General features: G+C 43.9%; 2 protein-coding genes and 2 long non-coding RNA genes across 6 annotated transcripts; 3 read left to right on the top strand and 1 right to left on the bottom strand.

The window, feature by feature from the left end:
* Nucleotides 1-679: 679 nt before the first annotated feature.
* LOC137146028 (SCAN domain-containing protein 3-like) lies at nucleotides 680-3239 on the top strand (the record flags this gene model as incomplete). The annotated part of the gene is made up of 3 exons (XM_067537094.1): nucleotides 680-983; nucleotides 1136-1380; nucleotides 2127-3239. Coding segments are annotated over exons 1-3 (1662 nt in total), but the record flags the coding sequence as incomplete, so codon positions are not given.
* A 20283-nt stretch (nucleotides 3240-23522) lies between these two features.
* Nucleotides 23523-56588, top strand: LOC137146093 (uncharacterized). Its single transcript, XR_010917836.1, has 3 exons — nucleotides 23523-23603; nucleotides 39482-39531; nucleotides 56496-56588. It is a non-coding gene; the product is annotated as an uncharacterized lncRNA (long non-coding RNA).
* A 1972-nt stretch (nucleotides 56589-58560) lies between these two features.
* SORCS1 (sortilin related VPS10 domain containing receptor 1) lies at nucleotides 58561-442939 on the top strand. Of its 2 annotated transcripts, XM_067537228.1 has the most exons (27): nucleotides 58561-59596; nucleotides 180481-180548; nucleotides 226532-226631; nucleotides 297648-297806; nucleotides 321579-321652; nucleotides 338325-338389; nucleotides 349506-349624; nucleotides 352134-352223; nucleotides 359062-359241; nucleotides 366272-366418; nucleotides 374050-374152; nucleotides 374412-374488; nucleotides 380757-380848; nucleotides 382171-382278; nucleotides 383853-383970; nucleotides 385443-385573; nucleotides 393401-393514; nucleotides 395269-395440; nucleotides 408482-408668; nucleotides 413562-413695; nucleotides 415862-415985; nucleotides 419562-419674; nucleotides 425086-425217; nucleotides 435678-435777; nucleotides 438393-438498; nucleotides 438616-438776; nucleotides 442818-442935. In XM_067537228.1, exons 1-27 carry the CDS (start codon nucleotides 58919-58921, stop codon nucleotides 442880-442882), a joined length of 3717 nt encoding a protein of 1238 aa, XP_067393329.1. In that variant the 5' UTR covers nucleotides 58561-58918; the 3' UTR covers nucleotides 442883-442935. The 2 variants fall into 2 exon arrangements, with proteins under 2 accessions (XP_067393329.1, XP_067393330.1); XM_067537229.1 differs by lacking the exon at nucleotides 438616-438776 and having other exon boundaries at nucleotides 442818-442939.
* An 84010-nt stretch (nucleotides 442940-526949) lies between these two features.
* LOC137145996 (uncharacterized) lies at nucleotides 526950-542856 on the bottom strand. Of its 2 annotated transcripts, XR_010917810.1 has the most exons (4): nucleotides 542662-542856; nucleotides 535478-535538; nucleotides 528317-528658; nucleotides 526950-527597 (listed from the first exon to the last, which is right to left on the bottom strand). It is a non-coding gene; the product is annotated as an uncharacterized lncRNA (long non-coding RNA). The 2 variants fall into 2 exon arrangements; XR_010917809.1 differs by lacking the exon at nucleotides 526950-527597 and having other exon boundaries at nucleotides 527970-528658.
* Nucleotides 542857-576716: the final 33860 nt, after the last annotated feature.

Consider the following 576716-nt stretch of genomic DNA (forward strand, 5'->3'; position numbering starts at 1 on the left):
GAAGACAGTTGGGCCAATTAGGCCACCTGGAGCCTATCAAAGAAGCTGCCCCGGCAGTTAAAAGCCTCCATTTCAGGCAGGCCAAGGAGGCTGAAAGGGAGTTAACAGCCAGAGGAGAGGAGGCAGAGCAAAGCAAAGCAAGCAAAGCAGAGCGAAGAGGAGTGAAGTGAAGCAAAGCGGAGCGGAGCGGAGAGGAGCTGCCCTGCCCTGCCCTGCCGCCACTATAGCTGCAGGGCTTGGGACTATCATCCACGGCCGCTACCATACCGAGACAGAGAGGCTCCAGCCGGGGAAGACACCACAACCCTTCACGCCGGTACGAGGGAGCAGTCTACAGGCCGGGGGGGCCACGGACAGGCGGCCCAGGGAAGGTAGTAGGTCTCCAGGACTAAGCAGGGTGAGACCACTCCTTACAGGGTCCCTGGGTCGGGGGCCCGGGGAAGAGGGCGGGACCGGGTCCCCCCTCCCCCTGCACTCCCCTCCCCGCCGCACCACTGGCACAGCCGCTGAAGCGCAGGATCCACAGGGCAGGACAGGCACACCCTGCCACACTGGTGTCAGAAGTGGGATTCAGCATGCGCAGCGGCTAGAGAGAGGGAGAAGGAGAGAGAAAAAAAAAAAAAAAAAAAAAAACCCCAGGAGGGTGGGGGACTTTTCCTTTCTTCCCCTCCTCACCACAATGGATGACGTGGTAAAGGCACTCATACAAGCCACGGCGGCCCAGCAGGAGGCCACCCGGGCCCAGATGGCCACCCAGCAAGAATCACTGCGGCTTCAGCAAGAGACTAATCAGTTGTTGATCAGCCAGGCCAACCAGGACCGGGCCCTTTTGCGAGAAGTAGTGGCCCAGCTGAGGACCCTGGCCTCTCAAACCCCAGGGCCGGATGGGGCGCGAACACTACGTGCCACCGGCTATCTGCAGAAGATGACTGGGGAGGACGATTTGGAGGCGTACCTCCTTACTTTTGAGCGGGTTGCCGCACGTGAGGCTTGGCCCCAGGCTCAGTGGGCTGGTATTCTCGCCCCCTTCCTGAGTGGAGAAGCCCAGAAGGCCTATTATGACCTACCCGCGGCGGCGGCGGCGGACTATGCCCAGTTAAAAGCAGAAATCCTGGCTCGGTCGGGGTAACGACAGCCGTGCGGGCCCAGAGGTACCACGACTGGAAATTCCAGGAGGGCAAGGCTCTGCGGTCGCAACTATTTGACCTCGTCCACCTCGCCCAGAAGTGGCTGCAACCAGAGGTCCACCGGCCGGAGAAGGTCCTGGAGATCCTGGTTATCGACCGGTATATGAGGGGGCTGCCGGCCGACCTCCGCGCTTGGGTAGGGCAGAATGACCCCTCATCTTATGACGACTTGGTTGCACTAGTAGAGAGGCAGGTAACGGCCAGGGGTCTCACCCGGCCAGTCGGAGGGGACTTGCCCCGGGTCAGACGACCCGCCCCAGTTCTGGGGGTCCGGACGCCCGAGAACCCGGCAGGGACCAGGTGGAAAGCGAAGGGGACTGAGGGCCCACCGGAGGCCACCAAGGGACGGGGTGATGCAGGCAAGGAGGACAGAGCTAGACCCCCTAGCCCAAAGAACAAAGGGGTGTCTAGAGCCCCCTACCGCTGCTATGCGTGTGGGGAGTGGGGACACATAGCTGCCCAATGTCCCAACACCGAAGAACCCATGCAGTGCAACCTGGGAACCTGGCCGGACTCCTGTAGCCTAATCCACCTCGTAGGGGTTGCCCTAACCCCCCACAGATACACGAGGCCGGTGAAGCTGAACGGAGTCAAGACCCTGGCACTGGTGGATTCTGGGAGTGCCATTACGCTCATCTCGGGAAGATTGGTGAAGCACAGCCAATTAGCACAAGCTAAACGCACGGGGGTGACATGTGTCCATGGGTCCGTAAGCTACTACCCCACCATCCCAGTGAACATTGAAGTTCAGGGGGTGTCACCAGAGTGACAGCAGGAGTGGTCCCTAGGCTCCCATACCCAGTTCTTATAGGAAGAGACTTTCCGGGCTTTGGGACCCTCCTTCCCCCAGAGGGGCCCGGGGGAGGGGAGGAACCTGAAACCCCCGGGCGGGCCCTCCCCTGTGAGGACCACCCCCCGATGTTCTCTGAGATCGCCCAGGATCTATTTCTAGCCCCAGGGAAGGGCCGAAAGACCCGGGCCGAAAGGAGGACGGCTAAGGCTTTGGGCACAAGAATCCTGGCCCAGGGGCTAAAGCCCGCCATGGTAGGCAGACAGACCCGGGCGACAGCTAGAGAAACAGCCCAGAGCGAAGAAGGCCCTGAAGCGGACACTGAGCCGAGTCGCACAGAACCGGAAGCTGGGGTAGAAACCGGTCCCTTGGAGCTGGGACAACTAGGAACAGTGCGAGAGAACTTCGGTCGAGACCAGGCCGGTGACCCAAGATATGTCAACGCCAGGACAGAAGTGGCCGAGATCGATGGAGTCCCAGTGGAGGGAAGAGCTCGAGGCCCGGGGCCCTACTTTCTGGTAAAGGGGGACCTGCTGTATAGGGCCACGGAGATAAGCGGGGAGCGGGTGTTACAGCTCCTGGTGCCGCGGAAGCATCAAAATGCCGTGCTGAGCTTAGCCCACAGCCACCTCTTTGGGGGGCACTTGGGTGTAGAAAAGACCCTGGCCCGAATCCTGAGGAGGTTCTTTTGGCCAGGTATACACGAGGAAGTTCGGCGCTATTGCGCCACCTGCCCCGAATGCCAATTACACAGCCCCCAGCCTCATTTGCGGGCCCCTTTAGTGCCCCTACCCATCATTGAAATCCCATTCGAGCGTATTGCTATGGACCTAGTGGGGCCCTTGGAGAAAACAGCCAGGGGGCACCAACACATACTCGTTGTCCTCGATTATGCTACCAGGTATCCAGAAGCCGTTCCCTTGCGGAATACCACTTCTAAAGCGATCGCAACAGAGTTAGTGAAGATTTTCGCCCGGGTGGGGCTGCCCAAAGAGATACTAACGGATCAAGGGACCCCATTTATGTCGAAGCTAATGAAGGACTTGTGCACTCTCCTACGGGTGCGGGCCCTACGGACCTCCGTCTATCACCCCCAGACGGATGGTCTGGTGGAGAGGTTTAATAGGACTCTCAAGGCCATGATCAAGAAGGTGGTGAGCCGAGATGGCAAGGACTGGGATACCCTGTTGCCGTACCTTATGTTCGCCATTCGCGAGGTTCCCCAGGCCTCCACGGGGTTCTCCCCCTTCGAACTACTGTACGGGCGTCACCCCCGGGGCATCTTGGACATAGCCAGAGAAACCTGGGAGGAGGAGCCCACCCCGGGAAGGAATGTTATTGATCATGTACTCCAGATGAGGGATCGGATAGCCCGAGTGACCCCCATTGTGCGGGAACATTTAGAGAAAGCCCAGAGGGCCCAACAGGTCCACTATAATCGCCACGCCATGGTTCGACGATTCCAGCCAGGAGACCAGGTGATGATCCTCGTACCTACCGCTGAGAGCAAACTGTTGGCCCAGTGGCAGGGGCCCTATGAGGTGGTCGAGCCTGTGGGAGAGACCAACTATAAAGTACGGCAACCAGGGCGCCGGAAGCAAGAGCAGATCTACCACATTAACTTATTAAAACCATGGAGGGCCCGAGAAGCATGTATGACCTTCACCCAGGAGGTAAGCGCGCCTGAACAAGTGAAGATATCCCCTGATCTAACGCCAAACCAAAAGGCCGAGGCAGCAGAGATGGTAGCCCGGAACCAAGATGTCTTCACGACTAGCCCAGGCCGAACAACGGAGGTCTTTCACCACATCGTCACCAGCCCTGGGGCGAGGGTTACGATGAGACCCTATCGAGTACCCGAGGCCAAAAGAAAGGAGATTAAGGCTGAGGTCAAAAAGATGTTGGAGATGGGGGTCATAGAAGAGTCCCATAGTCAGTGGTGTAGCCCAATTGTGCTAGTACCGAAGCCAGACGGCACTACGAGATTCTGCAACGACTTCCGCCGGCTAAACGAGGTATCTCGGTTCGACGCATACCCCATGCCTCGTATAGATGAGCTTGTGGACCAAGTGGGCAAGGCCCGATTTCTGACTACCTTAGATCTGACCAAGGGATACTGGCAAATCCCACTAGCTACAGAGGCAAAGGAAAAGACGGCATTTTCAACACCAGATGGATTGTTCCAGTATACGGTCCTTCCCTTCGGATTACATGGGGCCCCAGCCACCTTCCAGCGCCTAATGGACAAGCTGTTACGCCCTCATGCTGACTATGCCGCTGCGTATCTGGACGACATAGTCATTCATACCCCAGATTGGGAGACACATCTGAGGAAGGTGGAAGGGGTACTGCACACTTTGAGGCGGGCTGGCCTCACCGCAAATCCCGCCAAATGTGCCATTGGTCTAGCCGAGGCTAGATACCTCGGATACATCGTAGGGCGGGGCACAGTAAGACCCCAGCTCAACAAACTGGAAGCCATCCAGGATTGGCCTCGGCCCAACCGAAAGAAGCAGGTCCGAGCATTTTTAGGGGTGGTAGGGTACTACCGACGGTTCATCCCCCATTTCGCCTCCAGAGCCAGCCCCCTGACGGACCTTATCAAGGCCCGGGGCCCGGACATGGTACGATGGACCGCAGGGGCAGAGGAAGCCTTCGCAGACTTACGGACGGCCCTCTGCAATAACCCCGTACTCCTTGCTCCTGACTTTACAAAGGAATTTATTCTGCAGACCGACGCCTCAGAAGTGGGGCTGGGGGCGGTCCTGTCGCAGATGGTAGGTGACGAAGAACATCCCATTATGTACCTCAGTAGGAAGCTCCTCCCAAGGGAGCAGAGGTATGCAGTAGTGGAGAGGGAGTGCCTCGCCGTCAAGTGGGCTATGGAGGCACTCCGTTACTACCTGCTGGGACGCCACTTTACGCTGGTGACCGATCACGCGCCCCTCCAGTGGATGCAGCGGAACAGGGAGAAAAATGCGCGGGTGACCCGGTGGTTCTTGTCCCTCCAACCTTTCCGGTTCACCATACAGCACAGGGCAGGACGTCGCCACGGGAATGCTGATGGTCTGTCCCGGGTCCACTGTCTGACGTCCCAAGTTGCCCAACCCTGGGGGCTTGAGCAGGGGGGGAGGATGTGTGACAGGGCCAGACCGCAGGGCTATGAAAGGGTACTGGAAGGCATGTATATTAGCCCCAGGCTCCATAAAGCCCTCTTCCCTGGGTAACCCAGCTGGGGCTAATTGAAGACAGTTGGGCCAATTAGGCCACCTGGAGCCTATCAAAGAAGCTGCCCCGGCAGTTAAAAGCCTCCATTTCAGGCAGGCCAAGGAGGCTGAAAGGGAGTTAACAGCCAGAGGAGAGGAGGCAGAGCAAAGCAAAGCAAGCAAAGCAGAGCGAAGAGGAGTGAAGTGAAGCAAAGCGGAGCGGAGCGGAGAGGAGCTGCCCTGCCCTGCCCTGCCGCCACTATAGCTGCAGGGCTTGGGACTATCATCCACGGCCGCTACCATACCGAGACAGAGAGGCTCCAGCCGGGGAAGACACCACAACCCTTCACGCCGGTACGAGGGAGCAGTCTACAGGCCGGGGGGCCACGGACAGGCGGCCCAGGGAAGGTAGTAGGTCTCCAGGACTAAGCAGGGTGAGACCACTCCTTACAGGGTCCCTGGGTCGGGGGCCCGGGGAAGAGGGCGGGACCGGGTCCCCCCCTCCCCCTGCACTCCCCTCCCCGCCGCACCACTGGCACAGCCGCTGAAGCGCAGGATCCACAGGGCAGGACAGGCACACCCTGCCACAGTACCTAAATACATTTAAAAATCTGGCTCTTATTTTTTCCCCGCTCAGACCAGTTGTATGGCCATATATAACTCTACTGGCTTTGAATGAGTCACTCTTGATTTCCAGCCAGAGTGAGAACAGAAACAGTTTTATCAGCTGTATCAATCCAATAAGATCTTCTGATATCACAAGAAATTGCTTCTTTTGTGTCCTAGATCACTAAAAGCCAGGACTTAATACACTAAGACTTGGTAGATGATGATGAGTGTGGAATAAAACCCTAGATAAATATTCAGTGTGGCCAGTTCTCATGACTTTACTTTGCACATTTTGTGATATTTGGCGTTTTTTCCCTTAAAACCCAACTCCTAGAAAGTTGTTACCTGATAATCTCTGCTTTCATTATAAATACAAGTTTGTAAACAACATAGCTGCAAAGAAAAGCTTGAAAATGTGAACTCTAAAGGGTCAAAAGACAAATAAAAACACCCCAGAAAATTTATTTTTAAAAAAGTTCATGATTTTTAAATGAATTGCATGATTTTTGAGGCCTGATTCAAAAGTTTGAACACCTGGGTTAACAGTATAGGCTACGTAAGAATTAGCACTAAGTTTCCATCCCATTTAGGTGTCTTGGTAGTAGTAGCAGTTTATTCGGAAGACTGCCTCTCTGCTATTGACCTTCCCAGCAGTGAGATCATCCGGAATATTCTTGCTAACATTCCCCATATTTGAACGCTGGGATCTGGAGATTTGGCACAATCCTGGGCAGTACATGACTCCTGCCCTTGGGGAGGCTGGACAGGGGGGCACCAGCACTCGGACCATAGCCCCGTCCTTTGCTCCACCCCCTCCCGTGAGGCTCCGCCCCACTCCCGCTTGACTCCCTCCCTTGAGGCCCCCTGCTTCGTCTACTTTCCCTGCACATGTGCACTCCTCCCTCCCTCACCAGTCCTCCCGCAGCTCGCACACTCACTGCCACCCGCCCCCCCAGCGGGCCGGTGCACGAGGGCTGCTCAGTGCCACCAACACCTGCTTCTTGCTGAGGCCGCTGCCCCTGGGCCCAGATTGGCCAATCCATCCCCCTTTCGCTTCAGAGGGCTAGATCCAGCTGCCCGCCCCTCCTCCATGGACATGCGCAGTGCGGCCAGCTGGCTGCATGCCGCCTTTGCTGCCCCGCCGCTTTGCAACCTGTGGCCCGCCCAGGGGCCAAGTCAGCCACTGCGCCTGCGCAACTTCCTCCTGTCCCCTCTCCCCAGTGAGCAGCACTCTCCCTGGGCTTTGGGGGGGCCAAGTGGGAGCCTGGGGTGGAATATGGGTGGATCATGGGCAGGACCGAGGGGTGGAGCAGGAGCTTCCACGGTGGCTGTTTGAGGAGGCTTAGCCTCCCCAAGCCCCTTATACCTGCCCGCCCATGGGCACGATCACTCTTTATTTGTATTGCAGTAGTGTCTAGAAGCTAGGACTGGTTGAAAGCTTTCCCTTAGGGCTGTTCTTTGACCAAAAAAAAAGAGGTTTTGACTAAACCAAATTCTTCACAAAAAGTGGCTATTTTTCATCTTTCTGTTGAAAAACTGAATGTCCTAAAACCAAATTGTTTTGCTTTGGAAATGCCGCTGGGGTGTCTTAGGAGAGTTGTAGTTTAGGTGCCTCCTGCTCCCATTCTGCTGTGCTCCCCATCTGACTTCATCTCCCATCATGCACCATGGCCATACAACCCCATGATGCATGTCTCCTCTCATAAGAGGAAACCATGGTGCATCTCAGGGGTAGTCCAACCAGGCAGCCCCGACTATAAAGGACAACGGGACCCTGAGACACCCAAACTACAACTCTCATGTAGCACTGCAGCAGCATTTCAGAATCTACTCCAGTTCTCTATTGCGAAAACAGACACTTGTAACCCACGTAAGTCATGCTGCTTAATGCACTACAGGAAGGTGCTCAGAGGTTACAGTGATGGACTCAGTATAAAAACCTATTCAGGATAGAATAGAATTATGAGGTCATCTTTCCTCTCCAATTGTTCCTTTCGTTATTCTAATCCTTCCAATCAGAGGAGGGCCTTCAGTGGTGGAATTTTCTCTCTCTCTCAGTCTGCCAAAGCTTGGTTTTGTTTTGTTTTTTAAACATTCAAGGCATGTTGCAAACCTTATCTATTCACTCAGGTTTTTGCTGGATGGTGGTCGCTTGAGAAGACTGAGTTTAATTTGCAGATGTGAAGGAATTTATTTAAGTGGATTTTTAGTCAATTTTATGCCTTGTTAATTGATGTTTTTATCATTTTTGTACGTGCCCAGAGCAGGTCTGTGCTGGATGCATTTTTAATCATGTGAAGAAAAAATAAAATAACATGAACAACCCCTAGTTGAGAGTTCGGTCCCAGTGTGAATGGTGTTGTATGTAAAAATTGACATGGATTCTTTGGAGATTGTTGATTGTTCCAAAGATCTGGTCTGGAAAGTAGAAGGATCTTTCCTCTTCAAACAAAGCAGATGCTAACAACCTTAGGGAATACATTCTGCTCATTCTTGGTGGTGTGCTTTTCATTCCCAATTTCTGCGAGCTCTGAATACACAGAAATAAAGATATGGAAGATGTTCAAAGGATTTCCTTTGGTGGACGTGGCTAGGAGCCTTTTCAAGGTTTCTCATTGGGAAACGGCATCCAACGGGACAAAATATTGTAGCATCTAGTTGCTTCCTCTTCCTTACAAAGATGGCTGATGAGTAGAAGGGAGCTGAGTTGACCATGAATCTAGAAGTATTTGGAACTTCTCCTAGGTGGGGGTGACAATTTTATGGCCCTCTGTGTTTGCTGTCAATTTTGGTACCTTTTTCTCCCCGGAGCCACTAACTCTATAGACATCAGATTTCAACAGATTCAGTGCTGGGAATGCAAGTAAGTGATGGCAACAGAATCAAAGGGTCCAGACCTATCCAGCCATAGTCCCTAATCTTCCAAAACCTATTCAATAGATGGTGACGTGCATCCACACATTGAAACAATTCTCATAGGTTTGTAAGACCAGAAGGAACCATTCTGACGATCCAGTCTGATCTCCTGCACAACAAACAATTTCATTCAGTAGTTCCTGCATCAAACCCATCATTTCTGTTTGAGTTATAGCCTGTCTTTTAGAAAGACTTTGCACAGCTGCGGATTATTAGACATTATTAGAGGTAGCTGTAAATATAATTACAATAGCAACCCAGGGTTGGGTAAAAATCGAGTAAGGAACTCAAGATTTGGCTCAGACCCAAAGCTCTCTTAAGAAGCCATATACCAACAGCACATGGTCAGCTAGTAGGGGTGCAATTTAATCAAACTCTTAGGGAAGCATTGAAGTAAGTCAGTCAAGAAAGGAACTTTGCGTCTATTTCACCCCTGCTGTGTTTACTTCTCTATATGCCTTTTTTTTTTTTGGCCGACAAAACACAAATTAATTCCCAGCCAGATCCTAGATTTGGAATGCGTTGACATCCCCCCTGAGGTCTGAATGGTTTGAAGTTGCCTTTGTTTGAATACAAGCTGAATTGATATCAAAAGCTATCATTGGGAATTTCCCTCCATAATTCCATTTCCTTCAGCTGCACAGTCCCCGGATTTTGCACTCTAAGAACATTCTCAAGATTTTTATAAAAATATCCTTCATTTCTATGTATCCAGGGCTTGTCCTTTTTGTTCTTGTTGTCGTTTCCCTTTAAATGTGTTTGTCTTCTGATTTCTCACCTTCAGTTCCTTGCTGTCTTTCCCGTGTCGCTAGCTGCTTTTCAGAAATTTCTCTATTTTTTATCCGCTTCCTTTTTTCCTTTTTTGTTCTTTGATGGCTGCTGTGGGGGGGCTAAGGTTGGAATTTAGTCAGCCGGTTCTGCTCTGCTGCCTGTTTAAGAAAAGGCCTCTGACTCCCTGGACAGTAAATAATTCTGTAACTCCTCTGCCTGTCTCTTAGCTTGCTTTCTTCCCATCCACCCCGCCCAGAGATTTGCACTGCTGCTACAACATCGTCTCATTATTCCATGGAAGTGTATTGCTACTGCTGACCTTTCTGCTCACCCACTTCTCATGCTCTGCAAACCACCTTGCTACCGGTATGCAGCATGTGGTATAACTGCAATCCCTAAAGACAGACTTCCCATTCTAAGAGGTTATCGACCCCTAGCATAATGCCTTCTCTTTTCTTGATAACATCTGTTGAATGGGTGATACCTTCTTGAGATTTCATCTGGCACAGACTATGGTTTGAAAGCCTAAATTCGCATCTAAAATTCCAAGCACTTGCAGAAACATACCAGCAATTGAACAGATGCTGACAGTCTTCTTGAGTGAAATGTAAACAAAAGCTAGCAAAGGGTTAAAGAGAAACTCTGGGAGACTGAACAGTTAGTAGCAGGGTGAGCTTGGGGAGTTCAGATCTTCCTAAAGTGTCTCCCCTCTCAATATGAGGAAATATGAATTTGTGATTAAGGCAGCTGGGAGATCTGGATTCAATTCCTAGCTCTGCCACAGACTCCCTGTGTGACCATAGGCAAATCATTTAACCTAGGTGCCTCAGTTTCCATTGTGTAAAATGGGCTTCTTTGTCTGCCTTATCTGTTGAGACTGTAAGCTCTCTGGAAATGGGACTGTCTTCTACGTACTGTGTTTATGTGCAGTAATGGGCCGCCAGCCTCTACCGCAGTACAAAATACTAGAATTTGGATCTGAATGTCATAGCTGGGCCCTGTCTTTATAATGGGGCTGAATCAAAACCTTTGATCCATAAACTCCTGAAATGCTGAAGAAGCCAAGATTTGGATTTCGCAGCTCAGATCCATTGCTAGTCCATGTGCAGCAAATGACTTCACTGATTCCTTCTAAGACTATGTGAGAGGCAAGGATTTGACAGTAAAGGTGAGTAATTCAGGGACAATTATTGTAAACGTTAACTATCAAATAACCTGGTGCATGCACATTCAGTGTTGTGTTGTATTCTTGTGCCTTTTGAAGAAACACACTCACCTCTATGCACTTTGATCTTTTGTACTTTCTAGTAACATTTTAAAGGAAGATACTGCATGTTCTATTATAACCCAGCACACTTAGCCAATAAGAACAACAGAAATAAAATGGCATGGATGGAAAACTAAACATCTCAGATAACATGAACAAAATAAAGGCAACATTCCCAGAGCTCCCCAGCTTGCAGCCAAAGGGAGTACGTAATACACGTGTCTGTAGTAACCAGGAGTTATTCCCTCCTTTGTCCGACCGTTGTGAAATGAGTTAGTGAGTCTCAATCAGATCCCAGTGTCAAAACAATGTCCTACACTTCCATAGCCATAGGCGGCACTAATTGACATCTTTGGGTATGTCTCCACTGCGGGCTCTGTGGCGATCAATGCAGTGGGATCGATTGAATGGGTCGTGTAGACCCAGTCAATTGTTCACAAATGGCCTCTCCAGTTGACGCCGGTAATCCACCTCCCCAAAAGGAGTAATGCTGTATCGATGGGAGAGCGTTTCCCGTTGACGCAGTGCCATGAAGACACCATAATATGTCAGCATACGCGTGTTGATGGGAGATACGCAAGCTACATTATGTAATGTACATAACGTAGGTTGCGTATCTCCCGTTGACTGCCGGCAACAGTGTAGATCAGGCCTTAGGTGGTAGTCTCAGCAGAAAGATCAAGATTGAAAGAGTAAGCCAGAAAGCAGTGCATATGCATCGGGAATCCATTAAAGGGCAGTGTGGGCAATCTTGCATTACTCCTCATTTTACTTCACCTGATGTATTGTCAAGTGATTTAATGGTTGCTTTCATTTTAACCTATTTCTTTTCTTTTACATTGAAAGGCACAGATCCTATCCCAGTCCAGCACTCCCTGGAGCAATAGCAGTCTGAACCTTTCCATTGATTTCCAAGGGCCAAAAGCACTTTCAAAGTGGTCCAATAATTTTCACGGGAACAGTATATTGTCTTAGTTTTCCATCGGTCTACAGTCTTTTTCTGTGGCCAACTTCCCAGTCAACACAACTGATCTTGGGCCCTGATTCTGCAAAATAATTAAGTGCGTGCTTATTGTTAGATATGTGCTGAAGTCCATGGGATTGAAGCAACACTTCAATTTAAACACGTGGTTGATTTCTTTGCTGAATAGGAATGTGATTAAACTTGTGCTTAAGTAGTTTGCTGAATCAGGATCTTTGTGCAGAATCAATATATAGTAAGTGGCACTGACAATGGAAAAGACCATTAAGTTAAAGAGTAAGAGATGAAGCAGCAAAAGTGATGGGCCTTTAAAAATCACCCCCCTGTATCAAGATAAGAACCTTTACCACCCTCCCTCTGTTCCTCCACCAAAGCCAGGCACCCCCAGAAAGAGCCTCGTCGTACAACTCGAAGGATGAGTTAACAGTTAAAATCACAAATACAACAGGGCCCAAGTGCAGCAAAAGTATAAGGTGAAAGGGGAAAACCAGCTCTTCTTACATCTCCAACTCCCACAGCTACACTCAGTCCTCATGTCTCTGTACACCTCGCTCTTATATTGGTCTGAAGGGAAATGAATCTCTTCCTCACAGCTATCCCCCTGCCTTACTACCCCCCACAAATCCCTGGCTTGGGGCAGCCAGCTCTGCTTCTCCTTCTAGCTATAGGGAGAAGGTTAGTCTTTTCCCTACCAGCATCTGGACAGGGTCTGTCCATTCACATAACTGCCAGGAGCCTTCATATGAGGAAGTTGTACGCATCACAGAGAATAAGCTATTTATGTTTTGTTTCACATGTCTGTGTAACCCACTAGGTGGTGTTTATTTGTTCCCCTATGCGCCTGTTTCACAGAGGATGTAAGTGCTGTTACAACAATCAGAGTCAGAGCCTATTTCTTTCCCTTTTTCTTTTTCTTTTTCTTTCTTTCTTTCTTTCTTTCTTTCTTTCTTTCTTTCTTTCTTTCTTTCTTTCTTCTATTTCTTACCCCTCACACAGCTATATCTGTAACTGCATTTATTCACAGATGTATATATTTATATATACGCAGAAAATACAGCTGTGTGTCTATGCACATATACACAGATGCATGTGCACACAAATATATATGCATATATAAATACAGATATACATACATATAGAAATATTTTAATTGCTAATGTAGTCACAGGAAATAAATCTTCACATTATTCACTATTACTTGTTACCCACCGGTGGCTTTTTTAAATTCTGTCAAACAATCTCAGCTCTCTAGAAAAAGCAACACCAGAAAATGCAGTAGTGGCAGGTCAAAAAGAAAAGACAACAAGAGAAAGGATGTTGCTTTGGTAGAACGCAGCCTTAGTATTTGTTTTGAGCGTGTGCGTCTCTTTAGCAGGCTAATTTGAAACTGAAGCATTGTCGCATAAGTTAAAATGGGTAGAAATGGTTTTAGAAATGGATTAAATATCAATTTGAAGTTAACAATCTAAGAATGGACCAAATCCATAGAGATGAATGGAACAAGCTTCAAAAGACACATTTCACAATGGACAGCATTCAGAATTAGGAGGTGAATTTGCTATTGATTCTGTGATGCCACGGAGGTAGTCCCATTATTGCTTAAAAACATGTGATAACCTGACACTGCTCTCTTTTTTGTATAATGTCTCTTCACCCTCCCCCCCCAACTCCTGCTCCTTCCTCTTCTTTTCATCCTTATTGACTCCTTCAGGGAATGAAACTGAGTCAAGAGAAATTGAGCTGAAAAATCAAGCAAAACCTTCTAGCGATCACATCCGTTATTTTGTGGCGTGATCTCCCAAGAGCAGAAATGGTCGGAGCCCTGCTGAGTCATTTAAAAGTACTCTAGAAAATATACTGGAAGAAATAGCCCAGCACTGGGATGGAACAGAAGAGCTAAAGAATTGTTTTCCACTTCTGATTTCTATGACTCTGCGCCTACCTGTGTCACAAACTATTCCACAGTTTAGGAAAAACAATACAATGTAGAGTCTGCTAAAGCTTTTGCTTTAACCTCAAACCTTGTCAGTCCTAGACTCCCATCGAATCATGTGTAGTGACTTGATACAGAGACGCATTCCCAGGAAGGTGAAACAGAGATGTTCATTGCTAACTTTAGATACACATTTCTCAGGTTCAGTAAAATTGTGGTCACTAAAGGCTCTCTTCTATTTATATAATAGTTAAGGCTATACTTGAATCACGGATGATCTTTAAATCATTGCGGCTGAGATGCGGACAAGACATGGAAAATCACGGAAAAGTAATAATGGACTTTTATTAATAGTGGTAATTTGGAAAAGCCAGAATAGACCTATTTGTTTTTTAAAGAAACGTTGGAATGTAAACACTCAAGTATTGTGTTATGCCTGCTAATTTTTTTGATAACCAGATATTTTGCTGCAACTTTATTACATTAATTTTTTTAAAAGTGACCGGTACACTATAAAATTCAGAAGACTAAAAGTCTTAACACCACTGCTGTAGAAATCGAGTTCAGTCACTTTAGCTTTTTACATTTTACAAGCATTGAATGCTAGTGCAGTACTAACTGCTTATGCACAATGTAGGCAAAACTGTAGACTGAGCAAAGTAAGCTAATTAAAATCAAAATTGCAGTGGAAGCCTAATCAAGCAGGATACGCAATTTCTGCAATATCGCAAATGAAGTAGGGCTTTAATAATAGTATCTATCTGTCTACTGCTGTTTATCGTATTTCTTTGTCTGGGCAATTGCAGCTGTCATCATCACCAAGGTACATGAGCATCTCTGCCCAATATTTGTTCCTAACATCAAAGGACACTATTGGGAGTCATGCATGCGCCTACTTGGCCATCAGCAGCATAACACTCTTTTGCACAGGACAAAGAGCCAGGAGACATAAGTTCAATTTATGGCTCTCCTGCAGTTGCCTTGTGTATCTGTAGGCAAATTATTTTCCTCTAGTGTGTCTAGAGGTGGTTGGAAAATGGCAGATCATATTATTTTAATGCAATTTTTTTCCAGTTTTTTTTAACCCAAAAAATCAGTTTTCAAAACCCCCAAATATTTTGTGTAGGTATTTTTCTGGAAAAACAGGAAAGTTTCTGCCCAAAATTTTGCTTTTGAATAAAAGGTCATTTTTCACTGAAGAAAAAAAAACTTAGGAAAATAGTCAACCAGCTCTCCTAGCCACATAAACCCTTGTTTATGCAAGCAAATAAACAGACTGAATTTTAGAAGTGCTGAGCATCTGCTGCTCCTATTGAAATCAATGGGAAATTTGCGGAAGTAAGGGCTTCAGGATTTTGCCCAGTGTTTGGGATTCTTGGATATAAGGTACTAAAGAATTGCCAACTAATATTTATTATTATTATTTTGGCTCCTCCTAAGTGTCAAGTCTTGATATCACAGATGTAGCAGATATTCCCAGTCTTCGCTGAGCTCTGTGCTGGCATGTGCTCTAGTGTATTTAGTTCTGTGGCTAATTGGCTGAGGCTACAACAGTGACTTGCTGTTGATTAGGTATAATTGAAAGCGGAGAGCATGCATGCGTTATCACAGTGTTTTAAGCGTAAGCACAGTAGATGCCACAGCTGACTGCACTGCATGCTGATGCCAGCTTGGGTTCAATCTCAAGCCAGAAAACATGGCCTTTACAAATACACAAACAAAACAGGCTAATACTGAACATATCTCAAGAGGAAAATGTGCTTAATATTTTCCCCCATTTGCTCTCATCAAGGATCTTAATAAGTCCCTTTCAAGGGCAAAATATTCTACTTCCGCTCCCTGTGTCTCTGCAGCAGGCAGGTCTCTGTCTCTTTGTAATCTTCCAAAGTCATTATGTGTTAGTGACTTCCATATCTTCGATGTGCTGCAGTACATTTCTTCAGCCAGGGATCTTTGCTGTCTTTCTGATTCTATCTTTGTGACGACAGTAGTTTTAGCCTTACAATGAGATTCCTGTGATTAAAATAGGTTTCGTTTTAGTTAGTACCCTGCATATGAGTGGATTCCCATGTGTGCTGGCTAAATGGCAGTTAAGACTTAATAATCGAGTTTCTTTGGTAGCATTATATAACTAAGGCTTGGTTTACACTGCCAACTTGTGTCGGTATAACTACGTGGCTCAGGGGTGTGGGAAATCCACACCACTGAGAAATGTAGTTATACCGACCTAACCCCATGTATAGACAGTGTTTTGTTGATGGGAGGATATCTCCTGTCGAGATAGCTACCGCCTCTCGGGGAGATGGAGTACCTATGCCAATGAGAGAAGCTCTCCAGTTGACTTAGTTCTCTGAAAGCATCCACTCAGCATGCAGTGGCAGCCAAAAAAGCTAACAGAAAGTTGGAAATCATTAGGAAAGGGGTAGATAATACGACAGAAAATATTGTATTGCCTCTTTGTAAATCCATGGTACGTCCACATCTTGAATACTGTGTGCAGAACTGGTCGCTCCATCTCCAAAAATATAAATTGGAATTGGGAAAGGTACAGAAAAGGGCAATAAAAATGATTAGGGGTATGGAAAAGCTTCCATATGAGGAAAGATTAATAAGACTTGGGCATTGGCCGATGGCAGAAGACAGGATACTGGGCTAGGTGCACCACTGATCTGATCCACTATGGCCGTTCTTATGAAATTGGATCTTTAACTCCTTGTAAATTCCTTTTGAAATCCCCAGCCTTAATGTCTGGGTGCACACACAAAACAGGCCAAGAGCACTGAAAGGAATGTGCAGTGAGACTCGCAGAACGGCAAAGAACAAACACACCTCATCCAGAGACGGTGTGAATATGTAATACAAGTAGCGAGGCCCGAAAGGAAATAATAACGGCAAAGGACAATGGCCACACGGCTTCTACCTTCACAGTGGCAGTGAGAGACAGTGGAGAGGAGTGAAGGAGGAAATGAAGGAAAGCAAAGGTGCAAGTGACTGACTTACTTGTTCATAAAATGACAATGCTGTTAGAGGTGCTGAACATCCTGGGTTGGAGGGTGGAAAGGAAATGGAGGGTGCTTTGAATGGCTTAGCAGCCAGCATGGCAATGGATGGAACAGATTTTCAAGGGTGGTGAGATACCCGTTCCAGGGAGGATTCCCACCTCCCCCATCCAGTGGAAAGGGAAATAGAGCTGGGGAAGAGGCTCTTGCATCATCTCTTTCCATGTTGCTGATGTAGAGGGTGTGGCTAGGGGGATGCCCCATTTGCAGCATCATTCCCCGACACAGTTTCTACCTTACGGGCTGGTGTAAATTAGAGCAGCCTTCAGATTGCTCTAATTTATGCCTGGAGCCCACTCTTGCACACAGTGGCTTCAGTGGCTTTCCCCTGCCTTTTCATGTACATAAGTACAAATGACTTGTACTGGATGCCTCTTAACCATAGGCAAGGATCTAGCCTAGAATTCATATTGGAGAAGTCCATTGAATTCCCCTTACAGAAGGTGCTCAGCATCTTGCTTTGTCCCACCATGACGCTCCTCTTTGTGGCAATGTTGGTGGGGACGAAGGGGGACGGGTTCTCAGGAGAGAGAGGAGGATGTGGTTAGTGACTACATACTATGCAGATCCATTGGAGAACAGTCTATGGAAGGGAACACAAAGCCTGCATCTATTCCTGCAGCCCTGGGGCCACATTAACAGCTGCCGAGCATTTCCAGGTGCGCCATGAAGCTAGGAGAGGGGAGGATGCCCTGTCTAATCCTGTGCGGGAAAACCCTAACAAAAAGCTATTCACTCAGGCTTCACACAAGGGGAGAAGGTCTAGCCCCTAGAAGAGCTTCCCTGCTGCAGATTGACTGACTTGCTCTATGTTATTTAACACTGGCAGTGCAGCATAGTTAAAACCACACACTACTCTGAGACCCCAGCTGTCAAAATGTAGGAGAGTGAATTCAAGACTGTGCCCTGACTACACGTGACATTTCCTCCTTTCAATCTAAGTCAGACCCTGGCTGGTATTTTAAGGCAGAACTTGTTCTCTCCCTTGGTATTTTATAAAGCACTGACATGCTTTGATGCCTAAATGCAGGGCTGGCTCATAAGGCAGGGAGTTAATGTCCCCACTTTATACTTTCATGAAGCCGGGGATAAGTTTCTCGTCCCAACAATGTGTCAGCAGACTGTAAAAAGGATCATTTTCCTAGACGACATTAAAATTCTCTCCATTCAAGAGGAGAAAATCCTTGTTAGACAAACTCCCGCCCAGGATCTGATTCTGATCTCACGCTGGTGTAAAATAGGAGTAATCCTCCTGAAGTCACTAGACTTACATTGGTGTAAGTGGGAGAGTAATCAAGCGGGTGAGGAGTGCACCTGGATAAAAGACACAGTATAGTAGGCAAGGATCATAGTAGTGGCTGCAGATGCTTACAGATGGAGAGGCAGTGTTGTCAGCATTGGACTGATAGTCAGGAAACCAGCGTTCTGTACCTAGCACCTCCACTAATTTGCTCTATGTGCATGGCCTTCCGCAAGTCACTTCCACATCTCCGTACAACTGTTTCTCCTCCTGTCCTTTGTCTGTTTCATCAGTTTAGTTTACAACGCCTTTTGGGCAGGGTCTGTCTCTCATTGTGTTTGCACAACACCTAGCAACGTTCGGACCGAAACTGAGTTGGGAACTCTCTGCACAGCTGTAATTCAGATAATTTTGTGGTTGACAAGAATCGTTAGATCATTGAGTTAATCCCCTTGCAAGGCAAAGATGTAATCCCCCAACAGAGAATGTACCAGTTATAAATATCATGCTACGCCAGACATTAGAGAAAAGGCCATGGAGCATTAACACATATTTTTTTCCATGGACTTGTGATAAGTTTTCCCAAATCTATTAAAAACATGTGACAGCATGAGCATAGCTGAAACTTTTGCAAGATTCTGAACTATAAAATTGGCATGATATTTATCATGTAATATTTCAAATGCACCCACTGCTTTATCATTTGAGCATCATAAACATGGAATGGTACCTATCTGTATGTAATGTGTGCATGTAGGTGCTATATATATATATATATATATATATATCAATCATTTACATTTCCAGGTTGAGCTTATGGAAATGGTTGGCCTACTTGACCACCAGTGATTGGCGAGAAGGCCACCGAAAGGATGACATTGGTTCACTCCCAGGACGGGGGAGGGGAAGAAAAGTAACTAGGTTCAACTTAAAAATTAAAAAATGCAGAGAAAGTAGTGAGGTGAGAGGGTCACTACTAGGGACTCAGAGGGGGACACTGACCAGAGAACCAAGGATCATGGCCACTGCTCTGAGAAGCGAGCAAGGGAATCAGGGGATGCATTCTGCCCAGATGAGTGCAAGGAAAATGGCCTCACAGTCAGAGATAGCCGCCCCATGACTGAACTTCCTCCTCCTGGGTTTGCACAAGGCCAGTTTGGCCAGTGCCAAGAAGAAGTTCCCAAGAAGATCCTTGTAGGAGGTGCAGGCTCAGAGATTAGCTGGCCTATCTGACCAGTAGTTGAAAGTGACAGGGCCCCTGACAGGGCCAAAACATAGAGCAGCAAAGACTCTTCTGGGAAGAGCTCAAAAGAAAACAGGAGTCCCTTGGTTATGGAGGGCAGCGGAAGAAAGCAGGAGAGGGGGGATGAGGTATAACATCAGCGTGGCAATGGGGAATAGCCAGCAGAGAACCCCGCACACTGCTCACCACTCCAAAACAATGGCACGGGAGGTGGTGGATATCAGCTAGTTGAACTCAGGTGGGATGTGTGCGTGTTTGAGGCCAAGCAAGGTTTCCCTACAGTCACAGAAAGCCTCTTCCTCCACCAGACCAATCAAAGGTCGGTTTTGCAAGGCTAGGAGGAGATTCCTGAGGCTATCCCTAGATACAGTGAAATAGTTGAATTGACAGAGCAGAAGACTGGAGTCCTCTGTTCCTCCACCGAACATGTGGGCAATAGCCGGGCAAACTTTGCCTTCCTTGACAGCATGCAAAAACTCTTCCGGGGGGGGGGGGAAGCTGAAGCTGAAGCTGTCTTTGCCTTGATGTGGTTTAATTCACTCTGGGTGGAAAGCACCTGTGTAGAGGCCCAGAACAAGGCCTGTGCAAACGTGTCTCACTCCAGATCTCAAAACAGGTGTTAAATTGGAGTTAATAAATGCACAGGTCTAGGGCTGGCCTGCTGCATAGCTGTGAATTTCACTCTATATTTAACAACAGCCCAAAGTCATACTCTGTGGGTAAAATATCAGGGCACCAATCATTTCTCTGATTGCACAGGCTGCTGTTTTCATTCATGACAAATGCCTCTGATCAAATCTAGACATTTTTTGTCCCTGTAGTTAAAAACTCCACCCCTTTAAGAGATTGCTAAAACTCAGCCAGAGGCTTCTAAAAATGTGAATTCTCAGGAAATCCGAATGTGTCCTGGATGGGATGTGAGCTACCGTATCTTCCTTTCTGAGGCATGCCCGTGTCCCATGAGACGCTAAAGTGACACAGCCTTGAAATGCTCATTCAAACCTGGGCCCGTGTCCTTGTCACTAATAACATTGAAGTCATATCACCTTCCTGGGATTGCCTTTCTCCATTCCACAGGGAACGGACTGCAGTCTGATTTAGCAGTCTCTATAATTTCTTTAGCTGTCATCCCAAATGGACTTTTTTAAATACTGCAGTCAAGGTGAACATCTTCCCTGCCCCTTTCACTAAAGGAAGTTCTGAGTTCGCGAGCACTGACCGGAAAGGATTAGCACAGAATCCCAAAGTGCATCTAAAATAACAATGCAAGACGTGCCATTATATTTCTGCATAATCTGGGTCACATATGGCCTCTGCTAATTGCAAACTAGCATCAGGCCATGCCTGAGGCTGGAATGGAGCAAGTGATTACCTTACACCTTCGCAATCATGAAACAAACTAATAAAAAGCCCGACAGCAAATAATTAACTGCAAATATTCTCTCTGCAGTTTATTCATCTGGTTATCATTTTAGAAACAACTAGTTTATGGGGGTGTGTGAGTGTGTGAGTGTATGTGTATGTGTCAACCAATAATACTGAGAACACAATGTTTCAAACGATAGGAGAAGTATACAAGGGAATTCATCCCTGTAAATCTGCCTCTGTTAATGGGCTGGGACTGCACATCACAGCACAGGAAGGACTTTCATGGTATGGAATCTGCTGCCACTGAAGTTGATGGCATAATGCCTATCAGCTTCAATGGCTCGCAGGTTCACACCCTTCCATCAGAGCTTAAACCCTGTTGCAGGAAAGCGCTTATGCTTCACTCCATTCATATTCAATGGGACGTACGCATGTGCTTCTGTTCTTGCCTGAATCTAGCTCCTTTTCTGCATCAGGGCCTCAGGCTGGCATCAAATCCAAATCTGCGACTAGATTAGCATTCTATTCACACAGCAGTCAGATCACATGAGACTGTTCTGTATATATAGCCCAACGGAGAAAAGCCATTGACTGTAGTTCATTAGGGGTAAGAGTCTTACACACTTATGTTTACATTGCAACAGGAAATACATGTCTGAAAAGAGATGGTCCATGTATAAGCAAATCAGACGTTTGGATGGTGCAATAGATTATGTTTGAATGAAATCACCAGCAGTTAAAGGGTGGAGAAGGGGCAAGAATAGTTTGAATTGTGGTATGGAACATAAGAACATCCGTACTGAGTCAGAACAATGGTCCATCTAGCCCATTATCCTGTCTTCCAACGGTGGCCAGAGTCAGAAGCGTCAGAGGGAATGAACAGAACAGGGCAATTGTCGAATGATCCATCCCTTTCATCTGGTCCCAGTTTCTGACAGTCAGAGGTTTAGGGACACCCAGAACACAGGGTTGCATCCCTGACCATTCGGCTAATAGCCATTGAATGACTTTTCCTCCATGAACTTATCCGATTCTTTTTTGAACCCAGTTACACTTTTGGCCTTCACAACATCCCCTGACAACAAGTTCCAGCGTGCGCTGTGTGAAGTGTTTCCTCATGTTTGTTTTCAACCGGCTGCCTATTAATTCCCTTGGGTGACCTCTGGTTCTTGTGTTATGGGAAGGAAAGTAACCGAAAGCAGTAGTAAACAATTTCAAAAGTGACTAGTGCTTTTGGGTGCCAAACTTAAGACACCTTACAGGGTCCAGCTTTTTGGAAATCTGATCATCTACCCTGTGAAAATCAGGGCTGCTTAAAGTCACTTTTGAAACTCTTGGCCAACATAATGCCAGCAAGCAGGGCAATTTTAGGATAAACAGAAGGAAACTTCCTGTGCAACAGTAAACTATAACAATGGTATGATAATGGTGATATTAATAATGACTCTCAGCTAATCAGATGCCCATTGGTGAAAGGTACCAATTCAATACAAATTAGGAGACGTCTTTTTTTTCTTGTTGGCCACCAGCACTGATTGACTGAGCGGAGAAATCATGTTTCATTCCCCCACTTTTTGTTCCTGCATCTGGTAAGGAAAATACAAATGAATGCAGATGCTTAATTGGAGCATGTGAAAATGTTTATGCTGTGGCTTAATAAACAAGCCAAGACTCATCTATAAACACATATGCCATAGCAGATCGGGTTAGTTTAAATTAATTCACAATTTTTTTTGTGTGGCAATTAGTTCAGACTGACATCTCTTTTAATGCCCCCGTCTATTGTTTACTACTTCTTATTAATTTTGTAAACAGCTGTAGCACTCCCTGCCCTTTTTATGAATACACTCCTTTCCACAATCTCCAATTCATTCCTTTCTCTGGACAAATTTCTCTCTCCCTCGCTCTTAATGTCACTCGCTCGCTCACACAAACAGGGAGCAGGTCTGCATAAAACAGGCCACTTCTTGCAACTGTAAGAAGTCAGTGTCTGTGCAGTGTTGAGTGGATAAATGAAGGTTGGAAGTCCCAGAATTTAAACCAATGGAAGTTCCATGCACTCCCTTTCAAGCTCAATAGCAGGAGCAATTAAGTCCCTCTATGTAATAAAGACACTGCAGACAATGAGAGCTACCACCCAAGGCACCTGGTTACATAGCAAGTCAGAGCCGAGGTGTGTGGATTTAGGGCTTTCCCTGGTTGCAGATGCAGCAGGTAGTGGTTGCAGGCTTTGTGGGAAAGCCAAGAGAAGGAGCCGTTGAGCGTGACCCTGAGAAGAAACAGAGGGACATAGCTTCCTGGGCACAGGACTTGCTGGACTGGCAGACGGGGATTTCTGAGCAAGCATACCAGCTGTCGCTACTATGTCCAGGGAACCAGGACTTCTTGGACATTTTTTGTATATTGGACAAAATGACACCAAGAATACATCTGACTGGTACTGTCCATTTCTTATCCTAATGGAAACAACTCTTCAAAGTCCCAAATATTGGTTAAGCCATTAGGCCAAAGACGCAACTATGTATTTTGAGCAGATCTCCTCCCCATTGCCTAATCTTATGCACCGTTCAGTTCTGAAAAGTGCTGAGTGTCCTTAACTCCCATTGGCCAAGATTTTCTCAAGTGACGAGTTGCCGCATTATTTTCAGAAAGGGCTGAGCACCTAACTTCTGACAATCAGCCCCCTTTAAAGTATCTCAAGTTGGGCACCAAAAATGGAGACATCCAAAAGCACTGTCCAGTTTTGAACATTTTGGTCTCTTGGGAGCATCCAGCTCTTTACAGTACAGGCCACTAGATGGATCTGAAAGTATAAATCAGATCACAGCTGCCCCCCACTTGCTTGGAAAGGGTTAATAAAGCCCTATGGAGGCTGTGCTAGGAACAGCCAATCAGGGCAGAGGAGGCTCTATATAGGCAGCCAGCAGGGAGCAGAAAGGGAGTTGTTCCCAGGAAATTGGGAAGGAAGGGCTGGCAGCTCTGCAAGCTGAGGAAGGACTAGCTCCAGAGAAGGAGCAGTGGAGAGCCCTGAGGTAAGGGCTGGGCTGGGCTGTGGGCTGTAGCTGCCACTGAAGGAAGTGGCTAGACTGGGCCTGCAGAATGCTCTGTAAGAGGGGAGAGCACAGGTTGTGGCACGGCTGGAGGGCTGTGTCATGAAGTGGATGCCTTGGGCTTTGAAGAGACGTAGGTCCTAAGCTGGAGACATAACAGTGGGCGAGACACAACCACGTGGGGGTGCTGGGGCTGCAGAGTTGATTTCCCCAGACTAACCAGCAGGTGGTGGAGAAGTAGTGCATGGAACCCCATTGCAAATGCTTTCCATTCCCCAGCAAAGTAAATTTAATTCTGATGAATATTGCTGCATTAACAACATGGCAAACTGCAGCTGTCTACACATAGGAGGCACTGCTCTTTATACAGGGCTGAATTTTAGCATTACAGTCTGCCTGGAGTAAGAGGTCTCTGAATTGCACCAGACCAGAGGATTTGTGGTGACTCAGTCACAATTCCTCCCCTATTCCCCCATTACTCTGGGTGGGGAGTAAATTACTTGCCCCTTTATCCTGGAGCAGTTTATTGCAATCTACTGGAGCCAGGAAGTGGGGAGGTGAGGTAGGTGGTGGAGTCAGAGCCTTTCCCACTCCCCAGCCCTCACCATGACCTCCACTGCCCCTTCTTCCTACCCTTCCATCCCCAGCCTTAAAATGGTCTGAAAAGAGTACAGGTGTCTATCATAAACTGGGAGTAACAGCAGTGGTAAAAGAGTGTTTAAACGCACCCCTCAGTGACCTGACTTGATTTTTTTTATTGATTTAACTGGGTCTGGGATCCCCCCTCACAGCACACATGCTTTAAGTGCTCCCTCCTACTGGCCAACAGAGGGATGTTCTCTCTCGCAACCCCTATGTGACTGAAGTCATAACTGGTGTATCTACAGTGGAACCAAAGACCCATGGCAGGGCTGGCCTGTGTCAGCTGACTCAGACTCACGGGGCTCCAGCTGTGGGGCTGAAAATGGCTACGTACATGTTCAGGCTTGAGCAGGAGCCAGGAATCTACCGTGGTAAAGAGAGGGTCCTGGAGCCAGGGCTGCAGCCTGAGCTTCTACACAGCAATTTTACAGCCTGGCCGCCTGAACCCCACAAGCCTGAGTCAGCTGATGTGGGCCAGCCATAGGTGTCTAACTGCTGTGTAGACGTACCCAATCCAAGCACGGCTAAGGAAGGGAGTAAAAGGCTGAGTAAGGGCTGTGACAATCTGACCCCTAGACAATGGCAGTGGAAGCTTTTGATGCACTGAGGTGCCTCCTGGCTAGAACACTTTAGAAAGCAAATTGCACACATCCATGGCATATTTATACTGATTGGTTTTGACTGTGTCTAGGTGCTTCTTTGGCTCCCACTGCCATGGGCGACATAGTGAGGTAGATGGATGGGGTGGCTTTGCATGCAGATTCCAGCTCCTTGTAGCCTTAAGATTAATTTGGGGGTGTGAAATGCACTTATCACTAATAACAGGTTCGTTCTAGCTACTTAGATAGTAATTAAGATGAGTGGTGAGACGCACACAGTCTGAGTTTTATTAATACCACGCTCCCTGTAAGCAAAAGTCACAGAACTAGAAGAAAAGAACAGCAGAATCTGCACTGTATAGGCTCATGAGACCACAGGGTAGTGAGATTAAGTGTTAATGTTGTCCCCATCCTGCTATCCCCAGGTCCTGCTGCGGGTCGGGTTTGAGTCCATTTTCTGCTTGTATTCCTTACAACCACCTATTTCTGAGACTATATTTCTTTAAGTCTTGGCTTCTTGTCCATATCTGCCGTTCCTGATTCCCATTTAGGGGTACAGACAATTGTCATAAGCATTTGCAGATAGAAGAGTCTCTATACAAAGTGGTTAAGAGGTCTGGATAAATAAAGCCTTTTGGAATCTAGATGGTTCATCACAAAGTGTAGATTGTGAAATTGTCTGACCCAAGGCTACTTACTAATGTTAAGTTTTATTAGGTCTAATGTGGCCAAATGCTAACTGTTCCTGCAAAGCACACTTAAAAACAATCATTAAGTGTCTTCACTTATTCCTACATGCGTTACAGCTTTTAGTTTCATTTGCACTAATTTAGCAAGTATCTTAACTCTTTCCAAGATATGCATGAGAGGTCACCTGGGCACAGGTCATGAGTAAAAGGTCAAGATCCTTGTAGCCTGATTAGCCAGTTACCTGTAGTGACCCCAATTAGCTTTCTCCAGGGGAACTAATGGGTGTCAGTGATCAGAGTGCAAGCTCACCTGTGAACTCCCTTCACACAATCTTGATTTATACAAACTTGCAGGCATACAAAAAAATCTGCTGCCACCCACATTGTTTAGAGATTTTCTCCTTATGCGTGTGTAACTCCCATGAATGTAAACGAGTTAGGCAGGCATGCAGCAAATGACACTGTGCCATAGATATCACTGAATGTATGCAGGAGGAGAAGATAGTGAGAGTCAATGTTAGATGCAGTATTAAGCAACCAATTTGAGAAGGCAGTGCGGTGATCACTGGATGGGGTGTCTCAAAAGCTGGCTTTTCTTCCCAACTCTTTCGTGGGTTTTTGTGTGACCTTTGGCAAGTCATGTCCCATGCCTGTGCCTCAGTTTCCCCATCTGTACAGTAAAGCTACTGCTTTTAACTGCCTTCATGACGTGTTTTGAGATTTATGGATGAAAAGGGCTATTTCAGGGTTTGGTATTACTGTAAAATCAGAAAAGTGGACCAATGTAAATAATATAGTATAGAACTGTAGGGGTGAGAGAAGCCAAGACCTGTTTAGGGGGAGACCATCAAAAGCCCCAAAGGCTCCATCGGGGGATAAATACCAGGGAGGGAGAGGAGTTCCCTTAAGGGAAGGGCCAATGCTTGCACAAGAACAAATGGATATAACCTGGTCATCAACAAGTTCAGGCTTGACATTAGATGCAGGTTTCTAATCATCCGAGGAGTGAAGTTCTGAAACAGCTTTTCAAGGGGAGCAGTGGGGGCAAAACACCTAACTTGTTTCAAGACTGAGCTTGATACATTTACGAAGGGATTGCCTTCCTGGCCCATCTACATCAGCTATTAGCAAATATCTCCAACGGCTGGAGATGGGACTATATGGGGAGGGCTCTGAGTTGCTACAGAGTACTTTCCCAGGTGTCTGGCTGGTGAGTCTCATCCACCTGCCCAGGGCCTAACCGATCACCATATTTGGGGTCAAGAAGGAATTTTCCGCCAGCTCAGATTGGCTGAGACTCTGGGGGTTTTTGCCTCCCTCTGTAGCATGGGACACGGGTCAGTTGCTGGTTTGAATTGGAGTAAATGGTGGATTCTCTGTAACTTGACATCTTCAGATCATGATTTGAAGACCTCAATAATTCAGCCAGAGGTTATGTGCCTATTACAGGAGTGCGTGGGTGAGGTTCTGTTGCCTGTGATGTGCCAGGGGTCAGACGAGATGATCATGATGGTCCCTTTCGGCCTTACAGTCTGAGTCAATGGATGAGGATAACTCCTGTTCCAAGTCCATAAGATTTGTGCTCCTAAACCCCTCAGGCACTTTGAAAATAGCCCCTTTAATCCATTCCCCTCTCAGTGCAGGATGATTCTCTGCTGCACATTAGCATTGTCTCTGGTCACCTCAGGCCTGACCCTGAGCCCACTGAAGTCCGTGGAAAGCCGTGGTCTTGGGGGGTTTTGTGCATGGGATTGAGGGAAAGCCAAAAGTAACCGAATACCAGTGTTGTTATCTTCTGGCTGAACAAGTGGCAGTGCTAGATATAGCCTAATTTCTACGGGACGTGGGCAGCCTCCCCCTGGGAACCTGCTGGACTGGTGATTTGTGGTAGAGCTAAGGGTTGGCACTGGCAGTCACTGAGTTTCATCTAAAATTAACCTGTGAACCGAGAACAATTTTGAGGCGGATAACTCGGACGAGCGTTAGACCCTTTTATGAATATGAACCGCACCAGCAGTTGCACTAACACAGCGAAGATTTACAAGGGTTATCAATCCTTATTTCTTCCCTATTCTCGGAAGCATATTTTCCTTTGCGCATAGCTCTCCATCCCCTGTGGTCCCAGCGTGTGACACTGGCCTTTTAAAAAGTAGGAGGGTAGGAATCCTGGTGTGATGGGGCATATATCCCATTCTGGCTTTAAATGTGGACCTCAGAGGGTAGGCCAGCCCAATTAAAGATGTGTCCCAACTGGAAGAGGGTCTGTGTGGCTGCTATACAAGGCGAAACTCTGCAGTCAGTGTCTGGGACTAGAGAACTAAGAACCTGGCTGAGTCAAGGAGGAAGCCCAGGGGGAGAGTTGGGGAATCCTCTCCTGATTGGCAAAGTCTGGCAAGAGACCAGGCAAGAGACAGCGTGGTTAGAGGGGTGGAGCAGGCTCCACTGGGGAACGCTGATGATAGGACAGGATCTGGACTTCCAGGGAGAAAATCCCAGCGTGGGGAGGGGATGAAAAGCCAAGCCTGACTTTGGTTTGGGATTTACTGGGGACTGCAGGGAGTCGGGGCCCTGAGAGAAGGGTGAATTGAGAGAGGCTTGTGGAAGAGGCATACTTACAGAAACAAATCGAGGGAGGTAGCAGCAAAAAGTCTGGCAGCCTCAACACAGATTGTTGTCCTAAAGTCCCTGGATGGAAATCCAGTGTAGAGGACAGGTCTGGGTTCCCATTCCAGCCTCTGAAAAGGTGGTGTGATGTAGAGCTCTGCACGGGACTATTTTTTAAAATCCTGCTCCTGTCCTGCCCCACAGTACCCACTCCCATCCTCTTCCGCATTCTTGCCTGCATTTTTTATCCAGCTCCCACGTGCAAATACCATAGATCCCCGCAAGAGACAGATTACCCCCCTGCGACGGGAAAAAAGCGGTCGATTACTATATTTTATTATATATGGAATTCAGATGCAATTTTTTACCACTAAAAGAATAAAATAAATCCTGCTTAAACCATAAAAAATTACTTTAACACCCATTATAAGAGACACCAAATCTTCCTGTCCCTTGCTTGTACTTGCTTTACATTGCTGAAACTTTATTTATGACAAACTGATATGAGATTTGGTGTTTTCCCACAAATTACTGCAGTCTGGTTTTTTTTTTTTTTTTGGCCCACTCAACCCCACCCTCAACAAAGCATATTTTACCCACTCCCACTATTATGGCAGTGCGTCCTGTGGGGGACACAGGTTCCCAGTCCCGCTGCAGGGATCTCATATGATTCTCCTGGGAAAGGGATGAGGATGACTGAGAGAAGGGTCTGAAGACCTTTTGTGAGGACATCGGACAGTTATTTCTTGGACTTGGTTACCCCAGAAGGGTTGGGGGGAGGGGGACTGTCAGTGACCTGGCCGGCAAGACAAATGAGAAGAGGCAGGACCAGAGCAGCCGCTGGCAACGGGCACTAGAGGAGGAGAACCAGCTGTGCCATGCACTGCCACAAAGGAGTGCTCCAGTGGTGCATCCGCCATTCTACATCTGGAATGATGCAGATGAGCTTTTGACCTTTGAAACACCTTGCGGTGTGCCAAGAAGCCATTGAACGGTCATGATTGATAGTCACTATTGGCCTGTATTGGGTTTGAACCAACAACCTACAAGTCTTAATGCCCTTTGAAAGGCCTGTAGTAATGTGTGTGGAATGTGGAGTTTATCGGTGGAAGCTCTTGTCAGTGCTGAGCTAAGGGTGATGAGTTTTATGCCAGATGAGGCTGGGAGTTGAGTACAGAAGACTTTTCGAGCAATGTTTGGCTTAAGTATTTTATTTTTTCCCTAGTAAATTGGAAACCATCCAGATTAAAGATCTCCCTAACTTGGACTGTGAGGATATACTTGTCTAAATCCATATCTGGATGGTAAGATCTATATCCAGTTACCAGTTGCTTGAGTCATCCTGTTCCTGGAAGGTTACATTACTTGGGGAATCAGAATTGAGAAACATTTGTGTCTCCACCACCATGCTGCATCAGAGTAGCTAAATGTATGGTTGACTTAGGGAAGGGAGTTTATAGTCTCTGACAATCTGAACCCTTATTTTCTGTTGCCTTTTTTAGAAGATACAATGGCCCAAACTTATCTTGGGCATCTCTGCTGAGTTGTATGGAGAGACACCAGAGATGAATTTACCCCAGTGTAAAGTTCTCTCTCCTTTTTGGCTGAGGCTTTATCTTTGAACAGTTTGGCTTTCTCTCCTTCTATAATGAGAAAGCAGAGCTTTAGGGCTGGATGATTTTCCATCTTTCTAATGGGAGTATTTCTTGGCCAAAAAGTCCTGTGTCACTTTCCAGCCCTCATTTGCCCTGATGTTTCACATGCAGTATCCTAGTCTTCATCAAAAGATTCCAGTCCAAATGAGACTGATGCCAAGAGAACTACTTTGAATTCAAACTCTCTTAAGCGCAGCATGATATATCATGGTGGAGTCATCAGGTGAAATGAAGACTGACAGTTTAATTTCTCTAAATACTGTGAAAGAAAAGACATCTGCTACGATGGCTTCTGGCTTCCACAAGCTGACAGTAATAGACTGTGAATCTCTTTACTACTAAAAGAAAAATCCTTTTTTAATCTATACAACTTTTTTCTTAATAGAGCAAAGCATGGTATTGGAGTCCACAGTTCAAGTCTTTCTCCCCTCCATGCTTCCAGCTTCTGTGGTCCAAAGGATATCTCAAATTTGCTCAAGTCCTCTTTATATACCACAGTCTAAATAAGGGAAACAAAGCACTGAAATGTCCCTTCCAACCTTGTCCCTCTTGCTTGCCCAAATTCACTTGACCCCATACCTAGATTGCAAGCATTTTGGGACAAAGATTATCTCCATGGGCTAGACTGAACAGCCGGGATCCTGCAAAGATCCTGTGTCTTTAAGTGTGAATTTATTGGTTTCAGGGGCCTGGTTCTGGGATCAGACCACCATGCATTGGACAATTTCCTCAACCCAGTGACTAGCCGGATCGGGAAGATAACTGGGCTGCAAATCCTTTGGAGATGAGGGTGTTCCAATTCTCCAGATCCCCAGGGTTTGGCAGTGGTGTGCTAGAGTCCACATGATTCAGATGATGGCCCTTGATTACGTTAAGATGTGGGCAGTTGAAAGGGTCACCCTTCAGACAGCAGAGCAGAGCTACAAATGCTGATCAGAGCACAGAGCTGCTACTGCAGCTCAGAGCAGGCTCCAGTGTATGTGCTGTGTAGTGGATGTAAAGATAAAAACAAGAGAAACCATTTGTTTCTCACAAGCTCTCCTAGCATTCATGTGAAGAGTGATGTGCTCACCATGACTGGTCAGCCGCAGCCTTACTCTAGCATCTACAACCAAGGGAGCCTCTTCCTGGCTGAGGCCTCTGGTGCAAACATAATATAACCCTGAAAAATCAGAACAGACAGGCCATAAAGATTGCTCCAGCCAGTGACAAATAATTGCAGTGTACTTCAGTCACAGATGGCTGAATTTTTTTGTCATTTCATTTTTCTATGAAAAATAGCTTTTTTTTGGTCAAAGCAAATATTCATTTTAATTGAAAGCTTCCAGTTTCCAGAAACACAAACCTGAAAAGTTTTGGTAGAAATGGTTTTCAAAAACTGAATTTTGTGTTTGGCTTTTTGGCTTGGCTTTTTTAATTGAAAAACTGAAAAGTGATCATCAGGAATTTCTTTAAAAAATATTTTCCCATGAAAAGTTAGCATTTTTCAACCAGCCCTACCTCCTTTCCCTACCCAGCAGATGCTCTTTGAATTCAGAATCTGTCAGAAGATCATTTTAAAGGGATGAAGTTCCCTAAAACAGGCAAACAGATGGGATCAAATAGTGGGATCAGAGAAAAAGGAACTGACTGGTTCAAAATATTTTTTTAAAAGAAATATCCTATTTTATGTTCCATATAGTACTGTAGATTAGCAAAGCTGGAAGGATCTTTAAAATCTAACTTTCACTTCAGTGTTTGTGCTGCTGCTTTACTTTTTTGAATGTCAATCACCTTGTCCTTTTATAATTAGTTTCTTTTTCTGGTTCTAGCATGTTTTTATTTTGTTTTTTCTTTATAGAACTTAATAGAGAGGAAACAAATGGTGTTCTATAGAAGTTTTCTTTAAAATATAAAGAATGTAATAGAAAACGTTAATCCTTCCATACTATTCCATGAAATTCTGTGGCCGAGACATAATGGTCCATTAAATCCTATAGGATGAGCTGAACTTTTCTTTTCTTATCACTTTTTTGAATATATTCTATAGGACTATTCCCTAAGGAATAATTTTATGTGCTTTTCTATGGTGCTTTTCTATAAAGGTATTTGACCTTTATTCTATGGTGTGTTAAAAGAGCAACTTATGAAGAAAGAACAAATGGAAACTGATTGAGAGAGAGGACAGTATATATGCTTCCTCAATAGGAGAGGCAACTGAAAACCAAGTGGCAGCTTCTCCTGCTGTAGGAAAAATAAACAGAAGAATTGTCTAAAAGCTCAGCAAACATTAATGAATTCTCACTCTCCTGGGATGTTGGTAAGTGTTAAGACACAGTTCATGTAACTAGCATGTAGCCACATAGGAACTTTGAAGCAGAATTAGTAATTGAACACTGATCCCCTGTGTATTAAACATCATCTCATCCACCTATCAACATTTTAGTTAGATACAGCTGCCTCAGAACCAGATTAGGTGCAGCCTGGGTGGAAAATTCAGGATTGGGGCCAAATCAAGATTAGGATTTAGGATGTAAAATTTCTTGGGGGTCCCCCCCACCTCCAAATAGTGTAAATCTTGCCTGGAAATGTAGTGTGGCATATAGTGTGTAGGAGCAGCTTGATCTCATGAGACATCTGCCACGTTGAATCAAAATCTCATGAGAGGTGGTGCTTAATGAGATTCTTTTCCATATCTGAACCTGCAAAACCAGGTCCCTCTCAAGTCTTGTTGCAAGACAGACCCTAAACTTTAGGATCCAGGAATTCTGAAATTCAAGGAGTTCAGATTCAGCTGTTTGAGGTCCCTTTGCTAGTTTCAACAATTTAAAAAACTTTAATGAACAAAAGAAATTGCCATGACAACATATCTGTCAATATTAGGGTTTCACAAACTCCCCTTTATAAAATGCTTAAGGTCCTTGACTTTGTCCTCTTTAAAGTAATCCGTGCAAGGACAGAAGTACTGCAAACAGTCTAGTGAACTATTTTAATGTATGACTGACCAGACACGCATCTTTTTTTTTTTTTTTTAGATCTTTATTTTTTTTTTTAAACTAGACCAGTTCTAGGGACAGATGCAATATCCCAAATCACGGTTCTAATCTTTACCGAGAGACAATTTCCTATCCTCTCACAGCACTGGTGTCCTATCAGCCATCCTCCAGCAATAAATTAATAACAATAACTCAACAGCATGATGGATTTAGACCACTTTTTTTCCAGTGGTAGAATAAAACCAGGACATCAGAATGAAGTGAAATTGATTTTTTTATCAGCCAGTCTCCAGCTACATACGGGGACCAACTTCCAGCATTTTCATATGGGTGTCCTTCCTGCCATGTGGCATCTTACTTAAAACACCTTCCCCACCCAGCTGCGCTGTAGTTCAGCAACAAATCAGCTTGCAGCAGATACAATAATGAAATCAATCCTAGGTTCCAGGCCAAAAGGAACCAATGTGATTATCGTTATTAATCGCACACCTCTCCAGGGTCAGAACTAGAATCCTGCTTCTTCATTTCCATAAATCAGGGCTTGAACTAGATAATAAGTACTGTGTCCCTTGTCTGCTTTGGTATTTCTGTGAAAACTGCATGTGATTCCACAACAATGGTGGGAACATTAATGTGGACAAGTCACCAATATTTTAACCACCATGTCTTCTAGACCTGGTCTGGGTGAGGTCAAAAAATAAATCCGTAAACTCTTACTCCATGTTTCTATTGTCCTCCTGCTCTTTCCCATGGTGACAGAGCATTGGTCTAGGATTTCAGAAGCCCTGGATTCTATTCCTGGCCTCCTGGGTGACCTTAGGAAAGTCACTTCATAGCTGTGCCTCAGTTTCCCCAGCTATAAAATGGGGATAATGATACTGCCCTTTGTAAAGTGCTTCAAGATCTATTGCTGAACCTGTGATATAAAAGCTAGCTAACATTATGAAGGATGGAGAAGTGCATGTAATATCACTCCTAACTGATTGTAACCTGCCCTTCGTGGGCCATCTGTGAGATTGGAACACAGGATCTTTATCCCTAAAAGCATGAACCCATACACCAAGAGCTAAAGAATTACATTTGTTAAAATGGAAGTTGACAAATACACACCTCTCATAGCCTGACCACCAGGGACTTACAAAAATCCACATCCTCAATGTGAATTATATCCTTTAATTAAACCCCAAAATGTCAAAGTGTGGCAAACCTAGTCACTTCCAATAGCTCTTTCCTATTCTTAGTAAAACTGGTGGTGATCATTCTATTGAATGCTGGAAAGGCATGGAGCCAAAGAATGCACTGACTATTTATTTTCAGCTAAAGTGTGTGTTCTTGCCACACGGGGGAAAACCAGAAATACTTTGGGAAATTCTCACAGCACACCGCAGACGTGAGTTGAGTCATGAGAAATGTGGATGTTCCAACCGAAAAAATAGAGGAGAAATATTTGCTAAAAATTATCTCTTGAGAGAGTTGAGGCATCTAGATTTGGAGGATTTAGATGATGAGAGAGCTCAATGCAACAGAAGATGACTTTGATATGTCTTGATGGTTGGGCTGTTTCTCAACACAGTCATTCTCTGATTTCACTCTGGTTTTTCTACTTTGGGGAGGTTTCATTCAATTGCCCAAGTTTCCTTGTAAACATTTTAAAAGATCCAAAAATCTTGAGTGTGCTAGGAATAAAACAGTAGACAAGTCAGTTAAGGTCAGTATTACAAGCAGTCTGCATAGCTGTCTCCAAAGTCAGGCTGGATTCTGCCTGCAATTTCTAGGAAAAGTCATTTTGAAGACCACTCTGACAAGTCCACCCCATATTTGTTCCTGTGTACTCAACTCATTACTTGCTTCTATGGTTTCCATAGTATTTGGATTCCTTTGGTAGAAATATAGGGTCAGATTTAGATGTGCCAATTTATATCCGTTTAGGATGGTCACGGTCTCCCTGGAATTCTTCTCTTTAGGGGGAAGAATATCTAGCACAAACATTGTGCTAATACAATTTGGATGACACAAAGTTGGGAGTTATTGCTAATATGGAGGAGCACCAGAATATCATACAAGAAAACATGGAGAACCTTGAAAACTGGAATAGTAGAAATGAGATGAAATTTAATAGAGCAAGGTCCTGCACTTAGGGACTAACAAGAACTTTTGCTATAAGCTGGGGATGTATCAATGGGAAGCTAGAGGAGGAGGAAGACCTGGGATGTATTGGTCAATCACAGGACCACCATGACTGTCATTGAGATGAAGCTGTGGAAAAGGCTAATTGCATCCAAGGATGCATTAAGTGAGCTATTTTCAGTAGAGACAAGGAAGTGTTAGTACCATTATACAAGGCACCGGTGAGACCTCATCTGGAATAGCGTGTGCAATTCTGGTCTCCCATGTTTACGAAAGATGAAACCAAACCAGAACAGGTGCAGAGAAGGGCTACTAGGATGATCAAAGGATTGGAAAACCTACTTTATGAGAAGAGATTTAAGAAGCATGCCTTGTGTAACCTAACAAAATGAAGGATGAAGGGAGCTATGATTGCTCTCTAGAAATACATCTGAGGGATAAACAGCAGGGAGGGAAAGGAGTTATTTAAGTTACGGGCCAGTGATGGCACAAGAACGAATGAATATTAACTGGCCATCAACAAGTTTAGGCTTGAAATTAGACATAGATTGTGGAACAGCTTTCCAAAAGGAGTCGTGGGGGGGGGAACCTAACTTGTTTCAAGACTGAGCTAGATAAGTTTATGGAGGGGATGGTATAATGAGATTGTCTCCAGTGATAGATGGCCCATCCATGACTGCAGTTAGCAAATATCTTCAATGGCCAGAGATGAGACACTAAATGGGGAGAGGTCTGAGTTACAACAGAATTCTTTCCTAGATGTCTCGGTGGTGGGTTTTGCCCACATGCTGGGGGTCTAACTGATCATCATATTTGAGGTTGAGAAGGAATTTCCCCCAGGTCAGATTGGCAGAGATGCTGAGAGGTTTTCACCTTCCTCAGCAGTATGGGGTCACTTGCTGGTCTGAACTCAAGTAAATGATGAATTCTCTGTAACTTGAAGTCTTTAGTTCAAGAGCTGAAGACTTCACTAACTCAGCTAAAGGTGGTGGGCCTATTACAGGAGTGGGTGAGTGAGGTTCTGTGGCCCGTGATATTCAGGTGTTCAGACTGGATGATCAGAGTGGTCCTCTTCTAGTTTTAAAATCTACGAATGCCAGGGCTTGCCCTGGAACCTACACACATAGCTGGGGCTTACCTCTCAGTTACTAATGTGGGAAAGGCAGGATGATTTCAAAAAATTCCTGATGGGCTCTACTCTGAATAGATGCATGTAGAGACTCAACTTTAGGTAAGCCTAGACTTCATACAGCTGCGGATCAGGATCTATGGAGAAACCCCCACTGACCTCATCAGGTCTTGGTTCAGGGCTATATTGGGCATGATGTGCTCACAAAAGTTGTCTGCACATTGTTTTGATAATACGGGCAGAGGGATTTGGGCCTTTATCAACAAATCTTTTCTGAAATGTCTTTGCTTTTGGTAAACACTGACAAATTGCTAGAATTTACCTGTATGTTCTGGTGCTGTAAAATTCATCCCCTTTGTTTGTTCATTTCAGCAACTTTACCAAAATTGCCAGCTCTCAAACAAGAAACCACTATTTTCAGACAGTAAATCAGAGGGTTGAAAAATAACGGCTTTTACTTTTGTCCAATTCAAGACTTTTTACCAGAGGTAAAAGACACACTAGCCATGATTATAAAAAAGGTTCTTCCTCAGATTAAATGTGCCTAGATCAGCTCTCTAGCTTGTTAAAATGAGGGTGAGGTGATGAATTGGAATGGGTGAAATGGTTCAGCTAAAACAAGAATATTTTGGGACAGATCTTTGACCCCGGTATAGTCCTTATTGCACTGCTTTGATGTAAAGATGGCCTAACAAAGCAGAGACTTCCCTCATGTGGGATAATCCCTGGGTGATCTAATGTCAGTACAGCTTTACACCGTGCCCCTGGAATAGGTAATATACAACAGGAGCAGCCAAGAGGGTGTAGCTGGAATATTCAGTCCTGTTCCACTCTCTGGTTGGTGGTAGCATTCCCTAGGAAGCTGTTACAGCTGGCAAGAGTGAGAACCGGCCCACAGCCTCCACAATGTTCAAGGGCAAAAAATGGGTTAAAGCAATGCCTGTTTCCCCGCTCTCCTCGGCCACACCAAGAGGAGCTTGGATGCAGCAGAGAATCTGGGTGGGTGAAACTCTATGGCTTAATCTAGTAGGACTAGAACAGATTACTGATGGACCCCACCCAAAATCCTAGATCGAAACCTCTCCTTCTCTGAGACTTGGAATCAGACCTAGGTTTATATTTGAGTTCCATCTCTCTTATGAGTCAAAACAGACCCCCCCCCCCCCCGCCAAACATATGGGCAATCAAAATCTGGACGTGGGTCCATATTTAGCAACTTTGGCCCATCTCTACAAAAAGACCACTGAGATCATGCCATCTCATCACCTGTATTTTGCTGATGGGCATGCTCATAAGAGAGAGCCCCCAGACATGTAAGGCTGCCCATTATTTCATTACATCCCATTGTCTTGTGTAGTTTCCCCTTCTGTCATCTGCAGTGGTGGATGACATTGTCATGTCACCGCCTCCTAAGAGGACAGCCCAATGAACCACGGCTTACACAGTATGAGCATTTAAAAATCTAGTGGCCTTTCAGTAAAGGATTCCCAGGCTTTTGAAAGAAATCCTCCTGTGAAATACACAAAGCAGTCACTAACTTCTTTGCTGTTAAGGCGATAAAGAAATTAATGACACACTGGGTTCTAAAATCCCATAGCTGTTTGGAGATATATCCTTTTTTAAACACTTCTCTACATCCATAGTGTATGAAGGTGCCTGCAGTTAAAGGGATGGCAAGATGTAGGAAAGATATTGCTTCCCCGGAGTTTTATGAAGGTGATATCAATCTTTTATTTCATAAACTTCAGGCCTGTTATTACCTTAAAAGTGCATTCCGTGGCATTAAATGTGACACTGAGGAGAATACAAATAAGAAGGTAATCAAATGATGCTAGACATCAGGTCCTGAACAAAGCATCTATAGGAGCACTGTTTTAAACTCTCCTCCGAGTTTAAAAGGGCCGTAAACAGCATAGCATCTGAAGATGGTTTGGGGGCAATTAATCAATTTAAGCTTTAGCATTGAAGAAAAAATTCTGATTCATGTGAGGATAGGTGGTTGGCTTATTCAGCTAGAGACCTGAAGGCGTGTGTGTGTAAGCTGATAAAACAATGTAGTGTATATACACTCAGGACAGGAGAGCACTCAAAATTGGTATTTTGACGTGAAAATCTGTCCAGATTTTCATTAAATGTCACCCTCAGACCTAGTTTTCACACTAAAAGAATGAAGTGGCCCAGACAGAAACTGTAAATACTTTGTATAAATGCTCGCCTCATGTGCACAGCATGATGGACCTAGACTAGCAAAGCACTTGAGCATGTGTCACTTTAAGCAAGTAAATAGTCCCATTGGAACCGCCCACATGGTTAAAATAAAGCATGTGCTTATGTGCTAAACGGAATGAGGCCATAATAATGGTAGTGACTTGCATTTATAATCGCTAAAGATCTGGCTCTCTAAATCAGGGTAGTGCTGTTGACCCTGATTTAAGTCAGTTGAATATCTATTCACATTGCCTTTCACTAGAAGGATCACCGAACTTTCCAGATTATAGTGTGTACCTATAACAGTAGTATAGATCTAGCAGTGTAGTTAATTGAGTGCTTGCTTAGTTGAAGTGCTTTCTTCACCCAGCCTGCATCATCAAACGTTGCAGTGGTGGTAGAGAACATTGCACCACTGTATCTAGTCAAAGGAGGACAGGAAGTAATGAACTTTGCATCCAAAGTGAAACTAAAGAAGCACCAGAATATGAACACCCAAACTGGAATTTCCTCAGGGATCTGTGGCTAATGGTGGTGACTTGGTTCTTGTGTCTTATTTGTAAGACAGCATCAGCGTCCCTAACTGCTTGATAAAGTAATTAAAGTGAGAGAACTGGACAATCACCTGCAGAGTCTGTGCCAGCTCATTTTTAATCTGCACCACTTTGAAAAGGATGTGTTCAGATTAGATAAATGATGACAATATTTGGAGCCTTTACATTTTCATTGTGAACTTTTGGCACCTGGAATAGTTTAACATAATAACTTTTCAATAAAACATTTTTTAGACTGAATTGTATCATATGCTAAAGTTAACTGAGCTGGCAGGAATTTCAACTGATACACTGCACTAACTCTTGCTTATCCGTAGCTATCAGAGAAAATATCATCTTTTTAGAGTATCTTGAACGTGTGGATTTTGTGTGGAGATGCAACATTCCAGATGTATGAAATTGTTGGTTCTGTTCACTCAAACTTCACTTGGCTCATATGTCTTTAAAAACACTTCATACATATTCCATGTGATCTGACCTGAGGGAAATTTTCTGTACATATTGCACGTGAATGGACCTGATTTGAATTTTTCCAAATATTCTATTTTAACACAATGTCATTTCAGTTTTGAATTTTAATAGTGAACATTTCATCTTTTCTCCAACCGTATATATGCTGACAAACTGTAGAATTGCTTGAAAAATTTCAGCAAAATATTTTCTCAAATTTTGTTGCAGGGAGAAGAAAATGGGGGCTTGGAAGCGGGAACACTGAAGAAATTTCCTCAGTAAGGTATTTCCTGTACAGGCATAATATTTAATGTTTGTTTCTGCGTCACTTGGTTTTCTTTGTTTTTGACTTTTAAGGTTTGGGGAGAAATTTTAAGTTTTCCAATAACCCCTTTCTCCTTTGCTTTGTTCGACTGAATGCTCCTCAGGGGAGTGAATCTTTGGAAAGCACCTGGTATTATTGTAAACTAAGGCCTTAATCATGAAACTTCTTAGGGTAAAAAAAAAATATTGGTCCTATTGAAGTCAGTGGAAAAACTCCCACTGACTTGAGTAGGGCCAGGATTTCACCTTTGCGTGTCAGTGGACTGCTGAGCCTGCACAGTGTCCCATTGATCTCTTGGATTGTGAACTCTTAGCAAGAAGGATTATTTTTTATGTATACTATAAAGCATGAAGGATTCTTTCTCCAAGAATCAGGTAGCACAGACAATACTAGAGAGGTTTATTCACGATACTGGGAAGTCTGATACATCAGCTTCAACTTCATGGGGTTACAGTGGTCAATTATATACCCTTTCTTATCGATTACATAGTACGTTTAAATTCTTTATCTATTTACTTACAAATACAGACATTGTCCCATCCGGAGAGAACAACAGTGATAATGGTCGTTACATACATGCAGAGACACTTTTAATCACTTTACTTACGTCAAGGATGCTAGGGTTACACTCAGTGGGGGGGGGGGGGGGGGGTAGAGTGGAGGAAGAAGAGGGGGGGATCCTTACAGATAGTGGCAGACAGGAATTTCTAAAAGCAAATGTGCTGTTCTCATTGGGATTAGAATCACTAAGAGGACATCTGGCTTCCTGAGCCATCGGATGTTTGCACTAGCCATTTTACATGAGTTTTTTAATGTACAACTTGTAAGGCTTGAGACTGTTTTCAGCTAACAATACTATGCCTAGCACAACTGGGCCCTAATTTCATCTGAGGCTTCTGGGAGCTACTGTAATATGAATAATACATTTCAGGACTGGATCAGACCACTAGTCTTCATAGTCCTGTGGCCTGTCTCTAAAAGGGACCCATAACTGATCCTTCCAAGGAAGGGGCAAACCCATTTGCTAAACATAGCCAACCTTGAAATACTACACAGCTGGGAGAGGGCAGCGAAAACCTCCTGACTACTAGTGGTGGTTTTAGGCCTTGACACATTAGATTTGATGATTGTGATTAGAGAGAGGCCTGAACCAAAAGGTCTTTCTGTTTCTCTGTATATCTAGAGAACAGGTAGTCGAGTGGTTTGGATGCTAGCCTTGCTGTCTCATTTCTCATTCTGTAAAATGGAGATAGTAGCACATCTATCAGAGTGGTTGTGAAGCTAAGTATTGGAGCTGGCTGGAAAACGATGATGAAATCACATCAGTTTCACCAAAATTCATTTGGGGATGAAAAAAGATTGGGGGGAGGGGAGGTGGAAATCCAAAAAACATATTGTTGGGTTTACCATTTTGAAATTATTTCTCATTGAGTTATTTTTAATGTTCTATTACATTTTAAAAAGAGAAAATTGAAATTGTTTTGGCTTTTCTTTGAAAGAATCTCAGTTGATCCAAAATAGAAATTAAAAAAAAAAAAAAAATCCTTCACAGAGGACTTTGACATGTTGGGGTTTATGCCAATTGAAAATGAAGTCAAACTTAGAAATTCTTCATGAAACATAACTGTTGTCCTCCAGCAGGTCCTAATAAATTAAATATTGTCAGGATTTCAGATACTAGGCAAATGAGGGGCCACATAAATACCATAATTAGATTGATCTGTTTTCCTAATGGCATCCTACCCAACGATCCTGAACTTGGCCATTAGTGGTTGTCAGACTTTTCTGTCTTTTGTTAATGTTCTTGGTTATAAAATTAGCATAGTTTGAGTTCTGTCCTTCCTTTCATTAGACTGTTGCTGCTTCTCCTCCTCCTCCTCATGAAGCTGTTCTCTCTAATTTGTCTCTATCATAAGCCAAGTCATTGTAATAGCTAATTTGTTATTCCAAGAATTCCTCTGTCAGACTGCAAGGTCACACATCCACACCTTAAGAAGCTTGAACCCGGGCCAGTGTGTGGAGTGACTCAGTGCCATGGCTGAGATGAGGGGATGCAGCCATAAGCAGCAGAAGGGACCATGCCAAAATGGACAGGGATGGTTGCCAAGTGACTGAGGCCTGATCTATACTGCCGCCGGTGGTCGACGGGAGATACAAAAGCTACATCAAATCTTCACTGTGCTGCATTGACCGGAGACGCCCTCCAGTCGATGCAGACTTATTCCTTTCGGGGAGGTGGTTAAATTGCATCAACCAGAGAGCACTTCTGGGATGGATTGAGCGGGTCCCTATGACCCACTCAATCGATCCCGTTGCATCGATCCCCAAGTGTCTGGCAGTGTAGACATACCTTAAGCAGCTGAGGCATTAAATTGGAAGAACTGGTGCTTGCGCTGCCAGAGAAGCTTGGGGCTGTTGGAAGTAGGGAGCCTAGGCTGGTGGCTGAGATGTGGGTGGTGGTGTGATGGACCATGTTGCTCCAGGGCAGTATTTGCCCCATCCTCGCCATAGACTCAACTACTGTAATAAAAAGCATTTGTATGTCTCATTACACAGGGGTTTGTCCATACCAAATTATATCTGCCGTCTTACCTCACTAAGTCTAGGGACATTCTTCCATAGGGCAGAGCACTAACAGAGAAGTATAAAAATTCAGGACTGGAAGGGAGCTCAGTAGGTCGTCCAATCCCCTGCACTGAGGCAGGACTAAGAATTACTATTCTAGACCATCCCTGACAAGTGTTTGTCTAACCTGTTCTTAAAAACCTCCAATGATGAAGATTCCACAGCCTTCTTAGGTAACTTGTTCCTGTGCTTAACAACCCTCAAGAAGCTTTTCCTAATGTCTAACTTAAATCTCGCTTGCTGCAATTTAAGCCCCTTACGTCTCGTCCTGTCCTCAGTGATCAGTTGTTCACCCTTCACTTTTTATAGCAACCTTTTACTTACTTGAATACTGCGATAGAATCATAGGACTGGAAGAGATCTCGATGTCACCTAGTCCAGTCCCCTGAAATCAAGGCAGGACCAAGCATCATGTCTTCCCTCCCTGGCCCCGCCCAGTGTTCTCTTCTCCAGGTTAACCTGGATTTGTTTAATCTTTGCTCATAAGATGTTTTCTAGACCTTTAATCATTTTGGCTGCTCTCCTCTGGGCTTCCTCCAATTTATCCACCTCTTTTCTGAAGTGTGGCACTCGGAACTGGACACAGTACTCCCTTTGAGGCCTAGGCAGCACTGAGTAGAGTGGAAGAATTAGTCTGTCTTGCTTAAACACTTCCACTAAAACACCCCAGAATATGTGTGTGTGTGTGTGTGGGGGGGGGGGGGTTGTTTTTTGTTTGTACCAGTGTTATGCTTTTGACTTGTATTTAGTTTGCAATCCGCTATAAGCCCCAGATTCTTTTCTGCACGACTCCTTCTTAGGAAGTCATTTCCCATCTTGAATTTGTGCCATCAATTAATCCTTCCTAAGTGGAGTACATGATTTGCTACTGGTCAAATCCAGGCTGGCGAGCTGTGGTGGGATCCTGGCAACAATGGCTGAGCTAATGGTTCAGGAGCCAGTGCTGAGGGCACCTGCCAGGATAACTTCAAGGATCAGCATGCCTGTTCTTCCTGCCCTGTATAATGTGTGCAGGAGAGCTGGGCACCTAGTATCAGGCACATAGGGCAGCTGGCTGGAAACAAGGAGGCCAACCAGAATGATGAGACCAGTCAGTAAGTGCTCCATGGTCCACAGTTTGAGAACTGCTGCTGTAGCTTGATCACTTTAAAACGAATGCCTGCCTCCAGGCAAATGGCTGATTTTTTTTTTGGCTAAATCTCAGACAGAATGGGGGCAGGAATAGGGGAAAACACTGTTCTGCATGAAAAATAGAGTGTGTGTGTGTGGGGGGGGGGGGAAATGCGCCATCTCTTAAGAGCTGGATTGTCCCGTCTCAGAAAAATCTGCTGGAGCAAGACTGAGGGGAAGGAGAATCTTCACAGTAATTTCCCATATAATCTGTCAGGCTGGGCCTGGCTTGCTCAGTGCTGAACCCACCCACAGCCTCGCTGATCTTGAGGGAGCTGCAGGAAGGCACTGACACCTTCCCTCCCCCCCATTGCTACCCTATGCCCCCATCCCCTATTAAGAACTGTGTAATCCAGAAGCCATTTGAAGGGCACAATAACTTTATTGGTTTAACAAACTGCTGAACAGTGTTATGCTGTTCGCTGGTGGGTAGTGCTCTGTATACTACCCATCTACATATGCGCACAGATGTACAGCAGTCATCTATGTATAACACAGTCCTCGGAGCCACAGCAGAGATGCTCCAATGGATTTGCATCACCAGAGGTTCTCCCTGGCCCATCGGTGACTGCCGGTTGCAAAAATCCACAATGGATGGAGCTGAGACACTATCTGAGGGAGGCTCTGAGTTACTACAGAGAATTCTTTTCCAGGTATCTGCCTGGTGAGTCTTGCCCACATGCTCAGGGCCTAACTGATCACCATATCTGGGGTTGGGAAGGAATTTTCCCTTGGATCAGACTGGCAGACACTCTGCGGGTTTTTCCCTCTTCCTTTGCAGCATAGCTCACTGCAGGGTTAAACTAGTGTACATGCTTAATTATCTGTAACTGAAGGCTTTAAAGCACGATCTGAGGATTCAGTAACTCAGCCAGAGGTTAGAGGTCTATTGCAGGAGTGGGTGAGTGAGGTTCTGTGGCCTGCATTGTGCAGGAGGTCAGACTAGATGATCACGATGGTACCTTCTGACCTTCAAGTCTGAGTCGGAGACCCTGAAATAGCTGCTGCTTCGGACTGTTACCTTTTCCAGGTAGCCGGCAGAGTGGGGTGGGTTTAGCTGTGGCCTGGTCTACGCTTACCTTGAAATTCAGCGGCAGTCGATGGGAGCTACGCAGTACTCCTCCCCTACGCGGCGTCTTCGCTATGCTGCGCTGACGGGAAATGCGTTCCCATTGATGGAGTGCTACACAACTTGAGGGGTTGGTTTTAACATGTTGGGTTTTCACTGACCACTCAATCGATCCAGGTAGATCGATCTGATGGCGGCGAGTGAAGAGGTACCCTCACTGACCTCACTCCCAGCCCGCCTACTCCTTTCATGGGCCAGCCAGTCATTCTCTCTCCGCCATACAGATCCTCAGACCTATAGAGCTGGGGTTGGGGGAGACTGGCCAGTGCCATGAAGGCAACAGAGTATCAACACACAGACAGGATCAGAGCCATGGGCTATCTAGTCCAGTAGCCTGTCTCTAACAGTGGCCAGCATCAGATGTCTCAGAGGAAGGTATAAAAGCCCTCCAACAGCACCCAGATGTGGGATAGCCTTCCCCACATTAAGCCTCCTCTGCGTATGTAATAGTTAGAGAATGGCTGAGGCACGAGATCTAATATCACTGCCAAAGTTTGTGTTGTCATTATAATGGATATTGCTAGGTATTCTTTTTTGTCTATAGAAATGTCCAGTCTCTTTTTGATCCTTGGCGTTGCTGACCTCCTGTGGCAATGAGTTCCACTGTCTAATTGCACAGGCAGTGTGGGGGAGGGGGAGAGATCAGCATGTGTGAATTTGGATGTGTTCCTGGGTGAGGGGGATAATTTTCACTTCACGAACTGGGCAAAAATCACTTCTTGATACAGTTACTGTAGGTGGCAGCATATTTTTTTTTACTCAAATGGAATAATATGGTATGGGGGGGTGATTTTTTATTTTACTGAACTTTATTCTGCTGAATGCTAAAACACATACCTAATGGCAATACTTTTTTAAAGTAATGAAATATTTACTGCCTGGAGCCCTCAGCACTAGTACAGTATGTTTTTTCTGCAGTTCAGTAAATTATAGATATACTAAGAATCAAATTGATGCTTCCAGATCATGTTAATCCAAACAACCCTTTATGCTTTTTAATCTCACATTTGTTTTCCATTCCCATGCACATAATTATCAAGGCATCTATTAGGCACCATAAATAAACCTAGGCCCTAAAATTTGTCTCCAGACTCCACATATATTGAATGACTTCAGGGCATATCATTTCTCGGCAGAAACTCATGTTTCTACCACTCTCTCCTGGCCTTTGGTAGAGCCCCTTAAAGGAAAACTGCAGTGATAGCTAAATAAACATTTGCTAAGTGAGAACATTTATTGAAATAAATGTACATCGGTAGTTAGAAATAGCTGGCACAGTTCCAGTATCTGCATAACATGAAGGGTACTGGGTATCTTTCTGTCACTTGCCTAGGTAACTTTTTTTATTCTTTTTTTTTTAAAACTCATTTACCTAATCTCAGACTATTTAAGTGAACAGTTAGTTATTGGGGAAGTGTGGTCCAGTAGTTTAGAGTGCTAGCCACAGATGTGAGGAACCCATTTTCAATTCCTAGATCTGCCACAGATGTGCATCTGATGTGGGGCAAATCTTAGGCTCAGATCTTCAAAGGCATTAGGTACATAACTCCCATTGAGAGGATCTGGGCCTTCTCTCTCAGTGGCTCATCACCAGTCTATGAAATGGGGATAACACCTGTCTTCTGCCAACAGGAATGTTATACATCAAGGCTAAATGGAGGTGCTCTGACATGATAGCCCCTATCGCCATCTACATACAACAACTAATCTAACAGAGTTAAGTAACATTCAGGCTGCAGGGCTAAGCTCAAAAGCCAGGCCATGTGACAGTTAAGGTCGAATGCTACATTTAAATCTTTCATTTTATGAAATACAATGTAGTCTTTCATTAGGTGACTGTATGGTCGGAACACAGGACTGGGAGTCAGGACTCTTGGCCTTTGGTCCTGGTGTTGCCACTGGTCTGCTTTATCAAATTATGTAACCAATTTTTGCCATGGCTTGTCTGTCGGTGTGTAATTCATTATATTATGCCTCCTGTACAAAGGCCACAAATCGATCAGAGCCTGATCCTGTGAGTGATACGCTCGTGCCTAGGATGCTGTTTGCATAAACTCTGCTATTCATTTTCACAGCAGAGCTTATCCCTGGCCCAAGGTGATCAACTTCTAAGAGTGCAATGTATGGTCACATCAGCCTGGGTTTCTAATGACCACCAGTTTGATGGCTATCAAGCCATGCATACAGTGTCTCAGAAATGTAGGGTTGGAAGAGATGTTGAGAGGTCATCTCATCCATGACCCCCAACAGATGCAGGAGCAAGAAACCGATCTTTGACAGGTGTTTGTCTACATTTTTCTTCAAAACTTCCAGTGACAGGGCTTCCACAACCTGCCTTGTAAACCTAGTCCAGTGCTTAACTCTCCTTTCAGGTAGAAAGTTTTTTTCCTAATATTGAACCTAAATCTCCCTTGCTGCAGATTGAGCCCATTACTTCTTGACCAACCTTCAGTGGACATGAACAACTGAGCCCCATCCTCCTTATAATAGCCCTAAACATATTTAAAGACTGTTACTGACTCCCCACCTCAGTCATCTTGTCCCAAGACTAAACATACCCAGTGTTTAACCTTTCCTCCTATGGCAGGTTTTCGAAACCTTCTATTAGTTTTTGTTGCTCTCCTGTCCACCTCTTTCCTAAAGCATGGCACCCAAAACTGGACACCGTATTCCAGCTGAGGTCTTACCAAGGCCAAGTAGTCTGACAACTATTTCCCGTGACTCATCTGCGTTACGTGATCGGAGAGTTAGCTCTTCAGTAACATAAATAGATAAAAATACTTAGAGGCCGCAGTGGAGTTCAGGGCTATTCCCAATAAGAGACAGCCCTTGCTCCCAAAGACATTACAGTCTTAATAGACAAGGCAGACCATGGATGGGAAGGAAGTAGAGGGACAGGGACCTACCTGAGGTCTCTCTGCAGATCTCCAGAATCCCAGTCCAGTGTTATATCCACCAGACAACACTGCTTCTTTCGTATAAAGAAAAGTCCCCATCCTGATTAGTACTTTTTGGTGACCTGGATGGCTGCCTTAACAGAAATGCTAAGGCTTACTGGAAATAGAAACTGAATAGCTCTCACCCCTTACAGGTAGCTCCTCCAGGTCAGGATTGAGGTCTGTTGGTGGGATGATATAGCTCATAGAGCTTTACCTGTTGGGCTGACAATTCCTGCCTTTGCACCACCACTAAAGTTCATTAGAAAAATGCTAAAGGGGGCAGAAAATGCCTTCCTCGTGCTGTATATGGAACCAAACTGCTAGATATCCCTCCCATAGCTTCCATTTTTCTGTTCCTCTTTACAGCACTGAGTCCTGTTGTAAAAAGTTATTTCCTTTTGTTCTCTCCTCTCTTGCAGACCTGTTCTCAGATCCTCAGTTGTACATGCTGAACCAGCAATGTATTATATTGCTGCCAGGAGCACCAAAGGGTGACTCTGCAGTGGCAGATGTGGAAGACAGAGCCTGGAAAAGGTACTAGAGGGTTTTAGGAGCAAGGAAACTAGATCTGGATGTATTATTCTGTCCCATAGAGGCAGGTTGTGGCTAGTGCAGCAAACCATCTGTCTCCCTCTACTCTTCACCACCTCACTTTGTATCTTTCTCCTTCACGTGAAGAGCTGTCTGCTCTTGTATGTTCCTATATGCAGAAGATGAGTAGACAGGGTTTGTCACTTATCTTGTTGGCTGCTTTAAAGATCGAAGGCTTGATGTCCTCCCTCCCCCTGTTGCCGTACATGCAAGTTGCATCAAGGGGAGGATTGCTGTGCCCAGAGGAAGATTCTTCACTGGAGGAGGGAAGGCTGAGCTTACACCATTGCCCTCCACCCAGGACCCATCATGGGGGGGCAGCCAATTCTACTGAGTTCAGGGCATCTCAGTTCATCTCCTGGCTGCTCTCCATGTGGGTCCTGCCATGGAGTGGGACTTGCGGGGAGTACCTTGTGCTGCAACACGTCACTCTGGGCTGCCTTTCCACAAGTGGCGGGGGGGCCCTGCTGGAGTCCCCAAAGGTGGAATATTTTAGGGACAAATGAAGATTCATCTGAGGACGGTGTGGCCCCTGGAAACCTCCCCCCCCTCCCGATTGCTGGAGTAAATCATGTGTTCAGATGTGTTCTGCAGGTTTCAGTGGAGAAGGACTTCTCCTCTGTGCAGTATGCCACATCCTGTCAGGCTGCTGTATCCTTCATGACTGTCTTTCCCCCTCCCCACTCCATGCCATGTGTTGGTGGGTGGCTGGTTCCTAAAGCTCCATGGATGTGGAGCTGTCTGCCCTCCCTAACCCTTCCTGCTCATAGTCCCTAAAGTACTGGCAGGTCTGTGCATGACTCTGCCACTGACCTTGGGCAAGTCCCTGCCCCACATCTGTGAGGTTAACGATGCTGGCTTACCATTCTAAAGGGAGAGCTGTGATAAATCAGCATATAAATGCTAATAATTCTCCTTCTGTGCTCTTACCTGTGTGCGAGTATAGCCTAGTGGATAGCACACGGGGCTAGAAATCAGGAGACTTGGGTTTAATTCCTGGCTATGCCACTAGCCTGCAGAGTGACCTGGAACAACTCTGTGTGCTTCAGTTTCCTCTTCTGTAAAAATGCAGGTGATTATGCTGACTCCCATTATAAAATGCATTGACAGCTTCTGATGAAAAGTGCATACAAGAGCTAGACGGCGAGATTATAATCTGCCTGACCATGAACCAATCCTCTCTAGATTGTTGCACTTCTTGCTTAAATGTGATCAGCCAGATCCCATAGCTGGTGGAAAGCCTGCATAGCCCCACTGCTGTCAATGCCACCACAGTTTATGCCTGCTGAGGACCTGGCTTGAGTTGTGGGGGGTTTTTAATTTAAGAAGTTGAAGAGAAGCAAATCACATTAGGGAAAAAGTGCAGAAAGCAGCTTTTCAGTCTGTTTAGTTGTTTCTTTCCAGCTGGATCATTCTCTAATGTGGAGCATTAATTGGAAAATAACAGCATTCCATCCTTCTCTTAGAAAATCAATATGCATTCTTCCCCCCCCTCCCCCTCCACTCCCACCCCCTTCTGGGTGAATCCATTACAGAGGTGTTTTTGGACATGGGAATAAATGTGACTCTCAACAGCTTTCCACTTAAACCAGAATAATGAGGAGAGGTGTCAAAGCTGCATTCCTTCCCCTTCCATGTTTGCTGAGCGTTCCAGGCCCGCAGCTGCTTCTTGAGTCGTTGCAAGGAATAAACATTGCATGCTTTTGAATTGGCACAGGCTGGTGCATCAATAGCGCAATTTGGCAGGAGCTATGTTGCCACGCACATCGCAACAGTGACAGCTTTGCAATGGTTCCTCCATAAGCGGATGTCACTGCACTCTCTCTCCTGCCCAAAGAAGCTAGACGAGGGAGCAAAGGAAATAGAAGAGAAAGTACAAAAAGGGGGAATATGAGCAAAGGGCATCCTATTTTACAGAAGACTCATGGTAAACAGGCAATAATTCTAGTAACATAGTATCATACAGTTTTGTTCAGATCCCCACAGGATCTAATTAAAAGTTTGTTGACCACCAACCAATCAAGATAATTATGCTGCTTGCTCCATTGTACAGAGTATACTGTAATAAGGTGGGAGTTTTGCGGTGTTGTGACCTACATGGTAAATCTCTCCGCTCCATTTTATTTTTTGCTTCCTCTTGGAAGCTGCAAAGGAACAAATTAGATCAAGTAGGATAACTTGTTGGCGGTAGGAGTTCAGCAGCACAGATGTTAAGGGGAGGCAGAACATCCCATGCGTGTCAAGATTTTCTGCAGAATAACTGTGAGGATTTGAAATCCTGCTAGGAGAATTTTCCTGCAGAGCAAGGAGCCATATAAAAAATTTAAATGAGCTAAGTGACTGCTCAGAGTTTTGAATCCAGAAAGCAACTCCTCCTATGAGGAAAGGAGACACACTGGAGAAGTTATATACAGTGGTTGCTATGAAGTCAGCATTTGCTGTGAGTTACCTACTGGTGGTATGTGAGATCCTGCATTCTTCTCTACACTCTAGACTAGGAGAAAACAGCCATAGCTCAAGATAACACTGTTAGGTTTATCACGGAAGGTTATGCTGCATTATGTGTTGGAAGGATCTGATCATGGCATCAGTAGACCATAAATGAGCTGAATTCAAGCTCTTGTCTAAACTGGGAAAATTAGGTAATCTTCCAACATGACCATTAGGAGTCATGTTAACTCACAGGATGTTAAAAATGACTTTGAACTATGCACCCAAAGGCAAATCCTGTTTCATATCCTGAGAGTTAACACATTCTAATACAATGCAATTTTCAAGTATAGAGAAGGCCTAGACTTGGAGTTGGACTGGGATAAACCTTTACAAATACAGGAGGCAAAATGTTTCTCATCTACTAGGACTTATTAGGAGACCACAAAAGGCAGTTTGTTTTTTGTGCTTTTCTTATATCCATATTTCATTTCTCAAATTTTGTAAATAACTGGATTATTTTGCATTTCATGAAATTGTATCTAAATGATCTCCTAATCTTATAGATCATAGAATTATAGGGTTAGAAAGGACCAGCAAGTCACCTAGTATATGTACAGTACATTCTGTTTGTGAATGGCCTGGGGGGCAATAACGGGCCATTCAGAAAAATTAAGTGCTATTTTGAGCTGCTGTTTCACAGGGGGAGCACTCTATGGCTATGGAGAAGTAGGATTTTTGGAACAAAGGAATTTGGATTACTGGCATTACACTGTGTAAAAATTAAATATAAATGTAAACATAGATCATGGGTAAAATTCTGGTCCCAATTAAATTGACAGGAGTTTTTCCATTGACTTCAATGGGGCTAAGATGTCAACCTATATATAGTGTGTGGAACAAGAGAATGATAGAATGGTCTAAAAGTTTACATTTGGGATAACTGAATTAGTTAGATGAATTAGTTAGATGCACAGCTATAGACTGGGGACCGACGAGCTGGGCAGCAGCTCTGCAGAAAAGGACCTGGGGGTAACAGTGGATAAAAAGCTGGATATGAGTCAGCAGTGTGCCCTGGTTGTCAAGAAGGCCAATGGCATATTGGGCTGCATTAGGAGGGGCATTGCTAGCAGGTCACGGGAAGTGATTATTCCCCTCTATTCGGCATTGGTGAGGCCGCATTTAGAATATTGTGTCCAGTTTTGGGCCCCCCAATACAAAAAGGATGTGGACAAGTTGGAGAGAGTCCAGCGGAGGGCAACAAAAATGATTAGGGGGCTGGAGCACAGGACTTATGAGGAGAGGCTGAGGGAACTGGGCTTGTTTAGTCTGCAAAAGAGAAGAGTGAGGGGGGATTTGATAGCGGCCTTTAACTACCTGAAAGGGGGTTCTAGGGAGGATGGGGCTAGGCTGTTCTCGGTGGTGGCAGATGACAGAACAAGGAGCAACGGTCTCAAGTTGCAGGGAGGGAGGTCTAGGTTGGACATTAGGAAAAAGTTTTTTACTAGGAGGGTGGTGAAGCACTGGAATGGGTTACCTAGGGAGGTGGTGGAATCTCCATCCTTAGAGGTTTTTAAGCTGCGGCTTGACAAAGCCCTGGTTGGGATGATATAGCAGAGGTTAGTCCTGCTTTGAGCAGGGGGTTGGACTAGATGACCTCCTGAGGTCCCTTCCAACTCTAATATTCTATGATTCTATGAATTCCTTTCCCCATCTATGCTATGCAGACAAAATGTAAATTTCTTGAACATTGAAACTAGACTTAAGGGGTTTCATGCATTAAATGGAGGCCTTGAGGTGCCATCATTGTGAGTGGGTGGTTTGTTTGGTTTTTTTTAAATGGCTTCATGGAGATGGCAAGTCAACAATGAATAGAAGGGGACCTGAAATACTACTGGGCGTAAAATAAAGCTGTCATGCCCCTAGTGCTTGGTGGAGTGGGCTCAAAAGCAGCCTTCCTCCCCTCCCCATCATTCACTGATCTCTTCCTACTTCGAAAGATATAACCGCAGACTAGAAGAGAAATTATTTTCGGATTTATCTTTCTCACAGTGCACACTGTTTGCCCATCTATTAGTTTGGTCCTAGAATAAAAAAAACACGCAACCAGAGCAGGCTCATCTTCAATTAGCCTCAGGGGTCTCTCTTTTTTTATCTCCTGCTCTCCTCTCCCCTTCCCCTCCACCTCTCAATAAAATGAGAATGAAAGACTTTTTTTTTTAAGCAGAAACTTTATTTTGCTCCTAGAACTTTTAGTTGGTGCCTGCTCTGGACAATGAGAAATTCAATGGAACGCACGGGGGCGGGGGAGCATCTGTAATGATGACAAACTAGCATTCACAGGCCATTAAATCTTTAATCTTTTTCTCCATCATTATTCTCTTGCCTCTATTAAATTCTTCCAGAGTCAAGTTAAGAGCTAAAGGTGACAGTGATAGACAAGAATTTTTATTGTCTTGTCAATACAAATAAACCCACAGCTGATAAGTCAGACTACTTCTTCAAGGAGGACTAAAATTCAGTGATCTCTCCCCCCCCCCCCCAAAAAAAAAAAAAAAAAAAAGGCAGGGAGAATGAATATGCATTTTAGGCAGATTTATGTTACTCCCGTGGTCTGCATACAGAAGCTGCTTTGAATGATATTTACTAGTGCCAGAAAGCTATCCTCCACATTTGACTTGCATGTTTCAAAATGCAGGGAAGGGAAAGGCAGAGTGGCCTAGAAGGAAATAAAAGGTAGTAGCAAAACCTTGCTGGAGAGGGCCCAGCAGCAGGTGAAATGTGGTTGGCTGAAAACAACTTTTTAATGTAAGCAAATCTGAGAATGGATTTGTGCATGGCCGGTGTGGCAGAGAGGAGCATGTGGGCAGTCTGGGTTAGAGCAGGCAAACTCCCGAACAATGAATAAACCTTTGGAGAAACCATGGGGGAGAAAACTGAAAGCCTGAACACCTGCAAAGGGAGGCAATACTGGGAGGCACATGGTGGTAGATAGGGCATGGGCCTTGATCTTAGGAGAGCTGTGTCTTAGTCCCGCATCTGCCACTGGCCTGCTATGACCTCAGGCAGGTCAGTGCCTCACATTTTGCCTCTGTTTCCTCCTACCTTTTATCTGTCTTGTTTGTTTTGACTGTAAGTGCTGTGGGTCAGGGATTGTCTTATGTGCGATGCAGCCTGGCACAATGCACTCTAGACACTGCCACAACACATACCACGTTTTCAAGGTGGTTTTTGAAGCTTCCTAGATGGCCAACCACTGTAAAGGGAAACTGTTAACTGTGAATTTCAGCAGGAAGATTCATGTCAAGCAGCCACTCAACAGTCATGAGAGGAGATCTGGGAGTGAAATGCCCAGGTGGGACCGTTAGAGGGGCTGTGTGAGTGGAGGTAGAATCCTGGAAGCTTTAATGCAGCCATGCTGACTCAGCAACTGGGGGTGACAGGAGAGCCAGGGATCAAAGAGGAAATAAATGTGAGCTCTGAGGGACAGGGGAGGAAAAGCACCTCTGAATTCAAAGTAAAGGTGAATCAGCAGAGATGGCCTGGGCTAGAATTTCAATAGAGCTCAGCACCCAGCAATTCCCTTTTAGACACCTAAATGAAGTGGCCAGCAGCTCCCATAGATCTCAGTCAGAGCTGTTGGATGACCAGCATTAAGTGCCTAAATGGAAGCCGAGTGCTCTTAAACACCGAGCACCGACAGTGGGTGTGGACCACTTCTCTGGCCCTATAAGCAAAAGCTTTTCTGTAATGCACCTAACACCCCAATCTCAGGCTTTACCTGCAAGCTGATGCTAAATTGCACATCTCTGAGGGGTTTGCAAAATAAAAATGTAGTTAAATTATAAATCAACACGTCTACACTGTTTTGAGATTACCTTAAACCCCAGCCTTTCCGGCAGACCGCAAGAAGGGGGAGTTAAATATTAACAGCAAGGGCTTTTAGTTCTGTATGGGAACTATAGCTACTTCACATCACACTTTCAGGCTAGCATAAGCCACTGTTAATCTCCACTGATTTTTATTTTTGGAAGGGCGCTGACTTTGGATTTGAGTATTTGGAATAACAAGGGAGCTTTCGTGTTAATTAATTTGGATGAGATTATTAAAGTTAATGGTTGAAAACTGCAGAAACCTTTTTGGAAATAGGTAAATTAAATCCTATGGCAGGGAGATACCAATTGTAGATTGTTAAATTCCCAGGACTTGTTTCTAATCATTCTTGTGTACCAAATGTATTAATCCTGTCAAGTCCTGGGACCTGATTTAGATAATGCTTATATACCAAATATATTAATCCTCTGGAAAAACAATTGGGGTAGGTACATAATTTCCTTTTGCTTCTTAGAATAAAAAGCCTTGCAAATGGAGTTTTGACGTATAAGTATTGCCTGTTTCCATTTTGAGAATGGAAAGATCCGTTCATGATAACTAGGATTGAAAACTGTCAATCTTTTTACTAAGAAGCCAAAACGAACCCCCAAACCACTGTTTCTTAAATTGTGATTTGTAAATGTTAGAAGTGTGATTTCAATCCTCTTTGGAAGAGGAGTTTTGCAAATCTGAGACGGGAACATGCTACTGGTCAGTATCAAAACTCTGGGCATGGGTTGGGATTAGCTATCCTATGCCCAGTCCCCTGCTAAGAATGCTCTGCTCAGGAGGTTCTGTTTAGGCTAAGGGCCATAGCAGGCTGGATTGTGATCATACAGATATATCAAGCATTTTAGGCCTAAATTTTCACCACCAGTGTCTGTGTTTGAGGGGTTGTGGAGTAGGGGAGACTTCCAAATCCAGAAACACGGCAGGCAGCCCGACCAAATACCCTTGTTACCACCTCTTCTTTAGCAATGCAGCACTAGTAGATGTCAAGTCGAGCGGGTCTCCTTGAGCATGCTTAGCAGGAAACAGAGACTAAGAGGACAATGCGGGCCCTGCTTTGTGGTCACTGTTGTAGTGCAAATCCCCATCTTCAGCTCCACTGTCACAAGTCACACTGCTGCCAGTCACAGCAAAGGGACCAGCCCAGCTCCGTGAGTCCTGCTAATATTGGCCACAGCTGCATGAAATGAAAGAGCAAACTATTAACCCAGTTAGCTGTCCCATCACCCCTAATGGAAGCCACATGGCATTCCAACAGGAGGGATGGAATTTGTACCACTTACCCATCCACTCTGCTCCCATGGGAGGCCTTGTGTGTTGTCAAACCAGATAGCATTTGGGAGCCTGTTGGACATGGTGGTTTCGATGAGTGTTGCTAATCCCCCCTGCCCATTTTTTTTAGGCATGGCTTTTGGAGAGCAGCCTACCTAGGAATCCATTCCCTACACAGTCACCTCCCAGGTGTAAGCCACCTGTACTCTGTGCAAATCATTGTCCCCCTTTGTGACTGGTTTGCCTAACAGGACAAGAGCCTCCTATGGCTACAACCACGAGAGCTGCTCCTTAGCTCATGTAGTAGAGGGTGATTGTTTTTCTGCTGAAGAGCCTGGGTTCATAACCCACTGGCCCAGGCAGTCTTACCCTACAAGCGCTGGCATAAAGCTGCCCAGCTGAGAATGGCAAATTGTGAGGAATGGGAGGTAATAGGCTTCTATTCACAACAAAGCCCTGAATAGGAGGCCTGTCCCTATGAAATAGGGACATCGGGTCACCCTAAATGTATGCTGGGTGTATTTTAACCACTTCACTGCTGATCCTCCAATGCAGCTGCTGTGCTTCCATAGTCCACCTAAATCCATTCAGACTCAAATGTAGTACATTTACCAGTATGCCAGGGGGGTTTCTACGGGGATCATAGCAATGTAGGATTGGAAAGGACCTCATAGGTCATCTAGTCCAGTCCCCTGCACTCAGGGCAGGACTACATAATAACTAAACCATTCCTGGCAGGTGTTTGTCTAACCTGTTCTTAAAAACCTCTAGTGCCATATTCCACAATCTCCCATGGCACTTTGTTCACTGCTTAACTATCCTGATAATTCTGAAGTTTTTCCTAATGTCCAGCCTAAACCTCCCTTGCTTCCATTTCAGCCAGTGCTCCTTGTCCTATTGTCAGAGGTCAACGAGCGCAATTTTTCACCCGCCTTGTAACAACCTTCCATGTAGTTGAAAACTTTTATCATGTTCTCTCTCTCCTCCCTTCCCCCCACCCCCTATCGTCTCTTCTCCAGACTAAACAAACCCACTTTTTTCAATCTTCCCAAGAGGTCATGTTGTGTAGGCCTTTAATCAATTGCACAAGTACTATTTACAGTAAATAGAGTAAATATCTAACTACATGGAGCTTATTTATTGCCTCTATTCTGTTTAGCATAAGCCAGTCCTTATCATCTGAGTTGCACTTACATTTTCACTGCAGGCTCGTCATCTTTGGAGAAATCCCCCTTGAACTGTCCTAATTACCAGAGATAACATCTTCCTCTACAAAGCTCTCTGTACAACTACTAAACCATCCCACTACTCATTAGCATTCTCCCTGCCCCATCTTGTTACACAACCAGCGAACCATCAGGACAGCTGTGTAGGGTTTCCACCCCTGCCTATATTGCTGGCCTGCTATGTGACCTTGGGCAAATTCTTTAAACTTCTGTGCCTCAGTTTTTCCATTTGTACAACAGGGGCAATATTAGCCAACTTTTGTTATGTGCTTTGAGATCGAGAGGGAAGGAGCTGTAGAAGTGCTATATATTAATTATTACTACTGCCAGAATACATGCATAATAGTAACCATTTATATGGGAGAAATGCAAGCCTGTATAAAGTTAATTGGTTTACAGTAGATTTAGCTGGGGTCTGAGGGTTAGATGGCAGACAATTCATCATTGTTTAAGTATCACAGAGATTCTACCCAAACCTCTATTAATCCAAGTCTCACTTTATTGCGACTATTTGCAAAATTCCCCAGGCTTCCAACCGGCAACCATTTGAGTTAGATTTCTGAAATAATTATGAGTGGAACTGTAAATGTCTTAGTGAAATACTCTGCAAAAATCCTTCACACAAGAATGAGACACTTAAAAATAAATAAACTCCCTTTAAAATGAAACTGTTAAAAGGGAGAATGAACAGCTAGGAATTGCTTACGGGAGTAAACTTAAATGTATACACTCTTCAGCAACTCCTCTGTAACCTTAGAGTGTCTATAGGTCTGTACATGTGCACATATACACCCCTATATAATGTGGGTGTGTTATATATTCACCAATATATGAATGAAGTAGGAATAAATGTTACCTTCCCTTCTAACACTTCCCTGTTAAAATATCCTTATTAAATAATGCTTTGGCAAATGGTAACTTCAGACCAAAATATATATAGAAAGAAGGGGAAAACAGTCCCCTCCCTGAGAAATCGACTATTTAGAGTTAAGGGACAGCTGACTGCTAAGATGGAGATTTCTCTGGCTTCCACTGAATCAGTGCTGGGAATCCCCCTGTCATTTCGTTTCCACAATCACGTTCCTTTTCCTGACAGTATTAATGTGAGCAAATCTTTGCAATGCCTGAGCGATTTATCTGAACAGAGGGAGGCAGCTACTCTAAGTGACAATGCAGCAAAGCGCCATGACTTCCCATGTGCCCTGTGTCCTTTAAAGACGGGGAGTCTGATGCTCTACTCACCCACCTGCTGTGAACCAGGAGTAACTCCACGGAAGTTAACCCCCCCCCCCTCGGACTATCCTCTCGGACTGGGAGAAGAGCCAGGTGCTGCAAATTGGAGTTCACCCAGCCCCGCACATCCCTTTGGGGGGACATAACCACCTGCCAGAAAGAGCTAAGGAAAGCGGCTGGGGAAAGTATGCGCAGAGTTTGCCCCCTTGGGCTATGTGTGTGTCTCCGCATTGCCTTTTCAGAAGGGGGTGGGAAGTTTTCGGCAGCAGGCAGGGCTGGGGTGGTGTGGTATGAAGGATTGAGTGGGGGCTGGTCCTGCTTTGAGCAGGGGGTTGGACTAGATGATCTCCGGAGGGTCCCTTCCACCCCTCCTCTTCTACCAGCCAGCCTGGGAAATAGAGGCACAGGGGCGGGAGCAGAGGCAGAGATGGGGGGAGGGGTATAAAAGTTAGCGCGGGTCCCGCCGGCGGTGCGGGTGCGGGGTGGAGAGGAGCGGATCCGTCCCCACGTGTGAGCCGGAGCCGCCTGCTGGCGCTGTCGCGCCTGAAGTGGGACGCGGGCGGAGCCGCTGGAGTGCGGGGGAGCGGCGAGCGGGGTGACTCGCACAAGAGCCGCGGCCGGGAGCGGCATCGCCAGCCGGGCTCCCTCTCCCCCGACTCCGACTTCCAATCCGGCTCCTCCCCCGGGGGGCTGTGGCTTTTCCTTCCACCCAAAGCCTGATCAGCAGCGCCAGCCCCGGGGAGGGGGGGATTTAAAAAAAAAAAAAAAAAGGCGAGAGAGAGAGAGGCGAAATCTCCCTCCCGGCCCCCGCCTGCACCGAGTCCAGCCGCGGCTGAAACTTGCATGGAGTTGCGGCCGTGTAAACGCGGCGCCGGGCAAAGCCGCAGCCCGCCGGAGTCTCTCTCTCGCCCCGCAGCCATGGGGAAAGTACCGGGCTGGCCCCTGGCTCTGCTGGCCGGGGCCGGGCTGTTCCTCTGCACGCTGGGCTGGAGCCGGGCCGAAATCACCTGCGGCGCTTGCCGGGCCCCGCTGCAGCCGGGCCGGCTCCCGCACGTGTGGACGGGCCGCGGCGGCGGAGGAGACGGGGAGGCGGCGGCGGGGAAAGGGACCCCCGCGGCGGCCCCCCGCCGGCAGGCACAGCCGGAGCCCAGCGCTTCTCCCTGTCCAGCCGGCGGGCCAGCAGCTCCCCGGGCCGGGCCCGCCGCCTCCTCCTCCTCCTCCCCGCCGGCCAGGCGAGGCGAAGCGGGGATCCCGCCCGGGGCTGCGCCCCGCAGCCGGCTGAGAAGGAGCGGGGCTGGGCGGAGGAGAGCCCGCGGGGTCCCGGCGGTGGAGCGGGAGCAGCAGAGCCGGGAACCGGCGGCGGCGGCAGCAGCAGCGGCAGGGTCCCCGGAGCCGCCGCCGCTGGGCAAAGCCACCCGCTTCGGGCTGGAGGAGCTGAAGCTGCACAGCACCACCTTCGCGCTGACCGGGGACTCGGCTCACAACCAAGCCATGGTGCACTGGTCGGGCCACAACAGCAGCGTGAGTAGCCCCGGCGCCGGGCGGGGGGGGAATGCACCCGCAACCCGCTGGGATCCTGGGGCTCCCTCCAGCCCTTCGCGTCGGGGTTCACTCCACGGTTTGCAGCGGGGCTGGAGGGAGGGCTTCCAAGGCGCCTTTCTGCCTTAGCAAAAGTTTTTCTCTTGCACCCCCCTCCCCCCCCGAGTTTGCACCCTCGTTGCTCTTAACTTGTAAGGGAATCGGGAGATTTTTTTGGGGGGGAGAAGGGGAGTGACCGTAGAGGAGAGAGTAGTGTCATTTGTACATGGAGGCAGACCATCTCCACGTCTTCCCCAGCTTGCTGGCTAAAAGATCCGCTCCTCATCTCCTGAGCAAGACGGGCTGACCCAAGCAGGTGCAAATTGCATCGCGGAGTCGGAGTTTCCCTCTCTCCTTCCCTCCCCTTTCTCGGCTCGGCTCGGCTCGGCTCAGGTCTGCGGTAGGAAGGCTGGCCCAGTCCGTCCCATCCGCTCCCTAGGGGCGGATAGATGTCCATTTAAATCAGAACCCAACTTGAAGATCTGTGTGTGCAGTTGTTGTTTAGTTTGTCCCTGTGGTGTGTTAAAATGAGATTGTTCCTGTGTCTACGGTAACCCAGATCTTTTCCTTGTGAATAATAACAAATAGTAAGTGATTCAGTTTCCAGACCAAAAGAGTATCCCTGGCTCTCAGTGCGGAAGTTTTCTCAAGTTAACTTGAACTCTGCTTCCTCTGAGCCTTGGCTACCATAAGAACTGGAGCTGGGATTTTATACCAGGGAGAAACAGTCGCTGTTTTGCTTTCTTGTGTTTTAAATCTAATCCTGCTAATGCAGAAGTTTGGAGATCTGGCTGATTGAACGTTCAAAGTTTTGCGTCTTGTCACTTAAAGGAAGCATAGAGAATATCAATAAGAGATAAGATATGAAGCAGTCATAGCAGGGACACATTATTCTTATTATTTATCGAGGAGGAACAGTGACTCAGGCTAATATGTACCAAGGTGTTTCCATCTCTTACTCTTCGATGGAATACGATTTCTGGCTATGTTGCATGAATATATGTACTTACCCGACTTTTTTTTTTTTTTTTTAAACAGCTGAAGTAACATTTTAAAAGAATGGGCTGATCGTTATGAATTTCTTTTGCTGTGTATTGTGTTAAGGTCCTCATGAGGCCATTAGTATTAATGTACATATCATAAGCACTTCTATAAGATTCAGCCTTCAGTGAATGGACCAGTATTTTATTATCTTATCAGGAACTTTTTTAATCAAATAATTGAAACAGAAATTCTCACCATCCAGGTTTTCAGGACATTTCCACCCACCTTAACGATCAGATCTCTCACAGGTACCACTAAAATCAATCCTGCAGTTTGATCGCAGGTCTTCTAAAACTGATTGAGTTTGCCATCTTTTAAAAATGATTCATTTGTTAAGCGAGGGTTTATGACTTAAAAAGTAGGCTTTAAAGCCATCAAACATTCTGGCTTTGTGGTTCATGACATTTAGTCTTTACATTAAAAAAAGATATTTTGGTCCATTATTCTGACATGAATTGTGAAACACCACAAATCAATTTATTTTATGATGCTTTTGGTTTACAGGAGGTCAGACTAGATGATCACAAGGGGTCCCTTCTGACCTTATTATCTAAGGACATGTTTTGGGATGGGGTGTGGAAGTGCTTTGGCTAATTAGCTATGTTCTTCTCAAACAGCTGTCTGTAAGACAGGATCCTGCGAACACCTTGTTTCTGTTGTGCAGGAAGGTGCCTAGCTATCTTGTGCTATGATCCTCTCTAATCTCATATAAGAAGAGCAATATTGTGCCCCAACTAGAACTGGATGGGAGACCACTAGGGCAAACTGAAGTGATGGTGTTAATTCAGTAGGTAGCACCCTTCTTCCTAGAGCAACACAGAACCAATGTCCTAGCCTGGTGCTTGAGAGCATTCTGTTGGGTGGTGTGCTGCCTTTCAAATGAAAGGCACAATCCTGATCGTATCTGTGTGGTCAGTAAAGATCCCTTGGCTTTTTTTTTTTTTTTTTTTTTTTGCAGAAGCAGCTGTTAACCCTAATGTCCTGGCCAAATTGCAATTTGGGTAATTATATTCTTCCTACTGCAGCTTTAGTGGGATGCAATATAATTCTTCATGTTTTGTCCTAAACAGTTGTGCAAAGTGCTGCTGTTAAAGAACCTTCACACTTCACCCAGACATGGCTACGCTTCGGTGCTGGTTGTAGTGTGTGTCATTATGTACTGGGGAAGTGCTTTAGATGGAAGATCCTATAATAAATGCATTTACCTTGCCATAAACTTGCTATAGTAAATAGCACCCACTGCTACCATTCCCAGACTAATTCAGTATTTTAGAGTAAGTTTCAGTAGTTTGCTCTGTTACTTATGACACTATTGCATGAAGGTATAACATGCACAGAACACATCTAATACTTTATTTGGTTTTGGGCAGGAGAAAGGGTACACATACATAGCTTTGTATTTCAAGAACAGATGGGTCCCTTTATTTGAAGGGAATAAAGGTGCAAGATGGTAAGCCCTTTGGGACAGAGACTGACTTTTTGTTTTGTGTTTCCACAGTAGCTAGCACGGTGGAGTCCTGGTCCATTATTAGGGCGTTTAAGGGCTTCCACAAAACAAATATATAATAATAATGATGACCAAATTCATCCAGGGTGTAACTCCCTTTAAGTCAGTTGTTTTGCATCAGGGATTAATTTGGCATGTTTCTGATCCGTATTTGTACTGTTCATTGTGTCCTCTGAGGACCTGATCCATCTCCAATTGAAGTCAATGGGAGTCTTTCCATTGGCCTCAGTTGGAACTGCAGGATTGGGCCCTGGTGAAACAGGATTTGCAGAAAACCTCTTCTCCAAAAGCTTGCAGTCAAACTTCACTATATATGTCTTGCCGTCAGAGATGATTTTGAAGTAGACACACAGAAGTCGAGGATTCCTGGAAATATAGCAAACTTTAATGTTTCCTATGAGGAGCACGTTAGTTAGGAATGAATAGAGACCCCTCTTTATAACTGCGTAGTGATAAAACACAGTAAGGAGAACTCATGCTCTGTGCGGGAGGAGCACAGAGAGGTTGGGGAGATTAAATCCACGCCCCTGTACTGGGACTGGCATGCAGGACCATTGTTTGACTGCCATTCCAAGATATGAGCCATCCCCACTGAAGCTATCAGTGGTTGGCACGGAGATGCTTTCCAGAGCATTTAGGGACTGTGCAAGCCCTAAGTCCTCAATATTCCCCTCTCCTTGGGGCCACAGATGCCATATGTAGGGTGTAAGTGGGGTGATGGCTTTGTTAGTTCTCTGCCTTGCAAGTGAATTTCGCCACCAGTTTGGAACCTGCTAATGGGTGTGACCTTTTGTATTATTTTGCAGTTGTCTTGCAATTTTGCAAAAGTCTTCCAGATTTGGGGTAACAGTGTAGATATGGTGTCCCTACAGCTCCTTTGAGCCCTTTCCCAGGCTGCTGTCATCACACAGAGCTGTAGAAAATGGCAGGAGTTTGAAGGTGGAGCTACAATAAAGTGCAGGTTATTGTCCTCACACGATAGGGTGTCCCCTGGCAGAGGAGAGCTCCAAGGATAGTTTTGCTGCGGTGTCCGGGAGCTTTAGGTTGCAGATAGTTCCAACCACCCGCTCTTCAGATTGCATAGAGGCCACAGAGTTGTGGATGGTTCAAGGCTGCCTCGGGCTTGCTGTGAGTGAGTCTAGTGAATCAATTGCTTGCTGGAGAGACAGCCAGAGAACAAAGCATGGAGAGATGGGAAGTGTTGAGACGGTAACCTGGAGGTCCATGGGAAGAGAAACCTTAATACCATGCTAGAAGATCCTCCTGTGAAGGAGAGCAGCACATATCCGCAGTAATGCAGTGGTCAGATCCCCAGCAACTCATTGCTGGAGCTGGAGCAGGTGAAGAGTTAATAATAACACCCAGCACTCATCAATGGACCTGAAAGAAGATAAGTTTGTGTCCCCATTTCACAGATGATAAACTGACTTGTTCATAATCACCCAACCACCCAGGGGCAGAGATGGGAACAGAACCTGTATACTCTGGGTCCCAAGACAGTACTCCAGCCACCAGGCCATACTGCTTCTCTTCAGAGTGCTGGAAAGGCTCGGGTGCACTTCTGTGAAGTCATCCATTGGGAAGTGTCATCAGACTGCTGGACCTGGATTCTAGGTCAAACACAAAGTAGTCAGGCTGGGCCCTTTTTAATTCCATCCACTGGATAAAATCCAGGAGGCAGGTGGAATCTGCAGAGGATGCAGCCTCTGAAGATGCATTTGTAGTTGTCATGTCACTGGTCAGGTGAAGAAAATAGATATGTGGGGGAAAAAGCAAGGCCTCTTTTTATGGGAGAGTTTGTAGACAAGAGTTTGTGGTGAGACTCCACACCAGGCTTTTGTCTGATGTTGTTTGACAGGCCAAGCTGAACTACTGAAAGGCAGAACAATACTGTGATTTTTAATTCCTATTGTACAAATGACCTCGGTAGAGGACTTGTGCATTAACTGTCCTTGGAATTTACACACATCTGCTAAAGCCTATTTCATACATTCTCAAGTATAATAAGTAGAATCTTGAATTACTGGGATTCAGGTTGCCAGTAGCTTGAACTTTAATGCAGCATTGCCTTTGACTTGGAACACACTGATTTTATAATGTGTAATGTATTCCATTTTACAAACAGAAGGCATATATAAAAGAACGCATTGGTCATATGGTAAAAATCACCTTAAATTGCCGATGCACCTCTATTCAGAAGAGAAACCGAGAAGTGTTGACAAAGTTTCATTTGTTTTCTGACCATTTGATTCTTCACATGGCCCATTTGTCCATGAAATGCGTCCACTGGATGACTCAACATGAAAATACTTGCTCTTGGTGAATATTCCTCAAATACCATCCTGTCTTTGCGCACACTGAATGGCTGGTGATTATCATATTTCTTTTGGTGACTTCCTGATGCCCCTGAATGCGGGGAGGGTGATGGACTGTCATTCCCAGAATGGAGATATCACGGAGGTTGTTTCAAGGAACCTGATGATGGCCATGGAGCCCACAGTAAGCTGTTAAGTCAAGATAGCAGCTATGTCCAGTATGGATATATCTGTCTCTGGAAGCACCTGCCAAACTGATTTGGCTCACATTACCTTTCATTTGGTTACTGGGTTACAGGAAATAAGGAGCTGAAACTATAGATGAATTAATCTGAGCAAGATGTCAGCATTGAAATGTAATGTTCATTAACAGACAACAATAATAATGAGCCAGATACTGAATTACTCTGAATTACTCTTTACTCAAGCAAGCTTCTCATCAATGTCAATGAAAAGGTGCCTGTATAAAGACTGAGTGAAAACTGAAAAAGGATTTAGCTCAACCACATTATTGCCACACACAAAACATATTTATCAATCCCTGTTTTATCGTCTATTCTTTTGGCTCACACCTGCTACTCTTTATACTTCATAAAATCCTTTATTTGCACTGTAGATCTAAACAATATCGTATATATCAAGATTTCAGTGAGCGAAAATGTCAAAGTCTCCACTCAGACCTTGAATTAGGAAATTATTTTCCCCAACAAATGCACAAGTTTTTCATGTTTCCAAACAAACCAAATAGCTATAGCATTTCTTCTGTCTTTATTGTGATCCATCTATAGCTGTATTTCCTTGCGGGGGAAAAAACACAAGCTTTCAATACACAGCACCGATAATAAGACACACAGAGAATGTTTTTCAAAAGTGGCCATGTGGTGATACAGTAATGAAGCAAAGAGGAGTCACATGATTGGGAGAAAACACTTGGTTAGAGAATATCCAGGCTGAAAGGAAGTCTGTGGGTGACCTTGAAAAACTGAGGCGCTTCCATCCAGATTGGATAGATATGCCCAGCTCTCATACTTTGCTTCATATTCCTAAATAAAGAAGTTTTGCCACCCCCATTGCCATCTTTGTGGTTAGACCTGTTCATGACCCCATGGAAGTCATGACCCTCAGGTTGAATATCCATGAAATAGGGACCTATATTTCTATGTTGTTAAATGAAAATGGGCCTTGATTCTAATTCCCAATGAGAACTTTGGATGAAAGTCATTTCACAGTCTCGGGTTTTATATATGCAATTAAAGATGCAAAATAATTAAAGTCTAACACCCGATCTAAATATTTTTTCTGTCTCTCTTCTAAAATTAAACCATAGTTGACACAACATAAGAACATACTGGGTAAAACCAATGGTCCATCTAGCGCAGTATCCTGTCTTCTGACAGTGGCCAATGCCAGGAATTAACAGAACAGGTAATTATCAAGTGATCCATCCTGTTGGCCCTTCCCAGCTTCTGGCAAATAGCAATTCCCTGCCTGTCCTGGCTAATATCCATTGCTTGACCTACCCTCCATGAACTGATCTAGTTCGTCTTGGTCCTCACAACACCTTCTGGCAAGGATCAAGATCCTTTAATCCATAATGCTCAGAGTCTATAACACAACAGTTGTTTGTTGGCTCTACACTTCCTTTCCTCTGAGGCTCTTCGAACTTTGTAGAGTCCATTAAACCCCACGTCAATCCTTTTGAGGTACATGGCCCCCTCTAATAAGGAACCGAGACTCCTCTGTTGAGTCACTCCTGTCAGCAGGTGTTAGAAGCCTGCTGCAGTTCTGCTGACTTTGTGGCAGGTGTGCGTGTTTTCACCTGGAGTATAAGGGAGATGGGAGTGGCTCCCTCTTGAGGGAAAGAGATAGTGGAGGGAATCATCAGAGAGCCAAGCTGAAGACCCAGTCCCAAACGAACTGCTTCCCCCTGCCCTCTAAATCTTTCACACAGAAATTGAATGTGTCTCCAGCTATTACTTTGCGCTCACTCCAGCGGATGAATATGTTCCTTATACAAAGGCTTCTGCCTCTCCCATTGTGGGAACAGAATGTCTGGGTGGGACTGAAAGCTGCTTCAGGCTACAAGATGGTGTGTCTTGCCGCTAATCAGAGGCGTTGAACTGATTTGCTGCTGAGCAGTCTCCCTCCTCCCAGCAGGTCTGAGGAACGTCACCCAAGTTTAGGAGATGTTATAGCCCACATGACAAAATGAAGTGTGGGAATGCCAAAACCACAGGATGTCTTCCTACAGCAAGGGGCTTTTTGCAGCATTACATTCTCTAATGCTGAAGCAGCTGGGCTAAGCAGACACCATTGGATGGGCTGGGCTGGGCTGGCATAAATACCTCAGTGCCTCTAATACACGAAGATACTGCTGGTGTTTTGAGAGTGCAGTTGGAGCTCATTCATCAAGGAGATTTGCCGATTGCAGCCAGGAATATGCAGTTCCCTGCTTATCAACCAGTGCCTGACTGATCACTTCTTGGTGTCCCTTATAACCTAAGCGCCCGTTTACAGGCATTTTCATGCTATGCACAGCCCAGCTTAATCAAGAGCGAGAAAGAAGGGAGGTTTTGGAAGAAGGTAATTCCCAGTCGTTATTTTTGATGCAGATCTCTTCCAGAGAGTTATGAGTCTGATGCAGCACAGGGAGGATGAAGGAATTTGACAACATGCACGAGGTTCTCCATACGTTACTGGATACGATTCTGATTGACTTTTTATGTCTACATCATAGCTGCATGAAGTTCAATATCCTTCTGGCCAGCGATAACTTATAACCATCAATGTTATAAGTTAGTGTCACCTGTAATTTTGAAATGCTTCGATATGAGGGCAGTAGGCATTTCAGAAAATCGTAAATTATAAAGATGAGCAAGAAGGAACCTCTTTGGATTTTTCCAGATTGTGTTTCCTTAAGTACATTTAAACTCGAGCTGAGTGAATAATTCAAAGGAAATAACTTGTTCAATGAACTTAGCCTCTTTTTCTGATGACAAGTTGTTCATGATCATCCTGTGGTTTTCTCAGATGTTCGTGTTCATAATTAATCACCAGGTTCCTGATCCAAAACCCATCTGAAATCAATGGAAAGCTTCCCATTGATTTCAATGGGCTTTGGAAGGCTTCCCCTAATCAGTGTGAATAATTCTTGGTCTGTAGATTTTTGTCATTCAAGCTGTTTTAATTGGGCACATAGGTAACATTTGTTTTTTTTTCAGTTCCCTGATTGGATCAGTGTAATTCTTTAACACTGGATTAAGGTTCCTTGTTTCCAGCAATAATCTTGCCATAAATTCTTTTGCCAGAATATTCTCAAAAACAAACACAAAAGAGGCATGAACATAGGTGAAACTAGTGCCATTTTATGCTCAAGTGAATGCTCATGAGACATTTTTTTATGCGAAGAATTTACCCAGATCTCATTTAAAGACAAGTATCTACTTCTAGAGGTGATAATATTTGTCAAGATCATGCTATGTTTGCATTGGGTTTTGACATGGAAATTTAATTTGCTTATTGTGACGATTTAACTTTGGTTTATGTGGGGGGGGAAAGGAACCTTGTTATAGGATTAAGATGATTTTTTTTTTTTTAAATAAATCATTATTGGAAAAAATCAAAATTGTGGGACTGGTTAACTGCAAATCAAAGCCACATCTTATTCTGGTCACTTCAAACTTAATAGATTTTTATACAAAAGAACAAAGAAGGAATTAAAAACCCATGTGCAAAACAGTAATTGCACTAAATTCAGGACCTGGACTGTACACAATTAGGGTGAAATATCCCTAGCAGATGCAAGTCCTCCTGGATTACTTCTGGGTAGGGAGCTGTACAGGGAGATCATCATCCTCATCAAACATGCATAGTCTACTGGGGACTATGGTGCCAACTTGGGTGACCACAGTTTGTGTCACACCAGCATGGTGTAGCGAAGTTCTCAGATATGGCTCAGTCCTGGACATCCAGGAACGTGTGGGACAACCCCTCAGGCAGTGCCAGCTATGCTCCTTAGTGCCTGGAGAGTTTGAAAATATGGTGTGCTGGGATATTTTTGTCCATCCTAGAGACATGTCCAAAGAGCATGCAACGCCACTTTTCAATATTATGAGTGAGCCTAGTGTGAGCACAGTGGTAAAGAGGGGGTGGACTGGGCTTTCCCCTCACTCCCATTTGTGGCAAAGAGGATCTCTACACTGGCTCAGAAGAACCTGCGGTGGAGGGAGGCCAGGGCTGGGTTAGGGAACAGAGGATCTGTGATTAACTCTGACTCAGTGGCCTAAAAGTGTCCTGCAGAGGAGGCACTATGGGGCAGCAGCTGCTATTTCATCCCAGTGGCTGAAGAGAGGTTAGGATTCAGCTCTGAGTCTTGGTTGCAGGTAGAGCTGGTTGTGGTTTTTTGGGGGGGTTTTAATTGAAAAATGGTCTGTAACAATTCCTGTAGAAAATTTTAATTTTTCCAAATTTTGTTTGTTTGTTTGGGGAAAAAACCCAAAATGTGATGGGGGAAAAATGTTGGAAAATTTTTGTTTTTGACTATTTCTGGTTCACCATAACTGAAGTTTTGGGGCTTTTTTTTTTTATTTTAATTTTTTGCTCCCCAAACCTGAGAATTTCAGTTCCTCCCCACCCAAAATCTTTTTGTTGAAAATACCTACCAGGCTCCCAGTATCTCTGGCTGCAGGTTTAATCACTTGTTTAGATTGACAGTGTCACTTTAAATAGTCACAGATGTTGAATTTACACCCATGGAAAAAGCTGGGGAGACTTGTGCAATCTATCACTCAAAAAGATCTTTAGAATCTCCAGCAAGCGCTTATCTTTTCCTTTTCTTCCTCCAGAATTTCATTCAGAGAGCATCAAAATGCCTTAGTCTTTTTCTTCATGCTAAAGACAGCAATTTCATCTGATGGACTTGGCAGTTCTATATATTTTTTTCCCCCAGTGGAATATTACTTTTTGCTTCTCTATGCCCTTGCCACAAAATACTGTGTTTCCATTCACCGCTCCTCTGATTTCCTCTCCCTATGCCACCTACTGCCATGAAGTGTTGACTCTGTTACCTGGATACCACTTGGTGATGGACAGATTGCAATAGAAACAACAATTTACACAACTTGAATTGGCATCTGAAAGCTGAGATCATCACCACAACGTGACAAGCGGTGACAGCTAAGACAGCAAGTTAGGGCTTTACTCATAAAATAAATAAAATAATGTTCTGCACCTGTAAGTGTAGGTGTAAAAGATGTCATTTTCCCTCTGCAGCTCTGGGATGTGGAAGGCGCATTTTACTACTAATGGGGGAGAAAATGTCTCCATACACAACCAGCTTAGTAATGATCATACTGAAAAACAACCCAACAACATACCTTGTGTTGTGATCATGTTAACTCACGTGAGCTGAGCAGGCTGGGCCAAGTTCGATGTTGCAAGTGGTGTTGGTTATTCAGCAGATGGCAGTCTTCACTCTGAATTAATTCTGAACAATGGCATTGTGCTACCGGAGTTGCTGCCTTTCAGATGAGATGTCGTAGGATGAAGCTCTGTCCCATTGTGAGTAGGAAAATTCCCATGGCAATTTTTGCAAGAGGAGTGAATGTCCTCCAAATTTGAACAGAGTGATTCCATGCTGTTTACCTGAAACTCCTCTTGTCATTTTCAGTTAGATTGTTCATTGTTGCATTGCACCAAAAAGCAGGGGCAAATTTATCCCTGTTGTAACTTCACTGAAGTCAGTGGAATTACATCAGGTGTAAGTTTGAGCCAAATTACTTTTCATTTTTTGTCCTAAGCTATTCCTTAGCTCTGCTCTGTGCTGTTAATCAGCTGCCATGTTACATCCCAAAAGTGGTCGGTTGTTTTTCTCTTATATATAAGTGATTCTGATATACAGTCTGTACAATCTGTGAGTTGCTTGGGATTAATGGGTGAAAAGTGTTGTTCAAATCTAAGATCAAGTTTGGTGTACAGAGATTGCTAAAGAAGGGGCTTTTTGTTTTCTGTTTCTACAATGCCTAGCGCAATGGGTCCATGACTCGGGCTCCTTGTGCTATAGTAATACAAATAAATAACAATTTTGAATGGAGATGGGTCTGAACCAAAACCTCAAATCCAAATACTACCAAATTTCGGATCCTGAGAGGATAGTGGGCTGGAAATACGAAGCTGGGACAGTTATTGCCTAGCATTATAATGAGCAAGCTCAGCACTGCAAACTCCCACGAGTTTATCACCTGTCTTGTGATATTTAATGTTTTGTCTTTTAAAACCCCACGTCCAGGAATCAGGTGCGTAACTGAGAATCTCTACTTTCCTTTTAAGAGTAGGAAGTTTCTAGCCCTGGGTTTGAAAACATGATCTGAGTGCACCCTAAAGACGCTAAAACCAGAAGACAAATGAGATGAACCCCACATTTATTATTATTATTTAAGACAGGTTTCAGACTTTCAGAGAATATAAGAGTTGGAAGGGACCTCAGAGATCATCTAGTCCAACCCCCTGCTCAAAGCAGGACTAACCTCAGCTAAATCATCCCAGCCAGGGTTTTGTCAAGCCGCAGCTTAAAAACCTCTAAAGATGGAGATTCCACCACCTCCCTAGGTAACCCATTCCAGTGCTTCACCACCCTCCTAGTGAAAAACTTTTTCCTAATGTCCAACCTAGACCTCCCCAACTGCAACTTGAGACCGTTGCTCCTTGTTCTGTCATCTGCCACCACTGAGAACAGCCTAGCCCCATCCTCCCTGGAACCCCCTTTCAGGTAGTTAAAGGCCGCTATCAAATCCCCCTCATTCTTCTCTTTTGCAGACTAAACAAGCCCAGTTCCCTCAGCCTCTCCTCATAAGTCCTGTGCTCCAGCCCCCTAATCATTTTTGTTGCCCTCCACTGGACTCTCTCCAACTTGTCTACATTCTTTTTGTAGTGGAGGGCCCAAAACTGGACACAATACTCTAAATGCGGCCTCACCAATGCCGAATAGAGGGGAATGATCACTTCCCGTGACCTGCTGGCAATGCTCCTCCTAATGCAGCCCAATATGCTATTAGCTTTCTTGGCAACCAGGGCACACTGCTGACTCATATCCAGCTTCTTGTCCACTGTAACCCCCAGGTCCTTTTCTGCAGAACTGCTGCCTAGCTTGTCGGTCCCCAGTCTATAGCTTTGTTTCAAATCACCTCTAAATTCAGATCCTCAATGTGAATTTTGCAGCTCTGGGTCCATCTTTAGTTTTGAACAAATTACACAATCCAGTGGGAATGAAACAGACATGAAGCAACCAAACCAAATCCTTCCATTTTCATATTACTGATACTAGTCAAAGAAGAAACAAATGGGACGCAAGTGATTCAGGAGAGGCTCTAGTGTTGCGTATCGTCATAATAATCCCTAGCGCTTTTATAGCACTTTTCCTGGGTAGATCTCAAAGCACTTTACCAAGGGGGTTGGTATCATTACCCCATTGTATCAATGGGGAAGAAACTGAGGCACAGAGTGGAAGTAATTTCCCCAATGTCACCCAGCGGCACAGCTAGGTATAAAACCCAGTTCTCCTAAGTCCCAGTCTCTCATGTGATCCTCTAGGCCAACTGTCTTCCTAATAGTACTATTCTATTGAGTACTGTAATGCTACTAATAACATTACCTCATTTCAGATCAGTGCTCCATTGTGCTAGGTGCTGTACAAACATGCAGTAAGAGGAGGTCCTAGTCTTGAAGAACTTCCAATCCTAAATAATCAAGACAGACAAAGGAATCAATGGAAAATTAGAAACCTAAATAATACCTTGGAGGTTCTGAACCTTAAAGTGACCTATCGCACACAAAGTTTATGGTAGAGTTTGGAATAGAACCCAGCTCCTTTTAATCCTCATCTAATGCCTTAACTTCAGCACATGTTTCTCTCCCATACTGGTGCAACTAAAAGAACTGGTGTAACAGCCCAGAATAGAAGTGTGCTACTTCGCCATCCGCCTGTGTAGTAAAGGTTCCATCAGATGGACGTGGATAGACCTGTAGAAGTCTTGCACTGCCAGAGTCAATTAGAAAAGCAAAGCAGACTTCCTGTGGAATAAATGCTAAGACTGGCATTAAGAAATAGGAAGAACAGTGCCTATCGCAGAATATACAAGAGATCATTGCTAAGTCCTGGCACTAGACACTTTCAGCAGGAGAGCATGCAGTAAATAATGTAGGTGATTAATTACTTTCATTTTATTGCATAGTAAGTAGAGATGTACAATACAATCTCTCGTGAATGGCTGGAAGTACTGCCTTTGAGCACATATCTGATGTAGCCTCTTCCCACCCATCACTGAATGCACTTTTCCCAGCTTCCTTTAGCTTTGTAGTACTACAAAGAATTAGCCCCGGAGACTTGGTTGCAGGGGACTAGAAGGAAACCGGGAACTGCAGATTTTTTCATAGGAGCATGGGAATTACCAGACTGGATTAGTCCCAAGGTCTGTTTAGTCCAATATCCAGTCCCTAACAGAGACATGCTTCAGAGGAACATGCAAGAACCCTGCAGTAGACAGATGTGGGATAATCAGACCGCTCTCATGCTGATCTCTGATAGTGAGAGATTAATCACGAGGTTTAATATCCTTTCCAAAATTTGTTATTAATGATGACAACTCTGGATATTCTTGTTATCCATATAATCTGCCAACCCCTTTTTTGAATCCTGCTTTTTCAAATCTCTGTGTGTGTTTGCCTGGTTTTGTTTAAGAGAAAAAATCCCAAAAGAAGCAAACAATTGAAGAAAATGTTAAGTTGTCTTGATTCTTTGCTGGTATAAATCAGTCTGGCTCCATCAAAATCAGACGTGCTACACTGATTTACACCATCTGAGAAACTGACCCTACAGGAACAGGCAGAGGCACTAGTTTGCTTTCACTGAGCAAGAGATGACACAATGTTGACTTTAGAAACCATTTAAGAGAGAGAGAGGATGGCCGGGGGGACGTTATCCAGGATATGGGCGTTACCTGCTTTTTTTTTTTTTTTTTTTTGAAAAGTCAGATGGGCTGTTCAGTGTCTATTTTAACAAGTGCCAAAAGGAGGTGAGAGATCTTGCCTTGATCCCTCATATAAAGGGAGGCACTGCTCACAACCACCTCTGTACTAAGAACTAAGCAGTGCTCATCCTGAGATTATTTCTGAGATTAACTAAAACTTCCCATTCCATATCAGGACAAAATTGAGACCTCTGGAAATTTGTCATGAAAAATGAGAGATCTACCTCCAGAATAAACCTGGTGATCAGCAAAAACAAGGAGTGTCCTGTAGCACCTTAAAGACTAACACATTTCTGAGGGCATAAGCTTTCGTGGGCTGCAACCCACTTCGTCAGATGCATGAAATGGAAATCACAGATAGGAGGGTGTGTGTGTGTGTGTGTGTGTGTGTGTGTGTGTGTGTGTGTGTGTGTGTGTATATATATACATATACATCCAAGGGAAAGAAACATAATGGGGAGTGCAATGCATCTGACAAAGTGGGTTGCAGCCCACAAAAGCTTATGCCCGCAGAAATGTGTTAGTCTTTAAGGTGCTACAGGACTCTTGTTTTTGCTGTATACAGACTAACACGGCTACCTCTCTGGAACTGGTGGTCAGGGCACTCAGCTCAGATATGGAAGGACGGGGGTTCAGGTTGCTGCTCCAAATCACACAGAGTATGACTTGAACCAGCAGCTCCTATTGTCTAGGTGAGCAACCTAACCACTTAGCCATTCTAAGTGGCTTGTTTTCTGGGGTGTTTTTGACCAGAAATTCCATCCTAGACCTGAGACACCTTCCCAATGAAAGCTTCACCAAAAATGGCCCTTTCCCACAATCAGCTTCAAAGAAACAGTGTTTTCAGCTGAAAAAATATCTTGTCTGGAATTTTTTTGACCTGCTCTGCTTATGAGCAGCATTATAATAATAAACCAATATGCAAGGCCGAGCACACAGCAGTAACCATAAAATAACTACTCCGCATACTCTTCTGAACACCCGTACAATAGCACAGGAGCATTCACAAGCCTCCTGGGGAAACCCTACAATAACAAACCAGAGTGTGTTGCTCAGTGGCCATGAACAATCTTACAACAACGAAGCATGTGCTGTTTACTACCCAGGAACAACCCTAAGGGCATGTCTACACTGCCGTGACGGCAGGCATCGATGCAGTTGCATCGATTGAACAGGCCTGCGTAGACCCTCTCAGTCAATGAGAGAGAGCTGCTCTCCAGTCGACTCAATTAGTCCAGCTCCCCGAAAGGCGGAAGGCAGCATCGATGGCAGGGGGTGTGTGTCTCCCATCGACACAGTGCTGTGAGGACACTGTGGTACGTCAATGTAAGTACGTCAACAGGAGACAAGTAAGCTACGTTACATAGTTTGTGCAACTCCCATTGTCCGCCGTCGCTGGGGTAGACCAGCCCTAAGACAATGAATCCCCACTGCCGACCAGCCATTGGTATTCATGAACGATCTTGCAATAACAAACCCAGTGCCGAGGGGCAAACCAGTGTGTGCTCATTGTAGGCCTGGCTTGACATGAGTAATTGGATGTGGTGAGGCTTCATTTCTTGGGAGATAGGATTAGGGAGGTAAATGGATGAGCAGACTTGGAATAGAATGTCTGCAATAGCTAAGATAAGGGGGATCACCCAAGGAACCATTTACAGTGGACAAGATAACAACGGTTAAGATAAGCCTGGAACGCAAGATGAGCTAAAGAGTAAGTCGTGCATGGACAGTGCATGCTCTACAGGGATTGGTTCCTCCAAAGTGACCAAGCAAATCCCAAAACGCCTGATGCAATGTAATGTGTAAATATATATAAAGGAAGATGTTTGCTGTGTAACTTTGGATGGCTGGTACGCCTTCTACTTAACCCTTATGTTGAGTCTAAGCAACTCAATGTAGCTTTGTTGTATACCAAATAAAGGAACCTGAATGAGGAGACTGGAGTCAAACTGAGTTTTTGGGGAATATAGTGGAAGGAGGCTAGGGGGAGCCCCAACATTCATGAGCAGCCCTACTATAACAGACGAATATGTGAGCAAAGGAGGGAAAAAATCTGTAAGGATATCTATTTCAGGTTGGAGCTTTCAAGGAATTTGTTATGAAGCAGTGAGGAGGGGAAATCTGTATCCTTTTCACTTTGCAGTTTTCCCCCCATAGGTATTTGCATGTGTTTCCTGTTACATTCACACTGCTGTGCCTAGTGATGGTTTCAGAGTATCTTCTTGAACCACGGCTGCTAAATGAGAGAGTCGAGGACTGTTCCATTACCAGGAGGCCGTTAAGCTGGGAGGTCCTCAAAGCACTCATCACAAAGTTAGCGTTGTCTATATTCATGCGTAAGCCAAGCCAAGACTCACAACAGCTCATTTCATGCAGGACCTATAACATCAGGTAGGCCTGAAGGGACTCTAATGCTGTCACTTTCAAGAAATTGTTCATTTGGTTTATCATCTTATTTTTCCTGTGAACGGGAGTAAATCCACAGGAGAGCCAGATGACTCTCCCGGTCAGTAAACAGCAAAATCATTGGAGATCCTTTCTCCCTCATGCACAAAGCATTCTGCACCCTCGATGTGCGGATTTAGAGGGTACAAAACAATGAGACTTGGGCCCCTCCATCCGAGGTGCTTTTGAAAATCTCCCCCCTGGAGAAAATGAATGATGTGTGACTGATTCCCCTCACCTGCCCTGTCGTGTGCTCGGATCTCATTTGTGTATTGGTTTCTCTTAGTTCCCTTCTTGTCCATGCATGGGTTTCAGAGGGCCCCTCATATGCCAGGTCCACTGTGTCCATTCATCACAAAGGTTTGCTGTGGGATCTAGACATGCAGCACAGGTAAATTTCACCCATCGCTTTAAATAGAGCGTTAACAGACATTTTGAACTTTTCAGGAATCCTAGCTATAGTCAGGACTTCTAGGAAATGTGATTGCCCAGTGCAATCTGGATGTGCTTGGCCTCTCCTAAGGTGTTTTTAAAACTTCTGCGAAGATCCATGCCTGATGCAGCAGCAGTGAATTCTGTTCTCTACTATTCAGGGTCTTATGCCATGCCCATCACCATGGTATCTGAGTGATTAGTTTTCAGAGGAAAATAACTTTGAAAAGTTCTGATCAATCAAACCTAATATATATATATGACTTAGAAATTAATCAGTGCTCCAATCAGAGAGAGAAAAGTGTTGCAGTTCCTCAGTGGTACCATTATTTCCATACTTTCATTATGCCTGGTAAAATCTCAAAATAAAGAAGTTCAACATTAATCTTCAGCCTGATTCTCCACTCCTTTTACTGGTGTAAATCAGGAGTAACTCTTCTGAAGTCAATGGAGTTAAACTGTAAATCCATCTCTTTATTTCCTTCTGCCTCTTAGGTGTTGAAAGACCAGGCAGAAAAGGAATCATTTCTGAAATATACGAGTGTCTGACAATGGCAGATCTCAATAAGAAATGCCTCTTTATGAGAAACTTGGCAAGAGATATAAATTGAGAAATCTCCATAAACGAGCAGCAAACAATGTGGCCCAAAGGAATTGCTAGCTCAATATGAAATGTTACAAAAGGAAATTTATTTTAAGCTCTTGTAAATGGTGCTTTACGCCAGCAAGGCTAAAGAAATGATTAAACAGATGGTGAACTGTGTTAGAGAGACTTTGGAAAGAGGAAAAAAAAATCTCCGTATGCAGTGGTCATGTTCAAATATACAGACCTGTTTGGTTGAGTGTGATGGGGTGTCTAAATCCCTTCTACCACAGCAACGAAGGGTCAAAGTAGCTACCTCCCCAGCAGCGGCTAATTGGTTGACCAGCAGCGGCTGGGTAAGAGGCAGAATGGGGTGGGTGCCAGAGAGGCTGAGGACAGTGCAGTGTCAATGGCTGGAAGCTGCTCAATGAGATCCCCAAGAATTAGAGTTCCCCCAACAGTCTTGCCCTATCAGTTTAAGTGGAGTTCCCTTCTTTGACTTTCCAGGAGCCAGAGAAAGACTGGACTCCCTAGAGTCCTGCTGCCAAGACTAGGAAGGATGTGACAAGGAGTCGAGAACCATGGGAGCTGAGCTGAAAAGTTAAAAGAGCACCAGGTCAGTATATAGTTTCCAGGCCCAAGCATAAACCTGTAATAAGCTTCTAAGGGAGGTTATGAAATCCCCGTCATTGGAGGTTTTTAAGAACAGGTTGGACAAACACCTGCCAGGGATGGTCTGATATACTTGGTCCAGTCTCAGCACAGGGGGATGGACTAGATGAATTTTCAAGGTCCCTTCCAGCCCTACTTTTCTATGATGATATGACAGGTGAGAGGGCTGAGACCCCGCACACTGACATTAGTGAATCTTGGTAATGGGATGTGAATTAGGCAATGACCCATTAGTAATTTTGTTAGACTTACCAATAAGTGACTCAGCTGATCAAAAGAATGGTTCACATGTAGTTAGCAGGTTGGATTTTACTTGCTTATGGCTGGAAGATTAAAACATTTCCTAATAGGAAAACATGGTGCAATAAGGTATGGGAAATGGCTGTAATGGAGAAATTAATCCATCACATAAGGACACAACAAGATCGACAAATATGTTTTTAGATATTTGCCTCCCATGTGTGGTGTTTACAGACAAAGAACATGCACTGTCATTTAAAGCCAAAACTCTCCTAGGCAGCATATTTGAATATTCAAATAACAGCGTGCCCTTATTGCCAAGAAGGCTAATGGCATATTGGGCTGTATTAGTAGGAGCGTTGCCAGCAGATCAAGGGAAGTGATTATTCCCCTCTATTCAGCACTGGTGAGGTCGCATTTGGAGTATTGTGTCCAGTTTTGGGCCCCCTGCTACAGAAAGGATGTGGACAAATTGGAGAGAGTCCCCCAGAGGGCAACAAAAATGATTAGGGGGCTGGAGCACATGAGTTCCTCATTTTGTTTCAATGTTTTGTTTTGATGATGTCAAAACATTTTGACTGTCATTTCAACTTACTTTGTTTTGACTCCTATATTACATGAAAATATTGATTAAATATTATATTTGGTATCATTGAATTATATTGCTAGGTTCCAATGTCAAAACAAAATCTGCTTATGCTACTGAAATTAAACATTTTAATAGCTCAGAATCAACCTTTTTCAGAATTTTTATTTTGGGGGAAACTGAAGTTTTGAGCTTTGTTTTCAAAATGTTGGCTGTACTTTCCCATGGAACCAAAATTCTGGTTTCCAACCTTCTCTAATAAGTGTGTAAACAGGGATTTTCAAACAAGCCTAACTCCTTTATGCAGTTTTTAAGGTGGTTGCTTTACAAAGATGTACTTCCCCATTGGCTCCCTAGCAATTCTGATAATGACCCGAGAAACAACTTTATTGTTTTTTATTTTCAAAACTATCTGAGTTTTAGTCAAGAGCTACATGGACGGCTGGAATTGTTGCAGTTCAGCTATTTAATAGCTAGAGAGAGCACAGAGGCAATGCTAGATTGCAAGGCTAACTTTCAAAAGGTATTATTCATTGCTTCTAACCCTGAACTACTGAGCAGACTAACATTTAACACTCCAAAATATGCAATCTTTCCCTTAAGAATAAGTGTTGTAAATTGTTACTGATGTGCAGTATTTTCCATACGTAATAAAGGGATTTAATCCCTTAAAACTGCGGATCTCAAAACAACCTTAACAATGTTGTTCGCTCCTCCATAGTAGTATTGTTTACTATTTTGCAGCACTGAAAAGTATACCAGACATTTCTCAGAAGTCAAAAAAAAAAAAAACAAACAAACAAAAAACCACTTATTTAGGCTAGGTCTACACTGCTGTGCTGGGTTGACATGAGATACGCTAGTTACGCGTATCTTATGTCGACGTACTTATGTCTACGCAGCGCGGCGTCTTCACCAGTCTCAATTTCTAAATGAAAAGTTGTTTTGAATCAGAAAACCAGCATTTTTTGCTTACAAAATATCAAAATTTTAAAGTTTTGACAACTTTGAAACTTTTTTTTCTAAAAGTTTTGAAGCCAAGAAATTCATCAAAGTGACCCCTTCCTGCGAAAAGATTGTTTTAACAAATTGGCGTTTTTCAACAACAAAAATAATATTCTGTCCACAAATCCCTGCCTCAATCAGCTGGAAGACTGTGTTTAGACAGGAGCTAGAATTCCCCACTGCATGAACCCTTGGGTGAAATTCTATGGCCTGTGTTATCATATAAATGTAGAGCTGGAAGGGACCATGAGAAGGATCAGACTAAATGGGGACTCAATCAGCTGGTCTGAGCACTATGATCCTGTGCTTATTCAGTTTAGCCATGTAAACATCTTAGTGGTTTAGTTAATGTGTTTTAAATGGAAAATAAGGAAGATAAAGAGAGGAGATAGAGAACGCTGCTGACTCCTTTGTTGTAGGAATCACAGAAGTACTGAGTTTTAAGGAGGGTGTCACAGGGTGAGTTGGGACTTAAGAATATACCTACAGAGCCCACAGCAATAAGCCTTTAAGCCTGGGTGGACATACTCAGGCTTGTGGGCCTCCTGCTGCCATGCTAAAAATAGCTGTGTAGACATTGCAGGTTGGGCTCTGAAGCCCATCTTCTCCATAGGCTTCAGAGCGTGAGCTGCAATGGCCACACAGCTGTGTTTAGCATGGTGCTGTGAGGCCAAGTCTGTCGACCCAGGCTCAGAGACTGCGGTGGGCTGCCACTCGCTGTGTAGACATACCCTTCGAGGGTTTGGGGCCTAGCCTCATCTGTGCCAGGTTTAACTGCCTCCCCAGGTGAAGGGAAAGAATGTAGAGGTTCATGACAAGAGGGAGCATGTGACTAAGAACAAAGCCTGCTGGGAGAAATGAAGGCAACCTGTGGATTGTCAGGAGAGAGAGTCTAGGGAGAAGATAGGGGTATACAAATCCCACGATGGAGAAGAGGCTAAGGAGCCAAGTGATACAAAGAAGTAGTCATATAACCCCCCAAGGTGTCGATCTTAACTGCTTGCTATTGGGCCCTGGATCAGAGCCTGTTGGAGAGGGGGGCCAAGCTACCCTATCGACCCCTGAAGAGGGGGAAAACAACAAAAGTCAACCCCTCAGCAGGGAACCTAGTTGGGGAAAATCCTGAAGGTGCAAGAGTCCAAATCCTAAGACTCCAACCCAAGGGGAAGCTCTGAAGCCCTTGCTGACTTCTGAAGATTTCCACATCATTGCCCTTTTTATTGCATACTCCAAAAGGGGTGGACTCGAAACGTGTGATACAGCCAGAGGGATGACTTGCTGACAGGACAGGCCCCCTCACAGCCAATCTATCGTGAGGAAGGAGAATGCCTACGAGAAAGACGGTTGTACCTTCATCCTGACCACTAGGTGGCACTGCCAGTGAGTGCTCCCCTTCACAGTGCGCCGTTAACGAGTGGGAGACCAGCCAGGAAGGGGCCTATGCTGGATGCATAGGAAGAGATCTTGGAAAGTTTGAGTGACAGAGGAGACCACCCAATTGTCGCAGGGCTAGAGAGGTCCATAGCAGAGGATGGGTGTGGATTCCCCTCAGCAGCCACGTTGTGAGGGGATACAGCCTTTTACTGTCAGCAAGGGGAGGAAGGGGCTGATAGGAGGACTTGGAGTTGGAGCAACAGAAAGGCTTAAAACTGTTGGGGAATGGAGGAAGAGCTCTGCCTGGCAAAAATCTGGGGGACGGGAGGAAATTTCTCTCTCTATCTTCCACTGGACTGTGATTAACTTTGGAAGGGGTGGACTTTTGTAACTGAAAATCACTGGAAGCTGGTGGTTGACCATCTGAAGGGGGAAACTGAGGCAGAATGCTGCAAAGAAGCTTTGGCATCACATGGGCCCGAACCCAGACAAGGTAAGTCCCCTCTACTGATGTTTTCCAATGATCAGAAGGTAGTGGCTGGGCAAACCAGAGTTGGGAAAGGAGGGGGGCACCATGAAAGAAAGGGCAATGATGTGATGGGAGCCGTGGGTGAATGGGGTATTGAAGCTGGCATTATTGGTGAAATGGAAGGAGCAATGGGACAATGTGATCAGGGACAAGTTTGTGGGGGCTTTATTACAGTATGTATGGCCGTTAAAGTGAGAATGACAAGTTAAAGTCTGGTGTGATGGAGAAGGGGGAAGTGGCTGGGTAACAAGGTCAGATCTGTGAGCTAGCATGATGGATTTAGCAGCCACATCTAGAATGGACTGTGGAGGGGTGATATGGGGGCAGGAAAGACCAGAGCAAAAAGCTGTTGCATAAATTGAGATGGGAGGTGACGAGTTTCAGTACTTGAGATGGAGAAAGAAAGCCATTGTCCTGTAAATGTTGAAAGAAAGAAAAAAACAGGATATGATGTGGATGTGAGGAGGGAACAAGAGATAACAGTTAAAGATGATTTTCATAGTTTTGAGCCTGGGTGACAGGGAAGATACTGCTGTTAGCAGAAACAAGGAAAAGGGAAAACTTTAGTGGAAAATTAAGGAGCTCTGGTTTAGCCATGTTAATCTTGGGTTATTGGTGAGACATCCTGGAGGAGGTGGCAGAGGGCGGCCGAGCTGCAAGGTTGGAAGATGGAGACTTGTGCATCCTCAGCTGGGAAATGATAGCACGTGGGTGGACAAGGTTCTCAGGGTAAGACATAAAGGGAAGAGAAGATCTGAATTTAATTCTTCATGCTGTGATTTTTTTCCCCCACATACACCCTGCTGTTTGTGCTTGATCTCAACATGGAAGAGAATCAAAGCCATTTTGTCACTTAGCCAGCAGCAGTGGATGTTTTAAAGCTAACCAGCTAGAACATCTGATTTGCCCATCTGGTTTCACTGCATTTCCGTGCTTAGACTCATAGCTTTAATCTGTATACAAACACATCATAAGGGAGCTAGGTAATTAAACAAATTAGACTGGAGAAGCTTTGCCAGTCGAGAGAAATTTTGTTTACCTTCTTGAATTTGGCAGGGAATGGCTTTCTTTTATAGAAGAGCCATAGCGCTCTACACCAGAGACTGTTGTCTGGGACTGAACACAAAGCAGTTTGTGGCTTTGCTGAGATGAGCAAAGCCATAAGAAAGGACATGTGGGTAGACCAATATGTATCCAGCAGCTCAGGTGCATGGGAGGTTACCTGAAGCAATACTGCATAACACCATCACGCTTGGAGTCCTTGTGGATCTTACTGAGGACCTGTGGAGATCAGATGTCAACAATGGATCCCTACCCTTTTGTGATGGCGTTTTTCTGAGAGCACATCCTGCTGACTCCTCTCTTGCATGACTTGTCCCATAATCAGTGGTACATTCTCACAAAAACGTTCTGACACTATCAAATTTAATTGCTTCCAGCCATCCAGAAACTGAGCCTCTCCAATCCAAGGGAGCCCTGTGGGAAACCTTATCCCCTGTGTTTCATAAGCCACAAACACCATCTTACTGGTTTTGTGGAAGAAAATCCACTGTTTTCATACTGCTTATCCCCTGGCTAGTTCCATGTTGAGGATTTTCATGTAGAGATTTTAAGACCAGATGGTACCTCTGTGGCGTGTGTCACACACAAAGTAATTGGTACCTGATTGCTCATTGACTTTAGTGGAACTACATGAAGGATGAATTTAGACTAACAAGCATGATGAGCTAGTTTGATTCTTGGCCTCTTTACAAAGAGTTGACGTGAGAGTATGTTGTGGCAACAGAGGAGGCAATCTCACTCCAATTATTAGTAGACAGGTGATCTCATCACAATCATCTGCCCTCCCACATTTTATCCTGATGTCATTTGTATGGAAGTCAATGTATTTGGTATGGCCAACCCCAATGCCATGAGTCAGGTCTTCCCAAAATCATCTAGTTGCCTAAATATTCCTAAAAATATGCCTAAAATATTCAAGATTATAAAAAGTAATCAACTTTGGGTTCTCTTTTATTTGCCTCCTGGTATCTGAGCTTCTAGGATTCAGATTTTCATGTTTGTCTCCACAATCATGAGGACTAGAAACTTTTTAAAGGAAAGATGAGATTCTGGACTATGTTTTTTGACCAGATTAGATTATCACAGATGGTCTCTTCTGGATTTGTAATCTATGAATGAATCATGTAATCAACTGATGCCAGGCTTTAAGAAAACCACCAAATGTCCCACAACTCTTAGTAAAATAGTGGGAGTTGTCAGCACAGCGTAATGGAGCTTTTCTCCCATCTCTTGCTGTTGCATTATCACCTTCCGCTCATGCTTTAAAAGTAAAATCTAATTTTCCACAAGTTGCTAAATTGCAAAAAACAGGTAAATCATGGTCAGAATGAAATATTTTGCTAATTAAAAAGTTACATAATCTCCAGACACCTTTTCCCTAATGAACAATGCAATTGAATTATCATTAGAGCTTGAATGGAACCTTTGATAGCAATGTAGTGATTTGTATTGAATTAGACTATATATTTTTTTTATTCCACTGAGGCCCATCATTTTGTTTTCTCACTCTCTGAATCCATCAGCAGCTGGCCCCCACCCCCACCCTTTTTGCTTGATTTATTTCAGACTCCCCACACAGTTCCCAAATTGTAGTTACATTTGTTTCTGACCTGACTGAGAGAGATTCTCTTTAAATGAAAGATGCCAAGCACTTATTTTGATCCCAGTCATCCGCTTGTATCTAGTTGCTGTATCTAGAGAGCTATTCCCATGTATGCAGTTCTGGAAAATAATACTAATACTAAATCTGTCCAGGAGTGTTCTGTCCGTTACAACAGTCAATAGAGAACTGAGGCAGGGAAAGCTAGTCATGGCATCTTTAGCTCTTTTCTGTAGCTAAACTTCAGTGCCTTCTGTTGACTTATATAAGCTGAAGATATGGCCCTAGGTTTTTCAGGTGCTGGTCATGCATCAGGTCCTGCTAGCATGGATCTTTGTACCCGAGTGGCCTCTCATCACCTCCATCTGGATGGGGCTCCTCCTGGTGCTAGAATCTGGCCCAGTGCCTCCAGATCCAGGATTGGAGCCTAAATTAGTAACTGTGACAGCTTCAGGAGGACAGAAAACGTAACCAGCAAACTCTCACTGTCTAAGATTTTGTTTGTTACATTGAAAATTCTTTGGGGCAGAGAGCTGTGCCTTTTGGGGGGAAGGGTGTTCGTGGACAGTGCCTAGCCCGTGGTGGGATGCCACCAAATAAATAATGCCACTGTTCCTACTTCTCAGGGATAGGGGGTGCTACCGCCTTACCAGTGAGGGATGGCGCTGCCAGGGGCCCTGTGGAATGGCATGTCTATGTCCCTGGTTTGCTTTATTCTGGACCTTCCCAGTCCCCCTGCTCCTTTGCCCCCTTTTTCCTTTGCTGGGTCACACACGGGGCAAAATCACTCTTGTTGGGTGCAAGGAATGCAAATTGCACCTCCCTTCACCAGCCTGGGAGGGTAAGCAACCTGCAGCACTGCGTTCCCGCCCTGCCTCTGGGATTGTGCTAGGGAAGGTTGGCTTCCCCTACCATTGGCACTGCAGGAGTCCTGGGGGCTTCACTGATTGAATGCACCTCCTGGCTATTCAAACCCACACTTTCTCCTTAGCTGCTGCCACGGAGATGCTTGCTCCCAGCTCTGTGAGGGTGGCAGAGAGAGAGCCCCACTGCATGCTCCAAAGAAGGGCCAGAGCTATTCTCCATTCCTGAGCTCAGGAGGGAACAAGGAGCTCTTGCTCCATTCATTTCCAGGGGTGCAAGCTGCCCCACTGGGACTGAGGATTGTATCTCCTCCTCCCACGTCTCACCGGTCTGGGATAGTGACTGGCTGCAGGGAGGGGTGCAGGCTGCCTTGCTTGGACAGGAGGCGTGCTCCAGGGAGTCCTGCAGGTGGACTTGGTCTCCTCAGGCACAACCTGTGCTACACAGCCCTCGCAGGCTTTGGGACTGTCATAACTGCCCCAGCCAGAAGAATTCTTTAGGCAGTACAAGGGGATGAATGGATAATGGGGTGACATTCAGGACAAAGGAGGCGGTGGAGGGACTTCGGGGGGAGTGGGATGGATTAGGCCGCGGAAGAGTCTCCTCAGGAAAGAGCTGAAAGCCCCATGATTGGCGTGCTTAAAATCAGACTGGGAAAAACGCTAGCGACTAGGAAGTGCCCGGTAGGGAGTATTGCTGCGTAGGCAGGCGGCTGGGCTAGAAATCAGAGGGGCTTTTCCATTTCTCACTTCTTCGACTGTGAACCCTGAAATCCCCTGCAAAGCTGTTGTTTAAAATTACCAAATCCATGGGAGGCTCTGTTGAAACACCAGCAGAGCAGCTGGGGGGTGGGATTCATTTTCTTTCTCTGATAAAGGCAGATTCATTTTAACACTGGCTAAAATTGCATCACTTTTTTTTCATGGTAAATGAGCCATAAGAGAGACTGCCAAAAATGAGCCGCCCGTAATGACGACTGTTAATATTTTAGAGCCATTTTCACTTTGGATCACAGCTTGGATGTGGGTATGTGAAAATCAGCAATGTCTGGTGCACATTATCCTGCTTTGTATCCTCTTCAAGCTCAACTGCATTTCATGCTTTATTCCATGCTGAATTCACAGGGCCTGGTAATCTTTGTTATGTAAAACAAAGGTTTAAGGTCCTGTTTTGTTCCCCGATATATGTGCAATCACCTCTGTAGCTTCTTCCATGTGGCCCCTTATGTCTGGGCAGAAGAGAGGAAGGATGGTATGCTGGTTAGAACACTTTCCTGGTACTCAGGAGAGCTGGGTTCCATTCGGGACTCTGCCACAGACTTGTCCAACTTTGGGCAAGTCACTTATTCTCTGTTCTCCACCTGTAAAACGGGGATAACAACACTGGCCAGGGGATAGTGGGCTGTGATGATAAAAGTGATAAAGAATGGGAGGTGCTGAGATATTCTGGTAATGAGAGCCATTTGAGGACCTAGGATAGATGGCTAGACCTTTCTGAGCTCTCTACAATTCGCCTGCCCTGTCCCCAGCGAGCTGAGTTGACTTGTGTATAATTTGCCTGCTGTTGTTGTTCCTCCCCTGTTCCCTGCCCGCCTGCATCCTAAGACTGTGATCTCCTCAGAAGAGAGTCTGTGCTTCTTGCATGCTGGAAAAGTGCCTAGCACTTTGTGGCTTCCGTTGTGTCCGAATGATGTGTGTGGCAAAGGCAGGAGAAAGGGCAAATCTAAGAAGACAATCTGAAGTCACAAGCTGCCTCGCCCAGCTGTCCTACCTCTGGCGCAGCCGAGATGGCCCTGTGTGGAGATGGGACATTGGACTGGGTGGGCCAGGGCTCTCAGGTGGCACTGAGCAATTCTCTCTCTCAGGTGCTTGGCTGCCTGGTTCTTTCTCACCTGTGCAGGGCATAACTCCTCGCCATGTGTGGGGTCGGGAAAGAATTTTTCCTCAGGTCCGAGTGGCAGTGACCTGGGGGTGTTTTGCCTTCCTCTGCAGACGCTGGGTATGGGTCACTTGCCAGGATTATCTGGGTCTGGCTCCATTTAATCATTTCCCTGCCAGTGCGGGGGCCTTAAGCCCTCCTATTCTCTGTCTTTGGCACATGTCTAGTTACCGGTGGGCTGTAACGCTCTCGTCTAATTTTGGTGGTTGGGTTTACGGTGCGGGTGCTGGGGGGTGTTGCTGGCCTACAGGAGGCCAGATTAAAGGATCTGGTGGTGCTTTCTGGCCATAAACTCTATAACTCTATAGGCTGAATGTGCTTCAAGGCCCAGATCTAGGTCCCTGATCCAACTCCAATAGAAGTCAGTGGGAGTCTTTCCGTTGTTTCAGTGGGAGTTAGTTGATCTTTGACTACTAGCGGTAAATATGCCCAGTGGCCTGTGATGGGATGTTAGCTTAGGTGGTGTGGTACTCGGTGTGTTGGTCACCGATGTTTATCAGTGTAGGCTGCGTGCGTGTGTCCCTGTGTAGATGCTGTCCCAGCTCTGGCCAGGAAACTGAGACGGCTCTCACGATCGAATGAGTCGACACGACCACAGATTAGCTGAGTAACGAAGGCGCCCAAGCCAGGTTTATTGCGTGCGGCACAATGAGAAATGACTTACAGAGTATCTCTGGGTCAGTTTCATATTGGCGGCGTTACAATGGTCTCGGCCCAACGGCGGGACTTTCCGTTATCCCCTAGACCGGACACCGGTATTCCCTCTGACATCCTCTTTTATACACTGTTACATACACTTTCGGTCTGCCCCCTTTCACGTAGGTAGTTGCCACCCTCCTGACGTAGTCTAATACCACCTTTTTCTGTTGATTGGCTGATTTGGGCACCACCACTCCATGTATCATTTCTACCCATCAAAGTGTCATTTCAGAGAGTTAGTATCTTGGTACCTCTTATACCCACTACGTATTTTAGTAATATTTTGGCAGTCTTACAACCTTGCAGAATCAGCACTTTCCTGTACCAGTCTCAGTTAACTTGAGTGACCCCTTATACTTCTGTTCACTCGGCTTTTTCCATTTAGGCCTTAGCCTGTTTTACAGGCCTTAAGCTCTCACTTCTTACTACAGGTGGGTTCTGAGTTACAACAGAGAATTCTTTCCCAGGTGTCTGGCTGGTGAGTCTTGCCCACATGCTCTGGGTTTAGCTGATTGCCAGATATGGGGTCGGGAAGGAATTTTCCCCCAGGGCGGATTGGCAGAGTTTTTCGCCTTCCTCTGTAGCATGGGGCATGGGTCACTTGTGAGTGGATTCTCTTTGTATCTTGCAGTCTTTAAACCGTGATTTGAGGACTTCAAAAACTCAGTCAGAGGTTAAGGGTCTGTTACAGGACTGGGTGGGTGAGGTTCTGTGGCCTGCATTGTGCAGGTCAGATTAGCTGATCGTAATAATCTCTTCAGACCTTAAAGGCTATGAGTGGAGAATCCATCCTTCTTGATATTCATCAAGCCAAGACTCTTCCTCTGGTGCGGGTCACCTCTCACTAGTCTGCAATCATGCACTGAGCCAAACTGTATTGTCTGTGCCAGCTGTGCCGACTGCTTCGCAATTTGATCCACAGTATCCAGTATAGAAACTACAGAATGCATTTTTATGGAATTAAATGGCATTTTTTGCGGAGTTAAATCCATGGGTGCCTGTCTCAGGCTGCTCTGACTTGCTCTGAGGATCTGTCTAGCACAGATCACCCATGGATTGGGGAGGGAGGCTACAGACGTCTCTTAAAGCTACCATTCTCCTCTGTCCTCACTCCATACACACACACTGGTCTTGAGTCAAGCATGGCTCAGCCAGAGGATCTGGTCCCTTCTCTTGTTTCTGTTTTTTATCTAAGATTTCTGATATTTTTCCACCGTTGGATTTTATTTATTAACTTCAGGGCTGTGGTTTTCAGTCATTTTCCCATCTTACTGCTGTAACTTAGAACAGCCTTCCCCAGTCGCCCATGGATTCCTCCTCAACCTGGCATTGCTGGGACCATGTGCCGCAACGTCTAGCTGTCCAGTCAATCTTTAGTACGCCTAGATAGCTCAGAGTACCTGTAATAGGATTCAGAGCCCTTTGGCCATTGCATCCCAGCCAGATAGGGAGTGACCATTATTCCTCAGTCACTGATTCAGGAAAGTACTTGAGCACGTGTCTATAGTTAATCCCGGGTTTAAGGGTTTTTCTGAATCTGGCCTGGGGAGAGGGACCCAAGCCAAAACCCCACATCCATAGCACCCACTTTTAGGGGAAGATTAACTCTGAATATAAACGCTGTGGCTCAAGCTCATCAATAGTTGTGGCATCTCCAGGGTGCTTGGTGGCCTAGATGAAATGGGTTGGCAATCTGTTTACTAGTTAGTGGACAAATGGGCACTCTCTGCAGAGACTCTAAGACTGCATCGACTTTAAGGTCAGAAGGGACCACTATGATCATCTAGTCTGACCTCCTGCACAACACACGCCACAGAACTGCACCCACCCACTCTTGTAATAGACTCCTCACCTATGAGTCAGTTACTGAAGTCTTCATATAATAGTTTAAAAGTTCCCGGTACAGAGAATCCACCAGCAAGTGACCCATGCCCCATGCTGCTGAGGAAGGTGAACCCCCCCAGTTTTCTGCAGAAAAGGACCTGGGGGCAACAGTGGATAAGAAGCTGGATATGAGTCAACAGTGTGGCCTTAAAGACAAGAAGGCTAATAGCATATTGGGCTGCATTAGTAGGAGCATTGCCAGCAGATCGAGGGAAGTGATCATTCCCCTCTATTCAGCATTGGTGAGGCTGCATTTGGAGTACTGTGTCCAGTTTTGGGCCCCCCACTACAAGAAGGATGTGGACAAGTTGGAGAGAGTCCAGCGGAGGGCAACAAAAATGATTAGGGGGCTGGAGCACAAAACATGTGAGGAGATACGGAAGAAACTAGGCTTGTTTAGTCTGCAGAAGAGAAGAATGAGGGGGGGATTTGATAGCAGCCTTCAACTACCTGAAAGGGGGTTCCAGGGAGGATGGAGCTAGGCTGTTCTCAGTGGTGGCAGATGACAGAACAAGGAGCAACGGTCTCAAGTTGCAGTGGGAGAGGTCTAGGTTGGACATTAGGAAAACGTTTCTCACTAGGAGGGTGGTGAAGCACTGGAATGGGTTACCTAGGGAGGTGGTGGAATCTCCATCCTTAGAGGTTTTTAAGGTGTGGCTTGACAAAACCCTGGCTGGGATGATTTAGCTGAGGTTGGTCCTGCTTTGAGCAGGGGCTGGACTAGATGACCTCCTGAGGTCCCTTCCAACCCTTTGATTCTCTATGTCCCAAAGACTGCTGCTTCTGAAAACTGAACTGCCAGGGCCCACTAACCCTGAACGGGGTTGAAGCACAGAGAGAGAGTGGCTTTTGGAAGCTGTCACTGCTGTTCATGCCCTATCCGTCTTTTGCACAAAGAGGTTTCAGTCTCCAGTATTCTCACTCGGGTACCCTCCATCAGCACTTTTGAGAAATGGAAACGATCAATAATGCAATCTCCATTTTGCTTTGTTCTTCTTAGGAGTGTGTTCTGACCGACTCCTGCTAGCACCTTCTCAAAAGAAAGCATTAAGTTCAGACTTAGCATTTCTGCTGTTAAAACCCCAGCTGTATTTGACAGCTTGGGTTTTCCATTAGTTTCCTAGTCCTAATGAATAAACCAGAGCAGCAGAGTAAATTACACCGTGCTTAGGAATGACTTGCCCCGTCACTCTTTTTTTTTTTTTTAATAAGTTAACTTCATCCCTGCTTTCAGCATCTGAAACAACTGTGTTGAGAAACTACAGCAGGAAACGAAGAGGGTATCAAAACAGCCTGTTCGGAAGGGAAGTTGGGACAGTTCATCCAGCAGTAGCTGGATAATTGTTTGAGCCGGGGATGAGAAACAGTTTGCTGGGATAAATGTAATTGAGAATTTATCAAGATTAAAGAGAAAATGTTCTGACAGCTATTACTAATAACATATATTAACAGCACTGAAATGCATTTTAAAAGTGCAATTTTATTATACTTTTTGTTGACATTGCATTTCATACATTGCATTGCATTTCATAACTAAAGTTAAAAAAAAAAAAATCCAGGAACAATTCTTTCCATACAAAGTTCTTTGAAAGTTCGGATTGAAATTATATCTTGGGTGTGTGGTACCAAATACTTAAGTTTTAGTTCTACCCAGTTACAACCAGTAACTTGGCTGTAATCTGCACTCCAGGAGGGTAATAGCGGATGGGAGTGATCGCGCCTGCTCCTTTTTCCTCAGTGTGAGTTTCATGCCTTTTTTTCTGTGAGGTTGAAGCGGGAAACCCCAAAGAAGAAAAAGCATCGTATTGTGTCACTTGAAGGAAAAAATGCAGCAAAGATTGAAAGAAGTTTCAAGGAAACAAAATTTGAATGAAAGGAAGCTTGGGGATATGTGGGGCACACTCCTGATTTCCCATCTCTCCTGTGGTGAGTCTACTCCCCAGTTTAGGGCTGTCCTGTAGCCTTGTGGTCTCTGTGCTTTCCCAACTGTGTTCCATTTCACAGCTCAGTCCCCGCTGCAGTATTACCAGACAAAAGATCCCTTACAATGATCATCTAGGATGAAGTTGTTAGCACCACTTATAGGGGAAAAGGAGGAATTGAATGAGGATATTGCTAACTTGCCTGTGTAACATGTTGTTTGCTGTTTTTTTTTACAAATGTAATTAGTACAACATAATTAAAGTGTTCCTAGACCAGTTCCTTTTTGTTTGTTGTTCCCTGGAGTGTTGTATTTGGGGAGATTTATCTCCTTTCCCAAATCAAATTGAATTAATGAGATGAGTAAAAAATAACCATAAAATAAAGTGAGCAAAAAGATGGGATGATTCAAAAGCCAGTCAGTTACGCTGTAGCCTTGGCAGGTTCTATCATGTAACACGGTGACAGGGTAAATGTGGCAAGCAAAATGGGATGACAATTAAATGAAGTGGGAGTCGGCACGCTGTATCTGTGAGTTCCCAGGGAGCGTGGGAGGATCCAACCTGATGCAACTTGACTGGGCGATTTTGGGGGTAATCAGTGGGTGTTGTTGCTAGGATCTTTTTCAGATAGTGAGAGATTCATTCAAGTCATTGCTCCATTGAGACCTCCTAAACTGGGAAGTGTTTAAGAGCGGAGATTCCTACGTTGTTTAAGGATGGTTATTGCGTAGAGTGGCTTGGCCACTTAACACTACAGAGTAATTAGCAATGTTCCTAGAGTGCCTTAGGGAATTCTTGGTCTGTATAAAGGGCGCAGAGGCTTCTTGTTTAAAATTATCCCTTATACTAATTATCATCTGCTCTGCAGCATTATGGGATTTGCCTTGTTGCTTTCTTCTCCTCCCTCCCCCAATGCATTGTTCCTCAGCTGTGTTTAGTGTCTCAACTTTACAGGTGTTCCCTTTGCTTTTACCTTCCTGTTGTGAGCAATGGCTAGTTTGTTTGCCATACGAGACACTCCACTGCTGTGATTATAAAGACACCAGGGTTGGGAGCAGGGATTGAACCTGGGTCTTCCAGCTGCAGGCACGCAGGTTTCTAGATCTAGAAGAGATCCCTAAGCTCAGATTCTCGGTCGTCTTGTAGCTCATGGACTTTTAAGGCCAGAAGGGACCTTCATGATCCTCTAGTTTGACCTCCTGCAGTCAATGGGGCCAGCCAGCCCCAGGAGACATGATTTGATGTACAGGGTTAGGATGTTACGCCAGTGAGCCACTGTTATAAAGGGTCGCTGCACAAGCCATGGAGAATAAGGACTGGTGCATTGGCACAAGATGCAAACACCCAGACCCTTGTAGATGTCTGCTTGACAGCCCTGTAGGCTAACTGCCATCAGATGACACTGGCTGCCTTACCGCAGGCCACGGGGAATTGTAAGACTCTAGAAATGGAAATCCAGAATTGTTCAGAAAATTACATTCTCCAGTGCTTTGCCCAGTCCAGTTTTAAATGATCCAACCGACACGGCTTCCAACCCTTCCCCTGGGAGACAAGCACACAGTCTAACTGATCTCATTAGCAAAGCAAATTTCCCTTGCTAGTCGGCCAAAATTTTCCTTTGCTTAATTTCATCTAATCACTCTTAGTTATAGCCCCTTGAATCTGCCTGAGCCATTCCTGCCTCACGGTCACTTTATATATCTGGCTCGTAACTGGTTTGAGAAATATTGTTTTAACTGGCTTGTCTTGGTGCCAGCTGAGTAATGTCACCAACATCTTTCTCCAGTGATGGAAGCTGGTTTCTTGGCCTCTGTCTCCGATCCCTGGATCTGACAGTGGCTGTAAGAGAGAGTTGTGGAAGGAATCCCTGCCACTGCTCTGTGTGGCCACAAAGAGGAGTAATATTTTAAAAAGTGATTTGATTTTTTTTTAACGGGGTACCTTAGCTTCTGGGTGTGCATCTTGGACTTGATTTGTCAGCCTAATGTCAATGGGAACTGTGGGTGCTCAGAACCCCGGAAAATCAGTGGAAATGGGTGTCAAGCTAGGCAGCCAAAACCAGAGCTTGCCTTTGAAATGCCTGGCCTAAGTGACTCTGAAGGTCTAGAAGGATGCAAGATCGGGGAACTGTAGGTGGTGGAAAAAGGGGAGTTGTGGCCCCCCAGGCTGCAAGAATGTTATGGAGCATCTACAAGAAGTGACTCTGTTATTGGGGAGATAGTGTTGTCTGCTGGTTAGAGCAGGGGACTGAGCATTGATTCCTGGATTCGTGTCCCACATCTGAAATGGACTCGCTGTGCGATCTCTTGCAAATCACAACCTCACTGTGCCTCCGTGTACTGACCATAAAACAGTTATGATGATACCTACCTACTTTACAGAGGGCTTTATTTTTGTGAGATTTAAGTGAGGAATGCTTGCGAACTGTTCCAAGCTACCTGCTGATATAAGGTACCGTCCTTCAATCCACTCTTAGCAACACAGATAAACAAAATTGCAAAGTGATTGTTTTTATTAATGAAAACAAAATTGATGCAGCAGTTCCTCTGTTAGATAGTAGATCTGTGTGTGTCGGGGTGGAGGGTGGGGAAAGATATCTCTGTTCTGCCAGAATAGCAGACTGTTCTGTAACACATTTCTCCCTCTGAGCAATCAACAGCCCAAAACTTGTACTTTTCAAGCCTTAGGCAGCACACACTGTTTAAAAAGTGTAAGGATCAAACTCTATATTTTAGGACACAAAGCCCCTATCTATGCAAAACCAGCTGTGGTGAAGAGAAATAATAAGCTCTGAAAATTGTTGCAGCTGTAGCAATTATAGTGGGTTCAGGGTGAGCCACCCACAGACCAGAGGCCAGCGATATGAGTGTATTAATAAACTTGAGTTGTGTGCCTCTCCGTGGTGACGGCAGAAACAAAGCCAAGCCAATTATTTGCCCATCAGAGCTAGCTCCTGATGACCCCCGTGCTCGTCCCTTCTTTTGTTTCTGGTATTGTTTGGTAGAAAACGTAATATGGAAATGATTAATTGCATTGCAGACCCGATTCTGTCTCTACTTGTGATCTTTTAAATCAGGATGCCCCAGCATAAATTACTAAATTGTGTCAAGTCATGGTGATTAAAGAATTAAAAAATACTTTCTGAACAGCCTATCCTCAGCCCGTTCTGACTTTGGAAGGAAGCCCAGACAAGAGCGGGGGGCAAAGGGGGGAGGAAAAAAGAATAAATTTAGTGAAAGACTTTTGCAATATTTTGCCACCATTTCCTTGAGGAGAGAAGATTGATAACAAGCATTAGTGAGGCAAAATTACAGTGATTTGTATAGATTCCCAGGTGGACAAGCTTAAAGTTAATAAAATAATACAGGCTGCTAGTCCACAGAAGTGCTGTGCCACTCATAAAATGGAAAGCTTTTATTTTTTCATGTACATGTGTGTAATTTATAATATATGAAGGCATCTAGTTTTCTGCTAATAAATTAAAATCCTGTGTTACGCTGCACTAGTAAACTATTTTTTCAGGTATTTTTCAGGTATAATAGTGGATGATTATTTTTAGTGAGGGTATATTTGGCAAGTTCCCTATTTTTGCTGCCAAAGAAAACCCACAGCCTCTGGATGAAATGACCTCCAAGTCACAGTCTCTCTTAGCTCATCAGTTGCTCCTTATGTGTGCACATGTATGAATGTGACTGTGTGGGGACGTGTGCATGTTGTGGCACATCAGAGCTGACAGCTTAAGTGCTTTCTCCTAACTGTTATGGAGACTGGCAGTGTTACCCAGGGTTTTCAGAACCCAAGGCAGTGGTAAGTTAACTGTTTCTCTCCAGGTGATGTCAGGAATAAATCAATGGAGGTACAGCTCATCCGTCTGATACAAACCAGCGTGCTTTCCCCTAAAACTACTTTTTCTTAGGTCTCAAACACGTGTGTGCGCACGCACATGCTGTAGCACTAGGTTCAGAGAATCTTGAATCTTTATATTTATCAAAGTTAAGATGTTTTGATGAATCAATAGCCAGGCTTCCGGTGGCCACCCTCCTTCTGTCTAGCTGCTGGGGAATTTAGGGGTCAGATCCTTGCCCAAAAGAAAGCTTCCTCGGACTGCTCGAAAGCACGCTGTCCAACTAAATTGCTTATACATTTTCTCCAAACAAAGCACATAACTCATAATCACCCTTAGTAGACTGACAATTTCCCTAGCAACAGCCAATAACAATTCATTATTCTCCTTATCAGTAACACATTTCTGGTCATATCAACAATAAAACTTGCATATCAGAGGCACCTGAAACCAAGGCTGTCCAAACATTCCTTCTGTTTTCATGGAACCTTAACTCTCTGTCCCAGCCTCCCATTCTGGTAGCAGAACTGCCAACATGCAGTTGTATGGCCTTGCATCTCAGGCTCCTAAAACTGTATTTCTAGCCATGTGATGTTGGGGTTTAGCTGGCAGTGGTGGAGCACACCAGATGACTGACTGCGGTGCTGTCAAGTTCTGGGGTAACACGGAGGAATGTCAGATTCTGGGGTTAAAGTAATAGCTGGCAATGGACAAGAAAGATTGAGGTTCAGAATCTTTTATGCTGGACTTTCCAAAAATCTTTCTTTTTGTTCCACTCAGATAGTTGGGTTTTTAACTCCACCACTGTGAATACCATTGTTGACAGAATCACCCAATCTTGGCCCTCCATCAATAGCCACTTTTCATTCAGTGAGAGGTTGGTTGATTAAGTCTCCTAGGATTCCATTATTGACCTTCTGGTGCTTGCACCCTGAGAGTTGTGATCCATAGCAATGGCAGGAGCGTGGAGCTGGGGGTTTAGGCACTTGGGTTCTATCACTAGCTCTGACAATTGGGACTGGATTTATTATCCAACCAAGATACACTCAGTGCAGGGAGGGGACATTAGGGGGGCAGTTACACTTCCCTGATAGACTGACTGTCCCGGGTCTGGTTGAAGTTAGAGCAGTTCCATTAGCCTGCTCCAACTTACAACAGTTGGCTGTGGTCTCTGTGACCAAGCCCCAATAGGGAATGGATGGCATGTCGATGAACTCCACCATGCCCCAGACCCAACCCCTCCTGCATGGACACACTTCCTCTGACTCTGAATGGCATAAAATGGCCAGAGTGGAACAACTAGGGTTCTATCCCACCTGTGAACTCACTTGCAGTGTAACCTTAGGCAAGTCACTTGACATCTCTGAAGATCCTTTCCGTGCTTACTGGATTATACCATTTCAACCCCAGTAATCTCACATCTCCTAGTGGGATTGCTGAGGAGTACGGTGTGAAAGTTCAGGTGTTTGAACAGCAATAATGGATTTCTGTGCACTTGTACTCCTCCCTTTATATGACCATTAGTTTAGTTTAAAGATGATAGGGGGCCAAGAAGAAAAATACAAATGCTTGCTGGTTTTATTGCTCCCAAGACCCACCCAGTTACTGGGCCAAATCCCAGCACCTACTAAAGAGGATGGGAGTTGTACGTACTCAGCATCACTCAGGATTTGACCTGTACAGAGCAGGATTGTGAGAGTGATGGCTTTGGTGTCTCATTACACTTATTTTGGATGATGATTACCTAAACACTAATTTACTTTCTTTTTCACTACCCCTCACTAGTTCACTTTTCCTTTCCACCAATTAAGCTGGTCAGGAGCAATAAGGCAAGATACATGTGTGTTGATACTGCTGCATTCATAAAACACAATACAAGAAAGTTGCTTTCTGCCCATGAACGTCTACTAGGGCGAAGAGCGTGGCATCTGAGTACGTTTTTCCGCAAAGTGGCATTACGGGTCATCCTGTTTGCTCTTGCTCATTGAGACCTAGGCAGATGTGCTCAGTTTACTAGCCAAAAGATGATTTAACTGGCTGCTAATGCTACACAGTGAACCTGAGATAGTTTTACGGACAAGGCACAAGCCTGGGAGTTGGGAGATATAATAATTTATTTGTCTAACTTTTTTTTTTTTTTTTTTTTTCACCACAGAATCTGAGTACATCTCTAGATTTCATTCTCATCTTTCCCCCGGGCATAACACAAATCTCTGGCCATTTAGGACTTCACAGTTGTTGTGTATGCTATACACATGGTCATTTGGATCTTAACAGTGAAAAAAGGGGTTTGGAGTATGAGGCTGAAAGCTCTAAAGTACATCCCCTTGTCAATGGAGCTACAGTAGAATCACTATTTATGGGATAGGGTCTATAATACTTTGTAGAACAAGTCTGATTCTATATAGTAGATGGCAGCAGTACACAAACATGTTAGTCAGCTCATTGTAATACGTATTAATATAGGAGATTTCATAGAATCAGCTAATAAAGCTTCATCTGGATTAGATTTCATAGAGTTTAAATTCAGAGGTAACCATGATCATCTATTCTGACCAACTGTATCACACAGGCCATGAAATTTCACCCAGACAGATATCATTCTGTTGAGCCTAATGATTTTAGTTGCACTAAAGCAGGCTAACATTTGTAAAGCCTTTTGAGAACGTTGGCTGGAGGTCACTACAGAAATCATTAATAGAGCTGGTTGGAAAAATACCTATTTCCAGTTTTATTTTCACTTCCCATGAATATTTCAGATTTTCAATGAAATCCCAAACTGAAAAATATTTATTTTTTGAAAAACCATTCATGGGGTATGCGTGTGCATGCGTGCGCGTGTGAGTTCGTTCGTTCAAAAACAGGACTTTTTTTTTTATTCCCCCAAATTTTGAGTATTTTGATTTCCACGTTTTCACTGACAAAAAACAAAACAAAACAAATAAACTCAAAAACAAAAAAATTGAGGAAGCATTGTGGTTATGACATGGCTTTTTGACCAAAATGAAAATGTTCATTTTGGTCTAAAAGCCAGGTTTTATTTAATAAAAAAAAAAGAAAAAAAAAATTTTGATGACACATTTCAACCGGCTCTTATTATTAACACCTAGGTACTCACATAAGTGGTGTTTCACAAGTCTGACTGATATGTAAGGAAACAAGGTGTGTTACTTCAGTTGCCTCTGACATTATGGATGCTAAAGATGATTAAATCGGTACCAATTTACTAGCTGTAAATGAAGCAGGCAAGAACTCGGCACACTTCAGCGATAAAAGAAATAAAAGGTATTTTTGTTAAAGCAGCAAACAGAGCTGTCGTTAAGGGAGACACAGAACCTTAAATTTGTTGCTTATCTTCAAAGCACACTGATGGTGCAATATAAATCATCATGTTAATGAGGACAAGATTCTACTCTTTTTTGGCCTTGGCATGGGCACTGTCTCCTTGTTGCTACATCTAATTACTAATAACAAAGCACGCTAGCAAAGAAGGAAGCAATTTAAACACCACATTTATTTTGCATTTTCTGTTGCTTGTTGTGGGGTTTTTTTGTTTTTGTTTTTTTTTTTTGGAGAGGAAGGATGATCCTGTGATTAAAGACACCGGAGTGGGACTCAGGAGATTTCTTCTATTCCTGCTCTCTCCAGACCTTCCCACGTGACCTTGGACAAGTCAATCTTTTTGGCAGCGATGGTTTCTTACTGTAAATATGTATGGTGCTGAGCACAGTGGTGTCTTGATTTTGGGTGGGGTATCTAGATGCTACTGAAGTGCTGCTAGAAAGGTTGCACTTCAGTCAGCTTGCCAAATACGCATATTTAGCTCTTTAATTTCTCTTCCTAAGCCAGGCTTTATGGCTCCTTAACATTTTTTTTCCCTGAATTCCCTCCAATTTATCAACATCTTTCTGCTGCCAAGATGCACAGAGCAGGACAAAATACACAATCAGCTCTGGAAAAGGATTCCAGAAATTACCTTGTATGTTTATAAGTGTCTCTTAAAATTAACTCCAGGCAGTAAAATGATATCAGAGCTCAGCTTTTCATTTTAGGCTGTAAGGATTTCAGTGCTACCATTAGATAAAGAGCTGAAAGGTGTGTTGGGGACAAACTGGAGCCTGACAGGCTACTCAAGGAAAGAGCTCAGGTGCTGAAGGCAAAAGTAGGTCTTTGCTGGTTACCTACTTCAATTGGAGGCGGTGTGGCCTAATGAGTAGGATGAGAGACTGGGAGTCAGAAGACCTGGGTTCTGTTAATGGTTTAGCCCAGTGGTTCCCAATCTGTGGCCCGGGGACCAAAAGTGGCCCATGCGGTCTTTCAAAGTGGCCCGCTGCTCCCCTCCCGCTGGCTGCAGAAGGGAGCCGCTGCATAAGGACCCAGGTGGAGCATGTTGCCGTGGGGCTACTAGACCAGTGCAGGCTCCTTGCTACAGCCAAGGGGATGGGAGATCAGCGCTCTCCTCCCCCCGGCTGTTGTAGGGAGCATGGCAAAGTGCTCTGCTTAGGTCCCTAGGTTCTCGGGTCCCGGCTGGAGCCAGAGGGAGTGGAGCACTGATTTCCCATCCTCCTGCCTGCAGAAGGGAGCCCCTGCCTAGGGACCCAGGTGAAGCGCACAAGGCTACAGGACGCGTGCAGTTTCCCTGCTGCAGCCGGGGGACGAGAGAGCAGCAAGAAGGCAGCGTCCTCCCTGAACTCCTTCCGTCTGGCTGCAGAGGGGGAGGCAGGGCGGAGGGCTGCTGGCAGAGCAGCCAGGATCCACCATGCTTGAGGAGGGGCAGGACAATAAAAATCAATGCCTTCCGGTTTGGCTTGCATTTAGCAGGCCACTCACCGTGATTTAGCTGCCAGGACGTGTGTTTGTGTGTAGTGACAGTCACTCATCTACACTAGAGCTTTGTCTGTGAGTGTGTGACATATTGTGAGTAATTGGTAGGTATAAAATAGTGACTATAAAAATGAGCACCATAGCATCAAACTGTTGACTTTAGATAGGTAATGATTTGTAGTCCTTAATGGTGTGTACGTCGATACATTTTTTATGAGCTGATTGATAGACTGGTGGCCCTTCACGGTTGTAAAAATGATATTTGTGGCCCTCGAGCCAGAAAGGTGGGGAACCACTGGTTTAGCCACTGACCTGCTCTGTGACCTTGGGCAATTGCTGGTCGTCTAATTATTTTATAGGCTCTTTGAGATAAGGACTCGTATTATGAATTTCTTCTTTGCCAAAATATGCGTCCCCTCTTCTGGTGGGAACCTCTAGCTGCTACTAACCATATAGCTGTAAAAAGAGAACTCCATCCATGAAACGTCTTAAAGAGAAGGAGGGCTAGGTGGATGTGAGATGTCAAAATCTGTCCCCCAAGAAGTGAAGATTAATGCTCCATTTTAGCCCCAGCTATTCCTCAGGCCATTTTGTAACAGCCATATTAAGAATGAAACAATGGATTGTCACATTTGGAATGCTGATGCCATTTAAAAAAAAAAGAGAGAGACTAAAAGGAATGTCAGAATTTTCTCTCCAGGTTTATGCCAGCTTTTAGCACCTCATTTATCTTGGTGCTACTGGGACTGTGGAGGGCAGATGAGATTTATTGGAGGTGGTTGGCATGACCAACTCCTGGTGCATAAACATGTTTGCAAAACTTCAGGGAGGCTAGCTCTGTCAAACCAGGATAAGCATAAAGTGGTATGTGCTACCAGTTTCTGGAGCAGGCTGAGCTCTTCATGGAAGGCCAGTGTGTTTGAGACATAGCAGAATCGAAAAAGGAAGCTGATGGTTGCTTCCCATCTGCAGGAGATAATGTGATCCTGCCCTGAGGTGCAGAGGTAGACTACGTTGAAAACAGCTCGGTCCTGTAGCAGAAGAGGAGCGAGATGGTTGCATGTGTTCCTTCCATACACTGTGGTGCTACTTCAGCAGTTGAAATGCTGGAGCCAGAAGCAGCAACAATAAAGGACAGCAGGCTCTTCTCTTTGTGACAAGAAGTTGGAAGACACGAGCAGGGCAGGAACCGTAAAATCATAGATTAGGGTTGGAAGGGACCTCAAGAAGTCATCTAGTCCAACTCCCTGCTCAAAGCAGGACCAACTCCAACTAAATCATCCCAACCAGGGCTTTATCAAACTGGGCTTTAAAAACCTCTAAGGATGGAGATTCCACCACCTCCCTAGGTAACCCATTCCAGTGCTTCACCAAACTCTGATTAAAAAACGTTTTTTCCTAATATCCAACCTAGACCTCCCACTCTGCAACTTGAGACCATTGCTTCTAGTTCTGTCATCTACTACCACTGAGAACAGCCCAGCTCCATCCTCCCTGGAACCCCCTTTCAGGTAGACACAATGCTCCAAATGTGGCCTCACCGATGCTGAATAGAGGGGAGTAATCACTTCCCTCAATCTGCTGGCAATGCTCCTACTAATGCAGCCCAATAGGCCGTTAGCCTTCTTGTCAATAAGGACACACTGCTGACTCATATCCAGCTTCTTGTCCACTGTAACCCCCAGGTCCTTCTCTGCAGAACTGCTGCCTAGCCAGCTGATCCCCAGCTTGTAGCAGTGCGCTGTAGCAGTGCACCTTGCGTCGGAGTGGAATAGAAGGAACCTCCCCATGATGAAATGGGTGGTGAAGGAGGGGGTAGACTGGAAGTTATCAATGTCCCTTCACCTACTCTTGAACTTCCTCTAAAGAGCTGTTAAAAGCAGCTTGGGGAGCTGCAGCAGGTGGGTTAATTGTATACCTCTCTCCAGAGATAATAGGATTCCTCCACCTGATGGATCTACTGATCCATTTTAACCAGCCTTGCTTCCTTCACCTGCATTGACTGACCATTTTTACACTGCAGGTCCTATTTTGAAATGAAATTAACTCAAACTAACAGCATCCAGCGTGACTCATCTGAAAGCTGCGGGTCTGTCCTATGTTAAAACTCAGAGTCTGAAAGTACTTCCAGCCTATCAAAGGGCTGCTTTTTAAAATGTTCAGCCTCTAGTGTCTACTGAGCACCGACCCTGGGAGCATTTGTTAGGTGAGTCACAAGCATCCAGAAAGCCCTGGGGAGAGTTTAGCAACTATTCTGCAGCAATATATCTCCTTGTGTTGTGCTCCCACAAGCTCAGTAGGGTTGAGTGGGTCAGTGCTTGATTTCGAGACTGAAGAAAGTGGTGGTATTTTCATAAGGGACATTCCATTCTTCTGTTGTTCCACCGCTGGACGTGGTGCTGCTGTCATTCTGATGAGGCATGAACACCAAGACTCTAACCACTTGTTATTGATACTTCTCGTGTGAATAGGGAAGCTAAACACCATACTCTGGCAAATCTTCAATATGGATAATTACATTCTGGCCATGTAGGGTCTGACTACACTGTATTGTAAACCCGGGCTCTGAATCAAGTTTGAGCCCCAGCCCCCTTCCATTCACACACAAATGAGGGTCTGATAAATTGTTACCTACCTCCCAGGGAAATTGAGAGGATTAACATTTGCACAGTGTTCAAAACATGTTATGCACTGCTTATTACTATTGTTGTGAAGCGTCACTAGCTACCATTTGTAGCGCATTAGTTGCATCCTAGGGTGAAAGGTGCAACAGAAGTTCTTGGTATCGTTATCTCACAGCAAAATTGATAACATGAGAGAGTTAGTTATATGAGGTGCTCTCAGATTAAAATTCTGCTGACTCGTCAGTCCTTTACATTTGAGATCTGAACTTCCCTTTTGTGAAAAGAATTCCAAAATAATCTCTAGAAGTTTTCCATGTTTCATTTTCAATTCAATATGACTGAGCATTCTGTTACAAAAGAGAGGTAAGCTGGTTAAGGTCTGAAATTGGATTTGATGGTATAAAAAAAAAATCTCATGAGGTCATGAGATTTCAACACACAATGGCTGGAATCTCACAAAATCTGTTATCCTCCCACAATGTTTGCCTTCTTATGCTGAAATCCTCTAAGATTTCTGCTTCATCTGAACCAGAACTGGAGAATCAGAACCCTTCGAGCTTTGTGTGCAACTTGGAACCAAAATCCTAGAGTTGGGTTGGGATCAAAGGTTTCTGATTGGACATTCCAGTTTGGACACATGTCTGATATAAAGTTTTAAAACAAACAAAACCAGAAAATATTTACCTTCTGAGAAATCAGGAATCTGAGATGCATTGGAAAACAAATTCAAGGGAAAGAATTCTGTTAGTGGACCTGGGTCTTTTAAAGGGACCTGCTGTGTAGGCAAGTGCAACGCAGGTAAGGACAATGAAATTGTGCTCATTTACACCTTGTCTGAATTTGGCCTTGGGGAATATATGATTGCTCCAGTTTTCCTCCTGCACTGTAATGTTCCTGCACTACATACATAACTTATCCCAGTTTGTGGTCTCTGTTGGCATTCATGTAATATGAGATGGATTATGAATGCTGGGTGGTCTGCTGAACCACTAAATGATTATACGTCTCTAGAAAGCAATGGGTCCTCTAGCTACTGTGCTTACAGCAGATTAGTCAGTGCTTCTCCAACTCAGCATCTCTGCACTGTGTGAAAAAAAAGTGTGTGTGTGTGTGGGGGGGGGGGAAATAATCTTTGTGATGGAAATGTTCTAAATTCAGTCATTCCCAGTCTAGGGACACCTCTATTCAACCCTTTTCTCCTCTTGAACAAAACGCCTTTATAGACACATTGGATAATCAGATAGCTATTAAACAACAACTGCTCCAAGGGGGAAAATAAGAGTTGACTCAATAAAATACGAGGTGCTCCTTTTGTATCCAATATCTCACCCAGATGCTGTTTGAAAGTCACATTATTTCTGTTTCTTCAGCTTTCTCAAAGACTCTGCAAACTCAGTCCTAGATTCTGGGTAAGAAACAATCATTTCCCTAACCTACCCCCTATGTGACCGAACTGGGCAAGTGCTAGCTAAAGAAAACCAGTTTCCTTCTGTTTAACTGAAACAATTGCCTGAGCAAATTTCACTCTAGTAGCGTTATGACTCCATGGGTGCAATGTCCAGTTAGGGTTTTATTCTTCTGTAATTAAGTTGAATCAGTATTTTTATTAAGAGCATCAACCATCCAAGCCTGAGCACAGAGCTGATATTTAGGGCCGGTTTGTGACTGTCTCCTTGTCAGAGCGTCAGAACACCCACACTGGAGGCACTGAAAATGCTTGCACCCTTCCTGTGCAAGTGAGGAGCTGTCTACTGCTTCTGGCAATGTCCAAGGCTGCAAGGGGAGGGTGGCGTGTATCCAGACTGGCAGGCATGAGCTCTTCCAGCTTAGCATGAGAACTAGCCAGCCCAGTCTCCAGGCAGATTAATGGGTGCAGCTGCATTGTGGCAGGACTGAAGGAAGCCAGCAGCCCTGCTTTTAAACTCTCAACAGCAGTGGCCGGTGGCTGGTTGCTCAATACGCATGCCTGCAGCTGCAATCACTCCTGTGCCTGCCTTACTGCTGTCCTGTTCAGGTCCACCCTAATCCTGCTTGCTCCTGATTCTACCTCAAACCCTCTTGCTTCAACCGCTAGGCATGACTGCTCATGCTCCTGTCCTGACACAGGCAGATTGTGGATGTAGCCAAAGCCCCAGTCCCATCCCTAGTTCGGCACCGGCTGATTTAGGGATGACCTAAAGGCCACGGAAGACTTCAGTGGGGGCGTCTTTCCATTGATTTCAATGGGCTTAGGACGTCCCACCCCTTACATTGTGGGACCTTTTGAGTTAAAAGCGGATTGTCTGGCTCAGAGCATATGGAAAATTCTGCGCTTTAAGCAAAACCATTGGAATTTTTGCTTGTGCAGTTTTTGGTCTGTGACTCTGATGAAACTTCAGGCCAATATTTACAGTAGCCTAACATAGTTTTCAGACCCTACAATGTATTCCCCACATGCCAAATTCTCTCCCCTTGTTCAGCAGACCAACCAAATGGGTAACAGGCCCAGAAAGGAGCTATGAGGGAGAGCAGATCACCCTGATCTTACCTTACTCTGGTGGGCTAGTGTACTGGCCTGTGGTTGTCTTCCAACTAGTTGTCCACCTGAGACAGAAATCACACTGCACTGCTACTGGTGCTGCTTGCATACTAATTTCAACGCATCAGTGTGTCTGTATTTTGCTATTGGTGTTCAAGCACCCTTTGAAACCAGGGGGAATTTTGTCTCAAAATCCATGGCACGTAGTGAGTAGCTATGGAAAAAGACACTTCAGCAACACTTGCGCCCCCTGGCAAATAATATTAGTAACCAACATTAATATCATATGGCTCTTTGTCCCCCTCCAATGGCCAAACCATGTATTGATGTCTACAAGTGTGCTACTGTCTACCAATTGCTGGAGCTCTCCCTTTAGCTCCGGGGGCAGCTCATGCTTTTAGGTCCAGAGGCCTGGGGTTCAAGTCCCGCAGATGGATGCTGCTAGATGCCTCACTGCAAATAATGAATGCTTAGCGCAGCCAAGAACTCTTCCCAACTGTGCGTTCTTTCTACTTTGCTCTCTCCAGATTTTAAATGAAAAATTCTGGGATTTACACCTCTTCCTTGCCGAGGCCCATAGGAGGTATTCCAAGGCACTCTGCTTAAATTTTCTGCTGCTCAGTTCATCTTTGTCATTGGTTACGTCACCTTGGACAAGCATACAGAAATGCCCCTCTCACTTGTGTTTGCACCCTCTGGATATTTGTAAGCTGTTCTGGCCCTCCCCAAAGTTGTTTAGTCATAATGACGTTGTTCTAATAAACGACATTTTAATGAATGGTATGATTCATGGCTGGAGTGTATCGGTTCATAACTCCGATCTTCCAGAATGAAATTATTTCACGCAGGGCAGGTTTGCCATCTTATTTAATTATAGACAATCAAACTTTCCAGCTGCTGTTTAATGTCTGTTATAGCACTGGGAGCTGGTAAGCTTAGGAATGGGAGGATCTGTTTTATTTTTGTGTTGTTTTATGTTCATACTGGTGGTCACAAAGGTACTAAACACCTCTCTCCAACAGCTGGAACACATTGCTGTGACTCTAGGTGCATCTTTGCTTAGAGAGCTTGGAGCAAAGGGAGAAAGTAGATGAAACAGAAATTAAAACTTAAAAAAAGGCAATGAATCAGACCAGTTCTATTTATTTTTAAATCACCTTATCAGTGCAAAGACTCATTCAAGCAGGGCTGCAGAGAAAATGAGATGGGGAGGTCCTAATTCTTGTTACTTTGTTCCAGTGCTTGGGGTTGGGCCAGAGGTGATGACATTAAGCAATCTTTCATATGGCCTCTGAATTGGGAAAGAGCAGAGTCTACTTGGCTCCTGGTGTAAGTCAGAGCAGGTGTTGGACTGCTCTAACTTTATGCAGCGTTTCCCTTGGCATTGGGTGACCACCGAGAAGCAGAGAATAGCCATAATGCTTTGCATTCAGCGCATGTTCCCAACGTACTCCTGATCCGCCCCCGTTCCAGTGGCTGGGAGCAAAGCCAGTGCAGAGCTTAGCAGTGGCCAGAAGGGCCCTTTGCACAGAGAGTATTCTCCAGTGGCCCTTTCCAGCTTTTTATCCTGCAAAAGTGGCTTTAAAGGGCTTTGCAATGAATTAGGTTCAGTGTTTGTGTTGGGGACAGGAGTCGGGACTCCTGGCTTCCATTCCTGGCTGCACTGTGTGACCTTGAGTAAACCTCATAACCATTCAGTGCTTCTGCTTAAGCCATCTGTAAACATACGTGTCCTGATACTCGCCCTCCTCTGCGGGCTAGTTCTTAATTAAATATCTGAGATCTTCAGGTGAAAGGGGTGCTAGAAAAACACAAAGCAGTGGGGGAAATGTTCAAATGTGCCCGTTCCATTTTCAGAAGGGATTTAGGAGCTCAAATCCCATTGAAATTCAATGGGATTTAGGGTGCTAAATAGGTGCACTGGAAAATTTCACCCCAGAGCTTTTTGCGTGCAGCTGTTCAGTATGAAACTCCTGATGCTGCCCCGTTTCTCTCTTTTATTGTATGACTTCCTTCATACTCAGACACAACTAGAGGAAACAGCACGCTACACGACTACCTGAGTGGATGTTTAAAGTGAAGAGGAGTCTGTCAGAATCACTTCTAGCTGCATTCCAGGTCCCTTTCATGGATGGCGCTGCTGAGACTCCCCTTGTTCTACTTTCCTACAGCTGACAGCACATCTGACCTGGAAGGGCTCGGCAGGATTTTCAGCAGTCCATTCAGGAGTCGACTCAGGGTTTCACGCTTTCTCTTGCTCTATTGCAGTCAAAATTCTAGTGAAGCAGTGTGAGAGAGACTCCTTTGAGCTGGATTTCTACTTCATTGGACTCTGCTCAGATGCAGTTGAGACCAGATCCGTTGCTTGGTGTAAATCTAGAAGCTGTCCATTGGCCTCAGTGGAGTTACTCTGGTGAAACGAGGTGCAGCATTCTGCTTTAGGAACCATGGCTTCAAGGAAAAGGAACAGTAAATAGATATTTCGTTTAAATCCGGACAGTTCTTTATAAGCACCTGCAGGGAGCTGACCAGGGTGCCTCGCTCATCCCCTCTCTCTCTAATCCAGTCTTCAACAGAGATCCACTGGGATCCCCTGAAGCTAGTCTCGCTGATGTGGTTCATTTTTGGTGGAGGGAATTCTGTTCCACCTGCCTATATTCCACTCCTGCAATTTAAATTAGGAGGGAATGCTGTTTCTTTTGTCTCAGTTCCTAAGCTTGTTTTGTGGTGTTGCTGTTAAACTGCTGCCATGTTGTAATCCAGAGGTGGATGCATTTCAGTGGTGGGGTGAACTGATTCCTACATGCACATATTCTATAGATCTGATTTTGCAAAAAACCCTTCCTTGCCAAATAGTCCTTACTCGTGAGAAGGATGAAGCTAGTAGGGTTACTCAAGTGAATGAGGGTTTGCAGGGTTGGGCGAAAGTAGCTTGTAGAACCCTGTCTGAACACTCTTTGAAATGAAGGTCCTGCTCCAGGAAAGTGATTACATCTGTGTGTAGTACCCTGGACAGGAATGGAGCTACCCACGTTATTGGAGCTACACATGAGCGTAAGTGCTCTGCTGGATCATTCTCTTTGAAAACTCGTGGCAATCGGGGGAGGTCCTGGATGACTGGAAAAAGGCAAATATCGTGCCCATCTTTAAAAAAGGGAAGGAGGATGATCTGGGGAACTACAGACCGGTCAGCCTCACCTCAGTCCTCAGAGAAATCATGGAGCATGTCTTCGAGAAATCCATTTTGAAGCACTTTGAGGAGAAGAAGATGATCAGGAACAGTCAGCATGCATTCACCAAGGGCAAGTCATGCCTCACCAACCTGACTGCCTTCTGTGATGGGATGACTGGCTCTGGGGAAGTAGGGAAAACAGTGGATGTGATATATCTTGACTTTAGCAAAGCTTTTCATACAGTCTCCCACAGTATTCTTATCAGCAAGTTACGGAAGAGTAGGTTGGATGAATGGACTATAAGATGGATAGAAAGCTGGTTAGATCAGTGGTTCCCAACCCGTGGCCCAGGGGCCAAAAGTAGCCTGCGGGGGCTTTCAAAATGGCCCTTGGCTCCCCTCCCGCTGGCTGCAGAAGGGAGCCGCTGCATAAGGACCCAGGTGGAGCGTGTTTCCGTGGGGCTAAAAGAGCAGTGCAGGCTCCTTGTTACAGCCAAGGGGACAGGAGATCAGTGCTGCCCTCCCCCTAGCTGTAGCAGGGAGCATGGCAAAGTGCTCCGCTTAGGTCCATAGCGCTGGGGTCCCAGCTGAAGCCAGAGGGAGGGGAGCACTGATCTTTCGTCTCCCTGCCTGCAGAAGGGAACCACAGCCTAGGGACCCAGGTGGAGCACACAGGGATACAGGATGTGTGTGGTTTCCCTGCTGCAGCCAGGGGGACGGGAGATCAGTGAGGAGGCAGCCTCCTTGCAGAACTCCTTCCATCTCCTGCAGTGGGAGGGCGCTGCTGGTGGAGACTGGTGGCCGTTCAGGGTTGTAAAAACGATATCTGTGGCCCTCGAGCCAAAAAGGTTGGGACCCCACTGGGTTAGATCACTGGGCTCAATGGGTGGTGATCAACGGCTCCATGTCTAGTCGGCAGCCGGTAACAAGTGGAGTGCTCCAGGGGTCGGTCCTGGGGCCAGTTTTGTTCAACATCTTCATTAATGATCTGGAAGATGGGGTGGATTGCACCCTCAGCAAGTTTGCAGATAACGCTAAGATGGGGGGAGTGGTAGATACGCTGTATCCTATCCCTACCCTCCAGCGTGACTTAGACAAATAGGAGGATTGGGCCAAAAGAAATCCTTGAGATTTAACAAGGACAAGTGCAGAGTCCTGCACTTAGGACGGAAGGATCCCATGCACTGGTACAGACTGGGGGCTAACTGGCTAGACAGCAGTTCTGCAGAGAAGGACCTGGGGGTTACAGTGGACAAGAAGCTGGATAGGAGTTAACAGAACAGTCAACAGCCAAGAAAGCGAAGGACATATTGGGCTACATTGGTAGAAACATTGCCAGCAGATCGAGGGAAGTTATTATTTCCATGTATTCGGCATTGGTTAAATCACATCTGGAGTATTGTGTCCCGTTTTGGGCCCCTCCCCCACTACAGGAAGGATGTGGACAAATTGGAGAAGGTCCAGGAAAGGGCAACATAAATGATGAGGGGGCTGAAGCACGTGACTTATGAGGAGAGATTGAGAAAAGTGGGCTTCTTTAGTTTGCAGAAGAGAAGAGTGGGGGGGATTTGATAGCAGCCTTCAACTACCTGAAGGGGGGTTCCAGGGAGGATGGAGCTAGACTGTTCTCAGTGGTGGCTGATGACAGAACCAGGAGCAACGGTCTCAAGTTGCAGGGGGCAAAGTTGAAATTTTTCCCTGGAAATTTTGATTTTTTGCGAAAAGGGCATTTTCCCCTGGAAAATCATCCTGATGGAATTAGTACTAATTTTGCTCCACTTCCCAAATAAGCCTGTCAGAGAAGGAATCGTCAGGAGGCATTTTATTTTAGTGAGGCTCACTAAAAATATTCTTGGTGGGACAAGGGTCGCATGGAAAATAGGACTGCTTCCTATTGATTGCTTAGTGGCTAGATATTCTGGAGATGGGCACTTCAGGAATGCCATCGGAACAGTGGGTAGATTTTTTTTTTGGTGCATTATGGTTTATATTGCTGTTGTCTCGATGCTCCAGCTGAAAATGGCCCCATAAGTGCTGTTCATACATATAGCAAAATAGTCCCTGCCTAGAAAAGCTAACAGTTTTGAATAGACAAGATTATCAGAGGTACTGGGCATTGAAGTGATTTGTCCAAAGTCACAAAGCAGGTCCTTGGCAGAGGTGAGAATACAACCCAGGTGTCCTGAGGTGGTGTTTCCTTCCCACTGGTAAACTCTGCAGGATCAGCAGAGAGCATGAATAAAGTCCATAGACATTCTCAAATACTTGGAGCCTTGAAGGCAGCAAAAGAGGAAAGAGACAGAGACAGGCTGTTTGGAGTAGCTCTAAAAATGGAAAAGAACCTGGAATATTTACAGCAGCAATTTCACTGCTTGGAAACCTGGACTTTTAATATCCCAGTCTTTTGTAAGATAAGCTGTTGCATCTCCAAGGAGTTAGAGTAGCACGAATTATTTGGATTGCCTGTGTAAATTTGTATTACCATTTGGAAGCGGAATCTCTTTTTGTTTGTTGTTTTCAATAATTTCCTGGATTGGAGCTGCACGTGAAAAAGTCTCAAGCCATCGAAGAGGCAAGCTCTTATTTGAAAAAGGAGCTTCCTTGTTCGTGATTAAATCCATTTGCCATCTCGGGGCTGAGTGGACCTGTCAGCTGTTCCAAACAGTGCCAAATTGCACACCCTGGATTAGTGCTGGGAAAAAACGGTTTTGCTTGTAAAGCAAAACTGGTCGTATGTTGGCAGAAATCCTTTCCCCTCCACTTCCTTGGAGTTAATGGGAGCTAATGCTGTTCACGTTACCATTGGGTTGCCTGATCCAAAGCCCAGTGAAATCAATGGGCGTCTTTCCACTAACTTCAATAGAATTTGGATCTGAGCCTTGTTTGACTGATTATGTTAGCAGAACTCATGAGCACAGTTCCCCGCTGTCTCAGAGCAGGAGCACTCAGAATTCACAATACCGAGAGCCAAGTTGGCAGCATGCTAAGAATGCATAGATTGCACCTAAATTGCATCTAAACACGCATAACTAATCCCAAATAGAGGGATAGGCTCTTGAGATCTGGGTGTCTTCACTGACAGAGGAATAGGAGTGTGTGTGTGTGGGGGGGATGGCTGTATAATACTGTGCAATTTAGCTTTGTCCTCACCCCATATTTTCCTCCCTTCTATTTCTTTCATTTTATAAAAGATGTGTCTATTCAGAGCTTTGCTGATTCGTATTTATACTCTTAGCATTGCTGACTCTCCTCATTTTATCGCAGGCCTTGTGATAGGTAGGAGTAAGTTCACACATGTTAGTTAACCAGGGATTAAAAAAACCCAGTGTTATTTCCCAGTGTGTCTGCTCTTAGTCATGATAGGTTACAAGAGGAGTTAACTCAAGTAGGGATCCTTCAAGCTAACTCTTTAGTGAAGACAAACTCTAAATGAACCTTCCTACCACTGGTTTATTTTGTTTGATGCCACTAGAAGACTTTGTCCCTGTTCTAAGGAAGGCTGATTGGACAGGATGAAGTAAACTGCCCGTCTTGGTTTTGTCAGAAGCACAGTCTCCAGCAATACATATCCAGCATAATTTATCAAAGGGCAATAATCTGCTTAATTTTCATGTAGTTCCTGTTCTTTGTTGCTCTAGATGCAGAGGTTGGGGGGAAAAAGCCTGATCCATTCTCTTTGGGGAGATGGAGGAGTGAAGTGTTTTGTTCCATTGTTGAAATAAGTCTTCCTGATAAATTGAGGGGAAACAATGTTTTGGACAAAAAGGGTGATCCTAGACATGAAGAACAGAATAATTAAAAACCCAGCCAGTTAGTTAGATTAAAAAACACAACCATTGATTATTCACTCATGCACTGATAAAAGAATGCCAGCCAGTTGGTACCAAATCAAGACTGTCCAGGGAAATGTTTGCATGCCAGTGCCCTGAGCCATGGAAGCAAAAAAAAAAAAAAAAGACAGCCACACAATGCTTATTTTCTTCACAATTTCTCTCCCAGGCAGTGTTCCCTAGAGGATGGACTTTTGGATTGGGGTTCAACTATTCCCGCTTATGCCACTGGCCTGCTGGGTGACCCTGGGCAAGTCACTTTACCTCCCTGTGCCTCAGTTTCCCTGTCTAAAATGAGGATAATGATACTGACCTCTTTGGTAAAGTTCTTTGAAATCTACTAATGAAAAGTACTATATAAGAGCTAGGTGGTGTTATTACTTATGAAAATGTTCTATAGAATTTAAAAGGGATTAATCCACTGGTAAAAATATAACAAGAGTGTATAGAAATTACCTTAAGAGCATAAAATTATATCCCAATGCAATTAAGACATCCTTTAGAATTTCATTAGTCCCCCATTACACCTCTGGTGTTCAGGGCGGCCACAAAGCTCCTCCACTCCTCTCTGTTTCTGGCAAATCTTTAAATGGTTCAGTGGTTTCAATGGTTGGCATTTGACAGGGAATTCTATCCCTGCTCTAGAATTCTGTATGTTGGTTTATCAAAAGGTTTTTCTCCATGGGCTTTTTTCACTGGGAAAAATAATGCCACTTATGGTTTTTGTGATGGGGACACCTGTCCATTGGGAGCTGAACTGAGACCCTCCAATCTCATCTCACCTAGCAGCCCTCCAATGGTAATAATGATTTTTGTTCACTCTGAGAGATGGGATTGTGACTCATGCCGTTTTGGATCTGGAAGTGGATTGGAATTCAGACTCCCTCGAAGAAGCCCCAGGATTCTGAACTCACATCTTCTCTGTAAGCAAAGCATTACATGATTTGCAAGTGCTTTCTTCTGCAATATAGCAAATTTTTAAGTGCATGTGTGTACTACCCCACTGATCCGTGGTCTCGGACAGGGCATTTTTACACACAAATCACCATCACAATTGGCACCCTTGTGGAGGCCCAGCAAGGAAATCCATTAGCTTCTCATTGACCTGAATGCGTGTTCCTGTGGATTTATATCTGTACATTTGTGATCAGAGTCTAGTCTAAGGAATCAATGGCCCAGGAAGACTTTCAGCCATGGAGATGGTCTTTCCAGAGCAGGTTTGAGGAGGTGCAGTGAGAATGGTGGTGTACGCCTACCTGCGCTTTTCCTGTCCTGTAGATCTATGACACTGCTCTCTGGGACTGACAATCTGGCACCTTCAACTAGCACTCATTTGCTCAGAAATGTACATTAAACCTTAATTCTGTCAAATGAAAACCATACATGCAATGGCGCAAACCCTCAGGTGATGTAAATTGCATCAGTGCAATTGAAGCTTTTGTGTTCCAATGCGGCTTGATGTTAGCTCTGAGAGCTTATGCACAGAACAAATCCTTTATAGCGGGAATCAGTGAAATGGCAGCAGAGCTGAAGTTCACGTCTAAACCACCTTTTGCATCCCTAATCTGAAGATGTAGCTCAGTGTGTTCAGTGATTGTTTTAATCCAACAAGCACAGCCTGCTTCACAAAATGTTACCAACAAAACAACCACACAGAAAATTAGCCTCTAAATATCACATATTGAACATGACAAGAAGCCTCGAGACACTGTCTGCAGCACATGTGCTTTTGTCATCCGAGATGACATTTTCGCTTGCTGAGGTTATCTGCTGGAGACTTTTAAAAGGAAGCTAAGGTTGGCAATAAAATACAACCAAGCTGCTTAGCACAAGTGGGTCCAGATTCTTAAGGGCAGACTCTGACTGGCTCTCAGCATGCTGATTATAAATGCCACTTGCCCTACCTATATGGACCTACCAAGACAAATCACTGCCTCCGGGGCAATTTGGCACAGTTCACGGTGAGCTGGTATAAAGGGAGGAAGAGGTAGGCACAGAAGGAGAGTGAGGCTAATGAGGAGAAGATTGGACATGTAGGAAGGAAAGAGGAGAAGAAGCCGGGGGGAAGGGGATGGAGAAGTAAGAGAAGAGGGGAAAAGAAACGGAATGTTAGAAGGAAAGAGAGGTGAATGGAGGGTAGAAGGAAAAGGAGGAAAAGAGGCTTTCATGGAAGAAAGGAGAAACTTGAAAGATGAGAAAGCAGGGAAGGGGAAATGGAGAACAGAAGGCAAGAAGAAAAGGGACCAATTTCCTTCATTGGTCATCAGTGGAATTTGAATCCTGATTCTTCCCCACTATAGCACAGTCAGAGCTCCACCACCTGAGATAAAGGAGAAGCTTTATTATCATGCAGCAGTAGCAGGCTGTTATCCTTGAGTAATCATCAGGTGATACAACACGTTCTGCCAGTGTGTCAGGCAGAGTAGAAAGGGAGGAGGAAACTGAAGAATGACACCTCTTCCTCTCCTTTCTTTCCTTCTCTCGTTACCTTTTCTTTGTGTGTGTGTGTGTGTGTGTGTGTGTGTGTGTGTGTGTGTGGAGAGAGAGAGAGAGTGTGTGTGTGTGTGTTTTGGGGGAGGTTTACTCATTAAAAAAATAATCACTTTTTTCCACAGAGATCTTTCCCCCTCCAACCACTAAAAGAAACCAGAAGGAACCCCTTGTGTCCTGTAAACAGTAGTTTTAGTGTTACAGCTGTTCCACTTTCAGCGCAGTGGGGGTGTATGAAACACAAACTAACACAAGATGCTTAGAGGCAGCCCAAGGTATGTGTATCTGGGTTGTGACACTTCCCACTTCTTCCAGCAGCGGCTCTGAGATTTAAACTGAGCACACGCTACCTTCAACTCCAGACTGCTCAAAGTGGTGTTGAACTAAGCTGTACCCATGCAAGGAAATGGAAAAACACTGGTGCCTTGGAAGTCCTGTTGGGCTGCATCTAAATTATGCTGCCTGGCGGTAACAGTGAATGGGTGACGTTCTGTGAAGTGCTTGTTCTACCCACAACTTGGGTAGGTACTATAGCTTCCTTTGCACAGGTAGAAATGCATACACCGTTATGCTGTCGTGTGATAACCAGCTGGGCCTACGTCTACATCCTCCTCATCTCCGAGGCCCTGAGTCAGAAAGTGACTTGATTACCTGCCACCCAGCGTTAAACGTGTGAGTAATCCCCTCGATGCTGATTACTCTCTTGCAGCAAACAGAGGAGTAAACTGGTGGGTTGGTTCACTAGCCAGGAGACGGAAAGCACCATTCCTTTTAAAGCCCTTTCCTCAGGCCTTGTTCTGTTATCTGCAAACAGTCACCAAACAGAAGTAACACTGGGCATTGATTTCCACAGGCTCTCTTTACTTCTGCCAGCTGGGCTGCTTCTGAGTCCTCCATTGACTTAGCTTTGCCTTCCTTTTATATACCATTCCAAGGAGACCTCTGTCCAGCAGGGAACAGTTTAACTCTTTACATTGTCACAGTAAAAACACAGGAATTATGATACTGGATCAGACCAGTGGTCTGTCTCCTCCACTACGCTGTCTTCAGCAATGGCTAATATCAGAAGCCTCAGAGGAAGGTGCAAGAAAATAATCTGCCTTTAAGGGAATTTATTCCAAGACTCCATCATTTTGTGGTTCTTCTGCATTAAATTATCACGGTTTATTTCTTCTGTTCAAAACAAACAAAAAGAAACCCCATCCTATCTACTGTAACAGTATTAATATATCTCTAACCAATTTTTAAATTATGGAATCATAGAAGATTAGGATTGGAAGGGACCTCAGGAGGTCGTCTAGTCCAACCCCCTGCTCAAAGTAGGACCAACCCCAACTAAATCATCCCAGCCAGGGCTTTGTCAAGCCAGACCTTTAAAACCTCTTAGGATGGAGATTCCACCACCTCCCTAGGTAACCGCTAAGGGTGGAGATTCCACCATCTCCGTAGGTAAAGCTCTTAGATTCATTGATATCTTGTGGCAATGAGTTCCACAGGTTACTTGTGTCAAAATGTCTGTTTTTAACTTGGTCCTCTTTCAGGTTTGCCTATATTATTTGTTTTTGTTCAGGTAGCAGGTCCTAGAATGTGGGCCTTAAAATCAGTTTGGGGCTGCTACCTGAACAAAAACAGGTAGTAAGAGGTCAGATTAGATAATCATACTGGTTCCTTCTGGCCAGGAAATCTATGAATGAGACAGAATCTTCTTACAAGCAAGACAGAAGAAAGGCAGGAGGAGACAGAATAGTGGGAGGGGAAGGGAAGGGGGGTGAATTGACTTTCATAAAGTCATGAAGCAGATTGGCATCTGAGGTGGGGCTAGAACTCAAGTCCTATCCTTTGGACCATTCTGCCTCTCAAATTTATGCTGCTTCCCGAAAGTAATCATTTTAATTAACAGTTCTGATTTTGTAACTATCCAGCTGCCTCCTCTTTATTAGCATCACTGTGAATAATTAATGCTGCTTATTTAAAAAAGAAAAAGCCCATGTGTTAGATGGGTTTGCAACCATTTGTTCTCTGTGGTTACAAACATCCCCTTTGGGAATGGCACCGACTTTTGTCATTCTGTCTGACTGGCCAAGAATGTAACCACGCAAGCACATCACAAACTCACGTCACTGAATGGGGAACCCCCTGTGGTTTACCAAATATTGTAAAATAGCGAGCTAGTTAACAATGAGAAACAAGCATAATGCATCACATATTGTACTCCGTTCATTTATTTTACTGGTGTACTAATTATGTATGGAAATACTAGCAAAGGTATGCAGATATGTTCTGTAAATAACATTTAGACTGTAAACTATGCAAGGTAAAATCTGTCTAATTACAGTACGTACAGCATTGTCACAGGATTCACTCACTGCAAGTGGTGCCTTCTCCTGGCCATCCTGGGGATTAGCTCTACCAGACCACGCACTCTCCTCTGGCAGTGTTTTCACCTGGTCTGTCTTGTTCTGTGGCCCCTCTCGCTCCAGGACCTGTAGCCTCTGCTTCATGATTCACCATACACGTTCCCCTTCTGGGGCTGATGTAACAAAGTCTTTCCCACACCAAATCATCCCAGGCAGTCCACTGGCCTCTGCCTGGTATTTGCCACATCCTCAGTGGCTGGTAGGGGAAGCCGGGCCCACCTTCTGTTCTGGGTGCCTGCTCAGGGGTCCTATGGTCAGTAGTCAAGGCCTGCACTGTCCTACCTTGCTGCTTTCCCCTGTGCCTTCTCCTGCTTCCTGGCTTCCCCCCTCTCTAGGTTCACTAGCCTTTCAACTCTCTCCTCTCAGAGGTTGGCTGCAGCCCCAGACACCCCTCCCTTCTCCCACGGAGTGACTGAAGACTCCTTCCCTTCAGCCCTTTCCCTTGCCAGCTTCCTGGCTTATATAGGCCCTTCCTCTTGCCCAGCTAAGCCTCTTCTAATTAAATCCCTGCTTCCTCTCTCCTTCTCCAGGTGCAGCCTGGGCAGTTAATTGGACCACATAGCCATCTTACCCCTTCCAGGCTTTGTGTAGGGTGGACACTACATCACAAGCACCCAGCACGATGGTGCTGTAATCCAGATCAGGTGTTCAACAAAACAAACTTTTTCATGTGTATCAGTTTTGTATGGAAAAAAAAAAATTAATCGAAAACTGAATACCCCTCCCAAATTAAAAGTTTTTGGCTGAAAACCACTTTTTTGAGGGCCAGAACCCAAAATATTATGATTCTAAATGGAGCTGTGGTGAAGTGTGACTCTGTGGGTTGGGGGGTGGAATACGTTTTCCAACCACCTCTATGTATCACTAATCATTAGTAATGAAATCTTAGTAATATGCAACTTCACTATAGCCTTCTGCTACTCAATCTTTACTACAGAGACCAGTGTCTGTGTGTGCCAATTACAGATGTAGAGATCATAGTGAAGTGTGTATTAGCCAGGCTCTATTCTCCACAGAAGTTGCTCATGATTGTTGGTGAGGACAAACATCCTTAGGCAAAATTTGGCCTCTCTAAAGTTAATGGAAACTTTGCCATTGATTTCAATGGGGCCAATATTTCACTCCTTGTAGTTTCAAGACGTGGGTCAGTGAAAAAGTATTTCTTATCTAAGGGCTTGTCTACACTTACCTTGGAGATTTGGCGACAGTCGACTGGAGTTATGCAAACTATGCAAAAAATGGCATAACTCCCGTCGACTTCTGCGCTTCTGTTCTGCGTGCCGCCCTCACTGCACTACACCGATGGGAACCGCGTTCCTGTCGATGCAGTGCGATGCCATCTGAGAAGGTGGTCTTAATACGTCAATTTCTGGATCGATTGAGCGGGTCTTCACTGACCGCTCAGTCGATCCAGATAAGTCGATCTGATGGTGTCCAATTTGCCACCGTCAGTGAAAACACAGTCTAAGAGCCTATTCCAAAGCCTATTGAAGTTAATGGGAAGAACTCTCATGGACTCCAAATGAAATTTGGGTGAGGCCTTAATTATGGTAAGAATTTCTCAATCAAAGTTTAGTTTTTGATACACTGAGGACAGTTTTTTACCCTCTCACATTAGCCAAGGTCATATTTGATGATCCAGCATTGTGTTACTTTCTGTAACTTATCATTGACAAACAAGTTCCTTTTTTGCTGTGAGGTCTCTGTTACCTTAATTACCTTTAATTACAGCCAGATCTGCAGTTTTAATTAAATATAGGTGATAGTCCTTCCTTAACAATTATTCCCCAAAGAAATTACTTTAGAGACATTAATACCTTGCATGAGAAACAGTCCTAGAGGAATTGAGTTGGTATGCAGCAATACTGATGGTGGCAAAGAGAATTTTAATTTTGTGATTGAATATTAAAACATTTAGTCAGATTTTTTTAGTATTAAATTTACTACACTTTCAGTTACTGCAAGACTAGGTAGGATTATTCACATGAAATATTGATGGAGCACAAAGGAATTTTGCAAATCCTGTTATAGAAAGTGCTTGAATTATGATCCCAATCGAAATTGAGGATCCACTGTGCTAGGTGCTGTACAGACCAGACACAATCTGTGCCCCAAGGACCTTGCATTCTAAACAGGCAAAGACAGTTTTCGTATCTCTCCATTTTGCAGCTGGGAGAACTGAGGCACAAGATAATTAAATGACTTACCCAAGATCAGAAAAGGAAGTCTGGAGCAGTGCTGGGAACTGAACCAACATCTCCAGAGTCTCTGGCTTAACAAGACCAGGTTTCCTCTCTCTGTGCTCCTCTGTATTTTCTTCCTCGGAATATCTCCTCTGAAAATCTGCATATACTATACCCTGTTTCAATTATTCATACTGCAATGGGATTTTGTTTTCTTTTTAAAGTCAAATCTGATCAGTTACTGGCCCTCCCCAAATTTAGGAAGATAATGCTACTTGGCAGGTATGTAGTCATTTCAGTCTTCAAAGCATCATGTTAACAGTAATGAATTAATCCTCACAGCACCCTTTTGAGTATATTTACCTTATTAGAAAGATAGAGAACTGGAGGTAGAGATTTGAGAACTTCGGTAACTCAGGCCTGGTCTACACTATACAGTTAGGTTGACACAAGGCAGCCTACATCAGCCTAACTATAGAAGCGTCTACACTTACATTTCAGTACTACCAATGTAAATGCCTCACTACGTTGCTTAATAACTCCACCTCCAGGAGCGGTGTAGAGTCAAGGTCGATGCAGTAAGATTGATGCAGTGTCAGGGTAGACCCTGCGTTGCTTTTGCTGACTGTTAGCTGGCTTTCAGGAGCTTCCCACAATGCTCCAAAATGACAGTACAATCGATACAAGCACTCCTGGTGAGGATGCGCAGCATTATTCTTGCCAAAAACCAACCCCCCAAAAACCCTCATGGCAACTTTAAGAGCCAGTTGAGTCCAGACCTAGGTTTTACATCTCATTTGAACTGTGCTGAATATGCTTGTGCAATGTGGGCACGATTCCCTCATGCAAAGATGCTAGACACTGTACGTGTCACTTCCTCCTACTGTATTACAGGATGCTTTAAGCCTACTCATGTCAACAGCCTCTGCGTCCTCAGAGGTATTGCTCCTCATAATACACTCCTGGAAGTTGCTGGTAGGGTCGAGCGCACACGGCAATGCACGGATCCAAGACATCTGCTATATGATGTTACATTGACGCTGAGTCGACTAAAGTCGCAACGTAGTTTTCTTGTCGCTGTTAGACCCCTCGCATTGTCACCCAAAGAGACAAGGGTTGAGTAGTGGCAAACAAGAATGGAGAACAACCCTGTAGCATGTGCGCTCTGGCTCCCACCAGTCGAGCACCTGTGTGGGGTGCAGATCAACACTACAGCATTGCACGGATTGACTCTGCACAGGAGCTGGCCGATCTAGAGAGGTGATGATCAAGAGGGGCTATGTGTCATTGGCCCCGAAATCAGTGGCTGTGGCAGATAGCCTCCAAATATAAAGCAGCCCCTGCAGTGCCAGCTGATTGAATGGAAATCCTTTCAGTGACTTGGCAATAGTGTGTGCATGGATGTGACGGGAAGCACTATGAGGACCCAAGAAGAAAAGTTGCGCTTCCTATTGTATCAGTCCCTCCAAAGATTCAATAATCATGCAAGCATCTAAGCTCCTTTATTATCCTGAATGCAATTTGAGGGTAATCAGCACCTCCAGGAAGGGGCATTAGCTTACTACTTAATCAGAAAGACAACCATCACTTCATGCAGCCAGCAGCTGTCCTGGGAAGTCTTCCATCCAACTCCTGGTTTTCTCTATTCCTGGTTAGTTTAACCAGGCTGAGAGAGTCAGTAGATGAAGTTGCACAGCTGCAGGCTGGCAGCAGACTGGGGTTCTCTTCAGTGTAACATAACGCTGTCATGTAACAGTAAACGTTCAACATGAAATATGAGTCAGCACCGGTCCTGAATAAGCAGCACTGTTTGTTTTTAACAGTAAATCTGTGGCTGAGCTGACCTGTGTACTGACTAGAAAAGGCTTGCTGTCTAGAAACTGAGGCTGTCATAAACCTTGCCAGCAGTGTCAAATACTTAGAAAAGCAGAGCTTGGCTGAATAAATCCGCCTTTTCCTCAGTTTATATGTGGCCGCTCAGTGAAAGCGAACGGTAGGTATTCTGAAATGCGATGCTAATCTTAGTGTTTTAAGAGAAAGTGGTTGCAAAACCAGAAGTTTTAAGGACTGTCAGCAGCAAAACAGTGTGAACATCTGGAAGCAATACACCTTTTTATTTTATGGCTGGTGCCTTCCCTGTGAGTCAAAACGACATTTTATTATAAATATAAAAGGTTTTGCCTTCTGAATTACCAACACCACTTCCAGAAGTAACGAGGTCTTCATTGGAGGTCTCCCTTCCAAATTTTGAGCAGACTTGAACCTGCTTAGCCTGTGTGAGTCAACAAAAATGGGAATGTAAAGTAGGCGAGTTCTCTGTCAAGTGCAAAACTGCCTTTCACCAATAGAAGTTGATTCCATAAAAGATATTCCCTCACCCACCTTGTCTCTAAAGTATATACAGTAGATGAACTCTTTAAATGCATTGAACTGGCACTAGTAACAGGAAAAACAAGGCTACTGGAACAAGACTCGTTCCATTTGTTTTGGTCTGTTTCTATTTTAAACAAAATGTGCTTTTTAATTTCGAAAGGAAAGCTGTTTGAATTCCTACAAAAATCTGTCTCATCCCAGAGTGTCTTTGCAGACACAGGGAGCGGTGCAGAATCACCCTACATTCCTGTCCATGGACTTGTCCCTCCTTTAAGCCCAGTCATGTCTCTGTGTATAATGTCCCACCATCTAGTCGGTGGTTGGCATCTACATCGGACCGATCTTGAGTATGTTTGCATTGTTTCTATCATCTGTTTTAATTCTGCAGCGTCCCTAGGAAAATGGGACATTAATGACAGTTAGTCTGTTGCAAGTGGGTTTTACGCAACTGTGTGCTTGCTTTTATTTATTTTTTTAAATATGTTGCATTCAGACATGGTAAGTTCTAAAACTAAGGGCAAACTGCAAAGAATTGTCCGTGAGCATACTTTCAGACTTTTTAATTTTTTTTTCAATGAATTCACTTTAAATGGGTTCATTCCCTTTTACGTCTGCAAATATTTTAGCAAACAAGTTTTCGGGCTGGAATAGTCCCAGTAAGAGTGTATTTTCACTTTTTGAATATTGGAAAATATTCACAAAGTGAATTTTAAGGCCCCAGTCCAGCCAACATCTTACTAATGGTACTACTCACATATATGAAGTTACTCAAGACTAGAGCTGATAAAAAATGGCACTTTTTAGAAAATGGAACTTTACATGAAGAATTGTCACACCTTTAACATTTTCCTTCCCCCTCCCATCATTTTAATAATTTTTAGTTCAATTTTTCTTTATCAAAATCATGTTTTAAATCATTCTTCACTGAAAATGTGTTTTGTTTCTTTATTGGTAGATGGAAAATGCTCAGTAATGATTTTTTAAGACTGTGTGTGTAGTAATTTAGGTTTAGAAAATATTGATAGAAATGTCCTGGAAATTTTCAAGGAAAGTGAGTCCATTTTGAACGCTGTAATGTGGAAACAGTTGAGAAATCTCAAAATTAGCTGCAAAACTTTCCCTTCTTCCCCTATTTTCTAAGCCTCTCCACTCATAAGCATAAGTGTTTGCTGGATCAAGTCTCAATTTTGTAATTATGAGTATTGAGGCTGGAAACTTGATTGTAAGAACTTAGCCACACACAATTTTTATACCAGTACATTTTGTTCATGAGCAGATCAGAGTTTCCTTAAATGAAATGGTTTCTGAGGATTATTCAGTGATTAGTTAGTTAGCTAGCTAATTCTTGGTCTACAAATTGTTGGGATGTGATTAATTCAGCATATTCAGAATTCAAACTCTTTTCATTGCAGTTATACCAGTAAAAAGGTAGTGACATTGCTTATTTTCATCAGTTTACAGGAATCAATTATGGTGGCATAAATTATACAGGTATAACTACATCTACACTTCAGAGTTGTATACTTTAACTATATTGACTTCTAAATCAACACAGTTATAGCAGTAAATAAATTGTGGGTAGCCAATGCCAAAGAGTTATGCTTATCCAATCAAAGTCTCAGAGACCTATCACATGGCCTATCTGTCCAATCAAAAGAATTTGAATAATTCTGAACGAATCACAGGCTGACAAGTTATAGACAAGAAGTGTTCACTAGTCAGTGAATAATTCTGGACAACAACGATGTGAGAACTGTCATCTGCTCATGGACAACGTGTGCACAGAACAGTGGGTGAAAGTCATTCAAAGAATTGTTCATTACAAATGAATTACCTAAGAGGTGTGAACTCCAGCTGAGTGTTTTCGGCTCCATCCTGCAAGGTGCTCACTGCTCCTGCAGTGTGGTACGCTCTCATCTCTGGAGCTCAAGTGCACTAGCAAGACACAGGCGTGCTCAGCGTGTGCCGAAGAGAACCGTTCGTGAGCAGCAGGATGTCTTTTGCCCAAAATGGCAGGCTTAATTTCCTGTGAATATTTCAAACACACTTGGCTTTAATAGCAAATTAAGCTCATCGCTGGTGAAGTCACATGCTAGATCAACAGGATTTCTTTTCTTTTTTTTATTGAATAAATAGTATTTTATACAAATACTACTTTAATATTAGATGTAAGAGTTGAGAGAGAACCCATTGGGCCGTTTTGTAGATCCTACTCCCACCCCCTTAATCCTCAAAGATCAGAGGTCCCCTGTCCTCAAAACCAATTACCTGCTGAATCAGACCTAACAGCTTGTGTGTCCTTCAGCAGAATTCCCTTTTAAGCTTTACTTCACCTGTGGTGAGATTAATCATTTCTGACACATGTGATGAAGATCAGTGGCATCCCCTCCTCTCCCCCACTGGGATTAAATTAGATTATGACGCTGAAACCAGCCCTCTTCTCATTGCAATTGTCAATGCCTTTTTCTCCTATTTGAACTGCCGCTGGCTTCCATGCCAACCTCCCTCTGACCATGGCTAAGACCATTATGCAATGTACAAAGTACCCCGAGTAATTGCTTTTGTTAGGAGACTCTCTTGAATTTGTGGAGAACGTTTTGAAAAAAAACGGGGCTTTGTGCTGGGAAATTGTAGCTGTCTTCTTTCATGGTGTCGCTGAAAACAGAAACCCATCTTTGTCATTTGTAGCTGAAAGGGCTTCTTTCTAATTTGCTAATGGGATTTGTTTTCAACCTCGTTTTAGCAGAGACTTCTGTAAAGCCAATGCTCCAAACCCAGCGCCCCCCTCCAGTGCCCTGTTTGGTGATGTGACAGTAAGCTGACAGGCGGAGAGGAAACAAAAGTTTTATCTGCTAGGTTAGAGACGACTTGCACTATGGGAGAAGTAGTTCCTTGCGTACATTGTGTGGAAAAAACTGAATTCTAATCAATACATATATGAAGTGTTTTGTTGGTCCCAGGGGAAGGACCCAATGTGAAAGAGTTGCTGTAAATTAAAACACCTGTAGTTGTATTACTCTTTCTGCAACACAGAGCCACAGCTTTTGCAGTGGGGTAGGGCTGCAGGTTTGTCATGGTGGGAAAAAAAATCAGAGAGCATGATTTTTCCTGTTTGTCTGTGCCTTTTTTCTGTGCTCGTGACTCTTGCTGCAGTGACAGCAATTGTCCCACAGGGCTGGGCCCAGCTCCCTGCTCCAAGCTTTGCAACCTTGTGTAGCGGGTTGCGGTGCTGCTCAGGTTTGACCCTCTGTCATGACAGAGAGGGGAAAAGGGTGTGTGTGTGGGGGCGGAGGGGGCAAACCTGAGCAATGTTGCCATCCTGAGAGCCAGCTCGCAATGCCCAGAGCGGGGAGCTGGGCCCAGCCCCCTGGAACAAAGCCGTCACGGCAGGATGATCACAGGGTGCGCTGGCTTTCCAGACCCCCCCAGCCCACTAGGGCAGAAGGGGGGGAATGTTGCTGCCTGTTTTCTGTCTGATAAAAAGAACCTACAGCCAAGAGTTTCAAAAGTAACTAGTGATTTCAGGCACAACAACTCAAGACACCTCCGTGAACACAAGAAGTACCAGAAACTTCCCAAGATACCCAACCCAATTTTGCAGTTCACAAAGGTTCAGATCTGGAACGAGGCTGTGATTGTCAAATGTCCTAAGTGAGTTAGGTGCTCAAATCCCATTTAAACCTAAACTCCCTTAAGTTTGTTTTGAAACTCCCTGCCAAAAACTTTTAGGCACAAAGTACCTCAAGTAATTGCTTGGAATCGTTGGAAGTTAGGAGCCTAAATACCTTTCAGGAGCTGAGCCTGTGTTATCCAGACCTCTTGAGCTCATTTTATCCCTATTCATTGGCCCCTATTTTGGGGTGAAAGAGGCGTGTATGCCCCCAAAACTGCATTGTACCCATCTACATTTGTGACTTCTTTCAGAGGCATCTATGAACTACATTCTCTTGGAGAAAGCATGAAAAAAGATGAGGAAACTCTAAATAAGAAGGGCGGTTTTGATGGTTTTAAAAAAATGTTCCCAACCTTCTACATTTTCTGGATACTTTAAACGGTTGCTATCTCTTGCAGCGTTGGTGGAGTGCTCAGATAAAATACCACAGGCTTGCGAAATGCTATTATTTCCTTGGATGTAGTTCAGGAGTTCATGTTCTCAAGCTAGATGTGGAGAAAAAGAAGGGCCAGAAGGTTTAGTTAGAAATAAACACCACTGTTATTGTGTGTATGCATAAGGATGGGCTTCCAGAATAGCTTTCATCACTTGGGCTTTTATCTTCACCACATCTTTATCTTTTGTTCGGTTCTACGTGAGGAATTTTGTCCTCCTCCTCTGTCCCTGACATTTATTTCACACCATGTTTTAAACGAGCCATTATGGAACAGGAGAGAGGTCCGAGGTCAAAGCTCAGCCCTTCAGCTGAGGGAGGGAATGGGATAATTAAATGCTGAAAGGATGCTGCAGTAGAACACACTAAAAATGAGGGCAAAAGGGTAAATAACAAAATGAGGGTGGTTTGAGAAACGCTGCTTCTGGGTGATGCTTCTGGCCATCTTCAACTCCGCGAGGCTCTCTAACTTTAGGCACCACTGATTTAGTGAAATGTACTATAAAACCCCAGCAACATTGCTTCCAAATTTCCCGTTTTCTCTGCCTGCCACTGGTTGGAGAGTGCATAGACAGAACATGTCCATGCCATAACAGGCCATGCATAAAATGTTGCCATTAAGTTTCACAGAGGTGGATAACTTGGGGGATTTAAAGCAGCATGTGTTTTATTGTATGCATACTCCTTTGGTGATGGAAGAGCAATCTAAATGCTTTAAAATATAGAATGGCTTCTGTCTTTACTGTCTGACTTCACAGCAGAAGTGAAGCCATGATCCTTTTTTGTCTATAGAAAAGTAATAGTTTAGAGTACTAAAAATGATACCGCTGTGTGCGCCACGCTATCTCCTCCTGTAGCCATGGGTTTATGTGGTGAGCTTCAACAGGTGCAATGTTGAGACAAGTTAAAAAGAGTGTTTTTTACTTTTTCCATGTAGTCACCAAATATACTAAAGTGAGAATAGTCAGATTCCAGCACCCCAAATAGAGATACAGGGCTATTCTGCTGACTCATCCTGGCGAACAGACCGGGGGGTGGGAGGGGAGGTGTCTCATTAGCTCCAACTCAGGAGGATTTAAAAAAAAAAAAAAAGAGAAAATCTTTAAGAAAAGAGAAGAGCTACAGAATGTGAGAGGAGATCATCTCAGAAAACAGCCAGTTCTGGATAAGGTTTGTGTTTGCTGTTCTTAAACTGGGAATAAAATAAAATTCCAGGGAAGGAGAGTGAGTGCTGGATACTAACCCTGTGTGCCCATAGGAGCACATGTTGGATCAACAGCAAACCCCTTCGTATTTGGAAAGGAACATGGGATTTCTGGTACCTGTTGCATGGGCGTGGGAAACAGAAGAAGTCCTGATTGGCTAGTGCAGCAGCAGAAGCTGCAGTAGCTTGTTCAGGCTGCAGTCCAAGAGCAATGCCAGCAAGCCCAACAGACAGCTATTGAAACCAGTCAGGGAGCTCGGGGGAGAAGAACTAGCCAAGGGTTCTGAGTAAACCCCCTTCCTTAAAGGTACAGGCATGTGCCATGCCTGGCGATTGATGGAATGGGTAATGTACTGGCTCTAACTGGTAATACTTGGGTAGGGGAAAGAACAGGCATGCTGATACTGGACTAGGTTGTGGATATTCTGGGTAGCTGGGTGTGTACTTGGATGCACTGACAACAGCCATCCATACTGGCTGAGGCCATTCATCACACATAGGACAGCCTGGAGACTGAGACAGTAAAGAAGCCATATCACAGAAATGAAGGCCAGCTTGCTGGGTGGAACCAGGAGCCACCACAGAGAAGAGTGGAAAGACCATAAGGGAGGGAAAACTGAGGACAAGCCTGCTCACCTGGGGCCCAGGAGACTCTACCATTTCTTCTATTGTCTGAGTCTAGTGTAGCCGGCCAAGGTAGATTAAAATATAGCCTGGTGCCTTTATGGGATGTCTCTTGGTGTGTGTGACTCTGGGGAGACTCATGACCTTAATATAACACATCATTCTGGCAGTGAGGTGGTGGGGATCTCGCTTCTCCCAGCGGGGCGTGTATCTGAGGGAAGGGTGAGTCAGTGTAGGTGCTGCTTTTCCCTTCCATCCGTTGTCACTCCTTCTCCTCACGTGGTCCACGGGGGAAGCCTTTTGTTCCCGCGGCTGTGGAATGCCGAGAAGGGGAGATATGGAGCAGTCACCACTCGCCTGGCTCTGCCTGAGCCTTCCGTGACGGGAATGGCTGCGGCACTGAGAGCTGTGCGGAGCTGACAGCCTGTCCCGTGGGCCAGTGAGTAGAGGGCCAGATTCCAGGGCCACTTCCTGACACTCCACCCACTGGACCCATCAGGCGTGGTGAGGGGTGCAGACGGGGAGGAAAGGCTCTTGGCACACGTGTGCTCTGAGACAGGGCAGCACTGAACCCTTCACAGTCCCTGCAGAGGAGAGAGACAAAAAGGGAATCTTATTCTCAAATTAAATAGCTTTGTTTCTCCATGAGTGACTCTCAAACAGGGGGGTGGGGAAAGCTAATCCCTGGAACTGCCTCTTCAGCTATTGAAGGGATAAAAGGCAGCTAGAGCTTGGCCCCCTGGATTGCTCCCACAGAGTGAATTTCTCAGAGCGCTCTGCTCTGACGTGACCTGTGCTGCGGCCGCTCTGTGTGTGTGTCTGTTGCTGTCAGCCTCCTTATTTTAGCTGCCAACATCTGCCGAGTTCCAGCAAAACTGAAAAACAATTTGGTTTTGAATTAGAAGTCTGGAAAGTCAATGACCACTTGCCACCTTATCCCTGGCCTTCCGCCTCTTTGAAGAATGAGTCTCTGGCTGGAATGGTACCCTGCATGGAATATCAGCAGCTAGAGGAGTTATGCTGCAGCTGAACTTAAAAATTAGACCCGACCTAAACTGTCTGAACTTTTGAAAGGTTCTGAAGTGTTCAGATTCAGGATGGCTGTTCAGCCCCATTTCATGGCGAGGCCTAAACTGGGAAGATTGGATTGGGATACAAACTTCCCTGATCTTTGGAAAGAGGCTGAGCCTGAGATTCAGAGGAGATGTGGACTCTGATTCAGCGGTCCGGTTGCGTGGGACGCTTTGGGTTCCAAACCAGATCAGTAAGGGGTCGTGCCACCATCTTCCCTGAAATCCTGGGTGTCTCTGTGCTGTGCAGCCTTGGTTCTGAGCCCTCCTGACTCACAGCACAATAACTTCACCTTGGCTTCCGTTAGCCTTGGTTACTCCTTGCAGGGTGACCCCTACACCGTACCAGTCCCAAATTTTCCCGAAACCACCTGCCCTGTATATCCAGCCCTCTGGCTGAACACTTACAGACGTTACTGAGTTTGTTGCTCCCTTGAAGAGACAGCATCCAGCAGCTTATTACCCTACCTGGGGTTAACACACACTCTTTTTTAACCAAAGCACTGAATTGGTTTATAGACAGCAGCATGCTGAGTGGGGAGCTGCCTCACCTGGTTAGTAGGAAATGTCGCAAAGGGAATTAGGTTCCTAAATCTGGATTAGAGAGAGGTGCCTATCACTGCTTGGCGGGGCGTGTGCAGGAGTTTAAATTCCTTTTGGAGGGGCGTGTTCTGTGCCCCTGCCGGGGCCCTGGAGGAGAGCTGCCAGCTCCTGTCGGGGACCGGGACTCCAGGACCAGAGGAGTCTGTGCCCTCTCCTCTGGGGTTCCGGGGGCCAGAGGAGCTCTGTGCCCTCCTGCCAATTATTGTGAGGGCCCGTACCCCTGTTTGCCCACCCTTGTGCATGCCCTGGAATTCACAGCCACCAACTGAGGAGGAGCTGACACCACCTTCCTGTACTCCCCGCCCCACCAGTCCAGGGGTTAGAGCACCCATTTGGGAAGTAGGCAGTTCAAATCCCCAGTCTGCTTGCTTTAGAGCAGCAACTTGAACGCGGGTCTCCCATCTCCTGGGTGAGTGCCTTGATCACTGGGCTATGGGGTACTCCAGGGTAGTTTGCTCCCAGCCTCTCTTGTTGAAGCTGTTGCACTTCATGTGAAATACTTAAATAGTCGTTGGAGCAGGCCCTCTTGGCTGAGTGTCCTAACCACTGGAGGGTGATTCAGACTCTCTGCAGCTCAATAACTATTTAAGTAGTTTATATACAGTGGAACAGCTTCAACAGGAGAGAGGCAGAGGCGCCTGAATACTCCATAGGCCAGTAGATCTGGCCCTCATCTAGGAGAGGGAAAAGCTCTGAATCCGGCACAGAAGGGCCTGGAACTGTGCTCGCTAACATCCCAGGACGTGCTCCGCCCTGTAAGCGATTAGATATAAGAGTGGGGACAGGGCAGCGAAGCAGGTGTTTTGAACATAGGCACCTAAATTGGCAGGGAGGCACCTAAATCTCTTTGTGGTCCTAGTCCTTGGTCTTTCACCACCCTATGGGACTTCAGAAAAGTAGGAAGTCAGACCCCTTTTTCCTATAAACTTCTTGACTACCTTGGTCTTTTTGTTTTGTAGAAGCCTTTCCCAGCATGCTCTCTAGTAGGTGGCCCTTTAAATCTGGGAGAGACACTGAGCTGCTGCCTTAATGGCAATGATTTTGCCTCTGACTGCTGCAGGCTGCACTTCCTTCTAGTTTGTGAGTATTTAGGGCTATATATTGCTGACTCCTGGCTTTTTCTTTTCTTGCCCACACTCACATGGTTATTTGGAGAAGGCAAGTGTATTGGTCTTTATGTTTCAAGAGAGGCCAGCATCCTAAATAGAGGTGACTAGATTAGAAGTAAGGCATACGTTTTTAACCTTTGGCACAATTTATCTGGGCTGGATTCTCCACCATGCGAAGTCTTCAGTCAAAATTGGATGTCTTTCTAAAAGAGATGCCCAATGTTACAGATGCTTTGGAAACATGGACTATTCAGAGACTATTATAAATGCTTATGGGCTGGATAGTGATTGTATTCCTGGCCCACTGGGTGAGGCAAAAGATGTTTCATGTGTAAATGGAAGTCAGTGCAGGGGTAATTAATGCAATTCCCCAGTACTAAAACAATGCAAGTAACACGTTTTTTGAAGTTGCATTGCTTGGGGGAATAATCTAGATTGGCTTGACCTGGTTCAAGAAGCCTAAGAATACAAAGGACTTGAAACTATATCAAGTTATTGCTCTGACTTGGGATCCATACTCAAATTTGATCCAAGAATTGGCATGAAACTGTGACCATGAAAAACAGAGGCTGAGGGAAGGTCTGAAATACTTTAACCCTATCCGTATCTCCGTGTAGAAGAAGGGTGATTGCCTGGTAAAATAGGCATGCATATAAACTGTTTGTTGTTTCTCTGATAAGCTTTTGGTTCTGAATGACAAGTACTTTACTTTATGAGAGCTGGCTGATCACTGGTTAATCCTGTCCTTGCCCGTGAGAGAACAGAATAGCAGGTGTTGAACTGAAGTCAGATCAGTCGGCAGCCTAAATCCCTGGTATGGAGGGAGAGGATGATGGGATCCTGCCCTGAAAAAGGTGAGAGGTAGAGACCTGAGACCTAAGTGGGGGGATACCCCTCAAGGAGGCACTACGGGGTCACAGGTGCAGTTATTGCAGCAACTGTCAGACCCTAACTCAACCAGAAACTATTGGGCTCGATGCAGGAATTGCTGAGTGATGTTCTCCAACCTGTGTTATGCAGGAGATCAGATTGGATGATCATAAATGATCTTGTGTCACCTTAAAAGCTATGAACCTAAAAGGAAATTACTTAACCACATAGTGTGTGTGTGTGTGTGTGTGTGCAGGTGGAGTCTTCTGGTCTGCCGCCACCATCATCGTATCTGAGTGCTCAGCTGCTCTGAACCCAGTTCATGGTGAGAAGACCTTGAGGTCTTTATGGAACCGTGTGTTCTGTGTATCCAAAATGAAATAAAAAACAACTAAGGGTCAGAGTCTTCTTAGTTTCCCTCTGTTTCCTTTTCTCTTTTATATTGCACTTGCCAAATATTTTGCTGGCATCCTATTAAATTCTGACATTCTTCCTTTGCTGTTCTTCTGGCTGCCTGTTCTGATGCACAGAAACTCCCTTTGATGACCAGCCTCTTCCTTGATTTACTGAGCTCCTACAATCTGACATCACAAGCCAGTCTTTCTGACATCACAGGTCATCACCCTGATAGCACAGTAACCTCACAAGCAGCAGAACGTAGACCCACAAGGGATGTTGAAGGTGGGAAAAGAAGTGCAGGAGAAAAAAATTCCCGTGAGTTTAACAGAATTTTAATGAAATCCAAAACTTAGAAAAAATTTTCTTCCCCAGAATTTGACTGCATTTGAACACAAGTTAGAAGTAGTGGTTGTTGGGGTTTTTTTTTTTGGCTTTTGGGGTTGTTTCTTCTTAGTGCTGTAAATAAAGGTTATAAGCGTAACTAAAAGTACGAAATTGGGAACTGATTGACAGCACTTAAGTTAATTAATTAATTAACTATAATTAAAAACTATTTGGCAGTGTACTAGTTCTTGGTGGGTTTGATTGAAATGAAAGTTTGAGTCCATTCAAATGTAACTGTATGTTGAAATAATAGAAGAAATATCTCTTGGGCAGTGAGAGGTAACTAACTAGGAGGAAACATATGTTTGGCATGGGGAAAAGTCAAGAAACAAACCTGAAAAGCATAATTAAAGCAGAGTATAGACATTGCCGTGAGTGGAGATCGCAAAGCATGTAGAATGTTTTGGAAAGATTACAACTTCAGAAGCTTCCACACTTCCCCTATTGCCATTGGAAAGAAATTCAGTTGGACAGACTTGTGTTATTTTCCCCTTCTGATAAGAGCCATTTCCCAAATTCTCCTCCGAGTGATCCCCAGCGATGGCAGTGGGGAGTGATTAAACAGGGGCGTGTGGTAAGAACAGGGATTACCGAGTTAAGTTCACAGCCCTGCCTCTGATATTGGGCAAGTTAGTACCTGATCCAAAGCCTGATGAAGCCAATGGCAGTCTGGCCTCATATCTTTCTGTGCCTCAGTTTATCCATCAGTAAAATGGGGATATTAGTAGTAATATTTGGATTATTATGGATCACTAGATGATTACCTATTCTATTCATTCCCTATGAAGTGCCTGGCATTGGCCGCTGTCTAAAGGCAAGATACTGGGCTAGATGAACCATTGTCTGACACAGCATGGCCGTTCTTATGTATTACATTAGTGCCTAGAATGCCAACCATTCTGGGTCCAGAATGCTCAAATTCAGTGGTTACTAATATATGGGCCCTCAACAATTTGTAGTGCTGGGCCCTCTGCAGCTAGTTACAGTATGTGATGTGTGTGTGTGGGGCCAGACTTCCATTGGCGCAGAGCTTGCAATCTAAACTGACAACGGGTGGGAGGGGAAAGAAGCACAGAAAAGTGGCAGAGTTGGAAACAGAGCTCAGGTCTCCTGACTCCCAGCCCAGTACCCTATCCACTAGATAACTCCGCCTCCCTAAGACATACAGTACTGGTACAGCAGGGGCATTAGTCATTTATCACCCCCTCCCCCCCCTTTTTTTTTGTGAGTGGGCCTTCAATCAGTTTTGAGTCCACATGCGCATACTGTTATCTGAGCCCATTTAAATTAGCTTTGAGAGTATCCTCTTCTCTGACTGCAGTAATTCCAACAGACAGGACATGAGAGGAGATGCATAGCCTATATACAGCAAAGAGAAACAACGAAAGGCTCTGCCACAACAATATGAAAGCTGTCTCTGGAATCCTGTAATTGTTATTGCATAATTAACAGCCCTTGCTGACACAGTCTCCCTTATGACTCCCTCTAACCTGGAGCATCTGGACGGGGATTGCACTCAGCACAGTTCAGTTCTCCCACGACAACAGAGTTCTGATTAATTAATCATTATTTGGGCTTGAATAATACATTAAAGATAAACTTGAAGGCTCAGTGCAAAACAAAAGGGGGATATTGCTCTTATTACTGAAAGGCTGTGGTCTCCGAATGGTGAGAGAGTTGTAAAGGCAAATAAGTTCTTTGCAAACTCCTCTCTTTCTCTCGTCGTTTGTTTGCACAAAGAGGTTCCTATGTATTAGGTTTGGTGATCGTCATTTCACATCAACAGGCTGTTGAGTCACTGAGGGCTGTGATCCCTTAATATAACAAAGCGAGAGGCTGACCCAGTTGTGAATAATAAACCTTTGAGTCAACAATTAGCTCTATTAATAAAAATAATGAATGGTTGTAAAACACAATCTTAGGTAGCTACTATACATGCTGTGGTTTTGCAATACATCAGCCGTTCTTTAGAGATAAGAAAAAGCCAGGAAACTCTGACACAATAAGCCAGGGTTTCAAAAGACTTTGGAGCTAGATCTTCAGGCGCTCAGCCCGACGGTGGCCAGATTTCAAGTGCTCTCATTTGGGAACCAAACTAAGGTCAGGATTTCCAAATGTGTCCGTCACTCAGCAGCTCCTGTTGTGACACATGCACAGAGATTTTCAAAAGAACTCCTCACATTGAGTGCTCGACCCCTAGAACATCTGCTCGCTTTGAGCTGCTCTCATTCAACTCGGTGGAATTCCCATTGAATTCAATGGAAGCAGTTATGCCAACATTGAGTGCTGCTGAAAGTCCAATCTGTAGTGTAGAGGAATAAGATAGTACCCCTTTAAATAGTTTGTGATCCCTCTCGTGGCGCTCACTGTGTTCTGTGCTGCACCACTCAGAGCAGCAGTACATATGGAGATAGGCCGGGCATGTTTGTGTATGTTTACTAAATATGGTTATTTGGGACCCCACTGGGCCTGCGTGGTTTCTTCATATAGTTTTTGTAGGCAAGGAGAAAAAGACGCAATACCATCCTTTGTGCCTAAATGAGAGCTGAACTCTTGAAAATCCTGGTCACTGTGACCAGTTTGGTGTGGGATCCCATTTGCAGAGACTGAAAAGTGCTGGGATCCCACACGTCCATCTGTCCAGGGTCCTGAGTGCCCTCCATGCCATAGAGGTCTCACACCATGGAGGATGGTGGCCTTATAGAAATAGCAATCCAGTACGGCAACTTCTGCCTAGATATCATTTGCAGTGGCCGTGCACTCATTGCATAGGCCCTGCGTGGAAAGCCAAGAGGTCGAATCTACATGAACAGGGCTGCCTGTTGAGATCTAGCCAGGTTCCTCTAAATGTGGCTCTACTGCCAAATCAGGCCGGCTGAGGCTCTTGCAATGACTCTTTTTTTTTTTTTTAAATATTCAATTTCAAGCCCAGTAGCACATCATGTTTACACAGCAGGCCTCTGGGGAAAGGTCAAGTTTTATTTCTCCGACCTTTTTCAGTTTAGCGAACATCAGCCGCTGGAGGTCCACACTGCGGGCTTGTCAGTTACAGTGAAACCCTGGTTCACGTAATGACTTGCATACAGAGCATATTCAGCTTTATCTCCAACGCTGACCACCAGGCAGCACGGCAGTCCTGACTTCCTCCCCCAGATAAAGAACATGGCTCATTTTCTTTCAAAGAATTTGTTCATCTGGTTTAGGATAGTGGATACTCATAATATTACATATATAGAGAGAGGCTTGGCAGAATTCAATTTGTATTTTATTTTTGTAATTTTGACAGATATTAATATTTATATTTAAGCTTTTTAAATTTTTGATATCTATTTTACATATTCACAGTTGTGAAAAATTATAGGTTTTAAGCACTGTTTTTCATTTTGAACGATTTAAAAGTTCATAGTGGCAGGAAATTATGGGAGGTGGGGGAGTCAGACAATAATTATTTAATGATCGTCGACATTGAGGTTCAAAAAGTTAAAGCTTTATAACCATTAAAACACCAATTGTCAAAAGATATAAAGAAAAATGTCCTTAAATTGAAGTCTAGGAATTTCTCAAGCAGCATTTTTCTTAGGTTGCCTATCTGTAAATATTGATTATTAATGGAAATGTTTTTGTTGGTTTGTGTGTGTGGTGATCAAACATCTAATCCTTGCAAGCAGATATATGTAATGTTCGCCATGCTCAGGTGTTTCCTTGATGTGTTAGTCCTGCTTTGTTAAGATGTAAGGTGCTATAAAGAGGATGGCATGTTAAGGGATAACCAGAAACTGGCTAAGCAGAGCCATTAAAGAGTCAGCTTTCTGGCAGGATATTACAAGCAAAAGAGAGAGACTCTAGGACCTTATATGAGAAAGGGAAAAGAGCCTTTGCCCCCTGTGCTAAATTTAACCTTAGTGAAGATGGAACCAAACTTTTTATAGGCTCCATGTGACCCCACTGTACAGACACACTGTAAGAGAGAGTTCCTGCACTGTAGAGCTTACTCACTAAATATGCAAGGGTTGGGAGGGAAACTGAGGCACAGAGCTGGGAAGTGGCTTACCGAAGGTCATACAGGAAAACAGTGGCAGAACTGAGACTAGAATCTAGCTTTCCTGAGTCCAAGACCAGTGCCCTGTCCATTAGCCAGTGCTTCGTCTCTAGTTGCACAGTTTCATTCTAGGGCTGAATATGGTCCTCTTTCTTTTCTTTACTTAGCTCACCTCACTGCCCAGGGAAGCCAGGGACATAATTGGGTAAAGCAGGACAAGACAGGGGTTGGCTTACAGTCAAATAAGTGGATCACATAGGATGGCAAAATGCTAAGAGCAGCAAAAAAATCGCATAGTCAGTGATTGGATTTTCTTGGGCGTCTGTGGGTTGGAACGGGGCAGACATATGCTGGTATGCCCAGAGCAGCAGCATCTCGAAAGCAACTGGGCTTTTGGCTTCTGAACTAAAGAGAAAAATAAGAAAAATTCCAATTTGGTAACATTAACAAAAAATGAAATACAATTAGCCATTTGTGCTCAATCCACCATTATTTTGCAGCATCTTCCCTGTGAACACCCAGGTAACTCCTTATTGGCTAAAACCTGAAGCATGCATGCATGTCTCAACCATTTGGGACCTAGTCTGAAGTCTAAGATGTCATGTTTTCAGGCAATCCAAGATAGGTTGGAAAAGCCTTTTTAGGTCATTTTGTCCCTCCAATTTTAAATGATCCAAGTGGCAGAGCTTCCATCATCTTGGGAGACTAATCTACAGTCTAAAGGACCTCACTATGAGGGAAATCTCACTTGATATTTGACCTGAACTTCCCCTTCATCAACTTCCTCCCATGATGGGAGAATGAATCTAGGGTCAACATGGATGAGTGGCTGGTTGGGAAGAGTCTTTCTCATTTTTTTTTTAAAAAGGCATTTTCAGTTTAAAAAGGGATGATAAAACAGAAAATCGGGAACCATAGGGGCAGGATTCTGACCTCACTTACACCAGAATAAAGTGGGTTTAAGTCCACTAAAGAAGTGGAGTTACACTGTTGTCAAAGCAGTGTATATGAGAGGAGAATTAGGTCCTGGGTTTTCACACATCTTGAATTTTAGAAGTTGCCACCCTGTTACTTCTGAGCATTGAGCTGTAGTTATTTCCTGCATATTCTCTGCTGAGGTTGACCTTAAATCTGCTATTGGATACATGTAACACTCTGAGACCAATCCTCTCCAAACCCTTGTTCCTGTTGAGTACTGTAATCCCACTGGTTTGAATGATACTGTGCTTGGGAGTCAGCCTACATACAAGAGTTAAATTATCAAATGTTCAGGACCATTGTTTTGTTTGGTTTTTGTTTGCTGTTTTCTGGAGATGCAAGGAGAAATGAAGCGGGTAAGGGTTGTGGGGTGTTTGGTTTTTTGTTTTTATCTTTGTTCCTAAATTACAACTGGGAACCTGAGCAGAGATTTTAATCATGACTGAGCAAAGGACAGCCACAGTGAAGGGAAATGCAACGGACAATACATCAAACAGGTCCAGAATCTCACTGGGTATGGGGGAAAAGTAAACAGCAAACAATGCACCTCTTTAGATGGTAACCCTGTTTACATTGTATGCTCATTATTTCATTGGCACATGAGATTGCAGAAAGAGTGCATTATGTTTTGCATTAAGTAATTCGTGGACACTGTGCGTAGATTAAAAACAAAACAATACTGCCATTTGACCAGAAACTGAAAAACTTTTGGCACCAGCAGTCTGGGGAACAGAAGGTGAAAATATAGTTTTTTAGACCATTCCAGCTTCCAGTGGAAAAAAGCAAAACCTCTGTGCCTTTGCTGTAAAATTTGGGGACTGAAAATTAGCCAAGAGCCTCTTAGTTGGTCAGTGCATGCAGGTTCTTTTCCCCTATTCTCCCCTTAGGACATTGGGATTCCATATAGTATTTTGAGAGTTATTATCTGGCATAATTAAATGTTTAGTAAAACTAAAAGTCAATAAAAACAATTTGCTACCGAGGTCCTTACTGATTCAAGAACAAGCACTTGGAGAAAATTAATATGGCAAGAGAGAGCTTGGAAAACAGAGAGGGATCATTTCTGTAATTAAAAGAATGCACGCATCTGATTGTTTGCTCCGGTAGTGTTGTATTTCTCAGCTGAGCGAATATTGCTTAATGGAATGCACTCCCTACAGCTGGCTGAGGGAACTGAGGGTTTCTTTGTACAGTCTTAACATTATTGTAGTGCTCCTGGGGAAGTGCTGGATTGACAGCCTGGGAGAGTAGAGTGATCTTTTCACGAAGAGCCCGATTCTGATACACTGATGTCGTGTAATAGCAGCTTACTCCACTAATGGCTCCATTGACTTAATGGTGAGTAAAGGGATCAGAATCTGATCCTTCCAGAGCAGGTACAATATGGATGGCAGCAGGGCAAGCAATGATTTGCCAAAACGTTAATCTAGAAGCACCACTTTCGGGGGATCAGAGGGCAGCTCACCTGCATTCAGACTTTGGCTTCTCTGCTAAGACCAATAGTAATGCTGCTGACTATGATGATGGTTTGGTAGACACTGGTCAGCCTCAGAAATGAATCACCAGCCATCAAATGGTCTTTACCAACTTGGGTTCTATGTGGCTCCACATTACTGTACTACGTGAGCACCTCACAATCTTTGATGTGATCATTCTCACAACACCTCTCTGAGGCAGGGCAGTGTTGTTATCCCCATTGTACAGATGAGAAACTGAGGCACAAAGAGGCTAAATGACTTGCCACACAGGAAGCCAGTGGCAGAGCAGGGAACTGAACATGGCTTTCCTGAGTTCTAAGTTAGCATCCTAACCTCTGGGACATCCTTCATCTCAAAGGCCAGTTACTAGACCATTGACAATTCTCTGACCATCTCCCAATTTTGCATCCAGTGGCCTAGTGGATGGTTTTCTAAAGGGCTTACTAAAAAGTCTGGAAGCTAGAAGTCAGCATTGTCATTTACTTCTCTTTGGGGCTATATCAGTGTTGCCTGAAAGACAGGGAAGAAACTTGCTCTGGTGTAGAAAGGCCACGTATGAACTGTCCAGTACCTCCCAATGGGCCCTTTTATTCCTTTGAATTTATCCCTTACATGGCTTGAGCTATAATTCTGTAGGTCTGACAGGTCTGTATCATATACATTTCTGAATTTACAGAAGATAATGATTACTCTCGTGGTTCCCAGGTTAGCTGCATCTATGTCCCCTTTCTGGTCCCTCTCAGAGTGCCCCAGCAGGTGTTTAGCCTCTTCCCTTATTTTGTCAGCTACCAATCAACCCACCATGGGGACTGTTGACTCTCATTGTCCCGTCATTTTTAGCATAATAGGAAGCACAAGCAATAATCTCTTATGTAGTAGCAGGCTAATCGCTAAGCCTCTTTAGGCCCAGTTAACTCAAGCCTTCTATTGTTTGGAGGTTTATTCTAAGCTCATCCAAACTTGGAGACGCCCCACTTAAGGCTGGTTGAAAATGTACTGTCAAAACCATTTCTTCCCCTGCACACAATGAAATTTGTCCTTTTTTCCCAATGAAATTTCTGGCAAAAATTTCTCATTTTGTCTGAACTTTACCAGTTTTTCAGGGGGGCGGGAATGGAAAATTTAAATTTTTTTTGGTTTCAAGTAAAAATTCTGACTTTTTTCCAAAAAGTAAAACTGATTTTTTTTGTATAAAAGAAGGAAAGAAACAAACAAAACCCAAACCCAACAAACAAATGGATGGTTTCTATGACAATAAAAAATATCTATATATCCAAAAAAATTTCCTGGAAATTACTTACCATTTTCTAACCAGTTCTTCTCCTACCTGCTAATGTCTATCATACTACACAAGTCTTCCAACTCTTTCCCTATAATCCTGAAATGTAAACAAGAAAGAAACCTCTGGCAGTGTTAGGTTTAGCACATTTACACTTATGCACTCTGCACTGAGGCTTGGTCTACACCTAAAAATTAGCTTGACCTAGCTATGTCACTCAGGGCTGTGAAAAATTTTGCACCTTGAACACCGTAGTTAGGTTGTCCTAATCCCCAGTGTAGTTGCAGCTATGTTGATGGAAGAATTCTTCCATCAACCTAGCTACTGTATCTTAGAATGGTAGATTGATGGAAAAGCTTCTCCCATCAATGTAGGAAGTATCTATAATACAGCAGCATAGCCGTAGTGTAGACATAGATTAAGGTTTTGCTTTTGTCACATTCCTAACTGGGAAGCCCCCAATTATAGATCTGAAAGTTGGAAAATGCTTATTAGGTCATGTTGCCGTCCTCTACTCAGTGCAGATTTAGAGGTGGTCAAGCTGTTCTTTGCGACTCAAAGATCCAATGAATTTAGCATCTTTTTTTGGTTTGTGAATCATGAACAGATTCTGATTTCTGCATCAGGCTTTGCTATTTTCTGATGTTTGCCAAAGAGTTTGCATGAACAATTTTCAGCCTGTGGAGTATTTGCAAGTTCCTCGCTTTGGCTGTTTAATTTTCTGTTGGTCATTATTTCTGGTGAGGGACTGGTCATCTAAGTCACGGTGTTTTTATTACTGCCCGGTTGTTGCACAGAAACTTTTTAAACAGGAGAATAGTGATGAGCAATGAGAAATTAATAGTGAAAAATAATAGTAAAAACCCTTGTTCTCAGACAAATACCTGTTGTTTGCAAACATATATTAATGTTGCTACAAGGAGTAATTGTTCTCCAACTATCTATGCACTCTAAATCCAGTTTGTATGAATATTCATGAATAAAGAACAACAAGAAATATCAGCATGATCAAACTGCATAGGAAGGAATTTTCACAGCCCTTCTCTCCCCTTTTTTCCTTCGGGATTCAGGCATCTCTAACAGGATTGTAAATGTCACACTTTGCTTAGAGCTTTTAAACCTGTAGGAGTCTGGCAAGGATTCGAATCCTGGAAAGGGATCAATCCAGAACCATACAATAGTCATCTGTAGGACTCGCTGGAAAACAACAATTAGGTTTTATGAAAAAAATTGAGGTTTACATTTGTTTTTGTTCTGACGTGGGAAGAAAATGAGGCCTTTCAAAATGTTTCACGAAAACAACATGAGAAAGAGAGAGAGCCAAGAAGAGCCCTGTGATTAGGTCACCTACCTGGGATGTAGGAGACCCACGTTCAACTTCTCCAAATCAGGCGTGGGTCTCTTTCTCTGAGCAGAAATTCCATCCTGGACATGAGAAAATATTTTGGTTTTGACAGTGGAAAAAAATAGTTGATATCCCTGACCTATTTGCTGAAAGCTCATGCTGGACTTAATCTTTCTCTGCTCTGTGCTGGATCTACAGTATGACCTCAATTTTCTGAACTGTAGAAGGATACAGAATAACTTCAGCTAGGTGCGGCTTTCGGTCCTTTAGGGAATTTCCAGTCTTGCCACTTATATGGGAAATATTCATTCCACATGATCACAAAAGGGTTTTTCAAGATGCATACTGCACAGTATATGCATGGGAATCACTTCACCATCCACTGCTGAAATGCAGCCACCTTTCAGGTGGACTCTGGCAGCTGTTAAATAGTCCACAGTTACACTGCACAACACTTTTGGAATGAGAAACAAAGAAAAATATCGTGCTAGAGTCATCCCTACAGTAACCCACTGGCTTTGGGGGAGTTACATGAGGGTGAAGTGGGCTGTTTTGGCCCAGTGAAAATTTAAGGGGGATTTTTCAAAGGCTGAATGTAATTACCGGAGTCAGGGTGTGGCCAGGACGCTGGAGTTAGCATAAACCTTCCCTTGCAAAAGGTGCTGTGGGATGGATCTTTAATGACTGTCTGTGTTCAGGTCCCTGACTTTATATCTCATCTGGGAGATAACTCCAGCAGTGCAGTGTTCCCTAGCAGCATGGTGGTTCAGTATTGGCTAAGGAGGAAGTGTGCTGTCTATTAGATCTCTAACCTCATTTCCAGCTGCATGGGAGGAGTTCCTTACAGGACTGGCAACCCAGCACCGGTAATATTCAATCCTGCAGCGCTTTTGAGTGCTGGTGCGTTCACAGCCAAAGTAAACTGCAGGTAGGGTACTGCCGGGGACTGGTTTTTCATTGTCCTGCAGCTTGTGTGGTCCTTGAGACCACTTCATTATGGGTGTAAAAAGTGTTTTGGCTGAGAATGTGTTGGAGCTCAGCAGTAATGCAGGGTCGAGGATCCCGGCCCATTGCGAGAATCTCAATGAACTCACTGTCCTTTCGTTCATCTGTCAAGGACAATTACGAGCAGCTTATTCTCACCTTGGGGAAGTTCCCATTTAATATACATAAGTAGGTAAAGCACAGGAAAGCTGAAGCTTCTCCTGGCATCTTACTGCTAAGCACCTCCACTGAAAGATTCCTGTCTACTGTATCAATTCATTTGCAAACTCTCTAAGCCTGAATATAAATGTAGCACCATGATTATCCTGCTTTACAACACTTGAACGCCTTGATAAAGTTAGTCGATGCAATAAATACCTAATGAGCATTGAGCCTTTTCTTTGGCGGGGAGGGGCAGGGAGCTCAAACTCCTCGTGATGCTTTCAATCAACCAGCATAAATCCTGCCTCGGCTGTACTGATCTTTATTTGAAATGGAGACAGAGCTGATGAAACATGTTACTAAGGATGCTGTCCACTGATGAATTTTTTTTCTAGTATTAATGACAAACATGAATGACTTTCTCTGTCCTCTTCCAGTTTAAATCCAATCTGATGATAGACTGGAGGATCCTCTGACAATTTGCAGATCCCTACAGAGCTGGATTGTGGCATCAGCATTTCAGGATTTTAAAATCACATTGTTAGTAAATCATTTTTTATTATTTCATTCAGAGCAGTGTTGGCTTATCTATATTGTCTAGGACCTTTTTTTTTAGGCTTAAAGCTAAAATCTGTTCCTTTCTTGATATCCATTTCCCTCCATCTCATTCAGACATGCTTTTCTTATAGAACTGCTCTTGTACACTGGGTTGTATGTGCTGGTTTGTTACTGTAGGGTTGTTCCAGGTACTGGGCAGTTGGCATTGGCTTCGTTGATTAATGCTTTGTATTTGTATGTTTGATGACGATGGAAAATTCAGCACTAGAAGATTAACGTCTTCCATTCACCCAGGACCCTGTCATCCCCTTACTCTCACTGATGGTGAGTGGTTACTCACTTGAGTAATCCCATTGAAGCCAATGGGTCTACTTTTGTGAGTAAGTGCTTCTCAGTGAGAGGAAGGTTTGCATAGCCTAGCCCTCATAGCACACACGCAACAGGAGCAGGGTTGGTGGAAACTTCCCCAAGGATGTGACCTCAACCTTGACTTTTGGGAGGTGGTGAGATCGTTCAGTTTCCATGGCCCATTCAGTCCTTGCCCTCTTTCTTGAGACCACTAACGAGGGTGCCCATAAGTGCCAACTATGGTGCTCGTGTCCAATAGAAACAGTAGGGTGGAGCTGAATGTTTTTTGCACCTTCCTGATGTAAAGGAATGAGAGGAAGAATAATAAGAGGCCAATATGGCTCCAGGAAGAGCTTTTTAATAACCTGAAAATCAAAAAGGAATCCTACAAAAAGTAGAAACATGGACAAATTGCTAAGGAGGAATACAAAAGAATAGCACGAGCATGTGGGAACAATATCGGAAAATCTAAGGCATATGAGTCACACCTAACGGGGGACCTAAAAGGCAATAAAAAGAGGTTCTTTACATACATTAGAAGCAAGAGAGAGACAAAATTGCAGGTCCTCTACTTAGCAGGGAAAGAGAGCTAATAACTGATGACATCAAGAAAGCTGAAGTGTTTAATGCCTATTGTGCTTCAGTTTTCACTAAAAAGGTTAATGATGACCAGATACTCAGCACAATTAATATTAACAACAAGGGGGAAGGAACACAGGCCAAAACAGGGGGAAAAAAACAGCATAAAGACTATTTAGATAAGTTGGCAGAGCCTGATGAAATTCCTCCTAGGGTACTTAAGGGACTAACTGAAGCAATCTCAGAACTGCTGGCAATTATCTTTGAGAACTCCTGGAGGACGGGGGAGGTCCCAGAAGATTGGAGAAGGGAAAACATAGTAGCTATCTTTAAAAAGGGGAGCAAAGAGGACACTGGGAATTATAAATCAGTCACCTAACTGTGGTACCTGGAAAGATTCTGGAACAATTTATTAAACATTCAGTTTGTAAGCAACTGGAGGATAATAGGGTTATAAGGAATAAGCAGCATGAACCATCCTAATTCCATCTTTAACGAGGTTACTGGCCTGGTGGATGGGGGTAATGAGTAGCTGTGATATATCTTGGTTTTAGTAAGGCATTTGACACAGTCCCACATGACACTGTTATAAGCAAACTAGGGAAAAGTGGTCTAAATGAAACTGCTATAAGGGGGTATGACTTTTTGGGTTCAAACCAGACCAGTGAGGGGTTGTGTCACCACCTGCTCTGCTACTCTGGGTGCCTTCAATGCTGTGGTGCTGATACTCACAACCCTGACACCAATAGCCAACCTACAAGCATGCGGGTCACAGCTTGGCTTCCCCTGCTCAGTCACTTTTTGCAGGGTGACCCCAACAGCTCCCAGTCCTGAATTTCCTCCACACCGTCTTCCCTATAGGGTCCCGCCCCCTGCTTGAACACATACAGAAGATATTAAGTTTGTTGCTCCTTTAAAGAGACAGCTCCTAGTATTTACTTAGCTTAATTGGGGTTAACAAACGCTCTTTTAATCAAAGCACTACATTGGTTTATAGTACAAGTGAAACAAGTTTATTGATCAAAAAGGCATAGATTTAAGTGATACCAAGAATAAAGATGGAAAGGGCTACGAGCACACGAAAGTCCAAACACACTTCAAAGACTAAAACTTAATTTCAGCAAGTTACAATCTTTGCCTAAGTAGGCATCTCACCTATATTCAGTTCCCAGAGACTTGAACCCCCTTGGATAAAGGATCCATTGTTCTGTGATTTCCAGAGCTCTGGCCCCATTAATCCCTCACGTGATGGATCCCCAAATGGCTTTTTCTCTCTCCTTATAGCTTCCAAAGTTCTTTGTCTCTGCTTCAAGAGGCTTCCTGGGAGTGCAGCCTCCATCCCCCTTGAGACGGTTCAGTATTCATCTTTCCCCACTAGCTCTGCAGCTGGCTTTCTTTACCTGGCATTTAAATGTGCTTTTCTTTGTCTTTAGTCATGCCTTGCTTACATTGGAGACATATTCATGCAGGCAGAACCACATTCCTTTGTCTGGAATAGGCGTAGCTTAGGCCAAATACATTTGAAGAGCATATTTGCAGTACATAGCTATAAATGGATTTACGATACATACACCATGCAAGGATATTAATGATCTGTGAGTTTAGTTTTCCAGTGATTATATTACATACCATCTTTTGGGTGTATATCATGACACCACTGTGCCAATTGGTATTGGGGTACCCTTAGGGTAATAATGGGTGCACAACTGGTTGAAAGACTCTACTCAAAGACTTATTATCAGTGGTTTACTGTCAAACTGGGGAGACATATCTAGTGGGGTCCTGCAGGGATCTTTCCTGTCCTGGGTCCAGTACTAGTCAATATTTTCATGAATGTCTTGGATAACAGAATGCTTATAAAATTTGCAGATGACACCAGGCTAGTAGGGGTTGCAAGCACTTTGGGGGACAGGATTAGACTTCAAACTGACCTTGATAAATTGGAGAATTGGTCTGAATTCAACAAGATGAAATTCAATAAAGACACATGCAAAGTATTTCACTGAGGAAGGAAAAATCAAATGCACAACTACAAAATGGGGAATAACTGACTAGGGGCACTACTGCTGAAAATGATCTAGGGATTACAGTGGGTCACAAATTGAATATGAGTCAACAGTGTGATGCAGCTGCAAAAAAGGCTAATGTCATTCTGAGCTGTATTAACGGGAGTGTCACATATAAAACACAAGAGGTAATTGTTCCACACTCCTCAGCACTGGCAAGTACTGGTGAGCACAGTGTCCAATTCTGGGTGCCATACTTTAAGAAAGCTGTGGACAAACTGGAGAGTCCAGAGGAGAGCAACAAAAATGATAAGTTTAGAAAACCTGCCCTATGAGGGAAGGTTAAAAAAAAACAAACTGGACCTATTTAGTCTTGAGAAAAGAAGACTGAAGGGGGACCTGATAACATTCTTCAAATATGTTAAGGACTGTTATAAAGAAGACAGCGATCAATTTTTCTCCATGTCCACTGAAGGTAGGACAAGAAGTAAGGAACTTAATCTGCAGCGAGGGGGACTAAGGTTAGATATTAGGGAAAACTTTTTAACTGCAAGGGTAGTTAAACTCTGGAATAGGCTTCCAATGGAGGTTGTGGAATCCCCATCACTGGAAGGTTTTGAAAACAGTTGGACAAACACCTGTCAGGGATGTTCTAGGTTTACTTGGTTCTGCCACAGCACAGTGGGCCGGACTTGATGACTTCTCAAGGGCCCTTCCAGCCCTGCACTTCCATGATTGTATGGTTCTTTGGTTTGTGGCTTTTGTCTTTTCCAGCTGTTTAAATGTTAAGATGCACTAGTTTTGAAGAACGGGTTAGACAAACACCTGTCAGGGATGGTTTTGGTATACCTAATCCTTCCTCAACTGGGGGGGGTGGGGGAGAAAGGAATGGACTAGATGACCTTTTGAGGTCCTTTCTAGTCCTATATGTCTATGACATTGTTACTGGAACTCCAGGAAGCATTAACAGAGCTCAAGTTCAGGGGCATTTTCTTTTGTTTGGAAAGACCATCTTTTATGATAGGTGTCAATAAAAATTGTCAATGGCACTTCTAGGGGATGAGACTAAAAGATCTCCCAGTTTGTTTGATCTGTACATTTGTTTTCCCCAAGTGCTCTTTAGAAATCTGTCTAGTGGTAACATTGACTGGGTTTATTATTTTTTTCCTTGCTCACACCAAAAAGAGAGTAGGTTAACGGGTTTATAATAGTGTAGCGTGTTCCCCAGACAAGCCGAGTGATTTATGCCCCACATTTGGTTTCTATGCTTTGCTCCGTAAATTGTTATCTGAGCATGTACACACACACACCGATGACTTAGTCACTCCTCATGGTCAGTGTGCTCCATGCTAGCAGAAAGGAACACAGCAAATCTAGGCAGATAATCTTCAAGTAAGAGGAGTCAATAACAACATTCCCCTCCCCCCAACCCCCCCAAAAAAGTATAAGGCAATGTATTCCAGTCAAATCCATATGAAAGTGAACTAGAAGGAACAATGAGATAAAAAGCCTTGGTTCTTCTAGTTAAGAAGGGAAAATTGCAAATACATCAATAAAGTTATCCACTTGCAAAGATAAAATTGCACAGATTTTCATGACAACCTCTATATTATTACTATTTATTATCATTGGTAATGCTGTAGTATCTTAGAGGCTTCAAGTAGGTTGGAGTGGCACTGTGTTAGGCGCTATAGAAGCATATAGTAAATGACAATCTCTGCCCCAAATAGAAAGATGCTGATCTCACAGTGGGGTGTCAGTGACTGCTCGAGTTTAGGCTGAGTTCCAACATGCAATCACTAGCGTGATTTTTTTTTTATGCATGAGTGAGGAAGAGAAATGCTTTCCTCCCTGTGTGTTCCGCTCAGAAATGTTGCAGATGCATAACTCAACACCAGTGAAAGAAAGGAACTTCAAACCAGTGTTGGGCTGGAGGGAGCTTGCATGTGTCGCTTGCTAGCATAGTGGCCTTCAGGGAATTCTTGCATTTACATTTTTTAAAAAGTATGTTTCCAGCTTGCTTTTCTGCTAAGAGCCTGGGAGACACAAACTGATGCAAACTGAAAGATTGCCTGAAAAGAAGCGAGCCACTGGGTTCAACATCTGCAGCTGGAGGCTGGGCAGCCAACACACGTGCCTCTCATCTTAAATGAATCCATTTTTTTGGGGTGTACTCCCCCAGAAAACCTCCCTTACCTCCCCCCAGAATCCTCAAACCAGCCCTGGGCGGCCTGCTGAGAGATGTGAATTGATTTTGTTTTGGGGCAGGAATGGAAAGTTGTTACAGAGGTTCTCTAAAAATGCTCGTGTCAGCATTTCTACTGGTTTCAGCCATCTCTGAGGCTGGGTACCAGCTTGGTCAGGTGGCTGTGGCGCTGAGTCCCAGACGACAAAACTTCTTAAAGATTACCACCCGCCAGCTAGGACATGGAATACGGTGTTACCTTCTCATATCAACCCACCTCACTGAGAGAGCTGATCTCTTTGCCACCAGCTGAAACTCCTGAAGGCTCTAAGGCAACCCCTGGTAGATCACATCACCATAAAGCAGCCCAGTTTTAGCAAAGATATGGATACCTCCTACACTCTGGATCCCAAACGCAAGCGTGTATCAGTAGGAGGAATATAGAAAAGCTAGTGTGTGGGGGGGTGGTCATGAGATCGCACAAAACAGAGTTACCATACATCCAGGTTTTCCCAGACATGACCTTTTTTTTCCGGTCCTCCAATCTCTGCCCAGGTGGATTTTTGAAATATGAACGAACATCTGTGATTTTTTTTCCCTTGCTCGTCCTTTTCCTTGCCTTCAAGAGCTAGGCGGCCGATGAGCGGTGGCGGCTGCTGGTGGGGAGACCAGCTGTGAAGGCCACACCTATGCTCTGCAGCAGCGTAGAAGCAAGGGGTCTTTAAGGATCCGCACTGATGCCGTGAAAGCAATCTCCAATACCGAGAGTGGGGGGGGGAGGGTCATCGCAGCCTGAAATACTTTCGAAGGGGTCCCCAGCAAAAAAAAGTCTGCCCTAAAAGCAGATCAGGGGGCAGATCCTGTTTTTTGCTACCCTGGTTTTGCACTGGTGCGACTTCAACTGACTTGACAGGAATGATTCCTGATTTACACCGGTGTAAATGAGCTCAGAATTAGACCCATTAAATATAGCCTGTGTCCCGAGAATCTAGTGATTCTGCAGATCAAGTGTCTTGCCCATCCATCACAAAGAGTTTCACGAAGATAGATGGGTTGTGCTGTTTCTACTGAAAAGACTGAAATTAGCAGTATGAAACATATATGTTCCTGGCACACTGTCTCTTTCCAATGAAGTCTACTTACTAAAATATCCTCCCCTAGACTGGATGTAGCATAAACAAAGCCAAGACTGTCTTTTAGCTTAAGGGGAAAAAGTGTCAGGTATGCTGCTGCCTAATGGCTTTGGGTGTCTGAGTCTGGCACTATTTACTGGGTGACAGGCCATTTCTCCAGTGGGGCATAAACACACCTTAAAGCAGCCCCCCATTGCTGAGACAAGCAGTTTGTCTTAGTTGATAATGTACAACCTGTAGTCAGCAGTGCTCTGGGGATTTTGATGCCACCTTAAACACCTTTCTTGAGTTGTTTGCTGGAGCAAGTATTAATGTTCCAAAGCACGTGCAAGAGCTTGTGGTGCAGGGGGGAGGTGGTGTAGCATTGTGTTAGTTACCTAGGATGCTCAGGTCTTACAGAGCATCTGGTTATGCGGTTGCTGTGGTTAGAGCGTCATGCCTTTTTTGCCCAGCGTTCCACAGGGCTGTGACAAGACTTCCATGTGACTCTTATCCGTGTATCCATCACTGTTAATTCTAAGATCCCTATTACCTTGGTGAATAAACCCCATGTGGATTTAAAAAGTGCCACAGTCTGTAACAAAAGTGGTGTGATTTGCTGTCGGAGGCGACACAGCAGACCCAGTTCATCCCTCGTGTAACTTTTTGTGTCCCAAAGATCCAGTGGCTTGGCCCAGATCAGAACTATGCATCCTTCCTAGCTCCGTGCAATGTTCCAATGGGTTTTAAAAAAAAAAAAATTGTCAGAACCCGTGAAAAGTTTTGATTTTGTTAACCGGCATTTTCCAAGAAAAAAACATGTTGTCAAAAAATTCCCAGCCAGCTTTTGCGGACCAGAGTGAAGGTCGGTCCTCGAGCGTTCCAGGGCAGGTGTTCAGAATCCATGACAGTCCCTGCTAACCTGGGATTACTGGAGCTTTGTAATGACAAACTGTCTTGTAAGCAACACTGCAATTACAAACGAGTGTCCCCTGCTCAGCACTCATGGACAGCAGCACAACCATTTAAAAAAAACAATGTCTGCAGCCCAGCACTTGCAATAACCGGACAATAACAAACTAGTATGGGCATAACATGGAAGAAAACAAATTGAAAATTTAAAGGAAATATCAAAGAAAATATATAAAACTATATATAACAATTTTGAAAAATACCTTAGCAGGGCCACTTATACAGACTCTGACCTTGGGCATGTAACAAATATAGCTGTGAATAACCAATGAGGGTGACTCACAATGCAACTGAGTCTCTTAATGAAAGCACTGAACTGTATGACAAAAGGGTGCACCCGGGATTAGGGTTTCCTTCAGGTGAATAAGATGGTGATTTAAAAACTCTCACACCCAGCTGTTCCTGCTCATAAATCAGGTTTGAGCCACTGTTCCAGTGTCTGATGTTGTCCTTGAGAGAGACTGTCATACTGATGCTTAGGAATGAATATAATGGTCCAGCACCTGAAGTCCTATCATACGGCAAGCTCCGTGGAGATGATGATCATACAAAACGAATATTGCTTTGCTAGTGATAATGTCATTCTGCCATGCTGAGTTACATGAGATTGCCACTGCAGACTCCTGCCTGGTTAATTCTGATTCAATGCAAATAGAAGTGTTATCAAGAATTTGTAAATAAAAAAAAAAAGCTGTATGTACGAAGACATTAGCAGGGACCTGAAGAGCAGGATCACACAGCCAAGGTCCTCAATCAGCTGCTGACAGTATTGTTGTTGTAATGTACAATACCACACTCATCCACTCAGAGATGCTTGGAAATTCCCTTGAGTTAGATTGGTGAGTCTATTCCCTTGTTCTAGAGACTGGATTAGGTCAGGAGTTGACTCCATTGGTTTCAGTGAGAAATGCCTGTGAGCAGCTGATGTTTGCCCAGTCTGAGGTGGAATCTGCCAGTGTATTGAGAACATTATTATGACAAGGTGTTTGTGTAAATCAGGGGCACCCCCCAAATGCATCCCCAGGGTCAACTGGCCTCCTAAAATGCAGCTATTGTCCATCATCTTTATATCTGCAATAATAATAATTATTCATTATTATTTGGATTATGCTATCGCTGACAGGCTTCAAATGAGAAAAAGGCCCCACATGCAATGTGCTGTAGAAACCCATCGTAAGAGAGACTCTCTGTCCTGAAGAGGTTGCAGTCCAGGTAGACCAAAAGTGGGAGGGGAATTGGAAGCACAGAGAGGTGAAAGTGACTTGCTCAGGGTCACATAGGAAATCAGTGGCAGAGCCAGGATAAAAGCTCACGTCTCCTATATCCCAGTGATAATTAGAAGTATATCTATATATATCATTATAAAACTACATGCAGGTCTTTTCATCCATCAGTGACGAAGTGTTAACAAAAGTGGGTAAGCATCATCACCTCCAATTTCACAGGTGAGGAAATTGAGGCACAGAGTGGTGAAGTGACTTCCCCATGGTAGTCAGTGGCAGACCTGGGATTAGAACCCAGATCCCCTAGCCCCCTGGCCTGGTATCCTATTATGCTGTCATCTTTGTTACAGCTGTACAGAATCTAGGAAGGCTGATTCCAATGGAGCCTGTGTCTGCTATTCCTCTCTAATGGCTCTGTGGATGCCTGGGTAATGTTTGTTTATAATTTGTTTAAGATCACATTATCTTTGTATTGAATAAACCCATCAACCGTAATTAGTTTCTATAACCAGAGGATGAAGAGAGAACGGATCAGCTGCAGGTTTTCATTGCTGATGAAACCAACTAACCGTTCTCTCCCTCTATCTGGGAAGATACAGTTGTTTTTAATTTTTAAAAAATATCTAAATATATATGCAAATGAGGTGAGTCCCTTAGACTCCCAGCACGTTGTTAATGCAGCTCGTGGTGTTTTATGGTATGGTATGGTATTCATGGTATGGGTATCCCTTTATCATCAAAGATGGTTGGCTTTGGACCTGATCCTGTGACCTGTACTCATGCTGAGTGGTACTTACACAGGCAGATAAAAGTGACTAAGGGTGGCAGGAGGTCCTTGGAATTTATTTACTCTTTTTCAGAGCATTATGTGAGCTGAACTCTGATCTGAATGTGCATGCACGTGCTAAAAGTATCTGACCAAAAAGAGGGTTCCATTATTTATGTTTGAGGAAGAAGTCATCCCCTGTCATTTGCATACTGGACTGAAAGAGGCTCATTGCCCTGTACATGAAAAGAAGGATGCTTTTGTAGGCTAGAGCTTGGTTCTGTTTTATACTCTCTCCATGACTTTGGGCAACTCACAAAATTCCTGTCACAGAGACAAGGTGGGTGAGGTAATACCTTTTGTTGGACCAACTTTTGTGGGTGAGAGAGAGAGAGAGAGAAATTGGTCCAGTAAAAGATATTGCCTCACACACCTTGTCTCTCTAATATCCTGGGACCAACAGGGCTACAACAATGCTGCATAAATCCTCTTTAGTTTTTCCTCGTTTGTTAAGTGGTGATAGTAATTACCTACTCCACAGGGAAGGTTGTGTAGCTGGAATGAATTAATGTTTATTGTATATTGAGATTCCCCAGACAAAGCTGAAGAAGTACTGCTAAGTATTGTTATTTATCCATGGTTTGAAAATTTGGCTCCAGTGGAAATGGAAGCAACATACAATCTGAGGAATAAAAATCTATTTATGGTATATTATCTAGTTATACAAATGCCATCCTTCACAAAGGATCCTAAAGCACAAGATCATCCAGGAATCACTTTAACAGTGAAATGCAGCCATGGTTAGGAGTAGTGAGGCAAACAAGTTGACAGCATACTGCACAGTACTGTGTGAGGGTATAGGGGAAAAACCTCAAACCCAACTCTTACAGAAAGTTCCATAGGATCTTTAGGATCTTGGTCTTTAAAGTCTGTCTTTTTTACTCCAAATTCGTGCCCATGAGACTCAGATAAAAATCCGGCCACAGAATGAGCTAGGTTTATTATCTTTCTTATATTCCTTTGCAGTTGGGGTGGAGGGAGCGCAGAGATAATTGAGAATAAAACAGTATTAAAGGTGTATTAATTAAATCTGGAGAATTAGTTGGCTCCTTTTATTTCCTGAAAAAAAATTGGAACAATTTATTTGTGTCTCATTTCAGTGATTGCTTCCTAGAAGCAGTTTTTGATCATTTCAACTGAAAAGGTTTTTATTCTGATACTTAAAGCTATCACTCAGTATGTAATAGGGCAAAGATAATATATGGCTCACGTGGGGGAAAAATAGAGCTATACAGTATCATACATATATATGTACACACAGAGAGATGAGTGAATGTGGTCTTGGTTACAGTGATGCATGTCTGGTGTAACTCCATGGAAGTAACTGAAATCCAAATCAAGCCCAGAATGTGTATTTATTTTACAGTTGCTGCTATAATGATAAATGTATTACAAATCTATTCAGTTAATAAGTAATAAATAATTAATGCACAGCATAGTGTAAAACAGACTGTAATGGCTGTAGAAGTATTTTTAGCTAGATTTGTACATTCAATGCCAAACCATTTTATAGCAATTAGCTGAATTCAGTGGAATCTAACAATTCAGCCTTGGGCACGTTAGCCTGAAATTTAATTTGTGCTAATTTGTCAAAGACTGAAGGAAACCCAAAATATAATGCATCCAATGAAGTGGGTTTCTGCCCATGAAAGCTTATGCCCAAATAAATTTGTTAGTCTTTAAGGTGCCACAGACCTCTCGCTGTTTTGCTAAAAACAAACTAACATGGCTACCCCTCTGGAACTCACCAAAATATATTGTACATATGAATTTTATCTGCCTTTACAATGTCCAAAAAAAGTTTCAGGGAACAGATGGTAAGAGGCACCTATGAACAAATATATTACATTTATCAGTGCTTCTAACAGAGGTCCTGATTTAGCATAGCACTGGAATACATGCTTAAAGTTAAGGGCTTAACTACCATTGCTGTCAATGAGAGTTAAGCATGTGCTTAAAGTTTAGCATATGCTTAAAAGCTGTCTTAATAGGGACTAACTTAAGCATGTTCTTAAATGTTTTGCTAAATCAAGGCCACACTGGGCCACATACTCAGCTGGTGTAAATCATATTGAAATCATGGTGATTTACAACAGCCAAGTATCATGTGGTCCACAGTATGGATTAGTGCATCTGACAATTTCTTGTGCAAATTCTATTTCCAACAGACTTCTTAAAAACAATGTGGGCAGTCTAGCCTTTCTTTCGGGATCCCTGGGGCTCAGAGATTGAATATTGCTATCAGTCATTTGTACAAGAAAGGCCTCTAGGGAATTCCTAGTGGTGTTTTAATCCTGGTGTCGATTTTTATTTTTTAACAACTGCAGCCTGAATTTAGACCCTACATAGACGCGTTTCTCCTTTCCAATAAATATTCGTAAAGAGCTCTCTTTATTCTCCACCCAACACTTAATTACAATGGGTAAATATGCACACAGCCCTATTATAGATGTTAATCCCAAAACTGATAAGGCAGGATGGGAGAGAATGGAAATGAACTGGAATATGGATAAGCACTGGTCTTTCATTAGTCTACCTAAAGTAATCATAGATCTACTGCTGGTAAATATACATCTTCCAGATACACACAGCACTAATTACTTTTGGCAGAACAGTGCTCCATCAAGGTGATATCTTTATTGTATTTCTGTGATGATCAAATACTTCTATGTGCCATTTACTTTCGATTATGTGACCTTCTTGCTAAAATTGCAGCAAACCATGCTTCTCGGTATCAGAGCTGAGAGAAGCTACCACGTTCCCTTTTTTTGTTTCAGTCAATTTCCCTCCAATACGCCATAAAGTCAAACTACCTAGAAGTCAGAGAAACTAACTCCAGCATAAAATGTGCCCCGGGTTACATTTTATACATCAGTCTGTGTGGTTGCAAATGAGTCATTGCTAAATAAATCAACAACTCTCCACTTAGACAGCGCCTTTCTTCCCAGAGGATCCTGAATATGTAGGTCCAGAGTCTGATCCCTTTAACTTCTGTGGAGTAGCACTTTACTCCAAGAAAGCTTCCATGGACTTCAATAGAACCACTTGTAGAATGAGGTTCTAGTCAACATGATTAAGACTTTTGGAATCTGTCTGATAACCACTGACAAGAGGGCCCTGATTTTCCAAATTGCTGGGCACCCAGTAGCTCCTACTGATGTCAATGCCTCGTTCTGGTCCCATAATGACTCAAGACACAATGTTAGCTCTTCTGTGTGTGGTTTTGTAGCTACCCTGAATGAGTTTAGCAAATGTGTGGGATCATCCACCTTAACAATTAGCCTTAAATCTTCCAATCTTTTTAGGCCGCCACCTCGTAATACAATTGGGATTATGTGTGTAGAGGCTCAATAGTGATATCCACTTTAATCTTGTGTTCCCCAGAAGCTGCCCCCGCTCCATGAAATAACACCTGTGTATTCTTTCATTAGAACATCCGGCTTGGCAGAAACTAGTGACACTAGAATGGGATGTCTCCCACTACCATTGCTAACGTGATCGATTGAAGATGCAGACATGCACTGAGAAGAAACACATGTAGCACCTCTGGGTTTGCGATGTACAAATGTAGACAGTTTGTCCTCTGTGTGCTTATATGTTGCAGTACATGCACCTTTCACTTCCAGCAGCTGAGGGCTGTAACAAGCAATTTCTGGATGATGGGTATAATGAGATCTGAGAACTTCAGCAATTCATCTGGTTTTCTGGGTATTGCATTGATTTGTGCACCAGAATTTATTGACATGCGATCTGGGAACATTTTCCCCCAGTGCTGTCCTTTGTGAATGCTTCATCTGGCTGGGCTGGTGTAGCTAATGTAATTGTTACTTTTGTCTTTGTGTGGTTGGCTCCTCTCACTAAAACATTTTCTGTAGCTGGTGGCCCACTCTGTATTTTTCTGGATGTGCACATTTTTGCTTAGTGAATTCCTTTTCTATTTTTTTGACACAGCTGACCCTCCCCTGGGTGTTCATTGGGCTTGTGTGATCTCACACACTTATAATGTAATGTACTCTCTCTCTTGATTTACAAATTTGTAGCCTGCCTTGCTTGCATGCATTGGAAATCACTTCTTTTTGTGGTTTCCTTAAAAACATGGTCTGGCTTGGTTGCACCATACATTACTGCTTCTTTGGTCCGAGTTTCTAGTGGGGTTTGTGCCGTTTCATGTGCTTTAACGATGCCGGTGGATTATTTAAATGCCAAAATCAGTACAGGAACCCCCTAAATTTTGTTTCAAAAACCAGTTGAAGTTGCTAAATAATACTTTGTTTACTTATCCCATCATTGACAAAAATCAGTGACCTGAATGCAAGGAAATGTATACTTCTTTGAGTAGTGTCCCTATGAGTACCCCACTCCAGCTATGTCTGTGCCCTGTGCCTGTGATTGGAGATTTTTAGTAGCCGTGCCCATTTGGTTTATGTCTACGCCCTCCCCCCACACCCTTGTGCCTCACATTGAGGCTAAATGGGGCTGTGTGGGCAAACCATCCTCAATTCCTTCTCAACCTCCGTTAGCCCGAGACTTAGGCCTGGTTTACACTGCCATCGACTTCCTTACATTGCTGTACCATGGCATCTTCACTGCGCTGCGTCAACTGGAGACGCCCTCTGGTCGATGCAGTCTTTACTCCTTTTGGGAAAGTTTTTTAATCACGTTGACCGGAGAGCATTTCTGGGATCGATTTGAGCGGGTCTCCACTATCTGCTCAATCGATCCCACTGCATCGATCCCCAAGTTGCTGGCAGTATAGACATGCCTGGAGTCTGCAATGTGGGCCTCTTCTCTAATATTTAGCTTTTTCTCCTATAGGTACCTTTTAGTTACTTACCTTATAGTGTTCTAGTTGTTGGAACAATCATTCCCTTTATTTTTTCTTTTCTTTTCTTTCTTAAAAAAAAAAAGCCACTTTTTTATGTATAGAGGTACGTATATTGTTAGGTGAATTCCCCTTCCATGGGTTACATTTTCATAAGTTTTTCTTGGAAGTGCTGTACTTCCCCAGGATTCAAGAGATGCCTCTCCTGTCATGAGGCTATTCCGATAAGTGACAAGCACTCCCAGTGCATCCACTGTCTGGGTACTACTCATACCCCCAGTAAGTGCAAAATCTGCACTTCCTTCCAGGGTAGCTCCTGAAAAAATAGAGAAATGAAGTTTAAACTCTAAATGATGGAGCAAGTTTTATGTTCAGCTTCTGACCCAGGAGCGGAAGATCCTCCTGTACATAGACCTCCCAGTACAGCTAGTGCTGCATCCACACTGACATCTTGGTCCCTGGAGACTAATAGAGAGGTAGATGGTACTACAGCAGTGAGTACATGTATGAAAATGAAGTCCTCATCTATATCTGCTCTAAGCAGAAGGACGTAAAGAGTAATCTCTTGGTCACCGTCTCACAAGAAGGCTATAGAGGCCGCAGGTCCCAATGGGAGTTCTGTGCAGGCTCTAAGTGACGGTGAGAAGGAGTCAGTCATCTAAGACAGACTTGGTAGTGAGTTTGGATACCTGTACCCAGAGTGGCAGAGACAGGCTTGAAACGATAAGCCCATCTCTGAACAACACTCAGCACCATTAAGAAGAAAATCAGTGGTACGAAAGACTACTCACTTACCTCTGGTACGGAGGGAATCCAACACCAAGCACGTGGTGCCAGCTGCATTGGTACTGAAACCATCCTCCATAAGTTGGCCCTCGGCTCAATCTTTGATACTGTCGGTACCACAAGAGTTAGATACCCTGAGGATCTGATGATGTCTTCTGAGCCAACGTCTCCTCTGTTAACGTGTGCTGGGAATTTATGTCAGTGTCAAGACTTTCTCGGTCGCTGACCCCTGGAGCACTCACCCATGTCTACTCTGCAAACCGACAGCTATCTCCCCCCTTAGAATATGTGGAAGAGGACTCATCAGAGACTCAAAGTTTGGTGCAGGGGTCTCCTACGTGTTCTAGGACACATCACTCTCCCTTCTAGTGAGCCCTGAAGTTCACTTCCAGTTTATGTATTATGTTTCTACAGCTCATGCTATCTTCAGGGTTCAGCTGGTCATTTGCAGTGGTCAGGAAGGAACCCAGTGTATTCCGGGAGGTTGGGTTTTTTCTTTTTTAATCTCCTTTGTCTGACGTAGCACGGATGGCCCTGTCTGGAGATGGGACATTGGACTGGGTGGGCCAGGGTTCTGAGGTGGGCACCGAGCATTCTCTCTCTCTCAGGTGCTTGGCTGGCTGGTTCTTTGCTCATGTGTTCAGGATCTAACTGATTGCCATGTGGAGTCAGGAAGGAATTTCCCATCCGGTCAGACTGGCAGTGAACGTGGGAGGTTTTCGCGTTCCTCTGCCATGTGTGGATGCGGCTCCCTTCCCAGCATTCTCTGGGTATAGCTCATTTAATCATTTGCCTGCCATTGCAGGGGCCTCAGGTACTGGTGCACTTTGGTCCCTGCTCTTCTCTGCCTGTGGCACCAAATAATCTAGTCTCCTGTGGGCTCTAATGCCTTGGTCTAAGTTTGTTGTGTTTTGTGTGCAGGTGCTGCATGGTGTTGATTGCCTTACTGTCCTGGGATATTCAGGGGGTCAGACTAGCTAATCTGGTGGTCCCTTCTGGCCTTAGAAACTCTGTGGTTCTGTGACTGTATGACCATTGATCTTGGATCGACGGCTTTTCTTTCCACCACGTTACTTTTAGGCAACCCTGAATGATGCAGACATAAGAGATAGGGAAAGGGAAGGGGAGATGACTGGTGTTTCCATGTTGCATCGCTTTGCAGCCCCAGCAGCCTGGTGAAGGTTGATATAGGTCTGAAGATGGCTTGGTTTTTGCAGAACCTTGCATTTTTAAAACTATCTTTCTAAAGGATAGGGGGCTTTGATCTTACTGTAGACACCCACATAACTTTAATCTCAGCAGGATCAGACCACAGGAGCCATATAAGATATTATTTTGATGATATCTGACTTCAAGGCTATGATGAGTCCTTTGTCTGTTTTGGAGACTGAGATGGATGTCACAAATTTTGAAGTACCAAGAGTCGTAGTTTATATGTGAATCACATCTGAACTTGATGGCTTTGGGTTTCTTTGTTTGTTTGTGTGCTTATTTATTTGGTGTGGGGAGAAGTGCAGGGATTTGTAAAGAAAAAAAAAAGGTAATAGGAGGAGAAAAAGCAGTTTTGGAGACATTTAGTGCTGATGAATAATTCAATTTGATTTACTATAGAAATGAAAAAGAATGGCACCGAGCTTTTTTCTTAATGTAAAAGAGAACTGCAATTTAGCTTTAACAGCTAAGGATAGTTTGAAGGCAGTTTGTGCGGCTTATTTTTATTCTAGGTCAAGTCATCAGCATTTAAAAGCAGTTTAAATACATGGAATCATAGTACAGTGTGCTTCCAGGAAAAAAAAAAAGAGAGAGAGAGAGACAACAAAAATTAAATGTGTTCTACTAATTAAACAGAACAGAACATTTTGCTTAATTGCAAAGCTAACCTTTTAAAAATCTAGAATATCAATTGGACATGAATATAACTGAGAGTCTGTTGTAACCAAGTTGGAGAAGAAAATCAGCAGCACTGTCGCTATCTGTTTTGAATGAAAAAAAGTTTTCCATGTATCAATTTCAATCAGTTTGAATTTGTCCTCTCAGGCACGGCTCCCTTGGCCTGACTAATGCTGCCCCTCCAGGTATAGAAGTCAAACTACACTTATGTTTATCACTCCCATTCTAATTTGTGCATGATGCCCTTTTCCATTGAATGAACTCCAAATTTCTGTTGACCAAGTCACCATTCTCTCTTCATTCAGATCTCTACTCAAGGCCAGTTTTCCCATGAAGCCCATAAGAACTGTACTATATTATATTTAGGAATTAAAAAACAAACATGGCTATATCTCAGTTGGTATAAATCACCATTCTCCATTCAAGTCAATGGAGTTATGCTGATTTACACCAGTTGTGAATCTGGGCCACAAAGTATAAATTATCTCCTTCTCTGGGGATTTCTCAACATGGCCACATCTTCTATGGGCGAGATCCGCAACTGGTGTAAATTGGTGTTACTCCACTGAGGTCCATGATGCTATGCTGATTCCATCATAGAATATTAGGAATGGAAGGAACCGCAGGCGGTCATCTAGTCCATCCCCCTGCTCAAAACAGGACCAACCCCAACTAAATCATCCCAGCCAGGGCTTTGTCAAGCCGCACCTTAACAACCTCTAAGGATGGAGATTCCACCACCTCCATAGGTAACCGATTCCAGTTCTTCACCACCTTTCCAGTAAAAAATATTTTCCTAATATCCAACCTAGATCTCCCCCACTGCAACTTGAGACCATTGTTCCTTGTTCTGTCATCTGCCACCACTGAGAACAGCCTAGCTCCATCCTCCCTGGAACCCCCTTGAGGTAGTTGAAGGCTGCTATCAAATCCCCCCTCACTCTTCTCTTCTGCAGACTAAACAAGCCCAGTTCCCTCAGCCTCTCCTCACAAGTCACGTGCTCCAGCCCCCTAATCATTCTCATTGCTCTGCACTGGACTCTCTCCAATTTGTCCACATCCTTCCTGTAGTGGGGGGCCCCCCAAAACTGGACACAATACTCCAAATGTGGCCTCACCAATGCCGAATAGAGGGGAATAATCACGTCCCTCAATCTGCTGGCAATGCTCCTACTAATGCAGCCCAATATGCTATTAGTCTTCTTGGCAATAACGCTAGAAATTTGGTGTGTGAAGAAAACACGCCCTTGACCGACCTAAGTTTCACTGACAAAAGTGCCGGTGTGGACAGCACTATCTTGGCAGGCGACACTCTCCCGCTGGCATAGAGCGGCTACGTGGGAGACCTTACAGTGGCACCGCTGCAGTGGGACAGCTGTGCTGCTGTAAGCTCTGGAGTGTAGATGTAGCCACCAGCAGAAGTGGGTCCAATAAAAGATAGCACCTCACCCACGGTGTCTCTCTAAGGCAGTGTTTCTCAACCTGGGGGTTTAGAGGGGTCGCAAGTGCAGAGCTGGTATTGGGGGTGGCAAGAAAGGCAATTGCCTGGAGCCACAGGGGCGCCATGAAACTAAGTTACATGCCTCAGCCCCGTGGGGGTGGGACTCAGGCTTCAGGGGTACAGTAGTTTGGAAAGGTTAAGAACCACTGCTCTAAGGTATTTGTAGAGGACTTTTAAATAAGCATTTTTACCTCTGAAAGACTTTACTGAACATACACATTGGGCTAGCGGTTGACTCAGACTATGCACCACACAAAGAAGTGGGAGGGGGCTAAGAACTCCCCCCTCCCAAACCCCTTATATTCCTATACAAGTTACTGGTACCTAGGGTCCATGTGCATAAGAGTAAGCTGAGCAGTGCCTCCCAGGCTGCTACCAATGGGGGATGCAGTTTACACACAACCCCTTTGCTTAGGGCTAAGCTTAAGGTTGAAATTTAGCTTTACCTAAAAGGGAACTTCCCCCCTATGAGAACACTAGTGGTCAGGGTGCTAACCTGGGCCTCTAGAGAGCTGCATTTGAGTCCCTGCTCTGCTGCAGATGGCTATTGAGACCTTGTGCAAGTCACTTAGTCTCTCTCTGTGCCTTAGTTCCCTGGTTCTAAAACAGGGATACTAGCACACCCTACTTCACAGGGGTGTTGTGAGGATAAATATGCTAAAGATTGTGAGGTGGTCAGACACTATGGCGAGAGGAGCCATGTAGGTACCAGAAAGAGCAAGGAAGCTTACTTTTGAATTCCAGGTCCTTTCATTGCTCTTTTTTCACCTTTGTAGGTGCTTAATAAATTCTAGAAAGATTTCATTCTGTGGTGTGGAGATTATAGCAAAAGTAGGCCAGAGCCCCTGTACCCCCAGCCTCCAAACCCACAATTAGCTGATGAATGTAACAGTAAAATGAGGGTGGTAACCTCTTCACAGCGGGGAGCCAGATATCTCTGCATCACAACTGATGCTTTCCAGGAAACTTCAGGAGTGTCACTATAACCTCTGCTCTCTCAGCGGTGGGAGGAGACACTGTAGCTGATAGGCGCTTGCTCATTCTGCTAGAAAAGGCCCTCAAAACATTTCCTCACCCACCCACCCCACGTGAACTTAAAGCAAGAGAAAAAAAGCTGACTTCATTTGCGTGGTAAGATCACCAACCATATGGGAAGATAGCGTCTTTGCTGCTCTTTCAGCCAAAATCGCGAAGGCATAGGCAGAAAACAGCCTCGAGCTGTTATCCTTCAGATATTGGGATCTTATTCACACGACTGAGTGGGCTAAGGTCAGAATCGTTGTGCCTTTCATTAGAATGCACTTTGAGATGTAGATCGCTTTGAATTAGATGGTTTGGTGATGAAAAGTGCGCCGGGGAAACGGAAGATGGTATTGACGTGCGGTTCTTGTTACAGTCCTGCCCTTTAATTTTAAGAGATGATCCAATTACAGTGGTTACACGTGTGCACTATTTATAAAGGAAATAGATTAAATAAAGCAGGGGTAGGGGTTTTATCTTCAATCCCTATTCACTATATGGAGCTTCCATTTAGAATGGACTTGGTTGTTGCAAATCCTTGATTTTTCCCTTCCTACCACTGTCCATTGTTGTTACTACTAAATTCATCTCTTGGCACCTGCTGTTTTGACTACAGGATTGATTACATCCAGACCCTCTGCAGGTGGCTAGTGGATAGAGCTGCCTGGGTTTTGTTCCTGGCTTTGATACTGGCCTGCTGGGTGGCCTTGGGCAAGTCACTTTACTTCTCTGTGACTCAGTTTCCCATTCCAATGAGCAACATCATTTAACATCAGCAGTTAGGGAAACTAAAAGCTACTCAGCTTTGTATTTGGCCCTCGCTTATGTTCCTGGGTGTGGAGCACTATCAGGCATTCTCTATGCCTCTCATGAAACACCTGAGCTCTGGAGATGCTTATGGAATCAGGAGCTCAAACTAGATGGTCACAGTGGTCCTTTTTGACCTTAATCTTTCCCTCCAGCATCAATACCAGAGTGAGGGAACCTGGACTGAAGTTAACGCCGTGTTCCCTGAGGACAATGTAATTTCTCCACACCCTGCCCCACACATCTGTTTTATACCCGGGCCCTGCCTGGGATGACTAGATGCATTAAACATAGACATCTTCCCCCCTTCGGGGGAAAAAAAAAAATCGCTGAGCGTTGTTTTGGTTTTAAGGGTTATGTCATCACTGCCACATCGTTACTTTCAGGAGCTTTAATGCCGAGACCCAGTATGCCTCTTGAAGGCTGACATTTATGGGAGATACTAAAACGTTTCCATTCAAGGGTAGGAATGATAGCTTCCATTACAGGATTTGTACCGAGGCTTGGTAATGGCAGCTGGATGCTTTTCTAAACATTGGATGGCAATTACCTGCCCCCCAAGAAGGGCGGACAGGGTTTAATGTCAAAGAGTCAGAATTTTTTAAACTTTTTCTGTTCATTCCTGTCCTTCCCGTGTTCCAAAAGGAGGCAAAGCACAGACAGGCCGAAGTGCGAAAGGAAAACTCCAGTGCTCTCCAATCATGCAGTATGTAGGTTGAGAAATATACCCTGAAAAATTCCTCTGTGAATTCTTCAACTGTTATTTGGCTTTGGACATTTTTTGTTTTATTTCAGGGATGCTGCTATTCCAAAAAAAAAAAAAAATCTATAAATTTCTGTACAAGTCTGAAATAAACCTTGGAGATTTATGGACTTTTAGGCCAGGAAGGACCACTGCGCCCATCTAGTTTGACATCCTGCTTCCATAAGCATCTCCAGAGTTAATCTCTGTTGATTCACATACTTGCATCTTGGCTCTCTGATACAGCTAAGGTGGAGTATGAACACGAATACCTAGGGCAGCATCATTCTGCCTTTGATAGTGGTAGTTTTCCACATCCCTACATCCTGTTGAGCCAACTGTGTCAACTATTTGATGCCAATTGGCAGCCAGCACAATTCAGAGCAATCTTCAGGCTGATCTGAGTTAAACCAGGAAACCAGAGGAGATCTGGGGACACTTTGAGCTTCCCTTTATCCTGAGTAATGCTGTGTGATCCCTGGTGTGACCGCGGTCTCAGCAATGCAAGGACCAAACAGGCCAGGAACACTAAATTAACCTTTCACCTACCAGGACAGTACCTCCCAGTCAAGGTTAAGGATATTGGCTGGACTGTATGGGGACGAATGCATCAATGCTGCTTCTTCTGATCCTATGCTATAGGTAACTAGAGAAGTTCAGTCTCCTGGGTTGTAATTTTGGAACCTAATTTTGCATGATTTTTAATCATGAAACTTAGCAATGGGAAATTGCAGCAAAAGTGAACTCTACAGAGACAATCTAAGTATATTTTCAGATGGGAGGGATGGCTTTTCTAGGCACTGATGTAATGCATTGTTGTAACCAAACTGTCCCTTGTACTTCCGAGTTCATTACTGTAAGATCCCTTTGACCTGTACAAACGTACTGAGAACAAGTTGAACTCTTTTTCTACTAACTGGTAGCAATAGCTTTTGTAAAATAAGTTGTGTTTGGATGAGATCAATTTTTTCTTCTAAAGGAGGGGGGAATCTCATGTTTGTAACAAAATGGATTATTTCCCACTTCCTTTAACAATCAGATGCATTTTTAGCAACTGCTAGGGATTTTCATCAGAGCCGTTCTCTGTTCCCTGAAATAAAATAGCTTTTGTATTGACAGCATCAACACATTCTGTGTAAAATACGGGCCCAGTGAGAATAGACCTTTAGCAGGAATTTATATCCCAAGTCTGAAATGTGCACTTTATACTGGTTATGATTCCTGGGTACCTGTTAAGGGATTACCATCCTAAATCTCTTTCCATAAACAAATAAAACCTCCGAATCCAAGGTTCAGGGGAAAACCTTAAATGACAACTCTTCGGGGATAAGTTAAGAAGGAAGAATGAAGAATTGCTGAGTTATTAACAGTTGTAAATTCCCACCTTGAATTATTGACAACATGTGACACTACAACCTTACAATTACAATCTATAAACAGCTCGGAAAATATGCCCTTTGCATTACAGTCGGTCTCAAGATGCCTTGTAGTTTGTTACAAACAGCTGCCACTGGCGTATTTTATTTCAAATTGAGTGAATGAAGGAATTCGAGTAACTGAAGAACTTCATTATATATTCAGGCAAATCTCTGCAAGACTTAGAAGAGCTAACGGATTCTGCAGCTTCTATTAAGATGGGGTGAAACCACTAGAAGTTTTGGTTTGTAATTGATTTGCAGTCATGAAATAAAAAGAACTAATTAGATGGAGTTAGTTGACTTAGCACTTCTTTTTCCTTTTTTTTTTTAGCAGGCACAAAATTGTGCCTGTAGAAATAGCAGAAAAGGTACTCCGGTTCCTCTCACGACCTTGTGGAGATCAGCAAGGGGGGCTGATTGGCTCATTCAGTTATGGGTGCTTATGGAAAAATAAATGACCTAAAATCCAGTCCTGTTATTGTGCATGTGCTACACAAGGTCATCCTTATGAGATAGAGTAAGAATATGGAGCCAGATTCCGCTCTGATATAACGCCATTGACTTAAATGCTTTTGCACCTATTATATGAAGGTGCAGCTTGGCTCATTTTTTCTCAACTACTGTAGAGGGTCAGTAATAGACAAAATAGTTCTGGCATCTGTGCAGCTCACAAAAACTTTCCTGATCTTATAACTGAGCCAAGTTCATACCTGATTTAACTCCACTGACGTTAATGGAGTCATACAATAGATGGACTTGGTCCAGTACGTTCATTTGTCTATAGGACTGCAATACATTATATTGTTGAGGGTTAGTGTAGTAAACGGGGGGATTGTTATAGGGACTTTGTGGAGTATTTTTAAACGGAAGAGGAAATTTACCCGTACACTATGGAACACATCATTGGGAGGAATAATACATTTTACTTCTTCATTAAGCCAGTGCCTTTGTTCCCCAATGATCATTGAGACACGCCTTAAAGTTCTTTAGCGTGCTGGGGAAACCAGTCTGCTGAGTTATGTGGGGAAAATTCTCCTCTCCTGCCTTTGCCACGGCTCCCTTGTTGCAGGTTTCATGAGTGGCGGAATATGCAATAGAATCGCATCATGAGAAGATGGATTTTGACCGTATCTATTGCTAACGAGGGCGAATTGGTGATTTAAAGTAAGATCAGACCTGAACCTTCTGAAGTTCTTCTGCCCCTATGTCAGAGGAGCACGAAGCATGAGATCTAGGCATTAAGAATCAGTATTCTGACTGATTCCTGGTTTCCATTCCTGGCTGCATGTCCACAGCAAAGTCCAATAAGCTCTCTGTGTCCCTTCTCTACAGTATATATAATAATACTTACCCACCTCACAGAGCTGTTGTTGATCTGTTAACATTGTTAACTCACTTTTGGGATATGCACATGAAAAGCACTTACATTCAGAAGTCCCACTCTCTCCTGTTGTCCCAGTATGAAAGTCTCACTTTAAAGATGCAATTCCTTCCCCCCTCCCTCCCCCCAAAAAAGTCTATTACTCAAGGACATCACCCTTATCTTGGTTGTACTTCCCTCATGGCCAGGCACTGCCATTCAATAATTCTGTCAAGTGGTGTCTTTGCCTTGTGACAGAGTGCTAAACAGTGATTTATTGCTTGAATACACATCGCTTTCATGAAAGCGATTTGTTTAAACAACAGTAAAGTGCTAAATAAATTATTCATTGCATGCTAATTTTTCACTTTTATGTGCTGTAGTAAGTTTTAGAATAAGCAGTCAGTGAGGCATTATATATCTCACATTAATCCTGGATGATTTTTCACTTCTAGTCCCTTTCCCAAGGAAGGTCTTTTGCTTCAACCTTTATCCACACAACTGGCTTTAACATATTTTTCCATTTCTTCTGCAGAAAGGATCGGGAGAATTATCTCTGGCGCTCATGGTTGGGGGATTTGATTGCCAGCATGGGAGATGCTGTGTGTTTGGAGTTTATGGGTGCTAGTAACCCCTTCAATAAATACTCTCGGTCTCACTGTGAAGCACGGTCATTAATACACCCTGCAAAACATGATCCTCACAAACAGGGTGTACATTTTCAAAATGTCTCTCTATATCATTTCCTTTGGAGATTTGTGTTCTGTTTTCTTTGAGCTGTTGGTGGCTACAGCGGCATACTGGTTTGCACATAAATTCAGGTGTTTGAATTGCTCCTCGTAGGCGTGTTTTCACTCGTGGATGCAGACTTTCCAATTTCATTTCCAAAATTGCCACTTGGCATTTAAAATCTTCACTCCACAGCAAAGCAAAAGACCCTTGAATTTCTAGCAGTCGCATTACAGAGCAGTTAGCATCAGATCAGCTAGGTGTTTTTCTCTAATTGAACCTTTCACACTTGCTCTATAGCCACACTAAAGCATCACCAGTAACTGTATGTTGAGTTAAAGTTGCTGATTGACAGAAAATCTAATAGAGGATAAGAAGAGAAATTTTGTTCAAAGTACTTTAGGGCTTCACCCTGCTCTGATTTTAATTTAGAAATAATCCCGCAAAGGCCCATGTTGATATACAGTGAAAGGAATAAACAGAAGGCTGTATTCTCCTCTTGATGCATGCATGTATCTCTTAAGCTAATGAACGTTAAGCATCAAGAAAATACTAGTGTGTGATAGATTCTGCTGCTTGAGACTTTCTCTTTGAAAAGCAGCCTGCTACATTCCTCACTACATTCGCCTGTACAGCTCTATTGCATTCATATGCCTCGAGAAGACAGACAGGCCTCTACAACCTGTGTCTCCATCATCCCCTGATGTGACGTTTTGCCAGTGAAACAAAAGCTATTGTACCTTTACTTTGGGAATCCAAGGGTCCCTGCTTCTGGCCCTCACGGCAACTACTTCTCTGGAGCCTTCCTTTATACTGCTTTTCGCACACTCCTGGTGGTCTTTGTTAATTAATTGTACCATGGTAGCACACGGAACTAGTGCTGGTCAGGAATTTTTAGCAAAACTCTTTTTGTTGAAAAATGCCGATTCATCAAAACCAAAACTTTTTGCTGGAATGTATCAGTTTCACCAAAAATTTAGTCGAGAGGTTTCTCAGGTCCAAGATGGAATTTCTAGTCACAACCAGAGAGTGAGCGAGCATGCCATGAATGACTTGGGGTTAGGGCACTCAGTTGGGATATGGAAGACATAGGTTCAAATCTCTGCTCTGCCTCATTCAAACCAGCAGGCACCATGGTCCTTTTAGGTATTTGTACAGCACCTAGCACCATGGGCCCCTAATCCTGACTTGCTGACTGTTCGAAAATATTAAATAAAAATACTGTGTTGGACAAGGTTTGCACCATTAAGTTGCCCCAAATGATGAATTGATTGGGTTATGTCTCTTTTGCTGGTCATGAGCAGAATGTGAAATTCTCAGTTGAATTAATTATTCAGAATTATTTGTGAATTTTTTGAAAATTCCTGTGTCAATAGACTGCCAAAACACCTCATGGAGAATGTTTTCTTTTTTTCAAATTTCAAAAGACACTCTGTGTGGGGGAATTACATAAGTTTGGTGGTAATGTTTCTATTCTTTGATTGGATGACTTATGAAACTAACCATACAGCCCAAACTGAGAATTTTGGCTATTAAAATGGAATGCATAAAAATGTCAAGTCATTCAGAAAACTGCATGATCATAGAAGACCAGCATGCTTTTGGAACCTTTATTTACGTTCAGACTAGCTTTCATTGGTGTCTCTGAGTTACTGCCACACTTTATTGTTGAGTGTGGCACAGAATTGGTCTCTATAGTTTAATAAGGAATTCACAGGTCAATGAACAGCAAGAAACACATATGCAAGTCAGCTACATTGATTTTGGCTGACCCCTTGTAGAATATACTTCACGCCTGATCGTGAGAGTGTGGTCAACACTAAGTAGACAATTGATACCCATATACTGTGGTCAACACTAGCTACACCACTGATGCGCATTACTATTATTATTTACTGATTTCACTACTATTATTATTTATTGATTTGTCTTATAGTGGCATCTAAAGACCCCAGCCAAGATTTGGGGGCCCATTGTGCTAGGAGAAGCGCTTACAATCTAAACAGACAAAAGATGGGAGAGCAAAGTGAGGCAGAGAGAAAGGTTGAGGTTTTGTCTTCACCGATACTAGCACAGAATAGTTCTCACTGCAAAATCCTAGGTGGAGACAAGGCACTTATAGTTTTTGCTGTGAGGTAGCTAGATGAAGTATTCACTAGACTCCCCTCTCCTAGTTGACTTCACCTAGTTTATCTCATGGTAAATCTACAGTGTCTTGTCTCTACTATGTTCTTACAGTGCGATAGCTAACGTGCGTTAGTTGTCCTGCGGTAAAAACACCCCGTTTTGGGGGTTTTTTTTGTCAGTGAAGACGTAGCCTCTGTGACTTGGCCAAGGTCACACAGTAGCTCAGAGTCACAGGCAGGGACAGGATCCTGGTCTACTGGCTCCCACTCCCCTATCCAGTAGACTGAAGTTTAAATACTAGCATAAAAGAGGGCTAGACCATTTTCAACTCCGTGATCAATTCTGGTGCAGCTGTACCCATTGCTTAACCAGGTACAGACGGTATTAGTGTACAGAAGGCTGATACATTTATGGAAAGGTTTCTGTTTATACCTCCCCAAATAGGGACCTGCTGTGTTTTTTGGAGTCGCCATTTGGATCCTGTAGGATGCCTCCTCCTGACATAGTTGTAGGTCAGTCTAGTCACAATAGCTTGTAACAACCAAACCCCTGGAAGTTAAAACAGATCGCTGCAGAGCTCTACACGTAGCTATAAAACCCTGTTGTTCTGTATAAAGTGGAAGATATTTGCAGTCAGGAGCTAAGGGGCTTGGTGAGAATATAGATGATAAAGTGTCTCCAACCTGAGGGAACTTTCCATAATAATAAGGTTAAGTTTGAGGATGCAGGGACTTCTTTGCACATTGGGTCCTTAGTGGTGGTGATACAGGGCAGATCTATGGTTTTGGCGGCATTTGGAGCATGCCCAGTTACCATGTGTATCAATGTCAATGTAGACTGTGAGGCGCTGCTTAGGCAAGTAAAGTAGAGACAGGCAGAACTCTAGGATATATACCCTGCCCGGCTCTCTACACACCATGCCCTACCTCCTCGTCTACACAGCTATTTTTAGCAACCTAGTTCCTGCTGCCTCCCCCCTGCCAGAACCTTTCACTGCCATGTGTAGCCATGCACTGCTGCGTGTCGCTACGGATACCCTACATGCTGCCACAAGTTTAAACAAGGCCTTAGGCATAGCACCAGTGACTTCCTTCTCTCATCCCTGCCATATGGGATATGTCTTTACTGCACAGTTAACCCGGCTGCTTACCTGGGTTTTATCTCAACTCCCCCCTGGGGTCCACACAGAAAACCTCTGACCTAGGTTTGTGGGTGCTTTGAGCCCTGGCTAGCCTACCTGGCTGGGAGTACAGGTGAGACCCCAGGGAATGCTTTCACTGGCCTGGAGCCCGCTCATTTTGCAGTGAGGATGCAGGCTAAATCACTGGAGGACTGATAGCCCTCTGATTTCTTCAGACAAATTCTCCTGCAATTTGAAGCAGCTTCCTGGGAAAGTATCCTAAAGCATCTCAGCTCAAAGAACCATGGGATAGGCCCCCAGACACACCAGAAACTATGAGGGGACAGTAATATGTGCAAGGCTTTGCACTTTGGCGGGCACGCTCACATCTGGGTTAGGCTAACTCTTGTGCTCAGGCCCAAGTGCCGGTCACCCAAGTGACTTCTACAGTGAAGATGTAACTATAATTGTGAAAGGCTAAAAAACAGCCAGTGCAGAGGAACATCCTGTGGCTTGGAAAAAACAAAAGCATCTTTGGGCTTGTTTTCACGGCAGCAGATAGCTCAACTGGATCCACTAGTCTGAATGAGAGCGACTACACTGGAAACAACACCTAAGCTGCCCGGAGAGTTTGGATTAGCAGCTGGTGAGTTGTGCTAACTGGTGCTGCGGCCTGTACCTGCATCCTTCGTGCATTCCTAGTTCAAGAGTCAGCAGCACTCAAGTTTCAGCTCACCTCTGCCTCCCGCTCTCCCCCAGTGAGCTAGCTAGGTTGAGTTTAAAGCACCACTTCACTTGAGCTGGAGATTTGTGTGTTTGGAAGGGAGTCGGGTTAGGGGCCACCCTTAAGTGACACCATGAGCTAACACTGCAGGGAAAGACCAGCCCTTCCTCAGATACTATGGCGAAAGGTGCCCATGTAAGAACCTCAACCAATTACTTTGCAGCAGAACAGTCTAAAACAAGGTTTATGCTCGACACAAATGTTACAGGAGGGGACGGCCAATCTCTTGTCCACTTGGATTTTAAGCAGTTCAGGGCAGGACTTATGCAGGAATAGTGGGTGCTGAGAATCCAGCCGCCAGTGGCGGCTCATCAGCCTAAGCAAGTGAGGCACAGCCTAACTAAAGAATTCAGAAGCTAATTCCCACAAGTGAGGGTTTTTTTGTACATGTAGAGATTTTTAAGGACATAAGTAACATAAATCCACGTGAAGCGCTTGCGCTGGGATTTAAATCTGTCACGTTTCTCTCTCTCTCTGTGCAACCCAGTACCAGAGAAGGTACTACTGCGATTGAGGCTCAAATCCCAGTATAGGGAATAGTGCCTTGGGATACTTCCGTGTTACCATGGCAATCTCCCAGGCTCAGGATGAGGGCCTTGCTAAGGGAGACGCAGGTTGGCAAGGCTGCGGCAGAGTTGCAGAAGCTGAGGCCGGTTCAGACAGCGGGGCTGGAGGGGGATCCCTGAACGGCCCAGGGTCCAGAGAAACCAGGATACAAGGTGTGGGGGAGGCTGCAGCCATCTTGGCCCAGTGGATCCCTGGCCATGACTGCCAGGAGGAGGATGAACCCCCGGCCGTGGGGTAGGCCAACCCACTGCAGAACACTTCCAGTCCAGGGATGGCTCCCGCGCTCCTGACTGGAGAGGGGGGAAGGAGTGAGGCTGCGACAGCGGAGCCCCAGAAGGCTTCTTGCACTGCGGCAGTCACAAGGTGCAAGGAGAAACTGTGGACCAGACAGGCAGAGAACAGAGTTCTCCCCCCACCTGACCCCGCCGGCCAAGACTGCAAGGAGGAGGACATATACTGGAATTTATGAGACTCTGTGATAGGTCCCTGACCTCCCAAAAAAGGTCACCAGCCGCCGTTACTTGGGTGAGTAGGTTTAGGCCAAGATTTTCAAAAGTGAGTAGTGGTTTTGGGTTCCCAAAGTGGGGATGTCTTAAAGGGGCCTGATCTTCAGAAAGCGCAGAGCACTCAGCCTCTGGTTGAGGCCGCTGGTACGTCTGGTTGAGGAACCAAAACACAAGGTGTCCACAACAACTAGGTGCTTTAGAAAGTGTTTGCACTTCACTGCAGGCTCCTGGCCACCAGAAGGTAGGGTTGGTTAACATTTTTTTCGGGAAAGCCTTTCAGGCTGTGATGCACCAGGGCTTTTCAGCCAAAATGGTAGTTTTTTTGCTAAGCTGCTGGCTGCCCTGCCATTTGAGGAACGCAGGACCTGCAGGCTGTCCTCTACGCCTGGGCCTCAGAAACATCAACTGGGATTCAGTTAATTAGCCACAAGTGGAGCTAAGCCCCACCCGCTAAAGACTCATCCCATCCTGTGCCACTTCCTTACACAGGAAAGGTAAGGAACCTATTTGGAAACCACCTAACTCCAGGGGCATGAGAGCAAAACTGTATCTTTGGCTGTAATAGCTGAGTTTGTATCCCTGAAAAGAACCAAAGAGCAAAGTTTCTCTTTTTGTCTCAATTTTTAAAAGAGCTCAAAGCAGAGTAGGCGTAAGCCTGGATTTTCATCTCCTTTTGTGTGCGCACACATGTGTCTTCTTTTCTTCTTGCCCTTGTTAGTTTGTATCGATTGGAGCGGGAAAGGGAAAAACAAACAAATGCAAAGGGCGAGACGGTCTGTTTCTTTTCATTACAGCATTCCATCACAGCCCCATATTCTGACATTTAGAACAACATAATATGCATGTCTTTGTTCATTACGTTCTTCTGAGCTATCCAGCAACAGCCCAGGAAAACAAAGCAAAAAACCAACCACAAAAGCAACAAAACCCACTGCAATATTAAACCCAAACTAACTTTTTGCAGTCTAAATAACAAAGGAATGAAAACAGCAGAGGCGAATAATATTTTTTTAAAAGATGGTCTTGCACATGTTATTGAAATAACAGTTTTAAAAAAGCGCATATGGGAATTTGGAGAAAATAAGCAATTTTGCTGCCCGACGGCTAGTTCATGCTGCATGCGTGTCTTGGTTTGGAGTAACTATATTGCTACTGCTTGAGATAAAGTGAATGGCAAAGAGAGATTCTTGTGGAGAGGTTCTCTGGTGAAACCTAGTGGATGTGTTCTATGTGCAGTATCCTGTGCAGAAGTGTGTTGAAGCCAGAATCCCTACACAGAGAGATGGCAGAAAAAGCAATGTTGTGGTCAAGGCTCTGGACTGGGACTTTGGAGTGCTGGCCTTACTTCTTGGTTCTGCTACAGACTCCCTGTGTGACCTTGGATAAGTCCTTTAATCTCTCATCTATAGTGATGGGAGAAAGGTGTCTATAGGATTCCAGAATAAGGTGCGATTAACTATTATAACTTGACCAGATACCACAGTGGTGGCCATGGACTAAGAACCTAGATAGACATTACCAAGTAATGAAATAACAAAAATGACTTCTATTTATATGCTCTCTCTCCCCAAGAAAGATCTGAAAGTGCTCTACTCATAATGATCCAGATGTGAAAGTGCTTCACAGATAACTATGCTCGAAGGGATTAGACTTTAATCGGTAAATGTTGGTAAATGTTGATTTCACCATACACCTACAAACCAAAAAAAAATTAAAAAGAAATTCTATATATAACATTAGAAATTTACATAAAGGCAAAGTCAGAAAAATTCTGCTTGAGAACGTATTAGCGTTTGATTTAAGGATATTTACTTTGTGTATTTTGATGTAGACAATTTGTGTTTTAATGACTGTAAAGCTTTCACTTTTTGAATCTCAATGTCTACTGTCATTAAATAATTATTTTCTGACCCCGTATGCTGTCTAATACTCCCCATTTCCTGTGACTGTGAAAATTTAAATAAATAACAATGTAAAAAATGCACGCAATCATGGGTTTTAAACAACTGAAAATTTAAGTTGCTAATAATTTAAAAAAACGTTTAAAATCAACATCGATATTAGCTTTTGAAATTATAAAAAAAGTAGAATATGAATTCTGCCAAGCCTGCAGATCCTGTTATCATTGAAATCAGTGGATACATTCCCATTGACATTGGTGCGAGTAGGACAAGGAGAATTTATAGAATTTGTATTGAGATTACCCATCCATCACCCATCCATTGTATTGAGATTACCCATCCATTACCTACCCATTACCCTAAATGAAAGGAGAGGTGGGATTTTACTCCCTGAGTTTTCCATCTGACTTTTAGAATGCAGAGTTATTCCTACAACAGGTTGGAAAAATGTTGACACAACATTTTTTCATTAGCAAATGCAGTTCTATTGAAACTGAAATACTTTGTGAAATGGTGTCAATTTTGCTGACATTTTGTTTTGGGGGGAAAAAAGGTTCCAACAAAGCAGAAACTTCCTGATGTCATGTCTAGCAAAGTTAAGCTCCCAGGCTCATCTTTTGAAAGTGTTGTGCAGGTTTCCTCTGAGGATGAGTACAGATAGGTTAGATATAGAGTGATCACTTTGTGAAAAGTGTTCACCCACAGGCAATAGAGTGTTTTCCTGTGAGTGTTCATTCTAGAGCCTGGTGATTGTCTGGTTTCACCGACATAGTTGTTATTGGGGCATTTAGTGAACTGGATGAGGTACACCACATGCTGTGATAAGCATGTATAGGACCCATGGATCTTGAAAGGTGTGCTGTGAACCATAGTACTTTTACTGAAGGAATATTGAGACTCATAGAAACCATCCTCAGAACATTTGCCATGCAAAGGGCTAACTTCCTCCAGGACAAAACCAATTTCCTCCACAAACTTCTCAACATTAACAACCTCCTTCAGAACTCCATCTTTGCCACCTATACAGCAACATCCCTTATCATGATGGCATAGCTGCCTAGCTCAAATATTTACATGACAAGGGATGACCCTCAGATATCCACCCCAAACACATCGCCCAACTCATCTATTTCATCCTCCCCATAACAGTTTTACATTCAACAACAAATACTTTGTCCAAACCATGGCAATAGCCATGGGTACTATGATGGCTCCCCAATAAGCCAACTTCTTCATGGGCCAACTTGAAGAAGAATTTCTGGAGACATGCACCATGACACCGATAATATACCTGAGATACATCGATGATATTTTGATCCTCTGGACAGACAACTTAAACTCCTTCATAGATTTCAACCACAACTTCAACAACCACTACTCATCCATCAAACTCTGTTTGGAACACTCCCACGAGCTTCCCAGACACCACAATCAGTTTCAACAATGGAACCCTATGGACAACTATATACAAAAAACACACAGATCATCACACCTTCCTTCGTAGATCCAGTAACCACCTCAAACACACCAAGAAATATGTTAGCTACAGCCAGGCACTCAGATAACCCAGAATATGCTTGGAGGAGAAAATCCAGGATACAGACCTTAACACATTTAAAACCGCCTTCACCAAACATGGATACTCCACCAGACAAGTAGATTGCATCATGGAACAGGCCACCCAAATACCCCGAGAGAACCTGCTTCAACACAGAAATAAAACATCCTCTTACCACAGACTCCCAGTTGTCACCTAACATGTCACACTGGAACCCATACGAGGTATCATCAAACAGCTATAACCCAAACTTGATAGGGACCCCATCTGAAAGAAATCTTTCCTGAACTCCCTCTTTTGGCCTTCAAATAACCTCTCCAAGCTCATCATCAGAAGCAAGCTTCCCACAGGCCAGGACATACCAACTCAAAGTGGCACCAGGTGCTGCCAGAACAACAGATGCAACACCTGCAGACACATCTCCACTGTAACAATGATCAACACTTTCCATGGCACAACTTTCAAGATCCATGGGCCTGACACATGTCTATCACAACACGTGCTATGCCTCTTCCAGTGCACTAAATGCCCCAGTAAGAACTATGTGGGTGACATCAGATAATCACTGTGGTCCCCAATGAACTCACACAGGAAAATGATAAGACAAAAACACCACATCACGTGTGTGTGAACAGTTGTCACGAAGTGACCACTCTATGGGCTTGTCTACATTTACAGTAATGCATTAGCGCAGCTGCATTGGTAGAGCTGTGCCACTGCAGTGCTTGGTGGAGACATTACCTATGCTGACAGGAGAGGGCCTTAGAATATGTGCTAACTACTTACCCTAAAACTATCTGTTTGATCTTGTATTTAGCTGTGACAGTCTTGGGGCAGGTCTACATTTAAAATGCTGTATTGGTGCCACTGCAGTGCTTAAGTGAAGACATTTCTATGCTGAATGGAGAGCTTCTCCCATCAGTGTAGTTAATCCACCTCCCCGAACGGTGGTAGCTACAACAGGAGAAGCTCTCCCATCCACACTGCGCTGTCTAAACAGGGGGGCGGGGCTGGTGGGTTAGGTCAGTATAACTACATTGCTCCGGGGTGTTATTTCACACTCCTCAAGAACGTAGTTATACTGGTATAGGTCTGTAGGGTAGACCTGGCCTGAGTACCTTTCCCAGACCTGAAGAAAAGCTCTGTGTAGCTCGAAAGCTTCTCTCTCTCATCAAGAGAAGTCAGTCCAATACAAGATATTACCTCACCCACCTTGTGTCTGTTATAAAAGATGCCTCTGCTCTGGCTATGTGGATGAACTGCTTCTGTGCGTCACCTGCATTTCTAATTTTACTGGCTCACACAAGGAGCGGGTATGGAGAGGGACAAAGATGCCCCCGCTGCTCAGGGAAGAGACTTAGACCTTGTCTACATTAGCACTTATTAGCACATTAATAGCACATAGCACTTAATAGCACACATTTGTTGCTCAGGGATGTGAACCCGCGCCCCCGAGTGACATAAGTTTGTACACTTGTGTGTACGGCGCTATGTCGGTGGGAGAGTGTCTTCCAGTCACATAGCTACCGCCGCTCGCTTAGGTGGTTTTATTATGTGTGTGGGAGAACTCTCTCCTCTTGACAAAATGTCGCTACACAAGCGCTCTTGCAGCGGTACAGCTGCAGCTGTGCCTCTGTATGTTTTAAGTGCAGACTAGCCCTTCAACCATTTCCCCTCGCAGGTGTTTTCACAGCCGCTTCCTAGTTTCAAGGGATTTGTCACTGACTTTGCCCTTCATTCCCACATCGGCAGGAAGGTAGCTCAGTGCTCATGACTGAACTTCATTGTGTAGTTTACTGCCGTCTTGGATCAGGAAAGCAACTATCCAGAAAAGCTTTATGCACACGCTCTCTCTCTCTCTCTCTCTCTCTCACACTCACACACACACACACACACACACTCCTTCTTTTCTCTCTTTCTCTCACCTCCCCCAGCCCCTTAGTGGGGGGGATAATAGGCCAATTCGCTGAAAGCTCTGAGGGATAGTGACAACATAATTCTGTCTTCAGCACACAGCTACGCGGCAGCCACTGATGAGCATTCCTGGGAGGGTTGTGATTGAAACTGAGCACAAACAAAGCCTTAATTGGCACATGTCTTTGTTAAGCATATGCACCCTCTGTGGGAATGCCATCCGACATCCCGAAAGGGTGCCGGGCAACTAGCACATGCTAGCATTCTCTTTAAGAAGTGCTATTGCTAATATACAGACTAATCGACTTCCCTCCAGCTGGGTTTCGCCCAAGAAGAATAGATTAGCCTTCGCAGCAGGGAGAAATGTAAAATAAATAAATAACAATGGTCTCTCCTGGTTTCTGTCCCGAGTGTAGGTTTTGCTAAAGGGGAACCGTCATCCTGCAACCCCGTAAATGAAAAAGAAAAGGAATTAGAAGTGGAAATGAGTGATATTTTTCATCGGAAACGTTTATTTTTAGTGAAAAATGGCTTGTTCTTCAAAATAGAAATCTCCACAGGAAACATCTGATTTCAGCTACGTTTGTAGGGTTTTCATCAGCAGAACCTGACATCTTTTCAGTTGTCAGCAACTGAAAACCAAAATTTTTAATCGCAAACCACTACCACCACCCAATCAGTGGGATTGTTTATTATGTTCAGGGGCAGGGTGGGAGGTTGATGAAAACCCAAAAACTTCTGAAGAAAAAACGTTGATGAAAATGAAACCTGAGCAGCTTTAGCTAGACATCCTCTCAGGCCTGGCTGTTGCCCCATAACCCTCCATCAATTTTGGTACTGTTACAATCATGTTTACATATCATTGTTTAAGTATCTTTTCTCTCCACTCTTGCTGTGTGAAAGGCCCACAAAATCAACTGGCTAAGACCAGCAAATACATGCACACAAGTAATATTGACAGTTTCACAGGAGTCTGTAGGAGGCTTTTTGAGAATCCAATGACTTATTTAGATGCCTAAATTCAGCGTTAGATGCCTAACTTCTGGCACCCGTTTTTAAAAATCCTGGTCTTAACTTGCCTATGGCTGAGCTTGTACGACTGTGATGTGGTTATAACAATATCGACCATACAGAGCCGTGAAGCAAGGCTAAATCTTGGTCCCTGTGCATAGCCCAAGGAAAGCTTCTGTCTGCAATCCTCTCCCGTGACCATAGTGCAGCTGCTCTTGCAGCCCATTGGCTACTGTAGCTTTCAATCACAGCTGTTCTTCCCCTGCCATGGATCCATGCACATGTCCTAGCACTTCCTAGTTTCAGGAAAGGCCAAAAGCAGGAGCACAGGAACTATTGCCCACACCAGGAGGAAGTCTTGCATGAATGCCTAATTTGCAGACCAAAGACCTTAGTGATAAGCTTCCTATAAACCTTCACATTTTTGGATGCTTGTCTGTATCTAACCTCTGTCCATGTAGGGTGATCAGACATCCCGACATTATCAGGCCCGTCCCTATATGAGGAGCTTTGTCTTATGTAGGGAACGATACATCCCTTGAATTATAAGTTTCCTGATTTTTCACACTTGCTATCCGCTCACCCTAGTCCCATTTGAAAATCACCCATTGTTAGTTTATAATAGCTCAGGAAGATTGTATTGGATAAAATGTAATATCATAGATTAAATCTAATTATGTATATTGCAGTAAAACCTAGAGCCCCATCTGGGATTGGGACCCCATTATGCTAGGTGCTGTACATACCTATACGGAGGGAGTGCAATGAACCGAGACACAATTACTAGACGAAGCATAAATTGACATGCTTATTAGATAAATTATACACTCATACCCCTTCATGGGGCTGGAAGTAGGACTTTGGGTCTTGAGCTCTAAAGTTATAGGCATCTACCAGCTGAATTACGCAAGACGTCTCTTTACTCGATCTCTTGCTCATCTTTGTGGGCCCATCACTAGAGGGCAGCATAATCACATCCACGCACAATAACAGGAGGTTTATAGGGGAAGCCCAGGGGCTAATCCAACACCTCTCGGGCACAAAATTTGTATCTGCATCTGATCTGCGATCTGCAGGAATGGTCCGTGGACATCCGCATCCATCTGCAGATAGGAAGCAGATATCGGCAGACTTGCAGGGCTCTACCTCTTTCTAGGCGAGGACAATGAGGCCATTCATGTTAGTCAGTTGTACTCGTGTTAGTAAGGGTGAAGGATCTGTCCCAGAAATCCTTAATTTAAAGCAGAACCCAGCATAGTTCATGGAATCGTAAGACATGCTTAGGTTGCCTGCCAGAGGTTTTTGATCCCTAAGAAAAATGTTGGAAGGGATCCAAAACCTCATACTTTAGGGTTTAGCTACTCTCTACTTTTGGGGGGTTAGAATAAGGCCTTCATGGGGGGCAGATTACCTCACACTGGCCTTCTTCAGAGTTCTTACACCTTCTTCTGGTACTGACCACTGGGCAAGACAGGATTCTGGCTCCGAAGGACCTCGGCTCCATTCCAGTCTGGTAGTTCCCCTACTCATGTTTCCCAGTGGAAGGCAATCACGCTTTCTGCCACATACTGCAAATATCCTCTTGTATCCTAAAGCATTTTGTCTGGCATATCAACCCCTTCACCTGCTTTGCCTTCCAGGGGAAGAACTCACCTCATTGCTGTACAACTGAGTTGAACAGGGAAAGGTCGATTTAGTCAAATGCTCTAACAATTCATTCAGTTATGTTAAGCACCCATTAAAGGAATCCTAAGCCCTCCTGTGGGTCATTTCAGCTTTGTAATTGTTTGAGACTAACCATGATTTCTTCTTTTGCCTCCAGGTGATTCTAATTCTGACAAAGCTGTATGACTACAACCTGGGGAGCATCACCGAGAGCTCGCTTTGGAGGTACGTTGCTAAATTGAGCTAATAATTGCCATTTTACTTAATCATGAACACACTGGTACAGTTCTTTTATTGAATTTAATTGGATTTTTTTCCATGCTGGAAGGTTCACGGCTAAGCTCTCTCACTCTCTCTGTCTTTAGTCCTCTCTTCTTTCATTCTTTGGACGTGATAGGTCTGAGGTCTGATTGTTTTGTTCAGCCAGATAATGCACTTCATGTAACTATCCTATTTTTTTTACACACAATCCTATTCAGAATTAATAAACCAGTTTATCAAAATCCACTAACCACCCCCACATTTTGAGCTGCGATTCTTTAATTGCAGTTTGCAGTGACAGAGCTCCATCCCACAAAGCTGCTGAAATGATCTTAACTCACTGTGTAAGGTCTGTAAGGGTGCGCGTGGGTTTAAGGTCTGTTCAAGTGAATAGTAAGGGTTTCCTGAAGCGGATCCATTGTTATTAGGACTGTGTTACTGACCACCAGCTTACCTTTCCAGGTTTCCTTCTCCTTTAGAGGTGTATGGATAGGCCAGGCACATTATGCACCCTGAAAAGAAGTTGTCTGCTTACACTTACTGCTTGACTTGGAGTGTGGTCTAGTGGCTAGAGCAGATGGCCTATTAGTCAAGACTCCTGGGCTCCCAGTTCTCTGGTTGTATGATGAATATAAACATATGGATGAATGTAAACAAACGACACAAGTATGCCGGGACAAAATAAGAAAGGCCAAGGCACAAAATGAGATTAAACTAGCTAGAAACATACAGGGTAACAAGAAAACATTCTACAAATACATTAAAAGCAAGAGGAAGACCAAGCACAAGGTAGGTCCATTACTCAGTGAGGGGGGGAAAAACAATAACAGAAAATGTGGAAATGGCAGAAGTGCTAAATGAGATTTTTGTTTGTTTTTTTTTGTTTCAGTTTTCATCGAAAAGGTTAGTAGGGATTGGACATCTAACATAGTGAATGCCAGTTAAAATGAGGTAGGATATGAGGCTAAAATAGGGAAAGAACAAGTTAAAAGTTACTTAGACAAGCTAGATGTTTTCAGGTCACGGGGGGCAGAGGTGGAGCTGATGAATTACGCTCTAGAATACACAAGGAGCTGACTGAGGAGATATCTGAGCTGTTAGCGATTATCTTAGAAAAGTCATGGAAGACTGAAGAGATTCCAGAGGACTGGAAAAGGGCAAGTATAGTGCCCATCCATAAAGAGGGAAATAAGGACAACCCAGGGAATTACAGACCAGTCATATTAACTTCAGTACCTGGAAAGATAGTGGACCAAATCATCAAGCAATCAATTTGCAAACACCTAGAAAAAAAAATAAGGTGATCAGTAACAGACAGCATTGATTTGTCAAGAACAACTCATGTCAAGTCAACCTGATATCTTTCTTTGACAGGGTAACAAGCCCTGTGGATGAGGGGAAGTAGTAGATGTGGTGTATCTTGACTTTAGTAAGGCTTTTGATATTGTCTCACATGACCTTTTCCTAAACAAACTAGGGAAATATAGCCCGGATGGAGCTACTGTAAGATGGATGGGTCCATAACTGGTTGGGAAACCATCTCCAGAGAGTAGTTATCAGTGGTTCACAGTCAAGTTGGAAGAGCATATAGAGTGGGATTCCACAGGGATCAGGTCTGGGTCCAGTTCTGTTCAATATCTTCACCAATGATTTAGTTAATAGCATAGAGCTTACACTTATAAAGTTTGCGAATGATGCCAAGCTGGGAGGGGTTGCAAGTGCTTTGGAGGATAAGATTAAAATTTAAAATGATCTGGACAAACTAGAGAAATAGTCTGAAATAAATCAGATGAAATTTAATAAGGACATTTAGCTAAATGAAAAATCAAAAAATTATTCTTACCTAGGGAGGTGGTGGAATCTCCATCCTTAGAGGTTTTTAAGGTGAGGCTTGACAAAGCCCTGGTTGGGATGATATAGCTGAGGTTAATCCTGCTTTGAGCAGGGGGTTGGACTAGATGACCTCCTGAGGTCCCTTCCAACTCTAATATTCTATGATTCTATGATTCTGGATCAAATGCGGTGAAATTTTTTATTAATGAGATGGAAAGAAATTTCAAAACAAAAGTAGTTTTGAATAAAAAAAAACTGAAATGTAAAGAAATGCCAAAACAAAACATTGTTTTCTTCAATATTTTTAAAAGTTTTGTTTCAACCAAAACAATTCAGTGAAATTGACATGAATTTGCAAAAGGTTTTTTATGGAAAAAAAGGGTTTGGATGAAAAATTTTGCCCAGCTCTAGTTACAGCTTGGCAGTCGAAGGTGTTATCAATGGTCTTTTGACCAGTTGGGCTCTGTAGCGACCTGTATGCACACCACCTACCTGACCAAAGCATGCAGATTGGTTTTCCTTATAAATATACTAATAATGGCCGCAATGGCTTTTCTTTTGAATTCCTCAGCCAGTTTAACTTCAGTCCCATCCTCCTGCAGTGAGAATGTATGGAGATCTCCACAAATCCAGTGAGTAAAAATGCTATTGGCATCTGACTTGTGTATTGGAGAAATACTGCAAAAGGGAGAGGCAAAGAGATAGGGACACGATCTTCTTGAAAGTTAAGCCTCAGGTAAAAATTAGATGTACCTAGCTATGGCATTCCAGCTGTGAAAAATTTTGCATCCTGAGTGGTGTAGTAAGGTCAACCTCAGCCCTGGTGTTAATGCACTTAGGTTGACAGAAGAATTCTTGTTGGAATTGATAGAGGAAGTGTCTACAATATGGCACTACAGCCGCACAACTACAGTGCCATAGCTGTGCCATTGTAGCGGCTGAAGTGTAAGACATGCTCTTAGTGGATCAACAGAATTTTGGTGGCAAGTGAGATGCTGCCTCTGAAGCAAGTTAATGAGATTTCTTACTGGCTGGACCCGGCATTAATTACACCATAATCCTCTCAATAGATTTTTTTCACCATTCTAGGGGGTATATTTATTTATTTATTTTATTCAAGATAGCAAAAACAGGGAGAAGCAAAGATTATCTGACACCAAACAATTAGTTGAGGTTTTATTTTTCTTCCTCTCCCAGATCTCTCTTGGATCACAAAAGAGGATTACGCTTTGAGACTAGGGAGAAGATGGTGGTTTTTACTACAGGAGTAAGATAAGCTTAAATCTGAGATAAATAAAATGTCAGAATAACAGATATAGAGTCTACCGGAATGGGGGAAATAATCTACTTTTTTTTTTTTTAATGTGATCGGAGTTCTAGTGAGACACGCGTTAACCTTTCACTCAGGGCTAGAAGAGGAATGCAGCAAACTGCATGCTATTAGCTTCAGCCCTGCAAATATTTAGGCATGTGATTAACTTTATTACCTTGAGCGATCACATTGAAATCAGTGGGGCTGCTTATGATAACCATCCCTAACTTTTGTGTAGTGCTTTTCATCAGTAGATCTCAAAGGGCTTGGCAAAGGAGCTCAGTACCATTCTCCCCATTTTATAGATGGCACTGAAAGGGAAAGTGACTTGCCCAAGGTCATCCAGCAGGCCAGTGATGAGGCTAGGAATAGTATTCAGATATCCTGAATCTGAGTCAGTGCTCTACCCACTAAACTGTGCTGCCTCTCTTTAAGATCACATGTGAACATTTACAAGATTAAGGCACGCTGTCATAGAATCATAGAAGATGAGGGTTGGAAGAGACCTCAGGAGATCAGCTAGTCTAACCCCCTGCTCAAGGCAGAACATACATACATGGTAGGCAGCTGATTTGATCCCATTCACTTCTCCAACAAATTACATTTTCTGCTTTAAATTATCCCCAAGATAATACCTGAGCATCTTCACCTGCCTTATCCCACAAAAATATATTAGTCCTGCAAAACAAGGGCTGCAAGAGTATCCATGCGTGGGGCCCGAGTCAGATCTTACCTACACCAATGTTTGGTCGACAAAGTGTAACGTCTTTGAAGTCATTAGGGTTACACCAGTGTAAAACGGGTGTAAATGAAATCAGGCTCTTGACCTTCTAACTAGGGAGGGTTGTGAGCAGCATGGCTTAGTGGCATTGAACTTGAGATCTCCTTTATTCAAATGCCAGCTTTGCTTCTGTCTTGCTGTACAGCTTCAGGTAAGGCATTGATAGCCTTTCTGTGTCTTAGTATCCCCCTATGTAAAATGGGGATATTTATCACCATATTTCCTAGGCGTGTTTTGAGGGTGAGACAATTTACGTTTGCTATGCTTTGAAAATCTAACATGATACGTATAGAATAAGTAGGATTATTACAGTGCTTAAAGCAAGATAGAGGGTGTCAGAATATCCTGGCTTCTCTTTCCAGCTTTGTCACAGACTTCTTGTGTGACCTTGAGCGAGAGTCTCTTAACCTCTCTATCAGTTTTTCTCAGCTGTGAAACAGAAAAAATAAAAACTTCCTCCCAGAGTTTGTTAGAAATCTCAATGAATTCATCTTTGCAAAGCACCTCGCAGTTCATGGATAAAAAGTACTAGAAGTGGAAAAGAGTTTATAGCTCCGCTCATCCAGGATGCTGTGTTTGTAGAGGCCTAGACATGTGTCATCACCAGCACCCCAGGTATCCTTCCTTTGCTCTTGCCTCAATTTGCTTTTGTTTTTGTGAGTCAGCAGAGGCAGAACAGAAACTGACAATGATCCAATTTCACCTCCTTCCACCTTCCCCTTTTGGCTCACATGATGTGGTCTAATTACAGGTTATGTTAAATAGCCTCGACGTGCTTTTGTCCAGGTGTAGCATACGTGCTACAAACGAGGGTTATGTTATAGTGGAGCACTTTAAAGCTTTGCAGTATACACTTGCCTGTTGGGAGTGAAACTTCTCAGATGTCCCCATTATTTCAGAAATCAATCTCCTGCGTTTCTCACGCTGGTTCAATGCACTTTTATTTTCCACCTGCTGAGCTGCATTAATAAGGTCGTAACCTGTGGTTTAGTGACATGTCACAATCTGCAACTGCAGAGGATTAGGGAGTTATAGCTGGAGAAAGCAGGAGAAACAAATCAATTCAGAAAAGTGACAGAGAAAGGTCTTTTATTGAATACATTCTAACTGGCAGTTTTGGGGAAAAGGGACCTGAAAGAGCTGTTTGCAATACTGTTATCCCTAAATTCAGTACTTCATTTGCACTGTGTGACTAAGTTAGTTTTCCTACCTGAATATCAGACCTGGGGAAATGCTGCCATATATCTCCTAGTGGTTTTAATTTGCAGATAGGGTGACCAGATGTCCCAATTTTATAGGGAAAGTCCTGATATTTGGGGCTTTGTCTTATATAGGGGCTTATAATCCTCCACTCCATCCTGATTTTTCACACTTGCTATCTGGTCACCCTATTTGCGGATAGAGGTGTGGACCCCTTTGTAAATATTAGACATAGTCTGCAGACCCCCATGGGTCAGTGGACCAGAGCTGGAACACCACTGTACTACGGTAACGCCAACCTTTTGTGGACTGCTTAGACATAGTCTGTGGACCTCCAGGGATCCGCAGACCATAGGTTGAAAACCACTGTCCTATGGGAATTCACTCAAATTTAAGAATTAATTTTACGTGTCCTTTTTTACATGTGTCCTCCGGTGAACATTCAAACCCTTGCCTGTCACTCATATGAATGCCCCAGGGTACTGGGGTTCGAGTTCACGTGCTCAGTTTTGCACACTAGAAGCTGTATATTTTACAATTGGATCATAGTGGGATCCTTGCCTGAGTGGGGCTCGAATAAGGGCCTCATGATTTGGTTTGCTGAATTCACTGGGAACTGAGTGCCCTCCCCTCATCTCAGGATTCGATGCTTTGTGTTCAGCACCCCAGTCCACTAGGGTCTTCCCTGTTGCTACTAATTTTCCATGAAAGATGATCAGATAGGAGGGTGATGGGTGGCAGTATAGGACCCTATGGTAGAAATCTACAGTCAGTTTCTCCCAACCCTAGTTGAGATTAGTAAAGAGCTTCCTAGGGTACTTTGCATGCTACCAGTGTGAGTTCCAGTGAAGTTAGCAAAATCCTATGGACAATGCTCTATAATTAGACTTGCAAGGATTAGCTTTTTATCAGTAAGTGTCAATTTTACCATAACACACAAACTGATGAAATTTTTTTCCCATCAATAATAATTGAAATGTACAGATAGGCAAGTATGAAAAATGCTGCTTAAGAATTTATTAGAATTTGATTTAAGGATATTTCTGACTGTATATTTTGTATATTTTGACATGTGATGTTGACAATTTGTGTTATAAAGCTTTCACTTTTTGAATTTCGACATGTATTGTCATTAAATGATTACTGTCTGATGACCAATACAATAAATATTGATATTAGTCATCAGAATGACAAAAAAATAAAAACCAAATTCTGCCAAGCCTACCTATTGCTTCCAGCAGATGCTTTCATAGGCTGTGATTCAACAAAGCACATGCCGAAGTCCCAATGACTTCAGTGCTTAACTACTTTGCTGAATCAGGGCCATATAAACACCGGCCTCTTCCACAGCTGAATTCTGTGGTCCTGATTCTGACCTCATTTACATTGAAGCCAGTGTATTTACACCCTGGGGTGAGCAAGAGGAGAATTGGACCTGCAGCCTTTGAGGTCTGACTCGGTTTAGAATTTCATCAAGCGTCTTCTGCATTGCCTGGTTTGCCTGGATGAAATATTCAGCATTAATGAAGATGCAAATTTATTGTGCACATTAAAAGTGCGTTCTCTGTTGCATCCAGTCATGAAATGTGTTAGTATTACCATGTAAATCAAAAACCCTCCGATCCAAATCCAGCGCGAAAGCCAATACTAAGTAAATCATGATTATGAATATTAATGCTGACATATATTATCAATATACTGTAAATAACAGAAGTATGATGTTCGTGCCACTGCGCACACACACACACACATATATATATATATATAAAACTTTAAATGGGGTTTGTCAGTTGTTGTTCTGCTTTATAAAAGGGCTAATAAAAGGAGCAATCTGGCCACGTGGTATCCAGTCTGTGCTGGTGTCCTAAAACACAGCAAGCCATGGAGTTGGTTAGGCACATGCTATAGGCCCAATGGGGCAAAATGATCCTTGCTGTTATAACTCAGTTGAAGTCAGTATTATTTTATACACACGCACACACTGGGCCAGATTCAGAGATGAAGCATTAGGTACAAGGCATATGATGGTTCATGGTTCTCAGGGAGCCTAAAGTTGGAGTAATGTACTATCACAGTTCAGCAAGGCCATTCACTCTCAGGCTTCCGGTTTCTCTGCCATCAGATCTCAGGCCACGCTTAGGGGTTTTTCCAGGCTGCATAGTTTCCTGCCTACATTGTATTATTCCTCAGCAAAGGAGACCATCTAAAGAGGCCTCCTGTGCTTTGCTTAGTCCTATAAACAGTTGTCGTTGCCCAGGTTCTAAGTTACCACACAACTATTTCTAAGCAAGCACGTTTCTTCCTAATGTAAAAATATTACAGAAGGAACATATTAAAAATAACAAAAGAACCTACACATTTGCTCAGACACTTACCAGAGATCACCCCCTGATTCCAGTGAGGCCTCTGGCCAGTTAACAGTTCTTCAAACATCACCCAGGGGCTTTCCTGTGGTTAAAAGTTCATGGCTCTTCTTGCTCAGAACACCCGGGAATCTGTGAGTTACTCCTTTATGCCATTTGGCCTTTTCATCCTGAGAATAGATCATTCCTAGACAAAGGTCCCCCTCCCCAAGGCGAAGCTTCAAAAGATATCAGGTCCAGAGGTGAGCATTTGCATTCCCCTCCTCCCAAGTATTTCCTAGGAAACCTGCTTAACTAACAGTTCATTCTTGCCTTAGCCCAGTGTTTAAAAGAGTCCTTTGGAGCTCAGTAACTCTTCCCAAGGTTCACATTAGTCATGTCTCCTAGACAAGTTACGTAAAATCCTCAAATAACACATGCATATTTGCATTTTTAACACATCGAGCTGTTCGGATTCTTAAACTTAATTCAGTAAGGTTTAACTTAATTCAGTATACTGCAGGAAATTGCCATACCCGTCACGTGTACACCCTATGTAGCAACTGCATGGAACATGGAGGGAGAAGCACAGGTTGCAGGAGGTAAGAATTAGTAGGAGGCAACAGGAATTCAGTCCATGTTCACATGGATCCTGCAACCTGGGCTGCTTCCTGCATGTTCCGTGAAGGTTGCGATACCTGAGGCCCTGATTCTCCACAGCTTTGACCTTGTGCCATCATTTACACTCAGGGATGTAAAACTTTGCTATCCTTCTTTGGGAGGATTTTGCACCCACTTTGTACTAATTTTGCACAGATCCAAAACAGGAAAGAACACAGAGAGGTCTAGGTCCTCAGCTCCTGTAAATCAGCATACTTTCCTTGCCTGATTTACACCTGTCAAGTCTCCCAGAGAGAACGAGAGACTCACTCTAACATTTTCCATCCAGTTCTATTTACGTTAATGGGAGTCTTTCCATAGATGTCAATGGGAGCAGGATCAAGCCTCAGAACCAAATGCAAAATGGCAACTGTCATTGCAGCTGGCAGGGAAATGCCTTTAAATTTAAAGGTATTTTACACAGAAAATAGAACAACATTTTTTTTCATTTACATAGCTACATAAACCACAGTCCCACACCAAAGTCTTGGATCTAACTTCCCAGCCCCACCCAAGAATAATGATGAAAAAAACTTTGGGAGTATCTGAAATACAAACATATTCCTAGATTGTAAATTTGCCCATGGTCCTGATCTTTATAATGGGTCAGATCCAAAATTATCCTGAAATCTTGATCCAGATTTTGGAACTTTCATAAAGTTTAAGTCCAGAAGAGATCATTGGCTCATCTAGACTGACCTCCTGTGTAAAACAAGCCAAAAATTTCACCAAAATTCCCCCTGTGTTGAGCCCAATGATTTTAGCTGGACTAAAATATTTCAGTCCTCAGAAGACTAAACTGTTGTGTACCATGGGCAGAGAAAGGAGACATTCCAGTGCCACCAATGCCTGAGATGGCAGGGAACTGATTAAGTGAGATATGCCCAGATGATCTCACCAGGTGATCCATGCCCAGGGGAAGGCAAAAAAACCTGAGAGTTCCTGCCAATCTGACCTGTGGAAAAGTTCCTTCCTGACCCCACATTTGATGGGTGGTCGAACCTTTTCAATGCTGTGGTGATGTCTGTTTTGGAAAATCTCCTCTAGCCGCACACAGAAATTTGTGCCATACATAATGGTGTCCTCCACACAGCATGACCTCATACCTATGGTGCATGTGAAGTCACGCCACATGGACGACGTCATTTTGTAGCGCAGATCTGCTGGGAGGGGAAGGACAGATGTATTTGGGGGACCAGACGGAATCATCTCATGTGTCAGATCCATCCTGGGAGCTGCTGGTTGGATGTGCAGCCAATCCTTATCGCAAACATGAAACCAGTGAGATTTTGCACAACTCGGCTCCCTTGCTAACGAACTCCTAGGGAAATAGGAGTACGAAGGGGCAGAGTGTGAACAGGAAGAATGCTGCAAAGTGTTGCAGAGTGCTGAGAGACTTGCAGTCTTCCCTTTCGTACTCAGTTATAAGGGCATGCCGCTAAAGCCATTATTGAAACTGAACTGTTCAAACACATGTACGCTGCTGCTTGCTCTTCGAGGAGGGGAAGATTGGGTACTGGAAATTACTTGTATTCAAACATTCAGCGGCTCTGCCCCATATTTTGCAGTGTAAGCTGATGACTGTTTACTCTAAAGCTAATAGCCCAGTTAGAACTGACCTTTTCTCATGATTTTCCAGCCATCCTGTCTGAACCCTTTTATCAATTAATTTCCGGAAAGCAACCAAAGCTTTTCTCCAGTAATGGCTCATTTCTTCCCCACTCTCAGAATTATCAGTTGTGAATTTTAATGACCACATGCAATTTATTCACATCCCATTTTGCTCTTGAAGGGCTCTCTGCTGAGTCTCTGGGCTTGCATGGGAATCTTGCTGGCTGGGTTTGAAACTCAGCCAGGAAAGTGGTGGCTCTCAGGGGCCGTTTGGCTTTCTGCATATTTGTCATGCTATATGCTGCAGGGGAGTTGGGGAATAAACCTCAGTGTTTGGAACACGAAATGACTCTTGTGCATGGGAAAAGTCCAAACTGATGCCTGGAAGAGAAGGGAAATTTCAACCTGTGCAAATCCTAGCTTTTCTTGCCTGCACTTGGGATTTGGCCCTGCTGTAAGCTGTGCTGGTTGCTGCAGAGTCTCTGCTATTCCACCACGGCTCTTCCTATGAGAACAGGTTTGATTTCCCAGTTCTCCATTTCACCAACAAGCACTGTCAGGCTCTGTCCCACACTGTCCAAAACCATAAAGCTCCACTTCCTTATCCTCCTTCAAGTCCCTTAAAATTCACCTCTCCCATAGTCCACACAGTAAAGTCGAACCAACTTTAGGCAGGTGAAGCGCTGTGATTACCACGTTGACCGGCTAAGAGTCGTGCACCTCCCGTTGTGTTTAGTTGTTACCCCACCCTCCTGCAGTTGTCTCCTCTACGTGTATGCACCATTCCTGTTCAATGGCAAAGTCCCTGGGGCCAGGGAGAGTCATTTACTATATATTTATACAGCGCCCGGCCCAGTGGGCCGTTAGGTATTACCACAATATGAATGCTAAGTAACAACAACAGACGAAAGTCTTTGTCAGTCAAAATCAGATTCCTGCTGCCGAACTGGACTGCGCTGCTGTCACAGGGTAGCTGGCTCCTGAGAGAGTCCGGCACCCAGCCTCGCTGTGACAGACTCTGCTAAGGAGATGGAGCCAACTCAGCTCCACCTGTGAGGAGTTGATTGCCTAGCTGGCTGGGGGCAGTTAATTATCTAAGGAACACCTGGGCCTAATAAAGGGTTCTGAGGGCTCAGTGAGGAAAACCCAGAACATAGTAAGCTTCTGTGGAGAAGGGCTTCTCAGGGGAGCTGGCTAGGAAATGCAACAGGAAAGGTATCTCCCGGAGGACAGCGATTCCACACGGTTTGAGTGTCAAGCCCCAGGGAAAGGAGCTTCCCAGGCAGCGGCAGACTGTCTGCGTTGTGGCGGTAACTCCGTGCCACCCCAGGGACCTGCTGCAGGGGTGTGGTGCTTACAGGGGCACTGAGTCCAGAGAGGGAACCCTTCTGCAGGTGATGGCAAGAAGCCCAACTCCCACAATGGGGGGAGGGGGGTCTTTGGGCGAGAGGCTCTTTTCTGGTAAAGAGCCTGGACAGAGGAGACTTTTTCACTGAAAAGTCAAATTTTCCATAGAAGCTCTTTCTCTCACTGAAACTTTCTGTGGAAAAAAGAGCACGTTTTCCTACCAGCTTTAGCTCTGTGTCTTGCATCTGCAGAAGCTGGTGGGAAGAGGCTTCCCCGGGAGATTTTTATTATTACTTGCTTGCCATATGCTGCTTCCATTCCCACTCAGTCCTGGGAAGCGCCGAGGTACCTAGTGCCAGTGAAAAATGGGAACAAGGTTTTGGATGGTGGAACAAGGTTTTGGATGGTGGTCTTTCATTGTATCCAAACCTGTTTGCCCACCTGCAGGCTAATGTGATCTCTCATCACCATTGAATTTAGTAACATATTGAGTAACATTTTCTAGGATAACATATCTGCATATAGCAATAAATATGACATTGGAAAAACTAGGCAAAGAAGAAAAGCGTGAGAAGGTAACAGTAACACAGGCACTTCTAGCGAGTATCACACTGTGTTGCTCGTGAACAAAATGTGCAGCTGCATCTTGACTAATTGAGTCCTGGCATTACGGGTTCATGTAGTCTTCAGCTTTGTTTGATATGCATCAAATCAGTTGTGGGGTAAACCTGGGCAAACGCAAAACCGGGCTGTGATCGAGCAAGCTGCTCCATGCAAGCAGGACCTTGCTTCACCCTTTAAATAAGCGTTTCCTTGGAGCTGACTAGAGCTCCGCACATTTCTATCCAGCTTGCCTCCATGGAGGAGATGGGTCAGCAAAAGCACTTATTACTGTTTGTATTATGGTAGCATCTCCAGGCAGTCGGGATCAGGGATCTCTTCTGCTAATGCACAGTGAGAGGCAGCCCCTGCCTCGAAGTGCTTCCAGTCCAAATAGACAAGGGACAAGAGTGTTATCCCAGCTCTTACGAGTGAGGAACTGAGGCGCGGGGGTAAAGTGAGTTGTCCCAGTCTTTGGAATTGAACCAAGCTCTCCTGAGTCCCAGACCAGTGCCCTAGTCACAAGGCCATCCTTTATTGCTGAGCATCATTTGTCATCTTAAACGGCTTACTGTGTGACTGATGGAGGGGATGAAACAGAACTCTTAGGGCATCAAAAGGCATGGTGGGGGAGAGGACATAAAGTCCAACTCATGCAAAGTCAGGACAAATTCTCCAGATACAAAACTCACCAGCCATTAAATGGTTCCACACTTGACCTGAGGCAAACGGTGTTAGCGTTATGGCTCGCGTCTTCAAACAGAAAGTTGGCGGGTCCCCTACGCAGGCTCAGGAGTCAGCCACGGTGCCTGTTAGTTATACGTAGATTCACTTCCAATTGCCCTGCTCATGGAAAGGAAACACAAACTGACTGGAGAGCAATAAACCCCCTGAGTGAGAAGTTCTAACGTTCCACATGTTAAGGGAAAAGCCGCCGTTTGAGTGTTGTGCAGCCAGCAGCTTGTAGGCTCAGAACATAAAATGTTTCTTGGCAGCAATTTTTCTCATCTCAGAAGCTTCGCGGGGGGGAGAAACAGGACCACCCGTTGCTTGGCAAAAAGGCCCATAGTGCATACCGTTGGGGCACAGGCAGACAGCAAGCCCCAGGAATAACAGAGCTGCAGGCTGGAGGCAGCTAATAGCTCTTTATTAGCAGCAATATTTCAAGTCAATTTTGCACGCTGCAGGAATGCAGTGCAATTAGGCTATCCTGAGTTGAATACATCTATAATGCCTTCTGCCAGTCAGCTGTCGGCACACCCCCACTGGCCAACAAGTCTGGAAGGCAAGATGCATGCCTGCTGGACGAGCTAAAGCATTATACGAGGATGTACATGATGAGCCTGGGGTTAACTGTGGCTCAGCAGGGGTATTTCGGGGGAAGGGCTGTAAATTGGCTGGTTGAGTTGTAGAGGGAGGAGAATGTGGTTAGGAAGGTGATGTGACACCTGGGGTCATAGGGCTGAGCTGAACTCTCTCCAAGACTGAGGCAGTTCTCTGCTTCTGGCAATTTATTTTCCTTTCATTTCTTTGAGGAATCGGCCTCTCTATTTTTTTTCTTTCTGCTGAGTCATTTCCCCAGCTTACCTGGGAGAACTTATTAAGGGGTTGGTAAGTTTTTATTATAAAAATCACATATATGGCACTATAAACTGGTACAGTGCTTTACAAATGTGGTGTCAGCCATGTTCTTTGCCCCAAGGGGTTTATTCTATAAGCCTTTTCTGTGTACTTTGCCAACAGGGTTCGATATGCTCGATATGAAGACTGCTCTGATTATCTTGCAGTCTGGATACTGTACCCCTGAAGAAAGGGGAGGGGAGTGGGCTGACATGAAAAGTAGTGTAGCATTTCTCTAAATCCTGTATATTACATGACTTTGTGGGGAGAGTTTTAGATGTCCTCCATTTGTCCCTGAAGGCAAAATCCTTTTGCCAACTCTCGTGATTTCTTTATTGTGTATTGTGATACCTAAGTATGTTTTCCTTAAAGCACCAGCTCCTGGAGTCAGGTGACTGCATCAGAATCTCAGCTTTTATTGGGGAAAGAAAAAGTAACTTTCTAGCTCTTGTGGTGGTGGTGGTGGTAGGAAACTTGAAAGTCTCAAACCAACAGCCAAATAAAGAGAACCCCACATAAGATTTAAAAAAAAATACACTTGATATTTGTTTTTCTGAAGTTGTGGGAGGGTCCTGTTTCATGATTTGAATGTTGGGGTTGGTAAATTAGAAGGGGTCAAAGAATTTTCCACAACTTTCTATTCTTCTGGAGAAACCGAAATGTTTTGCAGAAATGTAACACATTTTGACAACAGTTTCGCAAGGAAAGGCTCTCTCATCTGGGATGTAATTTCTGAGAGAGAGAGAGAAAGACATGTCACGAGCAGACACAAACTGACTCTATAGCTTTGGTGGTTAGGCATTCACCTGGGAGTGGGAAAGCCAAATTCAACTCCCTGCTCTGAATCATACAGAACAAGAACCCGCGCCTGGGTTTTTTTCAACAGACAAAATTGTTGTTTTCCAGCCAGTCCTATTGTTAATATTGCAGTTTCCCCTGACAGGATGTAGCCTCAAATGTTTAGTATAGTGGGGCAGAAATAAAACTGAGCATCAAGAACGAAACAAGTAGCTTGCAATTATCTTCCCGGTCACCTCCTGCATCCCAAAGTGAAACACAGTATGACAGAAAGGACAAACTGATACTGCGAAGAGTCTGATCAGACTGCACGTTTCTTGTCATTCATTAAAAGCTGTCAGCCTTCGCTGGTGCACCATGGCTGGCAGAGAGTTGTGCTGCGTAAAGCTTTCAGTTAAGTGTCAGGCTTTAAAATGGACATAATGCTCAACTGCCAGTTTGACAGAGCCATTAATCGTTGAGTGACGTAGCCGTAAAAATCAGACCCGGATAATCTCTTAGCTTCTAAATAAAACATGAATGCAGGAGATGGAGGGGGAGGGGAAGCTATGTCTTAAAACTCCTTCAGTGTGATAAGAGGATAAAAAGCAGCTGGAGAAACAAAGGGTATGTGTGGACTCTCGGGTTTCAGAAATGAGTTGCTGTTTTCTTATTGATGGCTCAAGTATGGATGTATACTTTTTCCCCAAGATATTTTAATAGCTAGGGGAATCCGTTAGGAGACTGAACAAACACACCTTTAGCTCTTCTCAGGTTATTTTTACCCCCCTGCTTATGGGAGGTAGTATATCTTCTGGTTGAAATGAAATGCCAGAAATCCTAGGTGCTAGTCCTTACTCTGCTACTGCCTTGTGCAGCTTTAAGCAAGTCACTTCACCCCTCTGCGCAAGGGGAATTTTGATACAGGTGCTGAACATGCTGATGTTATCTAGTGAGACACACTACTTGTCCCCCTTTAGGACAGCCAACTATTGGTTGTGCTAATGACAACAATGAGGGCTGGGTTAAATTCTGCCTAGGGGTAAAATAAACCTGTGTCTCGAGCCCCCACCCAGAGCCATGCTGGGAAATTAAAACATAACCTCCCCGGTGGCTGTTGTAGGTGGCTCTTCCCCATCTGCAAGCACTTGGGAGTCCTTGGAAACATGGAACAATAAGTATCTGTTTATGTGGGGTGGGGACGGCACAAAAGAGACACAATAACCATAGATATCCTGACTGGGTTCTGCTCCTTTAAGAGCAGCAACAGCAGCACAGTTCCAGTGCACTGATTGTCTGGCTTGTTGAGGTCCAGAAACAAACAATTCCCACCCCTCAGTTATAGGAGTATAATTGGACAGGTTGGCTTCTGAGATAGCTGTGGTAGCAGGGTCTCCCCCAGTGGCTGGCTGCTGCAATTGCACCCCTCCGGAGAGGAACAGAGGCTAAAGGGTTCCTATTTATGGAACAGCAGCAGAAATCTTTTCTCACCCAGTCTTCAGTAAGCTACTCTGCTTTAACCTGCAGACTCGGGAGGGGAAGGAGGGGGGGCAACACAACAAGAGTGTATACCCTCAATAGGGCTGGCCGTAGGAGGCAGTCTCCCTGGGCGCCAACTTCTGGGAGCACCGACCATCTGGCGGTAGGGGTGCAGCACATTGCTTGGCCTTGTCTTCTGCACCTCCCCAAGCTAAGCAAAACATTTGCTGCCCTGGGTGGCAAAAGGCCCAGGGCTGACCCTGTCCCCACCATCCCTCCAAATTTATGGCAGTTTCACAGAGGGAATTCTGTGGGGAAGCATCATTGCCCATCTCCAGGTCTCCAATAGTGGTGACCCAGAGGCCAGACTCCCCTCCATGCAAGGAAGTGGATGGAAGCATAAAGATTTCCACATAGTCCTTTCTCAGTCACAGGCAGTTTGCCCGAGTAAAGACCTCAAGATCTGGCCCACTATTATCATTTACCTGTCACCAGGAGTGATCAATAACTGATGTGTCATATGAATGTTAAACTCCCCTCCCAATTACAAGCCTAGCATCACTAGGGCAATTTCTTCCTGACACCTCTGGGAAATCAATGTCTTCCTGAAGCATGACGTTTAATTGCTCTTGCAGCATATTAGCATACACAACTATAACTGTTGTTATAGGTTCTAAAATTCCCTATAAAGCCATCTGCAGTCTCTGACCTCTCATTGCAGTGAACTGCCCAGATTTCCCACAAGCAGTGAGAAAAATATTCTGCCGCTGCCTTGAGTGATATGTTCTTTTGTTATGGGGCAGCATAAAATGGAGAGACCAATTACTTTTCACTACTCTTGTTATAATCTTAAGAACTTCAGTAAATTCCCCCTCTAAATGTTAGGTTTTTCCCAAGCTAAATAACCTTATTCTTTGTAGTCTCTCATGATACGTTAGTGCTATGATAGGTCTTAGCTATTTGTGTGTGAAAAGCACATTACGATACACCAGATATCATCTCTGGTCAACGAAAACAAGAAGCGAGCTGATAAATTTTGTTTAAAAACCCAGTGTTTCCCCCCCCAGTGCACACATACTGTAAATTTCCAACATTTATGCGTTACTCAGGGAAGCGAGCTTGATGTTGGATGTGATTTAATAGCCTTTGATTTACTTTCTTAAGTGCTTATTAGGATGATCGATGACAGTGTTTTGAAGGCAATAGTAGACTTGGGAGACACTTGGACTACTCATTATCCTTCCACCGAATTTTTTTTCTAACATAGTAATTTGTGGACCTGAATGCAGAACAGTGTTCTTATCCTTTATTTTATGTTATCTGTGAGAATTAATCAGCCCAGTTTGTTTTTACATGATCACATAGTAGAATGTTATATCTGCAGTATAAGAAAAGCTGCTTGGTCCAGTGGACATGCGTACTGAGCTGGAAAACAGCAGACCTGAGGTCAGTTCCAGGATGGTTTAGCAGATAGGGCTATCATTGGTCACTGGAGGTGCAATTTGGCATAGCTGAATTAAGAACTGGCTAAGTGATAGATCTCAAAAAGTAATCATCAGTGGGGCATTGTCACTGAATGGGGATGCTTCTGCAGGAACATTTTCATCAATGATCTGGACGTAAATATAAAATCACTTCTGATGAAATTTGCGAATGATCAAAACTTAGCACAATGGTCAAGAATGAGGGCAGGGCATTTGTACAGAGCAATCTGGATAGGTTGGTAAGCTGGGCAAAATGCAGAATTATACACATAGGAACAAGAAATGCAGCCCATACCTCAGAATGGGGGATTGTATCGTGGACGGTGGTGACTCTGAAAAGGACTTAGGGGGCATAGTGGACAAGCAACTCAATGTGAGCTCTCTTTGCCATGCTCTGGCAAAAAAGACCCATCTGATCCTTGCATAAAAGACAACAGCGAATAGGGAGGTGATTTTAATTCTGTGTACGGCCCTGGTGTCCATGTTTTAAAAAGGATGTTGCAGAATTGGAGGAGGTCCAGAAAAGAGCCGCAAAAATGATTCAAGGGCTGGAGAAAATGCATTACAGTGAGAGACTTACACAGTTCAACCTGTTTAGCTTACCAAAAAGAACACTGAGAGGAGACTTTATTATGGTGTATTAGTACCTTCATGGGGAGAAAATACCAGGAGAAAGGCAGAACAGGAACCAATGGCTGGAAGCTGAAACCAGACAAATTCAAGTTGGAAATTAGGCTTACATTTTGAGCAGGGAGGGTGATTAGCCATTGGATACCAAGTGTCAAGGGAAGTGATGGATGCTCCATCTCTTGATGGCTTCAGATCAAGACTGGCTACCTTTCTGCAAAATATGCTTTAACCAAACACAGTGATTCAGTCAAACCACAGTTACTGAGTTTAGTACAGGAGTAACTGGATGAAATGTAGTGGCCTGTGGTAAACAAGAGGTCAGAGGGGAAGATCTCTGTTTTTTACTAGGAGGGTGGTGAAGCACTGGAATGGGTTACCTAGGGAGGTGGTGGAATCTCCATCCTTAGAGGTTTTTAAGCTGCGGCTTGACAAAGCCCTGGTTGGGATGATATAGCAGAGGTTAGTCCTGCTTTGAGCAGGGGGTTGGACTAGATGACCTCCTGAGGTCCCTTCCAACTCTAATATTCTATGATTCTATGATTCTATGATTCTATCTCCCTTCTGGCTTTAAAATCAATGAATCTATAATCCCCCCATTACAGACTATGGGAGATTTAATCATTGAAGCCTGAATGCTTCATTAAAGGGGTGTGCTTATATTAGCTTCTTGAAGCCGAGTTTGGGTTTCTGGGAATGTCCTTCCATGCCTATGGGGAAGAGAGCTGGTGAATAGGGCAGTGAGGTGGCAAACATGAGCAGAATGCACAGAGCAAGCAGAAGCAAGGAGAAGCAAGCAGAGATGTGTGAAAGGGCAGCATGTTATAGACCTCTGAAACTGAGTGAAAGAAGCTTGGACTTGATAGGTAATAGAATAACGGTATGAATGATGAGAGAGATCCTCAGCTAGTATACACTGACATGGTGTGACTGAAGTTAGTGAAGATTCACCACTTACACTAGGTGTTGACCTGGTCTGAAAATAGCTTTAGGTCATTGACATAAGACCACAATTGCCCCATGGTGGATCCATATTTTTTCAGTGATGATGTTTTATTTTTTGTAGTGGCTATTACTGTTTAGCAATTCCATGCACCAAAATGCAAAGTAAACAGAGCGGGTGGAGCAATGTGTAATTATAAAGTTATAAAGTCCATTCAGCCATGTGTACTATTACAAAATAATGGTCAGTTTTGTAACAAATATAATTTCATTCTGCAGCACCTCTATTAATGTAAATTAAAAATAATTAAACAGTCATTGGGTTGGGCAGTTGCCGTCTCTGAAGTTCAAAAGCTTTTTGTTGCTTCAGAAAATCCTGCTGAGTCAGTTCAATCATGGGGGCGGGGGGGAACAAAACAAAAAACAATGCTCGTTAATTTGCAAGATTTCTATTGAAATTGCTTAGAGAAGAAATTGTGCAGAGACATAATAGCTAAGCTCTGTGTGTGTTAATTGTCTTCATGGTGTACAGTATCTTGTTGGATGCCAGTAGGCAATTGGCAATCACAATGCAGTTTGTTTGTCCCAACTCTGGGATGTGTTTTCTCACCAGATGTATTGCCCAAGCTGTGTTGATTCAAATAAAGACTGCTCTCGGAAAATATTCAAATTGGTGTAGTGGCACACACATTTCTCTATTTATCTAGGTTTTTATAGTCTGCTCATCAGTAGTATAGACCTTGGACTTTAAGGTTTTGCATGTTCTTTAGAAGATTGCCTATTTTACAGAGTGAATGAATGCTACTGAACAGAGCTGGCTGGAAATTTTTTGTTGGAACTGTTTTTCGACAAAAAAATTCCACTTTCATCAATCAACCAGTGTGTTGATTTTGATAAAATTTGGTTTGAAGATGAAGCATGCCGATAATGTTGAAATGTCCAGTTTGGACACTTCTAGAATGGAATGTTTTGACTTTTTATTTCTAAATGACTTTTTGAAATGAAATTAATTATTCTCCACATTTTAAAAAAATAAATAAAGGTCGGAGTGGGAACAGAATGTTTTGATCAACCAGAAACAATCTTTTTTGGAATTTCATTTTACAGAAATTTTTCTGGTTTCCCTGTTGCTCTTTTTCGAAGTGGAAAAAGTTTGGAAATGCTGTAATTTTCCCCGAAATGGAAAATCTGATTCCAACTCAGCTGAGCTCTTGAATAATATTGAGTGTACTGGACTGTAACTCAGGGGACGTGGGGTCTTTTCCCAGCTATGCCCCTGAATAGTTGGGTTAGCTATGGCAAGTCACTTCTCCTCCCTGAGCTTCAGTTTCCTTATCTGAAAAATGAGGATGCTGCCGCTGACTTATTTGTAAAGTGCTTTGAGATCTATTAAGGAAAAGCACTGTACCGGAGCGGGGGTATTAATAATAATAATAATAATAGATAATATGTAATAGTGAGTTCTTGTAATAAACGCCTCCTTCCAGCAGAACAAATAGGATGTAAAGACTGCAGGATTATTCTTGAGCTTCTACAAGCCTCTTTGTGCTATAGGAACAATTGGGCCTGATTCTCTAGCTGATGGGTGGAAATTATTGTCCAACACTTTCAGAAAATTGAAAAAGAACTGATTAATTTCTGGCTAGATACTCAAAAGTGCTTAGCACCCAGTAGCACTCCTCCTTCTCGAAGAAGGTGAAGACAAAAAGGTGGTGGCTGGGAGAGCAGAGGGGTATGGATTTTCCATCATGGTCCACGGGGAACTGAACGTCTTGGAAAAGCTGGCCCTTAAACAGAAGGTGGAAGAAGAGTTTCCCATTGGAGCAGCTGCAAGTTACTAAAGAGGTTTCTATTACAAAAATGGAAAATAGCTAGAAGGTTAAATATTGCAGGGATAGCACCAAATCAGAGAGAAAATGCTGTCCTTACTACCTTGAACTTTGTATCCCCCTTGGAGATGCAGAAAGGCAGCATACAGGCACATTAACAAAGCCTCCTTTCAAAGGGGCTCTGAATGTATCCAGTAGGTACACAGGATGGCTGCGGAAGGGGTTGGGCTCCTCCCGCTTTCTTTGCACTCACCCAGCACACAGTAGGATTTCGCCCAACATCTGAGCAGAGCTGTGGGTGGGTGGTAAAGACACTTTCAGGTTTAAGTGGAAAATCAAGAAAAATGAAAGATGCCACGGCCCATATTTTTCTAAGCGTCTGTCCAGTTTGTCAGGCACCTTGGGCCCAATTCTGAGTCCCTTATTCAGGCAAAACTAGAAATATCTTTGCTGGAAGTTCTGCTGGAGTAAAAACATCAAAGCATAGAAACCTCAAGCTTCCAGTGGTTATACAGCTTTACCTTGCGAACAGGAATACCTACACTACACATGTGCAACTGGCTGCAGAGCAAAATGGGAACCATCTTATAGAAGACCAGCAAAAGTGACTTATATCTGTAAGAAACATCAATAGAAGGGCCTGAGGGTGTACCATTGAGAGTTTTACTATTGACTTCAATAGCAGCAACTTTATGGGTCTTGACATTACCTCTGGAAAGGACATTCTGCCTCGATCGATGCTACGTCTTTCCCCCTTCTATTTAAAAGTGAATTCAGCATTGGTGAAAGGTGCTAGTTTTACAACCTGGGAGATGGCTGTCCTCCGTTTAAAGCAGAGGCAGCAGCTGTGCAATCTTCCCCCATGCTGCTTCTGTCCCTGCAGCAATTGCACGCAGGAGAGGATGGCTTGGCTGGCATAGCCCGTTCAGTCACTGCTGTCTCTGAGATCACCACCAAGGGATCTATGATAGTGGCAGTTATGATATGGATCCTTCTATACTAGCAACTATGCGGAGACTATCCTATCACAGGCCACTGAAAAGGTCGGTACCAACCAGGAACAGAGTTGAACTAATTGCCTAGAGGTGAATATGCCTTTGTTCTGTTACCAGTCCCTTGAACCATCCAGCCAGTACCCCTATGTCTTTTGCCATTTAGGCTCTTGCTCATTCGTGAAACCACATTATGATGTGAAAAAAATGTCAGCCAGCGATGTATTGCCGGGGAGAATACATTTGCCACATGCCACTTCTGACTGGGTGCCTTCTGGATGCTAAAAGTTGTAACTTTACTGAAAGTTACACTCATGTGCGGCCTTTAAGGCAGGCAGCTCCATATGTCAATTAGAAAGTGGAGCTGCCTCATGTCGGAAACATTTGTTTTTAAGCCTTCCATTGTTGTTATTTATGTAGAAATTAAACATAGAATTTTGAAAGCCCTAATTAATATCAGGAAGATCATTTTCCCGCTTACCAACAAACTTCTGGGCTGTACTGTAGGGTGATCTAAAATTCACCACTATGCTGCCGGCCGGAAGATGCAACAGGGCATGGAAGAATAAAGCAGTTGTGTTCTTGGATTGCATGCAGTACTGCATCAGTCCTTAACTGGTCCATCGCACCCTCCTACCCACCCTGCCCACTGCAGTATACGTTTGTCTGCAGACATATTGCAGAGAACTTAGCTCAGACGACTGTACTCCTTGGGACCCACAATTCAAAGCAGTATGTGTATTACTTAATCCAGTGTGCATGAATTTGCAATGGGACTTTGTTTGCCCATTACTTACTTTTAAGGTTCAGGGGAGTTAACAGCTTTTTTCCTCCTCCTTTCTATTTTAAATTAGTTTGATGCTGGGAGGAGGACCCTTCATTCCTCTCTCTCCCATTTCTCCAATCTCACTTTAATTTAGAAAGGGAATGAGTTAAGAAATTGTTGTTAACCCAAAGGACTGTGTGTCGTGCTTAGGAAACCAAAAAGTGGTAGCCTGGCTGAGGATCAAGATAGAGCAACAATCCAGATCTCATGGTGATAAAATTGGGAGATGTGGGTAAATCTTTGGCAGAAAGGGAATGGGAGAGAGAATTACAGCTGTAGCAGTTGTGCCCTGTCCTCCCTGCGTCTTGTTTACAATGTTAGCTGTTCAGAGTAGGGACTGTCTGCATTTTGTGACTTAATCAGCTCCAGGCACATTGGTAGTGGAAATCCTGCTGGTTTCAGTGGGTTTTGGAGTTGGTCCTAATTTCTAAAGCCAGCCTCACTGGTTTGCAAAGCATCTCTTAACAGGAAGAAGGGAAAAGCGAGGAATGGGGCATGTGCTAACCTTGCCTGGATTGTGCAGATTTCCTATAACGTACATCGCGTATGAAATAAAACCTATGACTCCAATCCAGCAAACCCCATAAAAACATGCAATCATGGTTCAATCCATCAGGTTCTATGCCAGTAGCTCAGAAAGGAAGTTTATATTTCAGTGGGAGTTCTGTACGTGTTAAACAAAAAAGTCACGACAGTGCCTGATGTGCGTACGGGTAGGATCAAGGTCCGTGACCTCAAAGCTGGCAGGATAATTTCATTTGCTTTTGGCAACTGCTGTCTACCACATACGGATTCAGTGTCCTCTAACTGCACGAATGAGCCTGCAATTCCATCAAGGGAGGGAGATGATGATGCATGAGCAGCTTGTTGAGATAATCAAAATCCCAGAATGGAATTGGAGCATTACTTTATGTATGTATTTGATGTACACTTACAATTATCATGGCCATGCCTGAAATATATTCTCTGTAGCTTTGCATTGTCCTCCCATCTGCCTTCCATGTCTGGTGTCCTCCTTCCCTTCCCAGCATGCTGCTTATCCATGGATACCTAGGGAGGTGGTGGAATCTCCATCTTTAGAGGTTTTTAAGCTGCGGCTTGATAAAGCCCTGGCTGTGATGGTTTAGCTGAGGTTAGGCCTGCTTTGAGCAGGGGGCTGGACTAGATGACCTCCTCAGGTCCCTTCCAACTCTAATTTTCTATGATTCTATGATTTTCTCCCTTTCTGTCCTTCTCTTGTCAAATTGACAAGTCTTCATTGTTCTTGCTCTGTAAAGCCCATACATGTTTTGTTATGTTCTCTGATGTGAGGTCACGTTCTTAACACAAGACTGTGCTGCACGCAGAGGGGTCCTAAGCATCTGTTTCCCCACCCCAATAGCCTCTGACAGGATTTCATTTAATTTTATTAGAGTTTGCTCCGAATTCCTAAATGGAAGGACTCCTATCAAATTCAGCAGGTTTTGTAGTAGGGCCTATGTGGAGTTCCTTATCCAAAAAACAGAGCTGCGGCGGTGGTGATTTTCTTTTCTCTAAACAAGTATGATTTAGAAACGGAGATTGTGCTGTTTGTTTGTCGGGACCTAGAGACCTCCGTCAAGCACTGGGCCTCATTATGGTAGGCATTGTAACCTCTTCGGGGCAAGGACTGTTTTTTCTCTGTGTCTGCATCTAAGTGTGTGGGAGAAGGCAACAGGTGGAAAATACAGAGAGATGAGCACAATGTAACAATGAGATGATCCAGAGCAGTGCCATACGCAGTGATCACAGCACCACCAGCTGCTTTACCCTTATCAAGTTTGTTGTAGGTATCCTCGTGGAGGTGAGTTCTGAGGAAGGGCTTGAATGAGGACAGTGTAGTGGCTTTTCAATTTCTTTCTGGCAGCTGGTTCATATGTGGATGCTAAAGTACCTAGGCACTATTAGCAGGAGGGGCTCCCAATGAAGGGAACCTCATCAGCTCACCCGGAGGCTTGATACAATGCAGACCTGCCTTGTGCTGAATTAGGATGTTGTACCACAACGTTGATATGAATTCCAAATGTCGCAGCATTATGATTGTCCCCTGGTGTAAATTGGCCCAGCTCCGGTGTCTTCAGTGGAGCTATGTGAATTTAAACCAGCGGAGGGTCTGGCCTAATGAGTTTTGTCCTGCAAGGTAAACAGTTCTAAGTGGCAGCTAAGCATGTGCCGCATAGCCCTCAATTGTTTCTTATTGAATTTTGATTTTGGGTGGCTCCAAAAACTGCTATTGCCAAGAGCAGTGGGGTCCCGGGCAATGGGAGACATGACGTTTCTCTCCCTCTTTGAGATGGGCAAGCTTTGCCTTCAGATTTTTAAAGGTATGGGAGTTAGGCACCCAGATGCTTTTGGAAATCCCACTAGGCAGCTTAAATACCTTTAAAAAATCCATCCCTTAGTCTTTTCCTCTCAGCAGGCCAAATTTAATCCCGTCATCCCACGCCTAACAAGAAGTGCTTGGCATGCAGGGATTCTGCACATCGGGTGTGGAGGATGATCCTCCCCCTCGGCTGTAGAGCGGCTTCAAAGCCACTGCTCAGACTCAGGGCTGGTTTCGTGGCTCTGCCCCTTCGTCCCTCCAGGAGGAGGAACGCCAATGGCGCACGCTAATCTTAAAGCAATAGGTCCTTTGTCAGCATGGGAAGAAGCCCCAGAGGACTGTGCTCCCACCCAAGCAGAGGGCCCAAGGATGTTGTGTACCTTATGTTGTACAGGGCATAGCCTGCATGTTGTATACCCTAAGGTTGCACACTACGGTAGTTGTACCCATTCAGCTGCAAGCAGGACTCGCTAAGGCAGTTAAGGGGAGGAGCAGGAGAATGGACCAGATTAACCCTGTATTGCAGGAAGTTGTGCTTGACACAAGTACAGCACTTAACCTTCTGCAGAGACCCGCAGAGCCAGATCCTGAGCTGGTGTAAACCGGCATAGTTCCCCTGAAGTCACTAGACCTTCACCGACTCGCACCTGCTGAGGATTTAGCCCAGAGTGGCTCATCTCTTCTTGGCTTCTGAACTTGTGTCCTGGCGTGGCAGCTGTGACTGGGTGCCGAGGATAGACCACATGCAGAATGCCACCCTCGGGGCAAACCGCAAGAAATCGGGCAGACAGTGGTGATTTATTCTATAAGTTGATTCACCAAGCCAATAGCAAAAGAGCTTCTGCAGTGCCACACTGGTTAACCAGAAGCCAAATATAGTCCCCTTGGCTCCCATCCAGATAACCAAGTCTTATATAATGAGGTTATTGAAAACCCGATTCACCATATGTGAGGTTCTTACAGATCACAAAGCATCAGACACTTAACCCAGCTCAATATGTATCTCAGATCTTACCCAAATATGCTGTCAGCCAATCCTGAGTAAACTAAGTACAGATTTATTAATAAAAGGAAAGAAGAGAGTTGTATGTGATCTATTAACCACGTATATACAAATGGTTGCAAAGTCCTTACATCGGGTTTGTAGCTGTGGTGGAACAGGCTGCTGGCTTGCAAAAGTCTCTCTGGTAGCTTCCAAAAGATTGGAAAGTCCTCAGTCCGTAGTTCAAGATGGTCCTTTTTAGTTGTAAATCCACAGTCCAGAGAATTAGAGCAGGAAAGAGGCAAAATGTGTCTTTTTATATCTTCTGCCATGTGCCTGGAAATTTACTGTCCTAAACAAAGCCCACAGCCCAGGTGCCTGGAAAGTTACCGGCCCAAGATGGAGTCCAGGGTCACCTGTCCTCATCACATGTCCTTACACAGTATGCTGAAACACAGGGACTGCCACTGGTGCCTTCCTGTCTGAAGCATCCTTAGGAAGAGCTATCTGGACAGGATAAGCTTCTTCAATGGCCCATTGTGAAAGTGGAGTGTCCTAAATGGGCCATCAACACATAGCTGTCTAGCCCTAATGTGAATTCTATCTGGGAGGGTGTCATCCAGGAATACAACACATTTTTAAAATACAATCCAATATTCATAACTTCAGATACAAAGAAGATACGTGCGTATAAACAGGATATTCATACTTAGCAAATCATAACATTTCCATTGACACCTTACATGACATACATTGTACAAGATTTGTTGCAATTGTAGAACATGGTAGCAACAAGGATTCAAATGGTCATCTTCTTTATACACAGTATCACCATCTGCCTGTTCTTGGGATCGTTTAGTGTTCACTGCTACACCTGGGGTGCCGATGTTAGTGTCAAACATCTTAGCTCAGCTATCCTGAGCTTGTAATACCAAGCACCAGAGATGGTGCAAGCTGGGAAATGTGTGACTTTCTGGATTGAAGGATGTGTGGGGGAACAAAGGATATGACAACACATCAGGGCATGGCCACGGCTCACGGTAGATGCTTGCACAGCAGTATGCAAGGGCATAAGTTGTTCTCTTGCAGAGGCTACCTGTACCATGGATTGCAGTGCCGGGGCAGGACAGCAGCTTCAACAAAGCTGCTAATCTTCCCTCTGGTGCCGGTAGTCAGTGGATCGTGCCTTGACTCTAATCCCACTGACACACGCTGCCCATTTTAGGGAGCACAGGCAGTTGCAGCAAATAAAATCCTGGTACCTGTATTTTCCCCTCTCCTGAATCATGGGGGGAAGTTAGGAATGAATTCAGTCCCAGGCTGATAGCATAACTATGTGCTACCCCTTACTTAGAGCTTGTGATAGTTCTCCAATGGAACCCTTTCTTAACCAAGGAATCTCTGCAGAAGAGCCACCCTGAGAAAGTTATGCAACAGAGGACTGGTCTTCATGGGACGAAGGTGGCCTCTTCCACAAGCACTGGCCGCTTTTTGCTCTTGATTGACAGCCCTCCGTTAACTCCAATGTGAAAAGTGTTTGCACTCAAGACGAGCGGAGTGCAATCTAATTTGTCTGGAACAGACCCTCCTGTGAAATGTTAAACTGACCTTTTCAAAGGAAATTTACTTGATAGTTCTAAGTGGAGCCCTGCTTTAAGCTAAACCTGTCATCAAGACATGATTAAATTCACTTAAATGTACATCAGTTGCACATATTATTAATGGAAATTGAAATCAGCCTAAATGGTAACCATAAATTTAAAAGGAAGGGGGGAAAAGCATGATGTGAAGGTTAAAGTGCCTTATAGACCCAAACATTCTGCAGGCAGAACTGGATATATTATTCCAGAGCTATGAAATAGGATAGACTGTCTTCTGTATATTTAGAGTGGCCTAATTCTCTGAGCCTCTTCCTATCTCGGTGCTCCACTGAGGACAGGGAATTCAATTCATTTCCCCACAGGGTTTGGTGTGGGGCAGGTCGGAAGGATTGATCACAATTGCCTGATTTTTATCTCACCTGTTGATGGACCTTCGTGAGAAATGAATGATTAGAGCTCATCTCAGGGTTCTGACAGCCCCTTTGATTCATGACAGGAGCGACCGCGGTGCATGTTTGATAGATGGTGAAACTGTGGAGTGTGGGGGAGGATTGGGAGTGCTAGGAGGATGCAGAAATAGAGCTGTGTTCTTCAACTGGGAGATACTCTGTGCTTCTTTCAGCCCCTGTATCCCAATATGGCAGTTCCAACACTTGGTTATTCTGATGACAGTCACTAATGTATCTGATCCAGGCAGGTCCTATTAAATCAAGTCTAAATTGAATGCCTTACACTTCACTGACATTTACCAGTGACTTTGTCAAGCAGGAGAACTGCAGTTGGCAAATGTGTCCTAAAGAAGTGTAGGGCGGTTTATGAAGGTTCTTCTCTTTTATAGTTCTCTTCATGTATCTGTGTGTCCTTCATATGGTAATCTGGAATCTACAAGCGTTACCAATGCAGGCGAGCAGGGCTGGCTTCTAGATAGTTCATCTTAGCTTGCCTTTAGCCAATCTGGTTTGGGGCAAATTACACCTCTCTGCTGTAATGGAAGGTGCTGTGTAAATAAATACATGTGATCTGCTCACTAGGCAGAGTACAAGTCAATTTTTTTGAGTGTTACATGGAAAAGGGATATTCTTCCCTTTGCATAGCCTGGATATGGGGCTAGATTCTTATTTCAGTTTACAGATGTAAATCTGGAGTAGAACTGGTTGGACCATTTTCAACCATGAAGTTTCACTGAAATATGCTTTTTGACAAAGATTTTGTAGGGGTGGAAAGAGAGTCAGACAGACTCTCTGTAAGCTGATGGTTAGGACATTGGCCTGAGACCCTGGTTCAGGTCCTTGTTCTGCCTGATTCAGAGTGATCTCAGATGGAAAACTCTGTTCTGAATCAGACAGACCAAGGACTGCAAACATAGGTCTCTCATATCTTAGGCCAGTGGCCCCCACCTCTTTCTCAGATTTTTATATGAAAACAGGCATTTCAACAACATTCTGTTTTCATGAAAACATTTGAAAGGTTTTGTTTTCATTGCAATGTGGAAGGAAAACAAATTTAGAAACCGTGGATGTTGCTGTGAAACAGAATTGGCTTCCTCTGGTCATCTCTGATCAGGTGCAACTCCACTAAGGTCAGCGAAGCTACTCCAGGTTTACACCAATGTTAATAAGATAAAAATTTGTCCTATTGGATCTTTCCAAAAGGCCATTAAGGATGTTATGAAAAGGTCCAGGTGTTTTGCATTGTATAATTTAAAAGATAGCATTTCTGGCTGAGGTTGGAAATGACTGCATAAGTGGTTTGGGTGGTGTGATGGGAGGGACTAGGCCCAGAGGACCCCTGCTGGATGCCTTGGATCCTGCCACACCCATCTCAGGAAAGGAGCAGTAGAGGAGTCCTCCAAGCAGCCTAGAGTGGCTGCAGGGGGAAGCAGCCAATTAGAGATGCTGCAGGGAGCAGCCAATCAGGGCCCAGAAGGGCCATAAAAAAGAGAGCTAGAGGACTGGAGATGGTCAGTTCTTTGGTGGAGTTAGAGGAGTGTAGAGGGTGCTCCTGGAAGGCCAAAGGGAACTGCAGCACCATGGACAGCTCAGTGCTGGCATCCCTGAGGGGATTGAGAAAGTGCTTCTGGCTGACTGTTGGGCCTGAATATAGGGGAGCTCTGAGGTAAGGGTGAAGCATTGGTGAAGGCTGGGGCTGTGGGGAAGTGGCCAAGGGAACTGAAAGTGGTTTTGTTAAAGGGATGAGGTAACGTGGCTGCTATTCTTATGGTCCCTGGGCTGGGACCTGGAGTAGAGGGCAGGTCTGGGTCACCCCCATAGGCTACTGGGGAAGTGGCCTACAATTGGACTGGGATAAACCCCCAGAAGGGGATCTGAACTACTTGATAGCCCAGCTGGAGAGCTGTGCCCAGAAGAGCCTAGAGAGGATGAAAACCATTGCCTCCAGGGAGAAAGCCCTGGAGGTGTGGCCTGATACCAGGGCCGGGACTGCAGACACACCTGACCAGAAGGGGTGCTCTCAAGAGGTGGGTGCCATGCATTACAGATGCCTATTTCCCTTTGGCATGACAAGTATTAATTTTGTCTGTAACTAACTAATGGGGATTGGACATCCAAATTCCTTCAGTGAGACTTTGGTCTGAAATAGCTTGAATATGCTGACCTTCCAGCCATACTGCTAAAAGAGCTGAGGCTTTGCATCCTATGAAGACGAGAGGGAGGGTAGGAATCTCAGAAGGTTTCTGGCTGGCTGAGTTGCTGTTGGAATCGTTATTTTAATGCTGATGGGATTTCCTTGAATGGTATAATGTGTTGAGTGTACCTGGAGCCTTGGCTAGGCTTCTCTTTATCTTCTTGAATCTAACTAACTAAAAACAAATTGCTTGGAAAAATCCCCCCCATGCAATTTTTGATTAAGTTAGTAAAGAATTTGAGATACAAGGAACAAGTAACAGGAATTCAGCCCATCAATGAGAATATTAGTAAAGGGGACTAATAATAGTGTTTCAATCCATAGCTTTTGCCTCTCCCCCACCCCCCAAAAATATTTCCTTTCAGCACTAAACACATGTACTCTCATAACCTAGAGCAAAATTATTATTAGATATTGCAGGAGACAAGATGCTTCTGCTAGTGAATCTGTGCCGTGGCTTTAGCTGTGCTCCATCATTTACCAATGACCTGAGGCTAAGATACCATTTTATCTGTAGCAGGCATTGACTTATAAAGATCATTTTCAGAAACATGGCACAGGAGGAGTGAAGCTCATCAGTAGAATATTAGACTGCAATTTCTTGTCACTGAAACACCAGTGTATCAATTCACTAATAGACTGCTTGAACACCTCACCTTGACCACATCTTGCTGTATTCTCAATACATGATGTGTGCTACTGACCATTTTTTCTCCAGAGTGGTTGGCTGCATTCTTTCTTCTCGGGCTTAGAAAACTGTATTAATCTTCTGCTGTATGTTGTCATTTCATTTCCTGTAAAAATCCATCTTCTGCTACTGGAGTTGACCTAAGGTTAGATGTCAAGGGAACAAATTACTGGCTCTTGCTCCATATCCCCAGAGTAGCTATAAATAGTACGCTTTATATCCCAGTTGATCCTTCAGATACATAGTGATAAATATGCTTCTCCCCCTCCTCCCCCCCCAAAAAAAAAAAAAAAAAAAACAAAAAACCCAAGCTGAATTGCCTCTCTGCAGCTCCAGTTGATGCATAATATTTAAAAGAGGCACAGAAATTATAGGCTGCTTTATTCAGACAGTAAAAAATAAATAAATAACTATGGTGTATTGGTAGGTTTTAAAGCAACAAATGATTCTTCTTGGGTACAATGTTTGATTTCTTGCATACTGAAGTCTCTAAGAGTGTTTCTACACGAGATGTTGGACCAAGCAGGAGCAAGCTTTCTGACCCAGCTCAAAAGACTTGGGTTAATGGGGCTTGCACTAACATTATTAAAAATAGCTGTGTAGACATTGCTTTGGCATTGTGGCTCAGACTCTGAAATCCAGGGACCAGGCCAGGAATTCACTCCAAAGTGCTGTGTAGACGTGCCCAAAGAGTCCTGAGTGCACAAGGACCACAGGTTTGAGCTACCACGTGTTTGAATTTTTTAGGCCTATATCTACTGCTATTCTCGATTAAAAGCAATGTATGGTCCATCTAATATCCGGTGCTATCTTCAATTACAGCTCATAGAGCTGCTCAAAACATTTTCAATTGAATAGCTTTCCAAAATGGAAATCATTCACGAGAATGTGTCAATTCTGATGAAATTTACAATGGGAAAATTTTGAAATGACTGAAAATTGAAATGGAGTATTTCAGTCCAAATTTCCCCTATGTTAAAATTATAATTTTATATTTAGCAGTTGATATTTTGTTGTTTTGAAATTACCAGCATTCAATGGTCTGATAAGGGTTTCTGAATTGATTTTGGGGGGGGGGGGGAGGGGGGAGGAAGAGAATTTTATGTTACTACAAAATCTTGAAATTTTGTCTTTTCATACTGATTTGGGATGAAAACAAATTTTCGAAATGTTAAAATTTACCATGTGTGGAAATTATGTTCACCCACCAGCTGTAACAGCTTTCTATTACTCCTAGGTTTTTGTGGTTGTCTTAGCTGGTTTTAAACTGGCATTCCTGTTCTAGATTTATACCAGATGATGAATTGGCCCATGGTTTTGAAAGGACTTTCCTGCATCTTTCAGGACCCTTAAAACATCATGAAATTATTTCAGGCTAGTACAATAAAGTTCCAATAGCATGTCATAATGCAAATGTCTGGACATAGAAATACGGAACAAACTTCTCTTGCAGCACTTTGCCATGCAACAAAATTCCTTCCTGCCCCTTACTGGAGATCAGCTAAAGCAGTTGTTTTGGTTTGTAACATCAATACAGGTGTAAACAGAATTCCACCAGGCTAGCCCGGCACCCATTTTCATTAAGTCAAGTGCACTGTGGTTTTTGGCCTTCTGTTTCTCGCCTTCCCAATGGGACTGCTCTGACACAGGGTTACAATCTCTATGGCTAATTGGGGAAATCACATTATGTCACACATCGCTGATGGATAAGGAGCCATTTGCTACTCTGCCTCCGAACTACAGAACCCATTAACCAACCACGAGGGTTGCTTGAAATTATTCTGGTCATTGCCATCAATTAAAAAGCTAACACTTTGATGATGATTGTCCCCCAGAACTAGCAATTAATGTGATTGATAGCTGGAATGGGGCTAAAGTGGGGCAGGAAAACACCGAAAGGAATTCCTTTAATGTGCAAGTGTTTAGCAATCTGACTGCAATGATTTAGACATTCCCAGGGGAAACCAATGGTTATGTGAAATCATTAATCTATGCTTTCATGGACATGTGTATCTTAATGGGCTCCCAAAGGTTTGTTTTAATTTAATCTTGAAGAAGATCTGAAGTCAATGGAAGACTTTTTGTTGACCTCAATAGGCATTGAATCAGGTTGGCTGAGTTACCATTCGATGTTCAAATGGCAACACAGATCCTACAGTATCGGGTGTGCTAGAATGATAATGGCTGGATGGTGGGAATTTGGCTCTGTAGGTCTCAGCAGGAATGAAAGTGACCTGCATTACACTGGCTTCCTTTTCCCAAAGGAATGTGTTCCGTCATTTGGTAGCCACCCATGCATGTGATTAAGGAGCAGCACTGGATGTTTTTGGAAAGGGATTGCCTCTCCAGTTGTCCTCACAGAGAAGTGGATAGAAACAAAGCCAGGAAGATGGGCGAGGACATCCACTAGGCTTTGACAATGAACAGGAAGAACCTATGGGAAGGAGAAAATGGTCAGAGCCAGTTTAATAAAATTCCCAAACTTTTTTTTTCCTTTCAGGCTTTTAACATAATTTCCAAGGGTTTTTTTAGCAGCATTTTTTCTTTAGCTCTAAGCATCATGATTCCAGCCTCCCGAGAATGGAGAGACATGCTGGTCCCTCAGGTGACTTGATACAGGTGACTTGAGCTCTGTCAGCATGAAGCACCTTGCAGAAGAGGCAGGGGAAAGAAAAACTACACTAACATTTCCACCTGTTCATAGTGGGGTCGGGAAGTATTGGCTGAGCCAGCCCGCCCAGTGCACAGCAAAACTTAAAACACGAAGGGAAGAAGAAGAATTTTCCTACTGAAAAAGAGGGGTGTAATCAGGGCAGGAATCTACCCCAGACACCTGGATTTACCTCCCTGCTCCTACAGTGTAGTGTGGTCTCTTTTGTGACTGAGTAATTAGGGCACAGGTATAACTTCTCATGCAGAAGGTGAGCATTGCATATTTAACAGAAGAGTCAAGCTGAGTCTTGCAAACTGACAGCAGGATCTTTCTGGCTTTGTGGAGGCAGCTGCTTGGGAGACAGGGAAAGCTCTGAGCTACGTCCCCTCGTCATTCTGTGTCCCTCCATTTTTACACTGGTGTAACACCATTACATTAATGAATTTACACCCATCCAAGTGAGATCAGAATCTCTGATCCCAGATCACTAGAGGAGTGAGGGTGGGGCATCTGAATACAGATTTTATGAACTATTGATGTCTCGTGTTCACCAACTCTAGTCTACAGGGAAGAGAAATCATTGTACAATGGATGAAGGAAGATCTTTGTTCAAATGACACAGAAAAGATATTGAGTGAAATCGGAGCAATAGTAAGAGAATAAAATGTGATTCACTCCCCCCAAATCCAGGTTTGACATTTTGTGTGTGAAACTCCCCCCCCCCTTTTTTTTTTTTTTTGTATTCAACCTTTAATTTACAATTGTTGGAGCCAGGCGAGGAGAGAGCCTGTCGCTTGCAATGTGATGAAATGTTATTTCTATGGGAAAAGACGGGGGCATCAGAATCAGGTGTAGAAGAGCCCATTAAATCACAGCTTGCAAGGTTCATGTAATAGACAGCTGGATTGTTAAACACAGAGGCTTTAAATGAGCTATGCTGCCTTGTGGCGAATTTGATGAGATGTGGGGGCTTGAAGTGACCCAATGGAGGGATGCACATTTTCATCCAAGTTCCAGACGCTGCTTGGGGAAACCGAAGACAGCGCTTCTGCCTCTCTGTCTCCTGCACAGGCGTGGGGACAAGACTGCAGAGGGGAGAACCTCTTCCCCTCTCTATAAGGCAGGGTTCCAAATCTAGTTTTCAGCAGAGTGGTAGGTGGAGATCTACTGCCCAGGCTTGGGAGTGTGGTCAGGCCCCTGGCTCTCTTACTGCATGTGTTGTGGCTAGCATCTCTGACTGGGGGCCGCGCAGCAGTTTGCTTCTTTGTGGTAGAGCGGCGTGGTGCACTCTTTCACGTATTAATCCTCCCTTCCCTGAGCTACCTTGCTTTGCTCTGGTGGAACCGCTCTGTCATCTTTGTGGTCGGCTCTGTTTCCTGACAGTCGGCTACTCCCATGGGGGTTTCTCTTCACCCGTATGACTCTCAGGCTTCGTCGATGGAGTTTCCCTTCCTGCAATCATAGGACCAGATGGTGCCTGGCCTCTGCATAGGTGTGGGGGGCAGAGTGGAGGTGAGAGGTGCAGAAGTCCCTCTCTTTCATCCTGGTCGTGGGGCAGATCCCTACAGCAGTCAAGAAGGGGTTAAAGCGCTCCTCTGGTCACAATTCGCTCCAGCCTGCTGCACCTCTGAGGCTTGTCGAGCTGGGGTAGGGAAGATCCTAGCTCAGGGAGGTAGAGTGCTCTGATGCTGGGCTGGAACACAGAACTCCCCCACCCCAGGAAGCAAAGTTTATTTACTGGAAAATGGCTTGAGAGCTCTCACCACCCAGGCCCTCTGAGGGAGAAGAGGATCTGGCTTCTCTTTTCTTGCCTTTATTTTCTTTTGGGAGCTCTAGGACTCGACCCTGGAGGTTTGGATACATGAGGGGTAGGAGCCCAGATCCACACGTGGGACCTGCTCTCCCCTTGTGCTGCGTGGGACGGCAGGCACCTTGTCTTTCGTGGGTGCAGAAGTATTTTGCTGTTTTCATTTGGAGGACTTGACGCTCCTGGAAGGGGGCAGGCTTCCTAAGACTCTGAATCCAATCTAGGGAACACAGTCAGCTGGAGGTGGATGTCCAGGACAAGAGAGGGGCCCAGCCTTGCCCCACAGGGGCACCAGAGAGGCATAACCTCTCAGTTCCCGCTCCCTCTGCCACAGCAGCTGTTAAAATATCAATCCCTACACTTTTCTTAACCCCAGGGATTGCTCCCGGCTGGAGGCTTGGGGAAGGGGGAAGAGCTGCACCTTTGTACGGGTTGGATGAGCATGCACACTAGCCCGGCGTACTTGGGCTCTAGCTAGGCCTGTGTCTGGAATCTCCCTCTGAATTTACCCTCGATACAGGGTTTCGGTGGTCGCCCCCCAGCCGAGTCCCTGAGACCCTATTCAGCAGTCCTCACTGCATGCTCTCTTAGAAGCCTGTTGGGCTTGTGTTTGTTTGCATGCAGATCAAGGGGCACAGATGTCTCCTCATGAGAAGGGCTAAGTACATTTCACTAAACCCGACATGCTTTGCTGGCAGCCTCTGGTGGAGCCCGTGCTTCCGAGCAATAAGAGAGCTGCAGGGTTTCACTGCCACAAAGACGTGTCTTTGTTTTGCACGTTCCGTTTTCCCACGAGGCCATCGGTTCAATGGCATTACGTCAGCATATCTCGGTGCAGTGGGAACAGGAGGACACAAGCCAACAAACCCCATCCAGCCTCCCTGGCAAGGCTGAGTAAGATAAAGGGATACTTACATGTGAAGGAATCTGTCTCAGACAGCCCTCACTTCTGCAGTCACAAACTGGCAGTGAAACCAGTGCAGTTCTGTTGCCCAAGCCAGGGAGTGGCAGGGTTTGGGGCACAGAATGATAGGGCTGGAAGGGACCGTGAGAGGTCTTCTAATCCAGTCCCCTGCACTCCAGGCAGGACCGAGCACATGTGTCCCCTATGCAGCATGGCGCTTGGCTCTGTAATAGATCCCTACAAGCAAAGCAGCTGCAAGAAGTCTGAGCTGCAGAAGGGTTAGGGTTAGGGCTGAAGAATGTACTGCTTGCTGCGTGGCTTGTTGTGACATGGGCGGAGCAGCAGAGACTACTGCAGCCTGACTGGGAGGATTTCTTTTTCCCACGCTGCAGGCAAAGAAACTCCACATACTGTTGTTGTTAATTGCTACTGCAGAAGCACCAGTCATGGACCAAGACCCCAGTGTGCTAGGCGCTGTACAGACACAGAACAAAAAGATGGTCCCTGCCCTCCAGAATCTGGCAGCCTAGGTAAACCTACAGACCAGTATTTGGGCTGGAGTATTTGTGTTGGGCAGAAGAATCTGTGCTATGCTGTATCATTTTTCCTGCTGGTCGGCTCCTTAAACCAAAAATTGAGGAGGATTTTGAGAGATGGGAGGCAGCATTTTTATTCCTTGAGACTGCTCCAAATAAAAGTTTTTTTTTTTTTTTTTTTAATCGAGAGAATCAGTGTTGAAAAAAGCATTCCCACCCCTACCAACGTCCATTTTCTACAGGCTTTGTGAAAAACCTTTTGTATTATTGTTTATTGTTTTTTCTGCTATAAAGTATTCAAGGAAGTTTTTGTAGGTGGAAAACTTTATTTTATGATGGAGAAAAGGCAGTTGTCCTAAGGCAGGGGGGAGAGGGGTGTGTGTGTAAATGAGTAAATTCACAACTTTGCCTGTAATTGTCATTTCAACACTTTTAACTGGCAGAAAACTGCTGTCAACTGGAAATTGAATTGGAACCTAGGGGCAAGAATTTAAAAAGTAGTTGTGCAAACATGGATTGTTAGAGCCTATATTTATGCACAAAGCTAAGGAGAGCAAGGATGGCCCAACAGTTAGGGGTATTAACTAGAGACAGAGCAGCGAATTGAACATGAATCTCCCCTACCAGAGTTCAAGCTGATCCATAGCCAATCTATCTATGCAGGCTAGGAAGCTCAATCCCAGCTGCAGTGTAGACAGACCTTGTGTGACCTTGGACAGATCACTTAGCCTCTCTGTGCCTCGCTTTCTTATATATAAAATGGGAATAATAGCACTGGCCTACCACACAGGCATGTGTTTGTGTAGATAAATGCGTTCAAGAGCGTGAGCTGCTCAGATGCTGTGGTACTGGTGGCCACGCAAGTAAGGTTTCATCCTGAGAGTTTGAACTCTGTGTGAGTCCTAATGAGCAAATTTCTTCCACCTCCCTTTTTTTGAGCCTCTTTAAAAAATTAATTTCAACCTTTCAGACTAAACTTGAGATGTTTTAATGGGGAGATTTAAGCCATGCCACTTAAAAATAGACCTTTAAAGTGGTGCGATCTAATCGTTAGGGCAGTTAATAAAACTGGCCTCTAAACTAGTCTCTTTGAAGATAATAAAACTTTGAACTAGTTTCTGTGTGTCTGCAAGTTGGCCTGTGTTTGAAGTGAATGACGTACAGAGACAGCCATCTGAGAGATGGTATTTGAGTGGGAAAGGCAAAGGCCCTGTGCTGTGAGCCATGAAGGCATAAATACAGAGCAAGGCTGATCCCAAACTGAGAGGCCTAGGAAAGAGTGAGGAAGGGACTGACAGAGTTCAGTACTGAGGGAACAAGGCTTGTCATGGAAAAAGGAAAGAATATCAGTTATACAAATAAACAAAAGTAAAACCACTTAGCTTCTGTTTTAAAAGAAATGGGTAAAATTCTAAAAGCCTTCCACGCTAGCCTCATTCTGCTGCTACTGCAATCAGTAATAATACCTAGCTCTTAGCAGTAAATCTCAAAGCTCTTTACAAAAGAGGCCAGTATCATTAGTCCCATTTTATAGATGAGGCCGAGAGAGAGGCCAAGTGACTTGCCCAAGGTCACTCAGCAAGCCAGTGGCAGAGCCAGGAATAGAGCCCTGGTCTTCTGAATCACAGTTGAGTGCTTTCTTCTCCAGAGCACAGTGCCTCCCCATGGGAGTTGATGTCAAGAGAAGCACTTGGCCCAGGGTGAATGCACAGTACCAAATCAGAATGAAACACCCTGAGGAACCATGAAGGTAGGAATCCAGCAGATTAGTGAGGGCAGGAGCTAGATTATTATTGACTGCCAGTCAAGTGCTGGGTGTGTGCACCCACTGACTTCAGTGGGACTTCTCATGGGCTTAAGTGTGCTGTTTTGGGCTAGAGTGCTCAGCCCCTGGCAGGATCAAGCCCATAGGAAAGGTCAGAGGTCCTGGAAGCTAAACTGACGACTAGGAAAAGGGATTGGGTCTAGGGCCTAGGGAAGCTTTTCTGGGCATGCTTTTGTCTCCATGAGCAGGGCCGGGGGGGATTTAAAGGTTGGAATACTTGGATGATGATGTAAAGAAGCGGGGTTTAAATATATTCGAGCAGGAAGATTGATTTAGATGATGAAGTCTCTATATAACCAAAGTGAAACCATTGGCTCTGGAAATATGCAAGGGTGGGGGGTGGGAGGGTTATTTGAACAAAAGCTTGGGAAAAGCCAACAGGTGCTGAGGAGCATCGAGGTGGGACAAGACCATCTGCTCGTGGTGTTAGTCATGCAAAAGTAACTATCTCTGGTAATAAAGGGTAGGAGAGAAATTGAGAGCAGCAGAGGCTGAGATCCTGGACAAGTAACAGGGTTACAGACAAAGGAGTTAAATCAAAATAGGCACAAGGCTAAAAGTAAAAGCTACAAATGGCCATACAGCGATGTGAGAAGCTTAACAGCAAAAATCAGTGAACTAAAATGCCTAGAAAAGAAGAGGACCATGACGTAATAGGTGGTATGAAAATGGTGGAATGGCAAAAACCAGTGGGGGTACTGTGGGCTATAAATTATACAGGAAAGGCCAGTTCAGCTGAAAGGATGGGAGACTAGCCCTAGACCTAAAAGGGTCCCTTAGGGTACACCTGCACTGCAATAAAAGACCCGTGGCTGGCCCAGGTCAACCAAGCTGCAGTGCTAAGAAATTGCATTGTAGATGTTCAGTCTTGGGCTCGAGCCTGAGCTCTGAGACCTCACGAGGGAGGTCTCTTAAAATCCGGGCCCTCTCCTCTGCCAGCTCCAGTGTTCCTTGCCACGAGGCACAGAGAGATTGTTCATAACAATTAAATTATTCCCTTATTCAAACACAGCAATGAGAGCCGGCCGTAAGCTCCTGCCTGCCCCACGCTGTTCTGCCCCCGGCAAAATGCCAGTCGCAAGCAGCAGTTGCTGCTCTGCAGCTGAAATGGGTTTTAGGGTAGCTCCTCCGCTGGTGTAAATCTCTGTAAGCGCCATAGTAAATGGGTGAAATCCTATGGCCTGTGTCATACAGGAGGTCCTGCCAGACGATCTAATGGTCTCTTCCGGCCTTAAAATCAGGGACATCATTTGGAATGTGCACAAGGAGCAGTTGACTTCTTTCCCCCAGCTTTTCATCGCTTCTTGCCAGCTAGTGCTGTGGTGTCTACCCGGGCCTGAGGCGGCTGCTGTGTGGTGCCCTGGGGTCTCCTAATTGCTGCATGGTCAGCGCTGCCACCGTCCCCAGCAGCGGGACAGGAAGCAGTGGTGGCAGGACTGGAGCCGAAGGCAGAGCAAGCTGGGCCCTGATCCCTGCCCTGGGCCGGCCATGGGTGAAGCGTTACCCTCCGTACTCCCCAGAATAGGACCGGCGCGCCCCTCCCTGGGATGGGACTAGCCTGCTAATCCCACGAGCAGTCACGGAGGGGGAGGCAGACGTGGTGATGCTGATGCAATGTTCCCCCCACATCCCCTAGGAATTTTTCTGTCATGACCCCCCTGCTTAAAATCTATGACGGTAGCCTGCCGTGAGCACAGCTTTGAAAGGAGTCAAAGCAGCAAGTAGGTTTTGTGATTTATGTCTTTTCGAATGGAAAGAGTGTCATGATTTAAAAAAGAAACGAGAAGAAAACACAACAGCATTGTAAGGATGCAGAAGAACCAGAAAATGAAACAGATCTGTTTCGCTGCTCAAGTGGAGTGAAGCGGAAAAAGAAACAAACAGCATAAATGGTGCCAAATACATTCAGTGTTTGAAAATAAATCTATTTCTATGCTATGAGCTGTTAGCAAGGAATTGCGTGTTTTAAAATGGGCTTTATTTTATTCTGATGGTGTCCTTTTTCAGGACTATGGACAAACTGCTAGGCTGTCAGAGGAGAGATTGACAATATTTATATGGGCCAGAATCCAAGTATAGCTTTTTTTTTTTTTTCTTGTTCAAGTGCCCCAGACTGGCCTTTCTGCATGGCTGTGTGATGACTAGCTAACTTTCAACTCTGCAGCAGCTCAGGCAAAATAGAGAAATACCAGCAGCCCCTACATCTGTGACAGAAGGAAGTAAATAACAATATCAAGCAATATATTTAGACCCTACATTTAAAATGACATGCTTCAGGATTTCAATGCACAATATTTAAGGTAGCCGAAGATAATTTCCTTAGGGTTCATATCACCGGTTGATGCAGATTGCTTATTCTGCAATATTGTGAGGTATGGATTGAGGTATTCATGACAGTAGGTAGACTAATGGAATTCTGTGACTTATTTAATACGTGAAGGAGTTTGTTATAATACTGTAATAGAAATGTCACTTGCCCTGATGAGGGTACGTGGGATGGGGGGAGGAGAAGCCGTCAATGAATAATAATGAAGTTATTTAAATGTCAACTTTCTCACAAATACTTTACAAAATATAAATTATTCTAGATGGTTTCTAGCTAGTTTGGTCTGAATTTACTAAGCAGAGAAGCCATAGATTCAGACCCTTTTTGGGTATTTGGTGCTGTTTTATATTTTACATAGCCAAATGAACTGGCAATAACTAAAGTATTTGTCTTATTGGCTGCATGGAAAAAAAGTTTGATTTCAGATAAACATTAAAGGGTCTTATTCTAAATAGTCACTGGTACAAACCAGGATTGACTCCCCTGAAGCTAATGAAATGAGTATGGCCTGCAATTAGGGTCAGTCAAATCAGGATCAAGCCAAATACTCTCTGAATATTCCACTTTTCTATTTAGTATTTGAATTCCAGTAGCACCCATGATATTTTAGTGTAACATGCAGACACGCCCTTATTGGAGGAGAAAGTTGCGTTGCTTTAATTAAAGGTGTGATTTTCTTTTTTTAAACTAGTTTAGTTAGCTTGGTGCAAACCCCTGTGTGTTCTCAGTTCATTTTCAGAGTGGCTTAGTTTGGTGTCGCTTAGGTTGATTGAAAACAGCTTTAAGCTAAGTTAAAATAAGCCACCCTGAAATTGAACTAAGTGTCCACACAGGCGTTTGCAGCAGTTTAAGTAAATCAGTTTAAAAACCAGGTTACGATAAACCAATGCAGATTCTGTGTATAGACAAGGATTAATGTAGCATAAGTCTTTGTTCCCCTCTAGGAGACAAGGCCAGGTACAGAAGTTTGTCAGCTACTGCCTTTGAGCTAATGGATCTGGCTTTCCATCTCAGGCAACAGGGCAAGCTTATGTTTTTGGATCCAGAAATCTTTTGTGTTCAGTTCCTACAGATGACGCTCCAGCAGTATAGTTGCATTAGGCACTGTACATACTCACAGGAAGATTAGGTATTGGTATGAGCTTACCATTTAAGAAGGGAACCAACCTCTGACATGACAGGTGGGGGGGGATATCGATCAACATATAACCCGCTAGGGTTCCATTTGGTGATTCTGTTAAACAGTGGGTACCAAGCTGTACGACAAGCTTTCTATAGACTGGTCATACAGGGCTAAGTTTCCATCCTGCCAACCCCATCAAAAGCACCAGTGCTCTTTCCGTTGAAATCCATGGGCATCTTGAACTGCTTGTGGTGCTTCCACTGTAGCTGTCCTGTAAGCAAATGGAAGGTTTGATTCTCCGTGGCTGCCCGTCTAGCTCTCCTAAACACTTACATAGTAAGGGGAATATGGAGCCTTGACAAGGCCTTCACTGGGGAGGGGCAGACCAGCAGCATCCCAGGGGTTTATCCAGGCACACTCGACACTTCACACATGGAATAAAGCACTGCCTTCCTGGGATGCAGGTGGAAGACTTGAACTCCACTTCGATGCAGCAGAGAGAGAGACTCCAGTTCAGCCTGTTGTTTAAACATATGGATCATGTTAAACGCGAGTTGTCAAGAGAGTTAGCCAATATTATTCACCGCTTTCCTCCCAATCAACAAAACGGCTTTTTGACAAAACAGAAAGTTTGTGACAATTAATGTTTTTTTTTGTCAAAATATGTCATGATTTCAACAAAAACAAACAACTAAATCTGGGTTTTGAAAAAGAAAACCATTTTTTGTTTTCCAATGAAAACTTGAAAACGCTTGCTGAAAATGTGAGTTCTTCATTTTCTTCTAAGCTTTTTGTGGAAATATAATATTTTTTTCTGATCAGCTTTAGTCAGTGGGTCTACCGTTATGCTTAAAGTTATTCATGTGTTTAAGTACCCTGTTCACCTGGAACCATGATTGGTATATAATATAAAGTATGTAGTAAAGAAAGCAAGCCTTGTTTTTCTGCCCATGGCTAATTCTCTATAATTAGTTTATTCTGTTGGAAAAAAATCACCGTTTTCTGTCAGAAAAATGTCGATTCAACTAAATCAAAACATTCCATCGGGATGTATCGGTGTTATTGAATTTTTTTTATTGAAAATTATTGAAAAGATTCATTTTGACAAGGTTGAAACATCTTGTTTTCTTTTATAAAAGAAGTCAAAATGATGATGTTACAAGTGGAAATAATACAGTCAAAATGAAAAGTATTAACCATATAGAAAAGAAACATTTAGACAAAGTTGGAAAAAAGTTCCAATTTTTCCAACATGAAATTTTTGTTCCACATGAAATTTTTGAATTTTTGTGTTGACTTGGGAATGAAGAAATTCAGGATTTCCAGCAAAACAGAATTCTATGTTCTGACCAACTCTGTATATAATATTTAGTCCATGTATTAAAAAAAATAAGGGCAGCATTCAAATGGCGTGTGAGGAACATCTAAAAACAGATACAATTAAGATGCATCTAGTTGTGTTTTTTGGAGTGTGTGATTATTGGTTATTTAGGGAAGAATTATGAAAAGCATGGGTTATGGATAAGATTGAAATCAAATGCTAGTTCCTTTTGATCACTTGCATATTTGTTCATTTGCAAAACATCTTGGTGATGGTTTTTTTTCAAGCTTTCCTTTATTTCTAATGCTTTTATAGATGTTGCCAGACGCTTTCTCTTCCATCTGTAGATAACGTTACCTTGTAAATAAAGCCATGAATGCAAAATAATTGCCTAGAGATTCAGAAAAATGGTTAGTAATTCTGAATATAAGATTATTACTTACAATAGACTTGAAACATCTGTTTGGTGGTTGGTTTTTGTTTTGTCTTGTTTTGCTGTGTGGCTTTTTAAAAATATCTTCATAATAAAATGTATGCAATGAATTCTCCTGACAATTTTCATGGTGCAATTTTCATGAGATAACATTAGTGTAATTAAAGAGAGACATTAACTCATGAATCAATATACAGATTCCTAACACTATGGGCCAAATTCTGCCCTTTGGTAACATACTGTTTCATCTTTATTGATAGTCTCAGTTTAAAAAGAGGCAGAATGTGGCTCAACACAATGCAACAGAAATGTCAATAAAGAGCATATACAAATCTTGGCTACGGGGAGGCAGTGTGGAGAGGTGGCTAGTGCAACCGATGGAGGTCAGGAATTCAGGATCGTTTTGTATTCTGCCTGCTGTGTGTGGCTCCCATATGTTCAAAAGCAGAACTAACAGTAATGATACCCCCATCTCCTCCTTCTCAGCCCATAGGAGAGTGTGTGTGTGTGTGTGTGTGTGTGAGAGAGAGAGAGAGAGATGATAGATATAAGTTTACACAAGGTCACGGTCATTCTTATCTCTTTGTGGGAGTGAATGGGCTAGTTGTCTCCTCTTGTAAAGAGCTGCCTCCTACTTGCTGATGGCTTCATTGTTCTGGTGGAATGTCTCTGTCCTGGGAACACATGGTCACAAAGGATGGGGGAATCTTTGGCCAATCCTATGGGAGGCATTGCCTAACAAAACAAGCTTCAGCTGGATTCTGTATTCCTTGTGGAACCAGTGTAAAGAGTGGAGCACTAGGATAACATGCTTATGTTGACCTAGGTTGCTAAGCAAGGAAGCTGTTGCATTTTGCACCACTCGGAGCTTTTTTCTGAGTGTGTGGTTTAGTTGGAGCTGCTGGGAACAGTTTTATCAAAATATGCTGAACTGAAATGTTTTTCAGAGTGGTATCAGTTTTGACAAAAGCAAAGAGAGAGAGAGGAGAAAACGCATGTGTGCGCGCACACACACACACACGTTATGTAGCCCAGTGGTTAGGGCACAGGCTTGGGATGTGAGTGTGCTAGGTTCCAGTCCATGCTCTGCCTGATGTGGAGTGATTACAATGAAAAACTGCTATGAATCAGGCAGAGGAAGGCCTGGCACCTGGTTCTCCCCCATCCCAGAATAGTGATCTAACCATCAAGATACAATTCCATAATTGTCCTGATAATCATGTTTTGATCCCAAAATGAACACTGACGAAATCGTGTTTTTCACAAAAATATTTGAAAAGTTTTGTTTTTGTTAAAATGTGGCATTAAAACCAATTTTGAAACCTTGAAGATTGCTGTGAAATGGAATGGCCATCCTCTAGGTTTAATTCCTAGATATAATGAGATGTAATAGCCAAACCTTGAGATCATGGATGTCAGTAGCCAAGCCTCAGAATGATAAGATGGGAGGCAATCTTCATGCCATCTGTAAATGGAAGTGGAAGTTTTTGGTGATCATCTGTGCATTATAATGATAAAACTTGTGTGTGTGTTTTTTGTTTTTTGTTTTGTTTTGTTTTTGTTTTTGTTTTGTTTTTTGTTAAAGGAACACTTTCTTTTTTAAAAATATTTACTCTTGTCCAGAAACCTGTTGCATTCTTCCACGGTGTATGGTCCCAGACGGTACTAGGTCTTCCATCATACCCCATTCTAGATGCTGGAAGATAATTCTTTTAAACAGGCGCCACATAACGAATTGCATCTCTTGCTAATAATTGATCTCCATTCCAGTGAAGTGTCAGAATAAAGTTCTTGGCAACATTAGAAAGCCTCAAGTGTTTTCTTTATCTGCTCTTAAAGAAGAAAAATAACCGATGTCTCTATTGGCAACATTGATATGAGGGGTACTTTCAAAAGAAGCACATCGGTTTGTATGGTCACCTGTTAAGCCTTTTTTTAAAACCATCCTCCGCCTGATGGCCCACAAACCAAGTCTATGTGAACTGCAACACTCATGCTGTTGGGTTTTCATGAAGGACATCAGTGGCTTTCATTCTGAGAACACATTGTCTGTAGTGAACAAACAGCCTAAGGAACAGCACTTGGTCGTGCCTGAAAAGGACACAGTATTTTATGTTTAAAAAAAAAAAAAAAAAAAACCTTAGTGAGCTTGGAATGTACTGAAGTGATCATTTAGCCCCTCGCTGTCAGTTATTTGGCATTTACAGTAATTATCATAATCTCCTCTTCTATCGAGAATTAATGTTTCATGCTGTATGTGTTTGTTTTAAAGTGCAGTGGGAAGATGCTGTTTTTAATTTTTCCTAATCCAATTTAAATGCAAATGTTAACCACTCACATGATGCTGTGTGTACATAATTAAGCATCATCATATACTACATGAATCATTCAAAAAGCTCCAGAAAGCCATTCCACTATGTAAAACATAGGATTTACATTGAAAAGAAGCCAAGTGGCTTGTGCCTTTTGTGGTTAAGTATTTGTACTCTCTTTGACTTCTAGGTCAACAGATTATGGGACAACATATGAGAAGCTGAATGATAAGGTTGGCCTAAAGACTATTTTGAGCTACCTGTACGTCTGCCCAACAAACAAACGCAAGGTAAGTGAGAATATATTTTAGTGTGTTTGATATGACTTCTGTCTTGGCCAGTTAATCATCATCCATTCCCTAAATATCCATTACTGCTAATGTAAGTACTATGGACCAGATTCTGTGTTTTGTTTGTGTAAATTGGCATAGCTCTATTGAAGTAAATACCAATTTACATCAGCTGAGGGTCTGGTGCAGTGATCGTCTACAAGACATGGATGGGCATAAAAGGTATCGAAAGCCAGTCCTATTTATACCTTCTGGCTGGGAATAATTTCATTGTTTGGAAGTGGAGAGACTCGTTAAAATGTGAGGAATGCATCTTTAGAGGTCAGATTGCATGTAAGGTTGTTTGCCTTGAAAGAGCTAGCTAACTAAACAGGATCTGACAAAATCCTGAAGAGAAAATGCCTCCCCAAGCCCAAAAGGTTTTAATTAGACAAGCACCCCACTGAGTAACTATTTACCAAGAATTTGTAATGCTGGCATGCTCGTAAAAGGCAGATGATACTTTTTCTTCTATACATTTCTGATTGGGTCTCTTGTGGTATCAAGTATAGGGCACAGGATATGAAGGAGTAGGGTTATTACTGGGAATGATGGCCTGGATTGTCCCACCCAGACCTCTGATCAAAGGGGACCCACACACAGGATCTCCCTCAAATTCCATATTAAGCAAGATATCAGCTGTTTCCATGGTACCATTCACTCTCTCTCTGCAGACCCTGCTGATTCCTCTCTGCCTGTTGTGTGTATCCTTTTAGAGTGCTTGCTTTTTTTGGGGGCAGGGCCTTCATTTTCCTCTGCACTTGAAAGGTACCTAACAAACTTTGGGCCCTACTGCGATATAAATGATAGTTAATTGTGTAGTACTATATGAGGGTATAGGGAAACCGGGACAGTGCATATGGAGTGAAAATTTCCATGCAGTGTACCCTGGATATGCACCTGCACAAAGGAAAAAGACCAGAAACACCAGCATTTCTGATCTTAAAGTCTACGTTTGCCTGAGGCATGGGAACAGTTGTTGAAGGATTGTTCATTTGGGGTGAAATTCACCCTGCTGCAGAGTACCAGCACAAGGCTGGGTACCAAATCCTATTTAATTCCTTAATCTTCCTCCTAGAGCATGGGTGACAAATCAGGGTGGGATCCTGTCTGTAGGGTTTAACTGGGATTTGAATGTTGCATAGGCTTTGTGCTGGCCCTTTGCACAGTGGTGAATGTCACCCTTTTATTATGCATTTATTCTGTAATGAGAGACTGTAGAGTTGTATGTAGTAGTGGCAGAAATGATAATTTGGGTAATCCAATTTGATACCCTGCGTTTTATGTAAGTGCTTTTCCCACAAATGGCTACTGTGACCTATTATATGTCATAGAGCAATTGCCATTTGCACCTACTAAGTTTCCTTGAGACAGCATAAACTTCTGTCCTCTGAAAACTCAGAGTTTTAAGTCTATGAATATCTCCAACTTGCTTATGAGGTCTGGCTCATCCATTTTTTTGCATTCATCAACCACATTCTGGTTTTCCACATTAAATATTGAATTGCCCATCTGTGACTAGAGCGCAGGGGATAAACACCACTTCCAAATAAACAGGGAAGAATGATGTACATGAAGGCATCTAGATGACTTGAAAACCTGTATTTACCTAGGATGCCCATGTAGTCTGAACAGAACCTTCATAGTCACTAGTTTTTTGTATAATGTATCATTGATACTCTGGTAACTCTTACTCAGGTAACTTTTCATCCCCCAGCTAAAATGGAATTTGCAAATTAAGGCCTCAGTCCTGCAAACACTTCCCTACGTAAGTAACTTTATGCACTGAGTCAACCCATGGATTTTAACAAGATTATGCACGCAAGTGAAGTTATTCATGTGCAGAAGTGCTTGCAGAACTGGGCTTAATTCAGAGTATCCTAGTTGAAATGATCCTGTCGTTTCTATACATCATGGACAAGATTGAGAAGTGTACCTTTAGCAGTATGTTTAGACTATGCCTACACTTGGTGGTGGGGTGATTCCCAGCTCAAGCAGACATAATTGCCTAGCTGTCTTTGAATTGGCATGCTAAAAATAGTCATAGCTGTGAACAGGGGAGCAGGCTAGCTACCCTGAGTATGTACCCCTAGGATCTGGGCAGTTTTGTACTTGGGGCAGCTAACCCACATTGCCACTAACCACTGCTCATGCTACCATGACTACCCTACTATTTTTAGCACACTAGGTCCATGAGAGCTAGCACCAGTATGGCTATGTGAGCGGGGAATCAGGCCCTTAGCTCCCAGTGTAGACATAGCCTTTCAATTATGACATTTGCAGCAAAGGAGATTTAAGTTATATATTAGGAAAAACTTTCGAACTCTAAAGATAGTTAATCTCTGCAACAGGTCACCTACGGAGGTTGTGGAATCCCTGTCACTGGAGGTTTTTAAGAGTAGGCTTGACAAACACCAGTCAGGTGTATACCTGGTCCTGCCTTTAGCATGGAGGGGCTGGACTAGATGACCTCTTGAGGTCCCTTCCAGCCCTACTTCTCTTATGATTCTGTCCAGTTTGATGTTTGAGACATGGATGTTTCCAAAAAGAATGGGAAAGAGCAAGGTGGTTTTGGGGAGGAGAGATCTATGGAGCTGGGAATTTGGACAGCTGTTCCAGTTAGTGTCGCAAATGATGTGTGGGGAATTATACAAAATGTGAGTTATCAGTGACCGTGTTGGGTTATCCCAAATATGCTTAATGCTGGGACAGTATAACAACTGGTGTCCTCTCTGGGATCATCCTAAGGGAAGAGACTGTCTCTCTTGCAAGCTGTGTGAAAGCAAAATTTCTACTTGAATGCTGACCTTTGAACTGTGTGTGGATGCAAATGAGTGGATTTAAGATGTGGAGCATCACTGCTTCCCTACTCCAAATGGACTGAGATTTTGCATTGTTTGCATGATTGCTGGAGGACCCCAAAAGAAGAATGGTCTGCCTTGGCTTCTGTAGAGCTACCTGATTGATGTAGCACACTTAACTAAATTGCTAAGATTTCACAAATCAGGCTGGATAATGAGATCTTGATTTTTTTTAAAAACACACAGGCTTGTAGCTCTCCTAGTCCCACAAAGGAGTTCAACACAAATTACTGAAACTGAGTGCAGCACTTTGAGAGGGGATGATGGCTGACTGTTCTCAGACATTTAATGTAATGGGAGCAGAGAGGGGGTCCTAGCCATTTAAACCAGGATTTTTATTGTTAAATGGAAGTGAAAAAAAATGTACAGCTGCAGATAAATGGGGCTCTCAGGGTCGCCTTTTGAAATGCTGATAGATTTAAGAAACATGGTAGGACAATGAAGGTCTCTACAATGGTGAGAAAATCAATAAAGTTGACGCAGCAGTATATTTGTGTACAATTTCTTTCCTTGCATCATGATATATTTTCCAATGAGATATGCATTTGATATATGTAGAAAGGGATGTGCTTGAATAAAACCTGGATCTAGGCCCACTGCAAAGTTCTCTTGTGATATTTTTCCTAATCAGTTTTCTCTAATACACATAGAATAATAAAATATTAATACTTTGCACCGATATCATGCATGTCTTCTGATGGTCTCAAAGCTGGTGTGTTGCTTATTCTCCCATGGAAGATTAGGCAGAGATTTTTGGCACTTTTACTTTAGTATGCTTAACTTGAGATGCCTTTAAAAGGACCTACTTTTCAGAGGGTAGGAACTCCACTTTTTCTGAAAATCATGGCCCATTGGAATTATTATTGACTTATTAATACAAGATACCATCACAACACCAATTCAGCCATAAATTCCTTTATTAAATCCAAGGGCCAGATAACATTTATACAATTCCTTCAAACAAGTCTAAAAAGTCTAAATAATGAGCAATTCTTACACCAATGCAGTAACCAACATAGATAAGCAGTTGATTAAAATACTCACAAAAGGCCTAGACCCGGGGTTGCTTAAACCCATGTTGGCTGGCTCCAACTGGATAAGCAGGTACTAGTAATGAACCTCTTAATATCTTACCTTTTGATACTCTATCGAACAAGTGATGCCATTTTCAATTGCTAGCTTTAATTAAGAACCAGTTTGAGGTTGACCCCTTTCCTGGACTCGAATAGACAAGATTCTGAATGGGCTCCTTCTTTAAGACCACATTGGTATGTTAAAGGTTACTACCAGTTCATCTCAGAACATCTCTTCTTTATTGTTCAAACTAGCTAGAACCATTCCTGATGATTAGATGCTTCTCATCAGCCACATTTTTTTAGCTCTGCATTTCCCCAAAGCTTCTCTTGCCAGATGCCACATTCCTTCTAATTTCTAAACCTATCATTTTCAAGGCCGTGTTACATTTTCCCCCTTTATTTTCAAAGCCTCTCCATGACTCATATTTTATTTTACTTAAACTAAAAATACACACGTTTCCTTCATTCCTATAGGGCCCCACTGAAGCATCTCAAGACGGATGCACTTACAATCACTAGTCACTTCTGAAAATCTTGATGTGTTTTGTAGTTGGCCTTTGACTAATTTCTCTGTAAGCTTGCTCAGGAATGGGACTTTTGACACTGGGCAATATATGGCTAGAACTGATGTGTCCAGGGTAGGGTTATTTTTCCCCAGTGTCGGTTAGGCTATTGTGTGTTTGAAGGAGGAAGGGAAGATTCCTTCTGTGAACAATGTGTTGGCTATTTCTGTCAGGAGTGGCATCAGTTGTTTTTTGACTCCTTCATAAGCCAGGAGGGGTGTGGGTTGGCCCATTCCTGCAGCCCTTAAGCATCCAAAACTCCCATTGCTTTGTTATATGTGTGTGTAAAGTTTCCAAAATTTGGATCAGGGGGTATAGATCTAAATTATCTAAATTATCTAAATTAGTTGTTCTACTTGTTGGTCAATACTAGGACCGGTGAACTGGTTCGGCTCAAATACCAAATTGACCAACACCTTCTTCCCCAAAACTTGAACTGAGCATAACTTTTTTCAAATTTAAAAATGTGGATGCTCTTTTTTTTGTTTTCGTTTTTTAAAGTTCTCAAGAGCCTCAACTGCTTGGATTTGGCTGCCCCAGGAAGCAGAAGTTAATAAATGGCATATTAATAATTTATCAGATCAATGTATGAATGAATAAATGATGTCTCATTCTGGCTGGCCCGCAAAGAGGATATGGGACCTTCTGCTAGAAGCTGGTGAAGTTCTTCTTCACCTTGAGTAATAAGGGTCTTCTTGTTTTATGGTGGAAGGACTAGGATTATGGTCCCAGCTCCCAATGGAAGGGGTTTATGTAGTAATTGTGTCTGATGTTTGCTGGACATAGTTTATTACCCATCTTCCCAAGTAGTAGCCATTTTTTTAGCTAAAGCTTGGCTACAAGAAGACAGGATAATTTGACTTCTGCGCTACTGGGGTGTAGAGAAGCCTCAACAGAGTGACAGAAGATGCAGCACATGAAGTCAAAAGGACATTTTTAAAGGATAGAGTTGGATTATCAAAAGCTGATTTATGTGAGAGAATAGTTAGGTTAGTGCTGAGTGCTTTTGAAAATCCTGCTTGTAATGTGTGTATTCTTATGTTATAAGAATCCAACAAAGTACTTAAGCATATGCTTGAAGTTATGAGTAGCCCCATTGACTGAGAGCAAGAGAGAGCTTTAAATTATTACTCTGTCTGGAATTTGTAGTGAAATACACTTAAAACTGGACATGTTTTTTGCATTTCCATGTGGAATGGAAAATGCCTTAATTTTGTGAAAGAGGGCGGGGGATATTTGTGAATTTTTCTTTCAAGAATGTTTCCACTGAAAACTCTTTTTGATCCTGGGGACAGAAATTCTTTTCACAATATTTAATCATTTTTTAAGAAGTCCAGTTAATTCGAGAAATAATACCGTGCTTTGAAAATTTGGGAAAGATTGTCAGTCACCTTGTTAAGCCATGTGGCGTTAGCTTTTCAGTAGAAATATCCACTTCTTTAAAGATATATTTTAGAAAGAGAGAGAGAGACACACACACACACACACACACACACACACTGGATGAAGGGTGAGTAGACTATCATTGCTAGGTAAATACTGCAAATATTTTTCCCTTGAATATTTGCTTGACATTTCAAATGAATTCTCTTTGGTTGCACTCTCAACCTTTAATGTTCTCTCTTCCACAAACATTTCTCTAGTAAGGTTTAATGGAAAATAAATTTTAAGCTTCTACTCTTGCCTAATCATGGAAAGCAAATGATATATTTTTTTCCTGAGTATTTGCATAAGAAACTTGGTTAAGGAAATGATTCAGCAAAGCCATTCAGCATGTGTTTAGGCTTAAGCATGGGCTTACAGTTCTCTCTGTTAAGAAACTGCTTAAGTGCTTTGTTTAACTTTAACTACATGAGTAGTTTCCTTGAAGGTAAGTAGATGCTTTGCTGATACAGGGCCTATTGGTTGTATTACATCCAATATAGGAAACTGAACACATGCCCTGTACTTAATGTAGCCACCTCTTCTCATATACAGACATCAGAGCTCAATGTCCAGGCTCTGTAACTAGAGGATAGCATCTGTATCAAGGGAAGCGAGGCATTGTAAACCGCCTTCCAGGTGTCAAGTCGGGCAGTGTTCCACCACATGTTGTTGTCTGGAATGCTGCTTCACAATCATACCAGAGCATAGTTGTGGCAACTCCAGAGGAGCCTGGGGCAGGCTCTACAATCAAATGGACTGGGAGGCAGGGGAATGATGGAGTCCTGAATTTACTTAGTGTATTAGACTCTTTCCTACCAATGCTTCTATTCTATAAGAATGTAGTTTTCAGATCCCTGGCAACGCTGATCATCTGTGCCTGATAAAAGACCAGTAGCACTTCCCCCCTCCTCCCCCCCAGGTGTCCATGAGCTACCATTACAAAAGCGTGTCAAGAGATCAGCCTTGGTGTGTCATCCTCTCTCCAGAAGTGGGGTTGCTCCCCTGAATATGATGAGACCTTTTGAGTTAGCATTGCATGTTGTTTCCTGTCTGAAAATGGGGAATCCGTCAATGGGAGACCTAATAGGTTGATTTCATTTGTCAAACCTTAACAGTAATGGCATCTCATCAGAGATCTGGTGGAGCCCAGTGCGCTAGCACATTCAGACTGGAGGTTGGGGTATAATTCAAGCAGCCACTAATAATAGAGGTGTCCAGATTCAGCTCCATGTTGACAAGCTGAGTGAGGCGGCTGCACCCCTGAGACTGCACAGCAGTACTCAGCTGAAGCAAACACTAGGGCAATAAAGATGAACAAAGATCAAAGGGTCTGCTCCCAAGGAGGATCCTGGTAGTTTCCCTGTTTAAGGCGGAACAGGAAGATACCTTCACTTTCAGGCGTTCCAGGTCAGGCCGGTGTGTAAGGCTATGACTGAGTTTTACTCCCAAGTATGTGACAACTGCTTGGAATGGCAGTAACCATCCTTGCTCAAGGATGGGTCAATTATCAGACAATTGTTTAAATGAAAGTAGTTGTCAGTTTCCGTGTCTTCAGTCAGACAAAGTACCTGATCTTGGGTGCATCACCTGCTTCTAAATACTAAATTGGGTGAACTTAAGTGCCTGGTATTAAATGAGGCTATTGATATAATAGGTATTACAGAAACTAGTAAAATGGTGGCAATCAGTGGGACATGGTAATACCAGGGTACAAAATATATAGGAATGACGGAGTAGGTTGTGCTAGTGGGGGAGTGACACTATATGTGAAAGAAGAGTCAAATAGAGTAAAAATATTAAATGAATCACACTGTACCACAGACTCTCTGTGGATAGAAATTCCATGCTTGAATACTAAGAGGATAGCAGTAGGAATATACTACCGCCCACCTGACAAGGACGGCAGTGGTGATTGTGAAATACCTGGGGAGATTAGAGAGGTTACAAAAATAGAAAACTCAATAATAGTGGGGGATTTCAACTCTCCCCATATTGACTGGGCACATGTCACTTCAGGAGAGGATGCAGAAATAAAGTTTCCAGACATCATTAATGACTATTTCTTGGAGCAGCTAATCCTGGAGCCCACAAGAGGAGAGGCAATTCTTGATTTAGTCCTAAGTGGCGCACAGGATCTGGTCCAAGAGGTGAATAACCACTTGGTAACAGTGATTGTATTATAATTCAATTTAACATCCTTGGAGAGGAGGAGCAGAAATACCGAAGAAGCCCACCACAGTAGCATTTAACTTCACAAAACTGAGGAAGCTAAATGGAAATTAAAAGCAACAGTCACAAGTCACTAACAGCATATTGGGGTACATTAGTAGGAGCATTACCAACAGATTGAGGGAAGTGATTATTCCCCTCTTTTCGGCCCTGGTGAGACCACATTTGGAGTAATGTGTCCAGTTTTGGGCCCCCCACTATAGGAAGGATGGAGACAAATTGGAGAGAGTCCAGTGGAGAGCAATACAAATGATTAGGGAGCTGGAGCACAGGACTTATGAGGAGAGGCTGAGGGAACTGGGCTTGTTTAGTCTGCAGAAGAGAAGAATGAGGGGGGATTTGATAGCAGCCTTTAACTACCTGAAAGGGGGTTCCAGGGAGGATGGAACTAGGCTATTCTCAGTGGCCGTAGATGACAGAACAAGGAGCAATGGTCTCAGGTTGCAGAGGCGGAGGTCTAGGCTGGGTATGAGGAAAACGTTTTTCCCTAGAAGGGTGGTGAAGCACTGGAATGGGTTACCTAGGGAGGTGGTGGAATCTCCATCCTTAGAGGTCTCTAAGGCCCAGCTTGACAAAGCCCTGGCTGGGATGATTTAGTTGGGGTTGGTCCTGCTTTGTGCAGGGGGTTGGGCTGGATGACCTCCTGAGCAGGGCTGGATTAACTCTCCTGTGGGCCCCGGCTATTAGATTTGGTGGGGGCCCTTACAGGCCGGCACAGCGGTGCTCTGGGGGCAGGAAGCGCTCAGGCCAGAGGTGCTCCGGGGGGCGGGGCAGGCTGGTGTTGTGGTGTGGCATGAGCTGGCAGTTCTCCAGGGCCTGGAGGGAGTGCTCCGGCCAGGCCTGTTGTAGACCGGCCAGCCTGGGGATGAGGCAAGCCGGTGCTGTGGTGCGGCATGGGCTGGTGGCGCTCTGGGGACTGGGACAGATGGCCAGCCTGGTGCTGGTTTGGGTCCGCCCCTGGTGCTGGAGCTTTTTGGCAGTGGGGGGAGGGCAGCCGCTGGGGCATGGGGCGGCCAGGGTACGTTGGGGTGGGGCAGCACTGGGGCATGGGCTCTGGGGGCACTCCGGCACTGGGGCCATCCAGCCAGCCTGACTGGTGCTCAGGCCACCCAGGGCGGGACTCTGATGGGAGAGGGGTTGAAGAGATGTGGCTTCAGGTGGAGGGGGGGGGGGAATGGAGGCTAGCCTCCCCGAGCAGGTGGTTCACCAGCTGCTCAGATTTATTTTTGCGGGGCTCCCCTTAGCCCGAGGCCCTGAGCTGCAGCCTCTAAAGCCCCTGCATTAATCCAGTCCTGCTGTTGAGGTCCCTTCCAGCCCTAATATTCTGTGATTCTAAGAGCGAAATGTCTGCAAGCTGCATGGAAACTTTTTCAAAACACCATAATAGAGGCTCAAACTAAAAAAAAAAAAAAAAAAAAAAGCCCCCATGGCTAAACAGAGGAGTAAAAGAGGTAGTTAGAGGCAAAAAAAGCATCCTTTAAAAATAGGAAATCAAATCCTTCTGAGGCTAATAGAAAGTAGCATAAACTCTGATAAGTCAAGTGTAAAAGCATAATTATGCAGGCCAGAAAAGAACTTGAAGCAAAAGACTCAAAAATTAACATCAACATTTTCTTTTCAGTACATCAGAAACAGGAAAACTGTCAAATAATCAGTAGGGCACTGGATGATCGAGGTGCAAAAGGAATATGTAAGAAAGACCAGACCATTGTGGAAAAGCTAAATGAATTATTTTAATTGGTCTTCACTGCAGAGGATTTGAGGGAGATTCCCGTAACTTATCCTTTTTTTTTTTTTTTTAAGGTGACACATCTGAGGAACTCTCTCAGATGGAGGTGTTAGTAGAGGAGGTTTTGGAACAAACTGATAATTAAACTGTAAAAAATCACTGGACCAGATGGTATTCACCAAAGAGTTCTGAGGGAACTCAAACATGAAATTGTAGAGCTACTAACTGTGGTATATAACTATAACTTAAATCAGCTTCTGTACCAGATGACTGGAGGATAGTTAATGTGATGCCAATTTTTAAAAGATGCTTACTGGCCTGTAACTCCCAGGATCACCTCTGGAGCCTAACTTCAGTTTCAGTATCAGACAAATTGGTTGAAATGATAGTACAGAACAAAATTATCAGACACCTAGATGAACACGATTTGTTGGGGAAAGAGTCAACGCGGATTTGGTAAATGGAAGTCATGCCTAAGCAATCTATTAGAATTTTTAAGAGGGGTGGCAAATGTGGAAAGGGTGATCCACTAGATATAGTGTACTTGGACTTTCAGGAAGCCTTTGACAAGGTCTCTCACCAAAGGCACTTAAGCAAAATAAGTCATGGGATAAGAGGAAATGTCCTATCATGAATCAGTAACTGGTTAAAAGACCGGAAACAAAGGGTAGGAGTAAATTATCAGTTTTCAGAATGGAGAAAAGCAAACAGTGGTGTCACCCAGGGAGCTGTACTGTGACCAGAGCTATTGGGTCTGGAAAAAGGCGTAAGCACTGAGGTGGCAAAGTTAGTAATGTTGAGTCATTGTCCATTGACTGCAAAGTCCAAAGCATACTGGAAGTTACAAGAGATCTCACTAAACTGGGTCACTGGGCAACAAAATGGCAGATGGAATTCAACGTTGGTAAATGCAAAGTAATGCATATTGGAAAACATAATCCCTACTATACATATGAAATGAGGAGATCTAAATTAGCTGTTACCACTCAAGAAAGAGACCTTGGAGTCATTGTGGGTAGTTCTCTGAAAACATTATCTTAATGTGCAGTGACAGTTAAAAAAGCTAACAGTATGTTAGGAAACGTTAGGACAAGGATAGATAAGACTGAAAATATCATAATGCCACTATATAAATCCATGTTACATCTGTACCTTGAATAGTGCGTGCTGTTCTTGTCACCCCATCTCAAAAAAGATATATTAGAATAAAAAAGGTACAGAGAAGGGTAACAAAAATGATGAAGGGTACGGAACAGCTTTCATATGAGGAGAGATTAAAAGGACTGGGGCTGTTCAGCTTGGAAAAGAGGCGACTGAGAGAGGATCTGATAGAGGTCAATAAAATCTTGAATGATGTGGAGAAAGTTAATAAGGAAGTGTTATCCCTTCTCATAACACAAGAACCAGGGGTCACCCAATGAAATGAATAGGTAGGAGGTTTAAAACAAACATAAGAAGGTATTTTTCACACAATGCACAGTCAATCCCTGTAACTCATTGCCAGGAGATCTTGTGAAGGCCACTCACAACTAAGTATCATGATTTGAATCATAAACTGTAGATTTAATTTGATTTGTTCTGATAATGAATAGATTTGTGAAAATCATCATAGGTTCATGAACATTCTGCTAAAGAGTAAAATGCATCAGGCAGATGATGTTACAATTTATTTGCTCAGCTCTATCTAGAATATTTATATAGCTATAAGCGTACACTTCAAGATTTGCAGAGATTCCCTACTGTCTGTGAATGGCAATTTTCTCTTTAAAGCTTTTATATTCCAGTTCTTTTATCTCATTTTATTCAACAAAACAAATTCTTGTAACAAAGAGGTTCCAGGCAGTGTCGCTTTATGAGGGGTTTTATTGGAAATAAAGATGAGAAGGAAGCCAGCCATTATTTACAGTTTACACTGTGGATCATTCACCACTGGGTTTTGCTACTATGAATGAAAGCATCTTCTTTAGGATCAATACGTAATAAAAGAAACTATAATCCAATAATAGTTGTGTGTAAACCTTGGGTATAGAAGAGCCGTGGAAAACCTGCTTATGGGAAATATCTTCATCTCACTGATATACCATACCACCTGGTCCTGTGATTGATGACACAGGCCATGGGGGGAGAAAGATATGAACACATGGATCCTGCCAAAGAAATCAAGCCTGCTTCGTTATTTGTCAACAAGTCTGCAGAAGAGAGAATCCCTGATGTGCAATCAATCCCTGGCCTTATTTGTGAAAACACTGGTTTATTTGTTACATGCATATAGTCTGTGAGGAAAATAAAGTGATTTAGCAGTTGTCTGAAGAGTGGGAGTGTTTGGGGAATAATACAATAGTGGGTTAAAATATATATATATCTAGGGTGAGATCTCCAAATCCCTTCTGGAGTTAATTTGCGTTCAGCATCACAGAAAATAAATTCTATGGGCTTTAGCTTGAAAAGGCTCCATCTAGGTTACCTTTCAGTACTGTACGGAAAATCATAGAGATATGGAAACGAAACGGGGAAGGGAGGGGAGGAATTTACAATTGGTTGGAGAGTGTACTTCTTTGAGTCAAAGAGCTGCTGGCTAATTTAGACCCTGTATCCTTGTAAATTGCACACTGTGTTCTTTGCAAGGAGCCAGTTCTGCAACACATTTGTTCTTTGTACTTTCAGAAATCCTTGTATCTGTGTATCTCCCATTAATTAATAAAACTCCGGCTGATAGTATCTGCCAGCACTTTCATGCTATTAATAGTGCTGCGGCATCTCATCAGATATTGATTATTTCCTGTGGGTTTGAGTCTGGGGTTTTTTTCCCCTCTCTTTTTTTGCGTGTCTGCATTAAACTTTGTGCTTTTTTTCCTCCCAACATTTGGATTTTAATTGCTGCACTATACAATGCCTTTCCCTCTTTACAGATAAATGGATTATAGCTGCCTTTTCTTCCCCCTTTATATTTAGCGGGCATGATTAACACCTTTATCCGGGCATGTTTTGCACTGTCCTGTTATGTGTGCATTTCCAAGATAAGAGGTGTTTATTATGACTATAATTGTGTGGGTTTCGAGACTGGCTAGATACATCACTCCTTCAAATTTATTTCTATTAACTAGATGAATTTTAAATGTGAAAGAGTGAGAATCACGTGTCCTGGCTTTTTGTTCTTTCTAGCATAAACCTTATTGTTTCTATCTTTTAATCAAGGCAGACGGAGATTAACCCTCATTGGTGAATGGAAAGGCTCCTTCAGTGCTGCATTGGTGAAGGGAGCAGTTAATAGTTTGCACAGGTTCTGTCTGATTTTTCTTCTGAAAGGGGAGCTGCTCACTTGTGCAGAGGCCCAGCATGAGGGCTGTGGGTATGTCTACACTGCATAGGGAGGTGTAATTTCCAGCACGGGTAGACATATCCATACCTACTCTGAGTGAGCGACCATGCTAAAAATAGCAGTGTAGCTGCAGTGGTGCGGATGGCAGCGCGGGGTAGCGGTCTGAGTACAATCCCATCTGAGGCTCTTGGTAAGTATTCAGTCAGCTAACCCATGCCACCACCAGCTCTGCTGTGCTGGCATGACTATTTTTAGCACATTACCTCGAACAAAACTTGTGTGGTCACTCAAGGTGAAAATTACCTGTCCAGCTGCAGTGCAGATGTAACCTAAGATGTAATGCCTTGAGCTGGCCCTCTGAATTTCATCCTCATGAGGTAGTTGTGGCAACCAGTTACCTAGAGTTGACAGCCTTCATATCCATTTCTAAAAGTTCAGAAATCCGTTCCCCTAGTCCTGACACATGAGTCACAGAAATGAGACCTGAGGTCATTGCACTGCTACCAAAAGGCCAGAGCCTGAGCTGCATCATCTTGGAGCTTCCCAAATGTTTTTAGGGGGTTGTAGCTCCAGATTTTCCTTCCAGACGTGTTTCTTGAGAATGCTACATGCTGCTTATCCATCCTAAATCCAGTGAACCCTGTTATCGCGGATAGGGAACCATTTCAGTCATGTCTGCTGTCTTTCTAGAGAGGAGCTATTCCACACTGATACCCCAGGCCTGCTTTGTCCTACTCTAACGTTAATTTGGATCCTATCAAAAATCCAGAACAAGCAGCAGTAAATCACTGGGAGAAGCTACTTCTTTCCTTTGGAAGAAAGCACAGCGTGGTCGTTAATTGAAGTGAACACGTGCATGCAAATTTATGGGTAATTTGTTGTTGCTCTTTCCCTCTGCAGGAGTGGTTTTGACACAATCCACTCACTGTCTAAGTCCAAATGTGAAATCTTCTAACTTGGCTGAAATGCCAGGGATTGAACCCAGGGACCTCTATAGCGAAAAGCAGGAACTGCTACAGTGTGAGCTAAACGTGGCTGATGCCATAGCAGACTCATATCCCCTGTGGATTGGTCACGGATGAGGAGCTGTAATACACACACAGCTGTAATACCAACAGCCCACGATTCTCATGCAATCTGCTTATGTCTTGTCTCTGACAAAGTAAGATACCCTGTTACTGTCCTTTTTCTCTTGTGGGAGATGTATGGGACGGCCTAGCTAATAGTGGACTGTAGGTGGCACCCTAGTTCAGGAGGCTGTATAGGACCTGGAGATAGCACTGCCCCATGGATGTGTGTATTTTTGGTGACACTCAAGTCCCAAGAAGGCTTTGGGGGATTTTCAAGGGGTGTCAACCTCTCCCTTTCTAAAGGAAAGCCCACTGTGTGCTGAGAATTGTTTCCCATGTTGGTGGTGGGATGGGGGTTGATGCCCCTTGTACAATTTCTGAAGGCTTGTCTACATGGCCCAGCGAAGCATGCCAGAGGGGTGTGATTTCCTGAAGTGCGCTAATGGGCTGTGCTCTAACACCCTTCTGGTGTGCTCTAAAAAGGTACCTCGTTCCTGTGAACGAGGTACCTTTCTGAGCACACCAGAAGGGTCTACACAGGGCAGTTAGAGCGTAATGCATTAGAGCACTTTACAAATCACACCCCTCTTTGCTGGCACCTTGTCCAGGCAGCCTCTGCTGCTCCATTCACTCCCTGCTAATGATATATAGGCCTTGATTCTGTATCCAAATTAGCTAGCATGGAACCTTTTGCCCACACAGAGGCCCGCTACAGTCAGAGGAATGCCATCTAGCCACAAGGTTCTGTGTGAGCAGATCCCACTTCAGAATTGGGGCCATAGCAAGCAATTCCCTGCGTGGGGCAGAAAAGCAGCGGGTCTCAGGCCCAAAAACTGCCTCAGGGACCATGCAATTTTTAGCCATAACTGCATGAAGATGATGGGCTAGATCCATAGCTGGTGTAAAGATCTACTGCCTGCATTGACACCAGCTGAGGGTCTGTACCAAAGGCACAGCAGATGAATGATTTATTTAAAGATATCCCATATTAATTTGTAATCACGGGACATATTTTTAAATCAATGTTACATTGACTGAATCTGTGATTCTTACTATAGTTTTTAAGGCAAAAGTATGTTCAAAACTAATGTTTCAGTCCACACACCAAATACCCTTTCTGTTTTTTCCTTCTGTCTTATTTATTATGTGGGTGATTTTTCGATAACCTGTTTTAAATCTTTAAGATATCTTACTAGTGCAATTGCACCTACAAAAGTGAAAGTATTTCTGAAACAGAGGGCGGCATTGAGTTTTCAGTTATTTTTGTATTTTGGAATGCTATATCACTGCATATACATCTTGGGCCCGATCCTCAGCTCCTGTAAATCAGTGCAGCTTCACTGAAACCCAATAGAGCTTAGGTAATTTACACCAGCTGAGGGTCTGGCCTTATACCTTCAGACATTTTTATTGTGTTTGTGGAAAACTAATTTTGCATATGCATCCCAAGCAACTTGATCCAACTGCTAAAAAGTGATTGGCAGGCTGCCAGTGACCTTTTGACACACATTTCTGTGATGTCTGAAGGGTGTCTGACACCATTAAACGCTGCACCCTTGTTGTTGCATCTACCAAACAAGATAGTCATGTGCCAGCGTCCTACATCTCTATTATGCAGAGACCCTGGATGAGACGTTGGTTGATAGCCCATCTCTTCCACAGCTGCTGCGTGAGATGGTGGTTTTTGTAACATAGAGGTTTTGCCACTAGAAATCTGGCTAGGATCAGCCCATGTGTTTCATACAGTTCTGACCCACTTCCTGTAAGAATTTTTGTTCTTCACTAAGCTGGGCTGTATAGAAACTGGAAATCTAGGCGGTGATCCTGCAAGCTGATCTTTGGGAGTAGCTCCCTGCACTCACATGCCACTCCACTGAAATCAGTGGGGACTTGGCCGGTTCAGGAGTCTGTCCAGAATACCCTCCTCCAGTATTGCCAGCCTCAAGTATTCAACAAAATCCTGCACCAAGGATCCATAAATCATGATGTTGGCTTAAAATAATGTAATTGGAACTCTTTATAATTTGTTTTCTGTTTAAGCCTTTCCAGCTTTTCTTTGCATCCATGAGGGCTAGAAACTTTTTATTTAAATGAAATATGAGATTCTCACATGACTCCAGGAGCTAGGGCTTTAAGATAAATACCAAACAATCAAGAGACTCACAATTTTATTGTGAGAGGTAGCAATGCTGTGTGATATCCATCATACTGGGGATTGACCCAGAGACCCCAGGAGCTGAAACTATGAGCTGCTACAACTTCAGCTAAAGCTCTGTAAATTGGTTTCTAACAGACTCATATCTTCTATAGATCAACACAGACCAGACTCTAACACACGCTCACTAGTGGGTTATAATTGCTCTTCCTTTCTGCTGTGTGAATGTATTCATCGGTGACCCGAATGCCTAAACGATGTGTACTCAAGTGTTATGCCTTCTGTTTAGCAATATGAGAGCAGGAAAAAAGGAGCAAAACTGATGGACAAAGATGGGGAAAAACATCCTATGATAGGAAAGCAGCATCTGAGTGCTAAAGGCTGGAAGCTCAGGCGGCCAGGGAAGGCAGCAAAGATTAATGGATGGGTTTTGGAAGCGTGTCTGAATGCTGGGAAAAGCTAGAACTTGAAACTTAAATATGAGAATTCGAGACTATACGGAATGACTCATGTATATTGTATAAGCAGCAAGAGATCATTGCAAGACACAACCAGTCCTCTGGAAGAGAGCAGGGGGAATTCAGTGCCAGCTGAGGGATGGAGACTGCAGGAAATGGAAATGAACTCTTTCCCCTCAGTGCTTACAAGTGAGAGGAAAAGTTGATCCTGCTACAGTAGCAGAAATATGTTTTTGGGGAGGGTGTGTGGGGGTGTGTGTGAGGGTGGGGGGGATCTTAAAAGTGTTCATTAGAACATAGGATAAAAGAATTAAAGCTACCGAGAATGATGAGACAATGGTAGCGGACCATTTCCCAGTGTTTTTTCTGCTCCAAATCATGTTTGTCTCTCCTAAATCGTTTGATACCTTCCTTGCCCCTTTCTTCCCCACTTGTGGCAAAAAAGGAATCCAAGGATTTAGGGGAGCGATAAAAAAGGAGAGAGAATGCTAATATTTCCATAAGGTAGAGAAGGGGTGGGAGGTTTAGGGCATGCATTTTGCCATTTTGGTCCCAGAGCTACTTGTGAGTTGCAAAAACTGGGCATAGACGTGTGTTATTTGCATGTAAGGCTAGTCCTGAATGTTGCAGTTGCCTTAGGAATGAACTGGAAAACTATGTATGATGGATATTTAAATGTGACTCCTTTGTAACATACTGTGCTTGCTGATCAGAGGCATTGCTGAATTTTATGAAGATGTATCACACTTTGATGGAAAGTTGAGTCCTGGCTTCTAAAGGTGGATTAACAGAAGAACTAGGTCCAGGAGTGCAGAATTTCCTCTCTGGACCATTCTATTGATTCCATCAAGAAGTGCAGCAGAAAATTCTGTATAGGTAATATTGCATCAGGGCAAATTACCTGAGTGGAGAAAGTCACCTAGAGAGTGAAGGTACCAGTGATAGTGGAAAGAGTTTGGGACAGAGCGTGGTGTGGTGTTGAGAGGTTGCATTTTAGCTGGGTAATCAGTAAAGGCTCCGATCTAATTCCCAGTGAAGTCCTTGCTATTAACTCTAATAGGCACTGAATCAAGCCTTTAAACTATATGTAGTAGAAAATAAGATCCTGAGGCCTAGTATAACAGGCCAGACAGGAGGCCTGAGCTAAAGTAATGGTCAAGTCTGTTATAAAGCAAAGTTAGGAGGAGTCATGCTGTGAATGCTGGCAGACTCACAGTAACTGGCAAGAACAGAGCTGGTATTACAAACACACATTCCAGAGAAGTGCTGGGCACAAGCACATTCCAGAAAGGTCTCAGGACATCCTAACACCCCAGAGATAACGAGGGCTCCCTGGCCTCTCCGAATGACACTATAATGAATAGAAATGTCTTGTTAATGTGATGAATAGAGATGTTTTGACCGAACCATCCAGGACAAGGTAATGGGTGGTTTCTTACTACGTCAAAGGGTGGTACCCTGCCACGTCAGAAGGTGGCGACTACACACATCAGAGGGGCAATACGCAACTTGTTTGTATCAATGTATAAAAGAGGGTCTCAGAGGAAGCATCTTTGTCTGGCCGAGTGAGGAACACAAAGTCCTGCCGTTTACTGAGCTGGTCCATTGTCAGGGCACACAATATTAAATGTACTTGTAGCACATATGAGGTGCTTTCTGCTGTGTTCATTTTGGCAATAAACCTGGCCGGGTGCCTTTGTTGCTAAACGGATCTGTGGTCGTGTCAAATCATTCGATCCTGGGGTGGTGTCTCGGTTATCTGCGCGGCGCTGGGATAGCGTAGACACGATGAGCACACACACGCAGCCAACACCTGACAACACTATATATTGTCATGGCTTTTTATTTACCACGAGTGCAATTAAAACTAGAGCTGGTGGAATTGAGGTGGGGGGAGTTAATCAAATACAAGATCTGACAAAAATAATAATTGCTAAGTGGTATCTCGCATGTTTGTCCCACTGGCATCAAAGGACTTTAATAACGGTGCTTAAAGCATATGCTTAAGTGCTTTGCTGAGCGAGGGACTAAATCCCTTTTAGAAAATCCAAGCTGAGCAGCTTAAATGTAGTAAAAGGCACTGAATTCATAAGCATCAAAAGAGAACAAAACCCTTCAAAGTCTCTAGGACCAGTCTCTCCTAGTTTCTTTATCAAAGTGGGAAGAGAAGTGAAATAACAAGGCAGCCCTCGAGACCCGGAGGGAAGTGCTAGTGTCAAAAAGCAAAGAAAGAAAAAGTTGAAAATGGCAAACCTGTGCCAAAGCTCTGCAAAATGCAGGGACATTTTAGGAGCAATTCTCTCCAACTATAGGGCTAGATGGTCACTTAAGTCACAGCCCCACTGGAGGCAGGAACCCCCAGAGAGAAGCAGGAATCCTTCCTGGAGAAGTGCACACGACAGCAGTCACCTTGTCATATGTAGAAGACATGCAGTGGACATTCCCTGCTGAGTCACCTCCTCTGCTGGCTGATGACCAGGGGGCTGCAGAACAATGGTTTTATGTCAATAAGGACAAGTACAACCAAATTCCAAATGGCTTGGATACACTAAGCGCATGGGGAGGTAAGGCTTAGTGAAAGGAGTGTATGGAATTGTTAGGTGACAGAAGGGATAGGTGCCCGATAGTGAAACCTATACCTTCATAGGTCAAACCACACAAAAAGTGATAGATGCTGCCATCCTATTTGGCATCATGTTTTGTTGGCAATGGCAAGAAAGATGTCCAGGGTGGGATGGGCATGTAGACTAGTCTCATCTCTCAGCCTGAGTGATTGCTTGACTTAGAAAGTTACGTGAAGTTAGATCGTGCCCTGGACTTTGCAGTTGGTGTAGACAGGGACAAATCGTGGGTACATCAGGTAGTGGTAGGATTTACCCATGGCCAGCTGGCGTAATCCTGTACATCACTTGTGTACGTTGACTGCAGAGTTGTGGTCAGCACCGTGTAAGTGAACATGACTCCTCAAAGATACTATCTAAGCTGCTGTAACTGTTAAGTGAAGAAAGGCTTTGCAGGTACAGTAGTTTCTTGGGGTCCAGCAAGGACAAACAAAGGGCTTCAGTTTCCAGGGATGTCAATCCATCACTTTTCATAAATAGCTAGGGCCTAATCTGAAGTCAATAGGCTCTTTCCGGTAACTCCAGTGAATAGGCCCTAAATTGCCGTAGACTATATGGAGAGAGATTCCCCTATTAACCACCATGAAATTTGGATCAGACCCTCCGTGAATAGACAGGGTATCGCTTAGGAATTAATATTTTGATTCTGTACAAATAATTATTTGTGGGATATTATTTATGCATAGAAAGGGTCCTCAAAAAGATAATTAATCCCCCAGAATCCTCTTCAATGTCCAAATAATTACAGCCCTCCTTCCCCGCTGCTGCCGGTAGCACATCCCAGGACTAAATATCAACAGGTGGAGTGGGGCAAATCTGGAAAACACAAGCCCTCTCCTGATTACTGCACTCATATAAACGATGAAAAATCACCAAGATCCCTTGTGTGGTTTATTCTCCTTTGACTCCCATGCAACAAGGAACAAGTAGAGGTGATCTGGAGTCAGCAGAACCATGCCTATCAGAAACATTGGCAGACTACCTATGTATCTATACTCCGTACCTTCTGAACACCTCATAGTCATGAATGAGCATTCTCCTCACACCCCCCATTGCTCCTATTATCATTACCCCTATTCGATAGATGGGGGAGCTGAGGCACAGGGTAATTTAATTGTAGGCTTGGTTGGGGGGTGGCAAGTGTTCAGTGGCCTGTGATATACCAGAAGTTATAAACTAGATGATCTGTTCTGACCTTAAACTCTGTAACTTGCCCAAGATCATACAGAAAGTTCATGGCAGAGGCAGGAATTGAACCCCTGTTCAGTGTCCTAGCCACTAACTATTCATCTGCTTAATTCCTAAAGATCCTGATACATTTCCCCCCTCCCACCGTCCCTTTCTAGATCATACCTCTCAAAGGTCCCTTAGCTGAATTCCAGAGTTATATACATTCCACACAAATTTGGCATCCCTCTCTTTTATTACTGAAAAACTATTTATATCAGAAATAATCCTAAAACAGAGGAGTTATTTATGCTAAAGGAAGGAATCCTATGGCACTTTGAGTGTCCAGCATGAATACATTTTCAAAGCTCCCCTCTCCCACCTTTGAGACTCTGTCACTCATTGCATCCCATATTTTGAACCTCGGCAGGTTCAGGGCTATGTTCCAGATCTTGCTCCTCATTCAGGTATTGTTTAACCAACATCTCTTTTTAATTTTTCCACAGGCAAAGCTCTTCTGTCATTCCCTGGTACCCGACCTTTCTCTTTGCTCCCATTTCAAGTGTGTTACTGACATTTACAAACTCCCACTAGACGATTCAGTCAATTACCACCAAAGACACCCATTGTTCCGAGCGAGCTGACCTTTACCCTTGGGCACCAATTAAAATCTATTGCTTTTACTCCTACAGTGCTTGCTGTAATTGGAGCCTTGGCTCATGGCCAGGTATAACTTGTGGGTTTTCCCCATCCTTTTCTTTAGTACTGACAAGGCAATGAAGTGTCAATTAAAATTTTTTTTGGGGGGTACAACATAATTTTAATAAAGATATTTAATTAAACAAATCTTTTTGCTTGTCAGCAGGACTAGAAAAAAAAAAACCCTGAGAAAAATAATTTGCTACAATGTGCCGACAATGTGGCTTATATTCCATTTTGTTTCTCTCTTTCTACTAAAGCGTCCCAATTCCAAAATAGGGATGTGTTTGATAATTGCAGGACAGAATATGCTGCAGGCTTTGTGATGCTTGCTCTACTGTCAGGCTGATTCGGGTGAGGAGATCCCAGAGCTAAGGAGCAATTGCGTAGAGAATGTGTATCTATCTGGTTTCTAGGACCTTGAGGCCATGTAAGGGTCTAATGGGAAGAGGGTGAGGAAAAAAGTTAGTAGTGCTTTTCCAAGCTCCACCCACAAAATAAACCCCACCCATTCAATATGCAAAAATATGACGCTGCTCTCAATAGATAGGGTCTCAGTAGAGTACGTCCGCCAAGTCCCAGTCTAGTACCCTAACCACTGGACCATCCATCCTTGTGTTATGATCCTTCCTCTTCAATCTTCTATGCTTTGAGTTTTGAAACAGTTAACATCTTTGACACCTAACGTGTCATCATTACCTTCCAAGTTAGCATCCCAAAAAGATGGGGTGGTTCACACTGTGCTCAGACTCTCTGCAAACCCAGGCAGAACATTTGTACATCAATTACACTAATGTTGGAAGCTCCTAGAGTCTCATCTAGATGCTAATGGTGCTGGAGTTAATTGGTGGTAGCTCCATTGCTGCATGTTTTGATAAAATTCCTTGCTGTACGCAAGGCCCTAGCATTGTTCTATGATTTTTTTTAAACTTTTCACAATTTACACTCACTCTTTCAATTGAATTTGAAAAACTGGGAAGGTTTCTGATTAACAGAACTGCCTTTTGGAAACATCACGGTAGCACTAGTAAAAAAATTTCCATCAAAAGTTTTGCCGTAAAAGTGGGTTCTTGACAAAATTACTTTTTCATGAAAAGCATCTGCTTTCTGTGGGAAATGTTAATTGTTGTAAAATGAAACACTCAAACATGGAAAAGTTTTGGTTTTTGTCTGCAAACCAAAATATTTCAGCTAAAATTGGAAAAATTGCATTAAAAATGCCAATGTGGCGCATCATGGGAGTTGTGGGGTATGTGCCTTATGTCATCATCCTCCTCTGTGGGTTTGGGTCCCCAGCAGACTACATCTCATGTTCTGCCCCATGGCCAGCGACTCCCATAATGCACTGCATTGGCACAGCAAGAGAGGAGACCTCTGCTGCATCAAGGGAGTTGTAATCTGGCTAGGAAGCCCAACTCATAGAAGCGAATAGGGAGATGGGGCAACCAAACTATAGATCGGAGAAGGCACTACAACATCATTTACATTTATTTGCATAATTTCCAAATAAAAATGTTTGGGTTTTGGTGAAAATATTTCAGTTTTTGGCCGAAAATATTCAGCTTTTGATTGTTCACCAAAAGTTTTTGACAAAAATATCTTTTCATTTACATTGAAAGTTTCCAGAGAATATCTCTGGTTTCTGACCAGCTCTACATCTGTGTCCTTGCTGAAGGAAGTGTTAGGTCACCTATAGGAATGAAACCAGAGAGTACAAAAATATATGGACATTTTTTTCAAAAGCACCTAAATTCCAATGGGACCTGGCTCCTAAGTGTGACCTGTACATGCTTAGCACAGCCCACCTGAAAATACCAAGGTCAGGGCAGGCTGCAAAAGGGGAGCAGATTCTCCCCAAACTGGTGGCTAACTCAGCAGTTAGATTCACTGACCACTTACAGACAGATCCTCTGATCCCCCACACTGGTGATCGAAACACTGAAGCAAGAAGTTACACAGCCCCCTTTATGAGAATTCAGTCTCTGCACCAATTAGCACCAGGTCCAGTAAAGAGGTAAGTTATTCAAATTCTAGTCCCTTTACCAAAGGGTCAGCCACATTACCAAATCATTATAAGGTTTGGCTCTTACCCAAAATACCACGCTGCCAGCCAATCCTTTAGTAACTAAAACTAAAGGTTTGTTATAAATGATAGAAACAAATGAGAAGAGAGGTGTTAAATGGTCAAAGCAATCAGATACATACAAATGACTTGAAAGTCCATGTATATCACATTTGCAGCAGAATTGTGGAGTTTGCAGGCTTGTACAGTTCTTCTGGAGTACATGCAGTACCTGGAAGAGTCTCAGTCCTTTGTTTTACAACTTCAGTTGTTGAGTAGTTGATCCAGAGGTAGGAAGCAGGAATGAAGATAAAATGGGGATGGTGCAACTGCCTTTTATGTCCCTTTGCAATGTGGCTTGCCCCAAACACAGCCCCACAGCACATGGCATGGAAAAGCCGCAGAGTCCCCTGTTCCTGGGCATGTTCTTAAATGTCCTGGTGCCTCATGAGGTGTAACCCCTGGGTTCTTTCACTGGATTCATATTACCTTTGAGTTCCCTTGATGGGCCATTAAGCAGGCTTCGTGGTGCTGCCATCCTGTCTGGGGTGTCGCCCAGAAACACTGCACAAGTGGAAATACAAATATACCGTACATATTTAGAACTTATAATACAAAATCGACTCACACATACAAATGTGTTTACCAATCTTAGTGAATTATAACCTTTCCAATGGTACCTGACATGGCCTATCTCGTACGAATTTCTGCAGTTTTGCAATATTGATATCTATAATATTATAAATGGTTACTCTAATCCAGACAGCATCACACTTAGTCATTTAGGTTCTTTTCAAAATGTTATCTAATAGCAATTATCCAAGTCTGTTTATTTAGGTGTGGGTAATGACTATGGTGTGTGTCTGGTTTACCTGTAGTTTCCTCTGGGCAAGCCGCAGGCCAAAAGACCTCTGGGAAATATATTTAGCAGTTAGGCAGGCATTTTTATTTCCCTTTGCTATGTGCTATCTTCACTCCTTCCTGGATGTCCCATTTTAAACAATGGTTGTCAAAACAATTTTATATTGTGGTCAGGTCTAAATAATGAGACAAACAAGGTGGGTGAGGTAATATTTTTTATTGGAACAACTTTTGTTGGAGGAAGGGACAAGATTTTGAGCTTCCCAGAGCTCTGCCTCAGGTCTGGAGAAGGTAATCAGAGAGTCCAAGCTAAATAGAAGGTGGAACAGATTGTTAAGCGGGAGAGGTTCACACATGTTGTATGAAGTCAGATATGGAATGCTCACATTGTGAAAAGTGTTTGCCCGTGGGAGATGGATGGGGTCTTTTATCATTTTTCTGTGAGAGTTCATTAGAGAGTGTAGTGATTGTCTTGGTTTCACCTACATAGGTGTAGTTGGGGCATTTGATGCACTGGATGAGGTACGCCACATGTTGTGACAGGCGTGCGTGGACCCAGGGATCTTGAAAGGTGTGCTGTGGCGGGTATTGATCATCATAGCGGTGGAGGTATGTCTGCAGGTTTTGCATCTCTTGTTCTGGGAGGGTCTGGAGCCACACTGAGTTGTTGTGTTCAGGTCTGTGGGGACCTTGCGTCACAAAGTGATTGCTTCATATCTGACCTCTCTCAGTCCTCATCCTCAAAGGAAACCTGTACAACCTCTTCAAAAAAAATTGAATTCATAACACTTCTGGACACTAAAAACAGTCAACTTAACAGAGACTCTTGTTTTAGGGCCCATTACAAATTGTTGTAACACTCTGCTTCCTACTAACCCTCCGTGGTCCTAGGACTGCAGAGATGTGAATTGCCCTTGTTAAGTGGTCTCCTACAACATATGTTACCGCTTATGCTTAACAATGTCCCACCTTGTATTTAGCTTGGACACTCTGGTTACTTCCTCCAGACCTGAGGAAGAGCTCTGAAACGTGAAATCTTGTTCCTTCCACCAGCAGAAGTTGGCCCAGTAAAAGAGATTAGCTCACACCCTGTATCTCTCATATCCTGCAACCGACACAGATACAACAACACTGCAAACAACAAACATCTAAATAATGGTGTGTATTGAAATGAGAGTGGGGATGGCCAGCAGTTCCCTATTATCAAGCGCACATTCAAAGGCAGCACCCTACTATTAGCCTGTTTGGGAACGTGGACACATTGCTTCTCTTGTCCACCACTTTGTCCACCCTGTTACTACAATTTGATGAAGCATCAAGGTGCCCGACCTGCCACAAAATTGGTCCGCTCCACCTCCTCTTGTTCCTATGTACCTGTAACCAATGGTAAGAGCACAGGCAGTGCTGAAGCTATCCCAGCCATGTGGTTGGAGTCATGGCTACACAGTGGCACCATTGCAGGGGTGCGGAGGAAGATGAAACTTTGTCGTCCGGAGTCGAATGAGCACCTGATCGTATAGCCTTGTGGCTGCTCCGGCACTGTGCTGGGTCCAAATCTCTCTGCTGTTTCCAGTTGACTGCAGACTTAGGAGAACAGTGTGCTACCAGTTGTATTCACTTCACAGATAAGAGGCTTACTTTGCAATTGTTTGGGCTTAGAAACTTCAGGCCTGATTCTCATTTCACTTAGGCCCATTACATCACAGTGGCAGTGTAAAGAGATCTGAAAAAGGGTGCAATTGACTGTCACTGTAAGGCTCCCCCCCCCCCCCCCCCCCGTTGTAAGGTCCTTGGTACAAAATGAAACATTGATTCTATATTGATTATTTTTATTCGTAATAAAACCTAATTTCTGAAGAAACAAGAGGCTGCATAGCCTGTTCTTGCCCCACCCCAAAAGCAGGGTAATTCACCAACTTACCATTTAGTGAGTGGATTTATCAAGCTCAGCTAGACACTATTTCACATGTCCAGAGGAAGAGGAGAAAAAGATTTTAATGAAGGGTTTGAAATTTCCCCAGAGGGCAACTAAACTCTTATATATTTCCCCTTTTCTGGGAAGTGAAAGATTGTGAGTTAGAAGGCATCCTCCAGGGATCAATGCAACCCTTCCATTGGATGCCAGCAGGAACCAGCTAAGTTTGCATGATAAAGAGGGATAGTTTATCATCAGTGCAGTTGTGTGCTTGGATATTACAAATCAAAAGCAGTAGCCGCTGATTATTAAATTCCTTTCATGTGGAAGAAAACTCCTCATTCCCCATGGGGAGATGTGAACTGTTAAGATCTTCCGTACAAGTGAAGGGAATAACTATTCCTCTTCCCATGCTAAACTGGGCCCTTTATATTTTAGAGAAGCTTTGTAGGGAGTGGTGGGTGCCTTTTTCTGATTAACGTTATTTGAACCAAATGGGCTTTGAATCTGATTCTATGAAAAGCTTAGTATTGCTGACTGAAAGGATGTGGACAAATTGGAGAGAGTCCAGCGGAGGGGAACAAAAATGATTGGGGCTGGAGCACATGACTTATGAGGAAAGGCGGAGGGAACTAGGCTTGTTTAGTCTGCAGAAGAGAAGAATGAGAGAGGGTTTAATAGCTTTTAACTACCTGAAAAGGGGTTCCAGGGAGGATGGGGCTAGGCTGTTCTCAGTGGTGGCAGATGACAGAACAAGGAGCAATGGTCTTAAGTTGCAGTGGGGGAGGTCTAGGTTGGATATTAGGAAAACCTTTTTCACTAGGAGGGTGGTGAAGCACTGGAATGGATTACCTAGGGAGGTGATAGAATCTCCATCTTTAGAGGTTTTTAAGGCCCGACTTGAGAAAGCCCTGGCTGGGATGATTTAGTTGGGGTTGGTCCTGCTTTGAGCAGGGGTTGGACTAGATGACCTCCTGAGGTCCCTTCCAACCCTCATCTTCTATGTTTATATGACTGCAACGGGAGCTGAATGTGCTCAGAAGGCCCGATTTCACCTTGGTGCCTGGCACAGGACCTCAGATGGGAGGTCAGGGATATCTTCGCTTATTATGGGCCTACCCAGGAGCTGATTTTATCTCTGGCCTCAAGTGCTGTTAGCTTGCACCAGGCTGTCTATGGCCCAAGGGGCTGCAGTGGCAGCAAGGAATAGCCAGAGTGTGAGTGTTCTCGAAACTATCACTTTCATTTCAGAATGCGCCCATCCTGCCCCGTGAACCAGAAACTATTATAGGGGGCGCAGAGAGTTTATACAACACAGGGCTTGATTAAGACACAGGTGCGGAGGTTGATGACAGGGGAATCTGTTTGAGGAAGGTTACATCAAAATAAAAATACTCATTTTTAAAAAGAATTGTACACCTCCTGGTTGCAAAGAGAAGCCTGGAAATGTAAATCGGAGTGAAACTTATGCATCGACGTCCGCCTGAGTCTGCAGATAGTATCAAACAGTAGCTCTGAGAGGCTCCGAGGTGCAAACTTCCCTATGCCTCTCAATTAGGTGTGAGGTTCAGGACCCATTGCTACGGGTTCCCCATCAATGCCACACCAGTGTATGTAGCCCAAGAATGCAGTGGAATTGACCTATCCACCAAGCAGATACACCAGGGCTGATGCGGTAAGTATTGCAGTGAAAGGGGCTGTATTTCCAGTAGAGATAGGGAGGTATTAGTACCGTTATACAAGGCATTGGTGAGACCTCATCTGGAATTCCGTGTGCAGTTCTGGTCTCCCATGTTTAAGAAAGATGAATTCAAACTACAACAGGTGCAGAGAAGGGCTACTAGGATGATCTGAGGAATGGAAAACCTGCCTTATGAGAGGAGACTCAAAGAGCTTGGCTTGTTTAGCGTAACCCAACGAAGGTTGAGGGGAGATATGATTACTCTCTATAAATACATAAGAGAGATAATACCAGGGAGGGAGAGGAGTTATTTAAGTTCAGCACCAATGTGGACACAAGAACAAATGGATATAAACTGGCTCTCAGGAAGTTTAGGCTTGAAATTAGAGGAAGGTTTCTAACCATCAGGGGAATGAAGTTCTGGAACAGCCTTCCAAGGGGAGCAGTGGGGGCAAGAAACCTAGCTGGCGTCAAGATGGAACTTGATAAGTTTATGGAAGGGATGGTATGATGGGACAGCCTAATTTGGTAATTGACTGATCTTTGACTACTGGTGGCAGATATGCCATTGGCCGGTGAAGAGACGTTAGATGGGGTGGGTTCTGAGTTGCTACAGAGAATTCTTTCTGGGTGTCTGGCTGATAGGTCTTGCCCACATGCTCAGGGTTTAGCTGATCATCATATTTGGGGTCAGGAAGGAATTTTCCCCCAGGCCCTGGGGTTTTTTTGCCTTCCTCTGCAGCATGGGGCACTGGTCACTTGCTGGTGGATTCTCTGTACCTTGAAGTCTTTAAACCATTATTTGAGGACTTCAGTAACTCAGTCATAGGTTAGGGGTCTATTACAGGAGTGGGTGGGTGAAGTTCTGTGACCTGCGTTGTGCAGGAGGTCAGACTAGATGATCATAATGGTCCCTTCAGACCTTATAGTCTATTAGTCTATTGCCTGGTCTATACTTACCTTGAAATTCAGCAGCAGTCGACGGGAGTTACACAAGCTACGCAGAGTAGCTTGCATAACTCCCATCAACTTTGTAACTCCTCTTTTATCTTCACTGTGCTGCGTTGACGGGAAATGCATTCCCATCGACGCAGCGCTATGCCACTTGAGGGGGTGGTTTTAACATGTCGACTTCCGGATCGATTGGACGGGTCTTCACTGATTGCTCAATCGATCCGGATAGATCGATCTGATGGCGGCGAATTTGCTGCTGTCAGTGAAGACGTACCCTATGGGTCTATAGCCCTGCTCTCTGGGAGGGCAGAACCCTTGGCATTGTGACTTAGACTTCTGATAGGGGGTGAGGTTCCAATACAGGAGTGTTGCCACAGGAGTAGAGCTACAGGGACCCTGTTGCACTTTTTCCTTGGGCTTCAGTTTGCCTGAATCCAATCCTGATGCAAGTTCTGAACTTTGCAGGGTCTCCCCCCTTTGCCAAGGAAATTAATTAAGGGCAGCATCAGTTTGCTTTATGGCCCCTTAATGATGCCAGGGCTGGTATGAAGCACACTGCAACTGAAAACCTGGTTTCCCCAGCTGACAGCATGTGTATTAACTGTATTATTATTATTTATTATTAACTGTGTATTTCTGATAACATCAAAATAAGAGGAATAGGTGTCTTTGGGCAGAGGTTAGAATGCAAATGGAAGATCTTGGAGGGAATGCAGTGTAGCTTAAAGCTTTGACTATGACCAGTAATAATAATGTAAATTTCTATCGAACTTTCCTCCCCATTGTACTTGTGCACTCTCTCATCCAATCCCCTAATAACCAGGAAAGTGAGGTGCACAGAAGCATTTATTTCTTTCCTAATGGGTGATTATTATCAAACATTACGTGGTAACAGGCGCGCAGCATGTACTACCCTGGTTGCAGCAGAGACCTATAGACCCAGCGGCAATAAAGTAATAATGCTGTATGTATCATTGTTTTATTAGTTGTGTCATCCAGTCGGTTTACTTGGCCCCATAATTAGGATCATGCCTTTAGCTGCTCAGAGGGAGATGAGTGGTTACATATGTTATGCAGGGAGTCTGAAAAATTTACTGCACAACACTCACAGGATTTTAATAAGATGAGTGTCCAAAATCTATCCAAGAAGACAGGTAAATAATGTTTGGGCACATTCCCCATAGCAGCACTTATCCACCAGTCATTTCCTAGACCTATAACATTAAACCCTATGAAATTCCCATTCAGTGTATATATGGAAACAAAAAGGAGATCACTTAAAACTCCTGGACATACTGTCTATAAACATCATTTTCTGTCACTGTATGTTCCTAATCTAAAGAGACTCAAGGTTTAATAAGGATGATTTTGAGGGTAAAGCTCAGGACTAGGATTCAAGAAATGAGGTGTCGTTTCCTGGGTCTGCTACTGACTGTGCTACTGTGGCTTTGGGGAAAGTCACTCAACTGCTGTGTGCCTCAATTTCCCCTCCTACACTGCTGCTTTCTACCTCACAGATGTTTGTGAGGCTTAATGCATTTATGTTTGTAAAGTGCTTTAATATCCCTAGTGTCGTGTAAGTGCAAACAATTTTTATTATTAATAGTGAATTCATGTGCGTGAAAAAAAGGTACATACTATAAAAAGGATTATGTTGTTCAATATATCTAAATTACAGTGGTAGTAAAGCTGCGCATACAGATTTTATTTGGAATTATCTGAATAGGAGCTAAATGACAGTATACAATCTTGTACATTATTGCTGTGGGAGAGAGATAGTGTCTTTAGTACTTGAGATGGGAAACCATTTCTTATAGTTTAAAGCATTTCCTAGAGGTAGACACAGCATGAATACATGAGGAAATAGGGCAGATTCATCTGAAGGATAATGAGCAAATCATTCTTTTATTTTTGGTGTGGGGGGAGGAATATTAAAAACCCCCACATCGCCATAGGTTAGCTACTTCCATATTCTACATAACAGGAAGGCCATTAACACTTCAAAATACAAAAGCTGAAACACAAAAGAATGTGCCTCGTTCCTTCAATGAATCCATCCCGAAATATCATAAAACATTACTCAGTAATCCATAGAACAATTCACACTGCAGGCTGCTGGGACCCAGCTTGAGTAACATTGCAGCTTCCTGCTGTAACATTTAGGGGCACATTTTCAGGACACAGATTGTCATCACATCAGGCACTTTTCCCATGGGCTTTCCATGGGAGGCCAGGATGGCATTTAATGTCAGATACAGTGGGGGAGATTTTCACAGGCACAAAGAATAGCTAGGCGACTAAGCCCTATGGAGTTGAGCACCTGCATCTCATTTATGCCTTTGAAAACCTCTCCCATGTTGTGCCTAAAACCATGTAAATTATTTCTCATTTATTGATCCATGGGAAGCAGCAAGAGTGAGATTATCCCACTGGTTGATATAAGCAGCGTGGAGAGGGCCCTGAGCATTCTGGAAGGTTTGTAGCGGTCTTAATCACAATCAGGTGAGCTGAGATCTCTTGAGCTTTAGTACTGAATCCTGGCTGTTCAGGTAGCCCTGATAATCGCGCAAAGGATCACCACTGAGATGGGGTTACCAAATGTGCAAAAACATCTGTCTCTCTCTCGCAGCCATGGAGCCCACCTGTGTAATCCAAGATGAGTGCAGCTTCCATCTCTGACTCCCCTCATCTGGATGGTTTCTATGAATAACTGTGACACAGGTTGATGTTGGGCAGTGCAGGCACATTGAGAAGGGTGCAGGTTTTCAGGCAGTTGGTGAATCCTTTGAGTAATCCGTTAATGAACAGAAAACATCAAGTTATCTGGGTCAAAGGTGCTTTGCCAAGTCACTTCTAGAGAGCCTCCTTCTTGCATCTTCTCTTTGTAACCATGCTCGCTGTCCTACAGCTCCCAGCATCCCTTGGAGATTTGTCATTTCCATTGTCCCAAGAAGGAAAGCACAAAGACGCTGAAATCCCACAGATTAGGCCTGTGATAGTGTCTGCAGGTTCTGGTCCAAAATGCATTACCCAGCTTGTAGAATTTCAGGCTTCCATTATTAAGAGCCATTTGCCTTCCCCAGAACAATGCCTGGGCACAAACTAACCCACCCTAGCTAGAGAAAAGAATCTTGGTTCACATTTAAACCCATTTCATGGGATTTTTCCTCTCTTTTCCTTTATACTTGCCTGGACAAGCTGAAAGGGTTTTTGGTTTGAAGTTTGAAAAGTGTTGAACTGACAGCCCTGGACCCTGCTGTATCCACAGAAGCAATAGAGGGCAGAAGGCAGCAGGTTAAATGTCCTTCTGCCAACCCTGGCCTGGAAGTGCTACCTTTGAAGAGGGGGTGGCACAGTCTCCATGGTCCATTTGGTTCTTGACCCCTCTGCTAAGACTTGTCAGCAATGGGGTCAGTTAGCACCAAGTGCGGTGGGTTTTATGAGGTGAACACCTGTGCACTGGGAGCGGAAATGGGACCCACCAAATGATTAGACTTAGCCCAGCGAACAGTGATGGGAAATGATGGTTTTCAGTCACTACCAACCTGGGAAACATGCACCATGTGACTTGAAGCTCTGTATTCCCTTACCAATTGGACTGGCCATCCATCTTTACATGCCCCTCAAAACATCCCCCTTCTCTTTGCAGAGGCTCTGATCAACGCTCCTTGAAAAAAGCCTATTCTGCTCTGTTGTTCCCAAAGCTAATTTACAAGACTAGTGCATTATCAAAGCCTTTAACGATTTTAATTAGTTTGGTCTAAATGGACCTAGTGAAATAGTGAAGAGCTTCAATGAGCAGAAGAAGGCTAACCTGGTACCAGCAACAGGAGGCCCCTTTCCCACTACCTCTTCCCTCTGCCTCTAGCCCCCTGACTTCCTTTAGCCCATTTTCAACCTTTATTTTTCACACGCAGACTGTCAGAACTAGACACTGCTCCCATAGCGCCTGCCCAGGTGGTTGCATGCCTGCCGGTTTCTCTTTTGGGTGTCTTGGGCACTTTCCCTTGTAAGCCAGGAAGAATCCTGGCATCGTTCAGGGAATGGAGCAAAAAATGGCTGTTTTTTTTGTATAGCTGACTGACTTCTCTTGTTCTTAATTGCTCCTGTCTTCCAAGCATTGCCAAAAACCCAGCAATGAATAGGCAGGCTATAGCTCATCTTGGCTTAATCGTTTTGATTGTGGTCTTTTAAAATCCCCCAAACATCAAGCAAATTTAAATGGGCTTGGTGCTGGGAAGCTGACAACCTTGGCAGGCAACAAATCATGCTGGCCTCCTGAGTGGCAAGTTGAGTTTTCAGTATCTCAGGTCAGACAGAAGTGAGTTGTTCCATGATTTGGAACTAGCCATCCACTGGCTATAGGGAGTAGGTGCTCTGCGGGGTGTGTGTGTGTGTGTTTGCTGGCAAAGACACTAAGGGAGCATGTAGGTTTGCATGGATTTGTATGGCTCCTCCTGCATCCCCATCACTAACAACATAGTTATGGATGGAAGAAAAATAGGTCTAAAAATCTAGACAGTGGTTTTCAAAGCCACCTAAAGGATTTTGACACTTAATTCCTATTAAATTAATGATCTGAATACCCTAGGTGGATTTGAAAATCTAAGCCTGAAAGTCCAGATCCTCAGCTGGTGCAAAGTGGCACAGTAATTCTGTTCCTTAGACAATCAGCAGGGACCATCTTTCTTGCGTATTTGGAAAGTTCCTAACATATAGTGAGTACTACCTCAAATAAAAATAAGTCAATGGAGCTAAGCAAAATTATACCAGCTGATGATCTGGCACGTAGTTTTGACAGCCTGACATGGCTCTCACAGGCTTGTTCACCATGTAATGGAATTAGATTTAAGCATCCTGAGTTTTCTCCTCACACGTTTGATTTCTTTGTTTCCTTTTTAATGCTTTATCCTTCCACCATACAGCTCTGTAACGAGATCCAGCAGAGTTTAGCAGGAAGAGTAGAACCCTGAACCTTCAGCACTAAAGGTCTGGCCTTTATCACTTGAGCTAAAGAAATAACTCCCTTAGTGTTAGTAGTCGTAGGCTCTTGTCCTCTGTATGGAAATGGTACTAGAAGGGGTTGTGATACACTTAGTCAGTGGGATACAGTTGCAGCAATAGGGCAGAAGGGAAAGAAAGCAAGTCAAGGAGTTGAAATACTAGAAAAGACCGAAGATCCTGCTAGTCTAATGTCCAGAAATGGCCAATGCCAGGTACTTGAGGAATAACACCCTCTCCCTTCGAGAACTAGAGGTTTCAACCAAAATCCTCTCACTGAAACCTTCTAAACTCTGGTTGTAAATCTGAGCTTCATGTGGGTTTTCTTTCCGTCAACCCATAATCAACCTCGCCATTTGCCCAATGCAGTATCATGGGTGTAATACTTTGCTAGTAACACAATCCCTATCTCCTGCCTTTGAGGATTATGAAGCATGAGTATAGCCCCTATGTAAACTTTCACCTTTATTCTGTCTCATATAAACATAATCAACTGTGTCCTCACAAATTATCCTTACTTGGAGTCGATTTGTTATCTACTTGCGTCTAAGAGACTAACGGTTTGTGTTATCAGGGAATGTATGTATTCCAAACAGAAATTTCTTTAAAGTCAACTTTGGTTAATAGTGATTTCAGTTGGGGGGAGGTGTTGCGGACTAGAAACTATTATAGAAAATGGATGTCAAAAACTGGGGTCATAGTGTTTTTCTGTATACAGTATAAGTAGAGATACAGAGAGTGAAGACACCAAGGAGAAGGACAACTGGGAAGAAAAGAAATTTACCAATAATACATTACATTTATTTAAACCTTTTTCATCCCTAAAGATTTTAAAGTATTTTACAAACTAAAATATCTATATATGCAAGAATGACTTCACCAGTTACTGAAATGCATCCACCTCTGGGGTGAAGTATAAAAGGGGACTAATCACAGCATGTAGCAACACTACACACCTGTTTATGGGAGGAAGTTAAGAAAATCATATCCAAATAAAGCATCAGGGTGATGTAGGTGGAGAGAATGCAGTTACCTAAGTTCAAATATGTTTAGGGTAATGGAGTTGCCAGCCCCACCCTTGAACAAAGGCTACAGGTAGAACTGGTTGAATAACTGATATTTTGGTTCTATGACTGTTTCCAAAAATTGAAAAAATATTTTGGTTTAGGTCAAACCAAATCAGAAATTTTTCAGAATTTCGAATGAATTGAAGAATTCCAATTTGGGTCTGTTCCAGAGCACAGATTTGAATTTACGTCATCTACATATCATTTGAGTGCCCTAACCCCTGGGCTAAAGTGAGGGGATATGTCTACCATCACCAGCTCCTCCTCTGGACATTTTGATAATAGCTGAAACGGTGTCAAAAAAATCACAGTTTTGGATCAATTGAACCTGCATTTTTCAGTAAATAAACTGTTCATCTAACCATTTTGCCCAGTGCTAGTCATGAGTGGTCAAGGCTTTGGCTTTAAGTTTGATAAGGAAGTAGTTGAAACCTGCAGTAGGGTAAGAAATGTTAGCCACGAGAAGATTTTTTTTTTCATGATTATGCAGACTCTGATTAGGAGACCCATGGAGGATGAATACATTTTCCAATCACTCAAAGGCACATTGGTTTACAAGTTTGTGCTCAGTCAACTGAACAATTTATTATATCAAGCCTTAAAAGCTTCATTTAAATAGAACTTTGCATATGTGAATGAGACCGCAGTGGTTTAACATGCCATTACTCGGTTTCAATCCAGGAACTTAAGGAGAGAGAGGTTTCAAGAGGTTTCCTTTTTAAAAGCTGCTTGTGCTACACTCTAGCTTTTCCATGTTCAATGACATTACCCTGTTAGACCGCACGGCTGCAGTGAAGAAAAGGGCAGGAAAGAGGGGAGAAGGAACTAGGAATAAAGAAAACTGAAAGCTATTTATGTGATACAAGCTAGCTACTAGAATTGAACCTCATTAGACTGAGTGGTGCGGATAAGCAGAATAATTCATGTTGTTGTTTTTTATTTATTGTGGTTGTAGCTGGATACACTTAAAGAACCCATGCCTGGTTCTCATTTATATGAAGGTCCCTTGCTTAGATTACATTTAACAAGCAATTTAAGGCCACTCTACACTGGCAGAGCAGGGTAAAAGGGCCTTCGCGCAAATGAGAATAAGGCCCGTTGTAAATTAAAATGAAGGGTATGTGGTGTGTTGTAGAAAAGGAATAAGTGAGTTGAACAGAAACTTGGAAGAAGCCAAGACAATTATGTATCTGAAATGTTTGGCATTTACGGATTGCTTTTCAATGCAAAAATATCAAATTGCTTCATAAACTGTAAGCCAGATACTGATCTTCATTCCACTGTTGGAAGCCCAGAGTGAGCGGAGTTACTCTGGATTTATACTAATATTACTGGACTCAGGGCCTGATCCAAAACCAGTGGCATACCATGGGTCTCCAGCGCTTGGGGTCCAAGCCTACATTTGTGCCCCCCCCCTTCATGCACCCGCCCCCACCACAGGGCAGGAGGGATCCTGGCACTGCCCCTCACCTGCCCCGGAGATGGGAAGTCTGTACCTGCGGCGGGCAGGGGGAGGGGGGGATGAGGCCTGGGAGGGGGCACAAATGCAGTTTTGGCTCCGCCACCCCCACCCCCTCTGCACTTACCCGCCGCATGGCGCCCACCTCTCCTGCTCCAGTCCCTCAGCCCGGTGCCGGCTCGGACGGGGTCAGCCTCACCCAGGCAGGGGAGCAGGCAGCCTCACCCAAGTGTGTGTGTGTGGGGAGGAGGGTGCCAAGCCTGCATTTATGCCACTGAGCTGTTGGCACATTCTGCAATACAGCCACGGCAACGTACCCAGACGTAATCAGACCACAAAGTAGAACTCAGAGGATTAACAATAATAAAATGTATACAGGATGTTCCTGGTTACCTAGATGTAGATGGGTAATACTGCCATTGACAATGCATGTGTGTCAGGTAGTCAGACAGCATGACTGAATGTGTTCTTTACTACTTCTTGGTGGTTCTTGTAAACCTGACATCCATCAAAAAACTCAGTCAAGGGGAGCCACTTGCAAATGATTTACAGTATTTTGCAGAATTATCTCCCTACTGCTGGTTAAAAGAAAACCCAGGCAGTACCATATGACACTACAGAGCTAGCATTTGAATGTAGTCATATACCAGTAACGACATAACGTGTATATCCCAGTTACCTATTTGCACATGGCCAGATACATGCTTAATTGGCCATTTGTGTGTGCAAATAGCTGATTTCCAAATGGGCACTCAGTCTTTGCCTGTGGGTAACTGAAATTCTGTCATCTTATTCTTTTTATGTGAGATTGAGGAGGTCAGACTAGATTACTGCAATGGCCTCCCTTGGCCTTACAAATCCCTGCTCAGACGAGTTTTCATACCGAATAGAAAAGACGGACAAGTAGTGGGAAGGGACCTCACCTTATTCAAATGACTAAGGTAACTGTCACAGGACTGGTAACCCCCATCATCCTTTGGGGAGGGGAAAGGGCTGTGATAGCCCCATGGCTGAATTCTAACAAGCACCCTTGCCTCAGGGCAGTAGGGTCTAATGGTTGGGGTCAATGACCTGGTCCTCTTATGCACAGCGGCGAGGCCTGATGGCAAGTCAGTGTGGCTGCCCTCTCCTGCAGGCCCACAGGGCATAGTGGCCAGAGTGGGGTTAGGCCACCACCCAGGGGTGGGTGGCAGCTGGGGTAGGTGGACCAGGTGGTAGCAGCGAGTAGGTTTTCCACTAGATCAGCAGGGATCCATCCAAAACACACTGTCCTTGTTCCAATACCACAGCCAGATCAACATCTAGTTCCCCTGGGCTACTTCCTACCCTGTCTTTCAGTGCCATAGTTCGCAGGTCCTCTGGGATCAGCAACGCTCCTGACAACTCTGTCCCCTCTTGGGCTTCCACAGGTAGCCAGGTATCTGCCTGGGTTTCGGTGTGCCTGGCCTCCAGGGCCTGGGGCTCCAGCAGCTCCCCAGAGGGTACTCATGCTATGCATCCTCTCTCCCCAGTGGTCCACCCTGACTGAGCTGGGTTGCTCCCTTTTATACTGAGGCTGCAGCTGGAGCATGTCCAGCAGTGGCAAGGGAGCGTGGCCTCCTCTGCTCAGAGTATGAGGTTAACTCCTTCCTGCCCAGTGTGGGGTTGGTACACCCCGGCACAGTAACATAGAAGGTATGGGGCAGAGCCAGGAACTGAACACAGGTGTGCTGAGTTAGAGCCCAGTGCTCTATCTAGTGGACAATACTCTCTACAAAGTGTTCCACCTCCAGGAAGAATGCTGCTGAGCACACCACATACATCCTAACGTTCAGTGGAAGGTAGCAACATAGCGGGTACAGTGGAGGACAAGCAGAGAAGCAGGTCACCTGGCTGTGATCATAATGGGAGAAGCATGAATGGAATCCCTTGCTTTTAATGGTGTTGTCGGAAACAATGGCAATAAAATTCCTGCAGTTTGGCAGCTCACTCTTGGGAAAGCATCTTCCTGGCATAATGAGGCCATTCCTTCCTTCCCTGCACAGACTTCTAAGGAGGGGAGAAACGCATCACCATCTGCATCCTAGGGCAAGTCATTTCAGCTTCTCTTGTGACTCATCAGCAATAGCGGCTTTGCTCTTGGGATGTTAGAAAGTTGACTGTATGCTTGGTCTTGACATTTCAGTCACTGGCATTGTCTTGTCAGCTGGGTCTTTTTTTCTGATCCGCTGGTTGCACAGGTCAAAGGAAGCTTCCTGAGTCATTGCTCTGCTTGTGACTTCATCCTGATACCAGAGGATGAGAGCAAAGGAGTTTAAATGTTACTCTAGTTAAAGCAGCAGGAATACCCACTCTACTTTGATTCCCTAGAGATTGCCAGGGACATTTAGCTTGTGCCAAAATATAAGTGTTCATTTTCTAAAGAAAACTACAGTTCCTTAGGCACTGAATTCAGGGCTGCTAAATTCATTTTACTTGGAAAGGAAACTAGATTCTTAGATAAAAATAATCACAGAATACTTTGCACTTTGTCAGCTTTTATCCAAGGATCTTGAAGCTTTATACAGGCATTAACTAATGAAACATCAGAACTTCCTCCTGAGGTTAATACCATCACCCCCCTTTTTGAGGTGGGGAGATCTGAGGCAAGAAGAGATTAGGTGACCTTCCCATGATTGATTGCATGTCAGGTCAATGGCAGAGCCATGAATAGAACCTAAGGGTTTGTCTACACTGCATTGCAAACCCAGACCAGTAGGACCCCGGCTTGTGGAGTTGGTGTTTCAACCCTGCGCTTGAGCATCCACACTACATTGTAAACCCGGGTTTACAATTGTGGATCCAGGGCTCCCAGCCATGCTAACGTGTCCGTACTGCACAATGAGGACTTTCTGACTTGGGTTTGCGGCTTGAGCTGCATCCACACTGCTAAATGACAGGGCTTGGACCCAAGTCGCAGTGGGACTTGGGCTCTGACCCAGCCCCCTAGTAGGATCCCAGGACCCAGGTCCTGAGTGCTTGCCAGACTGATTTCGACAGTCCGAGTCAGACAGAAGAGGGATTTGGACTCAAACCCGAGATAGAGCCCAGGCATAGTGTGCAGGGTAGACATACCCTAATAGTCCACATTCCCAGGCCTCTGTGCTGATGTCTAGACCCCACTCCTTAATAACTAAAGGCACCTTTAGACTGTGATAAAAGACCCACAGCAGAGCTGCAGCTGGCCTGGCTCAGTTAACACGGGCTCGGGCTATGGGGCTATAAAATTGCAGTGTAGATATCGAGGCTCAGGCCTGAGATTCTCCCTGCTCATGGGTTCTCGGAGTCCGGGCTCCAGCCCAACCTCAAACGTCTACCCTGCAGTTTTATCATTTCACAGCTTGAGTCCCAGGAGCCTGAGTCAGCCGACCTGGGCCCTGAGACTCCGTGCTGCGGGGTTTTTATCGCAGTGTAGCCATATCCTCAGGGACATCATTACCCTTCTTATAAAGCATTGCTGTGTTCTAGGAAGGGAACCTACAACACAGGGGTTAGTGTTGTGGGCTACTGCTGCAAAATGCTGTAGTATATATTTATACGGAGAGCGAGATGCCTGTGTCCTATGAACTGTATAGCTTGTTAATACCATCCAACTCGTTAATAAAAGAGGAATGACACAAACATTTGCTGCCCGGTATTCACAGGAATTCCCATACAGCTCCTTAACTGCCCCTGAATAGCAGCAGTGCAAGCAGCTCCCTGCCTAGAAAAAAGTTGCAAATTAGGTCAAGTGTCTCTTGTCCCGTGAGTGGTGAAACAAAGAGTGGAATGATCTTGCAACGAAAGGACTGCTGTGGCTGGGGATCGGGTGTCAGATGGGCCCGAAGGAGAGAAATCTGTGGCAATGGGCCAAGCCTAGAGGAAATGCAGTCTCTATGGAAGGAGCTGTAGTGGAGAGGCTAATAGGCTAGCTGGCTTTGAAGGAAATGGAGAAGAACAGAGTCAACTCCCAGCAAAAGGATCAGAGCAGAGAAAAGTGGCCTAGCTGGCCAAGAGGAAGAGGAGCCGGCCCATCAGGCTGGAACAGGACAGCGGGAGGAAAAGGGAGTTTAATTCAACAAAACTGGCTGGAGAAAACAGAGCCAGCCAAAGGTCATTCATAGGTATTGCTACACTGACTGGATGGAATACTCGTCTCACAGCTGCGGAGGGTGAATTGACTTGCGCAAGCATCGGCCATTCACTACACACAATGTGGCTTTCTGTCAGTCGTGTCCACACGGATGAAGGTGATGCCTGGGCTGGAACAGAGACTCTGCTGGTTTCTATTTTGTGCTTGTTGTAGGCGGCTTGCAGGGAGGGCAGGGCATTGCTTCACAGCTCTGTGCATCATCTTTCGCCTTTTTTGGACTGAACTTTTCCACCAAGCTGCCACGTCTTAAAAAATGAAAATATTTAACCCCTCCCCCCCAAAACAAATATACAAATAAGGGAGAATGCAGCACGTAGTGTAACAAACACTTATGGCCTATAATAACTACTAGTCACGCCGACCATCTTAGGTTTCGTACTAATCAGATCTAATATGTTCAGCATGCTTGGGCCTGATCTGTACTCAAAAGGGAGGCTCCACAGAACAGCTAAGGCTCTTTGGGACAAGGAAAGTGTCTGTCTTCCTTTGTGGTTGAACAGTGTCTACCACCATGGAGCCTTGTTCTTGACTGGGGCCTTTGGGTGGGAACACAGTAAAAACAGCAGCCAAATACTACAGAGATTGGTGATGATAATCCACTAGATGACAGCACATTTTCCCTCTGGGTCAATACTGAAACAATGCCCCGTCACGACATTCTGAGAAGTGACCTATTTGAAGGAGATGTTGATCTGTTGTTCTCAAAGACCCCATTACATTTTTCACAAGGACAGGTTAGTCGTGTTACTTTGGCCAACCTTAAGCAGCTGCTGCGTCCAACCACAGAGGCAGCTGCATTTCAAGTTGTGAGTGAAAGGAAACGTGCTAGGATCTTTAGGGATGCCAGGTAACCTATAGCCATGAGGCGCCATCATCAGAGGTGAGTGGTAAAATTCCGAGTTTTTGAAGAAAAAAGATTGTTCCTTTGTAGAATGTAAAAAAAACCCAACAAAAAAACCCATCCAAAAACAAAACCAATTTTGGAAATGTTCACAGAACAGCTGCCCAACCCACTCAGCTGTGCAGGCGGTAGTGAGGGAGCCAGGTAGCCCATCCACCTAGTTGTCCACCAAGAGGACAGCCCAAGGAGGCAGACAGCTGGGGAACTAGCTGCCCACCTCCGTGGGAAACCATGGGAGCTTTGTGTTCCCAGGAGCCCCGGTTCTATTGCAGCCCAGCAGGTGAGCTGTCCAGTAGGTTGGAGTTAGGGCTTTATCTGGGGGGGGGGGGGGGGGACTGCTTCTGGGCTCTCATCTCCATGTCAGCCTACCAGGTGGGTTGCTGACCAGCCAGACAGGCCAGCTGGCAGGAAACCTGGGTATTCTGCCAGGTTTCTGTTGGAATTTCATCAAAATCTACACGTTCCCCGGGAACTTTTCCATTTAATTGACCTGGCATTTTCCGATAGATACGTTTCTGACCAGCTTTAGCTGTCATTACTAAATATGGCTTTCAGAACAACAACAACAACAACAACAACAACAAATTACAATAACGTAAAAGTTTGTAATTTGCCAAGTTGCACCCAACAGCTCCTGAGTCTCCAAAAGCTTCAGCATGTAGAATGGGGGAAAAAAACATAATGAGAGATTATTCCCTCCACTCCCTGCTGCTTGGTTGTGTCCGCTGTGCAACACCTCCCCTTGGCAACATACACTGGCAGCAGGAGAACAAAGCCTGCTCTGTGGACCGGCTGCTGTCTGATGCCAAGTCTTGATGTGGCAGATTCAGACAACCCAACTTTTGTCATTATTTTTCTCATCTCCCCTCGGGATAGCCATCAAAATAAACAGCTCTTACAGGTCAAATCAAGACATTCCATGTGCTTCCTGCTGATAATCCACCTTTAGCAATGGGACACCAGAGTGGATTCTATGCCACGATGAAATATATATTATATATGAAATCTGGCATACATGTATACACTGGCTCTGATCACATTTTGTATTAAGGTTCCATTTATCCATGATTAACAGACATTATAAGCATATTACAGACACGAGTAATACATGCCACAGATGGTTATAAGCACATCAATAAAAGGTGATGTAGATGGCTATAGTAACCTGTTGGACTCTATAACAATTGATTAACCATTAATAAAACATCTGGTAACCATTTATTAAAACTTTATCAATAGAAACCTAGTGGGTAAAGTACATAGATACATCATGGGAAAACATTCTTTTACTGGAAAGAATGTGCCAGTAGGTGATGTTACGGGAAAATAGACCAAGTGTACTGTCCTAAGGGGAACGAAGACAACAACTTATGAAAAATGGGACACTCCAATATTCATAAGGTGTGGAAAAATAGATAAGAAGAAGAGGGTTGAAACGTCTGTGCACTGCATAAGATGTTAGGCGGGCTCCAGAAAAAAAATAAAAGAGGTTCCCTGTTGGGTAAAAGTAGGAAGACCCACAGGAAACCGCAGGAGGAACCATCCCTCTATCGATGATCATCTGTTGAGAGGTCCTTCAGATCCTCGAGTGTCTTTGGGGTCGTGACTACGATTACAATATTAGCTATTGCATGGGTATTTTGGGGATTTCTTTATGCATAGGTAATTGTAGCTTTACTTATTGCTTTAATAAAATCTGTAGTACATGTAAGACTTTGTATCTCTGATTATGTCTGTGGTCACTGTCCTTGGTCTTTGTGTGTTCCTGGAGTCTACAAATTTGAGAAGATCACCAGAGCTGATTTCTTCTCTGTTGAGCTTGAAACTGTAGCAACAGGAGCTGAATGCATTGCGTTTTAATACAAAATTACTAAATTCAGTTTAAATTAAAAAGCAGGTTACCTGGGGGAGTCATGGATTTTATGTTAGGGGTTTATGCAAATGAGCTAATGCATATTTATCAGATATGAACATCGATGTATTAAATCATTTGCATAAAATTTCCAGACCTGCAGATTTCACACTTACGGTTCTGACAGATTCTTTATAGAGCTGTGCAATCTATTTGTTGTGAATAAATTATCCAAGTAATTTAGTTCTTATTTTTCCTGCTTGTTACTTCTTTGCAGATTGATCCCGATTTCTGCCAATGTATTTGTTATCAATAGGGATTCACTGGATAGTTTGGACAAGACAGTTTCAACCAGTGGGTTGTTCATGAGCTATCCACTTCAGCTTTTTACTATTCCTGGTGTGTGATTGGTCATTTAAATCACAAAGCATTGTTCCTGCTCTCTGGATGTTTTTAAACAAGAAAATAAAGAATAACAAATGATGATCAGTGAGTGATCCAGCTAGTTAGCTAGCTGGTCATTCATACTGTGATCAGCACCTTGTTATATGTGCACTTCCTAAAGAATAGCAGATACTGTGTATGCATGAATAGCAGAGTTTATACATGAGTATAGATATTTGTATTAAGAAACAGCCATTCCTTAAACATTCAAACAACAAAACCCATTCACACAAAGGTTCTGAACAGTGAATAAAGGGGAATGGACATTGTGAGTCAAACAGCTGCTGTGATTCCATATGAATTTCACAAATACTTTTTGCAGTATTGAATAGCTCTAATTCTCTGTGGGGCAGCCAAGCATTCAGAGGTCTCGCCGTGCCTCATTAGAGTTTGGTTTCGGTTTTTTTCCACTCCTGTATCTGCAGTTTATTAAATAATCTGTTATAGGGTCTGGCCAGTACTGCTTGTAGCTTACCTCATTAGTACTTCTGGACATGTGCTGATGAACCAGTATAGGATGGCAAAGGCTATGTCTGGAATATGATGGTGCTGTAGTGAGGGAAAAAACTTCTAAAATGCCATATGACTATTCCTGGGATTTCTAGACTGCTGCTGTCACTTATTTTTAAGTGGTATCGGAAAGGCACCGCTTAGATTTCTCAGTGGAATTAAATTTCATGTCTCTAAAGGTTGCTCAACCATATGACTTGTGATGGTCTCGCATTTTAGTGGTTATAGGCTTAGCAAGAAGAGATTGGTGCTGTGAATTCTGACAGCAATTTGAGATTCTCTTTTAGTTAAAGTGCAAAGGCCATACATTTTTCTTACTGTAAAAAGTTTACTAGTTCTGGAGTTGTTTGTATTTGATTGACAAATATTCTTAGCCCCGGCATATCACCTTCAAAATCTGTTCCAGTTTATAAAAGGAGCATGGTATTTGTTAAAATAATGTTATATAGATATAATTTCAATGTATTCAAATACGTTTTTAATAGTTTGTTGTGCTGTTGACTTTTAACTTTGTAGGAACAAAAATGCCTGAAAATTAGCTCAATCTGATTACCTTCATGCTTTTCAGTCACAGCTTTATTCTGTGCCATGATTTTAGTAGAATCTCATAAATCACTGACTAGAAATAGGCAGGTCGGCGGGCCTGGAAATTTAACCTCAGAACTCTGCTAGACACCAAAATCCACGGACTCAACAGGGACTCTGGTTTTATGGCTCATTACAATTTGTTACTCACCCCACTGCCTGCTAACTCTGAATTGCCAACTTCATTTTAATTGTCTCCTATTGCATGTGGAAACTCCTTATGCTTAAAAATCTAACCCTCAATTGCCTACTTCAGTTAAAGTGATTTATTCTTAATAATCTGTCCCACGTTCTATTGATCTTTGACACTCTGGTTACCTTCTCCAGACCTGAGGAAGAGCTATTTGAAGCTCGAAAGCTTGTCCCTTCACCAACAAACATTGGTCCAATAAAAGATATTACCTCACCCCTTTGGTTTTGCTCATAACTGGGACCAACACAGTTACGACAACATTGCAGATGAATAGAAATAGGGATTTAGGGTCAGATACTGAACTGATGTAAACCAGTTAGCTTCAGTGGAGCTACAGCAAGGATCTGTCCCTTAGGGGCTGCCTTTGATCTTAAGTAAACAGATTTTACACTCCAGTGACTCCAGAGGAATGACTCCCGATTTACACCAGTGTAACTGAGATCAGAATCAGAGCATGATGCTTTAAGCCATCAGGGAGGTTGGGTTTCAAATGCAGGAAGCACTGGTTTTTTAGTACAGCACTAGTTGTTCTTGACAATTGGCTGCTAAAATCAGGTTAGAATTAAAGCAGTGGGAACACGATTTCCCCCTTTAGGATGACATGTTTTTAAGATCTCGTATCTTACAACTTGCAATGGCAGGATTGGAAACAAATGTTGCATAAGAAAGAGGAACTAACAGGGTATGAACATAACTAAGGATATCTAACAATCTTTCACTCCTGTAATCCTGTCCCTTCCCTCACCACTCCTGTCCCTTTGCTTTTTGTAATCCCTCAATGTAGAATCTAATTTATATTGTTAAACTCCTTGGGAGAAGGAACCATTATTTTATTTGTAGGTAGAGTGCCTGTGGAACTGTATAAATAATAATATCATTGGAAGGCTGGGAAGAAAGGTTCCAAAGGTACAGAGAGCAATTACTTCTGGACATGGCGCTTCCAGAGATAGGCACTAAATCTATCACTATTCCTCAGAGTAGCTCTGTTTTTTTATCTCTGATCTGGAGCTTAATGTATCAAGTCCCAGACCTTATACCACGTAAATGTTTTGTCCGCGGTGTAAAAAAGCCAGTGTTGTTGGAACCAACAGTTTTCAGTTCAGATCCCAGTAGCAGCTGATTCTTCTGTGAATGAAAAGGCATTTCTTTAGATTGAGCAGATATTGACAATGGTGACAGACTGAGAAGGTGACGTGCCTCCATATAAAATCTATTTCAGGTTGGTAATCAAATCAAGAATTAGCCCTCCAAAGTAAGGGATGCAATAGTCCTATTGCCTCCCCTCAGAAGCTAAACAACCTAAACAAAAGAAACCCATGATTAGAGTTGATCAGGAACTTTTCAACTAAATGGTTGTTTCTGTGTTTGTTTCTTTTGTTTTTGCCAGAAAATGCTGATTTGTAAAAACCGAAACTTTGCATGGGAACGTAAAAGTTTAGGCAAAACTTTTTTGGGAAAGGTTTCTCAGATCCAGGAGGGAATTTCTCCTCAGAGAGTGAGAGACAGAGAGACCTCTTAGCCTGGGGACTAGGGCGTACACCTAGGATGTGGGGAAGACAGATTCAAGTCCCTGCTCTTGAATCATGTACCTGAGTCTTCACCTTCCTAATGAGTGCCCTAATCCCCAGGCTACTGGCTATTCTGGGGTCTGTTGTATTTAATTTAGGTAGAATAAATGGCCCAAAGCAGTGTTTCTCAACCTTTTGGAAGCAATTACCCCCTAACTTCTGAAAATTTTAATAGGTACCCCAACACTCAATTTTCCACGGGATTTTATATTTACAGACTAATGTGAGCCACACGTTGGAAGAAGGGCCGAGTGGATAAGGCCGTGATATGACAGATGTCAGATCTAGTGTGGGTAGGGTTACCACCTTTACACCAGGGGTGCACAACTCAAGTATGTACCTGGGCTAGAGGTGATGTTGGCCAAAGCTAGGAGGCTTTGAGCGGCATGCCAATGCTGGGGAATATAAAGCGCCAATTTTTTTGCCAGATTTGAGAGAAGGAAGGGGTGAGAGAGAGACAGGGAAGGAGGGCGAGAGAGAGCGAGACAGGAAAAGAGGATAATTTGTGAAATCTGGGGCTGTCATAGAGCAGTGAAATTGACAAGTTTTCTGGGCACTGGACTTTGAACCAGGGAGGGGGTCTACCACCTGACTGCCAGCCCAGGAGATGGGTGACTGCTACCCAATCCGAGCTGGGGCAGAGGAGGCTTCCACGCCAGCTGGGACCCAGGGATGTGGGCAGGCGGCTGCTGCCCGTTTTCAAGCTGGGGTGCTGGAGGCTGTCCCTCGGTTCGGGTGGCTGCCACCCAGCTGCGAGACAAGCTCGCAAGATGCAGGAGGCTGCCAGCTGGGAGCTGTGACCGGGCAGGAAGCGGGGGGCTGCCGCCCGCCTCCCCCAAGAGCCGGCAGCTGCTGCTCGCTTCCCAGCTGGGAGCTACCACCAGGCGGGAAGCGGGCGGCTGCCATGCGCCTTCCCCAAAAGACAGCGGCTGCTGCCTGCCTCCCAGCTGGGACCGGGCGGAAAGCGGGTGGCTGCAGCCCGGCTTCCCAGGACTGTAGCCGCTGCCACCTGCCTCCCAGCTGGGAACTGTGACAGGGTAGGAAGCGGAGGACTGCCGCCGGCCTTCCCCAGAAGCCGGGGGCTGCCACACGCCTCCCAGCTGGGACCGGGTGGGAAGCAGGCTGCTGCCACCTGGCTTCCCCAGAAGTCAGCAGCTGCCGCCCGCCTCCCCTTCACTCTGTTTTTCCCCCAGGTACCCCCTGCCTGTGTCTCGGAGTACGCGTACCACAGGTTGAGAAACTGTGGCCCAAAGAGTCAAAGGTATTAACATGACCCTGTTACTGTCCAATGTTAAAGAGTGGTAAACAAGGTTCAGGGATTAGTATACAGAGACCTCAGCCAGCTTAGTACCATGGCAAACACTATTAAAAGTCCTTTTTAATATTTTATTAAAGATACCAAAAAAAAAAAGGAAGAGAGAAAATGATTTAAAGCATTTGAAACATAAAGTATTAAGCAAGGGTTTCATTTTAACATCAGCTCTTGTTCCCTTTCCCTTTAGCTGTAGAGAATCTTTAAAAGGGGGGGGGATGACTCTTATTTGAGAGTGTTTTAGATAGTATTAAAGATGGTGATAGCTGTTCTTTGTGAGAAAAAGAGAAAGAGTTAGTTGAAATGGGCAGGAGTTGTTATTCTTGTTGTTGTTAAAGTCTGATTCCATTTCCTAGGAGACAAAACAAGACAAATGCACACAGGAGGGAGGAGAAGAGAAGAGAACAACAACAATAGAAAATGCAGCTTTTGGGTCTGGTGTTGACTTTCACATGCGATCTCAGTGCTGGAAAAAGACAGTCACAGCACACAATCTTACTAGCCATTCCAAGACCTGGCAAAATTGTAGCAGCATCAGGATCTTAAGGGCATTGCTTTTATCTACCTTTGTGATTTACAGCAGTGTTGCAGAATATACAGTCTTGGCCAGCTGAGCAGGACTCTTATTGAACAGAAGGCAAAAGGAGAGGGAAGGGAAAGACAAGAAATAAAGGGGGGATGGAAAACAACACACAAGGTGTGAGAGTCTCACATCCCAGTTGGTATTTGGGATTTAGCTGGAGCTGGTGGTGTTATCTGGTCCCTCTCTCTGGCCCCATCTCTCTAAATTAGGATGCAGAAAGCACAATGGTGTCATACCAGATGCCAGGGTCTCAGGAGATGGTGGGACGGCAGCCATGATGGTGAAGCTTGCTTCTTCCCCTTCTCTCATCTTCTAGGTCATGTCTACACTAGCACTTATGTCAGCAAAACTTTTGTCACTCAGGGGTGTGAAAAAAGCCATCCCCTAAGTGACATGCCAGAAACATTCCCATTCCACACTGGGACAAAACAATGAGCTTTTGAAGCTTTTCAATAAAAAAACAATGACCTATTGTGATAAATGGGGCCTGGTAGCTCTGCTTCTCTTGTGAGCCTGGTTGTGGGAAAAGTTTATAAAGTGCCGTGAAAACTCATGTGTAATGTTAGCAGACCAGATGCCAACTCATGGAATGGCCTTCGGGTCTCAGCTGAACACTGACAAATACATAGCCTGAAACCAGTCACCTGTGTGAGAGTATTGTTAAGATAGGTATTAGAGTTATAAAATGGGGTTAGTGTTTAGACTTTATGAAATGTTTATAGGATGCGCCATGTATCGATCTCACTTGTAACATCTGTACCCCATGCCATAAGTGTTTATATTAAGAGTTTGCATTGTAATCCCCTGTTATTGTGTAAAACATCATACAGGAAAGAAGTGTTAGTTAATTTAACATGCTGGCTTCCTACAGAAGGTGTTAGGTCCTGCCCACCAAGAAGGCCCATTGAAACGGAATGAGCCATTGTGAAACAATCAAAGAACAAAGACTTTGTTAACTGCATTCTCCTCTCCTTCCCCACTTGTGAACTCATCCCATCAGTTTGAACACTGTGGGGAAGGGGATAAAAATTCCTAACAAGAAACTGGATCTCTGTACTGCTTGGACTTTGGGGGCGGAGGGTGTCAAGATTTCTAAGCATAAGCAAGGGATCCCCAGCTGCTTAGCTTGGGTTAGCTCTAAAGAACTAAATCTGCATTTGAATCACAGAAGTATTTTGTCATTTGATGCCCATTTTGCTCCACTCAACCAACAAATTGTGTAATTTGCTGAGATCTATGGCTACAAGAGAGTTAAATGTGGCACTAAGCTTACAATGTGGAAATTTGCTATCAATCTTGTGTGGCTAAAAACCTTGGAACCAGAGAGAGAATCATGTACACATAACTGTTGCCTCTGACCTCAAAAATAAGTCTGATTGTTGTGTTATGATCTGAAGAGAGTAGAAATGTTATGCCCTAATATGCTTTGAATTGAGTTAGCTAAAGTGTGATTTTAAGAAATGGAAAATGTAACTATAAGGAAAAATTAGGATCTAGTATTGAGGCTTTTCAGATTGAACTTAATGCTGGGAAAGGTACCAGGTTGGTAGAACTGAAAAGTAGAGCTGAGCAAAAGTTTTTGACAGTCAATACTTTGTTGTTGTTGAAAACTGTGGATATTGAAACACTGTTAATGTTTAATAAATTTGTGCAATTTTGCTGAATTGTTCATTAAAAAAACAAACAAAAAACATTTTGACATTTTCTAAATAAAAGATTGTGATTTTTTTAAACAAATTTCAGTTTCAAATTTTCCTTTAGTTTTATTTTTTTTAAAATAAAAAATATTTAAAAAATGTTCAAAATGTAAACAAAACCTTTTCATTTTATCGAGTGAAAGTGTTTCATTTGACCCAAAATGAAACTTTTTTCAATTAACCAAAATTTTTTAAAATGTTTGTTTCAGTCCAACCCAAAATGACTTTCATCAATTAACGTATTTTTATTTTTCAAATTTGCCAGTGAACAGAAAAATCCATTATTCACACAGCTCCATGGACAAGTGATATCATCTAGCCTTTAGAGGTAGTGGCCGTGCCTCACAGATGTGCCTCAACCTTTATTTGGATGGACTACATTTATTTGTTCAGTCCCTGGCATGGCTCATTTGGTCTTTGGTCTAGTGTTCCAGGAAAGGAGTTGATTAGACGGAATCTGTCCTTAAGATTTTGTGTTGCTCATAGATGGACTCCTAAGACAGAAACAGGATGAAAGGCAGAGATTGTCAGCCAGCCGTGTATTATTTACGTAGGCTTGCAGTTTATTTTTGCTTAGTTAAATATAGATGCTTGTAACATAAACTCATTTATTTAATAAAAAAAAAATCAGATGGCAAAGTTTCTAGAAAGTTGGTTAGCACAGAGGAAAACTTTTAAAAAGGCTTTTAAAATTAATTTTAATGGGTGAGAGAAGCCAGTTGAGCTTTCAGAATCAGCCAAGCACTGACATAAAAGCTAACTTGTCCAGGACTCATGCAAATGTTGAATGTTCACTGGAGTTTAAAATCTCTGGTGAATTATCTGCTATAGTTCTATAGCAGCTTAACATTCCTGTCAGAACAGATTTGCAAATGCTACAAAAGTCATGATGACCCATAAACCTAACCAGAAAGTAAAGCTGAGACATGGTACTCCGGATCATGTTATTCTCTTTAGTGGCTTCTTGTCTAAAACCTAGTTCACTGATTAACCTCCCCCCCCTTGATAAATTTTCTCAGATGTACCTTTCACTTAGACTTAGCAGGGCAGTCGAGGTACATGAAGCAAAATATCTACTATTTACCAGAGGCCTGATCTGCAGCCCATTCAAGTCAATGGAAAGATTCTCGCCAGTTTGAATAGGCTTTGAATCAGACCCTAAGGAAAGAGTTGACTGAGAGACTGGATGGCTGGGAGAACTGGGAATGATATACACAGCCTTTCACTTCTAGGCTGCTGTAGCAAGCCAGCCCCGCTCAAGAGTGACAGAAGAATGTTCCTATCTGGTGTCAGCTCAATGGTTTATGTGAATTTATTTGGTGGTCTGGTTGACAGGTGTCCACCTCAAAAGCACCATCACAATTGGCACTAAAATGGTGTCACCCTGGTCAAAGTAGAGAGGCTCAGGCCTGGATGAGCCATGGAGGTTAATAGTAATTTCCCTCTTACTCCAGAAGTGGTCATCTTGGATGAAGGGTGAAACATGTATAAGGTTGGTGTGATGTAACCTGATCTATAGATTATGTATCAATTATGTGGATTACCGAAAAATTCCCAGTTCTCACTTTGAGGGTTGACAGGTTCTTGTCCCAAGATCAGGCCCAGTATTATTAAAATTACTATATAGTTGGGAACCCTGATCTGCACATTATAGGAAGCCTTCCGCATTTCCCAATAGTTTATTAATACATTTATCACAGTCACAAACACTCAGTCAGGTATGTAGAGGGACTGCAGACTGTCAATCTGCACATCCATATACTCACACCATCCCTTGCAGGATGACCCGAAATATTAGCCATTATCTTCCTCCTCACCACCTTCCTCCTCATCACCAGTGGCCATCATTCTGGTCCCGTCTACTGCTTACAGGCTGGGATGAAACTTTTATAATACGTTACACGGACACCGGTATATTTAATGCATATTCAGGAAGGGTTTTTCCCCTTTTCCTTATTTGTATTTCCTCATCCTACTAATATTGAGGTATCCCTCTTCTATAGGTTAGCATATTGATACTTGTGACTACCATTTCAGCTCATGCTTATATCCATCACCCCTTGCTTAAGTGGATTTGCGGTAGAACTTCCGGGAACATTCTACCTTCTACTATTTAGCCAGTTTTAATTCCTAAAATCTAAACGTAACCATTGATCCATGCCAAGGGTTACGGCCTACTTAACCACACTTATCCTATCTTATGCTTTAGCTAATGTCCTGCAGAACATAGGTTTCTTACGTTACAGCTGAATATAATGAAAGCAGCTAAATATAGTGAAGGCAAAGCAGTGAATATAGTAAAGACAAGCCTCTGGGCTACCGTGGCGCTGTACCTGTTCTTTGAATGAATAGGTTATTTTAATTTCCAGGTGCTTGAGCCGGATCTAGTGAAGTAATTGGAAAGTCTTTCATTGGCTTGATGGAGTTTGGATAAGGCCCCAGAGAAGGGTCACTAGTAACTGCAAAATGTTCCTCTTCTGCAGTATTTCACAAAGGCTTTGTACAAGTCATCTTCTGGCTGTGGAAGTCTCTTGAGGGATGTGATGGAAGCATCCATTGTTTGGGCCATTTAAAACTTGACTGGACAAAACTTGACTGGACAAAACTTGCCAGGGCTATGAAGTGGATGACTTAATAGGATTTTTCTAACTTCTACAAGCCTGTGGTCACTGGTTCTAGTCCTTACTCAAACTAGGTGGCCAAGGCTGTGGAGTTTAAAAAGAAATCAGGGGTGCTGGAACAATTTTATATTGGGGGCGCTGAGAGCCATTGAACCAAACTGTGAACTCCAATGGAAATTACCTCAAGCCAGGGGGTAGAGCAGCACCCCTAGTTTCAGCACCTATGAAAGAAAGCTACCAAAATGCTTAAACTTTTCATTGCTGTACCAAGACTGGGGTTGGACTTGACTCTTGCATGGTGGCTCTGGTAGATTCTTATTTATCAAGAAGGTCTTGTCCTTGCTGTCAGCAGTATTCAAAGCAGCTATCATTACCCTGAGAAGAAGAGATGTAGTTCACAGCTATATAACAGGAAGATATGTATATAACAGAGTAGTCTTGTATTGAAGACAATAACTTAGGACTCAGAAGATCTGGGATCAATTCCTGGCTCTGCCACAGACTTACTGAATGAGGCTGGGCAAATCATTTAATCTTTTTGTGACTCAGCTCCTCACCAGCAAAATAGAAGTAATAACACTTGCCTGGCTCACAGCAGTGTTTTGAAACTAAATTATTTAATAAATGTGAGGTGATCAAATACTATGCTAATGAGTACTGTATAACAACATAGGCAGACAGATATAATTATCTCTGTAATTTTCCTGTAAGCACCAAAATGTGATGCTGTTTTTTTTTAATTACATTTGCTAATTAGTGGTAAAACCGTTCACCATTTCTCTGCCTTTGAATTTTAACAAATGGGAACATCATATATTTATTAAAAGTTGGGGGAAATGGAAAAGACAACCCTGTTATTACTTTGATGAATTAAGCACAATATTGTATTATTGTTAGAACTGGTTGTATACCAGGAAGAAAATATTCATCAAATATATTATTTAGTGAAAAACAGCAACGTTTGATTGACGAATTTCTCAGCTTGTGTTTAGCTAGCTCTAATTGTTAGAATGATAGTCCAGTGGATGAGGATGACAGATATGTCAGTAAGAAGATTAAGCAGTTATATGAAAAAGAATATCTTCAACACTTGCAATAGATAAGGCAAAATTACAAAGCTGATCTATTCTCTGGTTTCAGGGCATAAACGGATCACTAGCCGGGGTCAGAAAGAACTTTCTTCACTCTATTACAAGCACAGTAAGGCTTTGATGACATCTCTCTGCATGGCATTTAGAATTTCACAGTCTACCAGACTAGATGGACCACAGATCTCAGCTAAATGGCAGTTCCTATTTTCCTGCAGGACAGAACGTTGTCACAGGAGAAGCAACCTCCTGTTGCTAGATACAGAGAAGTAAAAAAAATCCAGCATTGCATCATCTTCATCTAAACTGATCTCTGTTTCTGTGTATGTTTTGGTTTTGTTCACAACAAATATATTCCTTTCACAGGTTTATTCCTCTGCATGGGATTTTACTGTGCTCGCCTGAGAGAATTAAAAAAAAATAGTGTTCCATTAATCTATAACCTGTAGGCTTAGTAGGCTTTTTGGGAAGAGTGGCTAGTGGTCAGAGTGTGGTGCTAGGAGCCAAGACTCCTGAGTTCTGTTCCTTGCTTTGCTACTGACTGTGTCCCCTCTGGACAGCCACTTAAAAATTGTGTGCCTCAGTTTATCCACTTGTAAGATGGGGGGCAGCAGCAGGGAAATAACACCAGTTTACCTCATACCTACCATCTATCTACTTACCTACAGAAGCAGTGAGGGACTTAAATAATGCATTTGTGTAAAATGCTTTGAGCTCATCAGTCTATATAGTTCGTGTAAAATATGATCATTATTATTATGACCTTAGTTGAATATGGCAGCAAACTGCCCAGCATAGCAGGGATGACACAGCATTGTTTCTCTTTGACTCCTCTCTCTCACTCCCCACAACCATTTGTAAAGGACTTCATACAGCCTTTATAAACTCTGCATAACTGACTCTGAGGATTCTTCAAATCCCATTTGCAGACCCAGCCCTTCTCTCCGGCCTATGACTCACCCAACCCCCCTCTGTAATAAAACAATCAAATCCTGGTCTCTCAGCTTTCCGCTTTCCCAGTATGCATTCACTCCCCCTGAAATGTGCTTAGTATACTTTTTCCACCACTGTGTTATCACATCTGCTGTGTGTACCTATAGAACATATTGCAGTCTACACCAACACACTTTAATTACAGGTTCTGACGGATGGGCTGTGGGGTTTTTTTGTACCTGTGCAGGCCGAGTGTTGTACAGAAATAAATTGCACTGAATTATATTATTGTATTAAACTTACAGCGGCTGTTCTGCCAAATCAGTGATATCCATAACCCAAATGAAAGAATGCGACTCTGCAAGCCTAACTCTGCACTGACTCACACCCCATACAACCCTATTCACGTGGATGTGGTTGCGTGAGGTGAAATAACGTCAGAGAGGCAGATCCTCAACTAGTGTAAATTGTCATAGCTCCATTGAGGTCAATGGAGTTAGCACAACTTGGAGGATCTGCAGGAGAATTTGGCTCTGTAGCTGTCTGTGTACATCTACATACGTATGTATACACACATCTTTAGGCTCGGATACATCCAGATTAGCCAGCATATATTTGGAGAGTTTCCTCTGCGTAAGAGGATGATCACATGGCTCATAGTTGCTGCAGTGGATCCTGTGTCACCACACCTCCCAGTCACCGTATAGGATCTGCGGGCAGGTAAAGTGGGCCTGGCAGAGGGCTCCTTTATGCACACCTTATCCTCAGGGCTTGTTCATTCCTTGTGGCTGTTGGTAGCTGCTTTGAATTATAACCACCTACAGGTTGCTCTAATTAACGCTGGGGATCAGACTGGTGCCTTGATAGCCCCAGGGTCTTACAGCTGCCTTTGTCCAACCCCCAAGCTCCATGGAGCATTTGTCAGCTGAGGATCTATGCATGCATGCTCACACTAAAGATGCTTAGATACCATGGTCTGTCTGTCTGTCTGTCTATGGTCACATGTGGTGCCTATCACCATGGTATCTGGATGGTAAGAAGAGTTCTGGAAATACCTTGGACACATGCTAAATGGATACATTTATGATTGAAATTAGATGTAGGTTACATACAGAGTCTACATATCTGTTGAACTATAACATCAAAAGTTGCACTGATGATGAAAGACCCACACATTTTTGTCACAAAGCAAAAAAGCATTTTCTGTTGTTGCTTTGGAGACTGCACTACATCTCCTTAGCACAAAACAAATATGGAAATAGAGGAGACATTTTACGGTTATGGTTTTTAAAATTCTTCATAGGCACAATCATTATATTTAATCTGAGTAAGTCATCAACAGCAGCTAAGCCACAAGCAGATGCTAATTCCCAATTGTGCATGAAAATGTGAGCAGAGGAACCAAATTTGGGTGGAGTATAAAATTTTTGCACACACACACAAAACCAACAACACAGAAAGAAGCAAATCAGATAAATGTGAATGAAAAGAGCTAGTAGTAGAGTGTGCGGAGGACGGAAGTTCTATTTTGTGAAGTCTTTTGATTTTTTTTTTTTTAATTTGTCTTCATTATAGATTGGAACAAAACCTAACAATTTTGAAATTCTCCATGAAGGGAAAATTCTGAAAACAAAAAATTGTGCCGGGTAGTTGGGAAGATTTCATTTTGACAAGATCATTTCAATTTTGACTTTTAAAAAATTATATCATAGTGTACAGTAACAAAAAAGAAAAGCCACTTCAAAATGAAAAATTGAAACATTTTGTTCCAACAAAGTTGAAATGGGACAGGGCCACATTGTTGGAAATTTTTCCAATTTTTAAAAATAAATTCCAGCAAAATCAACTCAATTTTGTGAAGCGTTTCAGTTTCACCAGTACTCCAAATTCACGTGTAATATGGCTCCGTCCAAGTTTGTCTGACCAGTGCTATTGCCTACTATTTGTACATACATTTAACGTGATTTCGATGTGCATTATATGGCAATTAAAGGGCAACAGGTGTCTGCAGTGGAGGGGGAGGGTCAAGAAGCTGTGACAGTCTGCAGAAAGTGAGGAAAGGCTTCTGCAGGAAAGACTCTCAGACCCGGGAGACCTGGGAGGCCTGCAAAGGCCCCAGGCAGGAAGGCCTGGGAGAAGGAAGAGAAACCTTGTATTATGTGGATTTAGGAATGGAAATTGTTTGGGGTTGTTGAGTTTAATTGCAGTAGATTTTATATTAATAAACGTAGTCCCCAATGAGTGGTATTTTTGACCATGCAAAAGCCTGAAGAGAAGTTTTATTTGAACAGTCCATGAGGGGAAACTGAGGCAGGCTGCCTCTAGCATGATCCTAGGCCATGATCAGACATACAGGAGGTGGCCACCCGGTTAGAGGCATGAAAGCAAACACCTAGTGAATTGCCCATCTGTCCAGGCTTGGCATAGCTGGGGTATTGCACAGATGATCAGTGGATTGATGTTGCCATTTAAAGTTGTTTCCAGAATAAGGTTGTTGTTTTTTTTTCTTAAATTCATGGCTGCAGCTGTGCACCCTCCTTGTCCTCTCTCTCCAATATTCCTGACAAGCAGAAAAGACTCCACAGCCTAAGGAAGCTGTTTGCAAAAGAGTGACCCAGAGCGAGGCTGGAAAGAGCTGAGAAGGCCCTGCGCTTCTCATTGCGAAGACTGTGGCCTCAGCTGATGCAGATTCAGCGGGAGAGGCATTGCACGAATGTGCACGGTCCTGTAGGCCTCAGGCAGCATGCAACATGGTAGGCTGAAGATTTTACTGAACACAAGACCCTGGTTAACCTTCACTGTGGGTTAACCCCTCACTCCAAAACAACCGTCGTTTCTGGAGGGAGAGTAAATAGGTCAATGGGGTGACCATTCATCCTGTATTTTAAGGCAGGTAAAGTGACCACCCCTATTTGCCCTTACCTTTGTCTCCGCACTAGAATTGCCCATCCTGATACCATCTCCTGTCTGCTTAACCCTCTCCATTCTCCCCCTCCCAGTACTGAAAGAAAGGGTATGTTGAGTTACATATATGTTCCATGTGCATGCGCAGTATTATATGAGGGAGGCCACTTCTGTAGTTAATACACATAACTCAATATTCAGGGCCAAATTCTTTGTGGCTGTAAATGGACACCACTCCATTGATGAACTTACACCAGCATAGAATTTCTCATTTAAGTAGAATGTATAAAACCTATGCGACCTCTACAGTATTTGCATATGTTACATAGCATTTCATTCTGTGTGGGTCCCAACTGCTAAAGCACTCCATTAAAAAAACCCTCTCCTCCCCGCACAACCCAAGCACCCAACCCTGACCCCCACTGCCGAGCACCTGGGTCTAACTACTTTCCTTGCAGCTGCTATCCCAGCTGCTGAACTCCCCAGACCAGCATTGTCATTCCTTCCAGTTGCTGAAGGCTGGATTGCAGAAGCCAGCAAGAGCCTAATTTCCTGCTATCATTGTTTTAATATTTAACCCCCAATAGGGTCACCAACTTTGTAATATTTAAAAACTGGACACTCTAGTAGGAGTGCTGGAACCTCCCCTGCCCCGCCTCTTCCCCCCGAACCTCCGCCTCTTCCTCCCAAGGACCCGCCCCCTATTTGCTCCTCTTCCCCCTTCCCTATCACTCGTTGCTCTTTCCCTCTCAGCCCTCCTGTCCAGGTCAGGAGAGACTCACCTGTGGAGCCAGGGATGGGAGTTTCAGCCACCCGATGCAGACAGGAGGTGGCCCTGGTTAAGTAGGGGCTGGAGCGGGTGATGATCCAGCACCTCCCCATCTCTCCCACCCATAGTAACTTGACTCTAGGTAACTTGACTTTCTGGTTGAAAACCAAGCACCTGCCCACCCTACCCCCCAAAGGTGGCTTGGAGTCCTGAATACCTTGTAGAGGACTGTGGTGCCAACCCAGCTCCTGCAAGAAAGCATAAGGGGGCATATTCTGCACCCCGGGCAATCCCATTGATTACAGAGGAGTTAGCCAAGGAATGCTGTAAGTCAGCACAGAATTTGGTCTGATGACTGGGAACGCTTTGCATGCTGCTTCAGCGTGTTGATCACTGATTCTGAGCATGATAACTGCCTTTGAAAACATGTTAGAGGTCAACAGCTAAGGTCTGTCATTGCTTTGCTGATCCTGGGAAGGCCAGAAAAATCTTGACTCAATTCCAGGGGAAAAACAGTTTACTGTAAAACACCAACTTAGATCAGATGTTCCAGGGCCATCTGCTTCAGCAGTTTGTAGAGCAAAAAATAAATCAATAAAAATAACGATACAAGTGTATGCCAGCAAGCATAGAGGTGGAGAAGCAGAAGTTTTGCACACCTTTGCCCATGACAGTCTTGAGTAAAATTAGCTATCATCATATTCTCACATTCAGCTGGTCAGTTGAGATATCATAGCACGTCTGATGGTTGTTTTGTTACAAAACACTATGCTATGTGAATTGGAAAGCAAAGGAGACAGTTGCATTCCACCTACTAGGTATTTTAGTTCTGACTTTTCCTCCAATGACTCCTTAATAAATCAAGCCATTCATATATGTTGACACATCTCTTGGCCAATATTCTGTATCCAAGGCTAAAACCAACACATACTTTTACCCCAAAGAACTGCAATTCATTAGGACAGTGTCTGCATCCTTATCTTCATGGTTCCCTACTCTAATCCCAGGGCATTTATGAAACAATGTCTTCTAAGAACAAGTTCTGAATGAAAAAGTTATAGCCACACGCTCTCTGCCAGGAATAACAGTAAATATCATTGTGAGCTGGGACAGTCAGAAGCTTTGAGCTAGATTTTCTGACTGGGGATCAGACAATTTGAGACTATTTTTTTTTTTTTTTTGCTTCAGAGTGGGACAGGAATATCTTGACAAGTCTGAGTCTCTCTTCTCATGATGACCCCTTGCAGAGAACTCCTATCTAATGTAAGGAAAGTTCCCCCTGCTACTATGGCAAAATGACAACGGTGCACTGTCTAAAAGCATCTCTAGCAAGAAGAAAAAATTGTTGTAGGATAGTATAAAAGGGGATAACTACCAGGAATAGCATAAAAGTAAGAACAGGGATATTTAAAATGAATATCATGAAAAGTCTCTTTTATAATGATCATTATTAGATTTTGGACTAGTCACCCAGTACATGCAGTAAGAGACCCATCAAAAGAGTTGAGTATTTGAGGCCTAATAAAAATAAATGGACTAGAAACTCCTGCAACTATGAATCTGTCAGTCCATGTAAATCCCAGATTCCCCATAGCTGGGGTGAAACCTACTCAGCAGCTGTCAGTTCATCCACCTTGACAATATGCTAGTGATACTGAACTCTGTTTCACCCCCAGAAAATCCTCTTTTCATATTCCACTGGTGTCTGCATGTTCTTAAGACAGGTTAGACTACTTGTGTTAACTTTATATTCAGTATGTACATCAAATATCTTTGCTGTAAGGCCATTTTCAGTGGCTTTTACGGATGCATTGACGAGTAGATAGTACAGAAAATAGGAGGTCAGAACACCTGGATTTTAAGTCTTGGTTTTATCGCTAATCCAAGGCAAGTTACTTTACCTCTCTGTATCGCTCCTTTCGCATCTCTGCTTGGTTCATATTTTCAGGCTGCAATCTTTTCAGGGCAGTAACAGTTTCTTACTGGGTAGATGCACAGTGCTTAGCACAATGAGTTGGGGGCTGTTAGTTGCTACTTAATACTACTACTACAAACACAGACACGTGTTCTATTTCTGGTTTTACCACCGATACACTGTCTAAGCTTAGACAAGTTATTTAACCTCTCTTGTCTTAACTGATCCCTCTGCAAAACATGTCTACCAAGCTGTTGTGAGGATTAACGAATTACTGGTTGCGAGGTGCTTTGAGATCCCGGAATGAAATGCTTTATTGGGATACAAAGTGGCAGGGGCCAACCTGCAGCTGAGCCAGTCGGACAGAGGCTGTCTGATTGACTGTGGTACCTGACTGGCTGCAGGAGTCAACAGGCTGATACTTAAGATCAGTAGCAGCAGCAGTCCACTGACTGCTTAGTGCGTTCCTAGCCTGCAGCTGTGCATGGTCCTTTATCTGTTGTCTCTAGCCACAGCCTGTACCTGCTCAAGTCCTTAACTTTTTACTGACACCTGGCTCTGACCCTTTGCTTTGCTTCTGGACCAACCCCATCTGGATCTAGTGCTAACTAGTAAGCTGAACACTTGCTCCAACCAGTAGACAAGACTGCCCATGAACTGATCACTTACAGAAGGTAAAACAGTAGAACGAAGCTAAACCAGTGTCTGAGCAACGAATTCATAGCAGAGTATTCTAGCAAGGTCTCAAATTACTAAGAATTAATTACTCTTACTAAATATGGTGCAATACATTGGTTGGTATACTATATATTAGAAATAATTGAAACTAAACAACACTCTCCAAAATAAATTAGCACAGTACATTCCATGGTATAGATTCCCTGGTATTTTTATTGTTTTTATTTACTTATCTGCAGAAGACGATAATATGTAAAGATTTGAATTAGTCCAAATTGGCAAGGTTCTACAGTTCTGCACTTGAATTGTCACAACTGTTTTCCGAACTATTTCAAGCTCTGGGGTCTATGAACCTAGATTACATAAGGACAATGGGCTGGTATGTAATAATGGCAAAAAGGAGTAGTAGCGTTTGATTCACTGCCAAGCTCTTGAATGGAACACTCAATGTATGTCGAATAAAGGGATAAGGATCTAGAATTTGATTTACAAGAGTTTTGACATGTGGGAAGCTTTATCATTCCTTGTTCTTTAGCTAGGAACTGATCGATCCTGGAGCTAATGTTTACATCATGTGATTAGGAACGAAGGCTGCTGAATTCTATTTCTAACCCAGAGACTGAATCGTTGTGGCGAAAATTCAGTTGTGTGCTTAGAAACTTGTACGACATCTCAGCACAACCTAATTTCCCCTAAAGCCTGCATTGGGGCTTAGGAGGTGCATTGTTCCTTGCGCTGGCCCTATGCATAGGGGTGAATTTTGCCCAGTGTTAACTTGAGCCTCTGTGCATCTGTTTACGCACCTGTAACGTGAGAATAAAAAATACCTACCAACAAATCACAGGTGTGTTTGTGAGGTTTCCTGAATTAAGAGTCATGGTCTGTCTTCCTCACTTACATGGAGTAAGTAGTACCTTGTTTTATGAGTAGTCATGTTATTTAAATGGGCCATATTGTGACATCAGTTTTTAAACCGAGCTCCTGGTTGAAAGTGAAAAGAAAGGCTGGTCTTGTTATTAAAGCACTGGATGGCAACTCAAGCAGTTCTGCCACAGACTCCCTGCATGACCTTGGGGAAGTCATTTATGGCCAGATTTTCAAAAGTACTCAACTCCTGAATTTGATTTCTCAATAACTCACAAGTGATCTGTGATCTTTTTCCTCTGGAAAATGGGGATATACTACTTCCTTTCTCCTTTTTGTCTATTTAGACTAATTTATTCAGGTTAGGGTCTGTTCTTAAGATGTCTTTGTACAGCTCCCAGCACAATGGGGCCCAGATCTCAGGGTTTCTTAACACTACTATAATACAAATAATGATAAGATATTGAAAAGAGATGTTATGAAACAACCTCACAGTAAAATCAAGTTAGCCCATGTCCAAAGGAATACTGGGTACAATTTCTTTTAGATTTTTTTCAATGCTTGACAAATGGTTGGTAAGCAGAGTTCTGTCTTCTCTGGATTTATGCACAGGTCAGTATTGGTGAAATATGATGATTTTTCTGTCTCTTAAATCTACAGGATCCAGCCCATTATTAAAATAGATACGTTAGAGTTTTTAATCGCTTCCCTGTCTTAACATATGAAATAGTGCTCCAATCCAGGTATAGAAAGCGAAAGAAAGAGGGGGGGGGAGACCGGGCATCATTGAATGAATCATTTTGTTCAAAAGATCAGGCAGAAGGAAGGTGTATGACCCTCTTTTGGAAAAAGAAACAAGAAATGTCACGTAAGTCAGGGGAACTGTTTTTTATTGTTTTTAATGTGCATATGTGCTTCCATTCTGGTAAGAACAGGAATGGAGCAAATTAGTCTTTTTACAGACTTTGCAATGTAATTAGGTAACCGGACATAAAATAAATCAACTAAGTAAAATAAAGTTTCCAGACAAAAACCATGATAAGATGAAGCTAAGGGTGAGAGAAGAGGTGTTTTGCTGGAAAATCCTGATTTATCAAAACTACATTTATTGGCAAGAAAGCTCCAGAATAGCAAATAGACAAGTGATTAAGACACTCATCTAGGATGTGTGAGTCCTCAGTTTGAGTCCTTATTCTGCCTGATTCAGAGTTGGGACTTGAACCCAGGTCTCCCCCATCCTAGGATGAGTGTCCCAACTGCCAGGCTGTTGGCTATTCTGGGATGGAGTGTTGTCTCCCTGTGTTTTCATCAAAAAGTTTTGCTTTCTCCCAAAGCAGCATGGGAACCATTTCTAAAATCTTGAAAATATTTGTGGGATAAGAAAACTGTTTTTCCTCTCTCCCTGAGAGTACATATCAGTAAGTTAGGATAAAATACATCACAGGAGTGGGCTTGTAGTTATCCCCAAAACAAACATGATACAGTCAGATTAAAGGTTCAAGTTTAAAGAAATACAAACAGGGTAAAGTAAGGAAATGCACTGGTAGGAGACCCAAACAACCTTAACTCTGCCCTATATTGACACTGCAATGATCAATGTGCTAAGTCAGAGAACTGTTGTTATTGCTTTCGATAATATTTTCCTATTTTGGAAACAGTAAAGGTTGAGGAGATGAGTAATTTTTACAGAGCTTGCTAAGTTGTTAGGCAGCTTGCCCCAAATAAAAACAAAGGGCAATAAACCCTTTGGTTTTGTTCAGCTCTTGAATACAAAAAGTTGACGCTACATACAGAAAGCCTGCAGGGAGTAGGTGGCTTATGTTTTCTTTCTAGTTAAACACTACCTTGAAGGAAAGAGATCTATTTTAAGAATTCAGCCTAGCTGTAGAAAAAGCAGCTGGTTTCGTGGGAAGGTTGAGATTTCTCACATGCTAAGTGTGCTGGACCACAAGCAGTACTTTAGTATTTAGTAAAGACAAACAAAACAAAGATTTGGTATAGAGATAACAGCTTCTGTTCACTATGGAGGGAATTATGGATATTCTGAGATTTTTTCAGGACCTGGCCCAAAGGGGGAATGGTGAGAGCATTACATCAGTAGAAGACCAAATCCAGAGAGAAAAGGTCCTATATACCAACCCTTCCACTTGATGCACATTTATACATTGATTAGCACATGGTAATAACCTGACCTGAATATACGTGCACTGCCCTCCATCAGAATTCACTGGCAATCTGGATTTAGTTCATTTCAGTCATTCATTCATGTCTTTTCTGAGCTAGCATGCACAGTGATTCTGAAGTGAACCAGAAGTTATTTTTGTCTGCAGGTCTTTCTGTTACAGGATTCCTCCCCACCTCAATGTTCCTTCACGTCACCACCAATGCCAAGCAGTATAAGATGCAAAAGTAGAGGAACTTAATCATATGGGGCAAATACCCTTGTCCCACATTTGCTTGTAATGGGGGAGTGAATAGTCCATTGAATGAACTCCATAATCGGGGGAAAGTGATGTGGAAATTCTGCTAATAGTATGGAACCATGGTCAGACTGGCTTAGCCAAAAGTAGAGATGGTTAAATACTAAAGCCTGAGAGCTGTAAATATTTTCACAAATCTGAGTGCTGAGTTCTGTTTGCTATGATTCAGAATGATCACATGGTTATTCGCTATCATTCAGACCACCCCCATGGACTAGTGAAAATGTTCCTAAACCTAAAAAAAATTAACTTTAACGCTTATTCATCAAAACTGAAATCATCCTGGATGTTCACTGTGCATTAATCTTCTGTTGCAAAATGTTCAGTTCTCCAATCAGCGGTAGAAAAAAAAATGCCATGGGATTTAGGGCATCATTCCTACATCATTAGCAATGAACAGCAAGAAGTCAAAGTGACCCACTCAGAATGTGAAAATAATTCAGCAGAAATATATAGTGAGGAAAACAAATGCAATCAATTATATCAAAATTGGTCTGGGCATGATGTACAAGTAAGCAAATGGGCGCGTGACAGTCAGTGCAGACTGTTTACTACCCAGAATGGGGAGATGAACGGTCATATTTTCCCTACATCCCAGTTGCCATTACAAAAGAAGACATCCATGGAAGAGTGGGACACCAGTTACTTGCATGAGAAAGACATGTGGATATGGCCATTGAGTTAATTCTCCTGTTTTAATATTTAAGTAAATGTTAAAGGATTTCTTTTCATTAATTTTTACTCTAATTTATCTGCCATTAACACAACTCATTGCCTTCAACAACTCCTTGGTTTTGTAAAAGTTATTAGTCTACCCACACTACGGTGCTGGTGGACTTCTTTCTGGATTTCATCATCAAAGTATCTGCTTGTGTGATTGCTGCCTTGTTGGCTGACACACCAGGGATTGAACAGGGAACCTCCAGAGCTGAATGAGCTGCTACAATTTGAGCAAAAGTTTGGCTTGGGGCTGTAAGATTCTTAGATTCCAAGGCTGGAAGGGTCCATTATGACCATCTAGTCTGACCTGCTGTGTAACACAGGCCATAGAACTTCCAAAAAATAATTCCTAGTGCAGATCATTTTAGAAAAAACACCCACTCTTGATTTAAAAATCGTCAGTGATGGAGAATCCACCACGACCCTTGGAAAGTTGTTCAATGATTAATCACTTCCACTCTTTAAAATGTATGCCTTATTTCCAGTCTGAGTTTGTCTAGCTTCAACTTCCAGCCACTGGATTGTTATACCTTTCTCTGTAGACTGATTATTAAATAGACCGTTATTAAATACTTGTTCCCCTTGTAGATACTTATAGACTGTAATCAAATCTTCCCTTAACCTTTTCTTTGTTAAACTAAATAGACCAAGCTCTTAAAGTATTTCATTATCTGGCATGTTTTCTAATCCTTTAATCATTCTCCTGGTTCGCCTCTGAACCCTGTCCAATTTATCAACATCCTTCTTGAGTTGTGGATACCTGAACTGGATACAGTATTCCAGCAGCAGTCACACCAGTGCAAAAAACAGATGTAAAATAACCTCTCTATTCCTACTCGAGATTTCCCTGTATATGCATCCCTAGAACTCTTTTGGCCACAGCATTATATTGGCAGCTCATGTTCAGCTGATTATCCACCATGACCCTCACATGTTTTCTAGAGTCACTGCTTCCCACTTAGAGTCCCCCCTCCTTTAAGTATAGCCTACATTCTTTGTTCCTAACAACTCATACCCATGGATCATCATAGACAGGGGGCCTATAATACACCCTCACCAGTGGGTTACACTTGCCTTATTTGTTTCATCTTTTCATTCTGGGTCCCAAAAAAGCACACAAATAATGAGTTTGTTGGGCTATTTAAAGGCAAGGAGCATCACTTTGAAATTCACATGTGAACTGCAGAATAAACAGATCCCAGTGACCCCTGAATTCAGTACTGCTCTTGGAAGACGGTGGGCCAAATTCTGAGGTGAAGTGTTTAAAGTGGCATAAGTTAGATGTAATTACACTGGAACTCCTCTACCCTTCAGTTCTCTTTCACTCAATTGATGTAATTTACGTGTGGAGGAACTAGAAGAAAACACCAGGCTGTGTGAACTAAAGTAGGGAGTACCCTACTTTAAGAAACCTCTTTCTTGCAATTTCTTCTTAGTTGCCTCTCCATGCTTCAGGCTCATTTTGAGCATTTAAGTGATGCATCAGGCTTCTGCTGGCCCTTTTCACAGGGATGCATTTGACCCCATGTGAGTTACAACAACTTAATTCCCTTAGACTCACTTATGCTCAGTAGGTCTAACTCAGAGCTGCTGCATAACAGGGTCTGGGGGTGTACGTTACACAGTGCTAAGGTAGATGGAAGTCCAGCTATGTCTAAGGACTCTATCTGCTCTCATTTACACCTGTGTTTCTCTGGTGTCATTCTGGTCATGTCAGTGGCTTACTTTTTTGTCTGTAGCAATGTGAGAGAATAATCAGATTGGAAGGGGTTGGAGGAAGACATTATTTACACCAGCTCTAGACTGGTTTTGACTCGGCCACTGAAACCTCACAACTCCAATCATTCAGACGGTTCTATCTCATTTAAGGATCAGAATTCCATTCCTGGAACTAGAAAAAGAATCATCTTACAGGGCATTCCAGACTGCATCATGGGGAGAGCAAGGATCCATTTAATTTTCTAAGTCAGTATGATCTCACTAGCTAATACCGAAGAAGAAGAAGAAGGGGGGAAAAAAGATTTGTATGAAGTATTTAAAATCTGTAAGTTGCATTTCATGTTCATTTGTCACCTCTAGGAAAAGCAAATAAAGTTTCTTCCTTTTTGGGGAGAGGGTGATGAATGGGCACCTGGCGTTTGGTTGCTGGAACCTGTGTCGACTTTATTGGCTTTCTACCAAAAAAAACAATTCATCTGAAGCATCAATAAATGCTGCCTGTGCTCACTGTGCCTAGTATGAGTAAATGGGTTCTGAGTGCTTCTGGGCACTGATCTGAACAGAAAGCAATTACCTTTGCGGGGATAAGCTGAGCCCTCACGTATCCTTGTTCTTCATTCCACCTGGACGTAGACAGAAAAAGCAGCAGTTCCAAGACCATTTAACAAAGAATGCATGAATACTTCAGCTATGGATTTCACACTTTTTAAATTATTTTTAGTAGCTCAACTTGATGAGAAGAATGGGATGGAAGATTATGCAAAAGAAAATTTTCAAGATAAAAACTAAGGCCAGAATCATCACATAGGACTCGCCCAACTGGATCTGACCAGGTATTCCATTCTGATTATTGTTATTGCATTGAGATAAGACTGGAAACTCCCAATCACAGACCAGACCTGCTCTCGCAAGGTGCTGTACAAATACAGAACTGAAAGACAGTCCCTGCCCTGAGGACTTTACAATCTAAATACTCCAGGATCCTTTCTCCAACAGTGACCAGTACCAGACACTTCAAAAGAAGATGCAAGGAACCATGAAGTGGGCAATTGTGGAATAACATGGCCATACAGACAGTTTCTTCTGAGCCTCCTCAGTGAGAAGTTAGCTTGATTGGCTGGACCATTAGGCTTTACACTCCATTCAAGAGATGGTTTGTTTTATTATTCTTTTGTTTTTGTGTTTCATCCTCTCCAATGTGAGCGTGGAGGCTTTCATAGTGTGTAGTCTCAAGTGAATGAGGCATACTGTGCCTGTGAGCAGAATTTGACCTTCTATAGCTCAAAGAAAATCCTGATTTGTGTTACTAAAACCCCTTAGATTATACGGATAAGAAAAATGTTAAAAATCAAATGTACTTGCTTACATTTATTAGCCATTCATATTTCTGTCAGCTTGGACAATAAAACTAGGCTGCCTCCCCTCCCTTTTTTAAACTGTTTTCCAATCAGTTTCACTTTCTGGTTCTCATGCTTTAGCTGTTGTCTTTGAGCTCCTAACTCTGACTATTTACATGCAAATATTTTGTAACTAAGTTCGCTTTTAAATTTCCCTGTAAGCAGCCTTGGATTCTGATTCCACTGTGCATGGTGACCAGGTTGAAGATGTCACCTTAGGGAGTTCTAACTTGTTTTGTCTTTTTAAAATGAGCTCTTCATACAGTGGGTGACAATGCAGAAACCACGGATAGAACAACATAAATCAAGGAAAGATGGTCCAGTGGTTAGGGTGCTCGCCTCGGGAGACCAGTGCCTAACTCTGCTCCACCACAGATTTCCCAGTGTGACCTTAGCTAAATCATTTAGCTTCTCTCTGCCTCAGTTTCCCATCTGTAGAATGGGATAATAGCATAGCCCTGCCTCACGGCAGTGTTGTGAGGATAAATACATTAAAGTTTGTGAGGAACTCAGATACTATGGAAATGGGGGTCTCACATCCTTCTATTTAAGATAGATAGAAGGATGTGGGACTAGAACTGATCTTGGCTAACAATGTTCCTTAGAATCACAATCCAAAGGCCGATGAGATTGATGGAAAGACTCTCATTAACTTCAGTGGGCTTTGGGTCAAGCCATTGGTTTGCATTTATTTCTGCTCTAGTTGATCTAGTACGTTTAGTGTTTGGCTGTGTGATCTTTTCAAATACCGGCAAAAACAATATGCACTGAAAGAGAAAAAGTCACAAAAGACTAGGAAATTCATCTTGCCTGTGTATACATTTATCCTATAAAAACTTTACCATCATTGCCTTATTACAGAAGTTATGTTGGGAGAATGAGGGAGGGACTGGTATAAATCAGAGTGGCTTGGTCTGAGAAACAAAACAGCTTTACATGGCCCATTGATAGTGGATGATCCATGAATTTCCGTTTTAATAGTAATTTTTTTTATATGCCAGCCAATACGAAGTCACTACCTTAGGATAATGAATTTGATACTTTCTAATGGATATAATAATACCTAGTTCTTATCTAGCCCTTTCTCATCAGTAGATCTCAAAGCACTTTACAAAAGACGGTGAGTATCACTTCCCCCATTTTACAGACGTGGGGACTGAAGCATTGGTAACTGATATGAGTCCTCCAGGTCACGAGCAGGACAGTGGCAGAGCTACGAGTAGAAATCAGGTCTCCTGAATCCCTTTCCAATGATTTATCCACTAGACAACACTGCCAGGCAGCTTTGCAGGTTTAGAGGATTACCTGTGTCATCCATCTAGAAATGCAGAACATCTATGTATATTACATGCATACACACAGATACGAATAATTAGATTACTATATCTAGAGATACTGTATCTGTCTAGATCTTCATGGTGTCTTGTAATTTATTGTTAGTGATCTTTGTGTTAAATGATTTAACATCCCGCCCCCCGTTTCTTTGTGACTCTACCTGCTTTTTATTACTGAATGGGAGGTAGGGGGAAGAGAGAGAAATTCTAAAATGCCTGAATGTAGATTAAAATTCCCACTGTGAAATGTTAGTTGCTGCTCCTTTCCATTTGGGCTTGTCTAGGAGATGGTTCGTGCCTGGCATTTTCAGAGACAGTAAACTATGTATTTAAAAACAACACGAATGATACAGAGCTGTAATCCTGTTGCAGGCAAATGCCTCAAAGCGTTGTGTGTTTGCCATGTGTGGTGCCTCGTACTCTATTCCCTTGTGACATTGCTTTTTCCTCTTGCTGGAAGACTGAAGTCATTCTCTTTGTAGTTTTCAAACCTATTTCCTTCATGCAGAGACATGAGGGAAGGACTCTCACACTTCTCTCTGATTCATCATCAAGACAGGCCAATTAATAAGTTAATGGATTGTGAGTTGCCACTGGTAGAACTACAAGCCATGCATCTACTGTATTTCTAGAGCTAACATCCCTGGACTAAGCTAAAGGAGAAACTTCACTAAGCAGAGACTGTTTCTGATACTGTGAATTATGGCTTCAGTAATGAATCGTGGGAATTAGAGATGAAAAGAATCTAGTGGGTTACCAAACATCCTCCTTCTAAAGCAAGATTGCTCCCTGTAGAGAGCCAGGTTATAAAATCTCAAGCAACAAAGCTTTCTGCCACGTTCTGTCTGCAGACTATTATGCAATCTAACACATTCCACCACTGAGAATTATTTTCTTTTTTCAGTTGACATTTTCCTTTGCTTATGCAACATGCTTGCATATTGTGTGTTGTGTGCCTCCTCTGGTGACTAGCTCGCAGAAAGGATAACAACAAACTATTGCTGTTAATCTTAGCAAAGTTTGTTCTTTGGTGCTGGCGGTGCCGGGTTCAGATCTTGTTGATGATGACAAAGGGGTTGTTGGACTTAACTTTTAACCTGTTATAAATTAGTTATGCTCCTTCTAAGTGATCCTTCCGTTATTTGATGGTTACGTACCTGAGATGCAGGTACACAGTCATCATCTATTGCTTTACTTTCAGGAAGGTCGGTCACCATTGGTTTGTTCTAACACGTTTGCTACACTTGAGTTGTGTAGTCTGGTTTTTATACCATCATGGAGCCTACTAAAATTTGCATCAATTTTCACCAAGTTTACCTAGAAGCCTTGGCTATTTCCTCATCCTTCCATTTGATTCCTCTCTAATTGTGACTATTCCGTCCATACAGATAATGTTGCTGACTGACCCAGAGATTGAGAGCAGTTTACTGATCAGCTCAGACGAAGGGGCCAGTTATCAAAAGTACCGGCTGAACTTCTACATCCAGAGTCTGCTGTTCCACCCCAAGCAGGAGGACTGGATTCTGGCATACAGTCAAGATCAGAAGGTAAGAAAAGACTCGGTGACCTTCTTTACCAATGACATGGCATTTTCTCTCACAAGGGCCTAGACAAACATTTAGTGCTTGCTTTTCTTAGAAGACCTCTGTTTCTCCATGCACCATGATTATGCCTTTGTTTAGACACTTTCAAGGAATTGTAGGTGAACACCTGTTTGTCTGTGGCTATAAATCAGGTATTTACTGGTGGATGTCAAGCCTGGTAATAGTTACACCTTCAATGATCAGATAATTGTGGAGAGTTGTTTGAGGGGAACAAGGCTGTGCCCCAAACATGGAGAGGGGGATTCAGGGGTTGACTCCAAACTAGACTCTTAATTGTTTCTCTTCTTTTGAATTCATACTGTTGCCAGGACATTAGCCTTAATAAGGTGCAGTGCTTCTTTTGGTGCAGATTGTATCATGGCTGCAGAAACATGCCCTAACATTTCAAAAGTTTCTAGTGCTTTTGGGTACCTCAATTTTTGGCTCAACTTGAGACCCCTTCAAGGGGCCGGATTCTCCCAGCAATTTCTGAAAAATCAAGGTACCAATAATCACTAAATTCGGGCCTGATAAATACTTAAAATTGGAAGTCTTGACAGACTGCTTGCTCAGATTGGTATACCAATCTAAATCAATGTAATGTAATGCTTTACTGTTCTGTAGCACTGTAAAGGGGTTCTCTCACCACAGGAGCATCTCCTCATGGTCAGGTGTGGCGTAGCAGCTGGGTTACACTCTGGCATTCCCTCTGCAGACGGTCATTCCTTCACTGTGGTGGCTTCTCACCTGTAATGTGGCCCTCCACCCACCTCATGATATTAATGTCTGCCCCTTTTGGTGTAGCAAAGTTCAACAGAAGGAAATCTAACATAATTCGGAGGCCTTGGGTCAGGTCTCTGGCCCCTGACTCTGGGCTCACGCCGCTTTGCCAGTAGCTGGTAGGGAAACCCAGGCCTTTCCTCTATTCGGGGTTCAACCCAGGGACCCAGCTAGCATCCTAGGTTTGCACAGTCCCATCTCTTGCTGCTGCTTCCCTGGGCTTCTTCCTACCCAGCTTCTCTCAGGATTTCTTCCCTGCAACTTCTCTGGGTTGACCCTTCTTTCAGGGCTGGGATCCCAAGGCTTATTTTCTGCCTTGGATTTACTCCTCACTGCCTCTCTGTTTCCAAAGAGTGGCTGTAGACTCCCTCCCTGCCGCCTCCTTCTGCTACAAATGTCCTCTCATTATTATAAAAACCAACCTCTTCCTGTCCACCTGAGGTTTATGATCGGTTAAGCCTGGCTTTCCCTCCAGGTGCAGCCAGGTAACAACTGATTTCTCAGGTCCACATTAACCCATTCAGGGTCTTTGTGGGGTACACAGCCCATCATAAGCACCTTCCATTCAAGAATTTCAATGGGGTTTACAAACAAAATAATTTATCCTCCCGATACTTGTATGACATAGGTAAATATTATTATCGTCAGCTTGAGGAAACAGTGTCTTGGGGCTGGTCGACTCTAGAAAAATTAGATTAACCTACGTTGCTCAGGGATGTGAAAAATCCACCCCCCGAGTGACATAATTAAACCAACCTAAGTCCCAATGTAGACAGAGCTAAGTCAAGGTGGAGATAAATTATTTACCCTGACAGGAAAACCCTTCCCGTCCGCATAGGTATTGTCTACCTACTACTGTCGCATTTGAAGTATAGACAAGCCTGTATGGTTGCTAAATGACTTGTCTAAGGTCACAAATGAAGCTTTAGGGAATATTGGGAACAGAAGCTAAGTCCTGTGCTTAACCAATGTCCTTCCAAGTTTGGAGCTTGATGTCCATACAAAATTAAAATTGTGAGTAAATACACTCTGTCTACCTACATTTCCTCTGTAGTCTCAATCAGATACTGTGTTCTTCACTTGACTCTTGTCTTAAGTTGTTTTTATAGTGTGTGCTGCAGCCATGTTCCTCCCTAGAGGAGGTTTCATTCTAGTGGTAGTTGAAATGATTCCTCGGTAGCGTATATGTCAAACAGGAAGAGCCAAAATTCTGCCCACATTTATGGCCATGAAGCCCCATTGAAATCAGTGCATAGGTGTAAATGAGGACAGGGCTTGGCCTCTAGCATGTTAACTATGTTTTGAAACTGCATAATGATAAGATACTAATGATTGGGTGCAGATCAGTGCTGGTTGTAGTAGCAAATTTCCCATTTGGAAATAGGGGATGGATGGAATATAAATTTCTGGCTGTGCTTTAGCCAGCCTGCTAAGGTGAGTAAAGATCCTGAGTTAGCCAAGGCACATCCAAGTGCCAGCAAATGTGAGTTCAGGCTTTTTGGAGAGCACCGGGGGGGTTAAATGGAATGATGGGGGAGTCTGTCTGGGTTTTATGCAGGAGGGTGTTTGAGGGAGTTCCATTGAAACAATATTTCAGAGCATAATAAATGAGATCATTGTTGGTGATTAGAAAATTATTGTTACCTAGGGTGAAATTCACCCTTGTGCAGAGGGCTGACACAAAACAACTTAGGTCCCACTTAAAGCTCTCAGAAATGGAGCTTATGAGAGACTTAGCGATGTGCTAACCCTCCACAGGGGTGAACTACAGCCTTCGGTCCTGATCCTTACTCTATTGGAGAGTTTCCCTGGGCTTCTGTGGACTCTAGATCAGACTCTTTGAGGGGAACTGATAGGCACAAAGCATAGATCCATTTTGCATAAGTTCAGTTAAATAAAACTAAAGGGTCAAGTTCTCCCTGTGGCTGAGTGCAAATGGCCCCTGTTGGTTTCATTTATGTGTATCCAAAGGCAGACTTTGGCCTGGAGTCACTGTGTGATCCTGCAGGTTTTTTAGATTTATTACTGTGGAAGTCATGGAGTAGTTCACAAAAAATGACTGTCACTCGCTCTGTCAAGACCTTATACTAAAGTTGGAGTTCAGAAGAGAGCACCCAATAGTCATTAGCTGCAATCCAACAGAGGGTTAGTATTGACCAAGAGTCACCCAAGCTGTAGACAGCTGCATGGTGGCCAACCTGAATTGAGTTTGCTGTCTGAGTTTGTTTCCTAGTAGACAGGTTCCCAGCATCACAAAACCCCATCACTGGTCGCATTCATTTGCACCATGCTGCAGAAGAGAGACCAAGATACAAGGAATATGGAGAATGGACAGGACATTAACATGCAGACTGAGCCAATCCACCCCTAAAGGCATTCCCTTCAGTTGAGAAGCGAGAGAGACTGCCCAGGTAATGTGGGGAGCTTACACCACTCATGCTGTGCCTCTTCTCTGGGCTGAGGACTTTAGTTTCTAGGGCTGACAATCTAGTACCTTTCACACATATTAACTTCACTTGGCAGGTTTGAGAGAAAGTATCAGAAAACCAGCTGCTGCCTGCTCTATGATTACATTCATTTTTTCCAGCTGAAATTACAGGAGCTACATGGCGAACTCTCATCATATAATTGCAAAGCTATTGAGTAATTCTCCATTTTCTGAATAAGAAAAGTTACCTATCGGAAGAAAACTCCAGACCCAGTAAAACGTTGCTAGGCACACAAGCTTGTTGGAGGTCCTGTACATTTGAACCATGGGGGTTTAATCAGCTTGCTCATACAGGGGCTGTTTCGTGGGTGAGTTACTTGTTTCTTTGTGCTATCTAATCTTAAATAGTGGTTTGCAGTGTAATGAGGGGCTGGGAAATAAGAGTTTCCATTTTATGTAGACTCTCCTTCCCCTCTTCAGATGGGTCAGCCACGTAGAAATAACGGCTCATCCTCATCCATGAATAGCTGAGCCCGTTGAAAGGATGAAGTGCAGGTGGGAACAGGAGGTGTAAGTCATGGGAGGAAAATGGAGAGTCCCAATTGCACAGCTCAGAAGAAATGCCTAATGCACTCAAGTGTTGAGTGACAGCAGCAACGGTGGAGAAGCTGTTTTTAAATGGTCCTCCTAGATTCCCTGTTGTTCCTCTGATGTTTTAAATGGCATCTCAAAGGGGACAGTTTCTGCCAACGAGGCATCTCCAAATGATTTTTTTTTTAATAGCATTTCCTTAATATTTGATTTCAGCTCCTGATGTTTTTTTTAAAAGCAAGTTTAGTTCCTGGGAAAAAATAGCAAGCTGAGAGCTTTGGAGATGGCACTGTGGCCATGTAGTTAAGGCATGGGACTTAGTTTCAGGAGATCAGGGTTCTGTTCCTGTTCGGGCAACACACTTCCTCTGTAACCCTGGGCCAATCACTTAATCTTTCTCTGTCCCTTTATTCCCCATGTGTAAAACTGGGATAGTAACACTTGCCTTCCTCACAGAGGTGTTGAAGATAAAGTCATTCATGAAAGAGATGGTTAAATAGGATGGTGATGGTTGCCATTTAAGTAGATACGGAGAACTCTCTCTAAATTATAGTACAATGTGACAGGTAAAGCGGAGAAATAGGTAGTGGAAGAGCAACCTTCCCACACATTGTGCCTTAACTCATTACCTGAATGGTTTGCTTTGAAAGATGAGAAGTGCCTCTGTCAGCAGAGCGGCTTATCACTGGTATAGGTGAGATGCTAACTAGCACCGTTTGTGAGAGTGGACTTTTTGAGGTGGACATCAGGAGGTCCTGATCCAAAGCCTATTGAAATCAATGGTAGGCTTTCCATCAGGAGACCTACCAAGCCCCTTTTATGTAGGCTCCATCTCATTGTTTTTGTGCTTGTGTTTATTTGTTCATTCAGAGGAGAAAGTAATTCCCCATGTGCATAGAGAACACAAAATAAACTTTTGTAAAATCTTGCAGGTCCCATGATGAAGGGAAGCCGTTTGGTCAGTGAGCAAGCGGGGTATCCTCAGGTAGCGCCTACTAGCAGTAATGGGGAGTGGATTTACCAGTGTGAATGCATCAGGCATTCAAATGGGAATAGTGGGACTCAGTCAGGGGTGACAGAAGAATCGCTCGCCTCTGTAAACCAATGTGTGTCAGAGAAGCAAGGGCATGTGTGCAGAGAGCAGGTATTAAGCAAAACAGTGGATTGTAGTTTCTCTGGGTCCAATTCACCCCTGTGCATTGGGCCAGAACAAGACCCAGACATCATTTAAGTTCCTATGGCCTCCAAAGAGAACTTGAGTGGCTCACATGCCTGGTGATGGTACTCAGCATAGTGTCCCCATTGTCAGGAAAAGAGGATATCTGTGTTCTCCTATCATTTTTAAACTGATGCTTACTGGCTTCTGTGGGGCCTGATTCTCCTCTCCCACTAGAGTAAATCAGGAGCGACTCCACTGACCTCATGTACTGCGGCGGTATTAGAAGCAGGATGGAATAGAACCGAATGAATGGAATTGCCTTGGTGTACATCTGGAGTAAGAGGAGAATCGGGCCCCATGTTTAAATCAAACCTTGTGGTGAGCCTTTAAATTAATAGATTTTAAGGCCAGAAGTAACAATTAGATCATCTAATCTGACCTCCTGTGTAGCCCAGTCACTTCTATATTTAGCCCAATAGCTTGTGTTTGACTAAGGCACATCTTTCAAAAAAAGCATCCAGTCTTAGGTGAGATGTACTGGGCTTTTGCAGCTGACTTGAATATGTGCTTGATTAGGCTCAGTGTCTCATGCAAAAGCAAGGAGATTGTTTTCTCCCAATTACACTGCTTGCACGCTGGTCACTGAGAGCAGGAGTTACTCCTGATTTACACCAAGGTAAGTGAGGGTGGAATCAGGCCCCGAATCTCTGTTATAATGACACATGTTTTGGCTTTGAAGTTGAAAGTTTTCTCCAGTTAAGATTAGGATACATAGTTATATAGAATACAGTTGACTAGGTTTTGAGGACCCGCTGGCCATATTAGATATGAAAAGTCAAAATAACCAATAGTAGGTGTGCTAATATTTAATGGAGTCACTAGTTTAGTCAACAAAACTAATTCTCCATTAAGCCTGCATACTTCTGATGACCCCCATTGTGGCAAAACATGAAAGGTAACAGTGTATTTGCAAAGCTGAGGGCGTTCTGCCCTGGTACCAAGATATGTGGAATGTTCCAAAAGATCTTGTTAAGTCTTGGGGGCCCACCAGAATTTATTCCAGCCAAATGAAGGCTTTTATGTGACCTGAGGCCCATATTTGTAAAAGTCTGTGTGTTTTTTCCATGTTCATGGGGACGGGTAGGTTCGCACGTGCGCATGTGCAAAACACCTGCAATAGGGGTTATCTGTGCAAAATATATATGCATTTGTATATATCCTTAAGTTATATCCATGCACCAAGCATTTGGCTTACGTATTTTTGCAAACAATCCTTTTCAACTGTGGGTTGTAATCTGTGGGGCAAATTGAGCAGCAGTTGCATAGCCAGTATTTATGCTGTTCTAAGGATGAACAGGGGAAAGCTATGAAGATCCTTCATCTTGCAGTTGCTTTGTCTTATTTTCTTTCTTGCCTATACGGTCTGTTGCCCAGCATTAACTCAGCAACAGAGGTAAAGCTGTCAGATTATATTTTTCTTTTAATTTGACCATAAACTAGTGTACAAACTGTTATAAAGCATGCCCTCCACGTGCATCCATCAGTCTCACATACTTCACTAAGCATAATGTGTTGGAAAACATATTAAAATAAAGGAAATAAAATAAATAGCGGATGGAAATAAAAGAACAACCAATAAAAATAAGAAAAAAACCAAACAGCTGATCAAGTGGCAGGCTGATGGCACAGTCAGTCCAAACAGAAAGATATACTCATACAAAAGTAGGACTGGAAGGGACCTCAGGAGGTCATCTAGTTCATCCACCCCATGCAGAGCAGGATTAAATATATTTAGACCATCACCAATGGGTGTTTGTCTAACCTGTTAAAAATCTCCAGTGCCAGAGATTCCACAACCTTCCTAGGTAACCTGTTCAATTGCTTATCTATCCTTAAAGTTAGCCAGGTTTTCCTAATATCTAACCTACATCTCCTTCATTGAAAAGTTAGCCTAATACTTCTTGTCCAAACTTCCATGGACTCGGAGAACAATTGATCGCCATCTTTTTTTAAAACAATGTTTTACATATTTGATGCCTGTGATCCTTCCCCCTACCCTCAGCCTTCTTTTCCTGTAGACTAAACACATCCACTTCTTTCAACCATTCCCCATCACTGCTCTGCTTGGTGGTAGTGTAGTCAAGGGGTTGTAAGGCAGGACTCCTGAGTAATATTAGTCACTGATTTTGCCCCTGATGTGCATGTCTTTAGGCAAATCAACATCCCCTTGTTTACTCAAGTGTACAGTCTGTATAAACAATAACATTTGTCTACCTTAAACAGGCTTGTGAGAGCACAATGAATTTGTTTGTTCACTGCTTTGAGATCCTTGGATGAAGATGTACAACCAGTGAGGGAATAGCCCCTTTCCCATAAAGTTTTACTGCCCTACAGCAGTCCAGAGACTTTCACACATTTCCATGAAAACATATTAATTGCCGTCTGAGAGGCAGTGTGATCTAGTGGGTGGGGTGGGGTCTGGATACTTGGGTTTTATTCCTGGCTCTGTCACTGATCTACTGTGCGTGACCTTGAGCAAGTCACTTCAACTATCTGTGCATCCGTTTCCCCTCCACTTTTTTCCTATCTTCTCTATGTATATTATAAGCTATGTGGCATTTCTAACTATGTACACAGTGCCAATCACAATGGGACCTGTGATGAGGGAGGCCTGTTGTGCCCCTCCGCGGGTCCTGCACCCTCTTCAGCTACACTGGTGGTATGGCTGGGTCAGAGCGCGGGGGGGGGGGGGGGGGATCCAGTCCCGTCCCACCCTCTACCCCGGGCTCCGACCCAGGGACCCTGTGAGGAGTAGCCTCAAACGGCTTAGTCTGTGAGAGCTACTACCTTCCCTGGGTCACCTGTCCTTGGCCCCACTGCTCATGGTCCACTTCCTGCCTAGGGGTCCCTCTCTCGTGATCCTCCCCTGTTTGCGTGAGGTCATCCCACCTCAACTCCGTTACTCAGTTGTCTGGGCGGCCAGGTCGTCCTTCAGGCCTCTGTGCCTATGACCCTTGGCCCTGCCCAGACAGGCTTCTCCTGAACTCCTGTACTTTGTGTTGTGGTAGCAACAGCAATCGCTCCGTGTCGTGTCGTGTCGTGTCGTGTCGTGTCGTGTCGTGTCGTGTCGTGTCGTGTCACAGCACTCCTCCTCTCAACTCCCTTTCAGCTGCCCCATCTGCCTGACAGGGAGGCTTTTAACTGCTGGGGGCAAGCCCCTTAATTGGCCTCAGCTGGCCTAATTGGCCTAATTGCCCTTGAGTAACCCCAGCTGAATCACCCAGGGAACAAAGATTTCTTCATCCTGGGGCTAATAGATACCCTCCAACACTCTCCTATAGCCATCAGGTCTGGTCCTGTCACAGACCCTAAAATCAGCTGGAGCCCCCAGCAAATGATAAATTATATTTGATTTTTTTTTTTTTAATGAAAAGCTGTGTGTGTGAAACTTGTGAATTTTTGCCCTGAATTGTGTGGAAATGAGCCATTTCCTTTTCCTGCAAATGCTAATTTTTATGGAGGAAAAATACAAAAAAGGAAAGACAGACTTTCCCTTCCACCTCCAAAATAATTGATTTTTCACACACACCTGGCGGAATGCAGTTTTTTTGCATTCAGTGCAATTTTGTTTTTTTCATACAGCTCTCCTGGCTGCTATACAACCAGCTAGGAAATGTACAACAGAGAGGAAAGCAGGTGCAGTATATGTTATACGTTATAAAGGCAATAGTTATTAAGTGAGGGTAATTAACCATTGGAATGGTTTAGCAAGAGGAAGGTTAAAGTCATCATTACCTGGAACCTTTACATCAGGAATGGACGTCTTTCCAAAAGATACGTTCTACTTCAGCTGGGCTCAGCAGTGTTCCCTTGCATATCAGGGAAGAGTAATCCCCCCCTCCCCCCGACTGCAGGAACAACTAGATTAAATTCTATGGACTTTGTTATGCAGATAAACTTTAATGGAGTGCTGGTAAATATGTGGTACATATAAGTCATTATCTTTTGGAGTTCATGAATGAATCAAATCTTTCTGATAGACTTCCATTCAAATTGGGCTGAAGTTAGAACACCGGCCAATGTGCCTCTTAGGAGAATGTGTGAAGGGTATTAAGGGAGAACCAGAAAGAAGGAGGGAAAAAGGATGGGGAAATAAGAGTAAAACTGTCTGTATGTACTAGACAGAGTCCCCAAGACTTCACCTCCATTTACATACACATCAACTATTCTGGTAGACCTGAACAATTCTGAGACTCTCCCAGTGCCTGGTTCATCATGATATTGGTGAAGAATCAGAAATAGAATGAAAAGGAGAGGAAAGTCAGTAACTGAAATGCAAATCTCAGTGGTTTTCGGAATGACTGCTAGATAGATATCTGAAGGCGTTGTCACTTCCACTTGTTCCCGTCAGCGTTAAAATAAACAAACACCCAGTTATATGCTAAATATATTGATGCCTTATGTACAGTGTGACTGAGGCACTGATACAATAAAAAATGCTTGATATTTTGCAGCATTGCATTTAGTGTCTCATCTCATGACTGTTTAAACCATTTAAGTGTCCATGTATGGCCCTTGCAATTAGATTGTAACCAGGAGAGAGGGAACAAAATGTCAGCCCAAAGCAGGTGTGCTTAGAGTGGATCTTCAGTGCTTGCAGGGAAGTGCCAGATTTTGCTTCAGTTTCGCCGTTTGCTCCAGACGTACCTTTGTACCATAGTCAGGATTGGGAGGGAACGTCACACAGGATCCAGCAATGCAACTGCTGACTGATGCCCTGCTGAACGATTGTGGATCACGAATCATCTTGTTAACCTGACATGAGTCTTCTCTACTGCAGAATCCCGCGCCTCCTGCTGGGAGGAACTTCTGTACTTCTCAGAGAAAACTGCTTGCGTCCCAGGCAGACTGTCAGGGCACTGGGAGCCAGACAATAGACACTGACCTGATGGTACACCTCACCTCACTTGGGGTGGAGTCATGGCTTTGCCACAATCCCCAATCAAAGGGTAGTGCAACCTTGCCCTGCCCCTGAAACATATTGGGAAGCCAAGTGTGACTCAGAGATTCCCAATCTACCTCCCTGTCTCCAGCTGCTCTGCAGAGAGAGCACCCTGTTCCAGGCCTATCCCGGGTGCAGCAAACTTCCTTTGGCACATTGGTATAACCACACTAGCAAGTGTGCTGGCAGCAGGTGTGGATCCAAGGCTCTGTCCACTCTTGCCCCTTCTCTGTGTGAGGGCTATATAGCCTCCCTGCATAGCCTGGTTTCCCCATCATGCTTCAACCTCCAATCAAGTTGCCAGCAGTATGTTATAAAGGAATGCTGTATGTCTCCAGACTTTTGTACATGCTAATCTACAGTCTGACCCTCAGTTTGACCCATTCACACACCGAGAAGCCAACAGCAACCTGTTTTAATGGCGGCATAGAAAGCTAAAGTAATCCAGACGGTGGGGAGAAGAACCTCATTTTCTCGTGATTGTTCTTCAGCAGCCTTGAATGAAAGGAGGACCCCATCGAAGAGGGGAATGGATCAAGAGAGACAAATGTGAAATCTATCCTGCTGTCCTCTGCCTTCCTGGAGCTATTGGATTATTCCCAGGTAGACTCCTTCACAGATGAACAATATTTGAATAGTATCCAGATGGACAATAAGAATAATGACTAAAACATTAATGGAAGGAGCTGAATTCCTTCAAATACACCTGAGGTGGTGGTAATGTGCAATATACCAGTAATAAACTTATTCAGTATAAATGAATGGGGGTTAGTAGCAGGAACTGACAGGTTTTATTTGAATTACACCATTCCAGGTTGAGGGAGCAGCTTCTGCATTCAGTTTATCTTTGTTATGTTTATTCTTTCAGATTAACAATGCTTCAGAGATTGTGACATGCATTTGTATGGTGCCTTGTGCAGCATGGTGGCACATACGGGGAGAAGAGCAACTGTAAAAACTCTTTATAGACTCACATAGGGACATGCAATGATCAATCTCTGGTTTACATGCGATGACCATGTTGTGGCTAAATTCCCTTGGAGGGGGACAAAGGTGCTTAGGACATGTCTGGTTTTGAGCAGATCACTCAAGAAGAAGGAAGAATTAGGGTGATCTGAAAAAATGGACATGAAGAATGACATTCTGTAGGACTTCTGGGGAGGAATTAGAGGTGGCTTTGAACCAGCCATGGGACCACATATCTGAATTATTGTGGAGAAGATCCGATCCAGATCGGAAGTGGGTGTTTCTGGATAGGTAAAGACAAAGGGTTTTCTTTTGTAAATTCAGGATGTCATTATGAATGCATGGATTCAGTGGGGGACGTCTAGGTTGGATAATAGGAAAATCTTTTTTACTGGGAGGGTGTTGAAGCACTGGAATGGGTTGCCTAGGGAGGTGGTGGAATCTCTAACCATATAGATTTTTAAGGCCCGGCTTGAGAAAGCCCTGACTGGGATGATTTAGTTGGGGTTGGCCCCACTTTGAGCAGGGGGTTGGACTAGATAACCTCCTCAGGTCCCTTCCAATCTTAATTTTCTATGATTCTCTGATTATTGTGGTCAGGGCTATATCCGAGCAGAATGAGTGAAGACTTCCTGGAAGCTGGAGGTGAGAGAAGGTTCTTTGTGTGTCTGCAATTATTTGATTCTTTAAGGTCAGTGATAAATCAAGTTCAACCTAAGGCTGTGCATTGGTATAATCTTTTTAGGGAAAATGTCCTCAATAGGGGGCAAAATTGTGATGCCTACCAGCTGCTCCAAACATTCATCTCTTCCAGTTAGTATCATGTCACTTCCTGGATTCAGTTTAAGCCAGCTGTTCTTTATCTAAACTCCAATCTCCCACATGCACAGGATGAAATCGATGTATAAGTCTGTATGTCATCATCATCATACAAAGAGCATTGGGACCGCCAGAGTGGATCAGACTCGTGCTTCATCTAGTTCAGTATCCTGTCTTTGACAGTGGTCAACACTAGATGCCACAAGGTGTCCAAACTCCCCACAGTAGGTGGATGTTGGCTATTTTGCTCCCATGGAGTCCTCAGCCTAATCCTTAATAGTCAGAGATTGGTTTAAACATGAGGCCTTGAGCCCATGTCATCTCATTGTAATCACTAAGGCTTGTCCGTGGCTATTAAAAAGGAACAGTGACAGGATTCCATGTCACAGGGGTTCTTGGGCCAGAGAAGGCGCCTCTCAAGACTGATGGGCTTGGTAGGCTTCCTTTGGGAGGCCCACCTATGACTATGATCCCCCAAGAGGATGTCCCAGGTCTAGAACTGTGCCGATAACTGATTTTGGGGTTCAGTGACAGTTCTGGGGAGAAAAAAGGTTGTATTGGGTTGAACAAAGCTTTATTTCCATTTCAAGCTTTTTTTCCTTAAGGTTTTAAATCTTTTTTACATAAAGTTGAAGGAAGCTTCAAAACAAAAAATCATTTCAAAAAGAAATATTTTGACTCTTTCCAACTTTTTATTTTTTAATTTTACTGTGTTTTCTCCCCACCCCAGCTGAAACAATTCAGTGAATTAGACATGAATTTGCAAAATGTTTCCACAACCCAAATGTGCATTTTCCACTGGAAAAAAAAATTGGTCGATAAATTTCACCCAGATCGCGGAAGGATGAACAGGCCTTTCAAATGCTTTGGATTTGGCAGGTGTAATTTCCTTGCTTCTGAGGTCAGATACAAAGACTGTAGCTTCCCCTTTCTTGTTGGATGCTGCTTAGAATATCATGAGCTGGGCAACCTGGATTGAGTATGGAGTTGGAAGACACACCAGCTAGCTTTCAGGACTGCAGAGGAGATCAAACACTTTGTATGAATCAGGTTGTGATGCTGGCAAACCAGGAGCCAGATCTTGCCGAGATGGCAGGCGTTAGCTAAGAACTGACAAGCTCATAGCTGGAGACCAGACCAGTTCACCTGTATGTTAGTTTTGCTCACAGTAGGTATTAGTCTTATAAGAATGTATTTCGTGTTTAGACTCTATGAAATGCTTGTGAATTGCTGCATGCACTAATCCCACTTGTAATGTGTCTGTTCCATGTTCTAAGGAAATAGGTAAGTTTTTCTTTGGAAATGTTTGCTCTAAACTTGTGAACCCATATGGGAAGAATGTCACTCCACCACTCCCCCCCTCCCCCCGCCCTTGTCAAGAAGAACTATCAAAATCAGATGGGCCATCAAAGAACATTGCAATACAAAGGATTGGTGAATGGCCCTATCATAGCTTGGATATGTTATGTGCAAGGAAGCTCATCCTATGGATTTGGAAGCTGAATGAAGGAAATTCAATGAAGTCATAGGAAAATTTTTTGTCTTTTTTGCTGTTTGAATTCTCACAGAGTCTGCCTCTGGGGTCTGCCCTGAAAAACACTTTGAATTGACAGATCACTGCAACTCTGTCACACCTCGGATTTAGACTGGAACTAATTTGTGCATATGTTTGCTTGCTTTAACCTGTATATAACTCTCATTTCTCTTTCTTAGTCACTAAACGTTTAGATGGGTTATTACAGCATTGGCTACAGGCCTTGTCTTTGGTGTAAAATCTAGGGTAGCAATTGATCTGGGGTAAGTGACTGGTCTCTTTGGACTGGAAGCAATCTGAATATTGTGTGATTTTTGGTGCAAGTGACCTTTTATCACTAAGTCCAATTTGTGTGAGTGGCAAGATAGACTGAAAAGTTTAAGGAGATTGTCTGTGACTTCATGGACTTAGAGTGATTCAGGAATTTACATTTGTTATTGGCTTGGTAAAATCTGATTATAGAACATGCTTCAAACGAATGGTATCTGCCCTGTTTTTGATAGTTTGCCTTGAGGTGGTCATAAGCCACTCCAGGCAGCATGACACAGGTCATGGGTGGTGACTGCTTTCTTTAAGATATACCTGGCATTCATCAGAAAAATTGTGAGCTAGGCAAATTCTTTGCCTTTGGTGCACTGTGAGATTCAACACGCAAAAGCTGTAATTTATCCAAGACATTAAGCTGTGCCTTTTGTTATGAGAGCCAAACTTCCTGAACCACAAGGTAAATTCAGTGTTCTTACGGGAGACAGGCAGTTCACAGTTCAATTTTATTAATGTATTTGCCCCAAATTCCCTAAGGTGGAATTCTTTGTGCAACTGCTAACAGCTCATCTCATTTAACCTGAGGATAGAAGATAATGTCAGGAGATTTCAACACTGTAATTCAGTCAAATCTGAATGAGAAGGCAGTGACCTATTGGGCATAATCTCTTACTGCAGGTCATTACGGATACAGGAATTGAACTTGTCTGATGCTCAGAGAACCGTAAACCCTTCTATCTCTTTTGGGTGACATTTATTACTGAGATTTTAAAATGTACAGACCAATGATTGAAAACACAAAAGCAAATAAGATTACAGATAAATTAAGTGTAGGCCCAGATCTTCAGATATGTAATTTGGTTTCGCTCCAATTAAATCAGTGGAGCTATGTCAATTTACACCACTTGAGAATATTGCTTATTGAGTCCATGTAGAAGAAGTATTTAAGGTCTTCATATAATATATTAAATCACACTCAAGTTTCAAGGAAATTTCAACCATCTCTAACTGTAGATGATGGTAAGGCAGGGGGCTTAAGAGGTATAAGTTGGCTCAGATCTAAAGTAAGAGAAATCCATTGGGTCATGTCAACAGTTGATAAGATTTAGACTCAGTGCCTAACTCCCTTTTGAAAATGAGATTTAAGTTCATAAACTGGTTAGGTGTTGTGATGCTGAGCACAGAAATGCTTACATACCTTTAAAATTTAGGTCTTAATCTATCTGGCACGTCAGTTCCCTATTTGGAAAATGGAGGTAATAGATTCCTAAGCCAGAGGGGACCATTGTGATCTTCTAGTCTGACTGTCTGTATAAGAAAGACAAGGTGGGTGAGATAACACAGGCCAGAGAACATCTCCAAAATAATTCCTAAAGCATATTTTTTAGAAAAACATCCAATCTTGATTTAAAAATTGTCAGTGATGGAGAAGCCATCTTGACCTTTCCTTCCCTCATAAGGGTGTTGAAGAAACCCTCTATTAATGATTGTGAGGCTATCAAATACTACAGTGCTGAGAGCCATGTGTGTAGCTAGATAGAAAGATGAAAGAAGAATGTGAAAGGAGTAGGAGAGAGGAAATGTAAGGAGGAGATTATTGCCTTGTCAACAAGAGTAAAATTCTGATTTTTTTTTTATTCGATTTGTACACATTAGAAGTTTCGCCTGAGTAGGTGCAAAATAAAAACAGAGTGACAAATCAAGATTTGACCCTTAGATGGAAATTTAGATGAAAACTGATCAAAGGTTCTTTTTCTATTTGTGGCTAGAAAAATTGAAGAACATTATATCATTTCAGTCTAATAACAAAAATTGCCTGTAATCAGACTGAAACGCTTGCCAAAGAAAATAAAATGTCATCTCCTAAGAGACTACCTGAGCCTGTCATAACAGCCCTAGAAGAGGAAAAGCTTATATTACAACACAGAAGTAAAATACCGTGCAATTTTTTTTCATGAAAGCACCATAAATGATAAATGGGGGGGAAATATCCCAATATCTTGTCTAGGTAAAAATCAAGCCCAGCCTCCAGATATCCTTTTCTTCCTTCTGGTCCACCATTCCATGCCAAAATGGTATCCCATACTCAGCAGAGCACCCTATAGGGAAAAATATTTTATTTCATTTTTTGGCTTGTTCACTGAAAATCATTAATACTGCCCAAGGTTCCATGAGATTTAACTCAACATCTCATGCTATTTCATGGTAAAACCAGTAATTTTGTGCCATTGGCTGAAACGGAATTATCTTGAGCACTAATGAGATGTTCCACAACCAATGTTTGGAGAATCTGTAATAACTCTCCAGTCACTATGTCACCATTTTGTAGGAAACCAGGGTGAATAAATGAGTATTATAAAAACTCAGGTCATGATAAAGAAGGAGGGTCTGTCGGTGCCCTGTGCAAATACAACTTTTTATGGGACTAATCCCAGTCAGTAGAATCAGTCAGTCTCGCCAAACACAATGGGAAATTTGGCCATTGGCTTCCAGGGAACCAAAAACAGGCCCTAAGAACATATGCAATATCCCCTGCATTTTGTGCACGTATAACTAGAAGTGATGTGAATGTAGTGAGGTATGAAAGACCCAGATACAAAAAAGAGTGATGTGTATTTCCTCTGCTTAAAACAATTCCATCAAGCTTTTCTTCTCATTCCTCTCAGTTCACAAGACACCCTATTGCTGGTGCAGTGTTTCCACAACCGGAGATGTTTAAGACGTGACATTAATAATGATAGTGCTCAATGTTTTGCTGTGACAGAAGCTGTAGAATGAGAGGCAAATGGGTGGAGACAAGTCTTATTTGGTGATTCCACCTCCCTTCATTTTATTAGACAACCATCTGTTTATCCAGGGAAGGCCTACGACCCATTTTCACTAGTGACTGAAACAAAGACATTTTGGTGTCCCCATTCTTTCTTTCTTGATAAAGGGAAACGGATGATTTTTTCCCACATGAATTTAATATTTTCAGTTATTTTTTTAACCAAAAAATCCTGAAAATGGAAAAACTGAAAATATTTTCCTCTTTCTTGACATCTTTTTTTTTCTTTTTTCTATTTTGCAATGGAGAAAGGAAGGGTAAAGGGAAAAGGAGGGAAATGCAAAATGTTTTGTTATCTTTCTCAAAGGATATTTCAAAATATTTAACATTTGAAACAGATCTAGTTAATGTAAGTAGCATCTCAGCATCCCTAGGAGATATTATCCCTATCTATAAAATGGGGAAATTGAGGCAGGGAGATGTTAAGGGAGTTGCCCATGGTCATACAAGGAATCTGTGGCAGTGCTGGGAATAGAACCCATGGAATAGAATTCCATGTTCTGTACTGTAACAAAACTCAGAATACTTCTGGTCAACTGGAAGATTTAAAATAATATCCTGTTCTTCTCAAATTCTCCCTTCTCCTCCTTGGCAGAAGCAGTGCTATATTCTTCTCCTTTCCCAGACTCACTAATTCCGTCTTTAAGGAGGTCAAAACATTGCTAAGAAAGCATAAAGGATGTCCTTTGATGCATCTTCAAGCCCAATGGCAAGAGCAATAACTCTCAGAAGACATACCTGGCTGCATTCCTCTTCATTCCACTGGAAATTAAGTCTAAAGTTGAGGACAACCCATTTGAAGGTGATGGCCTATGTATTTCAAAAACCAATGCGTTATTGGAAAAAATGGAAGAGACCAGATCTACAGCTGCATCCTTTGCAGTCTTTCAAAAGAAGATATTTTATACCTCTTTTCAGATTCCAAAGACGGTATTACCCACCTTATTCTTCTTCATTCAACGAAGGTAGACATAAATACCAATACCAACAACAACAATTTTCTGCTTCTCGGTTGTATAAGAAGTGGCCTTTTAAGTCCAAAATGAAACAAAAGAATTGGCTTATCACTGCTTCTTTGCCTGTGGTGAAACGGTGGGTTTGCAGTTGTGTTTGAGAGCAGCAAAGCAATGTTGGATCCTATTTTCCTTACATTTGGAGACCTTTTAAGTCAATGTTACAGTGAGTGGCTAAGGATCACCACAGACAGATGAGTGTTGGACGCTATAAAGAATGGTTATACCATCCAGTCTGATATCCTTGCTCCAAATCAACCTTCCTCTCCCTGTCTTTCATGAACCTCTCTCATGAGACATTGTTAAGATTGGAGATCAATTCTCTGCTAGTGAAGGGAATAGTAGAGAAGGTTCCAATAAATTTCAGGAATCAAGGGTTCTACTCCTACTATTTTCTATTTCCAAAGAAAGATGGAGATCTTTGTCCAATCTTAGATCTAGGAAGCTAAACAAGTACATTTGAAAGATGTGTTTCAGAATATTAAACTTAGGCTTCATTATTTCTTCCCTATCCTTTCTAGATTGGTGGTTTACTGCTCTTGATCTCAAAAAAGCTTTCTTTCATATTTCAGTAACATCATCATACTGGAAGTACCTTCCTTCATGTTGCTGTAGGGCAGAACCATTTCCAATAGAGTCTGCCCCTTTGGCCTCTATCTATCTAATGTCTATCTGTGGTAGAGCGTTCTTCAGGAGACAAGGGATTTATGTGTTTCATTGTTTAGATGACTGGCTCCTAATAGCAATCTCAGAGGATAAACTGGAAGAAATCACAAAATTTGCATGCCCTCTATTCTGAAGTTTAGGTTTCTTAAACCATTAACAGAAATCATTACTGACCCCATCCCAGAAAATCCTGTTCCTAGGAGCTCTTCTCGATTCCCAAAGAGCAAAATCTTACCTTCTGGAGGAGAAGGTCCTGAAGATAAAGGGTACTTTTCAATCTCCGCTGCTGAATCCATCTCAGAGTAAAGTTTTTTTTCTATCACTAATGGGCATGATGGCACATATGTCCCATTTTTTGCAAGGCTTAGGATGAGACTGCCACAGCACTGGTTATCAAAGAACTTCAGACAGTTGGTACACAGCATGGATGTGATAATTACAGTTCCCCAGGAAATACAGAGATGCTGCTGGTGGTGGATGGATCAGGGAAATGTTCTGAGAAGGGTGTTGTCCACTCCCATCTATGATAATCACAACAGACTCCTCAAAAATAGGCTAGGGTGCACATCTTGAGAAGTTTGTAAGAAGGGGACTCGGGGCGACAGGAAGGTTGTCTCCATATCAGCATTCTGGAATCAGGAACAATTAGCTTGACACACACAGCATTCCCCCCCCAGATTCAAGGGTCAGCGGTTCAAGTGGCCATGGACAATATGACAGCAATGTACTATGTAAGCAAACAAGGGGGGAGCCCCCCAATCACCACAGCTTTGTAAGGAGGCAATGACATTTTGGGAATCCAATAGTTTCACATCAGGCAGGAGACCTCATCCACTTGGTGAACAAAGTAAGCGGGAAATCCACCCGGAGGCACAAATGGTCTTTAACAGAGACATCCTTGCTCTATCTGCAACAAGATTCAACAGGAAATACGGTTATTTTTGTCCCAGCGTGGGAAGGGATACTCAGACTCTGGCAGATGTGTTCCTTCGCAGATGGGATATGGAACTAATGTGTTGTGACAACGCTCCTCCTCTACCTCGGTGGGTCCAGTGCTTCCTTCTAGCGGTAGGTCAGGCAACTGCTTCACCCTTTCGTATTCTTCCACCCTCTAGTGGTGGGGGAGGGTAATACAGCCTCTCTAAGATGGCCACTCTCTGCTGGCTCCCGGTCCTGTCTCTGGTTCTCACAGGCCCTTGCCTCTTGGCTGGGGCTCTTGCCCCTCCAGTGAATGGCCCGTGGGGTGGGGGGGATGGGCGGTCCCACCCTCAACTCTGGGCACCAACCAGGGACCCTACAAGTAGCATCCCCGTGCTGTGGCTTCAGGAAAGCTGCTAGCTTCCCTGGGTTACTTCCCCGTGCCCCTTGACTTAATGACTGTACCCTGCTCGGACAGGGGTCCTACCTGGCCTCCTTGCCAGGGGAGGCTCTTGACTCCTCACAGCCCCACTGGGCGTGGTAGTGCCAAACCAAATGTTCAGTTCTATCTTCCCCTTCTGGCAGAGTCTCTTCCCTTAGGCCTCCAGGCCTGGGAAAGGTCCTTTGCCCTCTTCGGGCAGGGTTTTTCCCTCCCCCTGTCTTTGTACCTGCAGGGTTCTCTCCTGCCAGCATCCTGCTCCTTCTCCTAAACCCTCCTGGCTCTTGACCGTGTCTTACCTGCTCACGTCCTCTGGTAGCTCACCTCACTCTCACAACTCCAGCCACACCCTTTCTCTGGAGGGGAGGCTTTTAACAAGTCCTGGGTGGGGCCTTGATTGGCCCCAAGTGTGTTAATTAACCTGGAGTAACCCCTGCTCAGCTACCAGGGGAAAAGGGACTTGCTGAGCCTGGGGCTGATATATTGGCCTTCTAGCAGTCTCCGGTAGCCATCTAGTCTGATCCTGTCACAGTGTGCATCCTCACCATTTTCTCTGATGCTGAAGGTTGTGAGAAAAATAGGACAGATCTTGGCCAGAATGCTACTGAGTGCTCCAGCGTGGCTGAGACAGCTGTGGTTCACAGATCTGCTCATTCTTTCGAAAAGAAACTCGAGACTTTTCAAAGTGTCAACAGAGTTTTGAGACACAACACCAAGGGAAAGTGTAACATCTTGATCCATTATCATTGCATCTGACAGCATGGGCAGTCAGTCCCTAACAAAACTGGAGAGGTCTTTCTCTATGGATACTCAACATGTTCTACTTAATGCCAGAAGAAAATCAACTAGAAAATATTACAAATTAAAATGGAAAAAGCTTTCTCTTTGGACATCTGATAGAAGATAGACCCTGTGTCAGCTCCTATTCAATCTATATTACAGTATTTGTTATATTTAAAGCATAAAGGTTTATCTGTTGCCTCCCTAAAGGTACATCTTACATGCAATAGCAACTTCTCATATACTGATAGATGGTAAATTGGTATTCTCCCAAGAGGTTATTAAGAAGTTTTTTAAAAGGGTTACTAAATTTGTACCCCACCCGATGAAAAATCCTGTGGCACCATGGCACTTAAATTTAGTGTTGTCACAACTTATGTCTCCACTATTTGAGCTCTTATCTTTGTGTTCTTTATTTCATCCATCCATTAAGATTGCCTTTTATTATAGCAATAACATCAGTTAGGAAGATTAGTGAACTTCATGCCTTAGTGGCTGGCCCTCCATTTACAACCTTTTATAAGGACAAAGTAGTTCTTCATCCACATCCTAGATTCATACCAAAAGTCATCTCAAATTTTCTTATCCATCACTTTGCCAGTGTTTTTTTTCCCCCAGATCTCATTCAAATAAGGGGAGAATCAAAGCTACATTGTTTGGATGCAAAAAGCGTTTTATCGTTCTGTTTGGATAGGACAAAGGACTTCAGAGCTTTACATAAATTGTTTGTTTCATATGCTGGTAACTTTAAAGGAAATCCTATTTCTATACAAACATTTTTGGGATGGGTCAGACAGTGTATAATCCCTCACTACATTGAGTGAAGCTTCAATGGCGTGTTTGAAACAGGTTCTGATAGTAGAAATTTGTAGAGCAGCCATGTGGCATTCCTAAACTATCCCAAGAGTGGAAATATGGAAAGGACACTCAAAAAGGAAATGAAGGCTGCTTGCCTGTAACTGAGGTTCTTTGGGATGGACTCTGCATATTCACACTCCACGCTCTCCGTCCCCTCTTTGTGGAGTCCTGTCTTCTTCTGGTTTGGCATTAGTGGTGGAAGGAAGAAAGGCAGTAACTGCTGACATGCCCACTTTTATAGTCACGCCTTCAGAACGTGCTCTGAGCCTGAGGCTGGGGGCAGAGAGGGATGTGTGAGTGGTTGACTACACACGGCTAGTGGAAAGGTGCACAATTCAATGTCACTGGTTGGCACATATCCCAAGAATGGGAATATGCAGAGTCCATCTCAAAGAACCTCGTTAACAGCTCAGGAACTTTCATTTCTCCATTATGCATGGCTGTAAATTCAGCACCCTTCACCAGCATAAATTCATGATGAAAGTAAAAAATGCAGCTGTCCCCAAAACTTGATGATCTGATATCCCCGAACAGAACTAGACTGTGTGTTATATATCACAGTCAGCTGTAGGTAACTGTGTGCAGCTGCATGCATATACAATCACTATGTTTAGCAGCTAACTGCTCACATGCATCGTTTGCAACAGTCCAGGCAAGTATTTTTTTTCCCTCTGAAAACCATTGGCCTCTGCTATTTGAACTGTGAATCCTCTGGGGCTGTCAGTGGTAGTAAGGCAGTATTTCAGCTTCTTTTCAACCAAAGGACAGGAGAATTGCAAACTGGTACACAGGCGTCTTTTAGTTCCAACCTATTCAACCTCGGTTCAGTAGTGGGCAACAGTGGACGCAGAGAATGATCTATGCTTGAAATCCCCAAGAGCCTGACTGTAAGTTAGATGAGAACAATTAAAGTCTCGTAAATTGTGGTACAGATCTATAGAAAGATGGTTCCCACCATGAGCAAAATTAAGTTTTTCAGTGTGCAAACAGCAAGCAAAGTAGGATTTGCACAGGGGAGCCAAGAGGGGTCAGAATTCTCCTCCCCAGCCTGGAGACTGGGCACCTGTACAGCTAAACTGCAATCAGTGGGCTGTAGTAGTGGCCATGACAGGCTGTCCCCCATTAATGAAGGGTTTGTGACACGTGCAGGCTCACCGTTTACAGATCTCCTGGGATCTCTGTGGGATCTGCCATTTCCCAGAACTCTTATAGGCCCCTGTAAATGTGCCCTTCGGGGGGCAGCGTCGGGGTTTCCCCCTCTGAGTCCGTTCTGGAAGGGGGGGGAGGGGAACCACTCCTTCTGACTCTCCCCTACGAGGAAGACTAGTCTTTCGACCGGCCCTAGACGGGGCGGGCGAGCCAACAGCCCTTCACTCCGGCCTGTAGGCAGGGCGGGTGAGGCAACAAACAATCAGTCTAATGGTGGGGACGGTGAGGAGGGTGAGGTTCTCCCGGGGTGGCTCGGGAAGGGGGGAGGGGGACGCAGGCCCACCCGTCTCCACTGCGTCCCAGCCCAGGGCCCTGGCAGTGGCAACAGCGTTAGCTACGGGGTCGGCGGGGCTCCGGCCGCAACACGCCGCCCGGGTGCCTCTGACTCAGCCTCCGTTTAGGGCTGTCCCTGGGCTCCTTCCTCCCCGTACCCCCAGGTACCTTCTTCCTCCGGGTCGCTGGCAAGTGGTAGTCCCATCAGGCCCTCCTCGTCCACGGGGGGCAGCTCCGGCAACTCCATGGGCTCCTCCTCGGAGGGGAGCTCCTCTCCTCCTCCGGCCCCCAGGTGCCGGCTCCGGTTCTCCCCCAGGCTGCCGGCAGGGCCGGTAGGTTCTCCGGGTCCCAGGTCTGGGACTGTTTGGGTCGATCCTCCTCTGGTTCCCTGGCAGCAGGTAGTCCAGGTGGCCCCTCCTCTGACTCCCGGACAGCGGGTGACTCAGGGGGGCTCCTGTCCGACTCCCAGGTAATGGGGGACTCTGGTAGGTTCTCTGTCAGCCCCCAGTCTGGGGTCGAGACGGGCCTCTCCCCTTCAGCCTGAACTTCAGGCCCAGTCCGAGCGTGGAGCCTCCAGGGAGACACGTCCTTCTCCCTCGGCCGTCGCCCTCCGACTGAATTTGCAGGCCGGGGTTTTAAAGGCCTGGCCCCGCCTCCCTGCTTCCGGTCAGGTGGTGCCCGTCCGGCAGCTGACGGCCTGGCCCCGCCTCCCTGCTTCCGGTCAGGTGATCTTCTGGGCTCTAGCAGCCAGGGTGGGTTTGATTCTCCCTCTGGGCCTCTTTCAGAGGGGAACCAGCCCTCCCGGCTACAGCGCCCCCCCACCTGTGCTCACACAAGGGGAATAAATGCATAATCCTTGGTGTAGCCCCTCCACTTCCCAGCCCCTAGTGCCACAGAGCTCCTCACTTCCCATAGCCTTTCCAAAGCCATGCAAGGGCCTGGAGAATGTCACACTGTGTTCCCCAGGGCGCGCTGTTCATTTCCGTTATCTCTTGGCTGTCCACAGAGCCGCCCTTTGCGTTTGGAGGCAATGCCTCAGCAGCAGTGGATGTCTGGGACCACTTCCAAAGCTATGCAAGTTGCCGTTCTGTTCCTCTGTTGTCTGTGTTTATCCTCATGCTTTAATCCGATTCTTGCAATGAAAACGAAACAAACCAACACCAGAGGCCGGGAAGGTACAGTGATTGTACTCTGTTTGTTTTGTCTCCAGTTATACAGCTCGGTTGAGTTTGGCAGAAGATGGCAGCTTCTCCAGGAGGGTGTCGCACCAAACAGGTTCTACTGGTAAGAAAAAAGCACCGTTTTTGGTTAACAAAATATAGAGGTGGTGGGGCTTTCAAAGGAAGGGCCTGCAGCTGATGGGGAGTTGCCGATGGAGACTAATGTTGTCATCACTCAGACCTTTTGCTCTTCACTCTTTGTGATGAGGTTAACAATTTGCCACTGGATTGTCTTTATGTTCTGAGTTTGTACAGCACCTAGCACAGTGGGGTCCTGGCGCATGATTAGGTCTCCTAGCTGCCCTGGTAGCACAAATAATAAGAACTTGATCAGTAATTTTCATCTTCTTAGTGTTGGCCATTGCTGTCTGCAGTGCCATGTATATGCACAGTGCTATTGTAACTCATATGTATGTTCCCGTCTGCACCCAATCCACATAGGGCCAGAAGCCTCCAAAATATCATAAAAAACAACTTTTCCCATGTTTCCCATGGTATTTCTGGCCTGACAAATGCAGAAAGTGCTGGAAATCTTGTAAGAAAGCATGTTTTTGAGCTCTTCAGCTAAATTGTGCAGGCTCAAGAAGTTCAGAGAGTTTGAATGAGCATCTACACTCTTGAATGCTTATTATCCATCCTGAAATCCAAGCCTTTTGAAGTCTGCCCATCATTAGTTACAAGAGGGGTTTATCACATATTGAACTGATGGACATCAGCAATAAGAATAATGATGATAATGATCAATGTTCCTTTCTGCAGAGATAAAACCCTGCAGGCGTTTGAGGGTCTAGCAAAAGAGAGAAGGAAGACCAGGAATTTCAAAAGCACTGCAAAGCAAAGAATAACAAATAAGATTAAAAACTGCTCCTATCACCCACTAATCTTCCCCCAAACACAAACTGAACAAGAAACCAAAAGCTCTTAGCTTCACCTAGAAGGGGATGTCTTTGACATATTTTGGTCATTGATGCCTTTTAAATTGTGCTTCTGCTTTCCAAAAAAACAACACAGTTATAGAAAGGGGAGTTAAATTTTATTCTGGATCATGCTTCATCACCAGAATTGCTCACTAAGTTCCATTTGAATGGCCAAATTTTACCTTCAGAGTTCTGTATCCCACTAGGAAACAACTGGGATTACTGAAGACAATATGTGACAACATTGGACCTCATTGTCCATTGGCTTGCTTTCTTTTTCAGTCATTTCCACCAGTGCAAAACTCTGCTGAATCAGTTTGTTGTAAATGGCTCCATAAGGAACAAGGCAACAGAGAATCAAGCCCATGGGGTTTTGCACATGTATAACTCAGAGCAGAAGCTGTTCTGCAGAATCTTTATTGCCCAGACTGTTGTGCAAGCCAGAAAGAACCCAGTTTGACTCTCAGATCCCAGGATTGCGTTTGCGGGGCTGCCAGCTAGTAGAAACCTATATTTATGTTTTAATTATTTGTAAACTGAGCAGATATGATCTGGAAATCATTGGGACATGATCAGCTTGAGGCCCGTGATGCTACTTTTACAGTTGCTCTTCAGAGCAGAAGTGAACTTAGAGAGATAACATTCCAGACTTAGAGTCCTTCAGTAGAGAATGTTGGGTGAGATCCTCACCTTTACTCTGGTCCCTTTACACTGAATAAGAGGGCTGGAGTGATACAAGGAAGCACTAAAAGCTCTGGGTCAGGTTGATGAAGGATTTGCCTGGTGCAGGAACCACAGGAGTCAGCGGTAAGGCTGTTCCCAGGATCCCTTGCAGCCCAGGTGTACAGGGTGAGCCAGGGACACGGCTGGGAGTGGGAGGAACATGTCAGGGGTGGGGCCACATCACACAATGCTACAGAGATTGTGGAGCACTTCGCAGTCTAGGCTTCCTGGGGAGACGGCTGTAAGTTAGATTGGTTGCCAGGGCTGTCAAAGTTACGCCAGGGCCTCTCCAGCCTTTGGCGCGGTTCAGGATTAGGAGGCCACAACAGTGGCAAAATGCCACTAGGCAGGGCTGCGAGGAAAGCATTGCGTCTAACCCTTGGCTTTGCACGTATGTACACCATGCATTTATGTTTTCTTTGACAGGGAAGAAACATTCAGAGTTGAAACACACTCTAGTGCCAATCCGATCAAAACTGAAATTCCTAATTGCTCACTAGTATGCTTTAATTGCCATTTGACCCCGCCCTCAGATAAAAAGTCCTGGGGCACTCCAAGTCTTGTGAATGAATTCACCAGGGGCTCTTAATGCTCCTGTAGAACAAGATCTGACTGTAAATGTTACCAGAGAAACCCACTGTCATCTTTCCTGCTACCTTTTTAATCTATGTTTCCAAGAGAATTTTCTTTTTCTTATTTTCGGCTGCTACGGGAAAGTCCTCAGAGTAATTTAAACCACAGAAAAACAACATTAAAGTAATCTGCTGACACCCCCCGCAAAACTTTGAGAAAACATTCTGTTTAGGGAGAATTCAGCTGCTTGTAGATCATATGTACTCTGTATTCCTTTGTTCCCTCTTTCATTTCCATAAAAACAGAATCTTTGATTCTTCAGGGCCCATCTGTTCACACTTTTTATCCCTCCACCTGCAGCTTACAGTCATTCTCTGACATCCAGACTGGTTGCTGGGATAGGGATTGTGATGTTGCCTCCAGGTGGGAGATACCAGGTGCGGGGTACGCAGATGAACATAAACCTCTACAAGAAGCAGAGGCCTGGGGCTTTTTCATGTGGAAAACAAGAGGGATGAGGTTGACTCATCTCTCTCTCTCTCTCATAAGGGTATTTTGAGGATAAACTCATTAATACATGTGGTGTGCTCAATCTGTGGTGATGCGCTCCTTATAAGAACCAACATTTCCCATGATGACCACAGTCTGGGACTCTTCTGATGCACTCACTCAACGAGAGGGGAGAAATCGGTGCATCAGAGAGCCCAGCCCATAGAATAAGAGCATAAAGCACCCAACTATAACTTCCATGAGACACCGCAGCACAATTTTTGTATCAAAATATTGCAGTTTTTGGATGAAGTATTTTGATTTTCAATATTTGGCTGAAAAGCCATCAGAGGCAGTACTAGCTCCTCAAAGCAATGCTGCAATGGCAGTTTTCTGGAGAGAGCTGTAATATTTTCTGATGTGGTATCAAGGAGAAAGAAGGCATGAAACCATAGCAGGGTGCAAAACACATGGAAACACATGGCAGGGTGCAAAACACAGAGAAGGAAATGGTCACTGCTTTGGGGAGATTAGGCTTCATTAGAAAGAAAATACAGTTCAAACAATTTTCTGGATGGACATGACTGTCCTATCTCCAAACAGAGCAGTTATCCCTTTTTTGGTCATTTACACACATCTAACATTATCATACAACACAATCCAATTAACTTTTTTTACAGCATCCTTAGCACCATGGGATGGAGCTAAATAAAGAGACCCTCAGATTTTGGAGGAGGGATTCTAAATCTGGCCCCAGATCTGCATACAAAATTTAACAAATATCCCCTGTCTTTAGAGTGGATGATCCAGAGTTCACTTGAATTCTGGGTTGTCTGAAATCCAGATCCAATTTTTTTTTTTTCCAGCTTGAGCTCTTCTTTAGTGAATAAACATTATCATTGAACGTTTCAGTGAAAGAATCAGTCATGGGTGAGGGGGAAAAGGAAGTAATCAGAAATCCAAGTTCTGTAGCCGAGAAAGTGACTTGTTCAATTGGGCGATGCGGGAGGACAGATAGTTTCATATAGATAATAAAGCACCAGAGAGACAGAACACTAGGGCTGAGAGGAGGAGGCTGCAAGAGGAGAAGAAGCCAACAGAAAAACAAGAGGACAGACGGTTAGCAGGTGAAGGTGGTGAATCCATGGAGAGTTTTGACAGTAAAAGGAGGTTTTAAAACTGGATTCGGAGATGGATGAGAAGCCAGTGGAGGTGATAGTGAGTTGATATGGCCCTGCTTCCTGCAGCAAGGGAGTAATGTGGCCGTAATGTTATGAACTTCCTGGCATTTAGAGAAAAATCCTGTGAATTGAGTTTGGAAATGGAGGTTGATTTAACTCCAATTTGACTGCTGCATATAACTGCAACTTTACCCTGAGTATGGGAAAGAGAGAGAAGTGGACAGATAGAGGGTGAGAAAGACGTGTTTATATGTATGCATGAATAGAGAGAAAGGAGGAGAGACAGACGAAGAGGTGAGGGGGTGGGTGGATGGAGGATGGGATGTGTTTGTGTTTGGGATGATGGAAATCTTACTTCTATGGGGAAAAGCAAATGGAGATCATCTTTAAAAGTAACTTTCTTGGGTGAGTTATTTCAGTGAGACAGAAATCCCAAATTATTTTAAAAGCCTGGATTCTTTTCCCTGAAGAAGCCTCGGGGGGGACTGAAAAGCAGCATCAGAAGGCTGGTAACAGCTTTTAAAAATTCCATTGTACCCAAGCTGTTGGAGCTCATTTCGCAAACCATTCCAGTGGCTCCTGTCAGCTTTTGGCTGGGTGAAATCAGGTAGGCTGAGCTGCTTTGAATAGCCCGGTGTCTGGGTTAGTTCCAAAATTGGCTGGGCCTCACCAAACAAAACCTTTCAGTCACCGTGGGGTGACTGCTGGAGGCTGACAGGGAGGATGCTCATCAAAGTGCAGCACAACAGCACGTCCAGAAAATCATCTGCTTGATGTGACTTAAAAGCCATGGCGGATGAGCTGAGCTGTGTACAGAAAATGTAATTAAAAATAGACACATTTAATAACTTAGACATAAAGCAAACAGGCGGATGTCAGAGGAATAGATGAAGGCTCATGGGGCGCAGAATGAAATCTCTGGATGGCGGGTAATGGCGAGTGGTTTTCTAAAGCGAACTACATGGGTGTGTGTCCAAGTGGATTTTGGATTGGGAAGAAAATCATTTGAAAAGTCAGAGCGCCAGAACAGAGGCTGTTGTTTCATTGCTGACATTTTTAGGCAGGCCCAGTCTCCAGGCCAATAACTGACCCTTCTTGGAGACTGACCCTTCATGTTAGGAGCGGTGAGGGGTGGGGGAGGAGAGTCATACTCTATTTGTGGGAATCCTTGTACCTGTTGTGGAGGGGGTGTACTTTACTCTACCCAGGCCAGCTGATTCCTCTCGAGGAGAGACTTAAATGAGGGCAGAATCCTATTAATACTGCCTGAATGAAGGCCGCATCCTATTAAATCCAGCACACGCTTATATCCTGGGCTGGTGCTAATGGAATCCACTCACCAGCATAAATCCACAAAAATATGCATGCATCTTCCCACAGGATTCAAAAGCTTGATGTCAGGATGATTCAGCAGAAGAGCTCTATGTTGCTAGCCAGGGCCCAAGAACATGTCTGCCTTCCACAGGTTTTTGAGTAAGAAGCTAATTTGCCTGCACACACCTGCTCAGGGCCACCCTCCATAGCTGTATTTTATGAAATGAGGCAGTTAGCTACATCGCTAACTTGGCTGGGAACTTAACTTATCTGGATATGTGCCAGGAAAGGTTTACGCTTACTCTCTGTTGTACAGTTAATGAGTAGCACGCTGACTGAATATGGTTTACTTTGCATTCTTCCTATAAATGACGTCTGTGAACTCTGTCCAGAGCGCACACAGCACAGCACAGCACTACAAAATGTATGCATCGAAGACTGTGGGAAACAATGATCATATTATATTGTATGATCTGAGAAGCAGTGGGACAAATCCTGGGGTATGGTTGATCTGGCACAAGTTGCTGGGGGAGGGGAAAAGACCTAAAAAGGTGGCATCAAGCTGACCCTTTTACTACCCTGCTCTGCTTTGGCCATTGTCCAGGCTGGATCCTCCTGTTCTAGATTAGAGCAGCCAGAGAGTTGCTTTAGCTTAATGCAAATGGGCCCAAAGGTGAAGGATCAAGATGTCTCAGGGACATCTCAGCCATGCACGTTTTGGGAGATGCCTCCAGCAATTTGTGGTTCCCTCTGGGTATTTGCACCAGTTTTCTGGCCAGAGAATCTAGCTCCATATATGATCATATATCATAGTCAATTTCACCATGAGGCTCTCAGCAAATAAGCTCACTTTTCCACCCATCTTTTATTCCTGGTGTAACAGGGTGGCTTGCCTCTTAATGGCTGGAGGACCTGGAGCTAGCCAGCTCTGATTACTAAAGGAGGCATACCTATGTGAAAATAGCTGATTCCCTATAAAGGACAGCAGGTGGCAATGAGGGGCAGCAGGCTGGAAGAAGCAGCTGTGGGAAGCAAGTTTGGCTCCTGCAGTGACTTTGAACAGTGAATGGTAACCCAGCTCTGAAAAAGAGGACTAGAAATCCCCCAACTAAGAAGAGAGAGACATGAACTGGGGTTGGGGTCTGTTGGGCCACTGTGTATTTGAGGACTAAATAAATTGGACCCCAGATTGGAAACATTTCTATTTTCTTTGAATTATGCTAAGATTGTTTTAAAGAGTCCTGTAGAAGGGGAAAACAGAGGCAGGGTGGTGCAGAGTAAACTCTCACATGAGTATCCAGTAGGATTCAAATATGGGACTTTCAGCACCTCAGCACAGACCTCTAACACTTGAGCTGAAGGGCTGTCTTCATTAGCAAACAGCAGTAGTAGGCTGTTCTCCTCCAATAGGATGGCCAGTAGAGAGAACCCAACACATGCTTTGCAAGAGTATTCCACAAACACCAGATTCTTGCACAAAGTGGCATTCGTCAGCCGCAGATTCAGCTATTGGACAAATAAGTACAGGTTATTATTACACATTATTTGTATTATAGTAGCACCTAGAGGATCAAATGGAGATTATTGCCCCCTTGTGCTAGGCACTGTACAAACACATGGTGAGGGGCAGTCCCACTCCCAAAGACCTTACTGTTTCACTAGACAAGACAGACAAAGGACAGGTGGTTATTTTGCACATGGGGAACTGAGCTCAGAAAGACTGAGAACTTGCTTTGCAAGGGAACTCACTGCTGGGAACTGAGAGGACATACATTCAGTGGAGCCATTTAGGAATTAAAAACAGTGGCCAGATTTTCAAAAGACCTCATCGTGTTTGGTGCCAAACTCTTGAAAATGTAGACATATGTGTGACAATGGTAGCTGCTCCCTTCTGAAAATCTGGCCCTGGCATTGGATGCTTAGCACTAAAAATATGGCTCTTTGTGTCTTGCTCAGGGTGCTTATGATGGAGCTGGGAATGGAACCCAGATTTTCTGAATCCCTAGGCAGTGTCTGCACAAAGGCATCTGATTCTGATCTCATTTACATCAGTCCCAATTAACGACTTCAGTGAAGTGATCCGAGTCACATGAGTGTAACTGTGAAAACCAGATCTAGCTGTTAGATCAGAGTGAGGACCGAGGGGTCTTTAGGCATAATTGACTACTGGATGGTTGGGAGTGCAAATATAGAAGGCATAGTTTAGGTGGCCAAGAGAGCTCAATGGATTGTCTCAGTTATTTTACATACCTCTATGGACATGTTATATCTGACACAAAGGAGAATTTGTCTGAGAGAAAAGCAATTGTAAAAGAAGAGAAGCGAACAAGGAATGCTTATACCAGGCTATAAAAAGGGACAATTTTGTGATTGACATTTTTATGCAAAATATATCCCTCTTATTGAGAAATCTGGAAATGTTGCAATAAGCCATAAAAGTTTCCTGGTACGTCAGTACTGTCCACCGGTAGCCTGTGGTGAGCATGTAAAGTTAGAGAAACCCAAATCAGCTGAGCTTGTTGGGGGGGAAGTGCTGGTTAGATGTCCCAGTTAATTGTCATACAAATTGAACCTTGAAGCCGAAAGATAGGTTTGGTCCTTGTCACATAAATCAATTCATTGTATTACTGTGCTACATTCAAAAGCAATAAGCCAGAGGACTTCCTCCCCTTTTAAATAGCTCTCAATAGAAGATGACTGAGGCTCCTGGGTTCTACTTGTAACACGTGAAAAGGGGATACAGCGAGTGAGTGAATGCAACCAGGAAATATTACAGATAAGGAGGATGGGGAACAATCATTCCCATTAGTCAGTGAGGATAGAACAGAAAGTACAGCTCCAGGCCATAGCAAAGGACATCTACAGAAACGATTATAAGGGGAAAATGTTTTTTTGGCCAGATTCTCAGCTAGTGTAAATGGGGGCAGCTTCCATTTTCACCAACCAAGGATTTGGCCCTTTGCTGCTAAAAAAAAATTAGTTAGTAGAGCAAGCTACCAAGGGAGGAGTTGGGGCCAGGGAGATCCCCATCACTGGATATTCATGGTTAAGGTTAGACTATGTCTACACTACGAACTAGGGGTGTGATTTCCCTGCTTGCGTGTGTATAAATAGCAGTGTAGCCCTGGTAGCATGGGTCCCAGCCGCAGATGTGTGACTCCGCTGTGCCAAGTGCAAACCTGCCTGAAACAGGTGAGCATGTACTCAGCACAGCTAAGCCATGCCTCTGCTGTCACTCCCTATGCTACATTGACTATCCTGCTATTATACTTGCCTGAGCTCTCATTGAGCAGGAAATTCACACCCCTAGCTTATATGTGGATTTCGGCTATGTCTGCACTGCAGCCTATGTCAGTCAAACTTACAGCACTCAGGAGTGTGACTCTTCCACTCCCCTGAGGATATAAATTACACTGACCTAAGAGCTTGCGTGCACAGCACTGTGTTGGCAGGAGAACGTCCGATACAGCTGTGCTGCTGCAGCTCTGTATGTATAGACATGGCCAGAGCCTTATAGAGCTGGCTGTAATGGATGGTTCAGGGACAGTGAAATCAACCGTGTCACTAGGCAGGGGCTGAACTAGAGGACCGACGAGAGCTCCCTCCTGTCCTTAGGGACCGTGGGGCAGATTCTCTGTCCCGTTTCCAGCTAGGAGAATGGAGACTGGAGATTGTCTGGGGAGGAGAAGGGGCACAGCCCTGAGACGGGGGACATGCCAGGGAGGCTTGTGGATGGACCACCATTCCCTTCTGCAATGCCCAGTTGGCTGGATGGTCACCTTGGTGACTCTTGCCAGCTGGCATGATACAGCAGCCCTCCGGCTGCTCTAATCTGTGCTTACAGTCAGGGGCAGATAGAGAAGTCAGGAAGTCTTTTAATGAATGGGGGTGGTTGCTGGTGGTTGATGAGGAGAGTGACCGTAGCAGAGAATCTGGCTCCAGGTATTTTATTGCTAGTGACCATTTTCTGCATCTTCACCAAGGTGCACTGGACAACACCGTTTGTAATGGTGCCCCCCATCCAGGGGCTTGCAGAGGGGTTTGGTTCAGTGGTTAGAGCAACAGGAGCTGTGATGCTTGGATTCTGTTTCTGGCTTTGCCACATAAATGCTGTGTGGCCTTAGCCAAGTCAGTTGGAGTCCCTTACTCTTGTGTAATTCAGTGGAGTCACTATGGATTTTTCCCCTGCAGGTTACGGCAGAATTTAGCCCTTAACCTCTCTTTTCAACTCATTCTATCCATTTGCAAAACAGGCTTTGCAATGGTACCTAGATACATCAGTGGCGTGTTGGGAGACTTACTTAACAGTTGTTTACAAGATGCTTTGAGAACAAAAGGGCCTGTAATAAATGCAGCGTATTCTTATTCGGAGATAGGATTTAAGGTACTGCAAGACCATTATCGGGGAAAAATGGCAGGGTCTAGGAATTTACCTTCCTCATCTCTTGTTGCTTGTTGTGCTTCTGGCCTTTAAAACAAAAACACAAAAACAAGCTGCTGCCATGGAGTAATTTGGAAGAAGCTGTCAACTTTTTTAACAAGAAGTGACAAGATGTGCCCCGGAGGGAGTGGGGGTGCTGGCTTAGCGTTTGTGAGATTTATGATAAGGGATTCGCATAAGTGCTGAGGCTAAAAGAAGATAAATCCCCAAAGACAAATACTACCAATAATTGAATTACAAAGCCATTATCGTGTGCTGAACAGAGCAACTTTATGAGTCTGTTGTGACAGGATAAAGCTTGTTAGAATATTTATGCTCATAGGACAATTTCAGTGTAAGGATCTCAGAAAACAAGCACTCTTTTCCACCTGTCTGTTACGTCTAATTAGCCTTCCTGAATAATGCAATGAATGAGGAGATGGAGACGCATTAGAAATGGAAAAGGGAGGGAACCGAAAAAATGTTTCACTGAGCCACCTCAAAACAAATATCACTAAGCACGGAGCCAGACAAGGAATACTTACTGACAGCTGCTGAAGTCTGATGACTGGATAAGGGGAAAGGGCCAGGCATGCAGATCTAGTTTCAAGCGCCAAATTTGGAATTGGATTTTCCAAGCTGCCCATTTGCATCTGCATTTTATTGCTATCTTTAGCTCAACACTCACATAGGAACTGATCCAAAGCCCACTGGAATCAAGGTGAGTCTTCTCAGTGGCTGAAATCTTGGCCTGAAATGGCAAAACTCTCCTTGATTTCAATTGGTCTAGGATTTCACCCATTGACTTCAATGGACTTTGGATCAGGCCTTTGTTGCCTGAGCATTTTTAAAGAGAGGAAGGAGAGTCTTGGGGTTAAAGTGCTGGACTCAGGAGATCTGGGCTCAGTTCCTGGCTCTGACGCTATCTAATCTTGAACAAGTCTCTTAATCTCTCTAGATGAAATCTTGCCCCCACTAAAATCAATGCCAAAACTCCCATTGGCTTCAGTGGGGCAAGGATTTTGCCATCCGTGCCTCGATTTCCCCACTTGTGGAATGAGGATAACAATACTTCCTTTGTCTCTCTTGCCTGCTGAGATTAAACTTTCTAAGACAGCGACTGGCTCTTACTAAGTACATCATAGCAAGTACAATGGGGCCTCGGGACTACAGGTCTTTCCCCAGGGGGACTGAAGCCCAAGGGAAGTTTGTGTGTTCAAGAAGGCCTGTGATTAAAAGGATGAATCACAATCAGCAGGGTGGGGTTTTCACCACAAAGTTAAAACTGTAAGCCCAGGCAAGGAGAAAGTCAGCTGCAGGTGATAAAAGGCCCATGGAAGAATCAGCACTCAGGCTTTGAGAATAGAGGGGACGAAGGGAAACAGAGGATAAGGCAACATGAGCCTACTGGACAGAATAGAAGGGCGCCAGCCATAGCTGTATAACACCGCAGATAATGACGTGTTAGAAGTATTTGATTGACATTTGTCTCCATAGTGACAAAGGTGGCAACAGATTGGGGACCGCTATTGAGCTCAGCCATTTCTATCTAGCTGCATGGCTTTCAGTTTATAACCTTGCATGCTCTAAGGCCTTGTCTTCAGATATCCTGTTAAATAAGTGAATATAATTAATTCCTCAGGCTGCAAAGGATTTTAGAAAGGAAATTCCTCTCTGTGCCTAGATATCTCTGCTCTGACCATATTTGGGAGTCAGATTCTGCCCTGAGTCACACCCATTGCAATCCCATTGGTGCCAGCCCAATGAAAAGTTACACAAGGTATAAATTATCATGGAGGATGGTCTTTAAATGTTAGGGGTTTGATGGAGCAGGGTATTGATACATTGGTCTTAAGGCATTTGAGACATAGATGCAAATCCCGGTTTAGTTGGATCACAAATGAAAATGATTATCCTATGCACCAGCTGCTTGTTGTCCACATCACTCAATCTAGATAGCTGTCTTTGTTCAGGGAATACCACGACTGGAATAAATTTGGTCCTACAGGTCAGGATAGATTTGTGTTGTGCAACCATGGGGAGGAAACTTGCAGAACATCTTACTATAGCACACCTAGCCTTACCTATGGCAATTCATCTTTAGTTTGAATGAGCAATCTTGTTGTGTGTCCATGAAAAGACTAGAGGGAGAAAATGAGTGAAATAATATCTTTTATTGGACCAACTTCTGTGGTGAGAGAGACAAGCTTTCGAGCTACACAGAGCTCTGCTTCCAGTTTGGGCAGGAACTAAGCATTCAAGTATATAGAGCAGAATCTAGGCTGTGTGAGGTCAGGGAATGAGGTGGATCAGTAAAGCTATGCTCTAACCAACAAGAACAGAAGAGTGGCCATACTGGGTCAGAGCAATGTTCCATCTAGCCCAGTGACCTGTCTTTTGACAATAGCCAGTGCCAGATGCTTCAGAGGGAATTAACAGAATTTCAAGTGATCCATCCTGTTGTCTAGTCTCAGCATCTGGCAGTTGAAGGTCTAGGAACAACCAGAGCATGGGGTTGCATCCCTGACTATCTTGGCTAATAGCCATTGATGGACCTATCCTCCATGAACATATCTGGTTCTTTTTTAAATCCAGTTGTATTTTCAGCCTTCACAACATCCCCTGGCAATGAGTTCCACAGGTTGACTGTGTGCTGTGTGAAAAAGTACTTCCTTTTGTTTGATTTAAAACTGCAGCCTATTCATTTCATTGGTAACCCCTGGTCCCTGTGTTATGTGGATGGGTAAATAACACTTCCTTATTCACTTTCTCCACACCATTCATGATTTTATAGCCTCCCATAAACGCTATAAGAATGAGGAGGGATTTGATAGTAGCCTTTAACTACCTGAAAGTGGGTTCCAGGGAGAATGGAGCTAGGCTGTTTTCAGTGGTAATAGGCGACCAAACTAGGAGCAATGGTCTCAAGTTGCAGTGGGAGAGGTCTAGGTGGGATATTAGGGGAAAAAATTCACTAGGAGGGTGGTGAAGCACTGGAATGGGTTACTTAGGGAGATGGTGGAATCTCCATCCTTAGAGGTTTTTAAGGTGAGGCTTGACAAAGCTTTGGCTGGGATGATTTGATCCTGCTTTGAGCAGGGGGTTGGACTAGATGACCTCCAGAGGTCCCTTCCAACCCTAATCTTCTATGATGCTATGATTCTATGATTGTATGATTCTATCATATCACTCTTTAGTTATCTCTTTTCTACACTGAACAGTTCCAGTCTTTCTAATCTGTCCTCATATAGAAGCTGTTCCATACCCCTAACCATTTTTGTTACCCTTTTCTGTACTTTTTCCTATTCTAATCTATAGTTTTTAAGAAGGGGTAACCAGAACTGCATGCAATATTCAAGGTGTAGGCATGTCATGGATTTATATAGTGGCATTATGATGAAACCATCCACTTCCATATACACTTAGGTCAGTGTAATAAACAACAGCAAAGGAATGTTTTTTCCATAATCCGAGTAATTCAGAAGAAGAGCTTATTAAAAATGGGTGTTGGGTGCCCCTGGGTCATTTTTTCTTTGAGCAAAATATCTCACCATGGAACATCTCAGCAGTATTTAATTATTAATAGCTCTAACAAAGAGACATGTAACCGAATTGGAATGTTGGGACAGATGCAAACAGATCCTAGAATAAGATATTTCACAAGTGAAAAGTACTTCTGCAGCCTACTGAGTTTGTACTACAGCAATAGCAAACACTAAGGCCTTGTCTACACTAAAAAGTTTTGTCTATGGTAGTTTTTTCGGTGATAAAAAAGCTCTATAATTACAGCGCTCGCGCCCATCTGCACAGCACTCATATTGTCGCAAAAAATGCATCCACACTCGGTGCTGTAGTATCAACAGTGAGAGCAGTGCATCGTGGGCAGCTATCCCACCATGCAACTCGGCAGCTTCTGCCACTAGGAATTGTGGGATGGGGCAGAGGAGCATGGAGCAGCATAGGTGCCGGCTTAATGTCCGATGGTGCACTGAATTTCCGTGCCGTCATTCATTGTGTTGCTGGCAGCGACTTGTGCCATTTTTTCAATGGCTCCCCACCGTTTACTGCGCGCCCGCCATCTCTATCTGAAAAGATGGATCCTGCGCCACTGTTGCTTTCAGCATTCTGAACACATTGCAGCGGGTCACGCAGTACATCATGAGCTCCGAATCGGAACAGGAATCTGAGGAACCTGACCTGCTGAGTGACATACAGACAAACAGCCCTGCATTACTGTTGTCATTCACACAGCATCTGCACACAATAAACCACCGCTTCTGGGCATGTGAGACAAACACAGAGTGGTGGGACTGCATCGTTATGCAGGTTTGGGATGATGAGCAGTGGCTACAGAACTTTCGAATGTGCAAAACCGCCTTCATGGAACGCTGTGTGGAGCTGGTCCCTGCCCTGTGGCTCAAGGACACCAGAATGAGAGCTGCCCTCTCGGTGGAGAAGCGCGTGGCAATCGCTGTGTGGAAGCTGGCAACTCCAGACTGCAACTGGTCAGTCGCTAATCAGTTTGGAGTCAGCAAGTCCACCGTTGGAGCTGTGTTATCGCAAGTGTGCAGGACCATTAATCGCATTCTGCTGCGAAGGACTGTGACTCTGGGCAATGTGCGTGAAATAGTGGATGGATTCACAGCGATGGATTCCCTAACTGTGGCGGGGCAATATATGGCAAACATAACCCAATTTTGGCACTGTACCATCTCGCAACAGAGTACATCAATAGGAAGGGGTACTTCTCTATGGTACTCCAGGTGCTTGTGGATCACCGTGGCCATTTCACTGACATCAACGTTGGAGTGTCAGGAAAGGTGCATGATGCTCATATCTTCGGAAACGCTGGCCTGTACCAGAAGCTACAAGCAGGGACTTTTTTTCCCAGACTAAAAAATTCCTATAGGGGACGTTGAGATGCTTATAGTGATCCTGGGAGACCCAGCCTGCTACTCTTACTCTTGCTTTTGGAAAAGAGGTGACAGGTTCAAAACCAACAGCACAGCTGTGCCCTCAGAACTGATACTCATTTAGCAGTGCCGTACTTCAGATAGGACATCAAATGAATGGCCCTTTGGCTTCTTCCAGGGCCTCATCCAAACAGATGTCAACAATCAAATGGGACTTTTTACCAAAGGAGTATTTTACTCCATAATCCTTTACGTGCAGTACTGAGTGCCTTACACTGCTATTTCCTATCAAGTGAATAAACAAGTATTTTGGTAACCAGAGGGCCATCTGTTTTATTATTTTAACACAGTTTTAATTAGATTTGAACCAATAAAATGTCTGAAAGGACAGAGAATTTTCTTTTTATGTTTGTTAATTAATGATAGAACATTGGTCATTACGGATGTGAATTAAACAAATGTGCATCCAATGTCTGATACAGAGGAATGACTAGAATTCTGCATGGAAACGTAGGACTGGAAGGGGTCTCAAGTCACTTAAGTCCAGCCCCCTGCTCTGTAGCAGGACCAAGTAAACCTAGACCATCCCTGCCAGGCACTAATACAAGCTGTTTTTAAAAATCTCCAATGATGGCGATTCCACGACTTCCCTTGGAAGCTTTTTCCAGACATTAACTAACCTTACAGTTAGACTTTTTTTCCCCCTAATATCTAACCTTAATCTCCATTGCTGCAGATTAAGCCCGTTACTTTTTGTCCTACCTTCAATTGATCACTGTCCTCTTTGTGACCGTCCTTAATATATTTGAAGTCTGTTATCAGGTCCCCTCTCAGTCTTCTTTTCTCAAGACTAAACAACTGCAGTTTTTTTTAAACTTTCCTCATTGGTCAGGTTTTCTAAACCTTTTAGCATTTTTGTTGCTTTTCTCTGGACTCTCCAGTTTGTCGACCCCTTCCCTAAAGTGTGGTGCCCAGAATTGGACACAGTACTCCAGCTGTGCTCACCAGTGCTGAGGAGAGTGGGACAGGTACCTCCCATGTTGCACATATGATACTCCTGTTAATACACCCCAGAATGATATTAAACATTTTTGAAGCCAAATCACATTTTTGCCTCATATTTAATTTGTGATCCACTATAACTCCTGTGATCCTTTTCAGCAGTTCCCCTTAGCCAATTATTCCCCATTCTGTAGTTGTGCATTTGATTTTTCCTTTCTACGTAAAGTACTTTGCACTTGTCTTAATTGAATTTCATCTTGTTGAATTCAGACCAATTCTCCAATTTGTCAAGATTGTCCTGAATTCTAATCCCGTCCTCCAAAGTGCTTGCAACCCCTCCCAGTTTGGTGTCATCTGCACATTTTATAAGCATACGTTGCAATCCATTATCCAAATCATTAATGAAAATATTGAATAATATCAGACCCAGGAATGACCCCTGCAGGACCTATCTATATATTATCTCCCAGTTGGACAGCAAACCATTGATAACTACTCTTTGAGTACAGTCTTACAACCAGTTGTGCATCCACCTTATAATAATTTCATTTAGATCACATTTCCCTAGTTTGCTTATGAGACAGTTATGTGGGATTGTGTCAAAAGCCTTGCTAAAATCAAGATATTCCACATCTACTGCTTCCCCCTATGCATTAGCCAGTTACCCTGTCAAAGAAGAAAAATAGATTGGTTTGGCTTGATTTGTTCTTGACCAGATACATGCTGGCTATTCCTTATAACTCTATTATTCTCCAGGTGCTAACAAACTGATTGTTTCATCAATCCCATAACACTTCCCATAATAGAGAAGCTTGATTTTTAGCACTGAACACCAAGGCATACAACACCAGTCAATACAAAGGGCACATCAACATGCCATGCACTGAAACACACCCCAGAAATCAAAGCAAAGGACACATCAACATTCCCCACTCTGAAGGTGGTGGGGAGGCAGTGGAGGGCAGAGTTAAGGCTGTTCGGGGGACATTAACCCTGGTTTTATAAAAGGTCAGCATGGTTAGAATTTCCAAGGTTTGTTATTTTAGAGAACACTATAAAGGTCTTTCACGTTCTTTAGCGTTTAGTTACTGATACAAATTTAACTCCACCAAAATGATGTGTTCTTCTGGGGAATAAACGTAGTGGACAGCATCTGCCTTGGCGTTGTCGTTTTAATGCTTTAACTTCAGTCTGTCCTTTGCAGGTCTGTGATGGGTTCCAGTAGAGAACCAGATCTTGTGCACCTGGAGGCAAAGACAGTGGATGGCCGTAAGTATATTAGCTTCCGGACAGTGTTGTCATGCTCTGGGTTGGCCTGCCAGTCTGGAGGCAACACACTACAGTGGAGGAGACCTTATTTCTCTTCTCTGTTCAGACTCGCACAGGCAGGATTTTGCAATGTTCAACCTCAAGGCAGGTTAACAGCCCCTCAAGCTAGCTGAAAGGGTGGTATTAACAGGCTGTGGAAGGAGCTTACGTGCAGGGGAGAGGATTCCCATAGGATGTGCAGCCTTTGAAGGTAGCCTGTACAAAAAATACTCTCTTCTCCACTTCATCCCTGTTCCAGCTCCTCCATTGTGCTTACCCCTTCAACTGCCTTTCTTTGCTCTTACGGCCACTTTCCTTCTGTTACAACTCCAAACTCCTTTCTCAAGCTCTTCTTGTTGGACAGAAGTTTTCTCAGGTCTCCTGATACCTCTTTTCTCCACTCCCACCCAGGCTTCCTGCTGTTTAATCTCTCAGCTTCCCCACGTCTGCAGGTCTTTCCCTATGGCTTTTCCTTGCAGCTTTCGATTGCCTCAGGCGGTTGTGTAATTCACAAGAAACCGTCCGACTGCCATTGGTGTTCTCGTTTTAATTCCATGGTGGTTCACCTGAAAATGTCAGGTTTGCTGCAATGTAAATAATAGAGTTGCACCATTTGCGGGGTTATTTATTTTTGTGTGTGTATGAAAGAGGAAATTAACTTCTGAAAAATCCCACTGGGTCAAAATTCTGCTCTCAGTGACACAGCCAAAGTCATTGGTGTTACTCCAGATTTACGCTGTGTCATTGAAGGCAGGATTTAGCCCAGAAACTATCAGGGAGAGAACTGTCTCAACATTTTTTTCTTGAGTTGCTTAGCATTATGGGTAAGAGATTATTCTTCAGAGGATGAATTTAAAAGGACACCATTGGAATAGAAATTGTATATATTTTTAATGTCCTTTCCATTTAATTACACATTAAATTATTAAAACTGATTTTTTAAAAAATATCTCAGTGCTTTTTACCACTTGTGTTTTAACTTGCACTTTCTCTGAACACAGAAATGAGGCTGCTTCTATGCAAGTCTGAATAGTAATAAAATATTCTACTATGACACCTGCTGAGGGAGCCGCAATACTGTCTTACTGTGTTTTGCACTGTTACTCTGTAATATGGTAGTACGTTTTTATAACGGGCTATTCTCTTCTAGTGATACTTAGGGTGTTTTCACTTCATGGTATGTCAGTCATTGCTCAAAACTCCAGTTCTTTCTCCTCTTCTCTCTTTTTCTGGTCCAGTTCAAGTTCTTATGGCATAAGAAGACAAATATTTTACATTTATATAGGCCTTTTCTTCTGCAGACATCAAAGTGTTTTACAAAAGTAGTAAACATTTTGATTCCCATTTTACAGATGGGGAAACTGAGGTACAGGTAGGTGAAGTAACTTGCTCAAAGTCACATGGCAAGTCATTATCGTAGTTGAGATTAGAACCCAAGTTGCTTGACTACTGAACACCTATTCTAACCACTAGACAAACCTGCCTTCCCTGAAGAAGATATTTTACACCCGCAGGTGAGCAAACCTTTCTCTACTGGAGGAGAGTAGCATGTAGCTGCAGCAGGCAAGGGGGGTTGTTTGGAAGATGCTTTCTTCAGGCTCAGCCCAAGAGTTACAATTTGTGAACCATTTCTCTAATCTTTTGCAAGGGCCACAGGTTTGGGAGCTAACCAAGGGTGAAAATTCAATAAAGGGATTTTATTGTAAAAGGTCTCCCTGTCAAAACAAAGTAGAAAACAAATTACCCAGCAATTGAAACTCAGAATCTGAGCAAAAGCACCTGACCTCTATGCAAAAAACAAGATAGTTTTATTCTTGTGCCTTGTATCTTTTCCAGCAGAAACTCAGCAGTACATTAACCATGGCTTCAGGTGAGAGAGAATAGAGATGTCACCATAGTAAGGTATTAGCAAATCTGACTGGTCGGGTTGTGAGAGCATTTATCTTCATCGGACTTAGTCTTGGGCATTCCCAGCTGGAATACTAATAACTTACTGTGTGTCTGCTTTCTAGTCCCTGATCATGGTTTGTCTTCATATTTTTATTTATTGTATTTCTATACATAACATAAAAGGGTTGCAAGGAAAAAATAACAGTCCCTTAGCTTGTGTAAAGCTACGTAACTTTACTGATGTCAGTGGAGCTGCAGCAATTCCCACCAGATGAGGATGTGGCCCTTAATATCATACATTACATTGTACAATCAGTGCTAGCACGTCAACTGGAGTCCCCAAAAAGGGGCTGGGTATGTGATTGATTTGATCGGGGAGCTAGAGGGCTATTTGATTGGATACACAGTATTCATTGAGATGATTTAAGGTTTTAATACTCTTGGCTAATTGCTATAGAGAGCCCAGTGTATAGGGCTTTGACCTCCAGTATAAAATCCAAGTCAATAGAAAGTGATGTTTGTATTTAATGGTTTCTCTTAAAGGCTTAGAGCAGACTGAGTAAGAGCCTACTGGCAAACACTGTGATTTCCATTGGAAGAAGCACATCTGAGCCTTATCTTGCATTTCCATTTATACGGCTTTGTGTCTCTGGTGTTCCACTTTGAGTTTGGAATAACGTCAGAAACCCATTGACAAAATGTCAGCAGAAGCCACAGATTTTTCCTTGGTTTCAGGTCAACACTGTAGAGAAAGAGTTACTTTCATGTAAATCTGAACAACCCCGTAAGTTCTTTACTGTAAGCAGAGGGCAGGGACTGTGCTGTTAGAAGCCAGAGCCAAGTCTGAGGAAAATTCCTTTGAAAAGTCCATTCATATTCAGGATCCTTAGTTGGGCATCAGGTTTATTTAAAAAAAATGTGAATTTTGTAGCTAATGGTTTGCACAGCTCTCATTGGTGAGAGTTAGACAGTCCAATCCTGAAACACGCTAGTTAGCTGAGAAGTGTTAGTACTGTGACTTTAAGAATTGACTGGTTAAGGTCCTGATCCAATTTCCACTGCATTAAATTCCCTGCTCTGCCACTCGACTTCCTGTCTGACCATGGACAAGTCACTTGACCTCCCCTTGTGTCGGTTCCCCATCTGTAAAACAGGGATAGTAGCACTCCCTACCTCACAGATGTGTTGTGAGGATAAATATGTTAAAAGACTGTGAGGCACTCAGATACCCCACTGGTGGGAAACTTAGACAGATAAAATCTCAAGAGTTGGCAACAGGTTATTTTTATTTTTTACAATTTGGGAGTGTCTTTAACTTAGGAATGTTTTACTGGAGACTGGGGTTAAATCTAACGCTTGGATCTAAACACCTTGCACACTTCAGATTGAGATTCACACCCCAAATCTGCAGCTTTAGTCACTCTGGGATGTTTAATATAAACAGCTTGATACATACTGTTTGTTTGTTCTGCTTTGCCTGAGAGGTAAATAGCTGTGAGTCTGGAGACCTGGGTTTTATTTCCCGATCTTCCACTGGTTTGCTACTTGAACTTGGGCAAGTCAGTTAGGACAAAATTTTCAAACATGACGTCAGAATCCATATTGAGCCACCCACACAACAGCAAAACAGAGATGCTGAACTCCCACAGTCTCAACTCTAGTTAATACAGGTAGCATAACTACTGTATCAAAATATTGTCAATGGGGAGGTAGTTCGAAAGATGAATACCTGAATTACAATTGGATTCTATCACAGAACTTACAGGCAGTTCAGAAATGGGACATCTAGAACATAGGGCAGGAAATGGCTTTCCCATCGCACCAAAATTCACAAAATATTTACAAAATTGTCCCATTCTGAATTAGGATCAAAAGTTTATTTTTTTAATGCAAACAAGCAACCAAACAAACCAACAAATTGGAAACATTTTATTTAGATTTTAACACTTGTTTATTTACACTATTCAGCTTAAATTTCAAAACAAAAAGTTGTTTTGAGCCGGATTTTTTCATTTAGAAAATGTCACAATGTTTCAACAGTTTTGAAACTTTTTTTTCCAAAAAGTGTGTCAAAACCAACCCTTTCCTGCAAGCTTCATGTAAATAGTTTAAAAGTATTATAACAGAGGTTCAAACTAAATGTATAGCCTCTGTATCCCCTCGCCCTCACCTCCAAAACAGTGAGAGTACCAAAAATAAGCCCCTCTGGCTAAACAACAGAGTAAAAGAGGTGATTGGAGACTAAAAGGCATCCTTTAAAAATTGGAAGTCAAATACTACTGAGGAAAATAGAAAAGAGCATACATTCTGGTAAGTCAAGTGAAAAACATGGATAGGTAGGCCAAAAGGGGATTTGAATAGCAAAAGGCACAAAAACTAACAGCAAAAATCAGAAGCAGGAGGCTAGCCAAACAATCAATGGGGCTACTAGATGATCATGTTCCTAAAGGAGCACTTAGGGAAGACAAGGCTGTTGCTGAGGCGCTAAATTAATTCTTTGCATCAGTCTTCACTGCAGAGGATGGGAGGGAGATTCCCACACCTGAGCCCTTCTTTTTAGGAGACCAATCTGAGGAACTGTCCCACATTAAAGTGTCAATAGAGGAGGTTGTAGAACAAATTGATTAATTTGATCTGGACAATCGGGTGAATAGTGAGGTGGCAAAATTTGCAGATGAGACAAAATTACTCAAGATAGTTAAGTCCAAAACCGGCTGTGAAAAGTTACAAAGGGATCTCACAAAAACTGAGCGACTGGGCAGCGAAATGGCAGAGGAAATTCGTGGCTGATAAATACAAAGTAACGCACATTGGAAAACATAATCCTAACTATACATACAAAGTGATGGGGTCTAAATTGGATGTTATCACTCAAGAAAGAGATCTAGGAGTCATTGTGGCTAGTTCTCTGAAAACATACTCAATGTGCAGGCAGTCGAAAACGCTAACAGAATATTATATTCCCTAGAAAAATGTGGGCTAGACAAATCACCATTTTCCAAAAAAAAAAAAATCAAGAAATTCCTGACCTGTTCTACTGTTGCTGCAATTTTATTCACAATTAGCTCAATAACTACTTATATAGACAAAGGTTGGAGGATCAGGCCCTTAAATGACCATGTGAGAGGGACATGCATTTATTAGGATAGATGTTGATACGCCGGATAGCAAATAATTTTTTTTAAAAGGCAGAGATGAAAAAAAAGCAAAGAAGAAATACAAAGTGGGGGCAGACCTTCTGGGGTTTGCTGATATTTAATAAGCATCTCTTGTCTATTTCACTCTTCTACTGGTGCATTGATCTGTGTATTGATTTTTAATTTAAATTTGATCTGTGCTGTTTTGTAATCACAGGTAGGGCCAGATCCTCAGCTGGTGTTAATCAGCATGCTATGCCAATGTTCAGCAGCCGAGAATCTGGCCCATAGTTCTAAACTACAAGACTGTGTACCCCTCTTCTTCCCGTGAAGGTCCTGCACAGGAAAACATAAGAATGACCACCCTGGAACAGATAAATACTCCATCTACTCTGATATCCTGCCTCTGACAATGGCCATTTCTTTCAAAGAATCCCCATAATTCCCTGGGTAAAAGTGTGTCATGAGGATAAGGCAAATGGTCATTTCTTCCTAACCATCATTGATGATCAGAATTTGCCCTGAAGAATGAGGCTTGTTAGCTCTTCTAATTGTAGCCTTGATATTGTATCTGCCAATGGCACCTTCATTTTGCTGTGCTTTAACATTGGCTATTTGTGAGCATACTGCAAGCGGCTTGTGAAAATGCTCGTGCACCCTGAATGTTTCATGAATGCTTATTCACCTGAACATTCATACCAGGAAGTGAGTTACTCATTATTTGTTCTTCTCTTATTTAAAGAGTTTCAATAGTCCAATCCAGGAGCAGAAACAATGACTTATGACTTCAATGGCCAATCACACACCTGAACAATGCAGAACAAATAGGCAAAATGAACATTTTGCAGAGAACCTGTTGGCTCGACACTGGTCGTCCATCCTATTTGGCTAATCCTTATGGTTACGAGGTATAATTGCAGAAATCGGGACTGATTCCTCGAATGAATTACAAACAGCGAAAATGGGTTAAATTCACAATGGATATTATTTGCTATGAATAAATTGTCCATCTCTCCTTACTATCCAGCCAGCTGATCCACTCTCCAATGAAATCTTTCTGTTGAGTTGACCTTGAGTTATTAGCCCAAATAATATCTTGTAGCAGGATGTCCCATGGAATTTCTGAATCCATTTTATAAAAGGGATTTGACTCTCTTCAGGTTGGCAGGGGTCCTTCCAAGCCTCAGTAACTTCCCCTCCACCCTCTATTAAGCTAAGTCCACTGTCACGCTGTCTGGAGTGGCTCACGACCATGAATGCCAGCCTCAGGACAGACTGTCAAAAACAGAGCAGACCCCCCCAACCTGGAGGTATGTTCTATAATTAGATTTCAGCACCCCAGTAACAAGTGTGAACTCTTGGACCTCTGTAACAGTCTTATCGTGCAATCAGACAGTCCCCTTGGGCCCACCAGTTTATCTTGCCACCCCAGAAAGCTGGACTTAGTAATAAATGGTCACATACACCAAATCACAAAATAAATATTCAGGTTGCTCCCCGTCTTTAGAGACCAGTCACTTACCCCAGATCAGTTTTTACTTTAGATCTCACACAAAGACAATGCTGGTAGACAATCCTGTAGTAAAGTAAGTAAGGATTTATTATCTAGGAAAAAGAAATGAGTTATTTACAGATTAAAGCAGGCAACATAGAAGCACAAATGAGTCACAGTCTATGGTTCCAAGAGGTGACAGAGATGTAGTAGTCTATCCACAGAACTTCTTTGCAGGGCTAACCCAGCCTGACTCTGGGGATCTCTGCTTTTTGTTTCTTCGCTCCAGCCCTTGTAAGAGTCCAAACAGCAAACCATTTCTTCTAGTGAGCATCTTTACATGGCCTCACCCAGAGTTCAAACTGATGGGCTGAGGTAACTTCTTCATGGGTGGATGGGGCAATCAACAAAGTCTTTGTCCTACAATGGCCTATTTAGTCTTGATGGCTCTTCTTGATGGGTGGGGGACCACACTTTTCTGCCTAGGTTCAAAAGTTCAGAGCAGGCATTTTTACAGTTACAAAGCAAAACTTATGGCATGGGATCCAGACATTACAAGTAAGATTAATGCATTCAGCAACTTACAAACATCCTTACAAGTCTCAACCAATCTTGGACAATATTAACATAGAGGTGAGCTAGTCTGGTTTCCAGCTATGAATTTGTCAGTGCTCAGCTGATGCCTACAGACTTGGCAAGAGCCGCCACCTGGTTTTCCAGTGTCGCATCCACATTCCCAATAAGGGTTGGGGGCAGCTCCCTGCAGTGTTTATCGGCACAGCCAGAAGGGATTGAGACATCTCAGTATGCTGCCTTCACAGCTGTCAAACTCCAGTTGCCCCATACAGTAGCATTTCATGCTTCTCCTTGACAAGAGCAGATTTAGCTCCTGGTGTTTCCCCCATGGAAACGGGAAGCCTGTTTTCTCATTGTCTTTTGCAAGGTTTCTTGCACCTTCTTTAGAAATATCTAGTATTGGCCAATGCCAAAGAAAGGGTCATGGTTTAATTCACAGGGCTCTGGATACTGCTCTGATCAAAGATGGCAACTGCTAAATTCTTATTTCTAGGCACAGCATGGATTTGTTCTTGTTATTGTGTATTAAAAGCAGCAGCTGTCGTTAGAGGTGACGATGCTGGAAATAAGAAGCATAATGTCCTAATTACCTAGGGCTGGGGAAACATCTGTGCAGGAAAAGTAATGAAATTAATTCCAGAGCTTAGCATCTGAATACACTAATTGACATTAATTAATGCTAAATTACAAGGCACTTCCTATGGAATCCCATAAAAGGTCTACACGAACAGAATTCCAAAAGAGATTGTGTTTAATGTTGACACGATGAAACCCCGAAGGAAAGAAGAATGATTGGCCCTTTACTGTCAAGCCCGGTTTCCTTTATTTCAGGGCTCCAAGACAAAGAGAGTTTTCTGGAGTAAAAGAATATGTATCTCAGGCTTTGGTCCATTGGCCGCTAGGTGAGTTTAGCCTGAATAATTACTTCAGGGGTTTTAGCCCATTATTAGTAGTTAGGAGTAGTTTGCAATGGCAGCCTGCAGTCCTTCCCTGTCAGCTCTGATATACGGACCTACAGCGAAGCCAGCCCCAGGGCTGGATTGTATTAGAACGTGCACACACACACTGTAGCAGAGGGCCAGTTCAGCGGGCGCTAAGAGAATGAACGCTTAAGAATTGTCTCCCCCTGCATGCGACCCTGGGAGCAAGGCGGAAGTAGAAGGGAAGAAGGAGGCATGGAAAATAAGGGCCTGATCCTTCAAACCCTTTGCCGTGCAAGCTGTTCTCACTCCAGAAGGCCATCCAAACCAAGTCAAAGGGAAAGCTGGAGAGAAAGGGGCTACTCAAGTGAGAAAACGTTTTCAGGATCAGCAGTTACAGGTAGCAGGATCTGTGATTGCATGGGTAGGGCTAAGCCAGTGGCTAAATTTAGAATTGGGAAGGAATTTTACCCAGGACATATTGCCTTTTTGATGTGTTGTCTTCCTCTGGAGCTTTGAGTCAAGGCCTTCTCTTATGATCAGGTGTATTTGTTTCACATGGTCAGGAACTGTAAGGAGGGAAGAACTCAGCCTTTCCTCACCTCGTATTCTTTTCCTTTTTCCTCTTCCTTCTGTGGTTTCCTGTTAACTGGGACAACGATCCTGAAGAGGGAGTTTGCTTGATTTCATTTGGTGTGGTGGCTAGTGTGCATATCTACTGTTACTCCCTGGTGCCTGGTTTAAAGAAAATCATATTGCAGAGAACTAAAAGGTGCCCTGGTCAGGATGTCTGGATTAGGTCAATTAGTGCTTAGTAAAGAGCTTTGAAAATGCAAAGAATTCTATGCTGTACAGCAGTGTTTCTCAATTATATTTCGCCGCGGCACCCTTGCGCGGCCATGCCATACCGTCCGCCGACAAGTCCAGGAAATCTTCCCCTTTTCAGTGGCGTGGTGTAGGCTGGTTTCGGCGGCGCGCTCTCTAAGCTGTTTTCTGCGGCACGATCAGCTGTTCGGCGGCGTGATCACAGCTGTTCCGTGGCGCCATCAGTTGTTCGGCGGCGCGCTCGCGGCTTTTCGGCGGCACGCTGACAGCTGTTCTGCGGCGCGCGATTTCTGTTAATTTTGGCGGCGCGGTTCTGCTTTTTTGCGGAACCCTTCAACTCAGCCCGCGGAACCCTGGGGTTCCGCGGAACACTATTTGAGAAACACTGCTGTACAGACTAATAATACTTAGCCCTTTATGTATCCAAACATAGGGCCAAATCATCTGTGATCTAACTACTGAAACCCACAGATTTGTATTCTTTGTGTCTTTGTTTTAATTGGAAGGCAACATCCTTAGAAATGAGAAAAGAACTTTTAAATGACGAATTTTAATTTTTAAAAAATGATGAAATAGAAAATGAATGGAAAGCTAGCTGGTTCAATGTCAATGAAACATGTCGTTTCTCTGTTCAGGGACATAATTATACCAAGAAAGGGACTATGGTACCCTAAAGAAAAAGACAATTAGAAGTACTTTCAAGATTAAATGCCATTTAGAGTTTGTCATGCCAGTGCTGATAATAAAATCCTTCTTTCTGGAAAATAAGCTTTGTCCTCGTACAAATTGCAACTGATTAATAGAGCTGGAAATGTGTAAATTTCTGACTGAGTCCCTGATTCTCCACGCTGGTTCAAGCACCCTAGAGGACTCCTGGCTGGTACTTTACATGAGAGACTGTATAGCTGACAAGCCTCTTGAGATGTAGCCAGCCGTCCTCATGAGTTTGTGAGACCACATGTGACACTAGATAGGACAGACTGGGTTAGTCAGTCTGGGAACCCAAGAGTCAAGAGGAACCACAGGGTTTGTCTTGGCCAGCAGGCTCAATAAAGAATCCCCTCTATAGTCATATAAGAACGGCCATACTGGGTCAAACCAATGGTCCATCTAAGCCAGTGTCTTATCTTCTGACAGTGGCCAGTGCCAGAGGGAATGAACAGAACAGGGCAATTTTGAGTGATCCATCCTTGTCGTCCAGTCCCAGCCTCTGGCATCTGGAGGTTTAGGAACACCCGGACCATGGGGCTGCATCTCTGACCATCTTGGCAAATAGCCATTGATGGACCATGAATGTAACTAATTCTTTTTTAAACCCAGTTATAATTTTGGCCTTCACAACATCCCCTGGCAATGAGTTCCACAGGTTGACTGTGTGTTGTGTGAAGAAGTGCTTCCTTAGGTTTGTTTTAAACCTGCTGCCCTATTAGTCATGACAACTGAGTCCTGACTATTCTCTACTGTGAGAGGCCCTGATCCTGCAAAGACTCAGGTACATGCTTTAACTTCAGGTATGTGAGTAGTCCCATTAAACTGTCTGGATCTCGTCATGTGTTTAAATGAAGCCTGTGGCTAAGCCTGCAGGATCAGGACTATAGGCAGTACAGTTTACCCAGCCTAGAGCCACTGTAACAGCTACTACGTTCCCCCTATGCCCCAGGAAGATAGGTCATGACTGGGGTCCTCTGTCTCCCAGCAGTGCTAGAAGGCTGGAGTAGCACCTTGGGGCCTGTGGGCAGCCAGAGAGTAAAGGCACAGCTCTGTGGCTGGCATGAAAACGGCCCCAGGAGGGTGGTTTGGGGTCTGAAGGTTACTGGTAGCCCCCTTAATGCACATACAGCTCAGCTGCACTGTCTGCTGCCCATGCACTGCTGAGGATCTGGCCTTGTCTGCTCCTCAAGTGTATGTTTTATTCATTAGTTTACACTAGATGTAATGTAAGTAGATTGTAAGATCTTTGGGGCAGGGACTCTTTTTGTTCTGTGTTTGCACAGCACCTAGCACAATGAGGTTCTGGTCCATGACTAGGGGTCCCAGGCACTACCGCATTATAAAGAAATAATATACAGCACCCAGAGCCCCAGAAGGACATGTTTTAAAACAAACTGAAGTCAGGAATGAAAGAGTGGGTCAAGTGAATGGGGAGGGAAGTGAGAGCCTGCCACTGATACTGCAGCAATGGGAGAAGTCTATGCCTATGTCTGACCCTTATTTTTGTTTTGTCCTTATGATTTCAGATGCTCAGTACATCACCTGCAGGATGCAGAACTGCACCGAAGCCACCCGGAGCAAACCGTTTCCAGGCTACATTGACCCCGACTCCCTGATTGTGCAGGATGATTATGTGTTTGTTCAGGTGTGCAACATCCATTCTCTGATTGACTCCATGTAATTCTTTCCCCTTCCCCCTTCTATGCTTAAATGCTTGTGCACGCACACCCAAGCAACCAGCCCGGAGTGCCGAAGAAAGGAGCTTCGCAGAGTGCATCGGCCCATCAGAATGCTAATTGGTTCCTTCTGACTGTTTCAAGTATCTTATCAACACGAGGTCATGGAGATGTTGCCTGGAGTGTTCAGGATGCGTACCGGAATAATCCTCCTTGCCAATCAACCAGCCTCATCATGCATTCCAGGAGCAGATCCCGTACCACTCGGCTTTAAGCTGGTGTACCAGTCAGTCACTTGATATCACAAGTGCTCTAGACCAATCAAGGCTTTTACTGAGTGAGAAAAAAGGAATGGGGGAGGGAGGGAGATAGAGGGAAGGACTGGGGAGAGTAATCAGCCATTATTGTCATGCATGGACTACGATTATTGAGACAAGGATGGAGATGAGCCGTATTCAGCCAATCTCTGTTCCGGGTGAGAGCTGGAGAATGAATCTCAACAGCCATGGGTTTCATTATCCTGCTGTCTATTTAATAATAGAGTCAGAGAAAAAACGGTCAGGGACAGTGTATCTGAACTGGAAATAATCTGGTTTCAAAATACCTTCTGAGACCTTTAATATTTCTGACTTGTTTGAGCAGACACCTTATCCTTTTCTGGCTGGTCTGGACTTGAATCTGTGCCTCTGTTTTAACTTAAGTTATTTGATTGCTATGTGACTCAAGGTAACTAACAGAGTTGTAAATGCTAGTCTAGATGGTGTGATCCAGAATACAAGCATTTGTGGTTTACCCTAGGAGTTAACTAACATTGGGGAGGTGTCTACACTAGCATTTATGTGTTAGTTAATGCAAATTAAAACAGGTCCACAAAGTGTAGTCTAGACGTACACTTTAATTGTAGATCAGGTACTTGTGCTAGTGGCGTGGGTGACTCAGTAAGTGGGAATCTTTCTTCAGTGTCATAACTGAACCATTGCTCCAGTATCATTATATTTGTGCTGTGCTGCTGGAGTTGGTCTTTCTCCAATAGTCCAGCCAGATCCCTTAGCACACATGATAACAATAGGCATGTTAAATCCCACTGCCCTGTCACATTCCACTCTGGATAGTTACATTCTACCTTCTCAAATCATCCTTCTGTTTAAGTTGGAAACAGTGTATTTCATTTCCTCTTTTAAACAGTTTGGGGTGTTACTGTGTGCTGTTAAATATATGCTGCGTTCCACCCTAGAACTGGCTGCATTTCAGTGGCTGTGTGAAGCAATACCTATAAAACCCCACAGCATACAGGGATATTGTGAAGCTTAATTTGTTGATGTTCATGAAGTGCTGTGAGATCAGTTGGGGGAAAGACAGTAAAGAAGTATGTTACATTTAGGTTTTAAAGGATTTCATTTTAATCAGTAAATGGTTGACTTCTCCAGCTGCCTAAAAAGTGTGAAGAAAAATATTGCTCATTCTTGATAACTTACATTTGCAGAAAGGAAAAAAAAATAACGTGCTTGTGGACAATTTTTGCTGTCAATAAGTGAATTAGAGATGGATATTATGAAAGATGGTTATAGTTTCATTTCTTTATCTGTTGTGAATCTTGATCTCTATGTTCTTGTCATCTTGGATCATTAACAATAATTTGTTTTTAGAACACCCCACAATTGCAAAAAGTTTTTGTTCTTACAAACTTATAAAATTTTGCACTGAGGATCTCTTAACATACTGGTTCTTTGCCCTTATACTGGCACCTTTCATCAAAGTAGTTTACAAAGACTGATTAATCCCATGACATCCCTGTGAGCCAGGTAACATAATCCGATTCTTTTTACAGGTGGGGAAAAATGAAACGCATGCTGTTAAATTCCAACATTTTCAAAGTTGGGTTGCTAAAATCAGGCACCTCAGTCCATGCTCAGGACCTGTGTAAATGGCCTGATTTTCAAAGACCAGTTGACTTTGTGAGCAGTGGGTGCTTATCTAGTCTGAATGTCAGGCCACTTATTTAGATACTGAAGTATGGCACTTGGAAAGTCACAAAGCATGTCAGTGACAGAGCAAGAAATGGAACCCAGGGGTCCTATCTTGCAATCCGCTGATCTAACCACTTGACCACCTGATACCTCTGCAGGTAACGAAGACCAGAATGTGCCATAGTAATCTGCAATCTGGATATAAAATCAGAGGGTGAAATCCTGGCCTTATTGAAATCAATGGGAGTTTTCCCTTGCCTGGATTTCACCCAGAATTTTGCCCTTTGACTTTGCTCGCAAAAAATAGGGACCAGGTTGTGACTGTCAATTTCAGTCATTGACAGTTTGATGGATATCTTGTCACCTGCTGTAACTGCTGCTATATTAAACTGTCATCGTCCCAGCTGCATTCATCTTTGCAGCCTGCCTAATATTTTCCTCCTGCCTTAAAGAAAAATGAATGATGATGATGATGCTAACCCTGGTTATAAAATTCCCTTTTATGTTGCAGTTAACATCAGGAGGACGGCCACACTATTACGTGTCCTATCGGAGGAACACATTTGCACAGATGAAGCTGCCAAAGTATTCTTTACCCAAGGTATGTTGTTATTGTTGATATATTCACATGCATGCACACACACAGATCTCAATCAATTCAGACGTGACTGCTGCCAAGCAGTAGTTCCAGAATGAAGTGTAATTAATGAAAACTTGTTTTTAAAGCATATTTGAAAGCAAAAAAGAGCCTGTGGTTGTGTCAGCATTTCAGCCAGTCAAGGACATCAGTATGAAATGTAGATTGGTGCTCAGGTCTGCGTAAATTGCTATTTCATTTTAATCAATTAATACCGTTGGGGGCGGTTTGCCTTAAAATACTCCCTCCCACCCCCAACCCGACCACCGTGGTTCACTTTTTATGCTTTGCCTCATTAGCAGATTTTAATAAGAGCCAAGCAAAGAGATTTTTTTATGTGTGTCTGATTCATAACTTCTCTAATTAAGAACAATGGAGAATTAGCATCAGCACCTGAAAGGATATCATTGCCTTATGGAGCTGGGGGGTTTGCGAGGCCTATCTAAAAAGTGTCATGGGCAGGGGAACCCAAATTCCATTAAGAAGAGAACAGAGCTTTGCCACCAGGCTTCACACCGTTTCTTAAACAAAAGAGAACATCATTCTTAAGGGGTTTTTCTTTCCCAGGGCAATGTCATCTGCCTTATTAGGATTCAAGAGTGTGCCCTGCTTGATGGCTGTCAATGGCGTGGCCTCTATCAATGGAATGGCCTTCCAGGTTATACCTGGGATCAGATATTTAGGGCCAGATGTGGATTACTGCTGAACAGGGGCAATGAAAAATTGTAAATCCAAACTCACAAGGCTCTTGGAACTCTTCCATTGTGGTTGGATGGGGTTTGGCCTTCTCCCACACAGCCCTGACCATAGATCCCATCTCTTTGACCTGTGGATCCCCCTGAGATGTGGGTGGATCTTGAAAAGGATCTTGAAAAGGGGGCTGTCTGCTGTGGTGACTGCAGGGGCTCCCGTGCCATGGAATCCTCCTGAACTGCTCCAAAGGAGGGATCCCAAAATATGTAAGGGGATGTAAGTAAGTTACGACTAAGAAGGTCAGCATTAATTTACACACAAAGGACCTGCAGGCTTGGTTGTGTAGGTGGCAGGATGATGTCCCTGGCAGCATCTCTTCCCATCGCTCAGCGAGTCCCTTTTCATAATGCAGAGCCCAACCCCATGCTGCGCTCAAAATCTCTAGTCACTTTTGCAAATCTTGGCCCAAGTATTCTTACACAGAATGCAACTGCAGCCACTCTAGAGAACCAGGAGGAATTACCTTCCAAGTCAGAGAAGACTTGAACAAGCCCTTATTTGTTTAAAAAAGTAATTGAAACCTTTTTGAGGCAGTGATTGTAATGCCCATGCAAAGTGACCCTTAGAATTGCCACTTGCCACTGACTGAGACCATCTGTGATGAGACTATTTGCTTTGGGTCGTGTCCCCCACTACATGTTTAGTTCTCCATCTGTCCATCTTCTCTGACATCTACGGAGAGCTGGGGAAAGCAAGTTATGATTAATTTTAGCTTATTGTAAATGAAAAAGGAATTGGAACAGCAAATGCTGCTACTTGATCCAAGTACGAGTGTGATATTTAAGGAGGAAAAGTGCTTCATTACAATCTCATAACGTCTTCAAAAGATGAAGAGCTACATGCGGTGTGGAATGAGCTACAGGAAAAATGCATATATTGGCAATGCTGCTATCAAAGCCGGAGAGCTGCCTTTATTAAAAATGTACAAAGCGCCGTGCTAGCCAAAGGAATTGAAACAAACAGTTTCTTCTATGCCTAGATTCTCTTTAATCTCTTTCAACTAAGAAATTGGGCCCACACATGGTAAACAGCACTGACAGTTTCAAGCTCTCCAATGGCTCGTAGGATTGAGGTATGGAATGCAAACATTTTCACATCTGCATCCATCGCCTCTTCTGAATTTGGACCAGTGAAGGGTGCTGCCACCTGACAGCCAGTGGCTTTTGTTACATGAGTTGATGGGTTGTAGCTCAGCTCATGTGGGCAGAATTTATGCCGTAACACCCACAATCACTTTCCCGGTAATTTAATACTTTGGTTACCAATCTGAGCAAAGGGCTCAATGTGCCATGGACTCGTAAGCCCCCTATTTCTTACTTGATAAGATTGTCTTCCCCTTGGAGCTGGTACCTCCAGGACTGGGTGGTTGCCCATTAATTGGCATAGTGAGAGGAAACCTTGAGTTGCCCTGGCTCATTCTGAACTATCACTCCATGACGTGTAATAGAGGGTTCGTGATCTCTCTAACAGAGTTCATCACAAGTCATCAGACTAGCACTTGTACACCTGACAACATTTCACTGGTGCAATGCATTTAAATGCAACCCATTTTTAGACATACCCAGATCTCCGGCACCAACTTGTGCTGTATCTGGACTAGCTTACTCGCCCATTGTAAACATGAAGGTAGACAAAGCAATGCGACCCTCATACAATCAAGTCATGGATATAGTTCCAAGTCTAATAATGACGGAAGGGATAAGTGCAGCTCATCCATTTTAAATCAATCCTGACTTTCAGTCTGAGTCTGTGGAGGAAGCAATAGCCACTTAAATCCTAAAATATAGAACATTAAAAACAGCTGACAGTGGCCACAATTGATTAGATAAATCAGGCATGGCATTCCTGCTATTACACTTGCCAAGAGGCAACTTTCCCTGACCAAGCGAGAAAAGGGCCCACGCAGCGTGTTTACAATTCAGAAAGCTTTGGCCTTTAGCCTTTCCTAGACATCCGATCAAATTCATGTGCATAACGTTGCTCTTTCTCTTGTCTTTGGAAAGACAAAATTGGCAGGCACTAGAACTGCATGTTAATGTACAGTCCACCACACCCTGCTGCCGATAGAGAAACGCTCTGAACGAGTCCCAAGAAGGGTTTGGACAAACACAGCACACGATCGATACATGTATGTTAGTCCCTCTCCATCATGTGCGGACACGGGGCACGCATATATAGTGCAACAGACACATGCAAATACAAATGTAAGCTGATGTAATGTACACCTACTTTTGGCCTATGTAATGTGTATGTTATACCAACGTAGACTCACTCTACACTATTTTAGACTATGGGAACATCTGGACTGTAATCACAGGGTGCGATGCATCTCTCGCTGAAATACCTGAGCTAGATTTAATCTATTTAGCCTGGCTACTGGAGTGGTGAAACTTTAGCAACACGGGCTTCAGCACAGATTTGCACCACAAGTCGTTACCCAGTGTTCTGGGCGGCACAGACAGGCCACACTGACGCTTGAGCTGCCATCGCTTGTCTACAACTAGATGAAACCTAGCTCATGTGTGTCTACTAAAAATGCAATCACCCCTTGCACTTGCAGTCTAGACAGATCTTTAGATTCCTTTAGTCTTAATTGGATTTTCTTACTGATTGAGACGCACACCAGTTCATTATCGTTCCAACATGATCCAGTCGAAAATCAGAAAGAAAAGTTTTCAGCAAATAAGTTACCTGATTAATTTCACTGGCATGCATGACATTCCAAAAGCTGGTCAGATACTGCAAAAAATTAGCATTAGATCAGGAAACTATTTGATCAGAAATGGTGAGATTCATAAAATAGGATATTTGCGAAATACTGTTTGAACAGTTCTGTTTAAAACCTCAGTAAGACATTATCTCTGAATTTGGTTCAGTGACTGTGTGTGTGTGTCTGTGTGTGTATACACATAAGGGACTCTAAGTATATGTCTATCCTGGAATCAACAATATGTTCTTAACTTGGGTTAGGTACCCCCCGTTAGCTAACTCAGATTAAAATAGCAGTGAGGACATGACAACATGGATTTTAACTTGGTTGAGCAGCTAGAGTTCAACTCCAGGTTCTCAGTGAAAAGTCGACTAGCTAACCTGGGTTAAAAGTTGAGTTGCTCTGTCTTCACTGATGTTTTAACCCAAGTTAGCTAACCTGAGTTAAGAACACACCCTTTTTTGCTATGTAGATATATGGTACATCATTGCAAGTCACTGTAATTTATACCGCTTTATACATCATCTCAGAATTTAACTCAGTCTGTTTGCCTGAAATACCCAATTATTTTGAGATGTTCTTTACTATGATGTAATTAAACAAGTCAAAGCGATTATTCATCCACACAGATATAAAATCTTGGGGTGGATGAACCAATTGAGCTGAACTGAGAATTGAGCTTAACATTTACTTGACATTCACATTAATTGTACTAAAAAAAGGGTTTTAACTAAAAATTTTTTTTCATTATTTTTCACACTTAATGTGTTTCAGCCAGAAGTGTGAAAAACCATCAGGACATTTAATTGTGTAGTATTAATAGCAGTAAGAAGAAACATCATAGCCAAAGAAATCCACCTCCGATAAAGTTCCCGGTTTTGCAGAGCAAAAGATTTGGCTGAGTTTCAAATAAGCAGCCAGACATTGAGATGTCAGTCCTTTGAGGGTCAGCCAATGCTAAGAAAACCTAGATTTTTTTCCTTATAGATTTTAAGGCCAGCAGGAACCATTATGATTGTTTATTCCGTGTGGACCAGATATCATCTTTTTGTTATATGTTTGCACAATGTGTAGCATAATGGAATCTGATCCTTGAATGGAATTCCTAGATGCTCTGGCAATATAAATAATAATTAATTAAGTAATTAATTAATAACAGCAGCAGAGGCCATAGAATTTCACAAATAATTCCGTCATCTGTAAATTTTTGAGGGATACCGAGCTCCCACAAAATGTATTAGAAGTGGATGTATTAGCTGTTTTCTTATATTAGCTCTGTAATGTACAGTATGTAGAAAAAGTGGAAGTACTCAATACTTTTTTTGCCTCTCTCTTCAAAGATAAGGTCAGATCCCAGACTACTGCACCAGGCAATGGGAAGGAGGTGAGCAGCTGTCAGGGGTGAAAGAACAGGTTCAGGACTATTTAGAAAGGCTGGACATGCACAAATCCAGGGGCCGGATGCAATGCATCTGAGGGTGCTGAAGGAGTTGGCTGATGTGATTGCAGAGCCATTGGCCATTATCTTTGCAAACTCGTGGCGATCAGGGGAGGTCACGGAGAATTGGAAAAAGGCAAACATAGTGCCCATCATTAAAAAAGGGAAGGAGAAAGATCCGGAGAACTACAGACCAGTCAGCCTCACCTCAGTCCCTGAAAAATCATGGAGCAGGTCCTCAAGGAATCCATTTTTAAGTACTTGGAGGAGAGGAAGGGGATCAGGAACAGTCAGCATGGATTTACCAAGGGCAAGTCATGCCTGACCAAGCTGATTGCCTTCTGTGATGAGATGACTGTCTCTGTGGATGTGGGGAAAGTGGTGGATATGATATACTTTAGCAAAGCTTTTGATACGGTATCCCACAGTATTCTGATCAGCAAGTTAAAGACGTATGGGTTGGATGAATGGACTATAAGGTGGCTAGAAATCTGGCTGGATCATGGAGCTCAACGGATAGTGATCAACAGCTTGATGTCTAGTTGGTGGTTGGTATCAAGTGGAGTGCCCCAGAGGTCATTCTTGGGCTGGTTTTGTTCAACATCTTCATTAATGATCTGGAGGATGGGGTGGATTGCACCCTCAACAAGTTTGCAGATGAAACTAAGCTGGGGGGAGTGGTGGCTATGCTGGAGGGTAGGGTTAAGGTACAGAGTGACCTACACAAATTGGAGGATTGGGCCAAAAGAAATCTGATGAGGTTCAACAAGGACAAGTGCAGAGTCCTGCACTTAGGACGGAAGAATCCCATGCACAGCTATAGACTGGGGACTGACTGGCTAGGCAGCAGTTCTGCAGAAAAGGGCCTGGGGGTTACAGTGGACAAGAAGCTGGATATGAGTCAACAGTGTGCCCTGGTTGCCAAGAAGGCTAACAGCAAATTGTGGTGCATTAGTAGGAGCATTGCCAGCAGATCGCGGGAAGTGATTATTCCCCTCTATTCAGCACTGGCGAGGCCACATCTGGAGTATTGTGTCCAGGTTTAGGCCCCCCACTATAGAAAGGATGTGGACAAATTGGAGAGAGTCCAGCAGAAGGCAATGAAAATGATTAGGGGGCTGGAGCACATGATTTATGAGGAAAGGCTGAGGGAACTGGGATTATTTAGTCTGTGGAGGAGAAGAGTGAAGGGGGATTTGGTAGCAGCCTTCAGTTACCTGAAGAGAGGTTCCAAAGAGGATGGAGCTAGGCTGTTCTAGTGGTGGCAGATGACAGAACAAGGAGCAATGGTCTCGAGTTGCAGTGGGGGAGGTCTACGTTGGATATTAGGAAAAAGTTTTTCACTAGGAGGGTGGTGAAGCACTGGAATGGGTTACCTAGGGAGGTGGTGGATTCTCCATCCTTAGAGTTTTTTAAAGTGCGGCTTGACAAAGCTCTGGTTGGGAAGATTTAGTTGGGGTTGGTCCTGCTTTGAGCAGGGGGTTGGATTGGATGACCTCTTGAGGTCCCTTCCAACCCTAATCTTCTATAATTCCCTTGTTAATCACTTTTCATGTTTAAAATGTAGAAAGTGAAAAAACCCACACCTATTCTACATTTTCTATAGAAACCCCCCTCTTCACAAACTGCTACTATACAATAATGTGCTTGAAAGTATTGCCAGTGTAAATGTTCAGTTAACCCCTCTGCAGTTAATTACTGCTTTGCATAGCAGCAGAAGAGAGAACATACAAAATATGCAGATGAGAGAATATGCAACTTGCAAGAATGTTGTCTACAATTGCTGATTAGACTCTCAAATGAATACATCCTTTGATCTTCCAGGATTTAACCTGTGTTGACCTTTGAATTGACACAATTGAGTTGCCCTACAGTGACATTGCTCTATGTTCTTTCCCCAGGATATGCACGTTATCAGCACGGATGAGAATCAGGTGTTTGCAGCTGTTCAGGAGTGGAACCAGAACGATACCTACAACCTTTATATATCTGATACTAGAGGGGTCTACTTCACACTGGCCTTGGAGAATGTCAAGAGTAGCCGAGGGCTGGAGGGTAATGTGATGATCGACCTCTATGAGGTATGTCCTGAGTGCTAATGACGCAGTCCCATCCTGGGAGTTCATGCTCTTCTAATAACATTGTTTTTGTGCTGAATGTGCACAGTCTTGTACCACCAGTGTGATTAGTGGAGACATTATGTGGCTGAACACAGTCACACAACTTTTCCCTGGAGCAAAGAGCTGAGGTTTTGTACTGTTGTACAAGGTAGGCACAGGGTGAAGGTGTGAGACAGTTCACCCTTGAACCTCCATGTAAGATCTGGCCTCAACAGAATTGGCCATACACTTAGGGGAGCCACACTCAACAGCTCTGCTGCACATTGCAGTTGCTGCACCATTCTTCACCTGGGAACCCCCAGGAGGAATTTTAGCTGACTCGGCCAGAATTCCTGCCCTGGGATCTAGCTGCAGCCTGGTCCCTCTGTAAAAGCTATAATCTAGTGATCACATAAGACACACAACACCCTGTGTAGGTACAGTCCCAGGGCCATAGAATTCCAAGGGTAAGAGACACAACACAGAACTTGTAGTCAAGAGGGGAGGGAGTTATGGTAGCTTTAAGCCTCTTGTAGCACCCTCTTGACACTGTGTTGCTCTGGGGACTGGAGCAGCCCCAGAGTTATTTAAAGACCCCTGGGTGCCTATCTAGGTTATGACTGCCTCCCTGAGCAGCCCAGAATCTGCACAGAGCTGTGTGCTGCAGCCCTGCCTCGTCCCTCTCCTAGCACGTTCTCTACGCCAGACCGTGCAGAAGTATCCTTGGGAGGCAGCCTTGTGGCTGTCTTCTGCAGTGCCTGCGTGGCGGGCGTCCTCTCCTGGATGGAACCAGGGCTTTTAGGGCCCCTTTATGGCACCATGGCTGTTTTACGTGGCACAAAAGGCCTGAAGCAGGGTGAGGTTCTCCCCCTAGGTGTCCTCCAGGTGATTTTCCCACTCTGCAGGATGAAATCCATTGAATAACTTAGAGTCCCTGTAAAAGTGAAGATGCTTTTAGCTGAGTATTGACTCTGTGAGCTGGATTGACTTTGAATGTCCTTTAACTGAAAACTCACCATGAGATGTCCAGATAGAAAGCCCAAACGGGTCCTGTATAAATGCAGATGAATTGCAGGGGAATGGAGATGCCATTTCCTCATCCTTGTGAGATTTTTACTATTAATTTATATGCAACTTTGGCAGCCTGTGGAAAGGCTGTTGCCTCTTATTACTGTCAGTTCAAGGAGTGGTTTCACTGCTTTACATAAAAGTTTCCTACATCCCAGAGGGAAAGAAAACCCTTTGTTTTATTAGGCTGACAGTTCATAGCAACCAGGGTTGAAATTAATGTGATCAGACTGGTAGCGTCGGATCTGCTGATTACCTAGATAGAAAGAATATTGGCTGACACTGAAGCTGGCACAAACCCTCCTTGAAATCTGATGTTCTGGCTGGAAGAGAACTGAAAGCCATCCAGCTGAATCTCCCACTAGGACTGCTGCAAACGAGAAGTGTTTAGGGGTAAATGGAGATGAATAGAAAGAAAGAAAATCCATAGACAAATATAGAAGAAGTAGAAATCATACAAAAGCTGTGCTTGTGTGGGAACAGCAGCACCTAGGAGTGTCTGCAGCATGTGTATGGGTGCTGGAATGCAGTCTACTTGGTGTGGGTGTGCGTCTGTGCTTGTCACGTGTAAGCTTGTCTGGCTAAGGGTGCAGAGCTGGCAGTGTGCATAGAATAAATAGGCCAGATCCTCGGCCTGCGTAAGTTTGCTCTGCCTCACTCAAAGAGGAGTTGTGTTGAGCCTGGTGAGTACAACGATTTGTAGAGACGACAGAAAATATTCATATTTCAAAATTTCCCATCAAAAGAAAGCCAATTTTTTCACACAATTTTTGGCAACAGCGTTTTTTTTATCAGCTGTTAGTGATCCAGGAGCTTTGCTTGCTAGTTCCCTTAAACGCCCAGGAATTCATATCATCCAGACTAGCTCACTAGTATATAGAGCTGGACAGAAAACATGATGGTTTTTTTTTTTACTGAAAATTTTGTCTATTTATTTATTTTTGGTCAAAATTTAAATTTTTGACAAAACATTTCATCAAAATTGTCAATCTAGGGTATTTTTGGTCAGCTCCACTAGAATGTGTTCAGATTTTCTAAGGAATTGCTTTTCAGGGCTCTCTTAATACCACATAGATGCACAGAGTTTGAAGCCAGAAGGGACAATTAGATCATCTGGTCTGACCTCCTGTATAACACAAGCCTTTACATTTCACCCAGTTGCCCCTCTATTGAACATGATAACTTGGACTTCACTGAAGTGCAGCTGCATTATTTTTTCTTCTTTAATGGTCTAAACTTTTTTTTTCTGCTAAGACTGATTTATAGAGAAAGGTTTGGTATCTCAGCTGTTTCTGAATCATCATTCATTTCACCCCCTTCTGTCTTTATCAGTAGATTTATTTTCTCCTTATACTGCTTTTTTCCTCCATTTATATTTGCAAATTCCCTTATCTTTTCCCTGCAAGTCTTTACTGATGCTTGGATGATGTGTGTTGTGAAGAAGGTGTGCCGTTACCTTTTGATGTAGGCAGGTGAGAGATTCCTGGTTGTGGCACTGTTCCCCGTTATGTCCCCACTTCAGGTCCCATTAAAATTGGCAGGAGATTCTTCAGTTCAGTCGGAGGTAGATCAGGCCCAAAGGGTATATGGGTCAGTTGTGAAGCCTGCAGTACGCCCACACAGACAAGTATGGGGATATATTCTTATGCATGGACTACCTGCATTCAGCTGCTATTCCCTCTCCTGCACATATGGACAGGGGTGTGCTGGTAGGAGAGAGGAGTTGCTGGAGGGTGGTTGAATACTCCAGCTCTAATGCACCCAGTGAGCATGCTGGGTTCAGCACACAGAGGGAAGTAATATGCGCTAGGAAAGGGATAGCAGGGATTATTTCCCCCCGCAGAGCTAGGAAGAGACAGGGACCCTGTAAGGTGCACTGCTCCTGGAACACTGTAGCTACGCACTGTCCCCTACTTAAGCTGGGTGGTAGGGTAACAATCCAGCCATTCATAAATACCTGCTCAAAGTCATAATGACTGACCTACTGGTAAAAAAGGAAAATGTAAAGCCAGATAGTTATTTTTTAACGGTGCCCAGTGCAGTCTGAATCGATCTGCAGTATTTGGGTGTGAGGCCGGTAGTCAAGTGTCTCCAGTGTGAAGTATGTTTGTCTAACATGCGGCGTGCAGAAGCATGTGTAGTATGTACTATGTGCATATCTTGTGGTAGTGTTTGGGTGTTGTATTTGTCTTGTGTGCATCAATCGTATGCAGTGTCTGTGACCGCATAGGGTATGTGAAATATGTTGGCACCTGTCAGTTTGAGATGTGCACAGACAGCGTGTCTACCTGATGTGAGTGGGTAAGCAGTGTGCATATGGTATATGGTGTGTGCAATGTAATATCCATCTGTATTGTGCACAAAGTTTGCGTCTGTGTCAGTGTAATATATATAATGTGTGTTTGTATCTTTTGAGTATGGATACATCTTGTGTGGGTATGTAAGCAATGTGTCTTTCATATGGGTATATATGCAGTCTTGTGTGTGTATCTGTCTCTGTTGTGGGTGGGGTGCATTGGGGGTGTGTACGGTGTTGTGTATGTACACAATGTGTGTCACCCTGCTGTTGGTGCATGCCTACCGTGTGAGGTCTTTCCCAAGGTAAAGCTATCCAAAAATGACAATATAACTTATGCTTTGCTTGCTTTGGAAAGGGCTGAGCGTTCCAGCCCGTGACTAGAATCATAAAAGAAGAATTCACGAGACTTCAGAACACATTTATCACCTGAGATATAAAATGCTCTTTAATCATTTATGGCCAACATCTCACAGGGCCTGTAGTACAACCATTTCGAGAGAACAACAAAGCAAAGTACAAATGGAGTTATTGGCCCTGGCCTGGGATAGCAGAGGCAGAGCGATTCTCACATTCTCCGTCACCGCTATTTATGCAGTGACATAGGCGGACTCAGGACCCCTTTTCTATTTTGGCATCTTTCCCTCTCTTCAAAGAAACCAGAAATAATCGGGGGGGGAAGCAAGTCAGATGCAATGCTTGCATTTTAAAATATATCATCCCTACTGTATTTATAGCAAATACTCATTTTCTAGTTAGTTTGGCTCCATCCTAAGCACCAGATTTTGATCTCCTTACTCCTAGTGAGTAGGATCTTAGGCCTAGGCCCTCAAAGTAATGTAGACGTCTAGTACTCCTTGAAATCAATAGGAGCTAGGCGACAAAATACCATTGAGGCTTTCAGCGTCAGTCCCCATGCAGTCCCAGCTTCATTCAATGGCACCACCTGACGAGTGCAGCGTTAGTCAGCGTGAGTAAGGCTATCCGCATCGGACCCTCCATGAAGAGGGATTATTAACAGAGTATGAGGCTACTCGTTGTCAGTCAGAGCATCAGAGTTAGCCTCTGTGTGAGGCTTACAGTCACAAAGGACCAGGCTCTGCCTCCTTTCCTCATGCGTTAACTCACTCCATGAATAGGGCCACTGAAGTGGATGGGACTGTTTGTGGCATACGACATGACTGGAGGTGAGAAAAGGGGTAGAACCTGGTTCCAAAGGAAATCATTCCATTTCTTGCAGCAGAGGTCGGCCTGGCCTTATCCACAAACAAAAAAGAGGTGCTGGTTGGACTAGATGACCTCCTGAGGTCCCTTCCAACTCTAATGTTCTATGATTCTATGATTCTATGGTGGCCCTGATCTTTTGGAGGCTTGGCATTCCACAGCAAGTTCTGTCTCCCTCTCCACCCCCCTCCCTCCTTCGGCAACAAGACCAGCAGAGGAGATAACCCGAGTACCGATTTCCCATCTATGGCATGTTGAGGAAGGGTTGCCAATTTTGGTTGAACGTATTCCTGGAGGTTTCATCACATGGCATAATCTTTCATTCCTGAAGACTCCAGGGCAATCCTGGAGGCTTGGCAACCCTACTTTGGAGGCCCTGTTTTTGCTTGAGGTCTCAGAAATCATAATGCCGTCTCTGAGAGGAGAGAAACAAGATCTTATCAGCCCTTCCCTTCTCTGTCAGTGGGGATGGGAATTGGGCCTAATGAGTTGTCTCTGGAGCGATTCCTCCCCTCGTGGAAGGAGAATTGAGGGTGAAAGGTTCCTTGTTTGGGGAGGAGTCAGAATGAAAACAGGGCCCTTTCCTCTCAGGTTCTCCTCTTCCCTGGGCAAGGGGAAGGCACTGATCTCCTCAGCGCAGGTGTTGGGGTAAAAACTAGCCCAGGAGAGGCCACCGGCCAACCAGCCCATCTCTCTTCTTCGTGAGGTGGGAGAAGGGATAAAAACCAAGGTCTGGTTATGCCCCACACTTCCTATATATCTTGGGAGGGATCAGCCCACGATAAGTCACCCCCAACTCCCTTCCTCTGTGGAGGGGCTACCCCTCTGTCTCCCAGGATGGAAAGGCCCATATGAAGCTGGAGTGTTCCAGAGTGGGATAGCATGAGTGAAAGATGGCTGCCCCAGGAGTGGGGGAGAGATCGCATGTTTCGATATTGTTGTATCATAGGGACATAGGACTGGAAGGAGCCTCTTCGGTCACTGAGTCCAGTCACCTGCTGTTGCAGACAGCCACATCATATTATCCCATTCATAAATGTATCAAGCTGCATCAGGGCAGGGGAAGCCTGAATGTGGGGCCAGGTGTCTCAGAAGCAGGCTGGGGGAGCATTCTTGGAGGATGCCGGCATCAGGGCAACCAGTTTGTAGATCTCGGAGGGAGTGGGGGAGAATGCATGGGGAAGATCAGCATATATAGCCGATGAATCTTGTACAGAGGGAGTGGAAGGTGGCTTCTCTGGAAAGGATGGGGCCTCCAGGAGAGGGGTGGATGGAAGCCACTCCCCTAACTGTCTGGTATCAAATACCATCTCCTCCGGGTCTTGCTACTCTCCACTGCTATGAAAAGTGCCAGCCTCCCTTTGTGAAACTTCTCCTGCAAGCTGTTCATGAAGTAAGCTGAGGCTGAAACAGCCCTTGCTTCTGCTGCAGCAATTTGCAGTTAGGTGCTAATTAAATAAAAACCACTGTGAATGAAACGGCCCGACGGGTGAGCTCGTGTATCGACTCCGTCACTTCCCTGCCATCAGAGCAGGGGTGGATTAGATATTTGAACCAACCTGATGGCAGATAAAAGATTTCCTCTCACCCTCCAATCCCATCATAGCTCTCACCATTTATAAAGCGACAGTCTAACAGACTCACTCTCAAGGGGCAGTTGATATTGCACTGTTGATTTTCACTATGCTGAACAACTTGGGAAAATTTTGCAAGGTGCCTTGGGCAAAACACAGATATTTTCCTGCTCGATTCTCACATTACTTTATATGTAAACCTATTTTTACCTGAGCACATAGCATCTTTTCACAGCCCCCACAATAATTTGGGTTTGGAGGCATGGGCTTGTGGGTAAAATATTGGACAAGGAGTCAGAAGATCTGGTTTATTTTTGACTCTACCACAACGTTGGGCAAGTCACTTGAGTCTCTTCGTGCCTCAGTTTCTCTGCATGCAAAATTGGGATAAAATTACATGCAGGGGATTATAAAGTTAATATATGAAGCACTTTGAGATCCTTGGACAGAAGACACTATAGAAATACAAAGTATTCCTGATTGTCATTTTGTTTGCAAAGGAGCAGTTGCTGTGGTTGACTCAGCAGAGAGAAGTGAGTGACTGTTCCTTGTGTATTTCCTCTTACCAAAGAGAGAGTGTCACCGTCTATTGACTCTTACCTACATCATTTCAGGTTTCCATGCTCTGTCTAAAACACAAGCTTCTCTCCCTTCTGCAGCACGTCTCTGTGTTAGTCCAACACAGCCCATAACTTTCCTCCTTTTAATACCCATTGGCAGTTCTCACCCTAGACTCCATCACACGGACGCTGTGACCAAGTCCCTGCTGGGTGAGACAGGTAACCACACATGCACATCAAGGATCAGTGTCCAATTGATATATTTTTTCAGCCATGTCAATTTTTCCTAGGTAGCAGGGATAAAGGGAATGTTCTTGGCTAACAAGAAGATTGACAACCAAGTGAAAACTTTCATCACCTACAACAAAGGCAGAGACTGGCGCTTGCTACAGGCTCCAGACACTGATCTGAGAGGAAATCCTGTTCATTGCCTCCTAGTAAGTTCTGCTTTAAAAAACAACAACAACTGTCCCCCAGGTAACAACACAAAGATGATATGGGCTTTTAAAAATAAATAGGGCTGGGGTGCATGACTATGTTGTATGGCATGGACATGAAGCTTCATTCCAAAGGTACAATGCTGCTGACTTGGGTAGCCAGATGTTATGGCATGAGCCAGCAAATTTCTTTCTTTCTTTCTTTCTTTCTTTCTTTCCAAAGGAAAGTTTTTATAATGAGGCTTCTTTCTGCAGAGTTGACCATCTCCTCTTAGGCAGCAGGGGAAGATACGGACTCTGTTACTGCATAGTTGAAATTCTGCACACTAGGTGGGGTGAGCGAGCTATTTGTAAATGCCAGCAGGGGACCAGTGGAGTTTTCAGGAAGGATCTTCCTGAGATACAGCGGTAATCAGAGATGGGCAAAGGCTGCAGAGTCAAAAGGGGGACAGGGACTTTTTATTGTCTCTCATAGGCAATTTATTTTTATATGTTACTTGTTTTTCATTTGTTATGTGTCCAGCAGCTAGGGCAATCAGCACATTACAGAAATCATTTTATATATATATTAACAAATATATATATTCGTAAGCGAAAGCAAAGCAGAACTCAGAGGAGTTTGTATAGAATTTTGCAACTATTTCCAAATAAATATCATACCTCCAGTGGTTTACCCCACTGACATGCCCATGCAGATATTGGGATGGTAATCTAAGCACTCACACAGCTCTGACTGTTAGGCTGTAATCAGGATCTGGATGCATGTCCCATAATAGTCTTGGTGTTACTGTCTCTTTGCTGTAGCCACCTGCTGTCTCTCATCATCTGCTTTGACGGTAAACTCTTTGAGGCAGGGACCATCTTTTCATTATATGTGTGGACAGAATCTACTCCAGTGTGTACCCTGCCTGGTGCCCTAAAGTGCCACTGCAACAGCATATAATAAATAACGGTGCAGGGTGCAATTCAGACACCTAGGAAGACATGGTGTATGCCAGGAAGTGCTGGCATTCAAATTCAAGTGCATTTACATCATTATAAATGCAATGGCCATTTGCAAAATTCAGATCTGAGTCAGGCTTTGGTTTGGGCCCATCTCCTGTAACACAAATCTCCTACTTCATAATGAAGCGCCTTGTTTTTACATCCTCCAGAAAAAGTGGCACGGATCATTTGCAATGGGGGCATGTACTTTCTCAGCGGGGACATAGGGATTTACTAGTCCATCTCCAGGATGATGACTTTTGCACAGAAATGACCAAGGCATCAAGATGAGAATGTTACAAAAGAAGGGGGAAGTCCCTCGAGGGGCAGATCAGAACAAAACACAGATACTTCTCCGAAGGTTATCTGAGCCTCGTGGTATGCAGAACCATTTCTCTTGTAAGACTTGCAGAATTTGCTGCTTATATTCAAGGCAAGAATTATATATATTAAAAAAAAACCCACCCAAAACCCTTCCTGGACAAATCACTTTCCTCTTTCTGTACCTCGGTTTCTCCATCTATACATGGGAATAGTGATACTGACCTCCTTTGTAAAGCGCTTCAAGATCTACTGAAGAAAAGTGCTGTATAAGAGGTAGGCGGTAGTTGTTGTTATTATTATTACTATTATTGTGTTTTAGTACTTCTGCTTCAAGCAGAACTGGCAAGAATGGAGGGGCAGTGGAAATGAAACATGAGGCAAAAAGTGGATTTTACAGGCCTTCAGAAAAGTTCCGGTTTGAGTTCTGAGCACAGAACTAGGTCATTTCTTCTTTTGGCCACCCCGTTTAGCCCCAATTGTGGCGCACAAGAGGGGTGAAGCTAGTGGATGAAGCCCTGGGTCCCATCCCCCTTCGTTGCTTGCCTCCCTCTCCCCAGAGAGCCAGACTTGAAAGTGGCAGACTGAAGGAAACTAGGGACGGGGTTTGGGGTCTGGTCTGGGAGCTCTGTCCTGGAAGACTGAAGCTAAACCAACACCACTTTCAGCTTCTGAATCTTACATGTGATCAGAATGAGTAATTATATATTTATTAACTGTTTATTCTGTGCATCACAGTAGCACCCAGTCAGGACGCTGGGAGGCCCTATTGGGTGTACAGTTATTATGGTCCCCATTGTACAGCTGGGGAAGGTGTCACACAGTGGCACGCAGTGCAGCACCAGTAGATATTGATTTCAGTGGGGTTGCCCTGCTGTGAACGCAAGCAGCCTTTTGCCTAGAGAAATTAAGTGAGTTGCTCAAGGTTGCACAGACAGTGTCACAGCGCCAGTTTTCCCTGTAGAGCTGTTTACTCTTGGCCCCAACTTCAGCCCACAAGATTATACTGCCTCACCAATATCAGGGCTTGCTTCAGACCCCTTTTGTGGAGATGCAACAGCTGTCATGGTACCTCTGGAAACAGCCCACAGCTTTTCTTAGGTAACTGAGTTGTCAGTAGCCATGAAGTTGGTGGGCTAGAGACGGGATTTACAAAGCCTGTGACTTGAGTCAAATTGACTGCAGTGCAATGATGTTCTGAGCCGTTTACACTGGGGAGATGGCAGCTCCTGATGCTAGACGGTTAATCAGTGTGGTTGCTCTTCTCTGCTGTTCTTAAACCCTGTGCCTGGATAGTTCTTAACCAGTGTGCATCAACCAGGACAAGTGCAGAGTCCTGCACTTAGGACGGAAGAATCCCATGCACTGCTACAGACTGGAGACCGACTGTCTAGGCAGCAGTTCTGCAGAAAAGGACCTGGAGGTTACAGTGGACAAGAAACTAGATATGAGTCAACAGTGTGCCCTTATTGCCAAGAAGGTTAATAGCATATTGGGCTGCATTGGTAGGACCATTGCCAGCATATCGAGGGAAGTGATTATTCCCCTCTATTTGGCACTGGTGGGGCCCCATTTGTAATATTGTGTCCAGTTTTGGGCCCTCCACTACAGAAAGGATGTGGACAAATTGGAAAGAGCCCAGCGGAGGGCAACAAAAATGATTAGGGGGCTGGAGCACATGACATAGGAGGAGAGGCTGAGGGAATTAGGCTTGTTTAGTCTGCAGAAGAGATGAGTGAGGGGGGATTTCATAGCAGCCTTTAACTACCTGAAAGTGGATTCCAGGGAGGATGGAGCTAGGCTGTTCTCAGTGGTGATAGATGACAGAACTAAGAGCAAGGTCTCAAGTTGCAGTGGGGGAGGTCTAGGTTGGATATTAAGAAAAAGTTTTTCACTGGGAGGGTGGTGAAGCACTGGAATGGGTTACCTAGGGAGGTGGTGAAATCTCCATCCTTATAGGTTTTTAAAGTGCGGCTTGACAAAGCCCTGGCTGGGATGGTTTAGTTCGGGTTGGTCCTGCTTTGAGCAGGGAGTAGGGCTAGATGACATCCTGAGGTCTCTTCCTACCCTAATCTTCTATGACTCTATGATGGAAAAGGTTTGGATAATATTGTGATTACCAACAGGCTCATAGCTACGAAAGCCAAAGGCAACACATAGCTTTATCCCTGACAGTGCAGTTGCTGAGTGTGCGTCTTCCAAGAGCAGGGTGAGCGCTGATGAGCAGGAGCTTGGGAACTCAGTCCTTCATGAAAAGGCCATGCTGCGCCCCGGCTATCCATGTATTCCTGACTAATAGGAGCAGTAACGCCAAGGGGGGACTGCCCAGCCAAGCACCTCATTGTGCTCTTTGGATTGCATTTTCAGGTTCTTTACTCATGCTCATTCTCCATCCAAATCCTGCCCCGTTTTTACCGCGCTTGCTCTCTTAACTAATGGAACAAGCACATAACGGGCTTGAGTTTATTTCCACTCTACGCCTCCTGTTTAACTCGCATCCCACGCAGTCTCCAATCAGTGCTGGAGAGCCGCACCCTTGTGCTGCCTGCTGCGCACTGGGCTGAGAACTGGATAATTTAGTCCTAAATATCAGGGTCTGACCCAAGGGCCATATGATCTGTCCATTGATTTCAGTTGGCTTCGGATCTGACCCTCTGCGCAGTGTCAGCTCATTGCCTCTAGGGGGAGGGAATGGGACGCGACGGGGCCATTGCTCACCTATTGTACGGCATGGCACAAGCTGGCCAGGTGAAATGCGTGGACAGAGGGGCTTGTTTGTTTTTTAACCTTGCCCTCGAGCATCAATTAATGGGAACAGGCAGGATGTCACACCCGAGGGCTGAGCCCGTATGGACACTTCTTCATGCTTAAGTGTTATAGAAGGATAGAATAGTAGAAGATCAGGGACCAAGTAGGGCACAGAGGGTCTTGATCACTGGTTGAGCTGGAAGTTTTCAAAGAAGAAACTAAAAGAAATCTGAACTAAACTGACTTACTAGGACATGTACCGGGACAGTCTTCTTTCTGAAAGAGCCAGCTGCCAGTTTGCCTTTCGTTGGTTGAATAAAAGGGAGAGTCTTGTAGCGCGGGAAAAGAAGGGGTGGAGCTGTCTAGAAAATGCGCCAACAGTGCCAAGTAAAGAGAGCAACAAGCTTTGAGTCGGATGACAGACCCAAGCTTTTGAAAATCTTCTTTGAGTTTTGGAGCTAATGGCAGGGAGGAGATAAAGGCAGATTGTGCAGCGTGAGGACTCAAGAAGTGACAGAGTCACAGAAAGCTGAGCTCAGAGATTAGAAAAGAGATTTTCTGAGCAGCACTGCTAGAAATGTAGCGGGGGCTAGGAAATAAACCAGAGCTCCATGAGAACGTTCTGTTCGGAAGGAACATGGGGAAAGAGAATTGTGGCAGTGCTATGGAAATAGGACATTGTGCCCAATCTGGGTAATGTTTCAGGCTGGGGTTTTCAAAGGAACCTCAGGGTGTTAGTTACCCAGATTCCACTGGGCACAGTGGGGCTCTGGGTCCATGATTAGGGCTCCAAAGAACTACCGCAAAACAAATAAATCATCATAACAAACCACAATGTCTCAGTATCCTATGAGAGATGATAGGTTGTGCAGGGATAGGCATGAAGTGTCCTAACAGTGAAGACAAGGGGTATGTCTATACCGATGACGGCAAAGTCGCTGCCATCAGATCGACCTATCTGGATCGATTGAGCGGTCATTGTAGACCCGCTCAGTCGATCCAGAAGTCGAGGCTGGTAAACCACCCCCTCAAGTGGCCCAGTGCAGTGAAGACGCCACGCAGAAGGGAAGCACAGCAGGCGACGGGAGTTACGCAAGCTACTCTGGGTAGACCAGGGCAAGATGTTTGTGTTTGATGCGGTGGAGAAGGGGGAGCCAATGGAGGAATGCAAAGTGACAAGCTGGGAAAATGACCTCTGCATCAGCATTTGACATGGATGGGGCAAGATGCATTTGTGAGAGCCCGGAGAGGAGGAGATTGTAATAGTCAAGATGCAAGATGAGGAGAAATCGGACAATAATTTTAGCAATGTGGGTGGAGAAGAAAGGCCAGTTTTTAGGTGGTGCTCTAGTCTTGGTTGGGGCTGCTAGTCATTACTACATTACAAAGAATAAATGATTATGCACTTGCTATGTCTGCAAGTTCTTACACTGGGGTCCTGGGTCTTAGTACTTGTCTTATATACCCTGTATCTATATAATAACGATGATAATAATAACTAGCTTTTATATAGCACTTTTCATCAGTAGAGCTTAAAACTATACCATATGTATCTGTGAAGTGATACAAATACAAGATGAAAGGAAACCTCAAGCAGCACAATCTAAAAGGATTTAAGTCTAAAAAGTGAGATAATCTCTGTTGGAGTGGGAGATTGGGTGAATTACTTCTATTAGCTAGAGGCTGAAAAATGCCAGAGGGCGACTTTAATTATTTTGGTTTTGAAAAGACGTTCCGCATTTAGCCCTTCAGAATGGATAAAGCTTTACCAGGAAGAATCCCTTTTCCCTTAATGCCTTTCTGCTTTAGCCGAACCGGGTTCTTTCCACAGCATCCTCCTCCGCGTTGCTATGGAGTCTGACCCTCGAAGGCCGTCAGCTGCGATTCTGGCGTTTGGTATATTCAGCGTGTCTAGTGCCGCTCCCACCCAGGCCCCCTTCTCCTTTTCCTTTGTGTCACATCAGCAAGAGTCCTCCTCCCTCCTCCCCACGCTGCCATTGGGCTCATCTTTGCAGGAGTTGGACTCGCTGACTTTGGTGACTGACATCCTCTGTGAGGGACTCGCATTTCAAACTCTGAGAGGCAGAAGTGAGTCCAAGACTGGGACAATATTAGACTCCTAGTGACCATCCTGAACTAGCCAAAGGAAGACCTAGTACAATGCTTACCATGAACGGGCTGGCATTTGAAAATAGTTTGCTGTGCTGCGCGTTGTAGATGTTTCCTTTCACTCAGTGAATCGCAACATTGATAGAGTTCACAGTAGGTCTCTTGCCCGTCTAATTTCTATGAAGCGTGGTGCCCATTCTCCGGTTAATCATGATCTTCCTCCCTCTCCCAGAAGGTATTGGAGAGAGGTGGGTGTCTCCTTGCTTCTCACTTGTGCTCTGTGCGGTTCCTCCAGTCTTTGCAGAAGCATGCGGCAGAGATGATACTTACATGCACGCTGCGTGTGTTGTGTTATCATTGGAGCAAATCCTAAGAGAGGTGCTGAGCAACTGCTGGGCCACTCCAGCTCCTGTTCGTTTCAGTGGAGGCTCCACGTGCTCTCAGCTCTCTCGTTTGTCTGCGTGCCAGGCACTGCACAAACATCGAAGACACAGCCCCTGCCTGTACGTGTTCTTCTCCCACCTGCAGATCTTCATGCCTTCTTCCATGTGCAGGGAACTCTCTCTGCGTTCCAGTCTACCTAATTCTCTATGTCCCCTCATCCAAATCTCCCAGATTATCAGTCTGTCTGTTCTACCCCTCCTCTATCCTTTCCCTGTTCAGCCCTCTCATCCCTTCAGGGTTTGATGTTCTCGCTTTTTGCATCCTGTGTAAAATCCAGCAAAAATCCACTCACGGAGCCCCATTGTCTCCCATGGGACACTGCATGGGAGCGAGGGGTCTTGAGTGTGGATCTGTTTGCAAGATCTCGGACCCATAGTCTGTAAACTCCTTGGTTCAGGATCTATGTTCTGTGCTTTGTAAATAATAATAATCATGAATCATACCAGCATTTGCATGCGCATTTCAGCTGTGGCATCTAATACTCGTCTCCCCTTTGTTGTTGTCCTTGCTGTTTTGCCTTGTTAGTGTGGCATGGAACAGATCTCTATAATTAAACAGAATCAAAACAGTGCGAGAGAGAGAGAACCAGCTTGTCCCTGCCAGGATATGTGAGACGGTCTGGAGTCTGCCTTTTCATTAGACTGCCTGTGTCAGTACATAGTGCCTCCGCAATGCCTTGCAGTGCTTTCCACACAGAGCTGTGCTAATGGGATCATCAGACGTTGTTATCTTTGTGTTCACAGCCCGACTGGCACATGTCCCTCAGGCTGGTGTTCCATTTGCTTCCAGCTTTTGTTTTCTTTTTTCTATTTTGCAGGGAGCTTTTTTTTGAGTCTTTGAGTCTTGAGGAAAGGGGTAAGAAAAGTAGGTTCTCACCGGTTGTCTGCAATAGCAGGGTCCCCTTCCAGTCCTTTGTTCTGATGTTCAGTGGCCATCACTCTGATGTATGAACGCCCATTGGGAAAGGAGAATGAATGGGATGCCCTTAATGACATGTCTCTTTTCCCCCTCCTCTTTCTCCCCAGCCCTATTGTTCACTGCATCTTCATCTGAAGGTTTCGGAGAACCCCTACACTTCGGGAAACATCGCCAGCCGAGATACTGCCCCTAGCATTATCGTGGCTTCCGGTATGAAACATTCAGTTACTGTATGCAACAGTTTGTGTACAACAGATTCCACCTATTGCATTTCCACTGTGCATGGAAATAGAAGTATTTGGACTCTGTTCTTGTCATTAAGTTTCCCTCCAAACTGAAACCATGATTCTCTCCTCTCTCCCCACCCATACACTGAAATCCTTTGCCTAGAAAAAGGTAAAATCATGTACACCACTGAGGCAGCTCACTTCTTGTGTCTTAAATGTTGTTTCACTGAATCTCCTTACAGGTAACATAGGTACCGAGCTGTCAGACAATGACATCAGTATGTTTGTTTCATCGGACGCTGGGAACACGTGGAGACAGGTAAATAACATGTGGATCACAATCTTGACTGTTGAACATAGGGAACGGTAATGTGGCTTGCTTTAAAAAGGTGATCTGCTTTTTTGTGTTTGGTGGCAGAGAAATTGTTACTAACCCTAGTGAAGGGGAATCCATATTGGCTTCTGACATCAATTTCCTGTTGAAAAGTAAGAATGTGCCAAAGCCACAAAGATTGGGACTTTCAAATATGCCCTAAGGGAGTTTGGTTGTTGATTTCAAGGGAATTTAGTTGCAGATGTTAACTTCACTAATTTGGGGTGTGACAATCTAGAGAAGGATGGTCCAGGGGTTCGGGCACCAGCCTAGGATTTGGGAGACCCACGTTCAATCCCTGCTTTTCCACAGACTTCCTTTGTGACCATGTGCAAATTAATTAGCATTTCTGTGCCTCAGTTTCCCATTTGTAAAATGGGGATAAGAGAACTGCCCTGCCTCATAGAGGTGCTGTGAAAACAAATGAAACATTGTGAGGTGCCCAGATACTATGGCAACAGGAGCCAGTAAGTACCAGAGAGAGATTAGGATTTTAGTGTGAGCCCAGATCGAACGAAAAGTTATCGCCACACTTGTGACTGGCTCCCCACCCACCCTCAGCTTAGCAACTAATGCTTTAGATGTACTTGGGTGGGTTGCACATGTCCTTTCTGACAAATGAAACACTGCCCAGTCTGGTGTAGTAAATACTTTCTTGACAGAGAATCAAATAAATCAGAAATGGGCAAGGTCATTGTGATCGGAAGGCCCCCTCAGTACCATGGTTCCATAACAGCTACTCCTAAGAGGGCTGGCAAACTCATGACAACTAACACACTGCTTTCATGATGTTCATCCATCAATAGTGTCTTGTGAGGTATCAATGTATGTACTGATGATATTTAAAAAGTTATGTCAGGATGCAGAAACTATTTCCTTACAGTTTGTAGCAAGGTGTTAATCCCTAGCAGAGGTGAAAAACTGGTTTTGCCAGACAAAGGGATGCCTGTTCACATACACTACATCGGTTCATATGTAGATTAAGCACTGTAAGACAAAACAATGGAAGCCCCATTGACATACCAGTCAACAGGAAGAAAAGAATAGCAGGGGCCCTCCTGACTGTGGGGACAACACAATGAGTTGTGGGGAATAAAAAGAGGAGCAAAAAGCATCTGGGGAAAAGCCCTGGAAGGGTTTAGTGTATTGGTGAATACTTGGATCCTGGCTTTGACTGAAAACCAGCAGCTCTGTCAAAGACTGAATCCTTGGGAGAAAATCTTTGCTATTAAATAGGAAAGGTAACCATTGACATGTATGGACTGAGGACTGCATTTTATAGTTTGGTTTATGCATAACCATTCTGTGTCCAAACTTCTCATTTGGATCTCTGTTCTTTGTTAATAAACCTATAACCCTTCTGCCAGACAGAGCCGGCAGCAGCAAAGGGCCGGGTTCTATATCTAGGGGTCCTTGTCAATGATACCACACCAAACTGGCTCGAGCCCCCACCCAGTCACCTGGGAAACCACACACTATCCCCTGGGTGCCCCAAAGGGCAATACTTCCCCTCTCGCAAGCACAGAGTCTGATGTAGAAAGTAAACCTTTTAATAACAGAAGGGAAGTAACACGGCACTGGTTTAGGAAACAGTGCAAACAGAATTCATGATCTCAATGAGCCAAACCCATCCCAGAGTACTGGGGCATGTCCTTTGCCTCTCCCTTCTTGCTTTCCCCTGTACTGACCATTGTAGTTGCAATGTCCACCTCTTGGTTGGGGCTCAGCCAGTCCCCCTTTGCAGGCTCCTGCTGGACACAGGCTTGACCAGGCCTCCTCCGCTGCTGCCTCCTGCCACCTCTGGGCCTCACTGAGTCCCCGCTGCTGGCTCCTGCCGTCGCCAACCACTCCTGACTCCTGCCGTCTGCTGGCGCCTTGCTGTCTACAGATGCTAACCGAGCCTGGCATCTGCAGGCGCTGACCGCTTCTGGCTCCCCCTATCTGCTGGCGCCAACCAATCCCACCGTCTGCAGGCGCCCACTGTCTGCTGGCATTGACCACTGTTGCTCCTGCCATCTACTGGCACTGACCAATCCTGCCATCTGCAGGTGCCGCCCACTGCTGGCACCTCTCTGCTGGTTGCCAGTGAAGGTTTCCCAGTCTCTCTAGTGTTTCAGCTCTTAGTGAATTTCATCTTCTGGGAAAACCTTCTGCTGACACAGAAGCAATGTCCCTGCTTTTAACAGACAAAAGACTCCAAGAGAAATAATTAATTCTACCCCTTAACAGTGGGAGAAGATCATCAATCCATGCCTGAGGATAGCCTTTTGCCAGGGCTAGTACAATCTCAACAGGAGACTTCTCACCCCTCCCTCCCCCTTGCAATGCTGAAACATCCATCCGCCACCCTTTTTGGGCTCTCTTTAGGTGAGAGTGAATTTTTTGTCAGAACAGGCTAAACACAGATCTGGTGCCTTTTGTTCATACAATCAAAGGACAACATTTCATTACCCCTGCAGTTAACACAAAAGTGACTTGTAACACAATACCAGACACATTGACCATTTCCCATCATGCTCAACACCTAGTGTGCTTATGCAATATGCTGAGTACTTAATTGTACTCATGCAAATACAAAGCCCATGCAAATAACGTGCACCCCTTTCAGCTGCTGAGCAGGAAGAGTGCCACTCAGACACTCAGATCTTGCTCATTTTTATCATAAATACAGTATATCCTGATTTTCCAGACCCCTATTATCCAAACCTTCGCGGTATCATAATCCCTTTCTTGTCCCAAGGGATTTGAATGATGCTGAACTTTAGATAAGAGAGCAGAGGTCCCAGCCATAGGGGAGGCCACCGTACTGCTGACTGGCTCCTGAAGCCCTCCTGAAGCCCTGCTGTGACAGGAGTGAACAAGCAGGGCCAGGATCATGGAGCTGCCGAGGGCTCCCTGCGCTGCAGCTTCTGCCCTCTGGATTATCCCCATTCCCGATTATCGGCTTGAACTCCCTGCCTCTGTGCGGATGGGATTATGGGCAGTGTGCTGTACATCTCAGTGCGGTGGTATTAAGTGAATTGTGACTCCTCAGCTGAATCAAACAAGTGGACGTGTCCCCTTTGGGGACAACACACCTGATGATTTCTGAGGGTGGCCAGTGAGGGGTTGAACAGTGCAGGTGACGTGTGTGGAGGGACTCATGGGGCATACCTTTTGTTAACTTCAAGGCAAAGGAAGGACTGACAGAGTCCTGAGGAGAGAGGGGGGTTGGCAGTGTTAGGAAACTGACTTTCTCTCACTGGAGACGGGGAGGGGAACAAGGTGACCTGCTGCCCTGAGGCAGTATCACAGTCCATGCCCTGGTGGACCAGGGCGTCACACAGAATCGTCGTTGGTGTCAATCTACCATAGCTTTCCATTGCTCAAGGGGTGTCACTCTTCCCTGGGAGGTTATTCCACTCTCATGCCAATCTCACTATTAGGAAGTTTCCCCTGATATTTTGCCCACATTAACCTTTGGTTAATTAATCTCATTAAACACATAGAAATTGCTACCGTGGATTAGGCCAGTTGTCCAACAAGTGCAAAATCTTGCCTTGTTGGACCAGCTGCTTCTAAGGAAGGAGTTCACCTTGGAAATAGACACCTGTCCATGGACTCGTCCAAAAGGGGAAATTTCTATCCAGTGGTTGGCTGTTCTGGGAATGGGATATAAACCCCCCTAGACTTATAGAAGATGAGGGTTGGAAGGGACCTCAGGAGGTCGTCTAGTCCAACCCCCTGCTGAAAGCAGGACCAACCCCAACTAAATCATCCCATGCTTTAAGATCTGATCCAAAGCCTTTTGAAATCAATAGGCGCCTTTCCATTGATTTAAATGGACTTTGGATCAAGGCCTTAGATTACTATCCCACTTCTAATACATTTGGTTAGGAGGAAACTTTCCCTGTGGACACATTATCCCCTAACGGCCTACTGCAGGGTTTCTTCTCTGTAGCATCTGGTGCTGGCCACGGTCTGTGACAGGATATTGAACTACAGGACTTGATCCAATATGCAGCTTTTTTCATTCCTGTGTTCCTAAGCCTGGATCTTTGGGTCACTTACATTTTGTATCCTGTCTAATGTAACTGTGGATATACTTAGACACAAATTTCTACTCCTTTTTTCTAATATGATTAAGTTCTTGTCCTCAGTAATATCCTATGGCACTGAGCTCTACAAGCTAACATGTGCTCAGTAAAAAGAAGTATTTCCTTTTATCAGTTTTAAGTTTGCTGCCTTTCTATTTTGTCGGCTGTCCCTTTTTCTTTTTACTACGAGAAGGGGCAAATGCCCCATTTCTTATTCATTTTGTATTACTCTTAGTTATACCCCTAGTGCGAATCTCAACAGTTCCCCTCTCTTCTGGTGATTACACCCTCCAAACAGTTATCATGGATCCCCATTCAGTCCTTAGTCACCAGCATGACCACTGCAAATACAAGCCATAGTCTCCAAAATATAAGGTCCTCTCATACAAGGAGAGTGCAGCAGACTCATGAGCATATTTTCCTCTTGATGCATTCAGTGGAATACATCAAGCCAAGGACTTAACCTGGAAGAAGATAGGAGAATGACAAATATCTACTGTTCTTCTCAAATTATAAATCTCATGCACAGAAAACAAAGCAAAGCCACATGCCACAAGAGCTGGACGCAGTGATTACTAAAACAAATGTGTTTGCCCTCTTCCCTCCCCACTGTTCTGCATGTTAATTAAACGTCGTTGGCTTTGAGAGCACTCAACTAATGAGATTTTGCAATCAGATACAAGGCTGGATTATCTCATGCATGGCTGTTGTGCATCGTTAAATATGTTTTTAAATAATCAGCTGGCATTTAATTAGCGTGCGATAGTTCTCATACATTGTAATTAAGTGGGTAGTTAAGTGTTTTTAACAATACAGATTGTTGCTCTGCCTTGCAGAGCAGATGAGTTTGGCGGCGGGGAGTGGTATTTCTTAGGCCCTGACTCTGAAGTGTCTGGTGCTGGCCACTAATGAGTACTGGTCTGGTACTGGACTCAAGGGACCATCTGGTCTGACCCTGCCTGGAAATTCCTGTGTTCCAGCGTTAGCATGGATTCGAAGCAGTGGGGAAATGGAGAGCAGAGCCCTTCAGGTTGCTGTACAGTGCCCCCAGTGGACAACTCAGGATCAGCATTTATGGAGTCTGGATGTTGCCCCCATTCAAAAAGAAGGATGAGTCAACCAGACGTGAACAGTGAAGAGGCATTCTGAAAGTGAAAAAAGGGAGGAAATGGCAGGAATTTCTAGGGACACTCACAATACTATTTCTCTGTGGTACTTAGTTGGCTCTCCTCACGGTCATATCTGAGCATTCACAATCTTTAGTGTATCCATCCTCACAACACCTCTGCGAGGTAAGACAGCGATATTATTTCCATTCTACAAATTGGGAACTGGGTCACTGTGACTTGTTCAAGATCCCACAGGGAATCTATGGTAGACTAGGGAAATGAACCTAGGTCTCTCAAGTCCAGCGCTAGCACCGTAACCATCGGACAGTCTTTCCTCTCTACCTCAAATGTTTATTTATTTATTGTTGCTGCAGATGAGTGAATAATTCCTAATGAATATTTTATTCAATGGATCTTCTCACCTTGGGGAAATGGCTGCAAAAAGATCACGGGTCTCCATCATTTATTTGCTATTTGATATGCAATAACATTTTACACAAACTCTTTTCATTCCGTGGCTCGCTATTCCAAATCTGAAATTTGAGCTCTGTTGTGATTGGTCACATGAGTCACCAGGTAGCATATCTGCCCGTTGATTGGATGAGCACAGCTCTTATGATCAAATTTGTGCATTTAGAACCTAGTCTTGCGTCTTGAAGTTGATGGAATCTTTGCCATCGACTTCAACGGACATGGGATCGGGTCCCTAAAATCTGAATTAGCCAAGCAGTGATCTTAAAACATGCTATCCATATTGTAAGGCATCTGCAAAGTGAAGCTTCCCCTACCTCAAACAAAGCTCCCCAATCTACAGGGTGAGCTGAGTGATGATCTAAGAGTATCACATTTCAAATAGATTCTCTCTGCCATCTGGCAGGATAAAATCACAACTGTCTGGGTGATAATGTGTCTTCCCCTGCTCCATAGTTTGGTAAACAAATCCCCATCCACTGCCACCTCCCTGATTAAGAGCGGTGATCTTTTATCAAGGCTAAGGAAAACAGATCTGGGTATATGTATATTTTGCAGATCTTTGAAGAGGAGTACAGTGTTTTATACCTGGATCAAGGTGGAGTCTTGGTTGCCATGAAACATACGTCTTTGCCTATCAGACATCTATGGTAATGACTGTGACTGCGCTGATCACATTAGTCATGGAGTCCTGCCTTACAGATTATATGCTACTGGCAGTTAAGCTGTGACTAAATTTTTTAGCTAAATGCCAGAATATGTCAATTAAGAAATGTACACTGCATTAATTTGCATTCGCTCTGATGAGGCTAAGGCAGTGCCAGCAATTTCACACATAAGAAGTGCGAGTGAGGAAACAGGTTAGAGTTCTAGCGCCAGATCCTCAGCTCTGGTAAATGAGCATTGCTCCATTAAAATCAGTGGAACTACATAGATCCAGCCAGGTGAAGATTTGGCTCCTAGAGTCTGAACATTAAGTTGGAGTACAATCAGTCTCTTAATCAGTTCCAAATATGCTTTATTTGCAAAGCTGTGATGAAATTATCTTACAGGTGGAGGGCAGCAGTTGTGCCACAACTTTATTATATAGCTTCAGGGCTACACAACAAATAACTCAGCATTGTCACCCCTAGAAGCAGCTATTGAACTACCCTGACAGAGCATCGCTTTGTGCTGTTTATTTTTATGTAGATACCACGACGGTCAGCCTCTTGCCAATATCTAATACACATAGATCAAGACTTTAGAAAGTGACTAGTGGTTTTAGGTATTCCTCTTGAGGTGCCTTAAAGGGACCTGGTTTTCAGAAAGCGCACTGAGCTCCTGCACTCTGAAAACAGGCTCCTTCAAAGTATCTCAGGCTGAGGTACTAAAGATCACTGGTCACTTTCTAAAAATCTTGGTGACTGAGTCCATCTTGCCCTTAAAATCACAGTCTTGAACCTAACTTCATTGTTTCCCCCATTTAAGTGTTGGCCACTGATTAGCAGGATTATGCCAGACTAGCTTCCTCAATGTTCTGATTTATGATGCCCAGAACAAGTAGTTCTTTCTAGGACTTAGAGTGCAGTGGCCAAGAGCAGAGACAGCTGATTGCTTGCTCTGCCAGGCTAAATGGATACAGCAGTAGTGGAATGGAGACTCTTTGGCCAACCCAGGAGAAACCTTTGAATGGAGCATTACAATCAAGATGATCAAACGCGACCGTTGCTTTTAGATGCCTCAAAAACGTGATGCCTAACCGGCAACACCTTAAAGGGGGCGTGATTTTTAGAGGGTGGGCACTCAGAACGTGCTGCAAATGAAGCAGCTTTAAAGTGACTCAGGGTAGGCTCCCAAAACCAGTCACTTTTTAAAATCTTGCTTTGCACAGCCATTGAGGCAGCTCCTGCCTTTTGTCTCTTTCTGTAGAGCAGCTCCATTTCCTGCAGCTCTGTCTGAGAGATAGTGACGCTTCTGCTTTTCCCACTAGGTTAAGTTTTGATGAAGGGAGATCCTGGAGCAAGTACAGCTTCACATCCATCCCGCTCTTTGTTGACGGGGTATTGGGTGAGCCTGGTGAGGAGACTCTGATCATGACGTAAGTGAGCGTGTAAAGGGAAAACAGCCAACATCGGTCTTACTCTGGTGGGAGCTGAACCATAAACATTTACTTGGGCCAGATACTCATGTTGTGACACATCTGGTCAGGTCGTCTGTGGAGACTGAACCTGGGATATCTGTGGCATGGGGGAGGCAGGGCATAGGAATATGCAATCATGTTTGTGATGCCAAAAGTCAGAAACGTTTCCATATGATATGACTTGGAGGGTCATACCAGGGATCCAGCTAAGCCTCAGAAACATGGCTACATTGCTCATCAGTGTGAATATTTGACTTTTCAAGCTGTGTGGGACTTTAAGCAGAGCTCCCCTTTCAGGTGAATATGCAAAAGAGAAACGGTGTGTTTTTAAAGCTGTGTATTTTTAACTGGGATGCTGCACAATGGATCAAATTTGCAAAAACCTGGGAAAATTTCAGTTTCTGGTTGCGAAAATGAATCAAGTTGTAATCAATAGAACTTGTGGTTTGGAAATTAGCTGCTGAAAATAAAGATGCACTAAGAAGGTGCCATTCAGATCCGGATCTGGTTCTGAATTCTGTTTGAACCAGAGCCCAGATTTGTGATAGAACCTGGGATAAGGTTTGAGTTTGGATCCAATTATGCTAAAATTCTGTGGGTTGTTCTTGGGAGACGTCAGCCCCAAATGGCAAACCTTTTGCAAACCAATAGCTGGGTCTATGCAATTTCTTCTCTTGATGAGATTTCAGCCACAGCCAAACCAGAATTGAAAAACAGATTTCCCTTCTTGTTTTGGATCAGCTCAAGGAGCAAAAACCGGCAGGCAAGTTCATTCAGATAGGGTGCTGTTCCACACCACGTGCATCCCCACTACAGAAAATATTCAAAGTGGTTCAGATTCCTAAGGCCTAAATTTGTCCCACCTCTAGTAGATATTTAGAATATCACTCTTAATTTTTTGTATGTTGCCCCCAAAGTATCAGTTAGTATCAGTCATAGCTCACCAAATGTATCCTGGTCCTAAAATAAACAGGTTTAGTCGTTTAGGAGTTACATTTTCAAAATTGACTTCGGTATCTAGAAGCCTAAATCACATTGACATTCAATTAGACGTAGGGTTCTACATCACCTAAAGACTTTTGAAAACATTACTCTAAGTCTCATTGAAATCAGTGGGATTTAGGCTCCTAAATCACTTAGGGTATTTCTGCACAGCAGCTGGAATGTGTAATTCTCAGTTTGGGTAGATGTAGATATGCTCTGGCTCTGCTTGAGGAGTGTGGCCGCGACATCCGGGGCAGTAGCTTGAGCTCGCTGCTCACGTACATACCCGAGGGTCAGTTGGCATTGTGCTTAGACGGCCAGCCTGAACCACCATCCTCTCGCTGTGGCTACACTGTCGTTTTTAGGTGCTGGCTCAAGCAGAGCTGGCCTGGTTATGTCTGCCCGAGCTGGGGAAATCACACTTCCTAGCTACAGATTAGCTGTGTACCCTTGGACCCGTCTGAAAATGTTACCCTAGGTTAATTCCGTACCTGGTAACTCGGAGGCTGCATCTGAACGTGTGAACTCTTCCTTGCTATGCTCTGTAGGGTGTTTGGACACTTCAGCCATCGCTCCGAATGGCAGCTGGTGAAAGTGGACTACAAGTCCATTTTTGACAGGAGATGTGCAGAAGAGGACTACCGGCCGTGGCAGCTCCATAGCCAGGTAAGAAGCAGGAAGGCGGGATATGAGTTGAGGTCTTGATGATTCTGAAGCTGAACACTGGTGTGAAGACCAAGCTCTTTCCCTGCTAACTTGGGGGCTCAGAGTCACTCGGATGAAATTATTACTGGCCTGTAATAGTTCATTTCGATTATACACTGGCTTCAAGCTGCAGTCTACTGGCTGGTTCCATCTCTAATTGATACAAGTCAGGAAGAAGCAGGTGTTCCAAGCTGTATTTGAACACCAGCAAGCCTGGTTCATGTAGTCGTGGAGGTTCAGATCCTTGAAAATACATAGACCTCTAGCTGCCAGTAAAATCAATGGGAGTTAGGCACCTAAATATCTTTGGGGAACTGGGCCCTCAAGTATATTTCCTAGCTCATGACGCTTTCTACATGGTGTTTTCTATTCTGTAGATTAGAATACACTGTGGTCGAGTGGTCTATTGAAGTCAATAAAGCTGAACTCATTTACACAATCAGAGAATATGGCATATCTATTTGTAACTTCTTGGGAAAGGGCTTAAGAAGTAATATACAATTAAAGTGAGCTGGGCTTAGATTGACTGTTTCAGTGAGAGACAAATGCAACACTAAAATCCCAATTATGGGTCATCTCCTTTGAAGTCAATGAAGCAACACCATTTTTGTTCTGCCTTTTGTTTACATGAGCCAGACAATGCTCCTTTTTTCCTCTAGCAATTCAGACAGGAGTAAAATATAACAAGCCAGATGAATGTATTTTGTTTTTGTCTGTCTCTGCTTGCATAAGCTAAAAAGCCAAGGAATGCACAATACGTCTTCAATAACATCTGCTTCTGAGCATGCAAAACTGTTCATGGAAGACTGCCCCATATTCCTGCCTTTAGATTTGGTTCCTATTGAGAGTGCAAGTTTGAGCCTTCTCTTCTCTGATTTCCCTAGAGAGAAAATATTTTGTAGAGTGCTTGGGTCATTTGTACAAGTGTTTGAGTTCAGTGCATAACTTACAATACTCTAAAGCCTGTTTTAGAAATGTATGGAGTAGATTTACATAAAAACAAATTACAGTGTTTAATGGAGTTGGTGAGGAAAAATAGAAGACTAAGGATATGGACTAGTTCTGACTCTTCAGTGTCTCAGAGATCAGAGGGATTGGTCAGTCTGTGCTGCCAGGTGGTACAGTATCTGAGGTATAAATCAGATCTGATCCTCAAATCCAAACTTTGGGTTCAAACACCCCTGGACTTTGGGTAAAGTTTGGTCCAGATCTAGATACACATATTAACTAATAGGACCAGATTATCTCCTGGTGAACATTCAGGCAGCCCTATGGCTTCACCTGTGGTTGCTGCTCCACTATCCCAAGAGAGAATGTGGCCCATAGGATCATCGCCTTAATGCAGTAGCCACAACAGGTAATAATGTACCAAATTGGGGTGCTAAAAATAATAATGAGGGTGTAAGGATAGACTGTTGTGCTTTTGTTTCCAGGGAGAAGCGTGCATTATGGGAGCAAAAAGGATCTACCGGAAACGCAAATCGGAGAAGAAGTGCATGCAGGGAAAATATGCTGGGGCCATGGCATCGGAACCGTGCGTTTGCACAGAGGCAGACTTTGATTGGTGAGCAGTGCAGATGGGATACATATGAGGGGCGTGCTTCTGCTCATGCCAAGAAGATGCTCACTTGATCTGCATACAAACGGTTAGGCTTGCAGATAGACAGAGGAGCATGTCTGGGCAGGTATGTAGATAGATCGCCCCCTGCTGGTGCAGAGATAGAGGAACAGTCCAGGAAAAGAGTGATTCAAGGAGGTCTGCTGGAAGAGGCAGCATTAACCTCCTCTAAAGAAATTTGTCAGGATCACCATTTGCAAAGGCTCCAACAGGCATACTCTGAATTGACATAGCCACCAGCTGTTTAGCTCCTGTCCCTAGCCTGTGCAGCACTGCAGACTTCAGGGGCTGAACTGACTGGCTCTAAACTCCTCTGCAGAGAGGCTATTTTGTGCTGCCTGCCCCCAGCTCACCACTGGTGCCCTTTCCATCGCTGGAGGCCCTCCACGGGCATGTTGCAAATTCGCCCCACAAGCTGTACCATGGTCTCTAAGAGGTCCAATTACCATTTTGCAGCCTTGTTGTATGTGTTGCTCCAAGGAAATGATGATTTTTACTTGTTTTTGTCCTTTTCCTTATCCTATTTCTGTTGATTTTTTTTTTTCGGCATAAAAACAGCCAGCCAGTAAAGGCCAAGACAAACATGCATAAAAACAACTAGGGCCAGAAATTAACTCTGCAGGTGTAACTCAAACCCTGATAAGCTGCTTTTACCATCTGAGCCTCAAAGAGCACAGTCCCCCAAAGGGGTTTGTGGCAGGACTGTAGGGATTCTGGAATACAGGGCAGTGTAATAAAATATAACAGAGACGAGGTTCTCCGTGTGTGAAAGAGAAAGTAAAACCCTCTTGTCCGAAACACGACAAGGTACATTCAGCGGAGCTGGGCGCTATCGTTAGCTATTTTTGTCTGGATAGGTCTTCCCAGGACAAATTGGGATTGGGGCTGCCTCACATCCCATTGAACTTCATCAGATGTTAAGTATATTTCTGCATCTTGCGGTTCCTTGCATAGCTTGGCATTTCATGCACATTGAGCTCCTGATTCTGAGGTTCCCCCCCCCCCCCCCCTTATATCACTCTGGCAGTGTAAAGAAGACAGGAACCAGCCAGATCTTCCCACTGGGGAATATCATGAGTTTAAGGGGGATTCCCTGGGTGGGGTAGGACCAGTGGAATGGCTTTATCTGCCCCCCCTCCAACACAGGGGTGTGCCAAGAGCATGCTCAGGCTAAAGAGGAGTTTAGGGGATGACTGGGATGTGTCCAGGGCTCCAGTTACTCTGGATTGCTGTGTGTCTGTCAGGGACCAGAACAACCAAGGTTTAGTCAGAATAGCTCCTGGGGTTTACAAACTGTTATTTACTGTGGACAGAGGGAGTCAGTACTGTTGAAAATCTCTTTAAAAAAAACCCAGGTGTTTTCTCTTTTTTCATTGTTTATTTCCTTAAGACTGAATCAGTGTGTTTTATTAGTTGTCTTTCCTTTAAACTGAAAATCTGGGGCTCTAGGCACGGCACTGCATTGTAGGAGTAGGAGCAATGTGATGACATTTACAAGAGGAAAAAATCATATTTCTTCTACATTTACTTAAAGAAAATTAATACCGGAGAAAATTTCCTGAGAGAGAGAGAGAGAGAGAGAGATCTGCTAGATTTGGGGTAGTCTCCCAAGGAACTGTTGAAGCATTGGAAGCTCCAGCTTGCTTTTCAGAGATGATCAGCTCCCACAAATCCCACTGAAATCAGTGGCAGTAAATGCTGCTCGGTACCATTTGATAATCAGGCCAGGACCCCGGTAGACGTTTAAAATCTCATCTGCACAAAATACTATTAAAAATACAGATGGGAACAATGCTGTGCTGACTGCTGACAGGAGTAGCTCAGGTAGGAGGACTTTCCGAGTGCTAATGATTGATGACTTTGTTGTAGCACAGATAATACAAACACACTGTCACTGGGGCAGATATCGCAGTCCCCTCCTAGTCTCCCCTTTTTCTTTCTCTCCCCTTTTTTGATTCATTCACTATCTGGAACTGGATTTTGATCCCTTTTGGTATCCGCACCCTGGACTGTCCCTAGGAAAAGTCTGGCTCTGCAGCAATAACCACAAAAGTCCACTCCATTTGTTTTCATTTTAATATAAAAAGTCACTTAGTTTTAACTAGATTTCCCAGAGAAGACTGGGAAGCCAAACGGAAAGAAATGAGGTTACCAACTAAAAGCAAGACTTGATTTGGAGGAAAGAGGTGGCATCAGGACAGCAATTCAGCTGTTTCCACTGGTCCTCTGGCCCCTTTTTTGTGTGCTAACAAAGGTAAAGCCATTTCCTGTGTTGCCCAACATGTTCAATAATTGCTTTGATGAGCCCTGAACCTGGACTTCTCTTTCACCTGATTCTGCTTAAATCCACTGGGGGACATGGTTCAAGGTAAATGAAGGGAACGACCTTTGTTTAAGCAGTCAATTTTCTGCAGAGCTCTTCCACATAATAGGAAGGAATGCCTCAGTCATTCTGTCTCCTAATTCTGAACACTGCTCTGCATGCCTGCCTCTCACCTTCAGGTTCCCTAATTTTGACCCTTTGACCCTCACACCTGTTCCTGTTTTTTCATTTGTTGTCCTCCCTACTTAGTCGAGTCCCGGGATCAGTAGCTCCTCCTCTTAGGCTGCGGGAGGGGCCTTTAGCAAGCCCACCCACTTCCCAGAACCCAATAGCACCTTGCTGGGACAGAAGCAGATTAAGTGCTAGGAGCTGACCGTTGTGTACACTCCCATCAAGTAAGAATCCAGGGGATTATTATTATCACAATATAACTGCTTTGGGGCAGTGTAAAGAAACATCCACTGCGGACTGGGGCCCTGTTGACCTCGATGCTATAGATTTCAGCCAGCACCATTAAAATTAATGAGCGGGTTTTTTACCTTGACTTGAATGGTTGCAGGATCCAGTCCTGTACAGACATCTAACAAAAAGACAGTTTCTGCCCCAAAGTGTATAAGTAATTTCTCTCTGTTTTGTGCCCAGGTTGCTATACTGAGTCAAGGGACAATCTTGTCTTTAGTGTCTAAAATTATGTGTGTGTGTGTGTGTGTGTGTCTTCCCCAACCAAAGCAACAAATACACACTCATAAAATAAACGAAGGCTTTATAAAGCTTCTCGCCTAGGAATCTCATCGAATTTGTGGATATTTGCAATCTGTATCTAACCAAGTATAGAGAACTACTGGACAAGGGTAGATTTGCTGGTTGTTTTCCACTCATCAAGGCTGAACAATTTTAGGAGTAACTTCAGACTTTTAACATCTGGGCATGTGAGCTCTCTTGATAAGGAACCTCACCTGTAACTAGCTAAAGAAGAAAACATCAGGGTACAAAGGTAAAGCTGCAGGTACTTCTAATTTCTTGCATGGTCTGTGACTCACAGCCAGAGGGCAATAGTGCTTCAGAAATGAGGTAGGAACGGAAGCTGAGTGCAGGCCTAAAGCCAAATCTTCCTAGCAACTGCCTAGAAATTAGATTGCACTTATTCATTTGGGTAAATGGATTATACAGTTACTCGCATGTTATTAAAGCACTACCTTACCTGTTTTCCTGGCATTTTACTCCTTTTTACCGCATGAATAGCAGTATCTCCCCTGCGGCAACACCTGTAGTCACAGAAAGAAATCCTTGTTTGGATCCATTTTTTGGTCAACTAGCTTCGGGCCAGTTTCTGTTCCCCTTACTTCAGTTCAGTAGCCCTTCATGCCATCAGTACTTCTGCTGGGCCTGATTCCCATTTACACGAAGGGGTTTAAGCTGTCTGCAGTTACTTTAAAATATGAATGTTTCTGGAGTTTGCTTGGGCACTCTAACAAGGCTCGTCCCTGTGGTTGCAGCTGCAGTATCTGAGGTTAGGTGCACCACATTTAGATGAACTGAACAAGTCCTAATTAATTGATAGGTATGAAACTAATAGGGTTCTATAGATCTTAAAGAGTGTGTATAGAAATGATACTGAACACTGTAGAACTAGATAGAAAATTCTCTCTCTTCTGTAGATTATTTTAAACCATTCAGTAAGGGTTTATTAACAGATGTATTACTTAGGCACTCGGGGCCAGGTTTTTAAAGGTGTTTTGGTGCCTAAAGATGTGGATAGGCACCTAGTGGGATTTTTAGACGGCGCCTAAATGCCTTTAAAAATCTTCATATTGTAAGGGGTGGCAGTATAAAACCCTTACGACAGAATTAGATCTCCATTCTAAAGGTTGCTTTACAAATTCTGTTGTAAGGTTACTAATTTCTATTCAGTTCTGTAGGACTTTTCCACAAAGAAGTTTAGCTTGGTGAGCCCCATGGAATTAAAGATGCCTGTATCCACAGCTACCTTGGCTGTGTGCTGCTTAGTGGATGAAAAGTTTGTAAGGTTTGAAGGTCAAAAGGCAGGTGGCATTTTCAATTTTTGACAGTACTGACCTATATTGTTAAGGTGAGCTGGTTAGTATGGAGGAGGTCCTGGGTTCACGCATGAAGATGTTTCCTGATTATGGATGAGGTGAGTACAGTAGTCCATGCGCAGGGTTATTGTTGTCTTATTGAGACTCTAGGTGGACAGTTCCATCTGTTGCAATGACAGATGTGTTAATAGTTTCTTCTTCTTATGTGGCATCTTTGAACTGGAGATTTGTAACTCTGGTAGCTCATTCTGTACGATCCTCTGCTAATCTGTTTGTGGATGTATAGTCTTTTTGAACCACCCAGGATATCACATCATCCACCCAAGAGTGTCTTTAATTGCCTCGTGTTCTTCTGCCATCAAGTTTCTCTGCCAGTGCCTATAAACATCCATCACCCACTGAACATCTTTCTGTGCTGAGATAGCATTATGTAAACTTTATTCCCCCTTAAATTATAGCTACTTATGGTATCTATAACCTTAAATCCACTTTGCAGAGTTGTTTGTCCTTTTTGTCTGAGAAATCTAAAATATTTTTAGATTTACTACTGTTCTTTGACCAGAGATAGCTAGATTGCTGGGATCTATAATTATGCTTCTACTGACACTGCAAATTAGGAGTGATTTCAGTTAAGCCAGTGGAGATGACTACTTTAAAACCAGTATAATTGAGAGCAGAATCGGGTCTCTAATATTCATAAAATAATCCCGTTTAATATGTGCTGCATCATTATTGATGGGCACTTCAGCTCTCTCACCTATGCTGATCTGAGCCTGGCATAAAATGTAGCCGGTCTAAACACCCAATGTCTGGCAATGATGCTGCTAGTTGATTGCAGTCCATCCCTGATGCATCCCCATATTCAGATTTCAGTAGACTAGATCATGCTACGGTGATCCAATTGATGCTAACGCTTGTCGTTTGCAACAAAGCCGGTTGTGCAAATCGTAGACAGCAATTTGTTCCCATCCTCGGTGCTCTGTGTGCATCAGACAGTAGCCAAGAAATTCATTAGCTTCCAAGTCTGCAGAAGAGAGAGAGAGGTGCTGGTGCATCCCTAGAGAGATATGGAAGAGCAGTTTATGTCATTTACTAGTATGATATTTCTGTATGTCCAAGCCAGCACAGACTTACAAAGCTAAAAAAATCACTGTAGAACTTCTATACTTAGGAAATCTATTTCTGCTACGGAACATATTTCACTCTCTGACTTTGAGAATATGATCCAAAGAGCCAAACCTAGTTAATTCAGATTTAGTCTATCTAGATGTCTGGATACAGTACCCAAATGATTTCAGCAGTAATCAAGCTTGTAGCATGTGTGTGTATGCGTGGTATGAAATTACAGATCAATATTGTTGGATTAAATTGGACTTCAGATGCTGATCCTCTCTGGGCAGATTTCACTGTTTTGTTTTTCACCTAACTGATTACAGACATGCTGTGCATGGACTGTTACAGCTTTTTAATTATATTGACACACGATAACTCAGGAATGTAGCATTTTAACGTGGTGACAATTGAATAATGTAGGAAAGAGGTCCTGTTTGTACAGAAATATTTGTTGTCTCTAGGCAAATGAAAATCGTTTTACTTCTCATTATAGAATATTTTTCATAGCCCTGGTGTCCTCCTTCCAGTAAGGATGATTATAGGAGCACATGGCAGCCTGGCAATCCTGGCTTAAACTTCCAAAGCAATTAAGCAATAGTCAGTCACTGATATGTTAGTAACTCGGCTCATGAAAATTGAATTATAAAAACGAAGGATGGAAAAGATCGTTTTAGTTCAGCTAGTCCGTCACTTGATGATTCCAGGACTGTTTCCTTGAGTATATTCTCAATTGCTTTGTAAATCCAATTTCAAGTATCCCAAGCAATGGGGCTTCCAATGCATCCCTCAAGAACACTATTCCATAGTCAAATAGACCCCAGTAAGATGTTTTTTCTGATATTTGGTCTAAATTTTCCTTTGGCTAATTTCATTCTTTTACTCTCAGTTGTATCCTCTTAGACTCCCCTGCATTGTTGCTTCTCTAGGTGAAAAAAAGGAAGAGATGGCTTCAGGAATAGAGCTGATTGCAATGTTTCAAGTTTTCAAATTTTGACAGCAAATCTTGCTGGAATTCCAACAAAAAATATTGTAAATTGTTCATGACATTTTCTCCCCTTTTTTTTCTGAACTAGCTCTAGAACTGTTAGATATTGTTTATATTTCAAAATTTTGATTAAATTCAAACTTTCAAAAGTCAGCATTTTGACATCAAAGCATGGGAAAGGTTTACACAATGTTTGCTATTTTTTGATCTAGCTCTGCTTTGGAATGAGAAACAAAACAGCCTCTTTACTGGGACACCATCTGGGGTCCAGTTACAGGAAGAACTCGCTGGCTCTCTTTATATACAATCCCAGAAGTTTCCGCTTCCTGTGTCTCCTATCCAGCCTCCTTTCCTTCAAGGTCTTAACTCCCATCCAAGCCCATCATCCATTATCAAACACAGCTCCTCTAAGCAGTTTCTCCTCCTTGAGGTTGTTGTTATGGGACCAGTATCTTCAACAGAATGGCATTTTAGAACAAGAGATCTGCTAAGAAGACAATGTTCCAAAAAAAAAAAAAGAAAAAAAGAAGGCAACCAAGATCATTGTGATACTAATATTCCCCATTGTAACACCATAATGCAACTGGTTGAATATGGCACCTAAGCAGGACTCTGTACAGAGCCAGTGTCTCAACGGCATTCCAGTTACAGTCCAAAGGGACTATTAAAAGCAAGAAATAATTACCATTTTCCACCAGCTCAATCCTGTTCTGCCTTCTGACACACACATTATCAATAGCTTCTCCTTTTCCAAACTAATGCAGAAATGAAAAAAGGAGCCTTTTCTCTTCCATACCAAATCCTGCATGGGAGTTTGTCCCTCTAGAAAGCTTTGTCAGGGCTGTAAAATTTGCTTTAGGCCTTATGTGACATTATGTCCTAAACCGTCAGTTTGGATTAAGGTATCCCATTTCTAAAGCATCACAGAGTCAGCACCAATCGAAAATTGCTTTGAGTTCTGGGATATGCTGGGATCTGTCTGTACCCAGGAAGCAATTCTAGACCCAGGAGTCAGTGTAGGCCTGCCATTTACCAGTCTAAGATTTTATAAACCACTAGGACTAGAAGCAAAAAAGCTGTTCTGTTCTTGCTTACATTGGCCTTAATCCAGATTAATTCCACTGAACTCAAAAGCAAGAACTGAATCAGACCCAGGTGCTGTATTTATTATATCATTTGAAAGCTGAAAATGCAGGAAAGGGACCCAGAGTGATAGACCTGAATACGTACTAGTGAGAATGAGTTAATGACTGATTTCTCTGTGAATGAAATTCTTTCTTTTTATGTTAAAACAGTGATTATGGATATGAGCGTCACAGCAATGGCCAGTGTCTACCGGCGTTTTGGTATAACCCGTCGTCTTTGTCAAAAGACTGTAGCTTTGGACAGAGTTATCTCAACAGCACTGGGTAAGTGGACTTACAGAAGATGATTTAACAAATCTAACCTTGCTGCTCTCAGCTCCAAAGCATCTGCAGGCTGTCATCCCAGAGTCGTTGGAAGCCTATTTTTCTTGCAACACAGGGTCCAATTCAAAGCCGATTAAGGTAGTGGGAGTTTTTTCATTGACTTCTTTAGTGGGCTTTGGATCAGGCCCACAATTCTCTATTTTGTTTGTTTTTGTTTTATTTTGTTATTTAAACTTGCTCTGGAAAAAGTGATGCTACAAGGGAACTGTAGAGTATGGGACAAATCTGTGGGCTTATTCAACATCCATTGAAATAAATGCAAAGACTTCCATTGACTTCAGTGGAATTTGGATCAGGCCCTAAATCCTGAAGAAAATCCAAATGATTGCAACTAAGAGTGGGTTACATGCTAAAGGAAGGCAGTAAGAGTTGGGTCTAAATTTGAAGAAAGAGAATAATAAGTGGAGAACCCTTGAGAAGCTCTGAGTACTCCCTGCCCATCTGTGGTCCCACTGAAATCAATGGGAGTTGCAGCTGTCAAGTCTGAATTGCATTTGTATGTACAAAGTGCTCAAAACATGTAAACAGGACTTAAAACTATAAATACTCAACCTCTCATATGATCACAAACTGTTCAAATGGGTCCAAGGATCAGGCCCATTTTCTTCAGCACTGATAAATACATTGATGCCATGTTTATGGCTCCATGAACACAATCTGCCTTAGAACAGCAAAGTCCTCTCCCTAGAATGTGGTGACAACCCCGAAAATCCACTTAAAAGAGAAAAACTAAAGGGAGACAAGTTGGGGTTAACAATGGCATCTTACAAGGGAAAGGACCAAGTTTTCTCAAGAGGTTTACAGTGTATTGTGTATTAGATAAACACAGCTCTGCTGCACTCAACAGACTAGCCCTAGAATAATAATATAACTAATATCTTTCTACAGCTGTCTGCATCCAAAAATCCCAAAGCACTTTTCATGGGGCCAGATCTTGCTGTCCAGCAGCTTTAACCAAGTCCTTCTAAATTCTCTGATCTCCAGCTGCCATATCATACTGTACACTCTCAGCATCCAGTGCAAGACAGAGCAACCTTCAGGCTGCTCTAACTTGTGTCTGGATCCAAACTATAACATATAATGTGTGGTCTTAAAATCGTCCGCACACAAACACTCTCCTGAGCTGTGTTCAGCTATAGCTCAGGTTCTGAATCAAGAAGTTTAGAAAGTTGGATAGTGGTAGAACAGAGAACTACGAATCCAGGCTCTTGGATTCTAATCCTGGCTTTGCCAGCGATTCACTCTGTGACTTCTTGATAATATCCTTTACCTATATGTCAAATGGATCTACTGAGACCTAACACACCTCACTGCAGTGATCCAAGGCGTAATTAACGTCTTTGAAACGCTCGGAGATCCGCAGGCGAAAGGTGGTAAAAAATGCAAGGCTGGATGATTAGGGAGAAATGTCTCATGCCCCACTGAGAAGCAGAAAGCTCTGGGGCGCCAGACAGCAGCGGTTTAATAGTGCCTAGCAAAACTATGCAAGAGTTTAGGGAAGCAATGAAGGAGAATACTGTATCCAGCTGGAAATGCAATATTATATGCTGCTTGTGCACTGTAGACATGGAAGGATTTATAAGCCAATTTGCTCCCAGCCTCACCAACCTGAGGCAAATTTGAAACTTCTCGTGCCTGGTTTGAACCTGTGATCCCTACGTCACCGCCTTACACACACCTCTCTCTCCTTGCAGATACAGGAAGGTTGTGTCCAATAACTGCACAGATGGCGTGAGAGAACAGTACACGGCGAAACCGCAGCAGTGTCCCGGCAAGGCCCCCCGAGGGCTGCGTATCGTCACCTCGGATGGCAAACTGACTGCAGAACAAGGGCACAACGTGACTCTCGTGGTGCAGTTGGAAGAGGTACAGTCTATTTTTATGTGGCCGCCTTGGGCATTCTTTAGTCTGAATCATGCAAGAGGAAGCTTGCAAAGCAGTTAAGAGCTGAGACACTGGAGTAGGGGAGTAAATCCACTAAACGATGTGTCTTAGTCTGAATGAGCCATGGAAGGCGATAAGTGACATAAGGTGATGATGGGACACAGAGTTTGTCTCCATGCATCAGCCACTGTCCGGAACCAGAACCTCACATCCAAACCACTTCAGGTTTCAAAGGGGGTGCAGATTTGGATCAGGATGCCAGCCTGTCCCCCTTGGTTTGCATTTCCAGCAGGATCTGAAACTGAAAGATGGACGGGTCCTTGGTTCCAATTAGACGTTGCTGCAATTCACCGCAAGGTGGCTGAAATCTCACACACAGGTCTGATCTCATGAGATTCCCACCATTGGAGATGGCTGGATGTTTCCACCATTTAGGTATTTAAGGCTGAAAAGATGTCAAGATTTCATCACGATGGAGTCCAACCCTGAATGTGAACCCTAGCCCTCATTCATCCTCCACTAGACCAAGGGTGGTCTTAAAGTCATCTGCGCGCACACACACACCCTCCTGAGCTGTGTTCAGTTGTAGCTCAGATTCTGGAATTTAAAGTTTACAAAGTGGTCTAAGAACTAGAAATCCACGCTCTTGGATTCTAATCCTGGCCCTGCCACTGGCTCCTCTGTGACTTCTTGATGATATCACTTACCTATATGTAAATGGATTGTATATACCCAACGTACCACCCTACAGTGATTCAAGGCTTAATAAATGTGTTTGAAAAGCTCTGAGATCCTCAGGTGAAAGGAGTTAATAAAAATACCCTCAGTGCATCTCTAATCTGCAGGTACGTTTCACCTATCCTGTTTCCTCTTGCATCTAAGATATTTTATTAAGTCGTTGGGGAGAATCTATGAAATCTCTTCTCCTATTTTCTCTGCTCCCCCTTCCCTTGTCTCATTTGGTTTCCTTTGCCATTTGGCAGGTATGTCCTAAACACTGATATGTGTTTGCACAAAAACACACAATGCATGCCAGTTTACAGGGACTAACTTGGATCTCCATGTTGGTGGCTTTTGATTCTTTCTGTGGTGATCTCCTCTCAGATATAATGAGGAAAAGCCAAGACTGTTGGCATCTGTGGTTAAAAGTTGTAGGTGCAGCCTAAGGGTTTACAGAACCTTTTCCTTCTCTGAACAGACTCGCACACTGATTTGTAAAGGAAGAAGCATATAACAAACGTGATTTGCTTTGGTGCATCTGTTCCAGAGGGGTAGCCGTGTTAGTCTGTATATGTGCTCCGCAGAGGCGGACGGTTCGTATTTTGGGATCTCGGTGATGGGAAGGAACAACTGGACAAAGGAATACCCAAACAAGGATTTATTTAGCCACAATAGTTAGTGTTATCTGAGCAGCAACAACACTTAGCAATCAGTACCTGAGGGCCCATGAGTGCTAAGGCTACAGACTGAGGGGTATTACGAGTACGCCCCAATCTACTCAAGCGGGAAAGAAGGCGCTTACCAGCACGAGAGTGGGGAGGCCCATTCTCCATCCTATAAGCGAGTTGCAACCAGGGAGCCGACTCACCCGGGCATCCACTAGTACATCCACGGATCCACGGAGAGCCTCAACAGGGCGGGTCCTGGGAACTCCTAATATACTCCTCTTTCCTTAAGCCTTACAATCAGCTTTACCCAGCACCAGGTGACGTGTATCTCAACCCACATGGGGATTGGACCTTAACACTTGTTTTTCATTAGTTAATTGGCCATTAGCTAAGGGCTTTTTGCAATAGAGTGATGTCAATGGTTTATCACTAAAGTTGCTGATTTTGCTGCTGAAGCTGCTAATTTTCTGCTGACCCTGTGGTCAGCTGGCTTCTATATTCATCTCAAGGATATTTCCAGACCCAGAGACAGATCCTCTTATCCCTTACAAGTCTGGCTCTTGAGAGGTCTAACCCTTGCTCATAAGCCTGCTGCCACTTCTAGGGCCTACCTCTTGCCATGCTAAGCTGACCTCGCATTACAATATTCTTCTGCTCCTTACAGTATACAGCAAAAACAACCAGAGTCCTGTAGCACCTTAAAGACTAACAAATTTCTGTGGGCATAAGCTTCAATGGGCTGCAACCCACTTCATCAGATGCATGAAGTGGAAATCACAGATAGGAGGTATAAACTTGACACAAACAGACTGGGTCTGAACAGGGACTTGGAATGGTTCTCTCATTGCAAGAAGTAATTGTCACTGTTCAAACATTCTCACCTCCTAATCAATGGTTGTGAATAGGCCTCTTCCACCCTAACTGAATTGACTTCGTTAGCACCTGCCCTCCCCATTGTTGTTCCTTACCCTTGGATGTATATATACACCTCCTATCTGTGATTTCCACTTCATGCATCTGACGAAGTGGGTTGCAGCCCATGAAAGCTTATGCCCGCAGGAATTTGTTAGTCTTTGAGGTGCTGCAGGACTCTCCTTGTTTTTGGTACATCTGAATTTTCATTCTCTCAAAAAGAATGTACATAACTATTCAAAATGTTGACAAAACAAGAAAACTCACCTCCCTTGTTTTTCCCCATTTTCCACTGAAAAGGGGGTTTAATGGAAACAAAAAAGAGAAAGCATTAATTGAAAATCCAAAACCAAAAAAAAAAAATTCTGTTTTCAATTTTATACATTGAAATATTGGGGAATTAAAAAAAAACAACAAAAAAACAGGCATTTTGTGTCAAAAACAAAATGTTGTGGGAAATGTCAACAGGTTCCACCTATCACTGATACTCTCTCCAAAAATGCTAGACACATGAGCTGCGAAATGAGCCTTAATCATTTGGCTGCCGGAATGGAAGGAAAAACCCAGCTCTCAGCCCAACCAGCTACAGTTGCTTTGGGTTTCCCTAATGCAGAAAGAAACAATGAAATGTTTCTTGTACGGGGACATGGGAGCTCCTGTCACCTGCAAACTTATTTTCAGTTGTTCACCACTGACATAAGTGGTGCAGCTATCAAAAGGAGATGATAGGGTTACTTTAAAGCCTCCTGAAAAGTGCTTTCAGTAGATCTGGCCATGTGTGAGGAGCCTTTTAATCTTTGGCCTTGTCTATAGACACACATTGTACTGTATAGTGGGATAGCTGAAGCAGTGCAACCTTCCTAGTGTGGATGCAGTTATGCTGGTATAAAGGTTATCATACTGGTATAGCTTATTCCCATATCTTTAGGTGGTATAAGGCACCTTTTAGGCAGTACAGGTATTGTAGGTATTGTACCCATTTAACTATTTTCTGTAAAAATCACATCCCTGATGAAAAGAGTTAAATAGGTACCAAAACTGTACATAGGCCAAGCCTTAGATCCATTTCCTTCCAATGCAGTTGAGAGATAGGTATCAAAAACAAGAGCGTTCTCTGGTTGAGCTCTTCACTTCAGAGGAAGACATCAGGCATGTCACAATGGGCTAGATAATGTGTGTGTACATGTGTGATTTTGCTTGAGGACATGTGAATTATTGTTCAGAGAGTCACATTGCTCGGTTCCAGAGCTGATTGTCAGTGATTTTAATGACTAAGCTATCTGGGATGGACCAGTTTCTTCACTTGTGACACTCTTACCACTCTTGGGAGGTAAAAGACAGAGAGAGACCACTTTAGAAAACTGCTGCTTTAGAGCATAGAGATAGTCATCCCATGTACTGTCACTTTCCGGCTCTCAGGGGTCATACTCATGTTCCATTTGACTCAAGAGGACCATCAGTGGGGTGGAAAAGCTATGAAGCTGTCGAGTAAAGGAAAGATACAGCTGTTAATTTTCTAAGACGAGTTGCCTTCTCTAAGGAACACGCTGAGACCGACAGTGGAAGAGAGGAGAATTTAGGATGCAAGCTCATGGATGTCCTTGAGAAATCAATCCATCTCATAGGTTAATCCGACAGCAAAAGAAGAGGAAGGAAAGAGCAAATGCTAGTAGCGAAGAGCTAGATGTCTCCACAGAAGCACGTGATGAGACTCAAGGAAAAGTCTCATAGCACTTGGTCTTGTTATCCTCACTGTGATGATCAGACTCAGCGCTGTGGACTATGACTTTCTGATGCTGTAACAATGTCAGTGGGGGATGGATGAAGAGGAACAAAGAAAAGCAATTCAAAAGCAGCCAGTGATCATGTGGGGCATGGAGAGAGGAATATTGGGGAACCACTGGTGAAGCACTGACAGTCACTGAGCTAGTAAAGAGATGGGAAAACCCCCAAAGATCTGACTCTTCTTCCCAAGGTCTGGGAGCAAGGTTTCTGGTCTGCCAGCTGATGGAAATCGCTAGAGCACTTTATTGGTGTCAGTGAAGCTATGCTGATTTCCACCAGGTGAGGATCTAACCCCATTCCTTGTTCCTGTGATGGGGCAGATGACCCCACATTGGCAACAAGAGGGTTAATGAGAGTCTCTGTATCCAGTTGGCCCCATCCCACCACAGCTGTTGCAAATGTCAGGGAGAGGGAGTTAACAGGAGGAGATCTAGCCCGGTTGGCTGGCTAGGAAGTAGCTGTGATTCTCCAGATGTGAGAGATGACAGGTTGAGGAGAGAATTAACTGATTCTTGGGCTGGAGGAGCCCCTGCTAGAAGGAACGACCAGACCCCAGTGGATGAGTGGAAGCACAGACTGTTTGGAGAAAAGCCCTGAATAGAAGGATGGGGTCCTTCGTTGGACGACCCTGTTGCGAGTTGGATTTTTGGTCCTGATTTCCTTTGGCCCTTAATAACCCAGATGGGGTAGGACTGAAGTTTGCCGTGGCTGGAAGGCCAAAGCATTGCTACCTTGGATCTGTCAGAGAGAGCAGCTTACCACCAGAGACTTGCAGCTGGGTGAGTCATGCCCTGATGGGACTCACGGGGAAACTGCAGAGGCAATCCAGTCCCAAAGCCATTTTCCTGAGTGTTCTTATTTCCAATAGGGCAAAGAAGATCTATTTGGTCTTACGGTTAAGTCATTGGAATAGGACTCAGGTGATCTGACATGGATTTCCTGTGTGACCTTGGGCAAGTCACTTAACCTTTCTTGGTCTCGGTTCACCATCTGTAAAATGGAGATGATGATGCGTCCTATCTCACACCCTTCATGTTTCTTCTATTTTGATTGTAAATTCTTCAGGTCAGGGATTGTCTCTCACTATGTGAATATACAGCATCTAGCCCTCCCTAGACTTCCCTTCGGACTGCTCTGGTCTGCTGTAATAGTACTAATAAATAACAACAAATGGAGTATTCTAGGACCTTGTACTTCTGAGCTGCCTGCCTCAAAGGCTGAGTGTTCATACCACTGACAATTTCCATTCAGTTTTCCTGCTCTCTGTCTGAAATTGGTTGAGATGAGTTTAGCCTTCCAAGGTTTGTAATAATTTATGTGCCCAAAGTAAAGATGCCAGGATGGCCGATCATGGAAGGATATTTATTTTATGATTGGAAACTGTCACGGAGTGGTTATGTTTCCAGTTCCAAGGCTAGTTATACTCTGAAAAGTGACTATGTACAAATGAAACCACCTTCCTCCACACATTTTCTTCCTACCGTCAGCATGTCTGGTGTGGTGTCGTATCTGTTTATATTACTAACAAAACCACAGTAAATTCCGGCTAATGCAGAGTGCAAAGAAGAGTTGGATTCTCTTCTGCCTTGTGTAGCAGTGACAGAATTGTTATTAACTTCTATTGGCATTAGCTGTTTTTACTGGAGATGATGAGAGGTTGCTGGGAAAAATCAGAAAATTTTGTCAAAAATTTTGCGTTGCAATTTCATGCATTTAAAAAAAAATACTGTGGCCAGTTCTAGTGATGAACCAGTGCAACAGACTTCAAATCCTTGGTACCCTATAGGATGAATTCTACTTAATAACACTGAGACACTGTACAGTACACAATTTATTCTGACGGGACATATGGGATCTAGAGTGGCAGAAAGAACATAGTTTGCTTTTTGGATATCCTAGGCTGCGTTTGCAGAGTTGACAATTAAAGCAGTCATTATTTGACTTATATAATAGGCCAATTTGATGTGAACTTCATGGAGAGAGAGAAAGAGTATATGTGGAAACCCAGAATATTGCTCTCAGGGTCACTTTTCTGATGATAACAACACTTTTAAAGTACAGATAAATACAAAAACAAACAAACCCCTGCTCTTAAAGAAGTTCAAAGAGTTCCACAATAAACATCATTATTAATCGTTGGCCTTAGGGTATAATTCAGCAAAGCGCTTAAGCTTGCACTTAAAGATAAGCATGTGTTTTCCTGATTTTGAATGGTCTTGTTTAAAGTTAAGCATATGCTTTATGATTTACTGAACTGGAGTCATATTAAAGAGCATTCTTGAGACACGTATGCACAGGAAGCCAGTGGAAATGTCTTCCATAAAGAGTCCCACGGAAATGTCTTCAAGGACACATTTTTTGATGCAAGTAGAAAAGTGCCGTGGGGGAAAATGGGTGAATCTGCATAAAGACTGTGTAAAGCACATTTTAAAAACATTCATTCCAGGAAGACAATCCAACAGAAGCGGTGTCTGCCTGTTGCAGTGGATAATTAAATCCGTTTTAAACATCTGTAAGGAAAAAGAGACACAAGCCAATGCATAATTGAAGACTTTTAAATTAAATCTGAGGCATGGGACTTAAAATTAAAAACTCTGAGCTGTATCTCATTGTTTTAATACTTCAATTTACATACAAAGACTAGCACTTAATACGGAAAATTCATGATTACACCCTTCAGGGTGAAATTTAAATCGGAAGCTGGAAGGCTGCATCCTTATTAGATTGATTGGAATGGGCCATAATCTCACATATTCCAAAATTCTAATGGCAGCATAAAAGTAATCAAAGTGTAATAATATTTTGCAAACAGCACGGCATGTTGCTAACAAACCCTGAAGTGTAAAGATTTAGAGAGCTTACTGAAAGCATTAGGTCCCGTGTTTGTTCTAGATTCTTGCAAGAAATAGGTAAGTTTGGTGTGGAAAAAGGACACTATTATACATGTGTTTAAACCCCAAAATGTGGGGCCCTTTTTAAACACTAGAATGACTTTGAAAACTTCATAATTTTTTCATTTCGAAGTGCTCTTATTTTTTAATGGTCTGGTAGTCAAGACACTGGTCTGGAACTTGGGAGATCTAGATTTAACTCCTAGCTCTGCCACAGGCTTCATAGAGATCAGTAGATCTACTTGTGTGCTTAAAGCTAAGCGGATGCTTAAGTGCCTTGCTGGATCAGAGCCTATGTCAGGTTTGCAATGTACCATCTGAAGGTCACACCACACCTTGTAGATAACACATGCATTAAATCAGATTAGCAATGCCAACTAAAAGGACTACTGTTTTCCTGGCCATTGTAACAGGTGTCTGCCTGCCTCAGTGTGATTAATATATAGGGACTGAATTTACTGGACCTAACCTTAGCACATTACAATTTCTGGCCATGCTTTCTAAGAGAGTTTTCATTACAGAGCTCTCGTGGTGGAGTTGGAAGATGCTGCTCATTCAAGAAGTTGGACTTGGGTCAGTGCTGATTTCACTGATGCCCATGTGCGAAGCCACAGGAGAAGTCCACTTGGCTCATTGCCTGCTTTCCCTGGGGTTCTGCAGAGCCGTATAATCTATCACTGCACTGTCAGCATTCTGAGTACAAGCTGGCAAAGGCAGGAGGCGAGGATAGAGCAAGAAGGGTTGGGAGGGCTGGGTGGGGTTTTTTTCGGTGCAGAGTGTCAGGGATGAGGGCCTGCAACAGAGCCAGTTTCTGGGCAGCCTCACAAGCTCAGCTGGCCTGGAGGTTGCCTGACTGGTTAAACCGTGGTCCTCCTGATTGATCGGCAGAGTCAGGAGACCCGCTCTTAAACCCAGCAGCAGTTCAGCAGCTGATAAATGCATTTTCCCACAGCCAAGAGAGCTCCAGCTTGTTCCAGTCTTGGCCCCAGCCTCGCCCCTGCCCTGCCTCATGCCACATAACCTGGTTCTGACCCTGGGCTCTGATTTCTGACTTCAGCTCTGCAGGGCCAGATTAACTCCCCTGTGGGCCCGAGGCTATTAGCTTCGGTGAGGCCCCTGTATAGAAGTCTTCTTCCTAATTTAAAACAAAATGAACACAATTGTGGCATCGAGGCTATTAACGCGATACTAAACTTGCCTTTTAATTATCATAAAGCCGTTCTGTGGTTACATTTCAGTCTTAAAACATGCAGAACAGGGGTCGGCAACCTATGGCATGCCCGCCGAACGTGGCACGCGAGATGATTTTGAGTGGCACGCACACTCACTCTGGCCCCACATCATGTGGGAGAGGGGTCGGGGGGAAATGGGCAGGGCCAGGAGCTGGGAGCAGCCGTCGCGCTCCTGGCCAGGGTGCTGGGCCCATGTCATGTGTGGTGGGCAGGAGCTGCTACTGCATGGTACGGCTTGGGGCCAGGAGCGGCTCCTGGCCAGGGTGCTGGGCCCACGGCATACAGGAGAGGGGCGTAGGGGGAAAGGGTGTGGATTTATTTTTGCAGGGCCCCCCTTAGCCCAGAGCCCTGGGCCACAGCCCCTAAGGCCCCTGCGTTAATCCGACCCGGCAGCTCTGACCATTGGCTGTGGCATCTGGCTCCATCTCTGATCTTAGGCTGTGGTTCCTGGCTACTGCTCCAACTGTCTGCTCTGAGCACCAGGCATGGCCACACAGGTCCTGGTCATTGACATAAGGACATTTCATATTTTTGCAAAAGTCTCTCTTGATAATACTGCTGCTAGCAAACTGCTCTTTGGAGCTGCTTATATACGGCAGTATGGGTTTGCCGTAGGTCTTTTTTTTTTTTTTTTACCCTGGGGAAAAGGGATTCAATTTTTATCTACCTGTTATTTCTTACAGAATGGCTCCATCTCTGTTTTTACTGGGCAGAGATAAATCAGCGCAACAACTCACATGCTGTTTGTTTATTTGTTCCCCCTTCCTAAACTAAACATTTTAAATGGCAGCTTTGTAAAATATGGCCCTTTCAGAAATGTGTTACACCCTGCATCTTACTTAATGGAGAAATGCATTTCCAGTTCAAAGGGCTTTAAAAACCCAGGAAAGGCCAAGAGAGGTCTTGTTATGAAAGAGACTGGGAAAGCGGCAGCTGGCGACCTTCCCCAATTCGATTTTAAAGAGACGTCTCTCTCAGCATCTTTTCTCTGGGGGGAGCTTTGAGAAAGGGAAGTCAGAATCCCACTTGCCTAGAAGGGGTTTCCTCCTCCTGTGGCGAGTGCAGACTAGATTTGATGGCCACACTGGAGTTAACGGAGGAGGAACGTCGGATGTTAGAAAAGTAAACCCTCGTCTAACACTTCAGATAAATCCAGCCGAGACCAGGCTGTTTATGGGCTTCTTAAATGTCCCTCTTTACCTTCTCCAGCCCTCAGACAGCCATGCCTCAACTTCCCCTGGAGGGACCCTAAGCTGATCTAACTGACTCTGCTTCTTGACCCCATCAAGGTGGCGTTACACCACTTGGACTGCTCCTCCCCTGCCTCCCACTTTGTGTGGCAATCAACCCTGTGCAAAGGGAGTGCGGAATGACTGCCCATTGCCTCGTCTTGTGAAAGACCCGCTCAGCAAAGCACTTAAGCAAATGATTAACTTCAAGCATCTGCTTAAGTCACATTGATAGTAATGGATCTTCATAGATTTTTAAAGCCATAAGGGACCATTGTGATCATCTAGACTGACCTCCTGCATAACACAGGCCAGAAGAACCTCACCCAGTAATTCCTGTATCTCGCCCAGTAATTCCTACATTCAGGAAGAACCTAAGCATGAGCTTAAAGTGAAGTACATGCTTAAGATCTTTGCTGAATCAACCTTTATTCCATTACTTATTTCTCAACCAATCTTCTCAAGCATAGTAACATCTCACTGAGGACTATATACATTGCCGAGTTAACTACCAACACTCTGTCTGTACTACAGTCTGTGCTGGCATAGACTCCTAGGTTAGACACTGCACACACCAATAGAAGACACAGCATACTTCCGACATAGCTACACCACCTCCCTGAATGACATTACCTACATAGACAGAAGCCCTCTTTGGCCAGCGTAGCTCTATCTACTCTGGGGGTTTTGTCAGCATTGTTATTTTGCTAGGGATGTGTTTTCTTCACACCCTTGACCGACATAACTATGGTAATATAAGTTTTATGTGTAGACCAGGCCTAAAACAAACATATTCAAGGACTTGTCTACACATGAAAGTTAATCTGGAATAAAGTAGGGAATAAGGTATTTAAAGTGGGTTAGCTATGCCTGATTAACAATTTCTGATTAGCTCCAGGTATGGACGCTTGTATTCCGGAATAAGGGCATCCACAAATGGAGTTAATCAGCAATAGCTATTACAGAATAAGCCCTTAGATCTAGCTCAGAACACCGGCAGCTCTTCTTAACATGTGAGATCATAAGAACGGCCAGACTGGGTCAGACCAATGGTCCATCTAGCCCAGTATCCTGTCCTCTGACAGTGGCCAGTGCCAGATGCTTCAGAGGGAATGAACAGAACAGGGTAGTTATCAAGAGATCCATCCCCTGTAGTGCAGTCCCAGCTTCTAGTAGTCAGAGCATGGGGTTGTGTCCCTGACCATCTTGGCTAACAGTCACTGATGGACCTATCCTCCATGAACTCATCTCGTTCTTTTTTGAACCCAGTTATACTTTTGGTCTTCACAGCATCCCCTGGCGGCAACTGCCACAGGTCGACTGCATTGTGTGAAGAAGTATTTCAATATGTTAGTTGTAAACCTGCTGCCTATTAATTTTATTGGGGGATCACTGGTTCTTGTGTTATGTGCAGTGGTAAATAACACTTTTGCCACACAATTCATGATTTTATAGACCTCCCCTTCTTAGTCGTCTCTTTTTGAAGATGAACTGTCCAAGTCCTTTTAATCTCTCCTCAGATGGAAGTTTCCATACCTCTAATCATTTTGGTTGCCTTTCTCTGTACTTTTTCCTATTCTGATACATCTTTTTTGAGATGGGGCAACCAGAACTGTATATAGTATTCAAGGTATGGATTTATAAAGTGATATTATGATATTTTCTGTCTTATTTTCTATCCCTTTCCTAATGGTTCCTAACATGCTGTTAGTTATTTTTGACTGCCACTGCATATTGAACAGGTGTTTTCAGAGACTTATCCACAATGACTCCAAGATCTGTCTTCATTGGTAAGAGCTAATTGAGACCCCATCACTTTGCACGTATAGAGAGAGAACCCTTTGTTGTTGTTTGTTTTTTATCTAGTCACTTATATTGTCCTTGCCATCAAAGTATCTCAGCAGCTCACAATCAATGATTTTATCCTCGTAGTCCCCATAGAAGATAGAGCAATGCTATTATGCCCAGAAAGGAAGATTAAGTGAGTTGTGCCTAGTGACACAGGAAGTCAAGGTGAGCCAGGAATGAGATACAGAAGTCCCAGTCCACAAGACCATCCTTTCTCTCCTATCTTCAAACCTGATTCCTCCAAAATAGGGGAGCAGAATTTTACTGACCTTGGCGCTTCTGACCCCAGAGCCCTGAAAATAAAATCTTTGAGCTGAGAACAAGTGTGAGGGATTCAGCTCAAAATGTCATTTTATTCTCTCTCCCCACCCCACCAACTTAAAACAAAACACAGCCAAAAAAATTAGACATACCTGAAAACAGGTGCCTCTGCCGATAACTTTTATTAGGGCAACCGGATGTCTGCCCCTTTCAGAAAAATAAGGAAACAAAATCAAAGGAAATTAAATGTACTTTCATCCCAATGCTATCTGCTGTCCCCTCAACTGTTAATCTAACAGCTTTCTTCCAGATGAAGGATCCAGGCAGCGGCACTGGCTCCAGTGTGCTTGCATAACAGATGACTCTATAGCAACAGTGGGAGAGCGTGACTGTATTTCCCAGTAATCACAGCAGACCCCCTGAGAGGCACTTTCAAAAGTGGCTTTTAGTAGCGAATATATAGAGCTAAGGCGAGTTGAATGTTCCCCCCTGGAAGGCTGGCCTGCAACAGCCACTGACTATTTCTGTATGGATTGTCAGCCTGTTGAAAATGGACCATACTGGATACATCCCCATATCAGTAAGATGCGAGAATTCCATATTCATGTTTCCAGAGGCTCCCTCTGCAAGCAAGAGCATAAATCACGTTTCCTTTCCTTGTCCTTGTCGAAGAGCACTGGTTTATAAAAAAGGCTCCTGGTTGGTAAAGTAGCGTGTAAAGAAACAAATCTGTGCAGATCCTTTGAGTTTTAGATGGCCAGCCTTATTCATTTCCTCTGCCTGTTTTTACACAAAGAGCTCCAGGCTGAGTGTCTTGGATGCTGAATTCATTGGAGTTGTGTGTACAAAAAGCAAGTTCATTTGCTAGTGCAGAATATTAACCACCATAACAGGCTTTCTCCAGATAACGGGGTCCCCACTCTTGCATGGAAAGTGGAGCTCCTTGCTGTGGTTTTTGCTGCTGTGACCCCTTTTTTAATTTATAATGATCACGAAAAAAAGTGCCAAATAACAGCCCAGGGGACTAATATCCTTGCATTTACTAACAGCACAGCAGCACAAGCTATACCCTACACCTGTGCTACTGGGATCATCTCTAGGCAGGAAGAGGAGAGGTTAGTCGCCGGGCTTGTCCAGTCCTCAGCCCTCCCCTGCTGACCCAGCCAACATGGGAACCCATTAGTACTGGTGGTTTTAATGAGGTGGACAGCTGCCTAGTAGACAATTTCCAGCCCATTTCAAACAGGCCACTGAACAGCTAGCAGTAACGTAGGGTCATTACCAGCCAGGGCTGGATTCCTCTCGTGCCCTACAAGGGGAAGGGATCACAGGCTGTTGCAAATCCTCCGAGCCATCCTGAGATGCTGTCTGAAATCCCAGTCTGAAGTCAGTGGAAGCAGGTTCAGGCCATTCGAGAAGTCAGGTCAGAGAAGAATCGTTTTCCTTATTGCCTCCTCCCCATTTGCATTTATCATAGGGTGATGTCCAAAGGATGATCATTCAGGTGGATTTTGGCGACGGCATCGCTGTGTCCTACGCCAATCTCAGCTCGACGCAGGATGGGATCAAGCATGTCTACCAGAACGTGGGCATATTCCGAGTGACCGTGCAGGTGGAAAACAGCCTGGGATTGGACAGCGCTGTCCTGTACTTACATGTAACTTGTATGTTATTACCATTGTTGGCTTACAACATATCTTAAAGAAACAATGCACTCTCTTAGAGATGATTCATGTGGCTCCCTGTCTGAGAGGAGACCTTCTGAGATGTGTGCAGAGTCAGAGAGAATGAACTTTTATCCTTCCCCAAACTGAGATCCTGAGAATCCAAAAGCTATTCACAGATAATGGCCAAGATTTTTTTTTAAGACCCCCTCATTTTAATACCTCAAATTTCAGGCGCCCAGCTTGATTTTTCAAAGGGTGAGTTCTCAGCGCTTTCTGAAAATCAGGCTCCTTTGACATGTCTCAAATTGGGCAGTCCAAAATGGAGGGATCCAGAACAGCTAGCCAATTTTAAAAATTGTGGCCTGTATGTATACCTAGGGATCACCTGCCCCCTGCTGAAATGCAGCCACTTCTGCGGTGAAAATCAAGTATATTTCACCCTTTCTGTCATGATGGAAACCAAATTCCTGATTCTGGAGAACGTTACAAGAAAAATATCTGCCTCTGGTTTTCTTTCTAACCTTCTTATATGTTAGCTGCTGCCAATTTAAAACCCAAATTTAGCTCTGTCCCTAGATAGAGTTCATGTTATTTCCCTTTTGTTCTGGTTAAGAGTTACTCCAAGCCCAAAGTTCTGACCCATGTCTGAACTTTCCCAGAGTTCTGGAAGGGTTAGATCCAGGATCTTTTGTGTGTGGATGGGACGGGGGGAGTTGTGGGTTTTTTACTGTACATGTATGTTATTTGGAAAGGAAATTCTGAATCCTGGAACTAGGGCTACAGAAATTGTTGTTTCTAATTAATACCTGACACTTTACCTCCTTCAAAGTATTCAACAAGTTCTATACATAGATTGCAACTCCAAGGATACTTTATCCACCATGAATGCAGCTGTCCCTTGGGTGGAAGGGGGCAGCAGTTTAACAGTGCTCTGACACATTCTGAACAGTTCAGGGCAGAGTGAAATATAGTCCTATAGTCGTGGGAAACTGCAGGGGAAACTTAGCTGGAACCCTGGGGCTTACAGCTCTTCTCTTGTGGAACCTGCCATGGTAGATGTAGGGTGAGATTTTCAAAAGCACCTAAGGGTGTTAGGAGCCTAAGGGTGTTAGGAGCCCAAGTCCCACTGAAAGTGTTAGGAAAATCACTCCTTAATGATCACCCAGCTTTATGCAGCGTGTGAATAATGGCACCTTCTGCAGTACAGCGCCTCCTGCTATCATCTTAGGGTGTTGACTCAGGAAAATAATGCCTTACGGAAATGAAACTCCTTTCATCTTAAACTTCTCTATCACTTGGGTTCCACATTTTGGGACTTAACCCATGTGGTTTCTTATGTCACAGCCTTGGCAGGTTGAGGGAGCTTTTCATCTTTGGGGCCAATGCTGAGTTGTTTCTTAGCTGGTGGAATATCATCCCTTGTATGGTGCATGCGATAGCGCCAATGATCTCTGTTGAAATTGGACGGACAGAGGCCTGTGTTTGTGAAGGCAAAAGATGCTGTGTTCAAATTTTGATTAACCCTCCTGCGCAGCGTTGACAGATCAGCCGTGGTGTGGGTTTGGCTGTCAAGACAAACTGATGGCTACACCTTGTTCTCCGAGGAAAAGCCAGTTCTTTGCTCCCTCGGAACCTCCCCTGCTGTTTGCGGAAAAGGCAGCCGAATGCGAGCCAGGGGTTATTTCTAACTGTTTGTAAAGATCGCTGGAAACAAACCGAGAATTGTTTTAGTGGTAATATTTCCAGGGAGGTTCTGACAGGCTCCTGCACGCAGGCTTTGTAATCAGCTGGGGCTTAACAAGAGGAGTTTTCATAGGGAAGATCATCATTGTGCTCTTCTTGTTTGCAGACTAATGAGGCCACATGATACAATAGCTGTTTTGTTATGCAGGCCACAAGTGGGAAGGAGAAAGCAGTTGTGTAGCTCAGCCATCTGCACTAATTAGCTTTCTGGCCAGCTGATCTAATTAGCCTGTAGGCTTTGGACACTGCAAAGTGATACTTAAAAAGGTGGCCATTGTATCTTTTATTTAAGGGATACTAGATACAGTTTTCGAAATCCCTATTAATGGGACTTAGGTTTCTAAGTCATGTAAAGCAAATTAGCAGAAGTATATCATCGTCTTAAAGAAATAAGCTTCACATTTACCAGAACCACTTAGATATTCGGAAATGTCATTAAAAGTCTGCATGCAGTAAGGGTTTTCTGTTAGGCCATTCATTGGGCCATACCCAAATCACATTAGATTCACTGGTATAATATACATTTTATTTATATCAGATCTATTTCACTCATCATCTATTACCCGGGGCACTTCCCTGATTCTGCTATGGCCTCTGTGCAGACCTAGTCCCCTTGGGCCAAGGTGGAATAGGATTATGTCAGCTCCCGTTAATACCAACTGCAAACAGCCACATAGGGGGCTGGAAACAGGGATCATTCAAAGGAACTGGGGGACATTTTGGCCACCCTTTCCTACAGGCCCAAGTTCCCCAGCCATGCCAGCTGCAGGGCCACTGGCTCTGCACCACCAAAGAGTCAACTTCGCATTGGAGTGAGCTTCCGTAGGTTGTTTAAACTGGCCTGCAGCCCGGACGGCACGAACGGTGAGGAACCAAGGATCAGGAGAGAGAACAAAGCTACCTGTAAGCATGCACATACTGTGGGCTTTGACTGTAAGTCTTTTCTCTAGCATCAATGCCGCCTGTGTGTCGTCTCAGCGGGCCTTTAAGTTCAGTGGCCAACTTATTCTGTCTCCCTGCTTGTTGCTTTAACTCTTTAAAACAACGTAGCCTCTTACAGAGACGTTAGGTATAGGACGATTCTATGCAGGTTGTGTTCTCAGTACTAATTCTGGGCACCTGAGGAGCTGCATAGGGGCACGGGCCGTGCTCTTGGGTAAGATGGCAGCGCGGTAGTAATGCAATGGCTCATAGACCACAGGTAAACCTTGGAAGTGCAATTCTATTGTAGTTGGACGAGAGTTCTCGTCCCATCCCGTACACCTATACAGAGTGATACAGCACCACCTGCTGTTCAACCCCTCCGCTCTAAGTAGCATGTCTGTTTTCTCCAGCTGTATATTGGAAGGCAGATATTAAAATAATACGGACCTGCTTGGGTGCGTCTTTCTCTTTCTATCATAACGAGGGAGCAGTGACGGCCTGAAAGGACTTTAAACTCTCTATGCAGTACTGGGTCCTTTCAGAGGGTTGTCAGCACCGATATGTATAACAGCGCACAAAATAAGCTAGCATCAATGAGAACTAAGTGTTGGAGCTTACACAGCCCACCGTCCTGCTTCTAGCTCTCCCACTGCCACTTTGGATGCTTGAAATTCTGCCTCCTTTGCATTTTCTACTGCTACTGGATAGCTAGTGAATGCAGAACAAGGGCCCCTCACTTGAAATACACACAGCGCTAGATAATGATTAATTTCAGTTCTCACCCCCTACCTAAAACTAGACACCATCAGCAATTCCCTTGTGGCTATGGATTCTTGTAGGGGAATCCTTTTTGCAATCTACAGAGGTGTAGGACAAAATCCTGCAGTGCTTCCAAAGCATGAGGTAAATAGGAGCATTCAGCCACTCCTGCAGGTGGGCCAGGGGGCTAGGTAGCAGCCATCAGAGTAAAGATTACCCATAATCCTGGCCTGCAACAGCCCCATGCTAAGCAGGTTCCGAAAGCTCCTTAGTCATACCGTGCTCTGGTGTGGTGTTAAACAGTTGCCATGTTTCTACCCCAGCAGTGGCTGCATTTCAGTGGTGTGTCACAGAACCTGATTCTCCACCTTCTGCACCTTCATTTACACCTTCTGAGCTGGTAGCATTTTGCACCCACTCTGCACAGGTGTAAAGGACTGTGGTGCCAAGCAGTGGGGAATGTGATCTCCTGCGATCCTTGTGGATCAATAACGCTCTATAAGTGATGCTATATATATGGGAAGTTCTGGTGTCAAATATAGGCTCCTTTAATCGAACATCCAGATCACTTGTGGATACTGAAATCAGTCCACAAGTGCCTATTTCACAGTGTTTGACGGATGCAGAATTTGTACAGAGCCTGTATTGTAGAACTGTGCTCCAAAATTACCCTGTGCTTCCTGTTGTTCTCTCTCCTGTGCCCTCCCTTTGAGGATAACACTTCTGTTCTCCAGAGGAACGACAGTGACACATATAGAAAACAATCCATAAAATGAGCTGAGATTACAGAGCCCCTCTTTTTGCCCCCCACAAGTGAGAGAAAGGAACAGCCAGGGCAGGTTTCAATGTAAATGCCATTTGTCCGTTAAACTACAGGTTGGCTACACTAAGGAAATAAAAGGCACGATATAGGTGAGAGAAAAGGAGCGCGTGGGAGAGGAAAAGCTAGAGTTAAAAAGAAGGGGTACCGGAATAAATGCCTTGGTCCAGGCCTTCAATTGGTATAAATCCATGGAGCTCCATTCACGGTCGTGGAGCTATATCAATTTGCACCACCTCGTGTCTGGCCCTTTTGGAATGGGTCCAAGTATTTGTAATATTATTATACTTCTATTAGTGCTTCCTCGTGCAAATTCTAGTGCCTTCCCAGGGTAGCCCACGTTGTGTGGCTCTGTCGTCCTCTAGTGGGTAGTCCCCGTATAGAGGTTTGAGTCTGTCACAACCTTTGAGCTATAGAGCTTGGGTTCTTTAGTTCAGGAAGTAGCAATTCCTGATTTTAGATGCATGGGTCCCGAATGTCTCCCCAGAAACAGTTTGAAGCCAGCCCGCTTTGTGTGTGGTGCCCCGCGTGACTTTCCTCTTCATTGTCTCATCTGAAAAACTGGAGGACCCAGTATCAGACTCACATTTTGGTGCCTAAGCACGGGAGCTCACCCCCATTTGCCACTGCTTCTATCTCCACAGGCCCCCTGGAACATGTTCATTTGTCTCTCCCATTTGTTACTACCAAGAACAAAGAGGTCAACGCTACGGCTGTACTGTGGCCCAACCAGGCGGGCACGCTGACTTACATTTGGTGGTTCGGGAACAACACTGAGGTTTGTATTCCCTTACAGCACTTCAGCAAACCATCCCAGGAGGGAGACTGCGTCTGTGGGGGGTGAGGTGGTGGGAAAGCAGCTTGTGAATACTCTTGAATAGTGGAAAAAAAACCATCACAAATCAGGGCAGTCAGGCTTTGACCCTTCGCTCTACAAAAATAGAAACATAGGCATTGGCAGTCTGAATCAGCTCCATGGTCAGTCTCCAGGTGCTTCAGAGGAAGGTGTAAAGTACCCCACAGCAGGCAGAAGTGGGATAAAATCCTCTCACCCGTATATGCAAAATAGCCTTTTATTTTATCCTTTTTAAAAAAAACCCAAAACCTTACTTAGCTATCTCTGTGTAGGGATAATTTGAATTTTATGCAAATTCCTAAGCCCCCATTGGATAATGCTGAGGGGATCTGACTGAAAAGTAGGCTAAAAAAGTTTCTTTTTTTCTTTCTTTAACTAAATTTGACAATTTTTACAAACCTATCCATCTGAGCTGGAGTTTTCTGTTCATCTGTAGCTGCCTCTGCATAGCCCCAGGATTTAAACCCTGGTCCCTAGTCTATGTGTAGTGCATGCCTAATGAGAAGGAAAACTTTATCAATAACTCCAACACCTATCCTCTAAAGCAATGCAAAGCTCTCATTTTGTCTGTTCAACTCTGTATGCAAGAATTCCTCATTACCGCACTCTGGGGGATGCAAAATGATACACAGTACTTCTATCTGCCTACGGATGCAATTTAGCATAAATAGAGCACATACAACTTTCTGCCTCCTCTTTGCTTAGGATGCTTGCAAATGTTACCGGTGCTTTGTAGTTCTTAGTTATCTGTGTTGCAGAAGCACTCAAAGGGCCCGGTTAGTCTCTGAGGGTGAGCTTTTCACAGATGGTGAGGCCAGAAGGGATTGTGAGATCATCTGTTGTGACTTCCTGCACAGCGAGGCCATATAACTTCACCCAGTAATTGCTACGTTACCCCGTGTCTTGTGGCTGAGCTGGAGCATAGTTTTGAGAGAGCCGTCCAACCTTGGTTTAAAAACGACAAGTGATGGAGGATCTACTACGTCCTTAAGTAAATTATTCCCATGATTAATTACTCTGTTAAAAAACTGCATCTTATTTCCAGCTTGAATTTATCTAGCGTCAGCTTCCATCCACTGGCTTTTGTTATGCCTTTGTCTGCTAGATTGAAGAACCCTGTACTATCAGAAATCTTCTTCCCATATAGCTACTTACAGACTGTGTTTGTCACCTCTTATCTGTCTGAGACACCTTCTGTCTGAGAAATTAAGCTCATAAGTGATCAGTGCTGGCCTAACAGCTCCCAGTGAAGTCAAGGGGAGTTTTACCGAGGACCACAGTGAAAGCATGGTTAGACTAACACTGGCTGCTTTTGAGAATCCCACCCAGAGTTTACTAGTAAAGGAATAACCAGAGATTATGGCAGGGGCTGCTGGATGAGGTCAAAGGGGCCAGTGTTGCAAGCACTGGTGTGTAGCGCCTTTACACGTGTACATGGTAGCCTAGGGTTCCTGGAGCGGAGCCATTGTATAGCAGTGAGCATCCCCTTCAGAGACATGGTGACACTCCATTTGTCACAAGGAGGCAGGTTTAGGAGGCCCGTATCTGCCCTCAACCATTTATTTTAGTAAGGCAACAATTGTGTGCTGGAGGGGAGCTTAGGACATTGAGGGAGAAATCTGGGCCGCTTCCTAGCTCTGTTACCAACTCTCCATGTGACCTGGGGCAAGTCACTTTGTTTCTCTGTGTCTCGGCTCCCAAGCTGAACAATGATCTTTCCTTCCCGAGTGTTTGTTTAGACTGTAAGCCCTTTGGGGACATAATGGACCCTTACTTGTACACAGCACCTAACACAATTGGAACCTGGTCTTGTTTGTGGCCTCTTGGAGCTATTATAATACAACTATCAGAAGAGAGTTCACACTGATGGGATTTTTTATTTCCATCCAAAAAGCCCTTTTAATATCGCTGGTCAGAAACCGAGGATGGAGAAATCCTAGGTAAAGGGTCTCTCACTGACCCTGGCCCCTGTTGATCCAACTCTCAATGTGCCTTACCCCTCTACTGTTTGGAGTAGCAGAGATAGGAGTTCTGGCACCCAAAAGATCAGATGACCACCTCATTCCTCCTTTTCTCATGTGTTTGCAGCCACTAGTCACCCTGGAGGGGAGCATCACATTCACGTTCTCTGTGGAAGGAATGAACACGATCACGGTACAGGTCTCGGCAGGGAACACCATTCTGCAGGACACAAAGACTATTGCAGTGTATGGTGAGCCCCTACCCCTTTCTTTTTCTGTTGATTCCCCGCAGCAGAGCAGTGGTGGCATCTCTCAGCACAGGATGAGAATATAGCTGCATAGATATGGTGTGTTTGTGACAAATCTGCAGTTCCTACAGCAACATATTAGGCCCAACACTTCTTAAAAAGAGAAGCATAATCGTAGTAATCCAAAATGCCTTAGGGCAGATTCTGCTTGAAAATTACCCTGATGTAAATCTGGAGTAACTTCTCTGAAGGCAACTGGAGTCGATCCAGATTTACACCCGTCTCAGAAGGATTAAAACCTTGCTCTACATTTTACAGACAGCCACTTCTAGATGATTGCTGTAATATTTTCAAACATGGCCGTTGGAAAAGTGACTTATGTTACTGGCTGGCGTCTCTCCACTGATGAGCAGATGTCTTGTCCCAGCATGTGCAAAACCTGCATGGATCTGTGTCCATTACAACATACAGCTTAGGAGTGCACAATTGAATAGTGTCTTTCCCCCAGTGTTATAAGCACATCTCACAGTCATATGCTGGGTGGTCTCCCAGGTTTGGGCTATTTCATGCTGCCAATGGAATGACCCCCTCTCTGGATACCATTAAATCAAGTTTTTATCCCTGGCCCTCCTAAAAATACTCCTGAAGAGCAACGTTTTGTTTCTCCTTTGGAGTGGAGCAAATTATGCCAGATGTCCGGTATTTTCACAAACATCTCCACCCTCATTCTCCATTCAAATGGTTGGCTCCGTTGAGAGCCCTGCTGTGTTCCCAGCATCCTCCCTGGGCTGGATTCTCCAGCCTACCTCATTTGGGCCCTTGTGAAAACTTAGCACTGCTTTAAATTGCACCTGATTGCAGCAGCCAAGGATCGCCAGTGCACATCAGTGCTCTGATTTTATACCCCCTTCTCCTGCCCCAGTCTCAACACAGCTCTTCTCTGAGGGCCACGAGGTGAGGTGGTGGTGGTGGCATCAACCCCTCACCCCACCTCTGCTGAAGGCTGGGAATAGGTGGTTATTCTGACACATTCCCTGCCCCGGGGATTGGAAGGAGGGTGTGGAGGGTGTAGAGCTAGCTATGTCATCCCTATAGCCTCTGGGAATATCCCTACGCTGGCGGAATTCCCAAGAAACTAGTTAAGTCAGCATCCCAACCCCTTCATGCTGCTGGAGCAGGGTAAAGAGGTTGCATCGTGGCTGGGACGCTGGCACAGCATAGTTTTCTAGTGCAAGCTACATATGGGTTCAGTGAAGTGTATATCCTGTCAGTTTGTTTGCTAACTGCCTCCCACCTTGCTTATGAAAGATTCCCCAACCCTTAGCTCCTGCCCTGGGACATGGGATTCATCATAGTTTAAAGGGGAAATGATCGGGGGCAATCCTTCTTTAAAATACTGGCAATGCCTCTCTCCATGAAGTTGACCTGTCTAAAACTACTAGCTGGACTGGGCATGTGGAGGCACCCTGACAAATGCAAATATCATTGCTAACAGCAATGGAAATAGTGAAATACACAAGTGTCCAAGTTCTTTTTTTTTTTTCTTATCCCAAGGTTGTTTCAACGTGAAAGCTTCTCTCTGAGTTGTGAATATAAATGTGCAGTGTGTGTCTACCAGAGCATCAGTAAAAATGCCATCCAAATCCCATACAGCAGCCTTCTTTCATATTTCAGGAGCAACTACATAATACTGAATCCTGCCATAAGTGCAGGGGACTGGACTAGATGACCTCTTGAGGTCTCTTCCATTCCCACAATTCTATGATTCTATGTTTAGTGTAACATTTCTGTTAAATTCCCAGTTCCAGCCCCCCTGCTGCTCAATATGGTAAAGTAATTATGACGCTGCCTCATTTCTCTCAAGTGATGCTCTTGAGTGGTTCATTTGCATGCTTTCATAAGATAAACATCCTAATTGCAAGATAAGTCACCTGCATTTTGGGAAGTTAAAGAAAAACAACACAGCAGCCTATGTGAGGGTCTTCCTGGCTCTGTGAATTGTTCCATTTTGATAAATATTTGATGAGTTAGTTGCTCATTCATTAGTCTTTGTTGGGAATGACATCTTGAAATTAATGGAAGTGACCAATGGCATATAAAATAGTCAGTCTGTGAATAGCACAAATTTAAAATTGCTTTGTAGGCTCCAGGCCAATTCCCAGTGGACAAGAATCCACATGGCAGACAGAAAATTATTGTTACTGGCATCCTTCTGGGAAGTCTCAACTGAAGTTCCAAGGACTGAGTAGGACCAATCTGACTTACCCTAAATTTCCCTGGCAATGGTTATTACAAATCAGGTTTCAGATCCATTGGCAAGACATCGTGACGACACTTGCATTGCTACCATCTGTGTTGGGCCTATTTCTTAGATGAGCCATGAAATTCCTTCTCTGGGCTGGTTGATCTGATTTCTTTCACCAATGCGAAGTTCACACACAGAAATGGCATGAAACAACGTCTAGATCTTTGTAGATCGGTGCAACTTCTTTAACTTCAGTGGAGCTACATCAGTTTACACCAGCAGGATCTGGCTGTCCCCGAAAGTTTTAGAGCCACATGTGTCTATTCTATAAATGTAGGCCCAGTTATAAAGTTCAGAAGTTGAAAGGCAATACTCAGTGTAAATGATCTTGAGCATAATGGCATGATATAGTAAAAATATGGAAGAAGGACACTGCATTCTAGCACGTGCTTAAGTGTTTTGTTAAACAGGGGTGGATCAGGGCCAACATCGCTGGTGTTAGAATAACATACTCTAGTAATACTAAGGTGGGAGGGTTCTCATTGCTGTTACTGAGAAGGGAACAGCAGTTGAATGGAAACTTTGGGAATGTTATGGAGCAGCATTTGAGCCATTGCTCTGGAACTCACTTCCCCTTCCCTTGGTTCACAGCAGCCCAAATTTGTTAACCTACAGATCCATTACAATACCCATCTTTATCCCTCATGCATACAGAGATGGGTAGCTCCAGATAACAGTGTACACAGTACACCGATGGGAATTCTGCGGGCAAGGGGAGCCATTTAAATTTTGTTATGTCTAAGAAGTTGCTGAAGTCCTTTTTTTAGAGTAATTGACAGGCCGTTTTATGTATTAGAATATTTGTTAAAAGTGCACAAATCGTTGGATGGGCGCTCTTTCTACATTAATAAATATTGGATTATGGTTAGGTCATGGTAAGGGGTGAGGATGATGAAGGTATTTTACTGCCTTGTACAATTTTGTATGTGGTGTCCAGGTGCCTGTAGCCTTTGGGTGGATGCCTTACCTGTTGGCATATTAGACATCAAAATAAATGACTATACACTGGTGGAAATAGGAATGTAGGGCCATTGTAAATTGCACTAGTTCTGTTGTCTTCTGCTGATGTCAATCAGCATAGCTCGCTTGGCTTCACTGAAGCTATGCCAATTGACACCAGCTGAGGATCTAGTTGTCGCATTTGATTCTTACTCAGCTGGGGTAACTGTGTTACATTGGCTAAAATCCATTGCAATATATTTGATTAGATTGACAACCAGACACTGAAACTCCACAGTCTGTCAATGACAGCAAATGTGCCATTGTATCCCCAGAGCGATTTCAATCTCTCCGCTTATCGTTCTCTCCAAACCTGGATGAGTACAACCCAGATATTCCTGAGTGGAGACGGGACATCAGTAGAGTGATCAAGAGAGCACTAGTGGAGGTAAGCAATGGAATACGTCTTTTATTCCTTATGGCTACATTTCCACCTTCCTCCATCATCCTTGTGGCTATCCTGGGCCTTGACTTGAAGAACAGAATGATCTGCCCAAAGTCTTCAAGGAGCCAACAGATCTTGGAGAGACACATATGCTGAGGTCTGTTGAAATGCTATGTTCTACAGCCCTGTATTTTGTGTGGCAGAACGTAATGTGGGCAGGCCCCATGGGCATAGGTCAAGTCTCTGGGAAGCATCACTACTTTTTGATTACAGTGGCCAAAGCAGAATACTTTAGAGGAACGTGTACATAACACCCAAGTTGCATCTATGCATAACAATGCAAGCAGTTTTAACACGGCATAGTAACTATTTACTTCCCTTTGCTGCTCTCTCTATACTGCAGCAGAATGCAGATCTGTCCCACTGGGACCTGGTTCACACTGGGGACATAGGTCGATTTAAAATCCCTTAATTAGAATTAATTATTCCCGCATTCACACTGACGCCACTGTTAATTCGAATTAAGGAGCCTGTAAAATCGAATTCATAAGACCACCTCTGCAAGTGTCAGTGTGAACGTAATGGAGAACATGAAAAAAGGATGTTCCAGATTCATGGAGCAGCAGTGAAGGTGTGTTGCTGCACATACAAGGGGCAGGACTGTAAGTGCTTTGTGTCCAACATATAACGTTAGGTACACGGTTCAGGAATGGAAGTGCATTTTACTCCACATACAGTGTCACGGATACATGGTCCAGTAATGGAGATGTATTTTCCTCTACCTACTTAGTGTACTGGCAACTATCAAGAACGGTGGTTGAAAGAAATAGTATTTGAAGCTGGAGATTAGGGTTTGAAACAGGCTGACAAATGTTACACCAGTTAGTGGAAACTGCAAGTGCTGCTGTGAAAAAGATTGAAACAATGGAAAAGGGTCCGTGCAACTAAAAAGTAGAAGAGAGAGAGACTGTGTGTGTGTGTGTGAGAGAGAGAGATGCATGGAATGTGTATCCACAGGTATTATGTTAGTGTGTGTGATGACAGTAACTGCATTCACAAATAGCTGACTGCCACGCCAGCCTTTTGCACAGCTGGTGCCACAAATGAGCATACCATCTTGCTAGAGGCACACACCATTTGTGTTTGTCCATTCTGGGAGCTGTATTTCTAAAAATCTGTCCCCAGCTACTTTCTAATTTTCAAGTCATTTTCAATGAACAACACATAATGCAATTTCTTCTTCCTCATCAAAACAGAGATCAAATAATCTTCCTATGGGCTGTGGTTTGTAAACATTAGACATTTGTGTGTCTATATCAAGTATCTGATGGTCCATTCAGCTTCTAGATTGGTTTTCACAACAAACAATGCAATAAAACAAAATCAAGTCACTGAAAATAGATTATAAACCTGGGATGTCAAGGCTACTTGTGACAACCAGAGTGATACAAAACCACTAGGGTTTTTGTTTGTATCAATGTTGACTTGAAAAGAAGGTCAGCCGGTCACAACTATATGACACACTAAATAAACCTTTCTGGAAAAGTCCAAAAGTCCAAGAGAGGGTTGTAGAAATTAAATAGGATTCTATAAAATGACTCTAAAAACCTAACTCATTCAATAGAAAATTATCTCCTTGCTATACCAACCTAGAAACATCAATAGAGGATTATATACCTACTAGAGAATTCCATACACTTGTGTAAAATTTTCTTTACCAAATTCTCCTGGTCTTTTCTGGATGTTGGATTATGATTTTCCTAATTTGAGATTATCCCAATATAACTTTATTTATCATGATCATTCACATCATTGGTCCCTTGACCATTCATCCCACCCCTTCCAGCAATGTCTAGTACCCGATGCTGGAGAGGAAGGTGAAAATGCATCTAGCTAAATATCCAAAACTTTACATGGGGAAAATTGCTTCCTGTCCACTGCAGGTGATCACTTTATACCCTGGAGCAAGAGCACTGACAGTCCTTGGTTTAGTCTCTTAGAACAATGAGGTGATTATGCACAAATCAATCAAATGCTCTAGACACAAGACCTAGCTTCATAGGAGTTCTACAATGTATGCAACTAAATGTGGGACCATCTCTGCTTTCTTTTCTCTGCCCAGATTCTTTTCCTGGCCAGGGAGGGGGCGGGTCCTACATTTTCAGCTTCCCCTCCTCAACATATTTCCCAATGGATGCTGCTTCACCCTAGCATTCTGTCCAGAAGTGACTGTACCTACAGCAACACGCACCAACCATAGCAGGACTGCAGGGTCACTGCAGGCTGCCCTACAGCTGATGCCTAGCAGAGTGGGGTCATTAATCAGCCAGGTTACCTTAGCTCAGCAACAGAAAAATCACTGACGTCTGTTCCCTCCCTTCTGCCGCCTTCCCCCTCATCTTTCCCTCCGGGAAGCAGGTGTTGCAAGATGCAGCCCCTCTGATGACTGGGTAGAAAATCTGGAATCTCAGGGCTCATGAATGTTCTTGGGATTTTGAGCTGCAGTCTGCGGGGTGCAGTGTCCTCACTACAGGTCGGGCTTTGTGCGCTGCGGATCGCTGCTGTGCTCCGGTGTTTTGGTTATTTTACAAAATCCAGAGTTTGGAAATGTAAAAAACCTGCTAAGATTTTGTAACCCTTCTGTCAGACGCCCTTGGCAGCAACAAGCTGGATTCAGCATCTGGGGGGAAGGGGAGGGGCTTTTCCAATTACAAAACCAAACCATCTTGAGCCCTCCACCCAGAAATCTGGGCAAACGAACCACCACCCTGGATACTTCTCAGGCCACATCTACACTATGAGCTAGGAGTGTGATTTCCCCTGCTTGTGTACTCATGCTCCTGCTGCGCTGCTATATATGCTTGTGCTAGCTCTCATTCGATTGTGTAGACACGCAGAGGAATCACACCCCTAGCTTGCAGTACAGACATAGCCGAAGAGGCAGTGCTTCACCACTCGCGGGCACGGAATCTGTTCATAACCAAAGACAACTTCTATTTAAGGGGAGAGCAAACAAGAGCATTGGGTTGGGGAGAAACCTTCACAGTCACTCAAAAGGATGCACAGTAAATAAACCCTCTCCCCCATTGTATCTTGGGCAGTGATCCTTTGCCTGATTCCCACCTCGTGGTGTGAAAGGCCAAACAGTGACTGTCCCCTTTGCCTTCACTGCACCCCACTTACTGTTTGTTGTCTGGAGTCAGCAAAGACCTTAGAGTAGAGGTGTAGATTCAGGTGGATTTTAGTGTGTGTGTGTGTGTGGCCGGGGGGGTCAGTAGATACTTCCACTTCTCCTGCTATGCTGGCACTGCCTTTAGCTGCAACGCTGTGATCTGAGGTTCCACTACCTAGCCCAGTTCTTAGTGGTTTCACTGGGTAGTGTGGAACCTCACCGCTGCATTCTTTCACTGCAGCACGGTCCCTGCACCAGGTCTGAGACTCAGCCCCTAGACCAACTGACTGGTAAACACCTCTAGTGATCACTCGAAGAAACAAAGCCTCTCAGTTGAGTCTGCTCAGCTCTGTCTTTAGATGCTGGAGTGCTTGCAGGACTCAGGCTACAGGATAACAATGGCAGTGTAGACACTCCCGCTTGGGCTGGAGCTGGGCCCTGAGATTTTCTAGATTTCAGAGCCGGGGCTGCAGCCTGGACGTGAATAAACATCTACACTGTTATTGGTCAGTGGAATGAATAAACTAACCAGTTAGTCGACCTGGGCTCTGCGACGTGCTGCCGATTTTTTTGTTATGTTTAGACTGTTTAGACAGAGTCTGCACCCCCTTCCTTCCCCACGTTTGAATATAGCATCATTATCCCATTCTCAGTGAGTGAGGTTAAAGGGAGGGTGATCCCTCAGTTATCGTACAGTTCTGCTCTACTTTAGTCCTTCAATAAGGATAACAAAGTTGCATTAGCCCCGCATCCAAGACTTACATGACTTTTAACCCCCAAACAGCCCCAGGCGAGCTCTGTGCTCTGCGGTGTTTCTGTGGGTGGGATGGCTGTGCCGGCACCAGTGGAGCACATGCTGGTGCAGCATTCACAGGAAAAACGTGGCTGCGTTTTACAGGAGCTAAACGTTAAAGTTAAGGAGTACCTTTTAAGATAATCGTCCTGCTCAGAGGAAGGGGAGTCCCATGGCATGTTTCAGGAGGTGCACATATCACCTCGGAGTGCTGGGGAAGTATTCCCTTCACCCTTCCATCCCCTTGAGACTTTCCCAGTGTGCATTACTGAGCGACTAAAGAGGTACACTATAGGTTCTGTTCCCCTGCCTCTCAAGCATCAGTTATGGATGCTGCCAGAAGCGGGACACCAGACTTCAAAGCCTGACTGATCTGGCACGGCAAACCCTATGTCCCACACCCGCCTTCCACTTTCTACCAACACAAGTTGTGCCGGCAGCAGGATCAGAGCTTGCCAAACTGGGTACTTGTGTCTGTGACTGCCTGGTACACGCCCACCGCAATCAGCTAGGTAAGTGCGCAAGTACTCAGGCTTACGCTGACAACTGCACGCATCACAGTGCAGGCACTAACTTTTGGGTGCAGTGGGTGTATGCAGACGGGAGGACACCCATCGGAAAATGTACCTCTCAGCGTCAAAACGTGGTCGCCAGGCTACTTCCCTAAGCAGCCTGTGGTTATCAATTTGGCAATATTGACTAAATTTAGAGGCCGTCACTGTACGTAGATCCCTGCTGTTTCATTTCACTGTGGTTGACCTTGTTTTGCAAGGTAAAGCCACAAACTCAGAGGACAATGAATTACTCTGGGTAGGTCATTCAGTTTGCTGACTCAAGTTAAAGGGCCTGAGTCTGATCTCCACTGGCATTAGTAGAGTCGATCCTGATTCACATCAGTGTGAGATTCAGATGAGGCACTACAGCTTTTCCTTAAACCTCTAGTTGATCGTTGAGAGAGAAAACAATGGGATTCAATGGGATTGCAATAATAAGGCATGATTACGTCTCTCACCCGCCCGCATCAGGTGACCTAGACAATCAACCTGCCGCAGGGAACGATAAATAACAGTAAGTTTGATTGCTCTCTGCCTCATTGCCAAAGCTCCCATTATTTCAGCATCTCTAGAACATGCTGCACTAGAAGGACCCAGGCCTGGCATGGTAGGAGGTGTTCTGGGTCAGAACTGCAGTGTGCATGCAAAGTTACTCAGCACCTGCCTTTAGTATGTCTGGTGATAATCCGTGCGTTAGGGACTCATGTACCATAGTGATGAGTGTGGTATAAAGCTCAGACAGAACAAGAGTACAGTAGAATGCCTTTAGACCCCCTGGTTTTCACCATCGCTGGCACATCCCTGAATATATGTACTGCAGTGCTTTAATATGTAAGTCTTCAGCATCCCATGCTATCACTGCAATTTACCTGTCACTGTTTGTCTACATAACCAGGCGACGAGTATTTCAAGCAAACATATCCTGGTTGCGGTCCTGCCTGGTTTGCCCACATCCGCTGAGCTCTTCATTTTACCATATCAAGGTGCCACAGGAGAAAACAAAAGAACAGCAGAAGACCTAGAACAGGTATTGTTTCCGCTCTTTGCAGAAGTGTGTGTGTCAGCAGTGGGGACGGAGCAGGTATCCAAGGCAGGTTAGAAAAAAAAATCAAGTGCAGTTATATCACATCCATTGGGATCAAAACCATGATCTTGGTCCAGGCTAAGTCCTTGTTGCTTTGCCCCAGAAGTGCAAAGGGGACATGAAGCTGCCCTTATGGGGCAACTGGGAACTCTCATGCACCAGGGAATCCCCCAGTGATGTAAAGTTGGCATCAATCCACATCATTTACTAGGTGGCATTTCAGGGTGGGTGAGGATGGGTGCGGGCATGGCTGGGATCTCTAGAGAACTGTTCCTGCTGACATGAGTTAGAGGATCCCTGGCAGGAGCACAGCCGGTGAGTTATGGAGAAAGCCTGGCCAGATTCACTGATTTATTAAGGTCAGAAGGGACCATCTGATCCTCTACTCTGACCTCCTGCATAACACAGGCCAGAGAATTAGCTCGTGTGAACGTTCTGTCTCTGTGGGGCTAAAATAGCTAGGAAGAACTTGCAGTGGGTTTTACTTCAAACTGTGAGACGTGGCCAGTCTGTGAGGTATTTTCACCGTTTCTGTTTGCACACTGAGTGTGCCAAGTCTTGCCTGAAGAGGACCTGAAGGTGTGCAGTGCCTCACAGGTTCATCCCCTGCATTAGGGCCAAGTCCCCAGGGTTGCTGAGCTTCTGGATGGCAAATGGGCCTCAGCACCTCTCAGGATGTGCCTCTTGGTCCATGGAATGAATAAACTAGTTCTTCCTCCTGGCAGCTACATCAACATTATTCCCCCCCCCCCCCCTTCTGTTCATTTGACATGTTTAGCTGGAGTGGCCTGGAATTTACCCCCACCAGGGTCAGTCTCTTGCAATGCTTTGAAAACCTGTGTTAACCGCACCCTGTTAACAAGGCTCAGAACTACTTGGTCACCCACATTCTCATGTTTATCGTTGCTCAGCCTCCATCTTCCTTGACAAACTACTCAGCTCTGTAATTTACACCCTGTGCAAGTAATAAACAATTGGGAAGGAGATTTACCACCCCGCAACCTGTTCCCTTTTCCACTCGAAATCGGAAAGGAAGGCAGTGCATGGACTGTCTAATCTGCAGCAGATGCAGCTCCTCTCTGGCATTCTGCTGCTTATTGTATTCTACACATTATTATATATATTTTTCCTTGTAATTCCGGAGCCTCTGTGGTCGTAAAGAAAGAAACCACTGGCATACTGTCATAAGTCTTTTCAGGGGAGACAAGAGCTAGTGGGACTCCAGCAGCATCTCAGCTATTCATCCTGTGGGGGGCCAAATTGTAATCTTTATAGAAATCATTGTCAGGTCATCACCAGCAGTTTCCGATGGAGCAGCCTCGTTGGCCATAAAACCGGTATTGTTTTCAGTGGGAACTGGCTGATGCAGGCTGGGGATGTCTCACTCAGCATTCAGAGCTCCTGAGACTAGCTCTAATACTGTGCAGAACCACAGGTCCTCTGTTGCACCTAGTTGAGTGCCTGCGCTATTTCAATCTGCATCTAAACCCCCAAGGCAGCATTTTGATTGTCCCCTAGTTCATTTTAGAACATCTTATGGTGCTGTTTTCTGACGATGACCTAATTTGTTCCCTTAGTACTTTACATGCTTCGTTCTCTTTACACTGCAGGTCTCCTGCTTTTCATTTGCGGGAGGTGTCTGAATGCACAACTACAAAGTCAAATACTCTGCTCCAGATGGGAAATATCTGGCAAGCTGGTAGTACTGCTGAAAATGATCTGGGGGTTATGGTGGATCATAGATTGAATATGAGGCAACAACATGATACAGTTGTTAAAATGGCTGATGTCATTTTGGAACGTATAAAAGGAGCGTTGTATGTAAGACTTGGAAGATAAACGTCCTGCTCTGCTTGGCCCTGGTGAGGCGGAAGCTGGAATACCGTGTCCAGTTCTGGGTGCCCCACTTTAGGAAAGCTGTGGACGCATTGGAGAGAGTCCAGAGGAGGGCAACAAAAATGATAAAAAGTGTAGAAAAACTGGTCTGAAGAAAAGGGCGGGGGGGGAAGAAAGATAACAGCCTTCAAATACGGTAAGGGCTGTTATAAAGAGGACAGGGATAAACTGTTCTCCGTGTCCACCCAAAGTAGGACAAGAAGTAATCGGTTTAATCTGCAGCAAGGGAGAGTTAGATTCAATATTAGGAAAAAAGAGCTATAAGGATAGCTAAGCACTGGAATCGGCTTCCAAGGCGAGCTCTGGAAGTCTCATCAATAGACCACTCTTGCCAGGGATGGTCTGGATGTGCTTGGTCCTGCCTCGGCACAGGGAGCAGGACTAAGTGACCTCTCCAGGTTCCTTCCAGTCCTCCATTTCTTCAGATCTATGAATCCTGCAAAGTCATGTTGTGTGAATGAGACAGAGCGAGAGCACTTTCCGTTTATTTCTTCAGCTCTGAAATAAAATAGGACCAAATTTAAGTTTCGTGATTAAACACAGGGATTTATCAAATGGAAACAGAAAAGTTTTCATGCATAATTTAATAAAAAGGGTTTCTAAATGGAGGATTTAAATTGACTTATTAACTATTTTGTTGTTTTGTTAGCACACACAGGCTCCAGTAAAGTTCATGGTCCCATTGTGCTAGGTGCTGTACAGACACATAGTGATAGACTGTCCCTGCTCCGAAGAGTTTGCAGTCTAAAGAGATAAGAAAGAAAGGGTTGGGGTTCAAGACATGAACTAAACCCTCTAAGTTTAATGAGATTCAAAAGCAAACAGCATAAATTCACATCTGCCATGCTTCACACACGGGATGTGAGCTCACCCCTGTGATCCTCCCCTGTCAACATCCAGCAGCTCTCAGAGATGGCACAGGACTTGCAACTGCACCACCTGACTGCTGGTGGCCACTGTGATAATGAGCCCAGGAACTCAGAGCGGGAAGACTCTCTCCTGTGATCTTGATGTCCTGCTGCTTGTGTCCAGGGAGCGTGAAGGAGGAGGAAGCAGCCTGATTTGAACATGGGAAGGCTAGGGGCAGGCTGGGATGACAGAGCTGCTGGGGAGGAAGGGAAAGGGCATATGGAGGGAAGATGTCTTGTGGGCCGTACAACGCTTGACAGAGATAAGTGTCTTCTCAGGCTTCCCCTTAGAATGATGCATTTGTCTCTTATCTTCTTGTCAGAACCGCACAGTTAGATGCTGGATTTTTTTCTGTACATACAGTACCATGGTCGTCATGTGTATTTGCAGATTATATTTATAGACATGAACTACATTCACTGTATTCCCCAAGGAGAATTTCTCTTTAAATCAGTCTGATTGCTCATGACAGCTGAAAAAAGTGCCGTGTACAGGGCTGGTTTTCAATCTGTAGTTCCTGCAATTAAAATCTTAATATTCTATGAATGGTGCTTTCAAGGAGCTCAAGTTACTTAGGCCATTTCTACCTGCTACAGTTAATGCAGGATTGTTCCCTTCAGAATAGTAACTCTGATAATTGACATCTTTTCATCCTGCAGGACCCCAAAACTCTTTACACGCTATGCAAGGGGTCACTTCATTCACCACTGAAATGCAACGGCTTCTCAATGGAAAGGTGGCAACTGACATATGGCTTACTTCTGCAATTGCTTAGGGTGACATCTTACCCAGTATGAACTGCAGGAATAATTTACACTCCCAGAGTGTTACTCTTGATTTACAGGATGACACACCACCACCTGAGCTGGTTGCAAAGATTCAAGGACACAAGCCCCAGTGAACTCTGCAGCTGACATGGCCTCACTGGCAAATGAAACGCCATCCTGCAGTCAGCAGCCAATCAGGATCAACATGCTGCAGCTGCACCCAGTATTATACAGCTAAAGGGAGGGAAGATGGGATGGATGACAGAACAGCAAATGAGCAATAATGAATCGGGAGGATTAAAATGCTGCACGCACCACATGGGAAATGAAGGCGCGTGAGTGGGATGCAGGCAGCTAGCTCTCACCATGTGTGTATCCTGTGCTCCTTTCCTCTTCCAATTCCCTTTCCAATTCTACCTCCTCTCCATAGCAGAGGGACCCCTTTCCAGCTTTGACTAATTTTTATCTGCCTCTATTTTCCATCCCCTCCTAAAAGATTTCTCAGCAAAATATCAGACACTATTGGCAATATTCTCCTTCTTACAGATCTGTCTACCCTATTCCAAACATGCCCAAACTGACAATGTCTAGGCAACCAGCGCTTGATTTTCAGAGGTGCTGAGCAAGTCAAACAGACGGCACCTCTGCGAACCAGGCCCACACACAGAATTAAAGAGCCACATTAACTAGAAGAGTATACGGATGCTGCTCAGGAACTTGCTTGCCCACACATCTGTGCTTGCAGGCCTGAGGTTTAACTGGACCCTCAGAGAAGTTTGCACTCACCTTTTAAAATGTCTGGCCATGAAATGCACCAGAATTGCCTTAAAGGGACTTTATCCCTCCATGCGCCTGGAGCGACTACTGTTGCAGAGTGGTGGGTTTTTTTTCTCTTCTCCTCAGGGTCACTTGTCTGTGCAAAATGATGACAAGTTGTTCTTCAGCCTCTGAAAGATGACTCGTGTCTCCGAGAGGTGAATCTCAAATGTACCCTCTTGCCGTAATGCCCAGACGTCTCCCAAGCTCACCTATTGCCCCAGTGAACACCAGCCTCTCTTTCTCCCAGGCTCCCTGTGTCGAGAACATGCTACGATTCTCCAGCTCACCCCTTGTCCCAGTGCATTTTTCCATCCGAGGTTTAGGACTTCTCAAGTTCACCTAGGACCACGGATGGCCGGCTGTTGTCCAGTGCAACAGTGGAGTATCTTTTGGAATCATCTCTATTGTGGTCTCAAGGCAGTACTTGATATTAACAATGCCTTTCACTGACATCACCTCGTTCATTAAGGAGTCTCAAATACATTTACAAAGCCCCATAACACCCCTGTAAATTAGTCCAGTATGATTATACTCATCTCAGTGATGGGGAAAGTGAGGTCCCGAAACACTATGTGACCCAACCCAAGTTACAGAGGGCCTGTAGCAGAGCTGCAAGCGGATCTCTGCTGTTTTGAGTCCCACGTCACTCTTCGAACCACTAGACAAAATTCCTTCCCACAATGTTTAATGTTTAACTCTTTCTTTTAGTCGTTTACTGATTCAGCCAGTGAATTGAAAAAGCCGGAACATGTCACATGTTATGTGCTAGTTGAGAATCCCGCACAAGATCTGTGTAAAAATTCAGATCCTTAGCTAATGTAAATTGGTGTATGTTCCACTGGAGTTAAAGGGGATATGCCAGTTTACACCGGCTGAGGATATGACTCCAAATGCTTGATACTCAGGGTCTAGTTCTATGTGTAGAAACATACCCTTTTAGTGTCTTCCAGTTCAGTTTATTGCCACACAGAGTTCTCAGCCAGTCCTTACTCTGACAAAATTCAAAGAGAAACCAAATTAATTTTGTTTTGTTCTGTTGGTAAATTGGAATCTCTTTTTTCACCAATTGTCTGTTGTTATTATTCATTTTATGTTCTTTGACGAAAGAATGATACATGAAGAATGATTTCGGTTACGGAATTATCTTTGCACATCTTGCTTAATTCTGCAAATGAAGCAGATAAAGTCAATGAGGCTCGGTTAAGGACCAAAACTAATTCTGAAAGCTAATTATTTTCAGAGGGGAGACTCTTGAAGATTATAAATTAGGAGTTTGCTATTCTGAGAAGCTTCACCTTCAGTTTATGTCACCTAACAGCAAAGGATGTAGAAGGACTTCTTTTTTTAGGCCTACCATTTTTCCAAATGAGGGAATGTTTGTTAAACTGGTCTCTGAACTAGACACAGTCGCTTTGATGTTGCCTCACCTACCTTTCCGGCAAAACACATCCCTAACACTGGGAGGGTGACCAGATAGCAAGTGTGAAAAATTGGGACAGGGGATGGAAGGTGATAGATGACTATATAAGACAAAGCCCTGAATATTGGGACTGTCCCTATAAAATTGGGACATCTGGTCACCCTAAGCACTGTTCCACCCAGGAGATACAAAAGGGGACACAAGGCCTCCAATGTGATGCCCATTGAAATCAATAGAAGTCATTCCATTGACTTCATTGGGAATTGGATCAAACCTCAAATGTGGAATTTCCTCCTAACCACAATGGGCTGAAGTCCAGGGCAAACACTGCTTGAGCCTGGAGCTATGCCAGGTTTAGGATCTGATGTCCCTGTGACCCATCAGGACTGGATGTTAGTGCTTTATACCATATAAAAGCGAGAAACCCCCATTTGCCAAATCCACGGCCAGCTTTGGATATCTTTACTCACACAGAGTTATAGTGTACTCCAGACGTCTCACTGATTCTATGCAAGGAGTAAGGTGCTACTCAACATGAGTAAGGCTATCAGAATCTATGGAGAGGTGTCCAGTTCTAATTGAGGTTATCGTTGTGACTTCGTCTAGCCTTGTATTCCGGCCAAAATACTGGCTCTTCTTTTCAGGATATTTATATATCCTTATATTATTTTTAGTCCTTTTTAGAAGTTTCTAAAATATATTGGCTATCATTTCTCTCTTCTCTTGGAATTACTAATTTCTAAATTAGCCCCCCTGCACCCCACCCCAAATTATATCTGTGAGATTTTCAAAGCTGTGTATGGGACTTGGATGTCTAATGTGGATATGAACTGGGCCTCCGCATTGGTCAAATGGCTTTGAAAGCCTCTGAGTGTGGTATCAGATGGCCTTATCGTTGTCCAGATTGTTCAGAGCTCCCAGTAAAGAGCTTTGCACAGGAAACAGTGCATAAAAGCAAGTTTTATTGGATTTGAAAAAACCCAGGAGCTGTGTTACGTATTCTTCAGCGCCATCTACTGGCACTTTACCTATTAACTACCTGTCTACATATATAGAGACATCTCTCATTGACAGAGCATTCCCAGGGCATAGATAATTTCTTAAGACTCACTTTTGCTGCAATGCCTACAAAACCCATCCTGCTAAGGGAGTGAGGGACTGTGACTATCCCACTTCTCCTTCCTTTCCCTCCTCCTTATTCCTACTAACTCCCTCATTCCTGCCATCCCTGTCCATCCTATCTCTGCTTCAATTAAATAACAACAGGGCATCTGTAACTAACTAAACCGTGCCAGTCACCACCATGTCTGCTTGTTTGTGTGTTATGGCCCCACCCTCACCCTTTCTCTGTCTAGACTGCAAGTCCTCCAGGTCAGGAATTGTCTCTGGGTATGTCTGCACTGCCTGTGGGAGGTGTGGTTCCCAGCACAGGCAGACAGACAAGAGCTAGTGCACTAACAATAGCAACGTGGCTGTTACACCCCGGGCAGCGGCTCCGGCTAACCACCTGAGCTCAGACCTTGGGCATTTTCACGTAGTGCTTTCATGCTGCCTCAATGAGCATGGTGGACTTGTCGGGCACCGAAACAAAAACTGGAGCTCTGCCTGCTTCAGAAACGAGGGGTGGCCTTGGGACGGGAGCCAGGTCTTTATGTTCCCTTTCCCCATCTATGTTTGGGAGGTGCAGAACAAAGAGGTGCAGTAAGATCAGGCGGCCCCAGCCAACGCTCTAGCAAACTACGGCTCCGATCCGCACTGCGGGATGGGCAGGTAGGAACAAAACCGAGCGCAGGCAACAATGGTTGAGGAGGCAAAGCGGGATCCACAAATCAAAAGTCTGGCTCAGGAAGCCTCTGTCTGGGTGACCTCTGGTTCATTCATCCCCAGCTGCTGATGGGAGTTACCCTATGGAGCAATTATCCTCACTGTGGCTGTCAGTCCAGGAAAACAGTCTGTGCTTTGCTTCTTTGCCCTTCTCATCACTTGTGTGCAGTGAGGCTTTCCTGACAGCGCTGGGCTCATCACATTCTGCCTGTTCTGCAGAATCCAGGGCTATCCAGTCTGCGCAGGACAACGGGGATTTTAATGCTTCCAGACTGTGCTTGTGCCAGGCAGACACTTTGGGGCATTCTCATACCTGAGCTGATCTGTGCCAGGCTCTGATCCTCCTCCATCCTCTGCCCACATCACTGAGTAAACCTGCCGGTACCTGCATTCTCCTTCCTGAGGTACCACTTGCATAGCCATAGTGGTTGCACAGTACATTTGTCTTTACCTGGACTGAGACTTGCACGATTTCCACCTCCACAGCTTCCCTCCTCACTCAACCTGCCTGGGTTTGAATCAGAAATAACAGAAAGACGTCTGCTATGCTATTTGCTGTGGCTTGCATGAAAACCATGGTCAGTCTCTGCCTGGGCCTGGATTCAAATGACAAAGGACAAAGAACAACCTCACAAGGATGAGAACGGCTTGGGGCTGGTTGCAGCTTGGCTTACGCTATGTCCATTACTGCCACAAGCTATTCATGCCTGTGGTTTTACAGCATTTCCATCCACATCTGTCACTCTTTTTTGGGGGGCTGTGGTGGTTCCCTGTAGCTGCCGGAATCTGAGTGCTAGCTTACTTGACAGGTGTAACTTGTGCTTCGTTCGTGTACCAGGATGAATCTCCTCTCTCCTCTCTGTCCATGTTGTCTGGAGCTCAGCAATTCAATCACATCCACAGCATCTGCAGCTGAATCTTTATAAGCTAATGATGAAAAGTTCCAGAGGGGTAGCCGTGTTAGTCTGTATACAGCAAAAACAACGAGTGTCCTGTAGCACTTTAAAGACTAACAAATGTAATTTTTGCAGTCATAAGCTTTCATGGGCTTCTGATGCATCTGACGAAGTGGGTTGCAGCCCATGAAAGCTTGTGCCTGCAGAAATTACATTTGTTAGTCTTTAAAGTGCTACAGGACTCTCGTTGTTTTTGCTTTATAAGCTAATGTTCTTTAGTCTTCCTCTCGGTAGAAATATATTTACAGCACATTCTGGTGCCACTAAAAAGAATTAAAACCAGAAACGAGATATATATTTTTAAAAATAAAAAGCCCATAGTCCACTGTTGCCAAATCGATATTGGACCAAGTGAGCAGTGGCCAAAATGAATGGTAGGACCCAACAGTATTGAAAAAAAAATAACTAAGAATGTTTAAAAAAAAACCCAAAAAACAGATACATCTCAGACCATGATGAATACTAGTCAAAGAACCACCTAATCACATCTCTGTAGTAATACTGAAATAACCTAACGTGAGGAAAATCAGGAACACAAAAAAGGTGCTTTAAAAATGATTGACATGTATGTTTCCCTGACAAGTTTTCGTTACTCTTTGAAAAGGAATAAAGATGTATTTAAACCAAGTTAGATTAAATAGTGGGCACGGATGTACAGTTGTTCCTGAACTTCACTTGGCTGTCAAAAATCCAGCACTGTCATGTTGGATTATTTTCAAGTTTTCCAGCCACCTCTCCTCCCACACCCTATTTCCCACTAATTGTGTGTCTATTAATAAAGTGGAAAATTGTTCACTGCTCTGAGAACTGATAGGATGGATGAAACAGCTGGAGAAATTGAGGCTGTAAGTATCCAAACAACATTCTTCAAAGTTTTATACCTCATTTACATATACAATACTTCTATTCTCTCTGCCCTGTCTATTTAGACAGTAAACTCTTCAGGGTAAGATCTAATCTCTAATTATGGGTATGTACAGCACCTAGCACAATGTGGCCCTGATTTCAGTTGAGGGGCTTTAGGAACTACTGGAATACAAGTAGCAATAATATAGAGAAAGAGGAACCGTACACATCATCTAGAGCTACATGAAAAGGAAAATCTGCCTCGCTGAGGTTCAGGAAAGCAGTCTTTATATAGAGTTCTGGTCAAAGCCTGATTCCCCTGCTCTACAGACGTTGATCCTGGATGGGCTTCGTGCCAGCAGAGTAGTATTCAAATCCTGAAGTAGCATCACTTACGTGCCCTGTACCCTGAAGTCTGAGGAACCCATGTCTGGTGGATCTCCATTGCCTTCAGCAGATTTGCACCAGGGTGATTCATAAATGTCACGGTTACCAGGGACTATCACGAGGATCTAGTCTGACCTCCTGCATTGCACAGACCATTGCACGTGACCTGATTTTGAGCCTGTGAATTTTTCAGCTTTGCTTGTGTCGATACAGCAGGGCACTCGTTTGCTCTCTGTAGGTTGGTACTGCAAACACATATGTAAATGAGTATTATTATTACTCATGTGAGTAGTCTCTTTGATGTCAGTGGAACTACCTCTCTAAGTAAGGTTACTCATGTCACTCGTTGGTATGAGTACTACTAATAACACATAAACATCTGTGCCGCCCTGCCAGCTGTGCCCAGCTGTTGTACCTTTTTTCTTCAGAAGGTACCGTAAGTCCTTGTTGATAGCACGTTGAACATACTTTTCCTGTGTAAAATCTCTGCTTTGTAGATGGCCCTGTTTCTCTATAGCCATCAGTAAGCTGAAGAGACCACATACAATTTACTCACCCTTTTTTCCCCATTTCTTTCAGATTTCAGAAACATTGATCCACAAACTGAACCAAAACCTGGTCCAGTTTGTGTTGAAGCCTGGGGTTCGAGTCCTGGTCCACGCTGCCCATTTAACAGCAGGTCAGTATTCGCCCTTTCAAAATCTTGCCGGGGGGGGGAGGCTTGCCACAGCTCCGCCAGGAACTAAGAACAGTGGGGGTTGATTCAGGTGAATCACACCAGGTGTAAACACCTCTAGGAGAGACTTGCATATACTGGTTGAAACTGGATTTCCTAGAGACCAACAGACAAAGAAATGGCTTTGGGCATAAAAAGGCTGCATTTAAACTGTCTCGGGGCCTTCCTTCTGATCCAGCAAATGGACAGTGAGAATGCTGCTGTTTGGGTTCTACAGGAAGCAGGGAAGGCAATAATTCTGGCACCCAGATGAGATGTTGATCAGAAAAAGCCAGAGTCAAGGAAGGTTGGGAAGCCTGCAATTCATTCAGAGAATCTAGCACCGGCTTCAAATCTTCAAACCTAAGGGATCTAGGGATGTATAATTCTGGCAGGCCCTGGGTAACCTATTCTCTCAACACAGCTTTCCCAATAAACGTCCATCCGAATGTACAGTATCCCTGCGACAGTCCAGCAATTAAGGCTGCCACCTGCTTTGAATTCCGTTTTCGATCTTAAGACCCCACCTAGATAAGGCTGTGATCTAGGGCACTAGGCGCACATATAGCACTGTAATAATGACACACGAGCAATTCTGGTGGGCCTTTGTCACATGGGTGAATGTCCATGAGATGAGGACATTACCACCCAAATCATTCACACCTGTGACCTGAGTCAGGTCTGAATGGCAGGAGGTTGGACGAGATGCAGGGGGTTGGACTAGATGACTTCCTGAGGTCCCTTCCAGCCCTAATCTCCTATGATTCTATGAATGCTGGTAGCCACAAATGAAAGCCTCAGTGTGCTAACCAACTGCACCAGCTAGTCCTCTGTAATCCCAATCAGACATCTGCACTACTTTAAATCATCTGTAATTGTGCTTTTGAGTGGTGGTGGTGTGTGAACATCCACACAGTGACTCATTTATGCTTGTGTTGGAGCCCCAGGGAAAGAGTGGTATTGTTAGCACGAACTCTATCTGAATGTTCAGCTCTACCTTGCCCACACATTGCTACAAAGCAGGTGCTCCTTCCTGCAGATGAATAATGAGGACTCAGTTCATTTGCACCTGTGCCTCTGTTGCGTAAGCCTAAACTGGAGAAGGATTAATTTATGGTAATTCTGGACAACGAGTTGCAGCCCATTCATCACATTCAGTGCTACGTCTCAGCCAAAAACCAAACCAAACAAACAACCCCCACATGTGAGGCAAAGTAACCTGGCTGTAATCCCAGCATTATAACAAGAACATTGAGCGACACTGAATTTAACGAGTCAGGGAGCCACTTTGTCATCACACAGAGCTGCAGAGCCACAAACAAATGAGACAGGCTCAAAAGACAAAACTGTGTTTAACGAGTTTATAATAAACTATTATTTAATAACGATACTTATCCTCCATTAGAGTAACTTTCTTGAAGCCAGAACATCAAAGCAGAATTTTTCACTTACCTTTATTTGATACCAGCTCAAACACAGATTTCGCTGTATTTTATCTGGTGGTGTGTTTGTGTGTGTGTTGTGTTTGCGAGTATGAGCATAAGCATGTGCTAGTGTAGTTGTGTGTGCATGGGAGAGCAACTGCTGCATGTGTGTTTGTTGGCTCTGTTTACTGTGTCTGTGTCTGCTGGATGCAGATGAGCATACAATGTTATGAATCTGTTGTATGTAATAATTTGTGTATGTTGTGTGCCTGATTACAGTATGGCTGCTTTATTTGTGTAACTATGTGCACATGATTGTGTGTCTGCATGACTCTAGGTAGGTGTGTGTGCCCATGCATATTTGCATCTGTTTTGTGTGTTCATGTATGAGTGATTGAGTGTGTCTGTGCCTCTGTTTAGTTTAATTTAAAATTTATTCTTGGGGTAGCCATCACATCAGTGTCAGAATGTTGTGCGTTGCCTTCCATACACATATCCTTTAAGGGGTGTTATCAGGAGTTGCATGAGGCTCCATGTAGAGGCATTGCGTGAATGCTCCTCAATACTCTTGACCCTGTGCACTTCCATCCCATAGGATGGGGGACAGTAGAAGGTGAAGAGAGAGCGGAGGAAGAGGGGTGTTCTGTTTGAAGGAGGAAAGGGAGGAAGGAAGAGGCTGGGAAGGGCAGGAATGGGAAATGGAGTCCTACATTACTGCCATCGTACGTCTCCGAGCATAGGATGTGGAAGGCGTGACCACCATCACAAAGCAGAGCTGCCCAGGCACTGTCAGCGTGGGAGAGCCAAGTTTCATGCAGATAATCAACACACCTGAGCACATTGCACCATATCAACACATTATTTTGGCTGCGATATTTTTTCCTCCTATAGAATACAGCTGAAACTTCCCTTTCCAACCACTCAGGCGTCCACTAAAAATCAGGGGCCTAGTAGAGTGGTTCTGCAGCTCAAGGTTAAACAGAACGTTATAGGAAGCCATAGGAAAACCTACTGCCCTGGAGATACCATGGATCAGAGCTTAGATAGATGTCACTACAAAGATACATGGCTATAGAGGTGGATGCACGTTATCTGTATAGAGAATTATTTCCAAGCCGTGCTGTGTGGATATTCTAAAGATCTCCTCTCTTGTAGCTCCCCTGGTGGACCTCACGCCCAGTCACAGTGGTTCGGCCATGCTGATGCTGCTCTCTGTGGTGTTCGTGGGATTAGCCATTTTTGTAATTTACAAGTTCAAAAGGTACGACCTCCTCCCTCGCCCTCCCTTCCCCCGCGTTGTCGTCTACGGACTCAGGTCTAAAAAGTGTGACGTGATCCGTAGCGTACACGGCAATGATGGTTTCTGTTAATGTTTTAGGAAGATTCCGGGCATTAATGTTTATGCACAGATGCAGAATGAGAAAGATCAAGAGATGGTCAGTCCAGTCAGTCAAAGGGAAAGCATGCCTAATGTCCCTCAGAGTGAACTGATGAGCCCTGAGCAACTAGTAGATGAGAAGTTGGATACCCGGCCCATAGGTAAATAACTTCCAGCAGCCAACAGCTGGTCAGATTCTAAGTTCTAATTGGCTAGATGTATTCTGAATCTCCCTCCCTACTTCCCCCTCTACTGCTGCGTTAACGTCTCTAAAAATCACCGAGCTAACTCCTCCTCCCCCGCCACCTCCACATGATGAAAAAGAAATTAACAACCTGAGTCGTTGCCCATGTAGTTTTCTGTGTAGTCCTCTCTGCTCCCGAAAAACTCTGTAGTCACATCATCGCTGACGTGTGCTGTCAGAGAAATGGCGTTGCGTTTCTGTGGAATTATGGGGTGAGCACTAGATTGCGGAGGGCACTCAGCCCCTTTTTCCGGTACACGGGGGCAGGGAGGGTAAGTAAAGCTTAAAAGCTCAACCTGAATTGCGGTGTTTGGTGCCGTGGCACATGAACTGCTTCTAAGTGCAGGGCAGAGATGAAATCACTGCAGCTGGCCGCCTGGGAAGCAGTGCAAAATATGCATCTCTGTGTTGGCCAGCTGGGTTGGCCTTCAAGTGGACTTTTCTCAGAGGGGGAATAAACAGCAGCGATTGTTGACTGGGACTGTACAAACAGGGTTTACTCCTTCACTCATGTACTCTGGGGCAATCTCTATTAACTTCAATGCAGTAGCACCCTTGTAATTGGATATAAGAATAAGACTAGAAACCAGTAACTATAGAAAAGCCCCCCTTTGTTTCACAAGACCGAAGGAAAGATTTACAGCCATTACTCAGGACGTGCTCAGATCCATTCCTGTTCAGTAAAGTACTTAACTTGAAGCACAGACTCGTAAACTGTAAAGTCAGAAGGGACCAATGCTTCAGTCCCACTGAGGTCACAAGGACGAAGGCCATCCTTAGGTACTTTGCTGAACTGGGGGTCTAGATGAACATGGGAAGAATTTAAGTTCACCTCTTCCCTTAGCTGATCTGTGAGGTTGACAGATCCCACTACAGCCGATTTCGACGTATATTCTGAGCATTGTTGCATGTGCCTTATGAAGTGACAATCCTGCAATCCCTGGCCATGTGAATAGTCCCAGTGAAGTCCCGTAGTCTGCTTGCTTTCATGAATAAGAATGACTCACGTGAGTAAGGGCTAGAGAATGGGGCCCAATTTTAGGGGTGCATCCATTTTTAGCTGCCTGGCTTTGAGCAGAGACGAGTTACAGTTTTAACAGAGAGAGTGCGGACTTGCTTCACGCTGCTCCAGTGGTCCAAAGGGAATTTAACACTGACCAAAGGCACCAATTCCCCTATTGTAAGCGAACCTTTATCTGGAGTAGGACTCGCATAGGGAACCCCCCACAGAACTTAAGGGGAGGGGGAAATTAGGGACTGGAAGGGGCAAGCACAGAGTGTGATTCAGGCCCGGGCTCAATTCAGGGCAGCACCTAGGCTGCTCTAACTTGGTCCGGGGCCCAGTTTGACCCCCTAGAAGCCCCAGGAAGAAGAGGAAAGCCAACGATGCGTTCCTTCTACAGGTGCACCGGAGGTAGCTTTGGAACAGCAGGGGACGTAGCCCTACAACTTTACTAGGTCTAGGAATGGCAGCTTGGGCCACTGATGTAAGTCAGAATTTTGCAGTGGTACTTTCCCAGCTCCATCGCGTGCCGTTGGCTGCTGTATAACGACTGCCCCGTAGACGCATTTCAAATATTGCCCTGACTGAGACTTGGTGGAGCCCCACTGAAGTCAATGGGGTTGCAGAAGGTTTACTGCTGGGGAAGGATTAATCCATTATCATAAAGAAAGAACCTGATAAGCTCCTCTAGGTATGTCTACACTACCACACAGGAGGTGCGCCTCCCAGCCCAGGTAGGCGGACTCCGGCTAGCTCTCCAATGTGCTAAAAAATAGCAGTGTGGGCATTGTGGCACAGGCTGCGGCTTGAGTTAGCCGCCTCAGCTCAAACGCCGGCATTGGGTGGTCTCGGATTCGGATGGCTAGCCCGAGCCGTTTCCAGTGGCACAAGAGCCGCGCTGCTATTTTTAGCCTCCTGGTTCGAGCAGAGATAAAGCAAGTCGGCTTATCCAGCTGAGACCTCCCGCCTCCCAGCTGCAGTGGGGATGCCCTAAAAGTGGGTTCATTATTTGCCAGCGAGAAGAACAAGGATGCCGAATAGGAGTTTTTTTGGTGACATGAGACGGTCTGGAGCTGTGTGTGAGGGGAATACAAAGCACGAAGATTCACAGGGTGGGATTCGCAAGGGAGACTTAGGTGCAGGCTGGCCAGTTGTCCAGTTTTAAACCAGACTGTCCTCTTTTTGGGTGCTTTGTCCCCTGTCCGGTACTGAGATAAAACCAGACGTGGGGTTTGTCCAGTATCGGAGCAGGGGAGGCCATTTTGCAGGCTGCGCATTGTGAAGTACCGGCGTGTCTGGTAGTCTGGGTAGGCATCAGCGGCCTCCCAACTGCCACGTTAGATGCCTAAGTCCAACAGTTAGATGCTACCGGCATTCACAGAACCACTGTGCTCAACGGCAGCCTAGCCCGGTAGGCACCTAAAGTCCCTAGGCACCTACGTTTCCGCTGTTAACGTCTCTCAGGCGCCTCAGTCTCAGCGGCCAGGCATCGACACAGCTGCCTAAGTCCTGCTGTGGTCCAGCCACTCAGTGCCTAACGCCCTCCCCTAATCCCAGCAGGATTCACAGGGGCAGCGTTCCCTCGCCTATCTTGCCTTTGAGGCCACACAAAATGGCTGGAGGCGATGAGGTTGGCCTAGTGGTTAGAACTGCCCTCATGTGAGTCACCTGCATTCAGTTCCCCCCCCTCCGGCCCTGACGTGGAGCAGGGATTTGAACTTGGCGCTTCCACCAGAGTGCCCTAGCCCCGGGGAGATGCTGATGTTGAAGCTGATGTTGATGCTGATGTTGAAGCTCTTTGTATAAACAATGAAAGATTCATTGGTGCAGAGAGAGAGCTGGTTAGGGGAACTCCCCTGGGAGGTGGGAGCCCCAGGTTCCAGCCCCCCGGCCCCTGCTCCTAAGATTATTTAACTGTTGATACGCAGGCTCCCTGCCCCAGAATACCCTGCAATGGGGTGGGAGACCCCCAGCTCCACTGTGGCGGGTGGCTGAACCTGCCTCTCCCACATCCGGGGGCGGGGGGGGAGCTCTACCACTGGGGTAGAGGTCATGCGAGGGCACCATAGCCTCGGTTTCTCTTGGACTGATCTGCCATAGGCACCTAACTCAAAGAGAGGGTTCACGGCGGAGATCGGTGCCGCTCTCCAGCCTCCTAGACCCAAGACCCCTCTCCTCCGCATTTCCCATGGGCTAGCTTGAGAGGCTTAATGTGCTGTCTTCCGTGAATCCCATTCTTGGGCACCTCTCCCCGCACGCCCACAGGGAGTTTGGTCACCTAATACAGGCTGGCAGCACCTATCTGTCCCTTGTCAAGCTCAGCCTGACTAGTCCGGTGTAATAACCCCAGGTCTTCCTGGAGCTCAGCATTTTTTTCTCCAGTGAGTTTTCTTTCATGGCAACAAAGCAATAGACACACTGGGATGTTTCTCATTTGAGTGCGTGTTGATTTGAAGCAGTTTTTTCCCTCTGCCAGCAGAGACTAACGTGCGTGCCCTGCACCATTAGGAAAGCCAAAGTCCGGGGTTCGTGGGTTCTTGTGCCTGTCTCCATAGCCCAAAGCAAAGTACCTACTTACTGCAGCAAACCCGTCTTTTCCAAAGGCAACTCAGACAGTGGGTTGTCAAGTTTCCGACACCTTTTCATATCAGATGCCAGTACATGAGTCAGTGTAGTATTTCGTAGAAACACTGCTTCCCCCCACACCCCCACCACCTCCTTTCTCTTCCCCCCATCTCTTCTCTTCAGCATGGGTGAATCATCTTCTTCAGAAAGAGAACAAGACAGCCCATTCAACCTGCTAACTGGCAAGAGAACATTTCTGGGAAGAATGTGTCAGGCTGGAACAATTAAATCCTAACACCAAATGGCGTGACAGCTTAAAATATTTCATTCTCGGGAACCACTTTGTCACTCAGCTAACTATTGCTTTTGTTTTGTTTGTCTTTGCCACAGGAAGTATTTCCATAGCTGCTGAGATGCAAAGCACAAAAGAAATCCCTACCTATGTACATGTTTGAACCAAGGACACCAGTATATGTGTATATATATATATATATAAAAAAAAAAAGAAAAACTCACTGCATTTGGACTTTTTAATTCTTCAGATGACAAAAGGTTTTTAGCTTTAATCCTGTGCATGTGGACATTATACTGAGACCGTGGTTGGACTTGCAGTGTACAGGTGCTCTATTTTAATAGGGGGGAAATGAAATCACCCTTTGCCCCTACAGCCCTTCCCTTCCCCCACAACTCATGTCCCTCTCTCTTCTGATCAATTTCTTATTTGTAGAAAACACACAGGAGGAGACACTGCAATGTTTCTGGGCTGGGTTGTTTTTGGTCTTCAGTTGGACTTTCACGTTCTCTGGCCTTTGTTCCGCAGGGAAGCCAGGAAATCAGCACAGGCCCCCTGAGCTGCAAAGCCAGCTTCTTTCTTAATGACGCTTTAGCCCATTCACACCGAAGCACTTGCCCAGGTGGCATGATCCAGCTGCAGCCCCCATGCAGGCAGCCCAATCTCACATGCGAGATGCACGGCACGATTTGGGGTGTGCTTCTGCTGCCCCTCCAGCCCTGCCCTGCAAATATCGAGACCCTACACACCTGCTTCCCTCTCCCTCGCTTTGTTTTCCATCATCCTGCCCCATGTACAGTCATTTAGACCAGTTCAAAGTGGGGGTAAAACGCTTCCCGATCTCCCTGGTAATGGTTTCATGCTTACTTTGCACACTCTGCCTCTCAGAAGCATGAAGCTTCCTGCTTCTGGGTTGAGAGCTTGGCTCTAGTTTATAGCCCAGAATCCCAGCCTCAACCCTCTGGCCACCTGTCAGGGCCCTGTCCGTCCTCAGCTGTCTCATTGCTGTACGTCTGAGTGCTTCCTTATCAGCACTGCCTCTCAATATACAGTATGCCCAATGCTGTGGGGGCAGTACTTCATTGTCCGGCATGGAACTAGATCGAGGCTGCATTGCCCTACTCCAACTATATTTCCCAGCCCTTAACACCCAGGTTAAACATTTCCGTTAGACTGCTCTTGGTCTCTGTAAGGTAGCTGGCTTGGCCACAGTATGTCTGCTCAGCAGCACCAGCAGGGACTTTTAGGGTCTAGGCTGTAAAAGTCTGTCATATCTTCTTAGCCTGAGTAACCATTTCAGGATCGGGCCCCTTGTGTTCCCGATGAGAGACTGGTGCAGCATCAGGACCATGGGAGGCTGGGTTCCGAGTCTGTGGAAAGCCAGGTCATCCAAGGGAATGGCTCATCTCTTAAGCACCGCCTCGAACAGCTGGGGGAGAGAAGGGAACACAGATACAGCATGCAGGAGAGAGTAAAGCTGAGGCTTAGGTACAGATCACCTGGACGCCAGGCTTTATGGGCTGTCCCTTTCAATCAGACCACGTTCCTTAAGTACCGTCCTCTAAGGCTCCCACGTGACCAGGTGCTAAAGGCCATTTGTCTCATCTTCTCTGGACTTTAAGAGGGTATTAGCTAATCTAGAATAACACCACCCCTTGAATCCTAGTCTAGATGAGGCCTCAGAAAGCACTCAGCCGACTCTTCCTCGGCACTGATGTTTGGATTTGGCAAGGAAAACAGGCTGTGATGGCTGCAGCAGTTGCTTCACCATCTCCCTGAGGAGTGCGGGGCCGCACACCCTGCGTTGTTGTTACATTTTATTATTACATAAGTGGAGAGCTTTCCGGGTGCGTTGTCTTTGGCACAGCCCTGCCTCACTGAGCTCTGTTACGGGCTTGCCGGAGGATCGGTGACCTGACCTCTTTTCTAGCACACTGAGCTACAACACAGCTCTACTCTGCCCATTCAGCCTGAAACACCCAATTCCTCGATGGTGGCGGAATGCCCCCACATTGAACCCTTGTGCTAGCCTAATCTGATCATTTCCTAGCAAGAAGGTAACCGCAAGGCACGTTAAGTAAGTTGAATAAAGGGCAACCTAGAAAGCGAGGAGGACAAAGCCCACTGCATATGGCACAAAGACGAGAGGATGTGAAAATGTTTGAGGCAGTGGGAATCCTGAGGGCCGGCTTGCATTTCTTCACTACAACTCAGGTTTTAGCCTGAGTCAGACTGGCTCCAAAAAAAGCTAATGCCAACAGGGAAAAGGTCAGACCCACCCCATTCCCTGGCGCAATGTACCAGGAATTTCCCCTCTCTCTTTTTATCATTTCTCTGGAGATACGTGATACCATTTGCCACAGGCATTGACATGATTTGCTATTGTGTTTACAGCTATAGCTTTAAGAAAGACGGGAAAGTGTTTTTTGCAGCCATTGTATCTTAGCCCCCCAGGATTCTAACTGACCCTTGAAGGCCGGCATTAGCCAACTTATTTTTATAGTAAGTCACTTAAAAGGTTTTCTTATAGTATTGACCTACTGCTAATTTTAAAATGACTTTTTGATGTACTTTTTTTTTCTTGGTTAAAGACAATGTAGTGTAATGTACAATTGCTCTTGTTTATTGCTTTTACAGTCATATTTATTAAACAGATTGTCTCTAAAGGAATGCATGTGTGTGATTGTTGTTCATTTTACTCACAGCCCTTGGCTGCAATCACAAAATCAGAAGAAATTCAGATAATGGGACTAGGCTACATAAAAAGATCAGCGGGTGGAATTGTGAAAGCCGTAGCAAGGAAAAGGATGAATCCTGTTGGAAAACCTATCGCACATGTGAAACCACCTACCACTTAGCATTTGTCATCCATAGATGGCAAAACACTTTAAAACTGAGGTGTGCTCCATTAGCCCCTTTGGACAGAGACACTGAGGCACACAGAAGTGAAGTAATCTGCCCGAGGTTTCCAAGCAGGCCTGAGGCAGAGCTGTGAATAGGTCTTCCGAGTCCCAGCTCGCTGCCCTGTCCACAACCATGTGGCCACCTGCTGCTGGAGGCTGACTTACAACCATAGCAGCATCATACAATGGGAGGATCTCAAAGCCATTTACAAAAAATAATCAATTAAAAGTTGCAGCATGCCTGAAAGGGAAGTGAATTGTGAGTAACCCCATTTTACACGTGCAAAAAACTGAGGCACAGCTAGGTTGAGAAGACTGCCAGATCACACAGGAAGTCTGTGGCTAAATTGGGACGAGAATCCTGCCTGAGCCCCAATGATTTAATTGCAGACTATGCTGTAGTCACCAACCCTCCATCCTCTGCTAACCCATGCTTGGTCTGGCTCGCTGTCCCCATCTAGTAGCTGGCACCTGTATAACCTTTGTGCTAAAGCTGGGCCTTTCCACTCAGGAAGTAGCGGGTTAGGTTTCACGTCCAAAATTCCCAGGTTTCAGCCCCACTGCCAGTGACCCATCCAGGGGGAATGATGTTACAGGCGATATCAAATTGTTGTTAATTTCTTCAGTGTTTAGCTTTAACCTCCTGGAGAAATTCTAACTTTACAAATGACATTCTGCCGACCTAAAAAGCCAGGTTCAGTTGGCCACAGTGTCCTGCCGCGACTGACCTTTTGTTTACTGTTGCTGAGCCCCTGTTGGGGCAAAGCAGTTACCAGTTGCCGTTCGGCAGGCTGAAAGCAGGACCCAGAGGAAAGCGTTATTCATGTATTCACAGTGCTAGCATGAGTTGCATCGGGGTAGCACCTAGAGACCCAACAGAGCTGGGCCCCTTTGTGGTAGGCACGAGACAGTCCTTGCCCCCGTGCGCATGTAGTCTAACTAGCTGAAACAAACACACAGTGGATGAACGGAATTAGCCCCATTTTACAGCCTGGAAAGTGTGGTACAACGAGATTACAGGTCACATTTACAAAAACAACACCACCGACGTGATTTAGCCACCTAAGGAGCAGATTATTAAAGGTATGCAGGCACCAAAATATGCAGATCGCTGCACAGGGGCTTTTGAAAATCCTACTGCCATCTAGCGGCATCTTGAGAGCTTTAAAAAAAAAATCTCATAGTCAAAAAGGCTTTGGACTCACTTTGGAAAACGGAGGCTTGGAATCCTGAATCAAAAGTGTTTTGAACATTGTACCCAACCTACTGTGTCTTCAGAGGTATTTAGGCACCTTAGTATCTTTGAGCACCTGGGCCTAAGTGACATGGCAAAGGCCACTCAGGATGGCTGTGACAGAGGCAGGAATTGAACGCAGATTTTCTGCATCTGGCCCAGCACGTTAGCCACCAAAGAGACGCTCCTTCTTTTCTGAGGATGCGCTGTTTTGGCTCCTAATATTTGAAGTGGAGCTGAACCAAAACGCCAGCACCCAACATTCTGAACTACAGGGGGCGTTGGATGCTGAACCTCATAGACAATCCTGTGATGTTTTGGAATGAGAGCTACCACCATCAGCCACAGTATGCCGGCGCTTGATATTCATTTAGCTATGCCTCGGGAAAGAGCCCTCTCAGGACAGCTACAATTTGCAAAGGAGCCTACCTGAAAGAAGAGCAGGTCAGATGAGGAGTTGCACCAAGGGTGTTACAAAGTGCACACGTTCCACCCCAGAGGTTGCTGCATTGCAGCCGTGGCAAAATGATTTCTATTTTGCAACACATAGGCACTAGTGCAAGATTTTTGCAAGATTTTTGCCAATACCAACCCAAATGGATTAGCATAGTGATACTCAGAGGACTGAGACTCACGAACTGCAAATTACTTTGTGTCTCCTGCAGGTCTTCGCAGCACATGATATTAAAACACTATGTGAGTTAATTGTTAAACCTACCTAAGTTATTAACCAATAAGGATGCTTTTAATATATTATTAACCAATTAATTTATCAACTTTATTATTTGCCCTGAGAATAATATATATAAAATATATCGTACTATAGTACATGAAACAATGAATTCACATTTCTATGGCTCTTTTGTGTGCTGCTGATTGCTAGTTTGGCTCCAGAACCCCTGAGGTCAGAGTATCCCTGGATTACAGCGTGTGTATTGGAGGGGAGAGCAGTCTCGAAATTGCAGCTGGCCTCCAGGGCATTCCTTTTCTTTCAGCATGAATTGCATCGAATGACACTAGAATCTGCCTTTTTTGCCGGATGGGTAGAATTTTAATAGTCCAGAATGAGTGAGTACGCATTTGTAAAGAGCTCTGGGATACTTCGCTGATGCAAGGCACTAAGAGCGTATTTGTTCCGAGCAGGATTTATGAGTAGGAACGCAAACATCATGGTGCTACGGGGCAGGTGAACCTGAACTGCCCCAAGTTTAGTTCAGCTGAGCAGACGCCAACGCATCTGCTTTGGAAAGGTTCTGATTACTCCCTGATGAGCTACCTCGCTCTTACTTAGCCAGATTACATTAAGTGAGTCGACTAAAGTCATATGCGAAGTTCCTGGTTGAAGTGGGTCTTGAACCCAGATCTAATTGGAGTCCCACTCTAGACGCTTATCCACATGCCCATTCTGTCTGCCTTTTGTGTCCCTCAATAAAGGGAAGTTGGAAATGCATCTATTGCCATTTGAGAGCCAACAGCATGAAAACTAATTCCTTGCCCATATATTAGATTTTAAAGACACAAGGAAGGTTAGAAAGGACAGAAGCGCCAGATCCTGCACGTACCCTCTTCTCAGGGAGTGACAAACAGCCCCGTGCCTGCAGGACTGTAGTTCTAGCCCTCCTCCATAGAATCATAGAATCATAGAATGTTAGAGTTGGAAGGGACCTCAGGAGGTCATCTAGTCCAACCCCCTGCTCAAAGCAGGACTAACCTTAGCTATATCATCCCAGCCAGGGCTTTGTCAAGCCTCAGCTTAAAAACCTCTAAGGATGGAGATTCCACCACCTCCCTAGGTAACCCATTCCAGTGCTTCACCACCTTCCTAGTGAAAAACTTTTTCCTAATGTCCAACCTAGACCTCCCGCCCTGCAACTTGAGACCATTGCTCCTTGTTCTTTCATCTGCCACCACCGAGAACAGCCTAGCCCCATCCTCCCTGAACCCCCCTTTCAGGTAGTTAAAGGCCGCTATCAAATCCCCCCTCACTCTTCTCTTTTGCAGACTAAACAAGCCCAGTTCCCTCAGCCTCTCCTCATAAGTCCTGTGCTCCAGCCCCCTAATCATTTTTGTTGCCCTCCGCTGGACTCTCTCTAACTTGTCCACATCCTTTTTGTAGTGGGGGGCCCAAAACTGGACACAATACTCTAAATGCGGCCTCACCAATGCCGAATAGAGGGGAATAATCACTTCCCGTGACCTGCTGGCAATGCCCCTCCTAATGCAGCCCAATATGCCATTAGCTTTCTTGACAACCAGGGCACACTGCTGACTCATATCCAGCTTTTTATCCACCGTTACCCCCAGGTCCTTTTCTGCAGAGCTGCTGCCCAGCTCGTCGGTCCCCAGTCTATAGCTGTGCATGGGATTCTTCCTTCCTAAGTGGAGGACTCTGCACTTGTCCTTGTTGAACCTCATTAGATTTCTTTTGGCCCAATCCTCCAGTTTGTTTAGGTCACTCTGTATCCTATCCCTACCCTCCAGGGTATCTACCACTCCCCCCAGCTTAGTGTCGTCCGCAAACGTGCTGAGGGTGCAATCTACCCCATCCTCCAGATCATTAATAAAGATGTTGAACAAAACCGGCCCCAGGACCGACCCCTGGGGAACTCCGCTTGTGACCGGTTGCCAGCTAGACATGGAGCCATTGATCACTACTCGTTGAGCCCTATGCTCTAGCCAGTTCTCTATCCATTTTATAGTCCATTCATCCAACCCATACTTCTTTAACTTGCTGATAAGAATACCGTGAGAGACAGTATCAAAAGCTTTGCTAAAGTCAAGGTATATCACAAAGGTACCACAACCATCACAAAGGTATCACAACCAGTGTTCAGCCAGTCACGTGTGTTGTTATTAATTAATATTATTATTAGAAGTAGTAGTAATATTACAGTAGCACATAGGCACCCCAGCTAAGATCAAGGCCCCATTGCGCTAGGTGTTGTACATACATAAACTAAAAGACAGTCAGAGCCTTGTAGCACCTCCACTCTAAATAGACATGCTAAGAAAAAGCTGAAGGATGGGGAGGCTCGGATATAGAGGCAGGTAAAGGGACATAACAGGCTTTGTAAAGAGAGACGCCTGATGAGGGTTTGTTTTGTGCTGGTACAGCGCCATCACAAAAAGAGACATCATCGTCATCGCCCTTCACACACGAGCAGTTGAATAAGGCAGCAGGCCAGCGGTGCCAATCATCCCTATCCTAGGCTCCTTTTCCAACGTCTTTTATATGCAGATATAAGAAGACAAAGGAGGCAACCCCTCCCCTGTGTAGCCAAGTCATCATTCGGTGATCATCACCGTGGTGATCTGCCATAGTTCAAAGAGTCCTGCCCTGCTCACCAGGATTGCACCGACATACCCTGAGCTTGTGCCGCAGCAACTCATGGCTCCTGGTTTTGGCCCTACCAAGTTCAAAGTCCATTTTGGTCAGTTTCATGGTCCTAGGATTTTAAAAGTAGTCAGTGTCAGGTGTTCACATCTGAAGTGTCAGGGTGCTGTAACTGTGGGGGTCTCGACAGGGTCCCCTGTGGTGGGGGGAGAGAGGGGCCGTAGAATTGCCACCCTTACTTCTGCACTGCCGCTGTTGGCAGGGGTGCTGCCTTCAGAGCTGGGCCGCTGGAGAGCAGCAGCTGTGGCTTGGCACCCAGCTCTAAAGCTGGCGCCGTCGTTAGCAGCAGCGCAGAACAGAGGGTGGCAGGGGACGGGGGCTCAGTTACCATACGTCCGGGTTTTCCCGGCAGACTATCTGCCCGGGTTGGAGGCTGGTAGCCACCCTCACTTCTGCACGTCCTTCAGAGCTGGGCTGCCAGCCAGAAGCCGCGGAGCTTCCTGCAGCCGGGGGAGGATCCCAGAGATGGATCTGACCCGGCTTCGGGAGCGGTCCCTGCAGGGGAAGAGAAAGTCCCGTCCCTCCCCAGCCCAGGCCGGGATTAGCAGCTGGAGCCTGGCCCAGGGTAGAAACCCCTGGCTGGGGCACCCCACAGGATCAGGCCTCAGAGCAGAAAATACCTATGGGTCATGAAGTGGGTATGAAAGTCACAGATCATTTGCCTAACACTTCCCTAAGGGAGCATGCAGACATTGAGGTATGAAACATTTCAGGGCCCCCTCCCCCGCTCGCCAGAAACGTATAATGCAAATTGCGTTATATAATGGCAGGGGAGCTTCCATACCTGGGACCAGCCTTCTCTATAGGCATGGACCTGTGTATACCCAGAGCGTCAGGCAGTTCTTACAAATTCTTCATATGAAAAGCAGTAATTGATTGGCACTCTGCTAGGGCTGGACAGCCTGTTGCAGGCTGTGTCCGTTCCTATGTTTCTAGCCCGCTTTGCAGCCCCTTCTCCAAACCTCCCCCCCCCCCCCATTTTTGTTTTCTTTTTCCAGACAGCTGCACTTAAATACCCCAGAGTGACAAGTCTTCAGGCAAGGTGAGGAGAGGTGAATTGTGCATGCGTGTGGCTGTCTGTCTTGCTCACGGAACACAGATTATCCCATAAAAATGAAACAAGAATCCTTCTTTAAACCCTGTTGTAGGGATCCTAGAACTAAAGAGAAATTGCCTTTGACTTCGTATGAAAAGACACACAGGAGGGTTGAACCATCCCCGGAAAGAACTGATATTTATTCCTTGAACTGGGATAAACAGTGGCTGGTGGGGGGAAGAGGATTTCCTATATGCCAACTATAAACACACGAGTTAAAAGCTATTCACAGGAGGGAGAGAACGTTATTGTTATTTACATTCCAGAAGATCAGTGTCCCTTTGTGTTAAGCATTATAGAAACATATACTAAGAGACAGTCCATGTTTCAACGTGTTTACAATTTAAGGGGAAAATTTTCAAGCCAGGTTGGTGCCCAACTGCCATTTGTGGCTCTGAAAATCTTCTCCTTAAGTGACAAGACAAAGTGGGAGAAAGAAGTATTGTCATGGCCAATTTATAGGAGAACTGAGGTACCGAGAGACTAAATCTGGAGATTTCAAAGGAGTTAAGTCCCAACTCTCATTATCTTCCCCCTCACTGAGAATGATGGGACATGGCAGTCATTTTGAAAGAGGACACATCTTTGCTCACTTCTTTATAGAACATTATTTGTCAGTCCTGCTGCAAAGAACATTTATTATTGAAGCTTACAGCTTGGCCATTAATCCTAAAAACGAAACCCCTCCAAACTCACCAAATATAGCTAACGCACAGGATTACTGTGAATTTGAACTCTCTGGGAAATGTGAAAGATCTATTCTATTCCATTGCTAAAGTGAACTGAAACAAAAAGAAAAAAAAATCCATCCCCGAGTGCTAAATTTCTTAAAGGATCCATTTTAAATAAATTTTAATTTATAAACGGTGTAGCTGATTTCAGTGATTTACCTGTAAATTCTCAAAAAGCAGCCCCATAAATTCTGTCCTCAAATAGGAGGTGCTGTCATTTTGGGAGGATAAAATATATTTTTCATATGGAATACAGTGACTGAATCTCTGCTTTAAATACAAAACTCAACTCAGTCTGTACTACGGAGCCACAACCAACACTTCCATAATTATAGGCAGGGCTGGTAGTGTCACCTGTTAGTAAAGTGGCCTGATACTTCCCATGACAACACCCTTTTTTAGTTGCTCATAACTTTCCCCATTTGTGTTGGCTTAAATTTCCCATGCCAGATGTCTGCCACAATGCTGCTGAATGGTTCTTAGAGTTTCAGAAAGAAGGATTTAGCCATTTCTGAGAATAAGACTGGGGGGAAACAGCAAATGTGAAAAACAAATAACCTGACAACTGTTTTGTGAGAAGCTCTAGTGCCTCCATTCTTTGGAGCAAGGGCTAGAGATTTGGTAGGAGGGGCACCCTGGTGTCAGGGCTGCGCTTTTTACTGTTCCTGTGAAAATCCACCCGACTTTGGCTAAGCCTCCAAAAGCTTATAGTTCATACATGCTCAGTAAAGTCTTGATTGGCAGCTAAATTCTGCAAGCATTCCATCTCCATAGAACATGCTCCATCTCCTCACAACACTGATATACTAACCAGGTTGCGCACAGCCCATCCCCACAATGTAACCAACCACTCTCCATTCTGGGGCTGCAGAGACTGTCCTGGACTCTCCCTGCAATTACTCTACCTGGCGTCAGTGGTCACTGTGGTGCCTGGTGCAGGAACTGAGAGCAGGGAGCCTCTCTCTCCTATGCGCTCAATAATACTGCTGCTGTCATAACTGTGAAATAGGTGGGCAGTGGGTAGCAGAGAGGGACAGGAGCCAGGGGATGGGGAGTTGAAAAGGAGCAGAGGGGAGGGGGAAAGAGCCATAGGAGGGGATGAATAGGAGCAGAGATGCACAGCGAGAAAGCATAATCCATACACACAAAGGGCTGAATTAAGGTTGCACAGGCAACCTTAAGTCTGGCATTTTCTAACTTTTCAGTGCTTGACTTTGCAGTCTTATCGTTCCTGTAATGTAATTTTTATGTGTAATATGTACCGGCTTCAAATCTAATTTTCACTGGTATTAAAATGGAATAACTCTACTTCATCTACGGAATACTCCACATTTACATCAGGGACGATCAGAATTAGGCTGAGTGTGACCTTCTGAGCACTGATTTGGCTATGATGGAGACCTGCCTAGTCAAATTGCCAACCAACCCATCTCAAACAAAATGAAATGAGCATTCTTCCTTGATACAATGTTGTCATAGTGCTTTGTAGACTGCAGGTACTAATGTCTGCTTGCCTAAGGGGGTGATGTTTCAGTGTTAATGAATTAATGAGTTAATGGTTAACTGGTCATTCCTTTTACTTTCCATGAGTAGCCCAACACTTAACTCACAGCTCTCGGTTGACCACAATGACTATCCGGTAACACAGAAGCAGTCCATTCCTTTAGGGTGATTTTAAGCCCATTATATGCCCTACCATATACAAAAGGTTTTTAAAGAATTGCTCTTTTGTTCTGGGAAACAGTCAGGGTCACTGTGATTAAAGAAAATGAACTGTTAAGATGTGTTGCTGGAACTCTGTAAGTGCTGCCCATATGGGGTAATTCAGCTGAACTGAGTTTACTGACAGCAAACAGAAAACCCTCTGTATTTTAAACCAGATTCTGATTTCATTTACACCAGTTTTGCACTGGTATTAACCCCATTCAGTTAATTAAATAACTGATCCTATAGCTTCCCCTCACCCCCTTAATTCCTGAACTATATCAAGCTTGAAAAAGTTTGAAGGCTTTCTGGGGTCAGTGTTTGGACTCAGTTTTAATTTTATATGCAGCTGTGCATCTGTCTGTACCATTTATCCCTGCACGAGCCATACTTTTTTTTAATTGGGGTGGCCATGCACAAGGAAAACAAGCCTTATTTTGTTGACTTGTTTGACTGTGTGCCGAGTTCTAAAAATAGACACAGTCATATTGGCTCACCTTTCAAATTTCAATTTCCGCATTGTGCATGCCAAGGTACCAGGGCTGATTCTTCCAGGCCTTTACCAAATGAAGAGAAAGGCTCAGCTTCCAACAAGCAAATATAGAACAGAAGTCAAACAGCGAATATTTCTAGCTCTGGGACTAAATTCCATTTTAAGATTTTACTGTTTTTCCCTCTGGTGCTCCTGAAAATCATGCACAAGTTCAGCTGACAGAGAAGTTAGCACTTGAGCAGTAGAAAAAAACCCTCTAATTTTATCAGATGATACATGAAATAGCATTACCATCAAGCCTACAAAAGCACCTCTCCAGCTATCTCCAGGCACCTGCCAGTGGGATTAACAGGACTCTAACTAGGCTTTGACTTTGAATGTTTTTGTACTTTCACACTGGACACAAAACTGTGCGGTTAAAAGAAGAGTTTTAGACTAGTACCAAGTTCCTGGGAGTCATATGTGAGGCTTTGCATCATACTTACAAAACAATTTTTGCAGGGCACATGGATCCAAGAAGGGAAGATGTAAGTTTGGGCACCAGTGGGCTGCAGAATCAGTTCAACAATGTTGTAAGGGATTGTTGTCTTCCTGAACTCAGCAGCAGGACTGAAAGATGAGGCCGTTTACCTGGTAAGTGATTTGTGAGCCAAATTCTGCTGTCACTTGCTGTGGCATTAGTCCAGAGCAATTCTGTTAGCTACAACCTGGCTTTGGGTCTCTGCACTCAGTAATTGAGATCTTGAAGTATTCTAGTCCTCTGGTGCTCCCTGCTGTTTGGATTATACCAGAAGAGAAGTTGTATGGAGGGGCTGTAGTTAAAGGCAATATCCTGGAAGCCCCCTTTCCATCGGCAACGCCACAATCTTAGCAACCTCTCCTTCTTCTGATTTACTGGATGGTATTTCCTCCAGCATGATGTTTTTGCCCTACTCAGTTTGAGTTACAAATTCCACGGGCCACATGCTTCGTCCAGATCTTTGGCTGGTGTAACATACTGAAGTCAGTGCACCAGCTGAGTCCTTAATGTGTACGAAGAAGAATGCCGTAGTCAATGGAGAATGTAGGGGAAATTGAACAATATTAAATAATAATACTCAGTGGTACCCAGGCGCTATCTAATGTGGGCTGGACACTGGGATTTACATGTCATCTCATGAGAAAAGTGCCATGGAGATCATTAATCATTCCAAACTATCCAAAAGGTAAAGTGTTCAGAAAAAGAGTTCTTTTCATTCCCACTTGAACATCTGTTAAAGATCTGACTCCTGTGGAATCATTATCATAGCACTTTTCTGCACCACTGCAGGTCGCTCTTGGAGGTCTCCCCTCTACAAACTTACCAGGCCAAACCATGCTTAGCCTTTGAGATGTGATGTACTTTTCAGACCTGAAGAAGAGCTTGGTGTAAGACCGAAAGCTGGCCTTTTTCACCAACAGAAGTTTGTCTAATAAAAGATATTATCTCACACACCTGGTTTCTCTAATATCCTTTTGCAGATGACGCAAGAAGGAGAGTGTAGCATTGGAGAGTGTAGCACCAAACTGTGAAATCTGTTGCACCTATATTGTACGCAGCAGCTCATGCAGCTCACACAGGATAACTGAGTTTATTCCTGATTAATGCCAGTCAATTTTCTTTGTTGAAAAACGAAGATTTTTTGGGAAAAAAAAAAATTTCCCACACCAAAAATTGGTGTATATATTCTGTGTGTGTGTATACATATATATGTGTGTGTATTTGTGTGTATACACACACACACACATAATCCAAACCACTTGTTTTTTTTTTCTTTTTGGCAACTGAACTTTTTTGGTTTTTCGCTTTTACAAAATCCTGAACTCTTTCATGAAAATTTCCCCATGAAAATGAAAAAATGAAAAAAAATCCTCTTAACTGAAATATTTTACAGGAAAAAAAATTATTTCCAGACCAGCTCTCTTCTTGACAATCATCTTACCAAGCATAAAACCATAGAACATGAACATTTTTAGGTTTTAAACAAACCGATCAAGACCAGCACGAGTAATAAAACGTCTGAGGGCAGCCAGCATGTTGCTGTGAGTCTCCAAGAAAGAGCTTTGGGAGTACTGGACACAAGTTTTTGCACTTTTGTTTAGAAATCTGCATTTTTACAAACTTTCTGATGAGCATCATTAACTGGAAGACATTTTAATTAGCATTAGAGATACCTGCAGGTTACTGCTGGATGGAAGCCAGTGTAAAATCCCATTGCTAATTAAATTCAACTGAATATTTCCTTCTCTTAAAGACTCATAAGTAGATCTTGTTTGTCAAATCCCTTTCAGCCAAATAACCACTTAACTAATTTCAAATTAAATATTTTATTCAGGATTTGAAATCTTTCTTCCTCCCCAGGGAGTCATGGTTGAATGGTATTACAATATCATCTGGGGAAATGTTCCTGACCCTCCCCGCTGGGAAAGTAACATTCCTTTAATTTTTTAAGTGAAAGCTGCTGGCTTGACAGCTCTGAAGGCTGGCATCCTCCATTTATCTGCACCATGTAAACCCAAGCGGCGCAAGTTTTTTACACATCAAACCAAAATATTTGAGTCCTGACTTGGAAGGTTAGAGTCCATGGGTCATTTACTCCTGAGGGAATTCTGCACCAAAAAAATAAAAATTCTGTGCATCGTATTTTAAAATTCTGCAAATTGTATTTGTCAATAAATAACTGTGGAGACTCCAGCATGGCACTGGGGAGCACAGGCCACTGGCTGCATGGCGGTGAAAGATCACCCTGCAGAACCCCCGCCCCCCAGGACAGGGACTCGGCATTGAGGCTGCACCTGACCCTGACACAGCGCAGGGCCGGACCTGCCCCCAGAAACACCTGCCTTCTGCCCCAGGCACACCAGGACTGGGCAGGCAGGCTCATCCCAGCAGGATCCAAGTGTAGATGGGCTTAGTGTGGGGCATCCAGGTGTGGGGTAAAAGGGTTCTGAGTGGGGCAATCTGGGCGTGGGCAGCTCAGTGGGAGGTCTGGATGCACAGGGCTTATTGGGGGGGGGGGGGTTAATGGGACTCTGCAGGGGGGTCCAGGTGAAGGTGGTTGAGGCTCAGCGGGGGGGGGGGTCTGACTGTGAGGGGCTCAGCAGGGGGTCTGAGTGCTGGGGAGTGGGACTTGGTGGGGGTCCAGGTACAGCTGGTTGGGACTCAGTGGGGAGGGGGGATGGGGGTTGTAGGCTTGTCTGCTTGGGGGGTTCAATGAGCCTGCTTAACAGGGGAGCCACAGTTACTGCTGCTGCCATCAAAGGGATGCCTCATGCCAGGCTCTTGCTTCCATTCCCCAGCCATGCTTCCTTTATCCCCTTCTGTTCCCCATCCCTTTCCCCTTCCCCACTGTCCCCTGCCCCTATAACCCTCCCCTCACTCCCACATCCCCTTCCCCCTTTCCTTTCCCACCCCCTTCCTGCCCACTGCCTCTTCACCCATCCCTTTCCCCCCTACCTCCCACCCCTACCCGGGCACTCACTGTTGTACAGAGAACAGGATGGCACCCAGCACACAGACGGGGAGCACGACCGGCACTAGGGCCTAGGAAGTGGTGTCCAGAGCCGAGTGGCATCCTTCTTCAGCCTGCAGCTCTGCACTTACAGAAACGAGGGGGGAGTGGCATGTGACCCCGTGTGCCCCTTTCACGCCTTGCCCCTGTTTGGGTGGGGCAATGACCCCCCAAACAATGCCCATGGACATTCCCCGCTCCCCCCCACCACATGGCTTCCCTTTGCTTCCCCGTGATTCTCTGTAGGGAAGCAAAGACATCTGCGGAGGGGCATAATTCTGTGTGCATGCAGTGGCACAAAATTCCCCCGGGAGTAGTCATTCAGTCGCTCACTTCCTGCTGAGACATCGTTCATGGCAGCCAGTCAGTGCAATGGTGATCTGGGGATCCACGGAGAAGTAAACAGGAATCTGGCTGAGACTAACCACTCATTTTGCAAAGATCAGCCAGTCAGTTCACTTGCTGCACTAACGTCTAAGATCCATATCAAAAAAGGTGACCTAGAGCAGGAATTTTCTATAGCCTATTATAGACTCGTAGCTTTTCAACCATTATGATCATCTAGTCTGATCTCCTGCAAAGCCCAGCCCAGAGAATTATACTTGGTGCATACTACCATACTGCCCTGAAACGCCTAGTTGACCTAGAGTATCAAACGATGATCGATGGCTTGGTTCACCAGCATATCTGCCACTACAGCCAAGCCAAAGGGCTGAATCCCCCGAGGAGATCTGATGGCCACTGAGACTTGCCTGGGTTTGCATTTAAGAGGCAATGACATAACAGGATTTTTTGTTTTAGCTTACCGATGGGAAAAAAATCTATGAAAAGGTTATTTCAAAGCCACACTTTCGATAGTTATATCTGTATTTGCAGTTGTCCAGCGGGAGTTTACCTGCTCCTGTATTTTCCATGCCCAGGACTTATAATGTTGTTGTAGATACTGGTAGAAAAAAAATTCAGCTCGTAAAAGAAATAAATAAAAACTCCTCTATATCAACAGCCAGCCAGTGCACTGCTCAATGGCCACTCCAAAAGTCATCCATGCAGGGCAAAAATTACCTCTCCTAGGAGACACTGGAGCACCAGGGAGTGGGGAGAAGCAGTACCGCTCAAGTGGCAGTGTCTGGAACTATAAAGGTTCCATTTACATGACTGCAGTGGTTTTCCACATTTTTCATACCATGATTCTATGTTACAGCAGAAAATAGGTCACTGCCCATCCCTGTTAGACATCTATATATATAGAGAGAGAGAGAGAGAGAAGGTGGTGCCCCCATGTTTTCATCCCCCAGGTTGAGAATCCATGCACTACCATACACTGGAAGTAAATGCAGTTAAACTACTCTCATAAGTGATCCCAGTCCTGATCAGCCCCGGGCAGTGGTTCTTCACAAGAACTCGGATCAGCTCCAGTTGCAAACTCTCGCACTGTTTTGGAGTGTTCAGATCCAAAGTTCAGAGTCAACCCATTGTAGACACCCCAGGCCAGCAAATTTGAGATATCGATCCAGAGCCAAATTGCCCCAACCTTGGGGGTGTTTGAGCCAAAATGCTCATCTAGACTCATCTCTATTTGCCACACTGTTACCAAGTACTGGCTGTACATAGCACCTTTCTCCTCCAAAGGTGTAAAGATGGGGGAACTGTGAGACAGTGAGAGGGAAAGTGACTTACCCCACGTCATAGTGGGAGTAAGCAGCAGAGATGGTAATAGGGTTTCAGGCTCCCCATGAGATCCCCATTGCAGTGGTTCTCCAATATTTTCATGTTGTGGACAATGTCTATGGGTCACCAAGCTGTCAACAAATTCCTACCCACATGCCTCTGCATGGAGAACCCCACTCACCTCCTCCTACGCACAAAGCTCAAGTGATAGGCTGAGTTCTGCCTCTGGAGTTGCACTACATCCTCCAGTGGGAGGTGGGCTGGCAGCAGGGGGATGAGGGGTGGGATTTCTTGTCCTTTCCCAGGCCTACTGGTGCTCTAGGGATAGAGGACCCAGCTCCTCTTCTCTGTCCTCTAAGTGATCAGCGCTTGTGGGAAGCAGGACTGGCCTTTTCACATGCCTGCCACATAGAGTGAAGTGTCATACTTTCAAAGACAGCAATCTATTTCCATCTTCCCCACCCGCTCTCGGCCATGCCTGTAATATATGAAGTTGTATGAAAAAATAAGGTCAGTAACTCTTGAGGAAGGCGAGATGTAGATAAACTCATTTGATTGTGATGTACGTGGCTACTTGGTTTCATCTCCATTCTGTGTCTATAGCACACTACAAGCCAAGTCTTCAGCTGACGTAAACTGGCATAACTACTTTGACTTCAAAAGGGCTTCCCCAATTTACATCAGCTGAGAATCTGGCTCTAGGTCATACACTCTCCTGGATGCCTGCAGCCCCACTGCTCTCACTTCTCTTGATCGTTTTTGTTCTGTCCTCCTGTGTGTTTGCTACCATTGTCCAATGTCGGTGTCACCTGAGTCGGGTTGAACTTGCGATAAGGAGACACCTGACAGGTAGCAGCCAGGTAGGGTGCAGAGAGGAGATTGGTTTTATTTGAGATTGGCTGATCACTGAAGCCTTTGGGAAACCAGAGAAGTGTCTTGAACAGTGTTTTGATCATCTGCAACTGTTCCATGGACCATCAATGGAGGGGTCAGCAATGACTCATGAAATGCAGTTTGTTGTTCTTGAGACGTCCTAAAATTAATACAATTTGCAAATTTCTCTTCTTTCCTTTCTTCCTTCCACTGAGATAACGGAGAACTCATTTCATTTGAGAACCAGTTCCCTAGACCAGTGGCTCTCAACCTTTCCAAACTACTGAACCCCTTTCAGGAGTCTGATTCATCTTGCGTCCCCCAACTTTCACCTCACTTAAAAACTACTCGCTCACAAAATCAGACATAAAAATACAAAAGTGTCGTAACACACTATTACTGAAAAATTGCTCACTTTCTCATTTTTACCATATAATTATAAAATCAATTGGAATATCAATATTGTACTTACATTTCAGTGTGTAGTATATAGAGCGGCATAAACAAGTCATTTTATGAAATTTTAGTTTGTATTGACTTCGCTGGTGCTTTTTATGAGGCCTGTTGTAAAACTAGGCAAATATCTAGATGAATTGATGTACCCCTGGAAGACCTCTGCATACACCTGGTTGAGAATCACTGCCCTAGACCATCACTCCAAATATCACCCTTCATTACTTTTCATTATTTTGGGTGGTGGGTGAATGATCATAATTCATTTCCTTTATCCTTTCCCTACAGCACAAGTCAGCATTTTGCAGAAAGAAAACTCAGCATGCCTGAGGGAGAAAACAAGTCTCCTGCATCCAAAGAGGAATAAATTTCTGCCTGTTGATCTGGCGATGCACAGAGCTCGGTCCTTGCTTCAGAGACAGTCATGACGGTCATGGTGATATGTGCAGACAAACAGTAAGTCTCCAGAGTGATATTGTTTTAGTCACTTCACTGAGTAAGAAAATCATGCTGCAGTAAGTTGTCATATAAGAAGCTCAAGAGTAAAAAAACCAGTGAAGCAAAACTTAGTAGAGGGGAAGATACTGTTCCTTTGTGCAAGAACTTTTCTAATCTAATGCCTAGTTTTTTAAAAGTTTGCATCTAATTAGGCTATTCAGTCACGACAACGAAATGGAACAGATCTGAGTCACTGGCCCAGGCATGTTGAATCATGCATTGCCCCATGGGAAAGAGGAAGGGAGATTTTTATACACTATTATATAATATTGAGTGATCTGTAGCAAGTCGACGTGAAAGGTTAAGAATTATATAAGGAAATCTCCCTGGAAGGGTTTGATCCTGCAGGGGTACAGAAAAGGCTGGAGGATAACAGCTGCCAAGCATACTGAGGGTGGTCCCTACTTTCTTCTAGAAGGTTACTTTCCTGTATCTGAAGGTTCTTCGAGATGTGTGGTCCTTCTCTGTATTCCATTGAGGGCTATGCACGTGCGCCATGTGCCCAGAGCTGGAGCTTTTCAAAGTAATACTGTTTGGTGGTCCGCACAAGCGCCCTGCGGCGCCTCATCGTCTCACCCGAAGTGGTGAAGGGCGCGGCGGGCCACGGGCATCTCCAGTTCCTTCCCTTCAGCAGAGCTGTTGACGCTACAGCAGAGGGGAAGGAGGGTGGGTTTGGACAGGGACCACGCATCTCGAAGAACCTTCAGATACAGGTAAATAACATTGTTTTCTTCTTCAAGTGATGGTCCCTATTGTAGTCCACTGAGGTGATTAACAGGCAGTACCTACGTGGGAGGCTGGTGCGAGGAGACTGTGCAATGGAGGACTGCTGCTCTGAACAAAGCATCTGTCGTGGAATCAGGCACAAGAGCGTAGTGTGTGGAAAAGGCGTGCACCGAACTCCACGTGGCCGACTTGCTTATATCTGTGGTTGATGCCTGTGCTTTCATGGAATGGGGCCGAATTCCCTCAGGTGGGGACCATCCTGATAATTGATAGCAATGCGTAATGCACATGGGACCCACTTGGAGATTTTCTGGCTGGAAATGATTTGTCCTTTCTTTCTCTCTGCTACAGCAATGAAAAGCCTGGGAGATTTCCGAAAGGACTTTGTTCGCTCAGCATGAAAGGCCAATGACCTTCACACATCTAGCAAGTGAAGCCTTCTTCTCCTGTTTGAGGCGTGAGATTTGGGGAAGAAGGTAGGTAAATGTGTGGGTTGTTTGAGGTGGAACTGGGAAACCACCGTGGGTAGGAACTTGGGGTGGAGTTTTAGCAAGACCTTATCTTTATGTTAAATGGTGAAGGGGGGGGCAGCCATCTTGGCTCCCACTTCTCCAGCCCTCCTAGTGGAATTAATGACAACAAGAAAAGTGATTTTCATAGAAAGGACAGACAGTGAGCATGAGGTCATGGGTTCAAAGGGGGCGGTCATCAGTGTGGGAAGGACTAGATTAGGGTCTCATTGGGGGGCAATAGGCTGAATGGGAGGGTACTTTCACATGAAGGCCTTCCAGAATTATACAGTTAACGGGTGGGTAAAGATTGAATGACTGTCTACTGTTGGGTGAAAGATGCTAATGGAAACTGCACGCACCTTAATGGAACTGTCTTGATTCCTTTAGATAAAGGAAGTATTCCAGGATTAGTGGAATGCCGACTGCTTCAGGGACAAGGTCTTGCTGGGTAGCTCAGGAACTGAAATGTATCCCCACTAGGCTTGATACAAGCATCTTGTGGACTCCTTCCTGCTGCTTGACAGGATGTCGCACCCTGCCAGAGAGCATTCTTGCACTAGTAAAGGTGTCCGTCCAAAAACAAGGCTGTGAGGTGAAGAATGTGCTGGTTGGGGTGTCTGATTCTGCCGTTGTGCTCTGTAAATAGCTCTGGGAATGATCGAAGCGTGAGTGGAGGTTACTTCAACGTGCAGAGGAGGAGCGGGAGCCAAAATTGGCGAGGCCAGACGGTGGCTATCACAGGATGATTCTCACCCTCTCCCATCTGATCCTCGTGGGACTACATAATTCATCCGTCTGGCACAACCAATTGAGTACTAGGGTGTCCCCTTCTGATTGAGTTCCAACTCCTCCTCTTGAACAATATTGAGTGCATTTGGTATTATTCTGGGTTGCAAAGAGATCCCTCATCGGGGTTCCCCATGGGCCAAAGATGTCTGTGATTGCAGAGTCATGCAACTCCCATTTGTAGTAGGTTGCAAAGCGTTGAGAGCTGAGAGCATTGGCAATCATGTTCTGGATGCCCAGTAGGTATGCTACTGTTAAAAGAATACAGTGTGTGATGGATGCACCATTTTCAAAAGTGTATAACATCCACACACAAGGCTCAGAATGTTGTCCTTCCTTGTTTGTGTATGTAGAAGACCGTGGTTGTGTTGTCTGACGTGACAAGAACATGTTGGTCTCAGATGGTTGTCAGGAATGTCTGGCAAGTTTTGTGTAACACCTGAAGTTCCAGGATGTGCCATCCTGGACTTTTGTGCTGTCCGGGTGCCTTGAGTCATTCAGTCGCCCACGTGGACACCCCAACCCATGAGGGATGCATCTCTTATGATTGTCACGGTGGGCGAGGATGGGAGGAAGGCCATCCCTGAGCAGATTTGTAGTGGGTTCCTCCACCATTGAAATGAGGAGAAAACTTCTGGTGACAGATGGAACAATGTGTGTATGGGCTGATGTAGGGGGGAGTAGACCTTTTGTAGCCGGAGGTGAAGGCAGCATAGGTGAAGGTGAGCAAAGGGCATGATGTATGTGCAAGCTGCCATGTGTCCCAAGAGAGGCAGGCTTTAGCCAAAATGTAAGGGGTGGAAGGAACCAAAGTAATTAATTCCCTCATTGTCTGGAACCTTTCCCTTGGTAGATAAGCTTGGGTGGAGGTCACAGCTACACGAGCTCCTATAAACTCCAGGGACTGAGTAGGATTTAAAGAGGATTTTTCCACATTTACAGGAACCCTCCCAGGGAGGAGAGGAGTAGAAGCAATTGGTACATTGATTCCTGAGCTTCTTCTTTGCTATGAGACAGTTGTCTAGATGGGGGAAATGAGGCCCCTTTGACATCTGAGATGGGCTGCCAGCACAGAGAAGAATTTTGTGAATACTTGCAGGGAAGTGGTGAGTCCAAATGATAGGACCTTGTATTGAAGATGCCAAGGTCCCACCTTGAACCTCAGGAACCTTCTGTGTGTCAGGTGTATATCAATATGGAAGTTGGCATCCTGCATATCGAGAGGCGTTAATCACATGCCTTTTTCTAAGGAGGGAATGATTGCTGCAAGTACGACCATGTGGAATTTTGGTTTGCAAATCGAGTGATTAAGGCGTCTGAGATCCAATATCAGTCTCCATCCTCCCGTCTTTTTGGGGACTAGGAAGTAGCTTGAGAAGAACCCTGTTCCCTGAAAGGAGTGTGGGATTAGCTCTACAGCTCCCCTGTGCAATAGGGAGTCAACTTAGTTGGAAGAGGTCATCATGTGGCTGTTACATGCATGTGGACCAGGAAGAGGGTGAATTGGGGGTGTCACTGCTGTTAAGACACAGGCTCCAAAACCAGACAATCTACACAGTAAGAGGACCAGGGGACGACCATGCATCATGCCAACATTCTTTGTCTCTGTTGCCTCCTTAATTTGAAAATTGGGGTTAATCAGAAATCTTTTTTTCTGCTCACTGTTTTATCCTGAGTCTTTAGAGTTAATCTTATGAGCATATTCCTTTCAGTGAAGCTCCCTCATGACTTTCCCAAAGGACAAACGATTCAAAGGTTCTCTCTAAAAAAATCAGTCAAAGGAGACCAGAGAATGTACTCTTAGAGCACAAGTACATCCTCCAATCAATGTGTACATCTTCCAGTGACATAATAGGAGTTGTGCATACATAAATTATGGGTTCTATGCACTATAGGCCAGATCCCCACTGGTTCAAATCAGTGTAACTCCCTTGACATATGTAACTGCAAACTTCATTGGAGATCTGCCAGTTTACTCCAACTGATGATCTGACCCTATTGCTCTGATCTGAAGCCTACTGGAGTCAATGTGAGTCTTTCCATTAACTTCAATGAGCATCATAGATCATGCCTCATGTCCAGTTAAAGAGTAGGATTAGTTATTGATCATTCTTTGGAACAGTCAAGATTTTCAAATAATTTTTCTCTGTTTCATTTATGCACATTTTTTTCTCCCCTTGATTTGTATTTTGTATTTTTGCTTCATTATCAAAATGTCAAGGTAGCAAAGTTAACACTTTTTGCAGCAGCATCAAAATTTACAACAGAACATACAATCTGAGTATGCGTAAGAGTTTAACAATGGTAAAGAGGGGGAAAAAACAACTAAAGAACAGGTTCAGTCTTTTGTCCTATTCTAAGCAGAAAAAAAATATTAGGACAAACAGTCCTTTAAATAACACATTTATTGGATTAACTGACAACTTCAGGAGTGTCAGCAACAATGGTTCTAAAATAGGCTTTTGTTTAGTATTTTCAAGTTTAGATGTGAGCTGACTGGGAAAAGACTACTCGAAAACTCACTAATATTCCTAATCTATATGGATACTTCCTAAAATACCTGGCCTGATGAATATAACCAAAAGAGGGCAGCAGTTCATGCACCGTTCATTTGCTTTATTTGGTTGGTAACATTATTTCCTTGTTACCAGGTGCAGGGAAAATTAAGCTCTGTTTAGTTTATGAGCCAGGTGTGTGTCATCATTAATGCAAAAATAAGAGAGAGAAAGAGAGAGAGATGGAGAAGTTTACTTCAGTGTGAGTAAATTCTAGGATTCTTTACACCCCTGGGAAAGAAATGGGAAATCCTTGCACTATTGAAGTCAATGGCAAAACTCCCATTACCTTCAATGGGACCAGGATTTCATCCCCCTACCTGTAACAATCTTAACAATAACTCACCATGATCTCAAGCACCACCCCTGGTGTCTGGCTATGCTCCTTTAGCTTTCTAAAATAAGCCAACCTATGCCATGGCTTCAGCATAATTTCTGTGTAGATCAGGGGCATGGGCTGCAGCTGCCAGTGAGTCACAGAAGTGGAATGAGGATGCACCTCTTACCCCCTAAATAATCCCCAGTGATGTAAGGCTCTGCTTCAAAGTCCACTAAGGTCAATGGGAGTCTTCAGTGGGCTTTGTACTGGGCTCTAACTGATTCAACCCAACGGGTGATTTAGATGCATATTGAAACCCAGCTGGATATGCAATAGAACCAAAGGAGACAGTTGAGAGAGAGAGAGATGCCATTACGTGTGCCAGTGGATTTCTGAAATGGCAGCGTGGAGCGCTGTGAGAGCCAGTCACTGGAAGGAAATGCTACAGATGGGTAAACAGAAGCATTGAGACATGAACTGACTTCTCCGATCCTTAGCCGAACAGGAAATTTGCTGCTTGGTTACCAAGTTGATTGGAGCTTTATAAAGCCCATAAAGAGCTAGCTAACGTTAGATGACTTTCGATCAGAGAATGTGTGCAGTGTTGTTGTAGCCATGTGGGACCAATGAAAGATATTATCCACCCATCTTGTCTGTCTTTAGATCAGAGAGGATGATCAGATAGATAGATCACTTTAGATCAGAGAACACAAGTCAATAATTACAGATAATGTTAGATCACTTTAGATGAGAGTAGTTAGATAAGGAATCCTGATTCTCAAGTCTATGTTGTAACTAAACTTACTAACAAACTTTCAGATAGAATACTTTTCTGTCAGAAAACACTGATTAGATGGAATTAAAATGTTCTGCAGGAACACATCGATTCCATCATAACTTTGGGTAGAAACCAGGCAGTAAGGCAGATTGGCCAGACTGTCACCCTGGGTGGTTTCCTGCCAACCCAGGCTCCCCACCTTCCTGGATGGATGTTTCAAGGAACTGCCCACTTCCTAGGGAGCTGGTTGCCTGAGGAATCCAGCAGCCAGGAAAGCAGATCCTGAAGAGTTAGACAGCCAGGAGTAAGATGAAAAATTCTGCTTCAGTTTCCCATATTGGAATTATTTTCCAGAAAAGAAAAAGAAAAAGAAAAAGAAAAAGAAAAAGAAAAGAAAAATGAGCTTTTGACACTGCATCCTAATTTGGGATTCATTATTTCACCAAAAGTCAAAATTTTGCAGGGGAGGAATATTTCACTTGTCAGCCAGCTCTAATTGCAACCACTAGACAAAATTTCGTTGCAGTGTCACTGGTCTTATATTTATCCTTTGACAGAAAACACCTTTCCCCATGCTGAAACTCAACGGTAGCATTTTACCCACTTGCACTCATTTTAGTGTGGTGTAAAAGGTTACACAAGGAGCAGAGCAATGAAATATCAGATACCAAGACTCTGAAACAGGGTCTGCCTGGCCCAGTAGATTTAAGGAAGTGCTTCATAATCACCTCTACCATGACACGAAATGCTTGTCTCCTTCAGTGACAACTAAGCAAAGCCTCATGATTCTAATTGTATATAACTGTCCAGTCTATTTCTCAAAGTCACTTTACAGTGCTGGTCGGAAATCTTAAAGACTAATGAAGATGTCAAAATTAATGTAATGAATTAACGTTATGCAAAAAAATGGTGCCAAATTAGCACTTCAAAATTAATTTTCTGAGCAGGGTTCTGCCAAGCCGCTTGCAAGCCTAACTCGGAAATTAAAACACAAGTAACACAGTGTTTGTTGGTGCTCATCACTGGAAGGAAGATATTTCCAAGCCATAGTATTTGTGAAATGATTCTAGGGCAGAAATTCCCCATTAATTCCAGATATTAATAGAATCATAGAAAATTATGGTTGGAAGGGACCTCAGCAGGTCATCTAGTTCAATCCCCTGCTCAAAGCAGGACCAACCCCAACTAAATCATCCCAGCCAGGGCTTTGTCAAGCTGCACCTTAGAAACCTCTAAAGGATGGAGATTCCACCACCTCCCTAGGTAACCCATTCCAGTGCTTCATCATCCTCCTACTGAAAAACTTTTTCCTAATATCCAACCTAGACCTCCCCCACTGCAACTTGAGACCATTGCTCCTATTCTGTCATCTGCCACCACTGAGAACAGCCTAGCTCCATCCTTCCTGGAACCCCCTTTCAGTATTTAAAGGCTGCTATCAAATCCCCCCTCATTCTTCTTTTCTGCAAACTAAACAAGCCAAGTTCCCTCAGCCTCTCCTCATAAGTCACGTGCTAATAATAATAATAATAATTACTAATAATTTTTGTCTTCCGCTGGATTCTTTCCAATTTGTCCACACCCTTTCTGTAGTGGGGGGCCCAAAACTGGAAACAGTACTCCGAATGAGGCCTTACCAGTGCCAAATAGAAGGGAATAATCACTTCCCTTGATATGCTGCCAATGCTCCTACTAATGCAGCCCAATGTGCTGTTAACCTTCTAGGCAATAAGGGCACACTGTTGATTGCCATCCACCTTCTTGTCCACTGTAACCCCCAGGTCCTTTTCTGCAGAACTGCTGCCTAGCCAGTCGGTCCCCAGTCTGTAGCAGTGCATGGGATTCTTCCATCCTAAGTACAGGACTCTGCACTTGTCCTTATTGAACCTCATCAGATTTCTTTTGGTTCAAGCCTCCAATTTGTCTTGGTCACTCTCTATCCTATCCCTACCCTGCAGCGTATTTACCATTCCCCCCAGCTTAGTGTCATCTGCAAACTTGCTGAGGGTGCAATCCACCCCATCCTCTAGATCATTAATGAACATGTTGAATGAAACCAGCCCCAGCAATGACCTCTAGGGCACTCCGCTTGTTACCAGTTGCCAGCTAGACATCGAGCTGTTGATCGCTACTCATTGCTCCCGATGATCTAGCCAGCTTTCTATCCACCTTATAGTCCATTCATCCAATCCATGCTTCTTTAACTTGCTGATAAGAATACTCTACTCACGTGGGACTCTACCAATTCTGTGTTACTGCAGTTTTATGTCAGTTTCAGTTCAATGATTTTGCTGGACTTGGAGAGTGGAATAAGTCTGTAGTGAATCAGGTTCCATGATGTGCATTGCATCCTACTGGGGCACGTTCTCTACAACTACAAGGGATAAGATGAGTAAATTAAATTGTAAGCTCTTTGGTGAAGGGGCTGCCTTTTAAATCTCTGTTTGCACAGCACCTAGCATAGTGAGGTCCTGGTCTATGACCTGGGTTCGTATCTTCTATCACAATACAAATAAATTAATAAATAGTTTGGCTAACACAACACAAACCAGAACTATAATCGACCTTTTCTGAGAGGATGGTCTTGTAGTTAAGGGACTGGACAGGGACTCAGGTGATCTGGGTTTAATTCTGAATTCTGATGCAAGTTCCTGTGTGATCTTGGGCAAGTCACTTAGGGCTTGTCTATACTGCCCCGCAGTTTGGGGTATGAATAGCTGTGCACACCAAAGTACTGTGCTGTAACTCCCCCCTGTGGCTGCTGCAGGTGCCTACTAAAAGATTCCTACTTCACATTAACATAGCCTTGTTTGAGAGGACACTCGCAGCGTCCACATGGGAAAATACAGTGGAGCACTTTGGCGCGCACTGCTATTCACACACCCCTAATCCAAACTGTGGGGCAATGTGGATATACTCTTAATCTCCCTATGCCTCGACTTAAACTCTCACATGGGTATAATACTACTTCTTTTCTCCCATCCTTGATCTGTTTCAGCCATTATGGACCTAAGTGTGACATTGTCATAAGCTCCAAATGAGGGGCAGGGTAGCTGTGTTTCACCAGGAGGAGATAGGGACCAGATTATGACTAGAGCTGAGCCAATAATTTATTTTCCAGGTCAATGGCCAAACTAGAGAATCCATATTATTTATATATATTATATATTGCTTCAAGTTGATCCCAAATGATTTTTTGTTTTGTTTTGTTTTTTATTGCCAAAACAAACAAACAAAAAATCTATTTAGGGTAGGACAAAACATTTCATTCACCCCCCAAAATTTTTTTTTCCAGTTTTTCATTATGTTTAGTTTTCAGGTGGTTTTTTTTTTTTTTTTTTTGCCTTTTTTATTTAATAATCCGGTTACATTTCTGGAGGAAACATTTCAAAATGAAATGTTGAATTATTTCACTTTGAAAATGTCAAAATGAAACGTTTTGACTTTTTCTCAGTTTTTTCTCTCGCTTTCTTCCTCCCCCGGTTGAAACTATTCGCTGAACTTGATGCGAAACTGTATTTTTGGGTGAATAAACTCTTCACTCTACTTGTGACTCCCTCCATTGCTCCGGCAAGGAAAAATTCTGCATCAATTCTGTATGTGGTGTCTCACTTATGCCAGCTCAATGATGCCGACCAGCATGTTGTTGGAAGATGAGTTGGCTTCACCCACTCCCTGCCCCTACTCTTCGCCCACCTGTCACGGGGCTGGGAAAACTAGCAGTCCCACAGAGGCTATTTTCCTCTCTCCCCTCTGCACTGCTACCAGCAATATAGGTCTCCCATGAAGGGAAGCAAGGGGGGTGTTTATACTCTTGTGGTTCCCTGCATAGTCTGGTAGTCAGGGTCATGATTATGCCCTTAGATTGTAAGCTCTTCAAGGCAGGGACAGTGCCTTACTATGTGTTTCTGTGCAACCTGGCACAATGGGCCCCAATCTCATCTGAAGTCTCTAAGGCCCAGATCCTGAAAGGTATTTAGGTGCCTGACTTCAATTGATTTCAGTGGGAGTGAGGCTCTAAATATCAGTCAGGCTCTGGTCCTATGTGTAATGCCAAAAATAAACAAAGGCCTGGAGGAATCTACAGATCCCCCGACGAAAGGCACTAAAGAAGCACAAAGTGCTGGGAGAATAAGCAAGAAGAAGAAAGAAACAGCGCTAACACTCACAGTCAAACTGAGGAAGGAGACGCAAGCGGAGGGATGCAATTTTGAAGGGATCCTTACATGGTGGTCAAGCCTGTTTAACACCAGCAGTGTGGGAGGCTTGTTGGTGCCTGATTATCATCTGTGAAAGACAGAAGAATTAACATCCTAACGACTTTCGAAAAACAGAGCTGAAATGAAAATGATCACTGAATGTGAGTGATGATTTGGGTTTTTTCCGTTATTTGCCCCTTAAAACATTCACTGGCATTTGGAATATGAATAATTAACAGATTAAATTCAGCCTGTGTTTATGATCTGTCAAGGGGGAAAAAAAACCCCAACACCAACAACTCCTTTCCTCCCCCCATCAACACACTCCTTTAATGGCTCCTAAACAAATTCAGTGTTGGTTTAAACTATTAGAGGAAGTTAAATCAAAATAATCAGGATATTAAAATACTTTGCGCATTTCCAATCACTGGTTTATTGCAGGTCTGGATCTTTTCCAAGAAACAATAATAGCATGAATACATTAGAATGTTTCTTTCCCTTTAATATGAAAACCATTTGCTCATGAACAAATGATTGATAACTTGCATTAAACCCCAAACCAGAGCCATTTGCAGACATGCCCTGGGAGGCCAAAATTTTATATTCATTAAACATTTACAAATATATATCCAAACTATATATATAAAAAACACCGAACAACAGTGATTCTGTCTATGAGAAAAATAGTTTAACCTGATAACTCCTTATTTGATGTAACTGCTAATTTTCCAGGGTGGGGGAAGAGGTGTTATTCTGGGGGGATTAGTTCAATTGCTCTGAAATGGGTTAGAAAAAAATCAGATTAGACTCTAGAGATGGAGGTGAATTTAAATTGGAAAGGAGGTATTTGCAGTCCTTCCTACTTAATAACCATCACCTAGATTGTTGGGTCTATGATCTTTCTATCTCCTCTGACTTCTTATACACAGAAGGAGCTTGTATGCTCCAGAATATAAAATGCACTGGGGCTAATGGGCACAGACGTGCTCATACGTGCAACTCACTGGTTGGTGGCGATTGTGTCCCCCTCTTGTTCCCAACCAGTGGATGAGCCTCTTCCAGCCACCAGCTACGGAGTCTGCTGTGTACACACATAGGCACATGTGTTCTTCAGCAAGGCAGTCACATGGTTACACAGGGCTAGATTGTGACCTTAGGCACAGCTTTAGCCAGGGGGAGAGTGTAAACTGCACCACTCTGCTCCTGTGAGTGGTATTTAGTGCCATTCCCCAGTAGCTACGCTGAGCTACTGTCCGTTCACTCCCCAGCCATCTGCTCTGGAAAGGACTAAGTAGCTGCCCAGCCCTGCTTAGTCATGCATGCCTGCCCAGGGTAGCCCACATAGGACTGTCGAGGTTTCCTGGCTCCCCCTGGGCACGTGCACAGCCTGTGTCAGAATCTAGCCCTTACAGTGTATGGGCCTGGTTCTGCAAGGTTCCCAGGGCCCTCAGCTCCTAATGAAACCAGTGCAGCTATAGTTAATGTCGCTGTCTTTCAAACAGGTCTCAGTGGGATGATCTCCAGTGGAACATGAGGATGCTCTGCAGCACATATAGGAGAAGCAGGGCCCAAACGCACTTCAGCAGCATAAACCCCTCACCACTGCAGCGAGCGATTGACATTGGCACGTACACCCCCAGGTTCTTAATTTATACTCTAGAACAGATCCCCTTTAAAAATGCCTTGCCTTTCTCCTAAGCCGCCATATAAGGCCATGCTAATCTGCCTCATTTACATTGAATATTAGCTTTATGGAGAACGGCCCTAAATAATCCTTCATAAATATAATTTGATGGCTGAGTAGCACAGCGGTGTGACAATTAACATGGCAATGGGAAGCCAGGCCATTAGATCCAATATCTGGTTTAGTCCTATTATGTTCTGCAGCATGGACATGGTATACAATGCACTTAATTACATGGCCGCTCAGTCAGCTTTCTCCTAATCTAGAAAACTACCGTTTAGCCCCAATTCTTTTCAGAACATAATGTTTTCTCTGCAGCAGCCTTACATTCTCCTTGGCCTACTAATCACCCTGTTTGGATACTAATCGTCACCAGCAGCCAATGACCAATGACCTTGTTGCGAGGTCAGGTCCCAAGATAGTACAGGTGACTGTGAACACACTCTCAAACTGGTAATGAACAGTGATACAGAATAAGATTGTTGGCATCGTAAACAGAAACGGTTTATAAAAAATAGGAAATAAATATATTGATATAATCATCCTCATCCTCATCAATAATACATGATTAATAAATAAATATAATTCTATCTCTGTTGAGAGCCACTGAGAAAACATCTGGCTCCCTGTAGCCTGAGCTAAACGGTTATCTGCCTAATGTGCTAATTCTCAATTCAGAGGATCGTTACTTTTTTTACATTGTCCAGTGCACAGGGTATCGGCCTGGGACTCACGAGTCCTGGGTTCTATTCCTGACTCTGCCACTGAGCCTCCGGCTGACCTTGGACAAGTCATTTCACTTCTTTGTATCTATTCCCTTCCCAATCCTTAGTTTGTCTTTATTTAGATTGTAAACTTGTCCATCTTCTTGTTCTGTGGTCGTATGGCACCTAGGACAATGGGACGACTGGGATTTTTCAGCACTACAATAGCACAAATAATAACAATAACTATTGTAATATAAATAATAACAAAGGCATATAAATTCTCCCCCTCATCAGAGTGCATTTATATTTTGTTCATGCTTCTTAATAAGATATGTAGGCATCTCCTTAATATGCAGGATTTTTTTTTCTTTTTTGTCCTAAGAACTAAAGAAGTCCAAAAAAATGCAAACTTGGGAGTTCTTGCCTTAAGAATTGTTTTCTGTTGACAGGAAAGCATAAGAGAAGCTGTAATGATGTGACAGATAAGTGACATCTAGTGGTATGTGTTCCCTGCAATACTGGATCTATACATAATTATTCCTAGGCTTTATCTCTATTCAAAGTGGCACTGGTTTAACTAAAGGTATGATTTTAAACTCATCCAAAACCCTGCGTGGACACTCTGAATCAGATTTAAAACTGGCTGATATTGATTTAGTTTACCACGTTTCCTTGTTAAGTACAACTGCATCAATAGAAGGCAAGTTTAAATGGAATTAAGAGTGTCCACAAAGAACATTGATAGTGCAATAAGATGCAATGGCAGAAATAGACTGGACATCGAGCCAGACTGTCTTCAAGACCCAGCTACAGATTGATCTGGGTGGGGCCAATCTACAAGAAGGCCATTGCCCTTTGAGATTTAACCTGATGATGACAACAAAGGGGTTTGCAAAGGCAAAAACTGATTCGAGCTAAGACCAGTGCAACTCTGAATAAAGACAAGTCCCTCATCAAAGTTATGGTCTGAGTTCCAGGGTGATGGCCTCTATTTTGGCTGACCTACTGGGGATTGAACCAGAGACCTTCAGACCTAAAAGCATAATTCTCTACAGTTCTGTAGGTCAGGGCTATAATGGATTCATCTCTTTGGTGGATCAGGTTCAGAGGGGGTCATGTAACACAACTAGATCTCATTTCTTGTAAAGCAAGTATACAGGGATATCTATCTATCTCCTCCCTCCCCCAGTGGCTGCTGCACGCTGGCGTGTGAGGCCCACTCCCTGGCTACATTAGGCCCCCTTCTTTCATCATGCACTATGGTCCAAATCTGAGGAGCACAGGAGGCAGAGCGGCCCACAGCTAGGGAAAGTCCTGCAATTGCTATGGCCACGCACAGTCCTCTGGCAGCAAAAATGGTGTGGCTGTGCTGTTCACGGAGAGGACATGATGGGGGAGGAGGTATGCGCACAATTTGCAGGGTGGAGCGCCTCAGTCCATGGGCATTCTCAGTGTGGCAGAATGCAGGGCACCACTGGAGGGGGGCCAGAGATGAGGTGGGGCCAGAGGACCTGATAATAGGTGTGGAAATTCCAAGCCCCTTCCTCGGGGGTGGGGATTGCAGTAAAAGGGCGACAGGTGCTACTTCAGCTAATGAATAGCAGTGACCTCCATTGAAAGGCCATTTTGCATTTTGGGTAGGGTGGATTCTGCCTCCTGCCTTCCTGTGCCTCTGACCAGCACCTTCACAAATGCAATCTCTCTCTGTACACCCAGCCCAGTGTGCAAAGCATCTTCATTAACTGTTCTTTGCCACGCAACGTCAGCACAGAATCAGGCCCACTAAGGCATACACAAGATGTCAAGGTACCGCATTATTATTACCTTGTATTATGGTAGCACCTAAAAGCCCAAACTGACATAGCAGCCCCCTTTGTGCTAGGTGCTGTACAAACACATAGTGAGGGAGACAGAGGCCCTGATGAGGAGAGTTTACAATCTAAACAAACAGGACAGACCAAAGGTGAAAGAAAGGGAGGGGATCTTGTCCCCATATTACACAGAACTTAAGTGTTACAATTAAAATTAAACCCTTTGACTGAGAGTCTTTTGCCTTCCTCTGGAGCATGGGGCATGGAGAGCAGGCTGGGATCATCTGGGCATAATTCACTTAATCAATTCCCTGTCATTGCAGGAGCTTTGGGTACCGGTGGCATCTTGGTCTCTTTCATTCTCTGCCTGTGGCACATAACAATTTCCTACGTACTGAAATGTTTTGGCCTGACTAAAGTCTTTAGGCTTGATATAGGGTGAAAATTAATGGCCTGTGGTAGATGGAAAGTCAGATTAGATAATCTAATGGCCTCTTGTGGCCTGAACGTCCATGAAACTATGAACTTTGCCTCTAGGTCACATCTGAATTCAGTGGCAGACCCAGATCTTGAACTCAGACCCTGGGTCCCCGTTCAGTCCCATAACCTCAGGTACATCCTTATTTTCCAAGAAGTAACAAATTAAACAAGCCAAAAACAACGCCTTTCAGGGCTCTCTAATAGCCTTTTCCTTCTGAGGCTCCTGAGAGAACAAAGAACAAGCCAGCCAAAGTAGTGAGGGACTCAGGCTTTCAACGTTCCTGATCGACTTTTCAAATCAGAGTCTCAGTTGCTGGAGGCACATCAGAGTGCGACCAAGGAAGGATAAAGCAATTCCAGCCACGTGAAAAACAATCAGAATAGGAAACACAGCAAGGGGAGAGGGCTTTGCTGGGGAGCTGCCTTTTTTTCATTATTTATATTTCCCTACAGAAGCATTCCCATAATCTATATAAAGGATAATGCGGTTAATTGATCAAAGTAATTCCAAGGATCCTTAATAGCACAAGCCTCCAGAGTGAAATAGTGTGGTTTAATGAGCAGCATAAAACAGGTAGAGGTATTTTTAATGTAACTGTAATTTCTGAGTTTAGTTAATAGTTGAGTTGGAGAGAGAGTATCATTAGCCATCATCTGCATGGCTTGTGTGGCTATATGTAAAAATCAAAGACCTACAGATGTCCTACAGAGCGGTCCTCTGGTTATTCAGAGCAATGGTCTTAGATGCATGGATTGGTATAGTGGCTTGGGAGTAGACGGAGAATCAGGACACCTCAGCTCTATTCCCTGCTGACTGGCTGTCTGACCTTCAGCAAGTAAATTCACCTCTCTGAGCCTCTGTTTTCCCCGCGCATCCTCCATCTGTCATGTCGCCTTAGAGCGTAAGCTCTTGAGGGCAGCAACTGTCTCTTAAGGTACAGCTATGTTGGAGCTGGGGGTGTAATTTCCAGCTTGGGGAGCTGTGCTCATACCAGCTTTGATTGAACCAAAAAGCAATGTAGTCATTGCTGCATCGGCAGCAGGACAGCCTGGTTGCCTTGAGTATGTACCAAGAGTTTCAGATGGGATTGTATTTGGGGCATCTAGCCCATCCCGCCTGTGCAGCTGTGGCATTACTGCTATTTTTAGCTCACTAGCTAGATCAAAGGTAGCATGGATGTGCCTGCCAGAGCTGGAAAGCACAGCTCCAGTTCCAGTGTAAACAGACCCTTAGTATGGGCATGGACAGCACCTAGCACACTGGGCCCATGAACTGAGTTGGAGCCTATCAGAGGTACTATAATATAAATGATAGCCTTTCATCTCTGGACATTGAGGTACTGGTTCCAATTCTATTTACGATTTTCCTTGGTAGAGGATCTCTCATAGAGATACTGGCCAGGCACAAGGCTGCTTAGCTGATAAGAGCTAACATGTTTACAGGTCAAAATGAAAAACTACTAAGGAGTACATCTTGAAGAATCAATTGCTGAGGTACATGGAGGTTCAAAATCTGCTCTCTCTTATGTCCACACAACCCCATTGACTTCAAAACAATTAAGGGCCCAGTAATGGAATGTTTCTCTCCGCTGGATGCCTTTATTCCCCTGTCTTCCTGTGTTTGACAGCTATTGAAATGCTTGCCTTGGCACCTAGCATTACGATTGCTGACAATGGCATTCAGAATTATTTTGCAATATTAAAATGTGTATTAAGATTTTAAGACTAATTCCAAATTCTTCCCCCCCCACTCCTCTGCTGCTTTTGAAGTTATTTTAATCTATGCACTGTCTTGCAATTTTTCTCTCTCTCTCCTGGACTCATCTAATTTGCCTCATTTCTAAGTCATAATGATATCCTCAAGACAGCAATTCATAACTTCCTCCTGTTGAATTGTTCATTAAAATCTAATTTTTGCCATCTAATTCTGGCTTTTTAGCTAATGAAATCCAGCATAATTATAAATATCCATCTTGCAACATTGCATATTGACATTTGGTTAGAAAGACTAGAAAAGTGAGTAAGGTATTAGCATACAGGCAGGTTCCTATAGGTGTATAGGAAATCAACCTAGCAGATATAAATATATAGATTAAAATACTCTCATTTAGGCTTATTTCAATATTTCCTTTATGCTGCCATTAAGCTTTGTTTGAACTTGAACCATAAAGGACCAAGTCTAATTTCAACAGCCCTGCATGAGAGAAATTTGGATTCTTTAGATCCATAATTTAGCACAGAGATCTGAAGTGCTTGGAGAAAAAGGTGCAGCACTGTGCTGTATTTGATCCCAGGTACAAGAAGTGCTTTAGCATCTTCCAGAAAGTATCAGAAGAATTTTTATCAGGGGAAAAATCATTTATGAGAACTTGGGACACTTTTCTGGTCCATGATTACTTCAGGGGTCTATTCAAGTGATTCAGGGCCTATAGAATCAGCCTCCATCTCTCATATTATATCCCAAAACTAGTTTCACAGGGAATTTAATACCATGGTTACAAACTGGGGTTGGGCATGTAGCCTGATTTTGGATGTTTTAGTAATTTGAATGGGGTTATAGGGTTGCCAATTGATTTGATTAGAAGATAATAAGGTTTTTGTTCTGGAACCAGGCTTCAGAAGAGTTTTTAAAGGACCCCGGGATGCACAGCAGGAAGGTTCTTAGTGCTAGCCAAATCTGTATAATTTTATAAGTTTTTATTAAGGTAACATAAAATGATAAACAAATGACTGGTATAAAGAAAATGAATAATTAAATGGATAATGGATAATACAATTTTAATTTAGAGACTTATATGATATATATATATATTTACGATATGCTTTGGATTATGCCTTTCCTGATGACCTGGTTGAGAGAAAGGTTTGATTTCTCAACTCTTGAGTAGAGGGGCGGAGTAGGCAATGCTCGAGCGCTAAGAACTATAGGACTAAGACTAACACTACAAATAATACTAAATATAAACGAAGAACAAAATCTTAACACTCACTAAAAGAAGCTTTAAGCAGGAGTAGCCAACGTTTGATCACCCCAAGTAGCATGATTTGCCCCTTTTTATACCCTGAGCAATATGGGACTTCCTTCTAAGTCCAAACTTGGATTTGTTACCCCCAAATTATTAGGGTACACCTATTCTATAGGCTGCCAGGTTTGTGCGTATTAATGGCATAACCACATCCTTTTCAGATGGTTTCAGACAGTTTGTTTATTTTACCTTTGTTATTTTTCGCCCTTTTGTGAGTTCTGTGGTGCACCTGTGAAGTTTACTTGGGGCATAACCTCTGACAGCCCCCACTGTTTTGATGACTTATTTAGGGTAAAGGTTATAACCATATATGTTTTATCCTTTTACTTATCATTACTTATTTGGGCGAAAGGTCCCGACCATATATATATTAACTGCTTAGCTTTTATACAGGATGTGGCCTGTCGGGAACCTGGCATTACAGCTAAAATACTTTAATATAAATTTATAACTCTATTATAATCAAACAACCATATCTAAAATTATAAAACAGATATACGTATATATATGCAAGCAAGCAGGCTAGACCTATAGGCTACAAATCCCCCCTTTGATGAGGTGGTTACAAAATGAACCCCATCACACAAGTGTGGATATGGATGGTTAATTGTTTGATGGAGTAATTTTTGTACCTTTTCCTACAGCTTGTAGTGGAGGAAGAGTTTGTCTTCACTCATGTTCCTTACCTGATTTGGCACAGTAATTCTACTGCCAATATTGCCTATAAGACTGGTTCTCAATGGTAGTAGATGACAGAACAAGGAACAATGGTCTCAAGTTGCAGTAGGGAAGGTCTAGGTTGGATATTAAGAATAACTTTTTCACTAGGAGGGTGGTGAAGCACTGGTTACCTAGGGAGGTGGTGGAATCTCCATCCTTATAGTTTTTTAAGGTGGGGCTTGACAAAGCCCTGGCTGGGATGATTTAGTTGGGGTTAGTCCTGCTTTGAGCAGGGGGTTGGACTAGATGACCTCCTTTGGTCCCTTCCAACCCTAATCTTCTATGATTTAAAAAGGGATCCAGAAGAGATCCTGGCAATTATAAGCTGGTAAACCTAACTTCAGTACCAGACAAACTGACTGAAAAAAAGAACAGAATTATCGGACACATAGATGAACAGGATTTGTTGGGGAAGAGTCAACATGGCTTTTGTAAAGCGAAATCATGCCTTACCAATCTATTAGAATTATTTGAGGGGGTCAACCAGCATATAGACAAAGGTGATTCAATTGATGTAGTGTACTTAGACTTTAAGAAAGACTTTTACAAGATCCCACACCAAAAGTTCTTGAGCAAAGTAAGTAGTCATTGGATAAGAAAGAAGGTCCTCTCCTGGATCAGTAACTGGTTAAAAGGTAAGAAACAAAGGGCAGGAATAAACGGTCATTTTTCACAATGGAATATTGTAAATAGTTGGGTCCCCCAGTGATTTGTACTTGGACTAAAGCTGTTCAACATATTCATAAACGGTCTGGAAAAGGGGATAAATAGTGAGGTGGCAAAGTTTGCAAATTATATTAAATTACTCAAAATAGTTATGTCCAAAGCTGACTAAAAAAGAGTTACAAAGGGATCTCACAAAACTAGGTGACTGGGCAAGAAAATGGCAGATGAAATGCACTGTTGATAAATGTAAAGGAATGCACATTTGTATAGTTGGGATTATTTTTTTCATACAAAATGATGGGGTCTAAATTAGATGTTCCCACTCAAGAAAGAGATCTTGAAATCATTCTAGATAGTTCTCTGAAAGCATCTGCTCAGTCTTCAGTGGCAGTCAAAAAAAGTGAGTATTAGGAGCCATTAGAAAAGGAATAGAGAATAAGACAGAAAATATCAAAATGCCATTATCTAAATCCATGATATGCCCACACTTTCAATACTGCATGCAGTTCTGGTCACCCTATCTTAAGAAAGATATATAAGAGGTAGACAAGGTACAGAGAAGGGCAACAAAAATGATTGTGGAAAGGGACAGCTTCCATACAAGGACAGGTTAAAAAGACTGGGACTGTTCAGCTTGGAAAAGATACAGCTCAGAAGAGATATCGTGGAGGTCTATAAAATCATGAATGGTGTGGAGAAGGTGAAAAATGAAGTGTTATTTACCCTTCACATAATGCAAGAACCAGGGGTCGCCCAATGAATTTAATAGGCAGCAGGTTTAAAACAAACAAACGGAAGTACTTCTTCACCCAATGTACAGTCAAACCAGTGGAACTCATTGCCAGGGAATGTTGTGAAGACAAAAATTATAATTGGGTTAAAAAAGAATTAGATACGTTCATGGAGGATACATCCATCAATGGCTGTTAGCCAAGATGGTCAGTGATGCAACCCTGTATTCTGGGTATCCCTAAATCTCGAACTGCCAGAAGCTAGCATGGGACAACAGGGGATGGATCACTTGATAATTGCCCTAATCTGTTCATTCCCTCTGAAGCATCTGGCACTGACCACTGTTGGAGGACAGGATACTTGGCTATATGGACCATTGGTCTCACCCAGCATAGCTGTTCTTATGTTCTTACCTACTGCATTTGAATGTAGATTCTAATGAGGGAACTGAAGGGCAAGGAGCCGTATTTGTACCCAAAAATTCAGGAGGATTATCTACATGATGCGTCATTGTGCACCACAGGGGTGTGAATTCTAATGCACGCCAATGTGTTGTGCACTAAGTGACTCTTGTAGAGTTACTTAGTGCATGTTAATGCCGTTTCAGATGGTACTACACAAACGTGCACTAGGGAACCTTTACAGTGTGCCGTCAGGATTTACATGGGCCAGATAGCGCATGACATACAATGCTTATTCGAACTCACACCCTGAAGTGTACTGCCACAGTGGTAGACGAGCCCATTGACTCTAAGATTGTTAATACCCATTAACTCTTTCAAAAACAGTGCAAGCGTTTAGTTATGTTGGAGTCAGATACAAACACTGTTTCGTAAGTTCTGAGCAAGAAAATAATAGGGTTGGGGAGTTTTTGCATTTAATCAGAGTGTGAAATTTCTGGGCCCTTTTGACAAGCTTGTTGGATTTGACATTAGCTAGAGTACCACAGAAGGATTATCCTTGAAGAGACAATTTTCTATTGCAAATGACAAGGCTCTGGCAGTTTCTGTAATAGTATATTAGCAGGTGCAAAAAAATGGGACCAAACAGATCAGCTTCACCACTGCTATAATTTTGCCTCTACAGCCAGTTTCATCATGGCAATGATGGAAAATCACAGCACAAAGGTCAACATGAATCACTACCTGGATTTCTTCTGGCAGGAGAAAAGCGCTACAGCAAATTTTCAAAGAATGCTGCCGAAGGACAGCTATCACAATTGCATGTGTGTGTGTGTGACGGAGGGACTAAGGGGCACACATCTGGGAGTGTCATGGGGACAAATCCCATATCACATGCACAGCTGTGCAGTAGGGAGGTTCGTAGAGATGGGACTAAAACTAGAAGATGATTTTGCGAAAAATGCTGGTTTCATCAAAATGACATTTACCCATATGGTACCTGTTCCCTTCCCCCCCACCACCCAGACACAAGCTGTATATCTGGCACAGATTACACCTCTTCCTGCACCAATTTAGCTGTGCTGGCTGGGTGTTTGGAGAGTGGGTGGAACCACGGCTCATCTCCTTCCCCACTCCTACCCACTCACACACCCAAGAAGTGGAGGAGCCCTTCCTGGAGCCAGGCAAGCTCCTCGCAAGAGAATAATAAAAAAAAAAAAAAAAGCACAAAAGGAACCCCCGGCTTGGTTTGATCATGACGACGAGGGGGACATTGTGATCTGTATAAATATGAATTGCAACTGAAGTCAATGGAAGCGTGGTACGTCACACAATTGTGTGCTGCGATTCTCAAGTGATCATCATGCATCAGCTTAGAGTACTTTGGAACTTTGAGCCTCCTTCTGTGATGCTGCCACACGCTGATGACGTATGTCACCTCAGAAATACCTGCCTTCTGTCTAGTACCACCCACTTTACCACTGAGGCCAAGACATCTATCTTTTAAATCAGAATTTGGTACAAAATGGCTACAGATTGACCTGGATTTAGCCATTATTATTATCATTATAGCAGACCCAGGAGGCCACAACTGAAATCAGCACCCCAATTGTGCTTGGTGAGGAAGCATCATTATCCCCATTTTATAGATAGGAGACAGAGGCACAGAGAGACTAAGTGATTTTGCCCAAGGTCATATAGAAGAGCAGCAGAAGAGCCAGGAATTATACCCAGCTCAGATCATGAGTTCCAATCCTTAACCACAAGACCATCCATCTTATCCAAGTAATGCACATCATGTTCAGCAGATACTATGGATGACTTCATTGTTCTTGCATGTCTTTACCTCTTATGGACTTCTGTAATAAAACGAAGGCCACTGTCGCAAGATGGAGATTGTCATCCAAATAACGTTCATCCTCTAATATCCACTTATTAACGGTGTTTACAGAGCTACCAAGACGACATAATGGTGTGTTTAATAAACACCCTTCTGTTTGGACTTAAAAGAAAACCAAACTATGCAGAAGGCCAGGTGGTTTAAAAATAAACCTTAATTTATGTACATAGTCATTCATTATTGCAGCTTTCCATAAATCAAAGTCTAGTAGACAACCAGGGGTTCTTTGAAGAAAAGAATTAATAGAGCAATTGAAGGAGAAACTTGTTAGATGGCTCAACTGGCATTCAAAAACCTACAGTGAGGTATCTGATTTATTTCCAAATTAGACCAAGGCAGAATAATGTATTCTGTTTAATCATAAGGCTTTTTTTTTTTGTCCAGGCTTTTTAAGCAAGAAAGAATATTTTATGAAACCAAAGCCCAGTTCTGAAATTAATACACTAAAACAGAGCAGAGAAAGAGAGGGCACAATAGTTTACTAAGCCTACTTCTGAAGAGAATTTGCCTCTAAACAAATACACTCTGGAATGAGAAATATCATCAAGGGCTCTTCACTAGTCAAATTTCCCCATGTGAAAAATGAAATCCTCCACTATGTGCTACGAAAAGGTGCTGATTACCCACCTTATCTGAAACTTCAAGGGCCAGGATTTCTTAGAAACTCTCAGCTGTCCAACTGGTCAGAATGTTTCTTCCCCCCTTGTCCCTGGAAAGTATTATTTTAGTATGATTTTTAAAATAGCAACAGTAGTTCAAATGAGCGCTGCTCTTATCCACTGGTCCACATTAGAGATAACTCTCATTACACAGGCAATGCTCTGCTCAGAAAGCAGAGCATGCACCTAGTACTAGGGTTGCCAGCTCTCCAGGATTGTCCTGGAGTCTCCAGGAATTAAAGATTAATCTTTAATTAAAGATTATTTCATGTGATGAAACCTCCAAGAACACGTCCAACCAAAATTGGCAACCCTAGTGTCGACTGATAAAAACGACAACAAAAGCCTTTCTTTTTTAACTACAAGAAAAGACTCCATTAGGGCTAAGGGTTGGAGAGTGAGTTGGGGGTAGGTAATAGGTGAGAAAGGGGAAGAGCGAATGTTAGAAGCCATTTAAAAAAAAATGGATGCGCTGAGTGCGGATACAATAGCTCCAGCTGGTAAATCAACAAAGCAAAACTGGATGGTTGGGTGACTAAGTTAAAGGCTGACTGGTGTAGCAGAGCAGTCAGTTACCTGGGGCAAATGACTAAAAACTATCAGGTTAGGGCAAGGCAACAGTGATCCACAATCTGCTGAGGTGTCCCATCAGCCTCCTCCGTGGTAGGTCTGTCTTTCGGAAACAAGGGCAGATGCTCTGCCCCCACTGAGAATCCTAGTCTCGGAGGGCAGTTAGGCTTCTTGGGGGACATCTCAGAATGAAAGCAGCCATCACTCAGACTAGATCAAGCCTGAGAATAGAGGCACTTGCAACATTATTTCCCACAGGGGGACCTCCTGCTCCGATTGCAATCAGCAGCCAAACTCTCATGGACATCAATGAGAGAGTGGCCAGGCCCTTAGTCAGAAGAATGTTTGAGGAGGTGTCTGTGTCCCTCAGAGGCTCTCCCATTTTCCAGCTTGAGGGTAGTTTTCTCACCTCCATCATGCAGTGGGAGGGGTGCAGGCTACATAGTCCTACTAACTCCCCCCAGACCTTCTCAGGCTCTGAAAGCTTGACTCTATCCTTTCTTTATTTGGATGAATGGGGGGAAGAGAGTCCCGTGTGAATCACGTCACGTGCTTCCATCTGGATATTTTCCTGCTCCAAGGCAGATATGGAAATATCTATTTCTGTGTTGTGAGGCGGTGTGGCCTAGTGGCTGGAACACTGCAGTGGGAATTGGGCAATCTGGATTTATTCTCAGCTATGCCTCTGACCTATTGGGTGGCCTTGGGCAAGTCGTTGTGCTGCATTTTCTCCATCTGCAATATAGGGATGATGACACTTAGCTCCCTTGTAAAGTGCTTTGAGATCTAGGGAGGATAAATGCTACGTAACAGCGAGGTATGCTCTCTTCTTAAGGGCCTAATCCAAAGCCCAGTGAAATCAGTCCAAGCCTTTTCACTGACTTCAACACACTAAACATGCCCTAAAACACCAACTGAATTCAGTTATTTTAACCTGATCCTCCTCCAGATGCCCCTGCATGCTGGGGATCCTCCTCACATATGTATGGTTATTTTTAACAGGTTTTCTGTGTTCACAAAGCAAGCTGTAGTTCGTTACCTGATTTATAAATTCTCTCTGTAGACTCACAGGGGGCTCCATAAGTTACTGTGCTGCGTTTATGACTTATTATGAAAACTACATGATAATAATAATTTCAATTAGAAGCCTATTAGGTAGGTAATTGACAACACAAGTGTACTAAAGTTACATTCCATTTGTTTCAATGCAAGTGGGGTGCTGAGTTTTTAGGCAAGCAAAGCTGATAATCAGGGCATAAATGATTTTATAATTAACTTCCTTTGTCTGATTCCCTGGACTAAAACTCAGTTTTGTTTAGCAGGCATTGAGTTGGCTCAGAATTCATTTGGATTTTCCCTTCTCCTCTTGACTGTATCATTCCCAGAGACAGAAATGGTTCATTGTAACAGAAATCTTGCACAGCCATTGAAGGGACACCTATTGACATCTTCACCACCAGGTATCATGACGTCTCTTTCTGAAGCATGGATGCCAAAGACAATTTTGCCAATAATGGGCTAAGCCAGGGAGAAAATTGATCCGTGCCTTGATTTAAGATCCAATCCTGAGAAGTGCTGAGTGCACCCAACTCCTGTTGATTCCCCGGGAATTATGGGCACTCAGCATAGCTCAGAAGCAGGTTAGCTGTGGGGATATAAAAGCATCCCTTACTCAATAAAAAGGAAGAGAAATAATCCTTGTGTAGGCCCTAATCTAAAACCCCGTGATGCGAAAGAGAAGATTCCCATTCATTCCTCATTGTGTTGGATTGGGTTTTGTGATTATAGCATCTCAGCACAGAATAATCATATTGCTGCAAACTTCATTTTTTGCCCCTTGTTCCTTGCAATGATAGAAATAATACATGGGCATTTCAAGGTGCTTTACAAGCTTTATCTGATTATTGCTCCTGCCAACCAGGGTTAGGTAGGTGTTATTTTATCCAATTTACACTTGGGTAAACTGAGGCACTGAAAGGATAAGTGACTTGCTAAAGGTCACACAGCAACATGATGTAAGTGCCAAGAATAGAACCTAGGCGTTCTGGCCCTGTGTCTCCTTCTCTGACTGCTAGGTGACGTAGCTTCAAAATAGGAAAGGTGGTAGTGCTGAAACATCAGCACCATCTGCTACCAAACACATGAACACGTGAAAAAGAGCAAGGGGGGATGTCTGAAAGTGTTCCTAGTGATAAGTGGCACATTCCCTTATTTTGCAGCGCGAAAGGCTAAGCTTTCAAGATGTGGACTCCTTTCTTGGGCAATTAAAATCAGTTGTATAATGGCTGGGTTGAATACTAGGGTCCAAAATCTCCTGTGTGCATCCAGTGTACACTGATTCTCTGCAGTGTAGTTCCTGCAGGGAGAGCTGTTTGGCATCTAGTGCTCACATCTATTTTTTGTGACAAAAGCAGTGGGCCCTCCATGGGGCATCTATATTTGGGGGGAGGGGAAGAGCTAGATCATTCCCCTACCTTCGATCACCCATGCTTCACAGCTGATTGTTTCTACTTTTTCAAGTTACTCGTGTCCATTCCTTTTAAATAACAACAAAAAGGGAACTGATCAACCATGAAATGCGAAAAGTAGGAAAACAGGCACCTCCAGATGCCTTTCAGCACACGTCTGCTCAGAGCAGCATTAAGTTAAACAAACTTTTCATCAAGATAGCAGCTTTGAACTTTCAAACATCAGAGATGCTTCCATAATGAAAGTCTTTGACTCTCTTTAAGATTCAAACCGTTAGTTAAGGCAGATTATTGATTTGCTAGATGCTGCCAGACTCACTATATGTTCAAGGGTATCTATCTCTCTTCTCTCAAATTGTTAGTAGGGAGAAGTGGAATAAAAGATAGATGGGGATTAGGCCTTGCTTATAAATCTTTGTAACATGTTTTCAAGCTGCCCACCAAGCCAGACACAACAATTTCTTTTATGTCTAATACAGCAGCACTTAAGGACAACAATCAGGAATCCAGGCCCTCATTGTTCTGCGGGTTGAGGTGAGTGAAAAAAATCAACTTCCATCCTGTGGGAAATTCTTGTATTCATCATTGGTTTTCATCCAAAAAACTGAACTCTCCAAATTAGTCATAGAAAAGATCCGAAAAATTTTAATTAAAAAACGTCCAAACAAAACGTTTGCCATTCCTGAACTGAAACATTTCATTTTGAGCCAGTTCGGTATTAAGCGGCTTATGATGATGGTGGGATGCCTAATGAGAGTTGTAGTCTGAGTGCTTTGTGACCCCCATTCTCTCATATAAGCCAAGCTCTCTGGCCAGACTACATTTCCCATGATGCAAGTGCAAGCACGTGACTTCCATGATGCACCCCATGGTTCAGTCAAAGTGGAGATTGTGGAGCAACATGGGAGATGTATTCCATACAAGGAGCATGCCCCTTTATGGGAGAATAGAGGGCATTCTACAGCTCCCATGAGGCACCACAGCACCAAAGGAGCTGTAGTTTAATGTTGAACTGACCCAAAATGAAATTGTATTTTATTTATTTACTGTCCTAATGGAACATTGAAAAAATTCAGCAAAATCAAAAGTTTCCCTCTGAGAATTTAGATTTTGCAGAAACTGCATTTTCTGTTAAAAAAAAAATCAACAGAAAATTCCAACCAGCTCTCTATGTAGCACCAAAACAGTCACTGCCCCAGCCAGCTCACAGTCTAAGATTTAGGCAAAACGCAACAGATGAATAGCAGACAAATGGGATCAGGGAAAGGAAGGAGAAGACGAGGTAACTGTAGAGACCAGTGTGTGTGCATAACTTAGTCATAATAGTGGTCTCACTAGTCAACTTCAGTGCCAATGATGACAAGAGTGATGTTTTGAGGTATTGTACAATCAATGTCTATTCAAACTTCTCCATCCATCCCTGCTACAATGCCTCGTGTTCCAGTCCCAGGCTACCAACAGTTTTGTCCATTAAATGTGATCAGATGTTTTTCATTGAGACCTTTCTTTTTTTAAATGAAAAATGCCATTTTCATCTAAATCAACATGTTTTGAAAAGTGTGATTTTCATGAATTGGAAAAAAAAAGTAAAAAAAGAATTTTGATAATGTCAAAATATCCTGTTTTGACATTTGCAGAATGGAACATTTTGATTTTTTGTTTGTTTGTTCTGAAACAAATTTTGAAATGAAATACATTTTTATATAAAAAAAATTAAAAGGAAGACATTCAAACAGGTTGAAATCAAAACAAAATGTTCTGAGTGACCCAAAACAATTTCCTGTTGTGGAATTTTATGGGAAACTTCACTCCCCTGCCCCTCCTTTCAGGAACAGAAAAAATTATTAATCATGGAATTTCCGGTGAAACAGAAAATCTGGTTACCAGCCTGTTCTAGTGTCCAAGCATCTGACTGCTGATTGGAGGCACTCTTTAAAGTTCCACCCCATGAAACTCACCTAGTTCTGCCTCGGATACAATATCTTGAGCCGTGTACCCCCGGCTGTTCCAGCTCTGGGCCCCTTATGAGCAGAGACTGAGGACTGTGATGAATTGTGCCAAAACGTTACATCGTTTTGCAGGGCACAGCAAAAAGGAACCAGAGAAACACCACCTGTGGCCTAATTATGTGGCTGGCCCCACCTGTTCCATGGCATCTAAGACTGACATTCCATGGAAATCAATACAACTCCAGGCTGCACTTGATATACTGAGCGGCCCAGCAACATGGCTTCAGCCTGTAGTTTTGGCAGCAGTTGAGCAGCTAATCAGGGTTTGAAGCCCACATTGGGACGCGAGTCCCTTGCAACTTGGATCTAACCCTCAAGAGGCGGTAAATGTATAATGGAGCACTGAGCAAACAGCAGCATCTGCACCTATTGGGCAATATCCTTCCTCCAACTGTAGCATCTCAGGAAGAAACCCAGAACTGGGGAACAGCTGGAGGGACAGCAGGATTATAGACTCCTTGATGCTCTGCTCCGTGCAATGGTTTTGAGACCAAGCTAAATTTGCACCTAAATACATGAAAACTTTCAATTTTGCTCGCAGGCATTTTAATTATTTCCACAAGAATTTGCCAGAAGTGCCAGAAATATTTACCCTGGATCATATTCTCGAATACATCAGAAAAAAGCAGTTTTCATGCACAAGTACTTGGTAATTTCATGAAACTGTACTCAGAGGTATAATATGATCCTTTCTCTGAGTGCTGGGTGGCACCGAACTAGAAATTTCAACCCCTTCTAAGCAGATTAGCATACTGTAATGAGACAAGAATGAAAGTATCAGAAGACAGACTACAAGTGCTAATTGATGAGCCACTCCAACAAAAAATGCTAGGACAGCAGAACGCTGCAATGTAGGAAAATCTTTCAGAGATAAATGTATAGTCGACATCAATCCCATAGAAAAAAGGCTACCGTATTCTATAGCAATTGCCCAAAATAGTAGCAGATCAATCAAAGGCTAATAGCATGTTGACTCACATGGGAGCAACAGGTGTACAGCACATCAGTAAGTCATGCCTTTAAAGCATAGAATTTGATCTCCCCCACCCCCAATTTGCACACACTGTGGTGTTGACTAAGCACATGAACTAGATGCATAATGGTGAACATGTCTGCCCCTAACATGTCTGAGAATATGGCCCATTTCTTTATATTTGTGTAGGAAGAATATTTAAAGCTCTTTAAAGAAGAGGCTGTTGGATAATTTTCAGAGGATTTGACAGTGTACAGAACTGTTGTGGTTATGAGGCTGGCTGCCTCTCAGGTTTGGGGCACCTCTTGCCTTTACCCTTCGGTACAGAAACTTGAGAGTCTTCCCCTCCTGAACTGGGACCCAAGTAAACTACCCAATTACCAACTGCTTAGCATCCTGCAGGTCTGATTGTTCTTCCCTTTGGGAACCTATGACCAGTGATATAATGACCAACAGCCTCCTTAAAACAAAATAGTTAGCAATTGGAACAAGTCATTAGTGAAACAAAAAAATTTAAAATCACCTGTATGCATTTCTGTTTTACCTACAGTACTACCATCCTATGACAATGACCTAGGAAGGACTGTCTTCTTTAGATACCCCTAATGGGTTTTGTTGTCTGAGTGGGTCTCAGACTGTTTTTTCTCTCCTGAATCCCCTAGAGTGTCCTTTTAATTCTACCAGGTTTCTATGCTCTCCAGGAGTCTTGAAGTTCTGATGGTCCTCCTTGGTCCAACTGGTTTTGTAGGCTATCCCGGGGATGCCGAACCAGAGTCAGAGCTAACTGTCTATCTTCTAGTGGATAGAATATATCAGTGCATGCACATGCTCAGAATACTTCATTATAATCGCACTATTCTGACTGAGTTACGTGCAACGTGAGTTGCCATGATAGCTGGTGAAAGATGTAATTTTGTACTCCTGGAAGAATAATTGTATAAATAATTATGACAATACTAAAAGATTAAAACCTGTGAGAGAAGACAAAGAGACTCCACCTAGTTCTTACTGGAAAAGGCATGACTGCATGGTGTTAATTGCCACTTTTAAATTTAAGAAGGGGCTTGTTAAAATTGATTTAGAGAGACAGACTCATGCACTATCCAATAATGAAAATTAATGCATAATTTATAGATTAAATCATTTGTTAGGAAAAAGTATAACCAACTGTGACACTGGAAGACCAGGTGCCAGTTTATGCCAAGGCTCCCGGGCTTTACTGAACACGAACAAATCCATAGCTGGAAACCAGTCTAGCTCACATGAGTGTTAGCATTGTTAAAATAGGTATTCATTTATAAAAAATGTGGTTAGTGTCTGGACTTGATGAAACACTTATGGGATGCTGCATGCATTGATCTCACTTATAACGTCTGTAGCACATGCTTTGAAGCTATATTGAACATTTGCATTGTAAATCTCTGTAATTATGTAACTCACCAAAGAGGAAAGAAGCAATGTTTAATGTAAAGTTCTGGTTCTGCACACAAGAAGGCCTATTGAACCCCTCACCACCCATGAAGAGGAGACAGGCGCAAACACCTGCCCCATCAATTTGAATTCTGGGGAAAGGGAATAAAAATCCATGACGAGAAGAAACTGTATCACTATGCTGCATGGACTTGAGAGAGGGCAATATTTCTAAGCATAAGCAAGGGATCTCCAAGCTGCTTGGCTCGGTTTCCTCTAGAGGACACAGAAAGCTTGCATATTGTTCAGCTGCTTTAACTTTGTAAATAACTCATTTCTTCTTTTTAGTCAATAAATGTTTATTATAGGATTGGCTACAAGCATTGGTGTAAGGTCTAAAGTGCAACTGACCTGGTATAACTGACTGGTCATTTGGGACTGAGAGTAACCTGATTATTCTTCTGACTTTTCGGTATAAGGGACCATCTATCTCACAAAGACAAGTTTGTCTGGGTGGCGAGACAGACCAGAGTTCCCAAGGGGACTGTCTGTGACTCCATCGTTAGGCTATTATAGTACTTGAGGAGTTCACACTTGTTACTTGGCTGGTGAAATCTAAGCATAGAACTCACAACCAACTTGGAGTTTGTGCCCTGCTTCTTGACAGTCTGCCCTGAGGTTGGCACTCGTTCGTGAGCTACTCCACGTGGCTTGATATGAACATTTGCCTAGAAATTTCTTATTGTGTGGGCAAAGAGCACGTGGGATAGATCACAAAAGACTATGCTGTCATGGGAGGTTGGATAGTTCATGGGATGTACAGGCCATAATATTTGCATCTATGGGTTACCAGATCAAATCTGACCCAGGTCGCAGTGATCACTGCTGTGTCCCGTGACCCACTGAGACACTATGTGTCTGAAAGCCCACCCCAGAACTCCATATTCACCAATGCCACGTAATTCTAATATGCTCTGTACAAGGTATGCCTTGGATGGCATTATTTTACAAGTCTTGATCCGATGAACATCATTGTATGCACTATCACGGTACATGAAGTTATAAAATATTGTTGCAAATGCTACTGGAACATGCTACTGGTGTCTTTCAGGCACAACAGTGAAGTAGCCAGAAATGCTAATGGGAGAGTGGGAAAAATAGTTTTGAATAATTTATTCACCAATGGATAAATTAATCAAATAGCCTATTCTGCTTCAGCACAATTCATGTATGCAATGGGGGGCTTCTCCTTTTACCACATATTTCCTTTGAGAGAATTTGCCTTAGTGGTGGATGGTTTTGTATGTAGAATTTGTGCCAAATTTTGGAACTTACTTGAGGAAGGACTAAAGAAATTTTTCAATTTGAAATTCACAAGAGGCTCAAGGTTTCACAGATCAATTGTTACTGTACTAATCTAGCTAATTAGGTTCAACCTTTATTTTCAAAGGGACTACTCAAAGAGAAACATATTAAGCAGCCAGAGCAAAGATGGTAGAGCCTAGATTAGAACTTGGTGAGAAATGATTTTCCCATTCCAGGGAAAATTTTCCCATCCCACAGCAGAATAAAAAAGTTAAGTTCTTGAAAATGTTCATGGACCATAAATCCATAAATCCAGGTTGCGCATTGTGTGTTAATAATCTTGAAACATCTCAATTTCAATCCTTTTCACTTTTATTTTAAAAGTCAAAATTTACTCAACTTTTGGAACAGAAGTTTTTTTTTGGACTAAAAACCAAAACTTTTTAGTTAAAAAATATCAAAATGGGATGTTCTGATGATTTCAAAACTGAGTCAGAATATTTATTGAAAATACTTTTGTTTTTGGAACAGTTTCAGTATGGATGAATCAGCAGTTTTTGGTGAAAAAACATGGGATGGTTGAAAAATTCCCTGTCAGCTGCAGTCATGACCATATGTGGGGAAAAATATTGCTTCATTTCCACTGATACAATTTTATAAAGTATTGTTATTATCAGTGATTTATTTGCATTATGGTAATGCCTAGGAAACCCAATCAAGAATCTGAACCTGATCGTGTGAGATGCTGTACAGACGTGGAATAAAGAAGACAGTCCATGAGCCAGAGAACTCATACTTTAAATGACAGACAGCACATACAACAGTAAGACAAAATAGACAAATAGGATAGGAAAGGGGGAAGATCATGTAATCAAACGAACAGGATTGAGCATTGAGGAGAGAAGCAGCTATCGCAGTATTGACAGTGCATTTGATTGTGTGTTGTTTGCAAGACTCTTGGTTTGACAGTCATTTTATATATAAATGATTTTATACATATGCATATCTTTAGCCCGGTAAACCAGAAGACAAATTTAGAATTTGAGCTGCGTGAAATTTGCCAAGAGATCTGTTTTCCCCACCAGAAAATGCTGATTCAACAACACTGAAACATCAGGTCTGTCAAAAGTTTTGATGGGAAATCATCACATTATTTTGATAAAAGACAAGATTTGTTTTGACGTTATCATTTCAGCTTCTATGATTGTGTTACACACGACCCTCCATACTCTAAAAATACCTACATGGGGAACAAATATTTAATAACGGACTCTTCAGCCTAGCAGAGAGGGGTATAACATGATCCAAAGGCTAGAAGTTCAAGTTAGATAAATTCATACTGGAAATAAGGCATACATTTTTCATGGTGAGCGTAATTAACCACTGGAACAATTTACCAAGGGTTGTGGTGGATTTGCATCCCTGACAATTTTTAGATCAAGATGAGATGTATATGACCTAGGAATTATTCTGGGGAAGTTCTATGTCGTGTGGTATATGGGAGGTCAGACTAGATGGCCACAGTGGTCACTCCAGACTTGGAATCTCTGAACCCTCTTAAAAGGTTCTTTTGCTGGACTCTGCCCCGGCTTCTGTGTTGGGTCCCAATCCACTAGATCCAAACTTCCCTTGGTCCAGGTAGGCAGTAGCAGTGTCTCTTTCCTTAACTTCACTGGCACATGCCCTGATCACAGGCTGTCTATCTGTCACCCCCTTCCTGGAAATGGAACTCTAACTACCCAGAGTAGGGTATGCATACTCTCTCCCAGAGTTGGCCCTTGCAAGCACTCTGGGATTAGTTTAACTCTTCAATGGCAAATGGCAGGTGAAACAGATACACAGATAGAGTGTGTGTAGGATTCTAAATACCATTACTCTTTACCTAGCGAGCATGAGTAATACACAGGATCTAGACAAAATAGTAGACACACCTGTGTGTATTTCTCTGCATCAGTTTCCTCACCACTTTGGAGGGTTCTTTGGATTTAGGACAGGATCTTCTGAGAAGTCCAAGCTCCCCATTTCTTGCACATGGCTTCTCTTCAGAATCTTGGAATCTTTTTCTCCTTGAGCTCCAAGTCAGCTTCCGTTAGCCCTGGCTGGTCGTGCAGTTAAACAGGACACCTCTGTTCTACCTAGCGAGGTGCAGATAGCTACGCCAGTCTGGGTTTATACCCAAGTCTTCTCCCTGGGTTTCAGGCACAAAACAAAACTGTGCAAAAAAGAACTATAGAGACAGAAATGTAACTGTTTCAGAGCTTTTTGAGTGCTTCGTGATTCCTGTTGCTGAGACCTGTTGTTATTGCTCCCAGGGGAACATCAGAGGCCTAAAGCCTGCTGCTACCAGCAACTGCAGCTTCCTGAGAAGAGGAATGTAAAGGGACAGTGACTGTTTTCAAAGGGCTCCTTTTTCACAGCTGCATGTTCCTTAGCAGTTTCAAGTACCCGGCTGCACCACCAACATAGTTTTACAGGGCCAGTCAGCCATTTCTGTCACCAGCAAATCTTACTGGCTGATACTTCTCCACCTTTCTTGCTCAATTCACCAGACGTTTCCATCTTTCTTCTACAGCTAATACCAGGAGACAAGTTCCATCTGCCCCATTCTTCATGCCTACCCAAGGAGATCCTCTGCTCCCACAGGGATAATGGAAGTCTTACTTCATCAACTGTATGAAACTACTACTTACACACCAGAAAAAGTGGAAAGCCCTACTTTTTCATTGTCTTGGTGCTGAAGGGAAACAGATCTTCAAGCATCTCCCTCTGGGTACTGACTTACCGCAAGATATGACTACATATAATGCTGCCCTCTGAGCCTTGGATGATCATTTTAGTCCTCTGCTCAAATGTTTTTTCCGATTGCTTAAAATTCTAGTCCCATGTACAGATACCTCACACATCCATCGATCACTAGCTGCATTATGCGAGTTGAGTGCAGTCTGAGAACTTGCCAGTTTCACAGATGAAGTGATCGGGGATCAAGCTGTCATGAAGACAAATGGTTCTAAGATTCATAAACAACTCCTCATGATAAAAAGGTCTTACGCCTTGGAGAAAACCATAGAAACCAACTGATAAGTAGAAAGAGCCATCCTCTTTGCTAAGTCACTTTCTGTGACATCAGATGTCAAGTCTGCCGAGATTAATGCGATCTGATTCAAGACGACAACCACAAAGTTTTTAAGTCAACCTCCACAGTGCCTTTACCCTCGGACACATTATGTTGCTACCACAGTTCCAGATGCAGTATGCAAGAAGTGCAACAGAAGACACCATTTCGCTAAAGTCTGAGTCTGCCTTCAATGCAGTGGGGGGAATTTTCACAGAGGACGACGGCAGGCTGAATCTCGACAGTGCCCTGAATGCCACAGGAGATCACCACACCACTCCACGCTGCCAAAGTGTAAGTCAACGGCCATGAGCTGAGGATGTTAACGGATTCTGGTTCACCTTAAACTATAATTCCCAACCTGTGCCACACTACTTTGCTAGCTTGAACAGGTATTTTATTCTCCAGAGGGGAAGGTGGATCATCTATCCCCAACAAAGGCTATTTTACAACTATCCCTGAGCACAAAGGTTGTAATGCCCAAGGGATAAGAAGGGCTAACATGAAATCATAGGATGGTATTAGATCCAAATAGTATAGAACCTGCCCTGCAAACAGAAGATAGGCTACAACCAGGAATCATTGCTGAGTTTCTGGAAGTTTTCACCAATATATCACTGGTGTTACAAAATAATTCAGACACAAGATCCAGCTAAAAAACAATCTGGCGCCTGTACAACGTAAAGTGTGGGATGTACCAATCACATGGAAACAACCACTCAAGGAGGAGATTCTGGACAGACAAGTTCAAGGAGTAATTAAGAATTGTATGACTTCTGCTAGTAGTAATAAATCACAGAAAACCTTCAGTAGCCCTGGAAAGAAGATTTACATAAAAGACTGTTTGCTTACAGGAGCCCTCCACACTCAATAGGAGTATTACTCATTGAACTGTTAAGGGGACACAAGGCCAATACATTACTTACTACCTGTCAAGGGCTAACATTTCCCTTTTTCAAAACTTCTGATGAAACTATTCGTGAACGAGTTTGGAACAAACAAGAGAAACACAGAGACAATGACTTAAGAATGGTACTAAACCTCAGGTTTCAAATTGGAGCTTTTGTTCCTGTGAAGCTGCCATATAGAGTCAAAAAGGATGTCCATGATATTCATGTCCTTTACAGATACAGCAGAATCTCCTTGGATTTATGTTATTAATAGATGGAAAGAAACAGAACATTGCAAGATTGTCCACAGCTCATCAGCCAGCAGCTGAAGAAGAGAATGCAGATTTTCACCTTGGACCAGAGAACGATGATGGCTCCAATAGTGATGATGAGCAATCTGTTGGCGTGGGAAAGGCTCCACAGCTAAGTTTCATTTGTGCCTCTGCAGGTGTTAGGAGAAGCACGAGACAAAGGAAACTGCCTAAAATATAGGAACTTGGTTACCAGATTCCAGTGATGGTTTGAAAGTGACAGGTGCAGATAGCTACACGAGTTTGGGTTTGTTAATTTTGTTTCTAGGTAGTTGCTGAACCTTGGGTCCAGGAACTATAATTCCATAGAAAAGGTGGAAAAAGGAGGAGGAGGGAAGAGAAGGAAAAAATAAAGAAAATTTTAACTCTGAAGAAGAGAAGAGAATAAGTCTTAACTTTGTTGTTAAATAGCTTCCTGAGTCTTCCTCACAGGGTATCAGGTACAAACGCTTTTCATACGAAAGCAAGTCCCTCTAGTATTCTCTCCTGCCCAAAGCGTCCTGTTACCTGCTCTGTGGGGTTCCTCAAATTTACATGCCCCACCACCAACACCCGGTCCCTGCGTTCTGCAGAGAAGTTGGAGCAAATTGGCTTCTCCAAGCCTTCAGCCACCCTCATGTTCTGTAGCAGCCAGTTCTATTCTAGACTAGTAAAAGGCCTTAATGGCCAAAGACAGACTTGTTGGCTCCACTCCCCTATGTCACCACCACTTGGAATTTCAGTCCAACGTGGAGGTGAATGGACAACTTCCAAGGAAATCAGCCTTACCGTCAAAATGGAGCTTGCAGCTTGATAAAGATACAGACAGTTCATAATGTCAAAACAAAATTAATCTACTGTATGCAGACACATTCCTTCAAATCATCACATCAGGTGGTAAAAACGACAGTTGAAAGAAAACATTGTGATCTTATGAAAATGAAAAGTTTCAGTAAGATTGAAACAGAATGTGGGAGGATGAGGCAAACTACAACGCCCCAGAGGCACGGTAACAACATCACTGAATAGATAGATATATATTGAGTTTTCAATGCAACATTGGATTTTTCCAAAAACAAAAACAATCTTCTCATCTAAATTTCCCATGGGGAGCAAGGCCATTTTCCTACCAGCTCTACTCGTAATGCTGCAGCCAGTGCTCTGCAGATGCTGTGGCTAAACAGAGGACTGTGTTTCTGCAGAATTGTTGATTTGATACAGTCCAGCAGCACTAAATAGGACTTTATTCTCCTATTATAGGATACCAATAATTCCCCACAATTGGGTCATCTGATCAAATTGCACTTGGGACTTAGAATCATAGAGGATTAGGGTTGGAAAGGACCTTAGGAGTCCATTTAGTCCAATCCTCTGCTCACAGCAGGACCAACCCCAACTAAATCATCCCAGCCAGGGCTTTGTCAAGCCACACCTTAAAAACCTCTAAGGATGGAGATTCCACCACCTCCCTAGGTAACCCATTCCAGTGCTTCACCACCCGCCTAGTGAAAACGTTTTTCCTAATATCCAACCTAGACCTCCCCCACTGCAACTTGAGACCATTGCTCCTAGTTCTGTCATCTACCACCACTGGGAAGAGCCCAAGTAATTGAAGCCTACTATCAAATCCCCCCTCACTCTTCTCTTCTGCAGACTAAACAAGCCTAGTTCCCTCAGCCTCTCCTCATACATCATGTGCTTCAGCCCCCTAATCATTTTTGTTGACCTCCACTGTACTCTCTCCAACTTGTCCACATTCTTCCTGTAGTAGGGGGCCCAAAACTGGACACACTACTCCAAATGTGGCCTCACCAATGCCAAATAGAGGGGAACAATCACTTCTGCTGGCAATGCTCCTAGTAATGCAGCCCAATATGCCGTTAGCCTTCTTGGCAATAAGGCCACACTGTTGTTTCATATCCAGCTTCTTGTCCACTGTAAACCCCAGGTCCTTTTCTCCAGAACTTCTGCTTGTCAGTCCCCTGTCTGTAGCAGTGCATGGGATTCTTCCACCATAAGTGCAGGACTCTGCACTTGTCCTTGTTTTACCTCATCAGACTTTTTTTGGCCCAATCCTCCAATTTGTCTAGGTCACTCTGTATCCTATCCCTACCCTCCAGGATATTTACCAGTCCCTTCAGCTTAGTGACATTCACAGACTTGCTGAGGATGCAATCCACCCCATCCTCCAGATCGTTAATGAAGATGTTGAACAAAACCAGCCCCAGTACCAACCCCTCTGGTACTCCGCTTGCTATCGGCTGCCAACTAGACATCAAGCTGTTGATCCCATTGAGCCCAATGATCTGACCAGTTTTCTATCCATCTTATAGTCCATTCATCCAACCCATGCTTCTTTAACTTGCCCATAAGAATACTGTGGGAAACCATATCAAAAGCTTTGCTAAAGTCAAGATATATTATGTCCACCGCTTTCCCCACATATACAGAGACAGTCTTCTCATTATAAAAGGCAATCAGGTTGGTCAGGCATGACTTGCCCTTGGTGAATCCATGCGGACTGTTTCTGATCATCTTCCTTTCTTCCAAGTGCCTCAAAATGGATTTCTTGAGGACCTGGCTCCTTGATTTTTCCAGGGACTGAAGTGAGACTGACTGATCTGTAGTTCCCCGGATCTTCCGTCTTCTCTTTTTTGAAGAAGATGGGCACTATATTTGCCTTTTCTCAATCATCCGGGACCTCCCCCAATCATCATGAGTTTACAAAGATAATGGCCAGTGGCTCTGCAATCACATCAGCCAACTCCCTCAGCACCCTCAGATGCACTGCCTCCAGCCCCATGGACTTGTGCCTGTTGAGCCTTTCTAAATAGTCTGGAACCTGTTCTTTCAGCACTGAGGGCTGCTCACCTCCTCCCCATTCTGTGTTGCCCAGTGCAGTAGTCTGGGGTCTGACCTTGTCTTTGAAGACAGAGGCAAAGAAAACATTGACCTTTTTCTACATCACCTATCACTAGGTTGCCTTCCCCATTCTGTAAAGGGCCCCACACTTTCCCTGACCTCCTTCTTGTTGCTAAACATAACTGTAGAAACCCTTCTTGTTACCCTTCACTAGCTGCAATTCCAGTTGTGCTTTGGCCTTCCTGATTTCACTCCTGCATGCTCGAATAGTCTTTTTATACGCCTCCCTGGTCATCTGATCAAGCTTCTACTTCTTGTATGCTTCCTTTTTATGTTTAAGCTCACCGAAGATTTTTTTGTTAAGCCAAGCTGCTCGCCTGCCATATTTGCTATTCTTTCTGCACATTGGGATGGTTTGTTCCTGCGCCCTCAGTAAGGTTTCTTTAAAAAACAGGCAGCTATCTTGGACTCCTTTCCCACTCATATTAGCTTCCCAGGGGATCCTGCCCATCAGGTCCCTGAGGGAGTCAAAGTCTGTTTTTCTGAAGTCCAGGGTCTGTATCCATAGACTTCTGGATCTAAAAAGCAAGAGCCTCATCTGTTTGAGCTAAAAGATCAACTCCAGTAATCGAAAGGCAGCAGCAGACACAAATGTCTTACATGGGTCAGCTACTAGAGGTGGACAAAGACCTACACTCTGACAAGTATGGGCTACACCCTCCCTCTGGGTGGGGAAGTTTATTGCCAAATTCGCAGCAGTTAAAATCTCCTTACAGGCCCTCACTGCTTGTAGACTGAGGGAGAAGAAAGTACTTGAAAATATTAAGCGGCGCAAGAGGAAGCCCACTGCTGTGTAACCTTGTGCTCAAGACCTTGGTTCATTCACAAGGAAATAAATGGGCAAAGTGAAACGAGAAAGCCATACTCAGAAAACATGTTTAGCCTGAGGGTGGGGACACTTCTCACTTCTGATTCCTCATTCTTTTCATTCTCATCTCTTTGAGCTCATTAATGCAATTTGCTTCATTAAAATCATCCCATCAGAATTAATGCCACTTGGCTTGTACAATGCCTTCACCCACGTTCACAGTCACTTTTGCTGCAGTGAAATAGGAAAGGTCAGAAGGTCTTGGCTTGCCTTATAAAAATTAAAACCAAAGTTTAGGAGTCCGTGTGTTTTGGTCCCATTTAAAACATGGCAGGAAGCTTTTCCTAAGGCCCAGGCTTTTCCCTGATGCCCAAGCACACAAATGGCTAGATTACACAGTATTAGATTAACACCAAAACCAGATTACAAATCTCAGCAGGAAGTTAGTCTCTCTTTGCCTTTATCATTCCAATCTGCTGCCAGGCATCTCTCTATCAGCCAGAATCTCAAGGGAAATGTCGGTGCAGCCTGACAGAAGGAGGTACTGCTGACAGGAGGAGTCCAGCCTGTCAGGTTTTCACAGATTTAAAGAGATGTTATTGTAATTCACAGTTAAAAAAAAAGTGGCCAAGGCTGTCACTCAAAGTTTTAATAGGATAAGAATAATTGCACTCCCAGTCTATTAAACCTGTGAAACGCACTATATAAATGCTTTAAGGAGTAAGATGCGATATTGCAGTGGAAAATACTCTGTCTCTCAGAGGGGAGAGTGCCACTAAAAAAAAGGGAAACAAAATGAATAAATGGAGATTTCATGAGGTGAGCGATGACAGACATGCTTTATGAAATGCTAATTTATGGCCTTCACATTATGATACTTGGTTCTACAGCAGGAACTAATCTTCATCTGTCAGAGGAGGAGAGCAAGTGTTAAAAACAGAGAGCGCTCCCTCAGTGTATCATCGCTGATGGATGAAGCCCCTTTGGATAGGGTCAGATCAGTCCAATGCCTCTCAATCTTGTGGGTCATTAGCTGTACTCTGCCTAAGGGCCTACTCTGAGATGCTGCCAAGTTCCCAAAGGAGCTGCAAGGGCTCAACATCAGGATCAGGCCCAGAATCAGAGAGAAAGGCTGCTCTTTCATGCTTTTCTCTCTGCCTGTGTCTCTTGAAGGTGAAAAGCCTCCAGGAGGAGCCAGTAACCCATCGAGAGAGAAGGGTGGCAACGACAAGTGTGGACCAATGTTTTGCAAGTTCTGAAGGAATGTCACAGTATCCAAAGGGGCCTGTGACATACTCCTCGCCCATTCACACACACTTTGCATTCGGATATCCCACTGCAGTGCCTCATGGGAGTTGTAGTTCGGTTTCCTCATCTACCCATTCTACTCTATGGGTAGAGTTCCCCAGCAGGACCAACAACCCCTCTAATGCACCATCGTCAGGGACTCCCATGATGCAATTGTCTCCCTCACCATGGATACAGACCCTGGCACACCATGGGAGAGCTTTCCCTACGCTGCATAAACATGGCTCCAGTGAGAACTTTACCAAGTGTAACTGTTCTATATATAAAAAAAACAACAAAGTACCTGCTCACATAGTTGTTCCCATTGTGCATTTAACCAGAGGAGCATAATGGGCACCAGGCTAGACAATGCAGAGCTGGGATTTTCAGTGTTGATTAACGAGTGTTTCTGTTGACAGTCTACAACCCATGAGGGTGAAACTTGGGCAGATCACAACGTTCCAAGAATGACAAGATTAAAAATAGAGCCTAAAATACATTGTATACAGTTTGGGAGCATGCGTCACTATAATCAGTGGAGGAATTCAAAGAGAAAAGCCTGGCTGCTTTGGATTCCTGTCCAGAGGAACAGCACAAGTACAATTTGAGCAATGCAGGAATCCACTGTTTGCTAACAATGCTAGAAAATGGTCTGTTACAAGAGAGAGGCAATACGAACTATCGCAGGTAATTGCTTATTATAAAGCATCTAAGATGTTCATCCAAGCACGTCATTTAACTGAGTGTTTCTCTCTCTTTTGAGCAATAGAGAAGCGTGATCATCAACCGAAAAGGAGGAACATGCTCAGATAAAGTAAAACTAACCCCAAGCCTGCAACTCAGAACATTTGTTCAACTATTCAGTTTATTTTTTAACCCCCCTGCTGATCATAATCCAGAGCCTTCTGACTCATCTCTGGGAATGAAAGAAGAGCTTCCCCAGATCCCATAAATGTGGCTATTCTTGTAGGGCTTCCAACCCTGGCCGGAAAAGTATCTGAAATCTCTCCAGAAAGCCTGCTCTCACAAAAATGCTCCATGTGTGTGATTGCATCACCTTCAAGTGGACCGGATAAGTTAGATTACCTATGGACACTGATAAAAATACTTTATCAACCCAAATACAGTGAGAAAGCTCATGCTGCTAGTGTTCGTTGTGGGCCAATACTACAGGCAGTGGATTTAGGTTCTCAAGGCTGTAATTCTGATACCTATCACCAACCAACTCAACCAGAAGTTACAGGTGTGATACAGCAAATACTGGGAAAAATTCTGTGGTCTGTGTTGTGCCAGAGGGCAGACTAGAAATTCAGATGGTCCCTTCTGGTCTTTAAATCTATTAATCCATTAACCTGATATTTACTAAAAAGCAGCCTTGAACAACATAGCATATAGTCCGGATGCACAATGCAGCAGGCACTAAACAAACAGAAACCTGGCTGAAGTCCAGAGTTATTGTAATGTTAAACATGGCTGAGAGAAGTAATCCAGAGGTGCTGAGCAGCTGGTCCTCTGAAGCACCGAGACAAGAGCAACTAGCAATGCTATGCAAGGACACTAGTTGTGACAAACTCAGGAGGGATGAAAGTTATCAAATTCTTTGAGGCAGTCAATAGACAAGAGGACAAAGTAGTTGTATTTCATTTTGATTTTCATAAAGCCTTGGATAAAGTCCATGGCAAAAGGCTGTTAAGGAAACTATGTAGTAAGAAGATGTGAGGTCTTGGAATACAAAAAAGGAGGTAGAAAATAAAGAGTAGGAATAACATTTTCAACATGAAAGGAGGTAATAACAGGATAAATATATTGTTTTAAGGTGAAAATTTTGAACTGTAAGTTAGCTAGCTCTTGAAACAGCTTCTCAATGATTGTGGTGGATTTTTCATCATTGGAAATCTGTAAATCAAGAGTAGATGTTCTTCTAAATTATGTTGCTTTACTTCAAGATCAAGGTTAATTGGGCTTTATGCAGGCATTACAAGGAGAAATTATATTCTCTGTGTTATGCAGACTGGCCATAAAAATCTAGGATGCCCTAATCAGAGGTAAACAGTGAGGTGGCAACATTTGCAGAGAATACCGAATAATTGAGGTTGGGCAAGACTAGAGAGAATTATATGGAACTTCACAAGCACCTGACAAGGCTAAACTATTGGGCAACAGGGACAAGTGCAAAGTAATTGCAGCCTGATTTAAAGCTTATGTAATAATTATAATGATTATTTAAGAATTTTACTATATAGTTGGGATCCCCTGTGTGCACAGTTGCAACACTCATGCTATAGGAACTTGTCTATATTTACAAATACTGTATTAATACATTTAGCAAAGTCACAACACACTCACTCAGTAAAGGTAGATAGAGAGATTACAGAATGTGTGCCTGCACATCCATATACTCACACCATCCCTTGCAGGACAACATGAAACGTTAGCCATCATCTGCATCATCCTCACCAGTGACCATCGTTCTGGCCCCTTCCAAGGGCTACATTGCTCTCTCCTACTGCCCACAGACTGGGATGCAACTTTCATAATATGTTACACTGACATCATTATAGCTAATGCATATTCAGTAGGGGTTTTCCCCCTTTTCCTTATTTGTACTTCCTCAGTCTACTAATGTCGAGGTGTCCTTCTTTTATAGGTGAGTACATTAATGATCTCATTTTATTATCAATTCATTGCCATGGTACTCTTGTGGTCAGATATGTATGGATGCCCATTCCAAAAGCTCGGTGTGTGCTCATGTTTCTGTGGTTGGCTAGTGTCTTTATGGACAAACTTCCCCCTCACACTCTATTTCCAGTTCCCCAAAACTTAGAAGTGATCGATAGTTCATTTATCTGTGCCAAAGACCATAGGCTCAAGTCTTATGAAAACTGCTAAAGCTAACATCTTACAGGATACAGGCCTGTAGGTTCCTGTGTTACTGCTGAATATAATAGAGGCAGAATGTAATAAAGGCAGGCTAGTCCCATGGGCTACATATGACACATTGTGGGGAATATATTGAGTTACTCATATGCATTATTGGGTTTTAACTGAACTATAACCATCCGCATGGTACCATTTCTCATTGCCAGAGACAGAATACTGGACTAGAGGAACCTCCTGTGTTTCAAGAACTACGTAGGGTCCAAACATGTTGTAGAGTTTGCACACGGGCTGGAGACAGAGTAGACATGCACAAAGACTTGTCATCTCCTTGCTGACCCCCAGTGCAGGACTTGTATTGCAGGACTCTCTCAAATCTCAGCATTGGCACTGAGGGGAGGGGAGGGGAGATAAATGGAGAAGTCAAGGAGGAAAAGATTAAAGGACAAAACAATGTTTCCATCGTGTCCTTGATGAAGGAGCCAGAGGAAAGTCCCCCATTAGTTCATGCAAATGTTTCCTTTCATTTCAGGGATTGAGGGCAATGGTACAAAAGCACAAGAAATAAATCAGGCAGAGTCTTGGAATTAAATCTAGACTTTTCTCAAACCAGCAATTAAGAGCCAAAAACTCTCAGCCCATAGAAAATAGTGCAGAGAAACTCTGGCAGTTCCAGATTGGAAAGAAAAGCTGGCCCAAGGACTTGTTGCTGCTGCATTCACGTTTCAATTATTCAACTTGCTATTAAAGCCAAAGCTGAAATGGGCCAGATTCCCAGCTCACAAATCTGGAATGACAAAGAGGTTCACTTTACACCAACATATCATTTCAGCTGGGACAAAAATACATTCTTCCCAGAGAAATCCCATCGCCATCAGAAGCTTATATTTCTGTTTTGCTGCAGTGTCATCTCTGAGATATAAAAATCCCTTGGAAGTGGCATAAAGGAAAGGTTGCCTGAAACACATAACTGGATTGCTACACTGGCCTTCTTCCTATCCAATTTCTGTGCAACACCAGCCTAATGATAATGTTGCAAGCACATCCCCTGAGAAACTAACCAAGCGTCTCAATTAGAGCAGAGATCTAAACTTTGGAGACACTGGACTGGACTTAACATGTCTTTTGAAACATTCAGACCCTCACAACAGCATTGGCAACAATAATAATAATAATAATCAATTTAGGAAAAAAAACCCTCTTCCATTGCTTTTAAGGCAACATGGGTGAAGTAGGAACACAAGCTGCATCTGCTCGTGTGTGTTGTTGGGTTCTGTTTCATTCATCTTAGTCATTTTGCAGGCTGAGAAACTTGCTCAGACAAACTCCAGATGCTATCAAGTTCTGGAACACCTTGTTACAGAGAAGACCAATATAACCAATTAGAACAGATCTAAAGAAACACTGGTGCCAGAAGACAGAGGGTCACCACAGAAAACAGAAAGTCTTAAATACAAAAGAACAGACATGGTAGATAGTATCTCGCACCTCGTTGACCAGAAGACAATGGGGCTCATTTTTGTTGTGCAAATTGATCATTTGTCATACGCTCACTTCCTTTCCAGTTGTTTATATCTGTGTTCCCCATATTTACACAAAACTGATCAAAATCCATCTGTTGGAATCAGATGCTTCACTCCAGCGGCTGCCCAGAGTTAGTGACTGATAGAAGAAAAGAAGAGTGGTCTTGTTGTTCTCGCAGCACAATGGGAGTCAAGAGGTTTAATTCCTGGCTCTGCCACAAGGTGTTTGAATTATCGTAGACAATCACACAGGCCCCCATTTGATACCATGCATCTCAGGAAGAGTGAAAGTGACTTTACACCACCTATTCTGACTCCTGGATTCTGTGTTTCCCTGAGGGCCAACATGGGCTCTGGTGTAACTTACAGCACTCGCTCATGGGCATGGCATTACTTTCTCTTACACCAGCATATGTTCCTAAATAAAGTTTGTCTATACACCCTCATTCAGATCCTTCTTCAAAAACACTTGGCTACATTAAGAACATAAGAACGATCATACTGGGTCAGACCAAGGGTGCAGTACCAAGTCTTCCGCCAGTGGCCAATGGCAGGTGCTTCAGAGGGAATGAACAGAACAATCATTGAGTGATCCATCCCCTGTTGTCCAGTCCCAGCTTCTGGCAAGCAGAGGTTAGGGACACGCAAAGCATGGGGTTGCATGGGCTGAGCTCCATCCCCTGCCATCACAAGAAACCCCATCATACAATTGCATTCATAAATTTGTGCAGCTCTCTTAACACTAATGAATTTGTTTGCCCCCACAACTCCTATTTCGAGTTGTTCCAGAACCTGACTCCTCTGATGGTCACTCCTTTTCTAGTATCCAGCCTGAGTATGTACCCGGCCAGTTTATGTCTATTTGATATAGAGCAATGGCACCTAAGAGACCAAAGGGCATGCCACGAAGCCCACTAAGGTCAATGGGAATCTTTCCATGAATATCAGCAGGCTTTGGATCAGGACCACAAAGGGCATAGTACAAAACCACTGAGACTGGAATAGTGTGTTTGTCTATGGAGAGTCCTGTGGGCAGGTGAGCAGTTTGTGTGCACGCGCATGTGAGAGGGGAGTATCTACATCTGAGTGACCATGTGCATATAGGTGGAAGGGTGAACTCACTCCTGCACATTCTTTCGTAGCTGGATGTGGCGTAACAGGCTCTCCATCTAGCTCTCCTGGCCGAAGGCTGATCTGACCCGCTGGTGATTTGCCTCCTCTTGTGACTCATTGCTCGGGCCAGGTCACTTTAAAGCCTCTCCCCTTCCAGGGTACCCAAAGTACAACTAAAAGTCCCCAAAACAAAAGATCTTCCTGCCTCATCTTGGGCTAAATCTTGTCCTGTCCTTGAGTCTTCAGCCCAACTCTGGGCTCATTAGGTTAGGCTTGTACAGTCCTTTCTCAGGGGCTGGTAAGGAAATCCACACCCACGCTCTGCTCTGGGTTCCAGCCCAGGGCCCTGCAATAAGTAGCTAGGGCTCCTGCTTCAGATATGCTGCAGTTTCCCCGGAGCACTTCATACCACTGAGACACTTGCGCTGCTTCTATGCAGTCTGTGCTTAACACAGCCTCTTCTCTGGTTCTGAGGCCTCTGAATTCTCCCTAGCTTCTCTTAGCTCTTTCTTTGTATGCTGGAACTCTGACCCCTCAGGCTTGCCTCCGTGTGCCCTCCCCACCTTCCGGGGCCCACCACAGGGATTCATTCCATCTCTATGGTTTTCTGTCTCTGTCTGTCTTCCACAGGCTCTCCCCAGAGAGAAGAAACTCCCTACCACCTCTGTCATGGGCTTCTTTCCTAGACCAATCTACTACTCAGGAAGGCACTGCAGTGTTTTCTCTCTCTATCTGCATCCTCCTCCTAATCTGTGCTTCCCTTCTTTACACTGACCACCGGCTCCTTCCCCACCTGGGCTTCATCTTTAATTAAGCCTGCCCACCATCCAGCTGCAGCCAGGCAGCATAACTGGCCTCTCAGGCCTGCATTAACCCTTTTAGCTCCAGATTAGCGTATATACCTCATCACAGTATATTTCAACTTTAACACGTAATCTACACACCTTTTAAGTATATTGTATATATCTAAGTGCACTGAATCCACCGAGGAGGAGGGAACGTCCCCCACCTTCGATCTTCTAAGTATTTCATTATTACTGAAGTCTAGGTAAGGTGCCCACAACCCAGATATAAAGTATCATTCACTTTATCATACACTTTCTGTGTAATGATACCTTATAAAGTATCATTACACAGAAAGAAGAAAATCTGTGATCAAATTCATTAAAAATGTCTTGAGTGTCTGTAGTTACCCTTTTAATCCCATTTCCCCTATGTTTTTCTTTGTGGTGAAATGAAAGATGAACCTATTTCAAATTGCTAATTCCCATACAACACAGAACCCCCAAATAGGATAGTTTTAAATGGATCAGTGTCTCATGATGAGACGTGCAGTATGCCTGTATGCATTGCCTTGTCTGACATTGTTTACATGGGAAATCTTAAATACGAATCAGTAGTTTTGTGTAGGTTTCATCCAATCTTGATTTAACTTATCAAAAGGAGCCAATTTGCATTCATCAACAGCCATAGTCAGGTTAGGATAAAACTGCAGCTTCTAAACCACATTTTCACATTGCCTTTGTTATGCATCCAGTTCCTTCCAGTTAGCATGAAGGTAAAACAAGATTTGCCTGTTTTCTGGAATATTTAAATCTCCAGTGGAGTGGTTCAGTTTGATCTCAAGTTCTTTGGGGCAGGGACTGTCAATTTCTGTGTATGGCCTCATTGTTGTAGGTGCTGTTCACACAGCTTGGTTGACCTGTCAGAGCCACTGCTATAACACTGTTCAGCTCAAATCAGTTTAATAATATGCTGTTTAACTCTAATAAGGGAGCAGAACTAAAGTGCACACTCTAAGGGAATTACAGATTTTCATAGAGCAAGTCTGAGACCCAAAACCTGTAAAACCTCCCAGTTCTACATGTGATCTGAGATTTCCCAAGTTGCCTATGAGATTTGGAAGCATAGTTCCCAGTAAAATGGACAGAAATGGGGCATCTAAATGCATTTGTAAGCTTTAAAACATCTCAGCTGTAATTAACATGCAACGTTGTATTTCTATTACTTTCACCCTCCTCCTCCTCTCTAATTCTGTTGTGCCCTACACCCACCTCTGGCATGTCTGATTCCTTCTTAGGCCTGATCCTACCAATACTTAACTAGGAGACCCTTACCACCAGCTAAAGTTAGAATAACCCCATGGCTTAAAGCCACCTTTGCCTCCTCTGCCATAGCAGCACCAATAGGGAAACTTAGAACAGCTGAGGATCCAGCTCACTGTATCCATTGAGCTTCCTAACAAGTAATCAAAAATACTACATATGGATAAGTTAATGAACCCAGGAGCCCTAATGTTCTTTCCTTGATTCTTCTTACCTCTGTACCATTAGCATTCTACTGAAATAGGCCAATATTTTCTTTAGGCATCCAATCCCAGACTCAGGCACGTAAATAAAAACAGCCTATTTTTCTGCTCCTGCCCCCTTCCCATTAGCTCTGGTAGGATTTGGTAATTCACTCAGCACTCCTGATCATCATACCACTTTCAAATGTCTAAACAGAGGTGGAGGGGTCTAACTTCAGGCACCTGATTTGAAAATTTGGGACACTGATATTGCAGCTGTGTGTGTGCATGGTTAAATGTGTGTTTGGAATACCTTTCTCCACTTCTGAGCCCATAATTGGCCATGAACTTCTTATTTAGATGTACAAGTGCACAAACTCAAAGATGCCTTGCTAACTGGAAGCAGGCAGCACTTATTAGGGTTGTGAAATTTCACCAATAGCCAATCAGTGACCTAAATGGCAATAGTCAATAGCGAGTTGTTTTTTTTTAAATAGAATTAAAGTGTGCATAGCTCAGATTAGGCAGAAATGAAGGAGAAGAAAAACTCTGAACCATAGTCTACTGAATCAGGGCTGCAGTAAAATGTGATCCTATATGAAAGAAAGCACTTGAGAACACTCTTAACAACAAGCACATGCTTAAGTTCATCCTTGTCCAGCAAGGCACTTTAAAGTTAAGCACATGCTTAACTTATTTGCAGAACAGGGATGGAGTTAAGGCTATGCTAATTACAGTCTGTCAAGGTACTCACCTCCCTTGCAGTGTTTAATGTATTTATCCTTACACTCATTTCTGTGAGGTATGGAACTGCTATTATCCCAAGTTTTATACAGATGGGGAACTGAGGCACAGACATGAAGGCTGGATTTCCAAAGGTCTTTAAGTGCCTAAAGATTGGTGCTTTTGAAAAATCTCACTAGGTGTCTATCTACATCTTTAGGCACCTAAAGACCTCTGAAAACACAGCGCTAAGTGATTTACCAAAGGTAACACAGGGAGTCTGTGGCAGAAGAGGCAATGGAACTCAAGTCCCAGATCAGCTTCCTTGCCCATTGGGCAATCCTTCCCACTTAAGTACTTTGCTGAATAGGTGCCAAAGTTCTATTCCTTACCTGTTGCTCTGATCAGATCTCCTTCAACCCTACTCCCTTTCTGAGATCTCCCTCTGGCTTCCCACATGAGTCACCACAACTCACCTCCCGACTCCACGAACAAACCTTCTTTGCTTCTTCCAAGACCCACCTCAAAAGCCACTGATTTTGCTTTGCTTTCCATCACTAGCTTTCTGCCCCTGCTCTTTTGCCTCAACTTGGCGTTTGAGAATTTTGTTTTGGAAAATATAATCTGAAAACAATCCTTGAAACCAACGAGACCCAACCATCTCGTGACTATTTATTTCACCTAGTAGAGCCTATGAAGCCCATTAGTGCACCAGTACACGACGCTTGTGCAAACATAAGAAAAACATGGGTTTGGTCTTAAAGAGCTTACAACCTAAATATAAGACAAGCGTCAACAGGTGAAAGACAGACTTGGATTAATTTAATATCTTTTTTCCTGTCCCTGGTATCTATTTGTGTAACTTCAGATGTTAAGGTCTTTGAAGAAGGGTCTTTGTCTTCATACATAGTTCTAAAATGAATAATAGTAGGAGGTGTAATAAATAACATAGACAAGGACAGTGTGGCTCATTTCTGCACCAGGAGGTCATGTGGATTCAAGAGTAATAGCAAGAAATGGGTGGATACAAAATGCTAACAGTCTGTCACTCAGGGAATGTTACACTCATGGAGGTGTAGTCAGGTAGCAATGAGATACCTTGAATAGCAAAGGTGCTATTGAAAACCAAATTGTGGTCTTTTCTATTTGAGCTGTATTCTGATATGCTTAATTTTAAGAATGTGCTGAAATGATTCATTTCAAATAGGATCACTTTTTATTACATGCCCTGATTAAGCAGATTATGATTCAGCATTTCTAGTCTCCTTCATTTCTGCCTAGTCTGAGCTACACACACTTGAATTCTATGGAAACAGTTGAATATTGCCATTTAGATCACGGATGAATGCCGGGTGTATTAAAAAGGATGTTAACTTTTATACAGGACTTGCATGAAGGCACTGCTGCTATGTAGGTAAAAAGGTATCAATGCTCTTATCCAATTTCTTTTTAATTCAGTGGGAGTCTGTCCACTGACTTACATGAATTATGTTTTTTGGGGGGGCGGAGGGGAGAAGTTGTAGATTAGGAAGAAGCCAGGATGGTTGGTAACCTGAGTTTGTAGATGAATCTCAAAGGGGTGTATGATCAGACAACCACCCAAAAGTTCATATCTGAATTGCACAGACTCTTGGTTCTGGAAAAGCTATGGTGGAAACCTTATAAGAATTGTTCTCTTGAGGCTTCCTTTTACTGATCAGGCCAGAAACACTGCAAAAACAGTGGTGTTCTGGCATTTCTGCAACTGAGCAGAAGAGCACCCACCTGAAAGATAATGGAAAATTAAGCCCTGTAAGCATTTTTTTTAACCTGAAAATGTGTTGGGTTTTTTTTGACGTTTAGATGAAGGACCAAGATGGTTCTTACTTTATCTCAACCAGATTGAAATATGCAGCTGTTGAACAAAAGATGAGCAAAGTACTGTCCTTGACTATGCAAGCAAGAAACCAAGTTTCACTGCACTGATCATTAGAACAAACTACCAAGGAAAGTGATGATTCACTATCTTTTGTTGACATCAAGTCAAGACTGGACGCCTTTCTCGAAGGCATGCCAAGACAAGTTATTGCACTCGATACAGGAGTGAGCGGGTTAAATTCTATGGACAGTGTTATACAGGAGGTCAGACTAAATGAGTTAATGGTCCCCGTTGGCCCTAAAACAAACACCCTATAAATCTAGGAACTCCAAGTCCCCAATCCTCAATGGGTGTATATTAATCTAGCTTGACTGCTATGCCACTTTACGCCAGCCAAGTTCCCATATCTGGTTGCTGCAGCTTTTGATACAAATCTAAACTATAATTATTTTCTCCATGCTTCTAAACCAGCCATAAAAAACGAACACACCTTCCCTTCCACTTCTCAGTTTTCAACCTCATCCCCGACTGTCATTTAGGTCTTGTGCACAGAGTATCATCTGGACTGTGGTCTATAAAGATGGACAAGGTGAAATTGCTTCTCAGATTACTGGTCTGAAACACATGTTTATAGTCAAAGAATGATAGAGCCATTTCATCACCAGTAAATGCTGAACCTCACTTAGGTTGGAAAGATAGGATAAAGTTGATTTATTTCATTAAAAATTAAGATCTAAAAAAAATGTTAGGAAGAGAAACATGAGCCATTTTGGCGAAGTTCTGCAGCATTACAGCTCCCTGATAAACCTTGAAAGAACAATGTAGTGTATCTGTGCACTGAAGCAATTTAGCAGAATAAAAAGAGGTCAGTAACGGTTACAAAAATGCTCAGATGCAATCACACCGGGTATATAAATGAGAGAGAGAGAGATGGATTAAGCACCCTAGTTAATTTCTAGGTCATGTGAATTCTTTTAATAAAAATCCCAAACTCCCTCTTATCCAAATCTTGGTTACATATTGTTTGTGAATCACTTATGCATAGTGATTAAAGCAGATTGTTTGAGCCATTCATTGAAATCAATGGAACTTCCATCAGTGAGTTAGATGACCCTATGATTGGAAATACTAGGAAATTTGCCAATAATATACCCACTTGTGCTACCAGGTTGTGCTTTTGCTTCTGCACTTAGTTCCAGTCAGCACCCAGGAAGGTAGAGAAATGCATCCAACTTCCATTAGCCCTTTCAATAGGTCTATCACATACATTTCCCTCTGATCTCCACAATACATCAATGTGAGAACAGACTGGGAAGAGCAGAAAATTTAATTTACTCTGGGGAAAGGAACATACTGTCTCATTTCCTTTGTCTGTGCATATAATTCTTTACATTACAAACCAAAGAATTTGGCTTGGAAGAAAATGAAAAGAGTTAATTGAAAACAATATAAAATATGTGCTAGAAAGCAGCTAAAAGTTTTAATTTCATAATGAGTCTGTTTCATCCAGGTAAATGGCATTTGTTTTTGATAAACCAATTAAAAAATAAATTATATTTGTAAAAACCTGCACACATGGATAGTCCCAAGAAAAGATGCAAAAAAAAAGTTGGAACACAGTAAATCTACTTAATATTACTAGCAAATATGAAAAGCTTCATAATGAAATAACAGTTATAGAACTGCAAATAATGCTTTCCATTAATATTGCCAGAACTACTGTCTCATTTACTGAAGTTTATTTTAGGGATGGGAAAGGCAAAGAAGTGCTTTGTTCTGGTTACTGATTTCTAACAAACACAGTTCAGGACTGGAACAGCGGTGGTAGAATTAAAGTTCATTGAAAGAGTAATGAGGATAAACAAGCACAGCTACTTGCAAGCACTGTTATTTATATTTCAATTATAGAAATGTTTACAGACACCGTTCTGAGAGATGCTGGGCAAAGACAGAGCTGAGCTGGAAAAGCTTTGATGGAACAGGAGAATGTAGTTCCATCAGAATGCTTTGCAAAATCATTTCTGTTTTGCCAAATTTTCGTTTTGGAAAATAAAAGGGGCAACAAGTTGAAACATTTCAACATTTTTGGAATGAAACATTTTGATTTTAGTTTTAAAGAGACCTGTTTCTTCTTTTAAACTTTTGCATCATATATATTATAACAAAAAGTAATCAAAACAATATTTTGACACCGTCAAAATAAAATATCTTGATCGATCCCAGACTATTACTCCTTGCCCCCTCCCCAAAAAATCTTTTACTGAGGATTTTGATTTTTTTTTTTTGGATTTTGGACCTAACTGGGACTAAAAATTGAAGTCTCAAAATCCTCCACAAAATGGAATTATCATTCTCCACACAGCTCTAATAGTCCCTTTCTTGGAGAATTAATCAAGACAAGTCAAAAGACAGCAGGGGAAACAGAGGTGAAATGACTTGCCCAAATTCATGCAGCAAGTCAGTGGTAGAGCTAGGAATTTAATCTAGATCTCCTGACCCCCACTCCAGTGCTCTATCCGCTAGCCTATGCTGCTTCAAGCCACACTTGCTCTAGGTGAAAGGTGATATGTAATGACTAGTTTACACAAAGGATTCCTCCCCAAAATCCCATTTATGCTGCTCCAGCAGTGCGAAGGGGACTTCACTCTGCCTTCAGACAGCACCTGAGGATTCCCCTACAATTAAAATGCCATTTATATGTTGGATAATATTGCGTTGTTACCTTGTACTCCCTTTGTCCCCACCTGTCGCTCCTTGTCCTGTACGTAGTTTGTAAGCGCTCCTGGTGCAAGGACAGTCTTTTTTGTTCGGTGTTTGTACAGCATCTAGCACCATGAGGTCCTGATCCATGATTGGCGCTCCTAGGCATTATTAGTATTGCAGTAATAACTTCTCATTGCATCTGCTCAGGAAAGGGTCAGAGGCTTATGTTTGCTTCAGAGGTGTCCTACAAAGCGTCAAACAAAAAAAATCCTTACGAATTTATTTAAACATACATATTCATTTCAATTTATCGCAGCACCTTGACCGGACTCCATGCACATTTAGTTTTAAAAAACCGTTCAAAATTCAATAGATAATAATGAAGGGGAGGAGCAAGGTTATTATTTTGTTTGAGCGGGGCTCTTTTCAGCTATGGCTTGTTATTTTTATTCAATAATTTCAAAACACGAGTTCCTATTGGACAGCTGTTCAGAGGACTTTGGTGATCTCAGTCCAGTTCTCTCACCAACAGAAGTTGGTCCAACAAAAGACATTATTTCACCCACCTTGTCTTTGATATCCTGGGACTGACACGGCTACCGCACTGATTACAATTCTTAACAGAGAGCTGTTCACATCAGCCAAAGCATGATCATTATGGGTAATATCTTTTCTGGTACCCTCAGCAAAGACATCCAGGGATGATGAATCCATCCAAATCAGTGATGAAACTACCACTGACTTCAGTACAGCAGGACCAGGTTCTTAATGAGCATTATGGCTCGGGCACCTAACGTTTCTTGATTTCAATCCTTGGACCTAAGAGTCAACCAGTCTTTCACCTCTAGAAGCAAATCGAGGTAGCATGGGATGCTGTATGGATCAATAAAAGACTCTTGTGACCAGGACTAAGCCTTCTGGCACTTTTCACTAGCAACACATTCACTCCAGATAAAACAAGGAGATAGAGACTCGTGACTGTGGCAGTGCTATGGGAATTAAAACCAGTGATCAAACTGAAGCTACATCAAGATCATCAAGGGATAAAAAGGGACACTGCTTTAGTTGGTTTAAAGAGTACAGGACTGAGAAATGAAATTCATTCACCCCAGAGCAAGTAAAGAACTTTCTATGAGCAACCACAACATTAGTCTCTCCTCTATTTTGTGCGTAGGGTCTGTAGTGACTTTGTGGAATCACAGCAGCTATATGGAAAATGAAGCATTGAAAGAATAATTGCGGCCAAACTTTGGAGCCAGGGCAAAAATCAGGCATTGATCACTGCAGTGTTGCTATTTATTACACAGACACACAGCAGTCAGCCAGACTGGTCAAATTCTAGTGGCTTGGATGTCTCAGTTAATTGGTAAATGGGATGTGTTGTCTGTTATGTTGAAGTTGCTGACTCAAGTGTGACAAAAAGTGATCTGACAAATTTTGAGCGGCCTTCCTGAAATGAGCTGGTGGGTCCCAGTCCAACTCTTAATTGAGAAGCGGCCACATGATGGAAAGTGCAGTCGTGAATCTGTTGTCTGAGCACAGATGACAAGGGGCATAACTGCAACTGAGCCTAGATAACTATGCACAATATTAGCAGGAAGCCCAAGGACAAAAAGGACTATGTGGGCTAGATTACTTGGGCTAGCTGAATATTTTCTGTCAAGGTTGCTTTTCAGTGGAAAATTGGGCTTCTGACTAAACAACAAAGGGCAGAGGTCTGTTTTCCGTAGAAGATTTCAAATTCAAAGTCAATTCAAATTTCAAAGTCAAAATGAAACAATTTTCCCCTTACCAAAAACAAAATGTTTTGATGTTACCAAAACAAAATGAGAAAGTCAAAAGGATTTGTTTTGACACTTTCCATCCAAATAGTCACCTTCCCATAAAAAATATTTTAATTTCAATAACACTACCTTGTCCAATAGAAAACTGTTCTGGCCAAGGTTTTGACCAGATCTACTTCTGGGTTTTGAATGATTATTTTTCAAGTGAAAGCTGAGATTCTCAAGTATTCATGAGACTCCAGGAGCTGGGCCTTTAAAAACTACTGAAAAATCCCGAGACTAGCAATAAAGGGACAAGATGGCAATATTGGCACGGTTTCTTTTATCTCATTGGGAGACACAAGGCTGGTAAAAAGGAGGAGTCCTTTTTTCTGTTTGCAAATCACTTGTGAACATTCAGAATTGTTCAATAAATACTAGCCTGTAGATAATAAAAAGAGCTTTTCCAAAGGCCTGTGTGAGCACTGCATATATTCTTATGAATACATGAATGCATACATGTATTATGAATATTCTTATTCATACATGACTGAAAAAAAAATCAGGAGAAATAGTTGGTTTGGTAAATGTATGGGATTGGACAGCAAATAGGAGAGTGAATTTTTGGGCCAACAAACTATATGTTTTAACCCAGTGGTTAAGGCACTTGCCTGGGTTGTGGGAGACCCAGATTTGAATATCCATTCTGAAGTAGGGACTTGAACTCAGCTTCCCCCCTGTTAGGTGAGCAGCCTAACCCCCAGGCGATAAGCTACTCTGGTATGGGTTACTTACAAACTCTGCTGTTGAAGCTGTTCCATTTTATATAAATACTCAGATATTCTTTAGGCCAAAGAACGAGAGACACCACCTCATTCACCAGGCCATAAGTCACTCACCAGGGACATAGAAAATGGGGATCCAAATCTTCTCCAATCCCTCCTCTGAAACAGGTAGCGAATCTCCCTCTCCTCTCCCCCAGGTGAGTGTCTTATTCTCTCTCTTGCTGGGGCTGGGTAGAGTCTAGATACCGAGGCTCTGGGTTTTTAGTCACACACTACAGGTGCAGACCTCATGTTTGACTCCCCTCTTGACATGGACATCACAGTCCAAATACCAAGACCGTGAAACAGCTGCTATCTTCTCCCAACCTTCCCAGCAGCACTTGCATGTTCCCCAGAATCCCACCAAAGGTGTAAGCCTTCTGGTTTATGGTTCCTCTCTTCAGAGGCATACAGTAGTGAAAAACAGACACAGACAGACTTTACATAGGATTCTAAAACACCATTGCTTTTTACTGAGGGCATGAGAAAAACACAGATATAGACAAGGTAATATACTCACCTACACACAGTCCCCTGCCTCAGCTTCCTCACCACTCTGGAGAGCTCTTTGAGGATAAGACTTCTTCTCCCCCCTGCCCTCCTACACATGGCTTCTCAACCAGAACGTGGAATCTCTGCTCTGTCTCTCCAGAATGAAAGCTAAGAGACCTTCTCTTTTAGAGTCTTCAGTCCCCTTCATGAAGAGACTTCCTCAGCTGCCTCAATAGCAAAGCCATGTGGCTTGGTTGCCGGGCAACCTCTTCTCTGGTTTACCAGGTCTGCGGGGTAGGGCCCAGACTTTTATCTGAAGGTGTGGCCACCTGAACAGGTGATCATTTCAGTTCAACAACCAACCACTGGTTCTGGTCTGAGAGAGAGACGCTACAGTCCCTCTGTGCAAATGGTGGACTCCTCATCCAGAGAGGAATTCTGGAATTCCAGTTGATGTTATGAAATTGTAAGTTCCACATAGACAGAATCCCCAGATCACCAAATACGTATCTGCCAGGAGTGTTACGCGCTTTTATCTTTAGGAAATAATTTGACAGACACTAGTAAAAGACAGCAAAGTACTTTGATAAAAAAAAAAACAAATACTTTTGTCCGTTTGATTATTTTCCTGTCATGATTCTATTTATCTGTCACTCTTGTAATCCTTATCAGCACCATTATGGGGATAATGAGAAATGTATTGGTATGAAACTGCACTTTACACATCATTACCTCAGAGATGGGGAACACAAAATTACAAATTGAATCAAAATTGTCTTAAAAACATCTGAATACATGAGCTCTCATGTTCACCATTCAGTTCTACCAGACAGGTGAGATCCAGGCCAAAATGGAGTGCATAAGGCAGGTGCAATCTGTGCCGTTCTAGAATGTAGCCTGTGCCCTCACTCATCTATAATGCAAAGGTCTGGCCCATGGAGACTACAAGTCCCAATATGTAATGCTCCAATTTAATTGAAGAGGTTGGTCTCTTAGTGCAAGATGAAGCATTAAATCCCGGGACTTTTCAATTCACCAAGCTGCTCCTACATGTTATTGAAGAGGACAGCTGTAATCTTCTCTGCTTCATAAACATAGGGTTTGATTTAGTATCGACAACCACCAGCATTCAAAGATAATGAGTCGAGCCCACTGAAAGAACAAGATCGGCTTAAAAATGATGACACTATAAAATACATTTGGAGTTCTTTTTGGTTTCTGAGCCCTTAGGGGTTCGTATGTTCAAGCTTTTCTCCACAACTATGAGCACTAGAATCTTACATTTTTACAGCTTAAAGGAGAATCTCCTTTAAGTACCTGATTCCAGGATTTGGAGATTAATTTCAAAAAAATAAATGTATAGAATAGTATTGCAAGACTCAAAATTCCAGGAGTTGGCAACGCTGCTGATTCTTCTTGAACAGTGGCATAAATCAGGAGTAACTCCACTGACTCAACGGAGTGACACCACCCCAGTGAGAGTAGATGCAAGCTTCTGAAGCAGTTGTAAGTTACCACTGATTAGACTTGATTGCCTCTCTGCTAAAATAAAACACTGCAACTGGGGCAGCCAAAACCACCACCTACCCAGAATTTTGCACTAATCCTTCACTTCTATTGCAGAATAACATTGTCCTCCAATATCTGATTGCATTTTTAAAAGAATTCACTTTCACTTTGTGCTCCTTTTAGGATTTCTCTTCTGTGACTATTTATTAGTACTACTGCAATAGCACCTAGGGGACCTATTAGGCATGACCTGGACCCCATTGTGTCAGGTGCTGTACGATTGCAGAAGGGAAGGGGGAAGAAAGAATCCCTGTCTCCAAAGTTTTATAATCTAAGTATACAGTGGGAGAACAGGTGAGTACAGAGATGAGGGGAGCACAAGGAAACAATGAGACAGTATTCTAGCAAACAAGTTCTAAGAAGCCATTCCTACAAAAAAGCATTCCCTAGATCAAATGAGTTACTGGCTTGACTGGTGCTGGTATACTGGCTGAAATCTCACAGCCTGCATTATGCAGGTGGGTCAGATTGGGTGATAATAATGGCTTCTTCTGGACAAGAGAAGAAAAAGCTCCCAAAAAAATCTTTGAAAAAGCAAATTTTAATGTGGACTATTTGCCAAAAGTGAGCTGTGAGATACACAACAAACAATAGTTTAGAGTTCTTCTCTTCTAAATGCCATGTGAAACTTGCCTGTTTATGATTAGTTGCACACATCAAGCAGCAAAGGAACAGAAACAACAAAGCATGCTGTTTGTAACCCAGCAACAGTGGGCCTGAATTTCATGTTTAAAATATTCACAATCAGCTGTTTGCTAATTATCTGCAAACCACAAGGAAGCAATTAGTCAACAATTTTGAATCAGGAATAAAGGTAAACATTTTGCATTCTGCTGACAATTTGGGAGCAGAAAAGGAAGTTAAAAAAAAAATGAATTGGCTAGAAGTTATTTACCTGTCCTCACTTGAGAACAAGTAGTAACGTCTATTCAGATTGTCAACTCTTAGATGACAGACTCGGACTTGAAGGCCAAAAGGGAGCATTGTGATCATCTAGTCTGACCTCCTGCACATCACAGGTCACAGAACCTCACCCACCCACTGCTGTAATAAACCTCTAACCTCTGGTTGAGTTACTGAAATTCTCAGATCTTGTTTTAAAGACTGCAAGTTACAGAGAAACTTTGGGGCAGTGACCATCTTTTTGTTCCATGCTGGAACAGCACCTAGCACAAGCGGGTTCTAGTCCATGCCTGGCGCTCCTAGGTGTTGGATAACACAAACAATAAATAATTTAAACGACATGTGTGCCCGATCCTGATGTCCGATTCCTGCCTTCTACTATTCAGCCTCTGCCTTCTGCCTCATGGTCCCTGGCTAGCTGCTACAAGCCCATTTGAAATGATTTCCTGGTGGTAAGGGACAACGTTCTGCAGAGGGAGGGCAGTATTGGAGAAACTCTGTCAGTTTGATTAAACCACACAGGCTTTCTGCTGCCAGGCTGCTGACGGGTGTGAGGTTCCTGTCTTCTCTGCTGCCCCTGGGACGTTTTTTGGGGACGTAGCACAGGGAATTTGCCACTCTTTTCTGTGCCTGCCAGTGACTATAATTGCTCTCTTCGCTGATGGTGGAGGAAGGGAGATGTTTTATCCCAGGAGAACAGAGCGTCACAAGTGGAGCTTTCTTGGTGATTAGAGACTTGTGTCTGGGGAGAAAATTCTGCAGATTCTTTACCTTCTGTGATCCCTTGGGAAGCAGCATGTCAGAGTGAAAACCGGTAGGGAGCATTTGGAGGCAGGAGAAGAAGAGGTGCACTGAAATATGCAAATGGAAGATCAAGAGACCTGTTAAATTGTTACACTGATGTTTTTTCTATCAACAGATGTTTGACCTTTTCACCAACACTGTAGGTGCTCTAAAAAGCGGTCAAGTGGCCTCCTTATGAGTGGGTTAGCACTGCCATGCCGAGTCCCAGGAGTAAGGACCAAGGCACAAGCTCATTTTAAACAACTTCTGTTTATTAGTGGAAGAGGATACAGAGGCAGCTCCCCCTCCAGCTTCTGGTACTGTGTGTACAATCAGTTTCCTTCTCCTGCCCAGGCAGGAAACCCTACAGCTTTCTGTCCCAGTTACTTCCCTAGATGGGGGTCCTTCTCACCTGGGAGGAGTCACACCTTTCCCCAGCTGTCTGTGGGTGGGCTACACACACAGATCCAGCCAGCATAGGGACTCGGCTACAGAGCAATCTTGCAACTGGAATAAGATGTACGATAGTCCCGGCCCCAAAGAACTTACAAAAGTTGTGATCTTTCACCCAGTATTTAGTTTAAATTGTCCCTTAATTATTTTTGTTCTAAGGGAGCAGATTCTTATCTTCCTGAACCAGTCTGGATTTCCCCAAGCGAACAAACTAATAGAGCAGTTGGAATGATTTCCTGTTATCTGGAGTCCTGCCTCCATCTTACCCAAAGTAGGTCTTCAAGAGGGTCCAACAAAATAAGGGGTTCACAGTGCTCAATCTCAGCTCCCCTTTATAGCTTCAATTGTGGTTTTGCCAGAAGCCCCAGGTAAGGGGTAGCACACGCCTGCACTGCACCTGCAGTGCAACAAACCAGGAGCCATATTGGTGCTATTTAGACAAACAATCTAGCCTCTGGTTTCCTTCTTGATCCAGGGGGGAAATAGTCTGTGTCAGCACTAAACCTGGCACAGATTGCTTCCCCCTCTGCTCTGGCCAGCTCTGGTTCCTTGCCCCCACCTCTTTCCCACCCACCTGCATAGGAGGAAAAGTGGCCCTACATACAGTGCTCTTCACACCGCACTATGGGTTCCTGGTGCAAAGGAGTTAAGGGGCATCTCTTACTTCCCTGAATGGGCTTGTAGAGCAGCAACTGTCAATCCTCCACCATCACAGGAAAACCTTGGCTACCTCCATTCTTCCTTTCTAAACTCCCCATGCAGTTTCACGTGTAGTCAATAATCTTCATTTCTTAAACAGGACACACTATATCCTGTAGTGTTACTGGGCCCTGTTAAAGTAGCAGCTGCATTCCACTCCAGAGATGGCTGCATTTCACTGGCAAATGAAGTGATCATGACATGTCATGTTTGTAAAGCACTTTGTGAACCTTTGGGATCCTGGGCTGTGTAAGAATGCAAGCTCTTATTGATGATACTGGACACTTGGTGATCAGTGTGGATACCTGTGAGACACGGTACGCCCGATTTGCAGATCAATAAGGTTTAATGTGCAAGGTTTTCTACAGATATACTAGTTAAATACAAAGCCTAAAACTAACTACAATCTATCATACTCACTAAGCCAACTGGAAGATGTCACGCTACAGGGATAAGAATAGCCAAGCCAGCCACTGAAGCTATGCGAGACCAGTAGGACAGTGTTCAAGCAACTCAGATAGTACTGGGCCTCCAACAATTATTACTGATTGAGTCAATGCATGAGGAAAAAGGGCATCAAAATGGCATTTAAAATGGAGTAAGCAGCTTTCCATAAAGCTATTAAGACATTAATAATTACAGGAAGGCAGAGTTAATTGCATTCAGAAGATCAATGCGGCTTTTAATGAAGAAAAACGTTGAGACCCAAAATAAAAAAACAGATAAGAAACCTCGGAGGTTCACCCCCCCCCCCCCCCCGCTAAGGGGTGCATTAGAATGAGAGCTATTTCAGCCCTTTGCTCCACACCCACACAAGTAAACAGCAGTTTTGAGCTGTAAAAGCAGATATATTTGGACTTTGATTTTGACGGATGAATACAAACTGGTGTGTGAATTGCTGAGTGCCAGCCTCAGTCAGCTGCAGAGCTGTGGGAGAATCAGGTTCTTTTGGTATCTGTGTTGCTACTACTTGGGACGCCGCTGTTTCTCAGGACCCCATGCCAGCCACTCTCCATGGCTCCAGGATCTCAGTTCAGTTGCAAGGGACCCTGCCTTTACAAACTCATGTCTGTGGGTGATGGAGTGATATGCATGGGCCAGCTCAGCATCAGGCCTTGCCCATAGTTAAAAAGAAGATTGAGATGAAAAAGGGGCAATTTTCACCGCACCCATTAAGGATGTGGGGTAGCTTTTGGGGGGATAGGCGAGCAGACACACCCCTGTATTCACACCCTACTGCAATAATATTTGTACAAAATATACCTTGTGAGGTATCATATGAAAGCTAACGCCACACTGATTATCAAGATCACTGCACAATGCACCGGTTAACCTTGTATGTGATGTTATTAATTAATTCCCTCTGAATGAAGTTACTAGAACATATTCAAGATCAGACAGCCTAGCCTAGGTAGAGGTGATAACAGTTCTGCCCTAGACAAAGGAATAGAGTTTATCTTAATTTACATATTAGCAGTAAACAATGCCATTGAGCTAAACCGGGGAGGGACAGGGGGGATACTGAACTTGAGAATTGACATTGCTCCTCTATGACAGAGACACAAGAGAATGAATCCCCAGGAGGCCATCCTGACTTGTAAGATAAAGGCCTCCCTTTGGGGATATGAGAGAGAGAGACTCAATTTTTATTCTTTACTTTAGGGAGACAAAGAAACCAAGCCGTTTGATCTTTGGGATGGGATGGGTCGTAGCCAGGCCGGCCACTAAGAAGCTGAAGAGGAGTATGTTCAAGACGGCTTTTCACCCACATCTTGCTAGATGAAGTTTTAGTCTTTGAGAAGACTATGTTCACATTTATTTGCTTGTAACCACATCTACCTTGACCCCGTTTACTGAGCTCGCTTAATCCATGTTCTTTTGTTAATAAACAAACTTGCTTGGTTTCTACCATAAACCAGTTCAGGGCTGTGTTGGAAGGGAAGGTTTTGGTTTACCCCAGTTAAACTGTGATGTACTGACTCTTGAAACAGAGCAGCAACCTCCGTCTCTTCTGTGAGGGCACAGCGGCAGCAGCTGTGCATTGCAAAGCCCCATCTCTGAGGAGTTCCTGGGCTGGAGTTTACTGATGGTTATCGGGTAGGCAAGGTTTGGGCTGGAAAGCCCGGAGGAGTTTGCCGGTGAAAGAGAGACGTGCCAGGCCCTTGCCATACCACAGTCTAATCTCTAACAAATCTCTGCTGAGGAAGAGAGGTAACAGTGGCTCACAGCCCCGGGTATCCCCAGCAGGGTAGTACAGGGATGTTGTCCAGCCAGGCCAGGAAGAGGAAGGTGTTTTATGCTCTCTCACTTTTCTTTACTTTACCCCTGACTTTTGCATGGGTGAGCCCGAGGTCATCAACAGAGCAGTCCTTGAGGGTAAGGATTCTTCACTACCTCCTCTTCCCCAGGAGCAAGTCATCTGAAGGGGGCGCAATGGGGGGAGGGCCATTGTCCCCTCCCCTATTCTACCCCAATGGGTCGCTCAGACTGCGTATTACCCCCCGTGCATGCTGGGGCATTCTGGGACTCCCCCAGGGCAAGTGCAGCTCTGCACCACGCGGGGGACGTGTGTAAATCACACCATCTTGCCCCACCCTGAGAGAGATGAAGAACACTACTGCATTGCTATGGTAGGCAAAGCATTAATTAAATGTAATCTTCTGTCTGATCACAGCATGCTGGGGGGGAAAATAGCACTGCCCCTCTAACAAAGCCAGCACTGAAGCCGAGACCTGGTTAGAACACTGGCCAATGTACCATGGGAAATGATTCTTCACAGGCCGGAGGATGGGACATATTCTCATCTGGTGTCAATGGAGCTACACCAATTTACCTCAAGGGAGCTGTGTCAGTTTACATCAGCTGGGGGTCTTAGCCATCAAGTTTAAAACTGGGTAAATTTAGGGGACTTGTTTCCCTTGAGATTGGTTTATAACATCATTATTACATCAGAGAAGTTAAGATCATGACCGCAAGAACAACCAAAAATACTCTTCTCGGAAACGATGTCAGGGCACAAGAAAATCCTGCAGCCTTGAGCCTTTTACCTTGTTGGCAGGTAGCAACAAGCAGAAAAGCCACTGTTGCTCATCGCCTAGCCGTCTGCAACAGGGAAAACATGAGAAAGCAGGAAAAAGGACAATTGACAAAGGATTTGGGGGATTAGAAAGGATTTAGGAGGCAAGACGCTGTAGATCGATAAGACGATGCCAGTAATTTGGGGACCTGAATGGTCTAATACTGCATGAGGACTCCGACACTGATAAAAGATTTACCAACAAACAAAACCGTTATGTAATGAAACAACAAATCCACTCTCCCCTTGTCACAAGGTCAACTCTTCTCTCTCTTGATTAGCTACATATCACTGTTACGGTATTGCTCCTCATAGACATGCACCTCAGGCTATAAACTTGACAATGCGTTGCCTTTGTTGAAATATACTGGGTAAATAGTCATGAAAGATTCCCTGTGTTTGAAACAGGGAATCTCTCTGGAACCAGCAATCTCTCTCTCTCCAAAGAGAAGACATGTTTTAAGTGCGACTATTGTGTGTTCACAGAAAGTGGGATAGACAGGTAGAAAGAGAAATACCAGGGACCTGCATACTTCAAGGAGTTTGTAATGGTGCACAGAGCCTTTTGCAAGTAGGTCAGTATAAAGTTATCTCATTAAATAGCCAAAACTCATTACCATCTGTTGGAGGCCCAGCTGCCTCCGGAATGCCCCTTGCCCACCCCACAGCCAGGGGTGACTCTGTGGCACCCTGCCTCTGTTTTCCGTCTTCAGGGCCCCTTAAGAGCCACACAGACTTTCATATGGCTACCACCCTCCCTGCTTGGGGCTTGTTTAATAATAGAAATGGTTCAAAGCCATCCTCAAAGTCCCCACATAAAGTCAATCACCCCAATTCAAAAGTGATATGCAGCTCTGGTGTCTTACCCCACCTGCAGCTTTTCTTCAAGCCACCACTCCTAGTCCTGCCTGGCTGGATCCTAGCCTTCTGGCCCTCACTTCCAGGCCCCAACCCTTCCCATATTGCAGCTTCCTCCTCCCTGTGGCTCTTTATAAGAATACTTGTTCTCTACCAGGCCACATCAAGCCTGTTCCTGAGGCACAGGTGGGCTGGAGCAGTTTCCTCTTAAAGGACCCAGTCCACCCCATGATACCATCTGATGGCTGTTTGATGTCCTACACATGGGGGGTTTCAGACCATAACCTAGTGGAGAGGAGTTTTCATAACAACCTCAACTGTAAATCCACATCTTCATCACAGAAGGGCCAGGACTGGAGTGGTATTAAACAGTGAGCAAATGCTGGTCAGATGGTATGGGCAAATGGTGCATTACTTCCACTCTGTTACCTAACTAGGTTTAACACCAGATATCTGATCCTTTACTGCCTTCATGGGGAGTTTGAGTGTGCAAGGAAGGCAGCTTCTTATGGTCCGAGGTATTTACCATACCAGCCATCTGGTTAAGCTGAAGATGCACATCAGTGGATGGAGTGCAGATCACTTTTCAAGAACATTAGAGGGTAGAGAAATCTCAAATATTCGGAATCCAGGAGATGGAGTTAAGGCTGCACTTCCCACACAAGGCATCCAAATGACCTTAAACTCACTCTGTATGGAGAACTAGACCACTATCTCTCTTTGCATGAATTGCAGATGCTCTTCATGCGACAGAACTTGGGTTTCATAATATATCTGTCCATACGTGCCTCAAATACGAAGTCTGATGGTCATTATAGTAACCTTTTCTGTCGTTGTGGAAGAGCTCTAACTGCATCTTTTGGGAACACAGGGACTGATTCACCAACACATTACTGGCAGCAGAGTTGCGCCAGTGGGAAACTGAAGTGATGCAGCCATGAATTGGGCCCATGATGTTAGTATCTGGAGAAATGTCAGTTTTATGTCTAGTGACACTTGAATTGGCTGCCATGTGGAATCCAGGACTGAAGCTTATGGTATTCAGCACCTCCTGTAGGGTAATGGTGCCCTCAGAACCTAGCAGGATCTGGCCTTTAATGAAGATAGTATAAGGAAAAATTATGAATTACAGTAAAGAAAGCCCTAAAGTAGCCTAGTCACCTGTTAAACTTTGCTATCCAACACCTGACCCATATATTTCTCAGTAATGTAGTGTACTCATGAGTTCTTCCAAGCCTGTTTAGTGCAGATTAGGATTTAAGTAACAAAGGCTATTCAGGTTACTCTGGGATCTAGCTAGAAAGCCAGGAAGAACTACATGGTCTGTCTGTATCCATTGACCTCAGTAAAGGATTCTCTTTATCTTCATCATAACTGAGTGCTGACTCATACAAAGGGAAATACAAGTACAAAGCAAGTCAGCTTTATTTAAATTCATGCCAACCTCTAGCCACAGCAAAGTCACTGGGGAACCCCACCAGTCCTGTGGTCCCCAAACTGTTATCCTACCTAATACATTAAAAAGAGTAGCTCCATCATGCTAACTAGCTGGCTGTCATTTAGCCAGACTATCAGATCCAACATGAATTGCCATTTTCCCCAGGGATAACTGTGAAAAGCTCATTCAAATCCTCTCTCTCTCTCAGAAATAACGCACTTCACCAGTGAGCAGAATATATTAACCATGGCTTTTTAATTTTAGCTGATGTCCCCTACTTTCTCTCCAGCCCTGCACAGACAGAAGAAATGCTTTTGTGGTCAGAATATATAGATTTATGTAGTTGGATGATTCCTCCCCCCCCGCATTATACCTGGAATTAAAAAAAAGCTGCAGGTATTTGCCTTCTGGTAAAGCCACAAGGAAAAATTTGTTGCCCGTGGTGGCTAATCCCATCGTCTTTTGAAGAAACACAAATGTGAAATAGTCTTTGGAGGAAGCGTTAAAGGAAGCTGGTATGCTTAGATGATTTAACTTCCAAGCTGTGTACATATGGGACAAAGGAACCCTCTGAGCGTCCGCAAGCTAGGCATCTGTCACACGGCACACAAGGGAATCGCAGAAAACCACTGGGCAGAATCTTCAAGTCCTGAGTCAGTTTTCACACAGTCTGTGCTCAGCCATTGGCTTTAATGGGTGCTTCAGAATTTGGCTCCTGTGAGATTAAAGCCAGAAGAGACTTGTCAAGTGGCCCTCTTCCACCTACTAGCTTCACAATTGTCCCTTGACTTACAATCAGTTGGGCGAAATATTTTTGGCAAGGTCACTGGCTTTTCACTCATTGCGGGGAAGGGGGCACCTCCTTGTGGGTCACCTGGGGATTAGCTCACCATTGGTTTGACACCTCCCCTTGCAGTTTCATCTCCCCCTTGTCCCAATCACTCACTCGGCAGCCTCTCTCCTGTTCCACGAGTTGCAGCACTTCCCCCTTTGTGGCTTGGCTCTTCATCCAGGTTACTGTAGTTTTGCACCTTTTGGGATATCAGTGTTTCTACACAAACCACCTTAGGCAGTCTTCAAAGTCCATACTTCTATCTCCTGGTTACCCCCATTCCTCAGGGCCAGGCTCCCTTGTTCTCTCCCTAATGCATGGAGGGTGGCTGCAGACTTCCTCATTGTGGTCATTTCTGTTGCCAGCGTCCTGGCTTTATACTAGCCCAGCCCACACCTGTTCAACTGAACTTCATCCTCCAATCAGGAGTTGCTTCTCCGCATGTGGAGCTTATCCCCCTAGCTGGTCCTTTCTCAGCTTCCATATTCCTTTCAGGGCTGGTGTGGGGTGAAAACCCCATCATAGATGAATCTAGTAAATTAATCAAAAAATGCTTGGGGGGGGGAGGGAGGAAGAGAAACCAAAAATTATTTCCAAATTTGGTTCAAGTTCTCAGTGAACAACTTCGGTCACAAAATGAAAATAAAATAAAAAAAGGTTTGGAAATGTTATATTGTTGCATTTCAACATTTTCAAACTGAACCTTTTTGACATTTTGTTTTGAAGAGACACTTTCGAAACAAAACGTTGATTCCAGTGAATATTTAGAAAATGTTGTTTCAAACAGACATTTCAAAACAGCATTTTGAATGGACATTTGTAACGTTTTGTGTGACCCAAAGAAGTTTTTGGGTTTGTTTTTTTTTGCCTTTTGTCTCCACAAGAAAAAACAAAATCAGTTTTATCTGGTCTCCAAAGCAAAACAAACCAACTAAAAAACCACCAAAAAACCTCCCACAATTATTTGCTCAGCTTTTACAGAACATATTCTCTAGTGCCTTGAGGTTTCCACCATCTTTTCAGAAAAACCATCTGACGGCCCAATAGACCTCCAGTTGTATTAATTTGCCTTAGAACTTAGCACTCCCAATTAGGGATCAGACCCACACCATGCTATGCTCATGTAATAATTAAAAAAAAGATGACCCCTGTCCTCAAAAGATCGTGGCAAGACATGACTGGTGGAGAAACCAAGCAAATTATAGAAAGAAGAAGAGGTAACTGTGAAGCAACCACAGCTAGTAAAATAAGCAGCAGGCGAAGCACGCCAACCACCTGGCCATAGGAAATGCTTCCTGATATTCAACCGGTATTTTCCTTGTAATTATTTGATCCCATTACTCCTGGTTAGACCTCTTTTCTCAGGTAAAGAGTTGGAAAGGAAAACAAAAAGATGAAGTGACGTGGCCACAGTCCCACAGCAGAGCTGAAGATGGAACCCGTGTCTCCTGAGCTGCAGTGCAATGCCCCGTCCTCTAGTTCAGTCAATATAGTGCATTATGAAGCGTATCAGACACTCACGGGTCACTCCAGCTCTCTCCCTGCTCTTCTCAGGGCAGCTCCCACAGATCAGCGCTTAAAGGGCTTTCCCTGCCCTTTAAAGGGTTTCCCCTGCACAAGAGTCTCCGTTCAGGAGTTAATACAAGCTTAAGCTCTATCCTCCTGAATGGGTTACCTGTGGAAATAGGAAGAGAAATGGACTCAAGCCCACTTCACTTTTTCTTCATATGTAGATACTGCACCCTGGACAGAACTTTCCATGGGAGAGCTGGGGAGTGAAACAGGGGTGGGCACCACACAGAGCTACCCTCAGGATATGGGGAAGTTAGGTTTCGTGTCCCAGGTGTGGCTGACTTCCTCTTCCATGTGTGCAGGACCAGTTCTGTTCATCGGCTGCCCCTTTCATTGATGGAACTGGATATGGCTGAACAATTGTGCTTTATGCTTTCAGCATCACACACAAGATTTCCAGTAGCAACACCTCCCTCTAGCACGGGGGAAGAGAAGATATCCTACTGAGTATCTGGCTGCATACACCTCTCTAAAAATGTTTCACAGCTCAATGGCCTTGCCAACCAGAATTTCACTGGCTACAAGTACATCCCTCATTCCATGGGAGAACATCATATTCTTCCTCCACTTCTCTGCAATAGACTTATTATAGTGGAGCTTAATAAATAAAATCCTCTAAGACTTTCCCTTTCTTCCAGCTACAAACTAGTACTAGATTACTCCATACAGCATTGCTCATAAGTGCCTGTCATCTGGGAGATAAGACAATCTTCATTTCTCATCCACAAAAGTATTCCCCCACCCCCATTCTACGTTCCCCAAGCAGCACTTTGAATGGCAACAATAGAATTCATTACCCAGACTAGGCTTCTGTGACTTGATAATTCATTCCCCTTGTTACTCACTGTTCTATCATGACAGCTGAAGGAAGGCGTCTTGAGCTTGAAGGTAGGACAATGATACAATATATTTCCAATCAACTGCTGGAAGAAAGGTTACAACCTGCTTCATGCAGAATTCAATTAGGTATCACAGAGAGAAGGAGAGAGTCTGCATTAACTACTATAGATGCCACAATCCTTTCAAGTTACTCTTAGCTCCATCTCCTTCCTTTAATGGATTTTTTAACTAATTGTGGCACTAACAGAAAGAAGGTCTGTTCTGCTAAACCTGAGAGAGATCTATTTTCTTTCAATAAATTCAGAAGGAACTTCAAAGACTATGATGCTTTGTGGAAATCAGAGAAATATTCAATTGAGAAACAATTCAGCCTCCGTCTACCTAATTTAGCTAAGCAAGGTATTTCTATCACGTCTCACCAGGGTATCTGAACACTTATGTCACATGGTGAGGGGGTTTCCTACTAGTTTATTTGCATGACTGGCTGAGTTCCAGCAAGTCCTCTTCAGGTAAATTTGTGGATGAAATCAAGTAGATAAGGACCAAACTCCCTGTGTCCTTATAGGAAGGACCGTGTTTGATGAGATCAGCTATTGGGTCTTTTCTGCTTGAGTGTTGGTTACAAAGGTTCTGAACATGTTGGAAAAAACATTAAAGCACAAACTGAGCTTTGCATCCTTGCCCCTCCTGGCTGCAGAAGGCCAACTGGGAAATATGAAGTCCTCCATTGATGGAGCATATCAACACCTCCTCTGAGGAGAGCAGGGGGCAATCGAAGTACACTTTTGGCTAGAAGTGAGTGAACATTGGAATTTGCATCCCATGGAAAATTCCAGTGTTTCAACATTTGTTTCCATCTTGAATCAGGATGAAAAAGTTGAAATACTGAAGTTTTCATACAAAACGTAGTCCAAAAGATTCTCTATTAGGAAACAGTTAAACATTTCATTTTGGCATTTTTGGTCAAAACATTTTGATATTCCTGAAATAAAAATATTTCATTTTGGTTTGTTGAACTGATTCAAAATGTTGTGTTCCGAGTGAGTTTAACAGTAAACTGCATTATTCTGTTGTGAAATGTTGTCTCATGGGAGTTGTAGTTTGGGTTCTTAATGTTCCCTTCCCTCTGTACCCCCACCATGGTCTCCCATCTGGGAACAAAATAGAAATGGCATTGAATTATGATCTCGTCCTGGCCGTGGAGAAAGGCCAAATGCCCATGCTGATACTATTAATTGTTTGCATTATGGCAGGATCCCATTGTGTTCGGTACCGTACCAACAGCAGAACAAAACAGATGGTAATAAAATAATAATGTTATTATTAAATCCATCAGCCACTGTCAACACTGTGGAGCAGGAGTGACTGTCATTGTACCCTGTGGCCCCTGGCAGGAGTGGACAGGCCTGGCACCACATGGTACCATTCTTTTCAACTGAGAAGATCCCAGCGGGTAATGGTGGGTAATAGCCATTCAGACTACTTTCAGCCACCATGTTACTCGTGTAGGAAAATTAGTGAGAAGACAAGGCTGGAAATGCACTCATTCTGCAGATGGCATCTCAGACCCTCTTTGTCCATGCCTATCCGTTCATTTGTTTCATGCGTCTGTTGCAGCACATCATTAACCCAGATTGCAAGAGCGTCCCAGCTGGGGCCATTTGCCATGAAAGGAAGGGTAGCCTTGTGGTTAAGGCACTGGACTGCGACTCAGAGCTAGGTTCGATCCCCAGCTCTGCCACAGACTGTCCATGGGATCTTGGGGTGAGCCATGTAGGGGGCTCTGGATGAGGGAGGCTTTCTGCTGCAGACCTTGCAGAAGGCAGCTGTCAGGGATTCTGAAGCAGCCTAGGGCAAGAGGCATGCTAGCTGCCGTACTCAGCACTACAGAGATCCCAGGCAGCCTATGGCCCAGGGAGGCTGCTGTAACTTATTCAGGTGCCCAGGACCAGTTATGCCAGGGCCTGTCCCTAGAGCAGCTGAGAATCAGGAGGGTGCAAAAATGGCTTAAAGTGATCCCTGTTTTAGAGGCACAGCAGAGACCCCCGTCCCCGCTTCAGCTCTGTAAGATGAGGATGCTAATACATCCTTTGTTTGATTATCTGAAGCTGAGGGGAGGTCTACATCTGGGAAATGTTCTGTCCATTTCATATTTTTAATTCATGGCATATCCACCCATAGCACAGGATGGGCACTTACAGTTAAGCTCTATGAATAAACATTTGTATTGTGAGTTTGTTTATTATGCATTGTACAGCACCTCACACAATGAGGCCCTGATCTTGGTTGGGAGCTTAAGGCACTACCATAATATAGAAAATGTAACAACAGTAATTATGGGTTTATAATTATGGAAATCAGGGATTTACAATTAAACCACAATGAGTTTAATGAAAACTGAACGGTATAATCTATTATGTTCCAAAGTTTGCTTGGCCTGATAAAGCAAACAAATATGAGCTTATGAGAAAGCTGCATCCTTCAGACAGAGATTTCTTCTGTCTTCCCTCCCCCAATTGGCTTTGTGAGTGCAACACTGAAGAGAAAAAGCCACGAGAATTCAAAGCAGGTCCTCCTTGAATGGATGCAAAGGACAAGCCTATGAATAATGCTGCGGGTCTGATTTGTAGTCCATCCAAAATCTGAGCTGATTGGTTATGAATAGCACTCTGCCCACTGTGCTGTTGAAAGCACAAATCATTTTGACTTATTTTCCTTTAATGCGTTTATGGTAATGAACGATTCTGCAACTGATCACCCTGAAACTTACACGTGATAGTCCACCTGTGCCAGTTTAATTCTACAGGTCCAAAAAAAAAAAAAAAATGCATGGCTCAGATGACTGCCCTCGCATTTCTATTTTTAAACACTGCTGCAAAGGCCATCTATTGCATATCCTTTAAAGACACATATTACAAGAAAAGTCTTGTGGGTTAATTTCTAGACTGAGTTTACAGCATGACTGTCTTAAAAAAACAAACCCATCACACATGGAACATGACTAAAGAGACTACAAGGTTTGGGAGTTAAGGTCTAGTACAAATGTTTCAGATTATTTGTTTGAATAGAGAAGTCCACATTAATTAATATTGAAAAAAAAAAAAAACTTGTGAGTTGTCTGCAGCAACCAGACATAAGGGAAATAAAATCTTATGCTTCAGGGCATAAATGGATCATCTGCAGTGGAACAGGAGCTTAGACTCCAATCCAGCAGTCCCTCCCAGTTCAACAAAGCACATGCTTAAGTCTGAATGGCTTTAGTAGAGTTTAGGCGTATACTTAACATTACATACATGCTTAAATACCTTGCTTTAGTAAAGTAAGGCAAAATTCCTTTCTAAAGCTTTACTTATCACTCCTTGTAGAGCATTGCACAAGGAACCCTCAGTTATACAATCATAGCCGCGCATGCAGGTCATCACATACAAGTCCTACTGAATTAAACGGGGCTTCACACTGGCACAAGGGTCCACCCAGAGGGATCAGATTGCAGGACTGGAAGTTCAGTGAGCTGCCTTATGAAAACCGTTGGCCTTCCTTTGAAGCATCATTTACGATCCACTGCCAGAGATCATATACTGGACTTCATGGTGGAGTTAAATCTGTTTCTTTGCTAATTCTGATGGGAGTTTTAACTTAACAGCTCTTAACTCAGCTACCCTGAAAAGAGGTATTTTTAATTTCATTGTCATTTTAAATTCCTTGCAGCTGACCAGCTCTGCTGGTTTCTGTCATGACAATAGAGTGTCCTTAACTGAGACCGCCTTAAAAAAATACTAATCACAGCTGGTACTCATTGGCATGGTTATTGGCTTCCCAGGTGAAACTGTCAAGGATGGTATGGGCCATAGAGATGGAGTTACTATTAGTCCCACAAGTGGTCCGTCTAATGGCAGGGTGGAAATGCTTTAGCAATGCAAATACAGTGCCACTTCCCCTGCTTGTTCTGTGGATAAATGGAAGACGAAATTCCACCTGGCTATCTACCCAGACCATTTTAGCATGCTAATAATCACTTAAAAACATAGCTGAACATAAGCCGACTCAGCTGAATAGATTCAGGGCATGAGCAGGGCTTTGCATCAGATGATGCAAGCACCCAGACTGTTTCCCAGTAAAGAAGAGAGGGACATTTGAGAGACAGGACAAATACCATGCATGCTAACATATCCTGAGAGCTGGTAACGTACCAGCAGTCTTCTGTCAATTTGCCTGGCAATGGAAGGCCCTGTACGCAAATGACACATTAAAGCCCCGATGCAATAACTATTCACGTCCAATGCCACTCACTCTGCTCTGCGCCTGCTCCAGCGCACCTTGTTGCCAGGAGGCTTTTCATCCGCAATGGCACCTGAAACGAAAGGGCAGTGAAGATAAAAGGAAATAGCAGCAGCAGTGGCACACAGGGATTGTTACCATTTAGCCGTTATGAGATTTTGCTTACATGTTCCTCCCAGGGGAAAGAGACTCACTAGGAATATATCATTCACTCAGACAGGCTAGGAGAAAGGCCATCTGCCACCCCAGACAGAGGCTGACCGATGGCTTCATTAGATAGGGCTCATTTCAGCCATCTGCCTTGTGTTGGATCTAGTTATAGGTGGAAAGAGACAAAGTGCTGCTCAAGAATCTGATAGATCCCTAGGCCAGAAGAGACCACTGTGACCACCTCAGATTCAAAGGTCAGAAGGGACCAATATGATCATCTAGTCTGACCTCCTGCACAATGCAGATCACAGAACCTTACCCACCCACTCCTGGAATTAATAACTCAGTCATAGGTTAAATGTTTAAGACCTGAAATCATGGTTTAAAGACTTTACGGTACAGAGAATCCACCAGCAAGTGAGCCATGCCCCATGCTACAGAGGAAGGCGAAAAAGCCTCAGAGCCTTTGCCAATCTGCCCTGGGAGAAAATTCCTTCCCAACCCTAAATCTGGTGATCAGTTAAACCCTGAGCATGTGGGCAAGACCTACCAGCCAGACACCCAAGAAAGAATTCTTTGTAATAAAACTCAGAACCCACGCCATCAAACATCCCATCGCTGGCTATTGTATCGCTGTACAAGACAGGCCACAGAACTCCCCCAAAATAATTCCTAGTGCAGATCTTTTAGAAAGACATCCAATCTTGATTTAAAAATTGACAGTGATGGAGAATCCACCACAACCTGTAGTCAATCGTTCTGACGGTTAATTGCCTGCACTGTTAAACATTTACCCCTTTTTTCCAGTCTGAATTTGTCTAGCTTCAACTTCCAGCCATTGGATTATGTTATCTTTCTCTGCTAGACTGAATATCATCAATATTTGTTTCCCATGTCGGTACTTCTAGACTGCGATCAAGTCACCCCTGAACCTTCTTTGCTAACCTAAACACATTGAGCTTCTTGAGTCGATCACTATAGGTTTTCTAATCCTTTAATCAGTTTCACTGTTCATCTCTGAACCCGCTCCAATTTATCAACACCCTGTTTGAATTATTAAGATCAGAACTGGACACTGTATTCCAGCAGTGGTCACACCAGTGCCAAATACAGAGGTACTTTCTACTCTTACCCAAGATTCCCCTGTTGATATATTCAAGAATAAAGTTAGCCCTTTTGGTCACAGTATTGGACATAAGAACATAAGTTAAGTGATACCAAGTAGAAGGAATAACATTAGAAAGGGTTACAAACAAAAGTAATGGTCTAATGGTTTCTAATGCAGTCTTTGTGCATGGTAGTTTCCTGACCAATCTTCCATTCCCAGCACTGTTGGTTGAAGTGCCTATCTTTCTCAGCTTGTAAGAGCTCTGGCCCCTCGTGTCTGTTCAGTGATGGATGCCACGATGGCTTCTCCTCTCTCCTTATATCTTCCCAAACTCACTGTTTGTCCCCAGACTCAGGATGACCTTGTGCTGTTCTCCCCCCCCCAAAAAAAAAAATCAACTCCCCCAAGGGCTTTCCACCCCTATACTGATTTGTATGTAAATAGGGTTTCCAATGGTTCAGGTCAGACCTTGTTTAATTTAATCAGACAGGAAAATAGCTGCCTTCTCGCCTGTGTGTGTGGGCGGTGGGAGGAACCTGTTTTCTCCTGTTTGGCTGCAGATTTTAAGACATAACATCATTAAGAATCCACATTTCCTCATATAGTGTAAATTCATGCATTTCACAATCAGATTCACCCCCAGCGTGTCACTAGCTTTCAGACAAGATCTTGCATGATACACTTTTATACTGCAATGATATTGTATACAATCAGTTGATTCAATGACTTATTTGCGGTTGAGGCCCTCTCTTTACAGCCCAGCTAAAAAGTTTCTCTCTCCTGTTGGGGTGTAGACAGGATGCTGTCCATTCCCTGGCTGCATACCTTTGTTTATCTGTAAATGGACGTTCATTGTCTCTGGCGGACAGGAATCTACACAGCCCTCTGCCTGGGGCAGACTGGGCTCATGGTTTGCTTGCACAATACATTTTAAGAGCATAAAACTCTAGCACATATTCATAACTCTTTCTACACACCCTGGTCATGCATCAGGCAAGAATATTAAGGACGCTTGCCTGGGTTATCTTCCATGCCATCTTTTTTATTCTGATTATGACAACAGTGTGTTAGGTGTAGTGAGTGTGTCAGGCCTGAGAATAACGGCTGACACAGAGGCCTGATCTACCAAAGTTAGTCTGACGCAGCTATGTTGCTCAGGGATGAAAAATCCACACCCCTGAGTGGCATAGTTAAGCTGATCCAACCTCCAGCAGACACAGCACTAGGTTGATGGAAGAATCTTCGGTTGACCTAGTTAATGCCTCTCAGGGAGTTGGATTACCTACTCTAATGGGAGGCTGTCAAACAAGGGGGCTCTTTCTTCTAAAACTCTCTAACTAAAGGGGAAAATGGGATGTTAATACTTTACTATTAATACTTAATATTTCAATAGCTTTAATAAAAGGTTAAAAGTTTTTTTAATGGTGTTTGCACCATGGAATACAGAGACTTCAGCCTCTTCGCACTAAAGTTCAAACCTTCTTTCACACTATTAATGTTGCACAGTGGCTGGATTATGCTAACAACCCCATCCCATACATTCCATCTAAATTAATACAACAGTGCTACTGTTTCACATAGATGATCTGGTATATTGCACCTAGAGGGGAACAAAAGTGGTTACTCAAACTGGTGAATAAAAGTTAGTAGGAGGGTCAGGCACAAGAAGAAAGTAAAAAAAAAAAAAAAAAAATTAGCAAATGTTGATTGCTAAAGGGGGAAAATATCCTTTGGCATTAATCTCCATGATTCATAAGAAATGGAGGCAGGCTGGCAAAGTTTAAGTGATTGAAAATGATGCCCATGGCCTTCTGCAAAATCTGATTACGGCCCCGGTGATTTATGGCTTGCCATTATCACAGAAAAAAAAAATAAAGCCCAGAGATTGAGCCAAGTAAATCAAGAAGGACCTTTCCAGTTTACAAAAGAACACTTCGACATGACTCAAAAATGTTTTAACCAAGATTTCATTTTCTGCAACTACGTTACCTCCAAAGCACAGGCTATTCATTTTAGTGGCTTCTTTCTGAATTATACATTAATCGGGCTTGAAAGGAAGCCCTACTGTGCCTGCCACCTTTTCAAGGCTTCTCTTGATTTACTTAAATGACATTGGCCAACTTCGGCGTGCGTCTCGGACGCTTGCAGGAGCTATCCACTCCTTCAGTTCTGGTGGAGCCAAATGGATTGGGAAAAACTTAAAGGAGTCCTACCACTCCACAAGAGTAAATTTTCCAGGATAAGGTTTCTGGATATTGGGAGGAGAGGGACATTCTGCTACTAATGATGGGTGAATGAGCTGAAACAGAACAATAATGGATATCTGAGTCTTAGCTCAGTCTCAAACCAACACCAGATACTATTGTTTTCTAAATTTTTATACCCCAGGAGTGTTTTAGGTAATCCAGAGACCTGGGTTGAACTCCCAGCTCTGCCATAGACTGTGTCACCTTGGGCAAGTCACTCAATCTTCCCTGTGCCTCAGTTTTTTCTCTGAAAAATGGGCATAAAAATTCTCATGGGAAGAACATCCTAAAGGTTGTGGTGGATTCTCCATCCCTTGAAGTCTTTAAGTTGAGACCAGATGCCTTTCTAGAAGAGAGGCTTCTAGCTGAACCACAAGTTACTGGGCTCAATGACCAGCATAGCCCCATCTGGCCATAAAAATCTATGTATTTTACATTTTAATTCAGGGACTGGGAGCCCATGAATACTACCAAACAGCCTGTTCTCATGAACTTTCCCAGCTGAAGTGGGTCAGGCCAAAGTCTCACAGGAGATCAACACTTTGTCCACACTGTAGCTTGCCCTGCAAAATTATATGAGCAGACAGTGCAGCGATCTGGTCTCCTATACCCCCTTGCACTCCGATGCTGGGGACAATCACATTGCACTTGGCAAGCAGGAGCATTGTCCAGTCCAGCACCACCAACAGTACCAGCTTGCTCCAAGCAGGGACTGGCCTGAGACTGCAGGGTTATGGTCCCACATACCTTTGCCGAGCAGAGCCGACATGCTGCAGGAGCGTGTCTGGGCTTGAAAAGGTGACAGTGCTGTTTTCCCACTGCACCAGATTTTCTTTAGGAGTTCCCAGTTTTGCACACCCCCCCCCGCACAATCCCACTCCAAAACACGTCCTGCCCAAGTCTGGCCTTTAATCAGCTCCTGTATAAACAGCTGTGGAGGACCCAATTCACAAACACAAGGCAGTGTCCAAAAGGGAACCATCGCCGGTGGAGAACCAGCGACCACACCCTTCCGCAACACACCAGCAATCTTCCGCAGTGAACTGGTGGACGATCTAGGAATAACCCTGTGGTCTAGTAAGAATCGTCTCAATAAAGAATCCACCCCTAGCTGGGATTTGAACCGGTGACACTGAGGTGCAAAAGCAGACACATATCCACCGATGCGGAAAAGGAGCCCCTGAGCTGTCCTGTCAGGTCTCTCCTGTTTCCAGGCCACTGGGGGGAGCAATGCCATCACATTTGGCTGTTTTGATTAACACGTGAAGTAAAATCAGAACAGCTCAGCTTCAGTCCCCTGGGAGCCAGAGCCCTCTCCAGGGCTACTTTTAATTAAGTGGAGACAGCACACCAGCAAGCATGGGCTGATAGGGACACACTTCACCAGCCTCTTTATACCCCAAATATATTCCTGCCTTCTCCCCGGACTGCTCTTTCAGCACCACTCCACAGCACCTGTCATTGCCAAGGAGGCTCAGAAATCCCACTGCAGCCTTGCGGGCTTCCTCCTAGCAAGCTCTCTGTTGGGATGAGGGGCGGCACTAAGAGCCTAGGATGGGAGAGCAACAGCTGCTATTCAGGAAGCAGAAGCGACAGAATCAAGAGCATCAGCAGTAACAGTGTGTTCCCAGTGGTTTGCCAGCATCCTGACAGTCATTAGTAATAACTTACAGAGCACGTTTCATGTTGAAAGATACCACAGGGACTAGCTGAGCCCGCTGTCCTCTGTCCTCCTTTCTGCTGTTCTGCCAGGGGATGGGGGGACCGGCTTGCAGAAGCAACTGCAGGGGCGCCCTGTTTTAGGGTAATCCTCAAGTAGCATAAGACTGGTTCTATGCCAGGTGCTCTGACTTGATTCAAGGGTGTCTGGCTGGAGTGCAGTGGGGCTCCAGGAAGCCTGGGCCAGCAGAACAATAAGTCACTTGAAGTCTTCAAAACAAGGCTGCTTTCCAAAGATAGACGCTCGAGCTCTGCTATGAGTTGTGGGCTTGACCCTGGAACAGCTGGGTGAAAATTTTCTGGCCTGTGTTATACAGGAGGTCAGACTAGATGAACCCATGGTTCCTTCTGGCCTTGAAATCTCAGAAAACCACCCCCAGCGACAAGCTGAGGAAAGGCTGAGGCAAGTCACCTTATACTCCCAGCCTTCTTTATTATTGGTATTAACGTATGGCCCAGGGGCCCCAGGCACAGAGCAGGACCCCATCGGGTGAGGTGCTGTCCAGACAGAACAGAAAGACAGACCTGCCCCAAAGAGCATTTGGTTGAAGTATCGCCTTTGAGTGAGCTGCTCTGGCCCTGTGTGCACAGAAACCATTCACTCAGCACTGTCACACGGGGCGTGTAGCAAGGAGGGAGTCCTTGTGTGAAATTCTGCAGACAAACCTGTTACACAGCTGTCTGCTGTCTTTGGATCATACCATGGCCTGGAGGTTCTCTGTGCCCTATGATCCATGTAACAGATGCAGTCTACATGCCACACAGCCTAATCATAGAACTGTGGGGCTGGAAGGGACCCCAAGGGGCCATCTAATCCATCCCCCTGCTGAGACAGGATTCAGTAGAATGGTGGGGTAGTGACGGGAGAAGAGATACTGGGGGGGTAAATAAAAGCCTCTGACCTCTATAGGATACAGGAAACATACGTCAGCAGATACACAATCATAGAAGTTACAAATGGCAAAGACCTATGACTACAATCTGGTTTGAGGGTCGGGGGGCTTACAACCAGGATCACGAGCCTCAAGAAGAACAACAACAAGTGTCAGTAGGTCAAGTCTCCTCCTCCTTTCCTCTAGTGCTAACTGGGTGCTGGCTGGATAGGAGGGTTGATTGTGGTATGGATAAGTTAAGAACTACTGGTCTAGTGTATTCTTCTGGCAGTGCAAGATTGTTCCCTACAATAAGATTTCCTACTGTTCTTTCCTATTTCATTATCCTAATGATGGTATTTCTACTGCTTTCCTTGTGGGACTAGTCTCTAGCGGTTGCAGTGTTGTAGCCATGTTAATCCTGTGCTATTAGAAAGACAAGCTGGATGAGGTAATATCTTTTATTAGACCAGATTCTGTTGGAGAGAGACAAGCTTTTGAGTTCGACACAGTACCCAAAGATGTTATCTCACTCACCTCATCTCCTTTATTCTCTAGTGTAACCCTGCTGACGGTTAGAAGTTTTCCCTCTGTTTCTATCTTTAGTTTACTACAGATAAAACTTTCTAAAAACCTCTGGGCCTACAGAATTCCAATAGGATTTCTGGCAGAAGTCATGGCCTTGGGGATTAAGGCCAGCCAGACCCCACCTCAAAATAAATCCCGGTCCATTTTAACTTCAAGTCTCCTTTAAAATCTAGTTGCAACTTTCCAGGGCAGCTGCAAGGTGGTTTAACACATGAGGTCATTGAAGTTATTTTATAACACAAGTCTTATCATCTATCATTAAGATCATCCTCCCCCCAATAGGGCCATTTAGGGCTGTGTTAGACATTACTGATGTTGAATACATCTCGCTTGTATAAAGCTATAAGAAATAATACATCAGGTTTGCTAGTCCAAGAGTACATGAAGAAATGCAAACATCAGTAGGGTTCTGTGAACTGCTTTTGGTGCAGTCTCTCTAGGATCCCAGCTTTTTCCTAACCACACCCCTTCAGTTCATCTGCCATTAGACCAGTCCACAAATCCTTAACTTACATGGAGTCTATCAGCCCTTCAATTCCAGATCTTGCAGCCTCTCTTTAGCTCCTTGTTAGTTTCTCAGAGGCAGCTTGGCATGGGGCTGTTACCCCTCCATTCTCTCAGGCCTTTTTGTCTTTCTTTTCTCTCTCTGTTCTCCCTCCTTTGTAGCTGGGCTTGTTTTCTTCATCAGTCACAGCTGTGGATGCATGTTTGCTGTGAACTGGCTATGCTGGCAGGTGGTGTGATCAGCCTGATTGCTTGTAAGACTCTTTCCTTCTTTCAGCCTCTACTCAGTTTCTAAACACCATTACAGACACACTTCAACTCCAGGAGTTACTTTTTGTAACCCTAAAATACTGGTGGACCGAGAATGTTATTCTGCAACTGAACTTCCTTATCAAACAGCTGTGAAGTGGGATCAAGAAGCTTTCAAAGGACACTGCCAGCATATTGATTCTACAGTACACTTAAAGGGGGTAGGAGGACTCAGAGTTCAGGCACCTGAAATTGCAGTGAAAATTCTTCCTGACTGCTCTGAAATCAAGCCACTCCTGGCACAATGTGTTATTCTTATAAAGGTGCAGATACCTTGTATTTAGCAGCAGAGTCTTTTGGTTTACATGCTATAGAATACAGCAGTAAGAACCTGCTGCAGCAGACAGGCGGTTATGGTCTGTTTTCTGCTCTCATGCAGCCTGGGACCTCACCTTTCAAAATGAAGGATGGCCTTTGGTCTCTGCAACCACAGCCTTATCCAACGACGGCAGGCACTCCAGACTGTTCTGGCTCTCTGATTCCCAAGGCAGCTCTCACCAGGTTCTTAATGGACCCCAAAGAACTCCATCACACCCTGCCCCCACCCCTTACATGCCTCCTCTGCAAGAACATGAGGTAGGAGACGGTGGATGAAGGCTCAGCTACAGCTCAGATGAACAAGTATGGGTTCCCCTTTAACCAGGGAATACTTTGTTGGACATTTGGGGATTGTCGGCCTTTATGCCCCCTGTGTGGCCCAAAGTGGTCGTAAGTAGAGCTAGCTAGAAATCAGAGTTCTTTTCTGAGGAAAACCTAGATTTTTTCAGTCAAAATTCAAAAGCAAAATAGTTTGACTTAAACAGTTTCCATCTGAAAATGCCACTGTCTCATAGCAGTTGTCGCTCACGTGCCTCATACTTCATGTCCTTCTCTACAGGCTAAGCTCCTGGGTGAGCCAACATCTCCAAGGATATACAGGAGGTGGTGTGCATTATGGGAGTGTCATGACCACAGTGCATCATGGGAAATGTAGTTTGGCTGAGTAGTTACTCCATTGAGGAGAATGAGGACATGAGGCAACCGAAGTAGAATTTCCATGAGGCACCATATCTAAATTGAAACATTTGAATTTTGGGGTGTCTGACTTCCCCAGGGAAACAAAAAAGTGACACTTTTTGTGACAAACTGTATTTTTCTAAAAACCCAAGTTTTTGTTGAAAATCTGTTTTGATGGAATATTTTTTATCAGTCCAATCCATAATGCAGACACAGAATCTGATCCAAACTATTCTTGTTCCTGTTATACTTACCATTTATGTTATTTATAAAATCCTTTTTATCAGTTTTGATGCTCTTTCTTTGACACTTTACTTTTCATTCATCTGGAGTGAAAAAAGTGAAAACCACCTGGTTTAGTTGCATTTATGTGTATAATAGAGCTGGTGGAAAAATAATCTCTCACACTAATTTGACTTGCAGGTTAAAAAAAGATGCAAACATATTTTTTGGGAGAGGGGAGGGTTTTTTTTTGACATTTTTTCATATAATTATTTGTTGTGGCTGAGGTTTCAGGAGAAAAAGAAGTGGCCATCTCTTGTTTCTAGGCAGCTGAATTTGCTGGTTCTTATGCCATAGTACATGGCTGTTGGTTTGGGACTGGATTCCGCTGCCCTCACTCATATTTAGTGGGAATATTGGGTAATGAGTGGAAGAGGATAGCTTCCCTTTAGTTGTCTCTTTAAAGCAGTTTAAAGCCTTAGATCCACATTTTCAATCTTGTAAAAACCGATTGGAAGTCAAAATAATCTCTCGATTTTGGGTTTTTTTTCTTTTACTAATTTAAATGAAAACTTAAAAAATAAAATATGCACCCTCCTGTTCTACTGTGGTCATAAAGGATGAGGTGATACAAATCTAAGTCTCACTGGTGAGAATTAATCAGTGCAAATAACCCCATAAATAAATTGGTTTGGGGAGCGGATGTGAGAATACAGGAAACTTTTCAGTTGGGTTCAGGGGAATAAGATGGCAAACACCTAAGGCACCCATATTTCCCTTTGTTGCACTTATCACTGGAAGAGGTCATCTAATCAAGCCCTCTGCACTGAGGCTGGACCAAGTATACCTAGACCATCTATCTCTGATAGGTCTTTGTCTAACCTGTTCTTAAAAACCTTCAATGATGGGGACTCCACAACCTCCCTTTGTAACCTACTGCAGAACTTAACTATCCTTAGAGTTAGAAAGCTTTTTCCGAATACCTAACCTAAATTTGCCTTGCTGCAGATTAAACCGGTAACTTCTTATTCAATGGACATGGAGAATAATTGATCACTGTCCTCTTTAGAACAACCTTACATATTTGAAGACTGTTATCATGTTGCCCGCTCAGCCTCCTTCTCTCTAAACTAAACACGCCCGATTCTTTCAACTTTTCCCCATAGGTCATGTTTTCTAAACCTCTTATTTGATCTCCTCTGGATTCTCTCCACTTTGTTCACCTCTTGCTTAAAGTCACATCTTTGTGCAAACTTTATTGTTGGTCTTTTGTTACCTATTTATCTCCCTCTTACATCTCTGAGCTTCTAGATAATGAGACTGATGCCCGATTCCTTGGGAGTTGATATCCTACCCCCTGAAACCACCCACAAATACTCGTGCGGAGCTAATAAGAAATGCTTCTTCAGCCTCCATTCTACCTGGCGAGGCTGCTCTGGGCTACACTGACTTTCTCTCTTCTTGTGGGATGCTCATCCCTGCTTCCAAGATGCTTGGATGTCACACAGATCGACAGTATGCCCCTGTTTTATAATGGAGATGAAATCTCAACCTCTCAGGGATAGGAACATAACCTAAGAAGTTCAAGCATCTAGCTAAATCTTCAGTCATTACACTGTGGTCCTCTCCTCCGCTCTACATGCACACACTGGTTGCACCAGGCTAAACGTGGATGGAACAACAAAGAAAGGAACCCAGGGTAAAGTTCAGTTTTTGCACAGGCAGAGAGGGCAGAGGCCAATCAATTCATTTACAGGATCAGAATGTATAAAAGGAAGGTGATTCACAAAAGACAACCACCATATCCCTGTGATGAGCCAGCAACTGGTGAACAGGAATTAATTTGCTCTGCTCAGGGGGCCAGAAGAGCAGGCTCAGATGCTTCTGAGCGGTCAAATCCATTTAGCACCTCTTTCGAGCCAGCAAATGGATTTAAGGCTTCTTTTGACAGTAACTGTTTGTGTCAGTGGCTGCTGTGTTCTTTGTTGTTTTTTAAAATTATTTTGAAGTATATATATATTCTTACAGCGTAAGAGAATATTTGCAAAATACTCCACTGTTAGGCAATTTAAAAATCCTAAATCTGTCACTTCAAATACCTATTTGTATGTTGTGTTATGTGAACATTTAAAAAAAATAGCCCCATACTAATGTAGCTTTTATGTGTAAGCTGAATAAAGTGTCTCCTCCTTCATCTGAGGTTGGGCTGTAGGGGAAGGGTCATTTGGTTATCTATAATATATAGACTGAGTATTGGCTCATCTGTCTGTCCTACTCTTTCACCCAGCAAAAACATGGTCCTGTGTAATGGAAATCCGAGACAAAAAAAAAAAAATCTCATTTCAAATGCATTGAACTATTTATCTCAATGGGATTCCAGAGATGGAAAACAGCTGCCTATTAGGGACTTTTCTAACCAACCACCTCTTTCTCTGTGTCCTATAACATGTTGCGTGCACCTTAAACTGTCACCCTTGTAATGCTACTAATATTGGCTTATATAGGTGCTTCCCCCCTGAAGTGGATAGATATAAGAACAAGGGTATCAGCACATACTGATAGCACTGCTATAGTTGCCTTCCTTTATTCTATTTATATGACCTTCATCACTGAAGTATATGAGCACTTCACACTCATTAATTATATTATCCACATTTTTATAGATGGGAAACTGAGTCACAGAGCAGATTAAGCAATTTGCCTGAGGTCATGCAGGAAGGCTGAGGCTAAGGTAGGAGTTATACCCCGGTCTCTTGAGTCTGACCGGTGTCCTATCCACTAGACCATCCTACCTAATTTGGGGTACTTTTTTTGTGAGTGCAGTGTAGTGTAGCCAATTGGTTTATTGGATCAGTCATTTATTGTGTGATGTTATGATTAACTAATGTGTCATGCCATGTGCAATCATTGTATGCTGAATAGATTTAAATTGTAGGATTATAGAAGCATAAGATTGAGCAGTAGTAGAAGGGATAAGTATGTATTAGGTATCTAAGTAAGTAGGGCTGAAACGGAAGGCCTATAGGCTGAGGTCTATAAATTGTCAGCTTAGCCACACTAGGTCATAGGCTTCAGAAATGCTTCACATAAGTAAGTGACCAAAGAATGATTCTATGCCACAAGATTATGGGAAAAGATGGATGGTATTGTGAAAAATTAACAGAAAAAGTAATTTTTTGCTTACAAGATACCTAGCCGAGTCACACTTTCCTAACACATGCCCTAATCACAGGGTGCATTATATGCATCAATGCTAACAAGGTGTAGTCAGAATCACAAGATAAAGGAGGGTGCCTGGATTGGGTAAAATGAGTTCCCTACGGGAAAACTCCAGTGGGAGCCATCCCTCTACTGACGATCGATTGGGAAGGCATCTGTCAGATCCTATGACTGTCTAGGAGTATGTGAGTCTGACTGTAGCTATAATTTGTGCATGGATATATTTAGGATTTATATATGCTGAGATATTCATAAATTCATTGGTAACTTTAATCAAATGGATAAAATACATTAGACCTTGTTCTTGTGAATGTGTCTGGTCACTACCCTTGGTCTTTATGTGTTCCTTGAGACTCTAAATTTGAAGCAAGTAGCCGAGGTGACTTTCACTCTGTTAAACTTGAAACCCCTTGAAACTTGAAACCACCGTAGAGCCGAACTCACAGTGCTGTATTACAACATTATGTAATTCACTTTAAATCAAATAAAAGGCTACTGTAGATTATGTTAATAGATGTTCACTCAGTGAGCCATTTGCAATTCCTTACCACTTTATTGAACCAACAATGAACAATGCTACATATTCTTAAATTCCAGTAGATGGCAATTTCTATGATCTACATATAAATGTAAATACTTTAATATCTATCTTTTATATAGCGCTCGCATAACAAACATTAAACTGTCTCTGTGTAACCAGTTTGGCTAATCCACCTTTCTCCCAGTTGGGCCTGGAGTGGGCCATTTCCAAAAATCAGGTGCTGATTTATTTGTGTATGTCCTCCAGGCACTCTAGTCCTTGCTGAAGCATTGTGAGAAAGCTGCTTGGTACAAAGGCATGGATACAAACACGGCCGGGCAGCACTGTTGGCGTAGATGCCTCAGCGTGGTCGACGTGTGACTGTGTTATGAAATAAGAGGCGATTGTGTTCACACAGCTCAGCAGGGTTTGCCGTCATCAGGTCAGAGGAGAGTATTGTGAGATGGTTAGAAGAAAGAGGTTGGATTGCCGAGGTTCTGGCACCGTGCAACATGTGTTTGCTGGCCTGGACACAATCTGCAGGCAGCAGCTCTACATTTAAGCAAGTGATTCAGTGAGAAAGAGATGAAAGCAGAGCAAATTCAGGCAGGGAGAACAGGCTTTTCTGGTGATATACTTAGCATCTAAACAGAGCTCGATCAACTTGACAATAATCCGAGATCTGACTTTCACACATTCAGATCAAGAGAACTATCACATTGCCAGTGTACAGGAGAGCTCTCTCTGTGTACATATAGCTAGTCAATGGAGAAGGGGACAGTAGATGGCGCTCAGGAAGGTGCAGCATGCTCCTAGGATTTGCACACCCAGTAAATCCTCTTCTGGTGTATGACAAATGGCTTTCTCTGGCGGCTTTTTACATCAGCCCTTACAGGCGCCATCTGGTGACTCTCAATAACGTTACAGTCAGATTCCGCTTCAGTTTCCTGCATCTCTGCACACCAGTCCCAATGTTGGTTTTGTGGAGGAGTTGAGTCACAGTTGGCATGTCCCCTTCATAGTCTCCTGTCTAGCCCTCCCTCTGCTGACGGTTACATTGATACTGTGGTGGTCTGTGTCAGTGATTCTCAACCAGGGGTACACGTACTTCTGGGGGTACGCAGAGGTCTTCCAGGGGGTACATAACTCATTTAGATATTCACCTAGTTTGACAACAGGCTACATGAAAAGGAGTAGGGAAGTCAGTACAAACTAAAATTTCACACAGACAATGACTTGTTTATACCCCTCTATATACAATACTTGGAAATGCAAGTACAATATTTATAAATTTCAATTGATTTATTTTATAATTATATGGTAAAAACGAGAGAGAAAGCAATTCTTCAGTAATAGTGTGCTGTGACACTTTTGTATTTTTATGTCTGATTTTCGTAAGCAAGTGGTTTTTAAGTGAGGTGAAACTTGGGGTACACAAGCCATATCAGACTCCTGAAAGGGGTACAGTAGTCTGGAAAGGTTGAGAACCACTGGTCTGTGTGACTAGGTCCGCTGGCCAGGTCATGTTCTGGTTCCATCCTTTCTGGGGTAGCAAAAAGACCAGCACAACAAACAGTGTAGATCAAGTTTTCAGCCCTAACTCTGGGGCCCCACAGCCTTTACAGCCTCTTTTCCCAGAGCTTTCAAGAGTCCTTATTCCCTTATATAATGGGTGGGGTCCATATCACCTTCCGCATGGCTGACAGGGACATCAGGCCCTTCATCTCCTCTGGGATCCAGCCCAAGGGCCCTGCAGTGAGTAGTCAAGGTCTGGCTATTCAGATCTACCCCCTACTACCTCCTTAGGTTTCTTTAGACCTCAGTCTGTCAACAGGCCTTTCCCCCATCCCCTTCCTGGACCAATGTGTACCTGTATTCTTCTCAGGATCTCTGAGGTTTCAGACTTTGGCCCTCCTTTAGTGAGGTGACTTGCAGGATTCTTCCCTGAAGGTCTTCAACGAATCTGAAACCAAACGTATTAACTTAAACCACTTCCACCCTCCCCAGGCTCCTTACTACTATCAGACAGTTCTCAGCGAGCAGGAACTCCCCACCTCCTCTTCGTGGGGGCTTTCTTTCACGACCTGTGCTTTCTTAGTCCTGTTAAGGAAACCTGGCTCCTTTCCAGATGGCCCTGCTAATGGACCTACTCAACATCCCTACAAGGTGCCAGCAGGTAGGTGAACTGAGTTCTGAAGCTCCTGTTCACCCTCTCTGTAACGGCATGAGGGAGACAACCCATCACAGCATTCTAAACCTGGGATAGCAAACACCTGGGGAGATCATGAGCCATTCTCAGGGCGCACAACCACCCCCTCCTTCCGAATAGAAGGTGGGTCCCAGCTATTCCCATTTAGATGGGAGGCGGGTTCCTGGGGCTTCTGGGGTGGAAAATGGATCTCACTATGGAAAAGATTAGGAACCATCTTTCCAAACTGATAGTTGGGGTGTGGTCTAGTGTATATTTACACCTCTTATACCGTATACTTATGTTCATATATTTAGACCTATTTTTCCATGTCCTAAAACACTTGCCACTTTTCCTTGTGCTATATGCACCTTAAGTTGCCCTCCCCTGTTGACCAATCTACTTCTGTCCTCAGTATCCGTTTATATATGGATCTAACATGGAAATATAGATTTGCTTAAAGCTTCATCTTCTAAGACCTTTGCCTGTCCACTAAGAAGGGCATGATAGCCCTTAGCTGGTGTAAATCAGCAGAGACCCATTGAAGTTAGTGTCCGGGAGACAGCGTTAATTTTTCTCCCCCTCTTACTCCTTTGGGTAACGCACAGTCTAAATCACTCTCTAGCCCTCAGCGGGGCCAGCATTCAGAGAGAGATGCGTCACCTCTGAACGTGCTTGTCTGGCATCTGCCAAAGCAGATCCCAATGAAGCTTCGTTTCCTTCGCAAACTCACAGTGCCAAGTTTAGAGTTTTCCATCGTTAGAGGTTTTCAAGCTGCGGCTTGACAAAGCCCTGGCTGGGATGATTTAGCTGAGGTTAGTCCTGCTTTGAGCAGGGGGTTGGACTAGATACCTCCTGAGGTCCCTTCCAACTCTATGATTCTATGATTCTAAGTTGCTGGCCTGCCTTAACAGGCTCCAGGGTTACTTGTAGTGTTTCCTAGCGGGAAGCGGGGTGGCCCGGTGTCAGAGAAATGTTTTTACTTAACCACTGCATCAGCAAACTAATGCATGGAGTCAGTGTCTGACTGAGAGAACCCCAGAGGTGCCTGCCTCATGCCTCCCTCTAGCGTATTTCCTGTACGATCCCTGGAGGATCCTCAGAATGCCCCTACGTCACCCTCTTGCTGGGACAATTTATGAATGTGAGTAGGGAGTGGAGGGGGGAATTTAAGTATGGAAGCCTGACATTCATGGCGAGTTGTGTGTGCATAGCTGAGGGGAGGACTGCACCCAGTAAGCTCACGGAGGAATTAGTGATAAACTCCAAAGGCCAGATTTTTAAAGGTATTTAGGTTCCCTAAGAGTACGTCTACACGGCCGCTGGGCGGCCTGATTCCTAGCACAGCGAGACAGACTCACACTAGCTCAGCTCAAGCTGGCGCGCTAAAAATAGCAGTGTAGACATTGTGGCCCGGGTGGTAGCTCAGGCGAGCCATCCAAGTTCAAGCCTGCCTGCCCCTCTGGGCTGCTGCCTGTGCCGCAGCCTCCTCCGGCTACTTTTCACGCCTTCAGGCTGAGATAGCCTGTTCTGCCTACCCGCACTGGGAAACCACGCCCCCTCGCCTGCAGTGCAGACAGACCCAAGGAGTCTCCAGTATGAGATGGACATTTTCAAAGCCATCTAAAAGGGTCTGGAGGTCCCATTCCTATTAGAAATGAAATAAAATTAGTAAATTCAAATTTAGCCCCTTCAGCTGTGGTTCAGATCCTTCTCCAAAGATGCTTCTCACCGCTGTGGAGAGTTCAGCTGGAAATTTCATTGGACCAGGTTTCTTTGAAATGATTTCCCAGTGTCTTCATCTGGCTGAGCTGGGAATATTGGACCAAATCCTCAGCTGAGGTCTGGGCCAATCTTTCTTGACCGATTCTCTCATTCACTTCATAGCTAGAGGCTGGACATTCACAGGAACAGGGGAGTGCAAAAATAAGGGTGGACAAAAGTTAAATTTGCTGGAAATATCAGGACTTTCAGTTCTACAAATGGGCAAACGTTTGGAAAGAAGAGAGGGCATGCACACGCGCATGCATGGGCGCATACACACACACATACACACACGAGAACAGGGGCGTAAGGAGCGGAGAGGAAGATTATGTAAAAAATGAAAACTAATCAGAAACTAAGTTAGCTGACCCCAGACAAATCTATTCCCTTATTTACTCACTTGTATCATCCCCACTGTTTATTGCAGGGGAGAGGAAGAGAGAAGGAAAAAGAGCAAACAGAGGTAGTTTATAAAAGTATTGTAAGGATGGTGCTATTCCCATTATCAGTCAGCCCATCTGTCACATCTATCCATTTCTTTTAGATTAGGTAGAGATACCTCTGACATTTCAAATGCATCACCTTAATCAAATCCCTATCCTCCTGAAATGATTTCTGAGAATGCATTATAGGTCTATAGAAAGCCGTGAATGAATAATACTTTACAGAACAATAGATAAAGTGGCAAGAACTGAGCTGAAATAACCAGCTTCGCCAGGGTTATAAAGTGAAGGAGTCATTAACTCCTAAGGGAAAGGTTTGCTCAGCACAGTGCTTCTGAGATCTATGTGGCTTTAGGGGAAAGGCCCTTGCTCAATCTAGGTTTAAGAGGCTACCAATCTGTGGTGTTTCATTTTGCAAGTGCAGAGAAGTGAAAGTAACAGCATTCCTCAATGGGTTGCCATGTCTGGGAGCCAAATGTTGTAGGTCTTGTGAATAGCTGAATAACCTTTTAAAGACAGTTCCCAATCCCTCTTCTCCAACTCATGAAGAACCTATCTGGCTTTTTTTTGTCTTCAAATTCCTCCTCAACGGCCACTTACTTCAATTCTCTCTCAGACACCATTTTTCCCTATCCCGAGTTCCAATTTCATAATAATAAACTGGATCTACAGAGCCAGCATGATATGCATGGTGTGGTGCACAGTATAGTGTGTTGGATACATTGTCATGAGGCCTGATTTCTATTGCCAGCCATGATGATGACTTTTTGCGTGACTTCGGATAGGCAATGTCACCTCTTAATGCCTGAGTTTCATTATCTGTAACATGAGGATAATGTTGGTTGCTCATCTTTGAAGAGTGCTTTGAAATCTATGGATGAAAAGGGCTAATTATCAATCATTGCAATGCTGTCTACTGTTTCAATTTCCCTGCCTGAACCTCCTTCCTCTTACCGGTTCTCTCTCTCTCTGTGGCATGTCTTCTCTTCTCTAGCTGAGACTATCAGCTCTTCAGGATAGGAACCATTTTTAAGTTATATGTTCGTACGGCACTGTGCACATCTGTAGGACTGTGTAAGCAACCATAATACCTAGCCTATTTTCATCAGTAGATCTTAAAACATTTTACAAATCATTATCTCCATTTTAAAGATGGGGAAACTGAGGCACTGAGTGGGAAAGTGACTTGACCAAGGTCACCCAACCATCCAGTGATGGAGCTAGGACTGCTGCGGCCCAGATATCATGATTAAAGAAGTGATAAACTTATTCCTATGAAAAGGACCTTCCTGAAACTCCTCCCAAAATGGATTAAAATGTTGGATTAACTTGTTTTCTTCCTATTACTTTTCATACACACAGTCTCTGTCCTTCCTGGTTGCAGCTAAGCCCAGATAAAGAGCAGAAATACCAGAATGAGAAAGGTTGTTGATGTAATATTTTGTCCGGGACTGTTAGCCTATTGTGAGAATTTCCACTCCATTTTTCATGGTTCTGTTATTCTATCTGTTTTAATTTTTCTACTGCAGCCCATCACCATGTTATCTGAATGCCTTTCACAGTAAAGACATTGGCCATAGCAAAGTCCCTCAAGGACAATGTGACTGTTCTCCAGTTTCAGGTTATAGAGTTGGTTTTATCCCACAGAAAACTTTTCTTTGAAAGACCAAAACCCCCAAACCAGAAAAACAAAATCAGACTTCAGTAACTGACAAATGAACAGTTTCAGCCAGGAACCAGTGGCCTGAACCCAAAATATATTTAGTTTTTTGATTAACATTTTCGGTTAATCAAATGGTGAAATAATGCCCCAGAACTATAGTTCAGTTCTAATCCTTTTCCTCGGGATTGTCTGTACTATCACAGTCGACCTGGGACCCTGACCTGATCTTAGGAAAGATTGTTATACAAGATTGAACTATATACATCATGTGCTAAGGAAAAATAAACACTTTAAAATGGTAAATGAAATCTATTAGAGTTGTAATGCAAGTAGTGGAACATAAAGTATTGATCAAAACTGAGATAGGCTTTGCAATAAATTTAGACCTAATAAGGTTTGTTAGTTTAAAATATGAATTGTTAGTTTAAGTAGCAGGTAGTTAGCATGAGTGTTTGACCAAAGGTCAGAAAATTTAGCAATTAAGCATCTTGTGATAAACAAGTAAAGCACAAAAGAGCAATTTAAGAACAAAATAATTACATTCTAGGGGATTTTTAGTACCTGCAATTATGGGATTAAGCACATTAATGTATTGGAAATAGTATTGACGCACAGGGCTTATGTCAACAATCAGAACTCCAATTATGGTTTCCAACACAGTCAGATCTGGATTGAAAGCCGGAAAACAATCTAAATACAGTCGCCAGACGTGGGGGTGTTTAGGAAAAGGAGGTATTAAGTATAAAGTAAGGTCTTACCAGGGGCGAGAGAATGGTGAAAGCCATAGTACTGTCAAGCCTACTGAGTGTGTTCTCTGCTTATTTTATTTTCCATCTTCACTTCTGCTGGTCTCCATAAGACACAATGTACGGGGTTGTTTTGTTATATATCTCTTGCTTTATTTTCGTTTTGTATTATTTCAGTGATATTTCAGATTATCAGTGATAAAACTCAATGTCTGTGTGTGCCCACCGGTCTCACACTCAATTAAAATTCTGATATCTCTGCCTGAGTAAAGAATCCGTTTTTAGCGACTGACGTAATTTTCACTCTCAATGCTTGTCAAAGGCTAATAACACAATTGAAGATTCAAAAACCAGAGCAAAGCCACTCGTAACACTTGGTAACAACCCAAACTAGAAGAAGAGAGGGCAGATCATGGCTGCAGCGGCTTCTCCTGTGCTTTTATAACTCCACCCCGAGGCAGGCGAGGAACCTTAGCCATCCTGTAACCCTTTACAGACTGGGGCTTAGAGAGCACACCTTTATACTTTATCACATAGCAATTGTTTTCTTTTCAATTAAGCAATGGGGGAAGTGGAGAATGTCCTGATTATGATAAAAAAAACTCTGTCCGTTCAGCGGCATTTCCTAAAAGTGTTATTCGAGACTCTAGATTCATCTAATTTCTTTGGGTAGTTCATTCCGCAGCCAGATCCCCTCAAGGACAAATGCTTTGTTCTGCCTCTCACATCCTCTGTTCTGGGCGCTAGGAGCTGTATTGTCATCGAGCAGCACACTTGTCTTGGTGATGTCATGGTTGTTGGAAGAACTGAACTTTCCGTTGCTTAGCTGAATAGAGTAGGAGCATTTGTTGTTCACCCACCGTGGCCCAGGACGTTAGGCAAAACATAACCTGGGCTGGGCGTGTCATGTTCTGGAGACCCTGTTTTCAGCTGATATTTGGTGATACACACCGACAGAGAGAGTTGCCCTTCTCAGTGCCGCCTTTGGATCAAGCATTTTTGGAGTACGAGCAAATTATCCCGCTGGTTTGCCTTTGTTGGATATCCATAGCATGAAACAAGCCTCAAAGAAATGTCTTGATGCCTCCTGACTTCTCTAGGGTAAAGGCTATAGCCATATGTGTCTTAGCCTTTAACTCAACCTCACTTATCTGGGCCAAAGGTCCCGATCATATGTATACTAACAGCTTTAGCTTCTCATGCAGGATTTGGCCTGTAGGTATCTCGCGTTACAGCTCTAATACTTTAACATGAATCTGTGACTCCATTATAATAAAACAAACACTTAACTTTATAAAGAGAAGTACATATGTGCAAGCAAGCAGGCTCGTCCTATAGGCTACACTGCCTCGAAGCTGCCTCTGCGCTAAGCCTTCAGAGAAGGAGCCATGGAATATAGGCCCCCTAACGGAGTCCTTGCCACTCTGATGCACACCCAGGAGAAGGCAGGAGCCGGAGCCTTCCACAAACTCAACACTGAAGTGTATTTTAACTAAAATGCAAAGGAGGCCTGGCTCGTTCAGAGGCTGGCAGAGCGCTCCCTCCCATATGGTGCCCATCTTCATCTGGAGTTCTCAAGCAGCTCTAAGCTGATCTCTCTGTTCACCAACAGGTGTCAACAGCAAGCTCCCTACTATCTAGGATTTCAGGCCACACAGCTTCCATTAGTACAGCCCATCGCGGTAGGCCTTCCAACAAAAGGGCCTTCTCCATCAGCGGCCCGTCTGCAAGATCCCAACCTTTTGATCAGGTCACCGATTCAGTCTGAAATGAAATGTGCAAGCAACAGATCTTGTCTGATGCCCATTCACCTAGAGGTGTCACCACTGAGCAATGCAAGACAAAGCGGAATGTGCTGCCTCAGTGGAAATCCCAGCCAGTGGCGCTGACCTCGGAGTCACACCTGGGTCTCCCTCTTGTCAGCGGGAGGGGTGAGAAGGGAACATTTCTCTGACAGTTCCTGCTGTAAATGGTGGCTGTTTGAATGTGTTCAGAAGCTTGGAACATGAGTTGTACTCCCAGGGGAGACAGATAACTGGGCAGAGGGCAGGAGGATGGTCAAAGGGGCACAGTAAATATGACTTGTCCTGTACCTCTGATCACCACATCTGTGATAGAGACAGATGCACATACACCACATACATCACCCACCTGAATATTTATGTACTCTATTCAGTACATACCTATCAAGTTTTGATCCTGCCCTATGTAATCTTTTTCATTGCCAATTTTAAACAGGCTCTGGTCCTGATTCCCTCTTATTTTCACCCTACCAGCATATTAAAAGTCTAGTTTCTACTGATCTATTTATAAATATAAAGATACTTAATCAAGTATTACCTCAGTTCTTGACAGATGAGAGAAAAGCCATTTGATCTCAGCTCAGTGGCGGTGAGGCCAGCACACAATTGGAAGCATAGCTATTTATCTGGAACCATAGTGAAATGGGAAAAAACTCAAATCTTGAGGAAAAGTTAGAGTTCAGAAACTTCTCCAGTGCTGCACGGTTAATACACAAGGCCTCAGAGAATCACAGAAGCATGGACCTCAGAGGTGGAAGAGGCACATTAGGTCATCTAGTCTCTCCTCTGACAGGAGCGTTGCCTGCTTTCTGCAATGCTTCTGCCACTGGCGTGGGATGCAGAATAGCTGGTGGGCTCGGTCTTAAAATATAAGGTAGGTGTCCTGTGCGTAAGAGAGCTAAATGAACCCAGACGTTTCTGTGTGCTGGGGCTTTGTGGCCACCTGAGACTTGCTTTCAGCACTGGAATAGAATGATCTTGAATCCACAAAGAAAACCTTAACCAAATCCACTAAGTGTTTTGCTTTGTGGTATAGTTGCTTCTACTACTGTTTCCCCAGGAACTCTCAAGGTCAGCTGGTAATTGGTTCAGCAGGTTGTTCTTTGGACTCTCAGCACTGAGGTACTCCAGTTTACATCCATGGAACTGAGATCAGAATTCAGCCCTGTGTCTCAAAGGGAAGAACTGCACACACCATGGTCTTGATAAGGCCCAGGGCTGGGACTCAGGAGATGGAGGTTCATATTCCAGCTCTGCTACAGACAGCCTGTGTGAGCCAATCAGTTAATCTCCCCTCTGCCTCATTTTCCTTTCTGTAAAATGGGATTAACCCTTCCTTTTCCTCTCTTAGCTAGCTAGGTTTGTAAACTCTATGGGGCAAGGATGGTCTGTTACTCTGGGCACATACAGCAATTCCGATTGGGGCCTCCAGACACAACTGTAATAGAGATCAGAGGAAACCAAGAATTGTAACGCTTCCCCCACGTAATGACATTTCTCAGGTGGTATTGCTGTTTGTGATCATTTGCAAGAGGCTCAGGCAGAGCCATTTAGGGGGAGCTTACGCAAGTCCCCTTATACTATGCATAGCACAAGCCAATGGTGTCATAAGATTATATTAAAGATGCACAAGGTCTGGCAGGCAGCCTTGCCCAACCTCCTGCGCATGTTCTAGGCTACAATTTACAATTGGCTTGAGCTATCTTAAAGTGACCCAAGAGATAATACTTCCACCACTTCTCTCTGGACATCTCACCGTTAGGAACAGAGTTGGATCAAAAAAAAAAAAAAAAAAAGAGAGAGAGAGAGTCCTCCCTCACCCCCAGAAAATTTCAATGGAAAAAAAAAAAACCCCAACCAAATGGTCTAAGGTTTCCAACTGCTGGAAAATGTGGGTCAAAAACAGACAGATTTTGGGATTTGGTCTAAATTTCTCAGGTTTTGCGTGGTTGGGTTTTTTTATGACAAAAAAATCGAAGTTTGCTGCAGAAAAAATACACCCTTTGCCAAAAAAAATTGATTAATTGAAAACTGAATTTTCCATCAATAACCAGTTTTGATGGAAAATATTTGACCAGTCTTAGTTAGAAAATGTTTCCTTCTATTCAGTCTGAATAATTGCTTCCTTAATTTCATCCCATTACTCCCTGGGCCCACCTTAGATGGACCTTCCTGAACACTGAATGCACCATGAAAATCCTTTTTAATAGTAGCTTTTATTCATGAAACTGCTCAGATTATTGGTAAAAGGAAAGATGACGGATCGCCAATGATTTCTGAAATGGAAAGGAAATGAGATTTCCCTGTATCCCTAAATGTCTAATCTTTTCCCACAGTCATTCTAGAGTCATTATGTTAAATTTTCAAGGTCAGGTGGTGAAAGCAGCCTAGATGACTCTGATGCAACTTCCTGCCGTGTCATTTCTTTGACTGATTCTCTGGAAGAGCAACCCTGTTGGTCATGATAATAATTAAACCAACCTGCACAAATTCCTCCAACGACAGCAGGATCAACCCCCTCCTTCTACTATGGACAAGAGGAGTGTTACAAAAGCTCCTATTTATTTGTAGACACATTTGTTCAAAACCTGCCAGCAAATTGCAGCATGAACCCCATGCCCCATGGATTTGTCTTTGTGCATCAGATAAACTGAATGATCCCAATTCTAACATCTTACTTTGCATCCACTAAAGCAACAGCATTAAGAGTGCTCCAGTCCTCCTCCTCCTCCTCCTCCTCTCTCTGTACAATGTCCCTCACTTAGCGTCTGAAAGAATTCCTCTTCTATTCCGTTCAGGTTCTTAATGAGGGGTATCCCAATGTCTTCCAATAGTGCAGTGAACGCTATGATGTCTCCCAACCTCAAACCACTGACTGGCACCATGTAGATCAAGACGGGTAACGTGAAATGACTCACTCACCACTATATGAGTAAGAGTTGTCCAAAGTTAGCCGGGGACTTGAGAGACACAGGTTGAATTCCCTGCTTTGCCACAGACTTCCTGCATGACTTTGTGCAGCCATGCTAGCGTCTCTCTGTCTCAGTCCCCAATCTATAAATTTCCTGTCTGACAAGGATGCAGCGACGGTAAAAAACTCATTCATTTTCAAGGCCCTGTACCGCCTACCCTGCCTGTCATCCCTCATCCAGTATCAAAAAGTCAGCACCTGCCAGTGATGGCAGCCTCCTTCATCCGCTTGGGAAATTTCCAAACTAGCACCTTCGTGCTTTCTCCTTCCGCCCCTTGTTCTTGGCTGGGCTCCCCCTGAAGCCACCTCCTTGTCCTCTTTCAAATCCCTCCTGTGCAACGATACCTCCAAAAAACTGGACAACAGCTAGGCTGCTGGTGCGTTGATCCTGGTGCCTTCCATGCGGACCAATATTGCCCCTTTGTTTCCTTATACGCCCCCTTCCGTCTGTCTCCATCTCGGATTTCTTGTCTTATACTTAGTGTCAGCGTGCTCCCCCGCGGCCCCCTCCACGTCAGCCACCCTCTAGCTCACAAATGACTTGAGGACCGGCTGGTTTAGCAGTCGCCAGCGCAGTTTATTTACAATGCATTTGTGCATCCACCACCTTCATACCGTGCTTGGCCTCTGGGGCTTCTCTGCTCCCCATGAGATAGGTAGAGCTTCTTCTCTCCCCTTTCTTTCTGCCGTCTAGCATATAAGCCCTACTTAGCCAGCCTGGCAGCTGCCTCCTATCCGCTAATCAGGGACAAACAACCTCTCAGCCCAGTTAGTTGGACAGCTGTCTCCCATTCCCTAATCAGGTACAGATCCTCCTGACCAGCTCTAATACCCCTTAGTTAGGTGGGGCTGGCGTGACAGAGGGTGGCTAGGAGGTTACCACCCAGCAGTCTGTCACACTTAGGTTCCAAGCTCTTTGGGGGCAGGGAAACTTTTGTTCTGGGTTTGTACAGCACCTGGCACAGAGGGGTCCGAGTTCATGAATGGGCTGCTCAGTGCCATGATATTACTACTACTAATAAAAAGATTGGGAAGTGCTCAGGAAACGGGAGCACGAGTTCATAGGTTTGTGTTGTAACCCCGCTCGAACACGAGCATCAACCCATAAACCACACCTGAAGTTCTTATGAGATTTTGGACAGGGTTTGCTACACCTTTTGAGACTGGATGTTTTCATGGGGTTGGCGTCCCCCTCTCGTCAGGCATCTGCTGCCTCAGTTTCCCCAGCTCAGTCCTCAAAGAATGGGCAGAGCCTTCTGTGTTTCCATCAAATCCTATTTGTTCAGCCTAGTTTATTAACTCAGATTCAACCCCTTCCCAGAAACTTTACAGCTCCTGCTACCTGGTCTTTTCTTAAGCCTATCCCACCCGAGGCTTCTAATGCTGCTCCCTGCTGATATCTCCTAGCTGGTGCAGAGCCTTTTCCCAGGTCTTTACCCTAGGATCCTGGGTCTCCTTTATCTGTCTGGACCAGCTCCCTCTTAAAGACAGCGCTGCTGCTGGGTCTCCATCACATGAGGTTGATCACTTGTCCAAGCTGCTGGCCAGAGCTCAGAAACAGGGCACTGGATATGCGCTGGTGCTCAAGCACCAGCAATGTCTTACAGGTAACTTGCTGATGGTTCACACTGGTATCTTGCATGATGCTTCCTCATGGGTGCTCCTTCAGTGTGTATAGAAGGCGTAGGAAGCCCCTTGATCTCTTATGCATTCTGGGGCATTACTGAACAGCAAACCAGGCGGGGTTCCAGCACTCCCCTGGAAGGTTTCTTTAGTGGGCTGGAGAAAATCCACGAGATTCCTGCTGGCAGAAAGGGGGCCAAGGCCAGAGCTATTCCATCGGAAGGGTCCTCTGAGGGAGTGGGAAGACACAACTCAAATAGCTGCTCTCTGCCTAAAGATCTCAGTTCCTCTGCTGGCCTCCAGTGGGTGGAGCAGAGAGAAAGCAGGCCACATCCGGAAGGTGTCAGAAGCAGTGAGTGCACCGGATTGTGGACATCCACACCTCTGGGGAGTGAGCCGGGATGTATTCTCCATCCCAAGGTCTCAGCCTCTGTGATGATGAGTCAGGGAAGTGAACCAGGCTATCGCTCCTAAAGATCTGGTAGTGTTATAGGGAAATAGGAAAGTAGGGGGTTGAACAACAAGCCGCCATGCCACGAAGGTCCCTCTTCCTGAGACTGCCGCAGAGCCAGCTGTCACACACTGCATGGTGTGCAATTTGTTGTGTTACCACCCTTGATTCTCATCTGAAATCCTGTCACAGGGCTGCATTCATTTGGAGTCACTTTCTCTTCTTCCTGCAGCCCGGGTTGCCAAAGGGAGAAGACAGGACTGTCAGAATTCAGATTTTTAAATGCCTCAAATCTTTTTTAACTCCCGGAAAAAGAACAAAAAGAGCAAACCAGAGCTCATTAAACTTCGGAACAAGCAGCGTCGTGGGAAGAAACATACCAGGAACAGGAGCTGAACTAGGAGTGATTAGTGTTCGGTGGGTAGCAATCTCAAACTGCATTTGAAGAGCAGCATGTCAGAGGTCCTCACCATCAAATTTTATGTTTCTTAGGCTGGTGCATTTAGAAAACAACAGGTCTGAGATGGTTTATAGCTTCCAGAGAGACCCTGAAAGCTAAGGAGTGCAGGATCTGATGCCTGCAATGAAAGCGGAAAATGGCATTTGCCATAGATGAAAGGAGCCCCCACCGTCTCCTGGAACGTAACTATTTATCTCACGGAAGCACTGCTCCCTTGGCATTTCAGGCTGTGCCATGCTTGAGTTTCTGCCCTCTTCTTTCCTCTCAGAGGAAAATGCGAGAGTCTCAGGCCACATTTTAAAAATCCTCCAAGCAGAGTAATGAAATGGCCGTTTGAAATCAGGGCGGGTGAACCGCCTCACCTACACTAAGATCTGACCTAAAGCTTTCACTCAGAATTCACTCTGAACTTGACTCTAATCTGTGCAGTCAGTTCATTTATTTCAATTGGCTTTTGCTGACCTCTGTGCTTTCCCCTCTAGCTGGGACCAGAAAACTAAGTACTGAGGGCTGCTTTCGTATTCCTAGCCTTGCTGAAAACAGGACTCAGGAGAAAACTAGAGCTCACAAGAGGTACAGCCCAATTTGCAAACCAAGGAGGTTAGGGATCAGTGTGGGCTTTTGGGTGCTTGCACATACCAGACCTTGTATGGGTTTTCTAGAGTATGTAGGGAAATACGGAGAGGCTCCCTCTCATCCCACCTCCCCATCTTCCTCAGTGCTTTCATGCAGCAGCAGGACATCGGGCTAGTGCTCAAGAAGGTCTGGGAGTGGTGCCTGCCTATGGACGGACAAAGGGCCAACCTCTCCAGTGCCTTGCATTGTGTGGGGCACCCTGCATCGGGCCCTGATTTGTAAAGTCGACCCGCAGTCCTGCACGGCTATTGCAAAGTCCCAGCGACATAACCCCACCGGCTCTTTTGCGGGAGGGAGGGCGGAGTTACCTCGCCTGTTCAGCATCGCTACGCAGAGCGGCGGGCCGCCAGAGATAATAGCGACTAATCCACCGTACAGAGCACACGAGGGAGAGTAACTAACTGCTTTGCACTCCCCACTCCTCCCAGGATACAGACCGGGCATCCCAAGCTTACAGCGTCCTGGCTGGATCATTCGCGGAGGGCTCGGCATGGGATGCTTGTTTGGGGGTGTGTCACTTGTTGGCATTGCTATGACGCACCCTCACCTCCAGTATGCGCCCTCGGGTCAGGGTGTGATATGGCAGGGGTTATCATCTCCAGTGCCCCCTGCAGGCCATCTGTCTTAGTGCACCACTCAGCCCTCCATCTGAAAAATCAGCTAGGCCAAACCCCTATCCAGGAATATCCAGGGAGAGTCCAAAGTCCCAAAGAATCAACCTATCCTCTGGGCCCTGTGCGCAACCCTTCTACTGCTTTTCCACAGCTCCTACGTCAAGCACTATCCTGCCCAAACTAAATCTTCCCAAGGCCTCTCGCCCCTCAAGGGTCTCTGGCCTTTCTCATCAACCACTCCACACTCTACTGCTCTGCCTGATCACTCGGGACCTATCTGTAAGATCCGGGTGTCTCTGGCTGGGAAGTAAACTACCTAATCACCGACCCTGTGAAATGAATGCAACTAACTGGGCCTTTAACCCTTTCTCGCCCATGATGGGGGTTTCATAGACATGCTATAAGCAGCACACTTCACAGGCTAATTTATGGATCAGCAGCAATATGCACCTTACACTGCATTCCCTGCCAGTCCTGACCGTCCTGTTCCAATGGGCATTGGACTATCCATGTTGCACTGCTCCTTTACCCACCCTCTTTCCTCCTACCAGTAAACATTAATCTCACACTCTTGTAGGCCAGGCTGAGAGGTGATGTTTATGGTGGACCCCCTTCCACTAATTGGTAGCTCATTTAGTCTAGTTCACAGGTGATTAAATATCACCGAGTTACCCGGGTATTGGGCTAACAGATTCCTTTCTTTGATAGACTCCCTTACACCTATTTCTGCCCACTCTGCTATTGCATCAGGGTGTTAAATTAGTGTATTTATATGCCATAGGTCTGGAAGAAGGTGTAAGTAGGGTGTGAAAGGTGTAAGACACTTTTTATCTGGCTTCTCAGTGGGTAAGTTACACCCATAGAGACCTCCTTACACATCGGCAGAGTGGGTGTATGCAGGTGTAAAGAAGTCTAATTGAGTCTAAGTGACTCTGAATTAGACGTCGCAAACGTCACTCTTGAATTTGGCCCTACACTTTCAATGTACTCCACAGATACCACTGCGGGTCCAAAAAGTCAGGATAAAAAGATGCTTAAAATTAGGCTCCTAAATTCTGACTTAGGCGCAGAGAGACATTGGACTGATTTTTCAAAAGTTCAGCAGGCCCAGCAGCTTCCATCTTAGGCAATGAGATGGCTCGTGCTTAAATTAAGCACACACCTAAGCTCTTGGCTGGATCAGGCCAGAGCGCTGAGCGTCGGGTGACCAGATAGCAAGTGTGAAAAATCGGGAAAAGGGGTGGAGGGTAATAGGCGCCTATATAAGACAAAGCCCTGAATATTGGGACTATCCCTATAAAATTGGGACAACTGGTCACCCTAGCAGACTACTTCGCAAGGCCAAGCCCTCAATGAGCAATTAAAGTGACAATCTGCCCTGTATACTGTATAAGATCACAGACAATAGAAAACATGTTCAAACACTTATTTTCCACCTGATAAAGCTGAAATATAGTTCCCCAATAATTAATCTCATAAACATGGCTTTAGACAGCAGGCTAAATACCCTGCAAGGTGATGGCATTGCTTTCACTGAGCTGGATAAAACCACATGGGTTCATCTATTTTATTGTAAAATATATCTAGATATAAAATTTTTATTATCCTGCTCATGCTTCATGCAACAGGTCCTTCATCAAACAGCGCCAGATTTGAGAAGACTGAATAATTAAATAATATGCATGCCATTTCTCATTATTAAAACAGATATAAAAAAAAAGCCACTCCTAAACAAGGCGGTGGGAACGCATGGCAGGAGTCTGGGGTGGAGGCTGGGGGGGAAGCAGATCTATAGCTTTAAAAAAAAGAGTGACTTTAATTAATGTAATGGCTTCATTCATTAAATGTGTCTCAGATGCACAGGAAAGAGACTTTACTGACTCCCCACAGCCACTCCTGGGAGAAAGAGGAAACAATGAAATCAAAAGAAGATGGATAACGCCGAACCAATTCCAAATGTCAGCGAGTCATGTTGTATAAACAAAACCATCATTAATTGGGTGGAGAGCCACACGCGGGTTGCAGCAAAGAAGGTGTCTCTGATTCATGCTTTTGTTCGCTTGCGTTTGTATTTTTTCCCCACCCATGAAATTTAAATATGTCCTAGCTTTCTATTCACCAAGCGTTATCTGTGAGAGCTTAAAAACCTGATTCTCATGTACATGTTCTACTTTGGCACTGTCAAAGGAAGTAAAAAACCGAGAGGGTCAGGGATGCAACCCCAGGCACTGGGTGTCCCTAGTCTCTGACTGCCAGAAGCTGGGCCTGGGCGACAGGGGATGGATCACTTGATGATTGCCCTGTTCTGTTCATTTTCTTTGATGCATCTGGCATTAGCCACAGTTGAAAGGCAGGGTATTGGGCTAGCTGGACAATTGGTCTGACTCCGGGTCATTCTTATGTGTTCTAAGTGTTTTAGAAACTTACATGGCCCCTAGTAACTGACCACTTCACAATCTTCAACGTAGTTATCCACAAAACCGCTATGAGCTAGGGAAGTGCTATTATTCCCATGCTACAGAGACACAAAGAAGCTAAGGGACTTGCATATGTCACACAGGAAGTCTATGGTGGAACTAGGAGGTGAACCCAGGTTTCCCGTGTCAGCACCCTAACCACTGCACCACCTTTCTCTTCCCAGTATGGGTGTAAAGGTAATTAATTTACACTCACCCTAAGGCCCCTGTACACAGCCAGTGTGGGGTACAGAAACCTTAGTGCAAATGAGACTCTGGCCCTTACTTTTTTGCATTGAAGTGGTGAATTGTGAACGGCCCATGTTTTGTTATTTCAGGAGAGGTTATTACACTGTAATAAAGAAATCTCTCACTCAGTGGAATTAATGGCCGGGAAATTTAGAAGAGATAAAAGGAAATGCTTCCTCTCCATGCAACGTGTTGTGAGCCTGAGCAATAATTCACTGTCGCCTCACAGGAGGTCAGCTAGTTAAATACTGTAGCTGGAATTTAGAAAGGGCTGCATAATTCATGACCTCTGGTATCATTTATAGTTATGTCTGCTTAAGGTAAGGGGAATCACTTTTTATGCTTCACGATGTAAAGTTACCTGCAAGAATAAGGAATTCTAAACCCTTCCCAGTGTGCAGACTCCAGATTTAGGGTCCGATTCTGCCACCTTTACTCACAATGAGTAGCACCCTAGGGCCTGATCCAAAGGTCACTGAAGTCATTGCAAGTCTTTCTGTTGACTTCAGTGGACTGTGGGTCAGGCACAAAGTCTTCCAGGATCCTGGTTAGTTTCAATAAATCTCCTTGATCAGAAAGGTGCTACTGGCTATGCGGAAGGGATGCAGAACCAGGTGCACCATGGGGTATTTTGTCTCTCTTTCAATGATCAAGTACAGCTCATTGTCAGAGGAAGGGAAGTAGACTCGATAAATTTTTTCCCATGGAAACTTGAATGCTTGCCAGGAACTCCCAGTGTGCAATAAAGGGATTTGTGTGGTCAAGGGGCAGTGGTGCGACCCATTTTTCTCAGCATCTCAGGAAATGCAAACCACTTATTAACTCTTATATCTTAATACAAATTACCAGAGGGTCAAATTCACCCCTATATAGAGAGGGCCAGGATGATCTACGCACCCTTAAATCCCACTTGAGGCCTCAAAAGATAGGATTTCAGCAGCGCATAGGCCTCATGCTGCATTTTGCCTTCACACCGTAAATTATCTTCGCTTTTATAAACCAAGGACTTTTAATCTGATAGCTTGGCCAAGTCTATTAGTCTCTCTGGGCTTGCCTTCCCTGCCGTGTTAGCTCGAGGTGTAACTCACGCATCGTCCCTAACCTGACACCCATCCACACCCAAAAAGCTCTTGCTCGAAGTAGGAGGTGCCTTACTCTCAAGCAACCTGACCTGATGAGGGGCAGGAGGGGGTTGAAACTCAAGAGCCACTGGAAATTGAGTTAGGGATGGCTACACTGGAGATTTTAGAGCAGTGTTTCTCAACCTGGGGGTTTAGAGGGATGCAGAGCTGGTATTGGGGGTGGCAAGAAAGGCATTGCCTGGAGGAGATTACATGCCTCAGCCCCATGGGGGTGGGACTCAGGCTTCAGGGGTACAGTAGTTTGGAAAGGTTAAGAACCACTGTTTTAGAGCAACACAGCTGCATGCGTTGGCTTCACTACTCCAGCTCCCGTGAGAGGCAGAAGCTATGTCACGGGAGAAGCTATAGCACCACCCAGACTGGTGCTTATGTCGGTGTAACCTATGTCGCTCGGGGGGATGATTTATTCACCCCCCCCCCCCCCAGAAAGACATACGTTATGCTGACATAAGCTGTAGTGCAGCTACAGCCTAAGTAATGCAGCTGCTCTGTGCTGCAAGCACGATCCGTCTCTGCTGCTCAGCTGTTGTTTTTCAGCATGGCCATTCTCCCCTGAGCCGGGCTAACTCAAGGGGAGTTAACTCGCCTGTGACTCCAGCCAACTGTGCAGTGCAGACCTAGCTTCTGAAGTTTTCGGCAAGCTCTGGCATGGACGTAGTTTGAGTCACAAACAGTGGCGTGGAATCACGTGCTGCATAGGGTTCATGGAATCACACCCAGTGAAAACCACCCAGAGCATGTCCAAAAATTCTCATTGCGGTGGATTCACCAAAACGAAACCAACCCCTTTCTTTGTTCTCCCCTCTAGCTGTTCATGGGAATGAAAGGCAGAAATGTCTACGGATGCCAAAAATGTCTGCAGGGCAGAGAGTTGTGCGTAAAATCCTAGCAGGTAATCTGTCAGGGTTTTCATGGAGTTAAAAACAACTGGGGGCTGTAGAACGATCACGGGGGGCACTAATCCACGTGGAACTTCAGTGCAAAGATGGGTGGACGGAGGGGTTTCCTTGGCTGCGAACACCGGGGCTAGGAACTTGCGTTGCAGCCTGTGTGTTTTGGAGCAGCAAGCCTGGAGAAGAAACCATGAATGTGACCTGAGAGGAAACAAAGACACACAGCTTCTTGGGCACAGAGCTCACTGGAGGAGCAGATTTGGGGATTTCTGAGCAAGGAAACTGCCTGCTGTGGTTTCTAATGTGTTCAGAGGAAAAAGATTTTGCAAATAGACAAGATTACGACAAGAATACACCTGACTCGTAAAAGTGATGCTGGTTTTTTTCTATTAGAAAGAGAAATAAGGCCCCAAAGGTTGGCTAAGCACTCAGGCCTGAAGGGGTACCAATATAAAGAACAGTATGGAGCAGAGTTCCTCAAAGCCGACAGGAAAAGTGATCAGAGCAGTGGTTCTCAACCCATGGCCTGCTTACAGCCCAGTCAGCCCACGTGACATCCTCAGGGACATATAGGTAGTATATATAGTGTGTGGATGAGGCCCACATAACACAGAGAGCTGCCTATGCACCGCACAATGGTCAATAGATTGAGAAACACTAGATGAGAGTAAGGCAGCCTGTCAATCAGTTAGCCAATGAACACCTGCTGTAGCAAGCAACCCTGACCTCTAACAGAATTCAGCCTCAGATTTCTCTCCCACCTAAGAGTACTTGTTTATAGACCTCAGGGCGAGGTTTGTTAAATTAGGCAGTAATGCCTCCATTATAAAATGTCACCCTAATGGTTCTGTTCTTATGCAAGACTTTTAGCAAATTAGAAGGTGATAGAATGGCAGGAAATCTACTGCATGCGTGCTTACAGACAGGGATTTAGGGATGATGAGAGGATGCTGCCGACTGAGACTGCATTAGCTGAGTAGAGCAAAGATATGGAAAAAGTTGCAGCAAAGTTACAACAACAAAAACTTGGTTACAACTGCTGATTAGAATGGGCAACTTGATTCTGCTAAAGGGAGAATCCACTGACCCCAAAACTTGAACCTGACAATGAAGTGAAAAACATTTTAACAGGTGCAAAAAAGTCTAGAGAAAAACAAAAGATAACTTCGGTTACTTTCTCTTAGGAATGAAGGACCTTGTTTTGCCTAATTTGAAACCCATCCCACTACCGTGGTCTCAAAAGCGCTCAGACTTGAATGTTATTGGGTTTATGTTGCTCTTAGGAGAGGCTGTAAAATAAGTGAACGGAAGAAGAAATCCACTGGAAAAACACGGAGAAAAAACGGAGCACTGAGTAGAAAAAGTGATAATGCATCACACGCAGATTGTGAAAAATAGCATCAGGGAGTGGAAAAAAGGAATATTGTAATGACAAATTTGGTTTTGTGTGTGAATGTGAGTCTGTGTGCACTAGAGAGAGAGAGAGAGAGGGCGGTGCCAAAGCATCCCTGTAGGAAGATTTGGCTTTTCACATGAAGGTGTGCTTTAACCACTTTGGTTTGTTTATTTGTTTATTGTGGGTTTTTTTTTTTTTTTTACAGCAGCAATAACTGTGCCTACATTCTTTTTTCACTGCAGCAAATTTTAGGCACAAAACCTACAAAATAGGCATTTGAGTATCTGAAATGTGGATGAAAATAGGGAGCCGGGCTTTTAATAACTAACATTGAATCTGAAATTCAGTGTAGGTGGGAGTTTTATGATGCAAAATTATGCTCACCCCAGTGGAAAACATCTTTGAAAAATCAGGTCCTAAGTATACTTATATAATCCTTCGGATCCAAAAAGTTCTAAATAGGTATTTAAATTGTGTCTAATTAGGCACTTATATGGTCCTCAATGTTTTAGAGCCTCATAGTCAGTAATAAATATATCCCCACAACAGCCCAGTGAGGTAAAGAAGTGTAATAGTGCCCACATACAGATGGAGAACAGAGACAGATTAAGTGATTTGCGTAATGTCATAAGGGAAACCTGTGGTAGACCCAGGAACAGAACCCAGATCTAAATAAAACATTTTTAAATCTGCAGGACCAGATAACTTGCACCCAAGAGTTTTAAACAAATTGGCCAAGGAGCTCTCTGAGCCATTGCTGTTGATATTTAACAAATCTTGGAATGCTAGGGAAATCAGAGTGGACCGAAAGAGAGTTTTGTCAATATTTACAAAGGGTAAACCAAACGATGCAGGTATCTATACGGCAGTTTGTATAACATTGCTCCCGGTGAAAATTGCAGAAAGGCTGACGGGCTACAATCAATAAAGAAATACATGAAGGTAGCATAACAAATGTCAATGGATATAGTTTTATGGAAAACAAATGTAGATCTTTTGTGATGAGATAACAAGTTTGGTTGACAAGGGTAACTGCGTTGACATAATATACTTTCAACGTCTAAGACATTTTACTCAGTACCACACAACATTCTGATTAACAAAAATAGCACTACACAAAATTAATGCAGACATCTTAAATGCATGTTATACTGGCTAACTAATAAATTTGAAGAAGTAATTGACAATGGGGAACCATCATTCAATGGGAGCATTCCTAGTGGGTCCTGCAGGGACTGGCTCTTTGCTTAGTTCTATTCAATATCTTTACCAAAGATCTGGAAGAAAACAATAAAACTTGAAGGTGAAACAAAAATTGGTAGGGTGGTAATAATGGTAAGGATAGGTCGGTTGTACAGCGCAATCTAGATTATATGATAAAATGGACTCACTGGAACAGCATGAGTTTTAATACAGCTAAATGCAAGATTAAATGCATCAGATCCAAGAGTGTAGGGAACGTATACATTTCTGATAGTACAGGGCTATTTAATCCAGCAGACAAAGGCAAAACAAGATCCAATAGCTGTTAGCTAAAGCTGAAGAAATTCAGCTTCATCATGAGGCATACATTTTTAACAGTGAGGTAATTAAACATGGGAACAGCTTACCAAGGGATGTTGTGGATTCTCCGTCTCTTCACATCTTTGAATCAATAACAGTGTTTTTCTAAAAGAGATGCCCTAGCTCTTTCAAAAGTTATGGGCTTGATACAAGAATCTCTTGGTGACATTCCATGGCCTCTGTTATTCAGGAGGTCAGACTAGATGATCATAAAGGTCCCGTCTGGTCTTAAAACAGATGAATGTGTTAACATGGCAGACAGTGGCAGGTTTTTCAGTATTGTTTTAACCGGCTTTTGGTGAGGGAGAGCGGGCTGGTGTGGGAGGGAGAGAACCTAATTAGCTGCATGCATGTGTGAATGAAGATATGATCCTTCTCTTTAACATATTGCTACTCACATACAAAACAGCTTATAGGTAGCAGCTCCAGGGATCTGTCCTCAGCCTCTTGTGCAGAGCTGTTACTGAGATTTATATGTCTCTATAACTACTGACAGCTGCTGGAGCCTTTGTGATTTTACACACCGTGAATGTCACAGAAAGCAGTTTGTTTTATTTTTTCCCCTTTTGGCACCTTTGTTCTGCCCCTCCAGGGCTGTGATGTGGATTGTTACTTAGGAGAACATTAATCAATATCATTTCACTTTGAGGAATATCTCTCCCCACCCCCAGAAACCAGTGTTTTGTATTGTGTGTTTTAGATTTGGATTAAATTCTCACACAATGGTTTCCGCACACCATGAAATTATCTGTATGCCGAGTTACCAATTGAAATTACACCCTTGTCAAAATGCTCTTAATTAGACATTACTCATTGAAACCGGCTTTTTTATTCTTTCACATGATGAGGCTCATTTTCCCGGGGATAAAGCAGAAGCTTTCCATGGCACTGTTGAGTTTCAAAACAAGATCGAGAATAGCCTTGAAGCCTGGATGAATAACACGCTTTATACCTTTACCTCTGACAACAGCCTAAGGTAATAACCAGAATTGTATTGTTGTGCTGCAACATAAGAGCTGAGCCAATAATTTGTAACAAATTAACAACTCTCACTATTTCCTCATCTGGAAAGTTTTAGGACCAAGTTGAGGAGGTTAATTTGTACAGAAAACTGAGAGTTATTCTCACGGGATCCCATTCATATCTGTGCAGAACCAGAGGGAAGCCGATGAACTAATACAACAGGGTGAACTTGTCTGTGCAATTGTGCTTTTTTTTTAAGCTAAAAATGCAGATTTGGTTTGCCTGGAACAATTTTCACACTGGGACTGAATTCAGCAAATTGTTTCAGTCAGGCGGGAAAAGAAGAAAAACAATTTATTTTGGCATTTCCAAAATGGATCATTTTGGCTTTTCTTTTGGATACACATTTTACTTTTTAAAAAATGCAAATCCCTTGAAAAGGAAACGCAATGTTTTGTGTCAGGAATTAAGCTCCCCCCTTGATTTTTCAGTTCAGCCACCGAACAGACAAATCACTTATTTGCACATCTCTATTACTAAAGGCCCATTAAAACCCTATTCGAAGGGCTGAAGTGGGACTTCATGGTACAAAGACCCTGGGCTGGATGAAATGTACCTGAGTGAGGATATATGCACAACTAGCAGGAGCTTAGCTCCCAGCACCTCCTTGCTTCAGCGGGGATGGAATCTGCACCATCCCCTTTGCCGGCACAGATCTCTCCCCCTCTGTGTCAGCTTTTGTGCATAGTCTGATACAATTATAGATGCTAGAGTTAAGGCTCTGCCCACCACTCTCTGACCTAACAGCCCCTCCACAAACTGCTCTTTCCTCCAGACAGGCTCTGACAATGCAGAGAGCCCACACAGGGCCTTCAGGGAGTTCCTTCTGCTCTTTTACTCCGCTGTGCGGGCAGGCAGGAAAAATTGCCACTGAGACCCGCTGCACAGGGATGAATTTCAGCCTGGTGGTTGAGGCACTGCCTCGGATCCCCTGTTGAGGGCACTCTATTCAAGGCCATGCTAGCATGACAGATCCTATAATGCATTAAGAGCCCGGAATGTAAAACAATGGTGTGGTTTTGTTTGTTTCTTTTTCTTTCCCCACATAAAAATTCACACGGTCCTTGAATGAAATTGGCTTCCTGAAATATTATGCTTGCACTGGGTTGTGTATAATAAATATCCCTAGTGTTATACAATACGGAGAGCCTGCCTTGTGACTTTATACTCGCGGCGTCTCAAAGCACTTTAGACAGCAATGAGTTAGGCACTGAAAGCACAGTGGCTGTCTAGGCAACCAGATCAACCATTACTCTCTCAGCAACAGCAACTCACATGGCCAGGCACTTTAAAACCGATTCTACGAAGAAACGGAATACTGGCTAGACCCATGAAATTTGCTCCAACTTACGCCAGGACCATTTTGGACCAATGAGTCATTTTGTAAGTTTTGGCTGGTACCTGTATGACATGGATCTGATCTGATCAGATATTGGCCGCACGTGAACTGCATAACAACACACTTGATTTCCATCTGTGATTCACACGTTACAAAGTCTTTCACTTCGTTTACCCGCCAGCTGATATCCATGCCCACTTCCTCTGCGGCTTTCTTTGCTGGATTAGTGTTACTGCTTGCTCAGAAATTAGGCATCCTCTCTCCTCTTTCATTTCATCACCTAGTCCAAAATCTGCCTATTGCTACAGTCCAGTCCTATATTTTTTGTTAAAATCTCCCTTCACCAATAACACAGCCTGTCTTCTTATATAGTTTTCTGTAGGTCAGTATAAATTCGTCAATTTCTTCCATGGGAGCTGCTGAGGTCAGCACTTGTGCTATTGTAACTGCACCAGATTTTATTCTGCATCTTGCCTTCAATGTACAAGGAGATATTGGAATAAATGCTATAAGACCCTAGCTTGACTTCAGCTTTAGTACCAGTGCAACTCCATCCCGGTGTCCGTCATCTTCTTTTCTCGATGTCAGTATCCTATGTTCATCAAGGTAGAATTCTCCTTTGTCTTCTCATCTCATGTCGCATAAGCCAATGGTTTCCCACTCGTAACTTTTCAACTTGTGCCTCATTACCACAAGTGCTCCAGCCTGGTGTAATGTACCTACCTTCTGCGTTTCAATAAATGTCTTACCCTGTGAGTTCATCACATAATTCCCTATTCTGCATGTTATGTTTGTGTTCGTTTCGCATGCATACTTTTCACCCCTGCCATTGTTTTCGATTGATAAACATGGCCCTTGTTTGCCCAGCTGATGACCAAGCTGCCATACTTTTCCTTCTCTTTCCATTCTTTATTTGGCTTCTATGGGCCAATATTCACCAAGAGTTCAGCTGTGAACCCTTGGCTTTGTGGTGGCTCAAGATATCATAATTCATCTGCAATACTGCTTTAAGCCATCCACTCTTTTGATCCAGCACCTTTTCCGCCAATGTTATACTTTGAAAAGTGTTTTGCCAGCATTGCCACAGGAGATTCATGCAATTGAAGAACCAAAAGTCACCTTTCCATATCAGTTATTGCTTCTGGCTACTCTTACTAATTTTAGCATGCTGGCATGTGGTACTCATGCAGCTCCTTGGAGCCACTGGGGAGAGTTGAGTCCTGGCAGAGAAGAAGTGATGGAAAGAATACTTTGAAGAGCTGTGCAATGTGCAGAACACAGTAGATGAAACGGTCCTGGAGAAGCTTCGCCAGCATGAATGAGGGAGAGCAGATGTCGGAATCCTTAGAAATAGCAGTAAAGATCTCAAAAGAAAGTTTGGAAAAGAAAAAGGATGCCAGGAAATATGTGTAACTGCAGACCTGCAGCTGGCAGGCAAGGAGCTCATGCTAAAAATGAGGCACAAGCTATTCAATAAGATTTACAAACAAGAGCAAGTGCTGAGTGAACGGGAGAAAGCGATAATGGTGCCGATATATAAAAAAGGAGACAAGAATGAGTGCAAGAACTACAGAGGAATCAGCTTATCGAGTGTGCCAGGAAAAGCAATCACCAAGGCATTACAGAGCATGTAGAAGCAAAGCTTGCAGGTGAACGGACCAGGACAGAGTACAACAGATCAGTTATTTTTTATAAGATGGGTATCCGAGAAGAACAGAGAACAGCGCCGAACCTGCTACAACAACTTTACAGATTTCAAACAGGCTTGATAGAATTTGGCAGAAAGGATTGTGGCAAGTTATGAGAATGTAGGACAACCCCCCAAAAATTGATTCAGCTGCTAGAAAGCATCTACAGCAAGTCAATGAGTGCAGAGAGAGTAAACAAGAAGCTGGGTCAGGACAACTGTAGGAGTGAGACAAAGATGTCTGCTCTGGCCAGATTTGGTCAGCATGATACTGAAAGCAAGAATGGTTGTAGCACTAAGAGATGAAACCAAAGGAGTCATGTTATGTATTAGGACAGTGCATAACCTTAGATTCACTGGCAATACTGACCTCACAGCATTGATCGAGAAGGATTTACAGAGAATAACTGACAAGGTGGAGAAAGCAAAAAAAAAAATCAGACTGAAGATCATCACAGAGAAGACAAACATTATGGGACTTGGAAGACAAGAGAAGGAGGTAAAGATCAAACTTGGTGACAAAGAACTAAAACAGGTGGGAAAATGTGTGTACTGTAGAGGAGTATTATCAAAGAAAGGGAATTGTGAAGATGACATAAAAAGAATAACTGGACTAGCTGTTTCTGCGTTCAAAAAACTCTGCAAGATCTAGCAGGTGAAAGGCATTTCGATAAAAACAAAAATCACTGTATATAACACAACTATCATTCCAATATTGCTGCATGGGTCTGTATGCTAGAGCCTGAGGAAAGCTGATGAATGACAGATTTTAACTGCAGAAATGAACTGGATGAGGGGAATACTGAGATTCTCAAGACTGCAGCAAGTCAACAATGAAGAGACAAGAAAATGCTAGGGCAAGAAATAATGCTACTACAGAAGATTCAAGAAAGACAACTACAGTGGTTTGGACAAGTGTCAATAATGGACCCAAAAAGGATACCATACAAGGTAATACATACCAGAGTATAAGGAACTCGAAATAGAGGAAGACCAAGGATGTATTGGATAGACACGGTAAAGAATGACAAAACAAATAGGTTTGAATGAAGATGTGAAGCTGGTACACAACAGAAAGTGCTGGACAGACTTAATTCAGCCCCATCATCATTGTTGAGCTGATGAATGGGAATAAAAGAAGAAGTGGAGTTGGTAATGCATATATTCACCAATCCATGATTGTTACTGAATTAAATTGGTTGCTGTGATTAGAGCTGGTCAAGGATTTTTCATTGAAATGGTTTTTCAAGAGGAAGTATTGGTTTCCACAAAATTGACATCTTCCCAAGAAAATGACAATTTTGCCAACATTTTTCAATTTTTCACTAGGAAAATAAAATTAAACATTTTGGTTTGCGTTGTGTTGACTTAAATCTGCATCCTCTTGAGTGGCTCTGGCTATTCTATTCCACATAGGTTTTTTATACTGCTCTCATCACCGTAGTATCTGAGCACCTTCCAGAAGCACATTAAGCAACATGACTACACATCTGTCATGAGTACTTTATTCTCTTATTTGTCCCAGGAGCTGAAGTATGTATAATAGAGTGTCTTGCTTGGTAGGTTTTTGTGGGCTTTTTAAATTTATGTATATATACCTTCTCTAATAGAAACACAGAGCAATGGGTAAGATCAAATAAACGTTCCTTGCACATGGAGCGGGAAGCGGTGAGATTTGTGCTGATCTTC

Source organism: Emydura macquarii, unplaced genomic scaffold (assembly GCF_026122565.2).
Source record: "Emydura macquarii macquarii isolate MOO-44397 ecotype Brisbane River unplaced genomic scaffold, CSIRO-AGI_Emac_v2 contig_3692, whole genome shotgun sequence".
Classification (NCBI taxonomy): Eukaryota; Metazoa; Chordata; order Testudines; family Chelidae; genus Emydura; species Emydura macquarii.

Excerpts from the sequence above, each read along its gene's own strand:
- SORCS1 (XM_067537228.1), top strand. The coding sequence starts at position 58,919 with ATGGAGTTGCGGCCGTGTAAACGCGGCGCCGGGCAAAGCCGCAGCCCG. Across the intron at positions 321,653-338,324 it reads GCACCAAACAGGTTCTACTG|GTCTGTGATGGGTTCCAGTA; the intron begins GTAAGAAAAAAG and ends TGTCCTTTGCAG. Across the intron at positions 425,218-435,677 it reads CAGCAGAAGACCTAGAACAG|ATTTCAGAAACATTGATCCA; the intron begins GTATTGTTTCCG and ends CATTTCTTTCAG.